Source organism: Triturus cristatus, chromosome 7, assembly GCF_964204655.1.
Source record: "Triturus cristatus chromosome 7, aTriCri1.1, whole genome shotgun sequence".
Taxonomy (NCBI): domain Eukaryota; kingdom Metazoa; phylum Chordata; class Amphibia; order Caudata; family Salamandridae; genus Triturus; species Triturus cristatus.
In genome coordinates, this window is record NC_140590.1 from 410,366,281 (window position 1) to 410,900,353 (window position 534,073).

General features: G+C 45.2%; 3 protein-coding genes and 1 pseudogene across 5 annotated transcripts; 1 reads left to right on the forward strand and 3 right to left on the reverse strand.

Moving 5' to 3' along the window:
* The first annotated feature begins 97,547 nt into the window (after positions 1-97,547).
* Positions 97,548-98,483, forward strand: LOC146809814 (olfactory receptor 5G3-like). Its single transcript, XM_085614387.1, has one exon. It carries the CDS (start codon positions 97,548-97,550, stop codon positions 98,481-98,483), a length of 936 nt encoding a protein of 311 aa, XP_085470513.1.
* Positions 98,484-144,990: 46,507 nt separating this feature from the next.
* On the reverse strand, positions 144,991-145,137 carry LOC146809815 (U2 spliceosomal RNA; annotated as a pseudogene).
* A 76,025-nt stretch (positions 145,138-221,162) lies between these two features.
* LOC146809816 (uncharacterized) lies at positions 221,163-409,003 on the reverse strand. 3 transcript variants are annotated; one of them, XM_085616672.1, is made up of 7 exons: positions 408,880-409,003; positions 282,526-282,685; positions 281,847-281,973; positions 270,575-270,676; positions 266,230-266,343; positions 229,792-229,911; positions 221,163-223,285 (listed from the first exon to the last, which is right to left on the reverse strand). In XM_085616672.1, the coding sequence occupies exons 2-7, from the start codon at positions 282,553-282,555 to the stop codon at positions 222,219-222,221; spliced, it is 1,560 nt and encodes a 519-aa protein (XP_085472798.1). In that variant the 5' UTR covers positions 282,556-282,685; positions 408,880-409,003; the 3' UTR covers positions 221,163-222,218. The 3 variants fall into 3 exon arrangements, with proteins under 3 accessions (XP_085472798.1, XP_085472797.1, XP_085472799.1); XM_085616671.1 differs by lacking the exon at positions 408,880-409,003 and adding an exon at positions 309,242-309,426; XM_085616673.1 differs by lacking the exon at positions 408,880-409,003 and adding an exon at positions 297,475-297,495.
* On the reverse strand, positions 405,811-479,695 carry LOC146809817 (uncharacterized). Its single transcript, XM_085616674.1, has 6 exons — positions 479,574-479,695; positions 447,126-447,258; positions 423,131-423,257; positions 415,300-415,404; positions 411,552-411,662; positions 405,811-410,247 (listed from the first exon to the last, which is right to left on the reverse strand). Exons 2-6 carry the CDS (start codon positions 447,147-447,149, stop codon positions 409,202-409,204), a joined length of 1,413 nt encoding a protein of 470 aa, XP_085472800.1. The 5' UTR covers positions 447,150-447,258; positions 479,574-479,695; the 3' UTR covers positions 405,811-409,201.
* Between the last annotated feature and the right edge of the window lie 54,378 nt (positions 479,696-534,073).

Consider the following 534,073-nt stretch of genomic DNA (forward strand, 5'->3'; position numbering starts at 1 on the left):
GGTCTAGGCTAGCTTTGGGAAGTCCAGCAAGGGTCACCAGCCCATATTCCAATCTAAGGATAATCAGGGATTGAACCGCCGGCCTGGGATCTTCCGAGGGGGAGGAAAGGTGTGATTTTCTTTAGTTATGTTATGTTATACTTTTATATAAAGCACACGGCTGCCCCGGCAAAGGGGCATCCCAGCGCTAATAGCAGAAATTAGGAAGCTCCTAACAAAAAGCAGGGCCTATAGCAGAGGGAAGAGGCGCATTTTAATTGCCTTACAAAATGCCATGCTGCAGATACGTATTGGAAGAGAGTTCCAGAGTTTGGCTGCCAGTGTACAGAAGGAGAGCCCACCAGCTTGCTCCCTCCTCACCCGGGGAACAACCGCCAGATGTTGACCCATGGAGCGGAGTTGGCGGGTGGGTATATAGGGTAAAAGCAGGTTGGCCAAAATGCCATGAGAGGAGAAATTAAAAATTTTAAAAGCAATGCAGAGGGATTTAAACTCTACACGTCTGGCCACCAACAGCCAGTGTAGCCGATGGATAGCACTAGTAATAGAGCAGGTTCCAGGGAGACCAAGGAGAGTTCTAGCAGCTGCGTTTTGGACCCTCTTACAATTTCAGGATTTCAGTCTTGTTTGTCCCTAGGTAGAGGGAGCTAGCGTAATCCAGTCCCAACAAAATGGAGGCCTGAACGATAACCTGCCCGATGGACGGATTGAAAAAACCCAGCAGCGGTTTGAGCCCCCGCAATATACCGAAACAGGTCCCTGCCACTTTCTTAGTTTGGACCTGGAAGCCAAGGGCCGAGTCAACCCAGACACCTACATTTCTTACCAGCTGTTTGGGGGCGAGTGCACAGCCCAGGGTGGCAGGCCACCAGCGTTCACTCCAGAGCTCAGAGTCTCTCCCTACCTGAAAAACCTCAGACTTGCTAGCGTTAAGCTGGAGACAGTTGGCAGTCATCCACTCAGCGATAGCTGCGAGGTTGCTCTGAAACTTGCAAGCATCCCATACAGAATCGTCAGAGAGTGCTACTACCAACTGTGTATCATCTGCATGTGATACTGCTGTAAGCCTTTCTACTCCTGGCCACAGCTACTAACGGTTTGACATACAAGTTGAAAAGCGTTGGGCTCAGAGCTGAGCCCTGTGGCACCCCTTGTTTAGTGGTATGGATCATGGAGGCAAAAGGAGGGGCTGTTACCTGTAAATTCTTCTCAGAGAGAAAAGAGACAAACCATTCCAGGGCAGAGCCCAAAATCCCTGCCTTCTCCAATCGTTGCAGCAGGATCTGGTGGGAAACCGTGTCAAACGCGGCACTAAAATCTAACAAAATCAGTGCTGAAGTGTATCCCGCATCTAGTGCTACTCTCAGATGTTCGGTCACAGCTAGGAGAGCAGAATCCGTGCTGTGACCCGGGCGAAAGCCATTCTGAGAGGGGTCTAGTATGTTGTTATCTTCCAAAAATCCTGTTAAGATGGAGTTAATGTAGGTCTCAGAGATCTAGGATACCCACGGCAGGAGAGAAATAGGACGAAACTTTTCTGGTTTAGCTGTATCGAGGGTATTTTTTTTTTTTAGCAGGGGGACCACCCTTGCTTGCTTCCAAGTCCTAGGGACAACTTCCATGGACAGGGACATGTTGATCACCTGACCCAGAGGTATAAGAAGCAGAGGTAGCAATTTCATAAATTGATTAGGCTTCAGTGTGTTGAATTGATCAGGCTTCAGTGTACTGAGTTGGAAATTGGCTCCGCTAGTAGTAGCACTAATGTGTGCTTGCATGTTTAAGTGTTTATCCAAGGTGATACCTAAAGATTTGGCAGAGTCTACAACATGAGGTGTGCAGTTCAGAGCAGTTAAGTGTTTAATCCAGTCATGGGTAAGAGCCGACTGGTTAGGTGGGGCGATCAAAAGAAATTCCGTTTTGAGAGTATTTAGTAGGAGATGGTTCTGAGCTAACCATTGTTGAGTTTGGGCAAGTGCCGCATTTAGTGTTTTTTATGTCCTCTTGTGAAGTGATCTTCTGGTACAATTGCGTATCATCCGCATATATGTGGTATTGAATGCTCGCTTGGTTCAGAATGACCGCAAGAGGCTCCATAAAAAGGTTGAAGAGAGTGAGCGAGAGTGCAGAACATTGGGGGACTCCAATCAAGACAGGAGTACTGGAAGCGAGGGCATGATTCACTTTGAGCGTTTGCGTGCGGTTGGGCAGGAAGGAGGGAAACCAGTTTAGGACCGGGCCCGAGAATCCCATCCTATGTTGAAGAAGATGAATCATGTTTTCATGTTTGATGGTATCGAAGGCTGAGGACAGGTCCAGAAGGATCAGAAGACAAGGGACATTTTGGTCAAGGGCTTTCACGGCGTCATCAAAATGTGCGTTAGTGCCGTTTCAGTACTGTGCCCTGATCTGAATCCTGACTGATGAGGGTCCAGGAGTTGATATTTCTCAATGTGTTTGCAAAGCTGCGAATGTACACATTTTTCAAGCAATTTAGCTAGAGTCATACTGTTGGTAATAGGTCGGTAGTTGTTTGGATCTGATAGGTCCGCGTTGGGTTTCTTAGGAATGGGAGTAACTTGCCCAACTTTTAGGCAGTCCGGAATCTTTCCCTGTGAGAGCGATTTGTGAATGATCCTGGACCAAAGAGGAAGAAAGGCTGAGATTAAATCTGTATAGAGTTTGGCGGTTAGAGGATTACCAAAAGGGGTGGAGGGTTTGATCAATGCCATGTTGTGAAGTAGCTCAGTGCAGTCTGTTAGGAGAAAACTGCTCCAAGATTGCCCAAAGGCGAGTATATTGTCGTGGATTCTGCCACATCCCCATATCCTGCGGGAGGTTTCTTAGATAACAAAGTTAGGGTGGCAGGTAAAAGCTCCAGCTCTATTTTCTTGTTTTTTCAGAAAAGTGAGCTGTAAAATCGTCACTACTAGGGAGCAGGGATAACGGACTTCCAACTTTACTATCAAATGTTATCACTTATTAAACTTAATAAGGTAAACCAATGTTATTCAGTGGGATAGATAGACCATTACAGAAGTGAAAAAAAAACTGATTTTAGGAGTTTTTGATTACCAGGACATGTAAAACCTTAAACCCACATGTCCGACATTTTAAATACAAGGCACCCTGCCCTATCAGTTTTTGAGGCCAATCTTAGGGGTGACTTACATTTATTAAAAATTAACGTTTAGGGCTCGCAAAAGGTTTGGTTTTCCAGACTGATATGGCAGTTTAAATCTGTGCTACAGGTTGTAGTAGCAGGCCGGAGACATGTTTTAGAAGGCTACCTTAGTGGCTGGCACAATAAGTGCTGCAGGGCAAATAGTAGCATTTCTGTCCTATAATACCAGATAATATGGACCTACAAGTAAATTAAATGTGCTAATTAAGTGCAAGCCAATTTGACCATGTTTGAAAGAGAGGGCACAGGCACAGTGTGCAGAGTCCTACAGCCAACACAAATTAATCCAACAAATTAGGAGGACTGAGGGTAAAATGTTTGGGGGAGTACCTGGCCAAGGATTCCAGGTCTGACAGATATTGTAATGTTGAAATTAGAGTACTGGATCACTCTAAAGGATGTTAATGTCCTTACAATAACAGAGGGCATTCATGATCTCCAGAGCCTTCTTATATCTTTGCCACAGGAGTCAATGATTACTACAAATGATTTGGGCTGGTCCATCCTGGCATCAGGCTGTACTGCACATTCCCGTTAGTAGGCAGTGTTTCTGATCCAAGGAAGCCCACTAAACTCCAGGGATTGGTGAAAAAAAAGGAATGTAGAGGGGAATTATCCCATCTCACAATATGCTGCACCACTCCATCCCAGGCACAAGATTATCTTTCTGCCCCATGTGGTGTCAAAGAAGGAGGTTCACCCAACCTGCCTGGCCCGGCTCACTAGAAAACTGGAATTGCTTTAAAAAAACAGAAATGTGGTGGGAGAAAGCCCAATTCTGGCATCAAGCATCACTCCCTTACCCCGAGTGTCACTCATTCTGCATACCTGATGGCCAGATTTGACCAAAAATGGTGGGGGGGCTGGGCTGGGAATCAGGTAAGGTAAGCTCCACCCTGGGATAAACTCAGTCTTTCTGTTCCTCATATAAGTACATTAGGAGGAGGGGTCCCAATCTGCCCATCCTGAAGGGTACAAAAAAACAGCTAGACAGCAGAGATTTATTTCTTTGGCGGGGAGTAGGCCTCTACATGGCCAATTGCTTCCCCATCAATGGGATACAAACACTCTTTATGCCTTAATGGGTTTGAATGACAAGGGGGCAGAACACTTGATAGACCCCAGGAACACACATTTTCAGTGAAAAGGGTGGGGGCAAAACTGTCCTGGTATTGGCTGTCCATCCTCATTCCTAGGGCACACTATTTGTTTTCCTCCCTGGAAGTCAGATAGGGGAAATGTCCTAAAAGATCAAGGCCCAGATGTATCATAGAATTGTGTTGCCCTTCCCTCACGCAGGGTGGCCCCTGAGCAACGCAATCCTTAAATCAGATTTGTGTTGCTTGGTAAATCTGGAGTAATGCAAGACAGTGCAAGTCATGAAAATAATTTCCCGAAAATTGGAAAATCCTCACTTCAAACAAACTAACCTTCAAAACTCTGCTTTTCTCCTTTGGAAATATTAGGAGCATCAGGAACTTGCTGGGACACAGCGATTTGAGAAAACCTCAAATTGAACAGCAAATGACTCTATGGAATCAACCTTGAGTCATGGGACACTATCCATGTGGCTCATGCATGGCATGCATATTTACCAAACAAACTAAATAGATCGACTTGGGACTTCCAACACCATGGGAACAAAGACACCATACGGATTGCAACAGCAATAACATAAAATACACTATCACATGTCCTTGAAACCTTTGGTATATAGGGATGACGAACAGAAAAATCTGAATCATTGAACACAGGAGCACCATAAGGTGCAAGAGAAGCTCCACAAAACACACTTTTTGGAAAAAGGACACTCTGACATGGATCTGAAATGGACTATAATAGAAAGGATGGACAACACTAGGACCATTAAAAAATAACTATTAACCAAAGAACAACTCTGGGTGTATAAGCTAGGGACATACAGAACAGGACTAAATGATGTAATTCCATGAGGACAACGGAGATACTAACTAATGCATGCCCCGAGGGACATCTGTATACATTTATATACCCAGAGGTACAAACATGATCCCTATGTAGGAGACTGTCAGATAAAAAAAGGGGGGGAAATAATCAATAGGCAGATACCAACTGAAACGCACCGAGCAACATACTATTGATATACTACTCTAACGTAGTTGAACACACTTATGCACACAACAAGGGCCTGTCTCTCATTATGGATAGTGTGAATGCTCAACACAATGAGCACATTGACCCATTGAGGAACCTTATTCGTACCCTATAGCCCTGAAAGCTAAAATAAAACACTGTCATTTTGCATATACATTCAAGAACAAATGTATGACCAGTCAGTTTTTTTTGGTAATTTCAACTGACATAAAACACACATACAATGGTCATTATTACTTCTTCTTGACCATACTAACATACGTAATGGTCAACTTCACTATAAAGACCAATTACCTGTGAGGTTTTATAGTTTAAACAAAACTCATATACGACATTCAAAAAACATGAAACTCTCTAAATAATGGGGAACGTTATCAATAACCTCATCACAGAACTTGACCCCCCTTCTAGCTCTTAGTTCAGATTCCTGGACTAATGAACTCCATCTCCCATCAAGCCACAGGCTTGTTCTGTAGTCTCACGTGCACACCGTACTCCGGTCACGCTAAGCGTTGCTCATGTGGTACGGAACTAACGAACGCCTACCATGGAGCACGACCACTTAAATATCGACATCTCCCGGCATCATTCCATCGAGAGTCAGGAGCGACAGAGCGCAGTTTAGGATAGTACCTGGGGCCACTCTTGACAAAATAAGTAACATGACTGACTTTTATGATCTGGACAACTAAAACTACATAAGGTAAGACCGCTGGTGACCCCCCCCCCCCGCCTCTAAATACCACCCGCATTTTTTATACCACTTTGTGCCCACAGTGTGTGACTAAAGGGAGCCCCATCCCCGCTCCTGAGACATATTATACCCATAAAGTATGGGTGAATATTGCCGTACGAACCATCCAGAATTACCATTTTAAAGTGTGCACGATATGTAGAGACCTTAACCAAATAAGTAAGCTTTTAAGATTGCATGGTGTCCGTCCTCATCTGGGGGATAGGTATTTTCTTCACTCGCCATAATGTGAATGAGATTGCTACACTGAAATGTGACTACTAGGGCTACTAATTTAATTGCTCTAGAATAGAATATACACACTATTCGTGTGGTTGAATGAATTGTGTAATGGGAATGAATATTTGTTCTACATTATTAATAATTATGTGCACAGAGAGTAAACATAATTGTCTCGACTTGAGAATTTTACAAAAGCACGCATACAGTGGGATATGCATGCTTAATTACATCTCACAATTTTGATATGAATTTTCACCTTGTACAAATGTCAGAAGTGAACCTCACATAATACCTGCAGTGGATTTTTCTATTGCAGGTAACTCAACACAAAGACAATTGACGGGCAAGTATTAGCACTGCCCTTATACTAGTGCATGACGTTACTCTGCCAGTTACATTTTTGACCTAATTACCAGGAAGGTACTGATTTGATACCCTGATGAAAGCCCTGGACCTTGTTAGGCCTTACAGCAGGGCTGAAACATTTCAGTCTAAAAATCTAGGGTCATAGGACCTTAATAGTCCACATTTTCAACTAGCCTTATTTTAGTTTCCCCCACCGTCTCCATGAATAAAGAAATACCTAGGAGAAGGTGAGGGATTTTTAATCTCTAGTTAAGCCCCCTGATCGCCCTCTCTTTCTAAGTGCTCCCTAAAACATGGTTGAGCCCACCCTGACCTTTAGGAGTCAAGGTGAACCCGATGATGAAGCATGACACTACTAGAGTGTGTGAGGGTTATATATAAAAAAGGATTTTTTTCCTTCCTCACACAAGTCATGCAGAGCTAGCATACCCATGTGGGGGTGACTCACCCATCCAGTCCGTATTCCTTGAGTTATATATAACAAACCCCATGACCCGTGGTGGGATACCTTTTGTTGAATATCGGGAGGACGTATCCCCATCCCCTTTGCATTCAAAGGTCCCTCTCAACCCTTCAGGTCCAGCAGGTTGTTCTTGTCTGGATCTTGTTTGTTTATCATGAAGAATTTGTGCAACACTTCAAACAGTATTAAAGTGAAAAACACCCCCACAATAAGGATCCCACACCAAGTTAGAAAAATAGAGTAATTTTTAATAAATAAGCCAAGATTAAAATGGCAAAATCCAAACTGTAGAACCAGAGATATGTAGTTTTAAGATTTAAGGTTTAAGAACCGGGTATACAGCCCTTTGTGTGGAGGCGGACACAGCCTATTCAAGTGTCAGTTTGGCTCTTCCCTTTCATCCTCCCAGTAGTGGTCCATCCTGGCACACCTAGGCTCCCTATTGTGTATTGTGGTGGTCTGGGAGGAATACACAAAGCCAGCCGTCAACTACACCCAGTCATGTGACCCAGAGATAGACTGCAGGAACCAATTGGCAAAGGCAGCAAAATGCCAACTTTCTAAAAGTACAAAAAGATCAATTTATTGACTGACTGCAGAACAATGTCATACATTCATCCCAGTACAGAGATCTGGGCCTAAATCCATTGTTATTTTGCTCCCCGTGCCATTCCAGTTTGAACCCAGCCATATGCAAATCAGTCTTGACCCTGCTCCCTATGAGAACAGTACAGCCTGAACTGCCAGGTCAGGTCCTCCCTGGACTGGAAACAAGCATCCTAGGACCGGTTTCATGGTTTCATCCGATGAATTTAAGCCAGATCTCTTGACTGAGGGGTGAATGTAGAATGTATTTATCATTCCGTAAATCATTTGTTTTCATAGCAACTATCTAAAAGTGTTGTTCTCAAAATTGTAGTTTAACACCAGACTCACCATAAGACAGGATTTTTCATTAAAAATTCAAACATGAACTGTTTACCTGCTCCTATTTGGAAATTACAGCTTATTAAATGTAATAAAGTAACACCAATGCTATCCTATGGCAAGGTTAGGCTTTGCAGTGGTAAAAACAAGTTTAAGAGTTTTTCACTACCAAGACATGTAAAACTTTAAAGTGCATGTCCAACTTGGCTGCACAGGGCCTACCTTACGGGTGACCTATATGTATTAAAAGGAAAGGTTTGGGATTGGCAAAAGGTTTATTTTGCCAGGTCAAAATGGCGGTTTAAAACTGCACACATAGGCTACAAAGGTAGGCCTGAGACATGCTTAAAGTGCTACTATAGTGAGTAGCCCAATCAGTGCTGCGGCCCACTATTAGCATTTAATTTACCGGCCCTGGGCACAGGTAGTGCCACCTTACTAGGGATTTACAAGTAAATTAAATATGTCAAGTGGGTATAAGCCATCCTTACCGTGTTTTAAGGAGAGAGCACAAGCACTTTAGCACTGGTTTACAGTGGTAAAGTGTGCAGAGTCCTAAAGCCAGCAAAAATTAAGTTAGCAGCAAAACAGGAGGTCAATCGGCAAAAGGTTAGAGGGCAAACCACACCAAGAATGCCAGATCTAATCACAAGGTATGTGAAAAAAAGAGAGATTAAAAAAACCTTTATGCTGAATGAATGATTTTAAGGTGTTCTTTCTTCCAAAAGCATCTCTTTTCTTTATAGGTACCTACAAGAGAGAGATAGATAAAGGGTCAGGGAGTGTCTGGTGGTGGATTAAACAAGCATGTGGTGGATTCAAGACTATGCAGCCTTAGAATTCAGTGCACCGACATTTAATTGCACCGCTACGGGCTTTTGAGCAGAGCTTTGGGCACCAGCACTCATTCTTTTACAAATAAACACTAGCTATAGACCGTTCAACCAGAGCCAATTAAAATCTCCACCGATAAAATAACCAGAAGAGAGAATGCAATAATGTGCCCCATTCAAGTAAGGTCGAAAGAGCAAAGAGTATCTTCAGTCAAATGATACAGAGATCACAATATGCTACCCGCTTATATAGCTGCATGTGACGTCATATGGACTATTGACACATGAAAGTGCACCATCTGGATTTATACTTAGCATTCAAAGAAAGCTGGAGATTAAATTACTAAGTGTCATGATATCACAAGTCAATTTAAAAAATATAATAGACCAAAACCAAATAATTATTGATGGTACCCAAAGATTATAAATGCCTGGATCACAGCCAATGTGTTTCGTTCGCCACTGTAAACTTCTTCAGGGCATCCCAGTGCTTGAAGCCTTAGTCCATGTCTAGGATAGTAGACAAATTGCAACTTGCACCTCGTGAGTCCAAAAAGCTCTTCCACACATATATGGTATATTTCCATATGGTGAACTACAGTTTTACAAGACGCATACTATGGTATATTGGCTGTGCATAATAAGGATGCCCTGAAGAGGTTCACAGTGGTAAACGAAATGCTTTGGCTGTGTGTTTTTTTGCTGTAACACCTGGATCTATATGTCTACTGTACAAGCACAATAAAGAAGATATGGAACATTCTACAGTCTGATTTGGGCTCTTTTAGATTGTTATTCATTGTTGGTGCACCACTATATGTATTTTTCTACATTGTGACCTTAGGTCACACCCTTGAGCAGTGGGTGCTTATAGCTAGTATACAACGTTTCTTTGGAAATTACTTACTTTGTCACAAAGAGGAGGTGCTGTTCATTGGGATCACTGCTCATTTTGTATTGCTGTGAAAATGCCCTTTTTTATGTGGCAGTTTTAATTATTTTGCCCTGTTTATGTTATAAAATTCGGATGGAAGGCCATCTAGTCCTGGAGTTTTTCCTGTAGATATTTGTTTTATGGCATCTTTTACTTCCTTTGGAGAAATTGGTTAACCTAGCATTTTATTTTGCGACTGTGTAATTTTTGACAATAGAGCACAACTACATCCCTACCTTTGACTCCTCTGAAATGTATTTTTGTGACAGTGTACAACCACAATCATGTTGTGTACATGCTAAGCTCATAGCCCTTTGTGAGCTTACAACATCACTTAAGGTGCTACATATAGCACATAGCTGTCTGCTGCTAGTACCACTATTAATTAGCAATGCCAATAAACACCCCGGCATATCCCCCTCTTCTTGGCTGCTGGAAAGATGTGATTTACACTCTACCAGTCACAGTCAATCCATTTGAGTCCTATATTCTTTGTCTGCTGCAGACATCTCTGCCAGTCTATCATTGTTTATTACCACCTGAAATTCTAGGACCTGGATTTATTGCTGTGCTGCACTAATCTTTCTTAACAGACCAAGCCTAAACCAGTACATTGTTTTGGTACATAGTCCCCAAAAGGGATGACCGTAAAAGTGTCCTATTCAATCGCTGTACAAGATGCAGACCCGCCAATTTCTACAGAGTTCTTATGAATTTGCTTGGCTATTGCCACTCATAATGCAGAAGCATGCAGTGCCTCAGGTTGCAATCTCCACACATGGGGACTCCTCATCCCATCTCAACTGCAGTTAGAGAGGGCTATGATTAGACTGAACTCTGGACAGGTATTCAACTTGCTGTACTCTCCTCCCTCTATATGCCAGTGCTCAGGAACATATCCAATCTTGTGTATAGGCCATGAAGTGCCGAAAAGTAGGTGTATTTATGGGTCTATGGGTACATCTCCCTTCAACAAGGAGCTCTGGAGTAAAAGCTGGTGGCCGGAGTCCCTGGGCCCTGCACCTACTCCTAAATCGGCAGTAAAGAACCTTGGGATATGGTTTGACTCCACCCTTGGGCTCCAGGAACATACCAAAAAGACTGCTGGCACGTCCTTTGGTCTCCTGCGGGGCTTGAGGCCCATGCTGGGCTTCTTCGACTCCCCCTACCCAACAGTTGATTGTTCAGGCAACCATCCTGTCTAGATTAGACTATGCCAACTCCCTTATGTTAGGCGCCAACAAGGCCGAGGTCGCCCGCCTCCTGCGAGTTCAGAACGCTGTGGCCCAAGTCCTACTAAGGCTCCCCAGAACCTGCTCAGTTTCAGGAGCCCTGCGTCGCCTACACTGGTTACCCGTCCCCCAACGGATCCACTTCAAAGTACTCTGCCTAGCTTTTAAAATCTTAAAACAGTCCTCTCCAGAAATCCTCTCTAATCTGCTAGCCCTATATGTGCCCACATGTCAGCTTCGTCCTGCTGAGCAATTCCTTGCATCCATTCCCCGGGTGAAGCGTCTTAGAGCAGGGGGCCGGTCATTCAGGCTCCTTGCTGCTAAACTTTGGAACTCCCTTCCTGTCCAGATCCGGCGGCTTGACTGTCTTCTATCTTTCCGGATGGCCATTAAAACTCACCTTTTCCCTACGGTCTAGCCCTAGCTTCCACTGCTCACTGCCGCAAGCGCCGGGACGCCTCTTCACTGAAGCAGCTGTGCGCTATACAAATATACCTAACATAACATAACATATATCTACCAGCTGCCAATTCTACACCTATGAGGCAAGCCTCTATGTTAGTAGTTACACGGTAATGATCTAGCTAGCGCTGCATCTAACACCATATTGTAGTCTCCACCCCTGATGCCACTGCAGCCATGATATTGAACCAAATGTGGCAAGAGTAACTCACAAAACTATATTGGGCCTTCATTTGGAGCATAGATACTGGCTATAAGTAAAGGGGCTCCTGCTATGTGACCCGTATAATATTGTATATCGATCTTCTGGATAAATGTGCATCTGTGAACCCTGGAAAGGGACTCCAGGGGCCAACCATACCATGGTGCCATGTGAAGAATGACTTGTGACCACTACCTATCCGCCCCATGATCATCACAGGACATCTAGGTCAACCCATTACACATACATCTCATGCAGGCATGCTATCTCAGCTCCCCTCCCTATCTCTTCAAGCAAGAGTGAATTTTGTACCTTCTAGATACTACAGCCACTCCTCTGACATTATATGTTCCAGTCTCTTGGGGTATTCCGTGACATGAACATTGTTCCTGCTCCTTCTTGCAAAGGAGCAACCATTTGAGAGAGTGCCTACTCCTGCAGTTCCCACAACGAGATCCTTAAATAATGACAGGATGGACTCATTGTCTGTCCCCCTCTCAGCTAACATCTTATGATCAGTGCAGGAGGCCAACTTCTAACTTCACTTAATCAATCTTCCCTTCCAGTGATCCCTTCAGGTCAGATATAGCTCCAGTGATCCCTTCTGGTCAGATATAGCTTCAGTGATCCCTTCTGGTCAGATATAGCTTCAATGATCCCTTCAGGTCAGATATAGCTTCAGTGATCTCTTCAGGTCAGATATAGTTTCAGGGATCCCTTCAGGTCAGATATAGCTTTTAGGATTTTCTCAAATTGTTGAGCATTACCTTCAAATACGATTTCTATTTTACACATTATGTTTCCTTCCTCACGGCCTCCAGAGTGATGTGTCCCAGACAAAGATTTTAATGGGAGAACCTTCTCTGATCTTGTTTTCACCATTATTCTTCTTTTGGGCACCATGCCATCTCACTTGCTTCACTCTACTTGTGACCCCTTTCAGTTTGTGAATCTCTGGGCAAATGATTCCCCTCCACCTTGGGAGCTAGCTGTAGACTGTGTGTCGAGGATAATCAGTTCCCATGTTGTAGGGGCACAAGGTGCTTCTCTGGTATTATATTTCAGTGAAGAAAATAAACTTCATGACAGTCAATGAAAAGAGTATAATCACGCTGTAGTATGGACAGGCGCCTTGTACGGTACAGCCTACTTTGTGCAATGGGTGGTGCCTTTTATTTTCCCTGGGGTCTAGCACATTTTTCTATCACTGGGCATCTAGAGGACTTCCAGCTCATTAATGATGTGTGCAGCCGCTTACACAGATCCCAATAAAACTCAGAGTTCCTCAAACCCGTCTAAGTGGCATTCCAGGTTTCCAAGTTCAGTGCTGCCTGCTCTCATCGGGAGTAAAAGCAATGTCTACAACCAGTGGACCTCTTATGGGGCTGTCATACCCAGCCACTCAATTTTTACGTAGTATCATAGGCTTCCATCGAAGGGCCTTGTTAATGGCACTGTTTGCTCGTCACGCATTGGTTTCAGGCCCTGTGGCTTTCCGCCACTACTTTGTCAGTTTTCAGAGCATTGCATTGTCAAGGGAGGCAGAACCTCAAGGAGCACTAGCTGGTCCAGAGAGCTCTCTGAGTGCATGACTGCTCACATTGCCCACAAATCCTGCCCCCTTGTCACATTTATTGTGCTCCTGCCAAAAATGTACTGAAACAGGATATTTCCTGTCATTCTGTTAATGGGCATTACATGTTCTTTCCATAATTCTTGTATTTTTTATTTTTGTGGACCCCACATCAATTATAAGTCATACACAAATGTGCAGAGCGTTCAGAATTTCTGTCAGTGAGCTTTGTTGCTTCGTAGTTCTGAAAGATGCGCAGAATGAGAAACATTGAACTATATTAAATTGTGTGCAATGTCTTCTTCCTTGTTGTTCTTATACAGTCAGAGTTCATAAAAATAATTGTGAAGTAGGTTATTTAGAGTACAAACCTTATAAAATTTTAATCTATACTTGATCAGTTCAAGTGCTGGAAAGAGGATAGTGTGGCCACTGTCGTAATGTAAATAAAATTGACCCCCCTGGAAGGTACATCAGCACAGTACTCTGGCCGGAGAGCCCCTGACTGAGATCAGAGGGGGCCCCTCCACAATGGGGTCCATTGAGATTCTGGGCCCGCCCCACAGGGGATGCGGGGGGCCTGTGTTATGCCACTGGGTGTGGCTCAGAGTTGCAGCCAGGAGAGACAGGTGAGCTGTTTTGTTTTGCTTCTCTTTATTGCTTCATTCATTGCCACACTTTTTGTGAATCTTATTTTATGTCATGTAAGACTTTATTTATGATTTCCATGTACATTGGCAGTTCATACATACATGATGTTGGTATTGGGTAGGAAGAATGTATGCATCAGGGCTGTGGATACTGGCTAACCTGACAGCTGCATGTAATTCTTAGTTTGCCTATTAAGCTGGTAAACATTTAGAGGGACTAAGTCCCCAACTTGATGAGTGTCAGGTGGCCTTACTTTGATAATGCACTTGATATACTCGCTATTTTGTATTTTTGTTCCATTTGAAATCTGATCCCATGGTTTCTAATCAGAGTGGAGTGGAAGACGTTTGCTGAAGTTTGGGATAAAGCCAAGATGGAGGCTGTAGTAATGTAGTTGCCTGTATGTAATGTACTTGGCATTAAAATTGTATTTCTAGAATGTATTACATCAAAAAGAATGTTTGAGTTGTAGAACTTTAGAATGTATGGAGTAGAGTTGATGTCTTCCCTTTTTACCTCCACACATACTTTGGAAATAAAGAAGACTGAATATATAATCGTGTGTGGATCATTACTACAGAGACCTCTGTTCTTGATTAGCTAACAAGGCTTTGCAGTGCTGCTCTCCCTGTTTGCTACTTTGTCAGGGTTGTTCAGGCTCACTGCCCCTTCTCAGTGCAGGCAAGTGTTTGTGTGCCCTCCATTATGTATATCACTTGGAGTCCTTTTCATGTGCTGATGGCCCTGATAATGGATGTTCTGGTTCTGATGAGCTGCTGTAATGGTCGAGAAAGAAGATGATCTAAGGCATATTTCTCTTCAGATGGGCTGCAATCTTCATCAGAAATCACTGGGTATTTACAATACCCTAACTGTGCATGGAAAGCCATTATCTATTCATCTACTGGTTGAATACGGACTGGTCATAGTCTCACCTAAGCCGAGTTTGGTATACCATCTTGCACCCTTTAGGCTTTCAAATAATGTCTGAATCAGTGGTAACTAATGGTGAATCTGTATAGCAATCTCATTTAATTTCCTATAGTCAGTGAAAGGTCTTAAGTCTCCATCACGTTTCTTGACAAAAAAGTGGTACTCTTGCAGGATGCCATGACAATCTAACATATCCTCTAAGTAAATTGCCTTCTATATATTTCTTCAAGCCTTCCTTCTCAGATCCTGAAAGGGTGTAGATTTACCCATGTGGCAGAAGTCAAATTGCAGATTAACTGGGCAATCATAAGGACAGGTAAACTCTCAGCTTCTTTCTCATCATTACACATCAAGGTTATCTTAATACACTGAGGCAACATTAGTAGCTACGATCATATTATTTGAGTTGACCTCCAGGATTTGGGTAAAAGTTACTACATTCTTTTTTAGGGGAATTTGAATTTAGGGGCATGTTTACAATATTTTGGCATAGGGCAGTGCCAAAAGCCCTCTAGCTTTGCTGCCCTATGTCAAAAGAAAAGGGCAGGAATGCACCATATCTACAAGATACAGTGCATTCCTGCCATTTCTGTCGGTGCACAACTGCAGCATAGTGCCAACAGAGGCACTCTTGAACTATGGTGCAAGGGTGTCTGTGTTGTTGGCATAATTGTTTTTGTGCCGAAAGGGATACCATCACCTTGTGCAGGAAGGTGTCCGTTTCTGCACAAAAACAATCAAAGGAGGCGTTTTCCTTATTCTATTCTGCAGCACACACGGAAAGAGGAAAAAATGCACGCTTTGGGAAGGCATTTGTTTTGGCTCTGGCCCAGGTTTATGGTATGCTGTAAATCTGGGACAGTGTAAAAATCCATGGGTGTTGCGTGGGAACACCCACAGCAACACCCATGAAACACCCCTTCCACGCAGAGTAAGACATTGCCTTACTCCATATTTTCAAGGCCATGAAAATCCAAGCAGGGTGACTTACTGCCCCTCTGGAGTGTCACAAAAGTGTCACTCCAGCGGCATAAAAGTGCAGCAGGGGCATTGTAAATATGACCCTTAATGTTATATTACGTTGTAGGTAGTGAATTTCAGGGTTTTGTTTCTATAAATAATAAATATGGAATTCCTAACACTATAGTCAGTGCTGGAAAGATATATCTAAAGTATTTTTTTCTTGGTGAGTATGGAAAGACATCAGTAAACGTACAGAACTATGTGTTTCTGATCTAGATGCTAGTGGCATACCATCTGCCACACAATCCACCTCTGTTTAGTTTTTCCATATTTGAGGCACTGTCTAACATTGATAAAAGGTGTCAGCAAAATAATTTCCAGCAGTCACAAAAACAATCACTGCAGAAGTTCATAAATGTGCCTAGTGGATAAATGTAATGGCTAACAAGTAATGGGTTTGGCTGGCAGAGTGAAGACATTGTGGTAGAAAATGTTCCTGATCCCAACCTAGTATACCTAACTAACATTGAGTTTCTTTTTTTCTGACAGTTTCAAATATAATGATTGTTTCCCACAATATAAATAGAGTGTTAGAGTGTTTCTGTTAGTCTTCATTTATATTCTACTTTGGTTACAGATCGACGTTGACTGGAATTAATTTGCACTGATTAGACTCGGGTTCAGGTGTATCAATGAGCTCGCTTAGCTGTGGAAATGGATGTCGTTTCAATAACAGAATAGGATAATCCGCATCTCTCTTCACGTCTTTGCTCATAAGTTTGGTCTGGTAATGTTTGGTGTATCTAAGCTACTAAATCAATCAAGATGGTACAATTGTGAGGTATTGACCCCCTAGCCAGCTCACAATTTATAGTCTTATGCAACCCTCTAGAGAAATATGCAGCTAAACCCTGGTCATTCCAGTCAAACATTGACTTGAGGTATTCAGAAAATGCTTTAAAGGTGATCCGATCTTAATTGCATTGTCTTAATTCCAATGACTCAATTTCAGAGAAATTGTCTTGAAGCCATCCTTTGCAAGTTGAGAAGAACTCCTTCTCGAAGACTGCCAATTAATAAAATAACGCATGCTGTAGATTGACTATCTCTGGTAGGCTAAAGGCATATATCCACTGTCAGGTTACCCAAAACATAAGCTATCTTAGCTTGGTCAGCAGGAAACATTTCTGCTGTAAACATAAATTGGACCTGATATTGGTTCCAAAAACCTGGTTTCCATTAAACTTCTCTGGTGGTGAAAAGGACATGTAAGACCATATACCAGGTTTGAGACTTGCCGATGAGGCTTGCATTTTGGCATCCTTAGCCCTTTTATTTGGGGCAGTACAAAACTTAGGGAATTGACTGGTGGCAATACCCAAGAAATATGTAAACTTCAAATGGATAAATCCCTTACTTTTCATAGTTACGACTATGGAAAAGCTACTCTGTCAGTATCTGAGGGAATGTACCGAATTTCTAATGTCATTACATGCAGGAATGTTAAGACATTCCAGGCCAGAGGGCCACTAAGGTGAGTGACCAAAAAAATAATGGAACACCTCATGGTAATAACCGGTGGTGGGGGGCTTCTGGTGTAACTCATAAATTAGTGATTGTCATTTGAACATTGCTATAAAGGGGAACATTTTCCTATGTAAGTAGCAATGGACTTTTTTACTAAACCCTAGCCCCACACACTACTACCAGACCTATTACATAATAATTAGGGCTCCCGGTTTTATGGTATTTTCTTTTTTACCATTTCCGTCTGTATTTATCAATATTTATTTTTGGCGCATTTTATCTGTATTTATCAACATTTATTTTTGCTCCAAGTAAAAGATGACGCTGTAGCTTGTATTTTTCCACATTTATTTAAGTTGAAAATGCACATATGCAGTCGGTTGTTATTGGTCAACACAATACATTCATCTGAAAACGTTACCATTCGCAGAATGTCCAAAATATGCTTAAGAGTGCTATCACAAGCCATTTGTCTCGGAGTCTTGCAGTTTCCGTCATCGGCAGAGAGTGCCACATCCTCTACCACACTGAACACCATACTGCCCCACTGAGAGAAAGAGTAATATGCTGCCTGAAAAAAAGTAACAAAATTCTGGAAAAAGCAAACACTCATAGGGAATACAACTTAAAGCTTTTACACTCGTTATTCAGAAATCAATGAGTGTTTTTGCTTGAAAAGCGAAGGACATGAAAAGAAAAGTAGCGCTTCACAGGCAAAGTCTGTAAGGTGGGGCTAATGTGTTAGGGTGTGAATATAACTAATCTGGCCACTTTGCGACTACTCTTTCTTGTTTTATTCAGTTATGTATTTATTGTTCGTATTTCAAAACCTTTTTTCTCCCCTCCTGAGGCTGCATTTTGTAATAGAAAAATGTCTGAAGAAGACATTTGCAGCAAAAGTGTTTCCTTTTTTTTATGCATTTCACAGGGGAACAAATGACGGAAAGAAGAGAAAAGAATATTCACGGTTTTCTGCAAGTCAGGAAGAGACGTGGCGAGGCAACTCTGCTGGAGCATGGCAGCTCCGCAAAATGTGCTAGTATTTTCTGTTTTTAAATATAAATAAAGACAAAGGAAAACTGGTTTTCCGTCTGTATTTATATGTAAAAATCAGTTAAAGGAAAACCAGGAGCCCTAATTATAATACAGCACTAATGTGTCACCTCAACTGCTAACCCTAGCACAGACCAGGAAAAGAGAAATGACCTGCAAGGAAGATCAGATCGAATAATGTAAAAAATGTTAACAAGATTAAAAGAACACATAATGGTGCCGATTCCGATCCGTGAAAAATATTCCCCGTACGAATCGTATCCGGATTTTTTTACGTACGAATCGTACAAGTCCCGTACAAACTGGCAAGTACGATTCGTATGTTAAAAAATCCATATGAATCGCATTGGGAAAATTCCCCGACATGTCCTCGGGTCGGAAACAGTGTCCGACAGTTTTACGTACGATTCGGTAAACTGAAGTCCGAGCGCGCAAGTACGATCCGTCCCGTCTGTCCGAATGCACGACCATATGGAAAAAACACCGTCCGGAGCGAACTCCCATGGCAACCATGGAGACGTCCAAACATGTGCCCGCATATGTGCCGAACACCCCCCCAGCCCACCCCCCATGTACGCGCCGTACCCCAGCACCCCCCCATGTCCACGCCGTACCCCCACCCCCGTAGGTACGGAGCGTACCCCCATCGTAGGTACGGAGTGTACCACCACCCCCGTAGGTACGGAGTGCACCCCCACCCCAGCCCCGTAGGTACGGAGCATACCACCACCCCCGTAGGTACGGAGCGTACCCCCACCCCACCCCCGTAGGTACGGAGCGTACCACCACCCCCGTAGGTACGGAGCATACCCCCACCCCGTAGGTACGGAGTGTACCCCCACCCCGTGTAGGTACAGAGCGTACCCCCACCTCACCCCCGTAGGTACGGAGTGTACCCCCACCCCACCCCGTAGGTACAGAGCGTACCCCCACCCCCGTATGTACGGTGCGGATCCCCAGCGTGTAGCGCTGGGGGTCTGCAGCATACCTACGGGGTGGGGCTACGCTCCATACCTACGGGGTGGGGGTACGCACCGTCCATAGGGTGAGTGGGGGTACGCACCGTCCATAGGGGGGTGGGGGTACGCACCGTCTATATGGGGAGCTGGGAGTACGGCTCGTACATACGGGGGCTGGGTGTACGGCACGTACATACGGGGCTGGGGGTACTGCGCGTACATACGTGGGGCTGGGGGTATGTGCTGGGGGACGGTGCTTACATACGGGGCTGGGGGTACGCACCGTCCATACAGAGGTGGGGGTACGTACCGTCCATACGGGAGTGGGGGTACACACCGTACCCCCAGCACCCCGTATGTACGCGCTGTACCCCCAGCCCCCCCGTATGCACGCGCCATACCCTCGGTTGACGTATGTACGGCATGTACCCCCATGCCCCTACACCCTGCCCGTTCCTGTACGCACCCTATCCCAGGCCCCTACACCAGCACCCTCACCCAGCCTTGCGCATGTACGAGTCATACCAAGCCATAGCAAATGTGAGCACTGTACAACAACATGGCCGATGTACGCACCTCACAGACGCGAAAAACACACGTACTGAACCAGGACACTGCAAAACACCACAAGGATAGTCAATTCGAATCGCACAACCCCACAAAACACGTCCAACAAGCCCAAATACATCCAGTACACTGACCTGCAACAGCCAAACAGGTAAAGAGAGGCCTAAAACACAACCACTCCTTATAACACACCCACCCAAAGTTCAAACACAGCCACACCCACAAATGGACCAATAAAAAGGGCCCACACACACAAACCATGAGCCTTTGCAACAGACCCACTGCTGCCAGACCCCACAGACAACCCACAGCACCATACTTGAACCTTGACTACACCTTACACTTGCACACCTTCACACAACCACCTTCACAAACACCCCCTCATCACATTCACACACACACCTTCACAACCACACACACACACGCACAACCATCCACACCCACACCCCACACCATGCCCATAGACAGGAATCCAAAGTTCACAACAGCGGAGCTGGAGCTCCTTGTCAACGAAATCATCAGAGTCGAGCCACAGCTCTTTGGAACATTGGTCAGACAGACCAACGTAGCAGCAAAATCAGCCATGTGGCAGAGGATCATCGAAAGGGTGAATGCTGTTGCGCCCATCAGAAGGACCGTGTATTTTACAAGAACAACGGTCCTTAGCATAAACTTAATTAAGGTAACTGTTTCAACATAGACTTCAATAAGACCTATGTGTATTCCTCCTGTGTCCAGCCGGACAAAGGAACATTTATTATCGAATTTTACAAAATTAGAAATAGGATAATGACAAACGATGAAACAAGGGCACAATCCTGTACCAAGTTTTCAACAAAGGAAAAGAAGTAAGGTAAAAGTGGAAAGAAATGGCAGGCAAAAACTTTGGGAGCAAACATGGGGGCTTACAATACAGTAACGGTATTAGGTAAGCTCACACCTACAGAAACCACAATACATTTTCACAGTGGATAAAATGTGGTACTGTTATGGAAAGTCGACGTTTCGATCCCTAGCTCCTAATACAGTGGGATCATCCTCAGGACTTAAAATTACAAAAAGTTGCCTGATACGATTTCTACGCCTGTTGAAATGAACGAGGAGAGAAGGGAGACAAGAACAATCAAACGATAAGAAGGGAAAGCAAATCAGCATTCAATAGCGATGTACAATTAAACAATTGTGCGGTCCTAAGAAAGTGCCTCATACATTGAATTTTATTTGTGATTAAAAACGGGTTTGGCGCCGTTTGGATGCTCTGAGCGAATGAGCGATTTGCGAACGCGGTTGTGAAGGAGTGAAGAATGAAAAGGCGTCCTTGTGGGTTGCGTGCCAGACCTCTTGGAGTGAATTGAGTTTGAAGCTGTGGATGGCCATCAATGCAGTGGTGGCGTGCGAGGCATGGTCGGGCTGGCCGGGCGTAGGCAAGTGATGATCGATCCCCGGTTGGCAGCTGGTGCTACTATGGTGAAGAATTGGTGCCTTGTGTGGGACGAGTGGTTGAAACGTCGGAAATGTGGGGAATCTAAGTTACCTAGGAAACAGCAAGGGAAGCTGCTCGTGGTTGCGTCCGGGCGGTGAGGCAACCAGGCTGTAGGTGATGAAGGGAATAAGAGCAGTCGGCGGCTGCCGGGAAGCACTAAAGGAAAGGGAAGGGCGTTAAGGTGATGAAGGAGCGAGCAAGGGGAAGGTGCCTGGAGTGGAGGGTGGCTGGCTTACCTTGGGAACAACTTGAATTTTGTTCCGATCGAGGAGTAGTTAGCAAGCAAGTTCTTCCGCGTTGGAGGCGGGGAGTGGGCGGCAGCAACGGTGGCTCATCGTGGGCAAACTGAGCAAGGTAGAGGGAAGCTCGTTAGACAGAGGTGGGGAATTACCTCTGGATGGTGGTGGGAGACGGGGGCTTGACTCGGAGTTGGCAGTGGCTTACCTTGAGTATTGCTTGTAATGGGCTCAATTGGAAAGTATTCCTTCCGCGTATGGTGCGGAGAGTGGACGGCAGCAATGGTGGCTGTCCGTGGTTAGTACGAGCTGAATAGGAAGGAGAGAGCTTGTTAAGAGGAGGGGAGGGTAACGATGGAGAATTATCTTTAGAAGGGGGTTGAGGGCTTACCTCGATAGAGTCTCGACAGAACGGTGAGGATCATCCGTTGGTGGCCTGCAATGGGAACTGGGCTAACGGGCGCCGGTGAAGTTAAGGCCTCGTGTGGGAGTGGAAATAGAGGACGGACTGTGCCGGAAGTTAGAATATCGGTGCAAGTGCGGGGGCCATTTTGGAGTGGGGAACCATAACATCAGTGTGTGTGCCATTACCGATTGGGTGATATTGTAGTGAACATTGGTTAGCTGGTCACGCATGCAGTTGGAGGAACACGATTTTCATAATAAGGTTATCGCCCAGTAAATTGGGCTAGTTATTGATCAATTAACAATTAACAGGGAAAACATAATTGAAAAAGGCAAGTCTGCAACATTAGATGATAGGTTGGGGGTATGAAACAATTAACCCATCAAAAGAGGTTTAAACACAGTGAAGTAATATACATGTCTGCGGTTCCTGAAGGCGGTATTCTGAAAAAGGCTTACAAATTACTCATGGAGGACTGTATGTGCAGTATTAGTATCTCATGAGTAGGAGTTCCAAGGGAATTATAGAGCGTCATTTCACTGTTACTTTGTAGTCCAGTCCTCTGTTCTATTCAGACCATTTCGAATTGAGACAAAGAGGATGATTGATTTCAGTTCCTCTCTGTTCAGTAGCTGAGCCATATTTCCTCCGCGTTGTGGTAGTTTCAGGACTTTTAGAACTGTCCAACGAATGTCGTCTTCATTGTGATTGGCCTCTGCAAAGTGGTCGACAAGAGGCGCATTTGGAGTCCTGCAACGGATGCGGCTTCTGTGTTGACAGATCCTGGTTTTTACTCTTTGCGTGGTTTGGCCAATATACATTTTTTGGCATGGACAATTGATGAGATACATTACATCCGCTGTGTTACAGTTGAAAAAAGAATGGCTATGCACAGTGATGTTATTGAAAGTGAAACTTTTGCCCTCAACAGTAAATGCACAAACATTACAACCACTACATTTGAAATGTCCAATGATGGGGGAAAGGCCCCAGACAGCATCGAGAGTGGAAGCATTAACAGAGGAAGGTAGAGAGGCTCGGATCAGGTGATCCTTCAGATTTTTATTCTTTTTTAATGCAATCAAAGGTTTATCTATTTTTAGACTTCCTACATTCAGAATGGGCCAATGGTGAAGTATCATCTTCCTCAATTTGTTTGAAACTGGAGAGAATGTTGTGACACATGCTATTCTTTGTGTTTCTTTTTTGGGTTTAGGGGTCAGTAGGATTTCTCTTGGGCAGTATCAAGCACGTTTTGAGGCGTTCTTGACAATCTTCTTAGGGTAACCTCTAGCTTTCAATTTGGAGGAAAGATAGTTTGCCTCTCTAAAATAGTCAGCTTTGCAAGAGCAATTCCTCCTGATTCTGAGAAATTGGGAGTAGGGCAATGAGTCCCTAAGGGCCCTAGGGTGATTGCTGGTGTAGTTCAGAAGTGTACTCCGTTCAGTGGGTTTTCGGTAAAGACGTGTTAGCAACTCTCCCTCTAAGTGGAAAATTGTCAGGTCTAGAAAAGCAATGGAATTATTGTCAGTCGTGATTGTGAAGGAAAGGCCTGAACAATTATTGTTCATCCAATGTACAAAAGAGTATAAAGCTTCTGCGTTCTGTCTCCAAATAATGAAGATATCGTCTATGTATCTTCGCCAGAAGCCAATACAAGGAAAGAAAGGGTTTGAGTTGGTGAGAATGACATTTGTTTCAAGTTGGTCCATGAACAGCACTGCTAGATTGGGGGCAAAAATTGCGCCCATAGACGTGCCTTTGATTTGTTGGTGGAAAGTGTTGTTAAACATGAAAATTTTTTGTGTCAGACAAAGTTCAAGGAGTTGTAGGATGAAGGTACTGGGGACAGCATGTGGACGTGGTCGTGAGTCAAGCGTCTTTTGTATTGACAAAAGGGCAGCTGTTTGTGGTATTTTGGTATATAAGGACTCAACGTCCATGGTGCAGAGGGTTTCAGATGTCGGGTTGTAGGGGTGATGTTCAATTAGATTTATCATTGCCATTGAGTCTCTCACATAACATTGGGTGTTTGGGACAAAGTCTTTGATGAAAAGTCGACATATGCGCCAAGAGGTTCTAAGATTGAGCCACAGGCTGAAACGATTGGACGCCCTGGGGGGTTGGTTGTGTCCTTGTGAATTTTAGGGAGTGTGTATATGACGGGAATGCGTGGTGTTTTCACATTCAGGAAATTAAATTCCTTTTTGGAGAGGAAACCGGCCTGGAGTCCTTCTGTGGTAGTCTTATGAATCAATTCCTGGATCTCTTTGGTGGGATTTTTTGCCAGTAGCATGTAGTGATCTTTATTATCTAACTGGCGTTGGATTTCGGCTATATAGGCTGTTTTTTCCTGAAGGACTATGCCGCCTCCTTAGTCTGCACTCTTGATGACTAAAGTGTCATTGGCTTTGAGGTGACTAATCGTTTGTTTTTCTTTTAATGTGGTGTTAAAAGGAATAAAATGTTTGTTATTCTGTATGGTCGAGAGATCCTTCAAAACCATTTTTTCAAAGGTTAGTATTTCAGCAGGGATCATTCCCGCAGAGGGTAGGAAGGTTGATGGAGGTCAGAAAGGAGTATTGGGAATTTGTTCTGGTGTGGGGTGTAGCTGAAAGAAGGCTTGTAGGCGAATGCGCCTAAAGAATCTAAGGAGTTCTGTATGTAATTTCATAAAGTTGGGTGGAACTGTGGGAACAAAAGATTAGCCCTTTTTGAGTAAGGAGAGTTCATCTATGGCTAATGAATGGCTCGAAAGATTAAATATGGGAATGGTGTCGATGTATTGGTCAGGCGGATGACCTGCAACTACCACTGGTAGAAATTGTTGCGAGTCCTCCGTTCCCCTGGTGGGTTGTACCATCGTTGGTTTTTCTTGACTCTTCCACGTTGTGGTGGATCTTGTGGGCCTCTGACTAAAAAAGGCTGCTGGTGAGCGCCTCCACGTCTTGTGGTGCTAGTGCCTTCACCTGGGTCAGAACTATCAGATGAGTCTGCTGAGGTGTCTGAAAAGCCTACGAGATTGTGGCGTCTATTGTATCGACCCCAAGGGCGATTGTTTTGGTAGGTGGTGTAAGACCTATTGGTGTAAAAGTGTAAGTATGGGTAGGTGGTCTCTGCACTGTAAGTTTTGATGTCTTTCTTGATTTTATTAGCCTTCTTGTTCTGCTCGATTCTATGAAAATCTGACACAGTCTTTTCAATCTGTTCAAGTAATTTTTTTGCCTCTGTAGTGGAATTAGAATCCTGAATTTGCTTGAGGATGTCTGAGATCTCTGTTTCTAATGTTTTAAGAGTTTCTGTGGCAATGTCGATTCCAAGTACTAGCCAGTGACGTGAGCAGGTGGTACCGATGTAACTGAAATTTGATATGTATTATGGGTTGTCGGTAAAAATCCCGTGAATATTGCGTACCTGTAAGCCAAGGGGAATAACCTCTGCTTTGAGATAATCTGTGAGCATTAAAATCATTAGTTGCAAACGGACCTGCTTTTTCTTAAGTTTCTCAAGTTGATCGGGTATTGAGGTATTTGATGATGTGGGTATATCTGAGGTGTCGGATAGTAGGGATGGACCGGAGCAAAGTTGTTTAATGTAGTCGTCTGTGTATAGTGGTGCAAAGGCTGACATGCTATGATGTTTAAATAGGGACAAGATCTTCCGCATTGGAGGCGGGGAGTGGGCGGCAGCAACGGTGGCCCACGATGATTCCACTTTTACCTTACTTCTTTTCCTTTGTTGAAAACTTGGTACAGGATTGTGCCCTTGTTTCATCGTTTGTCATTATCCTATTTCTAATTTTGTAAAATTCGATAATAAATGTTCCTTTGTCCGGCTGGACACAGGAGGAATACACATAGGTCTTATTGAAGTCTATGTTGAAACAGTTACCTTAATTAAGTTTATGCTAAGGACCGTTGTTCTTGTAAAATACATGATTACCCGTGGTCCTAAGCTACCTATATCGGGTCCCCCTTGTTACTTATAGTGTCATCAGAAGGACCAGGCATGAATGCCAAGCCAGGTGGTACGATCTGCGGAGGACGGTCCGCCGCAAAATGACAGACGAATATAACCAGGGGAACATCACTGGAGGTGGCCCGCCCCGCAGACTGGTACACTACCATCCCTGGGAGGAGAAGGTGATGCGCACGCTGCCGCCGGTGGGACTACACGGAGTAGAAGGAGTCGCCGAGCCTGGTGATTACACAAACAACTCACCCCACATGGGGGGAACCGCATCAACAACCCAACTCACAATAATGCATGCAACTACCCCAAAGCCATCACTGGACACAACCACACTCCAAAAACACGCACATGCCACTAGCGGCTCCATGCCCCATGCACCAAGCAAGGCCATGCCAAGTCACAGGCCACACAAAACACCAACACAAGACAGGATGTCCGTATTGCCGGGAGGGTGGGCCTCCAAAATCACATTGTGCAACTCAGAAGCAGACACCAATGCCCTCAGCCCATATGGCCTAGGGCAGAGCTATACAAACAGTGTATCCCGACACTGTACTGTGTCGCCTGCAAATGGCGGCCGCGTTGCAGGATGACATGGGTATGAAGGCCAAATTTGCACATAACAGCAGCTAATGAAGAGGCATCACTGTGAAAGAATGTCAGCACACACCGCCGCAGCAGGGCACACTCAGAGACACTCTGCCCAATGGGGGCCGGGAGATTCTAAACAAAGCCACATGAACAAGCCAATGGCCTTTGAAAGACCTGCAAAGAGTGTGTGCCCAGGAAGCTGGGGTGAGGTGACAGAGTGTGACAGACAGACAGAGGGAGAGGGAGAGAGAGGGAGGGAGACAGAGGGCGACAGAGGGAGACAGACAGAGGGAGGAGGGTGACAGAGGGAGGGAGAGAGGGAGACAGAGGGAGACGAAATCACCCTTGGGTGGTGTGGGCATGTCAGCTCATCAGCAGGTGGACTGTCTGCATGTTGACAAGGTCAGGCAGTGCGCGAAACACCCCTTTTTCGTTTGGAAATCACTGGGCCATGTGTCAAACTGTGCACGAGTAGATCCTTGCTGCAGGCACAAACCTAACCTTACACCCAGTATACCCACTCACTGTGTTTGTTAGAACCCAGTCACAAATGCATAAGTTACCTACCTGCATTCTCCAATAGATATGAAAAAGCACCATTTGGCCACGTACAGTGCAACACGTAAGCCGGTTCTGCAGCGCTCGCTACGCACGCTCGCTACACTGCTCACTGCGTTCAAAGATGATGCAACAACAAAGAGTGTGTCACACATAGGAAAAGTGTTGAAAGCTGTGGCCAAGGGACATACCCATGCACCATGCACAATGCACAGGGACTTGCCAAGTACAGACAAGGTAGATGACACTTGGCCCTGCTGTAGACAGCACAAGGCAATCCTGTGACCACTGTACACTCAAACACCAACTCCACATGCCACCTACCTACCACAGGAACTCACATTCACTGTCATGCCAGCATGCACCATGAGGGGATAGACACATCACCTGGTAGACCCAATGACAAATCGCACCACACCCAACAGCATGCCCGGTCACACACCCCCCCCCCCTTACACAAGCACACACCCCCGGGGCAGCCAACGCAAATTTGCACTCCCACAATGGATATGTGACACAACAGGACCAATCCATAGCCAAATAAGCATCCCAACACTCATTAGACAGGCCAAATAACCAGGAGTACATATCAATCTGTCCCCCGCAACATACCCATCCACAAGTGCACTGTGAGAGGAATGCTAGACATATCCAACTACCCAGAGGAACTGTGCCAACTTGAGTATGTATGAAACATGGATGATGCATGAAACACCATTAACATTGTCTCTCTCTCACACACAGGGCAACGTCGTCGATCTCCCCCCAACACTGGGGGGGAAGAATCACAGGACCAGGCTCGGCGTGACGATGATCCCACCGGCAGCGACGACTCTCACCACACTGTGGATGATCCCGACCAACCTGGCCCCTCTGGTGCCCAAGCACCTGCAGCACCTGCGTCAGGTACAACTGTGCCAACCACCACCCCCATTCCTGCCACATCCCAGGATACACACAGAAGCCCTGCTCGCACACAACAACGCAGCCAGTCTGACCAGGAGGGATATGGTACTCCGGGCACCCAGGAGGAGGCAGGCGACCCCGCAAATGCCATCCCTCAGGGGTCCCAGAGACCCAATGTGCCCACAATGGCAGGCCAGGCTCAAGTGGGCAGGGGTGGTGGGAGTGGAGGACGGCGGAGGCGCAAACCTGACCAGACAGCTGAGGAACCCGTTATGTCACACGTCCGCAACATCCTGGACACATACCGGCGTGACACCAGGGGCATCAGCCAGGTAGTGGAGACCCTGAATGAGATTAAGAACCTGCAGGCCGAGCAATATGCTAGTCAACAGCAACACCAAGGACGGATGGAGGCAAGACAGGCGGAGCTCGTTGCGGTGCTAACGGACATGAGCCGTTCACTCCGTCGGATTGCCGAAAACATGGGCAACCCTCCCTGTGCCACCAGGCGAAGATCAACACCAGCCACAGGGAGGGATCAGGAGGAGGAGGATTTGTCCGACGGAGCATCACAGACATCGTCACGGCCTGCTTCTGAGGGTCCCCCGAGGAAGGTGGGTCGTCCACGCAAAAGACCGTGAGAGTCAGCGGACCATCACCATCTCCCAGGCCACCTGGCCTGGCACCTGGCCCTCTGGCGCAACAGCAGCACCTCATCCAATGACATTCTCTGCCACATGGACTTGCTGGTCACTGTCTGACCAATGTTGACAAAGACTGTGGCATGGACTCTGATGACTTCCAATGGCAAGGATCCCAACTCCCCCTGTGAACTTCGGATTACAGACACCCGGCGAGCACCTCTTTACATCCCCCCAAACACGTACCCCACCACTAATAAAAATCATAAAAATCACGAGATGATGCCGTCATTTTGCATTATTCCATAACATGTGTGTGTTGGAAAGTCAAACCATGCCTGAGTTTTGAAGTAACTCCAACCATGCATACCCTGGGGTCTGAGTCTGGCACAAGACACACATGGGTCACAATGTATCATCCAATACAGACATGGAGCACCATACTCACCCGTGATGGGCCCAACCAGCTGAGGGGGTGCCTGCACAACTGTGCGGACAGACCTATTTCGAAGAGCAACAGTCATGCGCAGAGGTCAGGGATCATGTGGAGTGTCCTGGGGTGGGAGTCCCAGGTATGTGTAGCCAGGTGGGAGAACTATGTCCTGCATGCTGGAGTCAGGTGGATGTGGAGAATGGTGGCCAGGCCAAGGTTGGATGCATGGAGATGGCACAATGGGGTCTTGGATGACAGTGCCACAAGGTTGTGTTGGGGTCGTGGGCTGCATCCTGAGTGTGGGCATGGATTGTGAAGGTCATCCTGCAGCTGACAGTGATCCATTGCAGCTATCTCTGTTGGACGGTGATGTGGCTGGGTTGCCGGATGTTGAAGCAGATTTGTGCAGATGCACCCTGGATGTGGACAAGTATCATGGGAGTTGTAACGTACTTCTCCGTAGAGTGCAGGGTAGGATTAGACACGGATGTTGTAGTTGACCTGGGGGATGGTCTGTCTTGCCTTGAGGTGGATCGAACTGTGGATCTTGTGCATAATGCAGAGTGTGCTGAAGCCTGAGGTACAGATGCTGGTGATCAGCATAGCACATGTGAGCAAGCAATCCATGATGCACACCAGCTTGTGTGCGTGGACACTGTGTGCCTGTGCAGGGCCCTTGTGGGTGGGACACAAGCAGTTGACCCAGCTGTAAGGAGACAATCCGCAGATGAACACCTCAGTCGTGTACAAGTCCAGCATCAGGTGGCCGATGTTCAGACATCTGCCAATGGATACCATGCATTATGCAATATGAGAACTGGCAAGGACTGCGTCTTTGGGGAGGGTGAGGAGCACCTGGCTGGCAATGGGACACCAGATGATGATGAGATGCAGTGCGCATGTCATGGTGTAGAGGGGGATCCTGGACACATTGTAGACTGACACGCTGAGACATGATACCTGTGCCATGTGTCCCACAACGACACCATACTACATGCAGAGGCCTGGAGTACCACTCCCATGGCCTTGTTGGGGTACAGAGCCGGTGGGGAGTAGGAGGGACATGACATGGTTGGTGTGACAGGGCCTGGAAGGCATGCCAGCGCTGTGTAGGCAGTTGGTGTTGCACACTCAATATGCAAAGGTGTAGTGTGGGCGATGAGTGCATGCCTGAGTGCATGCAACAGATGTATTGGATGGACATTGCTTGGTGGGTGGCCTCAACATCATGGTGTAGTGTGATGTGGCACATGCAAGGACATGAGGCACGTGCAATGTGCACGTAGCATGTGCAGACGGTCCAGCCTTTCCCACCGCAACTGTGTCACACACAAGCAGATTACACCAAAATGAATGGGTGGAGGGAGGAAGGGGGGTGGGTCTTAGAGGCGTGTGTGTGAGGGCAAATATAGAAACTCTGTGTGCCCTTGCTACACGGCCTGCAGCAGCAGGCGCCATGTCCTGAAAACCATGCCACAAGTTGCACACAAACACAAGCATGTCAGAAAGGACTACTGCAAAAGGTGTATGAGAAGGAAGGAGTGTCTGGTTCAACATGGCACACACACAGACAATGGATGCACATGCAGCAAAGTGGCCGTTGTGGGGACTGAGATGCCAAAATACCTACACAGCCATGTACATCATGCACAATACATGTCATAATCCCTGACAAACAGCTTGCATCTTGCTACTCTACACATAGACTCATATGCACAATCTGTGACAACTATGCCAGACATGCCGCATGCACAGTGGCAAGAGACCTGCATTGACAGAGATGAGGCACCTTGGAGGCTGAGGGACACCTTTATTAGTCATGTTTGCCAGAAGGCAAATGCATCTATATTAACAGATGCACAGGTCATGTGGATGAACATGTGGAACCTACACTGGCACCCCCTTTGCACCACAGATGCAGGAAATCCATAGAACTGGCACACAAGTGACGGGTTTGAGGCAAACACCCCGTGCTGCTCACGGAGAGGCTGCTATTCCCCATTGAGCCTCTAATGGGGATGTCCCACACTATGTCAACCCTGTGCATCCCGTATGTTTCCGAGGGCAGTGTTACACACATTGATGCCTTCATCCCAATCCACAATCACATTACAGATGACTGTCACCAAGTGTGACTATCAATTCAGGTGAATCCAGCTCCATGTCATGTGCCCCATGGTGATTCTACATGTATGCAAAGTAACCAAACATGAACAGGAGCAGTGCACACACATTCCAAACAAATAGCACACCCAAAAAGCCGTGGTGCATTCCTTACCCTAAGGTGAATTTTCGACATGTCCGTGCATGTTACGCTGATTCAGCACACGTTGCTGTATTCATGAGGAATAGCAGGAGCACAACAATGTCACCAGCAGACAGCATGCGCAAATACCTGGGTATGAGAGACACACAAGAAGTGAGCCAAAAGAAGCACATCCGCATGCATGGGCATGTACTCGACACGTATAAGGTTGTCAACATGCTAGGTGAAAATAGTGTCTCAGGAAAGACATTCTTTTATTACACCATCACTCGAGTGACACATCCAAACACACCTCTGACTCACTTGCCATACATGCAGATGGACCCACACATTGCAACACATGCCACACAAGGCTCAATGCGTGCACACTCAGACACTGCAACTCACCACTAAGCAAAGAAGTTGCGTATGAGCCGACTCCGGATGTCCTCTTCCTCCTCCTCCTCATCATCACTTGCCTCGTCACCAAGCCCCTCGTTCTCCACGGGTGGATGTTCCTGCTCATCCGGATCCAGGATGAGTGGCACAGCTTTCTCCACTGCCATGTTGTGCAGCATGCAGCACACGAGGAAGATTTTGCAGACCTTCACCGGTGCATATGGGAGTGCGCCGCCGGTCTTGTGGAGGCACCGGAATCGGCTCTTCAGGAGGCCAAAGGTCCTCTCTATCACTCGCCTGGTCTGCCCATGGGCGTTGTTGTACCAGCCGTTCTGGGGTTGCGGAGAGACGTGATCAGCCATGGCATGTTGGGATAGCCAGAGTCCCCTACATGGAAACATCATGGACAGAAGTGGGTCAGGAGAAGCAGTAAGACAGAAAGATGATGCTAAATACAGAAGTAACAGAGTATACCCACCAACAAGACATGCTCGTTCGTTGCGCAGCTGCAGCATCATTTCAGGCACCCTGCTACACCTTATGATGTAGGCATCGTGTGCTGATCCTGGAAAACAAGCACAGACATGGGAAATCACCATGTTAGCAAGACACACCACAAGGGCATTGTTGGAGTGGTAGTGTTTACGGTTGCGAAAGGCTACCTCCTGTGCCTGTGGTGGTACCAAAGCCACATGTGTCCCATCAATAGCCCCAATGACATGGGACATCCCTGCCAGGGCATAGAAGTCACCGTTGACACCTGTCAACTGCTCAGGAGTTGGGAAATGAATAAACTCATCCAGGTGAACCAACATGGCCTCTAAAAAATCATGCAGGACATGGCTGAACATGGTCTGGGACATGCCACCAACATGAGCTATGGTATCTTGAAACGTACCCGTGGCAAAGAAATGTAGGGCTGCCATCACCTTCATCATGGGTGTCAGTGCAGTAGGATACCTGTGTAGCGATTGGAGGTGTGGTGCCAGCCTTGCTGTCAAGTTCACAATCAACCGTTGGGTGAAGCGGTAGCGGCGTATACAGTCACGTTCCCTCAGGGCAGCCAAGTCTGGCATTGGTCGGGGGAGAGGCGGAGCCCTGCAGTAATTTGGAAGGGACAACGAAGAGTGGGTTCAGTACAACAACAATGTCAATGTACTGAGCACATGTTAAACAGCCAATACACATATGCTACATGCAGAGTCAGGTCTGTGCAATATATCCTGGACACGTATGCCAGGCAGGTGACACTCCACCTAAGAGCCAGCTACAAACGTGGATTCACAAGCTCAACATGACATGGCATGAAACTAGCTGTGGGCCAGTGTAAGTGAACAGGCAGACGCATTACAGGAGTGACAGACATCCACATGTGTGCAGAAGAAGGATGTTTATCATACAGACAGGTTGCGGAACACTAGAGGCACAGGTCACATGTCCCTGAAAAAAGGACAGACCACACACCTTGCCATGAAGGGGTACATGTCAAGACTGATCACACATACATTGATACTACGCAGATATGTCCTTGTCTCGCAAGTCCATGTTCGATGCATACATACACACGTTACGTCTGATTCCACATGTGTCCTGGTGTGCATAATAGTGTGCCATGCCCATCCACACACATGCACATGTTGGATGCAGCAACTGCAGATGCATTTGACGGAACACCAACAGCAAGCTTATGGGTACACATGACACACACATGACATACTCACATCGTGCAACGCCGGTAGTCACATGTCAGGTGTCATTATCCGTGTACCTGGCATCAGGGGACAGTTGCGGGTGTTGGCGACTGTGCCATGCCAGTGACGCATTGCTCAACAAGTCTGTACTACATGCACACATGTCAAAGGTGTGAAGGGGATGTGTGGCACATAGTGCACCATCACATATGACATGTGTACACAGCTCATCACACATCTATTGGGTTCAAACATGAGGAGATTTGTGCCACATCACAGCCTGACACACCTAGGCCCGAGACATGTAGGACTGCACTGACAATGACTTGATGTCCAGCCTTGGCCAAGTATGACAGCTCAATTCCTTTGTGTGTGCCGCCTGTCACCAGTGTAAGGTGTGAAACGCACCGTACACATGCTCTGAGGGCGTGTGTAGGGTCCGTATCACTATGGTTGTGTTGCCGTAGGCGTACGCCATAGGGATACGGTCCGTACATGTGTGTGTAGGGTCCATATCACTATGGTTGTGTTGCCGTAGGCGTACGCCATAGTGATACGGACCCTACACACGTGTGTACGGACCGTATCCCTATGGCGTATGCCTACGGCAACACAACCATAGTGATACGGACCCTACACACGCGTGTACGGACCGTATCCCTATGGCATACGCCTACGGCAACACAATCATAGTGATACGGACCCTACACACGCGTGTACGGACCGTATCACTGGAGTAGTGGTGCCCTAGGGGTGTGGAACGCACCGTACTTGTGTGTGTATAGTGAAATTACATAGGGGACACATGAGGGACAAGTATAAGGGCCTAAATGCATGCTGGTTGTCATGGAGACCAAGTTTCAAGTTCAAATTTTTTCATCAGGTGGCCAGCAAGAGTCGGTTGGAGACAATATACTATGTTGCAAAGTGGTTGTTGACTTGACATCATGCTCAATTTTTAAACCATGCAAAGCCCCTCACTGGGGTAGGTGTAAAGGGATTGGAGGAAACGTAGGATGCAAATGAGATTGACCAATCACTCTGTACTCCTGTAAATGAAACAGGCCAGCAAGGCAAATATAAGGCAGCCAGGTCCCATGAGAGAGCACTTGCCTGCACAACCTTTTATTCCACACCACTGCTGCTGCTCGTGATTCCTCTGGCACCATGTCCAGGTCTGTGGAGAGGGCCCAGCCATTCACCCTGGAGGAGAATGTGGCATTGCTGGCTATCATCCTCCCACAGTACCCCAGCCTGTATGGGAGACCAGGGGAGCAGGTGAGTGCTGACTCCACTAGCTTAGACTGTGCCCCTTTTTTGTGACTGTCAGTTCTGGCATTGTGTCCAGGTGTGACAGACATGCAATGTTGTTTAGAGTGGGTCCCAGGGGGTGGAATGCCTCATGTCTCCCATGCATAGCATGCTGTAGTGCATGTCTGCACTCCTCACTTGCATAGTGCTTACTGTGACAATCACTGCATGGTGCATGCCACATTCAGCCTGGCTAATCCACTTGGGAATGTTGTTTCTACAGCCCTGATGTGATTCTGTGTTCCCCCCAGTGTGACAGGTGACTGTACCCACAGATGTGTGTGAGTTGAGTGTACCTGTGGTGAGAGTGTCCAAATGATGTGTTCGTCCCATGGACATTGGTGTGTGTGTAAGTCCCCTGTCATGTGGGTGAGTGTCTATGTGGAGTGTTGCAGCCCAGATGCATGAGGGATGCATATACCCTACCCATCTGATGTGAGCAGGGAGCAGTGCTGTGTGTCTGACGTGCTGGGCTAGCCCAACACCTGTGACACCCCCCAGTCAAGTGGCACATGTGCAGAGTGAGGTTTGTACCCGCAGTTGCCAATGGCAGGTGATTGTCCTGTGCCTGTGTGTGTCTGTGTACTCTGCTGAGGTTTCGTTAGTGGCCGGGGGCATGTGACTGCTGTGAGGTGCTGTACATGATCCTGGTGTAGCTTGTGATGCACAGTGTGAGCCATGATCATTGATTGTGTCGCATCCCTCATTTCACCGGTGTACTTTCAATGCCACATAGTGCATTTTGCCTTCCCCAGAGGATAATGTCCCTATGACAAAGGTGCAATGAGTTGGCTGCATACTATGCCCTGTTCACACCTGCCAAATTGTTAAAATGTGTGTCTCTGTGACATGTAGCAGGTGTATTGATGTTGTCTCACTTTGTCATCCTCACAGGGAGGCGCCTATGCCAAAGGGGAGATCTGGAAGGTGGCCGTCAGGGCCGTGAGGTCGGTGGAGGGTCGGAAGCGGCGCCTGGCCCAGGTGAGGAAACGCTGGCAGGATATCCGGTGCTGGACCAGGAGGATCGCCCGGGTCCTGCTGGGGGACTCACCAGAAGGGAAGAAGAACCGTGGGCGCCGGCGCCTGACCCACATCATGAAGCGTGTGCTGGCGGTGGTCTTCCCTGACTTGGATAGGCGCTTACTGGAGAAGCAGCAGCAGGAATGGGGTACGTCCATGTGTGTTTGTTGTGTGTCACCAGCTTTTGGAAGTGCGCAGTCGCATGGATACACTGCCAGGGTTTATATGTGCAGTGCATATCCTGTTCCACAAAGTCAACCCGTACTGTTCTTCCTCCCATCCCCTCCTTGACATGTGTTCCCGGGTCAGTGGGTAGTCACTCTTGCACATGGTTATCTAGGCTGGCAGTTAATCCAAGTGCCCAATGCTTGCAACATCATGTGTGGGGGTGGTGTGTTACATGTGTTGTGAGCTTGCCTGTGCCCTGGCCAGTTCAGTCATTGTGGGGTCCATGTTAGTTGGCACTGCTGCTGAGTCCCGACATAGGAGTGTGTCTTAAAAGTGTACTGCCTTACAGCATGCATGACCAATGTTGTGCACTCAGACATGATGTGCATGAGTGTGAGATATGCATAGTGCAGGGACGGTCGCTTCTGTTGCAGTCATATCCATACAGGACCATGGAGGAGTGTGGCCACTACAGTCCCCTCGGGCACCTTTTCCTAGGTATCATGTGTGTCATCCAACAATGTGGACATTCTCTGTGTCTTCAGCATAGGTTGGGCTCTGTGGCATTGTACCCTGGCCTAATTTGTATTTACGTACAGTGTGCTACATGTGACCCAATTTGGCTTGTGCATACTCACAGTGGCCAGTGCCTTGGTACAACTATCTGATGATGGTTGTTTGTCAATTATATGTGTGGACAGGCGCACGAGGGGTACTTTGTGTACACTCGGGATTTATTGAAGGGCATGTTTGTAATCCCCGAGTAGGAGGTGTAAGTACTTCCTCTGTCTCAATCACATTGTCTCAGGTAGGGGAGGGTTTGTGCAGGAAAGGCCTACATGTCCAAACCTTATGTCTCCTTGCCAGGTCTGGCCTGTGTGTGATGATTGTCTGAACATACACTCAACATGCAGTGACCCAGTCATGTTGGGCATGGTTTAATGTATTTGCTAAGCAGCATGTGCCAAAAGTTAGGAGACATGGTTCCTGCTCATCCCTTTTTTGGCAACGGTGTGTGGTCCAGATGCTGTGCTCGACTGTCCCCAGAGACTGGCTCCTCTGTCTAATTTGATATCAAGTTATTTGCTGTTGTGTCATGCTCTCCATTGTTTCCCAGTGGCATGGTGGGTCAACCAACTGTGTGGTGCAGGGCCTACATATGTGCGTAGTATTGTAGATGTTACTCATGTTGTTTTTCATGCTATGCACTGTGACCTATGTAGTTTTGAATCATGTGTCATATGTATACAGGTGTCTGATTATTCCTGTCTCTTCACCTTGCCCACAGCATCGTCGGGGGAAACCGAGGGAGACACTGGCACGGACCTTGAGGAGGGATCCAGCACCGGTGCCACCAGTGCTGGCGAGTCTGGCGCAGCGAGTGGCACGGAGGCCGAGGGGAGTGAGTCGGAGGACCTGTCCAGTCCCACCACCGACTATGACGCTGACGGGTCCGAGGCTGAGCTGCCAGAGGGGCGGAGGCTGCTCCCAGAGCTGAAAGCATCACTCCATCTCTCGCCGCCCCCTCCATTCCCATCACCGGCCTCCCACTTGCTCGGGTCCCTTCCGTTCGTGCTAGGCGCCAACATGTCTCCTTCCTGCCAGGCACCACACCCCCTGCCCCTGTCTCCCCTGCTGCCGTCAATGCCGAGTCTGTGGACATTCTGCGGCAGTTGCAGGTTGGTCAGACATCGCAGCTTAATGTCCTCCATGGCCACACCAGACTGCTGACACAGATGGTGTCGTACATGGAGGGCATGTCAGCAGCGATGTCTGACCAACGGAGGTTGCTGAGGTCCATAGACTCGTCACTGACTGCAGCAGTGGGTCTCCTGCAGCGCTCCGTCCCCCCCTACCCCTGCACCATCCACACTTCCCACTCCCATGCCTGTCCCAAGCACACCCAGACGTCCCCATGCACGCACCCCACCAGACACAGGCAGCACACCACCAGGGAAGGGCAAGCGCACACCTCCTGTCACGCACACACAGGGGGAAGTAGGCACACCCACTGGGTCGGGGGGCAAACGGCAGACATGCAGCCACAGTGGGAGTCTGCAGTCCTCACGACCCACTTCCTCCAAAACCACTCCCCTTAGCTCTCCTGCCCAACAGTTGGACAAAGAGTCATTCACTGCCAGTGTATCCCTCAGCCCCAGTGTGGCACCACCCCGCAAGCGGTGAAGCCAGTGCCCGGCCAGGGTAGTTGAGTCCCCCCCCTGTCCACACCCTCCCCCAGTAGCGCTGCAACCCATCCCTCTGACCCCCCCCCCCTCCTTGGGGCCTGTGGTTCATTCGGGTGCAGGGAAGACGCTGGAAGAGCTTGCAACCGTGTGCAGCGCCCTGCTAACCACCACCTTTGGCGCTGCCCCACCCCCTGTGGTGGAGTCGTCCGTCCCTGCACCCACAACACCTACCCTTGCCCCTCCTGTCCCTGCGGTGCCTGGTCCTTCCCCCCCCACATGATGCCCCCCCTTCTGTGGATGATATGGAAGAGTGAACTGTGCAGGCAAGCTAGGGGAGACGCGTCCCCAAGTGTCCCCCACCAGGACTTCGCACATGGCCTGGCCTATGGGCCCTGTATATAGTGGACATTTCTTTTGCTATAATTTTTTATGCTGAATAAAGCATTTTGGTTTTCATTTGCACACAAATGCTTTTCTGGTCTTGCTGTTGGTGGTGCTGCTCCATGATTTGGGGTGGTGATAATGTGTTAGGTGTCTGGGAAATGTTGTGGTGTGCTGCTCATGGGGCGGACCCTGGTATCTGTGTGCCATCACAAGGTATCTGCAAATAATCTTTGGTCATGTAAGCTCTTACTGTATGGAGACATTGTCCCAAGGTGTGTTCCTTCCTCTGTGGACCCTGACATCTTCCCTGCAGGGTGTTTCCCAACTGTTGTGCTGAGCTCTGTCTACATTTCCTGGGTGTGTGACGGATCCCTTCAACTTTGGCCATGCATGCTCAGCAATGTCTCCACCTGCATCATTTGCGGCATCCTTGGTGGTCACTGTACTTGTGTATGGAGTATATTGACATGACTTCATGTGGACATGTTCCCTTTTACGCACTATGCATGTGTGTACTCCCAGCCTCGCACACATGTGTTACGTGTTCTGCAGGGTCTTTGGGCACCTGTCTGACAGTTGTGGGCATTGTATCTGTGGGTACTCCACCCTTTTCCTTCCATGGGAGGCACCAACTTGTTGGCTGCCCCAGCACCTGTACATTCCTATCAGTCCTGGAATGTGCGTGACAGTGTGTGTTCCCTTTGGGTCTCTTAGTTTAGTAGGGTGGCACATGAATATACAGTCTTGTTGCATGCTCTCAGTGTGTGTAATGTGCTGCCAGCGCCAGGGGTGGGTAAGCATGTGTCATTTGTCATCACACCCACATGTGGTGTGTCATGCAGTGGGGGATGGACATCCACCCTCATGGGAGTAGGACACTGCTGTCAGTGATGTGTTGGCATGCCACTCTCAATATAGTCGCACTTTGTGTATGCCTTCATGCACCCATGGAGTTTTGCTACTTGTAGGATGGTGTACACACCACCATGTCTCTGTCCACTGCTGGGAGGACTCTGCACCCACCCCTCCTGTGTCTGGGCACTGCTGGGAGGACTCTGCACCCACCCCTCCTATGTCTGGGCACTGCTGGGAGGACTCTGCACCCACCCCTCCTGTGTCTGGGCACTGCTGGGAGGACTCTGCACCCACCCCTCCTATGTCTGGGCACTGCTGGGAGGACTCTGCATCCACCCCTCCTGTGTCTGGGCACTGCTGGGAGGACTCTGCAGCCACCCCTCCTGTGTCTGGGCACTGCTGGGAGGACTCTGCAGCCACCCCTCCTATGTCTGGGCACTGCTGGGAGGACTCTGCACCCACCCCTCCTGTGTCTGGGCACTGCTGGGAGGACTCTGCACCCACCCCTCCTATGTCTGGGCACTACTGGGAGGACTCTGCAGCCACCCCTCCTGTGTCTGGGCACTGCTGGGAGGACTCTGCACCCACCCCTCCTATGTCTGGGCACTGCTAGGAGGACTCTGCACCCACCCCTCCTGTGTCTGGGCACTGCTGGGAGTGATAGGCACCCACCCCTCCTGTGTCTGGGCACTGCTGGGAGTGATAGGCACCCACCCCTCCTATGTCTGGGCACTGCTGGGAGGACTCTGCACCCACCCCTAATATGTCTGGGCACTGCTGGGAGGACTCTGCAGCCACCCCTCCTGTGTCTGGGCACTGCTGGGAGGACTCTGCACCCACCCCTCCTATGTCTGGACACTGCTGGGAGGACTCTGCACCCACCCCTCCTGTGTCTGGGCACTGCTGGGAGTGATAGGCACCCACCCCTCCTATGTCTGGGCACTGCTGGGAGTGATAGGAACCCACCGCTCCTATGTCTGGGCACTGCTGGGAGGACTCTGCACCCACCCCTCCTATGGCTGGGCACTGCTGGGAGGACTCTGCACCCACCCCTCCTCTGTCTGGGCACTGCTGGGAGTGATAGGCACCCATCCCTCCTATGTCTGGGCACTGCTGGGAGGACACTGCACCCACCCCTCCTGTGTCTGGGCACGGCTGGGAGTGATAGGCACCCACCCCTCCTATGTCTGGGCTCTGCTGGGAGGACTCTGCACCCACCCCTCCTGTGTCTGGGCACTGCTGGGAGTGATAGGCACCCACCCCTCCTATGTCTGGGCACTGCTGGGAGAACTCTGCACCCACCCCTCCTGTGTCTGGGTACAGCTGGGAGGACTCTGCACCCACCCCTCCTGTGTCTGGGCACTGCTGGGAGGACTCTGCACCCACCCCTCCTGTGTCTGGGCACTGCTGGGAGGACTCTGCACCCACCCCTCCTGTGTCTGGGCACTGCTGGGAGGACTCTGCACCCACCCCTCCTATGTCTGGGCACTGGTGGGAGGACTCTGCACCCACCCCTCCTGTGTCTGGGCACTGCTGGGAGGACTCTGCACCCACCCCTCCTATGTCTGGGCACTGCTGGGAGGACTCTGCAGCCACCCCTCCTGTGTCTGGGCACTGCTGGGAGTGATAGGCACCCACCCCTACTATGTCTGGGCACTGCTGGGAGTGATAGGCACCCACCCCTCCTATGTCTGGGCACTGCTGGGAGGACTCTGCACCCACCCCTCCTGTGTCTGGGCACTGCTGGGAGGACTTGGCACCCACCCCTCCTGTGTCTGGGCACTGCTGGGAGGACTCTGAACCCACCCCTCCTATGTCTGGGCACTGCTGGGAGGACTCTGCAGCCACCCCTCCTGTGTCTGGGCACTGCTGGGAGGACTCTGCACCCACCCCTCCTATGTCTGGGCACTGCTGGGAGGACTCTGCACCCACCCCTCCTGTGTCTGGGCACTGCTGGGAGGACTCTGCACCCACCCCTCCTATATCTGGGCACTGCTGGGAGGACTCTGCAGCCACCCCTCCTGTGTCTGGGCACTGCTGGGAGGACTCTGCACCCACCCCTCCTACGTCTGGGCACTGCTGGGAGGACTCTGCACCCACCCCTCCTGTGTCTGGGCACTGCTGGGAGTGATAGGCACCCACCCCTCCTATGTCTGGGCACTGCTGTGAGTGATAGGCACCCACCCCTCCTATGTCTGGGCACTGCTGGGAGGACTCTGCACCCACCCCTCCTGTGTCTGGGCACTGCTGGGAGTGATAGGCACCCACCCCTCCTATGTCTGGGCTCTGCTGGGAGGACTCTGCACCCACCCCTCCTGTGTCTGGGCACTGTTGGAAGTGATAGGCACCCACCTCTCCTATGTCTGGGCACTGCTGGGAGGACTCTGCACCCACCCCTCCTGTGTCTGGGCACTGCTGGGAGGACTCTGCACCCACCCCTCCTGTGTCTGGGCACTGCTGGGAGGACTCTGCACCCACCCCTCCTGTGTCTGGGCACTGCTAGGAGGACTCTGCAGCCACCCCTCCTGTGTCTGAGCACTGCTGGGAGGACTCTGCACCCACCCCTCCTATGTCTGGGCACTGCCGGGAGGACTCTGCACCCACCCCTCCTGTGTCTGGGCACGGCTGGGAGGACTCTGCACCCACCCCTCCTATGTCTGGGCACTGCTGGGAGGACTCTGCAGCCACCCCTCCTGTGTCTGGGCACTGCTGGGAGGACTCTGCACCCACCCCTCCTATGCCTGGGCACTGCTGGGAGGACTCTGCACCCACCCCTCCTGTGTCTGGGCACTGCTGGGAGTGATAGGCACCCACCCCTACTATGTCTGGGTACTGCTGGGAGTGATAGGCACCCACCCCTCCTATGTCTGGGCACTGCTGGGAGGACTCTGCACCCACCCCTCCTGTGTCTGGGCACTGCTGGGTGGACTCTGCACCCACGTCTCCTGTGTCTGGGCACTGCTGGGAGGACTCTGCACCCACCCTTCCTATGTCTGGGCACTGCTGGGAGGACTCTGCAGCCACCCCTCCTGTGTCTGGGCACTGCTGGGAGGACTCTGCACCCACCCCTCCTGTGTCTGGGCACTGCTGGGGCTGATGGCCACACACCCCTATGTGTCTGTCCACTGGCGTGGTACGACCCGTACCCACGCTCTTAAGGCGTGGGTACGGGCCGTACCCCTACGGCACCCCAACAATAGCGGTACAGCCCGTACCCACGTCCCACAGGCATGGGTACGGGCCGTACCGCCATTGTTGGGGTGACGTAGGGGTGGGCGTGGTATGACCCGTACCCATGCCTTTGGGACGTGGGTACGGGCTGTACCGCCATTGTTGGGGTGACGTAGGGGTGGGCATGGTACGACCCGTACCCATGCCTTTGGGACGTGGGTACGGGCCGTACCGCCATTGTTGGGGTGACCCCGGATTTGTATGTTTTGTTTTTGCCGGTCGGTGTTTTTTACGATTCGTACGGAAATGGTGTTTCTGTACGAATCGTATTTGCGGGTTTGTAAGGTGTTTTTCCCGGGTACGGGTCGGACGGAAAAAACGCTCCGTCCGACGAATCGTACCCGGTTTTTCCAGGATCGGAATCGACACCACAGTTATCTTTACTGTGCATTTGTCTATATCATAGGTAAAATCAATGATTAACATGCATAAACTATATTTTTCTAAGGTTCAAATTATTTTATTGCAATCAAAGTTCTGTGTGGATTATTCAAAAACAAAAGTAACTGTCTGTGCGGATTAATCAGAAAAAAAAGTAACTCACAGACCACATATGTTACTGTCAAGGCCCCAAAGTATGTAAACGGTGGTCTTGGTCCGTCATGTGTGTTTTTAGTTCCTACAACCCCACATATACTATTGTGTAGCAAGTAAAAGTGGATCTACAAATTGCAAAATTTGAGAGACTTTTCATAACATCTAATGATTCCCAATTTAAAATAAAATTGCAAAAGCTGCAATATGAGTTAAATTCAATATTAAGTAAAAAAGCTGGTATACAACTTTCTAACGCTAAAGACAAGTTTATTTTTAATGCTAATAGATCAGGAATGCTCTTGGCAAACTATTTTCGTATTAAAAAAGATAAAACTCAAACTAATTAAATTCATGATTCCAATGGAAAGATTGCATTATCCCAAATGGATATTGTTAATGATTTTTTTAATTATTACTCAACCTTATATATTGAAGACCCTTCTCTGATTAATAATTTTTTACATAAATGTGGATTACCTAAAGTTTCACAGTTAACCAAAGATAAACTAATCTCGCCAATTACCATGGAAGAAATTAAATTGGCTATTAAATCCTTTAAGCAAGGTAAATCTCCAGTTCCCAATGGTATTCCAGCGCAACTTATTTCTCATTTATTTAAATGTTTTACCTTTTTTGATGCTTCAGGCTCAACTTCTGGTTCCTTTACTGAAGCTTTGGTTATAGTTCTTCCAAAACCTAACAAAGACCCGACCATTGTATTGAATTATCGCCCTGTTTCCTTAATAAATCAAGATTGTAAACTCTACGCTAAAATTCTTGCAAGCAGATTAACCTCTGTGCTGCATTCCATTATTCATCCTGATCAATCTGGTTTCATGAAATATAGATAGTCTGCCCATAATACTAGAGTCTTATTACATGCTATTGAACAGGGGTCTTCCTTTTCTTTACCATCTAGAATGCTTGCATTGGATGCTGTAAAAGCTTTTGATAAAACTAATTGGAAATTTTTATTTCATAGCTTATCTGCATTTAATTTTGGTGATCAATTTCTTTGCATGATATCTGCTCTCTATTCTAATCCTTCTGCTCGCCTATTGGTCAAATTTCTAATCAATTTTTTCTTTTCAGAGGTCTCTTGTCTCCGCTGTTATTTCTTCTTGTTATTGAAACATTACTTAGTACTATTAGAAAATGTATTGCTATCACTGGTATTATTATCAATGATGTTATCATCAAAACATTAGAGTATACAGATGATATACTTTTGTTTATTAGTAATCATGAATCCTCCCTTCCTCCATTATTAGATATTATCTCAATATATCTTCAGATTTCAGGTTATACGTTAAATACCAACGAAACTGAATTTTTTCCTCTAAATATTTATTGTACCCATACAAGAAATAATTTGGCAAAGAGATACAATTAAATATCTTGGTTTTCAGTTTTCCACTTCTATAAAAAACATTTTAAAAAATGACATTAAATTGTGATTCTATTATGAGCTATATTAAAGATAAATTCTCCAAATGTTCTGCATTACATCTGTCCTGGTGGGGAAAAATGTATTCTACAAAAATGCTAATAGCCCCTCAAAAATGTATTCCCTAGCCATAATTCCCAGTCAATTTCCTATGCAGTTTTATAAGACTATTGATCTGCATTTTTCTAAGTTTCTTTCGAATAATAAAATACCCCGTATAGGCTATAAAAAATAAAAAATGGCTAAATGTAGTGGGGGGTTTGGCTTGCCAGAGTTTGTTAACTATCATAAAGCGTTTATATTCAAACAAAATTCTCTTTGGTTTAATCATTCCCACCTTAATAATCCTCCTACATGGCTTCTTATAGAAAAAAGTTTAATAATGCCATTTCCTTTGCCTACTTTGCTAACTATGTCTAACACTTCACTTTAATGAAGAAATCTACAAAGCTAATATTTCAAGATTTGGATTCTCTTTTTCAATCAACTATTTCACATTCTTTCGATATTTCTTTATGGCAATCCTAAATTAAAACTATCTTGAACAGTAAAATGTTGGCATTCATGGATTAAAGCTGGTATTTGTTATTTAAAATATATGCACCATAATAATAATTTTTTATCATTTGAGGAATTATGGCAAATTTTGCTCACCTCCTTTTGATTTTTTGTAAGTATGAGCTTTTATGTAATTCTTTTCTAGACTCCTTGCCTAATAATTTCCCCTCTAATATTAATTCATATTCAACAATTCATATTCATGCAGTATCTTCTTCATCTCACTCTGTTTCATTAATTTATTAGGCAAAAAATATGTTTCAACGAAACAATATTGAGATGATTTCTAAATTTGGAAATAACCATCTTTCAACATCTTTCTCATATGATAAATGGAAGAAAATATGGTTAAATAATATTTCAGGATGGTTACCTGTATCACTATATCAAATAAATTCCTTTATTCTTTTTAACTGCTTATGGACTCCGTTAAAGTTATTTCAACTTAAACTTCTATCTACTTTGAATTGTTGGCACTGTAATTTACATCCAGGATCATTAAAAAATATGCTTTTTTTAATGTAATTGTGTTCTTACATTTTGGAGTGAAGTTTGGATGTTATAAAAAAAAAAATCAGAATTCATTTCATTTGATATTTTGATACGAAAATGCACTGCTCTTTCTAAGAATCTGTCTGACTTAAACTGCAAACTATTAAATTCTTTATTGTCGGCTGCTCTAAAGTCTTTTACTGCATGTTGGAAAGATGTGTCCCTATTATCTTTTCATGCTTGGTGGACATTGATTATTTTTACTAAAAGAGGTACAAATTTATCCTTGTCAGGTATTGTTCACTATAGTACCTCTTTTCATTCATTTTGGAAACCCATTCATGATTATATTATTTCATACTTATAATTTTTACTTTATCTCCTAATTATAATTAGTATATGGTAATTATAAGTAGCTCTGTTGGAAAAAGAAATATTTTGCATAATAATGATATTTTGTTTTTCTTCCCTTCCCTTTTTAATTTATTATTTTTCACACTATATTGTACCTGTTAAATATTTATATATATTGTCTTGACAGAAAGGTTTTTCAGGGTACCTTCTACGGTACTCTTTTTTGCATTGTCTTTGCTTATCATAAAATACAATAAACTATTTAGAACATTAAAAAAAGTGGAGCTGCAGCATAGTGAGCATGAATCACCCAGCATAGGTTTGTGAATATTCCAGGTGCCCCAGAAAGATGTTTTTTCACTTGTATGTTGAAGCTGCAAAACAAGGGAGGGAAAGTGTTAGGAATTTGTTAAAAGTTGCATAAAATAAGTAAAAACCATGGTTGTTTATATTTGTCAGTACGCAAAGAACTCCTCACAAGGAAAAGGCAAACATATATAAAAAGGTAAACATATTGCATATCTTATGCTGCATTTCACGAGAATTCCATATATACCGAAAATTTGGCATATTTCAGCATTTGACTAGCAGAGTAAAATGGGAGCTGATAATATGACGTCCACCCAATGACCTGCATGTTGAGTATTACATTTTTAGAAGCCGGGCCCTAACGGATAGTCAGCAGCCCCCTCGAGTATTTAAGCCACACTCATGAGTAAGGAGAAAATGTCAATTAATACCACGGCAGCACCTTGGCAAATAATAGCAGGATTGGCTTTTGTGGCACAACACATTTGATGGGCTATCAGCTAGCACAGTTAACAGTGCCATTATGTTGCCAAAGCATTTGGAGATGATGTTCTGCCTAAGAAGAAGATATTACATGTCCGTGTTTTCAAGGACTTCAGTTGCCTGCTCTACTCGCAACTTCATGCCTGTATAGCTTTTAAAGAGAAACAGTGCTTCCAGTTAATGTTGCACACTGAGATATTGGAGTTTGTGATTAGTACCATAAGACCTGCATGCACAATCTATGGCTTTTGAAAAGTCACATTGCAAAATGCAGCAGTAGGCCACAAAAAGTCTAGATATCTAGATATTTCTGATAGAAAGTGTCCTCCTTAATTAACCTTTTTGGCAATGACCAAGAGTTGATTGCTCACTCACTCGGTACAATGTAGAAGTGATATGAAAATGTATACCACACTGGGCTTGCACACCAATCTTTCCTTAGAAACAAACTGCAAAGATCTTGTGAAGTGCACAAATCTTGGACTTTGGGAGGGTTCCCAAAGGTTTTGCATGACTGCCAAGTTGCCACTTTTTTCCTCCATTACCCCTTTCCTGCAAATGGAGGTATTCACTAGGTAAGCAGACACTTCCACTGAGTAAGTCAATCAATCAGATGGTGCTTATGTAGCACTATTTATCACCCGAAAGGGTATGCTGGCGCTGTGCTGTCTTGTCATTTGGAGAACCATATCTTGAGTCGCTTCCAGAAATGGGTCAGCAAGGATGAAGTACGGAGGTAGAAGAAATGGGAATTCCAGGACGTGGTGCGAGGTGGCAGGAGGAGCATCTTCTGGTACAGCAGCCGTGGATCAGTGGTGTCTATGACAGTGAGGTGCATGGAGCAGAGGTTCCTGGGAGGTAGGTGGAAATTCAGGAGGTGGGTCATGTAGGTGGGTCCTTGGTCATAGAGGACTTTGTTGACGTGGGTCAAGAGCTTTAATTGCCATCTTTTCTGGATAGGGAGCCAGTGGAGGTCTTTCATGTGCTGTGTGATGTGGGCCCTCTTTGACAGGTTGAGGATCAGCCTGGCTGCTATGTTCTGGATAGTCTAGAGTCTTCTCATGAGAACGGTGGTGGTACCTTCATAGAGTGTCTTGCCGTAGTCCAACTGGCTGGTGATGAGGGCCTGAGTCACAGTTTTCCTGCTCCTTGTGGATAGCCACTTGAACATTTTGAGAAGCATGAGGAGAGTGTGGAAGCAGGCTGAGGAGACGGCATTGACCTAACGTTTCATGGAGAGTTCACTGTCCAGGATGATGCAGAGGTTGCGGGCGTGGTCTTTCGGCGTGGTGCTGGGTCCAAGTTCTGATGGCCACCTGGAGTCGTCCAGAGAGAGGTGTGCCTGCCAAAGATTTGTTGAGGATGGTGGTGAGCTGGCGGCCAATCTCGTCTCTTCTGAGGTTGAAAAGTTGGCTGGGGCATGGGTCGGTGGGGCATGAGTCGGTGGGTGCTCTTCAGTGGATGGAGTTCATTACAGTATTTGTGTTCAGTGTACTGTTCCCATGTGGTGAGCGTGGGTGGGTCTCCCAGGGAAGAAACATCTGCACATTTGCCCCCACCTGATATGGGGGTCGTCCACTCACCTCTCTACCAGGGAAAGGGATTTATGCCAGCCCTTGACCTCAAGTAAAAAAGATGCACTTTGCAGACTGGAAAGAGGAATGTGAACAGTTTGTGAATATCGGCAAATGTACCTGTTTGTAGGTGTTCACAAACGTACAAAGCTACCCACTCCTGAATCAGATCCCTTGAGTGGGTTTGTGCATCTGGAGATCTCCGCATTTGTGGCGGACATCTCAGCACAAGTAAAATGGATTACGTTTGCTAAGACTCCCTTTGCGAATTCCTGGTGGGTGTAAATGATGTTTACAATCAAATTTACCTTAATAACTGGGTCATTTATGTCCATAAGTAAATGTTTGGGAGCAATCTTTGAGAGGTGGGATTGCTTACAGGGCTACTGTGCGCCAGATCTAATCTGGATACATACACCATTCCTTTTGCACTAACATCATCATCATGACTGCTCTGGGGTGGATAATTGAGAGCAAATGATGTCTGTAACCAGTTTTACAATCACACTTTTTTTCCAACTATCTTTGAGTCCAAGGGATTTTGAACATGCAGTGTCAATTAGATATTAACAAAAACTGTACATGCAAAACAGTGTGGAAAGGAGAAACACAGAAACACAATTGATAAGAATGGTTTTGCATGTTATACCCTGTTGCACCTTGTGAAAGTTGGAATCAGCTGTAAAAATGAAAGTGATAGTGCAGTGCTGGATTCAGATATGTAAACCCATTGAGAGAGTTTGTGAAAACTCACAAAGCTCTGACTTGTGAGTAGTAACTAAGGGGGTGATTACAATGGCGGGCGGACTCTAGTCCGCCCACCATCGTAGCGGTGCCTGGGTTCGCCCACCTGTAAGGCGGCAGTCCCGCACCCCACATTAGAATGCGACCCCACCATGGCGGTCACATCCCGGCACTTTAACATTGCGGCGGGTGCTGCTGGCAGCATCACCCGCCGCAATGTGAAATTGCCATGCTGTGCATTTCCCTGCACTACGTGGCAGGCACCAAGCGGTGCCTGCCACTTATTGCAGGGAACTACAGGGGGTACCATGGGTACCCCCTCAGTGTACCACCACCTCCCCCAACACAAGGAGGGCCTGCAACGTACTGCCAAAACCAATCACCCCCACAGCCTTTCCATGGCGGTTATACACCCATGGAAAGGCTGGCTGAGGCCAGCATCGTAATGTGGTGGACGGTGCCTGCTGGACACCGCCACCATTTTACAGCTGCAGACTGCTCCGCCGGGCAATCAGAACAATTGCCTTTGGCAGTCTTTGCACCTTCCATGGCCGAGGTCCGATTCCCCCCGCCATCCTAATTTAGCAGGGGTAAAATTGCTGTCCGATGGCGGAGGGCCAGCCACTACGTGGCTGGTGGTGGCGGACCCTCCACCATCGTAATCACCCCCTAAATTGCCAATGACCATACCCTACTTTTGAAGCAGCCCTCAATATTTTAGACAGGTGTAGTACTTAGGATGGGATTGGGCAGAGCATTGTTCATACACATTTAAACCTTTTTGAAGGGGTTGGCACCTGTGTATCTATCGAGAGCATAGCTACTTAGGCTGTGGCAGGGCTTCTCCAAATAACAATGACCTACTAATTGACTGCTACTTCTCTGTATATGAAAAAATAAAGGATCAACACAAACAGCAGGTCTTCGAGTAACAGCAGAAGAACTTTCAGGAGGCTGATTTGAAAAATTGTGTGTCTGGTGTCAGAACATGCAAATGTACTTACTAATACATCTATACTTTCTTCTCTGTGAGTTAAGCAATCACTCCCTTCATGCCTTTTGCTTACATGTCACTCATGCTTTAACTGTACATGTTCCGTGAGCGATAAAAGCAAGTACTAGTCTTCTCTGCTGGATCTGTTCTGTGGGGAAAGAATACTGCACTTGCTGACTTCTCTGAGAGATAGGAGCTGGCTTTGCTAGTGTCATGCTGTACCTGTTCTGAAAGGAAGCAAAGCTTGCACTGCTGCTGCCTGATTTGTACCTGCCCTGTGACGAGTAAAGCTTGTGCTAATCCAACCAAGGTTATACAGTTTGTTCAAAATGGAAAGCCAGGATTTAAACCAGGATCTCTGGGTCAGGGCTCACCAACTATTTATTGCCCGGGTCTAATGAAAGCTTCTGATTGGCCTGGGATTGTTATGCAATTGCAAATCATAATATCCTTTGTATTTATAATAAGATACGGTAATAGAGGTGGAAATGCCCTTTTCTCATAGAAGAATGTCTAATGGCGTGTTTTTTGCACTCGAATATTGCCTCTATGGAGTCCGGCATCTTTCTCAGGATGGTAGGTCTCTCGCATCAAATGACATCTGTCCTCTGAAGGACACGGAGCAGGTTCAAGGCATACCTGTTCTATGAGTTCAGATGGACAATGTTCAACACAAAAGAAAAGCAAGATGGGTCCATTGCCTGACCCTCCTTTTTTAATCTGTGGTAGGGGACAGTTTTACAATGGGAGAACATAAATGTCAACAAAAGGAACATAACCTCAGCAAAACTAGGGACACATTAACTAGAAGACTGAACAACCAAGGAAGAATACTACTCTCAAATACTTCCCAGTGCTGCATGAGGAACCCACCGATGACTCATACCACTCTAGCTAGGTGAGGGATCATCATCCTATAGGAGTACAAGTCTATAGTGATTCCATAAGATGTTTGTCTGTTTCTTCCAAGAGTTTTGTACTTCTTTTATGTTTATGCCTGTTGAAAGAAAGCACACAACAGTCTTTTAATGCCTCTCTCTTCTTCTTTAGTGTTAGCTACGTTTTATTGCTTCACTTCATAAAGCATGCTCTCGAAATATACATATATCGAAAACATATTAAAATAACTTTTTAATATACAAATAAAATTCCCTATAGCACAAACCACATCAAAATATTTCATTTGCTACCTGTGTTTTACCTTTTCTGTATTATTGACAGAATGTTGTGATGGTCCTGCTGCTGCCACCTGTCCTTTACTTATTTTTCATCTGAAGGACGGTGGCTGTTGCTGTTAATGTACCTTTATTGTTTGTGAAGCTTGGTATAATGTTCCACTACACAGAAGATAAAACAACTAACGTGCTAATGCTTGCTTTAATGCATGATGTGAATGAAACAGTGAACCCTCACAAATCATGTATGCACAGTTATTGTTTGTTTTATGTGTGAAACAAATAGTTTTCGAAATGGACTAGCCAACTTCTAAAATTTGTAAACATTTTTGACCAATTACACCCTCTGCCAATTCTGAATACTTGCATGCTGGGATTATTTTAAACTCTCAATGAAAGAATTAAATGCAAAACTGCAGGCCTCACAATGCAACATGCTGCTGACTAACGAGCCAAGAAAGGCTGATGGGATCATATGACATAGAGCTGCTTGGCAGACTTGTGAAATCAAAAATAAGGTTTAGCGTCTGACATTCCTTTTTATGTTTCATTCAAGGGTTAAACAGCCTAGTGGGTGAGAGGGCAGGGATAGCCTTTCAAATGAGAGCACCTCACTGCTAATGGACTAACATTAACACTGCTTGGAATATCTAACCATGATGCTAAAGGCGGCTATTTACCAGATAAATGCGAGCAGCAGAAGCTGGACGTGTCTGAAGAGCCAAAAAAAAAGGATGTGTTGGCACTCCTCTGCTTAGGTTGGTTAAAGTGGCGCATCAGCATCACCACTGTGATGTGTCCTGCTGTCAACAGGTGCAGCATGTGCTGCCCCAACGAGGGTCGCAAGCGCCCTACTCCATCCCTATAAAACCCAGGCCACATTCATGTCATTGGTGGCACAGGCAACCGCGGGAAGTCCCCTTGCTGCACTGCCCTGCATCATAGGGAAAGGGCAGGTATGTGCCATATGTATCCAATAAGATGCATTCCTGTCCTTTCCACTAGTGCTGGCGCCATTGTGGCAGCCCTGCTCCGACGCAAGCACCCTTTCACCATGGTGCAAGGGTGCCTCTGCTGCGGCCAGAATTGATTTTGAGCAGGATGGGGCACCTTCCTGCACAAGAACAATCCTGAGAAGCGTTTCCTCTTTCTATGCATGCAGAGCACATAGAAAGAGGAAAACAAAGATAAATAAAGTTATTTCTCCTGGTTACCCCTCCCATGGGAAAGTGTTTCCTTTTGACACATTCCCAGGTTTACACAGTCTTATAGATCTGGGAATGCATCAAAAAAACGTGAGAGTTGCGGGGGAACACCCATGCAATGCCAATAGAACGCCTATCCAGGGCAGAGCAACGCAACACAGCGATTTGCTCTGCGTTGCATCACTTCATATTTCTGGAGCCACTCAAAGTGGCTTTGCGTGGCTTCAAAAATATTACTTAGGGTTTGCGTCGTTCTTGCACCCCATTGCGTGGTACCAGAGCGATGCAAACCGGGTCATAAATTTGGGCCCAAGTGTTCCCACTCTTACCCTAAACTTACATCTGGGTAATGTGTTCTACTTGCCTATTTTCCTTGCCCGTAATTGTCGTAATCGTAATTTGGAATTTGGGACCCCCATCCATTTTGCAAGATCTGAGTAACTATTTACTTCAACGGGGCTACCAAAAGTTTTGTGAATTGAAATGAAAGTGATTTGAAGAGGCTTTTTGTTATTTTTTAATGCCAACCAACTGAAACAAACGGCTTTGACAAAGATGATAGTGGGGAGAAAATATGCAGACCGTAATCACCTCGAGTAAGACAATCAACAGCTACTCCCACCTGAACTTCTTTGTAATGATGTGACAGACACTCCCCAGCGAGTGCCCCCCCCCCCCGGGCCCGGTCCCATAGCTCGGTGTCCCTGTTCTCCCGGATAAAGCGTATTTAAAGGGGGTGTTGCAAGGCAGTCGAGTTAAAGCTCTGATGCGGGCGGCACCGCCTTTACTGCTGAATCCCAGGCCAGTGCAGGACACGCCCTGAGGGCCGGCTCTCAGGTAAGCGCTGGTGCAGGTCCTTATAACATTTGCAGGCTCCGGTTTCGCTAACACTTTGTACATTATGAGTATCGTAGAATAATCACTTGAAGACTATTTTAGAATAATTACCAACTTCAACTTTTCCGTGACAAACGATGATGTCATCCAGGAGTTGTCTGACAAAATGTGTAAGATCTGAAAAACCATTGAGGAAGAAATGCAGTGGGTGATACCTCGTGCCCTCGAACAAGGGACCTTTCCAACTCCTATTAGCGATACCCCTTCCATCGCCGTGCTCTGTGCGCTCTGGAAGGAAGATGAAACTCCAGGCCTGCCCCGCATGCTCGCCCACGGATCCTCGCACACCGGATCCTCGCTCACCAAAAGTACTTGAAACGTTAGTCCGGCAGCTGCGTCACAGGGAGAGTACATCAACGGTCATGAGACAACCATAACCCTCTGGTCAGGGGTACAATCGTTCCATCGATCAGCAAAGCGTGACGGCCGGGGGACTAGAAGCGGCAGCCACCACTGCCGAAAGCACCGTGACCAGAAGAACTCTCCCACCTAAACCCACCCCGTGTTAAAGCTGGTGTGAGACTGAGATAATGGTGCTCTGAATGAAGGAGTATGACGGAAGTATTGTCGGCTGCTTTTTGACGCTCTCGATCAGCTCGGAACCAGGAAGGCTCCACACGAAAACATCCGGTGGAAATGGAAGCCGCGGATGTGACCTCTGCAAGAGGACCTTGGGCGATGGGGTCGCGTGCCAATGTTTTACATGTTAAGGTTAGATGAGACCGTTCAGATAGATCCTGCTTTCATAAAATCATGGAGAAAATGGAACAAAAGCCATTTTACACATGCAATTCAATGTTATGTTCAAATCCAATTAATGTCTAGTCTGCAAAGAAGCAGTTATCGTGTACCACCATGCTCTACTCAGGGAAACTTCTTATCAAGCTGAAGTAAAGGTCAGTATGTCACTGGGGAAACGCTGTGGCATTAGGAAATAAGGTAAGAGGCCACAAATATGACAACTTCGAGGAAGTACACCACACACACAAAGAAAGCACAATTCAAATCACAGGACAATATATAAATATATATTAATACATGTCTGCAATCTTTTCACATGCTACCACCAGTGCTGTTACTGAATCTGCCTGAGTGGGTGGCATCTTTCCTGGAAAACAGGTACCAATCTATCCTGATGCCCCTTTTGAATCCACTGGTATGTTATATATACACAGCCCCTCTGGCGAAGGATGTACATTAACTAACATATATGTTTTTCGCTGTATGCTGACGACACCCACCGCATGATATGTCTGAATCCAAAACAAGATTTCAAAACCCCCCTAGGGATGACAGAGAGATTCCTGAAACTGAACCCCGCCTCAGACTGGGGGTCTGCTCACAACAACAGACACATCTTTGTGGAAGATGTCTCCAGCCCCTGTCTGGGGGTGGGGAGAGGGGAGGGGGGTCTTCCCTACCCGGGCTCGGGCAGTCACACATCACAGAACCGTCAGAGATCAAAATCTCAATATAGAAAAACAAACAGACGCTTTTGTAGAAAACTGCCTTTTCCATCTGAAACATCTTAGGCAATCCCTACCATTCTAATTTCCTGCTTCCTGCGTCTAGCGAGCTTGACTAATGTGACCGTATCCATGTAGGCGCTCCCAGAGGGGAGTCCAAAATGCCCCTGCGGCGCCTCTTCTGACCCTCTGGCTTCTGGACTCTGGATTGCCCAACAACTGCCAGTAAGGAGAACCCACAATCTTCTCTCTTACACTAAAGGTCTAAATACCTAATTATTCAAACCTAAAAATCCCAGATTAGTAGGACCTGCAGGGACTCTGCTCTGAAGTCTGTACCAGAACTCTTCCTCTGTGCTGCTGCGCTACAGAAACGGCGGCTTGCGTTGGTTATGGGTGCATAAGGTTGGAAAAATTCACCAATTCTAATATTTTTCCATTTGTCTTTTCTCATTATTCCCATATGTGGGAGCACTTTCTACATGCATCTTGTTGACAGCTCCTGTATTGGTGCCTTCACATTCTGGCGCAGCTAAGGACAGGTTCATCTGAGAGTAGGTTTGGTCCTCCTTTAGGTATAGGGAGTACAATGAGATGCATCGTTGACCTGGCATGAGGATATCAGGGAGAAGCCGGGCCCACTGACAGGAAGACGGCCGACAAAGACTAGGAACATTGTGACACTGGGACAGCCATCTTAGGGTCAAGACAGCCTCATTTAAAGGAATATAAGCGGCCTGCGTAGGGTCATTCTTGCCTCCAAGTGCTGACAAAAAAACATAAAAAAATATGATGCAGTAAAATGTATTTTAAGAACACCATACTTTTGTGTAGCATGAATGTAAACAGGGTGGAATGGCCTACGCGACAACCCGGCAGTGGCCAACGTGCTGATTGGACAGACTAGTGTGCAGGCTGGTTAGTTGGCTGCTTGTGGGCCAGTGAGCCTTTTCTTCTCTGGTATTACCACAGATATTGCCACAAACGCAGTCGCCCATATCTTTGCAAACCACAAATAAGAGCGTGTCTTTACAATTTGAAAACTGCCCTGATTTCCAAATGTGGGCCACGTTTTTAGCTATTTGTTTAGCAAATGGGGGGCACTTTTATTTTGGTGTCCCAGCCTATTTTCTGTTCCAGTCCAACCCCGTGCATGTGTAAAGAGATGAAATAAGATAAAGCTTTGAATTTGTGATGACTGACGGCACTGTCAAGACGTAAAATAGTCCCTTGTGAATTGCAATGGCAGGATACAAAAAACAACACCAAGAGGTGGGAAATACATATTATTTTGGGGCAGTGTCAAACCCTACTCCATGCATACTGTATAGTACTAAGAATAGGTCTTGTAGCCAGACCAAGAAAGGATGCATGCCACAAAGTTCTGCAACTATGATCAGTGTTATTCTAGTATTGATTTTTAACATTGTGCTTACTGACCCTTAATGATTCTGGACTTAAGGTTCCACACTGTAGAGGGCTGCGTCCTCTCAATACTTTGGCACAAGTTCAGAGCCGGCAGGCTAATGGCAGATTTTGTGTTCCAGGAACATTTAAGGCTACAGGGAATGTATACTTAGTTCTGCCCTGCTTTATCAAGTCACATATTCATTTTTAAGCAGTTCAACCCTGAAAAATACTTCAGTGATAAATATAAACCTATATCGACATTTTCTCGAATATATTCCTTCCGGCAATCTCTGTCTCTCCCCCATAGGCCTCATTTTTAGGTCTAGCTCTCGACAGCATTAGCTATTCCAAGAATTATGCTAGGAATTCGCAACACAAGGAGCATGATTAAATGTCGGTCTCTCTCAGCCATTTGTTATTGCGTCATCTACATATTTATTAACCCGCATTTGCCAGCTAATGCTCCCGCCCGTGTAGCAGACCCTCATAATGAGGACAATGTGGGCTCTGAGGAGGAGGAGGGAAATCAAGGTCACTTACCGCCTAAAGCAGCTGTCTCTGTTCTGCGTGTGCTGTCCTCTTAACCCGCCCCAAAGACAAGATTAACCTCGGCTCCAGGGCTGGTGATTCAAATGCTACTAGTGGGTCTGCAGCACTGATTGTGCCACCCACAAGAGTAACGCTAAAATGATGTCTTAGGCCTGCTTGCAGTGCCTATGTGCAGTCCAGGACGGCCATGTCAACCTGGCCAGTGCAACCACTGACCAGGCCTTATCCTTCCCTTTCTGTACATGTCAGGCATCCCTATGGTGGTCCTAGGTACCCCCCTGGACTGGGTGCAGTGTATCTGAAAGGTAGGGCATGTACTGAGGTGGGTAACATGCCCTGGTAGTGAATTACAGCCATTTTTGTTTTTCACTGCTGAGAGGCTATCTTGCCCATAGGACAGAATGGGGGAGGCTGTTTACATGCCTATCTTCCCCTAAAGGCAAGATAGAAAATCCAAGTTTGGTATCTTTGTGTTCAGAATTTAATTATACGTCTTTTTAGCAAGATGGTTTTTAAATTCACTGTGTGAGAATAGCACTTTTTAGAAAGTAGCTATTCTCCTGTTTAACCTTCCTGTGTGCCTGTGTGAAGATTGGCTGACTGGTGTCATGTGATGGGCTAGGTGGCTCCAGGAGTCTGGATGAGTCAGCAGCAGGGTGAATAGGGAGATCTGCTCTAGATGGGTGGGAGGAGTAGCCCCTGGGTTTGAGTAGGGCTGCCTCTGCCAGCACAATGCTGGCTCCACCCCATGCTGGCCAGGCTGAGGACTCTGCCTCTGCCAGCACAAAGAAGGCTCCACCTCCTGCTGAGCGTCTAATGACCCTGCCCCTCACTCTGAAAGGAACCACGTGCTCCAGGGCAGAGCACACCCAGGAACCGGTTTGAGCAGGGGAATCCCCCCACTGAAACAAAGAGAGACAAAGACTTGGAGGGGTATAAGAAGAGGACCCCAGATACCTAAACTTTAGATCACTGTGGAACTAAGAAGGAACCTCTGCCAAGGAGAAAGCTGGAAGGAACTGAAGAGGAGAAGGCTGCCTGCTTGCTGTTTTGCTTTGCTGCCAAGGAGAGGGGAAGGACTTTTCTGTGTCCCCTTCTTTTGGTTCTGATCTTCAAGGGCCTGAGGAGAGCTGGCTCCCTGTTAAGAAGTCCTAGGAACAAAAGGACTTCACCACCAGCTCCCCTGGAACTCTGCTGAGGGAGATCTGACCTGCCTTGGAGTGCTTGCCTAGTCTTGGGGCCTCAGGAGGTCGTTTTGCTGTGTTTGGGAGCTGGAAAGCAGAAGCGTGAACAAGAGTAACTGGTACCCAACGCATCATCCGATTGCGAGTCGCAAGAACGAGAGTGCGAGGAGAATTTCATCGTGACGTCATCGCAGCACCCAGAGTCCCCACATCGCTGAGTGTGTCGAGCATCGTCCCGGCGCGTGAAGATTCCTGACGCTGCGAGGGTCGTCGCAGAACCAGTTTGCGGGCCGCACCACTGCCGGTGCGTGAAAGTATCCAGTCGCTGCATGTGTCGACACAGAGTCCCGTCCCGTGACGCATCGAGGGTTGCGGCGCCAGAAGTCAATGCCGCGCCACGCATCGCGCCGCATCGAAGATCGTCGCATCGTACCTGTGCATGAAGCTTCCCCCTAGGAGACCTACGCAATGAAAGCCAAAGTCATCGCATCCTCCCCCTACAGATCGGAGCCGGCGCATCCACCTCTGCTGCGTGAAGCAGGGCTGCTGCAAAGCCTCCCCAAGATCTCAGGAGTATCGCATCGCCTTTGCCATCTTTCTTGTTATAGCTTTTGGGAACCTTAACGCAACTACAGGTACTGTTGCGCACGAGAGTGTCGCATTTTGTGCATTGAGAGTCGCATTGTGCAGGACACTGACTTTTACATCCTGGAGTACTTTCTGCAAACTCTCGAACTATCTTTAAAGTAACCTTTTTAATTGTATGTTGGTTTTTCTGTAGTATTTGGTCTTGTGAAGTTTTTAGTAAAGATACCTTATTTTTCTAAAACTGGTGTGGAGTAAATCTGTGGTGTTTTCACTGTGTTACTGTGAGTGTTGGTACAAATACTTTACACATTGCCTTTGATAGCCTAGACTGCTCAGGCCAAGCTACCTAGAGAGTGAGCAGGGGTTATCTTAACAGTGTATCCCCCGTTTCCCTGACTAGAAGCAAGGGTCCCTACTTGGACAGTGGTACCTACCCTGCCAACTAGAGACCCCCAGATCTAACAATGACCATTGAAGCCGAACCGATCCTTGAGGGTGTTGAGTAAGGTAGAGTGGTTGACAGTATCAAAAGCAGCAGAGAGTTCAAGAAGGATGAGAAGGGATGCCTCCCCTTTGTCGAGGGAGTGATGGATGTCATCAAAAATGTTGAGCATCGCAGATTCAGTGCTACAGCCCTTACGGAAGCCTGACTGTAGAGTGTCCAAAAGGTTAAATGAGTCGATGTGTTTGTCCAGTTAGAGCAAGGCACATTTTTCGAGGGCCTTGGATAGAAGGGGAAGATTCGAGATAGGACGCAAATTGTTAAGGTCATTAGGGTCAGCCGTGGCATTTTTGAGGATGGGAGAGATTTGGCCGAGCTGGAGGGAGACGGGGACACAGCCAGTGGCCAAGGAGGAGTTGATGATGGTAGTCCAATAAGGCGCAATTATGTGCCTTAAATCTTAAACGAGGTAGGCGGGGAGCGGGTCAAAGGTGTGAGAGGAAGGTTTAAGCTTAGAGATGATATTGAGGACTTCTCGCTTGGTACCTGGGCTAAAATAATGCCAAGATGCGTTATTTGTTAGCTGTGGGCAGGCGGGGAAAAGTTCAAGGGGAGCACCGGAGATCTGGAGAGGGAAAGAGTCAGGAGGGGGTGAGGGAATCAGAGGAAGCTTGGGTGGGAGGACATAGAGTGGCGATGAGCTCTGTGGTGGGGGTGATAAAGCAAAGGATAGATCGATCTTGGCAATTTTATCAGAAAAGAAGGAAGCAATTTCCTCACATCGTTCGGTAGAGGCAGTCAGTTTGGGAGGGGCAGAAGCTGTTTGATTTTTGATAATGCTGAATAGTTCCCTGGGTCTATTCTTGGCTTGGTCAAGCTGAGCGTGGAAGAAGGAGGCCTTTTAATTGAGGATGTGTTTTTTATAATTGGACCTAGCGGTTCTGAGGAGGGCAAGATTAGGGGGGGAGGGATGTTGTCTCCATGTGCGTTCGGTCATCCTAAGCGCGCGTCTCTCACTGTTGAGATCAGCATTAAACTAGGATTTGGAGGGACATTTTTTTGTGATTTTAATTTGGCCGGGGAAATTTGGTCAAGGACCTCGGTGATGGCTTTGTTGTAGTGTTCAGTAAGGTCATTAATATTTAGTGATGGAGGAGGAAGTTGGAGTTTTGCTTTGATTTATACTCCAGATCGCCCGGAGGAATCTGGGTAAGGTTTCTGGTTAATTTCTTATGTTTGATGTTTTTGGGGGAAGGGGGAGGAGCAGCGCTATTGATCGTGAAGAGGATGAGGTGATGGTCCAACCAATCAATCGGGACAATTTGCAAAAGGGAAGCCAGGTCTTTGCTAGTGATGATAGCGTCAAGAGTAGCCCCTTTGGAATGTGTAGGTGAAAGGCAAAGTTGAGTCAAGTTTGTAACGTCAAGGAGGTCATTGAGGGTGGTAACTGAGGGATTAGTCTTATTGTTCCAATGAATGTTGAAGTCACCGAGGAAGATGTTATTGGAGTTGGAAATTGAGGCTTGGGAAAGTAGGTCAGATAATTCTTCCGCAAAGGGTCACCAGGGGGATGGTAAATGTTGTGTAGCCGAATAGAAGGGGCCCCCTGAACGTTTAGTGCGGCTCCCATGTATTCGAAGGAGGTTTGATCCGAATTGCCATATTGCCATATTTGGGTGCAGAAGCAGGCAAATGTGCTCGTCAAGCAGTTGAGAAACGTAAGGAATTGACTAAAGAAAATAAAGTGGATTTGAAGCAAAAGAGATTTTTGGGGTCAAATAAGATAGGGCATTTCAGTAAACAGATTAAAGAATCTGAATCCTAAAAGATTGCAGAATACTTTCATAGAATTGATAGAGACGATTATCAAATGGGAAGATTTGACAAAGTTTTGAGATAAATGGTCAGATCTGCCTGATCAACCTGAGGAATTATAAAAGAATAAACAGAAGAGTAATGAGAGTGATTCTGAGTGTAATGTGATTGTTCAAAAAGGGTTTCCATTGAGAAAAGTGCACATGTATATGCAACATTGTCGAGAAGTGATTGCTATACATTTACTAAGAATTTCTCGAAGCTCAAAGAGGAGCCATAGAAGTGGAATACAGAGGTGGAGAGGACAGTCACCATTTTCAAAAGTACTTTGGACAGATTTGAACACTTTATGTTCAATCGTTGCACTTCGAGATTTGTGGACTGTGCTTTAAGACCATATTGCAGTGGTCCACAGAGAAACAGCAGCGAGAAGTCCCTCACAATGAGCCTTCTTCAGTTGTTATGGGGAAATATACACAAGATATTGAGCATTTGAAGATGAACGTTCCCTTGAAGCAAGTAAATTGGTCAAAGATTACGAGAGTGACCCATGATCCAGGTGAATCACTGTATGCACGGTATGAGAGATTGCTGCAGCTTTACAGGCACTATAGTGGTGTTCAAGACCCCAGGAAAAGAAGACGTTTCTGGATTTGTTTGAGTTGGGATTATATTTGGAGATTTGTTCACTTATTTAGCAAAGTATGATGTGTTGGCAGACCAAATCTTTGAATGGGATTCTGGCTCATGCAAAGTATTGTAGTGATGAGAGGCGGCTCCTCCGTGATGGCAGAGGAGCGTCACCCCACTGGCTCAGAGCCAGCTCCTAAAAAATAAAATAATACTATTTCATCGTTTAATTTTTCAGTTGCTGGCTGAGCCGTGGAGTAGTACTCCCTCCCTCCACTTTTATCACCTACAACCTTTCCTCACCACTTTATCTTTGTGGCAGCCACCACTGGTAATGATGTTGTGATGCTAAAAAAAACAATGACTAGGAAATTGATAATGGCTCAAAATAGGTTTTTTTCCAGAAGGGTGGTCAAAGTGATTTCGAGGCACCTCAACCTGGCTTTGGTCCTGGACTCAAGTTTGGACCTAGTGCTGGTTCAGGTGTCAATGTGCAAAGCAATGTTGGCAGAGGCAATGGTGGTCCTCATGGCAAATGTAGAGATTTCATTAACAACATGCATAATCAGAATATTAATAATGCACAGATGAGAAATGTTCCATGCCACATCTATCGGAAGACTAGTCAATGCAAATGAGAGTGTAGGTATATTCCAAATAGAATTCAAATAACTTGTAAAAGGTTCCGCACAATATTAATCAGATGTAATAGAATAGGATGATGCAGTGGGCTGCCCCAATCCTTCCAGCTTGTGTGCAGTACATGCAGAAGACAAATCAATTAAAAAAGAATATATCTCCTCAGCGCACTTATGCAACGGCCCATTCAGAGTTATAAACAGGGTTTTCAAAATAGTTACACATTTCAGAAAAAAACATCAGTGATGATTTTTCACAATTTGCAGCTACACTTGGGGTTCCTACAGGACTGACTTTGGCACAATGGCAGTCCTAGAGGTCGACCACAAGGCTCTCTTTGTGGAAGGAGAAGAGAATGACCATCCAGTAACATTTTAGTCAATACAGGTGTTAACCTGGCCTATGATTTAACAGTTGTATTTCCCAACCTACCCCTCTTTGGAGAAAAAGTCAATTTTGGAGGCGTTTCAAATAAATATGTGATTAATACATTGTCGGCTACTTTCCCAGTAATATTTGGTCCAAACCTGAACAAGAAGGAGTTCATAGTCAGTGAAAAACTCTAGTTACTTCACTGTGAAATGTGTACATTTTAGCCCTCAAGATGGTGGCACAATTCAGATGAATGATGAGGAGACCCTGATTTTAAAATAAAAATAAAAGAGGCAAGAGTTGATATGTTCTCAGGTCACAGAGGAAGACTTAACTTCAGATCTACGACATACAATAAACAAGGTTTGGGAATTTTCCGGAAAACAAATTGGATTGATCAGAAAGCGGAGTCAGTACAAATTACTATGAAAACAAATGCAGTGTGTCCTTGTACTACTCAGCACAAACTAACTTGTGATGCAGAGGAGTAGGTTGACCCTGCTATTGATAAAATGATTGAGCATGGATTTCTAAAAAATACAAGTGTTAGGGAGTCCATGTAACTCTCCAATCATGGGATTAAAAAAGCCTAGCACAAAATGGAGAATAGTACAGAAACTGTGCAAAATGAGTGATGTGGTGCTTCCTTGTTCTCCTGTGGTCCTGAATGCTGCAGTAATATTGTTTTGGATTCTAGCAGATATCCGGTGTATTACGGTGGTTGATTAATGTGAACATTTTTCTCAATTTCTTCTCATGAGTATAGTCAATAGCTTTTCGAGTTTCAATTGCACAATATAATTTTAGTTTGGTGTAGGGTCCCACAGGGCTATACTGAAAGTCCTTCAATCATCTCCCAAATTCTAAAGAGGAATCTGGAAAGTCTAAATTTACCATATGACTCAGTGTTAGTTCAGTATGTAGATAACCTGTAGGTCAATGCTGAAACAAGAGATGGTTGCAGAATTGCCTTGATAAACCACTTAGCTAAAAAAAAGGAATAAAGTGCTCTTTGCTAATTTACAGTAGTGTTTTTTGGTTGGGAAACCAAACTGAAAAGGGATAAGGATGGTGTCCAAAGATCACATTTCTGAGATTCTGAAAATTAACCCACTGACAAAAAGGGAGAGGAGCTGGCCTAACGGCTAGGGGGGGTCGACCTTGAATCTGGGGAACCGGGTTTGAGTCTTGGCAATGACGCTGAACATCCTGTGATTCTGGGCAAATCACTTAATTTCTCCGTGACTAACAAAAAAAAAATATGTGTCCTCATGTAATGCAACTGATGCACGTGTAAAGCGCTCTGATACCTCATACCTTCGGTTCAAGTACGGGGTATATAAAACTCCATTAAAAAAAAGAGAGAAGTAAGAATGTTTCTAGAGATGCCCAGCTATTGTCATCAGTGAATTAAAAACTTTTCCTTTATTGAAATGCCTTTACAGAAGCTAGCTCACAGTGAAGTGAGGGACCCGGTGTATTGTTACAGTGCATGTTTGCCAGCCTGCTCTAGAAATGGCAATTTACGATACATATTTTTATTTAGTCTGTTATGAGAGAGAAGGATGCACACTCTCACTCCTGATGCAACAACACAGGGGGTGAAAACAGAACAGTGCATATTTTTCTGCTGCACTAAATGCAGTGGCTGCCATGCTCCTGGCCTGCATGAAAACCATTGCAGTTGCTTCCTTGTAAATTGTGCCAAGAGAAACGGTTGTGATGGGGCACATACTGATTGTGCTAGTTGCACGTTTGGTTGAAACTTTGCTGACTCGTACAAGTGCTCAACATCTTACAAACAGTTGTTTGACTAAATATGAGAAGATTATATTTCTAGCAGAAAACATACAATCAATTGCTGTAATACCTTGACTCCTGCAACACTTATGCCATCGCCTGGGGAGAAAGCTGACAATGAAACAGATGAAAGTGAACATGATTGTATTGATGTGACAGAGGTATGCACCAAATCATGACTGCATATTCAAGATGTACCATTGAAACTGTCGGATTTTAGTTTATTTGTTGATGTTTCTTTTCTGAGAGACGATTTTGAAACTCTTTGAGCAGCATATGCAATCTGTGCAATAGCATATATTGTGGAAGCATCTTACTATGGTAGAATGTTTTGCAATTACAAGAGCATGCTGCTAAGCCAAATGATTGAGTGTTACAGTTTATACAGATACACATACAATACCCGCATAAATAATGGGCATGGAATTATAGATTAGTTAGAAGCACTACAGTGCCCAAAGAAGGTTGCAGTTATGAAATGTGCTACACACAAGAGTGCAGATGACAAGAGTTCAGTCAGAAACAATTATGCTGATGGAATTGCGCTTCTGCTTCCAGGACATTCTGAAAAAATTAAACATCAGGGTGCGAATTGGGGATTGTCAATATTTATTCTAGTTGATATCAATCACTTGACTGCGGAAACTGCAGAACAAGGTGCCAGAGGAAGAAAAGAACATATTGGGGAAAGCAGGATGCTCAAAAGATATAAACAAGGTCTGGATGTCTACGGACAAAAGGATTGGTTTATCAAACTTTATGTTGTTGCAGATGGCAAGGTATCTTCATGGGCCTAAACATGTGGGACATGACAGTTGTTGTCATTGTTTAGAAAGTATTGGTTCAGCCCACATATCAGGAGAAACTTTGTATCAAAGATGCATTATTTGTCATAAGAGTAATATTGCGAAAAGCACGACACTTATCATGAGTCGTATAGGAAAATCAGAAGGACCTTTAACAAGATTATGGACAGATTTTATTGAAATGCTGCAATGCAATGGAGTAAAATGCATTTAGTAATTGTATGTTTATTTAGCAGGTGTTTAGAAGTATACCCAACAGGAGGGGCACTCTCTGTGACTAAGCTTTTGTTGAGGGAATTGACAACTAGATTCAATTTGCCAACTTCTTTAGAATTAGAAAGGGGAATTAATTTTAAAACTGAAGCCTGAGAATTATTTGAATGACATTGAAGATGGAGCAGCAATTCCATTGTGAATATCATCCAGCAGCATTGGCAGTTGTAGAGAGGGCAGATGGTGCCCTGAAAGCAAAGGTAGCAAAGGTATGTTTATATACTGAATTGAAAGGAGCATTCCCAACAAGACTACAGGTTGTCTCCTTATGATATCCTGATGAGCTGAGCCATGTAAATCCCTGCCATTCCTTCATCTGCACTTGTTATTATTACTGATTACATGAGTCTGCATTACTGCAAGAGTTTGGCTAATTTGGTACACTCTATCTCTCAAAAGGTGAATTTGATTACACCACAAGCAAGTGAGGAACTGAGCCACAGCCTAAAAACTGCAGACAGGGTTATAGCAAAGAAGCATGTTAGGAAGAACTGCCCCAAACCTCAATGGAAGAGGCCTTATCAAGGGATCTTGGTTGTAATATACATACTTTTGAAATTAATTTAACATATATGAATTATAATATGAATATTTATATGTAAATGTTTACATTTTTGTTAATTATATTTGTTTTAGTAGTGCACTGTTTGGGTTTGTAGGGGAGCAGGGTAGAAAGATACAATTCAGTTGATATAAATGTTAATTCATTTTTAATGTTAAATTAATTATTTAATTGATTATCAATTATTTAAACAATGTTTTAATCGTACATTGGGTTTGTAGGGGAGCAGGGTAGCAAGGTACAGTTCATTTGATATAAATGTTAATTAGTTTTTAATTTTAAGTTAATTATTTATTTGATTATCAATTATTTAAATTGTTTTTAATCGTGCAATTTATTTTTAAAAAACTATAACGTATATTTTAATTTGTATATTTTTGTTAGTAATTTATATTATAGAGGTGGGTTCCTGGCATTGTAGGGTAGCCAAGTGGGATGGTATTGAAGGTGTGATATTTTTTACTGCATGATTTATCATATTTAATTGATAAATTGATAATTATTTATCATTGTATGGGTTTACTTATATAAATGATTCATTTTAGTTGAATGATATATTACTATAATATGGTTTTAATAATATTGTTTGGAAAATGGATTTTTATTTTTTTATTTTACAACTTGTTGGTTTGTGCCAGTATTATTTTAAAGTAAATATTGTTGTATTTATTTGTTTTTTTGCTGTTGTTTTTACGTCTGTAGTTAGAGAACGGATTTTTTATTAAATTAAAGTGAAGTTAATTTGATATTTGATATTTTGTAATTGTATGATTTTCATTTAAAATTATCTATGTATTCATTTATGTATCATGTATGTATTTATTTTTATACATATTATTTATTTTTTTAATTTTTAATTGCCACAAAAAAGAAGCAGAAGTAGCAAATATAGCAACATTTTCAAATAAAGATACATCAGTAAGCATGTGCAGAGCGCAAAGGAGCATTTATGAAGAAGAAAAGAAAGAATAAAAGAAGTAGAAGGAGAGAAGAAAAGAAAAAGACAGGGAAGGAGGAAGAAAAAATACGAATAGAAAGAGAAAAGAAAAAGATGAGGATACATACAATCACTACTCCCAATGAAGGCAGGACCAAACCCTGCGCAGTTTTAACAGGGATCGGGGGCCTCTAGCTTTAGCCAATGCAGTTTCCATTTCAAAGATCTCCCTCATCAGAGACCAAAATTTATTAATATTGGCAGGTGTGACAAGTATCCAAGAGCGGGCTATACACAGACGAGCACAAGAAGCAATAATAGAGGCTAAGGGATCTGTAAGGCACACGGATTCGGAAAATAGTCCCAACAGCAGCTCTTTCCCTGTGACCGGGCTATCATAGCCGACCCAAGTTGGCAAAGCCAGAGCAATGTTAGACCAAAAATCCTTCAACCGAGGGCAGGTAAAAACATATGGTGTAGATCGGCAGTGTATTCCTGGCATTTAGGGCAGTTGGTCTTAGCAGTGGTTGAGTTGTTAGCCCATTTGGAAATTCGCTCGGGATTGTAGTAGAGCATAAAAATAATTTTATGCTGTTGTAATTTTAGATTGACAGATGTTACAGATGAATCAATAGTTTGAAGAGACTCTTGTATTTCCTCCCTAGAAATATCAGAGCCAAAAATCCAACTAAGTTTTGCAGCGATTTGTACACCGTCATCGCCCACCGCCCCGTTAAGTTTTTGATACATTTTGCCAATGGCTCCTCGCCCTTTGGTGCCAACAAATATAGGCAAGATCTTGCATAAGCTAGACAACTCGGATAGTCCCCGACCTCGAGTAAAATAATCCCTAACTTGCAAGTATTTGAAAACATGGGTTTGTGAGAGATCAAATTCTACTTTTAACGATAAAAAAGTTTGGAAACCCTGATCATTGTGTAACTGACCCATCTGCATTATGCCCTTAAATTGCCATTCTTTCCCGATATGACCGTGAAATGTATAAGGAAACAAAGAATTCCCCCATAGCACCGTATATTAGTGAGGGTCGGCTATTGCATAGGTTTTACAGATTTCACGCCATATTTTGGTAATATCTGATTACCTTAAAACGACCTCGCTTAAAATAGTTAGGACCAGATGTTTGATATAGTAAAAACCCAGTATTTGGCCTGCATGCCAATTGGGATTTGTATCAGTTCCTCTGAGTAAACTCTGTATCAGTCCAATGAATGCTGCCCAGAAGTATAGCTTAAAATCAGGGAGGTTGAATCCGCCCTGTATATATGAAAGTTTTAGAATAGCTCTTCTAGCCCGTCGATATCCCCAAATAAAGCTACCTAAAACACTATCTAGATGTTTGAAAAAAGAAGATGGTGGGATGGTACGAAAAAGATATAAACATTTTGGTAAAATATTCATTTTAACCACATTGCACCGCCCATAGATACTGAGATGCAGATGGTGCCAACTTTGTAGCTTCTCCGCCACTTTCTTTAGTAATGAATCATAGTTTATTGGGATGATTTCATTGACTTGGCTGCTAAGACATACCCCCAGATAGATAGCTGTATTTGTAACTCCAAGAGTTGCTGGGGGGGGGGTCTAATTGAAAATTACAAATTGTCTGTGTTTTATGCAAATTTAGCTTGTAGCTGGAAAAAGAGCCAAATTGCTGGGCTTCATACAGGATTGCGGCCATAGCTTACACAGGGTCAGCTGAAAAAATCGCAATGTCATCCGCATATGCGGTTAGCTTTAGATTTGTCCCATTCAGATTAACTGGATCGATATTGCCATTGATCAACAGATGTTGGATAAAAAGGCTTGATGTAATAGCAAATAATAAAGGGGATAACGGACAACCCTGCCGAGTCCCCGTTTGGATTGAAAAAGAAAGAGAGGAGGTTTAATTGTAGCTGTTGGGTGGTTGTATAGTTTCTGTACCGCCGAGATACACCTTCGACCGAAGCCCATACAAGACATAAATATCCATAGTGTTTCCCATGTCACCCGGTCGAAGGCCTTCTCGGCGTCTAACATCAACATTCCCATCTGCTGACCTATCTGACCAGAAACACCGAATTCGGCTATTGCAGTGTTAATATGAGCGGCAGTGTCTCTTCTGGGAACAAAGCCGTGCTGCTGCTCTGAGACTATTAAGTGAATTACCAGAGCTAGGCGAGCCACGAGAATTTTCGAAAAAAGCTTAGCGTCGGCATTGATCAGCGCTATTGGTCGATATGAACTTATATCGTCAATGAGCTTCCCCTTTTTTGGAAAAACAATGATATTAGATGTGTTCCAAGAGAGAGGGACCTCTTCTCCCTGAAAAATAGAGTTGCATATCTTAAGGAAGATAGGGACCAGTATATCTTTAAAGATTTTATTGCTGAGACTTGCATAGAAATAGTGAATCTAACCCCTCCGAAGTCCAACACTTTCCATACTGTTGGATAAACGGAGGTGGAAATAGTAAATCTAACCCTTCTGAAGTCCAACACTTTCGCTACTGTTGTACAGACTGGAGTGGGAATAGTAAATTAACCACTTACGAGTTGATTACTTTCCCTAATGTTGCCTAGACTGGAGTGGTAATTATAAATTTAACCCTCCAAAGTCCGACAGTTTCCATACTGTTGTTTGGGCTGGAGTGAAAATAGAAATCCTAATTCCTCCATAGTTCAACACTTTACCTACTGTTGCGTAGACTTAGTTGGAAATATTAAATCTAACATCTAAAAAGTCCCTGCTGTTGCATAGAGTGAAGCAGTACCTAATTTGTAAAAACATTAAGAGCCAGGGCCCATCTTGGAAGGCCACTGCAGCTTGTACCACCCATACCCTGCCAGCGCTCCCAGTGACAGTACCAACAAAACACCTAACTATCTCACTCCTACAAGTGTGACACTTCAGCCTATTTCAGACCACACAAACCTATATTAATGGCACAAGATGCTGGTATTATTCATTTTCAATGTATACTGACAAAATAAACACGGTTGTTATGCTCATCTCAAAATTAAAAAGACAGCGCCACCATGTGGTGGATTGTCACTTGAGTTGTTGCTAACAGTTAAGTGCTGGTGCTGATCACCCGAAAACACTGACACAAATTAAGCACTGGACTGGAGTGTCAATTGTAAATTAACCCCTCACAAGTCAAATACATTCCCTAATATTGCCTAGACTGGAGTGGGGAATAGTAAATGGAACCCTTCTGAAGTCCAGTACCTGCCCTACTGTTGCATAGTCTGGATTGGGAATAGTAAATCTAGCACCTCCAAAGAGCAGCACTTTCCATATTGTTGTATGGACTGCAGTGGGAATAGTAAATGAACTCCTCACAAGCTGAACACTTTCCCTATTGTTGGTTTAACTGCATTTATATAAATTATTTTTGGCACTGTTATATAACATTGACAGTTTTTATTTTTTTGATAATTTGCATTTTGGTATTTTTATATTATTTTTAGGAAAATGTATTTTTTGTTGGACTAAAATTTTGTATTTTTATGACATTACGTTAACTCCTTATTACATTTTGCAATATATTGCTATAAGTTCTTACTGCTGTTTTTAAAATGTATTTAACCCCTTCGACGCTTGTGACGGAGCGGTTCCGTCACGTGCGTCGGTTGCGCTGTGCGCATGACGGAACCGCTCCGTCATGGCCCCGCCCGCGCACGGAATCTTCAGCGCGGCGCGGAAATCCGCGCCGCGCTGAAGGGGTTAATAGTAAATATTGTCATATTTTTTCATTATAACAATATTTAAATTGTATGTTTATGTTGTAAATTTAATAAAATATGTGCCTGTATATATATATGTACGTGTATATACTATCATTGTGAGTACCTCGCAAAATTATTATCAATCAAATAATGCACCGCACTCCTGCAGTCTTCTATAACTGTTTTGTTTATTCAAAACACAATCTCCTCCACCACTATCACCGATGTTTTGACCAAGAAATGGCCTTTCTCACGGTTTTCGTGAGTCCATCCTCGCTTTCCAACTTTATACATTTGCCATATTAGCCCATTATGAGGCATTAGGGGACTTGTATTTCTTTACTGATCACAAATGTCTCTCACTTCTTAATCATAGATTATATAGTATTTTGTTTCATACATATCATATGGTGTCCCCATGTCATTCATCAGTGGTCAACTAATTTATAGAGATGCATTTATTGATTTTAAATCCGGGTTTTGTTGTCCCTGCACATTGCTGGCTTGTGCTGCCTTGTGTTCATTATTGTTCCCCATCCTCACAGATAGGTCTGTTGGGGTTCTTTTTGATATTGTTGATACACGTTCATGGGTTGTCCCTGCATGTTGCTGGCTTATATTGCCTTGCATTTAGTGTTGTTTCTCATCCACACAGGTAGTCCGGTTGGGGTTCTGTTTCATATTGAAGGTACATGTTCGTGGGTTGGTACCCATTACCGGTAAGTGCCTCTGTATCGAAGTAATTACATGCAAGTCTCTTGTATGTGTTAAATTCATTTCACGATTGATGGTTGGTACCCTACTGATTAAATCAATCAAACCACATCCTTCCTTTAACTTTGTCTATGGGTGCTTCCAATAAATGAATATGTAGCTCCTCATCTCCGTTCATGCCGTGAGGAGCCTTGGTCTGAAATCTAATGATCAGGCGCGGCTCCAGTCTTCTCAGTTTCAGCGTCCGATATATATATATATATATATATATATCTAACAGTTGTTCAGGACTCACAATTCATAATGTATTGTATACAATGCAAGAATTCAGCAAAAGTTTTTTTTTATTAACCACAACAGTGATCACGGTTCATGTATAAACAAGTAAACACTTCCGATGAAGAAATTTTCTTTCTTCATGACTGGCAGCAGATGCCATGACAGTTACAAATCCAAGGAACAAGCATTTACCAATACTAGCACTGCATGATTTGACAATAATGGAATGTACACAGTGCCAGAAGATATTATGGATCTAGTGAATCTAATATAATTTAGAGCCCTGAATAAGTCCTGTGTGGACGAAACGCGTCAGCTACTGGATTTTATCATTCATTTCACTGATGTAACTTTACATGAGAGGATATTCAATAAAGAACAAATGAAAAAAGAAAATTTTGAGATTGTAAGTGTTTACCTGTTTATACATGTACCGTGATCTTATATATATATATTCACTTAAAAAACCATAGATTTCACACATGTTATAGTTAGCTGGACATTTCCCTCGTAAAAAACCAATGAAATTCCCCCGTTATAGTTAGTGCAGGCAACTATAACTCACGCGACCACAATCCTCTGTTGATGACGTCAGATATTACATCACTGATTACATATGTGTCTTTCTGAAAAATAAATATTTGTAATATATGTATAGCTAAAGATTAATGGAAGAAGACATGGGTAAATAGGTGTCTAAATACAGTGATGTAATATCTGACGTCATCAGCAGAGGATTGCGGTCGCGTGAGTTATAGTTGCCTGCACTAACTATAACGGGGGAATTTCATTGGTTTTTTACGAGGGAAATGTCCAGCTAACTATAACATGTGTGAAACCTATGGTTTTTTAAGTGAATTTGCAAGGTTTTTTAAATGCTAATTCCTAACTATAACGTGTGTGAAACCTATGGTTTTTTAAGTGAATTTGTACGTTTTTTTAAATGCTAAGTTATGTATTTATTAATATTTTTTTTTTTCAGGTTTTTCACCGTGCGCGCACCGTGCGCGCGCTGTGGGCACTCGGTGCGCTTCACGCACCGAGCGCCCACGATGCGTTGTGCGTGCCGTGCGCGCACAGTGCACGCACCCCGCGCTTTTTCGTCAAAAAAATACATGTTTTTTTCACCCTTGGGGGTCCTTCAGTGACCCCCTGACAAAGGCTAGGGGGTCAGGAACTGTCCACCCTGCGCCCTTTTCACGTTCTCCACCTTTGTTTTTCACTGCCTCAGACTGCGCGAGACAAAATGGCGGCCGACACTTCCTGATTTCGACCGATTCGAATGTTTACTGACATCTAACAACCAATCAGAATTGCGCTCGCGCACGGTGCGCGCTTATAGATATATATGTACTTTTGACTGAAATTTTCTCTGGAACTACTGAACAGATTGACTCCAGATATTCAAAAGGCACATCCCTGACCTGAGGACTACCTCTCTGCCAAATTTCAAGTAATTCTGTTCAGCCGTTCGGGCTGTACCTTGGACTAAAGGTCCCTATGGAAAAATGCATGGGGAAAATGTGTTTTGGGACCCACTTTTTTCTCGGCCCCCACTTGACTAATCACCCCGAGACTTTCAGGGTAGGAGCGGAGCGGAGCGCCCCACCTATTTTGAAAAATTCGCGAGGATTCGTCAACCGGCGCCAAAGTTATTCAAAATAGAATTTTCAGGTTTCCTATGGAAACACGGTCCTAACTATAACTATCTACTGGCGACCGCCAGTAGATAATATATATATATATGCCACCTGTTAGATCTGGGGGTCTCTAGTTGGCAGGGTAGGTACCACTGTCCAAGTAGGGACCCTTGCTTCTAGTCAGGGAAAGGGGGATACACTGTTAAGATAACCCCTGCTCACCCTCTAGGTAGCTTGGCCTGAGCAGTCTAGGCTATCAAAGGCAATGTGTAAAGTATTTGTACCAACACTCACAGTAACGCAGTGAAAACACCACAGATTTACTCCACACCAGTTTTAGAAAAATAATGTATCTTTACTAAAAACTTCACAAGACCAAATACTACAGACAAACCAACATATAATTCAAACGGTTACTTTAAAGATAGTTCAAGAGTTTGCAGAAAGTACTCCAGGATGTCAAAATCAGTGTCCTGCACAATGCGACTCTCAATGCACAAAATGCGATACTCCTGAGATCCTGGGGAGGCTTTGCAGCAGCCCTGCTTCACGCAGCAGAGGTGGATGCGCCGGCTCCGATTTGTAGGGGGAGGATGCGATACCTTTGGCTTTCGTTGCGTAGGTTTCTTGGGGGGAAGCTTCACGCACAGGTTCGATGCGACACTCTTCGATGTGGTGCGATGCGTGGCGCAGCGTTGCCTTCCGGCGCCGCAACTCTCGATGCGCCACAGAACGGGACTCTGCGTCGACGCACGCAGCGACTGGAGACTTTTCACGCACCGGCAGTGGTGCGGCCCGCAAACTGGTTCTGCGACGACCCTCGCAGCGTCAGGAATCTTCTCGCACCGGGACGATGCTCGACGCACTCGGCGATGCGGGGACCTGCGTGTTGCGATGGTGCCGCGATGAAATTTTCCTCGCACTCTCGTCTTGCGACACGCAATCGGATGATGCGTTGGGTACCAGTCACTCTTGTTCACGCTTCTGCTTCCCAGCTCCCAAACACAGCAAAATGACCTCCTGAGGCCCCAAGACTGGGCAAGCACTCCAAGGCAGGTCAGAACTCCTTCAGCAGAGTTCCAGGGGAGCTGGTGGTGAAGTCCTTTTGTTCCTGGGACTTCTTAACAGGGAGCCAGCTCTTCTCAGGCCCTTGGAGATCAGAATCAAAAGAAGGGGACACAGCAAAGTCCCCCCTCTCCTTGGCAGCAAAGCAAAACAGCAAGCAGGCAGTCTTCTCCTCTTCAGTCCTTTTCAGCTTTCTCCTTGGCAGAGGTTTCTTCTTAGTTCCAAAGTGATCTAAAGTTTTAGGTGTCTGGGGTCCTCTTCTTATACCCCTCCAAGTCTTTGTCTCTCTTTGTTCCAGTGGGGGGATTCCCCTGCTCAAACCGGTTCCTGGGTGTGCTCTGCTCTGGAGCACCTGGTTCCTTTCAGAGTGAGGGGCAGGGTCGTTAGACGCTCAGCAGGAGGTGGAGCCTTCTTTGTGCCAGCAGAGGCAGAGTCCTCAGCCTGGCCAGCAGGGGGTGGAGCCAGCTTTGTGTTTGGCAGGGACAGCCCTATTCAAACCCAGGGACTACTCCTCCCACCCATCTAAAGCAGATCTCCCTATTCACCCTGCTGCTGACTCATCCAGGCTCCTGGAGCCACCTGGCCCATCACATGACACCCTTCAGCCAACCAGCACACAGGCACACAGGAAGGTTAAACAGGAGAATAGCTACTTTCTAAAAAGTGCTATTCTCACACAGTGAATTTAAAAACCATCTTGCTAAAAAGATGTATAATTAAATTCTGAACACAGAGATACCAAACTTGGATTTTCTATCTTGCCCTTATGGGAAGATAGGCATGTAAAACAGCCTTCCCCATTCTATCCTATGAGCAAGATAGCCTCCAAGCAGTGAAAAACGAAAATGGCTGTAATTCACTACCAGGGCATGTTACACACCTCAGTACATGCCCTACCTTTCAGATACACTGCACCCAGCCCAGGGGGGTACCTAGGGCCACCATAGGGATGCCTGACATGTACAGAAAGGGAAGGATAAGGCCTGGTCAGTGGGTGCACTGGCCAGGTCGACATGGCAGTCCTGGACTGCACATAGGCACTGCAAGCAGGCCTAAGACATCATTTTAGCGCTACTCCTGTGGGTGGCACAATCAGTGCTGCAGCCCACTAGTAGCATTTGAATCACCAGCCCTGGCACACGCAGTGCACTTTACTAGGGGCTAACAGGTGAAACAAATATACCAATCATGGATAACCAATCAATATCACAATTTATACAGAGAGCATATGCACTTTAGCACTGATCAGCAGAGGTAAAGTGCCCAGAGTCCTATTGCCAACAACCACGGGTCAGAAAAAATAAAGGAGGAAGAAGCAAAAAGTTTGGGGATAACCCTGCAAAAAGGGCCGTTTCCAACACAACCCCCTTCCAGCCTAAAGCCAGGGTAGACCAAGCGATACCTCGATGGGATTCCCTGCTTAGGGCGATAGAACACGGAAACTGGCCCAAACAGCAGGGCACTATTCCTGTTCTACGCCTTCCTGAACCCGGTTGGATCTCTCCATCCATACTCTCAGGGTCCACCACGCCAACCCATGTGGAACCCTTCTCTTCACCTGTGGACACCACCTGTGCAGCACCTAGCCTTAACTTGCTCACAGATGTGTCCCAACAGACAGACAGCAAGCCGCAGTGACCAGTGACAGTGGTAAGGGATGAGACCCAGGCCTTATGCCTCTCAGGGCTCTCAAGCCCCTGTGGCGTCAGAGGGTGGGGGGCGGTAGCCCCAGGTGCTTGGCACCCTTTGTCCACTCCCTTCCCTGTCAGGTCGGGTCTGACAACCTGGCACTGACCGACCAGCTCCGGGCCTGTATCCGGTGGCTGGACAGGAGGCTGCGGTAGGCTTTTCCATACCCAGTCCCCCTCTTCCTTGGGGCTCTGTACCCTCCCACCTGGAGTGGTACCCCCTGCTAGAATAGTCAGGGCACCTGTGGCAGGTGTCCTGCACCATTCACCCACCAGTTCAGGGGTTCTATCCTGCAACTGGGATCCCAGGTCAGGGGGGACACCCCGGACCTGGCCCTCCAACCTAGGGTCTACACCCTCCAGGTGAACCGGGGTCAGAGGCGAGGACTCCCTCCCTCTGCACCCCCTTCCAGAGTGCTGCACCCTCCCCACTGGAGTGGTACCCCTGGAAGCCAAACCGGTCAGGACACACCTTACAGATGTCCTTCCCTCCAGGTCAGGCAGATCCTGAACCTGGTCTCCCAACCCAGGGACTAAACCCTGCGGTTGCACACCTGCCTGGCATGCCAGGACTTCTGGGGACTCACACAGTATATCCCCGAGGGTGACACATGACTCATGTGTCTCGTGACAGTCTGCCTGGCGCAGATCTCCCGGCCCCTGTCCACCTGACAGTGCGCGAAGATCCCCCAGGACCGAAGTGGTGTCACCATGGTCACTCCTAGGGGACTCAGCCCTTCTGGCTGGTCCCTGACCCACTGGTTCTCCCACTGGGGAACACATCCCCCTCTCACCCCTCAGTCTGGACTTCTGCACCCTCCCAACTGGAGCGGTACCGCCAGACACCAGAACCACTGGAGCCCTGTTTACAGAGGCTCCAGGTTCTCCTGACACTAGGAGATCCTCCTCAAATGGCCTACTAGCACTGTCTAGGCCCCCAACCTGGTGTTCCCTTAAGAACCCACCAGGCCCTGAGACTGGGTTTCGGGCACCTTGGGACCCACAGTCCCACACTCACCCCTTCTCCACTGAGACAGGACGTTAGCCCCTACACCCCTCCCACTACACTGGGACCTAACTGGGCTACACTGAACCTCTTCCACCTCACAGGTCTGGAAGATATCCGGGCCACTCCTTTTGGGATCACTCCCCAATGCCTCTCCAGACCTTTTGACATCCAACCAAAGGTCTGCCTCCAATGCAAGCTCTCTGGAACCAGAGAACTCACACTCCACCGGGTGTTGGCATAGCTCTGGAAAACAGGGACTTAAAATATGCTCTCCAACAAATGAATCCCACAGCCCCCCACAGTTGTTAACCAAGCTACCGTTTGCCTCACCCTCCAGTGCCTCACACAAGTACCCCACACCACTCTCCTGAGATTGGCAAGACAGTACCTGACTGTCTCTGTCACACAACTCACACTCTCCTGGGCGGTCTTCACACTCACACACCAAGGTTTCTACCATGGGGGAACCCCTCTCCCTGTACCTCTCATCTAGGGTCAGTAGAGTGTCCCTCCCACCACTAGGAATATGGTCCCCTGTGCCAGTTCCCCAATCTACTTCAGGGACACTGCACCCCACTGGAACTACATCATAAACCTGAACCCCCTGGTGTATGTCAACCCCCTCCTTCAAGTCAGACGCCACATCTCTGGGTGTTTGTACCTCTCCCTCAGCACTGGATATTACAATCTTGCTGCCACCATCTGAGCTGGACTCCACCTCCAACTCAGCAAAGCTCACTTCTTGAGCTACCCATTTTTCTTCTTCAGCTGAGACAGTCATGGCCTCAAGCCTCTCGAGCTCCATATCAAGCTCCCTCATCCTCAACTCATCAGCCAGAAGCAATTTCTTCTCCTCCAAGGCACGGGCATTCCTGCTCTCCTCCGCCGCCTTGTCTACTTCCGATTGCTTCATTTTCATTTTCATTATTTCCAATTCATGGTTTCTCACCCTTTGATTCTCCTCCAACTCCTCTGGAGTGAGCCCCCTACTGGAATGGGAGCTGCTAGCCCTTGAGACTGCTCTGCCCACGGGCAGATCTTGGGGAATAAAACCATTCTCTTCATCTGCATCATCTTCCTCTTGGGCCTCCCAACAGGCCTTCAAGAATCTTTGTAGCACATCCTTTCTAGATCCGCTTTTCACAGGGCAACCAAGGTCTTTGCAGAATTGCTTGAGCTCCTCAACTTTGTACGAATACAAATCCTCAATGGAAAACTCCAATTCTGCCCTCTCACTTGTTGCCATCTGAGACATGATGCTCTTGAAGAGTTACTCAAAAATAGAGATCAAAAATAACACAGTATGTGGTTGTCTATTGGTCTGCACTTAAACTAGTGATGTACACCAATTACTGTGGGTCAAGTACAAATACAAGTTCAATCCTCACCGCTGACCACCAATGTTAGATCTGGGGGTCTCTAGTTGGCAGGGTAGGTACCACTGTCCAAGTAGGGACCCTTGCTTCTAGTCAGGGAAAGGGGGATACACTGTTCAGATAACCCCTGCTCACCCTCTAGGTAGCTTGGCCTGAGCAGTCTAGGCTATCAAAGGCAATGTGTAAAGTATTTGTACCAACACTCACAGTAACACAGTGAAAACACCACAGATTTACTCCACACCAGTTTTAGAAAAATAATGTATCTTTACTAAAAACTTCACAAGACCAAATACTACAGACAAACCAACATATAATTCAAAAGGTTACTTTAAAGATAGTTCAAGAGTTTGCAGAAAGTACTCCAGGATGTCAAAATCAGTGTCCTGCACAATGCGACTCTCAATGCACAAAATCCGACACTCTCGTGCCCAACAGTACCTGTAGTTGCGATAAGGTTCCCAAAAGCTATAACAAGGAAGATGGCAAAGGCGATGCGATACTCCTGAGATCCTGGGGAGGCTTTGCAGCAGCCCTGCTTCACGCAGCAGAGGTGGATGCGCCGGCTCCGATCTGTAGGGGGAGGATGCGATACCTTTGGCTTTCGTTGCGTAGGTTTCTTGGGGGGAAGCTTCACGCACAGGTTCAATGCGACACTCTTCGATGTGGTGCGATGCGTGGCGCAGCGTTGCCTTCCGGCGCCGCAACTCTCGATGCGCCACAGAACGGGACTCTGCGTCGACGCACGCAGCGACTGGAGACTTTTCACGCACCGGCAGTGGTGCGGCCCGCAAACTGGTTCTGCGACGACCCTCGCAGCGTCAGGAATCTTCTCGCACCGGGACGATGCTCGACGCACTCGGCGATGCGGGGACCTGCGTGTTACGATGGTGCCGCGATGAAATTTTCCTCGCAATCGGATGATGCGTTGGGTACCAGTCACTCTTGTTCACGCTTCAGCTTCCCAGCTCCCAAACACAGCAAAATGACCTCCTGAGGCCCCAAGACTGGGCAAGCAATCCAAGGCAGGTCAGAACTCCTTCAGCAGAGTTCCAGGGGAGCTGGTGGTGAAGTCCTTTTGTTCCTGGGACTTCTTAACAGGGAGCCAGCTCTTCTCAGGCCCTTGGAGATCAGAATCAAAAGAAGGGGACACAGCAAAGTCCCCCCTCTCCTTGGCAGCAAAGCAAAACAGCAAGCAGGCAGTCTTCTCCTCTTCAGTCCTTTTCAGCTTTCTCCTTGGCAGAGGTTTCTTCTTAGTTCCAAAGTGATCTAAAGTTTTAGGAGTCTGGGGTCCTCTTCTTATACCCCTCCAAGTCTTTGTCTCTCTTTGTTCCAGTGGGGGGATTCCCCTGCTCAAACCGGTTCCTGGGTGTGCTCTGCTCTGGAGCACTTGGTTCCTTTCAGAGTGAGGGGCAGGGTCGTTAGACGCTCAGCAGGAGGTGGAGCCTTCTTTGTGCCAGCAGAGGCAGAGTCCTCAGCCTGGCCAGCAGGGGGTGGAGCCAGCTTTGTGTTTGGCAGGGACAGCCCTATTCAAACCCAGGGACTACTCCTCCCACCCATCTAAAGCAGATCTCCCTATTCACCCTGCTGCTGACTCATCCAGGCTCCTGGAGCCACCTGGCCCATCACATGACACCCTTCAGCCAACCAGCACACAGGCACACAGGAAGGTTAAACAGGAGAATAGCTACTTTCTAAAAAGTGCTATTCTCACACAGTGAATTTAAAAACCATCTTGCTAAAAAGATGTATAATTAAATTCTGAACACAGAGATACCAAACTTGGATTTTCTATCTTGCCCTTATGGGAAGATAGGCATGTAAAACAGCCTTCCCCATTCTATCCTATGGGCAAGATAGCCTCTCAGCAGTGAAAAACGAAAATGGCTGTAATTCACTACCAGGGCATGTTACACACCTCAGTACATGCCCTACCTTTCAGATACACTGCACCCAGCCCAGGGGGGTACCTAGGGCCACCATAGGGATGCCTGACATGTACAGAAAGGGAAGGATAAGGCCTGGTCAGTGGGTGCACTGGCCAGGTCGACATGGCAGTCCTGGACTGCACATAGGCACTGCAAGCAGGCCTAAGACATAATTTTAGCGCTACTCCTGTGGGTGGCACAATCAGTGCTGCAGCCCACTAGTAGCATTTGAATCACCAGCCCTGGCACACGCAGTGCACTTTACTAGGGGCTAACAGGTGAAACAAATATACCAATCATGGATAACCAATCAATATCACAATTTATACAGAGAGCATATGCACTTTAGCACTGATCAGCAGAGGTAAAGTGCCCAGAGTCCTATTGCCAACAACCACGGGTCAGAAAAAATAAAGGAGGAAGAAGCAAAAAGTTTGGGGATAACCCTGCAAAAAGGGCCGTTTCCAACACCACCAAATGCCACATATCCCGTCAAACTCTTTTCAAGGCAGGTGCTCTTTTCGTGAGAGTGGCATCTCACACACAATATTCGTGCAACATTGCTATGTTGTAACATAGTGGTGAATAGACACTGAGATAATTCCAGTGAGAGTGTCCAATTTAGGGCAATACTACAGTCCTTCATCAATGCTCAGATGAATCATCCAATAAGACCGAAGCACTGAGCTTAAAGGAAATGGAGGTGAAATTGACTAAACCTTTATTGAATCAACATTGAGAAAGGCGAGGAGTGCTCTTCTGTCCTTTGTTGGATATTTGGTGGTGAACATATATATATATATATTCACTGAAAAAACCATAGGTTTCGGGGGCGTTATAGTTAGCTGGACTTTTCACTCATACAAAACCATTGAAATTAACTCGTTATAGTTAATTCAGCTAACTATAACTCGCGCGCCCGCAATGCACTGCTGATGACGTCACATATTACATCACTCATGACATGGTCAGTGACATCACTCATGACATCACTGATGACATCTCAAATGACATCACTGATGATATCGCTGATGACATCATCCAGTGAATGTGTGTTTTTCTGAAAATTACATATGTTTTATATATGTATATCTCAAGGTCGATGGAAGAATAAATGTGTATATAAGTGTCTAAATGGATGATTTGTTTTTGAAAAATTGATTGTATAACTGACTGATTAAGTGTATCTTAGTGAATACATGGCTTAGTGAGTAATGTTTAAATATGTAAATATCTGTATCAGTCTCTCACTTTGTGTATAAGTGGCTGCATGGGTTGGTGAGTAGCTACATGAGTGTCTATATAGGTTATTAGTTGGTTTTTTGAGTGTCTGTATGGTTCGGTGGGGGGTATTACGTAGTGCATAGGTGCATGAATGAGTGACTCTCTGTTTGTATGTGTTGAAGACAGCATGTGTGCAGGACTGTATGGGTGGATGAGTGTGTGCATGGGTGTGTTAGCGAGTGAATGACTGTCTCACTAGTGTCTTTATGAGTAACTACATATGTTTTAAACTAGTATATGTGACTTTTGGTGTATATAAGTGAGTATATGTGAGAGTGAGAGATTGAAAGAGTTCCTGTATGAATAAGTATGTGTTTCTATAAGTGATTGTTTAAAAGACTAAGTATGTGTACGTTTCTGTAGAAGTAAGTGTGGTGGTGTGTGTATAACTGTATATGCAAGTAAATGGATGTTTGATTCTTTATTAGCATGAGTGACTATGTGTGTGAGTAATTCTATGGATGAGTGGCGTTGTGTAACAGGATGTATAGGTGTATGACTACATATGATGAGTGAGTACATGTATGAGTGACTGTATAGGACTGTTGGTGAATGAGTGGATGTGTATGTGGATCTTAGAATTACTGAATAGGTTGTTGTAATTGGTATTGGTATGTCCATTGTTTTGAACATTTTAGTTTCTATTTTTGAATGTGTGTATCAAAGGTTATATTAGGGGGAGAGGAGGTCTGCCACTCTGTCACAAGGATGATGTCATCAGTGATGTCACCAGTGATGTCATTTGAGATGTCATGAGTGATGTCACTGACCATGTCATGAGTGATGTAATATGTGACGTCATCAGCAGTGCATTGCGGGCGCGCGAGTTATAGTTAGCTGAACTAACTATAACGAGGGAATTTCAATGGTTTTGTACGAGTGAAAAGTCCAGCTAACTATAACGCCCGTGAAACCTATGGTTTTTTCAGTGAATTTCTAAGGCTAATTTCTAACTATGCCTACAGAGATAGGACATGTGAAGAAAGAAGAAAAAACGCACAGAAAGAAAAAAAAGAAATTCAGAAAGAAGCAACAGAAGTCCTCAAAGACGAAGAAAAAGTGCAGGAAGAAGGATAACATGCAGAAAGCACAAACAGAAGAGCAGAAAGAAGCCTTGTTGCAAAATCATCCTATACCCTCAACGCTTTCAGACAGATACTGGTGGTAACTGAGTCTGACTAACCAGTCCTAGAGCCTGTGCTATGTTAATAGACACTCAGAATAAAGTGAAAACACCTACATACACTAGGGAACACTATGCGTTGGGGTCCCCCTGTGATTAGCATGACCTCCTCTGTAAGCCCCTAGTATATAATAGGGGAGGGGATTAAAACTACCTCTTAAAATGCGCCACAGGGCGTGTTTGCACACGTCACCTCAGGCCCCGTCCCCTCCCTTCCCCACTGTGTAAACATGCCCTGTGGCCGTTTTAAGTTGGGAGATTCAGTCCCCTTGAATCCTGAGGGTCCCTAGGGTCCAACTAGACCCACTAGGTACCTCCAGTAAGCGCCACTAGGGGTCCCTAGGGGCAAAATAGCCCACTATGGAAGGCCAGTAAGCGCAATTGCAGAGAGGTGTAAAAAGGGGCACGGCCTGCACCACCTCTCTGCAACGCACCTCAGGCCTCGTCCCCTCCCTTCCCCACTGTGTAAACACGCCCTGTGGCCATTTTTTAAGTTGGGAGATTAAGACCCCTTGAATGATGAGGGCCCCTAGGGGCAAAATAGTCCACTAGGTACGTCCAGTAAGCGCCATTGCAGAGAGGTGTAAAAAGTGGCACGGCCTGCACCACCTCTCTGCAATGCAGCTCAGTGGCACTTACTGGAAGCACCTGGTGGGCTAGTTAGCCCCCTGGGGCCCTCAGGATTGAAGGGGAATTATTTCCCCAACTTAAAACACGCCATAGGGCGTGTTTGCACACGTCACCTCAGGCCCCGTCCCCTCCCTTCCCCACTGTGTAAACGCGCCCTGTGGCCGTTCTAAGTTGAGAGATTAAGTCCCCTTGAATCCTAAGGGTCCCTATGGTCAAACTAGCCCACTAGGTACCTCCAGTAAGCGCCACAGAGCTGCGTTGCATAGAGGTGTAAAAAGGGGCATGGCCTCAGAACACCTGTCTGCAACGCAGCTCCCTGGCGCATACTGGAGATACCTGTTGGGCTAGTTGGCCCTCAGGGACCCTCGGTATTGAAGGGGAATTAATTCCCCAACTTACAACTGGCCAGGGGGCGCGTTTGCAGAGTGCTGCAAGGAGGGGGCGTTGCCGGTCTTTTATTTTTAAAATTTTTTTAAGAAGGAAGGCTGTGTGGCCCCCCCCCTTCTTTTTCTAATTTATTGGCCCTCGGGACCCCATGCCCCAGGGCCTGTACCCTAATTGTTTTTGTTGAAACAAATACATTTGGCCCTCCCAAGGCCTTAATCGGCACCGGGGACCCCAACCCCCGGGTCATGGCCTTTTATTTTTTTTAATTCTTTAGGAGGGGGGCTGCGTTGCCCCCTCCCCTCAGGCCACTTATGGCCCCGGGGACCCCATCTCCTGGGGCCGGCCTTTGTTTTTTATTATTTTTAAAAAAATATATATTTATAGAAACACCTAGGACATGCTGGACAAACCGTATGTACCTATCACCATGACGATTTGAGTGATATTCATTAAAAGGCGACTATGTATACAATGAATCCACGTGGAATGTAATTACACCGCTAGTGAAGCTCTGACGTGTCTGACGCCCTACCGTGCCTAATTCCCGCGCCCCCGCCGGTGGGTACTCTCCAAGTAGACACCCTTGTCGTTTATTTATACAAACATGGGTAGCTATTGACCGGCACATTTAATACACACGCACACCAAGCCATTCAAAGGGAATTCGACAAAAATTCAACCAAACTTTGCAAGAAACCCCACTCACGGTTAATAAAACACACATCCACCGCCGAATGTGTAATACTTTTTATTTTACTCTCTGGAAAGGAGACGGGCCTCACTTGAGAGTCACAGCGTGCTCCTGGCTGAGCCCAATGCTGTGTTACACCCACCAGTGCCCGCCGAGTGCCACACACCTCTGTGTTGTATTCCACCAGCTAGTGCGTATGCTATGACACTCTCTAGCCCATGTGCACTGTAACACCACCCCGTGAATATGTCATGCCACACTTGCCTTCGCACGGGTTATATTGCCCCATCTAACGTGCCTTCCTCGATGCCTATGTTATAACGCACAGCGCTATGCCATACATATTACAATCTGGGATCCATATCTTTGTCACAGTGCATATGCAATGTTACACTCCCCAGCACATATTTTATATTACAACTTTAGAGACTAGTTAGGTTACACAACACTGCCCTGTGCATATTACACTCCAAGGCGCATAACGCATAGCACGAGCTAGTGCCTGTGCTATCTCGCGCTCTCCAATTAATCTGTCATTGCGGACAATGTATTGCATATTATATTTCACGCCCCGGTTCATCTTATATCACACTTTTTGGTGCATAGTTTATACCATATACTATATCTAGTTTTCATTTTCAATCGTGCTCTCAGGACTATGTTCTATATAACACTGCGTCCACCTACACTTTTCACGGGCATTACATTTTGCGATGGGGGGTGGGAGGTCAGGGGGTGTTTCTGCCAAGTGAGCCCAGAGTCACAGTCACAAACGTCCTCTTCTTCCTGAATAAAAGTGAGATTATGCTGCATACTTGTTCATATTTTAAGTAGTTCGCACAGACACACATTTTAAAAACAATAAAGTTCCTAATACCCACCTTCTCTGAACAGTTAGCTTGCTGCCCCATCCACCTCCTCCCTATCATCTGTTGTCTAAATCCATGGACTAGCCTCCTCCCTCCTGCCATGCATGGTCTGATGTGCTGCCACTGCCCTCCATTTAGCATGATGTACCAGTCCACTCCTCCTGCCCTCCATTGCCCAATTCTATGGCCCATCATTGACCTCCTGATTAGCCTCTGTGCGTAGCTTGCTGCCCCTATTCTCCTTCCCCCTGCCCTCCGATGTCTTTGTGCATGCCCCTGCTCCATCCTTTTTGCCCACCATGTTCCATGGACCTGCCACTCCTATCTACTCTGAGTGTTCTGTTGAGCTGCCACTCCCCTCCCACCTGCCTAGCATTGTCAGATGACTGCAACCTGTCCCTGCCACCTCCACCCTGCCTGTCCACATGCCATGCCCCTATCCCCTTCCTCCTGTCCTCCATGGTCCATTTTACTGCCACACCCTTCTGCCCTCCCTGGTCTGTTGTGCTGCAACTGCTCCTCCTGCCTGCCCCACGCGGTCTGTTGTGAAGCCCCTTCCCCTGAACTCTCTTGTCTGTGCCCAGGTCCTGACCCTCCCTTCTATCCTCCATGGTCCTTTGTGTATGCCCCTGCACCCTCCTTCTTGCCCATCATAGCCATTGTGCTGCCACTAACCCTCCCGCTTGCCATGCATAGCCTTCTGTGCTGCCATGGCCCCTCCCACCTTCCCTGTGTGGTCAGCTAGCTGCCGCTGCCCCTGACCCCCTCCCACCTTCCCTCCATGGTCTGTGTGTATGCCATCATAGTCTCATTGTTGCTCTCCATGGTGTGTCTTGTTTCTAGTGTCCATCCTGCCTAACCTCGATGGTCATCTTGCTGCTCCTGCCCTGCCCCCTTGCCCCCAGCCCTCTGTTTCCATGTGCAGACCTCTATTCCTTCCCTCCTGGCTTGTCTGTTCCATTGTAATGCCCCTGATCTGTCCCTCCTGCCCTTTATGGTCTGTTATGCTGAAGCTTTCTCTCCTGTCTGTCCATTATGGTCAGCTAGCTACCATTGCCTCTTTCCCCTCTGTTCTCTGTTGTCCATGTGCATGGTCCTGTCCCCTCCCTATTTCTTTCTATGGATTGTTGTGCTGCACTCCCGTCCCGCATGCCCTGTGTCGTGTATTGTGCTGCTGCAAACCCTGATGCCTGCCCTGTAGGGTCAGTTTGGTGCACCTCTCCATGTCCCTCCTGTCCTCTGTTATCCGAGTCCATGTCCCTACCCCAATTCCTCCTGCCTACCATGATCCAATGTACCATACTTGCGAACATTTTGAATTTGGTAAGAGGGAGATTTTGAAAAAAAACTGGGGTATTGATTTTCCCCTTTGAGTTACATTGAAAAAGAGGAGATTGTAGACAGGAGACAGATCAAATAAAGCCCATTTGAGCTTAAAAACATTGGACGTTTCCTGGCTGAAACGGGTCTGTTGGCATGTATGGTTGTACTACCACTGCCTCTTCCTTCTGCCCACAATGGTCTATTACATTGCCACAGCCTCTCTTGCCAGTCCTGTATTGTTGGCTTGTTGCCCCTGCCCCCCTTTCCACTGCCCTCCATAGTCTGTTGTGCTGCCACTGCCCTTCCTGCCTGCCCAGTGTGGTCAAATTGTTGCCTCTGCACTCTCCTACCTGCCTTCAATTTTCAGAGTCCTTGCCCCTGGCCTCTGCCTCTCAACAGTATCCCAATGAACAACTAGATTGCTAACATTCTATATTTATTACAAAAGTGTGGAACGCCTGACGTCATCTTGATGTAATCAAAACTGTAATACCTAGAGCATTTCCTTTAGAAATTACATATATGAGAGGGTCTTATTTGCATCAAAATTATGGTTAGTGCTCTAAAAAACTAAAATGAGGACATATTTTCTGAGTTTTCAAATAGCGACAAAGAACTTTTCAAATTATTTGTAATCTTTATTGTTTTTTATCCAGTTGACCACTTGATTAAATGTTACACCTAGGGGAGAGGATGTGGTGTTACTTCCAGAGCTGCAGACTTTGCAACTGGGGAACCAGGTTGAAGTTTCTGCTTCAGCTCAACATTCTGTGATTCTGGTCAAATCACTTAATCTCCCCATGTCTACAACCAAAATGAATTTGATCTTGTGTGATGTAACCAATGCTCATGTAAAGCACTCCAATACCTGACAAGTCTGCACTATATAAAACTGCAAATACACAAAAAATAAGTGTTTTGCACACTTCTGTCATTGGGCTACATGTGGGTGATATTTGTGCTGCATTTGGTCTCTTTTGTCTCTGGTGGCCATCTTGGGAAATTTATTTGTTATGAAGTTTCCTAATTTCCTCATTTACTGCAGTCTTCTCAGTAGGAAATGCTTTCAGTTTTTACTTTGATTCCATCAAGAAGATATTCAGATATGTCACACATTTGCCATAAATTCTAAATGTTAGCTCTCTAGTTGCTCATTAGATCACTGTAGTAAAGCTACTGCTCACCATGGAAGTCTGCTGCTGGTATTAAAAGTGCATGTTTCAGTCTGCATATCAGAATTTTTTAATGAAATAGAAGAGGATTTGAGAAGTCACTCAAAATGTGCCCTAATTTTTCTTTCTTCAGCACTAATCATAATTTCTATGGCAAAATGAACCCCCTCATTGTGTTCCTTTTTAAATTAAATGTTTTAAGTGTTACCAGTTTATTCCAATCAAGATGGCTTCAGATGTGCCATACTTTTGTCATAAGTAAGACTGCTAGCGCTCTAGTTGTTCGTTAGAACACTCTGGGACACTCTGTCATTGGGCTATACTTGTGCTACATCTGGGTGATATTTGGGCTACATTTGGGCTCTTTTGTCTCTGGTGACCATCTTGGGAGATTTATTTGTTATGAAGTTTCCTAATTTCCTCATTTACTGCAGTCTCCTCAGTAGGAAATACTTTCAGTTTTTTACTTTGATTCCATCAAGAAGGCATTCAGATGTGTCACACATTTGCCATAAATTCAGAATGTTAGCACTCTAGTTGCTTATTAGATCACTGTAGTAAACCTACTGCTCACCAGGGAAGTCTGCTGCTGGTATTGAAAGTGCATGTTTCAGACTGCATGTCAGAATTTTTTTATGAAATAGAAGAGGATTTGAGAAGTCACTCAAAATGTGCCCTAATTTTTCTTTCTGCAGCACTAATCATACTTTCTATGGCAAAATGAACCCCCTCATTGTGTTCCTTTTTAAAATAAATATTTTAAGAGTTACCACTTTATTCCATTCAAGATGGCTTCAGGTGTGCAATACGTTTGTCATAAGTAGGACTGTTAGCGCACTAGTTGTTCTTTAGAACACTCTGGGAAGCTGCAGTAAAACACAAAGGAATCAACTGACAGTCTGTGCCCTTGTTGGATGTACATGTTTTACTGAGAATGTCAGACTTCATTCTCACATGACTGAGAAAGATAATGTGAATTTACAGAAAATATGCTCTCAGTTTAGCTTATAGATCACTTTCCAAACCTCTGTGGGAAAAGCATGAGAACATGGTTTTCTCTCAAACATGATTCATGATATCACAGAAAAAGGCTTCTTCACATGGTAAAATCACCTTAGAACACACCACAATTCCTAAAATGAGTATGGTACCATCAACAAATGATTTATAATGTTACTAAAGTCTTAAAACCTTCTATTAACTGCAATGCTTTTTAATGAGGTGCTATCATGTATATTGGTCCCAAGATGGCTGCCAACACTTCTTGGATGAAGTGCTGACAGCCAATCAGATCTCACGATGAGATGTGAGGTTAGGCTCCACCCAGATATATATGCGATTTTGATTTTGATTTTCTCAGGAACTACTGAACGGATTTACACCATTTAAGCAAAAGGCACGAGTCTGAACTGAGGACTACCTCTTTGCCAAATTAGGTGTAATTCCGTTCAGCAGTTCGGGCTGTAGGTGCGTCAACAGGTCCTATGGGAAAATGCATGGGGAAAACGCGTTTTGGGACCCCCTTTTTTCTCAGCCCCTGCTTGACGAATCACTGTGAAATTTTCAGGATAGGAGCGGACCGGAGCTGGCCAAAAGTTTGGAAAATTTCACGAAGATTTGTCAATCGGCGCCAATGTTATTTCAAATAGAATGTTGCGGATTTCCTATGGAAAATAGGTCCTAACTATAACTACCGACTGGCGACTGCCAGTAGGTAATATATATATATATATATATATATTTATATATATATATATATATATATATTACCTACTGGCGGTCGCCAGTAGGTAGTTATAGTTAGGACCACGTTTCCATAGGAAATCCGCAACATTCTATTTTGAATAACTTTGGCGCCGGTCGACGAATCCTCGCGAATTTTTCAAAATAGGTGGGGCGCTACGCTCCGCTCCTACCCTGAAAGTCTCGGGGGGATTCGTCAAGCGGGGCCTGAGATAAAAGGGGGGTCCCAAAACGCGTTTTTCCCATGCATTTTTCCATAGGACCTTTAGACAGGGCTACAGCCCGAACGGCTGAACAGAATTACTAGAAATTTGGCAGAGAGGTAGTCCTCAGGTCAAGGAAGTGCCTTTTGTAGGTTTGGTGTAAATCTGTTCAGTAGATTCTGAGAAAATAGCCTTTAAATCAATATATATATCTGAGCCAGCTTACGGTGCGCTTACGGTACGCTTACCGTACGCGTACGGTGGCGTGCGCGAGCGCGATTCTGATTGGCTCTTAGATCTTAGTAAACATTTGAATCGGCCGAAACCAGGAAGCGGCGGCCGCCATTTTCTCTCTCGCACTGAGAGTGATGTTTAAAATATAAAGCACAAAAACATGTAAAGGGGCTGTTTAGACAGCTCCCACACACATAGCAATGTTGAGGGAGTCCCCAAAGATCCCCCAAGGCCAAAAACGGAATTTTTATTTTTTCGCTAATTTCGCCGATTACGCTTACCGTACGCGTACGGTAAAATATTATAAAAAAAAAAAAATTATCCACACTCTCCCCACCCCGTGTGCAATTGGTGCCCGAAGGGCATCAATTTTTCATGGCTTATTAAATCTGAGTTAAACTAAAATATTTAAAAAAATAATAATAATAAAAAAAAAAATTATCCACACTCTCTCCACCCCGTGTGCAAATGGTGCCCGAAGTGCACCATTTGTGCATGGCTTATAACATATACGAAAAATTAAAATATTACCTTTCAAAACGAAGTGCATCATATGTCCTCCATGTGCGCACGGTGCGCGAAGCGCATCGTGCGTACATGGCCCATCTAGCGTAACGTGGGCACGCGGTGCGCGTAGCGCACCGCGTGCCCACCGTGCGTGCACGGCACTAACTGCGTAAAGTGGGCGCGCGGTGCGCGAAGCGCACCGCGTGCTCACTTTGCGCGCACGGTGCGCGAAGCGCACCGTGCGCGCATGGAACGAACTGCGTTAAGTGGGCGCGCACGCCACGAATGGCGTAAAGTAACTTAGCATTTAAAAAATCGTACAAATTCACTGAAAAAAACCATAGGTTTCACACACGTTATAGTTAGGAATTAGCATTTAAAAAACCTTGCAAATTCACTGAAAAAACCATAGGTTTCACACATGTTATAGTTAGCGGAAATTTTACTGATAAAAAACCAATGAAATTCCCCCGTTATAGTTAGTGCAGGCAACTATAACTCACGCGACCGCAATCTTCTGCTGATGACATATGTGTCTTTATGAAAAAAAAATATTTGTAATATATGTATAGCTAAAAATGTATGGAAGAAGACATGGGCAAATAAGTGTCTAAATACAGTATTAGCATCAGCAGAGGATTGCGGTCGCGTGAGTTAGAGTTGCCTGCACTAACTATAACGAGGGAATTTCATTGGTTTTTTATCAGTAAAATTTCCGCTAACTATAACATGTGTGAAACCTATGGTTTTTTCAGTGATATATATATATATATATATATATAATCCTGCACAAGTAATCTCGTCAACCACCAATTTACAGTTTCACAGAGTCAAGTTCGCATCGTGGATCCATAGGGGGAAGAACAGAGATTACAAGAGGAACAACATCAAACAGAACAAGAAAATCAAACCTTCAAAACGCATACTCCTAAACTCTGCAAGACCAAAGGCATTTCAGTTGCCAGTTGTGCAAATCATGAGGCAGATGAAGATGAAAATTAGACAGATCTTACTGAAGATGAAAGATTGATATGAAGCTGATTAGTCTGAAGGCATGGGAGAAGAAAGAAGAGCACTGAAAACTGTAACAGATATGATTGATGCAGATCCAGAAAGGCCTACAATTAGAAGAGTAAACGTGTCAAACAAGCACTACACAGCACCTGAATGGGCATATTTTACAAAGATTGAACCAGAAGAAAGAGACTTTGATTTGGGGGACTATCGATTTCTGTTGGAGGAACCTCCATGGGTAGACATGAATTGAAAATTATGATGATCTACAATAAATAATTACCTTATGAAATAATGAAAATGAACTTTTGAATCCTTAGTAAAATAATTAGACAATTTGATTTTATAGCTTACCTGCATAATTCTCTGGATTAAAACAGAGTTAAAGATTTTTTCATGATGGCTGCATTTAATAGCTAATGCCCGCTTTCAAGAAGATTTATTTTTTATCACAGTTATCGGGTTGAAGATAGTTTTTTTTCTCCTTTAATTTTTATGAAAGGAACTCCTGAATTATATGCCGGCATCTACTTATTCGGATCCAGTTTGAGCCCTGAAAACCTAGAAAAAGCATTTGCTCAGAGAGGATTGGGTACAGAACGTTGAATAACACACTATGCCAACTGTTGTCTGTCTTTCAATAAAGATAAGGCTCGCATGTTGTTGGACAAAAGTTTTTGAAAAATGCAAAAGTAACTGGTGCAGCCCACAACACCTTAATTTGTAGGTGCTGTAAAAAGGTTTCCAACAGGAGGGTGAGGATACGTTCTTATTGAAATTTAAGATTTTTGAGCACAACAGGTGGTCTAGTGTGTTTTTCCTAGCTGTTCCAAGTTAAAAACACTTTTTCACATATGCTCTATGGTTTGTTTAATGCGTCCAAATTCTAAATGTAACTTCTCCGGGTAGCAATTTCTTGGTAGCAGGAAACCTCTATGTGCTGATTCTGTTTTTATCCTAGAGCTTTAACTCCTTTCCACACAGACCTTCGGTGCTGTAGGCAGCCGTTAAAAGTAACGTTGCGCAAATGACTTTCAAAACTGGCTCCATAGTAAGACGCCAAAGATATTTGTAGAGTTTGACCAAGGCAGACAGTGCAGCTTTTGCTTTTATGAATTGCTTGTGTAGAAAGAATGATCTTCATGGTCTATTACAACTCTCAAATATTTGTATTCAGTTTGCATCTTAACTTGTGCCACATGCACAACTTCTTTAACTCTTGACCCAAGACCATAATTTTGGCTTGAGGTTGACTTTCATCCCATTTATTTTGACATGCTTATATAATGTTTTCAGTATACACTGTAGTCCAACTCTAGCTTTACTTATTAGCAGGACATCATCAGTACACAGGAGGAATGAGATTGAGTATTTACCACACATAGAGGGAGAGCATTGACCTTATCTAATTTCATGGATAGGTTCGTTATGAATATGGGAAAAAAGAAAAACATGAGCAGATAACCCTTCCTGCTGTGAAAAAGCCACTTCCGCTGCCATCTCCTAAGGAGATGTTTATGGCCACAGTGCAGATGATGAAGAGTAATTGGACAAACTGCTGTGCCAGTGAGTGGGTCTGGTAAATGAGTTGTTGTTGCACTTAAACTGTGAGTCATAACTATAGCTTAGAGTTTTGATCATTTTGCTGGTATTACCTGGCTCCATTACTTAATTTGAGCTGCTGGTTGCTGGTGGGGTCCACCGCAACTCCTTTTTGGTGACTGACTCTTATATTTCAGCATCAGAAATTAAGTGTAAACAAGAGAAGGAAAAACACACAAAGGGGAAAGGCGACGGAAGATGGAAAAACAAAGGGAGAAAGCATAAACATGCAAGAGTGAGATAAAGGTCAGGGAGTGTCTGGTAGTGGATTAAATAGGCATGAGGTGTAATCCAGATTACCCAGCCTTGGTATTCGGTGAGCTGACATTTAATGGTGCGAACTTCAGACTTCTGAGCAGAGCTTTGGGCACCAGCACTCTTTATTTCACATATTAAGTACTGCCTGCACCATAAAGGAGCAAGAATATATGGACTCAGTTTGCTCTCTGGCGCTCCCTTCTCAACATTTTGGGGTTGAGAGTGATGAATGACACCCTCTTAATATACCACAAATTCATAAAGTTAAACTATCACTTACATTGTGGAGTATAAATTGAAGTGTTTTTACTGCAGTGGTCTGGGTTCCAATGCTTTCCAGGTTCCCCTGTAACAGAGCAGATGGTGGACAACTTCATGGATGACCAGCAGATTTCCAAAGAATCTTCCTCTCCTCTTCCTCAATCTTCTTCGATGAGCAAGAGACAGAGAGTAGGTGTGTTAGAGAAAAAGAGACAAAGAGAGGGAAAGTCAAAGATAAAAAAGGAACATAAAAGAGGGAGAGATAAGCATAAAACGAAAGAGATAATGTAATTGTATCCATTTTTCAGTGGCTGTCCATCGCCTTCCCTTTACTCAACTAGAGCCTCTCCAGTTTCTTGATACCATGTGGCAAAAGAAAATGGGACATGAATTAGTTCCATTATTACTCTCTTTCATTTTAATTTTTCCAAAGGACTTCAAGAAAATAAAAGGCAATGTAACACCCAACATATTTTTCGACTCGGAATGGCCCATTATACAAAACTCAATGATTATCCAGACATTTGTTTCTTCTTCCACACCTGTCTTTACACCTTTAAAAGTATAAAGTTAGCACATGCCAGACACCATCTTTCTCCATCAATTTTATTGTATTTCAAGTGAAAATGAGGTGCTGGAACACTCATGTCAAAGCATTCACATAAATAACCAGAAATCATGTCAGCATTCCACCGGGGTGGTGATGTAAGTCCTGCACTATCATTGAGGTTGCCATTGATGACAGGCGTGCGATGCAAAGGCATACATAGAGGATGTGTCATGCAGACGTCTCGAGAAGAACTGGAGAAACAGCAAATCCTCTGAAGACCGTACCACCTACAAGAATGCCATGACAGAACACCACCAACGCATCAGATCCACCAAAAGGATCTTTATCCAGAACAAGATCCTCGCCAACTCCAGCAACTCAAAGGAACCCTTCAGCATCATCCACGATTTTACCAAACCCTCCAGCAAAACCAAGGACATCAGCCCTTTCCAGGACCTCTGCAAACAAGCTTGGCTCCTACTTCCATCTGAAAATCAAGTGCCTCTACGACAACTTCAATAACCAGACACCAAACTCCGAAACCACTCCCTCCTCCAGCAATGTCAGCCAATCCACCATCTCCTCCTGGACCCCAGTCACCACCGAAGACACCGCATCAACCATGAAAGGCATTCACTCAGGAGCCCCCACAGACCCCTGCCCTCCACACATCTTCCACAGAGTGGCTGTAACCATCGCTACGACACACCATCAATGCACCCTTGAAACCGGCACCTTCCCCGATGACTGGATATGCGCAGTAGTCAGGTCCCTACTCAAGAAGTCCTCCGCAGATCCTATGGACCTAAAGAACTACCGTCCATCTCCCTCCTCACCTTCGCAGCCAAAGTCACAGAGAAGACAGTCAATGTCCAACTTACGAAATTCATTGAAGAGAACTCCATCCTCGACCCCTCCCAATCCGGATTCCACAGCAATCACAGCACTGAGACCGCTCTACTCGCCTCTACAGACCCTACTCAAGCAAGGGCACACTGCGGCCCCGATCTTACTCGACCTCTCTGCAGCCTTCAACACAGTTTCCCACCGCACACTCACCGCCAGACTCCACAATGCCAGCATACAGGGAACCGCTCTCGACTGGCTCTGCTCCTTCCTCACAGGCAGAACCCAAAGAATCAGACTTCCACACTTCATCTCCGAAACCACAGAGATCAACTGCAGAGTACCCCAAGGATCGTCGTTCAGCCCTACACCCTTCAACATCTACATGGGCCCCCTCGCCACTATTGTCAGACATCACAGACTCAGCATAGTATCCTACGCCGACGACACCCAGCACATTCTCTACCTCACCAAGGACCCCATCAGCACCAGACTCAACTTCCAGGAAGGAATGAAGGACATTGCATCCTGGATGAGCAGCAGCTGCCTGAAGCTCAATTCGGAGAAGCCACAGGTCCTAATCCTCGAACCATCCCTCTCTGCATGGGATAACCCCTGGTGGCCCACCGCCCTCTGCAGCCCCCCACTAACACGGACCACGCCCGGAACCTCGGCATCGTACTTGACTCCCCCCTCCATGACCTGACAGGTAAATGCCGTCACCTCTACCTGTTTCAACACCCTCCGCATCCTTCAGAAGAACTTCAAATGTATCCTCCCGAATCCAGGAAGACCATCACCCACGCACTCATAGCCAGCAGACTGGACTACAGAAACGCCCGCTATACCGGGATCAACAAGTCTTTGCTCCATAAACTCCAGACCATACAGAACACAGCAGCCAGAGATATTAACTAAAGGGAGTGAGGGACCCCGACAGGCAAAAAAAAAACTCCTGCCGAAATATTAAATAAAACAAAGCGTAGGCTCCTGTGCTTCTCTATTGTTAAGCCTCCAGGCAGGCCAGGCCCCGGAGGCCTAAATTAAATAATATGGGAGAGGGGCCCATGGGGCCCCCCTCCTTGTGCCCCGGAGTCCATCACCTCCCTAGAGGAAATTGAAAAGAAATGGCGGGTCTTGCAGACGCCCGTGCCCCGGAGAACTCCACCTCCTGGGACTTTCGCCAAAATCAATGGGGGGCCAGTACAGCCTCCCCCGCAGCCCCAGGGATCACGCCCGCCCCAGGGCTAATATCAAATAAATTAAGTGCCTTGCAGACCCCCCTATGACCCTGGGACCACTAACCCCCTGGAACTGTCAAGCGAGCAGGGAAACAGAAAAATTGCTTTCAGACACAGGGAGCTGGCTGTTTAGCAGCTCCCAGTGTCTGAAAGCAATGCCGGCTCTCGCAGGAGGCGGGGGTGGGGAGCCGGCAGGGAGCACGGGAGCCTTCAGGCTCCCACTGTGGCCACAATACAGACTGGGTGCCTAGGGGCACCCAAAATAAATGGCCAGGCCCTGGGATATGAAGTCACCGGGGTCAAAATCGACATGGGGAGGAGGGCTGTGCAGCCTCCCTTCCCTATTGCAAAATGGCTGGGCCCTGAGGGATGGAGTCCCTGGGGCAAAAATGGCCCAGGGAGAGGGGACACACCACCCCACTGCTCTATTAATTTTTACTTTAAATGCTGGGCTCCATGGGATGTGGTCTCCGGGGCTGAAATTGGTCTTGGGAGGGTGGTTGCCGGCACCGGTCCCCTAATAAAAATGATTATTAAAAAAAAGACGGGCACTGGGGGATCGGGTCCCTGGACACATCCTGTTCCGATGACTGTTTCATCTCTTCCTCCTGACCAGTCCTCTCACTGCGCTGCTCTCTTCAGCAAGACCTACGTGGTGGTGTCCTGTCTGTAGGGCTTGGCTGTTGTCCAGTCAGTAGGACATGCTTCTCCACGTGGTCCTATTCCATCCTCAATGCCATTGTAAAGTAGTGGGTTGTAGGATGGAGCGGATGCAGTAGTATGACACTGGCAAATGGTCCAGGGCACATGAGCCTGGCCCCTATTATTAGCAGGGTCACCCGACCGGTGACGCCTGTGATGGATGGGTGTTTGGCGAGTGCTGAAGCCAGCCCTCTAGGAGTGGCTGGTGGAAACACTAAATGTACAAACACTAGAACGTATTCTGAAGGGCACTACAGAGGGCAATGTGTCCCCTAAAGTGTTGACAGACAGGGAAATAGGGTGACAGTGAGAAGTAGCAGCAGAGGAAGGCATGAAATATCACAGTGTATGCCGTAGGATACTGCAAAAAAACTATCTGAGGTAAATAATTGTATACATGAGTTGCCTGCTTCCCAATAATATTCACCACACTATAAATCACTGGAAGCCTTATGTCATGTTTATAATTCACACTTTTTATTTCCTCACAGGTATCACATGATTTTTCTGATCAAGGCATGAAAAACGAAACCACTGTGGAAAAGTTCATTCTGCTTGCCTTCTCCAGCCTACCAGAAGTTAAGATCCCTTTGTTCATCTTGTTCCTGTCACTGTATCTTTCCATGTTGGCAGGTAATGTTCTCATTATGACTATCACCTGGACTGACCCCCGTCTCCATATACCCATGTACTTCTTCCTCTGTCACCTTTCCCTTCTTGAAATCTGCTACTCATCTGTAACCATCCCCAAAATGTTAGAGAACTTGCTGGCCAAGCAGAATGCCATCCATTATGCTGGTTGTGCCACACAGATGTTCTTCTTTATTGGACTTGGAAGTGTTGAGTGCAGTTTGCTTGCGGTCATGGCATATGATCGATTTGTTGCCATTTGCAATCCCTTAGAGTACCCCATCATTATGAGCAGATTGGTGTGTTATTCACTGGTCATCAGCTCATGGCTGACTGGCTTACTCAATTCTATGCTGCACACAGTACTCACTTTCCAACTTCCATTCTGCTCCGCAAATGAGGTCAAGCAGTTCTTCTGTGACATTCCACCACTGTTGCACTTGGCCTGTGCTGATACATACACCAATAAAATGGTACTGTATGTAGTTGGGAGTCTGTACGGACTTGGATCTTTCCTGCTCACTCTCATCTCCTACATCCAAATCATCTCAGCCATACTCAAAATCCGTACTAAAGCAGGCCAACGTAAAGCCTTCTCCACCTGCACATCTCATCTCATCATGGTCAGCCTTTTCTATGGGACCTCCTTCTTCATGTACGTGCGTCCTTCCACCAGTACATTGCTATATCAGGAGAAAATTCTTCCTGTATTCTATGCTGTGATCACCCCAACTTTGAATCCAATTATCTACAGCCTGCGAAACAAGGAAATCAAAGGAGCACTTAAAAAATTAGTAAATAGAACAAAAACTTTGAAATATTAAATGTAAATATTGAAAAGTAAAGATCTCTCAGGCCACAGCTCTTCCTAGGATTTTGCAGCAGCAGGGACTTTTACCATCCTTTGTGACCCAGAACTAGTTTACTACTTTAGACAAACCCTGTACTGACATAGTAAAAGGGCCAGATCTTCATCAACCACTTTGATGACACAGAGTGCATGTAATGTTGTAGCCACAAGTTCAAATGAGATTGTGGAACCCCTTAGTTATAATTTTTTAAGGATTGTTGCAGTACCCAAAAGGCACTCAAAGTATTTTAGCTAATACTGCATTGGTGTAAACTATTGTGTGAAATGTGCCTGCCACTCCATTAGACAGATGGGGGTTGTGTAATAATGATTTATTTCTAACCTAGTTGAGTCCCACACGCTATGTGGGTAGTTGAAGGTTGTGCAAAAGTGCTTTGTTTGATATCTCAAACACAACTGGCGTTGGGGAGGTTTTGTACTTCTCACTAATGTTTGATCAAGTTTGTTTTCTGTTCCTAAACAATCATTCATAGAAGGAAAGCAACAAACGTGTTGGTACACTTAATGAAAAAGTCTTTTGAACTGTTTAGTTCGCTAGGACGCATTGCGGCTGCACCGATGTGAGACTTCGATTCTATCTGGGCAATACACCACTGAAACACTGCAAACACAAGTTGGAAAATGCCATAAATAAAGAATTTTAACACCATAACAACATATGCAAGCTTTAAACAGAGAACCTTAAAATAAAGCCCTGGTGGATGTGGCGATAAGAGCTCACCAGTATCAAGTTCATGGCCTACCAAGATTAGCACACTGCCTCCTATCTTTTCTCTCCACTGCAGCTCGTAAGAATCGAGCATCAATCAATCCACACCCTGGCCCAGGCATTCCTAAGTTCTCCTGCACTCTGAAGGACGGAGAGTCCAACCAGTGAGACTGGCCAGCATATGATTCCTGATGGAGATTGCAGCCCAACTGAACAGGTCTATGCCTGCTGCCATCTTATTTCCCAGCAGTCACAGCAGCTCGCCATCATCAGAATATCCATTATCATGGCCATCAGCACCTGAAATGGCCTCCAAGATGTAACTGAGGGCAAACAAGCATTAATCTGCACTGAGAAGAGGAAGTGAGCCTAGCCTGCCCAGACAAAGTAGTAGACTGGCAAAGCAGCACTGTAAAGTCCTGATGGTCAACCAGGAAGAGAGTGGACTTCATTGTAGCCAGATCCCAAGCCTCTGTAGACCTCTCCTGGTCCACTCTGATAAGACATCATCAGATCAGACTTCAATTGGAACAAATGTAAATCAAGAGCATTATCAAACTAAGGCCACCCAGCACTCATCAAGTAGGTGACTTAGGTCCACTAAAAATGTACCATCTTACTAGACAAATTGAAGATCCAGTGTACATCATTTTAACCATTATCTGTGTAAACCACCATTTTACATGGGAATCCTGAATAAAGATTACATGATTTAAACAAGATTCATAACAAAAAAATAATAAAAGTGGAAATGAACAAAGCTAAGATTCTATTAGTTTCGTACACTAAATAGCATACTTCAGAATTAACTGTATGAGCTATTACTTAAGTAGAGCAACAGCAGAATGAATCAATGGTCGCAGTTTAACTCATTTCAGTGTTTCGCTGTGTTCAGCACATCTGTCAGCAGTAGAAAGAAACAAGCATTTGCAATGCAATAGTTCTCGCATTTACACGAGTTTAAGCTCTGGGCATTATAAATGACAATGTGTTTTATTTATGTTTCAAAAACCAAAACATAATTAAAAGGCATTGTCATTTACAATGCCAATAGCTCAAAATCACGTAAATGCAAGACCTATTGCATTGCAAATGCTTGTTTTGTAAATGAGGCCCTGAGTTCATTTGTCCAATCATTGAAAGCGGCTCAGGGATTAGCATGGTGCAGCCATTTACAGACACAGTAATTACAGGTTGCGTGCTGATTGACGAATTGATACTGAAGAGGGGCAACCTAGCAACTTCAGGTTATTTGCAATGTGCACAGCCCCTGCGCTCTGACAAAGGAATGTTTTTCTAATTACTACTTCACCTCACAATTGTGACAGTGAAGATCCATTTACAGCCAGGGGTTCAACGGTTGTCACAACAGAAGGTGTAATCATCCTGCACGTGCACTGCCCTAGCAATTGTACACAAATAACATGGCGATCATTCTGTTGTGAAGTCGGCTCGTTGCAGCCAACAATAGACTGTGGAAAACGTGTCTATCTCTGCCAAGAACTCCTTTGTTTTTCCCGGAGTTTTACATAGCGCGAACTTGACCTGAAAGTATCGGGTATCAGAGCCCTTTACATTCGCACCATTTGCGGTACATAAGGACACATTCGTTTTTTTTGGCACGTTTTGTTTGCGAGTGGATGCGAATGGTTGGAGTTTTTTTCACTTTTCTGTGCCATTGTGTAAACAAGCGAGTGTCTGCCTTGTATAGTTGCAGCGCGCGGTGGGAGTGTGTGAGGCACAAAGGAGACGCCATGCGCGTGACCATCGCCTGTCCGTGTGCGCACATGGTTTGTCTCCCTTTGCGCACCAAACCGACAACAATAGTCTCGCCAAGGCGAAGCAGTGCATGCGCTGCATTCGCTAGGCGAGACCTAAAAATGATTCCCGATAAAATTCTGAATACCCTCCATAAATATTCTGCAAAGCAATTAGCAGATCAAAGTGAAGGCACGTAACCACAGCACTGGCCGACAAGCATGAGTAGAAAATTCATAACAGTATTAGAGGTACTGTAGTTAAACAGGAAAGACAACATAGGAAACAAGCATTGCCAAAGCCAATAGGTCGTGCCTCTGCGAGAGCCAGTGGTTTTTGTTTTATCTGTGTTGTACAGCAGTGTGGGTGCACAGTAAGTTTAAAGGTTTTAATGATCTAGAGTGTGTGCATAACAGGTAAGCGTTTCTCCTAATGTGATAACGTGTGATAGAGTTACGAATTAATGTTACCTGTTTTTCCAGCATAGTAAAAGTGTTTTTTAAGCTTGTTTTTTGCATAGTAAAGTTGTACTGAAAATGTAGGGTGTGGGTGATGTGCAGATTCAAATAGTCTATAAAACTGTTGAATATAGTAAATGAAAGGCATCAATGTTTGAGTGGAATAAAACTTTGGGTGTGTTTGAGCTGCAATTGCAAATTTTGTTTAAAGTTGTTTAATTTATGAAATGTAAGTTAGCATTGTGCGAGGCGGTAGAAAGAAACATTTAAAGCTGAATGTAAATGTTGCCCTATTGGTTGTGTTTTGGGCACCCATAACCTACAATAAGTGAAGAATTACATACTTTGCACATATCCTCTTTTTTTTAGTTATCTCTATTTTTTAAAGCTATCTATTTAAAGAATTGAAATGCAGCATTATTTAAGGGAAGTCAATGTTATGTTGTGATTGAGGTGAGGTATTGTTATGTACGGAGAGTACGTTTAAAAAGCAATACAGGCGGCCTTACAGACAGAAAGCTCTTAAATTAGAATACAAATAACGTATGTCATTTGATAACAAAGGTGTACACATGCTTCTTTTGTAAATGAAGCTAATTAAAGCAGTAATGCAATATATCATAAGTAAGTAATTATTAAAAATGCGACTCACGCAGCAATCCTCTCTGATTTTATTTTCGGCCTGGAGCCTATTCAACAGTGATGTTATGGCTAAAAGCAGGGATAACATACGTTTTATTGTGTAGCCTTTTAATAATCCTTTATTTTAGCTTGTGGCTTTAAGCCTGTGGGCTATCTTCAGCACCTTACCTGACTTAGAGCGCTCAGACCTCTTTGTTGGGACGGGGATGAATACATAAACAGTGTGTTTAGGAAGGAGACTGCTTTCCCATATCAAAGAGTATTTTAGCTTTGTGAAGATATCCATCATTTTAGTTAACTTTGAAGCTTTCACACCTCTTTGTTTATGCATTGTGTGCTAAAAGATGTAGTCAGCCATGCTGTGAGGTAGATGGAAAAGTGAAGGGAGCGTCTGGAAAACAGACTGCTATTTAGGTCGTAAATGCGCTGCTCGCTCTGCAAAGGCTGCTGTAGTAGAGTATAGGCGAGAAGCCACGCCCACTCTCCTCCCATATTTTTCATTGGCTTGTGTCATTGTTTTTCGTAAATGCTGCCTTACGATTCGTTAATAGGCTTGTTAGCCCCTCCTTAGGATGGCCTTGCCTTCATTTGTACCCTCTGGCGACTGGCCCCTTTACTTTGGTTGTTTCACAGGACCTGTTATTTAGTCTGTAAGCACTATTTACTTTATTGAGTTTCTCCTACTGCAGGCCGGATATACACTGCTTCAGCTGAAACCGCTTGTCCTTTTTTAAGCAGTATGGCCACCCCCGTAACATGGGTGCCTGCTTTCAGTCACTTTAACCCGGCATTATCTCGTATCTGTTTAAATCCCCCTACCCCCCCCCCAAGTAAAATGGATTTCGAAATGATCAGCAAATTAAGTCATGTGAATTCCAGGGAGCACATCATTCTGTGCTAATGGGCTAAAGCGGACAACAGCACATCTATGTTACATGTCATCTGTACTAAAGCCACCTGAAGGGTTGTTTTCAAAAGCCTGTTTTATGAACAACAACACCACCACCACCACCACCAATACCACCACCACCAATACCACCACCACCAGCAATACCGTCTCCAAAAATACCACCACCTCCACCAATACCACCACCACCAATACCACCCACACCACCAATAACACCACCAATACAACCACCACCGCCAATACCAGCACCACCAATACCACCACTGCCAATAACAACACCACCAATGCCACAACCAATACCACTACCACCACCAATACCACCACCAATACCACCACCACCATCAATACCACCACCTCCACCACCACCAATACCACCGCCAATACCACCACCACCAATATCACCACCAATACCTCCACCACCAATACCACCACCATCACCATTACCACCAATACCACCACCACCACCAATACCATCACCACCACTACCACCGCCAATACCACCACCACCACCAATACCACCACCACCACCACCACCAATACCACAACCAATAACATCACCTATACCACCACCACCATCAATATCACCACGGTGGGATCACTAACAAAATATCGATATAAAGATGTAGAATGCAAAAATATCGACTCCCTATTCTTAAACAGGTAAGTACAAAAATATTGACTCAAAAATATTGAAGTAAAAAATATAGATTAGAAAATATCGACTTAAAAATATATATTATAAAATAAAATATATTAAATATTATTATTATTTTTAACAAGATAAATTAAATTTAATATACATTTAAACTAAATATAACGAATAAACCTAATTAACCCCTTCAGTGCCCATGACGAGCTGGACTCGTCATGGGCTGCGGTGGCGCTGTGCCCATGACGAGTCCAGCTCGTCATGAACTCCGCCCGCTAATGCAAAGCGCGGCACTGGGCGGGGAAAGGGGCGGGCATGCAAGGGGTTAAAAAAAATATAAACACACATAATAATGTATACATTTACATATATTTACTTAAAAATAATTTATTAACTATTTTGTTTATTTAACTATTAAACTTTTAAATTACATAAAAATGAAATATATACATATATCAATAATTTAAAAATAACAAATAACCATTTTATAATTAATTCAAACATTTAACTATTATTAAAAAAATCAAACATACATTTCTCAATACAATAATTACAATACTAGGGAAATTGTTGGTAGCAGGGGAATAAAAATTACTATTCCCACTCCAGTGAGTGCAACAGTAGAGAAAGTCTTGGATAGCAGAGGGGTAAAAAATTATATTCTCACTCCAGTGAGTACAACAGTAGGGAAAGTGCTAGTTAGTAGAGGGGTAAAACATACTATTCCCACTCTAGTGACTGCAACAGTAAGGAAAGTATTGGATAGCGTAGGGGTAGAAATTACTATTGCAACTCCAAAGAGTGCAACAGTAGGAAAAGTTTGGATAGCGGAGGGGTAAAATTACTATTCCCACTCCAGTGAGTGCAACAGTAGGGAAAGTGTTGGATAGCGGAGGGGTAAAAATTACTATTCCCACTCCAGTGAGTGCAACGGTAGGGAAAGTGATGGATAGCGGATGTGTAAAAATTACTATTCCCACTCCAGTGAGTGCAACAGTAGGGAAAGTGCTGAATAGCAGAGGAGTAAAAATTAGTATTCCCACTCCAGTGAGTGCAACAGTAGGGAAAGGGCTGGATAGCGAAGGGGTAAAAATTACTATTTCCACTCCAATAAGTGCAATAGTAGGGAAAGTGCTGGATGGCAGGAGGTAAAAATTACTAATCCCACTCCAGTGAGTGCAACAGTAGGGAAAGTGTTGGATAGCGGAGGGGTAAAAATGACTATTCCGACTCCAATGAGTGCAATAGTAGGGAAAGTGATGTAGGGCAGAGGAGTCAAACTTACTATTCCCACACCAATAAGTGCAACCGTATGGAAAGTGCTGGATGGCTGAGGGGTAAAAATTACCATTCCCACTCCAGTGAGTGCAACAGTAGGGAAAGGGATGGATAGCGGAAGGGTAATAATTACTATTCCCACTCCAATGAGTGCAACAGTAGGGAAAGTGCGGGATGGCGGAGGGGTTACAATTAATATTCCCACTTCAGTGTGTGCAACAGTAAGGAAAGTGTTGGATAGCAGGGAAACAAAAAATAATAATAACATTTAAATAATCCTAAAAATAAAAAACTATATTTTTAAAATATCAGATTCAATATATCAAACATTAACAATAAATATATTAACTACATAGAACAAAAAGGTGCAACTATTATCTAAAATAAATTACAAAATAATTACTAATTAATTAATTTTAATTAATTAACAACTAATTATTAACTCATCAATTAGGAACAATTTACTAACCACCCGTTCCATCATTTTCACCTGTAAACACCACAACACACACCTAAAATGAATTACCCAATTACCATCAATAATTACTAATGAATTATTTTAAAATAATTAACATCTAATTATCATGGGGCATATGTATCAAATGATTTTTTAATCGCAAACGCTGCGATTCGCAAAAAACCAGCGTTTGCGATTAAAAAATCGGTAATCGGGATGTATGAGCCAAATCCCATCGCAAAATTAAGGAATTGCTAATTTAGCGATTTCTTAATTTTGCGTAAGCATTTAAGAAATCGCAAATTGCGATTTCTTAAATGATATGTAAAAAGCACCCAAGTTGTGCGTATTATCCTTAAGAAATCGCAAATTACCACCAACTTCCAGTTGGTGGTAATTTGCGATTTCCTTTCAAAATGCACTTTTTTGAATTTCACAAAGTGCCACGTGGCGCTCATACATGCCCTTAGGGCATGTATGTGCGCCATATGCACACACACGCTCATTTTCAGGGGTGCATCAGGGTGTCATCATGACACCCTTGCACCTTTGAAATTATTCTCATATTGCGATTAGCAAATTGCGATTCGCTATTTGAGAATTACTTCCCATTCATTCCTATGGGTCTCCTGGCCCATAGAAATGAATGGGCAGGTATTCCTTAATTGCGATTTCGCAATTTGCTAATCGCAATTAAGGAATTTTAAGAAATCGCAAAAAGTTAGCAATTTTTTAAATACATCCCGTTTTGCAATTCTCAAATAGCGATTCTTTAAAAATCGCTATTTGAGAATCGCAAATGGTGATGTTGATACACATGCCCCTAAATCATCAATTTCAAAATAATTTACTTCCCACACTTCCCACCATTAACACCTGCAAACACCACAACACACACCTAAAATATTTACAAAATTAACAAAATTCAAACAAAAAAATGTAATAACTACTAACATTTTAACACATATAATAAAAATACAAACAATTCTTATACACAAAATACATGCATCCCAAACATATAAAATATATACTAAAACACATAACATTAATAAAAAATCGATATTTTTAACATCTATATTTTTGCAAATGATATTAAACACTTCAATATTTTTTACATCGATATTTTTGCAAACGATATTAAACACTTCGATATTTTTTTACATCGATATTACTTACCCAAAGTCAATATTCTTAGCCACAACATTTTATATGTTGATATTCTTGAGCAACGATATTTTTGCCACGATATTTGTGTAAGTCAATATTTTGAATCGATATTCTGTCTCTGCACCACCACCACTACCACCACCAATAACATCACCCCCAATACCACCACCACTACCACCACCAATACCACTAACATCTATACCACCACAATACCACCACCACTACCACCACCAATACCACTACCATCTATACCACCAACAATATCACCACCACCAATACCACCACCCCCACCAATACCACCACCAATACCACCATCAATACCACCACCCCCACCACCACCAATACCACCACCAATATCAACACCACCACCACCAATACCACTGCCACCTATAGCTCCACTACCAATACCACCACCACCACCAATACCACCACCACCACTAATACCACCACCACCACCATCAATACCACCACCTCCACCACCAGCAATATCAACACCACCACCACCAATACCACTGCCACCAATAGCTCCACTACCAATACCACCACCACCACTAATACCACCACCACCAATACCACAACCACCACCAATGCCACCACCTCAATTACCCACATCACCAATACCACCACCAATACCACCACCACCAATCCAGTACCACCAATACAAATACCATTGCCAATATCAATACCACCACCAATACCAATACCACCACCACTGATACCAATACCTCCACCACCAATACCAATACCACCACCACCAATACCACCAATGCCACCACCACTAATACCACCACCAATACCACCACTACCAATACCACCAATACCACCACCACCAATACCACCAACAATACTGCCACCAATACCACCACCAATACCACCACCAACAGCAATACCACCACCAATACCACCACCAATACCACCACCAATACCACCACCAAAATCACCACCACCAATACCAACACCACCAATACCACCACCACCAATACCACCACCAATGCCACCACCAATACCTCCACCACCGATACCACGAGTACTACTACCACTAATACCACCACCACCAAAACCATCATCACCATTACCACCACCACCACCAGTACCAATATCACCATCAATGCCCCCACCAATAACTCCACCACCACCAATACCACCAATATCACCACTGGTACCAATACCATTACCACCACTGCCACCAAAATGCCACCACCAATACCACCAATACCACCACCACCAATACCAGTACCACCACCACCAATACTAATACCACCACCAATACCACCACCACCAACACCAGGACCACCACCAATACCAGTATCACCACCATCAATACCAATAACACCACAACCACTAATACCACCACCTTCAACAATACCACCACGAATGCCACCACTAATACCACCACCACCCAAACCACCAATACCAGCACCACCAATACCACCACCACCAATACCAATACCACCATCTCAGCGCCTCTTGCTCACTAATAATAGCAGGGGCACTGTACGAGGCCAGAGCTGCAGATGAAACCACACACCTCCCTCCATGCCTGCCATAAAGCACAACCTGCCCTGCACCAGGAGAAGCCAGGGCCCTACTACAGCTGGGGTGTTTTTTATTAGGCCAAAAATAGCAATGGCATTACACATACGCTGCGCGCTCAAATCATGGAGTGGGCAGGAAATAGCCCCCCTCCCGCTCTTCCCCCTGAGCTGCGACAGTGTAATCACAGAGCAAAAGGTGTTGGAGCACTTTGTTAGTGTTTATAGCTCAGATCATATGTAACTCTCACTTCACACTTTGTGTCTATGTCATTTACAACACTTACACATCTTCACTGAACTATTTATCACTACTTTGAAGATGTCGCAGGCCGGTCTCTTCCCCTGATATTTAAAATCTAATAAGCGTTCAAGAAGGCCCTTTATTGCAATAGGTCTCTTGTTTGCAAGAGTTTAAGCTATTAGTATTGTAAATGACAATGCCTTTTATTTATGTTTTAAAACTTAAAAAATAAATAAAACTCATTGTCATTTACAATGCCAATAGCTCAAACTTGAGTGAATTTGAGACCTATTGCATTGTAAATGCTTGTTCTACAAGGGGTCAAAAAGGGTGGTGCAGCGAGATCAAAGACAAAAAGCAAAGAAATAGCTTTAAAAAGGCTATAAACGCTATAAAGTATTATGACATGTGTTGGACTTGGCCCTTCTGGCAGGTTCACCCCTGAACTTTTTTGATTTTTACTGGTGACTTGGTGTGGTGATTGTTTGGTTTCTGCGCACTTTCCCTGTGTCCCAGGGTAAAGTGCGTGCGTGCTCTGAGTGCATGTGGTGAGATAGGCCTGCCCTCCCATAGGAATGCATGGGGAATGTATGTGTCCCTAGTAGTTCCTGATGCGTGGGGTGTGCAGGCCCGAGTTTGGTATGTGCGGACTCTTGGGAGTGAATGCTGCGCGATGATGTGTGCGGCGTGTATGTACCTAGTGTGGAAGTGCCACTTCTAGAAGTGGGCACTTCTGTGTGCAGAGTGTCTGTCGCGTGATTGGCTGGTCATGTCATGTGACGGGCTAGGGATTCCCCAGTGTCAGGATGAGTCACCCAGTGGTGAATGGGGAGATCAGCAGCTAGATGGGTGGGAGGAGTCCACCTGGGTCCTGAATAGGACAGGGTTTTCCAAACACAATGCTGGCCCCGCCCCCTGTGGTGCGACTGACGACCCTAGCCCTCACAGTGAATAGAGTGAGGGGCTGAGCACATCAAGGGTGCTCCCCAACCAGCTGCGACTGGTTTTCCCCCTCACCCTGAACCCAGAACAAAGGGTTGGCCTGTATAAAAATGGGGCTGTGTCCCCACAGAAACTGTTCTCTGCCAGGATCTTACCTGAGGGGGGCTGCTGCTGCTGGGTGCCAGGAGAGACCGCCACTGGGGACTGCCTCCCTGCTGGAGGGCCCTGTGAGCTGGCCCCTGGGCCCAGTCCTGACCCCCCACCTCTGAAGACTTTGTTCTGGACCTGGTTTTTATCCTTAAGCGCCTGGGAGCGCTTTCATTTGTTTCATAGCGCTAGGAGCGCTTTATTCTGGACCCCAGCACTTCTAGAGCGCTTTTACTCTTGCCTTTAGCGCTCAGGAGCGCTTTAATTTTGAAAGCCGGTGCCCACCCGGCGTTTGCCCCGTTCTAGGACTGGTCCTGAAGTCCCCTGGCAGGTGCCACCCTGCCAGGGACATTGCTGTGGTCGTTGGCGGGTGCCCACCCCGCTTATTTGTCTTAATTACACGGCGGGTGCCCACCCCGCCGTATATTGCATTTCGAGGGAGCCTACCCCTCTTATCACCGAGCTTTACAAAACTCCTCGCCCTCCGGCTCCCGACCAGGAAGTCAGGCGAGACGGGGGCGGGCCTCCGGGACAACCGGAATCGGAACTAGGAGGGCGGGAGCCTACCCCGCCTCCTTCCAGAGACTCGCGGCTGCTTGTGGGCCCCGGAGCGGGCAGGAGCCGACCCTGCGCACCGGTGCCCTTGCCCTCGTACCGAAAGAGAAGCGGAAGGGAGCAGCGCCGCCGAAGGGGAACAGAGAGCCTCCCACCGCGACCGGAGCCAGCCTCGTCTACCCGGTGAGTGCGGGAGGGTGCACGGGACAGCCTGCTTGTAACTGAGCGCTGGTGCGCTCCAACGGAGCTCACACTCAGTGACGAGCCTGCAACGCGCCCCCCCCCCAGTTGTTGTAGAGCCAGCAAGGCTCAGGGGCCTTCGTTGATCCTGCTGAGTCCCCCGAGCTGGACTCCAACGTCCAAGGGGGCATTGTTTCACGGGCCCCGTGAGGCTCCCACGAGGGGGGCCAGTGTTGGCAGCGGCGCCGCCGTAGCGGGCCACTGTAATAAAGGGGGCATTTGTTCGATGGTCTAGAGTCCAGTCGAGACTCCAACGTGGGAAATTATCTGTTTAATGTCCAGAGGGACTCCCACGCCGGCCAGCATTATTTGTTTAAGGGCCAGAGGGACTCCCACGGGCCTTGTGTGTCTTCGAGCCCTGACAGGCTCCATCGCTGGGGGCATAGTTACTTTAGACCTTGCAGGCTCCCACGTAAAGGGGGCATTGTTTTCGCAGAGCCCAGTGAGGCTCCAAAGTGTAACATTTGTTCTAAAGGCACCGTGGTGCCCAGGCTCATTTCTCCAGCTGCCCAGCACTTAGTGGGCAGCTGCAACGTTTAGGTTGTGGCCTTTACGCTTTTGGCTTGCGCAGCTGGCACAGCCTTACTGGACACAGGGCGTCCTAGCCCCGACAAGGCCAGTTGGCCTAGGGACTGCCACAGGTTGTGGCTAATGTGAGTTTGGCGCTATTCTTCCTTTCCTGCACCTCTGAATGTGTTTATGCGTCATGTGCTTTACACCTCTAAATGTATTTTATGCATCCTGTGTTTATGTGCTTAGACCCCTACAGGTAGAGTGATACTTAGGTGGTTGTTTTCTCCCTAGTACAGGTGGTACTAGTAAGGTCCTAGTTCCCTGCGTGATATTCCTAAAGGTGGTTAGGGTTGCGTAGGTGGTACTTTCTGGTTACCAGTAGTTACTGGTTGTGTGCTATATGTTCTATTTTTAGTGCTACAGTGATTGTATGTGCTATGTTCTAAAATATTATTCCTACGTTCTAAGTGCTATTTCTAAAGAGTGCTAATTCCTGACAGTGGTCCATGTGGCCCTGTCCCCTGTATATATAATCCCTTGTAAATTCTGCCCGTGCCTGTTGGCACATTGTAAAGTGTGTGTTTTTATCTAATGTGTTGTGTATAATACAAAGGTTATTTTTATATAATACCTTGTGTGGAGTTTCCTTTGTGGTGGGCCTTGGGTGTTGTTGCTGGGTGCGTGCGCAAACGCTTTACACATCGCCTCAGGGATAAGCCTGTCTGCTCGTGCCAAGCTACCAAGGGGGTGAGCAGGGGTTATCTTTGGCGTGTAACTTCCTTGCCCTGACTAGAGTGGTGGTTTCTGCCTGACTTTGGCGCAAGCCTTAGCCAACCAGAAATCCCATTTCTAACATTGGTGATCAGCGGTGGGATTTGGACTTGCGCTTGCGCTGTACCGCAGCAGCAACTGGCCGCACTACAAAACTCTGCATTTAGATAAATCACATGGTATAGGGATTATTGTTTTAAAGTTTGCTTTTAAATGTCATTTCTTTGGAAATGTGTTCTTGTGCACTGTGAGTTAGGTGTCCCTAGCTCGGGAGGGTAGATCATCCCCCTTAGTGCATTGTGTTTTCTGGATTCACCAGAGGGTGGGATCCAGTGGTGGCAGCAGATGTGTGTCCAGTGCATGTATTCCCATTCCCAGTTCCAGGGGTAGTGGTACCTGTGTCACGTGGTGGTCAGGTTGAGAAATCAGGGGCGGTAGAAACTGTCTTACTAGTCTGGGGGGTGTGAGTGTGGATGAATGGTGTGAGTTCTCTGAAATAAGGAGCTTGCTGGTTGATTGGGTGTGAGTTCTCTGGGATAGGGAGCTTGCATTGGGGAGTGATTCCAAAAGTAGTGGCTGAGGTGTCTTCCAGCCCAGCGTGGTGGAAGAGGTTCAGAGTAGCCCAGCTAGGTCTCGGTGTAGGGGCTCACGGCCTGTCTCTGCGGAGAAGGAGTGGGTGGGACTGCGTGTCTCCAGGTGCCCGAAAACCAGTGTCATGGCCTGGATGGTTTCTTTAGAGAACATCAGGTCGGGGGCCTAGGCTGTACCAATAGGTCATTTGAGGAGGATCTCCCAGTGTCTAGAGGGCGTGGAGCGTCTGTAATCAGAGCTCCAGTAGTCCTGGTGTCTGGCGGTACCGCTCCAGTTGGGAGGGTGCGGAAGTCCAGAGGGAGGGGTGAGAGGGGGAGGGATTCCCCAGTGGGAACCAGTAGGTCAGGGACCAGCCGGGATGGCTGAGTCGCCACTGAGTGACCGTGGTGTCGCCACTTCTGTCCTGGGGGGTCTGCACGCACTGTCAGATGGACAGGAGGTCGTGAGATCAGCGCCAGGCAGACTGTCACACGACCCATTAGTTATGTGTCACCCTCGTTAAGTCCTGGTTCGCCAGGCATCTGACCAAAGGGTACGTCCCTCGGTTGGGGAGCCAGTAGTCGGTGTTTCCGGATCTGGACGTAAGGGCAGCTGTAGTCCTGAGGGCAGGTGGGGCTCATCTTAAGTGAAGAGACCCTGCTCTACAGTGGAAGGGGGTGCAGAGGGAGGGAGTCCTCGCCTCTGACCCCTTGGATCCCAGGTGGTAGACCAGTTGGTGGAGAGAGGTCCTGAACTGGTGGGAGAGTTGTGTTCTGGTGGGTGCTTCCCTGGGAGGGTGCGGAACCCCAGAAGTAGAGGTAGGGTGGGGCATTCTTGCCCGTGACCTCTGGTCAGCCTGAGGGTGCGGACCCTAGGTTGAAGGATCAGTGGTAGTTGGGAACTACACTGAGAGGGAGAGTGGAGAATGGCTTGTATGCCAGGGGTTACTACCCCCCACTCTGGGTTTGGCAAGGACCAGTGGTATCTGGGTGGCCTAGGGCCTGGTCCTGGCCGTGGACAACTAGGTAGTACCAGTGGGGTAGCCTAGTTGGGCCTGAGTTCTTTTCGGTTGTGTTTTTTTCAGATGGAACCATGTTGATTGAGAATGGCGTAGAACCGGAGAGTGTCCCTGCATTGCGGGCCCGCGTCCGTGTTCTATCGCCCCAAGCAGGGAAGTCCATCACGGTGGTGATTGGGCTGCCCTGCGTTTTGGCTGGAAGGGGGTTGTGTTGGACTTGGCCCTTCTGGCAGGTTCACCCCTGAACTTTTTTGATTTTTACTGGTGACTTGGTGTAGTGATTGTTTGGTTTCTGCGCACTTTCCCTGTGTCCCAGGGTAAAGTGCGTGCGTGCTCTGAGTGCATGTGGTGAGATAGGCCTGCCCTCCCATAGGAATGCATGGGGAATGTATGTGTCCCTAGTAGTTCCTGATGCGTGGGGTGTGCAGGCCCGAGTTTGGTATGTGCGGACTCGTGGGAGTGAATGCTGCGCGATGATGTGTGCGGCGTGTATGTACCTAGTGTGGAAGTGCCACTTCTAGAAGTGGGCACTTCTGTGTGCAGTGTGTCTGTCGCGTGATTGGCTGGTCATGTCATGTGACGGGCTAGGGATTCCCCAGTGTCAGGATGAGTCACCCAGTGGTGAATGGGGAGATCAGCAGCTAGATGGGTGGGAGGAGTCCACCTGGGTCCTGAATAGGACAGGGTTTTCCAAACACAATGCTGGCCCCGCCCCCTGTGGTGCGACTGACGACCCTAGCCCTCACAGTGAATAGAGTGAGGGGCTGAGCACATCAAGGGTGCTTCCCAACCAGCTGCGACTGGTTTTCCCCCTCACCCTGAACCCAGAACAAAGGGTTGGCCTGTATAAAAATGGGGCTGTGTCCCCACAGAAACTGTTCTCTGCCAGGATCTTACCTGAGGGGGGCTGCTGCTGCTGGGTGCCAGGAGAGACCGCCACTGGGGACTGCCTCCCTGCTGGAGGACCCTGTGAGCTGGCCCCTGGGCCCAGTCCTGACCCCCCACCTCTGAAGACTTTGTTCTGGACCTGGTTTTTATCCTTAAGCGCCTGGGAGCGCTTTCATTTGTTTCATAGCGCTAGGAGCGCTTTATTCTGGACCCCAGCACTTCTAGAGCGCTTTTACTCTTGCCTTTAGCGCTCAGGAGCGCTTTATTTTTGAAAGCCGGTGCCCACCCGGCGTTTGCCCCGTTCTAGGACTGGTCCTGAAGTCCCCTGGCAGGTGCCACCCTGCCAGGGACATTGCTGTGGTCGTTGGCGGGTGCCCACCCCGCTTATTTGTCTTAATTACACGGCGGGTGCCCACCCCGCCGTATATTGCATTTCGAGGGAGCCTACCCCTCTTATCACCGAGCTTTACAAAACTCCTCGCCCTCCGGCTCCCGACCCGGAAGTCAGGCGAGCCGGGGGCGGGCCTCCGGGACAACCGGAATCGGAACTAGGAGGGCGGGAGCCTACCCCGCCTCCTTCCAGAGACTCGCGGCTGCTTGTGGGCCCCGGAGCGGGCAGGAGCCGACCCTGCGCACCGGTGCCCTTGCCCTCGTACCGAAAGAGAAGCGGAAGGGAGCAGCGCCGCCGAAGGGGAACAGAGAGCCTCCCACCGCGACCGGAGCCAGCCTCGTCTACCCGGTGAGTGCGGGAGGGTGCACGGGACAGCCTGCTTGTAACTGAGCGCTGGTGCGCTCCAACGGAGCTCACACTCAGTGACGAGCCTGCAACGCGCCCCCCCCCCAGTTGTTGTAGAGCCAGCAAGGCTCAGGGGCCTTCGTTGATCCTGCTGAGTCCCCCGAGCTGGACTCCAACGTCCAAGGGGGCATTGTTTCACGGGCCCCGTGAGGCTCCCACGAGGGGGGCCAGTGTTGGCAGCGGCGCCGCCGTAGCGGGCCACTGTAATAAAGGGGGCATTTGTTCGATGGTCTAGAGTCCAGTCGAGACTCCAACGTGGGAAATTATCTGTTTAATGTCCAGAGGGACTCCCACGCCGGCCAGCATTATTTGTTTAAGGGCCAGAGGGACTCCCACGGGCCTTGTGTGTCTTCGAGCCCTGACAGGCTCCATCGCTGGGGGCATAGTTACTTTAGACCTTGCAGGCTCCCACGTAAAGGGGGCATTGTTTTCGCAGAGCCCAGTGAGGCTCCAAAGTGTAACATTTGTTCTAAAGGCACCGTGGTGCCCAGGCTCATTTCTCCAGCTGCCCAGCACTTAGTGGGCAGCTGCAACGTTTAGGTTGTGGCCTTTACGCTTTTGGCTTGCGCAGCTGGCACAGCCTTACTGGACACAGGGCGTCCTAGCCCCGACAAGGCCAGTTGGCCTAGGGACTGCCACAGGTTGTGGCTAATGTGAGTTTGGCGCTATTCTTCCTTTCCTGCACCTCTGAATGTGTTTATGCGTCATGTGCTTTACACCTCTAAATGTATTTTATGCATCCTGTGTTTATGTGCTTAGACCCCTACAGGTAGAGTGATACTTAGGTGGTTGTTTTCTCCCTAGTACAGGTGGTACTAGTAAGGTCCTAGTTCCCTGCGTGATATTCCTAAAGGTGGTTAGGGTTGCGTAGGTGGTACTTTCTGGTTACCAGTAGTTACTGGTTGTGTGCTATATGTTCTATTTTTAGTGCTACAGTGATTGTATGTGCTATGTTCTAAAATATTATTCCTACGTTCTAAGTGCTATTTCTAAAGAGTGCTAATTCCTGACAGTGGTCCATGTGGCCCTGTCCCCTGTATATATAATCCCTTGTAAATTCTGCCCGTGCCTGTTGGCACATTGTAAAGTGTGTGTTTTTATCTAATGTGTTGTGTATAATACAAAGGTTATTTTTATATAATACCTTGTGTGGAGTTTCCTTTGTGGTGGGCCTTGGGTGTTGTTGCTGGGTGCGTGCGCAAACGCTTTACACATCGCCTCAGGGATAAGCCTGTCTGCTCGTGCCAAGCTACCAAGGGGGTGAGCAGGGGTTATCTTTGGCGTGTAACTTCCTTGCCCTGACTAGAGTGGTGGTTTCTGCCTGACTTTGGCGCAAGCCTTAGCCAACCAGAAATCCCATTTCTAACAACATGCTATGATGTATTATATACTGGTAACTGGACCCAAACGGATCTGAGCACTTTACATCAACACCAGTTGAATTACAGATGGACATGTTTATTTTTAGGCACAGAGATATTAAGTGATTTGCGCTGAATCGCCGAGACTCGAACCCGGTTCCCCAGCTTTAAAGTAGGCCACTGTAACTCCTACACCACATCCGCTTTTCTTTGCTTATAATCCTTTAAATGTGAATAAGGTGATGTACACATGTCAATAAAGTTGCAAATTGAAGGTCCAGTCACAACACGTCAAAATGTAACTATGTGAAGCAAATAAGAAAAAAAAGGCGACACACGCTTTGGATCTAAATTTAATGTTAATCATATTCTTCGGAACTAAAATAGAGATCGCGTGATACAACACCGATGACAAAAAGCAAAAAAATTACTTAGAAAAGGCTACAGACGATATAAAGTATTAGCAAATGCTTTGTTGTATTATATAGTGCTAACTCTACCCGAACAGATCGTAGCACTTTGCATCAGCACCAGTTGTATTACAGAGGGACACATTTATTTCCTAGTCACAGAGATGTTGAGTGATTTGCCCTGAATCACAGGATGTTAAGCCTCCCGCCGAGACTCGAACTCAGTTCCTCAAGTTTAAAATCAGATGCTGTAACTGTTATATCAAATCTGCTCTTGTTTGCTTATAATTCTTTAAATGTAAATATTGCATGTAAAAAAGTTGCAAAATGAAGTTCTAGTGACAAGACGGCAACGTGTAACTACGTGAAGCAAATAAGCAAAATGCAACGCACGCTTTCGTTTCAAAGTTTATTGTAATTATATGTTTGGGAAAGAAAGTAGAGATAGCACAATACAACACTGAAGACAAAAAGCAAAGGCATTGCTTTGAAACGGCTACAGACGCTATAAAGTGTAGCATTAGGAATAAAGCATAACGCTTCATGGCCACAGGCATTGCCTTACTGATAAAAAAGCAAATAAATAATAAGGCAACACAAGCTGCCCTGCAGCTGCCACAGAAAGAAAAGATGCAGAAAAGATGTCAACGCGGTTCCAAATCCAAACACCAAAAGATGACCGCTGATCCTCTTTCTCTAACGAAACAGCAGAGGACATGATGCTAACAGCAACGGTAGAAGAGTTTAAATCTTCCTGGTCTCAACTTCACTAAACTACACACTATAGAACTAAAACATGACTCACTAAAGAATCGTAAGGCGGGGCCGGCATCGGCCCCGCCGCAAATATGGCGGGGCACCGACCCCCTCCTTCCCTCGCCCTGGTATCTCGATCGCGCGGCGCTGAATCACCGCGTCATCGTGACGCGGTGGGCGCGCCGTGCGTTCGATTGGTCACAATGGTGACCTCTGGCCCGGAAGCGGTTAAAGCGCTTCCGGGTCATGGTGAGTTAGGGGGGGGGGGCTGGGGTCAGACCAGTTAGAACTGGTTTGACCCCAGGTTCAAGCTTAAAGGGCGGTGGAGCGCGGGACTCTGTCTCTTTGTCCCGCGCTCTTGCAGCACCTAGGTCGCAGCCCTCTAGGAGGCTGCTTAACTCTTTGTTTGTCTCCTCTGCAGGTTCGCGTCTCCTACGTCGTAGTGCTGGTGTGGTATCCTGGTTCCTGGTCGTGATTCCTGCGGGGCGGCTGGCGGTCGATTTCGTCCTGGGTACGGCGCCTGGAGGCTGGTTCGCGTGTTGAACACGGAAGCGGTGGCATCGGTGTGCTCCGGTGCGCGGAAGGTCCCGGATCGAGATCGGGCAGAGGCGTGGTAGAGGGGCTTGTGAGCCCTGGTGGAACGGCGCGCGCACGCGCCGATAAGGTATTCGTTTTCGGGGGGGAAGGTGCCTGCGGGTTGCGTGTAGCGGCGAGGCTGCTTTGGTGAACGTTCCTCACGAGACCACACGCTTGGAGCTCACGAGCTGCATATTGAAGTGTAATTCCATTTAAAACGGTATTATTGTGAGGGTAGAGTCCGGCTAGTGCCGGTTATTAAGGCAACATCTACTTACTGAGGTTCTTGGGAGATACATCACTAATTTCAAAGGAAGGTTGTTTTTTATGAGGTATTACTCGTAGGGCCACAGGCTCAATTTTAGGTGGGCTGTTTCAGCTCCCTGCTCCTGGGAGGACCTGCCAACGCATGTGAACTGTAATATCAGTCGATTAAGGGTAATTAATTTCGAGAAATTTGTGCATTTTTTCGTAATTACACTGTTGCCTTATCCTGTTTCAGGTGAGCGTTCAGTGGGGCAGGGACAGTGTTTGCAGTATTGTATTGTCAGTTGCACAGGTTTATGCTGAACATTTGTGGTAATTTTGTCTGCAATATTGTGATTATTGTATTACGCTAAGGCTGTGTCGCTTGTGTTGTTCCAGGTTAAGGTGCGAAGGGAATTGAAGTTGGGTGAAGGGGATTCAAAGGAAAGCGCAGGGGTCAAAGCATAGGATGTCAGGGAAGCGGGGGGCCAAGCGTTCGCGCATGGAGCATATGCTAGAGGCAATGATGCGTAAGATGGCGACTATGGATAGGAGATGGGGTAGGGTGGAGCAAATTGGCCATAGCTTGGCTGAGCTTAGGCAGAAGGTTGAGGAGCAGGGTGGGCCGTCCGGAAGGCCAAAGCGAAAGATAGTACCACCAAAACCGAGGGGAGAATTGGAGGCTCTCCCTAAGAGGGTTAGATCGAAGAAGGGTAAGGTGCAGGATCCAAAAGTAGTGGAACCTCGAGAGACACCGGGGGGGGGGGTGGTCCGTCTGGGCTCCCAGTAACGCCTGTTACTCCTGAGTTAGTACCCAGCATCCCGGGGTCAGGGGTGCCAGTACCGGCGCCAGTTCCACTTCCAGTGGACCCAGTAGTTGAGCCGGGTGTTCCTAGTATTATCCCGGTAGTGCCCTCAACAAGCCCCAAGGCTCCCGAATTGAACCCAGTGGCCCCGACACCATTACCAGTAGGGGGAGGGCAGGTCCCGGGGGAGTTAGCTACTCAAATAGCGGCAGTGCTTCCATGGTTAGGAAAGGGGGGGGTTTTGCCGTTGGCGGTGGGAACCGATCCCCTGGCAGAGGCTCAAAGAATGGTGGCGAAGATCATGGCGGCTCCGGGCATTGAACAGAGCCTGGCCGTGGGGAAGGCACAGCAAGCACAGCCAGGGCCACAGGAAGGTGGCAGTGGAAAAGCAGGGACGACAGAGCCTGCCGGTAAGGAGCTGGCTTTGCCATTGTTGGGCGCCGGGGTGTTACCTTCTAGGAAGGAATATTTAGCGCGCCATGTTGCAAAGGATGTGAAAGAATTGATTTGGGCTGGGGCGTATGTCAATATGTTTTCTTTGCTGGTTGATAACAGGGAAATGGAGTATGCGAAGAGACAGAAGGATTGGATGCTTCCCAGTGAGTGGCGGGCGGAAATGTCTAGATTCAGGGTGGAGGAGACATTGACAAACTGGATAAGGGCATTTTCTGTTTATATGGCCATAGTGGCTGAACGTACACCAAATATGCAGGCGGAAATGGCATGCTATCAGAGCAGGGTGGCAATGACGCATGATAAATATGGTGGGGCGGGTTGGAAGGAGTATGACATGAACTTCAGGAAGGCTAAGGAGTTCGACTCTTCATTAACATGTAAAAACTAATGGAAGAAGAATTGATAAAATGAACGGACACCGGAGCCACTTACTTATTGACCAGGGTAACTTGAGAGTTTGTATGTCCTGCCTAACTTGCTACATGAGTGGCATCTCCCGCAGCCATAGGTACAGCCCACACTGCAAAGGCGCCTCCCAACATAACATCGCCAACTCCAGAAGTACCCACACAAACATTTACTATATACGCATAGACATAGCTCATCACAACTGGCATCCAACCATTTTAGGAAAATGGAGCAGAGCTGGTCATGACTTACATATGATTCTGCACTGAGAAAGAGGTACAAAACATGCATTAGGCATTTTAGGTGTCTTCACAGGTAGTACAAATACATGAAAAACTGCATGATAATGGAACATTTGGAGTATTGTCATATTTTCATTCCTCATAGTATGTTGAAGTTTCAGGATAGTAGTGACGTAACAGTTCTGTATTCCTGTTCCCTACTTGCACAGTCATTTTGCGGGAAGGGGCATCTTGGTGCACGAGACAGCACAAACAAACATTTCAGATTGCATTTGGCAGGTCTCTCCCTGTCCCACTCAAAAAACACTTTTGTTTCAAACATTAACCTTCATCGAGTGCATATAACGCCATAGATATAATTTAACTCTCATGTCTGGACTGAACCACTCAGAAGAATAACACACATACACTTAAAAACATGCTTGCGCATACAAATATGCACACATTCCCAGGGCTCAGGAATGTATACGAAGACACAGACATATTCACTCAGTTCAAGGCTTGCATAAAAACACACATACATCCACAATCCCAGGTGCTCAGAGAAAAACACACACAAACACCAAATTGGAAAGGCTGCAGAAAGAAGCTTCACTGAGGCAGCCCTTTCTAACAGGACCTTCTGTGCTCTCCACAATTCCCAGTCCCATTACCACCAAGCACCACACCAGAGTCAGCACCATGAGCTTCTGCCCAATCAGAAGCAGGTAAAGGGTTGAAGATACCCAGGTAGCCTTTTTCTCTATTCCAACTTCTTATTGGGCAAAAGGGTGTATGATTGATAAAAGTCCTGAAGCTCCACTATCTGACATGCTATATTGCCTGAAGGTAGCACAGCAATGTCAGATAATATCATATATGTATTGCAACTGTGAGAGGCTGGGCTGTAGCAGCCCCCTCCTTACACATGCGCAATACAGCTAGTGGAGCCCTCTGCTGGTGCCAATGTGACATTGCAACTTGTGTATGTAACCAAACAATCCATGAGATCATTTGTTTTCATGTAAAAGCTGTAGTAAGTTAATCAATAAGTTGCAAAGCCAGGAAGGGGCGGTGCTCTGGTGCTGCCTATGGACAAGCTACCAAAGCTCTACAGCAGGCTTCTCCAACTAGTAGCTCATGAACTACTGTTAGCTCACCAGCTACCTTTAAGTAGCTCTCCTGGTGAAGCCCAGTGAACTAAATGTGAAGCTTTTGCTTGGTTGAATTAAATGTATATATCTACCAGAATTGAAACAGATGTATCGGAAATGAAAATGTGTGTATTTTAAGAATTCATAAGCCAATGTCTAGATAAAATGGTTGCATTTCCAAAATATATTTAAAGCTTATATTAGAGTGAAAAAAAATAAAACTAATTTTATTAACTTGGTGCTAAGGGCATTGCATCTATAGCAGTATGCATTGCCCATGTAGAGGCATACCACATTGACATTTTTTTTTTTTTTACATTATTGCTGGCAACCACGCTTGAAGCATGAAGGTGATCACGGCTGGTAATCGTGCATATGTTGGCCACAAATGTAATCTTTTCTGATGTAGTTACTATTGCATCTCTAATGATATTAGTAGCTCAGGAAGATTTACATTGAACATAAGTAGCTCTCATTAAAGAAGACGTTAGAGACCCCTGCTTCTACAGTATTTGCCTTTATTTTGTTCATGATATTTTTCATCTAAGACCACAATATGCAACTGTTTCACAGTGCCACCACAAAAGTACACTAGATGGAGCCATGTTCTAAAAATGACTCTAAATAGCCTTTTTTGTTAGAGGAAGGCTATTGCCTGAGCAGCAAAATGCAATTTTGCCTACAGCTCCCAAACATCCTTGCTTTAGAGCTGGCCCTAGAGCTGTTCTAACAGGAAAGTCATTCTTTACACAGACACCTGGCTGGAGGCTCTTGGATGGTAGTCTAAATAGGGAAGCTGAAAAAGTGAAGAGATAGTGTGGGCAGCTTAATACGGCTGTTAGCCTGTGAGGGGAGCAACTGGGAGGTTAGGCGGGGAAGAAGCAGATGGAAGGACTGTGTATAGACCCAGGCTCTGTCCTCTGTGATTGGCTACGGGTGAGCATGAAAGTTCAAGCACATTTACAAGCTATGCACAGAAAAATACATATGCTACACAAGTGCGTGCCCGCAGGAGAAAAACTTGCTACAAGAGTGGCTGAAAACAAAGCTTACCTAAGGCATCCTTTTTTAACTTGAACTTCTGTGCTCGTCACAATTCCCAAGTCCCATCTTCAGCAAGCACACACCAGAGCCAAGTCCATAAGCTTCCACCCAATCAAAAGCTGGAATAGGGTTGAAAGTATAGAGGTAGCCTTTTTCTCTATTTCAACTTCTGATAGGGTAAAAGGGCGCAAGATTGACAAGCCCTGAAGCTCCATTTTCTGACATGCTACACTGCCTGAAGGTAGAACAGCATATCAGATAACCTCAGAGGTGTATTGAGATTGTGAGAAGCTGAGGTGTAACTGCCCCCGACTGGCACATGTGCAATACAGCTAGCAGTGTACTCTGCTGGTGTCAACATGACATTACACTTTTGTATGCAAACAAACGGTCTATGAGATAATCTGTCTTCATGTAATAGCTGCAATACGTCACTCAATTAGTTGCAGAGTGAGGCTGTGTGGCAGGGGTGTTCTTGTGCCCCCCTATGGACATGCCGCCACTGTAATGTATACTTCATATTGAAGATGTCATGGCTGTATGAAACAGCCCTAATGCCCCACAAACGGAAGAGTCAGGAGAATAACCCGGCAATGCCTCTAGTGATCCTGTACCATCGAAACTAAAACCACCCAAAACCCTAGAACCACAGTCGTCAGTTGCAAAACCAGCATTTTTATGTCCTCCACAACTCAAGAAGATCTGCCACTGAAGAGCGCTCCATGGACAATTTCTAGGGAACAATATCCTCAAAATCTTTAGTTTCCAAACACGTAACTTCATCTAAAATGGCAGATAAGTAGTATGAGGGCATGTGAGACAGTGTATCTGATATACTATCTTGTGAACAACAACAAAACACCATTTATGATTGCCTGTCCATTCCTAGAATCGAAAATTAACTATGAATTACTCTACTGAAAAAGGAACGCAGTCCAGAAATACATCTAGAACAGTTATTATACAAATATGCTAATGGGTAAAGAAACAAAATAAATTCAATAGAAGATGATTTTTAATTCAATTGAAACAAAATGGATTGCCATGTCCTTAGGTGTGTATAACCACCGGGGTAAGCCCTCCGGTCTTATATTATATAACCAAATTTATCCCCCTGCAATGTAGCAAATTAAGCCATTTATTCAAATTAGTGAGCAGGTCAACATATTGCAACAAGAACTATGGTGATGAGTACAGGCCCCAGCTAGGCCCGCAGAATACAAGGGTTCGCTCTCCTGCAACAAAAGCTAGAAGGAAGTTGGCACGGAAACTGCAAATACAAAGACAAAGTTTATTAACCCTTAAGGGTGGTCCTACAACCTACACAACACTCTTCTGTATTGCGTAGAGTAGCACAAAGAACTTGCGTACGTGGTCCCCTTTTATACACAATAGAGGGGCTCATAAGTGGGTGGATACAACATAGAGCAGAATTCATTACCATTTATGGACATTTTCGATACAGGATCAATATATGGGCGGAGTTAACAATTTCCTGAGCCCGCGAAAACATGGTCAAACAAGGACTAACTGATAACAGATGTGGTCAAGTCTGGGCATGCGCCAGACGGAAAAAGGAGCTATTTATAGACTGTTACTAGGCAGATTACAAGAGCAACTAGCGAAAAGGTAGGACTCTTCTCGTGCAGAGCACGTGGAGACATGACAATACAAAATGGAGTCCAGACATTAGTCAACATAAGACGAAAAACATGCTTTAACTGGAGAGAATTCATGTCTTTAGTGAATGCTTAATCACATTGCTGTTTTAGTTTTCAACAGACGACCCTTTCAGCATTTACTGAAGACATTCGGCTTATTAGGATAATCATCATATATGTCAATTTTCATCATCTCTTCCACCTCTTTGTTTAAATGTTTCTGATAGGTGACATTGGCAATAGCTTTCTTATCAGGAATACAGAATGACACACATAAAGAACAGAGTAAAGGACCACACTGAACACAGATGCAACAGGAAAACAGAACTGCTACAATAATACAGAGACCAGTTAAAACTTTCCATCCCCATGTAGTGATCAATGCCCAAAACCATCCAGAAAAGGTCCAAGTGCCATTTTCTGTATGGATTTCAGCTGCAATTTTATGCAATTTATTAATAGCGTTATAGACTGATGGCGTGTGGTCAGGAATGAATACACAACAACTACTTCCGATAATTCTACATGCTCCACCTCTGTCAGCTAACATGACATCTAATACCATACGATTCTGTAACGCAACAATTCTAGTGATTTGTAATTCTTCCGTAAGATTCCCAAGAGCAACAGCAGCTTGATTCGTTACAGCCTCTACAACTCTTGTTAATCTTCGAACTTTCCTACTATTTAGGGCAGCTCCAACAAAGAAAAACAATCCTAAGTTAAAATCAACATACTGCTGTAAGCTAGTATCAGTTTGATCAACATCATCAATAGATAGAGTACGTTTATACCTATTTACAGTTACATTGTTCAATAACTTCAAATCTTTATGATAGGATGCAGGCGCTAAGAATACAGGGGGTAATAAGAACGCTACATAACATACTCCGGACCAGCCGGCTGGTAAGCGATAATAACCCTTATTCCCACATACGAAGTATGTATTATGGGAAGCTAAGAAAGTACTATTATTTAATCCATCTATATTCAAAACAATAATACAATCACTAACACCAACAGGAATATGACCCACACTCTGAACACACAGGTCCGCTTGAGCTTGTGCCACTTGAATCACAAATTGTTCATTCCCAGCAGTGTCTCTGGTGTTCGTGAAGATATAGGGGATTGATTCATTGTCAGGTCGATATTCTTCCCACTCCCATATTGTCCCATTCGCTTGTGGATAGCCTTCTTTATCTTGATGACATTCCCTATTAAGTCTTAAATGTAGTCGTCCCACTGTAGGTTTCCGTGTGGCAAAAAGCAAAGTGTACCATGCTCTACAAGAGCCATTATGAGAGAAAGGAAGAGGTATAAACGGCGTTCCTCCTTTCTTCTGATGAGCTGGCATCATACCACATATCCAACAGTTCGTAGCATTTGTAGCAACATGGGTATGATGCAACATCTGAATGAAAGTATTATTCAAAGAAGACTGACGATGCTTCAATTCTTGATACGGAAGGGTATAAAAGTAGTGCTCCTCAGGCACTGGAGTAGTCAAAACAAGCAACTCACGGGCAGGAGTCACATCCTCAACAAACCACGTGGTTATACCAACAATGGCTACAATGATAATAAAGCTTGTCGCACAAAAAATCTTCTTCTTCTCCATTTTATAGTAAAAGTCAATATCTTCCTGAAACTAAAAGGTTGTCAGAACTCTTCCCCTTAGGCAGCCGTTGATTTCTTCACCAGCGGGCCAAGACGGGTGTCACTACACTAATGCAGGGCTGATCCCCCTCCCCCTTGCCTCATTGGCTCTCCGTTTCACTAACCTAAGGGCCGTTCTGACAACGTATCTGGATACAGAGAAAAAAAATCACTTCCTCGGTCTGAGATGATATCTTCCTCCTCCAGGAATCCTCAGTGTCGTTCGGTTCCACAGCACGGCTTGTCTCTGCCGTCAGGATTTCTCGATGGTCGGTCAATACAGCAGGCTCCACTAATCCAGGCGGTACTTTACGACAGTGCAAGGAGTGGATCCAGTTCTTCCGATTGGAGACTCGCACAGCTGTCCTCGTTGCGAGCAAGACTTGCTCAGGACCAACCCATCTCGGCTCCAGACTGTTCGTCCTTTCAAACACCTTGACCATAACATGGTCTCCAGGCCGGAGGTTATGTCCTTCACCTGTGGACCGATCAGGGAGCGCTTCTCGAACCTGTTGATGAATAGAAACCAAATTATCCATTAACTGTGCCAGATAATCATTCATCATTACACAAGGTACATCATACACTGACTTCGGTTTCGGTGGACCCCAAATATTCATAGGCCGTCCGAACACGATCTCACATGGCGTGAGACCGGTCCGAGAATGCGGTATCGATCTAATTGACAATAATGCCAGCGGTAAAGCGTCTGGCCAAGTCAAAGAAGTCGAAGCTTGGATCTTAGCGATCTTAAGCTTCAAAGTACCGTTATATTTCTCAACCAATCCCGCAGACTGAGGGTAAAACACTGCATGAAATTTCTGGGTAATTCCCAGTCCTTTCAAGACATACTTGATTACGTCTGCTATAAAATGAGGTCCGTTATCACTCCACAACAATCTACAAACACCATATCGAGGGAAGAACTCCTTCAATAGCATCTTGGCTGTAGTCATTGCAGTATTGTCTTTCGTAGGGTATGCCTCAACCCATTTACTGAAGGCACAAACCACTACTAGAACATACTTCAGATTGTTACAGCGCTCAAGCTGAATGTAATCCATCTGCAAAACTTCAAAGGGTGCAGTAGGTGTTGCAAATCCTCCTGCTGGATTTCGTGTACCCTTCCCTGGGTTGTACCTCAGGCAAATCATGCAGGTCTGCACTACCCTCTTTGCCGTACTAGCGATCTCCGGATGTTTCCAAACTCGTGTGAGTAATTTGACAATTGCGGAAGCTCCGACATGCGCTAGTCCATGTGCCATCTGAACCATAGGTTGTACAAAAGCTGTGGGTAACTTCCATTTATCCATCTGCTTACTTCTCCAACACCCTTCGTCATCTAATTCTCCATCATTGGACCACTGCTCACGTTCCTTATCGGAAGCGGTCCTCTGTATCTCCAGCACTTCTCTCCTAGCATCGTGCCATCTTTCTGCCTGTGATTTTACAACATACATTGCAGTAGAGCCAGGCTGCATCGCCGTCTCTCGTGCCACCCGGTCTACAAAAGCATTCCCTTCTCCAACTTTATCAACCACCTTTTTATTAGCACTACATTTAACTATAGGAATCTTCTTTGGATATGTTAATGCAGTCAAAAGGTTGTGAACTAACTCCCCGTACATTATCTGTGCTCCATGTGATGTTAGAAACCCTCTCTCCTTCCAGAGTAGGCCAAAATCGTGCGCTACTCCGAAGGCATAGCGGCTATCTGTCTAAACATTCACACACAATCCTGTACTGAGCTCACATGCTCGTGTTAATGCTATCAGTTCCGCTGCTTGAGCTGATTTCTGCGGTATGCGTGCTGTCTCCACTATTGTTTGTAATGTGGTAATTGCATACGCTGCTGAAGTCGTACCATCTGGTAGCTTCAGGCATGATCCGTCCACCCACAGTTCTCCATCTACATCTGTAAAGGGCGTATCCTGGAGATCAATACGACCCTTTGTCTGTTCCTCAGTCACAAGAATACAATCGTGTGCTTTCCGTGCTTCAGACTGAGTTTCCGGGAACGGCAACAATGTGGCTGGATTTAACGTTGCACACCTCTTTAACGTAATATGAGGAGCCAAAAGCGTCAACTCATATCCCGTTAAACGAGCGCTGGTCAAATGCTGCGTCTTTGTCTGGTTAAGCAGGGCATCAACAGCATGGGGGACTAATACCAACAGCTTATGAGATAACACAATTCCCTCGCTTTGGCGTATTGACACAGCTGTCGCTGCAACCGAGCGAAAACAACCAGGCAATGCTCGGGCAACAGGATCAAGTACGGCCGAAAAATATGCACAAGGGCGCTGCTTGTCGCCGTGCATCTGCACTAAAACTGATAATGCACATCCATCTCTCTCATGTACATATAATGTAAAAGGCTTCGTGTAATCAGGGGTCCTTAACACTGGTGCTGAACAAAGGGCTTGTCGCAATTGCTGAAAGGCAATTTCACACTCATTTGACCAGGGAAGAGGAATTGGGGTATCTTTTGTCAAAAGTGCTAACAATGGCTTAGCTATGTGTGAGAACCCCAATATCCATTGCCTACAGAAAGAAGCAAGACCCAAAAATGCACGCACACCCTTCTGTGTGGAAGGTACTGGTGTGTCCAAAATTGCTTGAATACAATCTGGTGTGAGTGCACGCCCCTCCTTAGACAAAAGGTGACCCAAATAAGTCACCTTTGGTCTACAGAATTGCAATTTCTTCCTCGACACTTTGTGATTGTGAGACGCCAAAAAGGAAAGCAAGGATAACGTACACTTCTCACACAGCTCAGGAGTGTTGGCCGCCAACAAGATGTCGTCGACATATTGTATAAGGGCTACACCATCAGGCAGAACAAAGGAATCCAATTGTCTTTTCAATGCTTGACTGTAAATACTAGGACTCTCTGTATAACCCTGGGGGACTCTACAAAATCTATAAGACCTATTATTCAAAGTAAAGCCGAAGAGGTACCGGCTATCAGGATGAATAGGAATCGAAAAGAAAGCATTTTTCAAATCGATAACTGAAAATGTGGTCGCCGTTGGTGGGACCAGAGTAAGTAACGTCGTGATATCAGAAACCACTGGATACTGAGGTATCACTATCTTATTCACGTCCCTTAAGTCAATGATAAAACGATAAACCCTAGTATCGGTATCTTTCTTCAAAATGGGTAAAATAGGACTGTTGCAGACGTTGTAGGGAACTTCCTCCACTACTCCCACCTTAATCAAATCCTGCACAATCTGTATGAGTGCCTCCTCCCCCTCCTGGGAAATACGATACTGAGGGAGGCGTGGTAACACCGCACCCTCCTGGACACTAATGTGGACAGGCGGAATCACCATCTGTCCCACATCAGTATCCGAAGTGGCCCACAAAGTACGAGGGAGAGAAGCTAAGACAGTGTCCTCTGCAACCACACACATCCGTTCTGCCATAGGGTGATTATCGTTTAAGATCACACGTACTCCAGTAGGGGAGCAGCGGATCGTAGCTCTGAAGTGCTTAAGCATATCAAGACCCATAATGTTGTCATGCGTGTTCGGGGCAAGCAAAAACGGACAAGGTGCAGAAAGTTGGTCATCACGAAATGCAAGGGGTCGGGATAGAGGGCTTCGAGAGAGTGTACCATCAAACCCTACCGATGTAACCATTAAGCCAGATGGGGGAGCCCTCTGAACCAATTGTTTGGACAGCGCACTGCGAGTAGCTCCTGTATCAACTAGGAACTGATCAGTAGAACCCAGAACATTTGCTGAAACATAAGGACCCCTCTGATCAACCGGCACTTCAACTGATTCCAACCCCCATCCAACGCAATCCTACGCATGCTGCGAATCATGGTACCCAGAACGGTCATTCCCAGACATTTGATACTGATTTTGCCGATCAAATACATTAGGTCTATCTCGTTGCTGCACGTTAGGCTCAAAGCGAGCACGATCATTGGAGTTCCCTCTAAAATTGGGAAAGCCCCCTCTACCTCTCGACGGTCCCTGACCACGTCCCTGACGGGGTGCATATAGTACCGGACAATCCCTGGCCCAATGACCCAGCTGTTTACAATACGCACATTGATTTCTATTAACATCTGACCGACCCGAAGGGGGACCATAGAATCCTCCTCTACCTCTTTCGACACCGCGACGAGGCAGACCATACACTTGTGCTAGCATCACCTTAGTTTTCAAATCTTTCGATTTCTTCTCCTCATTCCCCTTCGCTTCTTGTTCCTGACGCTCATAATACTGAGCCATAGTCAGGAGGGATGCCGGAGACGAGGTGGACCAAGAACTTTCACTCGCCTTTAATCGAGCTGCTATTCCCGGTAATAAATTCGCCACATATTTATCAACAAAAAGATGTCGACCCGTATCATCCGTAAGCGACTGACCACTGAAATCATGAAATGTTTCCTCAAAGCGTGTAAAGAAATCTGAAACTGATTCATCAACCTTCTGTTTACACGAGGCTAACATATTCCAGTCAATCTTTTTAGGGGGGATAATCGTTTTCAATTTAGTCAAGATAGCAGCAGGAAGATCTAAAAGAAGCTGGGGCGGTTTTTGCGCGGGTTTTCTCTCCCTATCCTCATCCTCAATCTCAGACCATTTAGCCTTAAAAGCGGCTTGATCGTCCACCTTCCGCACAGATCGCCACATATCCGGTGGTAAAATAAGCCCAAAGAACAAATCTATATCTGCCAAAGTCATAGTACAAGAATTCAAAGCCCCTTCAACCTCTTCATAAAAGGCCGCTGGATTCTTGCGGGGGTCAGGCAATGCATTCTTTAATGCCATAACATCAGTCCTATGCCAGGGAGTATAAACCCAATTATACACAAAATATCCCTTAGCATCGGGGGAAGACATGTCTAGACTAGTTCCCGCTCCTTTAGGAGGAACATACAAAGGTGCCGCCTCTCGCATTGGTTTAGCATGCACTAGTTCGCTCTTATCTGAATGGGAGATAGATGATTGTTTTCCGCCGACGTGTGAATCCGATTGCTCCTTCTCCCCTATCTTTAAGCGCGCTCTCTCTTTAAGTTCAAACGCCGCGTCCCGCAATGCAAACAGCCGTCGGACCGCATCGGGTACCTTAGAGGGAGAAAAGACACCATTACGTAATGCTTTAGAATCTGATACTACATCATCAGGCTCAAAAACATCAGAATATTTCCGAAAGGCAGTAATCACTTCATCAGAAAAAGTTTCAACAAAATACAGCTTCTCTCTATCCTGCCAATTTTCCAAAGATTCCAATAATTCAGTAAGAGATAGCTTGCCCTTAAGCGCACGAAGAGAAATTTTCCAAAGCTCACCCATACGCTCAGTTGATAACATGGACCGCGTGTCTACCTTATCCGAAACCGATCCAGAATCCTGTGACCTCGGAGCAGACGCACCAACATAAGGGGGCGGAGAGCGATCTAATAAATGAAAATCATCTTCGAGATTAGTAAGGACAGGATAAAGTGGCTGGCGGACAGCATATTGACCCGAGACTTGCAACCTACGCTCTTTCTCTGGTCTCTCCGCCAGTTCTCTTTCCTTCCGACGCTTCGCTTCCTGTGCTCTCACATGATCATTTTTCCGTTGCTCTTTATCAATCAGCGCTTTCTCACGTTTCTCTCGCTCACGCACTTCCTTCACCCATAACCGTACACATTCAAACATATCTTGCCGAGCACGCCGTTTACACATACACTGTTCCACATACTCAATCTTACACATATCAAACGATCCATACAAAGGCCATCGTAACTCAGGATCCTTTTTGGTGTATTTCCTCCACACTGTGCTGTACATTATAGAGGAAAGACCATGCTTCACATACATATCCCTATTAGGAGTCCCCTCTGGGGGGGCTGGAGCAGATTCCTCGAGATTTAACCGGTTTCCAAAACAGCAGCACCACTTACGGAGTGCGCTCAAAGCAGGCATGCTCAAAAATAATGCAAAATATGCAGTATTATCAAAAATGGCACTTAAACTTTGCGCCGTTCAGATTTAAACAACTCCGGAGAAATATCTCCACATTACCTGCCTATATGTGTTGCAACGCATATATTCTCACAGTAATCAATACAAAATATGACCGGTCATCACAAATCAAACTCAAATAGCCAACCCAGGCTTCAAAACTCGGAGCAAGTACCGTACAACGGTTCTTACCAATCAAGAGTGTCCAGATTCCAACTGCCAAGTTCCAAAATTCGCCCAAACGGCTGTCACACGGCAAACCGACAGAAGAGGTCTCAGTCGAGGACCGGCGCCACCCAGATGGTCAGCTCGGAAGGGAAGGAAGAAAACCTCAGGATGCCAGGACTAAAGGACGCCACTGGCAGTGATCACATCCCCGGCCAAATTCCTCACCTTCGTCACGACCAGTCCTTCGAGCATCCGAGTCGCCGATGAGCCCCACGTGACGGGCGCCAATTGATGAGTACAGGCCCCAGCTAGGCCCGCAGAATACAAGGGTTCGCTCTCCTGTAACAAAAGCTAGAAGGAAGTTGGCACGGAAACTGCAAATACAAAGACAAAGTTTATTAACCCTTAAGGGTGGTCCTACAACCTACACAACACTCTTCAGTATTGCGTAGAGTAGCACAAAGAACTTGCGTACGTGGTCCCCTTTTATACACAATAGAGGGGCTCATAAGTGGGTGGATACAACATAGAGCAGAATTCATTACCATTTATGGACATTTGCGATACAGGATCAATATATGGGCGGAGTTAACAATTTCCTGAGCCCGCGAAAACATGGTCAAACAAGGACTAACTGATAACAGATGTGGTCAAGTCTGGGCATGCGCCAGACGGACAAAGGAGCTATTTATAGACTGTTACTAGGCATATTACAAGAGCAACTAGCGAAAAGGTAGGACTCTTCTCGTGCAGAGCACGTGGAGACATGACAATACAAAATGGAGTCCAGACATTAGTCAACATAAGACGAAAAACATGCTTTAACTGGAGAGAATTCATGTCTTTAGTGAATGCTTAATCACATCGCTGTTTTAGTTTTCAACAATGGGGCATATTAACAAATGTATTTGTGACCATAAATAGACATTTTATGGCCGAAAATATCTATTTTACATCTATGAATTTACAAATGGAATCATGGTGGCTGTAAATTAATTGACTAGTGTGGATTTCTCCTCCATGAGTGCAGAGTTTTGCAGTTCTAAATCTCACCCAATGGGTGGCAGGTGGGGAATTTAAAGTGTTTGCCTTGGAAGTTTGTGAGAGCCTACAAACCTGTACGTTTATTGTGATTCCCAAACTCCTCCAAAACACAGAGGTACGGGGTACAGTGTTGACTACCCTAGGCTATCAAAGCAGATCCAGTTTTTCCAGTAAAGAAGCCTCACCCAGGTAATATGGCGTGCTTCGTCAATGCCTTACTACATCACCCTGGTAAGATGATACTACTAGGGGGACTCAACCTCCACTTTGTGAGGCAGTTCTTGGATAAAGTATGATAGCTGGATAGAGTGGGGACCTGGATATTAAAAATATCTCAGGAGCACTAGAATTCACTTTAAGGAGGACATTGTGAATCTACAGACTCAGCATAGGCCTCAATGGTGGAAGGCAAAATGATGAGTGCTGAACTTTCTAAAGTAATTGACTCTTTTGTGGACTTGTCATCTTCATTGCAGACTGTGGCTGCATCATTTGCCAGCCAAGCCATACTTTGGAAACATTCTGTAGGTCACCACCCAGGATAAACCATAATCTACAGCAAAGCCATCAGAGGGATCTTCCTCCAGTTTGCTTTGCATCACAACAGCAATGCAGAGCACCGGTTCCTCAAATACACAACCAAGCAGAAAACAAAGCTTAATCTGGCAATACTTGGGCATTTTTTTCATTATTCTGTTAGTACGCCCTTTTGAACACTGCCCTAATTCACATAATAATTGATTTATCACATATACAAATGCACAACTCTAAATAAATTCACATTATCTTCATATATGTCCCGTATTTATCATGCAATATGTGTAACTGTCAACTTAATATTATTCGTTATTATGACCAAAGATTTTATGGCAATATAATTTATGTTCATATAAAGCTACTCTAGCCATGTATGTTGAACAAAATGAAAAATATCCGATCCAAGTCATCTCCCAAAGTTTGCTACACATCATAACATATGCACATACCCTATCGTGGCCATGCACAAATAGAACTGGGAATCCAGTGTCAATAAAATTGTTTATTTAGTATGTTCCCATACTATCTCCAATTGGATGAGACTTCTGGAGAGAGGATAGGGGACACTGTGGGCCGGACTACAATACATGTTTGACTGGCGCTATTACATGTCTTGCTGGTGGTACACCTGGCAATGTTGCTGCAAACACCTTTTCACACCATGTCATGGAAGCACCTACGTTGTGGAGCTAATGTGTTACCATAATATTGGTGCACATTTGCTCTGCTGCGTTTTGTTGTGGTGCTGGTGGTGTTTCTGCATTGTGATGTTGTACTGTACTGTGTTTGCTGTAGTGTGTCCTGTTTTGATAGATGTGTTGTCCTCCTATTTTGTTTGTGTTATGATATTGGGTTGTAATTCGTAATTACTTTTGTTGCAACAAAAACTGCAACATTTCTTGCCAAAAGCAGCACATACCTTTACATTGCCAGTGACAAATAGCCATCTACCTTGGACTAAAGTGGTAAAATATCCCTGCTTCTGCTCAAAACTGTGGCCAGGACCGTCTGTAAAATAGAACTTTCAGTACTCACTTTTTGTGATACAGTCTAAGGTGTGTCACACATCCCGCATAGAACTGTAGAAAATATGCAGATATGACTTCTAAATATGCACACTTTCATCCATTTAAAATGTATCCACAATGTGCATTCTTTTAGCACCAGGTGAGATGGGAGTATGACTTTTATACCTATTACACCTTTGATGACTACATACATTATGAATGCATTTCAGACTTGCTATTTCGATTGCCTCGAGCAGAATCATGGATCACGGGGGTGGTCTGGATGCATATGGGTCATAGCTGTAGCATCCATCTCCGGATCAAGGGGTCAAGACTGATTTGCATATGGCTGGGTTCAAACTGGAATGGCATGGTGAACAAAAAAACGATGGATTTAGGCCCAGATCTCTGTACTGGGGTGAATGTATGACATTGTTCTGCATTCTGTCCATCAACTGTTGTTTTTGCAATATTCTGCTTTTTGGCGGTATAGAATGGTGTTGGTGGTTTCATGAATGCAGCTGGACTGTATTTGGCCTCTTTTCAGCTGCCATTCCAGAATTTCACAATATTGGCGTATTGTGTGCTACTTGCCACTTTGCACGCAACAGCGGCTTAACCAGGCTTGGCCATTACGCCAGATTCGAAGTTGTGTGCCTCTTCCCTCGCTCATATTGGTAAGTACATTTGTACTTTCTGTACCCAGTTGTCACCGCCTTTAGCGCTTTCTCACACCTGGTTGTCACTGCCTTTTGCGCTTCTTCGCACCAGGGCTTCCCTGCTTCCAGAGCTTCCTTGCAGCTGGCTGTCACTGCCTGTCGAGCTTCTTCATACTTAGTTATCACTGCTTTAGTGTTTCTGTTTGTATTGATGATGGCTCTGGGTTACTCTGTGGCTCAGTATCTCTTCTTTCAGCCTTACCATCAGGCTTCTGGTGGGCTTTCTGATAGTGCTCCTGTGTAGGGTCTTCACCTCCTTCAAGGACCTTGTACGAGTAAGAGTGGAGCTTTGACTCCACATACACCAACCATGGCTTGCTTCTTGGGGAGCATGTGGTATGCACAAGCATTTGATGGACCTCGGCAAACTCTCAGGGAGAGCAGTCTCATTTCTTCGTATCCCGTACTCATTGCCAGTTGTAGCATCCACCCCAGCTCTGGAGCATGCAAATGACTGTGTCACAGAGGGAGCTCTGCAATACATGTCTTTTTTCACCAGCATGCAACCCTTAACTGAACGTACTGCTTCATAGACTTTATTGAACACACTGATTACGTAACTTCGTGAGGAGTCTGCCTAGGACAGTACTGCACATGATCACATGTCACTACAGTAGCAGTCTGGTGAATGCAGGACACACACATGTTCAAGATGTAGGGTTAGAAGTAGAGTGCATTTTGTAATTTAATAAACATATTGTAGGTTTCCACCTTTTGTATAGGTTCAGCGCAACAATCTTCTTTCTCAGAAGAATCTGGCATTTCTTACCCAATATGTTACACTTGAGAAAGAGTCTTACACCTTAGTCAACAGGAATCAAAAGAACACTGCCATTTTCAATGCTCTTTCATTAGCAAGGTGACCATATCTGACCTGCTAAGATATGGTTTCTGGCCAGGGTTGTAGCTTCAATAGTGTAGCATGTTCAGTCGCACCAGGAGTCTGGGTACCATGTATTTTAGGAAACAAAATACTACATTAATCACAAACATATGTTCACAGGATAACTGTGGTGTGGCAACAGATGGAACCTTACCTGACATAATGTTGGCTAAACAAATGTGAGTAGAATCATTAAAATGCGTTGTTGGACCCGGCCTTGTGGCGTGGTCCCGAGCCCTCCTACCCGACCAGACAGGGGCAGCCCCCACCCTTCGGGGTCCCCCTGGATTGTACCCCGCTACCCGCACCAGCCTTCGAGACGCGGCCCGCTCCGGCCTCAGTCCCAGCGAAGCCCCGACATCGAGGCGCCAAGACCCGCCCAAGGGGGGTCGAGTGGCCACTCCACAGCTCCCGGAGGAGGAGAGTTTCGATGGGGCCTCCAGCCGTCCCCCGACGCCTGGCTCCGATCGCCCTCCGGCCTCCCTAGGTGCTGGCGTCCCCCCCCCCGCTGGGTGTCTGGACTCTCTCATCCCGGCCCCTCCGACTCCCCCCAGGTGCGAAGGGTCCGGACATCAAAGAGCTCCAGCCCTATATCTGGGGCAGCCCAAAACCAGGACGGCAGTTGTATCCTGGAGTCAAGAGCCCTGCTGATCGGATCGCGGCTGACCCTACGGAGAGAGACTCATTGCCTGGAACTTGGAACTCGAGCCCTGCTGACTGCGTTGCGGCTCCCCCTTTCTGAGAAGAAGACCCTCACGGAACATCGGAGCCCTGCTGACCTCGTCGCGGATCGACCTCGCTGAGCTAAACCATCGGAGCCCTGCTGACCCCATCGCGGCTCGACCTCGCTGAGCTAAACCATCAGAGCCCCGCGGACCTCGTTGCGGCTCGACCTCGCAGAAGTAACCATCCGAGCCTGCGGACGATGTCCCGGCTCCCGGGACCCTCCCAGCTCAAAGATTGAGAGCTGGGCGGCGCAGGGTGCTCCCGTACCAGGCCGGTACTGAGACTGTCCTGCTACCCCGTCCCTGAAAGACCCTGAGACTCTTTTGGATCCCTCGATCCACCTGTAAATATTGCCACAGAAACCTGCCTTTAATACCGATAAAGACTTGTGAGAATTGATACCCTTGTTGTGTCCCTTTGTGGTGGGGGGGTTGCTTGGCTGGTACGATCATAGGAGAAGGACCTCACCCCGGAGGCTTCTCACCGGCGCTCGGCTACTTTCCTACGGAACGGTGGCTCTCGGGGTGGCCCATCCGACACCGTCTGACTCCCCGGAGAGCGGCCGTCTAACATGCGTTAAGCTGTATTGTGTGTATGGATGATGTATTTATTTTTAACTTTGATATATTACACAGACATTATCATATAAGCACAATATGTCTTAGTTCCATGAATGCGTGTGTAGTAGTAGTAGTAGTAGTATAACACAGTAAAAAAGCAATGCTTCATTTGAAGTACATATGGCAGCGGCAATGTATTACAATAAAGTTTAAAATCAGTGGACAAGAACCAAGGGAGCATACTTTAAAGACTGGTCGTCATACTGTGGACTCAAGTGAACTAAAATAAGAAAAGTATAAAACATACCCATTTTTGGACATGTGCCTTTTGAGAGGTGCTCATAGACCTAGTAAGAGCAAGTATCGGTAAGAAAATATAAAAAATAAATTATTATACCTGTGTTGGGAATGCTACATGTACATTGAAATACAGCTCAACCTAGAATAATATTTAAAGAATGTAGAGTTGTTTACTTTGTAACTAAGCAAGCATATCTTGTTAGTCGCCAATAAGACTTTGTAAAATATATCCTTGAAAATATATCAGCATCACAGAAAACAAATCATTGTTGTTTGAAATTAAAACAGTGTTGTCAATACATACCTATCTTATGACATATATATAAAAATACAAAGTTTGCACACGTTTTTGGGAAAGTGTGAATGAAAAACATTCTACAATATGGTGAGAGGCAAAACATCCAAGTACCTTTAGGTATTAAAATCATAATTAAAAAAAGAACAATGACTTTGTTTTACACTTACCCTGATAAGTTGGTACGGTCTCAAGCTCACGGGTGTTTGTGCCCTCAACTACGGCAACCAACACTGGTACTATGAGTGATGTAACCTGCTCCTCCATTGGGGTCAAACCTTCCTTGAGTTTTAGTCCTCCTCCTGTGGTCATTGCAACCTTTTGATTCCTAGCCAGTGTCTCCTTAGTTCTGCACTTATAATCATGCCACCTTTTTTGCATCTACTATGGTCCAGCATTAATATTGCTCATAACTGTATACTCCAAGAAACTGGGGTATTAGTTGAGGGGTGTGGTTACCCACCTCAAGGATTAAGCACAACCCTTAAAGTCACTAAATTAAACCTGAGCTCAAACCACTGGTAGCCATGGCACAGAGGAGACAGTTCTAAATATGAAGCAGCACATTTACAAAAATAGAGTGAATTTTTTAAGTTTAAGTTTATTGAGACCAGCAAGAAAATACAATGTACAATCAAAATCCGTTCAGAAAACATAAATAATTATGATATAAACAATAAAGGATATTAAGCATATTGGTTACAATAAACACGGTAAACCTAGAACAAAAAAAAGGAGAAAGAGGAAGAAAGGGGGGGTGGGAAGCAATATGAATATCATTGGAAAGAGTTCAGAGCAATTAATGGCAATAAAAGAGGTAAAATGAAGCACTACATTGCATGTACTTTAAAACTCTAAAAAGAATATAGTGATATAATGGGAGGAGTACAGTATGCAAAAACAATAATAAATTATTCAAACAAAAGACAACGAAACTAAATCAGGGCGGTTTGCGGACATCATCTGACGTTCTCACAGTAGCAGTAATCGAAGTATTCGAAGGGGGGAAGCAGATAAATATGTAGTGAGAGGGAGCCATAATAAATCCCTTTTAATTGCTAGTGATACAGGGGTAACATAATTAGTGTCAAGTCTGTGATGAAAACAGATGGCGTTCCACCAGGCTCTGTAAGTGACTTTATCAGCATGTTTCCAATTCAAGGTGATTAGATGTAAGGCTATAGCAATTAACAAATCAATTAACTGAAAATGTGACGGAGGTTGAGGCCATGAGGGGGATAAAGAACCGAGAAAAATATTTGAGAGGGAAAAGGGAACTTTAGTGTTAAATATTTTGTTAATTTGAGACCAAACTAAATGCCAAAATTTAGCGATGTTGGGACAATCAAATAACATGTGTTTTAAGTCAGCCTTTAAACATGAGCAGGACCAGCAGTGTGATGAAGTGGTAGAAGAGAAGGAAGCTAAGTGTGCGGGTGAATATAATGCACGCTGATATACAAAATAAAGAGTCTGAGTGGTATTGGCCGCCCGTGAAGTTTTATGAATCTTTAACCACAACTTATCCCACAAAGAGATAGACCAGGATTGTAATAAGTCCTTTTCCCATGCCAGTTCAGTCTTTGTTTTGCACCGCGGCGAGAGAGATACAAGACCTTTGTAAAGGGAAGATGCAGAAGGGGAAGCGTTTAATAATGGAAACAATGTAGAGCAAGTTGTAGGGAAATTTGGAGAAGGTGGGAGTAATGAAAGATATTGGTGAAGAGAGGGAAGCAGAAGGTCATATTGTTTCATACAGGAATTAGGAAGGGCAAAGTTAGATTTGAGGACTGCGAAGGATAAAGGTTTATTATCCATCAAGAGTTGAGAAATCCACTTCAAACCCTTGGAGTGCCATGCCTTCCAATAGAAAGCACGATTTTTAATACGTAGTAATTTATTATGCCAAATAGGTTGTTGAGAAAGTGAGTTAAGCGAGGGGTAGGAAGCTGGTAGGAGAGGAGTTAAGAGCTTTCGTGTATAAGAAATAACAGGATGACGCAAAGAAGAAGTGTGTGCAGAGAAAGCAAGGGATTCCATAAAGGCGAAGGGGGAAGTGAAAAACTTCTCGATGCTAAGCCAAATCGGAGGATAGGTAGGAGGGTCCAAGGAGAGCCAAGAAGAGGCTTGTTTTAGGGAAAACGCATGATGATAAGATTTAAAGTCAGGAAACTTAAGCCCACCATTTGATTTATCTTTTTTGAGAGTAGATAAGGCTATCCGAGGGGGTTTACCTTTCCAGAGGAATTTTAATAAAATGCGATCTAATCTCTTAAAGTAATAATCTGGGATATGTACAGGAATCATTGAGAGAGAGTATAAAATAACGGGAGCAAGCATCATCTTAATAGAGTCTAATCTACCCCACCAAGAGAGAAAAAGAGGGTGCCACTTAGTAATAGAATCATTTAGCTTCTTAGCAATGTATTCAAAATTGTGTTTAAGAGTTTCGGAAATAGACGGGGAGAACCATAATCCTAAATATTTTAATTTGGAGGATTGCCAGGAAAAACCAGTGTGGACAAAATAGTGTTTAAGACACAAAACATTAAGGGGTAAGACTTCACATTTATCACGATTTAGGCGGTATCCTGAAAGTTTTGAAAACGCATCTACCTGGGAGAGGAAAGGAGGAAGAGAAGTATCGGGATTGGAGCAATATAAAAGAATATCATCTGCATAAACAGACATTTTGATTTGGCGGGAACCTAAATGGAATCCTGTAATTAGGGAATCCTGTCTAATTTTGGTGAGGAAAGGCTCTAACGCCACTACAAATAGAAGAGGGGATAAGGGGCAACCCTGCCGTACACCTCTTGAAAGAGAGAAATAATCGGAAACCTTACCATTAGCAAAAATAGATGCCTTGGGACCAGAATATAAGAGAGAAATCAAGGAAATTAATTTAGAGGGAAACCCTATCCACTGAAGAGCATGGAACATAAAGTCCCAACCAATCCTATCAAAAGCTTTCTCGGCGTCTAAAGCTATGGCAGCAAGCGGGTAATCTAAGGAAGAGGCCTTGCTAAGAATGTTAAAAAAGACTCTAGAATTATCAGAAGATAAACGACCTTTTACAAAGCCCGATTGCTCCGAACCAAGAAGCTCAGGTAAGATTGGGTCAATACGTAAGGCAAGAATTTTAGCAAAAATTTTGTAATCCGTATTCACTAAAGATATCGGGCGATAATTTTTACAGAAAGACGGGTCTTTGCCTTCTTTGGGAATTAGGCAAATCATAGCATCCTGAAAGGTACCTTGAGACGCTCCATTTGTGATAAAGGAAGTAAATAAAAGAAGAAGTTGTGGGAGAAGGAGTTTCGAAAAGTGTTCATAAAATTCAATGGTAAATCCGTCAGGGCCAGGGGTTTTCCCTTGCCTTAAAACCGATACGGCATGAGAAATTTCTGTCAATGTGATATCTAGCTGTAGTGAATCAAAATCAATGTGTTGCGAGGGGGGAGAAGAGATGGATTGGAAGTAGGAAGAAAGATCAGAGTGAAGTGGTTGGGCCTCAGGAGTATAAAGAGTTTTATAAAAGGAGACAAACTCATTTAAGATATCTTCATCTTTGAGAAGAACGTCACCATTGGAATCCTTCAAAGAATCTATCCTAGTTCTATCCCGACGTGATTTTAGATAATTAGCCAATACTTTCCCCATTTTATTCTGACCTCCATAGTAACGAGCACTACTCTTCAGAAGATAAGAAGAAGCCGCTTCCGTGGATGCTTTGTTGAAGGTGATTTTAGCTGTGATAAGATCTTTCAAAGAAGCTTCAGAGTACGAGTGGTAATAGGCGTATTCTAATTTTTAATTTTGGCAAGCAAATGAGCCGAATGTTTCTCAAAAGCTTTTTTCTTCCGAGAAACAAAGTTAATAAGAAAGCCTCTGGCAGCTGCCTTAAAAGAATCCCAAATCATAGCAGGAGAGGAATCATGAGTTGTGTTTATGGTGAAGAATTCCGAAGCAAAAGAACTGAACTGGCTGGAAAAATTAGGATCTACGAGCAATGAATTATTAAAACGCCAACGTCCAGCAAATGGGGTATAAGGAAGAAGATCAAAATCAACAGAAACCGGTGCATGGTCTGAAATTAAAATGGACCCTATTTCTGAATGAAGTACGTGTTGCGTTAAAGGTTTACTTAAAAAAAGGTAGTCAATACAAGATTGTGATTTATGTGGGGGGGAGAAAAAGCTATATTCTCGAAGATCAGGGTGACCCAGTCCCCAGATGTCAACTAAAGATTTTTGACGAATGGTGGAAGTAAATTGTGAGTGCATTTTGTTGTTTACAAATCTGACTGGGGAATTCCTATCTAAAATGGAATCACAAACTTGATTACAGTCACCCCCAAAAACAATATAATCGTCTTCAAGGGAGAGCAACTTATCAGAAATATGTAACCAAAAAACATTATCAACTGAAACTGGAGCATAAACGTTAAAGAAAATCAATGGTATTTTGTCAATAAGTAATTTAACAATTAACCAACGACCTTCAGAATCAGTCTCTTGAGAGATCACCGAGACATTAAACTTTTTATGAGTAAGAATAAGAACACCATTTTTCTTACCTAAAGCTGGAGAAGAAAACACATTGCCTACCCAGCATTTTTTTAATTTAGATGCTTCAGCCTCAGAAAGGTGGGTTTCCTGAAGAAAAGCAACATCAGTTTTTAATTTTGCTAAATGGGATAAAACTCGTTGTCTTTTAATAGGATTGTTCAATCCTTTAACATTCCATGTGATAATTCTGAACTTGACTGGATGAGATTGAAGTCAAAAACCATGAACATACAATGCGATAAACAGAGTTGAGATTGAGAAGAGTAAAGAAATGAGAACTCAGGAGTGTACGAAGAAGAAGATAAGAGAGGAAAAGATTTAAAACAATAATTTTAAGAAATTCGATAAGGGAAAAGAACAATAAACAAGGAGTATGAATTTGCGAATGATCAAAGAAAGGAAGAAGAGGATAGAATGAGGGAGGCGTAGGTGGGAAGAAAAGAAAGGGAAAAAAGAAAAAGAAAAAGAGGAAAAGAGGAACAATGGCAAAAAACAGCAAAAAAGGCATAAAAAGAGAGTGTGAACAGGAGACATACTTACATGAAGAAGATCCAAGAGAACAAGGGGGGAGGGGAGAGGCCACACGAGACAGGCAGCCCATCCAGGCTGACCAGACGGAGGACGAGGGGGAGAACGCCCATAATATAGGATATCTACGGATGCGAGAGAGAACAAAAACAAAAACATAAAAACTATTTAGCACAATGAGTGATGAAAAATAGGAGATTTAAAACAGAACAAAACGATTAGGTACCAACTCAAACTAAGAAGACCATCCAAGCTAGGAAAGAACACCAAAGATTACATGAAGAACGATAATGAAGAGAAGCAGTGAATAAAAGAACCATAAGAAAAAACATCAGAACATCAAGTAACATTTGAAGACAAGGGTCCCGAAGCTTCCATGGTCTCCGTCCTGTGAAAGTTTATGAAACTCTGTAACTGCTGCGGGTCTTCATAGGATGTCGTCTTGTTATTGAACGTGACATTAAAGAGGCAGGGGTGAAAAAGACCATAACGCGCTCCCATGGCACGAAGAGTAGGTCTCATATCAAGAAAGGCCTTACGTCTGTTAGCTGTAGACTTGGCATAATCTTGAGCGAAAAACAAAGTGGCACCGGACCAGGTGACTCGCTGAGAGGATTTAGCCGCTGACAAAACCTTTAGCAAATCCGTGTACTCCAAAAAGTACAAAATGACACCTCTCGGTCTCTGTGAAGAAGATGCATTCGAAGGGAGACGTCCCAACCTATGGGCTCGTTGAATGTTGAGAGCAGTGCCTTCCGGCATATGGAGAATCTTGGGTAGAAAAGTTTTAAAGAAGGTAGGAGGATCCGACCCCTCCGATCCCTCCACCAGACCATAGATACGCAGATTGTTCCGCCTATTACGATTTTCAAGATCCTCGACTTGGCGTTGGAGGACAGATACTTGAGATTGAAGGTGAGATACATTGGTGTTAGTGTCTGTAAAAGAAGACATATGACTTTCAACTGCAGTAATTCGTGAATCAAGTTGAGTCCAAGTGTCAGTGAGAACTTGTAGTTTATTATTTGTTTCCTCCATAAAGGGACGAAGGGCCCTAATCTCTTCCAGTAGTGTCTCCATGGAAACAGGCGAGGTCGATTTAGGAGGAGAAGGCGGGTTATGCTTTAAACGCTTGGTGACAGACTTCACAGCAGGCACTGGTGAGGGAGAGGGATCCATATTCCCCGCGGGGTCTTGTGATAATAACAAAGAATCCTCTAGTTTGGAGAAGGCAGTAAAAACTCTTGAATTTTTGATGAGGGTATGCTTAGGCGTAGGATGTTTAGCAAGAGAGCCTTTCGTTCTCCCCATAGGAGGCAAGTCCAACAGTCTAAGTGAGAGGGGCAGAGACGTGGTCCAGAAGTAGAGTAGCACTAGTTAAATGTTTAACATCACTGTGAGATCCAGCAAGTATCAAGCAAACCTGGCGGGCCTCACTGAAGAGCGTGCTCAAGCAGAATTGAAGAATTAGTCACTGAATTGACGCATCCGAAAAAATGAGGCAGTTCCATAAAACTATTTCAATATCCGAAACGAAAATACTCGTCAAGAATAATCATGAGTGAAAGAAGAACTGTCTTATTTGAGGAGAACAGCACAGGAAAACACTCTCGTGAGGTGCATGCATAAAATGGCGGCTGATTCGGTGGAGAAAACGCTGCACAAACTACGCACCTTCCGTATTTTCCAGGGATGCATCATTAAGTTTATCAAAAGTTGGTGAAAAAATGAAGAAAAAGCCAGAGATAATCAGCAATAATAACCAAGGGGGGCAAAAAACCACTTTTGCAGCATGTTTCTTCAAGACATTAGCTTACATTCTCCTCAGGCGAAAAAACAAAATGGCGGCCGTTCCGAAAACGGGACTGCCGGGGAAATTAAAGAGGATTAAATGCAGCTTACTGACACAGCGACTGCAAATTTCGGCGCTCCGGATGTTCAGACAGCTTGTCCTCACTTTGTGGCATCCTCGCACTCGCAGTTACGCGAGAAAAAATCGGCGTTATCCTCCCGACCCCGGGAGCGTCAGGGAAAAGCCGCCATCTTCGTTAAGCGTTAACCACGCCCCCAATAGAGTGAATTTTAATAAATAAAATGACAACAAAACAACAAAAATCCAAGAAGGACAACCAGAGTTATATTTTGTTCTTTGGGTATACCATTCCTGGTGGCACTGCAATACCAAGTTGATACGTGGAGTGGACAGAGCAAGCTCCTATTTTATCTCCTTGTTCCAATTATCTGAGTTTTGAATTTTTAAACTTTAAGGCTCAAAATAGCACCCAAAAAAGTTGACCATGGTCATCCGGTTGCACTTGACCAGTACCTAGTCTTAAGTTAAGGCCAGCCGTAATGGAGCATAGGTCCAATACAGAAACCATGTTCGACCCGGTAGGAAGGTATACCTTCGGACTGAGGGACCAGATGTACAAAGCTCACTAATACAGATTTGTAATTTACAATACTTACCAAATGGCAAATTTCAAATTGCTATTTGGCATGTACGAATGTGTTAGCCTTAACTTTACCAATTTGCTATTTATAGAATCAGAAATAGCAATTTGGTAAATATCAAATTGAGTCGGAAATACCGAAAGTTGCTTTCTGGCAGTGAATGATGACCTCACAAATAGTAAGTAGTGTACTGCATGCTTATAAGAATTAAGGAGAGCATTCAGACTGGTGATTACCCCTAAAGTCCTTTGGTAGGAGCAAGACGTTTTGCCATCCACCCTTGGAAACCATCTAAATGTATCGCCAAGACCCAGAGAAGGAGAAGGATTGTGAAGCGAAAAAAAGAAAATTACAATTTTCTGAGAAAGAATTTGAAATTTCAACTGAAGAGTGTGTAGTTCATCATGATGCCTTATTTGGCAAAACATCAATCTCTGTGCCAGACTCACAAAAAAGCAGCTGAACATACAGTAGCAGATTAACTCTGTGGAGCTGACACAGAGATCAGTAGATAAGATCAGAAAAAGATTGTATGATCTCCAATCAACAGCCAAAAAGAAGTTGGCACCCCGCATAAATGAGGACCATGAAGGAGGGCCTCCAACTCAGCCACCGGTGACCCCTCTGGAGGAACTGATAGAGCCCCCCATAGAGCCTGAAAGTGTGTCTGGCATTAGCAACATAGACACTTCTGCAGATCCAGACACATCGAAAGATAAGTCTCATATATGCACTTTCTTATTTACTAACACATTTTTGTTGCAATGTGGGTGTTGACTTTGTAATGTTTTTAGGCCTGAGCTGCTTCCTTAACAAATTACATTTCTAAACACTATTAGAAGTTTTATGTGTACCCTAGTAGTTTGATATGGGAGGTATTGTACTTCATTGCAAGCATCTTTAGCAGATACCGAACTTTATTTACATTAGTTAAAACAACATCAACAGGTACATAATTTCTGTTTATCATACAAATAATTTTTATATTACATTTTTAAACTGATATTCCTACTAGAGGGGCAGAAAGGTGCTTTGAAGAATAGAATGATTCCAACATCCCAAATACACCACCCAGAGGCAACGGTCTATCTGCTCCACAACACAGCAGGCACAGCGGGTCTTTTGTGGAGGATGTTGAAGCAGGGGCGAAAAATGAGTTTAAAGAACCTGCAGTGAGACCCAGACAACTGTGCCCAAGAAATTGAGTGTGACATCGAAGTGCTGTGAGTCAACTAAATTCAAGAGTTGTTTGTACAGGACATATGGAAGATGGCACACAGTGGTTTGGAGGCTCAGAGTCAATAATGTTGAAGGTCTAGCAGCTTTAACACAAACAAATAAGCAATTAGAACCAAATTATTGGGACTAGAATTAAGCGTCACTGCTGGATTACTCCGTCTGTCTACAACTATAGAGGAAAGTCAGACGTCCTAGGCAGAAATAGTGGACTCTGACAGAGGCAATTAATTATTTATTTGGCCAGCTACAACAGTAAAACGTTGCACAAAGGCGTCGGCAACATAATTATTTTGCACGTTTTGAGGTGCTGAGACACTCTCGCACAGGCTACCTATACACTATCACACCATACTGTAAGTTTTCAGGTGGAAATGAGTCACTATATTGGCTATGTTGCACTTGTCCTAGTGCAAATTACTAAATGTTGTCGAAAGCATACAAACGAGTCACATTGCAAGTAGGTTCGAAGTTGGACCTGCAGAAAGTGAGCAGCTATCAAGTTCTAGCAGTTGAGTTGGAGAGCAAAAGATTGAAGTGATGTGGACTCAAGGGCATATTATACCTTAAGTGGTGAAAATCGCTAGCCAATGTGTCAGAAGATTAGGTTGAATCCTACTGATCTGAGATCATTGGCATATATTTTTTGTTGATGGCCTAGGTTATTTTAAAGCTGATTTGAGTTTTATGGATGTTGGTGTGAGTGCACGCTGTGTATGTGGCCGCATGGATCCTGCTTATAAGAGGTGCTGCAACAACTGAATTTACATATTCGCATTCCTCCCACCTTTTCTGACAAAGTGCTTGGAAAGAGTAATGGAGCGGTAAATATTGTTTTACCAGGGAATTGGGCAGACTAGTTTCCTGAAGTGTTCTTAGCTGAATTAGGTTTGCTTAGAAGGTTCTCCTACAAAATAATCTTAAAAGATAATTTGATGCTAGTCGTTCACAGGGTTAGGAACATACCATTAGAGATGCAAGATCTATTACACAATGAACTGGAGAGGTTATGCAAGGAAGATATCAAGAATGTATTAGTTTCTGTAACAAAACTGGTGCTCATGTAAAGCGTTCTAATACCAGATGTCTCTGGTCTAGCTCGCACTACATAAAACTCAAACAATAAATAAAAGTGTCCAAATGGTTGCCCCCCAGTATTCTTGAAAAAAATGCCAGTGTGGACCTAAGAGACCTGCCCTCTGGATGGACAGGCACCTCTTGCTCAATGTCTGTGAAATGCTTGCTACCAAAGAGGGGGCCAAAGTGTTCTCCACTTAACATCATATCACCAGGTCTCTCTCAGTCTTGATTCCAGACCGCTGACCTCATTTATTACTCTGAGGGGGGGGCTACAAGTATAAATGCATGCCATTCGGCAACCACTGTATTTCAATGTGCCATGCATCAATTGTTTAGAGGCGTCCCTAACATAAATTACTTCCAAGCAGTGCTTAATTTGAGCCGGGGGTTTCCGGTGCTCAGCACCAGCACTTAATCTACAACACCGGCGCTTGTGCACCAGTTAAGGACACATTCATTTTCAGTAAGTACAGGGAGATAAAGTGATTCGCCGTGAATCACAAGATGTTGTCGATGTCGAGACTCAAACCTGGTACCCCAGTTCGGCAGCTCTGGCCATTACACCACATCCTCTCCCCACTTGTAGAGTTTCATGAGGTCTGTTTTAGGTGGCACTAACAGGAGAAATGAGCTGGTAGAAGCTGCCTCCTGACGAGAGCCCCGGCACTTATTATTTTACAAATTAACCACTGCTTCCAAGACAACATCGTGGTGATTGGTGCTAGTAGGTATGGTCATAGCACCAACTTAAAATGGGAATTGGAGATTTTGAAACAGAGTAGGTTGACCATAAAAAAGAGAAATGGAAGATCGGGGTTGATGGAGTGGAACAGGTAGGGCCCACGATTGAAGAGAAGGGGGTTGCACTCTAGCTTAATTTGGTGAAGTCAATGGAAGAGGCCCCTTCTCAACTTTGCTCCTTCCTGGGGATGACAGAGTATTACTCATGTTTTATAACAACTTTCTCGGATAAGAAGTCAACGTGAGAAATTTCGTGAAAAAGTATGAGTAATTTGTCTTGTGTGAAGATTGTGAAAGCGAGCTCAAGGAGTTAAAGGGGGAACATTGCCACTGTGCCTGCATTACAGCCACCGGACTTGAAAGATAGCTGTATCATACCTACATACGCCAGCACCACTGGGACATTTCCTATTTTGTCTCAGGTTAGAGAGGGGGGGTTATAATTTCATATACCACCAGGCTTTTGAGAGATGAGGAATTAAATGACTCTGCATGCTGGTCTGGAATTGTTTTTTCCGGAAATAAGTTTGGGACATGCGATGGTCGAATTGTCTCTAGAGGAGGGTTTGTTGTTCAGTAAAAATGTGTTCGTTGTGCCTGGTGCTTTGAGTTTAAAGATCCTAAACCTAGCTCTTAAGGGACATTAGGGACAAGTTTTGGTGGTCACTTATTGAGTGCGAAAAGGTCAGAAGTTGTATCCCGTGTGCTTGGAGCGATAAATTGCAAAGGCGTGTTAAGTATGCTGCTGTGGTGGCGGAGTCCAGTGAAGGACTATAGAGGAAATTAGCTTCAGGCATTTCTGATCCGTTAGAAAGTTCAGCCAGATTTGCAGACACATTAACAGATCAATCACATTGGTTAGATGTAAGATTTGTGAACTAGGTTACCATTAACTCTGAATTTCTGGAAGAACTATTTGACTCGCTGACAGTGAGGTACAGCTAGACTCCAAAGAAATGAAGCAATAATATCAGTTTGAGGGCATAGAGCTCATCTAAACCCCACTTTATTATAACTAAGGGAATGGTTTTGTCGAAAGATGGAACAGAGCTGTGAAAGAGGGTTTACAATAGCACACTGCCAGAAAGGTTATTGGAGATGTTCTATTGAGTGGCTATAGTTTGCTTAATGCACAATTTTTGTAAAGGGTGTTGGGAAAAGTTCCAATGAGTTGATGAAAGGTAGGAAACTGATGACTCTTTTGTGATCTGTGGTCAAGGTAGAAAACAAATGGTGCAAATGTAGAAGAGAATGGCTCCAAGAAAGTAGCCTACTGTGACTCCGGAGACATCAATTCGAATATTTCCAAGGATGTGTCTAAGAGTGGCTTTGAAATTGTGGATCAAACACATAAAGAGAGGAAAGTCTCTAATAAGAGCGAGGCTAATGAGATTGACATAAAAGCCATCTAATCTTGAGCAACGGTTTACTCAGAGGAGTATTACATATAATACTGTCTGCACATACAGCTGGGGTTGTCTGTAGTGAGACCGTGAACATAAGAGAACCCGATTGGATGAGGGCGTCTTCTCCTGTCATCCTTTTTGGGTCCACAGACCGAAGTCCAGTCTGTAGACCAGAAGGTTTTGATTGGCTGGCAACAAAATACATTTCTCCTTGTGGCTGTTATTACACAAAATGGTGCATCATTTCCACATTCAAGAGACAAACAAAAAGGCCACATAATGGTACAGTATGAGCACAACTAGGCCTGAAAGGGGATCCCCGAAGGAACCTAAAGAATTTAAAAAGGTAAAAATGTCCCCCTGGTCAACAAACTAGTAGTTAATTTTGCAGAATCGAAAAACACAGAATGGTCCCCATAGCTTACAGTCATGGTTTATAATAAACATGGACCAACATGGACCAATGTTGGGTCCCTGTTCAAAGGATTACAGTCTCAGCACAGGGACATTGTCAGAGTTGTAGTAACCTTCACGGCTGCCAAAGACATACTGGGCTTTGTGGCCATCTTGCTCACTTGGTTAGTGGTAGTATTCCTTTGGGGAGAACAAACCAGAATCCTCCCACTCTTAGGGGTTGGGCATTATCTACAGAGTACCTAACTTGGGTAGTAGCCTATCAGTGTATACTGGAGAGTCAAGAACTCAACAGCTTTGTATGATGGTTTCTATTTTCACAAACTAATTCAAATGCTCTATGCTTGTCATGTAGGTTTACCCTCTGGTCTTCTTTCGCTTGCGCATCACCTCCCATTCCACTAAAGCACGCCTCTGACAGACTTTAGATGTCTGCTCAAGGATCCCTTGAATCTATCCTTGTCTCCTGGACCAGAACATCCATCAACAAGTGGGACACTCTCCCATTCTGCATGCCTACTCAGGTAGGCTTATAAAGCAAAAGTGTCCTTGTAAAGGTCATAGGAATTAGGCACTGTAAAGTGAGTATTATTAAGGTAAGACATCAAGTGGACTTATATCATCTAGCAATAACTCAAACAAATATAACCAATACAGCCATTGAGTTACACATTATTTCCTCAACATTTTTCCAACACATTACACAATCCAAACATACATATTCAATAAACATGGTTTGGAGACTCTTGAAACAATATTATCTTCATATAGATAAGAGACTTAATAGGATAATCAAAACAATTTTGCTAAAAAGTGAAAATAACAGAAGAACCACTACCAACTGTCATGAAAACATACATGGCATCCAGCTGCGGCTTCTGCGGGTAAGAGCGGTGGGGCCAGGTGAAGGCGGATTTCAACGGACGATGAGGAGGGAAATTATTTATTTAATTTCCCCTTGCCATCATCCATCAATTTCCTTCACCCGGCCCCACTACCCCACCGCTCGTACCTGCACGGGCCGCTGCTGATGGCATCGTGATCATAATTCTTGACGATGTACCACATTGAAGTTTTTTTCAAATCCTAAATAAGTCTTATTTCACAGATACTCTGTGAAAAGTGAAGCTATAAGTCCAATTTAAACAAAGGAAACTCTTGATTTTGGTCCTTTACATTCCCATTTGAATGAATAGGTAGGGGTTGTGCAGCTAGGACAGTGGAGACATAAATTCTGATTATTGGTGTACTTGCTGAACCAATCATTAAGTCCAACATGCTGCCTGGTTCATTAAATGTCAATGCGTTTTGACCCTATATGTTGCATTTAAAAATGTCTCATGAGGATGTTGGCTGACCTGTCAATCAATCAAACATTTGTAAAGCGCAGAAAATCACCCGTGAGGATCTCGAGGTGCTGGAGAAGTTGGCTGCTGCATGGTGGTCTTCAGTTGTACATTTAGGTCTTGAGTTGTTTCCTGAATTGAGTAATGGGGCATTCCTGAGGTCCAGCGGAAGGTCGTTCCATGTCCTGGCTGCCTGGTGTGAAAAGGAGTGTCCTCTGCTGTTGGTTCTGTGGATCTGAGGATGTCTGCTAAGAAGAGGGAGGCGGATCGGAGGTGTCAAATTGGTTGATGGAAGGTCAGGGATTTGTTAAGGTATGCTGGTCCTTCTTTGTGTAGGGCTTTGTAAGCGTTTGCTAGCATCTTGAACTGGCATCTCTTTTGTATCTGCAGCCAGTTTCCTCAAGTCAATCAATCAATCAATCAATTATTCAGGGGTTTATAAAGCATGACTACTCATCTGTGCGGGTCTGAAGGCGCTATAGGGGGCGGGGGGGGGGGCTGCTGGTCCTTCTGGGTGTGGAGGATCATTCGAAGAGCCAGGTCTTGAGGTCCTTCTTGTATTGGGTCAGCAACGCAGATCGCCTAATGTGGAGGGGCAGGGTTTGCAGGTCTTGGTGGCGAGGTAGGAGAAGGAACTTCCTCCGGTTCTGGTCTTGTGGATTCCGAGGACGGAGGCTAGGGTGCGATGGGCGAACAGAGTTGTCTGGCGGGGACATGGAATGCGAGGCGGTGGTTCAGGTACGGCGGTCCCATTTTTTGGTGAGCGTTGTAGGCATGTGAGGAATTTGAAGGTTGATTTTCCTGTTGACCGGGAGCCAGTGGAGTTGTCGAAGGTGTTGCATGATTTTGTTACGGCGGGAGATGTGGAGGACCAGTCTGACGGCAGCGTTTTGAATGTTCTGTAGTTTCATGAGCTGTTTCTTGGGGACACAAGCATAGAGTGCGTTTTCGTAGTCGAGTCTGCTGGTGATGAGTGGCAGTCTTTCTGGATTCTGTGGGGATCCATCTGAATGTCTTTTGAAGCAGGCAGTGTGGGTAGAAGCAGACTGAGGAGACCAACCAAGGCTGCAGGGGTGGGACCCAGGATAAGTGCTTCGGTCTTGTCCGAGTTCAGCTTGAGGCAGCTGTCTTTCATCTGGGTGGTGACAGCCTTTCCACTGTGGAGGTTGGTTCTGGCACTTGTTGGTTTGTTGGTAAGAGAGGGGATCAGCTAGGTGTCATTGGCATGGGGTGTCGAGTCCATGGCTTCTGACGATGTATGCGAGGGAGAAATGTAGACATTGAAGAGGGTGGGGCTCAGGGAGGAACCCTGTGACACTTCGCAGCTAATCTCTGTAGATTCTGAGAGCAACAGGGGTAGTCTAACTCGATGTGCCTGACCAGTGAGGAAGGAGTGGATCCTGTCCAGTGCCTTGTCGTGGATGCCAGCGCCATGGAGACTCGTGATTAGGGTGTGGTGGGAGATGGTGTCGAAGGTGGCCGAGAGGTCCTGTAAGATGAGGGCTGCGGTCTTGCCCCGGTCGAGGAGGGAGCGGATGTCATTGGTGGTGGCGAGGATTTTGTCCTCCATGCTGTGGTTGCTTTGAAAACTGGACTGAGAGGTGTCCAGGACATGGTTTACGAATTGGCATTGATTTTGTCTTGGAAGGCCATTTTCTTTGTGGTTTTGAAGAGGAGGCAGTGTTCGTTGATGGTGGATTTGAAGTTTCCATGGGTTTCCTGAGTTTTGTTGTACCTCCATCTCTTCTTAAGTCATCGGCAGGTACGCCTGAACTCATGGAGGGCAGGAGTGAATCAGGTGGCTTTCTTGAGTGTTGGGGAGGTTGCGTGCTGCAGTGTTGGTGTAAGTTGGTGTTGGCGGAGTGGTTGTGCTGAGGGAGTTGAGGAGAAGTTCTTCAGGGGCCTTGACCCTGCTGCAACACGGAGGGTGATGAAGAGGGCAGTGGTGTACGGGGGTGTGGTTAAGGCGAGATGCACATAGTGGTGGTCTGGCCAGGAGAGTTTGGTGGTGTGGCTGTAGCAAATGTTCGCGCTGGCGGAGTAAACTGGGCCGAGCTAGTGTTCAGCTGTGTGGATGGGTGTCGTGACTAGCTGCTTGAGCCGGATGTTGGCGAGGTTCTCCAGTGGGGAGGCAGTGTTCTGGTCGCTGTGGTTGTCTATGTGGAAGTTGAGGTCTCCGAGTAGGATGTAGTTGTGGATGCGAGAGCTTGGGGTGCAATGAGGTCTAAAATGGCGTCAGGGACTGGGGGCCTGTAGATGAGGGTGCCGTGAAGGGTGGTGTTATGGGTTTATTCTGGATCAGAAAGTGGTCGCTAGAGTGCGTGGTTAGTTGGAGGTTGTTCTTTGGGGCTGTGGCGATTCCTCCTCCTGGGCAGTCTTTGTGGGTAATTTTGTAGCCGTTGGCAATGTTCAGCCCAGAGCAGGGGTCGGTCCATGTGTCAGTGAAGAAGGTGATGTCGGGAGAGGTGGCATCATGGAGGTCCCAGATTTTCGTAGCGTGTTTGTGGATGGATCACATGTTGAGGAGGATGCACTTGATTCGGTTGGGTGCACTGTTGGTCAGTTGGGCGGCAAGAGGAGCTGGCGCATTGGTGTGGATGAAGACGTGTTTGCAGTTACGGCAGGCAAAGGTTCCATGGGTCTTCTTTAGTGGCACTAGGTGGCATGTAGCGTGTTGCCCAGGGTTGAGGTTCCTGAGGTGTAGTGTGATGTGGGTCTTTCTCAGAAGGTCAAGGATGAGTCTTGCCACTGTGTTTTGTATTGTCTGAAGTCTCTTCAGGAGGCATGCAGTGATTCCTACGTAGAGTGTGTTTCTGTAGTCCAGTCTGATGGTGATGAGGGCCTGCGGGATGGTTGATCTGGAGTTAATTGGGAGCCACCTGAAGACCTTGCGGAGCATGCAGAGGGTGTGAAAGCAGGCAGATGAAACTGCATTGACCTCAGTGCTTCAAGTGCAGGTGCTCAAATTTTTGTAAGAGGCCACACCCATGTCCCCCCGCTCCACCCACTTCCTCCACTGTCTTCACCAACTTACTCTATTGGCTCCACCCACATCCTCCCCTAACATTGCTGAAAGTCAGATGTAATAAGTCTGAAAAGTAAAGACTGGCAGAGGACGCGGCTGCACAAAACATTATCAGTTTGCAACTCACCACTTCCAAAACAACTCCCCCCACACTCAGTTAAGCACACCAATAGATGGGAACCTGCACTGCAGGAAGGTGAAACTCCAGTGACAACTGCCTGTGTAGTCTATGTAGCAGCATTATGGTACGGCTAGGTTGGTGAGCTGTGCTTAATAGCGGACAATTGGCCCCATAATGTGTGCTACCTTTAGCCAGTACAAGGCTTTGAAGAACTAGCATAGCACATTGTGTTGAGGGACTTCTAGTTTCACTATATAACTTTGCATATAGAACATTGCTGGCTGGCGACAAGCTTGTGTTCACGCGAGCGTGCACGCGCGAACGCCAGCCTTCAGCAGCACTTTGAAAACTCACCTACTAAAGTCTCTCCGAGCAGCGCATGCACGCTAACTCAGCGAGACCTAAGACATGCTTTACTTCACCTACACCCACTAGACGGGTTTTCTTCTCCCGTCGCAGGAGACACTCACCCACGTATCCTTGGTCCATCTTCCTTTTATTTCCCCGCGGCCTCACAAACTCCAAATGCGCAGGAAGCAGCCGTCTCTGCTGCGCACGTGCGCTGCATGTCACACAACCGTTGGCTCGAAAGCGAATTGGTTTACGATTGAACAATGCACCACGTCAATCATCAGGAGGGGCTGGTTTAAGCTGTTACCCAATGAGAATTTACGGGGGCGGGGGGTGCCGCTAAGGCAAGCCAAGAAGAACAGTTCATAATCAAACATAGAAGAAGGACCACTGCAGTTAGTTTAGTTGGCATTGCTAAAACTGCTTCTAGTCTCAGGGCCTAGAAGGCTAACCTCCATTTTCAGTGTATTCAAAAGCGAGGTCTCGCAAGACCTATGTTGTTGTATTTATTATTTAGTTATGTGGTTTTATTTGGCGCTGCTATTACCTATAGCCGCCAGAGCCCTTTAAAATAGAAATTGCACGTTACATAGGAATACTTCATTTTGCAAGCGTTGCATTTTGCAAGCGTTACATATTGAGTGATAAAAGAAAAAGCAGTTACGAGTATCATGCAATATCCGTTAATTTATTGTACTTGCAGTTTTATATAGCTCAAATATGGCCCCAGGGCATTCAAGCGCTTTACAAGAGAACGATTTTGAATAACTGTCAAGAATAATAATATAAGCAAAACAATGCAGAAGTGGTGAACAGGCAGACAATGAAATTTAAGTTTAAAGGCGAATATAGTTTTAGCCAAATTGTCTTTAGAAAATAAAGATTTTGAATTACTTTTAAATGTTGCATGATGGTGTTGTGCAAAGGGCTAAGGGCGAAAGAGTTTCAAATCCTTGTCGGTTTTTTGAGTAAGGGGTGTGGCTTAACTACCAGAGCTCCTGACTTTGGAACAGGGTCCAGGCCTCGACTCAACATCCTGTTATTGTTGACAAATCACTTAATCTCCTCAAGTCTAAAAATGTGTAATGTAATCTGGCTCTCATGTAAGACACTCTGCTGCCCTTGGACCATGTTTGCATTACATAAAACTGAAGGAAAAAAAATTCTTGCTTGAATGTGGGATGCGAGAAAGGATTCTGTGTTTCTTGAAGGGCGTTGATCACCAGACATTTTCAGTATTCCAGACAAATAGAAGGGAGTCATGTAGTGCTTTGTGCTGATGCAAACAGTTTTAAACTGAGCTCTGGCTTTGACGGGGAACCATTCAAAGGTAAGCAGGATGTGAATGATGTTGTTAAAATCCTATGGCCTTTAAAACAAGCATTGGCATAGCCAATAGGTCTCGCCTTTGGGACCTTATAAGTGTTTAACCAGTTAATGTTGTTGCCCCAAAGATATTGTGCTGCATAACTAAATACTTTTAAGGTCCCAAAAGCGAGACCTATTGGCTATGCAAATGCTTGTTTTGCTGTTGCCTCCTGTATTTTTGCTATGTGTTTTGCTGGTCTAGATGCTTTGGACACTTTGTCACTGCTATTCAGTGCCAAAGTGCAAGTGCTCCCTATTGTAAATTGTTGTAATGGATTAGTGACTCCATGATTGGCTTATTTGATTTACTTGTCAGACCCTAGTACAGTGCACCATGTGTGCCCTGTGCCTGTAAATCAAAAGCTGCTGGCGGGCTTGCAGCACTGGTTGTACCACCCACAGAAGAAGCTTGTAAAATGTGACTCAGGCCTGCCATTGCAGAGCCTGTGTGCAGCCTGGGGCTGCCATGTCGACATGGCAATTGCACCCACTTGCCAGTCCCTAAACCTTCCCTTTTCTACATATTAGTCACCCCTAAGGTAGGCCCAAGATACCCCCATGGGCAGGGTGCATTGTATGTAAAAGGTAGGACATGCCCGGATGTGTGTGGCATGTCCTGATAGTGAATTACAGCCAATTTCGTTTTTCACTATTGCAATGCTACCTGTTCCTATAGGCCAGAATGGGCAGTTTGATTATAACATCTTATAATCCTAACTGACTCAGGAAACTAGGTAGAAAGTCGAGTTTAGCATGCCTGAAACTCAGAATGATAAAATACATCTTTTAGTGAAGTTGGTTTTAACATTCTGTGTTTGAAAATAACTCTTTTAGAAAGTAGGTATTTTCTTGCCTAACCACCCTGCCTGCCTCTGCTAGGTTTGTATATTCCATGTCTGTTTGTGAGTGACAGGGGCTGGGGTGGCTCCAGAAGGCAGGGCGAGTCAGCACCAGACTGAATAGACCCATCTGCATTGGGAGTGGTGGGAGGAGTAGCACCTGGGCCTGAATAGGGCTGTGCCTGCCTTCTACAATGCTGGCTCCACCTCCTGTGGTGTGCCTGGCCCACACTGACAAAGGAAGAAGTTGGGCACCGGCAGAATGCACTCAGAACTGGTTTGGACTAGGTACAGACACCTCTCCCTTCAGAGACAAAGGATTTGTGTGTATAAAAAGGGCAACCCAGACCCCAAAACTTTAGATCACTTCTGGGAATCAAGACGAGCCTTTGCTGAGGAGAAGAACCAGGAAACTGGGTCTTCTAAGAGACTGCATGTCACTGGGAGCTGGAAGCGTGACTCAACAAAGAAGAAGCATGTCACCGCCGCAGCAGTTGTCATCATATCACCGAGAAAGCGTGCCGCTGCTGTCACCATAGCATCACGAGGCGCGTCGCTTCAGCGGAGAAGCGTGCTGCCGCCGCAGAGGTCGTTGTCGCATCACCGGAGAAGCTTGTCGCAGGGTCTGTCACGGCTCAGGAGTTCACCGAGTCGCCGCACGGCCATCGGGCATGCACGCATCGCATCTACGTGTTCGCACCGTAAATAAGACGCCATTTTGTCGCATCGAACTGGAGCGTCATTGCATCAGATCGCAGTAAGAAACCGGCACATCAATTCTCCACACTGTAAGGAAGCGAGCCTCAACTCCCATGCGCAGCAATAAGGAATCGACGCATCCACTCCCCTGAGTGTAAGAAACAGCGGATCACCTTCCCTACAACCCTTTTGTTTGTTTTGCGTTACGCATCCCAGAGTAAAGTGTCGCATTCACAATCTAAAGTGAACTAAGCTATTTCTACCATTTTAGAGACTCATTTTGATTAGAGTATTGTGGATTTTTGTCGTTTGGTCTTGTGTTAAGTCTGGTGAAGATTATTTATTTTTCTAAAGTGGTGTAGTGTCCATTTGTAGTGTTTTCACTGTATGTGTTCACAAATGCTTTACACACAGCCTCTGAGATAAGCCTGTCTGCTCATGCCAAGCTACCAAGGGGGCGAGCAGGGGTTATTTTAGAAGTGTAACCCCTTACCCCGACTAGAAGCGAGGGTCTATTCGGACAAAGGTGTATACCATTGCCAACTAGAGACCCCCAGATCTAACAGCTGCAATTAGCAGGTGCAGAGTTCCTCACTTGCTGTCATACTCCCAAAATGACCGGAGGTTCTCTGCAGCTCCTCCTGTGGGGTAAGTGTCCAGTTTGTCTCCCATTGGGGGTTGTTGCGAGATCCTGTTGCAGGTCCCACACCTAGGTAATTGTATGCTGGTCCTCCCACAGCATCCACACGTCTCCAGTGGGGGTTTGTTTACAGGGTCACTTTAACTCACAATACATGGGCTCCTACTCGAGCAGCACCGTGAAGTCTATGGTGGTGGTCCCTTCTGGCATACACGATCAAGGCTTGCAAACCCACAAAGCTATGACCCTTACCGCATGCCAGCCTTTGAGCAAAACAACAATGGATTTAGGCCCAGATGTCTGTACTGGGGTGAATGTATGACATTGTTCTGCATTCTGTCCATCACCTGTTGTTTTTGCATTTGTCACCCCGAGTGGGAAGGGTATGCCCAGACGTGGGTCCTGTGCTCTCCATGCCACTGGAATCAAGCTATTCTGGCTGAAGAGGGGTGAAACCCTGAAACCGGTCCTAGGATGCTTGTTTCCAGTCCAGGGAGGACCTGGCTTGGCAGTTCGGGCTGGACTGTTCCCATGAGGCACAGGGTCAAGACTGATTTGCATATGGCTGGGTTCAAACTGGAACGGCATGGTGAGCAAAAAAATGATGGATTTAGGCCCAGATCTCTGTACTGAGGTGAATGTATGACATTGTTCTGCATTCTGTCCATCACCTGTTGTTTTAGCCTTTTTCACAGCAGCACCTCCTGACATACGAGGTCATCGACTTGGCACTACACACAGGCTCCAGCCCGATCGACACATCGCGACCCACAGCTCACTTCATGACGCCCTCCACGCACATACAGGCGGGGAGCCAACTTGGTCCTGAACACAAGCAATGTCCCATATGGTGCAACAGTTTTTTCCTCCACCTCGTCAATGGAGTCCACTCAACAGGGCTCCCTACTGGACCTTGTTCTCTCCAACACTCTCCTCTTCCTCACAGGCTACGTTGGTCTTGGTATGTAGGCAGGTGCTGGTGCACCAGGGCAGGCGATCTTGAATTCCTTTGGCAATGTCCCATTATCCAGCAGAGAGACTATCAGGCCTTGGCCCCCAATCCTAGTCACAGGCAAAAGTCTTGCAGAACGTTCCGGCCTCACACAGCCTGTCTGGCTGCTTGGCAAATGACAATTTTTTGAGGTCTCAAATTTCCAGACACCAAAGGGGAATAAGGGTCCGACTCTTCAAGGTTTTATGCTGGGGGCCTCCTTCGTTTGAAGGGTCCACTCTTCTACTGTCTCTTCCTCTGAAAAGCACTCTGTCACAACAGGAGCAACTCCAAAGCTGATAGTCCTTGTACACAGGCCATGGGAGTGCACAACTGGATGTCAATCACAGTGATATGTGCATCAAAAGGTTAGTCAAAGACCCCCAGTCCTATTCTTATTATTCTGTTATCAGCCCAGTCCCATCTCATCCCTGAGATGTGCCCAGGCCCCTTCCTTGCGACCTTTTACTGAATCACAGAGCACCCTTTGTACTGTACAGGGGAAGCCTGGCTCTCAATTAGCAATGCAGCAATACACAAAAGTGTCTGTATTTACCTTCTCTTGTTCTCTCTGTGTCTCTCTAAATGGAAACCAGGGCCCTCCAAACATTGTACCATCCACAGGCACACATACACTCCATGAATGTATGCAACCTACACACACTGCACCACACTATTATCCTTTATGTAGTGTCCCAATCATAGGAACACATACATTTAACATGCATGTACTGCATTGCACTACATCCTCCATGTATTGTACCACTCATAGGCACATGCACCCACCATGCATGTGCTGCTCAGTATTGCATTTTACCGCTATTATACCCTTCCAAGGCACACATACACTCAGTGAAGATACACTACTCGAGCGCTGCACCGCACTTTACAATAAATTGATGTTGGCCAAAGATGAGCTAAGCACATAGCAGTGGAACTTTAAAAACGAAGGAGCCTGTAGGCCTCACTTCACTGAAAAAGGACCTGGTCAATCCTACTGATCACTTCATGGTATGCTGCCACCTCACGCTGCTTAACTCCTGTTGAAGACAATAGCTTTCCTCTATTATGAGGGTAGCATGTTGGGTGTTCCTACTGGTCTAACAAGACCACAATCAGCAAGAAAGTCCTATGTCATAGCACACATGCATGATCCGTTGTTGCCTATACAACAAAAATCAGTAGAATTGCACACTAAGGGCAGGGTTCCACATCCATTACCATGCAAAGAACTTTTCAGGACCAACACATACATTTCAAACAGGTGATTAGAAGGTAAATATCATTGGTGTAGCCATAAACATGCTCAGCTGAGTGTGTACAGCAGTTTCTCCACAAAACCGTGGTGAGTGATCAGATGATACATACGGCTGAAAAAGGCTTTAAAAATGTTTTGGCCAACTAAAGCCTGGTGACTGGCTTGAATGTCCACGCAATAGTTTATTGAAATTATGTGGGGTTGCCCAGGTGGCACTTTACAGATGTCCTCTAAAGTCACATTGACTCCCTTTATGCACATGGAATGTGCTCTAAAAGGCACTGACAGTGTGTGCTTAGATTTAGCGTAGCAGGATTGTATGCATTTAACGACCCATCTTGCAATGCCTGGCTTGGAGATGGGGTGTCCCACGTGATGTTTAGCAAAATGCCACAAAACTCATTTTTGTTTACGAAAGAACTGTTGTCTGTAGTTTATGAGCACCCTTTGAACTACTGTGTGTAAAGCCATTTCAGCTAGATTCTGGGAGCGGGAAGAAGATGTGCAGTTCGATGGTTTGATTAATGTGCAAAGGTGAGACTTTGGGACTGGTTCAGGACCACTCTGCCCCTAAGGTCCAAAATGAAAGGTTCTTTGTTGCAAATGGCCCTTTCTTGCAGAGTTACCCCCAAACGTTTCACCTTCCTCAGACTACTTTTTGCTGAATTTGTTTTATTGGCCGTAAGACTTTACTACTGCTTTCTCTCTCTAAACCTGATCTTTGCTCATTCCCAACTGGAATATATGATGTACTTATAATTCTCTAGTATGGTGTCTGCAGCACGGATTGTGCCGCCCACTTAAGTAGCACTTTAGAAATGGCTCAGGCCTGCTATTATAGAGCTTTTGTGTGCAGTTATAAACATTTTGACCTGACAAAATAAACATTTTGACAGGCCCACACCTTCTTTTTATAATACATATACAGCAACCCTAGTGTAGGACCTGGGCAGCCCAGAGGACAGAGTGCAATGTTTTTTAAAAATCAGGCCATGTGCTTTTAAGTTTTACATGCCCAGGTAGTGAAAAACTCTTAAATCCATTTTTCACGACCAGCAAGGCCTATATCTCCCATAGGATAGCATTGGAATTACCTTATGACATCTTATAAGCGTAATTTGCAAATGGAAAGATATAACTGGTTCAAATTTGGTGTCTCTGGAATCTTGATTCAAATTCCTAACTTATATTAAGGTCGGATTTTAAATTTACAATTCTGAAAATGCCACTTTAAGAAAGTTTGCATTTTCTTTCCTTAGCCATTTGGCGTCTGCAGCTGGTCTCTGGTCCCCTGACTGGGTGTAGGTGGCAGTTGGGATTTGTGTATTTCTTCTAGATGGCCACGCCGACAATAGAAGCTTAGGTGTGTCTCAATGGGCCATCACTGGTAGGATGGGAAGGAGGAGGACACAGCCTCTCTTACATCTGAAAAGGTTGTGTCCTGACTCCACACAAAGGGCTGCATACCCCTTTAGTTAGTCTGGGCCCAGGGCAGGGGTGGGAGGACATTAGGGGTGGGTGGAATTTGCGTAGTAACGCTACGCAAAGCTCCGCAAAACGGTAAAAAATCTCCACAAGCACGCAGAAAATACGCGATTGCGCGGAATTGCTTGTTCGCGTTGCTTTTTTCCTGTTCATAAACGCCGTTTGCATGCTCGGGTGGAAATATCTTGGGAACACGTATTTTGAGAGCGCGAACAAGCAAAAAACGCAGAATTTTGGGCACTTCCGCGTTCTCCGCAGAACGTGAAATTACCCAAATTCCGTGAGTGGAACGGAATTTACCGCCCAGGCCTAGAGGACATATGTGCACTTCAAAGGCATGCCTTTTGAAATATCCCCCACTTCAACAGCACCACTGGGTATAAATACTGGACCTCAGACACCATCACTTTGTGGAAATGTGCCTTTTAATGAGCACACCGGTGCAGGGGTCCCCCTTCTCTGTCCACGGGTCCGTAGACCAACAAAATAGACATTGGCACTGAAGCTGGAATTCAAATAACAAGTTTATTATTCACTCACGAGCGGGACTACGTCCACACAGCACTCTCAAGTGCTGCCTGAGGTAGTACATTGAATACACAGACCATGGGGCTTATATAAACACTTTGTTGCAGAGTAAGCAAGTAGATACAAATAGAAGGTACAAGCCTACACAGAAATAGTTACCGACAAACATGGGCAGATGGGTGATCACTTAGTCAGCAAAGTGGGAGGGGGAACAGAACTGTTTACAACAGCAGAAAATAGTTGACAGTTATATCTTTAACCAGGTGCATTTTAGCAGCTACAGGCCTTTTCTCAGCACATATATTGCTTTGGCTCAGTACAGAAGGAGTTAACTAAAGCTGATGACTCAAGCAGAATAGAAGGGCAAGCAACAGTGAAGATGGAAGAATTACATAGCTAACAAAATGGATGCCAAAACCAAGATGGCTTCAGTTTATGCTAATGGAAATTATTTCAGATTTCCACAGACGACCCTTTTAGCATATGCTGAAGACATTTTCTTATGCTTTCGAAGGAATACGAAAAATATCATTTACATTGATTTGTACCATTTCATTAATTTCCTGATCACTTGCTAATCGAACATTTACATTCTTAACATATTGTTTAGTCGGTATACACGAGTTGCAAGTAGAAACACAAAGGGAACAAAGCATTGGGCCACATTGAATACATAGGCAACAAGTGAAAAGAATCGCAAAAAATATACATAGGGCTGACAATAATTTCGAGCCCCATACAGTAAATATGTTCCATTGCCATCCAGTCAAAGTCCAAGTCCCTGAATCCTGATGGATTTCAGTGGCTATTTTGTGCATCTTGGAAATTGCATCAAAAACAGAAGGGACGCGTGGTGTACTGATCCGCTGAGGGGAGTGGGACCTCGCCCCAACTGAGAACTAGCGCATGTTTATTATATGGTCTGCCTTGCTTGTGTTTTTTATTTTCGGTTTACTTTAAAACTAAACCTTTGTTACTCCTGCTCTATAGCTATGGACCTTCTTACGTGTTGTTCTCATCGTGCTGCCGGACCTCCGGGGTGTCGGCTGAATAGCTGGGTACCATGTTGACATAAATAAAGGTTTTAAAAAAAAAATACTTCAGAGAGAAATAAACTGAAGTAAATGGTGAAAAAACAGAAGGGGCGTGGTCAGGGATGTAAATGCAGCAACTACTCCCCATGATGCGACATGCTCCACCACGGTCAGCCAAGATGACATCAAGGACCATCCTATTTTGGAGCATCACAATTCTCGCAATTTGTAGTTCTTCTGTGATATTTCCAAGCGCCATTGCTGTCTAATTGGTTGCAACCTCTACAACATGTGTCAAGCGTCCCATCTTTCTACTGTTTAAGGCCGCACCAACAAAAAAGAATAGTCCCAAATTAAAGTCAATATACTGCTGTAGTGCAGTATCAGTTTGATACACCTCATCATTGTTTATTGTCCTCTTGAATCTAGTTTTGGAAATGTCATTATACAGTTTATAGTCTTTATGGTAAGATGCAGGTGCAAAAAATACAGGTGGAAGCAAAAAGGACACATAGCAGCTACCTGACCAACCAATAGGTAAATGATAATAACCTTTACTTCCGCAAATGAAATAAGTGTAGTGTGAGCACAAAAATCTTCTATTGTTTATTCCAGTAATAATCAACACTAAAGTACAGTCACTTTTTCCCACAGGGATATTACCAATGCTGCTCACAAAGAGATCCACTCGAGCTCTAGTAACAGCAATAACAGGAGGCCCATTTCCCTTGGTTTTTCGAGTGTCAGGAAAAACATAGCGCGCAGAGGAATTTCCTCGACGATACTCCTCCATTTCCCATACAGTTCCTTTAGCTTGTGGATCTACTTCCTCATCAGGGTAACAAACTTTATTCAATTGAGTGTTTAGACCTCCTACATCAGCATAAGTAATATTAGCAACTTCAGAGGCCCACAACAGTGCGAACCAGGCTCTGCAGGAGCCATTATGTGAAAACGGCAAGGGAATAAAAGGCGTTCCTCCCTTTTTCTGATGAGCTGGCGTCATTCCACATACCCAGCGGTTGGTAACATTCGTAGCATTGTGTATATGGTGCAAAGTCTGAATGAAAGGGTTATTGAGATAGGACATTCTATGTTTTTGCTATTGATACGGAAGAGTGAAGTAATGGTGTTCAATAGGGACAGGAGTTGTAGCAGTCAGTAGATTTCGGACAGGAGCTACTTCCTCTACAATCCATGTTATTATAGCAACAATAACAGTCAAAGTGAGTCCAGTAATAATCATTGCTATTTTGCTACAAACTCTTGCAGCAGTCGGTTTCTTTTCTGTCGGCATATTCATTTAGTCAACAAACAACAAAACAGATGGTGCCCCAAGGTCCTGGGCAGGCGTTGATTTCTTCACTGACATCGAGACGAATTGTCACTAAAAGGCTACCCCCCTTTGAAGTTAGTCTTTAACCACCCAGGACAGTGGCTCAAACTGTCTTTTTCAACAACAAAGTGTCTTTCTTCCTAGGTCGCAGCTGATATCGAGATGTACCAGGGATCGTGTTGACCGGGAAGACTTCCTCAGATCCTTCAGGTGATGTGGCTTGTCCTTCCTCTGTGACCAGGATATCGCGGTGATCTGCCAACACAGCTGGGCTCACAAGGTCTTGCAACACTTTGACAGTGTGTCGCATGGACCCAGTTTTTCCGTTTCGTCACGCGAACTGCAGTCCTATAGCCAGCAACACCTGTTCGGGGCCTCGCCATCTCGGTGCTAAGGAGCTGGTCCTCTGGAAGGATTTGATTACAACAAAATCACCAGGGCGCAAGCAGTGGCCCTCACCTTGCGACTTGTCTGGAAGAGTCTCCCGAACCTGTTGATAAATAGAAGACAAACTGTCAGTCAACTGAGACAAATAGTCATTCATCAATACGTAGGGTACATTATGTATAGGGCGTGGCTTAGGAATCCCCCAAATATTCATTGGCCTTCCCAAAACCACCTCATACGGTGCAAGGCCATATCGTGTATGTGGTATCGATCTAATAGATAGCAATGCTAAGGGCAGCGCATCAGGCCATTTTAAAGATGTGGAAGCCTGTATTTAAGCCAATTTCAATTTTAGAGTAGAATTGTAACATTCCACTAGTCCTGCTGATTGTGGGTAAAAAGCCGCATGAAACTTCTGTTCCAAACCCTTTCATGAGATACTCAACAACTTGCCCAATAAAATGGGGTCCGTTGTCACGCCACAAAATTCATCAAATGCCGAATCGTGGAAAAAACTCCTTTAGGAGCACCTTTGCTGTAGTAAGAGCTGTATTATCTTCCGTAGCGTATGCCTCCACCCATTTACTAAAGGCACAAACTGTATATAATCCATTTGCAGGACCTCAAAAGGTGCAGTAGGTATTGCAAACCCTCCTGTTGGAGTTTGTGTTCCCTTTCCAGGATTATACTGGAGACAGATCAGACAGGCCTGGACTATTTTCTTAGCCATACCGACAATATTTGGATGATACCAAACTTGCATAACTTGCTTTGCTATTGAGGATGCTCCAACATGTGCCGGCCCATGTGCCATGTGAATCATAGGGTGTAAATAGGCTATGGGTAACTTCCATTTTGTCATTTCTTTATTCCTCCAGCAGCCCTCATCATCCAATGCTCCCTCCTTGGACCATTGGTCTAATTCATCAACAGAGGCAGATTGTTGCATGTCCAGCATCTCTTGCCTGGCATTATGCCAACGTTCAGCCTGTGATTTAACTACATACATAGATGTGGTACTTCGCTGCATTGCGGTCTCCCGAGCTGTGTAATCTGCAAAGGCATTGCCTGCTCCTATTTTATCGGCCACTTTCTTGTGTGCGCTACATTTAACATTTGCCACTTTCTTAGTATAGGTCAAGGCAGTAAGGATATTATGTACTGATTCCCCATGCACTATTGGTGTCCCTTGTGAAGTGAGAAAACATCTTTCTTTCCAAAGCCGCCTGAATTTATATGCTACTCCAACGGCGTATTGTCTATCAGTGTAAATGTTAACAAGCAAATCTGTACTAAGCTCACATGCTCTTGTCAGTGCTATCAACTCGGCTGCTTGAGCTGACTTCTGTGGGATACGAGCTGTCTTAACTTCGGTCTGTAATTGCAGAAGCAGCAGATGTAGTGCCATCAAGCAACTTCAGGCAAGATCCATCGACCCATAATTCTCCATCAACACTAGAAAGAGGTATCTTGTAGGTCAACACGACCCTTTGTGTGTTCTTCAGTAAGGGATATACAGTCATGTAACTCTTGTGACTGAGACTGAGTAGCTGGAAGTTGCAATAATGTAGCAGGATTCAGAGTCAAACATCTTTTCAACGTGATATGAGGGGCCAAAAGTGTCAATTCATATTCTGTCAAGCGACCACTAGTCAGAAGCTGTGTCTTTGTTTTATTTAGCAAGGCATCGACTGAATGAGGTACTAACGCAAACAATCTATGTGACAAGACTATTCCTTCACTCTGACGTATGGACACAGCTGCTGCCGCCACCACTCGAAAAGAACCAGGCAGCGCGCGGGCAACTGGATCAAGGACAGCTAAAAAAATATACACAAGGACGTTGTTTATCACCATGTGTCTGTGTTAAAACAGAGAGGGCACAACCTTCCCTCTCGTGTACATAGAGTGTGAAAATCTTAGTGTAGTCTGGAGTTCCTAATACTGGTGCAGAACAAAGAGCTTGACGTAGCTGCTGGAAGACATTTTGGCATTCACTAGTCCATGGGAGAGGCATCGGAGTGTCTTTAGTCAAAAGGGCCACCGAGGGTTTAATAATGTATGAAAAGCTAGGGATCCACTGCCTACAGACGGAAGGAAGGCCAATCAATGCACGGACGTCCTTCTGAGTACGGGGCACAGGTGTGTCTGAAATAGTTTGAATGCGATCTGGTGTGAGTGCACGTCCCTCCTTAGACAGGAGGCGACCTAAATAGGTAACCTGCTGTCTAGAAAATTGCAGTTTCTTCCAAGAGACTTTGTGATGATGAGAGGCAAGAAATGACAATAATTACAGTGTACCTTCTTCACACTGTTCAGGGGTATCAGTAGCCAACAAGATGTCATCGACATATTGAATAATAGCCACCCCTTTCGGTACAGGAAAAGAATCAAGCTGCCTATTCAATGCCTGACTATAAATGCTAGGACTCTCTGTATCCCCTTGTGGAGCTCTACAGAATCCGAATGATCTACTATTCAAAGTGAAGCCGAACAAATAACGGCTGTCAGGGTGAATAGGTATTGAGAAAAACGCGTTCTTCAAATCTATTACACTAAATGTAGTGGCTGGAGGAGGAACCATAGTAAGAAGTGTCGTGATGTCAGAGACTACCCGGTATTGGGGCACCACAATTTTGTTAACTTCTCGCAAATCAATAATGAATCTGTAAATTTTAGTATCAGTGTCTCTTTTCAAAATAGGAAAGATAGGGCTCTTACAAATGTTATAAGGGACTTCTTCCACAATCCCCACCTTGATCAAATCCTGAACAATATGCGTCAATGCTTCTTCGCCTTCCCGAGATATTTTATATTGGGGCAATCGAGACAATGAAGCACCTTCCTTCACTTGAATATGCAATGGGGGAATAACCATTTGTCCCACATCGGTATCGGATGTAGCCCATAAAGTACTAGGTAACGATGCCAGAGTATTATCTTCTTTAATCAGACAAGACCTCTCAACCATTGGATAATTATCATTTAAGATAACATGCACACCTTCTGGGGAACAACGTATTGCAGCACAAAAATATTTGAGCATATAGATACCCACAATGTTATCTGGCGTGTTAGAGGAAAGCAAAAATGGACATGCTGCAGTGAATTTATCAAGACTAAATGCAAGTGGCTGTGACAGTGGGCTATATGTAGATGTCCCATCGATGTTATCATTGGGCCAGACAGGGGAGCCCTAGGAACAGATTTTTTAGACAGTGCACTACGAGTAGCTCCTTTATTAACCAGAAACCGATTAGTAGAGCCCAAGAAATTTGCATCAATATAAGGACCTTTCTGATCTACTGCGACCTCAACCGGTTGCTTACCCCATCCTAGGCATTCCTATGCATAATCAGAATCCCCAAGACCATCAGCCAAATAATCTGACATTTGATATTGATTTAATCTATCTAAGATATTAGAATAATTTGGCCCATGTTCAACTGCCTCAAACCTGGGATGAGTTCCTATTCCTCCCCTATGTCCTGAATTCCCTGGGCGTCCTCTCATACTTCCTCTACCCCGTTGATATTGCTGACCTCGCAAAAGGGGGCACTCAGAACCCCAATGTCCAATTTCTTTACAGTAAGCACACTGATCAGAAGACAAAGTTGATTGAGAGAAAGGGGGTACACCAGGGGTATACACTGCACTTCCATCTCTACCACCACCTCTGAATGGTGGACCATATACTTGAGCCAACATAACTTTTGTCTTTAAATCCTTAACCTTCTTTTCCTCTTTGCCTTTTGGTTTCAATTCCTGACGCTCATAATACTGGGCAATAGTCAAAAGGGAGACTGGGAAAGACATAGTTCATGAACTCTCACTGGCCTCGAGGCGACTAGCTATTTCTGGCAACATGTTGGCGACAAATTTGTCGACGAACAAATGCTTACCCGTGTCATCTGTCAATGACTGCCCACTAAAGTCATGGAATGTCTCTTCAAATCGTGTAAAGAAATCAGAAACGGACTCATCCGCTTTCTGTTTACAAGACGCTAATGTTGTCCAGTCTAATTTCTTAGGGGGTATGAGAGTTTTCAACTTAGTCACAATAGATTTGAAAAGATCTACTATCTCCTGTTGTGGTTTCTGCGCAGGTTCCCTAGCCGCATCTATTTCTTTTAAATGCACCCAAGTATCACCATTTTTTTTTTAAACAATTTTTATTAGTTTTTCCCCAACTATAGCATCATGAGATCAGCGTTACATACAGTAATCCCGTGTAGGAGAACTAGGCAATTAACGACAATACAGGAGAAAGTAGTTCCGCAACAGTGCCATTCCTAACACCCCACCCCGCTCCCTCTCTACCCCCACCCCCCCTGTCAGTGGGCCCACAGCGGTCCCCCCCCCCTGGTAATGCGTAGAGTGCCCCATGCAGCCAGGGGGCTGAACTCAGAATCATGGGATGAACCCCATCAGTGTTCTCAAAAGTACCAAAGGCTGCACTCTACCGCTCATATGCATACCACCCCAGAGCTCGACCACCATGCACATCCTAATAAAGTTGCACACATAGCAATTATTCTCTGAGAATATTCAAGCAGCCTCCTCCTGAGTAGTCTCCCCGGCATTCCCAACAGGTCCCTCCACACTCCTCCCAGTCCAGGCCACTCGCGCCTGATCCCCACCCTCCTCTTCCTGTTCCCCCAAGCGACGAAGCTCCTCCACCAAAGCCCCCCACGCCCTAGCAGCATCTTGCGCTTTGTCATTGGAAGCACGCCTGGCCAACTGTAGGCGAAGTGTCCCCTCAGTCCCCGCCCAAACCAGGAAGCTCGCCCTCCACCTCCGAATGCTCGGACCCGTTCTTTCCTTCCAAGTGCATGGTAAGCTCCCTCTTCGCCATTATCAGCCCCAGATCGATAATTTTGCTTGTGATTTTTGTACGGGGGGTGTGTGGGAACCAAAGCAGAAGGCAAGCTCCCATGTCCACTGCCAGCACGTGCTCAGTCACTCGATTCAGACACGCCACCACATCCGTCCAGTAAGAGCCCAAACCCGGACAGGACCAGAACATATGGCCGAAGTCAGCCCCCTCCGTATGGCACCGAGGGCAGCCCGACGAGGAGCCTCCAAAATATTGCAGAATCTTTGCCGGGGTTAAGTAGGCCCTGTGGAGAGTATAGAATTGGACCAGTTGAAATCTAGCATTGCGCGTGCCCTTCCAGGGTCGCCGCAACAGCTGCGACCACGTATCACCATATGCTACATTATCATCTATTTTCCGAATTGTTCTCCACATATCAGTGGGCAAAATAAGTCCCAAAAAACATATTGATATCTGGCAAGGTCATAGTGCAGGAGCTAATGGCTCCTTCCACTTCCTCATAGAAAGCAGACGGATTTTTCCACAGATCGGGCAAAGCAGCTTTAAGAGCCATAACATCTGCTCTACTCCAAAGAGTATAGACCCAATTATAGATACAATATCCTTTTGCATCATCTGAAGTTTTATCGTCGTTTGTTTCCGCACCCTTCATGAACATACAGGGGCGCAGCTTCACGCAACGGTTTTACAGTAACCACAGAATCACTAGGGTCAATTTCTGTCCCTATATTACTTTTCCAAAGTATTCAAAAGTGGAGAAAATCTCCACATTACCGGCCTTTATCTTTTGCAAAAAATAAATCAAACAAACAAAACCAGAATCTTGGCCAAGCAAATTAAGAGTGCTGCTTCCGCGACCTTACCAAACAAGAGTCTCCAACTTCCAACTGCCATTCTCTTGGTCGACCTAATGGTCACTGCAAAAATACGCCAAAGGATACCTCAGTCGGGACCGGCCATCAGGGTCAAATCCCAAAAAAATAGGCGGTGATGGGTGATCATTTTGTCAGCAAAGTGGGAGGGGGAACAGAACTGTTTACAACAGCAGAAAATAGTTGACAGTTATATCTTTAGCCAGGTGCATTTTAGCAGCTACAGACCTTTTCTCAGCACATACATTGCTTTGGCTCAGTACAGAAAGAGTTAACTAAAGCGGATGACTCAAGCAGAATAGAAGGACAAGCAACAGTGAAGACGGAAGAATTACATAGCTAACAAAATGGATGCCACAACCAAGATGGCTTCAGCTTATGCTAACGGACATTATTTCAGATTTCCACAACTTCAGTACACTTCTGGACCTGTAGTTACTCTGCTAGAACTGCTGTGCTGCTGATGGACTGCCACTCCTGCTTTGCTGTGCTGATCTGCTGCCTGCTGACGACTTGCCTGGGTGAGAAGTACTGGACCTGCATCTCTGGAACCCATAACCCAGAGTGACTCCAAGGAGTAGTTGGCTGGCCTCATCATGTAAAGTCTCAGGGACATAACAGGTTTCCAACCACTGCACCTCGACTCTGCAATCTGAGAGTCTACCCTGCAAAGTAGTGCCACCCAAGTCTTGGACCCTTGAAAGCTGGCTAAAGGTGCTTGCAAGCAGAACTGTTGCATCTACTCTGCTGAGAAAAGCATCCCCAAGCAGAACCGATGCATCTCCTTGGCTGAGCGGATCATCCTGAGCAGAAACGACGCATCACCGCTGCTGTGTGGACTGAACCTGTCGCAACAGACTTGAATCCCTGCCACAATTTACATCTTGGGACTGACGCATCGCCTTCGGAACCACCACTGCAAAACACTTTACCTGGTGCAGGTCTCCACATCTCTTGTTGACGGCAGCCTCGAAAACAACGAAACTCTGCATCGCAGCTTCACCACACTTCAGAATCGACGCATCCCCTTAGCTGCTCATCAGATCCCCAAAACCAGACTTCACATCACAAGCCCAGTCGACAGGATCCTCAACGTAGATGCAACAGGGCCTCGCACTGCAGCCTTGCCCCATCTCGAAACTGACGCATCGCTTCAACTGCATGATGCACCTTCGACGCAGATCCACACAATGCTCCACAATAAAGATTTAAGGTACGCTGTTTAGCAGGCCAAACTGGGTACCTGTAGCCGGCCCGCACTCCATCACAGTCAGCATGAACATGTGACTTTGTCCCGGTCCGGCACGACCGGATATCGCCAATAGTGCTTTGTGCATTTTGGCGCTATTTCTCACTATGAACTTTAAAATTATTTAACTCCAATTCTACTCATTGGAATTTTGTTCTATTTTTCCAACCTCAACCTGGTATGGAATTCTTTTTGTATGGTGTTGTTACTATTTTACTGTTTGAAGTGTTGCAAAAATACTTTACAAAATGCCTCTAAGTTAAACCTTACTGCTCTATGCCAATCGACCAGAGGGTGAGCACAGCTTAAATTTGGGTTGCCTGTACCTTACCCTGACCAGGATTGTGGTTGCTGCTTAACCAGGGCTCACACCCCAGTCAACCAGTAACCCAAATCCTAACATTCTCCTATTGTTCAAGCCTGCAACTCATGAATGCATCTGAGGGAGGCAATTGCTATCAAGAAGCCCACCTTCCATGGCAAGAACTTGCAGATCACTGGAGTGGAGTAGCTCAAAGGGTGTATCAGCCATGTGAGAACTTCAGTCAAGTTCGACACGAAGGCTGAAGGCATATTAGTCATTCTATTTCCCTTGAGGCCCTCAAGAGGACCTTTTATTGACAAATATTTCTAAAAGAGATGCATGTTTCTGGTTCTGCATGCATGCTGCAACTACGGCCACAAGTAGAAAGTTGGAAGTATATGATAACCTGGTCTTCTGAATTTGTAATGGACAGTAAATAATGTCTTTCACATAGACTTTCTGGGGGCTTATATGTTTAGTGATGCAGTAGTTGACAAACCTTTTCCATTTGCTGCATAGCCGGTGTGTGCAGAGTCCAGTGTGTCGTGCATGAACATACACTCATCTGGAAGCTAGAGACATCCAAAAATAGGACCTCCGGTGCCAAATCACTAGGTTGAGCTGTTTGGGATCTGGAGGTCAGAGCTGAAACTAATGCTGAGTGAGAATTTAACAAGTGGCTGACAACTCCAGCAGCATAGGAGTACAAGTGTTGCCTCGTCCAGGTTGGCTCCAATACAATGAGGGTCATAGACACTTACCTTATTTTCCCCATCATGTATGGAATGGGAGACAGAGGAGGAAAGCATGAGCAAATATCCTGACTCAGGTCATCCACAGTGCACTGCACATGGGCTGTTTTGTCCCTGAAAGTGATGTTTTGTCATTCTGGGGGTGGCGAACAGTTCAATGGTAGGAATTCCCCACTGAAGGCAGTACCTTTGGAGGACTTGTGAGGCTTCAATCCCCATTTGAAGACTTGTTGATATGATTTGCTAAGCAGTTCTACAAAGTCATAGTCCACACCCGGCAAATGCCCTGCTAAGAGCTGGCTGGGGGTGGGGTAGTTTCTTAATGTAGTACTTGGCGGTCATGTTTTCCAATTTTGTTAGTGCTGTTTTGCCCCCGATAAACTTGATGCAAAAAGAACAATTGATGGATGGAATGCTGAACAATTTCAAACCGATAAGCTAGAAGAAAGCTGTTACTGCTAGACAAGTAGTTGATGTGACAACCCTGGTATTGGAGGTGAACGTCCCACCTCTTGACAAACGCGTCTGTAGCAGTAGTCACCTGCAGAAGAGGGTCAAGGAATGGCCAGCCAAGAAACAAGTTGTTGCTTTTCCTCCATAGGAGAATACAAAGAGTTTTGGCCTTTACCAACAATGGAAACCCCCGTTGACCCTCTGGTATGAGCTTTGCCTTGTGATGCACTCTTGAAGTGGGTACATGTGCAGCCTGGCATTGTGGCACTATAGCAATGCAGGAAGACATCATCCCCACCATTCTTATAGTAAGAGGGCATCCTGGCAGAAAAAGAAACATGAGCTATTGGAATCCCATCACTCTCTCTTGGCTGGAGTATGTCTTCCCATTGACAGCATTTACAATGGACCCTAAGAAGGGCTAGATCTGCTGGGGCTGGAGGTGAGATTTTGGTTTGGTCCTGATGGTGAATCCTAATTTGTGGATTAAAGACACTACAGTTTCAGTTTTTGCTAGGCATTATTGTCTGTGGCTTGCTTCTCTTGATCAGACAGTCATCAAGATTTGGAAAGGCAAGAATGGTGTTTCTGCACAGCTGTGTGGCCACCACAACTAGATACTGTGTAAACACCCTTGGAGCTGTAGTGACCCCGAACGACACAACTACAAACTGATAGGGTTGTCCACTTGTCACAAAGCAGAGGTACTAGTGGTAGGCTGGATGAATGGGGATGGGGAGTTAGGCATCTTTTAAGTCATCGGCTGCCATGAAGTCCCCTTGTTAAATCAGCAGGATGATGTTCTTTAGGGTGGTCACGTAGAAGTGCTCTTATAGGATATATTGGTTTATCAATAGGAGGTCTTAGAATGGCAGATGGGACCTCCCCTTATTGTGGATTAAGAAGCAGAGGAAGTACACTCCTTTGCTGCACTGGAGTTTGGGCACCAGCCTGATGGCACCTTTAGCTAGGAGCCCCTGCACCTCCTTGAGGAGCCAAAGATGGTCGTCACAACAAGGCTGAATGTTTGGTGTCATAATGTGTGGAACCTTAGGCAGTATGTGAACTGTACTGGGTTGAAAATATGTTCCCCATCAAAAGCACATAAGAAGATGCTGATGCAACTCAAGCGTAACACCAGACATTCAGTCCCAAGTGTGAGCCAGTAGAACAATGCTAGTATTTAGGCCTCTAGAGGTGGTCTGTGGTAACCAAGGTACATTTTGTTTAGCTTATTTATTTTATTTCTAAAAGCGCGGCATTCATCCATAAGGATATCACGGTGCTAAGGAGAGCACATTCAATATGAAAGGGTTCTAGGGAGGGGTTTCTGGGTGAAGCGTCAGTCCTTGGGAAAAAGATGCGTTTTTAGATTCTTCCTAAATGCCGTGTAGTTGTCCGTAAGTCGAAGATCAAGATGAAGTTATGTTATGTTAAGTTCGTTCCAAAGTGTTGCAGCAAGAAGAGAGAAGGAACGACCTCCCACTCTGAACTTCCTGATACGTTTGGTTACTGCCCGTACCTGATGGCTTGACCTCAGGTTTGAGTGGGTGCACATTTACTATTAGCATAAGATACAACCTTGAATTATGTTACCAGCACTACTTCTCTTTTCCTCTGTACCTAAGGAAGGAGCTTGATCAGTTCTTTCATTTCCTGCCAACGGTTTCTATCAATGGTGGGGCAAAAGGCTAGGAGATACATCAATGTTTAATGGCCCAACTGCAACATGCTTTACAGCAGCTTCAAAGTGTTAGCTTTCTTTGTTGGGTGGAGATACGTCACCCACTGCCTGCATCAAGGCAGGTTTGTGTGACGTGAGTACCAAAAGAAAGGTGGCTGGACCTTGATCCTTCAGGTATACTGGGTTATTTGGAACTAGTTTGACATTTTGTACCCACTTAGGGTGCCAACTCTGGCTTTCACTGGTTCTTAGAATTTTTGAGAAGCAGTTTTCATCAAGCCCTTTAGCATGGGAAGGTACAGTACTGTATTGTATTTTTGGTCTCTGACAAGTTGCTTCATGTGGATTTTCACACTGTGATGCTGAGCAACCCTTTCAATTAGTACGTGACAGGCGGTGGTGTCAACAGGCGAGGAAAACTTTCTGGTTTGTCAGTGGGATTAACAATACAGCCCTCCTATGTATCGTGCCCTTCAGCCAGTGCTAGGGTTCATGATACAAGTTGTGAGAGAGGTATGAGCTACTGGGATCAGAGTCTGTATGAGGAGATTCAGGAGGGGATTGTGGAGAGTGAGGCTGTAGATGTGTGCTAGGTCATGGGGTGGCAGTTGTGATGGGGAACATCTAGGGAAAGGGAGAGTTAGTGCTGAGCTTGTGGCACTGCCCTAACCCTTTTGGGCACAGGAGATGTAAGAGGCTTAAAGGGTAACTCCTCTTCAAAGGCTAATCTCTGTTTCTTACGGGTACAGTAGGGCATGTGTTTGTGCTCAGGAGCAGGGGGCTTAGTGAGGATCATTCCCAAAGACAGGTGGATGTATATTTTTTCTGTCTACTGTCAAGAACCTCAGGTATCTATAGCTTGAATGATCGCTTGGTGGTGTCATTTCTCAACAACAAGGTTTCACTCTGCACTGGTGTTGAGGCTAGTTTAAACAGGAGCGTGAAGTCATGAGATGGCAGTGATGAAGGAGAACGCATAGAAGCAGGGGGAAGTGGTAGTGGGCTCGTGGCATCACCCTTAACTCTTTTGGTCTCAGGAGCTGTAAGATGCTCAAAGGGTTACTTCTCTTCAATGGTCAACCTACATTTCTTAGGACTACAGAAAGGCATGTATATGAGCTCAGGAGCAGGAGTCTTAACAAGGATATTTCCTGTAGAGGGGTCGATGTACATTTCTTTCTGTCTACTGTCAAGACCTCTGGCCGTTGTAACTGAAACCATCCCTTGGTGGCGTTATATATCGGCATCAAGGGCTCCAGCATCTGCGCTGGTCTTGAGGCTGGCTTAGGCAGGTGTGTGAGGGCATGGAGTGACGGAGAACACCTAGGGACAAGGGAAAGTGGTGGTGGGCTTGTGGTGGAGGGTTCCCTCTGTGCTGGTCTTGAGGCTTGTTTAGGCAGATATTTTGAGGTCAACTAGTATGAACCTGGCTGTTCAATGCCTCAGTACTGAGGGGGCATCAATGGGCATCTTGGCTCACCGCCCTTAGGTGGAGGCTTGCTTAGCATCAAACAAGACTCTCGGGCCGAGTAGTGTTTGCTGGCAGAGCAGGAGCACAAGGTCCATGCCTTTTCAGGTTGATCTCTGGGCACAATGCCTACGTCCCTCATGCTTGGAGCTCTGCATTGGTCTGGGGACACTTTGGATGTTGAGTTGGCTGTGTCTGCAGCAGGAATGGGGACCCACGCATGGATCTGGTGTTCAGTTCCGAGTGTTTCTGGGCAGGACGCTCAGCTTCTTCTTGCTCAAAGTCAGAGGCCATCATCTTTCGCCTGCAAGGGCGGATGGGTTTGCTTCATCCTCTTAAGCACAAAACTGTTCTGGCTGGAAGAATTGGGGGTCTCAGGGGAGACTTTTGTGATGCTTCCAATGCCTCTATCTTTACGGCTGGAGGGCTTTCTTCCATTTTACTGCCCAGCAGGCCACGCACAAAGCTCTGTCATGTTTCAGACAGGCACAGGTTACATAGAGTGAGTTGGTTAAACCATGGGTTCTTGGTGTTGCACCTACTGCAGAACTGAAAGGTATCTATTCCATAACCCCACCCCCTCACAATCATTCTCTGGACTACGACATGAAGTACATCAAAGTTCCACTGATGCTGGCTATTGGTAGGGGTGTTTGGTCGCTATGCACTGAAACAGTACTCACACATCGGTGAAAGGTCCTCCCACCAGCATGGGATAGGCAGAATTTATTTCCGAAGTCGCTGATTTGAAGAGAAGAACATACAAGTCCCGAAACTGGTACTCAAATGTCCGAATCTGCACAAGGAAACAATCTGAGGTGCAGTCTTTATCCTGGTGCACTGTGGACTAATAGAGGAGCCACAACAGATCTTGAGACTCCAAACTTCTTTCAGGAAAGAAAAGCTGCAAACAGTACAAACCATTTCTTTAACACACTGGTTACTTGATGCAAGTGGAGATGTACACAAAGAGTAATAAGAAGGGATACAATTTTCAGCAATGAAAACAATGAATTAGAAGTCACATCTTACCCTTCTAAGTTGTCCTCTATAAATAAGTGTGTTTCATCCAAGGTTCAGATGGTGTTTCCTTACTCCAACAGCTTTTATACCTAGCCTGAAATGGTAAATATTTAGGCAGGTACCTGGCGGCAGATGGATCATATTTTTCCAATCCAGTATTAAAACACTATGCCAGCATACAGACATTTGATTGGCCAAAGGGTCGGTGGTATATTGATGCATTTATTCTAGAATGCGCTCCACATAAAGCCTGAACCTCATTGGAGCCCTCTACTCTATACAATGTAAGTAGGAATTTCAACCCACCATTTTTGTCTATAAACGCATTAATGAGTAAATCCTTTGACCTGGGAGTCTGTGATTTATCAGTTTATTTAGAAATCGAAATGCTAAGGGATATCATTTACAGTTTGCACTGCCTGTGTTGTCAACTGTGATGTGAGTTCTTTCATAACTGAATATAGAAGTATGGGAAGCATGAACGTACTGGCCCAACAAACATGCAACACTACTGCCAGAGCAGTAGCCATGGTATGCTGACATTTGATATTACTATATCAAGGTACCAGCAGCTTCCAAGGCTCATCATGTTTTGTACAAGCAGTTGATTTGTTAATATTGAAAAAGTTGATGTCAATGTCAATAATGATACATTCATATATAAGAACGAAATTGCATCCCTATTATTGAATTCACCCGTCATAAACTCTCTGTTAACCCCGACTCAGAAATAAGTTGTTAGGCAGGCTCTGAGACCAAGGCCTGAGGTTACTGACTGACAGGTCACAGGTAGGGTGGCACGTAGCCGGAAGACAAACACACAAACATGGAAACTCAGATCCATCCTACAGACAGGCACCTCGACACCAAAATGGTCCAGGGAGATTTACCCCAAAAAAGCACACATGGCCGGAGGGTTGCACACATTCCCAAAACACCAAAAAAGCAGATGCCATAGGAAGTTAGGAACACACAGCCAATCAGGAAAGAGCACAGAAAGTACACACAGTGATAACGAGCCCCTCATGCTGGTCATCTGGGCACATCACCGACTGGCCCCCATTGTGTTCACGGAAGATCGAGGCCCAACTGAATTTGTTATCAGGGCCCTTATTTATGACTTCAAAGACCAGGCCCGCATTCTTTACCTAAAAAGGATCAACAGAAACATTTTATGATACCCAATGTATAAAACCTTGCTCATATCAACCGTACTTTGAGACAGTCCTCTGACTGGCTTCTGTAACTGCACTCCCTACCAAAGCGTTAATTTAAACCAACTGTTCCTGTTTTGCCAAACGCCTCTTGTAATGAATGAAATGAAATGAAAAAGGAATGTGTAAAGCGCGAGACATTCACCCGAAGGTGTCAAGGCGCTAGCTCAGCAGGCAAGATAAACCGGACCGATTTAAAACCACATCAGAGATTAAAAAGCCACGTCTTTAATGCCTTGCTGAAGGCCAACAGGTGTGTTTCTTCTTTTAACCTCAGAGGAAGCGAGTTCCAAAGTCTGGCCGTGCAGACCAGAAAGCTCCTTCCACCCCAAGAACACTTTTTGACCATAGGGACTACCAGGTTATGGGCGTGAGCTGAGCAGAGATGGTGGGCTGGAATGTGTGGCTGCAAATTCTGTCTAAAAAAGGTAGGCCCTGTACCATGGATAGCTTTAAAAGCTATACAGAGAGCCTTGAACTCGATCCGTCTTTTCACTGATAGCCAGTGTAACTCTTTGAGCACCGATGAGGCAGATTTATGTTTTGGAATGTTCATCAATAGACGAGCAGCAGCATTTTGCACAATCTGCAACTTGGTCAAGCATTTCTTGTGAAGGTTCATGAATAAACTGTTACAGTAGTCGGCTCTAGATAGAACAAGAGCTGAGATCACTAACTTCCGCACATCCACCGGAATAAATGGAAGAATCCTTCTAAGTAATTTTAGTGTATAGAAGGAGATGGATGTAACTTGGTTTAAATGGCCTTCAAAGGAGAGCATGGAGTCAAATGTTACTCCCTGGCTCTTTACCTTATTCGTAGGATTAGGCAACAAGCCCAACTCCGAAGGCCAAAGAGCAGGGGACCAGAAATTAGTGTGGTTGCCAAAGAGTAAGACTTCAGTCTTTCTAGAGTTCAGTTTCAGACAATTAGTGGCCATCCAGTCTCCCACCTAGCAAAGACCGATATGGAACTGTGCCGCTGTGTCTGCAAGTGAGCCTGTCACTGAAACCACAATCTGGGTATCATCTGAGTAAGAAATAGCAGAGAAGCCCAGAGATATGATCAGCCTCGCCACCGGGGTAACATAGATATTAAAAAGAGTGGGGCTCAACGAAGAGCCCTGTGGTACTCCACATGGCAGTGTGAAGTTCGGGGACTTAAATTCTGATCGAGCCACAAACTGTTCCCAGCCAGATAGGAATGATTTAAGTAAAGCAAGCGCTTTCCCTTTAATACTAATCTCCAATAGTTTATGGTGATTCACAGTATCAAAAGTGGCAGAGAGGTCAAGCAGCACAAGTGCTGCATTGCCTCCTGCATCAGCTGTCTGCCTTATCAGTTCGGATGCCGAAATCAGTGCCAGTTCGGTACTGTGGTGCTTTCTAAAGCCAAACTGAGTGGCGTCCAGAAAGGCAAGCCTCTCAATATAGTCTGACATAACACTATTCATGGCTTTTTCCACCATTTTTGCGGGCAAAGGGAGTCGGAAATAGGGCGGTAATTATTAGGATCCGCCTCATCTAATTTTGCTTTCTTTGAGAGGGGGTGGATAGACGCCAGTTTCCAGTTGGTGGGGAATATACCAGCAGAAAAATTTGATTCAAAATCGGAGACAGATGAGAGGCAAATACTTCTGGTAGAAGGTGGACGATTCTAGGGGGACATGAATCCAGAGGGGAGCCAGATTTAGTGGACAGCAGGAGATTGGTGACCTCATCAGTAGTTAAAGAAGGAAAAGAGGAGAATTCAGGGGGGTCACTGATGTCTGAAGTGCCTAGGGGACTTTCCCTTTCCTCACTGCAAGTAGCTGGAGCCCCTCAAGGGGGCGACGTCCCTTGAAAAAAACATCGGGAGAAGCCACAATAAACCGCATTGACTTTATCTTGAAAGAACGTGGCCAATGAATTGCAAAAGGGCTGGTTTATTGGTGAGTCAATCTCCTCAGGGCATTTGGCTAACTTTTTCACTACGGAAAAAAGTTGTTTTGAGGAATTATTTGCCGTTATTATAGCTGTAGTAAAATAACACGTTTTCTCCATATGCACAGATTTTTTATTATAGACAATCCTGTCGTTGGTTTCATAGGAAGATCTCCAATTCCTTTCCCAAGTGATGACATTTTTGTTTTTGCAGTCTAAGATTTTCAGAAAACCAAGGTCCAGTGTGTCTTGACCTATGGCTAAAGATGGATTTAACCGGTAGCAACTGATCAATTGAACTCCTAATCCATTCATCGAAGGCAGCGGCTGCCTCACTTGCATACTCTATGAAGTTGGGGGGATTATGAGACAGGGAACTTTGGAGGGTATCGATGGCAATCTTGTTCCATGGCCAGACCCTTTTCGACTGATTGTTTTTCAATTTCTCTACTTGAGGGTTTTGGAAGGAGAGTGAGAACATAACAGCTTTGTTGTCAGACGAGTGGTAGTGATGGAAGACATTGTAAGGACTTATTATTAGTGAGCAATAAATCGAGCAGGTGTCCCCCTGAATGCATGCTGCTGGTCACCTGCTGGGTGAGGCCTAAACTGTTATTAATGTCAATAAAATTAACTGCATCTCTATCTGATAAATCCTCAAGGTGCAGATTGAAGTCACCTTAAAGTGTAAAGTCTGATGACTGAGATATTACATACAGGGAGCTGCCTATGGTATTTAGAAATTCTGCTCGGATACCAGGGGGTCGATAGAGTAAAATGCCATTAAAAGTGTAGTGGTTATCTAATGAAATTTTAAACAGTAGGGATTCAAGAGTTGGCCCATTATTTTGGGGGATGAAGGTCCCTTTCCACATACTTCAAAATATGACAGCCAGCCCCCCGCCCCTTTTTCCCACCCGGTCTTGTCTGAACATTGTATACCCGTCATTGCCAGGTCTGGGCCTGAGGAAGCTTACCCCCCAAGTTTCGGTAATGAAGGCTAGGTCTACCGCATGTGCCTCACAAAACATAGCAAACTCGGAGCCATGCTTGCAAAGAGAACGTGCATTGGTTGCAGTTCCTAGTACTGTCCTCATCCCACCCACTTATTAGGGGTTTGATTTAAGCTAGGTGAAGTCAGTTGTAGTTTAGAGGGGTGGATGAAGAAGCTGCAATCAGGGCATTGGAAAGGTAACTCAGATGAGTAGCTACAAGGACTGACTATCCGACAGCACCTACCGCTTTTATTATGATCTCGTAATTGATCCCCAGTATAAATAAACCAAGAAGCATAGTGGAAGCTGAAACCGGCAGCATCTCTGGCACTAGGCACGGGCCAGGCGCGTTCGGCTGCAGACAGGCTTGCCTTTGGCACACCTTCGGTGCAACCGTTGCGCACGGCTGTGCTTTTATCTCCCCAACGCCACTGCATCCAGAGTGGAGACCCGCCCCTGAGCACTTCCTGAACAAGCAGAAGTGCTACAGCGTATGACGTCCCCGATTATCTGCCCAGAGATGTGCAAGTACTGGTCTTAGTTTTTTCAAGATAAATTCATATTCGAGCAACATTTTGGCGAGCCAGCCAGGAGTGATTAGTACCTCAGACCCGACTGCAGCTGAAGGAAGGCAACCACCCCTCATGTATTCATATTTGTGCAGCAAGGTAGGTGAGCAGACACCGCAATTGATTGGAAGTTCTGCTGGAAGCTGCTGTCACAGTGGGTAAAAGACTACATAGGTTCCTTAGTCCCAGCATTTGGTGTACGGCAAACTAGGAAGAAGAATAAAAGTTTTACCTGAGCACCCTGCCTCTGACAGAAATCTGGCATGTTACCTACTTCATGTGCCTGAACTAGGTAGTTGCAAGGTGGTATCGGTGGCGTTCGCACAGAGGTCACCTTTTTTCTATAGTCAGCACGCTAGGAAAGGTGAATGCGGTTTGTCACTGGGAGCGCTGGGCTTGATACAGATGGTACGAGTGTCCCCTGGGTGTGATACGGGGTTAAGACCTTACCGCTTAGACCACTGGGCGTGATACAGATGCTACGCATGGGCCCTCGGTGTGACATAGGGCTGGCACCTCAATCATGTTTTTTAGTCTAAAATGGTTTTATCAGTTCTACTGGTTTCTTAACACGTTGTATCTGAAAAAAGTGAGAGGTGTTGTTCGCTTGGACCACTGGGCGCAAAGCAGATGGTATGCTTGGCCCCTGGGTGTGACACAGCGTGCAATTCAGATGTTGGGGGAAAATATTTGGATCTAGGAGATGAGGTGTAGCTTGTGTTTGGCCTTTTCGAGTTATTTCTTTTTCTCCACAAAAAAATATGATCTTTTTCCCGGAGCAGAGATTGACAGACTATCAGGCTCACTTAGTCCTGTATACCGCACACAGTTTTCCCTGGTCACATGACAGCGTGCGCTTGGAGTCAACTAAGGTATTTTTGACAAAGTCATAATTTTATTCTCTGTCAGTTTTTTCTTATTGCAGTCATCTGCGTTTTGTCTTAAGTGTTGTATTTTTTTGATGATTCAATGTGGTATCTGAAAATGCTGCTATTTCTCACAATTGTCATTTGATGCCAAAGCAAAAAAGTGTTAATTTATGCCAAAGTAAAAATTTGTTGGTTGCTTAAACAATTAGAATTTTTTCTATGCTGTTACCCTTCATATGCATTTGTATTTGTGTATATAGTTTCTTCACAAATATAGGAAAACTAAAGATTCCCTAAATAAGAGAAACTAGGGTGCATCTGTGGAGTCACTACTAAAACATATGCAAACCAGGTTCCCCACACAGGCTAAACAACATAAGAAGTTTTGTCAAGAAAGGCAGGCACACACTAAGGTACATGCATTTCCCTGGCCAAAGAAGGAAACCTTTGACACTAACGCAATTGTACACATGAGACCACAAGACAGGATAGAGGCAGAACTATGGGCCATCTTCGAGGAGGCCCAAACTGATATTCCAATTCCACAGACACCAAGCAAGACATCAGCAACTCCACCACCATACGCAGATATGGAGGTGCTCTCCCTGATGCCTACTCTCCCTGCATTAGGATACGCCAACCTACCAGTTGAGGAAGCTGGAGGATCCCCACCCGAACAAAGAATTGTTAGGCTCAGGCATGAGAGTCTAACAGGCCCGCAGACCCAGGCAATCCTAGTGATGCCCTAGTTCAGTCCCCGGAGTTCGAACCCTTGTCAGTCGCGTTCAGCCCCTCAAACCCCAATGGCGCAAAGAACACGCATTCCCGCCGGTTCAGACAAAATCAGGTGACAGGGAGATTCATAGCAGTACTAGACAGCAATAAGACTCTCGTGTGTAAAGGAGGGGACCTCAGTCCTTTTGGCCCACCAACAAGGGTGGGCATTACTGGACCTGAGCATGTAACAATTATAGGTTGGCCCCAAGGGAGATAGTAGTGAGAGAGGAAGCATGCCTGTTCTGTGACTTACAGACTGGACAGATGAAGGGAGCCAATTTGACATTTCCTGGCCAAGGGTAGGGTCATTTGAGCCAGAGGACATGGCTATGGCAGAGGACTGCATTAGATACAGGAGGGGTACTGCTAACTGGAACTTCCCCTACATCTAGCAATGCTACCAAGGTGGGAGAGGAGGCAAGTGAAGGAAAGAAGAGAAGAGAGAGGTAGGAGGAAGAGATTGGGACGGATCCAGGATGGCACCACTGAATCCCTGAGCTTGAAGGAGGAAGTCCTGGTCAGAACAGCTGTGGCCACAATGACGCAGAAGGCGGCAGCGCCAATGGGGTACTACTGCAGATGTTGAGAAAGGATTAAGCACGTAGTAGCGGGATTCAAGGACGTAGTATAAACGACTCCCCAAGACAGGACCTGGTCACAATCCCCCCCTCTGCTCCCAGAGCTAGATAAACCACAGGGTCAAAATGGGTCAGTCCTGCATCTTGTGAATTACACACATACCTGTACTCTCACTTCCCGTACTGTCAGTGACCGACTGTCCGAGGAGAAACCCACCGTAACAGTGCTGGTAAATAACACGCCCTACAACTTCCTAATTGACACAGGGGCAACAAAGTCATGTCTAAAGGAAGGGATCACTTCCCTATCCAAAGTCTCCATGGACATGCTGGGGTTCCCAGGCACAGTTATGAGGGTCTCCTTCACAAAACCCCTGGAGATAGACGTGGGAGGCAGCTGTGTAAAGGGACAATTGCTATATCATCCTTCATCCCCAGCTAATCTCTTAGGGAGAGAATTAATAGGCTAAACTAAGCATGAAAATTAATTTCTCAAAAGATGGGACAATGACCTGCTCAACCCCTGGGGTCTCCGCAACAAGACTCATCTTTTTAACCAGCCCACATTGCATGGGTAGGCCAATAAGAGCGGTGCCCACTGACCTGACGTCTTGTACTAATGCCATCCTTACAATTATTGGTAATGCACTGGAACTGCTGGGACAGAAACTACAGCTGCCCAGCGGATTTTTGTTCCGCCGGATGGGTTACTATGATTTGGAACTCCAAGAAAAGACGCTGTTATACTTGGAGGCTGTTCAAATATGGCCCGAACACGGGGTCCTATTGGCCACTGATCAAGTGAACACAATGTGGAAGCACATCATCCTTGTCACACCTGACCTCAGCACATGGGAGGTAACAGATGACCAGCTATTCAGCGAGCATCCAGGGGCCTCGGAAATTATCTACACCGATTCAATTAAAGTTAGGGGAGAACTGTAAATTGGAGCTCCACTGCCCATGGCGGTACTGACAATCTGGCAGGAGCCAGACCTGTCAGCAGTGCAGCCACAGCTATGGGCGAAGGGACGTTATGAAGTGGGCCTCATCAATACCACCAAACCGGTAAGGATAATGCTGTGGGAATGGGCTCTCCTCTCCCTGGTGCACTAGTAACTGCTCTCAAAGGGCACTGATGAGGGTATAGCACCCACAATCCAAGCAATGATTGATCAAGGTGTCCTCCACGTGGGGGTCTTTCCCTGCAATACACCAATTGTCCCAATCAAAAAGAGTAAGGGAGGGACCTGGCACCTGCGCAGGACCTGCACCCCCTCAATGACACTGTGGTCCCAAAACTCCCTGCAGTACCAGACCCCTACATCATTTCAACTAATATACCCACAGGCGCCACCAATGTTTCCATGATAGACATAAAAAATGTGTTCTTTGGCATTCTGCTGCACCCCAACAGTCAGTACTTGACGTGTTCACCTTCCGAGGGATTCAGCTTCTATATCGGAGACTACAGTATTTTCAATCGAACACTGAGGAAGGATCGCACTAACTTCCAATCAAGCAGCACCCTGATACAGTATGCTGATGACATTTTGATATGCAGTTCCTCTGAAGACCTATGTCATCGAGACACTAAAGCCCTCCTGGCTGCACTTGCTGAGAGGGGGTATAAAGTAATTAGAGAAGGGGAAGGTGTAGTACGTACAACAAGTGGTTAACTATCTGGGCCAACTGATCTCACTGGCTAGTAGATGGATCCAGCTGGAACGCGCAGGCTCTATCAGGACTATGCCACCACCAAAAACGATAAAGGGTATGCAAAATGTTTTAGGATTATGCAATTATGTCCAGCAGTGGGTCTTCGACTACAGCACACTCATCGTCCCCTTACTCAAAGCCATGAAGAAGGCAAAAGCTGGCCACGAGGAGCTAGAATGGATGTTCGAGAAGCACAATTATTATTATTATTATTATTATTATGTTTCTTATATAGCGCCTGAATCGGCCCCCGAAGGGGTATCTCCGCGCTTGCCTTGGGAACCCGTCCTGGCTTTTCCCTGTGAGATAGCCCCTACAGGGCATCCCCAAGGTGAAAGCCAGGCATCCCGCCGCGGGGGGCCGTTGTGGAGATTAAGCAAGCTTAATGCCCAGAGTTGCAGAGTGTGAACCCATGATTAGGTCAGGCACCGAAGCGAGAATTATCGAGTCCATGGACATTTGAGCTCAAGACCCTGCCGCGTCGGGAATTGAACCCTGGTCCCGGGTCTGACCTCTGCTTCAGGGTATGCCTGCTCTAACCAGTGAGCCACACTTCTCCAAGCAAGCTCAAAACAAAGATTACGCACTCCCTGTGCTAGGAACGCCCAACTATAAGAAGGAATTATTCTTATTCAGCTACAGCGGTGGGCGATGCATGTCAACAGTTCTTTTTTTGAGTTAAATAATTTTTATTGAGTAAGTAAACAGGTACAAGGAGTATAATTAGGCATAAGAAAAAAAAGAGTAACATATTAGAATACACAGTAAAAGGAAAATAGGAATTATGCATTATGAAGATAGAAAAGTAGTAAGAGGTAGCCAAAGTAAATCAGACTTTTTTGGGATGAAGATAACGCAATAGATATTCTATGTTCATCACAAATAAGATTCCACCATTGTAACATACACATTTTGGAATTATCCTTCCAACAAGTAAGAATAATTTTAAATGCAAGAGCAATAAAAAGATTAAGCAACTTCAATTTCAACACTGTATCATGAAAATCAACTGATAAGGAGCCAAGAAACACATTCTGAATTGATAAGGGTATACAGAAGTGAAAAATTCTTGGAACATTTAGCCCAGATAAATTTCCAAACTTTTTTAAAATTGAACAATAGTATATCAAATGGGATAGAGTGCCATCGGAGGAAAGACAGGACCAACAAAGAGGAGAGGAAGAAGGGTTGAATTTATGTATAAACATTGGTGTCATAACAGCTGAATAGTACAGAAAGAATAGAGATTGGGTATTGTTAGCAGCTCTAGAAGTGGAATTTGTTTTTAGCCATAACTTATCCCATTTTATAGGTTGGAGAGTGATGGAGAGGTCTAGTTCCCGAGCAAGTTCAATTGGGGATTTTGGTCTTTCAGAGATATGAGTGGATACAAATTTGTATATAAAGGAGGCTTTAGGGTTAGAGTCAGAGGAGATGTTGTGTAAAGGAGTTAGGGGAGAAGATGGAGTACCAGGGATTGGAAAGTTTTTGGTTGCGATAAATGATTGAAGTGCCTGTGATAATTGAACATATTGAGAGAAGCAAGAGGCGGGTAGATCATACCATTCTTGTAATGTACTAAAAGGAAAAACAGAGTTATTGGATACAAGTTGGTGTACATATAGAATATTCTTTTCTTTGCAATGTTTAAAATAGAAGGATTTGTGGCAGAACTTAATGAATTTATTGTACCAGAAGATGCAAGGAAGGCTTGATGAAAGTTAGAGTCATCTATATACAGTGAATGTAGTAAGTGATGGGAATATTTTAGAATAGGATGCTTAGATATAAAGGTGCAATTAGACATGAAACAAATATCATAAAAAAGATAAGTTATGTACAAGAGAGCGTTCGAAGTAGGTCTAGCTAGGAATCGGAACATTATGGTATTGTCTGTTTAGTGCATATGCTTGTCTAATTGAAAAAGCAGTGTGATACAGTTTAAAGTTAGGAAATCGTACACCTCCTTCATTTTTTGGTTTGACTAATTTAGTCAAAGCAATATGGGCCGGTTTGTTATTCCAAAGGAATTTAGTGCAAATGGAATGGATTTGATTAAAATAGTAGTTAGGGATTTTGAAGGATAACATAGAGAGTAGGAATAGAATAAGTGGTACAATCATCATTTTAATGGTATCTAACCTGCCCCACCAGGATGAATAGTGTGGACCATGAGGAAAGTAAATTTGGAATTTTAAGTTTTCAAGCATTAAAATTATGGGAGAGAGTTTGGTAGAGGAAAACCACACGCCAAGATACTTAATTTTAGATGGGCATCATTTAAAGTTGGTATCAGAAAAGATGAATTGATAGCAAATCGAGTTGAAGGGCAATATTTCAGTTTTAGATAAATTTAATTTGTAGCCAGATATTTTAGAATATAGGTCAATTTCCTGCAGAAAGGGAGGTAAGGAGGTTAGTGGTTTGGAGAGATAGACAAGAATATCATCTCCATAAGCAGATAGTTTAATTTCGTGAGAATTGTGAGAGAAGCCAGTAATCGAAGGATTATGACGAATACGCTCAAGAAGGAATTCGAAACATAAAAGAAATAAAAGATGAGAATGGGGACATCCTTGCCGTGTACCTCTATATAGATTAAAATAAGGGGATAAGAAACTATTAACAGAAAGACACGCACGGGGATCAGAGTACAATAATTTAATGAAAGAAAGAAATTTAGGGCCAAAGCCAAACCACTGAAGAGTTTTAAACATGAATTGCCAATTTATGCGATCGAAAGCTCTCTCAGCATCGAGGGATAGAGCGGCTAAAGGATCAGGATAACTTTTTCCCAGAGCGAGAATGTTAGAGAACATTTTGACATTATCTGAGGAAAGTCTACCCTTAATGAAGCAAGATTGATCAGGTTTAATAAGTAAGGGGATAACACCGTCCAATCAAGAAGCAAGAATTTTTGCAAAACTTTTGCAATCATAAATAATTAGTGAGATTGAGCGGCAGTTTTGACAAAGAGAGAGGTTTTTGCCAGGTTTAGGGAGGATAACAATAAGAGCATCAAGAAAATAACCTTCAGATTTAGAGTGGAGTAAAAAGGAGGTAGAAAGTGCAAGTCAATGTGGAGAAAAAAATAGATGAAAAAGAGGATACAAGTTCAATAGAAAAACTATCATGGCCAAGAGACTTACCTATTTTTAAAGATTTAATTGCATCAGAAATCTCCTGAAGAGTAATATCCTTTTTCAGGAGGGCCATGGCATCCAGAATGGGGCATGGAGAAGGGAGACCATCAAAAAACAATTGAGTATCGGTTGCAGTAGGATGGGTGTCTTCCGTATATAGTGAGTGATAAAACGTCTGAAATGCTGTAACTATGTCAGGATAGGAATGTAGTAGAGTGTTATTAACCTCTTCAGTGCCCATGACGAGATAGTCTCGTCATGGAGCACGGTTGCGCTGTGCCCATGACGAGACTATCTCGTCATGAACCCCACCCACTAGTGCAACGCCCGGCACAGGAGGGGGAAAGGGCGTGGCACTGAAGGGGTTAAGGGTGTTGTGAATGGGACCAATGGTTTTCCTTTCTGATTTGACTTTTAAATAATTGGCCAACATTCTTCCCGCTTTTTGTCCCCCATGATATTTGGATTTGATTTTAAGTAGAATGTTACAGGCATCAATTGTAGCCAATTTCTTTAGATCAGATTTAGCCTCGATTAGGGCACGAAGATGAGCAGGGGATTTGGAAGTATAGTAAGAATGTAACAAGGGTTTTAATATGACTAAGGGAAAGAGAGGTACTGTGAGTTCAGAGACTTTTTCTTTCTAGCAGTATATGCGATGGTACAAGCTCTGAACGAGACCTTTAAGGCATCCCAGTTGTTGTGTACAGAAGTGTCACCTGATTTGTTGAAGTAAAAAAATTCTTGTATAAATGAAGTGGCCTTTAAAATAAAAGTTTGATCGGATAATAGTGAGTTATTAAATCTCCATCTAGCATGTTTGGAGGTGGTAAGGGACAAATCAAGAGAAACTGAAAAAGGGGTGTGGTCAGAAATAAAAATGGAGCCAATCTCAGAAGATTGGAGCGAGGGAAGTAAAGGTTTCAAAATTAAAACATAGTCAATACGGAACATAGTGTGATGAACATTAGAATAGAACGTGAATTCACAATCATCAGGATTACTAGTCTTCCAAGCATCATGGAGTGGGCGAAAGGCAATAGCAGATTGAAACGCTTTATGAGATTTATCTGGTTTAAATTTATAATCTGATTTCCTGTCAGAGAAAGGGTCGAGCTAATTATTGAAATCACCAGCAAAAATAATATTAGGGTTAGTAATTGAAGATAATTTGAATTTAATAATGTTCCAAAAATTAGGGTCAGATTTAACCGGCCCATATATGTTAAAAAAAGTAACTAGTTTATTATAAATGGTGGCATGAAGTATTACCCATCGTCCACTCGTATTGTTTTCAGTTGATACAATTTGTAAGTTCAAAGATTTTTAACAAAGGATGGCTACACCACCCTTACGATTAACAGCAGGGGAAAAACAACCTGGCCCACCCATTGACGCTTGAGTTTGAGAGATTCAACATCATTACAATGAGTTTCCTGTAAAAAAAACAATCTGAGAATTAAGTTTTATTAGGTAAAAAAGTACCTTTTGATGCTTAACAGGATGACCCAAACCACGAACGTTCCACGATACAACATTAAACATGTTAATGTATAAGAAACTAGGATAATCACAATGGTGACAAACTGCAAGAAACAATGAGAACGAAAAAGGTTGGTCATAAACATCAGACAACAGAATAAAATTAAGGTGAACATACAAAAGCACATAAAATAAATACTCATACAAATATAGGAAGAAGGAAGGGAAAATAAGCGAAGAGAGGGAAAGTGAAAGAAAGGGAACAAAACAGGGAGAATTGAAAAAAGAGTAGAAAATGAAAAAGGAAAAAGAGACAGATCAAGGACAAAGAGCCAGATCTGTAACATGCAGAGAAAGAGATAAGAACCGGGCATGTCTGCAGTCATGGACAAGATCCACAACTGAGAAAGGTGGAGATGAAGAGGAAAGGAAAAGTATAGAAAATAAGACAAAATGAGATATAGAGAAAGTAAAATAGCACAAGAGAAACTATTTAGACTGCATAAATCATCATAAATAGATGAATAACATCAAAGACCAAAACAAGAAGTAATAATGAAATGTGAAACATTAACAGTCTAATTATATAAAAGCATAGAAGATTTTAAGAACACTGAACATTTGTGTCCATAGGCATTCTAGTGATAGAACGCACAAACTGTTTTAACCTGAGAGGATCTTCAAAAGAGCGGGATACACCTTCATGGGTGATTTTGCAAAGACAAGGATGTAAGATGCCATAACGGATGTTCATAGATCTCATTTGTGGTTGGAGGGCTAGGAATTATTTACGCCTAGCATTGGTAGCATTAGAAAGATCCTGTGAGATGAAGATGTTAAGTCCTGACCAAACAAGACGACGGGCCCGATGGGCAGAAGTAATCTGAGACAACATCCTAAACTTACTACTTTTGGTATATTACTTTTGGTATCCACAGAGGGCATTATTTTACAAAAGGGAGCACTTGCACTGTGGCACTGGACAGCAGTGGCACAGTTCCCTGAGCAACTAACACCAGCAAAAAATACATGAGGCACAGCAAAAAATACGAAATAGGAACAGGTGAAACAAGCTTTCCACTTGCCTGACAAGGCCTTTTTTTCCTGACACACCGGCTTTACGCATGCTTTAATCCACCTTGAAATGGACTGTTTGGAAGTAGACATCCTGATTCTAATCTAACCATAATTCTCAAATAGTTACAGACTCTCTAAAATCTGTGGTCTCTGGACTCTGATATCAAGAGTATGCAATGATCCTTCTGCGGGAGAGTTAGTTTTTTTTTTTTTAATATATGAAAATAGTTGGTGGATATAAATTCCAAGAATAATTTAGCAAAGCTAGAAGGATGAGTTCTCATTACAGACAGCCTGGATTGGAAAACCTTGTTTAATTCCTGGGAGCACAGACCTCAAACCTCTCACTAACTATATGACCTGAAGTTACTGCTACTTAAAAAAGCAGTCTTCTATGGAAGGTTCTGCAATGTGACGATGGTTCCAATGGTGGAACCATTTATTTTGTTAAAACATTTTGCTCCTAAGAGATTGTTTCCTAACAGGTTAGGAAAGCACCTTTAAACCCGTAATAAAGTCCTTTGTAAGCAATTGACAAAAAAGTGCAAGATGGACTTTTTCTGTCAGCTGAGATAAATTTATGCTATGCAACAATGGAAGGAAACAGCGGTCTTAATTTGGCAAGATACATTAGATATGGTAATATAGCCTACATCTGGCATACCATAAGGTGGATAGTGTGCTGATAGTCACTTTAAACTTTGTTTTTTTCCCTGTGTTTTTTTTATTTTTTTACCTATGATCTTATTACCATATCAGACTAGAACATCATTTTAACCTATGTTTCTTTCAAGGAATTTATATTGGTTTTTATCGTATTCAAACTTAAGTATATGCCCAATCTGCATCCAATGCCTTGGGCTGCTCGCAGTTGGGGATTTGCCTCTGGCCAGGCCCTGCACCTAACCAGGGAGGCGGCCAACCCACCACTGTGCATGACCTTCATCTATGTACAGCAAAATCTTAACGTCATGGCCTAGCCTTTCGATAAGACCTGTGCCCAACAACCCCCCATGCAGCCAACCCCTGTTGTGCACATTCTCCAGCTGTGAGCGCCCAACCAGCATTCTCTTCTTCTTTTTGTCATTTCTTCAGGTAGTGTGGTACTTCTGCGGTACCCATCACACAAGCTTCCAGATCATGGTACAGCAGTGAAGCTTGCATGGTACAGTTGTACCATAGGGTGGACGTTTGTATGGCGACTCTCGCGGTATTACTTTTGTAACACATGGGAGAACCGTGCTGGGTCCCGCAAGAGTACCTCAGTATACGTTTCCCAATTTTTTATTTTAAACTCTGGAGGAGCCCTCTGGGACAACCCTCAAATTCCAAGATGATAAGGTGTCCCTTCTATGTCCTCGTTTGCCCCTTTTCAGAACACAGGGATGGAGTCCCCGAGTTTTGTAATGGCAGCTGCTACATTTTGTTCAGATTTGTGGCCAGGGGGCATGGCTTGACCAGGAATGAAGTAGGATGTAGCACGCCTGAGTTCGGGGCTCCTGTGGGCCAGAGCTCAGGCGTGCTACATAGTTCCTTTTTGCCACCATTGGCAGCTTTCCAAATATCCAGCTGTGCTGTGTTGCCCCCCCGGGGTGCAAGTCCTGCCGACATTGACGTTTGCCTCCCAGATCCCTGCCACCTGGGGAGACGACGGGTTGCTGGGCTATAGCGCAATTTTCTTCCCACGTAGTGGCGCCACCTGAGTGTGTCCTGGATGAGCGGAGTGGGGTAACCCGGCAGAGACACGGCTAGTGGCCCAGATGACAGGGAGTGCTGACTCTCCTTCCACTACTGCTGATGCCTTCTGCGGCTGTTGTGCTCTGTGGCGCCAGGCGGAGCTGGCCTGCTTCGCAGCCTCCAGAGGAGTTGACCTGCCATCTTGCTTCCTACATGGTGTGACCCTGCAGCCCTGCCCCACCATTGGCAGACCCTGCTGACACCTACCTGCTGCCCCCCAGATTCTTGCCACCAGGGATGACACTGACCTGCCCAGCCTAAGTCTGGGGCTGGGGCACCATTTTTGCCTGCATCGCTGTAGAGCCTGACAGCACCTGAGGGGGCTGAGTGGCTGCCCAACTGAAGACCAGCAACACCAGGTTGGGCAGACTCTGAGTGCGGCTGTTAGACCTAGCACATTGGCGTGAGTCTCCCTTCGATTTTTTGCTGTGCCTCATGTATTTTTTGCTGGTGTTAGTTGCTCAGGGAACTGTGCCACTGCTGTCCAGTGCCACAGTGCAAGTGCTCCCTTTTGTAAAATAATGTATGATTTGTGATTCCATGATTGGTTGGTTTGGTTTACCTGTCAGACCCTAGTACCTTGCACCAAGAGTGCCCAGGGCTTGTAATCCAAATACTGCTGGTGGGCTTGCAGCACTGGTTGTGCCACCCACAGAAGTAGCCTGTAAACATGTGTCTAAGGTCTGCCATTGCAGAGCCTGCGTGCAGTCGGGTACTGTCATGCTGACTGGGCAAGTACACCCACTTGCCAGTCCCTAACCCTTCCCTTTTCTTCATATCAGACACCCCTATGGTAGGCCCAAGGGCAGGGTGCATTGTAAGGATAAGGTAGGACATGCCCTGGTGTGTGTGGCATGTTCTAATAGTGAATGACTGCCATTTTCGTTTTTCACTATTGCAAGGCTACCTGCTCGCCATAGGCCAGAATGGGCAGTTTGGTTATTACATCTTATAATCCTAACTGACAAAGAACATGGTAGAAATTCAAATTTAGTATGCCTGAACTCAGGATGATAAAATACATCTTTTAGTAAAGTTGGTTTTAACATTCTGTGTTTGAAAATGCCACTTTTAGAAAGTAGGCATTTTCTTGTCTAACCATTCAAATCTGTCTCTGCTAGGCTGTGTGTATTCCTTTGTCTGGAGTTTGAGTGACAGGGCTGGGGAATTCCAGGAGACAGGGTGAGGTGTCCCAGTGGTGAATAGAGAGATCTGCATTCAGATGGGTGGGAGGAGTTGCACCTGGGACCTGAATAGGGCTGTGCCTGCCTTCCACAATGCTGGCTCCACCTCCTGTGGGGCATCTAATGTTTCTGCCCTGCACTGTGAAAGGAAAGGAGAGGGCTGGTAAACAGAGTGCTCAGGAACTGGTTTGGACTGGGCAAAGGCCCCTCTGCCTTCAGAGGACAAAGGATTTCTGGGTATAAATATTGGGACCCTGATCCCAAGAATTTAGATCACTTTGGGAAAACAAGAAGAACCTCTGCTGAGGGAGGAACCAGAAGACGCGGAGGAGGAAACTATCCCTGAGCATGGGGGATTGGCCTGTAGTGGTTGCCTTACTGCCAAAGAAAGGAGAAAGGAACTTTGTGTGTACTTTTGCTCAACTTGTGAAGGATCTCCAAGGGCTTGGAAAAGAGCTTGCCTCCTGCTGAAGTCTCAGGAACAACAGACTTCACCCTCCAGCTCCCCAGAGTTCTTTGGAAGTGCCTGCTGCTGTTGTTGGGTCTTCTGAGGGACTGCGTGTCGCAAGGAGCTGGAAGCTCGACTCAAGAAGGAGAAGCGTGCCGCCATCTGAGCGGTTGTCGTCGCATCTCGTAAAGTGTGTCGACGCTGCAGCATCGCATCGAGCGGAAGCGTCTCGCATCATCCAGGAAGTGTCTCGCAACGCCGAAGAAGCGTGTCACCATCACAGCTGACGCATTGCACCGCATCAAGAGAAGAGTCTCGCATCAAGAAGGAAGCGTGTCACCATCGCAGCCATCGTAGTAGTCGCATTGCACCGCATCAAGAAAAGCGCCTCGCATCCACGGAGGAGCGTGCCGCCGTCGGAGCGGCTGTCATCGCATCGCGCAAAGGGGTGTCGTCGCTGCAACATCGCATCGAGCGGAAGCATCTCGCAAACATCGGAGAAGAGTGTCGCTGCCCAGGCAGCTGTCGTCGCATCGCGTAAAGGATGTCGCCGCTGCAGCTCTAGCGTTGAGTCTTCTCGCAACATCGGAGAAGAGTGCCGCATCTGGAAGATCTTCACGTCTTTATTTCTTTGCACCAAAAACTTCATCGCATCAACATCGTTGCAACACTTTTGTTGCCCTGTGTGTCGCATCTAAAAGGTACATTGACTTAAAGTGTCGCATTTAAGAACTTAAGAGAACTAAGCAAAATTCTACCATCTAAAGTAACAGTATTGTGTATTTTTGTCGTTTAATGGTCTTGTGGTAAATATATATAAAGCATACTTATTTTTTATATAAAGCCTGTGTGGTGTCCATTTGTAGTGTTGTCACTTGATTACTGTATGTGTGATCTGGGTCCGACAAGTACCTACAGATGATTCCACAGCCCGACTTAGGGGACACTGCCTCCTGGATGGTGGGTGTTGCACTACCTTGATAGCATTCTGGATGCCCACCCTCACGGTCTGAGGCTGCACACCCGGGTCGGTCCCTAAGCTTTGGCTGCTGGCATTGGCCATAGATCCAATTGCATTGTGACAAAGTATTAGCAGACCTGCGTGGGGTTGGACAAGGCCCAGCCTTGGAATCATGCACGTCATATTGACTTTGCCGCCTTAGGGGACTTATCTGGTAGCAGCACCTTCTCCCTGCTCCTGTGCCCTGATGTACTGTGCCCCACCACATCCTATAGGGGCACTGCGTCGCATGGTGGGCCCTCTGGTGGACTCTCTGGTGGCTGGGTCCAGCAAACGTTGAGCACAGCAGTGCTGTCCAGGCAGTTGACTGATCTCTTTCTGGCTGTGAGCAACTAAAACCTGGACACAGTGCCCCACACACTTCCTGGTCTGGTCTCCTCCACCATATTGGGCCTTCTCAACTAGGACATCTCTCCAGCCCCTGTGGAGTACTGCTGGGGTCCGAACTGTGGGGGCTGACCCCTTTTGCCTCTGAAACTATTCTTCTTGGATTTCGTTTGATTGCCATGCCTCTCTACTGCTTCTAGCCCGGCGACTAGGAGCTATCGATCTGGCCTAGACATCTCTCACCGGGCCTAATATAGAATCTTCTTCTGAGAGGTAATTGTGATTCGGACAGCTGTAGTGTAGAGACCTTGGTATGGTCTGGACTTTCTCAATGCATTTTACTTACCTTGCCTGGGGTTAGTTAGCTCACTGCAGCAGAGGGCTTGCTTACCATGCCTAGGGGCAAACCTTCAAGAGAGAGCTTATCTCACTCTGGTCTAAATCTTCCCCAGCAGACATGTGTGGCAGGAGTAAGCCACCTTCCCAAGTGGCTGGGGGCCACCTGCTCTCCCCGTCACACAGGAGTACATGGAGAAGTTCCTTACAATATCTGCCTTAAAACTGGTTCACTCAATGTCGACTTTAAAAACTGTATACAGGAACTTCGCAAAGATGTTTTTGCAGTAGGTGAGATTGGATGATCCGAAGAGAGTGATGGATTAGCGAGTGTAGGACTCAGATGCTCTCTTGCTGGAGGGCCACCCTGGAGGAACAACAGATGAAGCTGCAAGCCAAGCAGGAGGACCTTGAAGTTATGATGTTCACCAGAGATCTTTTTCAGGCAATCAGGGTGGTTTGGATCACCAACCCCTGATCTTTGACAAGACGCACCGTACTACAGCAATGATGGGTTGCCCGCATGGCACACCTGATATCCTCACCAGTTAATTTCTTCCAAGACAAAGAGGCCATTCTAAAGGCGGCTAGAGGAAAAGAGGACACTATCTTGAGAGGCCACACTGTGCAAATGTTCCAAGATCTTTCCCCCTTCACACTTAGAGACACAAGACTTCAAGCTGTTCATGGAGAAGTTACGCTAACTGGGTATTAAATATCAACGGGCCATCCATTTGGCCTATTCTTTCAACTGAATGGGAAGCAGAGAAAGGTGAGGCCCATAGTGGAGGCCAAAAGTTTGCTGGGCCTGCAAGGAACCCTCCCCATCCTGCGAGACCAGCTGGGTGGCGTCCCGTTTTGCAGACTGTCCAAGACACCAACTGCAGCATGAAAGCTACAGCCCTAAATGAAGCCAAGGAGGATTTAAGATCGCACCTTCACAACATGAACAAGCATTTGCAATGCAATAGGTCTCGCATTTACGCAAGTTTAAGCTATTGGCATTGTAAATAACAATGCCTTTTTATTTATGTTTTAAAAACAAAACTAAAAGGCTTTGTCATTTGCAATGTCAATAGCTCAAACTCAAATAAATGCGCGACCTATTGCATTGCAAATGCTTGTTTATCCTTGCTTTTGTAAATAGAATATTCCACTAAGTCATGCACTAACAAGAATCAGTGACAAAGCCGGTAGGCTTGGCACACTTTCTGAGTCCGGAAACGTAAAAAATTCTACTGCAGTGATAAAAAAAAGATAGTTTTTTTCTAGCAATTAATATGGGAGTTAAAGAACTTAGCCTTGGCATTTTTAATGTACCTTTGAGATGTAAAATAGCCCTTCATGTATTATAATCAAGCGCCTTGTGTGTTCTCGGGCGGCCTATTGCAAGTGCTTGAGAAGGGTGTTTGTAACACTCTCCAAGGGAATCCGGCGGCATGCACGAGGCATGCGAAGCTATGCACAAGGCACACCAAGCTGTGCATGAGGCACGCCAGGCTGTGCTTGGCCCCGCAAGGGCAGTTTCAATAAATGAAAGGGAGTTCATGATAATAAAATACGGCGTTTAACATTAAAACAGTTAGCGTGGGTTCTCTGCTTAATAACAGCTCCATCGGGAACCACGTCAATATTTGAAATATCCTACCTGCCGGGGGTCTTATCTGCGCTCCTGCTGCTCAGCGCTGCTGGCATCGCTACTGTGTCCCTTCCTGCGCTGTGTCTCCCCCGCCGCCGCTGTTGCATCTTGCGGCCGAGAGCGGGAGGAGACTACAGCCCCCAGACTCCCTTGCAGGGTCCCGACGCCAGCTACGCGCCCGGAGGCGCTTAAAACAACGAGGCTCCCCCCGCGTCGCGGGACGCCTGCACGGGCGGCGCCGGGCTAAGCCCGGGCAAAGGGCGAGCCGTCTGTGGCCGTCCGGGGTCGAAGGAGGTCGGGTCAGGCCACCCCCCTTGGCCCAAAGGAGGTGTGGGTCTAGCTGCAAGAGATCGCCATTCGTGTGAGTACATTATATACTGTGACAGGGAATTATTTAGTGTTGTGTAGCATACCGAGATACATATTGAAAAATGGGGAAAAGACCACCACCTGTGCCTAAATCTAATCGTAAGCAGCCAACTTTATCATCCACTGCCACAAACCCCACTCCATTACCTAGTCTGACCGCTATTGACAAAATGCTTCAGAAGACAATTGGTGTTGTGGCCTCTGCGATTCAAAATACTGAAAGACGTTTATCACTTCCATCAAGCCTGCCACCACCTTTGTTGCAGGATAACTCAATGGAATCCCTGCTTGCTACATCGGATATAACATCCTATGCGGGGCTACCAGGCACAGAACTTAATGAGAACCGCAGAACTGTGGACATAGTATCCCCCAACCAATGTTTGACGGACAACAGACTTTCGCTAACCCCGACTATGCTAAGATTAAGTACTAACAAGAGCGCTGATTCCATTTTATCCCTAGTTCATGAGCAGGCATATCCGGACGGAATAGAACTATGTTCAGATACCGATGTGTCGATCATCGATAGGGGAAAAAGTGATAGCATACCAATACGAACAAGGGGACAGAAAGCAAAAAAACAAAGCGAAAAGGGAAACAATTTGAGCCACCAGTAGATAAATGTAGAGATAATGGTGGGCGCCCCCAACTGCGGAGGCCTCCTGCTTCCGTAGAGCAAAATGATGGTAATAGCGAAGTCTATCCTAGCAACAAGGATGAACAAATAATACTAACTAATGTAATGTCGGGGAATGAAGGGTTCTGGGGGAGAATGGAGACTTTGTTAACTACCCTCCTAGGACCTATCAACCAACAAGTCCTCAATATTGACAAGAGGTTGAGGGCACTGGATGATCATGTGTTAAAATTAAGTACAGAGTGTAACTCTACAATTACATCACACCTCGGTACAACTAACACCAACACAGACAAATCACAACCTACTAAGGCCAACAAGAAAGGTATAGCGCACATCAACGCCCCTCCCTTAATACCTAAACCGAGCACTAGTAAAGATTTATCAAGCTCGGAACTCCCATCTAAACAGGTATTTAATATTAAAACAACTAAGACAGCTAGCTCTGGAGGAGGGGATCAAATCACTGCTAGAATTAACAGGGCATCAACAACACAAGTGATTGATGTTGACCAACAACCCCCGACCGCCAAGCAGGATACAATTGAAGCGACTAACACGAGACAGATCCCGGCTCGTATTAGTCTACCCCCAGAATGTGGAGCATATGTTTTGGTTTTAGTCAATGTTCCAAAATTGAGGGAAACCCAAGAGGAAAATCATACAAGTTTAAGGAATAGAACCCTCCATTGGCTTTCTGCAAATTGCAATTTCCCAATGGACGGAGCAGGGGAGATTATTCATACTCAAAGAGTAGGGTGGGTGGGCCCATTGAGAAAAAAGTTTGAAGGGGATTGTATAATTATAAATTTTAGATCCCCACAATGGGTACAATCCACACTTTCAAAAGCCCCATCACCCTCACCCTGGGAATTTAACACTACTCTGCTTCCCCTTGGGTATTTTTACAGACATTTAATCGATTTTAACCCTAATCCTGGGTTTAATTTTCCAGCAGATCAACCCGGTATGAACTACAACATTATTAATGGTTATGGATACCCTCATCAGGATCTTAATTGTAATCCTAGGAATGGCCGTCCAATAGGCCACCGAATCATACCTCCATCACATCCAATGCAATATTTACCTTTCCCCACTCCCTCTTATTTTAATCCAAGGGAAAGACCCTATGAAAGGCCTAAGCAAAATTTTAATATGCCCCTGAATGAGCCACGGTACATATACAACATACCAACTCATAATCGTTTTTAACATGCTTTCTCCAACTTGGAATGTCAGGATTGACTGGGGAAGAGAGATAGAGGGAGTGAGGATACACCTACCACCTTCAGGGAAAATCCTCATTATATACAAACCAACGAAATCAAGATAATGGCACCATATGTTGCTCCGGTTATATCCCCAGCAACACATGAGAACATAATTATTCCACCAACCCAACTTAAGCAGTTTAATGGGCATAATATCTCTCGCGCTTCAAGACGTTCCAAATTGTCTATTCTTAGTTGGAACGTCGCCGGGTTGGAACCAAGATTGCTTGACCCTCAATGGATCAAGCTATTGGACGATAAAGATATCGTTATGTTCCAGGAGACGTGGGCTGTTAGCAATTTATTTATTGAGGGTTACCACTGCTTTAGTGTAACTTCAAGCAAGCCTATTTTTGGCCGTGCAGTGGGAGGATTATTTATAGGTATTAGTACATTGATGGGAGGTACCATTAAAGATCTATCAGAAGGAAATCCGAATATCCAGGCTCTCGAGTTGAAACAAAAATCCAGGATTTATTTAATTAATTTTTATAATAATGATGTTCATTCTACACCTAACACAAATTACATAGCGCTCTCTAAGACTTTACAGAAACTGGAAATAAATCTGGAATCAGAGGAGGAGTTAGGGATTTTAATCGGGGGAGATTTTAATGCTAAACTTATAAAGAACTGTTGGGCAAAGGACATTAACAATATTACAGACCAAGCTGAAAAAAGGGGGCTCGAACTGGCAAAGATATTAAGTGAGCACACCCTCAGCAATGCCATGGAAGTGTCCCAATCACCTGTCATGGACTATGTCCCTACGTTTAGGGGGAGAGACTGTTGCTCAACTATTGACTTTATTTTTATGTCCCCCGATTTAGTGGACCGTGTGTTGGAATCAAAGGTAATGGAAACATCATTTGGCGATCATAATCCCCTCATAGTCACTTTGCATTTAGGCTCTGGCCCTGTATATGCGAAATTTAACGGCGCAAGAGACATTACACCATCAGGTGATGGCCTGCGGCTAAAATGGAGGGGAATTGATAGCGGAGCTATTTTAAAAACTGTGCGGAATGATTATCCTGAACTAATCAATTCTTGTTTACTTTTAAATGGAAATAATAATAGAAAAATCACCGATTTTGGCAAACTGTGTTCAGTAATTAAAAAACTGTTGTCAGTCCCATTGCCAAAGACAGCGAAAGAACCAAGATGGTTTGATTCTACCTGCTCTACGGCGAATAGGGAACTACGTAAGGCATTGTCCTCCAAACCAAGGTGTATACTAGAGGTACAGTTGGCAAGGAAAAATTACAAATTAAAAACAACTGAAAGAAAGGCCGCCCTGCTGACAGAACAGTGGGAAACACTGATTGAAAGCGCCAACTTGAAGAGCAGTGGCCCCTTCTGGTCAGCTGTTAGGCAGACGCGAGACATGGGGAAACATTTATCCCCAATTAGCTGTAATATAACTAGCAGCAGTTGGGAGGCTCACTTTGCTAAAATATATGCGACTCCTCTTAATGAAGTAATCATTTCTACCTCGGAGGAGTTATGCAGTCTTAAGATTGATCTCTCTGAGGTAGTTATAGCCATCAAAGAGAGCCTTGGTAATAAGGCCCCCGGTCCCGATGGACTTCCTATAGATATTATTAAGCATAACACGGATTTATGGGCACCAATTCTTCTTAACGTTTTTAACAGTTTACCTATGGTGCCTATGCCTGAAACTTGGGCCACTAGTACCATAGTTCCCATTTTTAAGAAGGGCGATAGGTCAGACCCAGCTAACTACCGTCCGATCTCGCTCTTGGATAACACTTTAAAACTCCTTGGACGAGTCATCTATAATAGGATGATAGAGTGGACTGAAGACACTGAATTATTGGACTCGTGCCAGATGGGATTCAGGAGCGGTGTGGGCACGGTGGAGCAATGTTTAAACTTAAAATTGATAGTTGATAAGTATAATGTTGCTCGATCAAGCCCAATTTATCTCGCATTCATGGACCTTTGATCCGCTTTTGACCTAGTTAATAGATATAAATTATGGCTTATGCTTTCTAACTATGGTCTGGATGAAGCTCTTGTAAATTTTCTGGCTTATCTTCATACTGACCTCAAAGCACAAGTCAGGATCGGGTCCGGTGTTGATGTGTCCGGACCCATAAAAATAGGCAGGGGGGTCAGGCAGGGGTGCGTTTTAGCACCTCTGCTATTTATCATCTATATTAACGGTCTTGCCAAAGTTTTGAAACAAGTGACGAGAGATGTTCCAATTATTCAGGGGAACTCATTACCAGTCTTATTATACGCAGACGATGCGGTCCTTATGGGCCGCACTCCTAATGCTCTTCGTTTGCTTGTTGGAGCATTTGCCCAACATATGGAGACTTTGGATCTGCGTGTAAATTTAAAAAAATCTTTTATCATGCCTTGTGGACCCGGGAAAAGGAAGCTCAATATTATAAATGTAGGCTCGGATAAACTAGAATCCGTAACCTCTTTCCCGTACTTAGGGTTGGTTTTCGCTGCGAACGGCTCATGGAGTGGGCATTGTGCCCACGCCATGGGCAAGTTCTCGAAAGCCACCAATTCTATATTGAGCCTCCCACGCCCAAAGAAAATAGGTGCCACTAGAGCTATTTTAAATTTTTTTAAATTACAGTGCATCCCTGTAGCCACGTATGGGGCTGAGGTATGGGGCTCTGGGAGAAATTTAGGGATTCAGCGTGAGGAAAACCGTTTCTGCAGAAAAATATTGGGTGCACCTTTCTCCGCTTCCGAATTCATTTGTCATAAAGAATTAAATCTCCCCTATGTTTGCGACTTTATTAGAGCCAGACCAGCCCTTTTCTGGATTAAGATCTGGATAAACGATTCAGCGACCTTAACAAAAAGCATTATTAAGGATTGCCTAAAATGTGATCACGGCATGCTAATACCTTGGTTAGCTGAAGTCTTTAACACATTAACCGCCGTGGATAAAGGCGACCTTTTCTCTGAACCAACTAGAATTGAGACTAAAGATAAGGTTGTGGTCAAACAAGCACTTTATGCACTTTTTAACTCAGAAAGAATGGGGAGGGAGTCACTCAAATCTTCTGTCATCGGGGAGGAGCCTAGCGCGCATCCAAGATGGTCGCGTGAGCACAGGGCTCCCCGGACCCTCGCTGCTCCTCGGAATTTATCCTGAGATTATCCTGATATAGTTTACGGAATCTGGAAGATGAAGGCTGGCTGAACACGGATCTCCTTTCAGAAATCGGATCGGACCTGGGAATCCTGATTTATCGTGGTCTGAGTGACTTTTGGTCCTTGACTTTGCCATTTTGCACTGTTCGGTTGGGTTTTACTTCTTTTGTTCATTTTGTCTCACTATGACCTGTGTGGGAGGCGGGCGGGGACGGGTCCCTTTCCTCCTCCGGGGTCTTTTCGTAGAATGAGGTTAGTAGGGCGACAGGCACACTGCAAGTTGGGGTGGTTTTTTGGACCGCAGGGGTGCAGGGTGGGGGGAGTTGGATTTGGGGGGGGGTTGGGGGGTGGGAGGAGTTGTTTTGATGTGTGTTTTTTGTTTCCAGGGCGAGGTATTGATTTTTGTCCAGTTTCGGGGGCTGTGCTACTGGCTGGGGGACCTTTGATCTACTGGAGGGGATGGGGGGGGACGGGTTGAGGTTGATGTCATGGAACGTCAATGGGTTGGGGGACCGTATCAAGCGGGGTGTTGTGCTGCAGTATTTGCGTCGTCTGGCTCCTGATGTGGTGTTTTTACAGGAGACGCATCTGGTTGGTAATGTTTGTCATGCAATGAACAGGGGGGGATACCGCCTCGTGGCTCATTCTGGTTTCACCACAGGTTCTAGAGGGGTGGGCATTCTCCTGCGATCCTCACTTCCGTTAGAGATCACCAGGGTAGTCTCGGATGATAGAGGGCGCTATGTGGGTCTGACTGGGAGGTGGGAGGGGCAGTCCCTTTCCTTGGTCTCAGTTTACGTCCCCCCGGGCCTCCAGAACTCCACCTTTTCGGACTTGGGTCGAATGCTGCTTGAACTTCCCGACAGTCTTTTGCTTATGGGCGGGGACTTCAATTCGGTGCTTTCGGGTGACCTGGATCGTCACCCGCCCAGGGCCCTCCCCGCTGCCCAGGCATGGCTCGGCGGACTATTGGAGACCTTCGGTCTGGTAGATAGTTGGAGATTGATGCATCCGACACAATGTCAGTACACCTTTCAGTCTGGGGCGCATGGGAGTCTTTCCAGATTGGACTATTTCCTTATGCCCGCGGCCCAGACTGCTCGGATTCGAGAGGTTAGGCACCTGGCACGGGGTATCTCTGATCATTCCCCGCTGTGGCTGCTCTTTGACACCGGGTCGCGGTCTGCAGGGCGGATCGCTCCCATTAACCCTTGGTACCTGCGAGACCCTACAACTCACGACAGCTTGGTCAAGTCGATTGACCAATACTTCCTTGAAAACGAGGGGTCGGTGTCGTCCGCAATGTCCCTGTGGGAAGCCTTTAAAACCGTGCTCCGCGGACACGCCCTCTCCCAGATAGTGGTGGCTAAGAAGATCAAGAGTGAGGCAGTGGTGAAGCTGGAGACTGACATCTCGGGGCTGGAGTCGGCCTTGGAGGCGGGTGTCACTCCGGACGGGCTCCATGCCCTCAGCTTGAAGCAGTTTGAATACAGGTCTCTTGTTACTGATGCTGCCAAGACTATGTATAGGGAGCAGCAGGGTAGATTGTATGACGTCGGGGACAAGGCGGGTAAATTGATTGCTTGGCTGGACAAGAAGGAGAGAGTGAATCGTGTGGTCCCGGAGCTTCGGGCCTCGGATGGAGCGTGTGTGACTGAGCCTGGTGAGATTGTGGAGTGTTTCGCTGACCACCTCCGGGCCGTGTACTCCCCGGTGACGGATAGGGATGAGGAAGACTCTCGCCTTCTGCTGCGGGATATTGCTTTGCCCGGCCTGTCCGTCGAGGACCGTGAACAGCTGGACACCCCCTTGTCCGTTGACGAGATTGCCACCGCGATTCGGTCCCTTCGCTCTGGCAAGGCTATGGGTCCCAACGGCCTGCCTATTGAGTTGTATAAGTTGCGCCCTGATAAAATCGCGCCTTTCCTCCGTCGTATGTTCCAGGAGTCCCTCGAGACGGGTTCCCTTCCCGCCGACCAGCGTCTGGCTACTATAGTCGTGATCCCCAAGGAAGGTAAGCCACGAGACCGCTGTGCCTCCTACAGGCCTATTTCTCTATTAAACGCCGAGCCTAAGATACTGGCTAAAGTCCTCGCCAATCGTTTGCTGAGCGTTATCTGTGATCTGATCCATCCTGATCAATGCGGCTTCATCCCTCATCGTAACACCGCTCTTAACCTGCGGCGTCTCCACGGCGCCCTCGCTAGGGCGGAGTACCTCTCCGAACCAGCCGTACTGGTTTCTTTGGATGCCACGATGGCCTTTGATACCATCGAGTGGCCATTCCTCTGGGCTGTCTTGACCAAATTCGGCTTTGGGGAGGGATTTCTTGGCTGGGTGAAGCTTCTTTACACTGGACCAATGGCTCAGGTGGTTGTCAATGGGCGGGTCTCCCGGCCTTTCGCTCTCGGTAGGGGTACGAGGCAGGGGTGCCCGTTGTCCCCTCTGCTCTTTGCTCTCGCCTTGGAACCGCTCGCTGCCTGGCTCCGCTGGGAGCCCTCGATCAGAGGGATCCGGTGGGCCCCGGGCTTCGAGGATCGGGTCTCGTTGTACGCGGATGATATTCTTTTGTATCTCACCTCGCCGCGGCAGTCGCTTAATGTTCTCTTTGATGTTCTTACTTCCTTTGGGAGAAATTCGGGTTTGACGATTAACTGGTCTAAATCCTGTGTCTATCCTATCTCTGGTGGCCCTCCTCTCTTGCCGTCTCGGCTTCCGATCCAACTATCTCTGTCCGGCTTTAAATACCTGGGGGTGTACGTCTCGTTGGACCCGGCGGTTCGCTATGAGCAGAACCTCCTGCTTCCACTTCGGCGTTTGAGGGAGGATACGGCTCGGTGGTGTAAGCTGCCCTTGTCCCCGCTTGGTCGCGCAGCACTGTTTAAAATGATGTCCCTTCCCAGATTCCTTTATGCACTTCAGAACTCCTTCGACGTCATTCCGGTGGCCTACTTTCGGGAGGTGGAGAGCCTGCAGAGGAGACTGGTATGGGACGGGCGGGCGCGTATCGCTCTGGCAAAGCTTACTCTCCCCTGGTACGACGGGGGCATCGCGCTTCCCGACATTAGAAGGTACTATTGGGCCTCACAGCTATCGGCCATTAACCATGCCACGTATGCGCCTGGCTTGAACCCGGCGTATGAGATGGATAAATTCCTGCTTCCCGGCGGTGACTATAATAGGGCGCTTTACTCCCGCTCGGCTGGAAGGACCCTTACGGGCCCTACTAAGATTGCGGTAAGGATCTGGAAGGCGGCTAATGTAGCCATGGGCTGGAGTGAGCGCTTAACATGTGCCACTCCTTTATTTGCCTCCGACCGACTGGGAAGCCTCTGGAAAACGAAAGGCTTTGAGCGTTGGGACACGATTGGTATTAGCAGAGTGGGAGACCTATGGATCAAGGGCGCGGTTAAAACCTTTGCGGCGCTCCAGAGTGAATACGAGCTTACTGAAAGGGAGTTCTTCCGTTACGCCCAGGTTCGGCATGCCCTGCTCTCGGTCTTTGGGGTAGGGACCAAGGTCCCGGCTTCTTCGCCCCTCGAGGACCGCATACTCGATGGTCACGTGCCTGACAGCACTATCTCTCTAATTTATAAAAAACTTATTAATAATCGGGCTGACCTCTTGGTGCGTCTTCGGGAGGCATGGACGGGAGATGGGGTGGAGCTGGACGACGAGGACTGGCAGTCCGCACTGTCGTCCCCTAAGGAGGTGGCCATCCCGGCCCGTCTCCGTCTGGTCCAGCTTAAGATTCTCCACCGGGTTTACGTGACGGGTCCCCGTTTGGTTTCGATGGGTTTTTCTGACGACGGGCTCTGTAAGCGGGGCTGTGGACTTAGTGCCACCTTTCTCCACATCCTTTGGGAGTGCCGCGAGGTGGCGGAATACTGGCGCCGGGTGAATGTGGTAATGGGACAAGTCACCGGGGTCGCTCTGTTGCCCGAGGTGCGTCGCTGTGTTCTGAATGTGTGGGAGCCCAATGATTATAACGCGGCCCAGACTCGGTGGGCGGCCCTGGGGAACATGATTGCCAAGAGAGATATAGCGCAGCTTTGGGGTTCCCAGCGGCCGCCCACCGTGTCTGTATGGAAGGAGAACATGGACTGGTGCATGTTCAGGGAGAAGACTGTGTATGTGGCTCGTGGTAAACCGGGGGCATGGGGTAGAATCTGGGGGCAATGGAATCAGTATCGGGGAAATATCTGTGCCCCCCCCCTGGTGGACACTTCCGAGGTTGCCTTGTCCCCCTGACCCTTGATGGTTCCTTGCGTATTTGGAATATCCGAGTGTAGACCTGGCTCTCCCGTGACCCCCCCCCTGACCTCTTAGTCCTCCTTTCCCTTGACCGCCATCTGGTGGTCGGATGTAGGGTCCCCCTGCTGTAGTCTGACGCCCACTTCATGTCACTACGCCTCGCCTTTTGTTTTTAGTTGTTATTTATGGTAAATGTATGTATCCTGATTCCCTTAGGAGTATCCGGAGCTTCTGTAATGGGCTGGGGACCATGGGTCGGTTGATGACTTTAACACTGTGTGATCCGTTTTGATTCTAGCGGCCGGCCCTGGTGGTTGTAGGCCCATGCTTGTATCCTTTTTTCTGTTCAATAAAAACCTTTTTAAAAAAAAAAAAAAAAATATCTTCTGTCATCACATACATGGGGAATGAATTGTGTAGGTATCCATTACCATCCTATTTAACTCTCCCCATGTCTAATTGGGAACGATCCCTGCTCTTTCGTTTAAGGGCAGGTTCTGTAAAATTCTTGTTGGCTTTCCCTCTGGGGTATCATCATACATTAGAATAGAACCCCTGTCCATGTGATGGCACTAGTAAACAGAATGATATCCACTTCCTATTCTTCTGCAAATTTTATCTAAAATATATTAACTGGTTTTTAACTCCCTATTTTAGAAAATTAAGACCCCTTCCTTTGGGGGAATCTTGTTCATTATTATTCTCCCTGGATTCAGATGAATTAATCTTCCGCACTAGCACTTTTCTGAGACTAATAGTACGCGCACGTAAAACGATGGAAAATTCCTGAAAATTACCTCATGAGAGTTGCATTGAAAATGAATTGTCTTGATTATGGTGTTTTTATGGATTGTATTATTGTGTAAATGTATTGTGTTTTTGTTGTACTTTTATGGATTTTATGAAACCCGAATAAAGGTCATTTGAATTGAATTGAACAGCTCCATCCTGCGCCAGTATGACAAGGCACCCTAATTAGCTAGCACTGAGCTCCACTTTGAAGTGAAGGAGCGATTGTTGGTGTCAGGGGAGTGTGGGGAGCTGGAGAGGGAGGAGGGGGGCTGGGTGCAGACGTCCTGGAGCTGCCAAAGGAACCTCGCTCTACGACTGTCGCTAGCTGCCGTCACATAATAGCATTAGTTAATTAGCATTTCCATCACCCTGCTTTATTATAAGCATAAGTAGGGAGTAATGTAATACCCCGGATGGCTCCGCACATCGAAGGCCTCTCTCTTGATTAGAATGAAAGGCCCCGCTGCACTTTCTATTAGAGGCGCACATGGATTTACTGGCAGCGCAGGGATCTCTGGGTGATTAAGGCACCGAGATCAGACCTCAACAGGGGACGTGTGCTGGTAGAACAAGGCAGAAACAAATGCATCAGATGAAAGTGCAGGTGAAAGTTGAAACAAGACTGAGGCGCAAAAGTGAAAGCAGGCTGGCTGGCGAGTGGTGTGAGATGTGCGCGCACCATGACGAGAGAGGAAAGCCATATGGCGCCTCTGCTCGGCATTGTGCGCGTAACCGCACGCCCGACGCCAGTGCACGCGCCAGTGGCCTGAAGCGCTTCCCCAAAAGTGGATTGCATGGCGGCACGATGCACGTGATTGTGCGCGTGCTCGCCATGCAATCCGCTTTTGGGAGCACTTTTGGGAGCCCCTTACTAGAGTCTCGCTGAGCGATCGCTTACGCGATAGCCAGCGAGACCTAAAAAGGAATCCTTTCAATCTACTTTTGTGTGAACAATGTTGTGAGCCACTTCAAATCGGGCGTATATTTAAGTAGTAGAATACATGCTATTTATGCTTATTTTCTCTTCTGCTGGGCTCACGGACCCGGACTTATATACTTTTATTGAACTCGCACATTCTTCTAGGTCTCAACCCCTAGCCCCACGGACATGGTCCCCCCTCCCCTCTACCAGGCCGGTCTCTGTTGAGGGCGACACCTCTGGAAGAACTAGTGGGTACTTCAATCTGCCCACTAATGGAGTGGGCTACTATATTGACCTCTACTGGCCCTTCAGGTTTCATTCGGAGTGGTTTTCTACTTTTTAGTCTCCCAGCTGTATGTGCAACTGGAAATGGAAGCTAGGCAGGGAATCATCGGCTCCTCCCCTAAATTGGTATAACCCTCATAGGATGTCTTCCTGCTGTATTGACCCCTAGTGCAATAGTGTAAAACTCTTCTTTGAATGTCTGAGAGCTGAATTCCTCTCATAATGGTAAGAAAATATGGTGCTACCTCCGGCATCACCGCACTATGTAGTGATTTTGCAGGAGACGCACCTGCTTAGAGAGGACTGGCACCGTATGTCCCATTCGAAGTTTCCCTGTCAAAACTGGGCATGCACCAACTCCCAAATATTGGGTGCAGCAATTCTATTTAAAAAGGGTTTCTAATTCAAACATGAGGGAAGAGTATGCTTACTTGCTCAACCTGTACGCTCCCAACTAAGCTCAGGATGTATTCCTTTGGAGGGTACTCAAGGATCAACTAGGCAAAGCACAAGGGAACTAGTATTGGGGGGTGATCTTAATCTAGTGTGGGACACTGAGCTTGATTGAAACACAGCACACTTCCAGAGAACGGGAGCCCTGTCTAACCTGCTTAAAAAGAGAGGACAGACTCTGGGCTAGGTGATGCATGGCGCTACCTTCACCCTAACACAAGAGACTGCTCCTTTTACTCACATGTACACCACTCATACAGTCGTACTGACAATATTTTCCTTACTCTGTCACCCTTGCGTGCCTAGTTTCCACCCAGATCTCCTATATTTCCATCCCTGATCACGCTCATATTGAACTGACTTGGACACAACACCCGGGCTTCTCACATGGTATCCCGCGTTGGCATCTAACTCCATTCCTGAGACCCCCATACCAAACTGCTGCACGACCTGGTGGATAAGGCCTCCGTACATAGAGGCAATCATCGAAAACTTCACACTCAAGGCCCATCCATATGCTCTGGGAATGGTTTTAAAGCAACCATAAGAGGAGTGATGTATTACATCTCTGTAGCTAGGGCTTGAGAGTTGCACTTGCTGTAAGCTAACCTCACTGAGGAGATCCGCTCCCTAGAACATACGGATTAACAACACCCTACGGTACGTGCCAAACGGCAGCTGGCTGTGTTGAGAGGCCAGCTGCATGCGCACAGAATTAATAAAGCTGAGCAATCCCTCATGGCTCTCAATCAGTAATACTACGATGAAGGGGGCAAAGTGGGCACTCTCTTGGCCTCCAGATTATTATACCAATATTCTCTCTCCCCAATTTCTAAAACATCACATAGGTGACTCAGACTGGGCAATTCATGAGCCAGATTAGCATGGGGGCTTCAGAGCCTTTTATCAAAAACTCTACACTAGCGGCAGGGAAGACCATTTCGCTGTTGACTCTTACCTACAGGCATTTGATTGGCTGTCCATAGATCCTCAATCTGCTGAGGACTTGGAGGCACCATTCACTGTGGCAGAACTCTGCAGGGTTCTTAAGGAGCTGACTGTAGGGAAAGCTCCAGGGCCCGACGGCTTGTCGGTTACTTTCTACAATATCTTTTTTCTACAGTTGAAGGAACATTTACTTCGCTGTACAACTCCTTCACTCAAGTCACTGGACTTACACAACGATGGCTGCCACTGAGATCACTCTCACTCCAAAGTCTGACAAGGACCATCCCGTGTGTTCAGCTTATCAGTCGATAGCCTTGTTGAACACCAATGCCAAAATCCAATCCAAAATGTTGCCAAATCGACTCGATACCGTCTTGCCCGGTCTGGTAGATCCTGACCAAGTTGATTTCATAATGCAGAGGCACGGTTTCGATAACATCAGACGTCTTGCCCACTTAGTGGAGAAGATCCACAAACGTACCATTTCTGTCTTCCTTCTCCCCGTAGATGCTGAAAAGGCATTTGATAGGGTGAGTTGGACCATCCTATGCATGGTCCTCCATGGTCCAACATCATTAGTAAAATCATGGCTGCATACACCATGCCCATAGCAAGGCCAGACTACACGACCGTACAAACTCTACCGAGGCACTCGACAGGGATGCACCCTATACCCCTTACTATTCACCCTTGAGGTAAAATCTTTGGCTATTTGCATTAGGCAGTCTTAGAACATTGCATGTATCCCCTTTGGTGAGCACAACTATGAAGTCCTTCCCTTCACTGACGACCTACTGCTTACCTTGACTGTGCCAGAGTCCTCCCTCCCTGTGGTAATCCAAAGCCTACAAGCATTTGAAAGTGTCAGGATACAAAATAAACTTGGACAAAACACAACTTTTCAATTCAACTATCCCTCAGCAGTTGCTTCCGTGCCTGCAAGCGCTAGCCACCTTGCAATGACCAGTTCACTCTCTCAAATATCTTGGCCTCACGACTACTAGCTGCCTTCAGACATGGTCGCAGGCCAACTGGCCACACTATCGTAAGGCCATCCTTGAAGGTATCACACTGGAAACCCATGCACATTTCATGGCTGGGGCTCATAAACGTTGTTAAGATGAATATTCTCCCCAGGATGCTTCATCTCTTCCAATTGCTCGCTACCCCTATTCCTACTGAGCATATCATATGTTTGCAAAGGGATGCACCCTCCATTTGGAAAGGAGAACAAATTCTGAATCTCTAATACCTTGTCATGCTCCAAGGATTGCATGAGTTTTGCATGCCCAAACCTTGCAGACTACTACTTGGTGGCCCCATTGCATTTAATTTCAGAGTGGGTGGTTAGAGAGAGTGAAAAGCACTGGTTTCACATGGACTGTGTGGTGGCGTGTAGAGCATTGTGTGACTGGGCCTCGCTCCTGAAACAGCACCCTCCCTGCATTGCATGTATAACAACAGTCCTGAAAATATGGGACAGGCTCGCCATAGAGAGAAGCCTGATGACCTTCCCCTCCCCATATACCCAGATTGCATGTGCTCCTTCAAAGCTCTTTTTCAGGCTGGGATAAAGGAGATTGCAGGATCCTGCAACATCTCTATTCCGGCGGCAAACAATTACGCGTTTTGAGCAGTGCAAGGCTGACTTCAATATACCAGACGTGTTGCAACACCAATTTTTTCAACTGGGCATTGTTTACCCACAAGGTCTTAGGAGCCACCCGACCCGTCACACCTTCTAAACTTTTGGTCCACAACTTTGATGGTTGAAGAGATCTTATCGCCAAGACGTATAATCTTGCAACAGTCCTGCCTGTTCCCTAATCACCCTTCCAAACAAAATGGGAACTTGATTGTATTCAGGGCATTTTGTAAAAGCAGTGGAAAATCCTATGATGCGAGATCCCCAAGATTCATAGAAGCACTCCCCAGCAGGACACGGAGTACAAGATAATGCTACAATGGTACTATACCCCTGCACGCCTACATTCTATTCTTCCCACTTCTTCAGCCTCATGTTGGCGATGGGGCACAGGTGGGTAATTTCCAGCACATATGGTGGTCCTGCGCTCTTATCACCATTTTCTGGAAAGAAATTCTGGGACACATTAAAAACATTCTAGGGTGCCCGATCCCTGAAGACGATGGCACTGTTATTTTGGGAATATGCTCTGTAACACTCAAAGCGAGGACCTATGCCAACTAGTACCTTGTATGCCATATGACAGGAGACACAAATCAGCTCATCGCTTTAGCTTGGAAGCCCCCCACAACCCATCCCATAGCGAAATGGTTCACACAGTGTTGGCATATTTTGGCAATGGAGGCTCTGTCCCATAAACTCTCTTTCAGAAAAGAAATTCACACATCACTGGCAGCCCCTAGTTGACTATATGCCCAGGATAGACTACCTACGTTTTCACCTGCCCAGGCTTCAGGCCCTCTATCAGTTTGATTAGTGACCGGTGCTGTGGCACGGAAGCCCCCATCTGACACCCTTGTCCTCAAATCCATCCCATCCCAACGTCCCCCCTCCCACCTATGCCCTCACTGCTCTGTTCATAGCACAGCTGGAGACATGTTTCCTGTATAGTTTCTCACTTTATGTAATGTTAGGCCAATTGGCCTTTTTGTTCTCTCACCTAGGTTCAGTTGGGCTGAGTCAAGCAGCTTCTTCTTTCACTCCCCTCCTCCCTAGGGTTCCTCTCTCCTGTAAGTGATTGTAGATGACAACTGTTGGGCATAGCCCCCCATTTTCTGTACACAATATTCAATGAATGAGTTTTATTTATCGCCTCCTCGCTGAACATGCCCAAAAAACCTTTTGCTCTCCCTTGTTACACTCCGTTGCCACCTGCTCGCAGCTACTTCTCAGCTGTTTGTCCATATTGTGATCACTCTGCCTGCTATGTACGACTCATCTTTGATACGTGATGTCTGAAATGTTCCTACTTAACTCTGGAATGTTTGAAAAAAAATAATAAACGGATCTGAAGCAGATTTGTACCCAGCCAATTAGATCACTTGACACTGGTACCACAACAACAGATGGGAGTAAAAGCTCCCTTGCCGATCAAAAGGCCTTATTTTGTTTTCATTTTTTGTACCGTGGGACTCTAACCAGACCAACAGTCCAGATATAACAACATTTTCTCGAGTGTTAACACCTTCATTAAACACAAATTTCTCAAAAACGACTGAACAGATTTATACCAAATCATAAAAGCATGCTTTTAGAGTAAAGTTCTGACTTTTGCCAAAGTTAGTGTAATTTTCTTCAGCCGATTTTCTGTATTGGAGAGCAAAGTTTCCTATAGAACCCTACCTCCCAGCTGTTTCTTTGCCCCCGTAGGACAGATCAACATTAACGTTTTCATGAAAGAACTCAGGTGGACGAACTTTGTATTTGGACTATTCTGTGCAGATTCGTCAAACTGCACCAAAGTGTGCAATATAACATATGAATAGATACACACAATATTTTTTTTAAATCCCACATACTATTAAGATTTACCTTACGGTACTCCTCCTACCACCATGTTCCAGTTTCTACCTAATCCTCTGCATGTCATCGCGATGTAAACCATACATTTTCAACATAGACATATTGCCCTTTTTAGGTGTCGCCTAGCAGCGCGCATGCGTTGCTTGGAAAAAGTCCTTTAGCCATCGATGGAGTTTGTGTCCCATAAACGTGTACGCGTTGCATTGCCTTCAATGGCAACATGTGCACGTTTGGCGATTCCCTTGTGGGAGCGAGCTTTGGCACCATATGTTTGTAATTAACTTACAAACACATGGTGCCCCTGGCTCGCTCCCGCAAGGGAAACACTGTGTGCTCCCCTCGACCCTCCCACTTTTAGCGCGAGGTGCGCGCTCGCTTTTTCACGTACACTGCTGCCCAGAGCAGCTGACAGGCGGGTGTGTTTCACATGCTCTGCTGCCCAGAGTAACATACAGGCGGGTGTTTTTCACGTCCATTGACCCTGCCCACTTAAAGCCCTGCATGTATCTTTTATGCTACCTTGTTATTTCGGAACTAATCAGGCCGTTCACAATATTCTTGAGGATTCAGTATTATACAGTTAACTATACTCTGCTGCCCCACTGGTGTTGTTTTATTGTCTGTACCGGGCTCTTTTATGCAACTTGATATTGCTATAAATTCAGCAAATGGTATTCCAAAGAAAATATCTTCAAGCTTTTTATGTTGCGCCGCCCTGAACAAAGTTTTCAGGAGCCCTCCGCCCCCAAACTTTATGGAACCCACCGTCACCCCTCAAGCGTATGTGGCAAATGATTGTCGTGTGACCAAATATTAAGTAAAATGTTTAGTGAACCAAACGTTTACGAATGGTGGTTGCTGGATGACACTCACAGGCTCATTTACTGTACTTATACACGGTACAGGTATGGTATGTAACCCTGTATAGTGTTAATAATGTACATGGAAGGTTTGGAGTATTACCGCAAGAAACTTGAGTTTTGTCAAATTTTGCACGTTTTAGCGCACTGGGCCAAAACGTTAAATCAAAAGTTGATACCATTAAAAAAACAAAAGAAAGTTCAAGAGGGCTTTCAGAGTGCTCAACTAGGAATCTATACCTAGCCAAGTCTTTTAAACCTTCCGCAAGGGGCATTCTGACACGTGTATTTCCGTGTTCAGCATTGAAAGCAGTGGATGCAGATAGCATTGCTCTAACTGAAGATGTGTAGCATTGTGAGTGCATGGGGGTATCTCACTCACCATGCTTTCCCAATGAATGCATGGTAGAAGGCTCTGTGTGAAGCGAAGTCAACGTCTCAGTAATACCAGCACAAGACTCTATAATTAGCAGCCAGTGGCAGTGATGAAACACGTGAGGGCAGCGACGAGGAATGAATGCAGCACGGACCTTTTCAGATCACCTATGTGCTTGGGGGTGAGGAGACCAATTGTGTTCTGCTGCCCTGACAGTTGCGTCAGTGAGCGATGGTGCTTATAGGGAATTGTACAACAAACACACTTTCAGTGCCCCCGCCTCTTCTTAAGAGGGGCGTGCCCCACAGATTGTAGAGCTATTTTATTGCTGCATTTATATAGCTCTCAATAGCCCTATATGGGCACCTAAACCCTTGCCTACATGGGCTGCAAGTTACGTAGTGTGGGCTGTGTGTTTGGAAGGGTGCTGTCTTTCTTCTCTTTTAGTGTGAGAAGTGACTCCATGACAGTGCCTGATGACCACCGAGGTGTGGTTATGGTATCAGACCTTAGGAATGTGGTGGATGGTGGGCTGTGAGAGCTAGATGTGACGTTTCTGGTTTCAAAACTACTGGGAACAGTGAGCACGAGACAGACCGCACTGCTTGCATTAGCAAAGACTGAATTGAACCGAAGGGCACACAGAATGCAACACCCATTACACCATCACTAGCCGGAATAGACTTCGTGTTTCCGTGAAATGGCATGTGTGCATACACTGGGCTAGGCAGATAGAAGCACATAGTGTCTGTGTCAGCCCCCACCCACCCTTTAATCTGATAACATCTTCAGTTTCTACATTTAAAAAATGACGCAATCTTCTGATAAACAGGCACCAGCAGTGCGAGTGCAGCGTTTGGACTAGAGATGTTATGGTCAGTGTCTGGCAACGGTGGAGTTACAGGGCAGAAGGGATGAATGCAGAAGACTGGGATTACTGTGGCAAGGGGACTGACTCCCTAAGAACGTGCTACCGGTACCCGACGATTGGCACGGTCCTACTGCGTGTCCATCACATCTCTTCCCAACCTCCCTAAAACCAACAGCTACAAATTAGCATTCACAAATCAAAACACGCCTTAGGTCAAAAATTACAAAATCCACAAGGTCTACCCGTTTGTACCAGAGACAATATACCTTTCTTGACGTTTACGAAACAACTTGGTGTCAACTAGGCAGGGCACATATAGGGGTGTTTGTGAAAACATTGCTAATACCTCTCGCTAAACACTTATAACGTCCCAAAGGCGAGACCTATTGGCTATGCCAATGCTTGTTTTAACATGAAGGTGAAGCTCTGAAAGACAACCATAACTTAAAACGAAGTAAGACACCATGAGCAGCCGCTTTTGGTTATCTTCACCAATAGGGGCATGTCAAAACTTTGAAGGCTAGCCACTAAATTACTCGCACAAATTATGATTGAAAAGGTTAATATCTTGGGAAAACAGTCTACTATTCAGCTGTGTGTGCCTTAGGGAGCTCTTACACTAGATCAAATAGAAAGCAGGTGTTTGCAAAAGTGCCACAACCAACAGTTCGGAAGGAGTGGAATTGAGACACAGCCCAAATTGCCATTTCTTTACCTTGTGAGTGGAGTAAGACTTCAATATTGCACAAATCAAAAACAAGGGTACTGCCAGGTTAAACATCCCCAATAAACTGGCAATGCACAACTAGAAGGCTATAGCACCTCTATTCCTTAAATACAAAGGTCTAAAGAAAGGCTATTTGAAACTCCATAGTGTCCATCTACGTGATGTAAAAAAATGAAAACAAGATCATAGGAGGAAAGGGTAGTTAAGAGAGGAATATGTGGACAGGTCTTTAATATCCGCAGTATCATAATTTATGATGGCTGCAAGAGGACGGAAATAAATGGCTATTATCAATAGTCCTGAGAAGAATGAGTTGGTATTAAGTTTTCGCACCAAATTCATTCGGTTATTTTGGAGCAGTCTTTTGGAATATCCCAGATATGAAAACTCTGCGGTTTAATTAATAGCCAAAAGAAACCCAAAAATATGAGAGTTCCAGAGATATTGAGTGTATCCTAAATCAATCAATTAGGGACTTATAAAGTGTGACTACTCACCTGTGAGGGTCTAAAGGAGCGGCTGGCTGGGTCTGTGGTTTAGTCAAAGAGACAGGTCTTGAGGTCCTTCTTGAATTGCGGCAGCGATGGAGATTGCCTGAGGTGCAGAGGCGAGGGGTTCCAGGTCTTGCAGCGAGGTAGGAGAAGGATCTTTCTACAGCCGTGGTCTTGCGTATCTGTGGGATGGTGGCCAGGGCCAGTTGGGCAGAACAAAATTGTCTGGTGGGGGTGTGGAAGGTGAGGCGGTGGTTGAGGTATGCAGGTCCAGCGTTGTGGAGGGCTTTGTAGGCGTGCATGAGAAGCATTCTCTTTTTGACAGGTAGCCAGTGAACCTCTCTCAGGTGGCCGGTGATGTAGTTGCGGCGTGGGATGTTCAGGATGAGTCTGGCTGAGGCGTTCTGGACAGTCTGCAGTTTCTTTTGAAGTTTCTTGGTGGTGCCTGCGTAGAGTGCGTTGCGGTATTCTAGTCTGTTGCTGACGAGCGCATGGATGACCGTTTTCCTGGACTCGATGGAGATTAACAGCAAGGTCATGTTATTTCTTGATTCCTTCGAGCCTCTGGATGTTGATCTGGATGTAAACATGAGTGTCCAAGGAATACTGTGAAGCAGTGGACAAGAGGTTTGAAAGTCACTTCAAAAGTGTAAGTGCGTCCTTTCTGGCTACAAGAGGCCAAGCCTGTCTCCCAAAGATAAAAGTCCACTCTTCAGGGTCGACTCATAGCTGCAGGGTTTGTCCTCTGTTTTAGGGTATTCGATGGTCATGCCTTTTGGGAGGGCGTTGAGCGGGAAAAGTTCCACCATGCCTCAGCAGCAAGGCGAAGTTATTGCCAATCTTGTTAAAGCAGGATTCGGTTTTGGAGAAAGAAAGAAATATAAAAGATAGATCTAACTCAATGAGAGATTTATTACACCAGAAAGGAAAAAGTTTGGACTTTCCCTGTCAGGCCTGTTCGAGACTTCTAAGGTTGACAAGGTAATCCCAGAAAGAATAGATGCCAGCAGGAATGCTGTACACAGTGTCATAAATTTGGCAGCCGATCTTGCAAATATCCAGTTTCTGCTCTACCCTAGATCAGGCTTTTGGTTTATATGGATTTTCAGAAAGGTTCTTATCGTTGTTCTTTGCATTATGAAAAGAACTTTGGCTTGTGCTCTCAAATGAGTTGCAAGTGGTTTGTGAACTGAAACCACCATCTGGTAGACTGTCATGGGCAGGTGGAAGTGTCGGAAGGAAAATTAGAATTTATGGGCAGATGGCATTTCAGAGATTTGTGGTGGATATAGACTGAGTTGTGCTTTAAAAATCACTGCTGAACAGGAATGGAAGAACATTAAGATAATGGTTCCAGACCTCACCATTTGAGACAGTGCAGACATTTGAGGAGATCATGATAACATGAACAGTGTCATATTTAGCTGGAACTGCTGCAATATAGTGCTCTACATGAGTGAAATAAATTAAATTGAGACATTGCTTTGAAGTGGATTGGCTCCATCGTGGATCTCCAAATGTTTCTGTGATGATGGCACAGATACAGCAGAGCTGCTCAGCAACACGGCACTGGAACAAATGTGCAATTATGCAATGTGACAACACAAAATGAACTACAATACTGCTATTGATCAAATGAGCAAAATAACTGGCCTGTGGTAATAATGGGTTGGGGTAATTTGTCTAATGACCAGTAAACAAACACTATAAGTAATAGGAAGGTGATGTGGATCATAAGTGACTGTGCTGCAAGGAGGCCTAATATTCAGCATAAATGACCCAAGACAATGTGCTACTGACAGAAAAGAGGACAAAACACAGAAAGAAAGAAAAATACGGCTACTGAGCACAAAACTGCAAAACAAAAGGGAAATGCAAAACAGAAAGAAAAATGAGTTATGGTTATACTGGTACTGATTTTCTAAATGGATTAACTGACATAGCAACAAAAAGTATGATTTAGTAGAACGCTGCAGCAGTAATGCTGAATGATAAGAAACACTCTTTATTGTTGATTTGCAAGTAGTCCATCGAGTAGATGACTGAAATCCATTCTTGAATATCCACCTTAAGGCGTTTTCCCTAGCTTCTTTTTGCTCTGCAGCCTAGATCCCATAAACAAAAATACCTCTGTTAAAAAGCAGTGAGAAAGGTATCTAGAACCACAGCTTCCATTTTTTTTTTTTTACAATGGAAATCATTTTCCCCACCAACCCCCGAAGGACTGAAAAAGACAACTGCTTAAATCTCCAGCTTCTCTCTTCAATTGAACATGACATTACTAAGTCTAGAAACTGACACACATGACACGAACCCCCAACAGAGTAACTTAAATTCACCCTTTATTAAGGTTAATTTATCTCTGTGTAACACAAATAACAAACCATGACTCAATAGGTTTCAGAAGTATTTGTGGTCTTCCTGATGCAGGGACCAGATCTACATGTGAGCACTAAAGTGTTAAGTGCTACGAACATTAAAAAGGACAAACACTGGGACAAACACCTCAATTCCGAGAGCAGAGGAGGTTTTCGATGCAGTCCATTTCCTGTGGCGTTTGATTCTGCCAGTAAAAACATGGTGTAGTGCCAACTCCAAACTATTTTCCCTGCTCCAATTTTACAAGCCTAGGCAAACATTTTCTGGGGGGTTCTAAAACAAAATGGCCCAATTATCATTAACACCAGAAGATCCCCCTGTACAGTATGACATACACATGGCCGAAGAGGCGTTCTGCGGGCTCTTGCCTTTCTGACACGGATCATGCTGCGATTGGCCATGAGGAAAGACTATGCTGAAGTTAGTTTAGATGCATTCCAAAATACCTTTCAAAATCTAGCATTTTTTGTCTTCACAAGACTATCTATATTCCATAGGACAGCAGATCATGTTTATCCTCCAGCAATACCAGTTAAACTAAAGTCCCGCTCTGTTTATCTTCACAACTTACAATCTTTATCCTGGGATGACAGAAGCCCTCAAGCAATTTCATAATAGTTATCTATGTAAATGCCTATTCGGTGCAGGCCTTAGTTCAGGCCCTAGGTGACAACAACTTGTATTATGGAACCGGTCATTCCTCGATGGGTCTTCTTGTGCTGGCTCAGGGCTGATGTGTGGTGGTAGCTCTTGTCACACACTGTGCACTTATACGGCCTTTCACCAGTATGGGTCCTAACGTGCTGAGTGAGGTCTGAGCTCTGACAGAAGCTCTTTCCACAGGCCAAGCATTTGTAGGGCTTGAGGCCTGTATGGGTTCGCTGGTGCCGAATCAGATTGGAGCTACTGCTGAATCCCTTACCGCACTGCTTGCAACGGTAGGGCCTCTCGCCTGTATGTGTTCGGTGGTGTAGCTTCAGGCTTGGTTTATCACTGAAACTCTTTTCACATTCTGTGCACTTATAAGGCCTCTCCCCAGTGTGAGTCCGTTGGTGAATCACCAGACGCGAGTTGTTGATGAAACTTTTCTGGCAAATTTTACACTGGTACAACCTTTCTACTGTGTGGGTCTTGAGGTGCAGAGTGAGGTGTGTGTAAGTGGTGAAGGTTTTGTTGCAAGCTGTGCACTGGTATGGCCGTTCCCCAGTGTGGTTCCGGAGGTGAATCTTCAACTTAGAGCTGTTCATAAAGCTCTTCTCACACTCTGTACACTTGAAAGGGCGTGCCAACCTGTGCGTCTTTTGGTGGCGGGTGAGGTTGGCGCTGTCACCAAAGCTTCTGTCGCATTCATTGCAGGGGTAGGATTTCTCGCCACTATGTGTCCGCAGATGAATTACCAGCAAGGCACTTTTTGTGAAGCTCTTGTCACAAGCGTTGCATTTAAAACGTCTTTCTATTGGGTGCTCCTTGGGTGGTACGGCAAGGTTCATGGGTCGGCTGAAAAACCGTGCATACTCATGTGATTGCTCTAGTTCTGATTTGTCTAGATGGTATTTCGTCAGATTAATTGGCTGTTGTATCGATGGTTTGTTAGTCTTCTCAAAGATCTTTTCTTCAATGTAACACTTAGGTTTATTTTCTTTGGTTTTTCCAGAGGTTTGTCTCAGGTGCAGTTTCTCAGTGGTTTTCTTTGGGTCTTGGTCTCTATTCTTGCACACTCGCCAATCTCCTATTGAACAAAGTGGAGAGACAGTTTGATTATTATATTTATATATATATTTTTTTATAAAAATGGTTATTCTGAATTTATTTAAACAATACTTAGAGGTCCAAAGCCCCAATTATATGCAGCAGGTATCCCATCTGACAATTGATTACTTTGTCCCTTATGTTTTTGCCACATTTTTAAGTTTTGGTTAGGTATGAGGTACTGAGTAATAGTAGTTGCATCTGCCCCTTCCGCACTAGAATCAGTGGCCCCCGGTGACAGTGACCCATTTGATTATATACATTTTTAGTGACAGTCACATTATCTGGAATATAACCTCTGCATTGATCATCATCATCGAAAGGTGAACATGTGAAAATATTATTATCTGTAGTACAATCATATCTGATCATAGACATCTTTGTGTTTACATGGACTGCAAGACGGGTGCTGTTCTGCGAAACTACAAAGTTCTGACCCTGTGCAGTGCTTCATTGCCTTTCATACAAATACCACATATATTCAAGAACTGCCTTTTCCCCCTTTTTCCCAGGGATTGTTTAGAGGAGGCAGAGCAATCTCTCTATGTGAGGAAACATAGCCAGGAGTGATGCAGTACATGCTGGGAGCAGATCATTGAAGACTCTCCCTTCAACCAACCATGCATGAACCCTAAACGGGTGCTTTTATGAAAGCAGACCTTATGGCTATTTTATAGCCGAATAAAGACTAATTAATGATGATGATGAATGATGACTTGGGGCTGCCCATTTCCTCTAGGCTAAGACTAAGTCAGATACGTTGCTGAAGGTCTTCTGGACTGCCCGGTGTGCCGTTGTGGAACCCCTCGGCCAAACCAAGTAGTCCTGAAACACTGTGTCCGAGCACCACACTCCCTCGTGCTAAAACAGGCCAGCTTAGTATTTGTGGATGCCCGCCCAGACACTTTACACTTCACAGCACCCACTACATTTCCGCCTACATGGCACTGTTGCCCAATTATCACCTTTACTGGCCTAAGTGTCTGAAGAAGTGTCCTCTAACTGATTTTTCAGCAGTCCAGTACCTAGTGGCTTTCCAGATAGCCAGATCCAGATCTTCAAGAATGTTCAGAGTGATCCTTGTGTGTTCCTTTACCCTTGTGGGAACACATGTGCCACCCCCTTCAAGTCTCAGAGCTGTCTAATCTAACCATCTGAAGTTAGTCTCCCCCCACCTCCACAAACTTACTACTGAGATTGCTAGCCAAAACCAATGTCAACTTAGTCACCTTTATAGGTACTGTGGAACTCTAACCTTAACCTGGGGAACAAAAACAGCTTCCTGGACAAAAACTGGGTGCCCTGATATTAACATGGTAATGTCAGCTTCAAGATCTTTACTGGTTGCATTCACTCTATAGTATCTGGGTCGTAAAGTTACAAGTAATCATGAACAGTTGCAGATAGTGAATTACATAGAAAGACATAATATTTTAATAGGCAGACTAGGTATGCAGATCTTTTTGCATCCTTGGAGAAAGGATGGCTATGTACCTATAAGCACAACATTTTAAGTTCACTCAGGAAATTCGAAGTCAGTACAGTGGGAGTCATAATTTGTGAGAGTAGAAATCAGTGCCGTCGGGTCCTATTCAATAGTATAACATTGTTTTTTGTTTCTCATTTCTAAAGACCTTAAATAAGACCCTCACAGTAACTGTGGTCATGACAATGATCAATAAAGCGTATTTTGATTCGATACGGATATCATGTGTTGAAACTATGTTTGTTTTGTACATACTTTGTGTCGTGTGTTTTTACTGTTTGGGTTATGTTATATTGTGCATGTTTTTCAATTTTCTTTAAAACAAAAGTAATAACTTGAGTTAGACACTTCAGCGTTGCTGATATTCCATCAACCCTGTTATACTCTAATTAAACTCAACCTTCACAACACCTCCTTTGAGCATGGCCTTGAATCATGACCCTCTTCTATTGTAGAGTCAATGAAGCATTGGTAGGAAACCTTTCCATCGCAAACCAAGTGCCAAACATCCTGGTAAGTAGGGAACACATGTAATCTCACATTTGACTTTGATAGGTAGCTTCTATCACTTCAAAGGTCTGGAAAAAAAGCTTGACAACTACTGCTCAGTATTTCAAAATAATGATTCAGTGTGAAAACAATAGTCACTTCTTGTACTAACTGCTCTGCTTTTAGACGGGCAACATCACGACTTACAGGGAAGCTATAAGTGAGGTCAAATATGCTCTGTTGTCTTTTCAAATTGGTCCTCACTGCTATGTCCCTAATCTTCTAAACGGGGGGACCTCTTCCATGAGCTGATTCTATGGTCTAAGGAACTGCACCAAAGACTGAGAGGTCTGCATCTTAATTCAAGGCAGGCAGAGGGGCCAATGGGTTCTCTGGCTTTTAACTTCACACTCGGAGAATCCACCTATCACCCAGATATCTGACAACTTGTTCCAGCCAGACAGTTATAAAATAGAGGCAGCTTGTGAAGAGACTAGGAGGAGAGCATTTGTTTCCAGTGATGGGGGGTAGTCCATCCTACAGGGGAATCATAGAAGAGCTATAACATCAGGATTGCGGTCCTCTGGAGGGAAACCACAAGGGGTGCTGGGAGGGAACTGTTCCTGATTGCAAGAAGTGGACCACCAATGGGTACACAACCATCCTGAGGACCCAATCAAGGAAATGTGGGAGTCTGGGAATGAGTACTAGAAGACAGTCTTCTGGTAAAGGCACTGACCACTTAGAGACCAATAGATAGGCCCTTGCTGGTGTGTGGAGGTGTCCCTTATTTTTTAGGATAGATTCCCTCTACTAGAGCAAAATCCACTTCACCTTTCTTGCTGTGAGCAAAAGACAGTAAAACTACTCTGCCCATCAAGAGCTCTGCTCTGGAAGTGTGCAAAACACAAAGGGCAAGAAGAACCGTGCACATCTCTAGGAATGGGTCAAGAGCTCAAAGCTTGAGAAAGACAGCACATAGGCTTTATACAGCCTGTTTTGGCATTTAAATACTGGGTCCCTTGAGACAGTATTTTGTGCATCATTTGGAAATCCGGGGGACTCTGGATCGGCCCACGGCGAACATATTGCATGGGCCTGAACTACTGCCTCTTCCTACCCCCCCCCCCCCCCCTAACACTTTCCTTGAGAAGAACATACAAAGCACTGTGAGCATCAAGGATCTGAATCTTTCCTTCAAGTTTACCATCCATAGCCGACCCAGGACTCTTACGGTGCCTTTATTAACCCCTTCCCCAGTCACAAAGGGCCCTTAAGATCTTACCGTGTCATCCACAGAGTGGAGCCCAATTCCCTTTGCTGGAGGAGTTTATCTTAATTCCAGAACCACTGGAATCATCTCCCTGGCCTTTACGGGTAAAGAGACATGTTTGTTGGCAATCATGGTTGATGCCTCATCCTAAAGTCCAGTTCCTAGTGGAAAACAGTGAAGCCTTTGGGAATAGAGGATGCCTACCTGAGCCCTCTCAACTGTAACGTTTCTGAGGCAAGGGCCTCAAACATAGGTGCCTCAAAGAGGAATTCATACTAGGTACTCTCCTGCCATCCAACTGACAGTTTTGCTAATAACTAAAAACGTGTTGGGCCACTAACTGGGATACCTGAACTGTGTCATGCTAGACACTAATGGCTGGTTCTCTGGTCACCACTGACCGGGGTCACCAAGACGCAGAGGCAGCCAAAGCCAATTAAACAGTGGGCGAGACATATCAGGGCAAAGGTTGATACCTTATCCTAGTCTTGCGCCCTCTCCCCCGCCCCATGACTAAAGGATCAAAGGGCAGTTTACAAACATAGTAAAATACTCAAAATGTCCAAAGGTTTCACCAACCAATCCGAGCAGCCCCAAAGCAGAACACTGGCCACAATGGCCCACCTGACAGACAACACAAAAGCACCATAAAACCGTTTAGCTGTCATTGCTAAAGAAGATGCTAGCTCCTTTTGGTTTTTCTGTTAGTCCAATCTTAAAGCTCTTATATTTACATGAAGGAGCAGTTATCTATTTATACTTTGGGAGCTTGAGAACGATTTACTGTGTCTGAGTCGCTGCTCTCATCAATTCATAAAGTGAACCATCACTGGTCAACTTTGCTACCCTAGGAGACTCACATGCCAAGTGAGAACATCTGGATTAGTGTCTATCTAACATCAGTGGTAAATGCACTTTCCACACAGTAGACTAAAAGTATAGTCTCCTCCATATATTACAGCTTCCTAAGGAACGGCCCTTTTTATTAGAATGACCTCCTTTTTAGGTCTCGCCTGACCAGCGCTTTAGCGCTGGCTCTGGCGAGACTTATAGTAAGCGCGTTTTGGAAGTGCAAACAGTGGCTTTGCAGGCCTCCAACTACAGTGCATGTGACCCGTCCGGGCGCGCGCACCATTTGGAGTCCTGCAACCACTTGTTTGCTTTCACTATTCATCGCACCATTTGGCAGCCTGCGTGCCCGCCCCCACTCCCCCTCCCACTCCGTCAGCTTCGCTTTCACTATTCATCGCACCATTTGGCAGCCTGCGTGCCCGCCCCCACTCCCCCTCCCACTCCGTCAGCTTCAGTGCGCGCTTGTTAGACCACACTATAGAATGACTATAGTTAGACTATAGAATGTCATTGCATTGCCCACCTGACTGGTGTGTATTTGTATAGCGTCGGCTTGACCAAGTAGGTTTTTCCTTATTAATACATTTTAGTTTTATATTTACATGTTCACGAGCAGCGAGATGCAGCGCAATCAGTTTACCCATATTCAGTGCGTGCCTGAACCAATCGTACATATTCACTGTCAGCAGCTTGAAGACACACTAAAATACACAAACGGGGACGCTCAGTTTCTTGACTAAGGTCGTTGGGTGGTGGCCATATTCAGCAAAGCGGGGACTTTTCTTAATTGGCTGCGCGGTGCGCTTCCTATCCCTGCACTTGGCTCTGTGTCCATCCGAGCTCTGCTGCGTTCCTGGGAAGGGCGCTCCGTACAGTGGCTGTTGGTGTGCTTGGAAGCCTTGAGTAGCTGAATCCTCGCGCATTTGGGGGGGGGGGGGGGGTTGTGCGTCCACTTCTGTAACGATACTGCTCCTCTAAAGTAGGTAGTAACATTTACAATTGACGGATTCCCTATTCCCCCCTCATTTTCTCGCCCTCTTACAGTTTATTCTACATCAAGCCCACAAAAAAACATACATAAAAGGTGTCAACGTTTTTGTAATTTAAGAAGTGTACCCTTTCAGGGCCGTGTATTTTGTTATGTGTTTCAGATTTTGTTGTTTGATTTGCTCTTGTGCTGTATGAAAGCACTCTCGTGCAACGGGGATACATGACGAGCGCACGGAACTGGGTGCCCGGCCATGGTTATGTGACCGTAACGAGCCAGGCCGCAGTCATTCATTTTCTGGGCGCATCTTTTTTCATTTCCCTCTCAACACGAATCACCTGCCTGTATTCTGTGGAATTGAAGTCTGCATATGATCTTATATCGAATTTTAAGTATCCCACGTTTTGGGTTTCTGATGTTTCAATGTGACCCTTGCTACGTGCCTCTCTAGCATTGTAACCCTTAGCGCTTAGAGGCGCAGAAGCAGCTGCCTAAACGGGATGAAGCCTGCGCATGTTTCCCTTGTGGGAACGAGCAGGGGCACCATATGTTTGCAAGTTAATTACAAACATATGGTGTCCTTGCTCGCTCCCGCCAGGGGATAGCCACACGTGCACAGATTTCGCGAATCCTATGATGAACAAGCATTTGCAATGCAATAGGTCTCGCAGTTGTTAAGAGTTTGAGCTATTGGCACTGTAAATGGCAATGCCTTTTATTTATGTGTGGGTTTTTAAAACATAAATAAAAGGCATTGTCATTTACAATGCCAATAGCTCAAACTCGTATAAATGCGAGACCTATTGCATTGCAAATGCTTGTTGCCTTTGTTGCAACGTGTCTGCCTAAATGACCTTACACGTTTTCATTATTTTAGGGGTTTTAATCATTAATGAGGGGGAAACTTTAGTGACACTTACTATGGACAGCTAATGTTGAAGTTGTGGACCAGTTGTTTTTTTTTTTGTTATAATTGCCAATGTTATCTGGTCATTTGATCTGTTCTGCAGTCCCTCGCTTTTTGACTGGATCCGTAATACTGAGTCAAACTAAAGCTACAAACCTGTAAGTAAGTAACATTTTAACAATTTTAAATAAGTGTGTAACATTTTTAAGGTTTAAAAAAATGTGAGGCTTTAGATAAAATGGATAGTGATTGCATTCTCGTATATTTAGGTTTTAGTTTTCCAAACCATATAAACAAACATAATTGACAATGAAAAGAAGCCCCATTTAGGAAGCTAAAAAAACACCTCGCAGTAGCAACCATCCTAATATTAACATGTAAGAAGATAAAAAACAGGCAAGTCTATTATCGCACAGTAAGTCAGGAACAACTTTCTGGCCATTTCCCAAATTTACCCACCAATCTTTCAAAATTCTAGTATCACTACTCACTGGCTGTGAAACTGGATATGTGGTCCTTGGTCATGGGGTCATGACAGACACTGGAGGAATGCTCAGTTTCTTGCTTGATCCTCAATAAGCTACCAGGTGCCACAATCTGGTAGGCAGCCCCTAGAGACAAAGTGCAAAATCAAGTCAGTTTAAGGCATGGGTGATTGAGAATAATTTGAGTTGAACATGAAACAAATGCTGCTATTTTCTTTCTTTTACATGCACATGTTTGGGGCAAGAATACAAGTGTCTTTGGCTCCTTGCAAGCTATCTTAAAATGTAAATCTAATTTGAAGCCACCTTTAAACACCTGTCACTAGCGCTGTAATAAACCAAACAGGACTACTCGGTGGTGAAAGCAAGTCTACTTTATGGAAGGAATAGGGAATGTATAAACCTTCTTGAGATAAAACTGGGAATGAGGCAAGGGTGCGTTCTTGCCCCTTCCGTTTCTCATTATACACCAAGAGGCAAAACTGCACTTATACTAAAGATCCAAAGACACTCACTATGTAGGAACACACTCCTCCCAATACTCCTTTATGCGAATGACAGTGCTAGTAGCAGGAACTAGGAGGGCGCTGCAAGGGCTAATTGATGATTAGATCATCTTCATGTGAAAGCTAGATTTACGGGTTAATGAAAGCAAAACCTTTACTATGTCATGTGGGAGACACTCCCAAAAAAGCCAATGCACTAGATAACAACATCCGGGTAGAAGAGGCAGTTTCTTTCCCTATTTGGGCGTTATTTTGAGCAAATATCTATTGAATGTGATGATTTCAAATAGAACTGCCATGATGGAAAAGTCAATACTGGGGCTACAGAGTGTCTGTAAAAAATTGGTCTCCAAACCAGTGAAAGAGCTTTTGACCATCCATGCAGCAAAGTAGGTGGTGATTGCGGCACATGGGACAGGCCTATAAAGCATGGCTGATACCCATGGTATACAACTGGTGGAAAATGCCTTTTTCCAAAACCTTTTAGCATGTTACTCGTAGCTGTCCGAATACTATTTGCCATGACGAGCTGGGCACTCCCTATACTGAGGATCAAATAAAATTAGCACCATTCCTGCTGCGGCACTCCATTTGGTCCTGGGAAACTTCTCCACTAAATCGACTAGCCATAGAGGATTGCCAGAAACTGCATGCAACGCTTATGGGAGCGACCCTTGACCCACCAGGTAGGTCACTCCCCCTCCGCACAGCTCCGCCTGTGTGTACCTGCCCCATCTGCCGCTGCTGAGGAAGTTTGAGGCCCTCCTCCACCCGCAGGCTACCACCTGCGCCTCATCCCTGGTGGCCAGTGGTAGGCCTTAAGTTTGTTCATCTTCCTGTCTTACTGTATTGCCTGTATTTTCATTGTTGTGTCTGTGACTGTTGCTGTCTGTCTTCCCCCGTTGCCTGTTCGTGGTCCTTGCCCGTTTTCTTTCCTTCTGTACCCCTCGCTGCCCCCGTGTCTCTCTGCCCGGTTTTCCCTTCTATTCCCCTCGCTGCCCTCGTGCATCTCTGCCCGGTTTTGCCTTCTGATTCTTAGCTGCCCCTGTATTTCTGTGCCCTTTTTGCCTTCTGTGCCACTCGTTTTTTCACTGATTTTGTGCCCTTTGCCTTCTGTGCCACTCGTTTTTTCACTGCTTTTGTGCCCTTTACCTTCTGTTCCACTCGTTTTTCCCTCGTTTTTTGTGCCTTTTTCCTTCTGTTCCCTCCGTCGTCCCTCACCGCCCCGCCGCTGTGTCCCCTGTGGCCCCGCCCCCCCTGACTGCCCACTGCCCATTCGCTGCCCCCGCCTCCCAGCTGCTCCTCCCTACCACCACCCCATATATGCCGGCCGCTGTTCGGCCACGCCTAAGGCAAGCCCGTCTGCCCCTGTCCGGCCTAGACCGAGCCCAGAACCCCTGGCCCCTGCTTTCGCCACGACGACCGCCGCCGCTACGATGTCAGCACGCTCCACGCCCTCAACCCCGGACGGACCCACATCTGCTTCAAAGCCACCCCGAAACACACATACGGTCCCTTCACCTGCCGGAACTGGAGCTACACCAGCCTCAGAACAGACGAACCACCCGCCAGGAAAGACCAAACCCACCTGCGATGCATCCTACTGAACACCCGCTCCACGCGCAAACACGCCGTCAAGCTCTGGAACTTGCTCGACACAACATCCCCGGACGTCGCCTTCCTGACAGAGACCTGGTTAAACTACTCCTCCGCACCAGACATCGCCATAGCCATCCCAGACGCCTACAAGATCACCCGCAGAGACCGCACCAACAGAGTCGGAGGAGGAATCGCCATTGTCCACAAGAACAGCATCAGGGTCTCGATTAGCACAGACGACACGATCAGCACCGCCGAACACATGCACTTACAGATCCACACAGACCCCAACTCCACCCGCAGAGGCACCCTCGTTTACCGACCCCCCGGACCCCACCCCCGGTTCAGCGACTCCATCGCAGACTTCATCAGCACGCACGCCCTGACCTCCACCGACTACATCCTCCTCAGAGACCTGAACTTTCACCTTGAGAACAACAACGACAACTCCACAACCCTGATCGATACCCTCGCCAACCTCGGACTAAAGCAACTGGTCACAATGCCCACCCACTCCACCGGCCACACGCTCGACCCAGTCGTCTCCTCAAGCCCGCACGTCTCCGTCAGCCACACCACCGAACTCCTCTGGACCGACCACTGCTGCATCCACTTCACCTTCCAGAAACCCACCGCACACCACCGCACAAAAACAGATCCCCCACCGCTGCTGGATCAAAATCACCGAAGACCAACTACATGCAAACCTCGCTGTCGGCCTACCCACCGAACCCTCCAACACCGACGATGCTGCCCACAGCCTCAGACGCTGGATCGAAGACTGCGCCAACACCCTCGCCCTGCTGAAGACACCCCCCCACAGAGACACCAGTAAGGGGGCCAGCTGGTTCACCCCAGAACTAGCCCCCAAGCAAGCCTGCCGGAAACTAGAGAAGAAATGTCACAGCGAACAAACTCCGGTCAATCGCGCAGCACACAAGGACGCCATCCGCAACCACCACCACCTCATCAGGGCCGCCAAGAGAACTTAGTTTAAAGACCGCCTCGAAAACAACGCACACAATAGCAAGGAGCTCTTCAACATCATGAAGGAACTCTCCAACCCCAGCTCCAACACCAACGACATCCTGCCGTCACAAGCCCTGTGCGACTCCCTCGCCACCTTCTTCCACCGCAAGATAGCAGACATCCATGACAGCTTCAACACCCAGACAGACCCAACAGACAGCAACACAACAGACCCTCCGCACACCATTGACCACAACCCCCTGCTAGCCTGGGCCAGCGTGAGCATTGATGACACCATCAAGACCATGAGCACAATCCACTCCGGCTCTCCGTCAGATCCCTTCCCGCACCACGTCTTCTACAAAGCAAGCAGCTCCATCGCACCCCACCTGCGTAACGTCATCAATCTCTCCCTCGAGACCGCGACCTTCCCAGAGAGCTGGAAACACGCCGAGATCAACGCCCTACTGAAAAAACCCAAGGCGGACCCAGAAGACCTCAAGAACTTCTGGCCCATCTCTCTGCTCCCCTTCCCGGCCAAGGTCAGAGAAAATCGTCAACAGACAGCTAGCCCAATACCTCGAAGAAAACAGAATCCTGGACCCTTCCCAGTCAGGGTTCCGCAGCAACCACAGCACCGAGACCGCCCTCATCGCCTCCACCGACGACATCAGGACCCTGATGAACACCAGCGAGACCGCAGCACTCATTCTCCTAGACCTCTCCGCCGCCTTCGACACGGTCTGCCACCGCACACTACACGCACGCCTCCAAGCCGCAGGGATCCGAGACAAGGCTCTGGAATGGACCACCTCCTTCCTCTCCGGCAGAACCCAGAGCGTCCGCCTCCCCCCATTCCGGTCAGAAGCCTCTGAGATCATCTGCGGCATACCCCAGGGATCCTCCCTCAGCCTGCCACTGTTCAACATTTACATGGCCCGCTCGCACACGTCGCCCGAGAGCACGACCTCAACATAATCTCCTACACCGACGACACTCAACTGATCCTCTCCCTCACCAAGACCCCATCACCGCCTAAGCCAACCTCCGCGAAGGAATGAAGGCCGTTGCCGACTGAATGAAGACCAGCCGTCTGAAGCTGAACTCGGACAAGACGGAGGTCCTCATCCTCGGCCCCAACCCTTCAGCCTGGGACGACTCCTGGTGGCCGACGGCACTGGGAGCAGCCCCGACACCTACCAACCATGCACGCAACCTGGGAATTATCCTCGACTCAACGCTCTCAATGAACAAGCAGGTCAACGCCATCTCCTCCTGCTTCAACACCCTCTGCATGCTCCACAAGATCTACAGATGGATCCCGACAGATACAAGAAAGACAGTCACCCAGGCCCTCGTCAGCGGCAAACTCGACTACGGAAACGCCCTCTACGCGGGATCCCCGACCAAGCTCATCAAATGACTACAATGCATCCAAAACGCCTTGGCATGACTGATCCTTGACGTACCGCGCCACAGCCACATCACCCCCGACCTGAGGGACCTGCACTGGCTCTGCATCAGCAAGAGGCTATCCTTCAAGCTCCTCACCCACGCACACAAGGCACTCCACAAGACCGGCCCTGCCTACCTCAACAGACGGCTCTCCTTCTGCATCCCCAACCGCCACCGTCCCACGCATCCGAAGAACAACCACCGGCGGGAGATGCTTCTCCCACCTCGCTGCCAAGACATAGAACACCCTCACACTGAGCCTACGACAGACCCAAGACCTGCTGACCTTCAGGAGGACGCTCAAGACCTGGCTGTTCGATCAGTAGCAGCCCCCTCCACCCCTAGCGCCTTGAGACGCTCACGGGTATGTGGTGCACTTTACAAATGACTGATTGATTGATTGATTGGGAAAGTATCATTAGAGGAGATCGGGCGTACCGAGTTATATACCTGTCCAAATTCCTGCTCCGGTGACAACAAGGCTGAGCTGAAACAGTTGTTTCTAGTGAAAGCCACTGCAAACACATCCCTGTCTGATCGACACAAAGTTGCAGTGTACTTTTATAAATTGGTGCGCTTGCAAGAGGGGCTTCACACCTACTTATCCTCAATCCAGGACAAGCAACACCATTATGTTTTAACTAGATTCCGTTTTAATTACTTAGCCCTCATGGTAGGCTATCCAGTGAATTGTTATTCCCTGTCAGATTTAGATCCCTGTGAAGTGTATCTAGTCAATCTAATTTACATACTGTGTACCTGTGTTATGGGGGCCCAAGAAGAAAACTGATTTTGATACTTTTAAAAAAAAGTATTAAATTCCCCCCGTGCAGATCAGAGCTGCTTTTTTTTTTTATAGCAACTGCATTGCCCTCTGATCTGTTATTCTATGGCGCGGTTTATTTGGCAGGTTTTAAAACTGAGGAGTTCCACCATGCTGTTAGGTGGTAGGATGACCCTATTGTGATAGTGTATTGCTACTGTATGGCATTTTATTGCAATAATCTCTTGATCAGCGTGGTTGTTTACATACTAATTTTACTCTTGCTTGATCTGTTATCCCTTTACGGTCTGATGGCAGTGGCGGCTGGTGGCATTTGAAAGTGGTGAGGCGTAAAATGTGTGTAGTAGTGCAGGTGTATAATCGTTACATCCTACTGATAAAGTCTTCACTGCCAGCATGTGTTTCGCCGAAATCTAGCTTAATCAAGACTGATAGAAGAAATAATAGGATAGAATGCAAAATGTGAATAAAAGCATAGGAAATAACACGTGATGTCACAATTTACATTTTGTGTTATCAGTATAAGAATTGCACCACCAACTAATAGCTAACATCTGTTGATACCTTCAGTCATTTATAGAGAAAGGTCGTGCTTCTTCAGAAACATAATAAATCATAAATAATTATTGCACGTTTATTTACAAGGTTATCTCAAATGATATGCGTGTATTTTTAATCTACAGTTAGTAACAGAAAGAACAAAAAAATGCCAACATTTATGAGTGAGTACTTCAATACAACTTACAAGGTTATCTCAAATGATGTGCGTGTATTTTTAATCTACAGTTAGTAACAGAAAGAACAAAAAAATGCCAACATTTATGAGTGAGTACTTCAATACAACTATTCCTATTTTGACAAAAGTGAATGCGCCTACCTACATGTCAAAACAAACGGACGGAAACAAACAACCGGTAATTAATTATGTGGGTCGGCTCCAATAATTAATACCAGTTGTTTGTAGAAAACGTGCAACAATTCTATAATTGAAAGAATTGTTGCGTGTATCCTGGGCTCGGCTCCAGAAGTTACACTGCTTTCTGAGAAGCGCCCTGGGAGGTACTGCTCTTAGTGCTGTACTATGTAAAAGCCTTGTTAAAGCACAGTCCGTGAGCCAAAGGAGCGCTAAATTGAAGAGAAGAATGTAATCTGCTGCCGGGCGTCGCTTCTGTTTGTTAAGTGTATCAGGTCAGTTGTCATTGTCAACACGCAGCCCCTTCCCCTCTCCATCGCGCACTGACTGCAGAGCTGCTGGTTTTACATTTTGCAGGCGTGCGCAGTAATGGATTCAGTGACTTTAGTTTCCAATCCATCATGTCAGTCTCAGATGCAGTGGGTTCAGCTAGGGCTTCTAGAGGCCTCTAATGACATCCCAAGGACAGTCCACCACATACTGACGCAGTCTGTCATATTTTGAGATGAGCAAAATAACAGTGTTTAATAATAAAAACGTGCCAGACCCTTCATCCGGTCCTCTTATTCTAGTCTCGTCCATTATGAAGAACTGAATCCGTATAAGCACACAACTTGGTTTTCGTGACTGTTCTGAGGTGACTAAATCTGATCTGCGCGGAGTCTCATCTCACATGACCAGATGCGCAGCTGTCAATGGTGCAGAAGGTGCACTGGCACCGGGGTTCACAGGCCTTAGGGACCCACTGAACCTTAATTTTGGCAGTATTTTATTACCCAGAGAGTCGTGCGCGGGTTCACTTTCCTTGCTTTCACTAGAGCCCGTTCCATCCTTGCTGAGCAACTGAACTAGACTGTAGGAGGTGGCAGGGGACAGCGAGGCCTTTTTTGGAAACCTGTAAACTACCGGAAGATGCAATATCTTATGACCACTTCTAACTAAGCTCCTACTACATGGACTCTAGCAAGTAGGGAAACCTCCCATACAGGAGGAGGCTTGTGTGGAAACGCGTGGTTGTAGGTGTAATACTGCCGTAACGGTAAGGCACAGCTCCTGTGCACACAAACCGAGCATTCATTCATTCAGTGGCGCCTCGTGCACATTGAGCACTTCCCACATTGCACTCGTTTGTTCTCACATGTGCGTGTGACAGTTTGGGCCTGCAAGTCCAGCGAAGAAGGCAAGGGAGAGAACAACATAACCGTGCGAGTGTTGGATGCACGCATTTCACACGAATGGCGAGAATAATCTTCTGTCCCGCCTCTGCTACACCCTTCCACTGTGGCGTTAAAACCACGGTGTCAGGAGGCTGCGGTGGGGGAGGACGAGCTGACCTGGAATCCTTTAGATTAGCAGAAAACCATGTAGCATGTTTTACCAGGCTTGCCACAGTTCTCACAGGGAGGAAAACAGCAATGTTTTCTGGCAATTTCAAATAATAATCCCATCGGTGACGAAACGAAAGGAATTACTTTCTTGTACCTCAGTATTTACCCAATACAAATAATTCACAGAGCAAATAGGTTTGTTTTTTGCTGAGCGCATGCATACCGACAAACACAACATGCAAGCAGAAAACCCTTTATACAGGCACACACGTAAACACACAGAGGCAGAGCAACACTCTGCAAACGTCAATGCACACTTTAAGACCACAGAACACCAGTTGCTGCTCGCAATACTCGGAGGGGGGGGGGGGGGGGGGGGGAAGGTTGGGGTGGGGGTTTTAAAAATAAAGTTTTTTAAAAAAAAATTACCTGACCCCGCGCCTCTGCTGTCTGCTCCTGGACCGGATCCAGTGCTTTGGCGCCTTCAACATCTTCTGCGTGAGGGGCTGGCAATCCAGACGCTGCTCCAGCAGCGCCAGGATTGGCGGAGGGCAGGCATACTCCCTGCCCATTAGGAGACCGGTGGCTGCGCATGAAGCAACCCTCGGTCTCTTAAGGGGAAGGCTAGCGCGCATGTTTGGGCTGATCGTAATAATGATCAGCCCAAAAACGTACATGCGCACTATTGCGCTGTCACTCAACGGCTGAGAGTGCTGCCGCAGCCCCACCCCCTTCAGCGTTACGCTGAAGGGGGTGGGGCTGCGGCAGCACTCTCAGCCGTTGAGTGACAGCGCAATAGACAGCGTCCGTGTTCTACTTCTGACGCTAATTCCAATCAGGAGTCCTGATTGCTGCAATTAGCGTCAGAAGTAGAACGATTTCAGCCCTGGCATTAGTGGGGCAACGCCCCAACGGACGCACCGCCACTGTTTGATGGTTTTTAAACGTATGGTAAAGTGCAATAATATGGCAATGATTTTCTGATAAGATTCAACATTTACGTATTAACTCCATTCCTCTGTGATCTGTTATTCCATTACGTTTCAATAGCTTTTTTTTTTTCTTTTACATATGAGGATGTCCAGTAAGCGGATATGTGGTATGAGGACACTAGATTGCAAATGAAACTGTATTGCACTGCACTTTAGAGAATTTTATTGATGTTGCTCAAAAACTTGCAATTGCGAGACCTATTGTAAATACTTGTTAACTCATATCGTATGTATGATTACTAGTTTTATTTGTGATTTTACACTACAGAATTACAGCGCATAAATACATTTTCTGATTCTTCGGACTAACTCAAAGGGTTGATCCAATTGAGGAAGGCAACCTCTCATCAAATTGAGGCGAGGCCACCTTCAACAGAAATTCCAAAGTTGCAGGATCTTCTAACTCTCAAGATTCCCATATCATTGGGAAACAACATGGCGCTGTATAAATCCAAAATAACTCTTTTAAACATGTAGGATTAATTGAGCTTGTTGCTTAGCCTCAGAAGACGAGTGGGAGGCTGAATCCAAATTGAATTACCAAATGACAAGGAATAGCCTCTGCTAAGCAAGTGTAATCAATAACTAATTGCAAAATATTTACTTTGCCCATATAGTGCTCCATCACTGCATGCAGTATATTGTTTTGTCCAAAAATATGAGTCAACAAAATAATACGCAATACTTTAATAAAATAATGAACAATAGTTTACTGAAATAATACAAGACACCACAAACCAAGGTTTTTACATATTGAATTAATATAGAACAATATTAGCTATAAAGTAGTGGAGCCCTGTGCATTGAAGTGGATCAGAAAGATAACAAAGGGGAAGCCTCCCATACATGCAAAATTAAGGTACAAGTCTCCCCTCAAGGACATCATGAGAAGGGCAAGTATATCTTGATCTACACACAATGAGATTTTTCTTTAAAAGCAATGTCTTCATTTGTTTCTAGAAGAAGAGGGTTAATGGCATTTGCCATATTTTGACTGAGATGGCATTTTAATATCCTTTAATTACAGCATCACCGTCGCTGATGGTTTTCCAGCCCCTCAGTAGTCTGAATTTTTTAAGCGTATCACTGTTATGACTTTATAGGAGCCCTTCCAGCCTTGGATGAATTTTTGATACTCTTTATATGGAAAGTTACTGCGTTAACAAAACTATTCAGAGAGAGCAGGTTGGTTTCTGGATTAATTTTTTTATTTACGCTGTTTTATAGCGTGATCATGAGCTACGTCATTACAGCGTTGTACTATGGAAAGGAATAAGGGAAAAACATATCTTGGAAAAGACCAAAAAACGATTATTATATGTCGAAGCAATGCCAGTCTGTGACATTGATGTGAGACAAGCAAAATGCAGCATACATTATTAGTGAAGCATCGAGGAGGGTTAAAGCAAAATAAATACAACGTCAGCTAAAAGCAGTCAGGCAAGAGCAGGATGGTCAGATCCCAGCATTGGTGAGGTAAAAATAAAATTGGCTCACAACATGGACTAGGGTTTACGGTTTCTTTTTGGATGTCAATAAACAAGACAGAAGGAGGCAAAGTCTTGTTGTGGTTCTAGATAAGTCTTGAGACATTGTTTTCTTCCCAAGTTAAAATGCAAGTCTTGAATAGTAACAAATTAAAGCAGAAAAAAAAGACGCGGGCTACCTGAGAATGTCAGCTTTTTAGCCACGTAGCTAGGGTTCACTCTGTGTAGGGTTTGTGGGTAAAGCATGCTTACATGACCTGAGCTCTAGCTTCAGTGGGAAGCCACTGTAGCCCAACACCCAATCAATCAAAGCATTTATATAGCGCACTACTCACCCGGAGGGTCTCAATGCGCTGGGGAGGGGGGTCCGCTACTGCTCGAACAGCCAGGTCTTGAGCTGCTTCCTGAAGGCGAGGTGGTCTTGGGTCAGGCGGAGGTGGGTCGGGAGGGAGTTCCAAGTCTTGGCGGCCAGGTAGGAGAAGGAACTTCCTCCTGTTCTGGCTCTTCGGATGCGGGGGACAGCGGCGAGGGTGTGGCTGGTCGATCGGAGCTGGCGGGTGGGAGTGTAGAAGTTGAGGCGGCTGTTGAGGTATCTTGGGCCATGGTTGTGTAGGGCTTTGTGAGCGTGGGTGAGGAGACGGAAGGTGATTCTCTTGTTGACCGGGAGCCAGTGCAGGTCTCTCAGGTGTCCTGAGATGTGGCTGTGTCGGGGGATGTCGAGGATGAGTCTTGCTGAGGCGTTCTGGATCCGCTGGAGTCTCTTCTGGAGCTTGGCGGTGGTTCCGGCGTAGAGGGCGTTGCCGTAGTCCAGTCGGCTGGTGACGAGGGCCTGGGTGACAGTCTTCCTGGTCTCGGTCGGAATCCACCGGAAGATCTTACGTAGCATGCGCAGCATACTGAAGCAAGACGAGGAGACGGCGTTGACTTGTCTGGTCATGGAGAGGGAGGAGTCCAGGATGAAGCCCAGGTTGCGTGTGTCGTCTGTCGGTTTGGGTGCGCTGCCCAGGGCGGGAGGCCACCAGGGGTCGTCCCAGGCGGAGGGTGAGGAGCCCAGGATGAGAACTTCCGTCTTGTCTGAGTTCAGTTTCAGGCGGCTGGTCGTCATCCACTCGGCTACGTCTGTCATCCCTTCGTGTAGGTTGGCTCTGGCGGTGGCGGGGTCGTTGGTGAGGGAGAGGATCAGCTGAGTGTCGTTGGCGTAGGAGATGATGTTGAGGTTGTGTTGGCGTGCGATGGCCGCAAGGGGGCTCATGTAGACATTGAAGAGGGTGGGGCTGAGCGAGGAGCCATGAGGGACGCCGCAGATGACTTCGGTGGCTTCTGATCGGAACGGGGGTAGGCGGACTCTGTGTTCTTCCGGCGAGGAAGGAGATGATCCACTGCAGTGCCTTCTCCTGGATTCCGCCGTTGCTGAGGCGCTTCACTAGGGTGCGGTGGCAGAGAGTGTCGAATGCCACGGAGAGGTCCAGGAGGATGAGGGCCGCTGTTTCTCCGTTGTCGAGCAGGGCTCGGATGTCATCGTGGCTGCGATCGGCCCGGAAGCCAAACTGCGAGAGGTCGAGGGATCCGTTCGTCTCAAGGAAGGCGGCCAGCTGCTTGTTGACGGTCTTCTCGATGACTTTGGCCGGAAACGGGAGGAGCGAGATGGGGCGGTAGTTTTTGAGTTCGGTGGGGTCCGCTGATGGTTTCTTCAGTAGAGCGCTGAGTTCGGCGTGCTTCCAGCTCTCAGGGAAGGTTGCGGTGTCGAAGGAGGTGTTGATGATGTCCCGCAGGTGGGGTGCGATGACAGCGTCGGCCTTGTTGAAGACGTGGTGAGGGCGGGGGTCGGTTGGAGATCCGGAGTGGATGGTGTTCATCGTGCGGATGGTGTCTTTGGTGCTGATCGGGGTCCAGGCACGGAGTGTGGTGGTGGGGGGGCGTAGATGCGGTCGTGGGGAGCGTTGGTTGTGTGCTGAAGCTGTTGGGAATGTCAGCGATCTTGTTGTGGAAGTAGGAGGCGAGGGAGTTGCAGAGGTCTTGAGATGGGGTGATGTCGTTGTTTCCGGCGTTGGGGTTGGAGAGCTCTTTGACGATGTTGAAGAGTTCCTTGCTGTTGTGTGCGTTGTTGTCCAGTCGTTCCTTGAATGCAGTTTTCTTGGTGGCGTGGATCAGTTGGTGGTGTTTTCGGGTGGCGAGCTTGAGGGTGGTCATGTTGTCTGGTGTTGGGTCTCTGCGCCAGGCTCTCTCGAGGGCTCGGCAGTTCTTCTTGGAGCTCTTGAGTTCGTCGGTGAACCAAGGTGCTTTCTTAATGCCGGGTCTTCTAGGCGGGGTCCTCAGTGGGGCGAGGTCGTCTGCGCAGCTGCTGATCCATTTCGTGAGGTTGTCAGCGGCTTGGCTGGGGTCCGCAGAGCTGGTGGGGGGGTGCTGGCTCAGGGATGCGGCGAGCTGGTCGGCTGTGATCTTGTTCCAGCTTCTGCGTGCGACTTGTTGCTGGTGGTTGCCGCGGTCCCTCCGGGTGATCTTGTATCCGTCCGGGATGGCGATGGCGATGTCGGGTGCTGAGGAGGCGTTCATCCAGGTTTCCGTGAGGAAGGCGACGTCTGGAGATGTGGTGTCGAGCAGGTTCCAGAGTTCCACGGCGTCTGTGGACGGAGCGGGTGTTGAGCAGGATGCACTTCAGGTGGTTGCTGCTGGTGCTCGGCGTGGCGGGTGCGGTGCGGGTCCGGATGCAGGTGAACTTGCAGGAGTGGCAGCTGAAGGGTCCGTGGGTTCGTCTCGGGGTGGCTCGGTAGCATCCCGGGATCCGGCCGGGGTTGAGTGCGTTGAGTTCGGTGGTGTTATAGGTCCGGCGGGGGGGTTGGTGTCTGCGGGGGCCAGGGGTTCTGGCGCTGGGCGCGGGCCAGGCACGGACGGGCGCAGACGGGCTTGCCTTCGGCGCGCTTAGGGCGCGTCAACGCTGCACGTTTGCCCCTCTGCCATATGAGGAGAGTGGGGGGGGCGGAGCGAGGGAGGAGCAGCTGGGAGGCGGGAGCGGGGCGGCGAATGGGAAGGGTCCCAGGTGGATGGGGGCGGGGCCACAGGGGAGCAGCGGCGGGAAGCGGGGAGGTGGCGGGAAATGCGGCGGGGGCACAGCAAGAGGGAAACAGCGAACAACAAATAAACAGAGGACAATGGCTGGGCACAGTAAGGGCAACAAGGGAACAAACTAAATATAACAGGAGACAGTGGCTGGGCACGATACGGGCAACGGAGGATAAAACAACAGTCAGCGGGGAAACAAACTGGAAATCACAGGAGACAGTGGCTGGTCACGAAGCGGGCAACAGGGGAGAAAACAACAGTCAGCAGGTGAAGAGCAGCGCTGCGCTACAGAGGCGGATACCACACCAGTGGTCAGGAGCACAGCTGCGGGCAGCGGCGGGATCGGGGCAGCCTGGGCTCACTCACGGGGAGTGTGCGCGGTGTGACCGGCCCATAGGAGTTATGCAACCAAACCTTGTGCTTCAGGAGACAAATCGAGCTGCAGCATTCACCACTGCTCTAAGAGGAGAAAGATGTGTTTTGAGTACACCTATGAAGAGTTATTTCCAGTAATCAAGCCTATATGAAACGTGGACTTCAACAACAGAATGCTCTTGGCCGATGACATGTTTCTTGCCTGGGATCAAGAAATGCTCGTTGGATTCCAGTGAGAAGGAATGCGCTTTTTGTTACCTGATCATTGCAGGTCCTCTTCGGGTTTTCACGATCACCGGACGCCAGAGCCAGAGCTTAGCGCACATTGAGCACAGCGAGGCGTGCGCGGGGAGGCGGAGGACACAGTCTCTCTTCACCGCTCCATTGCCCCCCCCAATACATTATCTATCATCCTCGTCCGCCGCCCGGCGGGCCGGTCTGTCGGGGGAAAGGGCCCCTGCTCTCCCTGCAACTGGACACCCCGAGGCCCGCAGCTTGTGGTCTACAGCCTGTAGTCTACAGGGCAGCAGGGCGGCGGCAGCACAGCAACAGCGAAAGTGGCAGGGGGTCACGAACAAGAAGGAGCCAGGTCTCAGGAGCTGAACGCAGGGCGTTCCGGCGATGATAACATAAGGTGAGGGGGCGCCATACCAATCCTCTGTTGAAAAACAACACCCAGCAACAGCCCCCAGACCCCCGGCAGTCTAGAGGGGGGGAGGAGGGGGGGCTGGGCAGTCTTGACAATCTGACCCAGTTAATAGGACGCATAGTTGGATTGCCTGGAAAAGAGTGCTTGGAGTAGCTTAAAAAAAATTGGGGGGGGAAAACAACTGGCCAATACTCTTCTAAGGAGCCCAGGGGGGCGTAGGAAAAGGCGCAGTAAAAGGCCTACATGACAAAACTTCTCCTCCAATCAGCTCAAAGAGAGAAGAGCGAAGAAGTGAAAAGCTAAGAGCAAAGAGCAAAAGCACAAAACATCACTATTCCAGTTCAAGGTTCAAGTTTCAACATCAATACCAATTCTAATATTAACAACAAAACACCACTCATCACCAGTGCCCGCTAATAACACATCTATATTCCTCAGTCAAACAGAACCAGATTAGAATCCAATGAGACCAATACCCCAGGCAGGACAGCCAGGGCAGCTTACTCCAGTCCAAATAGGCTCTCGACACAGCCATAGCCAAACGAGGCAGCAGAAATCAAGAGAGCGGGCCAAAGACTGGGCACATAGGGTAAGGCTGCAGGCTTCAGCATTCCGTACCAACTGGAAAATCTCCCAAAGATATTTGCGGCAAGTAGGAATTGGGAAACCACCAAGATAGCCTCAGGAAAAATGAGGAGCACAGGATCTGCCAATAAGGATCCAAGAGTGCGGCAATAACGGGGAACAACAAAAGGACTGAAGAACCCGCAAGACTTGGGCAATCCCTCAATAGGGAGCTTTCCGATACATCAATACTTAACAAGGCTGAAGTCAGAATCCAAAATCGACAGTACAGGCCACAGGGAGGAGGAGGGGACCACCATTAGCCCCGGTCTTAGCCAGAAGGCAGTAACTCTAGTAGAAGACTCTCCCTTTGTCCCAAATGAAACAGCCGAAGACAGCCTGGGTGAATAAATAATTATAGAGATGGAGAGACTGGCAGAAACAGCAGAAACAGCCATGGTCAGTAATGACACCTTAAATACCACCAGCAAATACAAAGTTCAGAATAAAAAATCACAACAGGGCAGAACACCGGTCAGAGCAAACCGGGATCATCAAGATTTCATCAACTTTAAACGATGGCGAAGCGCTAATCAAATCGCAGGGCCCAATATCACCTGGTCATATTTACAACAAGAATGTCACCGAAATAGAGGCCCTCATCCATTACAGAAATGATTAGCACCGGAAAACATTGGGAGGCTCTATAAATCTCTGTGGTCTGGGGATTGAACAGAATTGCTCCACGCCTGTTAACAACGTTGGAAGGACACCAACCACAAAAAGTTGTCGACCTCTGCACCCCAGATCCATCATTAACTGAGCTATTAAAATCAAAAGCAAGCTCAGCCAACAAATTGCAAATAAAGACTGAGGAACCCATGGGAGTAGCCACTGGCCAACACCCTGGAATACAGTATGACGCCCAAGACTCAATAAATAAGGACGACCCGGAACTTATCTTAACCACAATAAACACATCACTACTGGCAGCAGTAAAGGCTCTCACATGGCAATCTCATAAATTAGAGATACAGGTGGATTTAATACACATGCTAGCACAAAGTGTTTTGAAAATCAACAATAAAGTGGACACGAAAAACTCAAAAATGGACCAGTGGCTCAGAAAACAAGCATTGGCATAGCCAATAGGTGTCGCTTTTGGGACCTTATAAGTATTTAGTTATGCTGCACAATGTCCTTGGTGCAACATCATCAACTGTTGCATGGCTAAAACACTTATAAGGTCCCAATGGCGAGACCTATTGGCTATGCCAATGCTTGCTATTAATTGGCGCCATCCTGCTAAGACGGCGACAAAGTCAGTCAGCCTGGTATGAGAAGCAATTACCATAAACCACGGATACAGGAAAGGTCAGCCCGAAGATGTCCACCCATTGGGATGGCATCACTTCACGAGTCTAGTGTCCTTACCCTACGGAGGGAGGACCCCCTTAGATTAGGGGATCCCAACCTATTTCTATGCCCCGCACCCCTAGGAAATGTTTGATTAATGTTCACACCCCTAAAAAAGTCTCACCGGATTCCTATTATGCTTACAGTACATACCTTCCCTCTTTGTTGCACCCCCGAAATGTCATCTCGCCCCCCCGGGGGTGTGGGCACCCCAGGCTGGGAACCCCTGCCTTACATAAAGGACAGACAGGTAGCCACTCTGACCTGCATCGAAAGGTGTCATTGTAACCGATATCAGAGCTTGTCAGTGTGACACGCAGATACTGCAGGTGAGTACAAAGTTCACTTATAGTGCCGCATAATTCTGTAAAACACCAGTGCCGCTGGAGCCTCCCACTCTGACCTGTATGGAAAGGTGTCGATGTAACCGATCTCAGTGCTTGTCGCTGTGGCACACCGATACTGCAGGCGAGTACAAAGGTCTACAATGTGCAGTGAGCAACGCCCCAGAATACAAAAGGACAGTGTGCACTTCTACCCAGACAGCTTGTTGCTAAGATATTAAACTTTCCCCAGCTCTCCTCAAAGGCAGCTATAGTTACCCTAACAAACTCCATTACTGGGGTAATTAACGCCTCGTCTTTAATTGCCTGTACGGAGTAGACACAGAGTGCATTGCTACATATTTTTAATGTTGCAATGGACTCGAACTGGGTCATAAATGTATTCACACCTCGATATACATAAGTATACAACCAAACTCTCTCAAGCACATTATGCAAAACAGTAGGTAAGGAACTCCAGGTAACTTCGCCTAGCGCTTGAGCGCCTGTAAAACAGCACACCGCAAACTGGCGACCACAAATCTCTGTTTTTCAAAGAGTCTTTCTAAGGACAGGCACGGCTCGCCCGTGATCCACGCGGTGCTAGAAAGGGGACATGATTTTTTAACCAAGGGCTCGCCAGGCCGACATCCGCACTGCGTTGTTAAGTGGCACATGAGTGTTTGCGCTGCAGGCCCAGAGTTACAGCTTTCAGTGGATCCCGTACCAGGCATTTCAGCCTGAATACGTTAAAGCAGCGCCTGACACGTGTTCTGCTCTCACTGGAGCTCTTCAGTGAAGGGTACCTTTGTCCAGACACCAGGGAGGGCTCAGTACAGGTTCGGACAATCACAAGCCTGCGCAAAACCTTGGTTTGAAACCCCTTGGGGGCTTCTCGTCTTAAGTGCGTCTTGTGGCTTGCGTATAAATATGTAACGTTTTAAAATCAGCTCAGTCGCCTGTCTGATACTGACAGCCAGCAGAGGGAGGGCCGGGTATATCCGTTCTGGGCTGTGCCAATCAGGTTTCTCTTCCCTGCAGTATATTTCATCTGTATTTTTAGTTAACCACCATTTTCACAGTGTAACTTCCAATCGATCTGCCAGTTGCCGCCAAGGCTGTTTTTGAAATAACTGGGAGGAATTTGTACTTAACAAACTTATGTATCTGAAAAACGTGTACTAATAAAGATAAAGATGAGGGGAACAAACAGCGGCTTGGGGAGCCTGGCATAGATAACAGCGGAAAGCTAAAACGGGGCTGAGTAGGTGAGAGGAAAGAGAGATATGGGGTGAGATAGGAAAAAGGGACAGTGAAAGGGAGCGAGAGAAGGGTGAGCATGAACAGAGAAGAAGGACTAGGAAGATGAAGAGGTGGATGAAGAGACAAGACGGGGTGACGTGAAAGAGGAAATGAGAGATGTACACATGGGGTGGCTGAAGTAATGGAAATTACGCTGGATTGATTGAACTCCTTCAATTGTTATAGATGAGCATACGAGTAGGAAACAGGCGAGTGCCAAGTGCACAGCTACAGTTCAACTCCGCTCTACTCCCCTTCGCCCGGCTATAGAATCCATGACATAGTATACATTCCAAAGCTCATACACCACGAGCCTTAAAGGTACAATCACTATAAAGCATATACATTCAAAACGTAATAAGAACACAACACAACAGTGGCGAGGAGGGAGAAACAGGTGTGGGAAAAAGGGGGTGGTGATGGACAGAGTTTCTGAATGATGCAGAATACTCCTACCAAGTCAAGAGATCATGGTTTTAATCCATCACCGATTTTTAGCTCACTGCACCGTCCCAGCTCAGAACCTGGCTACATGCAAATTAGTCTGTAACTGTCCCAGTGCATGATGGGAACAGGGCAAACCAAACTACCAAGCCAATTCTTATACTGGGAAGGAAACAAGCTTCCGGGGACCGGTTTCTGGCATCACAGCCTTCGTCGGCCCGGCTTGCCTGAATCCTGATGGTGCAATGAGCAAGGGACTCACGTCTGAGCATACCCTCCCACACTGAGTGTGGATAAAATCGGTTTGGGAAAAAGGGGGTGGTGATGGACAGAGTTTCTGAATGATGCAGAATACTCCTACCAAGTCAAGAGATCATGGTTTTAATCCATCACCGTTTTTTAGCTCACTGCACCATCCCAGCTCAGAACCTGGCTACATGCAAATTAGTCTGTACCTGTCCCAGTGCATGATGGGAAAAGGGCAAACCAAACTACCAAGCCAATTCTTATACTGGGAAGGAAACAAGCTTCCGGGGACCGGTTTCTGGCATCACAGCCTTCGTCGGCCCGGCTTGCCTGAATCCTGATGGTGCAATGAGCAAGGGACTCACGTCTGAGCATACCCTCCCACACTGAGTGTGGATAAAATCGGTTTGGGAAAAAGGGGGTGGTGATGGACAGAGTTTCTGAATGATGCAGAATACTCCTACCAAGTCAAGAGATCATGGTTTTAATCCATCACCGTTTTTTAGCTCACTGCACCATCCCAGCTCAGAACCTGGCTACATGCAAATTAGTCTGTACCTGTCCCAGTGCATGATGGGAACAGGGCAAACCAAACTACCAAGCCAATTCTTATACTGGGAAGGAAACAAGCTTCCGGGGACCGGTTTCTGGCATCACAGCCTTCGTCGGCCTGGCTTGCCTGAATCCTGATGGTGCAAAGAGCAAGGGACTCACGTCTGAGCATACCCTCCCACACTGAGTGTGGATAAAATCGGTTTGGGAAAAAGGGGGTGGTGATGGACAGAGTTTCTGAATGATGCAGAATACTCCTACCAAGTCAAGAGATCATGGTTTTAATCCATCACCGTTTTTTAGCTCACTGCACCATCCCAGCTCAGAACCTGGCTACATGCAAATTAGTCTGTACCTGTCCCAGTGCATGATGGGAACAGGGCAAACCAAACTACCAAGCCAATTCTTATACTGGGAAGGAAACAAGCTTCCGGGGACCGGTTTCTGGCATCACAGCCTTCGTCGGCCCGGCTTGCCTGAATCCTGATGGTGCAATGAGCAAGGGACTCACGTCTGAGCATACCCTCCCACACTGAGTGTGGATAAAATCGGTTTGGGAAAAAGGGGGTGGTGATGGACAGAGTTTCTGAATGATGCAGAATACTCCTACCAAGTCAAGAGATCATGGTTTTAATCCATCACCGTTTTTTAGCTCACTGCACCATCCCAGCTCAGAACCTGGCTACATGCAAATTAGTCTGTACCTTTCCCAGTGCATGATGGGAACAGGGCAAACCAAACTACCAAGCCAATTCTTATACTGGGAAGGAAACAAGCTTCCGGGGACCGGTTTCTGGCATCACAGCCTTCGTCGGCCCGGCTTGCCTGAATCCTGATGGTGCAATGAGCAAAGGACTCACGTCTGAGCATACCCTCCCACACTGAGTGTGGATAAAATCGGTTTGGGAAAAAGGGGGTGGTGATGGACAGAGTTTCTGAATGATGCAGAATACTCCTACCAAGTCAAGAGATCATGGTTTTAATCCATCACCGTTTTTTAGCTCACTGCACCATCCCAGCTCAGAACCTGGCTACATGCAAATTAGTCTGTACCTGTCCCAGTGCATGATGGGAACAGAGCAAACCAAACTACCAAGCCAATTCTTATACTGGGAAGGAAACAAGCTTCCGGGGACCGGGAGGGAGAAACAGACAGGATGGATTGAGTGAGAAGAGAACACTGGATAGACGAGGCATGCGGAGGAGCAGGAGACATGTGGATAGGGGTGGGGGGAGACTGGATCTGGGGGCCGAATGAAACTGGAGAGACAGACATGGGAGGGGAAGAAGATAGATACTCAGAAGACTTGAGAAAACAGAGTGAAAACTATGGGGAAACTGTAAAACTGGAGAGGCTGGAGGTGAGCACGGAAGACACAAATATACGGATGGAGGTGAGGCAAGAGGAAGAAACCCTAGGAAGCTGGGATGCAGACATTTAGAAGGACACGAACAGGCCACGCGTGGGAGAGAAGGCAAAGTGATCGATAAGGGGACACTGGAGAGACACATGGGGAGGGCTGAGAGAAATCGGGGCAGGGAAAGAAGGAGAGCATACACGTGGGGAAACGAGCTTTGAAGAGATACACGAAAGGGAAAGAGAAAAAGACGCGCGGCCACGAGACACGCACTGTGGTGGGGGAGGGGCGGAGCGAGGTGCTTATAGAAGCGGGTGCTCTTTAAAGCTCGCCACACTGCGCGCACGCTCCTGGAAGAGAGACGGCTAAAGGAGGGGGAGCAGGAGGAGAGCCTGCGAGAGGTACGCAGAAGACTTGAGAAAACAGAGTGAAAACTATGGGGAAACAGTAAAACTGGAGAGGCTGGAGGTGGGCACAGAAGACACAAATATACGGATGGAGGTGAGGCGAGAGGAAGAAACACTAGGAAGCTGGGGATGCAGACATTTAGAAGGACACGGACAGGCCACGCGTGGGAGAGAAGGCAAATTGATCGATAAGGGGACACTGGAGAGGACACTGGAGAGGACACTGGTTAGACACATGGGGAGGGCTGAGAGAAATAGGGGTGGGGAAAGAAGGAGAGAATACACGTGGGGAAACGAGCTTTGAAGAGACACAAAAGGGAAAGAGAAAAAGACGTGCGGCCGCGAGACGCGCTCTGTGGTGGGGGAGGGGCGGAGCGAGGCGCTTAGAGAAGCGGGGGCTCTTTAAAGTTCGCCACACTGCGCGTGCGCCTGGAAGAGCAACGGCTAAAGGAGGAGGAGCAGGAGGTGAGCCTGCGAGTGGGCGCATGCGCGCCTGAACCACCGGGTTGTAAGGCCTAATGAGCCATGACAGAAAGTCAGATGGCGGCTGCGCGCATGTACGCGCGGGTAACCGCAAGCTTGAGGCCAGCAAAAGCGTGTGGTAGCACTTTGAAAACCCACTTACAAAATGTCTTGCAGAGCAGCGCATGTGCTGGCTCAGGCGAGCCCTAAAAAGGCCAAGGGGGGTCTGCAAGTCCAACAAAAAACTTCAGTGAAGCAATAGTGGAAAAATCTGCCACCCTGCCTGACTTGTTAACAACCTTAAACAAGCACTGGCATAGCCAATAGGTCTCGCTTTTGGGACCTTCAAAGTTTTTAGTTATGCAACACAATATCCTTGGTGCAACAACATCAACTGTTGCGTGGCTAAACACTTATAAGGTCCCAAAGGCGAGACCTATTGGCTATGCCAATGCTCGTTATTTTTTGTTCTTGGGGGAAACCGGGCTAGTGCCAGGAGGGTCAAGGGTGAGTGGCACGGAGGTGAGGAGTGAATGCCAGGAGGGACAAGGGTGACTGTCAGGCCATGGGGGTGAAGGGTGAGTGCCAGAGAGGTGAGGAGTGAGTGCCAGGGAGATGAGACGTAAGAGTCAGGAGGGTCAAGGATGAGTGCCAGGGAGGGGAAGGGGGAGTGCCGAGAAGGGGAAGTATGAGTGCCCGGGATGAGGGGTAGCTGCCAGGCCAGGGGGGTGTGAAGGGCTAGTGCCACGGAGGTGAAGGTTGAGTGCCAGGGAGATGAAGGTGGAGTGCCATGGAGGTGAGATGTAAGAGTCAGGAGGGTCAAAGGTGAGTGCCAGGGAGGGGAAGGGTGAGTGAAAGGGGTGAGGGGTAGCTGCCAGGCCAGGGGGATGAAGGGCTAGTGCCATGGAGGTGAAGGGTGAATGCCAAGGGGGCGAGTAGTGAATACCAGGAGGGACATGGGTGAGTGTCAAGGAGGTGAAGGATATGTGCTAGGGAGGGGAAGTATGAATACCAGGAGGGTCGAGGGTGAGTGTCAGAGAGGTGACAGTTGAGTGTCACGGAGAGTCAATGCTGAGTGCCAGAGAGAGAGATGGGTGAGTGCCAGGTTCGAGGAGTGACTGCCAGGCCTGAGGGGTGAAGGGTGAGTGCCAGGGAGGTGAGGGGTGAGTGACAGACTGCAAACAGTAGTGAGCTGGGGTCTAGAAGGAGGTGCAGAGATCATCACCCGGTGTGTGCCAGGCTGGGACGCACCAGTGCCAGGCCAGACTTGGGTGGATGCAAGAACCTCTGAAAGGCGGGTGCCAAGTCACTCGTAACCTTAGTACAGGAGTGGGGTGCGCAGGAGAGAGTAACATCTTCAAACAAGAAACTAGTCAAAATCCTGAAAACTCAACTTTATGGTCTTGCAACCTTATGTGGCAAATAATTAGCAAATGAATGGGCTTCCGTAGCGGACTTGCAGCTTGTTACAGCAACTTATTGAGATAAAGTTTGCATTGCAAATAAGCCAAAGCTAACAGAATTTGAATTAGTAATGGTAAGATTCGCAATGAACTAGCAACAAGTTGAAAAAGAACCCCAGAATTGAACCCAGGATACAGAATAATAAAAATGGGGGCAATATTGGTCTCCTTTTCACAGCTGAAAGCCAAAAAAACAGGGTGTTGTGGAGGACTCGGAATCTGGTGGAAACCAAACTTTTAAAAGTCAATTTATCATAAAACTGCCACGCCAGTGCCAATGCCCTTCTCCTAAGACACAACCTCTGTGAAACAAACCGATTAGAATAACTGTTTGCTGTTTAAAACTCAGCGGGGCACGAATGCAGTTTAGTATTCTGGTTATTGCTTGAAGGAAGGATAAGAAACCTGGTTACCTTTGTCTGTACCACTGATATCTATGTGGATCGGAGAAAATGCATGGAGCGGTATGGTTGACACGAGACGTGCAGGCTTCTTAAATATTTTAGAGATTGGATTGTCAAGCACTAGGAAGCAAGAGTGAATGCTGAAGAAAACTAGAAACGCGAACACTTTCATGGTGAACGCGGCCGTGAAAGTTAAACTGTTCGCGATCACGTGAAAGTGAAACTGATCGTGATCGCGCTACCTGGCTGAGAGGAGGCTGATAGGCAGTGAGTGGCTGGAGGGGGGTGTGTGTGTTTGTGTGTGGTTGTGGTTCTGTGTGTGTGGTTGTGTGTGTGTGTGTGTGGTTGTGTGTGGGTGGGTGTGGTTGTGTGGGTGTGTGTGTGGGTGTGTGGTTGTGGGTGGGTGTGTGGTTGTGATTGTGTGTGGTTGTGTGTGTGTGGTTGTATGTGTGTGTGATTGTATGTGGTTGTGTTTGTCTGGGGTTGTGTGTGTGTGGTTGCGTGTGTGTGTGGTTGTGTGTGTGTGTGGTTGTGTGTGTGTGGTTGCGTGTGTGTGGTTGCGTGTGGTTGTGGGTGTGGTTGTGTGTGTGATTGTGTGCGTGTGTGGTTGTGGGTGTGGTTGTGGTTGGTTGTGTGTGCGGTTGTGGTTGTGTGTGTGTGGTTGTGTATGTGTGGTTGTGTATGTGGTTGTGTGTGGTGTGTGTGTGTGGTTGTGTGTGTGGTTGTGTGTGTGGTTGTGTGTGTGGTTGTGTGTGTGGTTGTGTGTGTGGTTGTGTGTGTGGTTGTGTGTGTGGTTGTGTGTGTGTGGTTGTGTGTGTGTGGTTGTGTGTGTGTGGTTGTGTGTGTGGTTGTGTGTGTGTGTGGTTGTGTGTGTGTGTGGTTGTGTGTGTGTGTGGTTGTGTGTGTGTGTGTGTGGTTGCATGTGTGTGTGGTTGCATGTGTGTGTGATTGTGTGTGGTTGTGTTTGTCTGGGGTTGTGTGTGTGTGGTTGCGTGTGTGTCTGGGGTTGTGTGTGTGTGGTTGCGTGTGTGTGTGTGGTTGCGTGTGTGTGTGTGGTTGTGTGTGTGTGGTTGCGTGTGTGTGGTTGCGTGTGTGTGTGGTTGTGTGTGTGGTTGTGGTTGTGTGTGTGATTGTGTGTGTGTGTGCGTGTGTGGTTGTGGGTGTGGTTGTGTGTGGTTGTGTGTGCGGTTGTGGTTGTGTGTGTGGTTGTGTATGTGTGGTTGTGTATGTGGTTGTGTGTGGTCAATTTATCATAAAACTGCCACGCCAGTGCCAATGCCCTTCTCCTAAGACACAACCTCTGTGAAACAAACCGATTAGAATAACTGTTTGCTGTTTAAAACTCAGTGGGGCACGAATGCAGTTTAGTATTCTGGTTATTGCTTGAAGGAAGGATAAGAAACCTGGTTACCTTTGTCTGTACCACTGATATCTATGTGGATCGGAGAAAATGCATGGAGCGGTATGGTTGACACGAGACGTGCAGGCTTCTTAAATATTTTAGAGATTGGATTGTCAAGCACTAGGAAGCAAGAGTGAATGCTGAAGAAAACTAGAAACGCGAACACTTTCATGGTGAACGCGGCCGTGAAAGTTAAACTGTTCGCGATCACGTGAAAGTGAAACTGATCGTGATCGCGCTACCTGGCTGAGAGGAGGCTGATAGGCAGTGAGTGGCTGGAGGGGGGTGTGTGTGTTTGTGTGTGGTTGTGGTTCTGTGTGTGTGGTTGTGTGTGTGTGTGTGTGTGGTTGTGTGTGGGTGGGTGTGGTTGTGTGGGTGTGTGTGTGGGTGTGTGGTTGTGGGTGGGTGTGTGGTTGTGATTGTGTGTGGTTGTGTGTGTGTGGTTGTATGTGTGTGTGATTGTATGTGGTTGTGTTTGTCTGGGGTTGTGTGTGTGTGGTTGCGTGTGTGTGTGGTTGTGTGTGTGTGTGGTTGTGTGTGTGTGGTTGCGTGTGTGTGGTTGCGTGTGGTTGTGGGTGTGGTTGTGTGTGTGATTGTGTGCGTGTGTGGTTGTGGGTGTGGTTGTGGTTGGTTGTGTGTGCGGTTGTGGTTGTGTGTGTGTGGTTGTGTATGTGTGGTTGTGTATGTGGTTGTGTGTGGTGTGTGTGTGTGGTTGTGTGTGTGGTTGTGTGTGTGGTTGTGTGTGTGGTTGTGTGTGTGGTTGTGTGTGTGGTGTGTGTGTGTGGTTGTGTGTGTGTGGTTGTGTGTGTGTGGTTGTGTGTGTGTGGTTGTGTGTGTGGTTGTGTGTGTGTGTGGTTGTGTGTGTGTGTGGTTGTGTGTGTGTGTGGTTGTGTGTGTGTGTGTGTGGTTGCATGTGTGTGTGGTTGCATGTGTGTGTGATTGTGTGTGGTTGTGTTTGTCTGGGGTTGTGTGTGTGTGGTTGCGTGTGTGTGTGTGGTTGTGTGTGTGTGGTTGCGTGTGTGTGGTTGCGTGTGTGTGTGGTTGTGTGTGTGGTTGTGGTTGTGTGTGTGATTGTGTGTGTGTGTGCGTGTGTGGTTGTGGGTGTGGTTGTGTGTGGTTGTGTGTGCGGTTGTGGTTGTGTGTGCGGTTGTGGTTGTGTGTGTGGTTGTGTATGTGTGGTTGTGTATGTGGTTGTGTGTGGTGTGTGTGTGGTTGTGTGGTTGTGTGTGTGTGGTTGTGTGTGTGTGGTTGTGTGTGTGTGGTTGTGTGTGTGTGGTTGTGTGTGTGGTAGGGGTTCCCAGGGTTATTTTGTTCCAATTCCAGCGCTGACGTTGAAAGAACATACGCCTGGTGTCCCATTTACAGCATGCTGGCTGTCTAGAAATCCACATTCCGGAACTGTACACAGCGCAGATCATTCGGGAATTTAAGCAGAGAATATCAACTGAGATAAATATTTCAGTGGAAACACAGGAAGCAAAACATATCAAAATGCGGTTTGAAAAGGGCCTAGAGGGAGCTGCTTTACAACACGCTCGCCAGAAGGTACGCGCCTCCTGTTAATTTGAAGGTCGCGCATAGGTGTCTGAGCGCAGCTGGGCCTTATGCAAGGCGCATATTGAGAGGAATCATCGCCGCGTCTGCCTCGAATGAAAACTCTGATGATGTGGGAATGAGCGCCTGTGCCTCGAAAGGGTTTAGACATCTCGTCATCTGAAACTCTCTGAATGCCGAGCCGTGCGGCCACTGCTCGAATTCTAATAAGACTCGACAAAAGAGGACAGTTTCAAGGAGCATTTTTTATTTCTTGAACTTGGAAGGAGAGCTGGTTGTAGGGCTAAATCACGCCTAGAATTTAGCCGCCATGATGGAAAGGTTTAGAATTTCCAGGAAACGCTTTCGCAGGTCAGTATCGAACAGGACCTACGTTGTCTATACACAACAGTGCTGCGAGAAGCCAGATCGGCGTTTATATAATCAAATGGGTATCTGCCACATGGCCAAGTAGATAAGCACAAATAGTTGTGAAAAAATAAAAAAAACGGAAAATGCCATGGAAAGAACATAAGCGGCAGACAATATTAACAAGCATTGGCCGCGCGGCCGTGAAAATGACACGGCCGCGCGGCCCGCGAAAGGGAAAGTGATCGCGGTCGTGATCAAGCGCGGCGGAGGAAAGACACATGGTGGCTGCGCGCGTGCACGCTCACGTGCACGCAAGCTTTAGGCCACAGGCAGCACTTTGAAACCCCGTACAAAAAATGTCTCGGCCAGACCAGCGCATGCGCTGGATAAGGCGAGACCTAAAAAACAAATGCAGTCAAGCTTGATCAAGCAACATACAAAACAGGAAAAACCCGGAAAAAGGGGATCTACGTTCTGGATAAGCAACAACATCTAATGAACCAGAAGTAACAGATGGTACAGTAATTACAATCAATAAAATACCTCCAGACAAGAACTGGAGCTCAGCCACCAGCTCTGAGATTAGACACGATGGCAGGACATTAGATCAAAGACCAATTGAAGGACAGCTCTCCAGACGGCAAAAGAAAAAACTACAGAAATCGCTGAAAACAAACAAAAGGAAAAGCGCAATGTCACTCATACAAAAACAAGAAAGGCCTTCCGTACTCAAACAAATTTGCAATCAGGTAGACATCGGCACAGTTAGCCCCGACAAGGGTCCAATGATCTATCCCATTTTTAAAATGAGAAATAGCACCATAGCCGAGGCTTCACCGGCGAACAATGGCCAGGAAACTTCCTTACCAAATCACTCGAACGAGAAACCAACTGAGGGCCCCATCAAGGCGACTATCACGCTGCATGAAACCCATACTGTCACCAATCCCCAAATACAATCTTAATCTGAGGTGGTGAATGTCAACCATAACAACGCCTCCAAAAGAGTAGCCGGCTGGGAGGCAAAGGGACTACCCAAGACCAGTAAAAACATGAAAAGTCCAACAATAGGATAGAAGGCCGCGGAGTTACAACCATGAGAGAAGATAGAGAAGTTGATAGTAGCTTCTGTGCAGGAACCTTGCTTCCTGAAAGGATTCCCACCTGTAATGAAAACACAATGCAATGGCCATAACACAGCGGCTTTACAACCCACATTAGCATGGAAGATGCCGCAGGACTTCCAGCGGCAGACCTGTGAGCAATCTTTTAATAATGATTCGGATGGGAAAACAAGTCATTCCTTGCCAGAACAATGGCCAAACATGGCTCCCAGATCAAACAACTGTGCATGATGGGCAGAGTAATGAGTGTAAGGGAATCAACTTGGGAAATGGTCACCAGCAAGATACGGAGCATAGTCATCCTCACGCCTGAATTTGAGACAAGAGGCCCGGGCGACATCTTAAATCGCTCAAACATTCTATACCTCCTATCGTGCATATCCTCATTGGGCTACTTAAAATCAGCCCATCTTGAATCAGTGCACTTCAAAAATTACCCCTGGATAAGCCATAGGGAGTCAACCCTAACAAAGTGGACCAACAAGCAAGATATCCAAAACATTATGGCAGAAAAAAATCTACTTGGGGATTGGGGGGTCCGCGTAGATAATTGTCCAACTGAAAAGTACCCCCAAATATTATTACAGAGGCTGCCTAAACAAACTGCAATAGCACCACAGAAAAGCATTCTAAGGGGCATTAAATCGACCCAGAGTCTACATCGCAATACCATAATAAATCAAGCTCGCGAAGGGGGACACTACCAGAAAATGCATGGAGACAAGAGCACCCCAGGACGCCACTTCAGAAGACTGTGACTGGATCTCAACAGCCCTGCACACCAACGGGAGGACAAATCCCTAGCACTCAAGAAGCAACAACAAGAACCAACCTCAGATTAATAAGCTGGAACGTGGCAGGCCTTAAATCAACCCTAGTGAATAAGGAAGCCACGAATCTGCTCAAAACAGGAGATATCCTAGGTCTACAGGGAACGTAGACGATAACATCAAACCCCATTAAAGGCTTATAGGCAATACATACTTGGGCCGATAAGAAAAATATCTTTGGAAGACCGACCGGTGGGGTATCAATCTTTGTAAAATTAAACCTGCAAGTACAAATTGAGGAATGGCCTACGAACTCCCCTGATGTCCAGATCGTCACTATAAAGGGAATAATATTAAAGGGTATTCCAACCACAATTGCAGTAATTAACCTCTACATCAACCCAAATAATAAGGTAAAAACAGCAAGGAAGGCCACTGGCCAAATCAGAGAATACCTCTATGAAAACCCGGGCCATGAATGTATCATCACCAGGGACTTAAAAATTAGAGACCCGTGCCACCCGGATCAACATCAAGGAGATAAAAGTTGGAACCTCATGGAAACCTGCATCAACGAATTTAACCTGGAGTCCACGAACCAAGTGGGGCAGCCAAAAAAGAAACAACAACCAACATTCAAAAACATCTCCACGCTTGACTACATCTTTCTGTGCCAGATCTTATTGAGGAGGTGTAAAGAATACAAGGTGACACACACTACCACGAGCGACCACCATCCATTCTTGTCAACATAAGCACAATGATGCACGTTGAACACTTAACTGCGGGCAAAAAGCTTCAATCACGCTCTGCTACAGCACCGATAAAACGTATAAAATGGGGTCCAATAAGCCAAGTGAGATACAACACTTGGAAACAGGCCATATGCATAACCAGACCACAGAAAAGCTGGCCGGATATAATTTTTCGTTATCTAATGCACTGACTACAAGAAGACAATCCGCATATAAAGGAAAACGTAGTAGAAACGGGTCAACTAACCACTCTGAATTCAAAGAGAGTAAAATGAGGTGTCGTCTGGCAGAGGAACAGCATAGGAGGAAAAAATGCACACGGTCAGAATTACTCTTGAAAACAGCCAGAAGATTGAACAAAAATATTGTCTGGCAGTTGAAACAAACCATCACGGATGACAAATGGAAACATATCTATGCATTGCTTGCTCCCAGTAAGAGCAGGGAATTTTGGAGTCATGTCAACGGTCTTAATGGTGGAAGTTACACACACAATGCCTTACCCGCCAACAAATGGGCAGCCCACGCAACAAGGCTATACGTCGATCAGGACAAATCCAGGGCAAAAACTACGGAGGCTGAAGGCTATCACATCGATGAGCAGGTGATCGAGGATCTCGTCCACACAGAAAATGAAACTTTGAATATATTGAAGGGAATCAGGAAGGACAGGGCTCCAGGGCCTAATGGGCTACCAGGAAGCGTCATCAAAGAAGATCGGGACTTCTGGGCCCCCCACATGCGTGACCTATTCAATCACTGCTACAACACCTCCGGCGTACCAGACTTGTGGAAAGGCTCAACCCTCAACCCATCTATAAGAAAGGAGAAGCTTCACAGACAGAGAACTATAGACTCATTGCATTACTAGACGTTGACCGGAAGGCATCCACAAAAGTGCTCCTGAAAGCGTTCCGAGTCATGGATAACAGATAACCGAACCATACCACAATACCAAACAGGATTTCAACCGAACTCTTCGACAATGGACAACACCATTGCATTATCATATCTGGCAACTAAGGCCACAGAGGGCGCCACCCCTCCCCTATACGCCTGCTTTGTCGACTACAGTGCTGCTTTTGATGATATCGATCGCAACATACTGTGGGCTAAACATGCAAAGTGGGGCATACCCAGGAAACTCCTGGCGGCTATCATGTCGCTCCACACCGGCACTTGGGTCCGCACTAAGCTCACACAGGCATGTGCAACAGACAAGATATACACAAATAAAGGACTAGAGCAGGGCTGTGTGATCGCTCAGACATTGTTCAACTTATATATTGCGGACCTGAGAGAGGCTCTTTTAAAAACCAACATCTTCCCACCCAAATTGGGGCATCTCAGACTACCAATTATGCAATATGCAGATGACCTTGTCATATTGGACCAGACCAGAATAGGCATGAAAAGGGCATTGGGTACTGCTCTTCGGCCATAAACCAAAAAAAATCCTTATTGGGCTGGCATCTCGACCATTAAGAATTGCCACTGCAAACAAGTATACCTACCTGGGAGTACAATTCTCAGATACCTGCAGAACAATACTGCAGGCCAAAACACTGGAGGCAAAAGCGGCCAAGGTTACACACCCCCTATGCAGATTACACGAGAAACTTGTAAGCCATTCAACGGAGGGCATATGACGAGTAATGCAAGCCAAGCTAATTCCAACACTGAGCTACGGCCATCTTGCCTTCCCGGGCCTATTGACCGACAAATTGGAGCATCTGCACATCATGGCCTTCAGAAAGGTTTTTAGGTTGTCATACTCGAGAAGGTGCACATTGATTCAACTAGAGTTTAATTTAACAACAATGGACATAGAATGTAAGAAAAATATAGTGAAATTCCATCATCAGGTGACTAAGGCAAGCCCAGGCACTTTAAGGAAAGCACTCCAAATTCTCTTCACCGACAACACTAGCCGATGGGCAAGGTACCTCGTGTCAACCAATAACACACTGTGCCCGCCAGCTGATTCCCTAATGGACACCCAACTGCCAAAAGCCAGCTTGAAAAACCTGCTAAAGAAGCAGGGAAAGATCATTTCAAGACACCAGGACATTGAAAGGATTAGAAACATTCGTGGATTAGAGGGCCTTGTTCACTCACACAAAGCTACTCAATGCCAATCATACCTGATAGCAGGACTGGGCAAGCCCTTCAGAATGTTTTGAGGAACAGGCTTCTAACTTTACCAATACAGGTCTACAAGGCACACTGGAAAATGACATCAACAGGAAGCAGCGGATGCCGTTTGTGCCAGTATCATACAGAATCTGCAGAGCATGTCGTCTGATGCTGCCCAGTTTTGTTAAGCCCTAGGCGCCTTTACCCAAGAACATTGTTTATTCAAAACAAAGAAAGAACATGCAAGGAGGCTCTAACATTTATCTATACCACCACAGTGCCAATGGAGATCGCACATGTCGGAAAGTTTTTTGCTGTAGCTGGAAAGACTTTAAGCCAAACTCAAGAACAAAAACTGAAATAAATAACAGCAAAATAACACACTTGTTACACTTCCTGTCGGCGTGCAATATCATCACTGCATCATCTTACATCATGTCTTACCTATTAGATGCACTAAAAACATTGCACTGATTTATGAAGAAAAAGTCATCAGCTATTTTTATAACTCTTTTAGATGCTATTTTTAACCAACCAAATGCTTTTTTAATTATGAAAGTAATATGTAAGTAATATGTACTGTATTTCTAAATGATTTTAGGTAATCATACAATAAAGAATAACTTTTCCTAGCAGATTTCAGTTCCCCTTCAGAATGATTAGAGATGGAATTGACCACTTCAGGCAGGGGCACTGATTTGGAACTGAAGCTCACGTCTGCCGATTAGGAAGAATCCCAGTGATTTGCCATTGTCAGCTATAGAGGGGTGCCAGTTGAGAAAGTGTCAGGAGTCGATCCAGAATTGGTAGACTTCATGGGTTAAATTAAGAGAAATTCTGTTTTTATTTTCCTTTTTTATTATTTGTTAGGGTTGCATTTTAGGTGGATGATGTGCATTCATCTTTTAATTGTCTCCTGTATTTTAGAAAAGAGAGAAATGTCAGAGGGAGCAAACCTTTAGGTCCCTCAAAGTGTCAACAGCATATCAATAAAAGAGGGTACCAAGAGTGAGAACCCTAAGAGGTGCCATGTAGAGATTAACATGTTGGGTGAAGGGATAGAGCCACAGGGAACCTCTGGTAGAATCTTCGACAAGTTGTAAAAATGCTGCTGATTCTAACTCCTAGGGGCCCGTCCGATTGGACAAATAGGAAGAGAACCATTCAAGAACAATTCCCTCAGCGCACATGCTCTCTTTGAGGATGTTGATCAACAGAGAACGATTGGCCGGGTTAAATGCAGCAGACAGGTCTAGCAGCACTAATGTGCAGGAGTGTCCAGTGTCGAGTAGTCGTAAAGCATAGTCAACAACTTGGAGGATGGCGGTTTTGGTGCTTCAACCCTGAAGAAAGATGTATTGACAATTATTGAGGAGATCATTGATCTCGATGCGTTTCATGGGCTGCAGAGGAACAATGTTCTACCACCTTTTCTAGTAAGAGTAGACCAGAGATAAAACAAAGGTTATTGAGATAATTTACGTTCAACCATTAGTGGATATTTCAATGGGGCAAACATTGACACACACTTGGCGCCTGTATTTTGCCCACAATGATTGCCTTTTTTGTATGATTTTTTTAACGGGGTAACATTCTCGGGCCCCTGCTGCCCTCCCCACACTGCTCAGGGGCATTTTGCCACCACCTCCAACTGCAGCGCTGTATTATTAGGCAATGCAGATGGTGAAAAGTTCATTGGCAAAAAAAAAAAAGGTAGAATAAAGTCCGCATACCCCACTAAAAAAGTCTTTAAAAGGGGTGAGACCTGGCCAGTTTTGAGGCAAATAAGTAAAGTGCCTTGCGAGAAAATTTCACTTTGACATCCAGGGAGAGTTTCTGCCATATTCTCTTGGTTTTGTGTGCAATATATGAAGCAAAGCTTGAGTTGCTGTCAATATGAAAACAGAAGAATTGGGCACTGTTGACGAGTCTCAGGCTGAAGCCACTGTGTCTCATTTCATCCAACCATCTTTGGGCTTGATGTTCTTTGTCAGCACTGGCGTTCAGGACATGCTCTGTCTTGATTGGCTTGAGATACAAATGACATCTAGGCCTAGATGTACAACCGGTCTCTTTCTGCGCGCCGATTCTTGAGGCTGAAGCAGGGCACATACGCTGTTTTTTTACAAAGGGAAACTAAAGGAATCAGATTCTGAACAGTAATCTTCCAGGTGGGTAATGAAGAGAAGGCAACTGAATTGAATGAGGGTGTTCTTTGATTGTTGTGGTCTAGAATGCCAAGCTAAGACCCACATCGAGTCCTGACAAAAGCTTGAAAGATCTACAGTACCAAAACAGAAATGAGAGAAAATATTGTTTTCTGTATACAATGCATGACTGAGATTAATGAGTAATTCTCAAGCATTTTAGAACCATGGACCAATTTTCTGAACAACAATCTTTCGTGACACACTTAGCTTTGATGTAAAGGAGGTGGGTGATTCTTTTAATTTAACTAAAGCATTGTGTGGTGGCGCACTGCCATTTACCAACGGCTAACTTTCCATTGAAATGACCAATAAACGTGCAGGCATACAATTTTACTGATAAATTTATATTGCACACAAATGATAGTGTGTTGAAATCCGGCTTCAGTGAATATTTGTCATTTGCGCACCACCAAGTAAAGTGCCTTGATTGGTTTTTATCCTATTTAAATCTTTGCTTCCACACACACTTCATAATTACAAACAACGTGCTTCATGTTTGCTTTCCTGACTGCTGAATATGTACAGTTCATTTACAGGTATTTACATTTTATTGGGTGTTACAAAAAAATCTCAAAAGAAAGGGGGAGACAAGAGGAAAAAAGACGAGAGGGGCCTATCCACCTACATCTATACTCTTAAAAACAAAAGAGCAATCTGTGTTCAGTGTACTAACCCTCCACAGGATAGAGAAAACCCTTGGTTTTATATATAACCATCACATACCAGGGTTGCCCCTTTGTGGTATGTTCATCATATGGTTCCTCCCGTTCCACTGTGAAATGGTCGTGCTGCGACCTGCAAAATACGTGGGAGCACGGAGTGGTATACTCCGAATTATAGAAGGAATAGGAGTGGGAGGGGTCATACGTGGGAGGTTAAAAATACCTGCCTAGTAGGTAAGTGATATTTTAATCTGTCCTCCGGGTAGGATGGTCAAAAAAAGGGGAGAGAGTATAAAGTGTAGTTGATAATGTACCCGACCTCCTAATGGAATACATGTTTCAAGCCAATACCCATAGCTTTTCTTTAGGACTAGGGATCTAACTCCCTGATTCGGGAAACAGCCGTAACAACGCAGGCAGAGCCACATATGCCATTCCAACGCATGCACAACCATGCTTGCCTTAACCATGCATCTGTCTTAACCACGCATGTGCGTGGTTAGGGCAGATAGCGTTCTAGTGTTCAGGATGGGCGAGGAGAAGAGGAGGGTTATCTAAGAAAACCAAAGGTATCCTGTGGAGAATTAGTACAGGGAACACAGACTGGCTCTTTTGCTACAAAAAAATGACAACCTGCATCCTTTCCCTTCACATTGCCTGAATCCCAGCAAGATTGTCGCATAATTAACTTACTTTTATTTCTCTGACTGCAAAGTGAGAGGAGTCTATCAACACAAATCCTCATGTTAAAAAATAAGCAGCAATATGTCAGAAGACAGCCTGACATTTTACCTCTATCTCTGAAGAGCAGCAAATGCGACAAGATAAATACAGACTTTAAAAGGATCTTTTTTCACGACCCATAGTTTGGGAAATGCAGAAATTAAACAAATGAAAGAGCACTCCATAATAATTCATTGTACTTCTGAGATCTAAATCTTTCCCTCATCCATTGAAATGCATTGAAACACACGCACACCGCAGGAGACAAATGATACACCAATCAGCACGAGGAGGGAAATAAGTACTTCAAGTCCATTCTGTGTATGTTTAAGGAATTGGTAACAGTAGGTGTTGCAAACAACTGCGCTGTCACTCTAGACCCCGGATTGCTGCAGAATGTAAACATTGCTTATAAATATGGCGAGGCTTTTTCATAAATATGTGCACAAACTGTCGGTGATGGCTTTGAACCAGGCCATGGATATCAAGAGAATAAAATATGTTCCACGGAGTTGGCAGTAACACCCCTCCTCAACATTTGGCAGGTTTTAATAAAAAAGGAACAGATGACTAACACTTTCATCCTTGTGACGAGCAAGAGCGGATTATAACTAAGCCGGTAATTAATAGCATTTCTTATTAACCTGTAGGTCAGGCGTCTTTTTAATGCAAAGTAAACATGCGCTACGAGGAGGTCGCATGGGAAAAGCACACTGCTTAAAAAATTCAAGACAGAGACAATGCCCTTTAAATAGATCACAAAAATAGAAAGAGGCGCTGGACTATCCAGGCTGCACCTCACTTATTTATCACTCATAGTATAAATGAACTGTGCATAAATTCTCCGGCATTTGTCGCCCTTAAGTATCGACAGATTCCAAAGTTGTTGCGAGCAAGGAGGTGCACCAGGAAGATAAATCCAGTCCCATAAGATTTGTAAAGAAATCCTTTATCAGTCTTCAAGATTCTTTTTTGTAACAAATTCAATCCGGCCAACGTGTTTCGTAACAAAAAAAACTCCTGGAACTTCGTCAGGGCTTTACGATTGAATAGGCCAATACACTTCTGCCTGTGAGTGAAGTATGAGTTTTGAACTCAGATCGCAGTCACACGAGAAGGCTCACTTATCATTGTGGCAGTTATGGAGCTTGAGCATGCCCACACAAACTAGGGGAGAGAATGTGGCCTAACAGCTAAGGCAGTAGACCGCCGAGCTGGGGAACCGGGTTCGAGTCTCGGCAGGGACGCTCAACGTTCTGTGATTCTGGGCAAATCACTTAATCTCCCTGTGCCTAACAAAAAAATGAATGTGTCCCACTGTAACGTAACTGCTGCTCATGTAAAGCGCTCCGATACCTTGGGGTCTAGTTCCCGCTGTGGAAAACTCCACAAAAACAAAAAACTAATATACGTTGCTAGACTACTGGAGATACTAGAGGTGTATTGGCCCTGACGAGGTTCCAGGAGTGTTTTTTGGAATGAAACTCATTGGCTGGATTGCACGTGTTACAAAAAATCTTGAAGACTGATAAAATAAAGGATTTCTTTACAAAACTTATGGGACTGAATTTGTTTTCCTGGTGCACCTCCTTGCTCACAACAACAATGCCATTTTAACATTGCATACTGGCTCTGTATTTGCCTTAACCAATCACCAAGAAGTTAACCAAACAGACATTATACAGGAGTTCCTAGTCACCTGTAGCTGGCTGGGCCACAGACTCGCGTACATCAGAGGGTTGGCAATCCAGAAATTTGAGGTCATGCTCTTGCTTGATTCGGCATAGGATGTCCGGGCTGATGAAGGGGAGGCCTGTGGGGAAAGAAGGCAGCAGGTGAGGAATCATCACTCCTTAACTAAGGGGAATGTAGACTGCTTAGAGAGTGGCGTACATTGGAAGCATCAATAAGAAAAAAAATACACAACAACTAAAGTAACTTCGCTCACCTCCAAATCTTCAACAACCTCCTCGCAAGGCACTCCGACGCAGTGCTCCTAAGCCTAGAAGCCCCGCGTAGTATAACATTGAATAGAAGGGGTCCTCCCATGTGCTGATCATAGGACCATTTACTTTTTCAAGGTTAATCTCAAGTTATTGATTTAGGGATGCATATTTTCAGAGTCTTACATTTGAGCTTGTTGTTCTATCAACATCCGATTAATTACTTGCACCCTTCTGGTGTGCCGTTATGGTATGTTGGCCTGTAGGTGGCAGTGTTGCTACATCTAAAGGCATCTATTTTGCTTTAATTAAAACTATTCCTTTAATCAGCGGAGTCATCTGCTAGCGTATTGTTACCAAATCTCTAAAAGATACAAAGTTGAAATTGATTCTGCCAAGAGAAATAGAATGGATGTTATTGCCTGTTTGGTGTATCATTCTGCCTGTCGGGAAGGGCTTCCACTGGAATACACGAGGGACTGATTCTTACATCTGCAACTGGTCACTCTGTCGTCGCTTTATCTCCTACATATATTCTAAACAGAAAGCAATACATCTATGTACGTTTTCGCAGGGTTGGCAAAGCCAATAGGAAATGCTTTAATAAGACACTTATCTTGCCTCCCTCAGCTCCAGCACTCTACAATGGTTGTTGAATCTGTCTAAACGCCTTCATCGTCCCCTGCTTCAAGTCCGACTCTCTTCGGACTACGCCTAAGGTAAACACCCGTCCCGGTTACATTCCCTCACGAACCACCCCCTTTACCAGGCTCACTCCATCTTCACCCCCTCTTTCCTTCCTCCAGATCCCGTCGTGTGAGATTCGCGGTCTTGCCCACGAGCTTCAGGCACCCATTGAGCTGCTAGCCAGGTCAGCGCACACCGACTAATATGTCTTGCAATAATTCCATCACTGCGTCGTGTCCGTTGAATTTCACACGGTTCTCCCTCCGTAAGCACCTAAATTGGCATCGAACTTGCTCTAAATATCACCGCGCCACCCCCGGTCATTCTACCACACGTGTCGTTACTTTTGGGTCATCTCTTTATGACACGCATCAGTAGCTGGTCACACCGCCTTTCTTCACCCACATACGCCTTTCTGACATCCTTTTTCACTGACAACAAAGGGCACTCTTCACATCTCTTGTTGCCCCCTCACCGTCGTTGACCTGTTGGGTCTTGTATTCACAATGTGCGCCACTGCACACAGCAACGTTGCCATTCCTGTCCGCATGTCCACCATCACGTTCACGTCAACCCACCTTATTCACATGGCGAATTGTTCCACATCATCCAAACGGCTTTAGAATAGATATGCTCTAAGTGAGGTGGATCATTTTTACTGTTTATTTATTATTTTTTTGTTGTTTCTTTGTTTCCTGTCTCATAACCCTACAGGCTTCTTGACACTACTTATCAGGCAACAGTTCATACTCTAGTCCTGATGATGATCCCGTAGTATTGAGAGCTAGGGATCGAAACGTCGACCTTTGTAGCAAACACCACAATTTGACCATTGTGTAAAAACTATTGTGTTTGTTGGTATGAGCTTACGTAGTATTACCATGTAAATGTAAGCCACCTTTTGCTCTTCTTTCAACCATTTTCCTTGCCTGTTATTTCCTTCTTGTGTCTATACTCCCTATCCCCTTACTTCAACGCTCGGTACAGGATTGTGCCGTTAGCTATCCCTGTTGTGCCCTGTATTTCGTCCATCCTTTTGTTATCTTAATTAAATAAATATTCCTCTGTCCGGCTGGACACTGGAAGACCATCCATAGTGCTCATTGTAGTCTATGTTGAAATGTTTATACTATTTCCTCCTATGCCAAGGACCTTTGTTCTTTAAAATAAAAAAAATAAAAATTAATAAGATAAACAGCATGCGTGCACACAACACATGTAAAGAGTATTGGCGAAATTCTGTGTTGACAAGCGTGATCATATTTTTATTTTTTTATTAAAAAATGACCTATTTGCTTTGCCAACGCTCATTACATCTATATGCGACTCAAAACCATTAATTTAATTATTAGAGGGAGACCCCTGTACTCCCTATTTTTAGACTATTCCATACACCCCTTACCCTTAGTGCACCGCTTTTTTTTTTTTTTTTTAAATACATTTTTATTAATTCCAAACAAACATAGGCAGACATAATCAGGATACCAAGTCTAACTTGTGCTCATCTATCAATAACATATGCTGGTTCCTCCCAAATACAAACCACCCATCCACATCCAACAGATCCTATGAACTGTCCCTCAGAATAATGGTACCAGTGAGCACCCAGGTTGTTGAGAAATAAACATAGTAGGAACAGCCAGTTAGCAATAAGAAACTTAAAAGCGATACCTGAGCCACACACTGTAAGAAAACAAAACGAGTCAAAAGCCCCCCCCCCCTACCCCTTATACCTACCCCCTACCTGGCATGTCACACACAGCAAAAGTTTACACTAACATCAGGGTGTAGCACAACAGTTCACAGTGCAAGTACCACATGTTGTGTACCAGAACGTTCTGCAGCGACAAGGATAGTTACAATCAGAGATGTAATAGATATAGACAATCAGATATGGGAAAATACATTCATCAGGGTAATACAACAGGTTCTCCAGCCATGGAATCCACATCTAGATCTGCTTCCGGGGCATTCAGTAGGACTACCAACGCCTCCCAAGCCCTTGCCACCTCCAAGGCTTTTCACACTCCGCCCATTTAAGAAAATCAACTTTCCACTGCTGTATACTGGGGCCTCGCTTGGATTTCCAATGTACTTTAATATTTATTTTAGCCAAGACGAGGCCCAAATCCAAGAATTTACTAGTGATCTTATTTTTGGATGTGTGGCGGAACCAGTGCAGCAGACAAGGGCCTATAGCGGGTTCTATCTCTATCGGTAATGTCGCACAATAGCGTAACCACCTCCTCACAATATGTCCCAAACTGGGGGCAATCACACAGCATGTGGCGGAAGTCCGCATCCTCCGTATTGCATCATGGGGATAGCGCTGTGTGGGTGCCAAAGTATGTGTTAATCTTGGCTGGGGTGAGGTAAGCTCTATGTAGTATAAAAAAATGTACCAACTGGAATTGGGCATTCCTAGTGCTTTTCCAAGCCCGTTCAACCAGTTCTGCCCACACCTTCTCAGGGATCTCCTCACATAAGTCCTCCTCCAACTCTGTCGCAGTACTGACAACGGAGTCAGCATCTCGCCCGTCATGCGCCTATATAGACAGGTAACTGCCTTAAAGGTACTCGCCGCTAGGACTACATACTGACAAGCCATGGAAGTCCGCGGTTCAGATAGCTCTTCCCTCCAGTGCTTTTGAATGGATGTAACGAGGGCCGAATGAAGCAGAAAGTCCCCTCCAGACAGATCGTATCTATCCTGTAGGGCATCGAAGGGAAGGAGGGTGTCATCTTCATACAGGTGCCCCAAGGTAGACAGGCCCCTCTCCCCCAGGCAGTCAGCGTAGTCCAGTTACCCCTGTGCGGTAGAGCAGTACACATGGCTAGAGGGATCTCAGGTGCATACGCACGCGCAATCTGCGCCCTCCGCTGACTCCTGTTCCAACACAGCCGGAACGTTCGTATCTCACCAGTGAGTGCTGCAAGACGCAATGGCAGCTTACTACACCGCTTATACACTATTCCATACTCCCTTTGCCCTTACGCACACCTATTAATTACTGTGCCGTAACCCAGATTTATTTATTATTCCTTTTGCAATATTTGAATCAAGCTTTTTTTCTATTTTGCCCTGAGATTTTTGTTTGTAGGTCAGAACGTCCTCACACAGGGTATTGTTAGAAGTTACGTTTCTCATGGCCTCAGGGCAAGGACAGGGCCACGGCTGCAACTGGCACACGTGTTCTAAGAGGCACCCTCACAGAAGGAAGGGTTGAGATCTCGACAGTATTCAGAAACGTACGATAACCCTTATCTCTGCATTTTAGGACTCAACACTATCACTGTGAAGATCAGGCCCCTTTACCAGCCAGGAGAACATGGACATGCAGGCCAACAATGGACAAAAAAGAATGTAAAAGGGGACAGTTACTGCAACACAGAAAACTCAACCATGGCTATTACCCAAGGTGTCTTTCACAGCATCCGCACAACGCCGATCTCTTACACTTGGCTTGTCCTCCTCCTTAACTCGAAGCAAAGCGTCGCTGTTGACAATTGTGTAGCCTGAGGGAGCAAAAGAGAAAGTAGTTACATTTTATACAAATGAGCCATGCACAATGCAGATCTTTTTGGACATGTTCATGTCATGTGTGCATTACAACGAAACCTCGACCTCCGTACCCGTCCAGAGGTACAGTTTCGGTCGGTGCAATGACTGTCCTCAGTAGAGAGAGAGCCCTCAAGTAGCAGGCGAGCTGTAACTTGCACATAAAGTCTAGTCTGATATACGTGCAAGCTTAAACCCGCACCCATGATTAAAAGCACGCCATTGACTTGACTATTAGCTATGCAGTAGGCATGTTGCCCTAAGCTACCTGATGTGCTCCAAAAATGAAGGGTTCCACCATTTGTTTTTGGTGAAACTAGGAACTCTAGGACAGGGTTATGCTCACTCCACACAGGGAGTGGTGATATAGGAGGTGTAGTGACCCCAGGCTAAGTAGCCCATTGGTTACTGCCCTTCACTTCCCTTCAAGTCGCTAAATCTAGTATTTGAGGGAGCCCCTGGAACCAGAAAATCAGAATTGACTGACTCAAGAAGAAGAATACCAAAGAGCCACAAGAACTGAGGTGCAGCAACTGACTTGGTGCCAACCCTGCCGGATGGCTAGATGCCCCCGACAATTGTGACAAAGATGACTCGTCCTGCAGCTGTTCAACCTCCAAAGGCCTAAGAGGGCTACCAGATCTTCGCAAAACAGCCAGCATATCCAGTGGAGTAGCGGAGCTACTTCCCTGCATTCTGCAGGCACCAGAACGCAAGCTCTGGTTTACTGAACTGCCCCCGCCTCACTAACGCAGCAGCCACCTATGATGAAGTGTTCTGTGCTCCCAGAGGCCAGCCCTGTCTCCCCAGTGAAAAACGACATGCAAGAACCCAGGAGCACTCCAGCAGCCACGACTTGTTGGTGGTCCAATCCGGACACTGACCAGCCGACAACGGATGCCAGCACCACAGAAGCCATCATCTAGAGTGACGCAGCTGTCCTGTTGTGTCCCCATCTCCAGGTCATCACCTGAAGCAACTGTCTGACTGCCGTGACCCGACACCTCAAAGCAACTCTGCGCCCGAGGCTCACAGCCCAAGTCAAAGTGAACTGACTGTGTCGCTAGTACGTAGAGACCTCCAAGACCTAAACTCACCTTTGAGTTTAGATGGACCGGCCCCCCTTGTCCATGCCGGCAGTCTCTTTTTGAAGGCTCACCGAAACAGAGAGCCTCTTACCGCGTGACTCACCGGACTAATAGACCACTGCACACGAGACCCATAGCCCGAGTCCAGATCAACCAGGGAGAGGAGTTGGTCTAACGGTTAGGGCGGTCGACCTTGAATCTGGTTAGCTGGGTTCGAGTCTCGGAAATGATGCTGAACATCCTGTGATTCTGGGCAAATCACTTAATCTCCCCGTGCCTGAATGTGTACTCATGTAAGGCAACTGGTGCTATGTAAAGCGATCTGATACCCGATTCGGGTCAAGTTTGAGCTATATAAAACTCTATAAAAAGAAATTAAAAAAAAAACACGACAGTGCACCCCATCTTCAAGGACTCTAAAGACCGAGCCCTCCTTTGGGTTCAAATCGACTGTCCCCCAGTCTCTGCTTGCAGCTCCTTTTTGAAGGAACCATTTTGCATGGACTTGAATACACATCACACGAGTGCTGCAGAGCCGACCAATGTGGACCTGTTGGTGATGCCTTGTACCTTGGCCCCTACTTAGCTTAAGTCCTGAAGAACAGTCCTGTAAGTCGTTGACAAGTGGTCCTAGGCAGTGTATGTTTTCCTCATAGATTAACAGTACAGCGAATACAGTATTTTCTATTTTAATGCTGAAAACCTATCTTCGAAAAGTACTTACCTGATCACGAAAATCTTGGTGCATAAAATAATATAAAATGTGTTCTATTTTATTAATTGGTACAGGATTAATATATTGTGTGTGTGTCTCATTTATTGACTGTGTGTGTGTGTGTATAACAAAAGTTCAACATTCCCCCTGCCCGAACACTCTACCAGGATAGAGCATGTAGGATTTTTTAAGAAAGCTCTGTAAAGCAATAAGGGTTGCCTGGACTCTAATCGGTGTACTTCGTTTTGAGACACCTTCCTACAACTCTCCTCATAATCATTAAGTCATTCATGTGTTGTGGCCAGATTGTTTCTGCTCCGCGTTTATTCACAATCACAACTCACAAAACTATTCCTCATATGGTATAGCTCTACCATGAAATTTGCAATATCAATTGCTTACTACCATGAAACAGAATATCCAAGATCCTTCCTTGGTATACTATGAAGACATTATGGGTTCATCACAATTGCATGGTGTTAAAACTGAATTTCAAGCTTGTTACCTATGTAAAGAAATTCTGACTCCAAAACAAAACTCAATAAAACTATCATGAGAAAAAAGTACTTAATATGATTTTCATATGGAATAAAATTTGGTTTAAAATTAATTCTACTTTTTGCTCCACCAGAATCACCCAGACACTATTCTTTTATTGTAATAGTTTACTTTTTATCCCATGTTCTTTATATAAAATGAAAGTTTCCAAATGATAATCTTGTAATGCCAACAATACTGAATTTTTTACATATGTTTTTTCTTTTATTTCCTCAAGTTAATTTGCTTTAGAAACAAGTATGGCATAAATTAGTCATATTTGTTAAATTGCCACTCCATTTGACATTTTACATATTCTTCTGTAAATACCCAGATATTTGGTTTTCAGATATATTAATGGGCGAGTTTGTTGATCTTCTCATTGATAGTGTCCTACAACTGAAGTCCATTAATAACATATTTCTTTGGCATAAACATAGATTAGATACAGTTAATTTACCTTCTGTTCATTTAGCCATTAAAAGAGATCTGTTGTGGTGGCCTTGGACTTCCTTTTTATCAATACTAATAATAATACAAAGACTAAGGTTTTTAAACCTCCTTGATAAATTACATATAGGTATAAAACTTTTATTTTTTTATGCCATGTCTTTAGTGTGCAGATTATAGTTAATTTCTGTTTGTCTATATTAGACTTCTATGGTGTTATTCATTATATGTAGGAAGTTTCTTTTCTTGTTAGCATTTCGAAAATGCTAATTGATTTATCAATGCCTTTTTCTACATTTTGAATAGAGATTTTTTTTTTTTCATTGATTTGACTTTGCCGTTTTAAATGACACTCTTTCATGTAGAATTGTAATGTGGTATGTACATCTCTCTAATATCAGTTTGTGTGATTACTATTGCCAATATTGTTATCTGAACATTTTTTGTTCAATAAAGCACTTTTAAACTACTAAAAGAATGGGAAGAGTAAAAAAACTGAAAGAAATGTGCACCTGCCCACACAGTTTTCCACATCGGACCACCTTAATGGTTGTTAGCTGCTACAGATGTGTTATTTAAGCAATGAAGCGACATAAAACAAAAAAAGGTGCGACTTATGGATAATCATGAGGCTAATGGCAAGCTGTATCATGCACTCACTCCCTGTCCGGACTCCAGCTGTCTAAAGAAGATGCTGCTCCTTTGCACTTCCATTCAAATGTAAATTAAAAAAAAAAAAAAAAAAAAAAAAAAGAGGAGGACAACCAGCACCCATCTCTAATTCTAGCACCGGATTATCTAGTGATAAATGGCTGCCTTTTTGTAGGGTAAAACTTGTATCTGCGAGACAGCAGCACCTTTTTTCTTTCCCTCACACTACTCTTAGGGTACCACAGCGATACGAGAAAAGCTCTCCCTCTGTAAAGCTACACGTGCATGTAGCCCATCTCTCTGACTTGAACATGAAAAAAACTGTTTAATCTTGCACACTTTCAGGTTTCTGTATTTTTAATATATCTCTAGGCTTGTACACATTTAAGCTTGTGCGCTTAGTCTATTGCACTTTTTGGATTTAGTTTTTTTCACAAACCCAACAAATCTTATGCAGTGTAAACTTTGTGTATTGTAGGTTTATTTACTATTAGGTGTGGTACTTTTAGCACTATACTTCAAGCAGGTGGATCTCTGGTCAGTGCACTTTAAGGAATATGCCGTATTATTTCTGCGATAATGCATTGTGGGAAATTGATGGTTATACGGCACCATACAATCGGCTATTAGGTGTGCACTGTTGCATGTTTCTGTATAGAACACATACTCTAGGTTGTTGGCTTCTTTTGGACTGATAAAATGATATGCTTGGCTTAGACAGTTCTCACTTGTGTTATTTGGTCCTTGCATACAATATCTGTTGGATTCAAAGACAGTAAATGTACTGCAGAAAAACATGAATCGAAGCAAAGCAATGTGTGCTAAAGGATGATGCGCAATGTAAAACCCACAAGCGCTGTGCACTGTTGCATATTTCTGTATAGTTCACATAGTCTTTGTTTAAGGCTACTTTTGGACTATAATTTTATGCTTGGCTTAGACAATTCTTACTTGTGTTATTGGTCTTTGCATACAATTTCTACTGGAAACACAAGACAATAAATGTACTACTGAAAAACATGCATCAATGTAGAGCAATATGTGCTAAAGGATGATGCGCAATGACAAACCCACAAGAGCCTGTGCACTGTGGTATATTTCTGTATAGAGCACCTACTCTATGCAAATAGCAACTTTTGGACTATCATTTTATGCTTGGATTGTACATCAGTAAAAGGCAACAGGAGTATAATCCATAGACCACGCTGAGATCTGGGTAAGTAAGTAAAAACTAACAATAATGTCTCAACCGGTATCATTGAGGAAGGCAAATATATATGCATGTACAAGACATTACAAAAGGAAAAAGGAGACTTGTGTTAAGTTTTTAGAAAGTGCTCATGGCATCATGTATTTAAAGTAATAAATTATATAGAACAGTTATATGAGCACTGTGGGCATTAATTGCGATGGCAACCCAAAAGGACTTGGTGCACTATTGTGCTCGTGACACACAAGGTGACGGTGCAGGTGACAAGTGAGAAGACAGAGGAAGGCCCAAAGTGACAAGGTGAAAACAATATATATACAGAAATATATGGTTCATCAAGAATTATTATTTACAATGGTTGATCATGGTTTGGCTAGACCTTTATGTGAACTATAGTTGAGTATGCGCCGCAGATTGCGCTGAATGGTCGGTCGACGGCGTTTCGATCCTATTTATTCAAGATCATCTTCAGGACCCGGTTGCCAAGTAAGGGGTGCTGTATAGGGGATGTAGGGGAGAGATCAGGGAGGGATGGGACAGGGGGAGTGGTGCACGTTGAGAAGCGGGAGGGGAGCGAGGGGGGCAAAGGTTTGCCTTTCTGTGGCGGTCAGGGGGCAAACATCAAGTGGCAGCATGGCTTGAAAAACCAGTGTTCCAGCATAAGAGAGTTTGGGACACCGGGCGGTGTGCAGCGAGGAGGAGCGTCTGCGTGATGGAAGGTACCAATGGTTCTAGGTGGTACTTAAGGGAGAAAATGCGGTAAATTGCTGGAAAAATGTAAAGGGAGACCGCGTGTGACGAGGCGCCATGAGAATGCAGGCTTACCTAATCTCGAAGTTGCTCGGGAGTCAGAAGGGCAAATCACAGGGTCGGAATCCTGGTTTGGGGGGGTGAAAGGACTGAGTGGAGCGTCCGCGTGGTAGAAGGTACCGGTAATGGAGGGGGGTACCTGGGGTTGAAAATACGGTAATTTTACTGAAAGATCGTTAAGGGAGAACGGGTGTGAGGAGGCGCGGATGGAATGCAGTCTTACCCAAGAGCGAGGTAAATCAGGACACAGAAAGGCAACGTACAGGGTCGGAGCCCCGATCCACTGAGTGCGGTGATGCGGGGAAATCGGCCGGTAATAGATTACATTCTTCTTATATGGAAGGGCTCTAGCGACTCATTGAACTCCTTTGTCCAATGGCTCAACCAGTCACAACCTCAAATTCACATCAGATTACAAATCCAATGACCTACCATTTCTAGACATCGCCATACATACGGAAGATGGGAACATTGGAACCACCCTTTATCGCAAGCCGACGGAATACATTACTACAATACTCCAGCTACCATCCACGCAGCCTTCGATATGGTCTACCCTACGGCTAATTCTTGCGCATTCGTAGAAACTGCAAGTGGCGCAAGGATTATTCCCGGGAATCAGACATCCTCCGCGACAAATTGATCATCAGAGGATATCCGCCACGTTTGGTCTCCTGTGCCCTGAAAAGGGCATGGTACTGCCACCGCGACCTGCTCCTGACACCCCAAGCCAAAAGAGTGAATAGTAGGATTCCTTTTGTGACACAGTTTAGTCCCTGCAGCAACCAAGTGAACAAAATCATCAAACGCAATTGGTCCATACTGAGAACACATGAGCCATTCCAAGAACCTCCTGTCTTCTCCTACCAACAAGGAGCTAACCTGGGCAATCACCTTGTCCATGCCATCACTTGGTCTACAAAACCAGTACAACAGAGCTCCATCACTGCCACATGGGGCTTACCACCGGTTGTCGGACATTACAGATGCCAAACCTGCATTGTATGTGCCCTTACATCCAACACCAAAGAATTCAAGGCCAACAACAAAACCTACAAACTAAGAGCTTTCACTAACTGACGGTCCCAGAACGTCATTTACGCCATTCGTTGCCCTTGTGATCTTATATACATCGGCCAAACCACCCAAATGGTGAAATAATAATACAACACAAAAGCAGGATTCACTGCAAAGTATCGACTGCCCCCCTGGTAGCGCACTACATTGAGAAAAACCATAGCGAGCTGGACATTTCCTGGCAGGTGATCGACCAGCACCTACTGCCTATCAGAGGTGGTAATCTCCAAGCACTACTAAACATGAGTGAGTGCAAATGGATTACTCGTAATTCAGTAGACCAGGGTCTGAATACCATTGATGAGTTATGTTATGTTATTGGTGAAGAAGGAAAACAGGCTTAAATTGAATAGGAAAGTTTTACGTTTTTTCCTGAACTGATAAGGGATGTAAAGGCTACAGAGCTTTGCGGGGGGGCGGTGGAAGGGGGGGGTAGAGAGAGTTCCATGACCGCCAAATAAGACAATGAGCTGCCCCCCTTTCTTTTCAGATGGATTTTGGGTACGGAGGCCAGGCACATGTTCGAGGAACGCAAGTGTCTGCCCGGGACATAAAGCGAGAAACGTTTCCTCAGATACATTGGGCCGTATTCATTTAGTGCTGCATGGGCCGTCACTAACGCCATAAACAAGACCTTAGCTTTTAACGGCAGCCAGTGCAAATTACGGAGATGTTGCCTCACGCTAGTATGTTTGGGTAGGTCCAGCAGCAATTGCGCAGCGGTGTTCTGCACCACCTGCAACTTATTCATAAGGTAGCCAGGGAGACCAAGGTGTCCAAGGCCCCTATTACTGTTTCTTTGGCGGAAAGAGGCAACAAGGGCAGAAATTTTCTGAGCATCTTCAAAATGCCGAAACATGTACCTGTCAATTTGCTAATTTGATTGCCAAAACTAAGTTTTTCGTCGATCCAAATCCCCAGGTTCTTCACAGGAAGACCCGAGGGGCATGGTCGCGGGGCATCAGCGGGCCAGCAGTGGTGAAAAAACAGCGAAGGGAATTCCCAAAAAAACAGTATCTCTGTTTTATCTTCATTGCATTTCAGCTGGGCTGAAGTAAACCAGTTGAACACCGCAGACAGACAGGTTCTAACGTGGTCCGTACTGGACTCGTGCTTTTTTCAGGTGAATAAAAGGTGGGTATCATCAGCATATGCTACTACTTTAGCACCAAAGTCCTAAGCTAGCTGGATAAGAGAGGTCATATATAAATTAAATAACAGGGGACTCAGTATGGATCCCTGAGGGACACCTGTTTGTACAGCTTGGATGGTAGATGCGAAAGGGGGGATCCACACTTGCTGGGTTCTACCGTCAAGGAAGGACTTTAGCCATTCCCATGCTGCACCGATGATACCAAGCCTCTGCAATCGTGCCAGGAGGAGAACATGGGGGACAGTATCAAAGGCGGCAGATAGGTCCAATAGGACCAAAACTGCCCTGCCCCCGCGTCTAGTGACTCCCGAATGGCCTCTGAGATTTCCACTAAGGCAGACTCAGTGCTGTAAGAAGTATGGAAACCAGATTGAGCAGGGTGCAACAAGCCGTGTTGTTCGATATAGGAGGTCAGTTGTTTGTTCACTAGTTTCTCACAGACTTTGGCCACGCCTGGAAGCAGAGAGATAGGCCGATAGCTGGAGGGAATGTGAGGATCCAGCGTCGGCTTTTTTATGAGGGGGACCAGCATGGCCTGCTTCCATGTGAAAGGGACCGAGGCTGACCCTAAAGATGTGTTAATCAGCTGGTTTACCAGAGGATTAATGACTTGAGCTGTGCGGGCCATAAGTATTGCGGGACACGGATCAAGAGGGAAACCAGACTTTAAGGAGGTCAAGGCAGCCAAAGACTCCTCAAGGAGTATGGTTTAAAAAGAGGAGAAAGTAATTTCAGTGTCAAAAGCAGAATTGAAATCCGCAGGCACCTGCATAGTCTGGGCTGCTGGTGTATTAAAGAGCAGTTGAAGTGATCTAACTTTAGTCATAAAAAAGGCAGAAAGCTCTTCGCACCAAGGTGTATGTGCATTGTTAAAAGCTTTGGGAGAAACATAACTTTTTACAATGTTAAATAGTGCCTTGGCATTGTTGCCCGACATGGCGATACGGTCAGCGTAATAACAGCATTTCGCTCCAGTGATCGCCGTATAGTGAGTTTTTTGGGCTTTTTTTCAATTCCATTTTGTCGGATGTATAGTAGTTCTGTCTCCATCTTCTTTCCAGCCTTTTGCACTGCTGTTTCTGGGATTTAAGCAAAGGAGTAACCTAGGGTTTTGACAGTGGCATATTAAGGCGTCAAGGTCTGACCTGAGGCGAAAGATCACAAACCACCTTCTTGATCCAGTTATTGAACTGCCCCAGAGCCAAGTCCAAATCCTCCGGGAGATGTAGCAGACAGTCGGCCAGCGCGGTGCACAAAGCTGCGAGATCGATCTTATGGGGGGCCCTATGGGTAGCAGCACAGCGAGGCCTAGACAAGGAGGAACCTTTGGCCATATTCCAGGAAAAGTAAATTAAATAGTGATCAAGTGACGGGCTGCGGAGGGTTCACCAACAGTGGCAGACTACAACAAACTGCGTCAAGCGTATGGCCACCACTATGAGTCGGAGAGCAAACGTATTGAACAAGTTCGGCAGAATGCAACAAGGCTAAAAAGTTGCGCGTATCATGCCCATCAAGGTTGTCCATGTGAACATTACAGTCCCCGAGGAGCAAAAAATGGGAGTAACGCAGAGCTCTGGGTGAGATCCAAGTATCCAATAACTTAGGGAAAGGGCCTAAAGGGCCAGGGGAACTGTTCAGCACAATCCCCCCCAAACAATAGTAGGGGGGAAATTTTAATGCAAAAATCCAGCGCTTCAACATCAGGAGAGTCCGTAAGCTCCGACCCTGTGCGTTGCCTGTGTCCTGATTTACCTCGCTCTTAGGTAAGCCTGCATTCAATACGCACCTCCTCACACGCAGTCTCCCTTAACGATCTTTCAGTAAAATTACCGTATTTTCACCCTCCATTACCGGTACCTTCTACCACACAGATACTCCACTCAGTCATTCCACCCTCAACCAGGATTCCTATCACAGACCTATTTTCCATGCTTTGCCTGACAGTGGATCGGGGCTCCGACCCTATGATTTGCCCTTCTGACTCCCGAGCAACTTAGACATTAGGTAAGCCTGCATTCTCATTCCTCTTAACAAGCGGTCTCCCTTTACGTTTTTCCAGCAATTGACCGCATTTTCTCCTCTAGGTACCACCTATAACCACTGGTACCTTCCATCATGCAGACTCTCCTCGTCGCTGCACACCGCCAGGGGTCCCAAGCTCTCCCACGCTGGAACACTGTTTCTTCTTTGGGCAAGCCACGCTGCCCCTTGACGTTTGCCCACTGACCCACACAGGTAGGCTCACCTTTGTCCCCCCCTCGCTCCCCTCCCGCTTCTCAACGCGCACCGCCCCTGTCCCATTCCTCCCTGATCTCTCCCCTTTCCTCCCCTATACAGCACCCCTTACTTAGCAACCCGGTCCTGAAGATGATCCTGAATAAATAGAATCGAAACGCCGTCGACCGACCATTCAGCGCAATCTGCGGCGCATACTTAACTATGGTTCACATAAATGTCTAGCCAAACCGTGATCAACCATTGTAAATAAAAATTGTTGGTGAACCATATATATCTGTATATATATATTTCTTTCACCTTGTCACATTGCGCCTTCCGCTGTCTTCTCAAATGTCCCTTGCGCCGTCACCTTGTGTGTCACGAGCACAATAGTGCACCAAGTCTTTTGGGTAGCCATTGCAATTTGTGCCCACAATGCTGATATAACTGTTCTGTATAATTTGTTACTTTAAATACATGATGCCATGAGCACTTTCTAAAAAGTAAAAACGTCTTGTACATGCATATATATTTGCCTTCCTCAATGATACCAGTTGAGACATTGTTGTTAGTTTTTACTGGATTGTACATCAGGCCCTGCTGGTTTACTCTGCCCCAAGGTCCACCAGAATGTTTGTGTTGACAAGGCTACATCTATCTGTTAAAACTGCAGCCATGTCCTTTGTTTTCCAGAGAAGACCAAAGCCCACTTGTACAAACTGCTCAGGGTAGCAGGCATATAAACCTGAACAGGCTAGTTCGGAGTCATATGTTTGAATGAACAGATTAACATGAAATGCCAATTCACTATTCCCTTTTTAGAACTGAAGACACGTGCATGCCAAGCCCAGGCCTTTAAAACTGTTATTAAGGCTGCATGGTTCGTTATTCTGTAGGTAGTCTTTCATGCAGTACAAAGAGGACTTTTATTTGCAGGGAATTGCTTTTCACATGAAGAATGTTGGAAACAACAGAGAGGGTTTTCTTTGAAATTTGTCTTACGTGGTTATTCTATTGCAGTAACCATGTTTTCTGTGTGAATCGTGTATTTATTAGATATGTGTTTTCAATTTAGATAGAACCTCTGTAGATAGGAAGGCAACAACGAAATAATGCAACTTTAAGTTTCAGAGTGCTGAGCTGGAATAAGCCCTTTTAATCAAAGGTCGAAACATGACAGAGAGAACAGATTCTGAGTTAAGAACAGCAAACTTACCTAGGGAAATCAGGGCTGAGTGGATGTCTTGCATCACATTCTTGTACAACTCCTTCTGCCATTCCCCCATAAGCCGCCACTCCTTTTCCGAGAAATAGGCAACCACATCACTGAATGTCACAGAGGCCTGAAAATAGAGGAACCTTGGTATAAATCGTGAGTAATTATAGTGTGTGTCCGTTTTTCCTACTGTGATTTGGCTTCCCTCCTTTCATCTCTATTTTCGTTTGTACGGTGTACAAGAGCATGGCAGGGAGGGTTATTTAGGCATCTGTGCATGTTTACTATGGACAAGGGGTTGAACCTATAGGTCAGGATGTAGAGCTGAAACCTGGGGTGTGTAGCAAATGCAACTGCCGTCTTTCCATATACTTTGTGAGGATGTGAGTTATCAAAACTTCCTTATCGATGACTTGTAATATCTAAATAAATAAAATAAATAAAATAAATTCCTTTAACACTAAACGAGGGAGGGACAGGGAGTATATTCGAAAAAGCTAGGTCCAGTACCGTTACTCCCAAGAGATGCCAATTTGTCACCGAGTGGTAACTGTTCCTAGGAACAGTTATCACACGGTGACAAAATAAAATAAATTCCATCAACCCCTTTCAAACTCCCTTCCAAGAACGCTGCTCAACAGTGTGGCACAAGTCAAACTGATTACAGCTCATAACTTACCCTGATGGAGAAACATTCAGTCACGTTCATAGCTACCGAAGTTGGAGCCTGCAAAACCTAGAGTTACAAATGCAGAGACAAATATGCAGAGCTCTCCTGAAGAAGAGGCCTTAACCAACAAAGAAATAACAGCCATCCAGTTGAATCGATTAGAGGAAACCTGCAACAACAAAAAAACATGCAAATCCTTAGATTACAAACTAAAAATAACTGGCAACATTCCTCTGATGTAATGGTCTGATCGCTTCCTGGTAACTTGATTTTACATCCTAAATCAACAACTTCTTCAATCTACTGGGGAACAAATAACTACACTACAATAACTACACATGAACTATATATGATTTCTTTCAAAACTTAGTTTTAAAATCCAGCTTGTATTGGCAACATGATAGTTGTGCACAACGAATACTGCAAATGTGGAAAGATGGAGGGTTATTACCCTACTCCATTTTGCCACATTAAAAAATTAAAAGTGAAGGCCCAATAATAAAAATAAAAAAAAAGAGTGGATGAGTTCAGCCAAAAACAGTTCTCTTAAATGGATTCAAATGGGGCATAGATTTTTTTTTTGCAAAGTTTTTCATAGAGCGAACCCGAATCCAATCAGGTATCAGTGCGCTTTACATAGCACCAGTTACGTTACATGAGGACACACACTCATTTTTCTTTTGTGAGGCACGGGGTGATTAAGTGATTAGCCCAGAATCACAGGATGTTCAGCGTCATTACCGAGACTCGTACCTAGTTCCCCAGGTCCGGGGTTGAGCGCCCTAGCCGTTCGGCCAACTCCTCTCCCCGTTAATTAATAACACAGTTAAAAAGGCATATTTTGTTTTACCAGTGCCTGATGCATGAAGTGTACTGTCCCCAGAAAGGGCAACATGCTCTCCGTCAAATGGAAAAGTGCAACTGTGCTCATTTAAAATCATTTTTACTTTTCTCTCTGTTTTTCTAAAATTTTTCATAGACTGCATTTTGGAGTGTCTTAATTAGTACTACAATAGTACTGCTAAAGGTTTAAAAAAATGATTTTCAGGTAGCTAAAAGTGTAAATCTTCACCTCCACCTCGCCTATCTTTTCTAGGGGAAGATCCTCACACTAGTAAGTTTACTACTTTTAATTAACTCTATACCTATTCTTTGATAAATAATGCATAATATAATTATCATAAAGAGGCTCCAGAGTCAGGGCAAATATCTCCATACGGTAAATTATAGGGAAAAGTAAAATAATTCATTAAACTTGAAAAACGTTAGTGGAACAATTTGCTACAGTACTATTATCTTAATTTTGAACTAAATATTTTATTTAAATATATTAAGTGAAAATTATTTTTCTGAAGTTAAAATGTAAAAATAAATTTACCAAAAGTAAAAAAATATTTTATTCTTCATTAATAAAACGAATGTATATAATTAATTAAAAGCAATGTAAATATAGTTCAAGAGAAATTAATATTACATTTATTTATAAGCTCAAGACAGGTTAAAAATGTTATAATTAATAAATATAGCTTTTAGTTTTTTTAGCACTATATTCATTTAAACTTTTAACTATTTTAAATAATTTAACATTATTTCCAATTACATTATTTTCTATGGGAGGGTGTTACAGTATCCGTGTTGGCCATGTGTGGTGTTGGACTTCTGTGTTTTTTTTTTGTCATAGTAACCTACACTCATACATTTTGTTCCACTCCTTGTTTTAGGGGGTGGAGAAGTATAGACTGTTAAGTAACTTTATACTTGGAAATAGGTGAAAGTTGGTGATGAACACAACGAAGACGGATCCTTAAAAAACAAACGAAGACACACCAAGGATCAGAACAGTGCCCCTAGAATAGTGTCTTAAGTGGTCATGCCCTCGAAGGATCCTGAAATACTTTCCACCACTTTGCAGTAACATTCAAAGTAGATATACATGTTATTTCCAGTTACACAATTGCATGCAATTTACAAAACCACCCATTACCTGTCTCTCGAGATACATGCTGTTTTGTTGGAAAACTCAAACTTCCTTGTTTGTATTGTATCCATTGTCCATGAAGTCTTAAATCAGGAAAGAGAGATGAGTGGTGTGAGGGAGACACCCTCCTGTTTGAGATATCATGTGTAGAGGGGCCACAAGAACCTGCAGCATTAAGACTGGTGGTGCTCTTGATGTACAGCAGTGGAAGCAAAGCTACGTGCCAATGAGAGCTGCAGGCACCAGAAAGAGAAAGACTGCTAATTTTCACTGAACAGATCAAAGGCTGAAGGAGACATGCCCACGGCTATGCATATCAGCAGTATGGCTGTAAAGGCCAGTATGGGTGGCGGCAAGGGTAATGTGGAGCACAATAATTACATCCTTTACTTGTTCTGTTCATTATCATTACGCAACATAAATGTATATTGTGCACTGCTCATCCTCCAAAGAATATCCAGGCGTAGAAGTTTCCAAGTAGTGGGATGCCTGTTCTACCTAGGCTGTTGTTGGTAGGAGGGGAATTTTAGAAGAGCCAATTTTAACAGTTTCCAGAAGAATGTGGGATTTAAGATGGTGCAGATGTGAAGAGGAAGAGAGTTCCAATGCAGGGGTACCTAGTAAGAACAAAATCTACCATCCGTTCTAGCACCGTAACTCTGGGGGTGTGGGCTAAGGACCAGAAGGAGGAGCGCAAGACTTCTGATTGATTATAAGGAGATTTTCATCTGGTATTAGGGATCATACCATAAAAGGCTCTGTGGGGGTGGCAAGGCAGTTTGAATATGGCTCTTTTGCGGTCTGGGAGCCAATGGAAGGATTTGAGAGAGATGAAAAACTGGTGCGAGCTGAAAGGTTTATTTATTTAACAGGCTGCTGTTTTCTAAATGGTTTGGAGAAGGGGCTTCCTACCTTTCCAAGAGTTACTGGTGTTCAATGAAAATCATTTCTAGCTACTAATATAATTAATGTTGCAGCAGTGACCTCATCAGACAAAATTACATCAGTTCAACAGCAGTAACCACGTAAGTGCATCAGGCAGAGTTATCAACTAGTAATGTAAAAAACAATCTGAGCAAATGTGGAATGCCTTATGTGGGTAATACAGAACAGCCATAGCTCCAATGCCCCAAGAACCAAGGTAATAATGCTAGCAATAAGTCTCCCTAACGTCACATGATATATCGCTCAAATATCAGTTCTAAATATATTTAGGAAATTCAACCATTTTTAATAAAACATCAGCATATGGCTTCTGGACATACAAACATTTTCATCTCATATACACGCTTTTCAATTTTGGAATACCTATATTGATTCAACCAGGCAAATTCTTATTAGGCTGAATTGCACACAGAAGAGCTCCTCACAGATAGCTGGAGTAATACCAATTGCTCACAAGCTTGTTGGAGAAACCTGGTTTGGAGTATGTGCAGAAGATACTCAGCAATCAAAAACACAGAGCATTACTATAGTCTAGACAGCTGGTGATGAGAGCTTTTGTAGTTTTCCTACAGTTCGGATGGATCCATTCAAAACTTTTCTGTAACATACAGAGGATCCCGTAGAAGGTTCTGCAGCCCGCCATGATTGTTTTTCTTTATTGATAAAATGTTACCGGTTTCTCAAAACTGTCAAGAGTTGTGTGACCTGGGCTTACACTCTTTGCATTGAAGATTACTTTGCTGTGAGGCCTCTGTCATTATGTTCTCCAAATATTCAGTTTACACTCATTACTAAAACAGTTTATCAATCTATTGTCAAAAAAGAGCCAGTGTCCTTTAGACTGGGATTTAACATTGCAATATACTGGTGACTGCATTAAAATTTGTAGAAAAGACTCTCTGACAAAGTTACCTCTAAACAGTTGTTATTACAAAGAGAGCTCTTTCAGTCCAATTACAGATGACAAAGTAAAACAGCACTAATTTAAAAGCACAAGACCTCACAACATTACCACTCAGGAGGCAGTTCTGTTCTACAAAACCTGGTGGACTCAGAAGTACTGGACAATTCTTGTAACAAGTACTGCAGCTCATCACTGTACCTCATAAATGTGGTCTACCTGCACAGCTCACTTGAAACCGCAGTAAACTTCTGAAAGGTATGATGCGGATACCATAAGCCTGTTTGTGTGCATCTCTATTAACGTGGATTGTGTAATCCAAGGATAATCCGCTGAACAATGATGAAGTTTCAATACCACTAAGACTGTGGTCCGCCTGCCCAATTTAATGCAGGCAGACCAAAGGTTTAATCACTGTGGAGACTACTCCGACTCCACCAGGATTACATCTCTCAGACAGCTCGACGGAGTAAAGGTTGACAGAGCCTGACCTCAATATTTGCCCACCTACACAAGGTCAGTTTTCATTGCCCATCGTCACCAGGAAAACCCTGGCGGTAAGGGGTGGTAAAAACTACTAACTAGTCTCCTCTGGTCTGGTCTCCTCTCCAAGGAAAATAAAGTGAGAAGCTTTTTTCTATTTAATAAAAAAGATCCTGCTTTGGAATTTTCTTTTTGAAAGAAAAAAAAAAAAAAAACATACGTTTGATGACCCTTGCATCAAACTTTAAACAGCACGGACAAGAAAAGTGACAGTGGTTCCTGGCAATGCTTTAGAAATGTAAAGAAACTGACGGACAGAATGCAGAACAATGTCATACATCACCCCAGTACAGAGCTCTGGGCTTAAATCCATCGCTTTTTGCTCCCCATACCCTTCCAGTTTGAACCCAGGCATATGCAAATCAGTCTTGACCCTGCTCCTGATGGGAACAGTCCAGCCCGAACTGCCAGGCCAGGTCCTCACTGGACTGGGAACAAGAATCCTGGGACCGGTTTCGGGGTTTCACCCCTCATCAGCCAGGCTAGCTTGACTTCAATGGTATGGAGAGCACGGGACCCAGGTTTGCATTGTGCAACATTCCGTCCATCATTTGTTCCTTTTGCATTCATCGCCCTAAGTAGGAAGGGTATGCCCAGACGTTAATCTCATACTCACTGCGCCACTGGATTCAAGCTAGCCTGGCTGATGAGGGGTGATGTCCCGAAACCGGTCCCAGGATGCTTGTTTCTGGTCCAGTAAGGACCTGGTTTGGCAATTCATGCTGACTGTTCCCATGAGAAAAAGGGTCAAGACTGATTGGCATATGGCTGGGTCCAAACTGGGTTGGCATGGTGTGCAAAAGAATGATGGATTAAACCCAGATTTTTGTGACTGGGGAGAATGTTTGCATTTCTCAGCATTCTGTCCATCAATTTTTCCTAACGCTTTAGAAATTACAGAAAGCTTGCAGATCATTTTAAAATTTGGTGGATGGAGAAGTCTTGGCCTGGCGGACGGTATGTCCTCCTGCAGGCCAACAGAGATTACTCCGTTTGCCAAGATATAAATCAGGCCCTATGGCAGTGTTGACACACACAAACATTTTTTTAATTTTTTTTAATGAATATGATTGAGAATAAGTTCTTCAGAACCATACTAGTAGGTCCCTATATGTACAGCCATTTGTGTCCTTAAAGTATATATGAACCAACAACCCAATGTCACGAAAACACTACCTAAAGAGCAATCTCAGACAGTGAAACAAAACAATAGCTGAAATGACTGATTTCTGCCAAATATATGAAATTGCCGCCAATTTTACTAAACTAGCCGAGCAAGGTCAGTGGTGCCACCCTTAAAAGTGCAGACGACTTATAAAGAAGTCTATATGCTATCTGGCTGTAGATGTAACAGGGCAGCTGAGAAGTACTGGGATCATCACAATCAGTGGTCTCCAACGTGCAGCTCATGAACATGTTGCTTATGACATCATGAAGAGCTGCTTGCCAGGTTATGCCTAAAACTATGTCTTTTTTGTTATTGCTATGTCATATCCATGACATATGTTGGATCCTTGGGTGTTAGGTTCCATTAAGAATGTTTGTTGTAGGGATTCTTTTATTGTCATTTGAGAGTTGGGGTTGATGAGGAGAAGTCATGCCTTGTGAGGCTGAATAAAGCTTCACTAGAAATTACATGAATGGTCAGTGTATAGATTCACGTTTCTAGCGCTGTCACTGCACGAGTTAAGAAATCACAATTGAGAGTTCTGTGGAGCATGAGTGACAGCTGAGGAGGCTTGAGGACGAAGGAGGTGTGCACTGTTGGTGGTGTTCATTTCTACAAATAAATACTCAATAATCAGTTCCAGCTTTGAGTATCGACTTGACAATTTGGTGACAAGTCAATTTGAACACCGCCCCAAGGACACAGAGTATGTTGTTGTTTATTTTAGGTGCTGTCCAGCCTCGTAAAAAGATCTTGAAAAAATGAGTTTTTAACATATACTGCTGTTAGGAGTTAAACAAGTGCACCCTCTTAAGAAGTGGACAGTGAAGCAGTATTTCTAAGAGGTATTTAAAGAATTGTATTTACCTTGCAGCGCTTGGTTGAATGACGGGCGTGCAAGCATATGCACAAGCAGCTTGAAAGATAGTTGCGTGGAGGAGCTTGGGGCTTTGGAGGAGATCGTGGCTGCACATATGCATGTCCAGTGAAGTGGCCAACAAGCAATAAAAAAAAATATGTTGTGGATTTGTAGAAAAAGCCCCACAGGCTTTAGAAAACGGCATCATACAACGTACGGCGGCCATCTTTTGGTATCATCTTAATGGAAAAGCATTACTTTCCGTTGGCATTTTCAACAAGTTGTGGGGTTATAAGGTATTTTTCAGCACTGTTGCAACGTGAATGGAGGAAAAGGCATTTTAATGGTAGACTGACAGCGACAGGCACGCTTCTCCTCTAACTCAGCCTGATATATGTGGAAGCCAACGATTGCCATTGTTTCAGCGACACATGCTTCTGTTCTTACTATGGTATTACAACATCTGGCAACATGACAACCTGTAACGGGAGGTGAACACACCACACTGTTTTTGTATTTCTGCACAGCAAACTAGTCCTCTCTTGTAGTCATGAGTGCACAGAATTTCCTATTGGAGCCTCCAGAAGCATTTTGGCCAGCTGGTAGCTCTCCATATATGAAACTGGTAGAGTGGAAATGGTATTTTTTAAATTACATAGCAAATGTGGATGAAGAAGGTGCAATGGCTCCTGCGCAGAAAAAAATATTTTTTTACATTCTATTGGACCAGACGAGTTAAAGAGTTCTGAACAAATGTCTAGAGGTGGTGGCAGCGTTTTTCTAAATTGCTATTGCCGATTTTGACCGATATTTTTCGCCAAAGGTATCGGTGTAGTAAGATACAACTTATTTAACAGGAAACCAACAAAACTGTAGATGACTACGTGGCAGCCCTTAAGTCATTGTCTTTAGATTTCAATTTTGGAATAATATAAAATGAGTTAATAGTAGATCAGGTGGTGATGCATGTAAATGACAGAGCCATTAAAGAAAGATTGTGGGTTAATGGAGATGCTAACATGTCTCAGAACAAGCATTGAAAATGCAATAGGTCTCGCCTTTGATGAAGTTAAAGCCATTTGCTTTGCTTATGGCATTCTATAGCAAAGCAAATGGCTTTAACTTAATCAAAGGCGAGACCTATTGCATATTTAATGCTTGTTGGTAGGGAGATTAAGTGATTTGCCCAGAATCACCGGATGCTGAGCCGATGCTCGATCCTTGTTCCCCACTCTGGCCGTTAGGCCACATCCTCCAATTCTGGGAGTTCAGACTAGATTAATTTCAGCTGAAACAAATCGGCATCTTAAAACAATGTAAGAGTGGGGAACATGAAGTTATCCGGGGACCTTAAATACAAAGTGCCCCGTTTTGGCCGCCCAGCCTTAGATTGTCTCAAGAGCATATTTAGCTTTGCCGTTGCCTCCGATTGACTCTGACCGGCAGGCATTACTAATCAATCAAACGCTCGATAAGGACTGTGGTAATCTAACTAATACAAGAAACAAACCAGCAAATGCTCGCCTCTGTTGTTGGTTGGAGGGGACACCTCGTCCTCCGAGGAACACTTCTTACAACGTCGGGGGTGGCCATGCTGCACTATGATAACCATGCACTACTCGAAAGAGCCAGCCTGCTGGAAAGGCCACCTCACCCGCAGGGAGGTGTTTACAGAAGACAGCCCCTTGATGTTTCCCCCACTGTCCGGGAAGAAAAGTCTTTTTTCAGGTAGGGTAACGATTTCCTAAAATGTTATCACACCTTTATCCTTTCCCTTAATCCGCTGGGAAAGTTACTTTGTTTAATTAAAAAAAGGGTGAGAGACGTCCCTAACCTTACAAACCAGGCTAAACGGCCCCTTGATATTTATTCCCCGGTCAGGCTTTAGCGGGGCATTATGGCCCGCCGGAGCGTGTGATATTCGATTTGAGTTTTCGGGCTGTATGTTTTTTGCTGCTTGTTTTGTTTGGGGGGGCTACTCTGAGTTTCCAGTGAAGGGCGTTGAAGCGCCCCTGGACAGGGGTGAACAGCAGCTCGGCCTGGGAGGGGGCCGTGTGTGTTGTTTTGACCCTCTTTCCTCCCTTTGTATGGGCCTGCGTCTGCCCAGCCGCCTCGGAGCAGCTGTTTCAGCACATGGCGTAGGACCCCCATGGGCTGGTGCCCGCTCCGGAGCCTTTGAAGGGCCTGCCAGGCTTGTGCTGGGGTGCTGTGGTCGAGGGAGGGGGAAGACGTGGGGGGTTTGATTGTGAAGCTCAAGCCGCAACACACCGCGCCACAAAACTTAAAGTTTCACTTGCAGGACACCGCGATCATTTATTTTATAACTTTAACACTGAGTGGGGGAGGTGAAGGGGGGGGAGGAGGGGACTATGATACGGGAAGGCACCTTTACATCTCATTCCTTATTTCAGTTTGGAAAGGAAACGTTACAGAGATATGACTTTTGCAGAATCAGTGAGTGAGAACCAAAATGCGCAATAAAGAAAAAGTGAAACCTTGGGCTTTCGCACCTCACTGCACCGCAATTTCCGAATGACCGGGATTAAAGTCGACGAGGACGCCCAGGATGCAGTTTGCTGTGCGTGCCTGTCCGCGACAGAGACTTTTCTCTTTTGGAGCCGTCCCACTTGGGCGGACTGCCCTGCTGGCGTAAAAGGTTTATTATCTTCTTTATGAGGCCATCTGTTTCGCCCCATAAAGAAGATAAAAAACCTTTTACGCCACCAGAAGTCAGACGAGCCAGTCCAACTGGGACGGCTCTAAAAGAGAAAAGTGTACGTCACTGGAAGCTCTTTTCCAATGGCTGGCCACCGTTTAGCATAAACGGTGACGCCAGCCAATGGAAAAGAGGGGCGGGGCTTAAACCCAGCTAGTGAAAGCTACCCAAAAACATAAAATTTCGCCAGCGACACTGCGCATGTGCTCAGCCTACGCTAGCCGAGGCCTAAAGTGAGGAAAAGCAGTCTGAGAAAAGTAAAGAGGGTGGAAAAAACAAGGATGGATTGAGGAGTTAGGCTTTAGCAAACAGCAAATCGTGCCCTGCATTAAAACAGAAATGCTCTGATTGTGGTATGCTTGGGCATTTCTCATAGGCGTGCAAGAAGTGACGTGGAAAAGTTAAATGTTTAGAAGATTACTCTAGTGAGGATGATTCTACTCGGGAGGTTGATGTATGTACATATGTTTTGAATATTGCAGATTCTTACACTAATGTGTTGAACATTGGAAATAAACAAGCATTTGCAAGCAATCGGTCTCGCCTTTGGGACCTTATTTGCACCTAGCTATGTGCCCTCATTCCTCGCCCGTTCATTGACAGTGCATTAACTAATCTCCCTGAAACACATCGATACAACTTGTGCTTGCTAAAGTGGTAAGACTTGTTAGCAAGTTTTCACTAAATTACCCCCGCTCCCCCACTTAAAATCGCAGGTGCATGTTCACGATCTCGCTGGCATCCCCCCTGCGTCGCAATTCCGGCATTTTGTGGGCATCTTTTCCACAGTCTGCATGCTCTCAAGTGCCTTGGCGGGACATTTGTTTCCTTGTGTGCTCTATATGAAAAAAATACACTAACTCCTGCATAAATATATACACACACACACACACACACACACACACACACACACACACAACGTGGTGCATTCCACAACAGCAAGTGTACCACAGGAATAAAGACTACACGTCTTCAGATAAAGCTCTACCTGCATGCACGATTGCACGTGAACTTTATTGCTACCATGCTGGCTTGTGAGGATTTAATGGGTTTGAGGGCCAGTGATACGGTAAATCACCTAATACACACATAGCTGCAATAGGCCAGTGTGCCCAAGACAGCTTTTAAAAATTGCCTGCGTGCCCTATACAGCAATATGCCCCACTGGTGTGCCTGAAAAAAGTCCCCATGACCTGTTGAAGATCTCAATATTGGAGAGAGAGAGAATTGATAACGGTGTGTGTGTGTGTGAGAGAGCGGGTGTGCATGTATGTGCATGTATGTGTGTGTGTGCATGTATGCATGTGTGCGTACGTTTTAAAGTGACCCTGCCAGAAGAATAATGATGAAATCAAGGAGATGAACACATGATGATATTATTACTCTAAAACCCAGAGATTAAAGATAAACACATTTCAATAAACACCATGCTGTTCATTTCGAGTCTATTGCCTTTCATAGTTCATATTATGTTGTTAGGATGTTAGGATCTTATGTGTGGTATGTCTTCTATTTTGTATGCTCTAATGGCCTCATGTCTGGTATTATTTGGCTTAGTACTTACATTAAAAATTGGCCATAGTTGTGTACACTTACTAGAGCTTAGTGGCTACTTCAGTTTGGCTAATCGGGGTCATGGCGCTCTGATTAACGACCCGTGCTGTTCTAGTTAAAACAAATGCCCCAGATGTAAAAACTTGCTGATAATGTATAGCTGTCTAGCGAAATGCGGTACGCTTCTCACTTACTATGCGTCTTTTGGTGTCCGTCCGCCTCTGTATTACCGGTCGGGAGAACTCGAGACGCGTCTTAGGAGTCTTTTTAAATTCAGTGTTCGAACGTATGAGGTTACTTTCCTAAACGTGGCGTTGTGCGACACCTACTGCTGGGTGTAAAGCGAAAGGTAGAAAGCAGACTCAAATGGCATCACCATCTTTGATGGCTGTATGTGCGCTAAAGCGATTATAATTATATCCGCACTATACAAGGCCTATTTTAAAGTCACCCTACAGCTATGTTTAATATAAGGGGAAAGATCACACTAAGATGGCATTGTCCTCATTAGGAATTAGGGAGACGCTAAAATGCTTATAATTACATGTAAACTGCACATAGCCAATTCATTGGTAAAAGAAGGAAGAAACAAGTTGCAGAAGTGAAGCAATTGCATGCTTGTATTGCGCATGTGTTACAGAGTCAGGCAAAATAAGCCGTCAGGAGCGCGACACCAAAAAAAGAGTGCAATCAGCCAATCCCACAACAAACAAGCATTTCTTAATGCAATAGGACTCGTATTTACGCGAAACCTATTGCATTGGAAACGGGAGGGTGGGGGACCAGGAAGGCACAAACTGGAGTGAGGGGGTGGGGCCGAAAAGTCACGGACTGCGGGAGCAACACAGGGCCAAAAATAGTTTTGGAGTAAAGGAGCCAATAGCCAGGGAAGGATATGAATGACAACATGGCCGTCAGGAGGAGGGACTAAGAAGTTGAAAACAAATCAAAATGCAGCATTTATGGTTGAAGCCAATGAAAAATAAGGCTGGAAAGTGGGCAGAGCTTCCCCCACTATACTGTATACACCATCTCTCGGCGAGACAGCGCATGCGCTGCCTAGCCGAGACCTACAAAGTAAGGAAAGAACTATTGTGTGATATGAGGATTGGTGGGGCGAGCCCGCAAATATGTGTTGATTCAGATTCATTATACACTATAGTAAATGAAAGTGTATGGAAATCCAGGTTTGTTGATAGAATAAGTAATGACTTGGAAAATACTGATATCAATCCTGAAGGGTATTCTGGAGAGAAATGGAAGTGTTAGGATACCGTATATTCATTTTTAGGGTTCCAAGATCGTAAAGCTATATGAGAATTGTATGTAGTGAAGAGAGGATCTTGTGTAATTTGGTTGCATGATGAGGGTAATTTTAAGATAATATTGAACCCCAATAGCTTGGAACCTTTGACAATTGTTGAGAGGGAAAATACTGGCCAGTGTGTGTTACATAAATTTCCCAAGGTGTTTAGAGGGAAAATTGGGAAACTAGGTGAATTTGAGCATGAAATTGTACTTAAGAAGGATGTGGTTATTAAAATACACAAAGCTAGAAATATACTTATTTTACTGAGACGAAGTTGAAAGAGAACTACAAACATTGATAAAAGATGACATAATTGAAGGAGTTGAGTCTTCAGAATGGATTTCACAAACTGTAGTAGCTAGAAGTAGTAACGGAAAAATTAGGCTGTGCATTGATCTGCAACATTTAAATAATAATATTCGAGTGGATCAGTTTCCCTTGCCTAAAATATCCAGGGTTGGAAAAATCATTAAAATGTTACTAGACCTGCAGGTCTAATAACTTTAATAATCTACTCGACCTAACTGTAATGTACTTGACACGTGAACTGATCTCAAACTGTGTGATCCTAGGCAAATATTTTGTCTTATAAAGCCACCTTTTTCTTTATTATCACATAAGAGAGCACCATCAAATATGCAAGTTCACCATTTCAGCTGTACAAAAAAACTCTTTATTTAGCGGACTAAATGTTTGCACTATGTAAAACTAAAATTGAGCCCATATATAGGGTACACATGATTCCTGGCTTGCCTCTTAACTCACTAATAGCATTGTCATCTGGGCAGGAGTAGTAATAATTCCCAATTCATGTTTAAAAACTCACTTTTCATAAATATATTACCAAACAATGATGTGGTAGTGCATTGTCATTTACAGATACCATATTTTCTATTGAAATGGCTACAATACTTTCTCACTAGCATGTAGTTTTACCGATAATAGCGCACAATCAATGTCTAGAAATTGGGTTTCTGCAAAAATATTTAAAATTTGGACATCACCAAATGTTATAATTTGTTTTGATCCTATAAAAAAAATGTTTTCAAAGCAGAATTACAACAAGCATTTACAATGCAATGGTCTCGGCAATATTATAGGTAGAGCTATTGGTATTGCTCATTATTTTTTTATTATTTTTGTATCCGTAAATAAATGGCATTGTCATTTCTATTGGCATTCGCTTTTTTTTGCATATGTGACACCTATTGCATTAGCAGAGAGAGAGTGAGGTAGTGAGATACAGAGAGAGTGAGGTAGTGAGAGAGAGTGAGGTAGTGAGAGAGAGTGAGGTAGTGAGAGAGAGTGAGGTAGATAGAGAGTGAGGTAGTGAGATAGAGGTAGTGAGATAGAGGTAGTGAGGGAGAGGGATGTTGTGAGGTAGTGATACATACCTTCTCTGTGGGGGTGGGGAAGGCGGGGGAGAGCCGACACCGCTGGAAGTTAAAAGAGTGGGTCCCGAGAGAGTAAGAGGAGCGGTAGTGGAGGGGGCAGAGGGTGGTAAAACGAGATAAGAGCAGGGAGAGAACGAGACGCAGAAAGGGAGACGGAGGCGGGGTGCGAGGAAAGGGTATGAGAAGAGAGGATAAGAGAAAGTAAGATAAAGAGAGAGATTGGTGAGGGAAGTCTAACTGCTGGGGGCGGGAGTGGGGGCAGGCACGAAAGAAGAGGAAGCGCACGTGAAAGATAGGAGGGAGTTTGAGGGAAAAAGTGACCCAAAGGAAGAAAGAGGAGATAGCTGGGTGGTGGAAGAGAAACGTGTGAGGTGAAGGACAGCAGGAGTAAGTGAGGGGTCACAAGGAAGGAGGGAGTGACACAGAGGGAGGAAGTGACACAGCAGGACTGGAGGGGCAGAGAGGAACTGATAAGGAGAGCGCAGAGCATAGGAGATGAGAAAAAAAGAAAAGTTGCGCCAAGGATGGAAGTGTTGCTGCTGGTGCAATCCATCAACTGTTTACAAGTGTGAGCTCATAGCGTGACCTCTGACCTACAGCAGGGGCGCGCTCTGCGCTCGCGGGCCAGACCTTGCTGAGAGCACCGCCCCCTCCATCTACTGCGAGCCTGGAAATACTTAAGATCAAAGCTTCCCCCCTGTTGCAGAACAAAGGCAAATGTTGTAAACGGGCAATCTGGGCTTTAAAATAAGAGCCACAGCCAATTTACATGCCATGGCTTTATTGGGGGACCGATCAATTATTTTCCAACTGGGCTATATAAAGTTTAATAAAACATCGAAACTGGCTGGGTTTTAGTTCTGGACTTGCATGCTTGCATGTTGTACTTGAAGGCAGCGGGCATCTTCAAATAAACAGGGGCTGGAGACCCACGGGCCTTGAGGTAACGGAGATGGGAGGCAGACGCTTCCTCAGGCCTGACCACTGTGCGCTGTACAACAACTCTGCACAAAAGGAAACCACACTATACGGGCCCATCACCCGGCTGCCGATGCAACCCCCTCGTGGCCATCTGTGGGCAAACAAACTTTCCAAAGAAAGCACACATTCTCTAAATCGCTTTCGGGCACTACTTACAAAAGGTGTTTAACCCCAGAGATACAATCAATTCAACATCTGCTTGTTAACAATTTGGAGTTTTGAGTGCAACATAACCAGCAACCAAAAAAAAAACACGTGACTGTCCGCCCCCTACATTGTGCTTGAAGCAAACCAATTCAATCGTTTGATACTAAGCCCTGCTCGTAAGTATGCACAGTGACAATTTTTTGTCGGTTACTTTGCATACTTGAGAACAGGTTGCATATACGTAGCGAGCCAACCCTCGCAGTCAAACACGCCCCTTTCTTCTAAGAACCCCGGCCATGAGTCCTTAGTCTCCTATCACGAAGCCCCGTCTCCGCTATCGTGGCACGGTAAGTACCTAAAGTACCAGCCCAGAAAACAACTTACTCACCCTTACAGTTGCTGAGCCCTTATGGCAATCTACGTATAGGATCAGTGAACGAATGCCCTCCCATTCCTTGCTTACCAGCAGGTTGCTGCTACGGTTATCTCCCTCCGCCATGATCTCGGATCCACAGACGGTCAACGACTGTACCCCGACAGCTGTGGAGTTAAGAGAATATAAAATAGCGCAATAAATATCCAGACAGCTTTTACGTGTTTCCGGAATATCACCGCAAACACATCGACACGGGGCGCCCTGATTGGTGTACATCTACCGAAAACTCTACCCTCGTCAGCCAACGGCAAGGCGCATGCGTATCCGGAACCACCAGGAGAAGTTTACATTTAAAACGTTGATGGCTTGAACACGCACTGTTTACTGTTGCCATAATTTGCTGAAAGGAAGCTCCAACACATGTCAAAGAGCACATCTAGTGTTTTAAAAAATCAAATAAGACCACACCCACAAAACCACATCAAACCTAAACAATAATCTGGATCACTCAAGTCGAATCAAGTTTTCCGTTATTGGTATATTGGAAGCCGGATCCAGCACGGGATTGAGAAGGGTGATCCAGCGCAGGATTGAGGAGACTTGCAACGATATTGGAATCCGGATCCAGCACAGGATTGAGAAGGGTGATCCAGCGCAGGATTGAGGAGACTTGCAACGAGGTAAAGTTACGGGGGGTCTCGCACAGAACACAGGATTGAGAAGGGTGATCCAGCGCAGGATTGAGGAGACTTGCAACGAGGTAAAGTTACGGGGGTCTAGCACAGAACTAAGACGTGGGATCTTGCACAGTACTGCTAAGAAAAAAAAATGGCGGATGGAAGCTTCGAAACTTTTTCGGATTCGGGGGCGTGTTCCTGCTGTTCAAAAGGGCGTGGCTAAAAAGTGGAAAGAACAGCAAGGAACACGCCCCCGAATCTGAAAAAGACGGAGCCTATTTGGAGGGACGGCTCTCTCCTCCAACGGCAGGCCTCCGTTTAGGAAGCCAGCCAATGGAGGAGAAGCTAAAAGAGAGGCGGGCTAAATAGCCACTCTAGAAAACATTAAATCTCCGACTTCCGGTTCTGCCTTCGGCAGACCGGTAGTCCTCGACCTAAAAATAGATTTTATTTAAAGGGTGAACTGAAATTGAGAAGGCCCCAGTTGCATACGATCACCTCTTTAAGGATGAATAATCACAAGCTTGGGATCGCTTATATTTCCCTGGCAGGTATTTTCTTTAAATTAATGTTGACTTATGAGTTTTTACCTTTATGGTCTTTGAAGTATTTGTCTTGGAAACAGTCCTTTTTTGGGGGTCAGTATCCACAGCCAAATCATGGGCAGTTGCAGACGCTTTAGTCTATTTAACTATGTAAAGCTTCCCTTTCAGTGAAGGCGCTAGGGAGGGTGTGCCCATACCTAGGGTTGTCTGAGTTTTCAGTTGACTTTGGCTGCATCTCGCTCAGTAATAAGGAAAGGCGCTCAGATCTTCCACACCCCAACCTTCTGTATGTTGCCTGTCCGCAATTATTGCCGGAGGCTCCCTCAGCTACCTCTCGGCTAAAGTGTGGAATTCACTCCCTATCCACACAGGGCTGACAAGCTCTCACTCGCTAGCAATTCAATAACAACATACCTCTTTTCTGAATGATTTCTCCACATGTCTGTAACAGATTTTTATGTCATCCTTTACAGCGCCTGGCACATATCTTCTGCCCTCCGTACAAATTTAGCACAATTACCTCCGTAGTATCGAACAAATAAGCTTCTTTTCTCTTGTTTCTTTGGGTCAAACAAGGGGAAGCTGTGAAAAAACAGTTTCTAGATGGGGAGTCCTGTGCATAAAGCTCTGTTATGAGCTGGCAAAGAAGAAACTACCTGTAGGCATTGGGTCGTTTACTAGCAAGGAAAGGCAGCCATGTATGCACTTTTAAGAAGGTCATTTGTGGTACATGGTTGTAGGGTCTCTCTAGTCATATTTACCACTACTTTTTTCAGAAACAATGAAATACTTTTGGAGATTTTGAAAATTGGGAATCTGCAGGAATATCAAGTTTTCATCAGAAAAAAACGTTTCCGGAGCTAAGCAACTCTTATATAGACTTGCTAGTTTAACCAGTAGGGTTGCAGTTAACTTAGTAGAAGGCGAACCCCTCTCCCTTCACTTTTTAAAATTATTTAAATGTTTTTCATCGCTGACCTCTTTTAATCATCAGTGTTCCATTCTGTGTTCACTGGTTCTATTGTGGGCCAGCTCCTCGGATGCCTGCAGCCCGAGGTTACTGCCATCTTTTACTAGGCTTTCACCCTGGTTATTTCGCCGTGCTTGCCTTGCCAACATGTATTTGGTAAAAACCCTGTCGCACGTGTTTACGTTGGTTTCTGTGGGTGTCCGTCTAATACGGCCTACATGATCTTATCTGTCCTGGCCTAGAATTCAGAGCCAACGTTTCGGATATGTGCCTAGAGTATGTTGCTGATTTCCGCATATGGGGAGGAAAGACTAGTCTAATTTGTTTGTATAAGGATCACGTGATTGGTGGGTGCGAAATGAACAACCACTTATGAACTGCCAAACCTCTGAATGAGAGCAGAGCCCCGGCCACCCATTAAAAACAGCAAGCTTTGAAAATGAAAGAAAAGCTGCACTTACCAATGCATTTGTCTGTGGAACATGTACACTACAACACTAAATGCTTCTGGAATTCGGTAACAGCAAATCGATAGCGTGCAAACATATATTACCTAATAGGCTTGGAAGCTACAACAAAGAGAATAAATAGCAGATGATGTGCAGGCTGCAAAAATGCTGTGTTTGCACCAAGCGTTTCTGCTGACGTCCTGCTCCATCGGAGGAACTGCTGCGGGTTCGGGTGTCCCTACTGGAACTGGACATTCAAGCGCTATAATAAATAGATTATGTCACACAATACGGAATATAAATGAAACCTAAAACAAGCGCTCCGGCGCCTATGGGTTTACAGAGGGGCTAGAAATAGATGAAATGCAGAGACGAATGGGATGCAGATGTAAAAGATAACTTCTCTGAGCAGAACGACTCATTATTTGATCATAATACAAATGTATCCGAAGCTGTAATGAACCTGACACGACCTATTTTAAGGAGCAGAATTCCCGACAAAGGAGAATTTCCTTTTCTTCTGGCACATACATTTGATAGGACTGATTAGGTCTTGTCCGCTGGAAACTTGCAACGATATTGGAATCCGGATCCAGCACTGGATTGAGAAGGGTGATCCAGCGCAGGATTGAGGAGACTTGCAACAAGGTAAAGTTACGGGGGTCTAGCACAGAACACAGGATTGAGAAGGGTGATCCAGCACAGGATTGAGGAGACTTGCAACGAGGTAAAGTTACGGGGGTCTAGCACAGAACTAAGACGTGGGATCTTGCACAGTACTGCTAAGAAAAAAAAATGGCGGATGGAAGCTTCGAAACTTTTTCGGATTCGGGGGCGTGTTCCTGCTGTTCAAAAGGGCGTGGCTAAAAAGGGGAAAGAACAGCAAGGAACACGCCCCCGAATCTGAAAAAGACGGAGCCTATTTGGAGGGACGGCTCTCTCCTCCAATAGCTGGCCTCCGTTTAGGAAGCCAGCCAATGGAGGAGAAGCTAAAAGAGAGGCGGGCTAAATAGCCACTCTAGAAAACATTAAATCTTCCGACTTCCGGTTCTGCCTTCGGCAGACCGGTAGTCCTCGACCTAAAAATGGGTCGTAACTAGTGAAATATAGTTGAAATGTTGTAACAGTTCACTTAGCTATTTAAAGGCCCAACATCTTACAGCCTTTCATTTAACATGCTTTGCACAGTTCGTTTGTCACACAGTTCACTTTACAAAATCCTATAACTTAAGTCACAGAAAGAAAAATAAATGAAATAAGATAAGCTGACTTTTGACCTCTGTTTCTGAAAGCCAGCAAATAGCAAGATTTATATCTGGAATACTAGCTCTTGTAAGAGATGCAAACATTTTCACTACAACAGACTTATCTGCAGCCTATCATCAGGTCGTCCTATAAGAAGAATGTAGATCATACACCACATTTATAACACCTATGGGCTGTTATCGATACAAAAGAATGCCGTTTGGGCTCGCTTCTGCAGCAGCAGTTTTTCAGCATATGATGAGCTAATTATTTTCTAAAGTTCCAAATGTTGAATTCTTCTAAGATGATATACTAATATATGGTAAACACAAAGAGGAGCATTATGATATTTTGGAGAACATTTGGGGACTTTTGAATGAGAAGGGTTGACCATTGAATTTGCTAAGTGAAAATTTGCTGTGGAATCTGTTACCTATTTGGGTTATGTGCTAAGTAAGGATAGAGTTAAGCCCAAACCCGACTTTGTATAGGAAATACAACTAGCACCAGAACCAGTGAATAAGGATGATGTAAGATTTTTCCTAGGACGCAGAAAATTTTATTCAAAGTATGTGAACAATTTTTCCACAAGGACTTTTTATATTTGCCAATTACTCAAGAATAAATGCAAATTTGAGTGGAGCGATGATTGTTTAAGAGAGTATGCTGATGTAAAAACATCCATTGCTGATGCCACAGCTTTGAGTGGATTTGATCCTAACCTGCTGAGTGTCATTACTACCGATGCAAGTTGCAAGGGAATAGGCACTGTACTGTCACAAGTAAAGGACAAGGGTGGCTAAATTGTAATTGCATATGCCTCTAGAGCTCCAACACCATCAGAAATTAAATACTTGGTTATTGAGGGAGAGACGTTATCATGCATGTGGGCATTGGAGCATTTTAGATAATTTGTGAGGGGGTAAGCAATGTTTGTTACAGAGCGATCATAAGCTCTTGGTCAGATTACTTACCACGGAGGGTATTATAAAAGTGTCTGCGTGCATAGCAAGAATGTCTATGAGATTGCAAGATTACATGTACAGAATAATTTATGTGTCAGGTAACTGTAGACTTCTTGTCTAGAATGGCTTTGCAGATTAAAGGAGACTTGACTGTTAAATGGGATGAGTATCACATAGCATGGGTACATGAACATGGTGTTTCGGCTATAGAGAAGGAGGTCTGGATGAAAGAGTATGCCGAAGAGGAAGTACTAAAAAAGGTGTTGGAGTACATGGTAAACGGATGACATACAAAGGGGGCATTTAAGTCGGCAATAAGAAGCTTTTGGGGAAATTAGGAATAAATTGACTTTGGAGGACGCTATAATATGGAGATGAGATAGAGTAGTTTCATCATCTATGGTGAGAAATAACATTAGCATGCAGGGCCATGAAGGTCACGGACGTATTGTCAAAATTATACAAAGAATTATAAAAGGATTTTGGTGGCCAGGTATGGACTTATTTAAAGAAAGAACAGTTAGAAATTGTACAAGTTGTACTAATTCTGATAAGTCACTCAAAACTTTGAGATCAAATATTTGTGACCCTTTTATTCATAAAGAATCATTTAATAATGTAGCTGTGGATATTATGGGACCAAGTGGAAAACACCCAAAGTATATTATTGCTGTTATTGATATATTTTAAAGATGGACCTAGGTGCAGGTGGTGGAGAAAGTGGACACAGACACGGTTTTGCGTTTTTTGGACAAGGTGTTCCCTCGGGTAGGAAAACCTGTCACTATAGTCATTGATAATGGTGTACAATTTGTGTCCAATAAAGAAAAGGATTATTTTAAGAGGCTGAGAGTCAAACATTATAACATGTCTTTATAATCCTAGTGCCAAGGGTATGATTGAAAGATTTGAGAAGGTACTTAAGGGGGCCATTCAGATAGCAGGGAGTGATAACGACGATTGGGAACTACAAATTCAAACAACTGTATGGCTGTACATGATATGACTAAATTATATCCATTTGAAATTATGAGAGGACGGCTTCCAAGGACCAAAAGTGATCCAGGGTGGGTAAAAAGTTCTACTTCTTGTAATGTAGATTTGGAAATGATTTCAGAAACCATTGACGATAATCCTACTAAATACATGTTATGATATGATAAAAAGAAAGTATCACTGGTTGATGGATCAAGCATTAAAGGTTGGTATGTTAAAATGTTTAAAAACTTGGAAAGTGAGAAAAGGTGCGAGTCAATTCACAGGGCCTTTTAAAGTGACTCAAGTTTTGATAAATGCTGTGAGGTTAAATGATGGAAAAGAATAGAACCTCAAAAGAATTGCCATTTTTAAGGGTGAGAATCACATATATAGAAAAGAATGTGGTGATGGTGTAAGAATTTTGATGGAAAGTTGTGGGAAGAAATGGAAACTCCTGGAAGTAGAGTAACAGGATTACTCCTGAAAGAGTTATTAATCAAGGGAATGTCGAAAGAGAATTACAGGCTACTGATGATCAGTCTGGCAGAGTTGGAGAAAAGAGTGACCAATTACCTGTGGCGGGAAAAGGGTTGCGAAGCAATCCTGTGTGGGTGTCTGATTATTTGTGTGAGGGAGATGGCTGAATATTGTTTTATTATATTTTGTACCTTTTTTGTAGTTTCTTTTCCTATGTGGTTTTAATAATTTTACTTAGTTGTATTTGTTACATTTATTATGGTGCTATTGTTCTATGCAATTGTTGTATTGTAATTATTTACAGCACCTCATGTTTATCGTCTTTCAGACTGTAATAGGAGATGTGTTGTGAAAACTATGGGGCGCATTAACTTGCGATAACTATCGCAAAGCGTGCTCAGTGCTCATTTTTTTAACGCCGACTATCGCGGAGATATAGCGTTATTAGCAACGCGTATCTCCAAGGCGATAAAAATTCCTGCGATAGCGGGGAAATTGCTGTTTTGCAGGGAACATCGCTTGTTTTCTAGCGATGTTCCCTGCAAAACCGCGATAACCTTGCTGATATGACCCTGTGGTCGTATCAGCATAATCCACCCCCTATGTTAGGGATAGCTAAGTCAGGATTTTAGCAGACGTTAGATTTTAGCGAAAACCGCCGATTTCACCAAAATCTAACGTCTGCTGAAATCCTGTGGGCTGCCTTGTAAATATCGCAAAGTGAACATCAGCGATATTTTACAATGTAGTCCATTGGGGTACGCTCAGTGGCGCCCACTTTGCATCTCATTAGAGATGCAAAGTGAGGCGTCGCCCTATTTACAAGAGGGTGCTAACATGCATAATCACATTTTAAAACTATCGCCCTATTTACAAGAGGGTGCTAAAATGTGATTATGCATGTTAGCACCCTCTTGTAAATAGGGCGATAGTTTTATCTCCGCTTTTTTGGCTTTTTAAGCCAAAAAGCGGAGATAAAGCCCTTTTGAATATGCCCCCAAGTTTCTAGTGCTGTCACTGCACGAGTTTAGAATTTCCAATTGAGAGTTCTGTGGAGCGTGAGTGAAAGTTGTGGGAGGCTTCGGGACGAAGGAGGAGTGCACAGTTGGTGGTGTTCATTTCTTCGTTTCTATGAATAAATACTCAATCAGTTCTCGCTTCGAGTTTCTACTTGACAAGCCTTGGGTGCTAGGTGCATTAGGAATGTTTGTTGTGGGGTTTCTTTGATTGTCATTTGAGAGTTGAGGCTGGGGAGGGGGGTGGGGTGGGGGGGGGGGGTAAGTACCGCGATGGTAGGCTGAATAAAGTTTCTACTAGAAATTACATGAACAGTCCGGACGATCTGTTCTTACAATTCTTACAATATTTGGCGACGATTGGCTGGCCCGTTTTCAGCCTACCTACCGGCTGACATCAAGCGTGAGGAAGTAACCTCATGGTACCCCGCGTGCAAGCAACAAGGAGCGACGACTGTCATACTTTGTGCGGCATACCCAGCGTGTATTGCGGTGAGCTGGCAAGGGATTTAGTGGGCTTTGGAGCCGACTCTCACCCAAGGACTGTCATTCTCTGTCGCGGGGAATGCACGCACTCGTTAGGTGGAGAGCGCGCAGCCTCTGAACAGTTCTGCGGGGTTACTGGGGCACGGCGGTAACCTTGGGCAATTATACTGCTAATCAATGCCTGAGGCAGACTAAAACAGTTTTTAACGGTCCTGTCCCTGCGGTGTGATGCTTACTCGCTCAAACGCATACCTGTTAGCGCAAGGCATCAGGCGAGTGCGGAACGCTCACTTTATGTATACTGTATCGCAGACAATAGGTTTCCAATAAATCCGAGCTAAAGCTGTCTGCAGGCAAGACATAACAAGCATTTGCAATGCAATAGGTCTGGCATTTATAGGAGTTTGAGCTATTGGCATTATAAATGACAATGCTTTTTATTTAAGTTTGTTTTTTTTAAAACATAAATAAAAGGCACTGTCATTTATAATGCCAATAGCTCAAACTCGTATAACTGCGAGACCTATTGTATTGCAAATGCTTGTTTTAATATATGAGGACATGCATACTGGATGCTATTCTAACATCACAGCCATTGTTTCCTGTTATTTCGATGCGAGACGAACGAGCTGCACGAACGTTCTATTTACGTTTGCAAACCACCATTTCCTGGTTCTCGCTTGCCGCGCTGCATTGCTGTTTTTGCAGGCTCTGCGCCAGGGCTGGCAATTCGGAGCGGAGCGGGCAGAGAGCTCATTGCAGGGCTAATGAAAGGTGTCAAAAAGACGAGGCTGTGTCACTGTGGTAAAAAGTGCTGAGGTGACGCTACCAATGAGAAATGGTAAATGTAGCATTGTTCCACGTGTTAGTGCGTGTTTGAGGCACCTCGATAGGGTAGTTGTGAACTGTTGCTTTATAAACATTAAATGCTTGTGCATTTAAATTGAATGTTTGGACGGCTATAGAGAATGCAAACTGTTGCATTTTTCCCCCTTGTAGTGCATGTTTTAATATGTATGAGAGCCCTAGTAATAGCTAACGAATGACCTGTGTTGTTGCTGGGGCCTCACTGTTCTTTCTGCCTGTTTTTTGCGAGCGTTTGAGGAATGTGCTTCCTTGAGATAAGCACAAGTGTTATGGGGCTCCCTTTGCTCGACCAGAAGAATTCCTTGGGTTTGCTTTTGAAGTGGAGTGGGGGGCGGGTGTTTTATGACCCCTCCGTCCGTCTGCTTAGAAACCTTTTGCAGACGTGAGCTGCTTCTGGTGCCGCGTTAGAAGTGTTGAGCCAAAGTATTTACTGGTTGTGATCAACAAAGGCTACCTACCGTACCTATATTTGTAATTACACAAGTATAGACATTGTGTTTAGTAAAAGAAATACATGAACTTCAAGTAATATGCCGCAGTTGTTTTTTTAAAAATGTAAGTGAAGTTAAATCCAACGTGGTGTTAGTAAATGGAAGGGGTTTGTCAGAATACGCGTAGCAATGGTGAAAGGGTGTGCCTAACTGTGGTTTGAAAGCGCATATTAAGTGAGTGGGAAACCGATGGCGCCGTTGATAAGAAGGGCTTTGCCTGGAACTGTGTTAAGGTGGCAAACAGTCACAGCATGTGACTGGAGCCCAGAACACTTTGCTTGACGGTGTGAATTACAGTGTAACAAGAGATGGTGAAAGAGATAGTTTAGAATGAGGCACCAAAAGGATAGGCAAGAAAATGGAAAGGCTTACTAGTTTTTTGTGCGTAGTTTCAGGAACACTAAAAATGGTTTGACGTGTGAAACTTGCTAATATATAAACGTGCCTTTGTAGCTTGTGTAAAAACAAAAAAGTCTGTTACAGAAACGGGATATGAAAGGTTGGAATTGCTGCAAAATAGCTAAGAGGCACTTTCCGAACCGAGGTCAGGGCACTGCTCATTCAATTCTAATTTAAAATTATATTTGCAATACCTAAATGAATAATGCATCTTAAATATCTGCCCCTCTTACACTCTCTGTTCTCTTTATGTTTTGTAAATCGTCATCATATGTTAAAGGAACTAATTCTACTGGGCGGCAGACCTTTTCACTTGCGATGTCTAGAAGGCACGCATTTCTCCTGAACGTACAAGAAAATGTCGAACCAGGCACTTCATTGAAGATGTAATGTTAAAGAATGATATAAGATCAAAAATTACACTTTCCTCGCAGGTGTGGGGAAAGAGGGCATCAAAAACAAACAAATACCCAGGACGGTTAACGCTACTGACTGAATTTCACGGCCGAAACTTTTCCAATTGCATACAGACAAACACCCAGGACGGTTAACGCTATATGACTTCATTTCACGGCCGAAACTTTTCCAATTGCATTCTGCAGTTAACAACAACGTAAGACTCTGGTCCTGACACTTTGCAGTTCCATGGACCAGGGCATTCACAGCCTCCCAGAGATGAAGGGGTTCAGTCTGCGCACGCCGGAGCACCCCGAAATTTGTAGTCTGCCCAAGAAATTAGAAGCAACCGGCTGATAAACAGCCAGAGAAGGAAACATATAGGAATACACAGACAAAGTCAAAGAAAAACATGAAGCGATGGGGAGAGAAAGCGTGTGAGAGACAGCAAGAGAAGGAAAAATATAGGAAAACACAAAGTCAAAGAAGGACATGGAGCGATGGTGAGAGACAGCGAGTGAGATAGACAGCAAGAGATAGACAAAGTCAGAAAAAGCAATGGTGAACGAGAACGACAGAGACAGCAAGAGTGGGGAAAAGTATAGAAAGAGGCAAAGTCGAAGAAAGACATGGAGCGATGGTGAGAGCGAGTGAGAGAAACAGCCAGAGAATGAAAAGTATAGGAAGAGACAAAGTCAAACAAGCATTGGCCGCACGCGCACCTCGCAATTAAAGTTTTTTAAAAAAAACGGAAAAAAAGACAAGCCCGGCGGAGCGTGGCTCACGCGCGCTTGGGGGCGGGCAGCGCATTCCAAACGGGGAAGCGGACCCTTTGAAGTGCTCCCAAAAGCGGAGTGCATGGCGGCACGATACGCGTGATTGTGCGCGTGCTAGCCATGCAATCCGCTTTTTGGGAGCACTTTTCAAACCCGCTTTCTATAGTCTCGCTTTGCGATCGCTCACGCGATAGCAAGGCGAGACCTAAATAACAGATGTGAGAAATTTGTGTAAGTTGGTTTTGCAATTACATAAAATTACAGCAACATTATGCATAATTAAGAAAAACGCAAATCCATCAATTGGCACTATTCGATCTTGCCCAAGCCTACTAGAAACTAAGCTGGAGCAGCTAGTTACACAGGGCTCTGGAAAAGACGGAAATGCTGACCCAAGTTATTGTGGCACTGGGCAGTACCTACCACTGTTCACTACAGATAGTTCCCTTGAGTGGCAGCTGCATGGGGTACCAGTTCACTCAGCACTCCCCAACCAATCCATTAACGAATTATGGTCACAAAAACTCCTTCAAAAGGAGCAGGACGCCAGAAAGCACAGTGTCTAATCTATGATAGTGCACTAAAACGACATGACAAGCAGTAGAGCTGAACAATATGCACTCATTCAAACAGATACCAGGCTGGATTGGCATAAGTTAAGAGCGCCCCTATTAGCCTAAGACAAAGAACGGTGTAGCATTTTGCTAGGCAGGACCGAGGAACGCACACTGCGTTCTGCTGAACCTAGACATTGACAGATTTGCCATTTTTGATCTACAAAAACATCAAAACAACAGCAGGTGGGATACAAATTTCACACAAACTATAACACATAGATCCTACCACTGGAATCGCGCTTCTAAGGCGGGTCTCCACACGAGCCAGAGCACAGGAGCACCTCAAAGAGGGATATCGTATAGCTCCCAAAACAAACATACCCTCCCGTCCATAGCGTTTCAGTGCAGTTAGAGCACCGCGACACTTAAAGTATGTGGTATTCCGCACCACTCCCAACGGGAGCCTAAAAGAGAAGCATCCAGGGCTCTGCAGCAGCGGTTTGGGAGGATGCGAACTAGTCCCGCTCCCCACCGAGTAAAGGAAGCGCAGCCTGTTTCACCTTTCAGAGGCACGTCGTGCGAAGCGCAGCCTACTCCCAGTCCTCGTAACGGTGTCACCTGCGGCGCAGACCCGATGCAGGTAGTAGGACAAGTCGGCTTGCAACAGCAGGTGACACGGGCTGGAAACTGAGCACCGGTCCTAGGGAGGCAGAGACTGACCCGCCGGGTCCGCCGGAGATGACGCGCTCCATGATGCAACTAGAGGCCGGGTGGCTATCGGCCCCGAACTGCAGGCAACTCGAAAGTAGGTGCACCGTACACGTAGTGGTAGAGTAAAGGAGTATTGTAGAACAAAATGTTAATCAGCGATGGGAAAGGCAGCAATTTATCGGAAGATTGGAGAACCGAACCAAGGGTCTGGTTAGCTATAAGAGCGAAAACAAGATCAGAGCCATGAACATATTTAGCTTGTAAATCTCCAAAGAATCATCATGTAAAATGAGATAAAAATAAAATTGTTTTGCAGTTTTATATAGCGCGATCTCGAAAGTATCAGAGCGCTTTACATGAGCACCAGTTGCTTAACAGATGGACACAGTCGTTTTTTTTAGGCACAGGGAGATTAAGTGATTTGCCCATGTTGCAGGGATTCTGCTGATACACAGAACTATGCGAAGAACCCCAGGACCTCAGTGAATTGTGGTGTACCAGAAACTCACCTCAGAACCCAGAACCCAGTATCCGGCTAGCATAAGTGTCCCATTCGTTATCCGAGATTTAGCTCGGCGGTCCCAATGTGTAGACAACCCAGAACAAGCGACTCAGTACATACTCAGGAATGGTGGGAATCGGAAATACCTGTTCGTATATTATTCTCACATCAGTCCACAACAATAATCAACAGAGACACGTTGTAAATAAAAAGGGGTTTATTTTTATAGACCACGTGTCCTAAGATGCAGTACTTTGGCTAATACAAGCAGACAAATGATTAATATCAAAACCAGCAACATAGTTACAATACCATAGAATATAAAAGGGGTGATCATATTATAATGACAGTGGATACTACCACCTTCCCTTTACTAAGAAGCTAATATTATTATTATGCTAATAGAAGGTCTCTTAGGCTTGAATAGGGGACCCCATACCTCAAAGATCAGCTTAGTGAAATCACATCACAGGAGCATCAGGAGTCTTCTCGCAGGAAGGCTCGTCTTCGGTCTGAATAATAAACATGATGTCTGTGATACTAAAAGCACTAATTTTCAGGCATTTGCAGCTGCGCGTGTGTTATGGCTAAATAGTGGGCCGATCAACCTAGAGTGAAAAACATGCATTGTGTAATAACCCAGACTGTTTGTCACACCATGTACAGACCAAGGTCGCTGCGCAGAGCTTGGGATAGTAACAACAGATCGCGCTTGTGTGAAGCAAGTCTCGAGTCAGCAGTTTGTTTTAAGAAATAACATGTAAACGCAGTGCCGTGTGCAAAAGCAAAAAGATGGCTTTCTAACATCTAACGTGGTTATGCTAACTTAACAATGCCTGTACGTATTCAGAGAGAACTCACTACACGCCCCCTTGATCGAAGCACTATTTAGTAGGCAAGAAAAGAGAGAACGCAGAGTTCAGTTTCGTCAGAGCAGAACAAGGCATAACCAATCCAAAGGTTCAGAATGAGTTAAAGTCCGAAACGAAAAAATTGAAAAGCAAAAAGGGGTAACTGTGGTGTCCGGAAAAAAAATATAATCAATAAAAAAAAACAAAAAACTCAAAACAACCATCAGGGAGAGAGCAAAAAGAAAAATGTAAATGCCTCGGCCGGGCGCTGTCCAGGAGCGACAGGCGCCAAGGACGATAGTGCAGTCAATCCATGAATGTATAGGCAGCATATGTGGCAACCGCTTCCAACAAAAAATCATTCGCAGGGCCAGCGAAAGTCTCAGCCATCCAATCCATCAACGAGAAGGAACACACGTGTTCGTCAAACAGCGGAGCTTCCAGCACGACCAGAGGGCATCCGGAATGTTCCTCCAAATAGCTCATAGCCAAGAAGTTGTAGGCAGCTGTAGAGATGTCCCAATTACCCAGGATCCCATGTGCCGCTCCGCAAGCCATTATCCGGACACCAGAACAGGTCAACTCGTGAGACACTAAGGGCCTCATTAGTCGATCGAAATCCGGCACCGGAGACACCAGGCTGGTCAAGCACAAATCCAAAGGCCATTCAAAGGGACAATCCAGGCAGTGAAGCACAGGCTGCACGCAGGTGAAGTAGGAATACCTGAAGGATAATCCATATGCCAGGCTTAAGGTCGCCAACGGCAGAGTTCCATAAAAGTCAAGCATCCTATCCCGAAGAAGATGCAGGCGGGACAGGTGCACGTGTGGCACAGAAGGAGCAGCCATTCCGTAGTATGAAAAGGAAAAGCAGCACACCCGCCACTAGTGCCAGAAGCAGCGGAACACCTCCAAAGATGCTCGAGAAAAGTGAATGAAAAAAGCCCGGAACCACACCAAAAATAGTTTGGAAAGAGGTCACGAGACCCGAGCCCACAAGTTTAAAAAAATGAGCCAGGCCGGTCGTGGACGAGGCATTGAAAATAGTTTGGATCAAAGAGCCGAAATGCAGGGGGAGGTCAGTATTCAGAAGCGCCTGTACCTCAGTGCGCGTATTAGCAACGTGAAGGTCGAATGTTTCACGTGATGAAGTCAAAGACACCTCTTTTTGGGACAATAGGGCTCTTATTCTGCTCAACTTGTTGAACTCTGCTTTCAAGGTTGGAATCGAAGGCCAGATGGAAGCATCCAGCCGCCCATGCGGGGGTGGAAAGAGAACATTATTGCAGCAGACCACTTTCTGCGAGACAGTTACAATATACGGGATTCCCACTAACATCCCACAGCAAGCTTCACTATTCAAAATCAAATAACTACCGTTAGCAAGCAGTGTGAAAGAAGGCGTAATCACAGGCACTGGGACACCCCGTAAGATGCATGCTAAGTTCGGTGCTTGTACATTGCATGCGCCGTGTAATTGAATGTGCCTACATACCAAGGAATGGTCAGGTGACGTGGTACATTCCTCGCCCTTCAAATAAACCTCAGTCCCGTCCCTAGTACATCTATACGTAAAGGGGAGGGACCAAACCTCATGTATGAAAGCGGTGCCCAGCGGTTCATATCTACCCAAAGCATAATGTTTCATACAAGACGTAAACTTAAAAAGTGCAAACGGGAGAGTTATCAATCCGTGGATTAACCACGTAGCTGAATTGATCTCCGCTACAGAAAAAGGCAATGGTTCTAATTTTTCAATATGTAACAATGAAAATGTAGCATCCTTCATGGACATAAATCGCTGCTTGTCAGTAAGGTTAAAGGGAAGGAATAACGATGTAGTGTTAAGATAGTCCCAAGGGACTCTCCCTGCCTTTAAAGTCTGCAATGTCCATGCAAACTGCATAACAGAACGCAACTGGTTTTGACCATGATATAACACAGACATATCATCATGCACAATATCAACAACTGATGAAACAATATTATCTAATGTATAAATCCTAGAAGAGAGAGTGCTAATGCTATTATCTATAACGGCCAAAACCTTCTCCATGTTTGCTTGGTCAATAGCTCGCAATCTGGAAGCCGCCTCAATCTGTGACAACTTCCAGACTTCGTTGTAAATAGCATACGCCCACCTCTTGGTTCTGCCACCCACAGGACCCTTAACAAAATCATTCAAATCTATTTTGTCATGTAACTGTGATAAATGAACTTTGACAGACGCCAAAGTGGAATGTTGCAGCCAAGATTGACATAACTTGCCCACAGAGTATGTAGTGACTGTATGTGACGACTCAAACCGAGGGTCTACGCGTTCTTGAGTATACCCCGGTTTCAGTCCCAGAAAACGTCGTTGACAGATATCTGAACTGCTTTGCCAAATTAACCAACCCTCACTATTAACTTTCGAAATATTGAAAGATGTATTTGAAACTAAGGATTGCAAAGCAGCAAGGGACAGATCTGTGTGGTTATCCCAATTGGGATAAGCGCCCAGATCTGGCACAGAAGGTGACTTTAATTGTTTAGAAGTAGCCAATCCAAAACAGGTGGTTTGGAAGATGGATGAATTTAAAAATAAAATATGATTTGGTATAAGACAGGCACGATGTAAAGCCTCTGTACCCTGTACCTGCCACGGCTTGGAACCCCAAACCGACTTTAGATCAATAGTAGCCTTCCATACATCATAACCTTTGATTGACAACTCGTCCATAAAGGACTTAGAATAAAGTAGCTTCGTGTGTGTCAGTCTAACCTTTGCGGCAGACTCAGGCAGCACCTTAAAATAAAACGCTGCCGGGTTGGAAACACTGAAATCGGTAAAATATGAATACTTGTTAACTAGTGTTTGTGAACTTCCGAATTCGGGAGTAGGACAGTGTTCCCATTGGGTAAAATTTACAAAATTTCTAAATGTATTAGCTTTATGCAGGAAATGATTGCCATAATGTTGAAAACAATACTGTTCCGCATAATTAGCCGCATTTTCGTATAAATCTTCAGCATCAAAAGCGGCATAATATTTCAAATCAGAAAACAGTGATTCAATGGCGTGTACATCCCAATCATCAGAACGTATGTTCTGCCTAACCACATCACCCATAGAAACACGAAATACATTAGGTACATTAATGACCTCTGTAGGCCCATGAATTTGGAATTTAACAGCATCCCATGCGATTCCATCCAAGACGGGCCAGGCAGTAATATTCACAAAAGTCTGGTCCCTCTTCATGATGTGGGACGAGGAGTGGGGGGCCAAAGTTCCATTGATAAGTCTAATTGTCGATCTCTCACTCAGATAGTGGCCATCCACAAGACGGAAAAAAAACTATCACAAATCCAATGGACATAAATAAAAAAACACTGAAAAGCAACAGCCAAATGTATGTCCAAGGGGCAATCAAAAAATGTCTCTTAAACCAGCTGAAAAAAACTGCAATGTTCGATGGGGGGCTTGAGGGCAATGAGTTAGTGTCAAAGGAGAAACGGGACTGGCCAAGTGCCGTAGATTGTAAAACAGGCGAGGGACCACGTGTAGGATAAGCATACTCAGTTTCTTCGGGCAAACCACCTGCCGATGGCATCAACAAGGGATCAGTAACCGTTTGCATCTCGATGGCAACATCAGGCAAGGTGTTAGAAGCAAGAGTCAACATTGAATTTCTTTGCATCGTCTGGCATGAAACTACTGGAGTCATGCTAAGAAGAATCGGCCACTCGCTGATGTTTGACATTGTCAATAGAGATGTACCTGTTTTCTTTGCGACCAGGAAGTGGAGGTAAAATGACTGTTCTTGTACCCTGCACTCCAAGCACTGGAACTGGTGCACGATAAGAGGGGCCGAACTCCTTCTTGTTCTCCACCTTCTCACGGACCAGATCTCCAACTCGGGGTAGCCAGCCGACTACCGGAACCTGAACTTCAACTTCAGATGTGGAGGGCAAGTGTTCCTTCGATAGAGTGTCTCTGGCTTCTTGTAGAGTCTGTAAAACAGCACAGTGATCATCTACGTCAAAGGGTGCGGTCGACGCCGCCATGTCTAGACCATCAAGGTCTGGTACAAACATTCTGATTCCGAAGAGCATCATGTACGGGGTCCGCCCACCCAGAGACCTTCTAGGGAGATTATTAAGTGCACGTTGGACGTTATACAAATGGGCTAGCCAGTTTCGGCCTGTGCCTAAAACACGGGCTGTCAATGATTGCTTTAAGTCACGGTTCATTCGCTCCACCACACTATTACCCTCAGGTCGGTAGGGGGACGAAAATTTGACTAGGACCCCCAAATTTCTCATAGCCTCCTTGTAAGCCTTAGAGGCAAACGCAGGGCCCTGATCAGAATGGAAGGTACCACACGCAAAAGTTCCCACAAAGACACGCAAATCTCTGATGACAGTCCGCGAGTCGGCACTCCTTTGTGGCCATACCCACAGAAAACGTGTGCACGAATCCACTGCAACCAAGATGTACTTGTACGCAGTATCAGAAGAAAAAGGACCGCAGTGATCCAAATAAACACAACCAAATGGTTTATTGGATATGTACAACTGTGTTTGTGATGGGCGCGCAACAGTAGAAGGTTTAATCTGTTGGCAAATGTCACAATCGAGAACATAAGCGCGTGCTTGTTTATATAAACCGAACCACCAGTAACGTTGTTGTAGCAGAGATATAGTGGCTGACACTCCGGCGTGGGCTGACGCCAACCCCTCATGAGCAGCCAGAATCAGTGCGGGTCTGCAGTCCGCGTTGGGAATAATTCTGTCACCAACGTCGTTAATCCTCACTAATGGGACATTATCAGGACTTAAATGGTAAATGTAACGAGAAGGAAAACCCTTCGGGTAATCGCCTCCCTTTTCTGTAGCAGCAATAGCTGCCAAGATGTCATCATCAATCTTACTCTTTGATCTGGTTACTGCTGCCACTAAGTATGTAGCCACTGCTGTTTTTGCTGCCTCGTCAGCCAAGCCGTTGCCGACAGCATGGACACCAAGTCGTTGGTGACCAAGAGTGTGAATTACATTCACGAGTGGGAGACGTTCTTTAAAGTCCGCCACTCGAACCCAAAGCGTTTTATGCTTAATTGTGCCACCTTTTGTGTCTCGATAATCATTCTGAGACCAGAAGTGTAAATTGTCATTATAGGATTGGACACAGTAAAAAGAATCACTCACTATTAAAGTAGTGACTCGGGGATCAGCAAACTCCAGTGCAAGCACTAGAGCCCGAAGCTCCGCCAATTGCGCGGTACAATCGCCCAATGACTGCGTATGCACCGCATCAGACTGGAATTCACCATTTACGAAAGTACCTACGACAATTGCGCAAGCCGCTGAGTAGGCGTGCTTTGATCCAATTGCGGGCTGCGCAGACCCGTCAGTGTATATGACACAATGGTATTCTTCGAGCGGGCGCAAAGACAGAGGAGCCGGATGAACGAATTCATACTGCAAGAACTCTTGAGTCTGTAATGAGGCATCAAAGATGTAGGTGACGTCTGGCGACGTCAGTGTTGTGGCCCATTGTATCCACCGGGGATGCAAAGCTTTAGAATTTGGTACACTTGCCTTTGTCACCGCTTCTAAGGCGGGATAGGGTGTTACAACCAGAATCTGTTTCCCATGTGACAGTGCGCGTTCTTTAAGGATCGCCATCTGTACAGCAGTCAGAACTTTTTCGACCGCGGAAAAACGTAATTCAGCAGAGGTGTACAAGTGGGATTTGTACGCAATGGGGACTGTATCGCCCTCATTAAACGTCAAATACGTGAAACCCACGGCGCCTGGCACTATTCTTATTACCAGGTTGGTGCGGTTATCACGTGTCAGCAAATATTGTGAAGCAAGAAGGTCAGCCTGTAAAGACTGTAAAATTTTAGAATGTTCCAGCTGCCAGCTAGACTTCGAAAATGTGGGTTGTACCAAGGCGTAAAGCGGCTTGATACGCTGGGCATAATCAGGAATGTAGGTACGGCCGAAATTCAGAAAGCCCAGCAGAGATTGTAATTTCTTTAGTGTCGTTGGCGCACTCAAGCATGCGCACTTCTCCAGAAAGTGGGGAGCTAACCCCTTTCCTTCATTATTGAGCTCGTAGCCCAAAAACAACACTGTATATTCCGCGATGTGAGACTTCGCAAAATTGAATTTGTAGCCATAGTCAGCAAAACTCACTACAATATTGTCGACTCGAGACAGATGCGGCAACAGCTCGTCATCCGTGAGGTAGATATCGTCAACATAGGAGTATGCCTCGGGGTCTATTCTTTCTAAGAGAGAAACCACGCGAGCGGAAAAGACGCCAGGGCTATTTTTGTAGCCCATGGCTAATCTCGTAAACTGTTTTTGTTTACCGCCCGAAGTAAACGCTGTCCACTGGCTACTCAGTGTGGACAGGTTATGGCTAAAAAAGCCATTGGAAATGTCAAGTGTCGTTTTAAACCGTTTACGCACGAGACTGTCGACTAGAGCCGAGCTATGTGTATTTTGTACCGCGCAGGTCCGGCAATGAGAGTTTAGGTGCCGGTAATCCAAAACTAAACGGTACGAGCCGTCAGGCTTCGTTACAGTGAATAAAGGGTTATTCATAGGGGACACACATGTTTCAATTACACCCTGATATTCCAATTGTTCAAGGATCGCCGCGACGTGAGGTCTAGCTTCACGACGCATGGGATATTGGGGCTGTGGCTGGGGCATAGACCGCAATGGAATCTCATGGCAGGGGGACAACCGGTCCCAACCCACCTGAGTACGATACACCGCTGGCGCAAGTGCCAGCGCCCACTCACCAGCGTACATTTCAGCTTGGTCCTTAGGCACCGTGTGCGCAAAGGACGGGAGGATTTTCTCCTCCCCTCTAGGAGCTTCCAAAATGAAGGCCGGGGGCCAATCTGCCTCCGCTAGGAGGATATCATAGGTGGTGGTCAGATTATCCCAAAAAATCCCTTTTATAGTACGTTGTATGTCACCCTCTATTAATAAGACTATTTCAAAAAGTCTATCAGGGGGAGCCACTCTGGTGTCAGCTGTTTCAACAGTAACCAATACATCAGTTGCTGTCGCCGCCAGAAATGGACGCAGAGCTTGACGGACTATGGTAATTTCCGCCGCGCTGTCTAGTAGCGTCAGCGCCCATGTCCGGTTCTGAAGCTGTGTCCGCACTATCTGAGGCATATTTTGCCGTCAGAGCCGCCACTTTCTTCTTCTGAAACGGGGGTCTTTGTCGAGCAAACTCGTCCTGCTTGCCTTTACCCTCAGTCTGTCGGGGTTGGTCACGCTGTTGTGGAGCACCCCGACCTTTGCCACCGCCTCCGCCACCAGACTGTGTAGCCGATGTTTCCTGTGAAGAACGAGGAGAACGCGGTTCAGAAACCTGAAATCTATCAGGAGACTTAATAGTAGCACGATCTCGCAGATCATAAGTGCGTTCACTACTTGACTGTACGGGAGAGGCAGGCCGAGAGCCCTGTTTCTGCTGCTGCTTGCCCTGTTGTTTAAACGGCCACTTTTGTTTTGGAAAAATGGGTCGTTCATCCTTACCAGAAGTTCCTGCCTTACCCTGCTGCTTAGAATCGGGATTCTTGATCACAGGCTTAACTCCTAAAGAGCTACGACCCAAATCACGATATGCTTCTGCAATTATTTTAGCAAATTCCTGCGGCTTGTCCTCTTCAGCAACTTTCTTCAGTTCATTACGAACCTGAAAGTGCAACGCATCACCCTTAAGGTTTCCCATTATCATGGTAGCCACCAGGCCAAAATCTCCGAGGAGCCGCATCCCCAATTCTATCGCAGACTCCGCTCCATGGTCCTCTTGAACCTGTTTAATGATGGAGGGCAGCTGTAACATAGACGGAGTGCCGAAGCACTGCGCGTACGTCGCAGCAAAAATCTTACCCCAGGATACACAGTCATCTATATGGGGAACTAAGTCTTTAGGCAAACTAATGGTGAGGATCCTGTGTTTTTCCACAGGAGTTGTATGCGGATAAACCGCCTCTATTTGGTCAAATTTTTCAGCAAGCCAAAAAGGATAATCATCCCTTGTGAGGGGGCGCTTGCCCACAACAGAATTGACCATAACAGGACTAATGACCACCGCGTGACGATCACTAGGTTGTCCCGCACTAACAGGCGCCCCCGCCTGTACAGTGCGCGACACATACTGCACTAACGCCCTATATACCGTTATAAGGGCAGTGTGTAGTACACGCAATTCATCCACCGTCACCGTGAGGTAACGGGGATGAGGCGTAAATCCGGCTAGTACCGGCCAAGTGGCCCCCGCAATTGATAAAGGGCCCATTCTCGGCGGTATAACCACATGGGGGAGGGCGCCATTAAACCAAATCTGATGTTGCCAAGCAGATATTGGTATCTCCTGTGTCCTGTAAGGCGCATAGGCGGCAGGCACGGCAGTGGCAGTGTAAGAATGAAATGTATTATCATTACCACTGACTGCCGGAATCGTCACCCAAGAGTAGAACAACTCAAAGGGGTGAGCCGCATCGGCTCCCACCACAAAGATGACGTCCATGCCCGCGTCCGGCACCCCATACTGCGTCAAGTGACGTTTCAGGGCCGCACGGCTATGCGCCGCAATATTAATTGCCATAAGGACAAGCTACACTTCAAGTATTCAGTAGCACAAGGGTTCAATAACCTTTTTAATAATCAAGCTTGAAGGAACCTATATCAATAGAACTAGGTAGGTTTAAAATCCGTCAGACTTGTTATCCGGAAACAAGAATGAGGGTGCTGTGGACTAAATGTAAGCACTACTAAGGCGTTTCAACTCATAGACCAAACGTTAGGTGCGCCATGTTGCAGGGATTCTGCTGATACACAGAACTATGCGAAGAACCCCAGGACCTCAGTGAATTGTGGTGTACCAGAAACTCACCTCAGAACCCAGAACCCAGTATCCGGCTAGCATAAGTGTCCCATTCGTTATCCGAGATTTAGCTCGGCGGTCCCAATGTGTAGACAACCCAGAACAAGCGACTCAGTACATACTCAGGAATGGTGGGAATCGGAAATACCTGTTCGTATATTATTCTCACATCAGTCCACAACAATAATCAACAGAGACACGTTGTAAATAAAAAGGGGTTTATTTTTATAGACCACGTGTCCTAAGATGCAGTACTTTGGCTAATACAAGCAGACAAATGATTAATATCAAAACCAGCAACATAGTTACAATACCATAGAATATAAAAGGGGTGATCATATTATAATGACAGTGGATACTACCACCTTCCCTTTACTAAGAAGCTAATATTATTATTATGCTAATAGAAGGTCTCTTAGGCTTGAATAGGGGACCCCATACCTCAAAGATCAGCTTAGTGAAATCACATCACAGGAGCATCAGGAGTCTTCTCGCAGGAAGGCTCGTCTTCGGTCTGAATAATAAACATGATGTCTGTGATACTAAAAGCACTAATTTTCAGGCATTTGCAGCTGCGCGTGTGTTATGGCTAAATAGTGGGCCGATCAACCTAGAGTGAAAAACATGCATTGTGTAATAACCCAGACTGTTTGTCACACCATGTACAGACCAAGGTCGCTGCGCAGAGCTTGGGATAGTAACAACAGATCGCGCTTGTGTGAAGCAAGTCTCGAGTCAGCAGTTTGTTTTAAGAAATAACATGTAAACGCAGTGCCGTGTGCAAAAGCAAAAAGATGGCTTTCTAACATCTAACGTGGTTATGCTAACTTAACAATGCCTGTACGTATTCAGAGAGAACTCACTACACCCAGAGTCGGTTTTTTTAGGCACAGGGAGATTTGTAAGGCTGCCCGGGGGGGGGGGGTTGCGCAGCGGCCCGCCCCTTTGAGGGCGGCCGCCTTAGTGCCACAGGAAGGCACAGGGGTGGGAGGTCGTGTCCCTGGGATAGACCAAGGGAGACCCCAGCAGATAGCTGGTTCCGGCGGGGAGGAGCCAGGGGGGGGGTACATATTCTGTCTCCGCCCCCTCCTCGCCCTCTTGTCCGCTCGTTCGCCTTGGGCCGAGGTCGCAGTTCGTCGTCGCAGAATCGTCGTGTGCGCGCTCAGCCTGCTACAAGTTTACGCGGTGAGTTGCCGGTGACCTTCCTCTCGCCCCGGCCCTGTCCCTGGGCAGTACCAGGAGACGGGGCCCTGTGGTCGGTGTACCACGGGCGGGGGGGGCCGTGCGCGGAGTGCTGTCGGTGTCGAGTGGTTGTGGGGGGACTAGGGGGGCAGCAGGGTGGCGACGCTGTCCGTGTCTCACACTGGTGGTGTGCGTCAAGATTCCATCATGCGTTAGCAAGCGATGCATAGGAGGCATGGTTGGTGGGAAGTGGGCCCAACTGACCCTTCATCGCGAGGCTACTGGGTCCTCTGTACTCACCCGACATGCTTGCAAACCCCGACGTCAGCCCCCCCCTGCCAACACGACCAAGTCTCCTGCCCGGAGTACGCTGCGGGTGGGCTCGGGGGGGGGGGGGGGTTTCGCCACGGTGGGGTTAAGACCCGGGGAAGCCCCAGGCCGCCACCACTGCCGTTACCAGTGCTGCCACGCTCCCTGGTGTTCCGGTTTCGGACCGGCCAGGGAAGGTGCACTTTCGTTTGGGGCGGGCTCAGTGTAGAAGGGTCCCCCCCACCCCCCCCCCCTCTCCGTGGCCATGTCCGGGGGTAGTTTTGTCGCTGGCCGTCCCGGGGGAGTTAGGTCCCTCACTTCGGCGGGAAAGGTGTTGTGGGGATTTTTTCCCGGATTCGATGCGGACTAGGCCTGTGTTCCGGGCTAATCCCGACAGACGCTTTGTGGCCTAAGGGGCGGTCGGAGACTCCAACTGTTCGCTTGGAGAGGCTTGCGACTGCTGAAGCGACGCGTGCATGCTAAAAGACTCACGCAGCCACAGAAGTTCAAGCTCGCACTTACCTAGTAGCGGCTTTCAGTCTCAATTACGGTCTTAAAGGGCACACGCAATTTGTGGTCTGGCGGCTAGATTGCCGATTCTGGTGCAGGATACCGGGGGTTCGAGCCTCGGGGACGCGTTCACATCCTGTTATTCTGGGCGTATCACTTAATCTTTTCCTCCCCTAAGAGCTAATGTGCTTCAGTTATGACCGGGGAAATAAGTGTTTTAAACGGTAATTTTGAGGGCACAAGACCTGCTCTCACGGGACTTGCTGCATACCGAGGGACGATGGAGCGGGCAACCCGTTTTAAAACTAAACCCAAGCTGTTGTCCCGGGTTCGACAAAAACGATGGGCTGCACCATCCTCCTTCTGTGTATGTTGAGTTTTGCTTTGGAATAATTGCGTGCGCCTTGATGCCCGAGATGTGGCGGGTGCGGGCCTCTAGCCCAGTCTGGGGTCACGTGACCAGGCAGCTTGTTGAAGGAATTGTTGCAGGTCCTATTTGGACTTGTAGGCGCATTCTTGCTGTCGAGTGGTAGTGCCTGCGCGGCCCACTGTCCAGTGTTTTCTCTTTGGTGTGATGCACTTTGGAACTCGGGCGCGTGGGCCCAGGCCTGACGGCATTCCACCAGACTCGTTAGTTGGGTGTATTGTTTCTTCGTCGACATAGGTGCGTTAGGGCCCGTCTGGCGCGAGTTGGCTGGCGCGCGGTCGCTTCGCCACTTTGTGACATGTGGAATTTCTCCCCCCCTCCTTACTTTCTATGGCTGTCGTGTCCGGGGCGGGTTCACGCACGCGGGGGGTTTTATTTGGGCGCGCGCGCCATCCCCGCTCACCCTCGGGGACCCGGAGCTCCTGTCAGTTCGCATAGGTGTATGTAACTGAACAGGCTCGTCAACGTGCTCGAGCCAGTGCGTTACTTTAGGAAGGGAATTTGCTCGAATGGTAGAGCGCTCGCTTAGCATGCGAGAGGTAGCGGGATCGGTGCCCGCATTCTCCTAGCTTCTTTGTTACATCAGCGAGGGAGCGGATGTGATCTGGGGAACTGGGAGATAAACTCGAGCTTTCTGATAATGCCGAACAGCCTATATTCTGCGCAATCACTTTAGCTTCATTTGAAAAAAAAAAAAAAAAAAAGTGTAGTCAAGTATTAGAATTCGTGCTCGAGACATTCGGTTAGCAAGGCTCTCACAGGACAGGGGCCCGTGCCCGCTAACGCTGCGATGTGTCACAAGCTGTTAAAACAAACGCTTCTTACCTTCCCCAGGCTCCCCTCCCCATTCACTATCTTGTGCAGGTGCTGCCTTGGGGACATGCATGTAGGTTATAGCAGCAGGGAATTTGAATTGTCGTTTTCATCCTCTCCTCTCTTCCTCCTAGATCGTGCCAAGGGTAGGTGTATCAGACGAACACGCTTGCTGCCGGAAAAGGGTGTAAGTGTGTCTAAGTGTGGGGAAGGAAGGGGAGAGTAGGCTCCTGGCGTGCCGGCCAAGAACAAGGTCGCCCTGGGGCGCGTTTTAACAGTTTTTGTTCTTTGTATGCAGGATATCTGGGACAACATACGTTCGGGGCGGAAGGAGGTGCGTTCGCTTCCGTGAGAGTAAGTAGTAGCGGGTGTGACGGCGCGGATTGGCTTCAGGGCGGGTAGGGGCCGGTCTCAAGTGGTATTGGCCGCTGCTTACGTTCATTTCTCTTTCAGGTTAGGACCCAGTCCGAGATGGAAAGTGAGGGTACCCCAGCGCTCTTCTCGACGCCGTCCCAGGTCGATGAGACCCCGCAGGGCAATTCGCAAGACGCACAGTTAGCAGCAATTATTGAACTAGCCAAATCCAAAGGACTGGCCTGGGCTGCAGACCTCCTCAAGGCCAACTGCCCTGATGACTCAGGGGTCATTTCTGGGGGTCACACGACGGGACAAGAGTCGAATGAGGAGGCAGGACCTCCCCGCCCCAAACGAATCCGCAGGGCCACGGTTAGAGACTTCCCGGCTGAAGGAACTGCACACAGGGTCCGCTCGGTGCCCGCTGTCAAGGGCTCTTCCGGGCACCCGCCCCTGCCGTCCCCGGCCGGCCCGCCACCCCCGAGCAGTTTAAGCTCTCCTTCCGCTAACTTTGCATCCAGGGAGGACCTGGCCAACCTCAATGAGACCCTTAAGAATTTCATGGAAGAGGTCAGGGCTGGTTTCTCGCGGGCAGCCTCAGCCGGGGGACGGCCGACTGCTGACAGTACGGGAGGGAACCCCTCCGCTGCAGCCACTGTTTGGGCACCACAAGGGACATTTCGTCAGGCCCCCGAGCTGTCCACGGTGCCGTGCACATCACCTATTTCCTTGCCCAGGAGTGCAGAACCGGTGGCGGTGGCAGGGCCTGTTATGTCCGTCAGGCAGGAGAGGGCGGCTCCCGTTGGCCCCCCTGCACCGGGGCCCCTCCCGGCAGGGGGTGAGCAGCGTCAACCAGCAGGAGGTGAGCCGCAAACCGGGCAGCCTGCTGCCGTCCTTGATCCGACCGCCCCCCCCCCCCGCCCCAGGGGGCAGCGCGTCCACACAGCTAGCTAGCGCAACAGTACCAGGGCCATCTCTGCAGGTCTCAGCCAAGAAGGAGGTTACTCATGCCCCGCTCCTGTCTGGCCATAGCTCGCTGATCTGGGAGGTCCCCCTAGCAGTAAAGGAATTCATCTGGAGGCGCGAGTTTTTAGACATCTTTTCACTACTTCTGCTGGGCCAGCATGGGCAAGACGCGCGTAGGCTTGGGGGGAAGGAAGACGATAAGAAGGTCAGGTTCCAGCAGTGGCCGGATAAAACAATAGATAACTGGCTAGCCGCCTTTTCCATTCTTCAATCGGTTATACTTGAAAAATTTCCTGAACAGGGGCAGGCCTTAGTACTGTACCAGCGGCTAATTCACACAGAGGCGCAGAAGTGGGGCGGGGAAGGGTGGCTCAATTATGACATGGAGTTCAGAAAGAAGATGGCCATTTGCCCAGAGATGGAATGGGACCAGAAAGAGGTACAGCTGTGGATGGACCACATGGGGTCTCGGGGATCCCAGAGCCCTGCCTCGCTTCCCAAAGGGTCAGGAGGGGGGGGCGGCCAGCCAGGGAGCTCCCAGCTCAATGTTAAGCACGCGAGGCAGCCCTTTCGGGGGGGGCGTAGAGGAGGTGGCAGGGGAAGGGGGGCCAAGCGGGTCTCGCCCGGGACTTGCAACCTGTTCAATGCCGGCGCTTGCTCTTGGGGGGTCAAGTGCCGTTTCCAGCACTCATGCAGCAAGTGCGGGGGGCGTCACCCCGCTTCCTCGTGCCAAGCCAAACAGGACAAGAAGCCTGCTGACTCCTTCAAACCATCTTCTTGAGTCGCCCCCGCACCCTCCCCCAGCTGCGGCCTCTCCCCTCCCCCTCCCTCCCACCGATCAGGTCGCCTGTGCTCCTGCGCCCCTGGCCAGCAAGGGTCCTTCCCCTGTCATTCTTGACCGCATGCTCGAGTTACTCAGACTGTACCCCCTCTCCTCTGACAGTGCGCTCCTGCTAGAAGGCTTCTCGCTGGGCTTCACCATCCCTTATGTAGGTCCCCTGTCCGCTCGCGATGCGGAGAACCTCAGATCTGCCAGGGTTCTCCCACAGGTCTTAAACGAAAAAGTTCAGAAGGAACTGAGGCTGGGACGGGTGGCGGGCCCTTTCAGGGAGCCCCCGTTAGACAACTTCGTAGTCTGCCCCCTTGGCTTGGTCCCTAAAAAAGAACCAGGGTCTTTCAGACTGATTCACCACTTGTCTTATCCAGAGGGGAGCTCAGTAAACCACGGCCTTCAGGAGGGGTCATGCTCTGTGTCTTATTGTACATTGGATGTCGCACTTGACCGGGTAAGGAGGGCTGGCAAAGGAGCATGGTTAGCGAAGGCCGACATTGAGTCGGCCTTTCGGTTACTACCAGTGCACCCCAGCAGCCAACACCTGCTGGGTTTCAAGGTGGACGGCATGTACTACTTTGACAAGTGCATGCCCATGGGGTGCGCGGTTTCCTGTGCCTTCTTCGAGGCCTTCAGCTCCTTCCTTCAATGGGCCTTCCAGCACACCTACAGCTTTTCTGGGGTTTCCCATTACTTGGATGACTTCTTATTCATCGGGAGGGATGGCACTCAGGAATGCAGGGCAGCCCTCGCTGATTTTCAGGCTCTGATGCATCACCTTGGCGTTCCCTTAGCCCCTAAGAAAACGGAGGGTCCGGCCCAGGTTCTCTCTTTCTTAGGTATTGAGTTGGACACAGTGGCGGGGGAGGCCAGGCTGCCAGCCGACAAGGTGCGGGACCTGAGAGATCAGATTAGCCAAGTGGTAGGGAAGGAGAAGGTTTCCTTGGCAGCCATTCAGAGCCTTCTGGGGAAGCTAAACTTTGCTGCCAGAGTCATCCCCGCGGGCAGGGCATTTGCGAGAAGGATAGCTAGAGCTACGGCCTCGGTGAATAGGAAGCACCACATGGTTAGATTGAACAAGGGGATGCGGGAAGACCTTATCATGTGGGCAGACTTCTTAGTCAACTTTAACGGGGCAGTCATCTGGCGCGACCCCTGGGCTAACAGCCGGGAGCTGGCCCTCTTCTCTGATGCGTCTGGCAGGGAAGGGTTCGGAGTGATTTTGGACAAGGAGTGGTGTGCAGAGAGGTGGCCGAACGCCTGGCACAAGAAAAAGGTCACGTCCAAGATCACCGTCCTGGAACTCTTCCCAATTGTGGTAGCTTTTCATCTCTGGCCCAGGGCCCTGTCCGCTAAACGTGTGCTTTTTTGGTCAGACAACCTGGCGGTGGTGCAGGCCATCAACTCCCAGTCTGCCAGCTGCCCCCTAGTCCTGTGCCTACTGCGAGAGCTGGTCAGGGCCTGCCTATTTAACAACGTAGAGTGCAGGGCCAGGCACATTCAAGGGATTTCTAATGTTGCCGCTGACTCTTTGTCTCGTTTCCAGTGGCACCGCTTCCGGGAGGCCTGGCCGAGCGCACGTCAAGAGGGGACCCCTTTCCCGCCGCACTTGTGGCGGCTGCTGAAGTGGGACCACGGATGAGGGAGCTGGGAGAGCGGTCCTTAGCCCCCAGAACTGCGAAGCGCTACGGGAGCTGTGTCACTCTTTTCTGTGCAATTACAGGGGGCTGGGAGGAGGATCAGGTGGCCCTGGAACTTAGAGTCCAACAATTCTTGCTGTGGGCCAGAGGGGAGGGCAAAACACATTCCTGGATAACGGGTCACCTCGCTGCCATCAGCCACCACGCCAAACTTAGGGGCAGTCTGATCCCACCAAGGCCTTTGTGATCAAAGCAGCCTTGCGAGGGTGGGCCAAACTGGTTCCACGATTCCCGGACCCCAGGTCCCCCATTAGTTTCTCACTGTTACAAGGGATGTTAGACTGTATGGGTAGGGTCACCCACTCAGGGTACGAAGCTACACTGTTCTCGGCCTGTTTTTCCCTAGCCTTCTTTGGCGCATTTAGGATCGGGGAACTAGTGGCTCGCTCAAAATCTGACTCCTCGGGGGTGGCCTTGAACGTAAAAGATGTAGAACTGGAGCCGGGGTGCCTGAAAATAGTCATGAGACAGTCCAAAACTGACCAGCTGGGGCGGGGGAGGTTATTTGTGCTACACAGCTTGGGGGATGAGAGATATTGCCCGGTAGCTTGGGTCAGAACCTACCTTCCGCTTCGCCCGCGGGGGGCGGGTTACCTGCTGGTGCATCAGGATGGCCTCCCGGTCACTAGATTTCAAGTAGACCACATCCTCAAGGCCTGCCTAAGGCTGTCTGGCCATGAAGTTAGGGACAAAAAAATCAGCAGCCATTCGTTCCGCATAGGCGCGGCCACCACAGCGTTCATGGCAGGACTGCCCGCAGAAGGTATCATGAAGGTGGGGCGCTGGCAATCGCATTGCTTCAAGCGATACATTCGGCCCTAGGAGTGGCCGTGGGGGCAGTGGGACACATTGGTTGGGCTGTCTATTCGGGACCTACAATCCTTTCAGGCCCCCCCCCCCTTTCGCTGGCTCCTGATTGACGTATACCTTGACTGTAGATGTGCTGATGTTTTGCTGATGTTTTCCGCTAATAAACACATACTCAAAACCAATTTTCTCTTTCTTAGGTATGAAGGTGTGGGTAATTGGTCACTCAATTATTGCAAGACTGGCACATTGGGCGGAGGCAAGAGAGTGGCAGAATGGCTTTGCCAACACGGACATCACGTGGTTGGGTTTCTCAGGCTTGCGCTGGTGCGATCTGTTACGGAAAGTGAAGCAGAGATTCCGGGGAGGGTGGCTCCCGCCCAACCTCTTGGTGGTTCACCTGGGGGGGAATGACCTCACATCACTAGGAAGGAGAGCTTTGCTACAGGACATGAGGGATACTTTCTGCAAGTTGAGCGTGCTGTTGGGGCCGTGTGAACTGTGGTGGTCTGAGATGACACCACGCGCGATTTGGCATGGTGCTCGCTCAGGCGACGCCATCGAGGTGTCTAGAAGAAAAGTTAACAGCGCCATGCGCAAGTTCACTGAGCAAAGAGGCTTTGGCTTCATCAGGCATGGCCTTCTGCACGCCAAATCAACGGGATGTCTGAAAGGCGATGGGGTTCACCTCTCGGATCTAGGCATGGAGTTGTTTTTACTGGATCTAGGGGAAGCACTGGCAGCTGCGGGTTGCGAATAATAGGGGACTTTGGTGGGGGGCCCTGGTAGTGACGGTGGCCACTCCCAAGGCTGTGGAGGAGTTACAGGGCGATCCAGGGTCTGCACATACCAAGGGGTATAGCATGCAGCAGCACCGCGTGGTGCTAAGCCAGGATACCCAGGGATGTTTAGCGTGTCCACTGGAAGACCGACGGCGCCCCGCTATCCGACAGGCGGTTGTGGGTCTGAGCAACCGGGGGCTGCCATGTATGCTCCGCCCACCCATCACGGGGGGGCGTGTGAAGCAAGTGGACTGGTGGTCCACGGGTGGGAGGGGGGGGACCCTCCCAACATTAGGTATACACCAATTGGCGTTGCCATGGTGACTCTAGGCTTATCAGACGGGCAGGCGGCATAGGGGCTGGCCTGCCCTGGGATCGCCCGTAAGATAACCCACCTTGTTTGCATATTGCTTATGCTAATAAACCTGCAGCAATATTTCTACACTTACATTCAGTGTCGTGTGTTTTATTTATGTACTTATGTGCGTTGTGATAACTGTTGCCGATATTGGCACTAAGTGATTTGCCTAGAACCACAGGATATTTTAGCCACTGCCACAGCAGAGGCACCCCCCACATGGTCGCCCCACCCGAATCCCAATAAATTCGGACCACCACGAATTAGTGTTTTATGGAAGAATTGAGGGCGCAGTTTATTAGGCATTTCCAACTTACAAGCGATCCTTTACACACCATTATTTTGTCCGGCGAGCCTGTGTCCTTACCCCATAAGCTCTTCACTGTGCCTTACCTTCAGTGCAGCTCACCTTTCCCTGTTGACCTATCACCTGGGGACGCAACCCTTCCTTTTTACTCCGGGCAAGCTTCTGCTTCCAGCCCGACCGGGTAACCTTTTACTTCCGGTTGCCACACACTCCTTGGGTAAGCGTCTGCTTCCAACCCAACTGGATGACCGTTTGCCTTCCGGTGCCCACACACTCCCGGGTAACCAGCCGGTTCCCACCCGGCCGGGTGACCTTTCACTTCCGGTGTCCACACATTTCCTTCCAGGTAAGCGTGTTCCTAGCCCAACCTTGTGCTTCTTCAGTTTCGGTGTGTACCCTCTTTATTACCTGGGCAAACCAATGTGCTTCCCACCCGCCAAACCTGGTTGACTGTTCCCCCACCCTCTCTGTGAAGGTGACCCGGTAACCGGTACCCCACTTTTTCCATGCCACAGGTTCTGTCCTCAGTTGTGTAATTAATTGTTTACTTCCGGTTCACTTGAACCAAGGGCCCTGGGGAGCTTGCCAGTGCCCACTGGGTCCTGAGTGCCCTGTTTGCGGTCTGTGACCCCTTCCCAACCTGTTTCTTGTATTCCTCTTGGATCGCTTCGTAAGTACCACCTTTATTCGTCTCAGATCTGTTGCCGTCCTTCACTTCTGACACCAAATGACCTCTTGCAAGTCCGCTATGCCTCTGCGACTAATGTCCCCCCGTTGACCAACCAACCCCCCTCCCCCCCCCAATTCTTGTTCCTAAGCGGGTTGGTGGGCGGGTCTTCTCTTTACAAATTTCCCAGGAGAAAGAGGGCCTTGTGCCCGGTGCCCACCTTTAAATACCCCTGCCTCCCTACCAAATTCCTAACCCTAGATTTACGGCTGAGCTGGCCAGCTCCTTCCTGGTCTCCCTTCCCTTATCTCTACCCAATCCTGTACCTTGGTGTTCGGGCTCTGCTCCCTGGGGGTGGCCTCCACTGAGGCCCCCGGTCCAGCCACTATCCCCTTCCCCCTGGGGAGTGGGGGGGCCGAGTCAAGGGGCACAGCAGAGGCACCCCCCCCCCACATGGTCGCCCCACCCGAGTCCCAATAAATTCAGACCACCACAAATTTGTGTTTTATGGAAGAATTGAGGCCGCAGTTTATTAGGCATTTCCAACTTACAAGCGATCCTTTACACACCATTATTTTGTCCGGCGAGCCTGTGTCCTTACCCCATAAGCTCTGCACTGTGCCTTACCTTCAGTGCAGCTCACCTTGCCCTGTTGACCTATCACCTGGGGACGCAACCCTTCCCTTTCACTCCGGGCAAGCTTCTGCTTCCAGCCCGACAGGGTAACCTTTTACTTTCGGTCGCCACACACTCCTTGGGAAAGAGGGCCTTGTGCCCGCTGCCCACCTTTAAATACCCCTGCCTCTCTACCAAATTCCTAACCCTAGATTTACGGCTGAGCTGGCCCAGCCCTAATATCAGCCCTATTATCTGGTGGCCCGCTCCTTCCTTGTCTTCCTTCCCTTATCTTTACCCAATCCTGTACCTTGGTGTTTGGGCTCTGCTCCCTGGGGGTGGCCTCCACTGAGGCCCCCGGTCCAGCCACTATCCCCTTCCCCCTGGGGAGTGGGGGGCCGAACCAAGGGGCAGACTCGAACCTATTTCCCCAGCTTCAAAGACGGCCGCTCTAGCCCTTAATCCACATCCTCAAAGTGAATGAATAGTATTTCTTTCCCAAGCACACACGTTTTACTTTAGTACAAAAGATTGCATCACTGCATTGAGTGCCATTTATTACAAGTAAATATTGTGCCCGATTTATATAATTGCCCATGAATATTACCGGTTGAGACATTGTACGTTATAAACATTTTCCAGACAGGGCTCGTCGATTCACTAAGGCCCTCATATTTCATCATCTGGGCACTAAACAGCCTTTGTGGAAAGGTAGTCATGATGCTGGCAGTGAGCAATAGTATCCAAAACAATGAAATAGGAAGATTCTGCATCTGGCTGTCATTAGCCTTCCTGAAGTAGCAATAGGGGAGACAGAAAAGGGATGTCCTTGCAAAGAAACTCCCCTACCTTTAAAGGATCTGTTGACTAACCCCTCTTCCTTACCATTCACAAAATCTAATTCGATAACTCTTGATAGCAGATATTCATAGAATTTCTTATGGCAGCTCTCTGTCTCCATCCTCTCTCACTTCAGTATCTGCTTCTTCAACTCCTTAGTCCAGGAATGCAGTCAACACACTTTCACTGGCTGAAGAAGCAGTATCCACAATCAAACTTCAAACAATCAAACAGGGGCCTAACGGCTAGGGCGGTTGACCTCGAATCTGGGGAACTGGGTTCGAGTCTCGGCAATGACGTTGAACATCCTGTGATTCTGGGCAAATCACTTAATCTTCCTGTGCCTACCAAAAATGAATGTGTCCACATGTAATGCTGCTATGTAAAGCGCTCTGATATCCGATTCGGGTCAAGTTCACGCTATATAAATCTCTGAAAAACTCATGCCATGCTACACCAGGGACTATACAAAATGGAGACCACTAGTCCCAGCAAACATTCAATGAATGCAATCTCACTCTCAAGTAGGAGCCAAAGACACTCCATGTACACTCAATAGGCACATGCAAAATGTCAGTGCCAAGGTTGCGGTGTTATAGTGAAGCATGACTAACATGGGTGTGATCAGTATGTTGAACTCCGCAAGAACTGTAAAAAGATCTGCCTCGGACTATTGATCCTAAAAAATGGTCTGCAACCACCAGCACTTAGGTCGATAACCCAGGACACAAAGAGTAGATGCAAATCAATAAAGAGGGCATGCTTAGGGCACAGTACAGATTCAGGACCTTGGCCTCTTCATGGACAGGCACAGGTCCCAGTGCAGCTCGGTCCAACAGAAAGGTCACAGTAGGAGTTTCACATGCAGTCAGGGTATTCAGGGCAGGGGCCATTAGCACCCCAACAGCATATCGGCAGACAAAACTCCCAAAAATTAAGATGGGTGACCTCACTAGGAATTTACTTAGGGTAGACATGGCATTCCACGATGTATATACATATGTTCTAAGCATACACAAGGAGATGATGGACGGAGCGCTGAAACTTTTCAGACACTCACCCCAATCACAGATCTGGGTGAATCCATCTTTAGCTAACTTTGCCACCCCAGTTCAGACACAGCTATATGCAAATCAGTCCTGACCCTGTGCCTCATGGGAACTGTCCAGCCTGAACTGCCAAGCCAGGTCTTCCCTTGAACGGAAACAAGCATCCTGGCATCCTGGGTCCGGTATCGGGCTAACAGGCCTCATCAGCCAGGCTAGCTTGAATCCAGTGGCAAAGTGAGCAAGGGACCCACGTATGGGCATACCCTGCAAACTTAGGGCGAACAAAGCAAACACAAGGAGATGAAGGGTGTCACCCAAAAACCGGTCCCAGGTTGCTTGTTTCCGGTTCAGGGAAGACCTGGCTTGGCAGTTCGGGCTGGACAGTTCCCATGAGTCACAGTGTCAAGACTGATTTGCATATAGCTGTGTCTGAACTGGGGTGGCAAAGTGAGCTAAAGAATGATGATGGATTCAACCCAGATCTGTGACTGGGGGTGAGTGACTGAAAAGTTTCAGCGCTCCATCCATCATCTCCTTGTGTTTGCTTTATAAATATGTTCTGACAGCACAGTTACAAAATGTTGTTGCTTGGTTCGTGGAGTCTAATTAGGAACCCCTTCCTTCTTTTGAAATGGTTGAGTTTTGCAATAGGGCCTGAATTAAATATTTGCCTGAGTGAATCCCTCCAAGGTATACAGCTGAGTGGTAGCATGCCCTGAAACTCATGGAATCCTTTGTGGTGTATAGCACCATAAATCCCATTTAGGAATGGTTGGATAGAGATGACCAGCTACCCAACTGCATTCAAGCAAAACAAAAAAAGAGAGAGGGGAATTTATCTATAGGAGACCTGATTACAGGTTTATCTCCCAGAACAGGGTGCAAACGACAATTGACACCTCATTATCAAAAATACAGAATTTTGGGTTGAAAGCTATCCTTTTCTGGAGATGTGCTAGTTTTCCTATGAACCCCCCTCTTCTTCTTAGATATCTATTGATAGTTTGCATGTAAGGAGATAACCAACATTTATACACTAATATTAGATGTTTCACAACAGAACACTAATGCTCAGGAATTTGGACATTATGGACAATTAATGAGCAGGCACTTGTTTCTGTGCCCATTACTATCGTTCTGAAACCTAGTTACAGATTAGTTAATTATAGCTCTGACTAGAAGCTCCTTATCCCCTTGCTCTGTTACATTGGATGAACCCTCACTAAAGCCCCAAGTGTTTTCACTGAAGACGAGGCATGCTTAATGTGGCAGTGTTCACTGGTTCGGCAATTTTGGCATAAGGTGGCATATAAAATCCTTGTCGTGCTTGGGGTCTGTCATGTGCACCTGTCATACCCCATTTGGAACACCAAAGGGCAAGCAGGAGCTCCTGGGCCTTAAGTGTGAGGATTCACTTTTGCTTCTGATGTCCTGGGGTCTGCCTTACTATGGCTTAGCAAACAGGACCAAGTACAACCCTTCAGAGCTCAACTCTCAGGGTACCGGACGAGCTATCACAGGCTTCTCAGGGTGGGAGTCTGGGGGTTGATGGAGCAAGGTTTTGCATAAAAAGAAACTTGCTCGTATCAATCCTCTCGAATAACCTGTAACATTATAATGAACCTGTTTGTGAGTATTAACAGTGCACCACATTTTTACATTTGTATCTAGTGGAAGCTTTCCTATGTGCTTCACTAATGAGTGTCCTAAAATGGCCGCTAAAACGCGGGAACTCTTCTGCGCATGCGTCTACTACGTAGTATGACGTTTTCTGTCGCTTGGGGGAAAACTTTGCAGCTGCGCAATAGCTTCTAATATTGTGGTAAATAATTTAATTACCGGGACTTAATTTGATGCGGAAAATCTATAACAATAGCTCAGTAAAATAAGAGGCAGAATCCGTGGTATTAGAGGTTCGGAACGGGCTTTATTCCAGAATCAATTTAAATTGAGGAGCTCCATATTCCATCACCACGAAGGTTCAGGAAGTGAAGAACGTTACTTTATTGACAAGCAATCATTTTTATACAATAGGCATTACAGTGAAGCAAATGCAGGAGGCGTAACAATTGATAGCAAAGATAAAACATACATGCGTAGCAAAAATGGGTGTAACTGGGTGTAACTAAAGAACGTCATCAGGTATGATGTCATAATAGGGTGGTTCCATGAAAGAATTTCGCAATGTCAGCAGAAATACTTGGCAGAAATGCGCGCGCAGCAGCATGACGTGTGATTGACGTGCAACTAGGGGGTGAAGGGGACTTGACATTTAACTCTACATGTGGCGACAGAAGTCTGGAGGGTCAAGTCAACCTAATCCCAAATCATATCTAACATCCTATGTTTAGAGAACTATGTTATCCAAAAGAGAGGTCTCTTAGAGTAGAATCGTATTCTATACTGACTATACTGACTGTTAGTGCGTGTACAAGCGTCTAAGTGTCTACACTAGATGCGAGGGCCGAAATCTTCCATAGTAACAGGGCTATGAATCACTTGAAAAAATGACAGAGAAGCCGGGCCTTTTGCTCGGTAGCTGGAAGAATGTTTACTTAAACTACTAGACAGGAATGCATTGGATAGGGAGCGGAGCAGATAATTTCGGAGGTGAAATACAGTTTTTGGCAGGCAACAGGCTGATGTCAGGCACCGTTAGCCGCGCAGATAGTAGGACAAAGTTCATGGATACAGATGCGAGCTCAGACTGGAGCTTTCAGAGGCAGAAGGCAGGAAAAGCTTGATGGCAGAATCAGGGCCTACTTGCCTGGACAGTAAAATGGCATAAGTGAACCATATAAAGGCGGTGGCCTTTCATACTTAGGAATGGAATATCCAGCCCATTCATGGCGGATCTGAAAGAGGACATGTTGGCGGTGGACGCACATGTGTTTGCGTCTTCATAACTGGAACTGGAGGGAACATACATGTACTTGTGATTTATACATGAAACCGTTGGGGTCCAAGATAGGGGACATAACTGACCAGAAAAATCCATATTTCCACATTCCCTCCTTGTCCCCTACTTGCCCGTCAAGAGATATCAATCTTCATTAATCCATCGATCTGTTCATATAGCATCATTTGTTCTTCTTTCTTCTTCCGTGATGAATGAAATCTTGGTGGTGGAATACACGATGTGGCACACAGACCACAGATCGCTGGTCCACATTGTAGACATAGACAGCAACTGAATAGTATGAGAAAGCCAATACCTAGGAAGGATAGGACCTTCCATCCAAAGGTAGATAATACACTCCAAAACCAACCGGACCAAGTCCAGGTGCCTGGATTCTGGTGTATCTGGCTTACAATCTTATGAAGGCGAGTTATGGCTTTATATACAGATGGCGAATTTTCTGGTATGAAAATGCAACAACTTGATCCGATGACCCTACAAGCTCCGCCCCTATCGGCCAGGATGACGTCAAGGACAAGACGATTTTGAAGCACAACAATCCGCATAGCAGACTGCTCTTCTGTTAAATTGCCTAAGGCGGAAATAGTTTCATTCACTACTGCTTCAAGGGTTCTGGTTAATCTACGTATCAGCTTACTATTGGTAACTGTACCTATATAGGGAAAGAGACCTTTATTGAAATCTGTATATTTTTCCCATGCTGTCTCAGTGTAATCGACTATTGGGAGATCTCTCCTTTCTCTATTGTGTACTAAATGAGTATTTGTGTGATAATCAGGAGGAGCTAGGAAAACAGGTGGCAAAAGGAATCCGATGTAGCAGGTACCATCCCAATCTAGTGGCAAACGTATGTATGCCGTCTGACCACATATGAAGTAGGAATGGCGGGAAGCTCTAAATGTAGACTTGCCTTGATCACTAAATTCTATTACAGTGGTGCATCTACTATGGCCCATATGTATGGAACCATTCTTTCTTACACATAATTCACCTTTTACTGGAAATACTGACATGGCGGGCAAAATTGGAGTAGCTTCGGATTCGACATTCAAGATCATGAGATTGAGCGTAAAATTACCTAATCCATATACTTCATTTTCTAGATCAGTTCCTGTTCTTTTGGGAAGTCCCTCCTTGTTGGGGTGGCAGACTTTGAGTAAAACTAAGTTCAAATTTCCCCATACCCAGTTATTCTAGTAAACTGCAGAATTCGAATCTAGGGAATTAATTAAACTAAACCATGCTCCACAGGAGCCGTTGTGTGTGAACGGGTATGGAAAGAGAGGTAGAATTCCTTTATAGTTCTGATAGGGAGGGAGTCGGCCACATATCCAACAATTTGTAGCATTGCTAACCTGATGGGAATGATGTAACATACTAATAAAAGTGTTATTGCGCAGCGCAAATCTATAGGACAATTCATGCGGAGGTAATTCACTAAAAGAATGTTCAGCAGTAATATTGTAAACATGTCTAAAAATAGGATAATATATGTGCAACAATATACTTGCAGTAATTATTAAAAGACTTAAGAAAAACAAAATTAATAACGTCACTGTGCAATGACTACGCAGTGATTTACAGTACGCATGTCGTTTCAACTTTATCCTTCTGTTTCTTTCTCTGTACAGGTCTAAGGGATACATGTCAGAGACAAATTCGACCGATTCACCTTGGAGAGGACTTAAACAATCAAATTGCCTGACTTGTTAGACCTAAGTTTTAGTTTGTATTGTTCATGGTTTTTCAGTTCAACCAAAGGAAGTTGTGAGTCACTCGGGGAAGACACGCAAGGTGGGTCGTTTACGTCTGACGGTAGTCCATGAAATTTCTTGATATGACTTGAATGTATCCAGCCTTTTCGTCCTTCGATCTTTACGGCTGTCCTCGTCGTTAGCAATACGAGTTGAGGCGACTTCCACCTAGGATCCAGCTGAGACTTCCGGTCAAAGTTCCTTACTAAAACCAAATCTCCTGGAATTACGTCATGGGGTTTCACCTCGGTGTTGTCGGGAAAGCCTGCAGCTACCTGTGAACGACAAGATTGTAGTGCAGACATCAAGGAAGCCAAGTAATCTGTCAGCATATTACAGTCAATATCAGTTATTTTGCGTGGTATAGGCGTCCCCCACATATTTGGTGGTCTACCGAAGATCACTTCATAAGGGGATAGCCCTGTTCGAGAGTGTGCTACCATTCTCATGTAAAAAAGTGCAACGGGTAAGGCTACTACCCAGTCGACACCTTTCTCTCTGCATATTTTGGACAATCTAATTTTCAGGGTCTGGTTATGTCTTTCCACGAGACCTGCTGCCTCGGGGTGTCGGACACAGTGAAATTTCCACTGATAGCCTAACAAAAGTGAAACGTGTTTCATTAATTCGGATGCGAACGGCTGGCCGTTATCTGAGTAGACAACACGTGGTAAACCGTACCGTGGGAAGAATTCTCGAACTAACTGTTTGGCAGTAGTCGGGGCAGTGTAATCTGAAACCGGGTATGCCTCTGTCCAACGGGAAAGAGCACAGACAACTACGAGAACATATTTGAATCCTCGACATCGTTCCATCTGGATATAATCCATCTGGAGGACTTCAAAAGGGTGATCAGGAGGCTGAAATCCACCCTGTTCTACGGGAATGCTTTTACCTGGGTTAAACTGACAACAGATCATACAGGTACGGACTTTTTGTTTAGCTGCTGCTCGTAAATGTTGGTTGAACCAAATGTGTTGAATGCTGTCTAGCATAGCTTTTTCTCCTAGATGTGCTGGACTATGTACAGTGTTAATAACGACTTGGACCATTGAATCAGGAAGGAACCACACAGATTTTTCCTTCGTCATCCATCCTTGATCCGTTTGGATCCCTCCTAACTCAGTCCATTTCTTTATTTCGTCTGGTATAGCATGTGTCTGTATGTCTATTACGTCAAGAGCGGGATCCTTAACCATCATGCAATGTGTTGGTGTCGGGACTATTGTCTTTGTCATGTCGGATGTTTGAGTTTGAGCAGTCTGTTTAGCTGTTCTGTCAGCTAGATCATTGCCTTGAGAAATGATATCAGTAACTTTCGTATGAGCTTTACATTTCATAATTGATATTGCAGTGGGTAGATGTATTGCATCTAATAAGGCATGAATAAGGGGTCCGTGCTGAATGTGGGCACCGTGAGAAGTTAAATAACCTCTCTCTCGCCACAGCACGCCGAAACCATGTACAACTCCGAATGCATAACGTGAATCAGTGTATATGTTGACTTTTTTATTTGTGGCTTGAATACAGGCTTGTGTCAGAGCGATGAGCTCTGCTGCTTGAGCGGACAAGGTATTTATGCGATTTGTTTCAATAACTTCAGTATCTGTTGTGACTGCATACGCGGCCACTAACTCTCCTGTACCTGTTCTCATACATGAACCATCTACATACAACGTCAGGTCTGGGTCTGACAATGGGACGTCTGTTAAATCTTGTCTGGGTTTCGTCATGATAGTGATAACTTCAATACAATCATGTGCAAGTGGGTCTGTTCCATTTATAGGTAACAGTGTGGCAGGATTCAATGTACTACAACGTCTGATTTCTATATGTGGCTGAAACAATGTTAATTCGTAACCAGTGAGTCGTGCTATAGTCAAGTGTTGTGTTTGTGTGCGGTTCAAGAGAACCTCTACTGCATGTGGTACTTGTACTGTCAATGGATGCCCTAATACTATGGCATCGCTTTGTCTGATTGCTAAAGCTGTTGCTGCCACTGATTTCAGGCACGCAGGCAAAGCCTGAGCTACGGGATCTAATGTACTAGAAAAATAAGCACATGGTTTGTGTGATCCTGCTTGTTCCTGTGTGAGTACTGACAAGGCAGTACCTTCGCGTTCTGTAACGAAGAGTGTAAACTGTTTATTGTAACATGGTGTTGCTAAAACAGGTGCTTGGCATAAGGCTTTCTTTAGGCTTTCAAAAGCTTGTGTATGTTCCTGAGTCCAAGGGAGAACAGTCGATGTGGCTGCCTCCTGTGTTGTCAATTGAATGAGGGGTTTTGCTAGAAATGCATACTGAGGGATCCACTGCCTACAATATGAAGTGAGGCCTATGAAAGCCCGCACCTCCTTTTGTGTCTTGGGTATTGGCATATTTGCAATTAGCTGGATGCGATCTGGTGTAAGCTGCCTTCCCTCCTTGGACAGCGAGTGACCAAGGTAAACAACTCGCTGGACACAGAATTGCAGCTTAGAAGGGGACACCTTGTGCCCCTTTTCGGCCAAAAATTGTAATACCGTCAGTGAGGCTTTCTCACATTCAGGTTCGCTTCTAGCGGTGATCAGCAGATCATCGACATATTGAAGCAGGGCAGTGTTGACTGGCATGTGGATACTGTCGAGTTCTCGTTTCAGTGCTTGGCTATAAATGCTGGGGCTTTCTGTAAATCCTTGAGGTGCGCGTGTGAATTTAAAGCTTCGTCCATTTAAACTAAATCCGAACAAGTATTGGCTTTCCGGATCTATTGGGACGCTGAAGAAGGCATTCTTGAGATCAATTACAGTAAAGAATGTTGCTTCGGAATCAATGGCTGTCAGTAATGAAGAAATGTCTGGGACTACGGGGTATTGTGGTACTATGCATTTATTTAATTCGCGCAGATCAATAACCAATCGATATACTGGCGGGGCTGTTGGATCGGTTCGTTTAAGAATCGGAATTATCGGGGAATTACATACATTGGAGTCAGTTTCCACAACCACTCCTTGGGTAATAAGCTCGTCAATGATTTGCAGTAAAGCCACTACAGCATCTGGGGGTAACTTGTATTGTCGCATTCGTGGAAGTACCACTCCTGCCTTTAGTGTGACTCGATATGGTGTAATGTTCATGCAACCAACATCTGTAGGGCCTTGTGCCCATAAATGTGTCGGTAAAGTCTGTAGTCGGTGATCCATGTCTCGGGACACGTAGTGCCCTTTGAAATCACGTAAAAATAATCTTACTCCTTCTGGAGAACAACATATAATAGCTCCTAGAGCTTTCAAAGTTTTTATGCCTAACAAGTTTTCTGGACATGATTTAGTAAGTAATAAATCTGTAGTTCGTGTCAAGGGACCAATCGTAAGTGGAAGAGGCTGTGTTACTTCGTTAATGATAGGTTTTCCTGAAAAACCAAGGGAAATATTCTGTGTGCCTGAGAGGGGTGCCCCTGGAACTTCACTACGTTTTATTGTTGTTCGGCTTGCCACTGTATCAAGTAAGAATTTTCTATCTTGACCTAATAGTTCACTGTGTACATAAGGTCCTTCTTGATCTACAGGGACCTCAATAAGGGGTAAGCCAACTTCCCTCTCTAGGCTGTTTCATGAGTATCGTTGATAATCAGGATAGTCATACTGTGCGGTCTGATACATCTGTCGGGTCGTTGTTTGTGTGGCAGCAATAGGCTGCTGTGGTGGAGCTGGCATAGACTGTTGCGAAGCTGGCATGGCCTGTGCATGCTGCGGAGCTCCTTGTTGATTCTGATCCTGTCTAAGTGGCCGTGGTCTTTCTTTTGTGTTACCTATGGCGATATTATGTTTTAAAACGGGACAATCGTGTACATAATGACCTGGCTGTTTACAATAGTTGCACGTCCCTTTAACAGGACCTGTTGAGACACTGGACTGTGTTATACCCTTCTTATGACCGTCAACTGGCACTGTCTGGGAAACTAGCATTTTCATTTTCGTGTCTTTCATGCGTCTATGTTCATGTTCTTGTTCTTCTCTAATTCTATTGTGATGGTACTGTAGCATTTGTAACATTTGTGACGGAGTGTTACCTTGCCAGGTACTCTCGAACTTCAATACTCTATTCTTAACTTGGGGCAAGGCATTTTCAACTAACTTTGTCACAAACAGATGTGGATATGACTCGCTACTTGCTTTTATTCCACTATTGATACCAAAACATTTCTTAAATCGGGAATAGAAATCACTAGTGTCTTCATCTGATTTTTGTTTACAGGCTGAGATTGCACCCCAGTCTTCCTTTTTCGTAGTTAATAAACGTGGCAGTACCTGTACTAGTAGACCTGGTAGTGCTTTGATCTTGTCCCCGAGCCCTGAACCTGGACCTCGAGCTTTTTCTTCGTTTTCTAATGCCGTCCAATCTATCTTCTGGTCTCCCACCTCCCAATCCTTTTCCTTGAGTTTTTCGTAAATGCCCGCAGGCATTAATACCTTCAATATTGTCATAATGTCGGGGTAGGTATATTCTCCCATGAGTAACATATCTTTAATTTCACGATGGAAACCTGCTGGGTCTTTATCATGACTGGGTACCACTTTCTTCATTTCTAATAGTTCTATTTTGGATATGGGTGTGTATACAAACACACGTTTAAACTCATTGTCATCACCCTTTATCGGGTGCACTTCGCGTAAGGGATTCTGTCTATCCATGTAATACGTCGTTCTTTCCTTGATGGGCAGTGAGACATGTTCAGGACATACAAAAAGGATGTACTGCTTTCTGGATTCTAGTATTTCTCTAATTAACTTAGTACCGGAACCTCTCCATTTATTCGTGAGTAATTCAGTCAATATATCAGGTAAGGGGCCAGGATCGGAGTGTTGGCTTTTATATAATATAAGGAGTTGTTGAATCATATAGATACCAGCTAAACGCTGTTCATCTGGGGCGAGGTTTAAAAACGTGTGCACTAGTGTATCATCACCATATTTTCCAGGACTGTCAACCCAGTGAACGGCTGACCTGGCTAATTCTTGTTCGTCCATAGAATCGAGTATATGATAACCCCTTCGTTCTCGGAGTAATTTGTCAGCGGCTTGGAATGAATGTTCGGGGGACCTTAGATTTATTATAGGAGTTTGGAATTTTCTGTTATTATCTGGACGTATCGGACATATCGGATCAGTAAAGCATCTAGTATTATTGCAAGATCTTCCTCTACCTACATAGGCCATAGTTTCTAACTGTCCTGTGGGCAGTTCTAATTCTTCCTCATCCTCGATTTGTTCAGGTTCGTCTACTGCTAATCTTTCTTCGTGTATTCGTTCTATTTCTTTGCGGATCTTTCGGCTCATAGCTACTATGCATGATCGTTTATCATGTCTCCCCTCTGATATATTCTTACCCCATGTGGTAAGAATCTGCATTTCTTCCGGATTTACCCCTGGTTGATCTTGATTTCTGATCACACAGTTTATGAGGAAACGTAACAGTTCCCCCTGTATTTCCACCTTTTGGTACTCCATGGCTCTGTTAATACTCTCAGGATCTCGCCCTGATTGAACAAAATGATATATATTTTCTAAATGTGCAGTCATTCCTGGTAGCTTCCCTAAATATATTGCAGCTCGTCGGATACGTAATGATGCCAGCATCATTTCGTCCCCTTTTCCGGGCACAGGGTCATATCTACAGTCTATTAGAAGTTCCTTGAGCGTGTTGGGAGTTACCAGTTTGGGCGTACGTTGGTGGGCTAATTCTTGAAAGGAAAGTTTATTTGTTCTGGGTGGCGTAGAAAAAATGCTTGATGTACCTCCGGTAGCACCACCTGGGGTGCTGGATGTGAAAGGATTCGTTGAACGGGATATAGCAACCATAGGTGTGGATGCGGATGTAGAAACAGATGTGCTTGCCGGAACTTGTGTCGGAGTTTGCTGTTGCAGAGGTACAGACGGAGGAGGGTCTTGGCGTTGAACCCCCTCGGCAGGCGGTCTATGTGGCGCAGCATTAGCATACTCGGGAGCTGCGTTGTCTAAATAAGAGGAAAGAAAAACATCTTCTGCGGTTCTGGGATGCCCTTTGGGATGTGCTTTTATCGGAAACAATGGGGGTGGCAAGTCTCTTGGTATCTCCGGGGTAGCCTTAGGTAGTCCTTCGGCCAGAAGAGGATACATACCATTCACAAGGGCATTTCTTTGTCTGTCTGTTTGTTCTGACTTTACTCGAGTACCTTCTTCAATTAATACACTTTCTCGAACTTTATTTGAATTCTCCTTACTTTTCTCTTCCTGTCTGAGCGCTTTTTCTGTGCGTCTATATGATTCTTTACGCCATAATTCGATGGCATCTTTCTGTGACTGTCTAGCTTTCTTTTTCCACAATTCTTCTACTTTCATAATGCAATCTGCATCCCAGGTCCCAGCTGCGGGCCACCTCTGACTTTCTGGTAATTCCTTGGTGTAGTCTACCCATAGATCAAGAAATAATATGGCGTCTAGGCCATGTTTATGATACATGAAGTACCCTGGAGTGTCCCTAGGAGGAATGGGAACAGCTTCTTCGAGTACCCCTTTTCTGGTTTTGATCTGTCTTAATTTCGAAAAGAGCGGCATATTGAGAACTGATCTGATACCTAATTTTGAACACGTTTAATACCATAAAACACAATAATGAACAGTCATTCACACCACAATATACAGAACGTATTTAAAACATTTTAACATTTAACATTTAATGAATAAACAATGATGGTCATTTAGGGAACTAGTCACTAAGCATAATACTCGATACTAACTAGGTAAATCTGAATTATATACTAGACATACTTGATATACTGCTAAACAGTACAGATACACTGCTGAAACAGTGCAGACCGGATTTGTGTACCCAAACCCGTCTTGACCGGCACAACCTATGTGCACGTCAGAACGCCTCCCCGATAATGGTACTCACCGGGTAGCTCGGAACGGAAGGCCTCGGAACTGAACTGAACTTGAACCGGACTGGACTCGACTCGGAACTTCGGAAACTTCGGAAACTGGTGGGCCTCTGTATACCTCGGATCTTGCTCTCTCAGCTAGGCTCTGGTCGGGATACTTCGCACTTCTCACCGCCTCGTCTGGGTGTTGATCGCAGCCTCAGTTACCCCCGCTCGGCAGGAGGGAGATACAGGAAATCCTGTGGGTACGCGTTGTTGTCCGTCGAGCTGTGACAGGAGACCGGGCCTGCAACGCACCGCCGGCGCGTGAGATGAGAAAGTGTCCCTGTTCGGGCGCCATTTATGTGGTAAATAATTTAATTACCGGGACTTAATTTGATGCGGAAAATCTATAACAATAGCTCAGTAAAATAAGAGGCAGAATCCGTGGTATTAGAGGTTCGGAACGGGCTTTATTCCAGAATCAATTTAAATTGAGGAGCTCCATATTCCATCACCATGAAGGTTCAGGAAGTGAAGAACGTTACTTTATTGACAAGCAATCATTTTTATACAATAGGCATTACAGTGAAGCAAATGCAGGAGGCGTAACAATTGATAGCAAAGATAAAACATACATGCGTAGCAAAAATGGGTGTAACTGGGTGTAACTAAAGAACGTCATCAGGTATGATGTCATAATAGGGTGGTTCCATGAAAGAATTTCGCAATGTCAGCAGAAATACTTGGCAGAAATGCGCGCGCAGCAGCATGACGTGTGATTGACGTGCAACTAGGGGGTGAAGGGGACTTGACATTTAACTCTACATGTGGCGACAGAAGTCTGGAGGGTCAAGTCAACCTAATCCCAAATCATATCTAACATCCTATGTTTAGAGAACTATGTTATCCAAAAGAGAGGTCTCTTAGAGTAGAATCTTATTCTATACTGACTATACTGACTGTTAGTGCGTGTACAAGCGTCTAAGTGTCTACACTAGATGCGAGGGCCGAAATCTTCCATAGTAACAGGGCTATGAACCACTTGAAAAAATGACAGAGAAGCCGGGCCTTTTGCTCGGTAGCTGGAAGAATGTTTACTTAAACTACTAGACAGGAATGCATTGGATAGGGAGCGGAGCAGATAATTTCGAAGGTGAAATACAGTTTTTGGCAGGCAACAGGCTGATGTCAGGCACCGTTAGCCGCGCAGATAGTAGGACAAAGTTCATGGATACAGATGCGAGCTCAGACTGGAGCTTTCAGAGGCAGAAGGCAGGAAAAGCTTGATGGCAGAATCAGGGCCTACTTGCCTGGACTGTAAAATGGCATAAGTGAACCATATAAAGGCGGTGGCCTTTCATACTTAGGAATGGAATATCCAGCCCATTCATGGCGGATCTGAAAGAGGACATGTTGGCGGTGGACGCACATGTGTTTGCGTCTTCATAACTGGAACTGGAGGGAACATACATGTACTTGTGATTTATACATGAAACCGTTGGGGTCCAAGATAGGGGACATAACTGACCAGAAAAATCCATATTTCCACTTTAAAGTAATGCACTAAAGCACATGCTGTGCTGAAACTAACCTATGCAAGTTTTTCTAAGCCATTAATGCAAAAGATTTATTAAGTAAATGGGGTTAGATTAGAAGTAAGTGGTATACAGTGAATTCATTTCATTTTGTATTCTAACGTGTTCTTCTCTGACTTTATTAATAGTTCGTATTTTGGCCTTGGAGGGTGACCGTGTCTCTGTTTCCTTGTGGCTTCTACGCATGCGCAAACGTCTGCTTGTCTTGAACAAGTGAAGTAATTGACTGGCTGCCAAACCCTAAGCCCAGCAAGGACATGGGACACCAACTCTTGACCCTATGAGAGGAAGAAGAAGCAACATTGTAAAATAGACTTATCGATCCACATATGAAATACTTGTGGGAATAAAGCTTGTGGGTATTAAAATTAAGGGGCGGGGAACTAGACAATAGACTAAAGAAAATTATTGCACTTAGTATGGTGTGATGTCCTCACCCCACTGCTTGGCCCAATCAAATTGCGGGTGAACATGGAATTGAAACATTTGGGGGTGGATCATACATTTGAATTGATATAACAGAGGTAAGTTCTAGATAGTTGGACACACTTGATGCTGAGATGCTGATGCTGTGCTGAGATGCTGCCCGATTTTGCTGCAATCTGACTGAAGAATCCAACACTAGGGAAAAGTTGCGGAACAACCGAGGAGGCACATCTACTGGTGTGGGAGTATGATCCCACCCTTCTAGAGGGATAGACATGTACCTACTGTGGAAACACGGTAGAAATCTGAAAGAGCCTGGCATCACAAAATGGATACCACCAGCACAGACACTGGGCTGCCCTCCTGCTGCTGACTGAAACTCGCAGTGGAGGAGGCCCAACAATAGGCATCCTGTCACAGGGAGGTGTCACCACCTTCCAGACAGGATTTAGTGTATTGGGGCTGTGTGGGTGCACTCCTAGAGTGCTTTGAAGTCCTGCACTGGGGGAGCAGTAGGCTCCTCTGTGCATATGCCAGCACAAACCGGTTCAGGGGCTACCTGCCCCTGCTCTGGCGCGAAACTGGACAAAGGGAAGTGGGTGTAACCACCCACTCCCCTGACCCTCCCAGAGGAGTGGTCATAGAGCTAGTCCCTCCCTTTCTTTTAGTATAAGATAGGGAACCCTTGCCATTGCAAACTAGATATCCCTGGACGACGCTCTACAAGAAGAATCCTGGACCTTCGACGTTCCACTACCTTTGGATGACTGAAGAATCTCCCTTGGAGTCAAGGAGTGACTCCCCTGCTTGGCAGGCACCAAAACTTTGAATCAACAGTCGCAAACTTTCCCGCTCCCACCGGATTCCGAAGTCCCTGCAGCCCCGGAAGTGGATTTCCTGACTTCTCGACAGCCATTGTGAGTCCCCAGCAAACCTGAGGCGAGTGGACCCCACGAGTGACGCGGAACAGCAATACCCGGGTACCGTGCACTATTGTCGAGTGCAACCCCTTTATGATGTTCTATGAACTTGTGCATTGGACCACGTATGGTCTAAGCCTCCAGCAGGATTTCCTTCGAAAATCAGAGGCCTACCTCGTCCCGAGTGACCATGGGCTCCTGTGAAGTGAATCTTCATGAGGCGTCTTCGCAATCCCTTGCCGGCTGGCTTGTGGGTCCCCTGAAGACTTCTTCATCAAACCAAAAGGCTCCCCTGGTTGCTCCAGTCCTGCCCTGACTTACCTTCATTGGGTGGGTCCCTCAGACCTTGCTGGTCTGCACCGCTGACTTTCTTCACTTTCCACGAGACTTGCTGTTGCCAAGGCTTGTTGGCTCCAATCCGGTTGCCGACACCTCACTAAGCTGCAGACTTCGTGGGACACTCTGAATCCAGCTCCTGGTCATCGTCAATGCCTCCTGGACCTCGTGGCTGAAGAGTCAAGACACCCGTGAAACACCATAAGAGTCGAATTGGACTGATGCAAGGTGGCCACTTTAACTAGTGACCAGCATATGCCAGGCAAACTTCTCACAATTGTTGTACGTTGTCTGGAAATTCCCGGGAATATTAAATAGCGGGTGGCGAGTGGAAGCCACACTGCAGTGAGGTTATTGGTCTGGATCGAGAAAGCGCTGAAGTTACGCAGGACTGGAAGCACGAAGTTAGGGATTAATTTCTGGTGTATTAGTGAGAATACTTGGTAGTGAGGAGTTCGCTGGTGAAATTTTGGTATTATATCACCTAGAAAGGATAATACTGAAGTAGTAGCAGGTTCTCCGATGCTTGTGTGAAGAGTAAGGGGAAAAGTTTTACTCATAGTGTGTGAAGAGTAAGCGGAAGGGTTTTACTCGCAGTGAAAGAAATCTTACTATTCTTTGAATTAGTGGGTCAGACACAATAGCAAATGTTTATAGGTTGTTAATTAATGAGAAAATAAGTTTTTGCCTTACCTTGTGAAGGAGGGGTCAGTTGCGGGTGCTGCACTGACGTCACTGAGAGCCGCACTGGGATTGGTTGAAACAGCGGGCGTGTAGTTGATGCAAAATTTGTAAAGGAGGGGTCAGTTGTAAGGAGTGATACTGACGTCACAGAAAAGCCGGGCAAGCATTGGCTGAGCGAGCGAGTAGAGTAGATTAGAAGTTGATTGGTCCTCAGACTAGAAAACGCACTGGTATTGGAGAATTTTTAGAATTAAAGCAAGTGTCTGATTGCTTGACAAAATAGAAATCATGAGAATAATAATAGATAGAGGAGATTGCATGTACGATTCTAATTTCTAATTTAAAATGCTTATAAAGCGCAGCATACACCTTGCGGTTTCTTGGCGCTGAAGGTTCAGTGGCTGAGGGGAAGGAAGACCGGGGAGAAAATTTAGGCGGGGAAAGCCTGGCTAAATAGGAAGGTTTTCAAGTCTCCACGGAAGGAAAGGTACTGAGTTGCGGAGCGGAGATTATCAGGGAGAGAGTTCCAGAAGGAAGGGGCCAGAGTAGAGAAATTGGATCCACCCCACTTTTTGCGCGAGAAACGGGGGATCAGAAGAAGGGACTTGGAGGAGGACCGGAGATTTCTTGCGGGGACGTAGGGTTTGATGAGTGAAGTGATGAAAGCAGGGGCAGTGCCCTGACGGGCCTGGAAGACCATGCACCCGATTTTAAAGAGGGAACGTTGTTTCACGGGGAGCCAGTGGAGTTTCTTTAGGAGGGGGGTGGAGTGGTGATAACGTGGGAGGCCAAATATCAGTCTGGCCGCCTGGTTCTGGATGGCTTGGAGTCTACGCAAACTATAGGCAGGGATGCCATGAAAAAGAGCGTTGGCGTAGTCCAAACGCGAGATTACCAGGGCGGCCATGATGGTCTTGAGGGCCTGAGGGGTGAAGAAGCGGGAGACAGAGCGGATGGTTCGAAGAGTGAGGAAACAGGAGGAGACCACGGAGCTAATGTGTGAGTGAAGAGTGAGCTGATTGTTCATTTTGACACCCAGTGTTTTGACAGTGGTGGAGGGGGAGGGTGCAGGGCCGAGAGAGGGGGGCCAGAAAAGAGAGTTCCAGGGACTGGACGAACCACCAGTGAGAACCAGCTCAGTTTTATCAGGGTTCAGTTTAAGATGGTTGTGATTCATCCAGTCCCTGATAAATGTCATAGTAGACTGGAAATTGGAGACCGAGAGAGAAGAGGGGGATAGATCAAAGATGAGCTGGAGGTCATCCGCGTAGTTAAAGACGGTGACCTCCAGCTGCTGGAGAGCAAAGATGAGAGGAAAGATATAGAGGTTGAAAAGAAGAGGGGAGAGAGAGGAACCCTGGGGAACACCGCAGGTGACAAGGAGAGGAATGGAGGTGAAGTCGCCTAGACGGACCGCCTGAGTGCGGTCCCTCAGAAAGGAGGAGAGCCAGACAAGAGCTGATCCCCTGATGCCAGCCGCCTTGACACGGGTGAGTAGGATGGTATGGTCCACCGTGTCAAAGGCGGCGGAAAGATCGAGGAGGACCAGTGCCTGGTGGTTGTTGTCATCCATGCCCTTTCTGAGGTTGTCTAGGACGGCGACTACGACCGATTCTGTTGAGTGCCTGGGGCGGAATCCTGCCTGACGAGAAGCCAGCCCCCCATTAGCCTCAATGTGGGTGCTCAGAACCGCGGTAACATGGCGTTCCATCACCTTGCCCAGAAAGGGCAGCAGGGAGATGGGGCGAAAGTTGGACGAGATAGAAGGGTCCGAGCCGGGTTTCTTCAGCAGTGGTACTATGGTGGCTGCTTTTAGTACCGGGGGCACCACACCCTGTGCCAAGGCGCTGTTGAGGAAGGCAATCGGGGGATCAGGGCAGCTAGAATAGATTTGCTGTAGGATGCGAGCGGGGCAGACATCCCCCGGGGACCCTGATTTAACTTTGGGGAGAATCGACAGAAAGGATTCCTGAGTAAGGGGAGGGATGACAGTGAGATGATTTTGTACTGGGGGGGGGGAGGGATCGACGAAGGTAGGCGAGGGTAAAGGGATATTGGCCTTGATATTGGTGATCTTATCCACGAAGTATTTGTTTAATTGGTCGCAGAGAAGCTGGGAGGGAGGGATTAGGGGCGAGGCTCGATCTGAGAACGCCAGGTCGTTTACGATGTCAAAGATAGCCCTGGGTTTGTTGGCGGCCGACATTATTCTCGTAGAGAAGTAGTCGGTCTTTGCAGCTAGAATTGCTGATTTGTAATCAGCCAACAGTGTCAGAAAGTAGGTTTTTAATAACGGGCAGTAGTCCTTCCTCCACTGCCTCTCCGCCCTCCGGACGCCCAGTTTGAGTTCTTTTAGATGGTCGTTAAACCATCGGTTAGAGTCCTTAAGCCGGCGGATGGAGATGCCAACTTTAACAGGGACTCGACCAGATAGACGATTTATAGGGTTTTCTTACAAGCAGTACCTTAACAAGCACAAGCACGCAATGTACGGAGAAAAGAGAAAAATGACATTTATGCAAAACGTTAAGAATTATTTCAAAAAGGACAAACCCATTAAGAGTAGAGAGGGGATTCTCATTCCTCCTCCAAATACGCCTGCATCCTACATGATGGTGGAGAGAGGCTATCATACTTGTGAATGGTTAGAAAATTGGGTAGAATACATCAAAGATGACAGAATATTAGCCTTTCCTGAGTACGGAAGTTTTAATGGAAGAATATTGTACAATTTAAGAACACGAACGAATGAATTAGAACCTAGACCTAGATTGACTCAATACGAGGCTTTAGAAGAATGGGAAATGGAAGCCTTTGAACATGACAGTCCACGAAGAAACAGGACCTTAAGCAAATATTACCCAAAATTTCCCCGAGAGACTAGAGATAGTCAAATGAAACAATGGAGACAGGCCATGGTGGCAGAAGGTTTATATCCTGTGTTAACAGCAGAAGGGCAGACAGGAAGTAAATGTACAAAGAAAACCAAGCACGTAACCATATTAGGTAGCGGAGAAACAGAAGAGGGATACCTAGAAGACATATTGATGAAAAGTCCTCCACCTTACAATGATGAATTCAATAGAATGACCCCTAGTGCCCCAATGATAGGAACACCTTTGGTTCCCCAGATAGTACATGACACCACCGATAGGGTACTTCAAGAAAAAGAAAGGGAAGCAATAAATAAAAATAGAGACAAATTGATTCAGAGAATAGCTCAGATAAACGCACATCCTGAAGCATTGACCATACCAGTGACAATAGGTCCAGTAGATCCATTGTATGGAGAAAAATAAAACTGTCCTACGGTTCCTGTAATGCCTACCCCAAGTATAGAACCTAGAAAAGAAAAGGTAATAATAGATGATCAAGCAAGTGAATGTGAATCAGTAATATCATTGATGGATTTGCCTATAAGATAGCCTATGATGGAAACCCCGAAAAGAAATGTGCCCAGTTGTTCCAAGGAAGTTAGACTAGAAACATCATCAGGAACTAGAAGTGCCACAATAGTGACCCCAGAAGATACAGAGAGTTGGTCTCAAGAAATAGAGAAGCCAAAGTCACAGCCAAAAATATTAGACATTTTTAAATTGAGAGTAGAATTGGAAGAAATGGTTGCTGGAAACACATACAGTGAAGAAGAATTACTGTTCATTTGTAGAAGCATTACACAAAATACAAAGGCATTCCATGAAAAGCTGACAAATCTGGCATCGGAAATGGGAATTGACATAGGGAAATCAAAGGTGCTGCAGACACCATATAGAGCAGAATTTTCTGATAAGGATTTGGAAAACATGAATGTGTCTGGAAGAAAGTTGCAGATCAGGGAATTGCTATTTCTGTTGCAAAAGTGGGGAGATCTTGAAAGATGGAAAGTTAGAATGGTTGTATCCGATGAGAGAAGTACCCGGAGGGGGGTACGTACATGTGCCATGGAATAGACAGGATATTTTGTCTTTTACGAATGAGTTCCCAAAATTGAGAGAGAAACCAGTAGAGTGGTACAGACAAGTTGAGAGGTTTGTGAAAGTTTCCAAAGTTTTATTGAAGGATCTGGATGGTCTGTTTGACATAGTAGTACCTGCAGATTTGTGGACAGAGTGGAAGATTACTGTGGATTGGCCTAGTGAGGAATATCCAAGAGACTCAAAAACAGGAGCACCGTAAGAGGATGTAATGAAAAAGTATCATCAGGTGCTAGAGCGGGTTATGCAAAAAATGTTATACCCACCCCATTTTGCATGTTTTATTAATAAGATTAATTAATTAAATATAATCGAACTAATGGATTGGAGTGATGTGGAAAATATTTACCAACCTTACTAATATATGAATTACACGTGGGATTTGCATGGCTTAATTATGTGAACTAAAATTTGTACGCATACTAATGATAGACAATTAGAATATTGCATGATATATGTCGCTTTTGTGATGTAATTGTGATTCGTGCTTTATTTAGTAAGTATAAACCGCACTAAGTGTTGCTTTTGCTAGATAAATACACACGCATATGGGTATTAGCGAGGGAATAACATATAATTAGTCATTTCCATGTATTAATTACGTTTTTGTGTTTCTTTGCTTAAGTTGACCATTTTGGCCTATCGAAAGATGGCTGCCTTTGGTGCCTAACCCGACGGCCGACGCTGAACAAGGCTTGGGTGAAGTGTGCCTGCGCTGACAACAGATACACAGTGGCTTCGTCCTGAACCCAGATGAACATGTACCCTTCAAGGTTGCTCTGGGACACAAGCCAGCTTTTCTGAATGAACAATAATGTGCTACTAAAAACCGGATAATTCAAGTACAATGACATCAGAGACTTTATTTTGATGAGAATCCTGTCAGACGATTTCAATGAAACCAATCAGAACATTAGAAGACCCGTTTTTGATACAAATTGTCAATGATTTTTACTATAAATTATGGTAGAATAGAGAGGTTGGGGGGTTAGTTTCCGGCCTCTCTCGATTTCCTGACGATATGCTGACGAAGAGGACGGTGACACTGCAGGACAGCTGTTAGCCTGAATCTTTGACGGACTGAATTGATGCCCAAACTCCTGATGAACTGAACCTACTAAATTGATGGGCATAGATTTGCGAGACTGCCAGATTTGACATAGAGGACGACATTTAGCCAGAATAGGTAAATATGGATGGCAACTTGATCAAATGAATGATTTAATTTGCAATATTAATATTAAATTTGAATTGAATATCCACAGAAATGAGTTGGGTTGTTTATTCATTGAAATGTATTAATGAGAAGGTTAATTAGAGAATTAGAAAGTCACTTAAACCTGCAACTAACTGATCTGTCCCGGTTTATGAGAGGAATACTAAAGGTGAAGTTCGGGGCCTAATGAGTATCAGAAGGTAGTGTAGATTTGTCGCTCATTAGGGTAGAAGTGGTATTTTCCTTGCATTTCCAGCGCTTAGAAGGATAATCGCCTCCCACACGGACTGATGGTGAGTGAATGTTGGTGTTATGGGCCCCACCAGCGAATGTATGGATAGTGTGTGTATGTGAGATCTTTTGGTCCGTGACGGTAGGAAGGGATTTTGCACTCCGCGCTGGAGCAGTTTTTCTAGTAGCAAGATGATGGTTGTTATTGTTTTGGTTTAGTGATTATTGCTTGTACATTGCTCATTGATTTTGGTTATTGATTGGTATTGATTTATGTACTAACACTCTATGTTGAGTTACGTTGAGTTATACGTTGTTTGCATGGCTTCTGGGATGTAGGAAGTCGGAAGTTTGTAACGGTTCCGCTGCTCTCGGGAAAGACGGAATTGTTGTTGCCCTGTAGGTACACAGGGGAAACGTGTGACAATTGAAGTTGCACGGCGCATTGTCTGGGTTCGATTCGGTAGTATCGTCGTATGTTGCCATTAAAGACATTTACGGTGTGAGAGAAGTGTGTATGATAGCGAAGGTTACCTGTGAAATTCTGGTCTTAGGTACCAGGGATCCAACTGGCATTCCGATAACGCTTATCACTGGAAAGGTAACAGGTACTCTCTGAGCTTGTTAGAAGGGCAAAGGAGAGGTAAGCGCTGCTTTGTTAACGTATGTTATAATTCTGTAGTAGGACAGACTGTTCGCTGTTCTCGGGAAAGACAGGATTCTGTGTGAATGTACTGCATTTTCTTGTGTGAATGAGTGTGAATGTAAAGGCATTTGGGTTGATTGCGAAACTCTGGGTTTATTTCTCAGGAGCATTGGGTCTCCAACTATGTGTCTTAAATGCTAGAGAAACAATTAGCTAATGCTTGTTAGAAGGGTGAAGTAGAGGGATGTGCTACTTTATCAATGGAAGTAATGATTCCGTAGTAGGGCAGAGGTAAGCGCTGCTCTCCGGAAAGACCGAATTCTCGTGAGAAAGGTCTTTTGCTGTTCTTTGGTTAGCGAAGCGGACAATGGAGATGTTTCTATGTTGTTACTAACAGAAATTGAAACAAAAATGTACTGAGCGGATTTGTAAAGGAGAGGTAGACAGAAGCAGGAGCAGGAGCAAGAGCTGCCGCAGCGGCTGCTGACATCAGAACGACCGCGCTGGGATTGGACAGTCGGTCAGAACTGTGAAACGCCCCGGATTGGTGCGTTAGTGTACGCCGCGCTAGGATTGAAGGAAAACAGGGTGACGTAGACGTTCCTTATTGGTGCGTTAGTGTGAGTCGCGCTGGGATTTGAGGACTGTGACAGTGACGTGGACGCTCTGAATTGGTGCGTCAGTGAGAAGTCGCGCTGTGATTGGATAGACTAGCGGTACGGTTAAAAGAGACTAGCGATGCCAGAAAGGCAAGAAAATGTATTACGACCCACCAGAAAAGGAAAAGAAAACCTGGTTAGGGAGAATCAAGAAGTGGTTTAAGAGGGACAAACCAGTAAAAACTAGAGAAGGACAGTTACTTCCTCCTCCGAAAACCCCTGCATCCTTTATGATTGCGAAATATGGGTATCATACTTTTATTTGGTTGGATAACTGGGTGAGATATACAAAGGATGACGGAGTATTAGCTTTTCCAGAGCATGGTTCATTTAATTTGGCTGTTTTGAGAGATTTGAGAGAAAAGATGATGAATTTGGAACCAAGACCTAGACCGACGCAGTTTGAGGCTTTGACGGATTGGGAAGACGAAATGCATGAACGAGAGAGACAAAGAAGTGGTAGAGGATATAAGTACTGGTTTGGAAGACCATATGGACACGAAACGCATAGCGATCGAATGAAAAGATGGCGAGATGCGAGTATGACTGAGGGTGTGTTCCCTGTAAGAACTGTAGGAGAGAATGAAGGACGAAAGTGTGTAGAAAAGAGGAATAATGTGGAGTCGAGAGGGTATGGAACGAATGAGTCTGAGGATGATGTTCTTGATGATATGTTCTATAAAAATCCACCACTGTATCGACCAGAACCAGAAATATTAACTTCAAGTGCCCCAATGATAGAAATGATGCGAATTATAAAATCGGAACCAGAATCCCTAAGTTTGAATAAAAACAGTGCTACTAGAGAAGTAGAAAAGAGGTTGGAAGAAAGAACAGATGGAGAAAATTCTGCAGAATTAGCGAAAACAACCCTGGAATTAACTGAGAAAATAAGAGAATTGACTAAGAATCTAGAAGCGGTAACTGTTCCAGTAACGATAGGTCCAGTAATGCCTATTTTTGACAAACGGAAGGACAATGAGCATTGTTTGACAGTCCCTTATAGGAGTAATAAACCAGTAGAACAACCAAGAGTGAGTCAGAATGAGAATCCATGGAGACAGACTATGAGTGTAATGGAACCGAATTTTACAAACAATCCATTTGTAGATCAGAATTGTGCAGAGAGACGTATGATAATGATAGAGACAGTGTCAGAAACACAAAAAAAATTTGGACATGGAAGTATAGAAAAACCAGTAGGACCATCAACAGACGAGTTAAGTGAATGGTTAAGAAGCTTGCAGAGGAAAGACAAAGAATCCCAATCAATTGATGTGGCCAAGTTACGAATGGTATAGGAAGAATTAATCGTAGGGACTATCCCGACAGAAAAATTGAAAAATCAGGATGAAGAACTATTATTTTTGTGCAAAAGTGTGACCTGGAGAGCGAAAAACTTGCATGAAAGGTTAGAAGAAGTAGCAAATGAAATGGGCATTGATATTGAAAAGGTAAAAGCCTTACAGAAACCATATCGAGTAGAATTCACTGAAAAGGATATTTAGAATATTAACACCACAGGACAAATAGGTCAAATCAAGGATATAATCATTTTGCTGAGAAAGTGGGGAGACGTGGATAAATGGAGAAGCAGGTGGAATAGAAAACGAGAGGATGCCTCAGATAAGACATTTTCAGCCTTTCCTGTAAGACAAAAAGAGAAGGTAGTGACAGAATGCCCTATGAGAGAGATTCCAGGAGGAGGATATGTACATGTCCCATGGACGAGACAGGATATTTTGTCTTTTACGAATGATTTCCCTCGACTACGCGAAAAGCCCATCGAGTGGTACAGGCAGGTAGACAGATTTGTGAAATTGTCTAAAGTACTATGGATTGATTTGAATAGTCTATTTGACATAATTGTACCAGCAGATCTATGGTCAGAGTGCAAGTTGATGATAAATTGGCCAACCAAAGAATATCCTAGGGATCTTAAAACAGGAGCTCCGGACCCCGAGGTAATAAAGAAATATGAGCAGATTATGGTATTTCTGAAAAATAAAGTGCCCCCTAAAGAGACAGACTGGGTAAAAATTGATCGAACACACCAGGAAAGTAAAGAGTCAGTGCATGCATATTACGAGAGGCTAATACAAGCTTTTAAGCCGTTTAGCGGAGATGAGAATCTGAGTGAAAAGGATTTGAGCCATTTTGTATACAGATTTGTATATGGTTTACGTCCAGAAATTGGTGAGATGATTAAACAGCATACGGTAGATTGGCAAAATAAGAAAATAGATGAAGTATTGAGACATGCTAAATACTTCAGTGATGAAATTGAAGCAAAACAGCGGAAGTTAAAGCAGAAGGCAATGTGGGCACAGGTAAAGGTGGCGGAGAGACAGGAAGCACAATTGGTGGAACAAGCAGGGTCGAAGCCTAAATTTAATAATGGAAAGTATAAAGGGAATATTGAAGAAGCTAAAAAGAAATTCCTGTGTCATAATTGCGGCAGGATAGGGCATTGGAAATCTGAGTGTAAGTTTCCCCCCGAGTATAAACAATGAAAATCCATCATTGAACCCACAGGTGCAGCATGAGGTGAGTGGTCAACTGCAGCAACAGCAGCAAGTTGTTCCCCCACAGAATCAGGTGCCAAAACCACCTTTTCCACAGAGCAGAAACACACAGAAGTATAGTAGTGAATCGGGATTCTACAATGAAGAACAGGTAAATAAGCCGCCACGCGCTAGCGCTGTCTCGCAGTATTGGCTGCAACGCGATGAGAGTGAAGTAGAAGAGGGCTATTGACTGTGTCGAAGGGAGGAAGAAGAGTGCATGCTTGGCGCAACTCTAGAAGTAGACCAGACAGGACCTTTTGTAGATGGGAAGGTTAATGATGAAAATATTACTTTCCTAGTGGATACTGGTGCTACTCGATCAACTGTTAGATCAGCTGATGTTAAGAATCTTCCTCTCTCGGATGAAACAATCCAAGTAGTTGGTGTGTCCAACAGACAGATTAAAACATATCTTACAGAACCAGTGAAAGTTAGCATAGGGAAATTTTCAGAAATGCACCGCTTTGTGGTGTGTGACACCAGTCCTGCGAATTTATTAGGTAGGGACCTGTTGTGCAAAATGAATTGCACTATATTTTGTACTCCGGATGGAATAGCTTTTGAAACCCCAGATGATGATGTGTTGTACAAGATGACCATAGCTAACAGAGACATTAAGTTATTCAAACATATGCTGTATTCAACCCTGATGAATTACCTAAATAATTGAGACAATCTGTAAAGGCAGAAGTTTGGGATTTCACTGGAGAAGATGTAGGACTAATGAGAAATGTCGATCCAGTCAAAATAACTGTAAAGGAAGGAGTAACATATCCAAATGTTCGCAGTATAAACTGACACCTGAAATAATTGAAGGTGTAACTCCTGTAATAGAGAAAATGATTAGGCAAGGAATTTTGAGAGAAATAATGAGTAGTCCATGTAATTCACCGATAATGGGACTGAAAAAGCCTAATGGGAAATTCAGGATAGTGCAAGATCTGAGAAAAGTGAACAAAATCGTGATATCATGTTGTCCCATTGTACCAAATCCATCAGTGATTTTATATCAGATTCCCCATGATGCACAATGGTATACAGTGATTGATCTGTGTCATGCTTTCTTTTCCATCCCATTGCATCACGACAGTCAGCAATTTTTTGCATTTCGTTTTGGTGAGCGTATTTTGGCATGGTGCCGAATCCCACAGGGGTATACAGAAAGCCCCTCAATATTCAATCAGCTATTGAAGAAGTCTCTGAAGAGTCTAGAAATGCCAGAAAGCTCTGTATTGGTCCAATATATTGATGACCTTTTAGTAGCGTCAAAAACACGGGAAGCCTGTGAGGTAGATACAATAGCCTTGCTGAACCAGCGAAACTACAGTTTTGTAAGAAGGAAGTGCAGTATTTGGGACATTACATTGAGAAAGGACTAATGAAAATAACCGTAGACAGAATAAGAATAATAAAAGGAATGAGAGCTCCCATGACTCAAAGAGAAGTGAGAATGTTTTTGGGAATGGTTGGGTACTGTCGTCAGTGGACAGGCAACTTTTCCTTGATCGCAAAGCCTTTGGTGCGATTAACGAGAAGTGATGTGAATTAAACAAAGAATTGGCAGCATTTAGACAATTGAGAGATGGTTTGTGTGAAGCACCTGCATTAGGTATGCTTGACTATGAGAAAGAATTCGAGTTGTATTGCAGTGAGAGAAATGGATGTGCACTTTGTGTTGACCCAGAAACATGGAAAAATGAGAAGACCAATTGCATATTTGTCATCAATGCTAGATCCAGTAGCTGTAGGTTTACCTGGATGTTTGAAAGCGGTGGCTGCAACATGTCGAAGTTTGGAGCAGAGTGAAGGAATTGTGATGGGATATCCATTGAAAGTGTTTGTACCCCATGATGTAGCAATTCTGTTGACAAGGAGTCGTACTCAGTATATGACACATAGTCGGCTGAATAAGTATGAAAAGGTCATATTGGGTGCCACTAATGTGAGTCTTGCGAGATGTGTGAATGTGAATCCTGCAACTTTGTTGCCTGATGCTGAGATTGTGGAAGTAAGAGATGAAGTTGATCATGATTGTCTGGATGTACTTGATTTTTGTACAAAACCACGACCAGATATAAAAGATGTACCTTTGCCAGAAAGTGATTTTGTGACGTTCATTGATGGGTCATGCTTGAGAACAGATGAAGGAGTGCTGAGTGCAGCGTATGCAGTATGCACAGTCGCAGCAGTAATAGAAGCATCATATTTGAAAGGAGTGAAATCAGCCCAGGTAGCAGAACTTGTGGCTTTGACTAGAGCATGCAAGATTGGGAAGAGTGTGAGAGTGACTGTGATAACTGACAGCCAATATGGCTTTGGAGTCGTCCACGACTTTTGTCAGCTATGGCTACAAAGAGGTTTCCTGACCTCAAGTGGAACTCCTATTAAGAATGCAGAAGTGGTGGCAAAATTGCTTGAGGCGATACAGCTGCCTAAGCAATTGGCTGTTGTAAAATGTGCTGCTCATAGTCAAGGTGGTGATTATATCACCACCGGGAACAGGTACGCAAATGACATGGCACAGTATTGTGCACAAAATCAGAATTCGGTTAATTGGGATAAGGAAAGAGAAATGTCTTCTTGCTCATTGATGTTCACTAACATTGTGGGAACTTGGGAAGAGGTAAGAAAATTGCAGGATGAGGCAGGAGATGAGGAAATGAGACAGTGGGTAAAAGCAGGATGTGCCCCAAGGGAAAAGGATCAATGTTTGGGTCTATCGAGATGGAAGACCAGTTATGCCTGATAGCATGATGTCTACCATGGCACGGATGTATCATGGCCAGGGACATATTGGGAGAGATGCCATGATCAGGTCATTTAAGCAGACCTGGTACAATGCAAAATTCAGACTTGTAGCAGAATGTCTTTGTCAGAGATGCTTAATATGTCAGCAGTACAATCCTGGAAGGAAGACAGTAGTGAGTCTGGGAACAATAGGTCGAGAAGGAGGGCCTTTCACCAGAATGCAAGTAGATGTCATTGAGAGGCCTTCCTGTAACAGACTGAGGTATGTTTTGGTTGTGGTCTGCCTATTCTCTAGGTGGGAGGAAGCGTTCCCAACAAGAAGAAATGATGGGTTGACAGTAGCCAAGCTACTGCTGAGAGAATTCATCCCCAGGTTCGGGTTCCCAGTGACAATTGAGTCAGACCGAGGAGGACATTTCCATAATGAGATTGTAGGATTAATTTGTGAAGCATTGAATGTACAACAAAAACTACATTGTGCCTACCGACCAGAGGCTTCTGGTTTGGTTGAACAGATGAATGGTACTATCAAAAATAGAATAGGGAAAATGTGTTTGGCCACAGGTATGAAATGGCCTGATGTCTTGCCTCTAGTACTCATGACAATAAGGTCAATTCCAGACAGAACTACAGGATTGAGTCCTCATGAAATAATCATGGGACGTGCTATGAGACATGTGTTTATACCAGTCAACAAGCTGATGACAATAACTGATGACATAGTATTGGAATACTGTAAAGGCCTGGCTGAAGCAGTTCATTCTGTGTTTCATCAGGTTGGAGCAGATGCCACCACACTTGAAAAGAAGCCAGCCCATGATCTGAGCCCAGGTGATTGGGTAAGGATAAAGGACCACAGAAGAAGAAATTGTTTGTTCCAAGGTGGGGAAAACCATGACAAGTCATTTTGACCACGACCACAGCTGTGAAGTGTGCTGGACTGAAGAACTGGATCCATGCAAGTCATACATTGAGAATTCCGAATCCGGTGGACAGCACAGGAAAATAATACTTTGATGAATCAGAATCAAGTACTGAGTCAGATGACGAAAGGTCAAAGACACGAGGAAACTCTGAAAGGGGGGAAACAGAACAAAGTTCAGCTTTGGTCCCCAGAAGTGGCTCTCTGAGAAGAAGATTGCAGATTTCGGAATCCAGCGATTCTGGAAACGAGCAAGAAGCGCAGGGTTCTAAAAAAGAACACAGAAAGAAAAGAGGAAAGAGTACTGAAGACACAACAAAAGAAATTCGTGAAAAGGAAGTACCAGATGAGAGACTGAGAGAAATTCCACCTGAAGTAACACATTTAAGTGAACAAGGGACAGGTACAGAGAGAGAGGGACAGACTTCTGCGGAAGACCCCCGAGGAGGTGTAGGGAACTGCAACATCCAGTTAGGTGAAGGGACAAGTAGCCAGCAGGAAGATTGCGTGTCGGAGATCCGAGGAGGGACAGAAGTAGGGAAAACAAAACAAGTGGTGGAAGAAGAAGTCGCTGAAAAGACAAAGCAAGTTGAGACAGAGTCTGAAGAGAGTGAAAATGAAATACCTGAAGGTCGAGTTCTAAGAAAGAGAGCTTGGAGGAATGAAAAGAATGACAAAGGGAGCAAAGTAAAAAGAGTTGCAAGAGATGATGTTTGGCCCAATAAAATAAGGAAACTGAGATACCGACTGACACGAGTGAATTCACCAAGAGCTGAACAGGTGAATGAAGTGACAAGTCAAAAAAAATCAAAAGAAGATTAATTAACTGAAGACAAAGAGAGTAGAAGAACAAGGAAACCTAACCAGAAGTATAAGTGCCCAGAATGGACGTACGTGGCTCTGCCTGAAAAGGGAGAAGAGGCAGATTGTCAAGGAAATCCAGAGGAGACTGTACTGAAAGTGGTTGAGGATGAAATAGAATTGGAAATCCTGAGAGTTCTCTTGTCCGACATTGGAGAAGAAGAAACGGAAGTTCAGGGAAATCCGTATTTGGATGACAAGAGGAGAGTGAAGAACGATGAGATGCCAAACTGAATAAATGAAGGAAACTATTGATGAAGAAAACAAGATATTGAAACAAAAGATAGAGACTGGTAGAACCAAATAGGGGTTAGAACCTTAGGTTAGGAAAACTAGTTGTGAAGTAAAAGAGGCTAAGTCAAAAGACATGGTCCATTTTAACCAAGATGGCTAACATAGAAAGTAGTAAAGGTAGATGTACGTTTATGAAAAGATGGTGTAAAATGTGTTGTTGTTGTACAGGATTATTAATGCTTTTATGGAGCATCCTTGCTCTTGTCATTTCTTTTAAGGCCACTATAGATACATTAGAAGGACATAGGGAGAACAAAACAAATATAGGGAAGATTCCAAAGGTAGTTCCAACTAGAATAGATAATAATTATTCGCATAAAGACTATTTTAATATTTTTCTAATAATTTGTTTTCCAAATTATTGTATGAATATGTAAAGACAATGGACGTACGGGACTGCTACGTATGTATGCAGTTACCTGCATCTGTCTCTGACGGAGTGACTTATCACCTCCCAGCAACGTATGGAATAACATGTAGTGTAATAGCTAGTTTATTTTATGAGACAGGGAAATTAGAATATTATTTTTCAGATGTAGATAACATTTTTGCGCAAGTGCCTTCTTATAATAAATTAAACAAAGTAAAACCTGCTAAGGTATTAGGTGAATTCTTCTTAGAAACTAAGGAACTAACAGAGTATATTTTTAGAAACAATTTGACATGCAGTTTGAAGAAGGAGGAAAAAACATTCTTAGACATGGTTGAGGAAAGAAGATTGAAAATGCAAAGAAAGGCAGCAGAAGGAAAAGTGGAGAAAACAGCCTGGGATATAGAAAAAGAAAAGAAATTAAAAGGAGAAGCTAGTCCAACTATAGCTTTAGATTGGCCTCAGAAAGGGAAGTTTTGCATTCGAAGGAATCAAACTGTGTATGATAATTATTTCCTAGGTAATAGTGAGTGCCATGATACATATCGAATCATGGGTGGATGGGGATTTAAAGGTGGAAGAGATCCAGTCTTTCCTGGATTATATTTTATTTATGGGAACAGGGCATATTATCGTTTGCCAGACCATTGGTATGGCACATGTTACGTAGGCCTGGTCTTTCCGAAAATGTTTCATATGGATAGAGGAGAAGATGGTGTACATAGCTTAAGTAATCATTTAGCTAGGAACAAGAGAGAATCTTGGGCAGAAATTGTAGGTGACATTTTTCAGGCATTGATACCAGCAGTGGGAATACCTCTGAATGCAAACAAAATTAGAAAATTGTCAACAGTAGTGGATCGCTTGTCAACAAGCACCGCTGGAGGATTTTTATTGGTTAACACTGAAATGGTTGCCATGCGTGCTATGGTAATGCAAAATCAACTTGCCCTTGATATATTATTGGCAAAAGAGGGTGGAGTCTGTGGAATGCTGAAAGTTCAACATTGTTGTACTTACATTCCTGACGAAAGCAAAGATCTGAAAACTTATATTAAGAATATTACTGAATTGCATGATGAACTTGCACCACTGGAGGTTGAAGGTGTTTGGGAGAGAATTGGAAAGAAAATAGCTGCTATTAAGAATTTTCTAGTAAAAATAGGTAGTACTTTTATAGGTAAAATATTGTTTCCATTAACATGTGTAATCTGCATAATTTTAGTGATAAGATTAGGCTGTATGTGCTGTAGACACAAGAAAAATAATAAAATAATAAAAAGTGAAAATTCAAAAAGATAAGAAACAAGAAAGAGAAATTGAGGAAATAGAATTGGAGGAGTGGAAGGAAAGTATGTACGAATCAGTAAAAAGAGAAGACTTAGGTGAAACTGAATTATGATTAAGAGCAAGAAAACATTTTAAGATTCCGTAAGACAGAAAAAAATTTTGGGTGGTGTAGTGATAAAATCACCAAAGGGGGGATTGCTGGAGCGGGTTATGCTAAATTTTGTATACCCACCCCATTTTGCATGTTGTTTTATTAATACGATTAATTAATTAAATATAATCAAACTAATGGATTGGAGTGAAGTGGAAAATATTTACCAACCTTACTAATATATGAATTACACGTGGGATTTGCATTTGCATGGCTTAATTAATATGTGAACAAAAAATTGTATGCATACTAATGATAGACAATTAGAATATTGCATGATATATGTCGCTTTTGTGATGTAATTGAGATTCGTGCTTTATTTAGTAAGTATAAACCGCACTAAGTGTTGCTTTGGCTAGATAAATACACACACATATGGGTATTAGCGAGGGAATAACATATAATTAGTCATTTCCATGTATTAATTACGTTTTTTTGCTTAAGTTGACCATTTTGGCCTATCGAAAGATGGCTGCCTTTGGTGCCTAACCCGACGGCCGACGCTGAACAAGGCTTGGGTGAAGTGCGCCTGCGCTGACAACAGATACACAGTGGCCTCGTCCTGACCCCAGATGAACATGTACCCTTCAAGGTTGCTCTGGGACACAAGCCAGCTTTTCTGAATGAACAATAATGTGCTACTAAAAACCGGATAATTCAAGTACAATGACATGAGAGACTTTATTTTGATGAGAATCCTGTCAGACAATTTCAACGGACCAATCAGAACATTTGAAGACCCGTTTTTGATACAAATTGTCAATGATTTTTACTATAAATTATGGTAGAATAGAGAGGTTGGGGGGTTCGTTTCTGGCCTTTCTCAATTTCCTGACGGTATGCTGACGAAGAGGACGGTGACACTGCAGGACAGCTGTTAGCCTGAATCTTTGACGGACTGAATTAATGCCCAAACTCCTGATGAACTGAACCTACTAAATTGATGGGCATAGATTTGCGAGACTGCCAGATTTGACATAGAGGACAACATTTAGCCAGAATATGTAAATATGGATGGCAACTTGATCAAATGAATGATTTCATTTTCAATATTAATATAAAATTTGAATTGAATATCCACAGAAATGAGTTGGGTTGTTTATTCATTGAAATGTATTAATGAGAAGGTTAATTAGAGAATTAGAAAGTCACTTAAACCTGCAACTAACTGATCTGTCCCGGTTTATGAGAGGAATACTAAAGGTGAAGTTCGGGGCCTAATGAGTATCAGAAGGTGGTGTAGATTTGTCGCTCATTAGGGTAGAAGTGGTATTTTCCTCTCATTTCCAGCGCTTAGAAGGATAATCGCCTCCCACACGGACTGATGGTGAGTGAATGTTGGTGTTATGGGCCCCACCAGCGAATGTATGGATAGTGTGTATGTGAGATCTTTTGGTCCGTGACGGTAGGAAGGGATTTTGCACTCCGCACTGGAGAACAGGTAATTACCTTTCTAAAGAGTAAAATTCCCCTGAAAGAAACCGATTGGGTAAAGATAGACAGAACTAAAAAAAAGGTTAAGTCTGTACATGCCTACTACAAACGTCTTTTATTTTATTTATTTATTGAAATTTATAACGCGCAACAGCTACCCTCAATGGGTTTCCCGGCGCAAGGGATAGACTCAAGAAGAAAGCAGACCATATGAGAAACAACACCTTAAATCCTCAAAGCAGCACAGATCATTGAAAAAGTATAGTTTTCAACTTTTTTCTGAAAGCAAAATAATTTGTTTCCATTTTTAAAGAAATGGGTAGGGTATTCCAATATTTGGGGGCAAGATGTGAAAAGGCCCGTCCCCCCATTCTTGTAAGCTTAAAACGAGGAATAACAAAATCGCAATTGGCAGAGGATCTGAGAGTGCGACTGGGCCTATAAGAGTGGACCAAACTTTGTAGATATCTTGGTGCAGAGCCTTGCTTGATTTTAAAAAGATAGCATAAGGCTTTGAAGTTAATGCGACTAGGGATCCGAAGCCAGTGTAGGTCACGCAGTGCCTGAGTGGCCGACTGTCTTCTCGGAATGTTACAAAGAAGTCTGGCCGCTGAATTTTGGACCACCTGAAGTCTGTTAAGAGTGGCCACATCAGCACCAAGATAAAGGATATTTCCGTAGTCCAGGCGAGATGTGACTAACGCCTGGACAACGGTTCGTCTGGTGGAGGAAGGCAGCATCCAGAGAATCTTCTGGAGCCATCGCAAGATGGCAAAGCAGATGGCGGCCACCTTAGTGGCCTGCTGTCGCATGGAAAGTTGGTCGTCAATGATAAAGCCCAGATTGCGGACCACAGAAGATGGCTGGGGAAGGGATCCCATTTCCTCAGGCCAATGTTGAGGGCCCCATAAATCCTTATGTTTTCCTAGGATAAGAATTTCGGTTTTGTCACCGTTTAGTTTAAGAAGATGGCTTTGCATCCACTCCGCTATACGTGACAACCCGACTTTCAGAACCGATATGTCATTACTCTCGCAGCTGGAAAGGGAGAAGACAATCTGAGTGTCGTCGGCGTATGAAAAGATAGTTAGCCCTGCGTCCTCAGCAATAGAAGCCAGGGGTCTAACGTATATGTTGAACAACAAAGGGCTCAGTATAGACCCCTGGGGGACACCATACGCCGAAGAACATGTGGAAGAGGTGGCTTTCGCGGAGAAGACCTGGAAAGTGCGCTCACTTAAAAAGGAGGCAATCCAGGCCAACGCAGGGCCATCTATTCCTAGGGAACACAGAGTGTCCAAAAGAATGGAGTGGGACACGGTATCGAAAGCCGCGCTCAAATCCAGAAGGATGAGCGCAGAGGTTTCCCCGCGATCGATAGCGTGTCTCAGACTTTCCGTTTTACAGGTGTTCAAACAGTATAGTGGGTTTGAAAGATTAGAAAATAAAGACACGACTCATTTTGTGCATCGATTTGTACCTGGGCGGAGATTGGATATATTTCAAATGATTAAGCAGCACATGCTGTGCTGGCAATCAAAGCCCATTGACGAAATTTTAAAAAATGCAAAATGTTGTGGAGGCAAAATTGATAACAAGCGAAAAGCTTTAGAAGAAAAAGTAATGTGGGCTCAAGTAAAATTAGCTGAACAGCAAGCGCTCCAATTAAATAAACAGTCAGAAAATCAAGGAAGAGCACAAAGTCAAGGTGACAATAATGGAGGAAAGCCACGGGGAAGATTAAATCGGGAAGAGGCAAAGAAGAAATTTCCCTGTCACGGGCGCGGGAAGTTGGGGCATTGGGAGAACGAGTATAAAGCTATACAAGTTAATAATGCCCCGAATCAAAATTTAAATCCACAGATGCAGAATGAGGTGTTAATGAGTCATCAGCAACAGGGTATAGATCTTCAGAGTCAATTGCCACTTGCCTCTAAATCAAATTTTGGGAGTCAAGCCAAGTACAGTGTGGACGCCGGATTTCCAGAAGGAATTGGTAAGAAAAAATTTGTAGCATCACAGTTTCTTTTGCAGGACCCACTGATTGATTATGATCAGGAATGACGGTGCCTGAGGGGGGAGGCAGGGGAGTGCGTACTTGGTGCATCCCTACCAGTAGATCAGTCAGGTCCATATGTGGAAGGTAAAGTGGAAGGAAATGATATTACTTTTCTTTTGGACACGGGTGCTACCAGGTCTACTGTGAGAACAGCAGACATTCCTAACCTGCCCCTCTCGGGAGAGGACATCCAAGTTGTAGGTGTTTCAAACAAACGGATTAGAACCCCGATCACAGAACCCATGGAGGTGCGAATTGGTAATTTTAAAGAAATACATGCGTTCGTGGTCTGTGACTCACGCCCTGTAAACTTGCTTGGTAGAGAACTGTTGTGCAAAATGAATTGCACTATATTTTGCACACCGGATGTTAGCCAAACAGGGAACAGAAGTAAATTAATTATATTCAATGATGACACAAAATGAATTACCTGCCGAAGTCAAACTGACTGTAAATGCAGAAATATGGGATTTTACTGGAAAAGAAATAGGATTAATGTTAAATGTAGACCCCGTAAAAGTGACAGTGAAAGAAGGTGCTGTTTACCTGAATACCCGACAATACAAGATGAGTCCAGAAGTAAAGGCAGGTGTTGCACCAGAAATAGAGCGATTGGTCGAACAAGGAATCCTGAAAGAAAAAATGAGTAGCCCTTGTAATTCGCCTATAATTGGCATTAAGAAACCTAATGGAAAACATAGGGTAGTTCAAGATCTTAGGAAAATTAATAAGATTGTTGTACCATGATGCCTAGTAGTGTCTAATCTAACCCTAGGCGTAGTTCACGAAGTAGCACTACGCGAAGCTACGCAAAGTGCACTTCGCGAGCTACGGTTAGCACTTAGCGAACTGCGTAGTCCCCTGTTCGCACTGTGCAAGATGTCGTTTTCAATGATTGCACAGTGCACAGTGCAGACAAGCAACCGGCACTGTGCAATCATTGAAAACGGCATCTTGCACAGTGCGAGCTGTAGTTTTCTGCTGCTCGAGTAGATTTTTACTCGAGCGGCAGCTTTCTCAACACGGACTGGTAGTTTGTCATCGCGAGCGGTCGCGAGCGTAGCGTAGTGCTTTGCCCAGGCTTAGTCTAATCCAGCTGTGATTCTTTATCAGATACCATGGAAAGCAGGATGGTTCACAGTAATCGATTTATGTCATGCATTCTTTTCTATTCCATTACATCCAGATAGCAAGTTTTTATTTTCGTTCAAATTTGAAGAGCATGTTTATGTCTAGAATCATGTGCCTCAAGGGTACACTGAAAGTCCTTCAATCTTTAATCAGATTCTCAAAAGAAGCCTTGAATCTCTTGTATTGCCCAGAGAGTCAGTCCTGGTGCAGTATATTGACGACCTATTGGTGGCGTCAAACACCCGAAATGACTGTTACTGATTCAATTGCATTGTTAAATCATTTGGCAAAGAGTAGACATAAAGTGTCCCCTGAGAAACTTCAGTTTTGTAAAAATTCAGTTAAATACCTGGGACATCAAATAGAAAGAGCAGTTAGAAGGGTGACTTCTGAAAGAATCAGAATAATAAGACAAATGCAGTTGCCACGAACCCAAAAAGAAATAAGAATGTTCCTTGGAGTTGTAGTGTATTGTAGGCAATGGATTGTAGGGTTTGCTTTGCTAGCCAAACCTCTGATACAAATGACCAGAAAGAGAGCGAAAGATCCCATAGAATGGGATAAGGAAAGTATAGGATCTTTTAGAAAGTTGCAGGAGTACTTGTGTGAAGCACTTGCTGTGGGCATGCCAGACTATTCAAAAGAATTTGCATTATTTTGCTATGAGCGAGGTAATTGTGCACTTTCAGTACTAACACAGAGACACGGATTAATGAGAAGGCCAGTGGCTTACTTTTCTGCTACCTTGGATCCTGTGGCCTGCGCATTACCAGGTTGCCTGAAAGCTGTTGCTGCAACTTGTGTAAGCATAGAACAGAGTGAGTCAATTGTGATGGGACACCCTGTCAAGGTGTATGTTCCTCATGCAGTGGTGATTTTACTGACCAGGACCCGAACACAGTACCTTACTCCCAGTAGACTGAAAAAATATGAAAGAATAATACTGGGAGCTGAAAATGTGACAATAGTGAGGTGTACTGTCCTTAATCCAGTAACCTTGCTACCTGATCCTTACGAAGAAGAAGTGAGAGATGAGGTTGAGCATGAATGTCTTGATGTGACTGAACTTAGTACCAAACCACGTCCTGACATACAAGAGGAACCCTTGAGAAATGCAGAGCATGAGCTATTTGTAGACGGCTCATGCATGAGACACGAGGAGGGAGGATTGAGTGCTGCTTACGCTGTATGTACATTAACTAGAATAGTCGAGGCATTCTATTTACCAGAGGTCAGATCTGCACAAGTAGCTGAATTGATCACTTTAATTAAAGCATGCAAAATTGGGAAAATTGGAGAGTAACCATATTTACTGACAGTCAATATGGTTATGGGGTTGTGCATGATTTTGGCCAACTGTGGATGCAGAGGGATTTCCTGACTTCTTCAGGGACCCCTATTAAAAATTGAATTTTTGTAAAAGAATTACTTGAGGCAATTCAATTACCAAAAGAGGTGGCCGTGGTTAAGTGTGCTGTCACCAATCAGGAAATTACTATGTGACAGCCAGTAACCGATATGCTGACCAGGTTGCCCAACACTGTGCAAGGCATAAAATTGCCTTAAACAAGCAAATCAAAACTTGTGGAATCAGCTACCAACTTATGCTACTTGCAGGAGTGGGGACCTGGGAGGAAGTGAAAGATCTGCAGGAAACAGTATGCCTCTGAGAGGAAAGGAGGAGTGTGTAAAAATAGGATATTAAAGAAGGGCAGAAGATGGTGTGTGGGTTTGTTATGATGGCAGACCAGTCATGCCAGACAGTATGCTTGCACCAATGGCTAGAATGTACCATGGAGACACACATGTGGGCAGAGATGCAATGATTAGACTTTTCAGACAAGATTGGTTTAACGCAAAGTTCAGGAATGTAGCAGAGAGCCTTTGCCAAAGATGTTTAATATGTCAACAAATGAACCCTGGCAGGAAAACTGTGGTCTGCATGGGAAATATTGGAAAGGCAGAGGGTCCTTTTGTGAGAGTTCAGTTAGATTTCATTTAACTGCCTGCTTGTCAAGGGCTACAATATGTACTTGTCATAGTTTGTTTGTTTTCAAAGTGGGTGGAAGCATACCCGACCCAAAGAAATGACAGCTTGACAGTGGCCAAACTTTTATTGAGAGAACTCATCCCTAGATTTGGGTTTCCAGTAATGATTGAATCAGATAGTGGATCTCATTTTAATAATGAAATAATTCGACTAATTTGTGAAGCATTTAAAGTCGAACAAAAATAGAGAGGAAATCTGAAGACAAAGCTGATCAAGTTGTGCCAAAATCTAAATAAAATAAAAGGAATCTTTACACTGCAGTGAAATGTAAGAAAAGTCGAAAAGGTGATAATTGGCCGAGAATTATCAAGAGACTGAGATACCGTCTTAAGACAATCAGTGAAGAACCTGATCAAGTAAATGAAGTAACTAGTCAATCTGGAGCTTCCAAAGTAATACCAAAGCGAAGGAGTCAAAGATTAAAGACATTGAATAACAAGTTCAAGGGTCCTGAATGGACATATGTTATTCTTGAAGACTTTGAAAATCTCGATTTAAATGAAGAAAGTGATGAAGAGCTGAATGTTGAACAAATTGAGGAAGAAGTGAGACCGACTTGAAAGAGAGAAGACGCTTAAGGTGTTATCTCATACCAGGATCTGAATTAAAGAAGAGACAAATCTTCTTGGAAAAAAAAAAATGTCTGATGATAAAGTTACTGGAAACCCAAAACAAAGCTGTATAAAGAAATGTTGTAGAATCTGTATATGTAGTTTAATATTAGTCCTTGTAATATGGATAATATTAGCAATAGCTATTCCTTACCTGATGGTTACTGACAAACAGAATAGTGCAAATGCCCATACAGAAGTAGCAAACATTAAAGGAGATAGAGTAGACTTAGAAACACCAGATGAGTTAGACTCACACCACACTTTAGATAAGAATGAAACTGATTTAAATGTATTTGCAAATCTCCTAGTACATTATGTAGAAACTATGGAAGTTAGTGATTGTTATGTCTGCATGAAATTGCCAAACTCAGTAGCTGAAGGGGTAACTTATCATCATTTACCTTTGACAGATGGTATTTCATGTAGTGTACTGGCTAGTTTATTCTATAAAACTGGAAAACTGCAGTATTATTTCTCAAATGTAGATGTAATATTTTCAGAAGTTCCCATGCAAAAGAGCATGAACCCTGTCCTTAGTACTAGAGACTCACAATTTATGGGTGAATATTTCCTAACAATGAAGGCCATAGATATAGCTGATGCACATAAACACAACTTAACCTGTAAATTGCATGAAGAAAATATATTTTTGAATTTAGTTGAAAACAGAAGACAGGATTTCCAAAGAAGGGCCTCTGAACCAAAACCTCAGATACCTAAATGGACTGAAAGGAAGACCTTTCAGTAACTGGCAAGAATCATGCTGCTATGTCTCTGGACTTTGAAAAGAAAGGGAAAATCTGTCTACATAGACTTAAAACAGAATATAACAACGTATTTATTGGTTCCAGTGAATGTGAACATAATTTCTTAGTAATTGGGGGTTGGGGACTAAAAGGAGGAACTAATCCAGTATTTCCTGGAATTTATTATATTTGTAGAAACAAAGCCTATTTTAGGTTACCTGATCACTGGTATGGGAGTTGCTATTTTGGAATAGTATTCCCTAAAGTCTATCATGTTAAAAGAATCACTGGAAGCAATAATGACAGTAGTGGACTAATAAGATATTAAGAGCTAGTTTTTCGGAAATAGTAGGTGATATATTTGGTGCATTGATACCTTCAGTGGGGGTTCTGCTAAATTCTCGAAAAATATGTCAATTGTCAACAGTAGACGATCGGTTATCTACTGACACTGCTGGAGGATTTTTACTGATCAATACAGAATTAGTTACCGTTAGATCTATGGTTTTGCAAAATCGACTTGCCCTTGATAACCTATTGGCAAAAAAGGGTGGAGTGTGTAAAATGCTGAAAGCGCAACATTGTTGCACGTATATACCTGACAAAAGTATAGAGATTAGAAGATATATTAAGAATATTACACATTTGGAAGACGAACTGAAACCACTGGAGGTTGACAGTGTATGGAAGAAAATAACAAATAGTTTTTCCACCATCAGAAGTTGGTTTTCTAACATAGGTTAAAGTATCTTAGGTCAAATATTATGGCCAATCATGGGCATACCTTTGCTAGTTTTGATGATAATGTGTTGCCGCAAATGCAGTGGGAAAAGAAAAAGGTATGCAGTGAATGAGAAGGGTAGAAAAAGAAAATTAGAAGAAATAGGACTTGAAGAATTGAAATGGAATATCTACAAAAGACTGAAAAGATCTAAATTTAGGAAAGATAAAGGAAGGAATAAAAGATTTGAAGACATTGAAATGGTAGAATGCTAAAGTTGGCATCTGATTTAATAGAATTTAGTGATGGCAAAAAATGCCATCAGAGAGGGGATTGATGAAGCAAGGTTTCGCATAAAAAGAAACTTGCTTGTATGCAATCCTCTCAATAACCTGTAACATTATAATCAACCTGTTTGTGAGTACTAACAGTGCACCACAGTTTTACATTTGTATCTAGGGGAAGCTTTCCTCTGTGCTTCAATAATGAACAACCCGAGTGTCCTAAAATTGCCGCTAAAACGCGGAAACTCTTCTGCGCATGCGTCTACTACATCTACGTGGTATGTCGCTTGGGGGAAAACGTTGCAGCTGCGCAATAGCTTCTAATGTGGCCGCTTTAAAGTAACGCACTAACACACATGCCGTGCTGAAACTAACCTATGCAAGTTTTTCTAAGCCATTAATGCAAAAGATTTATTAAGTAAATGGGGTTAGAGTAGAGGTAAGTGGTATACAGTGAACTCATTTAATTTTGTATTCTAACATGTTCTTCTCGGACTTTATTAATAGTTCGCATTTGGGCCTTGGAGGGTGACCGCGTCTCTGTTTCCTTGTGGCTTCTACGCATGCGCAAACATCTGCTTGTCTTGAACAATATCCATGGTGTTGCCTCGCAGTGTCGCCACGTAGTTCAGAAAATAAAAGAGGAAGGACTATCCCCTCTACATGAACCCACCGCCAGTAACTTGACCAGGATTTGGTAGGTCTTGTAAATAATTTATAAGTAGTCATAATAAAAGATGATACTGATACTATTCAGTTCATTACATGTTGCGATTTTTGTTAAGTTACAGAAGCAGCGTGAACTACTTCGCTATGATAAAGATTTTTCGCGTTAATCACAAACAACAAAGTAAGCTTGCCAATTTGACGCTACAGTATACGTTTGATTCACACTTTAGCATGCCTTTATTCTTTCACCTGGAATATACATATAGTAGAATATTGTATACAATGTTGGTGTTATGGGGCAGCTATTCACGAAAAAAGGCTAAAATGATTGCTCTTCACACACGGGCTATCTTGATTATCTTTGTATTAAACAAAAAGAAAACAATTATGTTCACATTGATGTAACTAATTATATTATGTTCATATAGGGGTCCTTTTTTATGCAATACCTACTGTCCTGAAGATGGTCTGACGGATTGATGCCATCTAAGACCGAAACGTCGACTCCATCATCTATTTCCACAACATTAATTATGTACAGTTGATTATTATTCTCTTAGTATGAGATACATCTCTGTTGATTTCACTGGAATAGATGTTTCTTCATGAAATGTGGATAAGATTTAAGTTTTCCTTTTTCATGATCTATTGCCCATTCAATTGTTCACCTGTTCTCCTTTTTAATTGAATTTACATATGAAAAGATTTGCGTTTATTTCACAAAAAGATTTCCCGTGTGTGTGTTCTGTATATTCGATGATTGGTTCAGTCAATTGACATATGGGTTGGTATTTTTCTTGAACTCACCCGCTAAGTAAGCTTTTCAAAACCAATAACTATAGAATTTGTTTGAAATAAAATCCCTTGTCGGCATTTTAACTCTTTAACTTGTATAATACAGCACCCTTTGGCTGATCACAAATTCGTAAAATGCAAGCAGCGGCAGCCCTCTACAGGCCTTTCTTTGGACAAAGGGTGAGTTGAGATTCCTGGCAGAAGCCGTTGGGAGAGTCTGCTACTGTCAGATGCTTTAGTTATTTCCGATCTCTATCTAGCAGTCTGCTGTTTTGTAGTGCCATTTCTAGAAATCTTTTTTAGGGGTGAGGGGGGACAGAAGGGGTCACAGATAAAAAGAGTAGGGCCAACTGCAATGAAAATCATACATGAAAATTGTGCATAAATGTATAACAGATAGATATGCAATTACCTACTGGTGCTCGCCAGTAGGTAGTTATAGTTAGGACCTTGTTTGTATTCAGAAAGTGTTTTTTCTTTTTCCAATAACTTTGGCGCCGGTTGACGAATCTTCACAAAAGTTTCAAAAATAGTGGCCTGCTCCGGTCAGCTCGCGTCTAGAAATTTTTGGGGTGATTCGTCAAGCGGGGGCAGAGGAAAAAAAGGGGGGTCCCAAAACGCATTTTCCCAATGTTAATTTCCATAGGAAACTTTAGACAAAGCTACAGCCCGAACTGTTGAACGGAATTACACCAAATTTGGCAAAAAGGTAGCCCTTGGTTCAGAAAGAGACCTTTTTTTTTTAAATAGTGTAAATCCGTTCAGTAGTTCCTGAGAAATTAGAAAAAGAAAAAGTTTTGATATCTGTGGGCACAGTGGGTTCGCGAACCTTCCCGGGCACGAGCTTCACTCTGATTGGCTGCCAACACTCCAAACCAGGAAGTGTTGGCAGCCATCTTGTGACTCAGTAGAACCGAGTCACAAGAAAAGAGTTAAAAAAAAAAGGTGAAAAACAAGAAAAGGGTGAAGGGTAGAAACACCCTGACCCCCTAGGCCTGCCCAGGGGGTCCCACAAGTACCCCCAGGGCCAAAGAAAGCATTTAAAAAAGAAAAAACTGCAGAATTTGCGTTGGGGACGCGAATCCTGCCGAGAAAATAATGTAAAAAAAAACAAAGGGCGGGCTCCCGTGCTTTGTTTTTAAAAAGTCACCGGGTGGGCCAAGTCCCGGTGGCACTCGCAAATTAATTTGCGGAGGCCCGCGGGGGCCCCCGCAGCCCCGGGGACCGCCACCTGCCCGGGGCTTATTTCATTGTTTCTGGTCAGCTTTTGTTGCCGATTACAAGCCTGGTGTGACTCGAAGGAAGAGAGAGCAGTGGAGTGGGGATAGCCGAGAAGTCTCCTTTCAAAATAGCCTTTCAATTTAAGGAAATAAATCGTTCTCAGAGTAAACTCAATTTGTATGCACACAAAAGTTGGACCTACTTCACTTAGCTCAGGCGACCTGGACAACCCCGTGCTGCACTCCCTCCCGGTGCCCATGTTTAATTAAAAGGGGACACTCTTTAAATTTAGGAGGATAAAAAGTCCATATGTGTTAGGAGTTTACAATATTTCTCGCGTCCTTGATGAAACACTCTTTGGAATCTTGTGCGCAAGTGCGCTTTGTTTCTTCTTCATCTCGCAGTCAGCGTTGGCATGGAAGGACTGTTTAACAAGCATTTACAATGCAATGGTCTAGGCAATGTTAAAGTTAGAGCTATTGGCATTCCTCATGACATTATTTTTGTATGTTTTTTAAAAAAAAACATTTAAAGAAACAGCATTGTTATTTACAATGTCAATAGCTTAATCACTCAAATGCGGGACCTATTGCATTTGCACACACACAGAGCCACCCACCCACAGAGCCACCCACCCACACACACACAGAGCTTAAAATGGCCCTTACAGTGCAGGGGTATCTGCAAGTGCTATCGACAACTATGTGGCAGTGTGTGCAGATACACTTCAAGGCGTGGGCAAATCACCAGTGAAAATGGACTTCCTCTCTATTCCACCCCGATCTATTCTACTGATCTATCTCTCCCTTTCTAGCACCTCAATCGTCTAATCCAAGCGTGAGTTCAATGATTTTTGTGGTCCCGGGCAAGACATATTTCAACTGCTCTGTGAGACCCTGTTAAAGTTTAAAATATTATTTAGAAATGTTTGACACCGTGGGGGCTTTAATTATCACGGAATAGGTAAAAACAATTGTTCCAAACCAGCCCCCAAAAATGTGTGTTGCCTGGACCCCTCAAAATTCATCAAGATGTCAGTGTGTGCTCTGCGAGGGCGGGGTGGGAGGGGGGGGGGTAGTCCCTTGCCTTACCGTCAGCCGGCCTAAATGCTAAATGGAACCAGCAGTAGGGTGACCAGATTAAAAAAACCAAAAAAGACAACAACAAAAAACGGTTAATTTAAAAAATAAAAGAAGGACTAGAATGTTTTCATTAGCGAAGGGGCGCAGAATGACAAAGCACATAGACCTAGAAACACAAATGCACATTGGAAGGGGGGGGGGCCTAACCGTTCACAATTACCACCTTTCATCTCATACTTTGCCTTCAACGTCCTCCTCCGACAGGACCAACTCTCCCTCTGAATACAAGAGCTCCCGTGGCTCACACAACCAGAAACTTCCCTCTTTCGTCCCCTAATTTAACATTGCGGGCAATCGTTCTTAAATCACCAGCTCCCTCCTTGTACTATATCACAACGCTGTTACAAAACAGACTCTTCTTTCAGAAATTATGACTCCCCCAAAACGCACCAGTAGTGTACCTACCGAAGTGCGCTCTTAAGGATCTTCTTTCTACCACCAGGTTTCCCTGCCTGTCATATGACAGATGTCAGTTCAAACGTCACGTGAACCCTTCGAGCTCCCGGCTCAGTAAGAGGGAGGACTCGCATCGAAAGCAAAGACGGGCTGCGTAACGAGGCAAGCCGTTCTAACATGCGACTGAAATGTATGAATATTGAATATCCCAAGGATTTAGATCAGACTGTTAAATAAATTATAACAGATAAGTGCCTTATTTCTAGAGCATTTTATTTACATGTGTTAAATTCAGTCAAACATGAGCACGAGACCATCTTTTTTTTAAACAATTTCTCGCACCAGTTATACTTCTAAATATACCAAAGGATGCCTTCATTGTTTCAATTTATGTGAAAAGATAAACTTTTTGCAAGACACTGCAAGACTAATCGGCAACTTCAGCATTACAGAAAGACATTAGGCTTGCGTTTAAGATGGACGCAGTTTTGTTAGGAGCCAGTACAGATTAACCTTTTTTAATGTTTATTTTCACTGTCACGTTTCAGCAACAATGAAACATGATATGTAGTGTGCTGCCACCGTGAAGAGGTACAGAGACCGCTTTCATTTCTCTAAAGTCCAAAACTTCCTCTTAGTTTCATTCACAGTAGATTCTGGTGGCAGCGATCCATTAAGTTACTTGCGGGCCAATCAGTGCGCCTCCGAGCGGTATTTTGAAGCCATGTAAATAGCTCGGTTCAAATACAGCCAGCTGTTTTGTACTTGGTGCATGCTTGCGTACTCCCAGCGAATGGACCGGCATGAGCAGGACTGGTAAACGCTTTCTACATTGATTTAAGGGAGCCTACCCTACAAAACCACGCTATTGCAACGTCTTTGGACACTGAAAAGTCTGAGAGATCCTTCACAAACCAATCTTCAAGATTGGTATAACAACATGGGGGGAGGAGACCAGAGCAGCAGCCGAACACCGCCGCCTGTCTCCGAGGCGAAGCAGAAATGCCTCGGAGAAAGGCAGCGGCGGTTTCGAATTCGGGGCGTGTTTTTCTTTTCTCTCCTCATGCCATTGGCTGGAGGAGATAATTAGAAAAGTTGCAAAAAAACACGCCCCCGAATCCAAAAAGGACGGGGCCTGTTCAGAGTGACGAACCTCTTCTCCAATGGCTGGCCAGCATTCAAGAGGCCAGCCAATGGAGAAGAGGGGTGGGTTCAAGCCCCTCTTCTCCAAGTCATTATCTCTCGCGAGCGAGACTGCGCAAGTGCAGCCTTCGCTAGCCGAGAACTAAAAACAGATGAAGATTGACAACGCGGAGCGGTGCTCGAATGCCAATACTGACAGGATGAACAAACGACTACCCGGGTTCAAAGGCAGTGCGGCGGCCATTCATTACAGCCCTCTAGCATTTATGCACAATTACAGCCTTCTCACCTCGGCTATTATATTGATTGCCGATGCCTCAAGCAGTTTTATCACCAGCAGAACAGCTTATTTGTTGTCAGTGACTGTGTGCGCAACTGCTCACACCGGCTGACTGAAGTGGGGGGTTAAATATTTCTTGCAACAAAATTTTCAGTTCCAATGCCTGAATTGTTTTTAGCAGCCGGCTTCCACCGAAGCAAAAAGATATGGGGCAGAGGCCAGGAGGCAAATGGTTGTTATGCGACAACTTTCCCTTCTCTTTGCGCAAGCAAATAAAACCGTCATGCCTTAGTGAATTTGTTAACACGCCAGCTCATGTTGTGTGTATTTTATGGGTTCCGTATGATTAAAATGTATCTATTTTCTGCGTGAACATACACAACAGTGCCTTAACGGGTCTGTGTACACCGTGTCTTTGGTTTGCATACAGTCAACAAGGTTCAACACAAATACAATTGTGATGAGATTGTGTTTTAGAAAACACGATTTCCATTTCAAGTAAAAGTTTAATTACCAGTTAGTATTACACTTGTGTGCCCGTCCATTGGATATTAAAGTCTGTTTATGTGGACTACTTTGACCAGAGTTGTGAATTCTTTTGGAAACACTTTACTGGAGATTTATAAATACCCCCAAACACCCTTGACACCGAAAGCATTTGCACAAAACAATCAGCTAAACATCCAGAGCGGGATTGAGTGTTAATTTTATTGTTTTCAGCTCGGGTTGTAAAAAGCGCTGCCTGTACATTTCTTTCTTCAACTATAATAAAACGTGTTTTCACAGCAAACGTGTCCATCAATGCGGTGCGTTTGTTTCCGGGTCAGGCACGGTGCCCAATGCAACCTCCACCAAGCAGAAAAAGGTCAGAGAGATAAAACATATTTGACAAATGAAGAACAGGAGCATTGGGGTACTGCCCAAAGCCAGATCTAAACTGCTGTCCAGAAACATGGCTCCAACACTGCGTTCTGTGTCCCTCTCTGCTCTTGGGCAGACATTTCTAGCGGACCAGTCAGGATATTATTTTATTTTTTTAACATACTTTATTGAGGACCTTGACAGCACATCCAATGCAGAGACTCATACAGAAGACCTTTTTTCCCATCTTAAGACAGTTACCACAAATACATTGCATGAGTCCACTATACCGTGTTCATACAGTACGGCAGGAGATGTACTTCAAATACCTCCAAGTAATAGCAATAAGTTTCGAGAACATTGCAGTTATGGCACATAATTATCAATAGCTTAAAGCATGTATTTTCAAATAACTGAAATAAAACAAACCCAACTACGTCCCCTCCCTCCCTAACCCCCCCACCCCGTACTCTTGGTCAGTCTATGCTAAAGTCAATAGTAGTCGAAAGGGGTCTAACAGGGTATTTCTAGAGGGTCTATATTACCCATAAATTGCAGTATATGGGCCAGAATTTATGAGCTGCGAGTCAATCATAGAGCGGGATCATAAATTATGGTGTTGGGGTACACTGTGGGGGCAGTAAATCAAGTAATTCGAATTTGTATAGCAGGAGATCCCATTCCATTGAGATGGGTTGTTTTCGTAGACCTTTCTCTTCTTCCCTCCGAAGGGCTACACTGTCAGCTTTCCCCCACTGCATCATGTCATCTTGCCAGCTAGATAACGTCGGGCACCTGGGAGACTTCCACCTCATGGTAAGGGCTCTTATCGCCAATATGAGGGCCAAATCTACAAATCTTAGTTATACCTCCTGTGCACTCGGACGTTTACGAAGGCCCATGATGCAGTCCAGGGCGTTGTCCGAGATAAGAATGTGTGTGACCTCGCCTAAGGACTGACAAACACCTCTCCAGTAGTCTTGGAGGCGGGGCCAGGACCACAGCATATGAAGGAAGTCTGCCTCGTCCCCTTTACACCCAGGCTTTATCTGTGATTTCTGTAGTAGAATCCTCAGACCATTTTTTTCTGAGGAATGTAAGTGTGGTTGCGGCGTGGGCTCGTATACCCGTATATAGCCATCTGACTAGGTGTCCCCCATTCCCCATATAATATAAGAGATGGACCAAGTTATGCTGCGGAGGTTCACTACGCTGTGGGGCCCATGTGTTCCTAATATAATGGGAGGCTGCAGCGTGTAATAGGTATAAACGTGTTGGTGCACCTGTAGCCTCTAAAAAGGATTAGTGATCAAGCAAATTATCATCTCCAAAGAATGCCTCGATATCCTCCACTCCCGCCTCTACTCAGTCGCGTATCCTGGCTTTCGTAAGCCTACCCTGCGGTGTGGGAATACCCAGTAAGGGAATGTCCATCGAGTATGGGGTTGCTGTAGAGGTATATGATAATGCCTTCTTCCAGCACAATAGGGCCGTCTTTAGTAAGGGGAGCTGTCCACAGGGATTTTAGCCTTAGGCAGGAGCAGGGAATGCAGTGTGCCTCGGTCTAGGTCCCCAGGTAAATATCAGATTTCCTGTAGGTTCCTCCCGGCAGTCCAATAAGATAGCCATTGGAGCTGACTAGCGTAGTAGTAGGCTCTGAAGTCGGGAACTCCCAGGCCTCCACCACGAGGTTCCAAGTGGAGTTTCTGTAGGCTCACCCTCCAACGGCCTGATCCCCAGATGAGCTCCACCAACATAGCATTCAGGGTATTGAAAATAGACTGTGGGACGACAACAGGTAAGTTCACAAAATAACACAATAGGCGAGGGAACATTACCATTCCCAAGATGGCGATACGCCCCATCACCGATAGCGGCTGAGAGGTCCTAAAAGTCACACTGGCTCGAAGGGCCGTTATGGCTTTCACTAGGTTGCCATCAAGTTGATCTATCTGTGTTCTATAGACTTGAATGCCTAAGTATTTAAAGGTGGTGGGGGCCACGGGCAAGGCGTACGCACCAAACCGTATTTCGTCTGGGTAGGGGATTTCCTGGAAGAAGTAGGCTAGAGATTTTCTTGGATTTATAGCCAGGCCCGAGACACGTTCAACGTGGCAAAAATATCGGGAAGGGGAGCATTATTGGCAGTCAGATCACATAAATATAGTAGGATATCATCTGCATAAATTGAAATTAGGCGAGTCACGCCAGCTATGGGTATCCCAAGACGTTCTGCTGACCTTCTGAGTGCTATCGCCAGGGGCTCTAGTGCAAGAACGAATAATAGGGGAGATAGCAGACAACCTTGCCTTGTACCCCTGTGAATTGTATACTGGTTCAAAATATATTGGCCTGTACGGGCTCGAGGAGTGGGGGAAGCATACAGTAGGCGTACCCATTTAAGGTATGTGTCCAGGAACCCAAATCGTTGAAGTGTCGCGAACATGAAATCCCAGGAGAGGGAGTCAAAGGCCTGCCGAAGGTCTAATGCCAAGCACCCCGCGGACTGATAAGCGTGCGGGGTGGCCCTCATGACATAATGTAGCCGTCTCGTGTTAAGGGATGTGCTACGGTTCGGCAGGAACCCGCATTGATCACTATGTATAAGTGTATTAAGCTAGGGTTGTATGCGATTAGCAAGGACTTTGCTCAAAATTTTATATTCAGTCGCCAGTAGGGAGAGGGGCCTATAATTAGACATATCAAGGCCGTCTCGTCCCGATTTGGGCAGTGAGGTAACCAATGCTTGCATGGTGGATTGTGGTAGATGGCCAGCTTCTAGGGCGGCCCTATATACTGTCTCTAGTGTGGGCACCAGGGTGTCTGAGTACGTATGATAGAATTCAATAGGTAGACCGTCGAGCCCGGGCGCTTTATTACGATTCAAACCTTTAATTGCTGCTCGAACTTCCTGTTGGGTGATGGGGCCATCTATTTCTTTTTGGACTGTATCTGAGAGTACAGGAAAGGTAAGATCCTGTAAAAAAACTCCTCAACAGAAGAGCTCTCAGCTAGTGTGGGTGCAGCAAAGATAGTGCTAAGATGTGTGTAAAAGCTACGTTTATCTCCCATTGTGTATGGGCCATACTTCCATCCGGTGTGCGGATTTGGGTTATGATCAGTGGATCAGGCCTATCTCGTACCAGGCGGGCTAGCAGTGTACCAGTTCTGTCCGCTTCCGAGTGTTGTCGCTGCATGAATGCCCTATGATCGATTACCCGTAGTGTCTCTAGGATAGGATAGGATAGGATATGCGCTTCTAGAGCAATCGTATGCCGTGGCGTCTTGGCACTAAGGTGAGTACCAGTATTACGGCCTGCATCATTTGCCTATGGTGTAACAAACAGCCAGGTCTTCAATTCTCTTCTAAATACTAATCTATTAGATTGAAAATGCATGGTTGTAGGCAATGAGTTCCAGAGCTTCGCTGCGCAGTGTGAGAAGGCTCTCCCACCCCATCTCGCCTTTCTGATCCTGTCAATATAGAGAAGACCCAGTGTACTGGATCTTAATGAACGGGCAGGGGTATAAGGTATAAGGTCTAAACATTCTTTGAATGGCCTTAGCTCCTCCACCATAAAAGGCCTTGTGGACCAAACATAAGGCTTTAAATTCAACTCGACGCTGGATGGGAAGCCAATGTAAGGCTCGGATTCCAGTGGAGGTGGATTTACCTCTTGGTATGTTTAGGAGTAATCTAGCGGCGGCGTTTTGTAATGATTGTAGCCTGCTCATTTGGGACTTATTAATTCCCAATAGCAGGCCATTACAATAGTCTAACTTGGACAGCAAGAGAGCCACTACCACTGACTTCTGCAACTCCTTCCCAATAAAACGAAAGATCTTCTTCAAAGTTTTAATTAGAAAGAAGCATGAGGAGGTAAGGCTATTTACCTGGGCAGAAAAAGTTAATTGACGATCAAAAATAACTCCCAGATTTCTAACCTTAGGGGCCGGTCTGGGACATTCACCAGCTATCATTGGCCACCAAGAGGCGTCCCACCGGGGTTGCCCCTGGCCAAATTCAATAACATCTGTCTTATCTGTATTGATTTTTAGGAAGCTGTGGTTCATCCAGATCAAAATCTCCTCTAAGCAGGAATGAAACCTGACAGCTGTATTCTCAGGGTGTTTAGCCATGGAGATTATGAGCTGGGAATCATCTGCATATGATGCAAAAGCAAAACCATGCTTCCTGATCAGACTGGCCAGGGGTAGCAAGTAAATATTAAAGATTGTCGGTGATAATGCTGAACCCTGGGGGTCCCCACAGGGCAGATGAAAACTTTCTGATTGCAGGCCCTCCCAATGTAGGCTCTCTACTCTCCCATCCAAAAAAGTGGATAGGAGGGACAGAGCCGACCCCCCAATCCCCACATCCCGCAGCCGCTGAACCATCACCGTGTGGTTCACGGTGTCGAAGGCCGCCGACAGATCGAGCAGCACAAGGACTGCATTACCCCCTTGATCAATTGTTCTCCGAATCTCCTCAGCAGCTACGATCAAAGCTGATTCGGTCAAATGGTTAGATCGAAAACCATGCTGAGTTGGATCCAGTACATCATTGGTATCCAGATAATCCGTCAATATTCTATTCATTGACTTTTCCAAAATCTTGGCCGTTATAGGCAAACCGGCAATCGGCCGGTAGTTCTTAGGCTCCATAGGATCTAAAGTGTTTTTTTTAGGATAGGTCTGATAGTGGCCTTTTTCCAGCATGCTGGAAAGCTGCCAGACTCCAAAACTTGATTGATTAGCGGCGTCAATTCTACTAGCAACCGAGTGTGATACCTTAGCAGGACAGGGGTCTTTAGGTGATCCAGATTTTATAGAGAGGAGCAGTTTACAGACCTCATCTTGACTAATTGCTGGAAATCTGGTAAGCTTCATCTCAGGTGGTTCTGCTGTCGACTGTGATAGATGTGATATGTCTGTGAGCATTCGAGCTTCAGAAAGGTTATCATAGATAGCACCCTGGACGAATTTCCAGATTCCTCAATTTTAGTGGTTCAAAACAGCTTCTTTGCCTCAATAATACACCTTTATATATTCATTAAGAGCAAGATTATAATTCAGTTTCATAACTTTATCGTAGTCCAGCCGCCACGGTCTTTCGGCAGTTCAACATTTCACCTTTAGAATCTTCAGTTGTGGGTTATACCAAGGAGATGAAGGCTTCAATCTCCTAATAGTAGACCATTTTTCAGGGGCTACCTGGTCGGCCGCTATCCGGAGCCAGTTGTTAAACTCAGAAGCTGCCTCATTGCTATTTTTGGACAGCGACAAGGGACCTTGACCGAGAGCTACTAACAGGTCGTCCGCGCTGACTTTATTCCACAGTCTGGACATTACCTTAGTAGGTTTTATTTGTTTTTCCTGAGATGGCAGCGGGACCGGTTTTTGCCAGATATGTGGACTGGCAGACCTGAGTGACAATGGAATTGGAGCAGAGGAATCTATCGATCCTGGTATGGAGGATATGTACGGGAGAAGAAAATGAATACTCTTTATGAGTAGTGTGTAGGCATCTCCAGGTATCTGAAAGCACCCAACCATCTGCCCAGTTATTAAATATGTCGGCTAGCTTACGGGCATTTGTACTGTGAAGGGGCAGGTGGGACCTATCCATGTTGGTGTCTAAAACAGCGTTCCAATCACCTGCCAACACCCAGGGGATACCATCCCACTCAGCCAGTGCTGCACCCAATCGGTGGAGGAATCGGTCCTGATCAAAGTTAGGGGCGTAAATACTGCCCAGAATCACCAAGGAGCCATCAAGCGTGCCATTCAATAGGATGTATCTCCCTTGGTCATCGATTCGGCATTCCAGTTCGATAAATGGGACCCCGTGGAGTAACCATATGGTCGTATCGCTAGCAAATGCCGAGTAGTTAGTAGAATAGATCTGCCCTCGCCATTTTTTGCATGTTTTTTGTGTTTCTGACTCAGTTAGATGGAATTCCTGCAGAAAGACTATATGTGCTTTGCGCCTAAGGAGATAGGAGTGTATACGGTGCCTCTTCTGAACCGCTCCCATCCCTCGTACATTCCCCGTTATGAGGTTATAAGACCCCAAAGTGGCAGTGGTTCCAGGCATTTAATAATAGACTGTATGGAGCTCCCCATTATATGGAGCCGATATGGAACCAATATCGACCAGGAGTCCCTTTCCCCTCTAACATTAACAGAACATGGCACAGCTCTCGAACAACGCTGAGACCAACAACAATTTGTAACACTCATACAACAGATAACGGTGCATACGCTCATGGGGGGGGGGGGGTCGCTGCCGTAAACCATGGTTGTGTCTATACTGAGGCCCAAGTCCTGGCGGCTCTACGAAACCGAGGTGGGGGGTTTTACTAATAATGTCAAGGACATCATTTCCGCTTAAGTATTCTTATATAGGCTACAGCCGGGATCCCAGCAAAGCAGTGTTAAGTTCGCAGAGGCCCAGGAGGAGTCTGTCAGTATGCTCTCCGCAGACAACCCAAACACCCTATATAATCATACAGATTGAAACACAACGCTAGTATTTATATTCAATACGTGAAAAAGGATATAATGGACGCTGGAAGTCAGGGTCTGCATCTTCTGCACAAGAGTTGAAAGTGCAGGGATTCCTGTGTCGTTCCATGTTCGTCGAGTGTCTATATCATGCTTCAACTATCAATTATGTCATCCACCGCTCGGTGTGTGATCGTGGGGAACAGAGTATTACTATGCTCCGAGTCTGAATTTAGGGTGCTGTCCTCTGAGTCTGTGGGGATCTTGGTGGAGTCCTCTCCGAAATGTCCCAGCAACAGCAAGGGCCCCCTCCTGGTCGAGTCGCTGTTTGCACGATGGTCCGGTGCCGCCTCTGTTCTGAGTGGACTTCCGTGCCCGTTGAGAACCCATTCTTTGAGGTTTGCCGGAGCCCTGTGAGGAAATGTCTGAGTGGCTGAACTGGCTTGAACCGAGGCACATGACCTCGAGCCATTCCTCGGCATCCGCTGGGCTTTCGAAGAAGTGATTTTTTTTGTCATAGATGACTTTCAACCGAGCTGGGTACAAAAGGGCGTATTTAAATTGCGCTTTCTGGAGTTTCTTCTTCACAGCTTGATAGCACGATCTCGGACTTTGAACCATGAGGGTGTAGTCGGGGTACAGAGAAATGCGATGGTTTTCGCACTGGATCAATGCTTTTTGTAGCAATATATCATGGTCCCTATAATTCAAGATTTTTACTGTTAAGGAGCAAGGTGGTGCGCCCGGCTTGGGTGCCCCGGTTGGTATTCTGGGCCCGTTCCACACAGAAGTAAGGAGAGTCCCTCCTATGCTATATGGCCCCTGAACCAGGCTTCCATAAATTCTGCTGCCTTAGTGCCCTCGCTGCGTTCCAGCAGGCCAAGGACGCGGATGTTGTTGCGTCTATTCCTGCCTTCTGCATCCTCCACCCGGTCCAGCAGACCTGTCACCTGTTGCTGTAGCTGTTGAAGGGTTGCGGTATTCGCTGTGATGCAGGGATCCATGTCTTCGAGGGTTTGTCTGTGTTCTGTAACGGAATCAGCCAGTTTCCCGTGGTCCGCCCTGAGTAGAGTAAGGCCTGTGGTGAGCGTGCCGATCTACATCTCAATTGCCGCCCTGGAATCGCAAATTTCTTTAAGTATTAAATCCAACTTGTCGGGTGTATCCTCGGGAAGCTCAGAAGACGCAGCCCCCGGCGAAGAAGGCCAACCAGATAGCTCCAGCATGGTGGATGGGGCGCCTGCCCCTTGGTGGCCATCAAGCGTTTTTGCTCTGACACTGCCCATGATGTGTGTCAACCGTGATGAAGTATAGTATTCTCCGGTCGCACGGAGTAGGTGAACAAAATGGTAGGGGGGGGGGGGGGGGGGGGGGGAAGAGCCTATTCCGCCCCACACTATCCAGGCCCTGCAGCACGTCCCACCCAAGAAAATATCCGTGTGTGTTGGTGAGGCTCAATGTAGCAGTTACTCACGGGAGCACGCCCGGGCGTCACTCCGGGGGTCGTGACAGCGCACCACGGTCAGGCCCACACAACCGGAAAAGGGCCAGGCGACAGAGGAGGTCCCACGGAGAAACCAGCAGAAATGCCCCCCCCCCCCCCCCCGAGTGTCTGGTGGGGGGGTTTCACATAGAAGACCTCACCGTATAAGACAGCTCAAGGCAGGGCAGCGCCGTCCTCAGGGGGTTTGTGAGTTAGATATAAGCTAGCATTACCACAGGAGAGAAAGTATGTGTGTTGTGCTGTTCTTCTCCAGTCTGTTATGCCTCCCCGAGCAAATGCAGAGCTTTGTTGTGCGCAATGTAGCCCACCTGGGCCGCTCCAGCCAGTATTGGGGCATGGTGTCGGCAATGTGGAGCCCGGGCCACTATGGGGCACGTGTGTGGGCCAATGCAGGCAGAGCGAGGGTCAGTGGTGCCCAGTTGATGTCCTGTGACGCAGTGTCACCCTCGGTGAGTGGGGAGAGTGCCCACGGCAGCCAGGGGGAAGAGTGCACCAACAGGTCTGTCTTGCACTGAGACCTGTTGCACTCCAGAGCCACCCCAGATCTCAGACTGCAGGGGGCTAACAATGCGCCTGGTTATAGAGGCCAGAAGGGAGGGTGATGTACCAGAACCAATGCGGACGTAACAACTCACCGCATTGTCCTCAGCAGGATCCGTCCGGCGCTTCCAGGCAGCCCCCGTCACCACCAGACATCCCAGGGGCAACGCGAGTTCGGAGCCGCGCAGCCGTCCTCAGGCACCTCGCGGGCACCACCACGCGGCGCACCGGCCCGCCCACAGTGTACCAGGGCCTCTGTAGGTACTCCGCAACTTTCAGTACTCTGGTCCGGTCCGGTCCGCGTACCACGGAGAATTCATGATTTCGGGCCCAATGTTAGATCGCCACTGAGGCCGCCGGGCCTATGAAGTATCGAGTCTTGCGGCACGCCAGGCTGGCTGCGTCACACTCGAGCGACCGGCCTCCACCCGATCACAGTGGCAAGCAGGCCTGTCCTCCACACCTCGTGGGATCACGGTTCTGGGGGCCCAAGACAGTATCGGATCATGCAGGGGACCCCAGCGTACAGGTGTCGATATCCTCAGTTGCAAGGAGACCGGGTATGGCCGTGCAGGAGAACTAAATCCCCACCAAGGATCCGGAGCTCTACCAAAACCCGACTGCCATCTTAAGCGGCTAGCCACGCACCCCCCACCAGCCAGGATACTAGTTAAAGTTACCCCTTAAATAAACTTACGAAAACAACAATGAATCTACTCTGTTCTGTAAAATATGTAAGCTTTTGACGTATTGTTTGCATTGCCAAAGCTCAATTTTTTATAGCAGTAGACAGAAGGGCACAGGATAGATAGATAGACAGACAGACATAGAATTTTTTACAAATAGTATACTTTTCAGATAAAAATCTGTTTTTGGTGCACAGAACAATATGTCAAAGGTCTTGACTCATTCACTGCTTTAGTACAACTTGTACATTTAGAAAGAGATGTTCCAAATTTGGTGTATTTGGGCGACTTACCATTTTCACCAACACAAGGCACCTTGAAAACTGTTGGACAGTAACAGTGTTGTTTCTGAAAGGAAGTCGCCTGGGCTCCGCGACTTTACTGCTGAAAGGTGAGTTGGAGAAAGTCTTAAATGCCCCAGTGGCACTCGACATCACACGGGCATGTGTACGGGTGGACACGCGAGACCTGCGTGCAGAGCAAGCCCCCGGACTCTGGGCCGCATTTTCCGCAGCCTTCTCCTTTGTTGTCAGCCCCCTTGATGGATGGGGGGGCAGTAAAACCAGACAGGACAACAAGTTACCCCTTCATTTGTGTTCATTTGCATTAAAGTGCTTGGAACAGCTGTTTTGCTCGCAGGACCGAAGAGGCCGCTACCTGTCCTGGCTGTAGTTGTCGTGCCTCCCAGGGTGAAAGACTTCAAGATTAATTGCTTGGAGAGGGGAGTCAGCACTGCGAAGGGCCATCGAGCGGGAAGGGGCGTGCTTTACATGTGAAACAACCAGAATCAAAGGTGAGGCCGGACATGTGTAAAACAACTTGTGTATTGACATGCAGGAGAAAGTTAAAGGCCACCCCGCCTCAGGGGCAGCTTTGATGCAACCAGCAGGTAGCCTGGCCTCCGGTTTCACCCTTCAAACCAGTGTCAAGAATCCTTTGCTTTGCACATGGAGGTGTTACACAACTTGTGCAATGGTGCATTTATCCGAGGAAACATCACTTAAATGTCCAAGATAAGGGGGAAGCTGAATATATACATACACATATATATATATATATTTACTAAAAAACATAGGTTTCAGGGACGTTAGTTAGTTGGACATTTCACTCGTACAAAACCAGAGAAATTCCGCCGTTATAGTTAGTTCAGCTAACTATAACTCGTGCGCCCGCAATGCACTGGTGATGACGTCACATATTACATCACTCATGACATGGTCAGTGACATCACTGATGACATCTCAAATGACATCACTGATGACATCATCCAGTGAATGTGCGTTTCTGTAAAGTTTAAATATTTTTCATATATATCTATGCCAAGGTGTATTGAAGAAAGAGTGAATTTACAAGTCTCTGAATGGATTATTTAGTAGGTGCGTCACTGACTGTATAACTGAGTGATTGAACATGTGTTACTGAATGTATGGGTTAGGGTTAGTGACTAAACTGTGTGAAAGTCTGTGTTAGTGTCTCAGTTGGTGTATAAGCGGCTGCATGGGTTGGGGAGTAGCTACATGAGTGTCAATATGGGTTATTGATTTGTTATCTGAATATCTGTATGAGTGCCTGAGTGTCTGTGTGGGGGGTGTGACTCTGTGCACACATGTCTGAGTGAGTGATTCACTGGTTGTATGGATTCAAAAAGTACATCTGGGAAGGGCTCTATGGGTGAGTTAGTGTGTTGGTGAGTGAATGAATGTCTCACTGGTATATGTGTGAGTAACTACATATGTTTTAAGGCAGTATATGTGAGTGTTGGAGTATATAAATGACTATACGTGAGAGTAAGTTATTTGAAGGAGTGGGTGTATAAAAGTGTCTGCTTGTATCAGTGATTGTGCTGCGGGCGGGCCGTACTAGGACCAATGTCTGTTGCCTACAACACTACATCATCTGCAATAGCGAGTCGATCTGAATTGTGAACACTACTGTCTGCAGTGTAGGCCAGAGAGCGGTCAGCAAGGGCCCACAGCCATGTGGCGTTGTCTTGAGCTGCCCAGTTTGCTGTACGCGAAGCAACAAAAACCGTGTGCGGACCCTTTAATGATGCGTATGCGTGGTGCGGACAGAGTGCACTGGAGCAATGTCTTTGCCTACAGGACTGCATCATCTACACAAACTACAACAACATAAATTACACAAAACTCTGCAATAAATAAATCAAAACAATTCGAATTGCGATCTCTGCTGTCCACTGTGTACACTGTTATTCAGTGTTCTTTACCACGACCAAGAAGAATTTGGTCATTGTACTAGACCTATAAGTTATCTTAAAAAACTTTTTCAAGCAAGTATACTAAAAGGCTATTGTGTATATTTCAATAGACGTAGTTAGTTGCCTACTGGATTCTGTAATTAAACAATCACCACTCCATCTGAATTGTGAGCCCTGCTGACCGCACTGTAGGTCAGAGGCAGTTGTCATTAACGCCTCACAGCCACATGCCGTTGGATTCGGAAGCACGCAGTTGGTTGCACCTGATCGGAGTGGAAACACAGAAATCATCACAAACTAACTTCTGACATCCTCAATCACAGAATCAAGACCCCGTTTCACTGTTCCCACCTGCTGTACCACGGTGTACTCCACCGACTGCAGTCAACCAAGCCCAATAATCATGTGCAGCAGTTAGCTAAGGAAGCACAGAGTCTGATGCACCTCAACGGAGGGTGTTCTGTCAAAACCAAGCAGCAAGTAATATCGGAAATCGTCCATTTTGGGATCAAGACACCGTTCCACTGTTGGGACCTAGAGTTGCTTGCACCTGGTTGAAGGAAGTACCTTTATCTCCACTATCAGATCTAGTTCTAACATCGTCCATTGTGGGATCAAGACCCCGTTCCACTGTTCGGACCTGCTGTACCGTGGTGTACTCCACCGACTGGTGTCAACCAAGCACAATAATCATGTGCAGCACTTGGCTACGGAAGCACAGAGTCTGATGCACGTCAACGCTGGGACTTCTGTGAAAATTCACACGCAGCAGCTAATATCGGACATCGTCCATTGTGGGATCAAGACACCGTTCCACTGTTGGGACCTAGAGTTGCTTGCACCTGCCCGAAGCGAGTACCTTGATCATCACTCTCAGATACAGTTCTAACATCGTCCATTGTGGGATCAAGACACCGTTCCACTGTTGGTACCGCTTCGACTACTGTGTTAGTAGTATACAGAGCACTTCATGGTGCTGGGCCTCAGGCTGGGCGCTGTCTGCCGGTGTCGCGGTAGCCAGCGTTGATCTCAGGAGCCTTTCCAGCTCGCAGACCTCAGCCCAAAAGCTTCCACCGGCACGTGGTGGGCCCTCTTTCACATACGACGGTGTCGAAAGGTGAACTGTGGGGCATATGTGCGTTGTAGTGGCCATGACAGTTTCTGGGTAGCAGCAGGCTGAGAGCATTATTCCCACAGCCACCCTTACTCACGGCGTCAGCCTCGTGGTGGTGTAAGCTGCGCAGACCTGACAGACAGGTTCGCCATTTCGGAAGAGAACCACACCCAGAGAAACGTACCTTTTATTCATACACCTACGCTAGCCTTGCGTACACTGAGCCAGCCCACTAAGCTAAAGATTTTTTTTTGGGGAGGGGACACGTACGCGCTAGGTTTTCGTAATCTTCCCTACTGACTGTACTATCAAGGTTGCGTCCACTGTCGACTTCACTCAATAGACCATCAGTGTATGTTGACATGTAAATGTCTGTGCTCTGCATACTCCAGTCTCTCCGGCACATCCCCTCAACACTTTGCATTGTATACTTTTATAATCGAGAATCATTTGCCACCTTCGCACATACTTTACTCCCATCTCTCCCCGCATTCTGCATTGTGTGGCAGAGGTGCCATGCCATGTTTGGTTTGTGTACATGACTAGCCACGGTTCCCACAATACGTTGTCTGCTAGGTGTACATGTTGTTTGTCATGTTGTATGTGATTATATAAGGTAGCACGTTTATCTACAAGCAGTGGTTTCTCCCATTTACATATCGCAGTCTTAAAGAGGATACAGAAGTTTTTTTCACAGGTGAAAAGTGCGACCACAATGGCAGTCATTCATAACTATGCAAGAATGTCCAACTGCTTACAGCCCCAAATCTTGCGTGCTTTCTTAAAAGCCAACTCCCACAATTAGACCAACATTGACACAGCTTTCTAACGGCAGTTATCTGCTTCTTAATAACAAGGACTGCTACGCAATGTGAGCTGGCAAACCGTATGTCCTTACTGTTTCAAACCGGATAACTTCCTCTGGCAATCTCTATTCCCACCCACACAAAGTAACTCCCAAACTTCAACTTGGCCTTCAATACCTACTTTGAAAACAGATTTTATTAAACGGAGCAAACTGAAAGCGCTTTTGTTTCAAACAGAAGTGTCCCTCACTTCTCTAAAAGTAATTTATCGACTGCAGATAGCACGAACTTCAAGTAAAACTACACTCCCTTTTAAATATGAACCTCCCATTACACTTTGTGAATTGTTACACAATTTTCAACACATCTGACATTTAAGGTCTGGCACACTTTAACATGGTCTCCTCCGGCCTTCTCACAGGCTTCAGAACAGGTTTTAGTCTAATACCAGATTTCATTCATTCGATCATCTCTGGAATAACAGCAACAGTGCACATAATTCTCGCTCTTTTTGCGGCCATCTTACTTCTATTTTAGCTTGTTAAAAATGGCTACGCTCCCTGTGGTACATGTCCAACAGAATACGCCTCTACGCGAAGCTACATCAATACCGTGAAAAACTGATCAATTTTTCGGCTGCCTGCCTCTGTCTATTATGTGAGCCAGCTACAACATGACATTTATTTACACATATACAATCTGCGTGCAACCATCTTTTTATTGCAAAACTTGCCCAATCGACTGGCAAATGGATCTATGCCGTGCCAACTTCCCAGCAAACGCTCCCGATATCCAGCATGTAATGGAGTATCTTGAAAACCATGAACTTGATTGTTCGGGCAGTGGAGCAATGGCGGATGCAATGCAAAAAGGTATCCTGGCGGAATGGGATTTCTGCACAGCCGCGAAAGATCTCCTTCAACATGCGACCTTTGACAACATCGCAGATTGCCTGCCAATTCAAAATGCCGCTCCAACATTCGAGGAACATTACTGTCCCTTCGAGGATATGAATTGGATCGCTTTGCCTTTCTCACACGATGGCAACAATTGCCTCTTGGAACATTACGCATCTCAAGCGCTGAAGAACTTCCGGACTGCAATCTCCAAGACTTGTAAGAAATTCACTTTATTCTTGGATTGATTTTTTCCAACTTTTTTTTACTTTTTCCTAATAAATGTTTTAATAGACTTCAATTGAACTATTTTCATATAATAACTTTCTAAGTATGCTTAGGCATTTGAACTCTGTTTTCATTATTGGCCCTTACCTCTCCACACTAACCAGGGATGGATGATGTATGGCCTATGCAAATAAGCTATTTACTTGCTAAATTAGCCTAAACCCGACATCCATTTTGAAGCCATATCTATTCTTTGTACACACCGCTCTCTGCCTGCCTCTTATCCACGAAGCCCTTTCACACAAATTAGCTCATCCTCAGCCTCTGCTTATGAACTGGCGATCAAGATAAAAAAACACGGCATTGTTTAGGAACTGGTTGTCACAGTGTGGTAATCGTATCCTACCTTTATTTTCGTTCTACAAATTTACAGTCATTCAGGTCTAATAGGTATTGTTTATGTCACATGGAACTGTAACATGTAATGTGGAATTGACTGATGCAGGAGCTTAGGTTTGAATACAGCAGAAGCGGTTTGAGTTTGCCTCAGCTGGATGCCTTAGCTCTTGCACCAGTGGTTCCATTTATGGCACTTACATAAAGACACTTTTTATATAACTTGCAGACTCCATCACTTTATCCCACACAGACACTTTCCTAAAAACACCGGATTTCACCATTTGTCTTCTGTGGCATTACAACCTTCTGCATTATATTCTTCACAATTATTTCTTTATTCCTGCTTGCTAAAACACTCCATTCGAGTCTTCAGCCCGGTAGGGGTGAGTAGTTTGCTGCCCACTCCCGCTATAGTCAAAACCCATACTAACACCACTTGCACAGCTATGCTACAGCGACCAGAATGCTACAGCGCCAGGAGCACATCAGTTTACAGCAATCAGCTCATGGTTTCATCCCGAGTGTACTGGCACCTCACCTCAGCACCATCTCACTCTGGTCATAACAGCCCTTTGACACCACTTGGGGTGAATACTTCACTTCACACACCCTGTATAGCACACCATAACCACCCCACAGACCTCACAGCGCTCCTACCCTCCTCTTTCCTCTTCTTTTCACCCTTTTTTCCCCTTACTCGCTTCAACTGAATAACAAAATGGCAGTCAACACTTCCTAGCTGCAACCGCTCACAATCAATAAGCAGCAAGCTCGTGCTTGTAACGCCTCAGCCAGATAGCAGAATTCCCAAATATCGATATCTGTAAATTTTACTATTTCTCAAAAACTACTGAACGGATTTACATCAAATAAACAAAAGTGTGCTTTCTAGACCAAGACCCTTCTCCCTGCCAAATTTGGGGTAATTCCGTTCACCTGTTCGACCTGTAGCCTTGTCTAAAGTTTCCTATGGAAATTAACATGGAGAAAACACGTTTTGGGACCCCCCTTTTTCTCGGCCCTCCCTTGACGAATCACCCCCAAACCTCCCCCATTGGAGCTGATATGAACAAAGAATTTTTATGTTTTTTTCAGTGAATATATATATCACCTACTGGCGGTCGCCAGTAGGTAGTTATAGTTAGGATCAAGTTTTCATAGGAAGAATTTTTTTTGTTTTGCTTATAACTTTGACGTCGTTTGATGAATCTTCATGAAATTTTCCAAACAAACTCTTTGTTCGTATCAGCTCCTATGCTGAAAGTTTGGGGGTGATTCGTCAAGAGGGGCCAAGAAAAAAGGGGTATCCCAAAACGTGTTTTCCCCATGTTCATTTCCATAGGAAACTTTAGACCAGGCTACAGGTTAAATGGGTAAACGGAATTACTCCAAATTTGGCATAGAGAAGGGTCTTGGTCTAGAAAGCACGCTTTTGTTTATTTGGTGTAAATCCATTCAGCAGTTTTGGAGAAATATCGAAATTTGCAGATATCGGTATTTGGGAATTCTGCCATCTGATTGGCTGAGGTGTTCCAAGCACGAGCTTGATGCTTATTGGCTGCGAGCTGTTGCAACTAGGAAGTGTTGGCAGCCATTTTGTGATTCCGTTGAAACGAGTAAGGGGGGGGGGGAAAGGGCAAAAAGAGTAGGATACAGGAGGATAGGAGCACTGTAACCTCTGTGGGGGAGTGAGAAGTGATGTAATCACTCCTACTGGACTGAAAGTGCGGTGTTGCTCAGCTGAGATGCTGCTACACTCGGGTATGAAACCGAGAGCCTAAACCGTGAGGTCATTGCTGTAAAGTGATGTGCTCTGGTCTTTGTAGCATACCTGTGGAAGTAGTGTTAGTAGGCATTTATATCATACAGGGAGTGTGAAGCGAACTACTGACCTCTACCGTGCGTTAATACTATGCTAGAAGTGGGAAGCGAAGTACTCACGCCTACTGGTGTGAAGACTCGGGGATCAAACCGAGCTGATTCCTGTAAAGTGATGGGCTCTGGGCGCTGTAGCATTCTGGCCGCTGTAGTATAACTGTGTAAATAGTGTTAGTATGTGTTTATACTATACAGAGAGTGGGAAGCAAACTATCAACCCCTACTGGTCTGAAGACTCGGGGATTTAACCGTGAGCTCATTGCTGTAAAGTGATATGCTATGGGCACTGTAGCATTCCTGTGGAAGTAGTGTTAGTTTGCGTTTATATAATACAGGGAGTGGGAAGCTAACTACTCACCCCTACCGGTCTCAAGACTCGTGGATGAAACCATGAGCTCATTGCTGTAAAGTCATGTGCTCTGTGTAGTATTCCAATGTAAGTCATAGTAGAATAGTAGTATGTAATGCTACTATAATGTAAGTATGTAATGTTAGAATTTAGGGCTGTCATGAGGGGAATCTTGGGGAGTTTGTACACGGTGCTGGAGAAGACGGTTGCCTTGCTGTCTGGTCCTGTTGGTGGCTGTTAAAGCTGTCTTTTTTTGCTGCAATAAATCTGCTTATCGGATCCATTGCTGTCTTCCTCTTCACTACATAAATTTGTCGATGAGCGGGAGAAGGTAAAAAGAAGGCAGCACTCACCAAGATTTTGAGCTTGCTTGCGTTCTGCTGAAGACCCATTTTCTTGGTGAAGCTGTTTTTCCTCGTCCCATGGTCGTCGGCTCATCAAACTACGTGAACCTACCTCTGGTAGGATTTATATTTTTTGATTTTGGGCTTCCTCTGCCTCTTCACCACACTCTGGTTGCTGTACTACACGTGTGCAAGTAGTGTTAGTATGCGTTTATACTAATTCTGTAGTTATGAAGTAACCAATGCATCATGGCCCTATGGAGCTCCACCTCCCAGGCGCAGCTCATACAAGGTCCCGGGGTGTGCATCCGCTGGACATTTATGTTTGCGATTACTGGGCGGGAGCATGGCTTCCACCCTGTGATAGTAAATTGTTGTTTGCCTCGTTGAAGTGAGAGGAGGAAAACCTTGTATCGCTTCACTAAAGCGGATCCGGATGGTAAAAATGGAGAAAAAAAAAATGAAATGGGGTCTCACCCGTTCATTTAAGTGAGCCCACTGGTGGGTAATGTTCCGGGGCCATTCCTATTATATTGCGGGGTCTCTGCAGCACTGGGTATCTTAATCCCACATGTAAATTAGGCGCGGGAGGGCACAGAGACGATTCGCAGCCTAGGGGATCAACACCTCCCCGGGTATGGTTTACGAATTGTTTAGGGGGCTTCGAGGCCAACTTAAGACCGGGGATCGGAAACCTCCGGGCTTTCCTCAAATATGCAGGGTGGGCCTTGCCAGTCCTTGAAGCCTCGGTGGCCCTAGGCAGTGCCTTATTGGTTCTGTAATCACACCCGCAGTAGTCATGGTGTTATAAAGTGATACACTTATAGAACCCTTGCCATTGTAGAATTACCCAGGCTTCTTTTATGTAATAGTCTGTTGGTTTATATTTGGTAGGTGCACCGTAAAATTACAAATGTTTTCCCTCATAACCTCCTATCAACCGCCGATTTTCACAATAAACTACAGACACGTGTTGTCAGAAAAAGAAGACCCATACACTCACACATTTGTTTTTAGATGTAATGTTTCAGATGCATGGCTATCATATGCGGAAGGCTACTGTACAGGGCATGATTATTGATCAAGATAATCGTTGCATGTTGTGTGTACTATAAGATATGTACACAGCAAAAACTTTTCAAAAAAGCTCTGTAAGCAGAAGAGGTGTCTCATCAAACGGTGTAGAGAGAATGACTAAAATTGGTGGAGTCCTCTAACTGTTACAATGGGAAATGTTATGAACCAATCAAAAGCTTTTTTTTAAGGTCACATGGCACTCGCGCACCGAGCGCTCAAGGAGGCTGCACCCGATGTGATTTTGAGAAAATATTTTTACCATAAGTTTATTACAATTAGAAATATATAAGCGTGGAAAATATTTTAGATTATCGCTTGCTCTCATATACACTTTAAACTTATTTAGATATAGTTTTGAGACATAAAAAAAATAAATGAGGGAATGGCGTACCCGGCGGGATACCATACGTCTATGACGTAACACAGGGCCTGGCAGCGTGCACTCATCGCATACGTAACGCGCAGCCTGTGCGACCCAATACGTATATGATGTAACGCGCGTATTGGTACCGCGCACCTGTCGCATACCAAATTAGGGGCTGGCGCGACCTTATACGTATATGATGTTAGGCGGGACACGGTGCTACGAAGCCGGACACGAAATGCGCATCCTTAACGAGTTTCACAATACAGCGGATAGGATTTGCGTGGTGATGGAGCTTGGTACACTACCGGTACAGGAGTCTAGTTTTCTCCCCCCAAAAAATAAAATACATACTTTTTAAAAAAAAAAAAAAATTTAAAAAAAGAAGGATAATAGAGTTAAAAAAAATTACAAAAAAAATAGAAAAAATATAATATTGAAATATGAAATTAACATTTAAAAAACCTTTGAAATTTACTGAAAAAAACCATAGGTTTTACAGACGTTATAGTTAGTTGGACATTTGACTCATAAAACCAGAAAAGTTGGCCCGTTATAGTTAGTTTAGCTAACTATAACTCGCGCGCCCGCAATGCACTGGTGATGACGTCACATATTACATCACTCATGACATGGTCAGTGACATAACTGATGACATCTCAAATGACATCACTGATGACATCATCCAGTAAATGTGTGTTTCTGTAAAGTCTAAATATTTTTCAGATCCAGAGCTGTCATGAAGTTGCCTTTCAGCAATAGTGATAGGACATCCTGTAGAGTTACCATGTTGAACTGCTCTGACAGAATGTATTTGTTAAGAGGCCCGAAATCCAGTATAGGCCTGAGGGAGAAGTCTCTATTTGGGATAAGAAAGTATAGTGAGTACACACCCCTTCTGCGGTGTTGCCGAGGAACAGATTCTATGGCCTCTTTGTCCAGAAGGGCTATACCTCTTTGTGAAGGAGGTACAGATGTTCTTGTGATAATCTGTGTTGGCGAGGGTGAATGTTTGGTGTGTTTCTGAGTTAGAGACAATACCCCCCTGTATGATGACTACATCCCAGTGGTCTGATGTTATTTCCTACCAAAGGGGAAGAAACCCCTGTAATCATCCAAGTGTTTTGTGATCGGGGGAGGGGGGAGCTGAAAGGTATCACTGTTTTGAGGGAGTGAGCACTTTGGGGCTGCACTTCTGCAACGATTTGTCATTCTGTGTTAGTTTTGTAAAATAGACAAATAACTTTAAATAAGTGAATGTGCATATGTCAAATGATCTTTTGTAGCCAGAGCTTTTCTTGACTGTGGTGCTGAAATGCATCTATAACTAACTTATGTTTTTAAGAGTACAACTGATTTAATCTTATGAGGTGAGTTAATTTGCCAGAGGTTCCAAATTATAAGTCAACCTCCAATTTGAATTCAGTATACATCTATCCCACTAGAGGTCCCTTTGTTTTCCTCATGCGGGGGTTCAATGTCAATCATCCCAGGGTCTAAGCCATGTGAGTCATTAATTCTGTCATATGGGTCTTGGACTGTCCCCACCTCCGGAGTGTGAATAACCCCTAAGTGAATGGATGTGGTGACTCCAAAGGCAAGACAGGAGGTACAGAAGGAGGCGGGAGGAAAGGATGAATTGACGGGAAGCAGAGGAGAGGTAGCTCATCCATGCTTCTTAGTCCTTTTAGGAGGGATAGGTGTTGGTGGGTTGAAGGCCTCCTCAAAAGTTAACTTTCTCTTATGTGGTGTAGTGTCCTTGTGCATCTCTGGAGGCTTTGCCAAGATTCTCACAGTGCACAGCTGAATATGTATCCTCGTTTGTCGAGTGTCCAGATGCCGTTGCAGCCATTTTACAATTGGCTGTCCAAATTCCTTGGAAGTTGCAGAGAAGACAGCAGTGGAAGAGTGTCTCGATGAGAGAGATGGTCGCCCACCGGAGGACACCGAACTCTATCTCGGCGCTGAATGCTTGGGCTCGGCAGGTCTCGACCTCAAAGTTTTCAGTGCAGGATGTCTCAGCTACTAAATCTTCGGCTCTACCCCTTCAGCTCGGAGTTTGTTCGGGAATGCGCCTTTGGATCAGGCGCCGAGGCAGTGGAAGAGGCTCTATGTTTCGAGGAGGACTTTGGCACCAAATTAAGTCTGGGCGTTGGATCAGTCTCCAAAAGTTGATGTCGATCATGGCCGGAAGGCAGTGGAGCATCAGGAACTTCATAGGCTGATCCTTGTTGGTCGTGAGTAGGGGAAGAATGAGTACTCACTCTGATCTTTTGTTACTACTGGATAGACGAAGTTGTTCCCCCTCGATCTCCTCTTCGGAGTTGTGTGGCAGTTAAGACAAAATCTGAATGGAGTCCTTTCTATCACAAAGACATTCTAGACCCAGATGGTGGGAGTCGAGAGGTAGGAAGCTGACGCAAAGCTGAAACGAAGCACAGAGATTGAAAATAAAATCGGTGAAGCAGTATTGTTTCCTAGAAACGACAATGGGCCCAAAGTATAAGTGAGAACGCCACACAGTGAAGAACAGGAGCCCACGATGACATGTTTGAACACAATGGCGAAGAAAAAGCAAGCTAACAATGGATGCGATGCCTATGCACATTACCCACTAATAGGTGGGGTAATTTGACACTGTGACTCGAGAAGACTTCTTTCGAAGAAAAACAAGTTCTACATGTCTGAGTCCAACACTAGATGCCAGACTATCTAGTGTAGGGATCTCCAACCTTTTCTGTAATAACAGCTACTTATGTTCAATAAAATACATCCAAAGCAACTCATTTTTAGTGTCGTAACAGTGACCACATCAGACACAACAACATTAGCAGCCACACTGTACAATATTACCAGCAGTAATCACCTCAGTGCATCAGGCAAGGTTGCCAGCAGTAACGCAAAAAATGCTTTGCCAAAGTGTAATGCCAATAAAATAAAAATACAAATCAGCCATAGCTGTAATGTCCTTGCACCAAGGTAACGATAGTAGTGACAAGTCTCACCAATATCCCATGATTTATAACTCAAATATCAGCTTTAAATATATTTTGGAAATTGAAACTTTAAAAAAAAAAAAATGTATAAGTTGTAACACATTTTGTGTCTATTATATATTTTTCAATTTTGGTATACATGTATTATTTCATACAAGTAAAAGTTCAAAAATTAGAAGGATGGGAGGCACACAGGAGAGCTACTTACAGATAGCTATCAAGAGCTATACATGCCACAAACTGGAATTTAAGTATGTGAGATACATTTTTAATTAAACCAAACTGATGAATTGAAGAGGGAACGTCACGGCATATGAGTAAGGTCTGTAACAAATGTGCCAATATAAGCACAAATACAACCTCTAGATGGTATTTATGAACTGATGATTTAGCAAACTCCTTTTAAAGACGCTCATGAATGTAAAGAACACAGTGGGTCTCCAAATGCAAGAAAATGTCAACTGTACAAGGGGATTGAGACCCCCCTTCTGTATTTAATCTTATGGTTAACATAGACAAGAATACAATTTGGATTGGAGGGCCTAACCACACACATTACAGTTTATTAGCGCCGGGACACTCTTGTTGAGTAGCTGTGCGCTCTATAAATGCATTCATTCATTTACATGTGAAAGGCATGTGTCTGTGGGCTTACAATGACAAAGATAAATCAACAAACAGGGCTGTGACTAGAACTACAGTTAGACTAGGTCATTTAGGAAGCAAGGCCCGTGTGATGGGAAAGGGTAGTTAACAAGATGCCAGTAGTCAGTTACAATTAACGGAAACCCCTACCATAGACCGCACTAACACGTCCTGCTCTCACTAAATCTGAGTTTTGTTTTGTTTTTTACTAAAAACTGCATGGCTAGAATACATTGTGTGGTCAACTAAAATAACCTGCCTGTTAGATATAGGGGTCTCTGGTTGGCAGTGGATGGCCACTGTCCAAGCAGGGACCCTTCTTCCTAAGTCAGAGTGAAGGGCTGCACCCCTTTGACAACCCCTGCTCCACCCTGTGGTAACGTAGCACGAGCAGTTAGGCTAATTTCAGAGGCAGGGTGTTCAGCGTTTATGAACATACACAGTAATACAGTGAGGAAAACATAGAAATTGACTGACAAAACTAAAGGTTACAGGGCTGTTATAGTTAGGAAATTGAATTAAAAAAAAAAAAAATTAGAAATTCACTGAAAAAAGCAAAGGTTACAGGATTGTTATAGTTAGGCTCAGATTTCACATGTACAAAACCATAGAAATCGAGCAGTTCTAGTTATCAGAGTTAACTACAACTTACACCTGTGTAATACATTTCTTATAAATTCACACATTAAATCACTCATCATCCAGTGAGTGTGTCATTTATTATTCTTTAATTTTGTTCATGTTTTTGGGTGTCCCGCTGCACACCCAGGGCTCCCACACTTTTTCATGTTGGGAGCTGCGGGGGGGGGGGGGGGGGCAGTCGGCTCTCCAGCCACCACCGTGGTGGGAGCAATTTATTTACTTTCACAAGGTGAGTGCCGGGGGGACCCACATGTTGCAAAATGTGGGGGGCTGTGGAGTGAGCCACACAGCCCCAGCCAGCACCCGTAGTGGTGCTAACAGGAGCAGCTTCATTTTCTCTCACAGGCGGGAGAAAAGTGGTGTTCCTTGCCCGGAAGACAGCAGACAGGGTATGCCCACACTCTTCTGGGCAAGTAACTGCAGTATGCCGGGTGATGGGGCCCTGGGGACACTGCGTGGGTTGTGCCCCGTGGCATGGGGGCCCTGGGGCTGATTTAGGCTCGGAGAGGGTGGCCCTACTGTGGCTAAGGGACTGAGATTGCATCCTCCCCTCCCCTTAATTTGTATAACGGCCCAGGGCGATGAGATCACCGGGGCTTCTTGGGCACAGGAGCCACATGACCGCTCCTCAAAAATCTAACGGGCACCTTCTCTGGTTTTTTTTTAGTATGAAAAGTGGGATACTGCCATTTTTTGATCAGAGCTGCAGACCCTTGCCGCCAATAACATTATTGCTGTTTTTGTGCCTGGGGACGCTGCCTCTGAGCCCCCCTTCACCAGGCCTAGGGGGCAGGGTTTCTCTATCCCCCTTTTTAGGTCTCGCTGAGCCCAGCGCATGCGTTGGCTCGGAGACATTTTGTAATTGACTTTAAGTGCTGCTGGCTGGCCTAGTGCTTGAGTGCACGTGAGCGTGCACGCGCGCAGCCACCATGCACTAGGCCAGCCAGCAGCACTCAGGAGAGCGTCATCGCGATCACTTTCGCTTTCACAGCGATCGTGATGACTTTCGTTTTGGTATAATCGCGGCACCGGCACTTTACTTTTAACATTAAAAGTAAAGCGCGGGTGCCGCGATTATACCAAAAGTAAAGAAATAGATGTTTTTTCTATATCCTTACTTTTGGTATAATCGCGGCACCCGCGCTTTACTTTTAATGTTAAAAGTAAGTGCGGGTTCCGCGGCTGCCAGGCGAGCGCTTGTCCCATATATTGGGTGTAAACTGCACTTATTTAGAATGTGAGAAATGTGGGTGAGAAATGTGGGTGGAAACGGATAAGATGCATACATGATATGTGAAAATGCCTTTATCCGTTATAAAGATACTCATTTTAGAACTATGTAACTGTTAGTTGATTGAACAGCAAATGCCAATAAACAACAAAAACCAACAATTTAAGTCTGCCCAGCAATGTGTAGTTTACTATTTCTATCCACAAGCAGCTCCCCAAACGTTGGCAAAAGCCATAATGGCAAATCTGGTACAACGTGTTCTCTTGTGCAAGTGCTTCAGAGTGTCCTACATCAGCAGTGCTTCGCCACCATCAATAATGCTGAGAAGTCATTGTGTTGAGTGTTCTGTGCAAATGTGTAAATACCTCTGTAGTGTTATTTCTGTTGCACTGGTAAGGCATTTGTAGAGAGTTGGTTTCATCCAGCCCACACACCACCAATTGTAATTGTGCAGCCAAACAATATAATTGTCTAACAGCAGCGCCCAGTTCACCTCAACTGCAAGAAATTGATGTATGTACAGAGATGTTATAAAAACTTAGCCCTCCCCAAGGAAGATCAGTAAGGGTGCTGATAATGCGGTCACTGACTGATTTAGGTAAGCATATCGAGAGCACTGTATAATAGTATTAAAGGTGCCGGAAAACCACCATTTTGATCAGGGCAATTTTACCTAGCGCTGACAGTGGTAGGCATTTTAATGGAAACGACTGAGGCGCATCATATTCCAAGATGCTGCTAACAAAGTGAACAAGCATTGGCATAGCCAATTGGTCTCGCTTTTGGGACCTTATAAGTATTTAGTTATGCAGCACAATATCCTTGGTGCAACAACTGTTGCATAGCTAAACACTTATAAGGTCCCAAAGGCGAGACCCATTGGCCATGCCAATGCTTGTTTTTGTTGTTGACATTTTTCTAGAACAGGAGACTGAGTCCATGAGTCCTAAAATGGCTGCCTTCACATCACTGCTGATGAAATGGCAGCGAATCAGATCTCATCTTGAGATGTCGGCTTTGCAGATTCTCCACTGTGTGAAATATCTAATTTTGTTTTAACCTTAAGTTCTCTGAAACTACTGAAAGGATTAACACCAAATCACGAAAGGCAGGCTTCCTGGACCAAAAACTTGATTTCTTTTATACATAAAAGACAAGCAATCGGCCTTACACTGATAAACATGTAAAGCCACTTGACAGACAAAGCACATTGTAGCCAAATACCTGATAAAAAGCTCCATGAAATAAGAAGAAGCCACCGTTCTCCATCTTACAATGGAAGACTCCATTTTTTACACTCAAAAACCAAACACTAAAAACTGACTTGCCTCTTCTAAATGTATCGACATAAAAAATATATACAATGATCTGTGTAGCAGAGACTTCACTTACAAATGTTAATGGTACAAAGGTTAATGGCACTAGTTATTGCTGCTTGTGATTTCATTACTTATAAAACTGCTTTTTGTTCTTCAAAGAATCACTGAGTCGATGCTTTATTCTTGCAAATAAGTTGGTTCTGGTAATTGTATTTTACTTTTCTTTGAAATATACAGCCACTGCCTTTTCAAGTTGTATCCAGGGATCCTGAAGTAAGCGTGCCTTATTGTTGCAGAGGGCCTAAACAACTGAAATGCACAACAACTACAGCTTAAAGGAAATTAGAACATTTCAGTAAAGAGAGGTTCTGTGCAACATAAAATCAGAACAAGTGACAAATCCATTAAAATATAATATCAATAGTATAATTTTTTAAAAACTAAAAATACCATTATTTGTATTTTCTTCAAAAGAAAAAACGATGACATTTCCCTATTAAGAGACCAGATATTAACAGAGGGGTCTTGATAACGGATAACAACAGTTACATCTTCTTGCAGTAACATATTCAGAGACCCCACAATAGAAGTTGTGATCATGTATCCGAGCTTCTCTTCCTCCCTTTTTAGAGTTTCCCAACATGAGAAAGCGGTTAGGAACGAAGGATTGACAATGACATTTACCCTACAGCAGGGTGGAAAATAAAATTACCTAATAAGTTGCCTTTTTGATAATCTCTCAAACCCAAAGAACAAACAAATAACTTAACTAAAACGACAACACTGTGTCTGCCGCATTGCTAATATTTTGATTTGGATGGAGCCTATTTGTAGATAGAGGTTTTTGAGGGTTGTTACGTATTCTTTTCAACTCGCAGCCCAACAGAACACAAGACACCAAAATTAATAAAACAAATGTATTCTTCTCCAAAGTTAAAGAGTACACATCATAAATGAAAATCAAGGTTTGCAACCTGCCCCTAAAACATAGCATTTGGTACCATGAGACTAAAGAAGAAAGTCTAAACACACCAGATTTTTTGTGTGACAATATAATAGGCTCCACTGGCTGGACTAATTTTGGTTACCATAGGTGCTTCATAGCAGCTTTGAACAGAAAGGAGTCTTTAATCCCAACAATGTCCAACTTGCTTTTTTAGAGTGGGTATCACTTTTGTGGGTTATTCCCAAATGTTTGATCTCCTAGTTCAAATAATGAACAAGAACAGAAGTGAAGGAATGGAAGATGCTACTTCTTGAAACACATAATTAGATTTCACAGATGGGCATATAATGCACTTTGCCCTCTTCATGTTCTACCAGATAAGGGATCAAAGAAGTATTTCAACAGCTTTCGAACATTTTTACTTTCTCTTTTAGGATAGGATAGGATATATGTTTGTAGAGCGCTCGTATGCCGTGGCGTCTTGGCGCTAAGAGGTGAGAACCTAATTAAAGCCTATAGCAGTCGCCTATGTTGTAGCAAACAGCCAAGTCTACAAGATTCTCCTGAAAACTAGTATGTTAGGTTGGACACGCATGGCTGCAGGCAGTGAGTTCCATAACTTTGCCACACGATGGGAGAAAGCTCTACCACCCCATCTTGCCTTCCTAATCCTGTCCAGGTGGAGAAGACCCAGAGTACCAGACCTTAGTGATCGAGCAGGAATGTAAGGTCTAAACAGTATGCGCATAGCCCTAGCACCTCCTCCGTAAAAAGCTTTATGGACCAAACATAAGGCCTTGAACTCAACACGAAGCTGAATTGGAAGCCAATGCAAGGTTCGAATACCCGCGGAGGTAGACTTGCCCCTGGGTATATCTAGAAGTAATCTAGCAGCAGCATTCTGCAATGATTGAAGCCTGCTCATTTGGGACTTATTAATTCCCAGTAGTAGGCCATTGCAGTAATCTAACTTGGAGAGCAAGAGGGCTACTACTATTGATTTCTGTTGTTCCTTCCTGATAAAGGGAAAAATCTTCTTCATGGTTTTGATTAAGAAGAAACAAGAAGAAGTAAGACTATTGACTTGGGCCGAGAAGGTTAAATGGCAGTCAAAGATGACTCCCAGGTTTCTTATCTTAGATGCAGGGGTGGGACATTCCTCCGCTGTCATTGGCCACCAAGATGCGTCCCATCGAGGTTGCCCCTGGCCAAATTCAATAACTTCTGTCTTGTCAGTGTTTATTTTTAGGAAGCTACGGTTCATCCAAGTCATAATCTCCTCCAAGCAGGCATGAAAGCTGACAGCCGTGTTCTCGGGATGTTTAGCCATGGAGATTATGAGCTGAGAGTCATCAGCATATGACATGAATTCAAAACCATGCTTACTGATCAAACTGGCCAGTGGCAACATATAGATATTAAAGATGGTATGTGATAATGCAGAACCCTGAGGGACCCCACAGGGCAGGTAAAAACTCTGTGATTGCAGACCCTCCCAGCAAAGGCTCTGCACTCTCCCATCCAAGAAAGAGGATAGGAGGGACAACGCTAACCCCCTAAAACCCACATCTCGGAGCCGCTGAACCAACACCGTATGGTTTACGGTGTCGAAGGCTGCCGACAAATCAAGCAGAACCAGGACTGCATTTCCCCCTTGATCCATTGTTCTCCGGATCTCCTCTAACTACGATCAAGGCAGATTCGGTCGAGTGGTTGGAACTAAAACCATGCTGAGTTACATCCAATATTTCATTGGCGTCGAGGTATTCATGTGGAGGTATGTGGAGAAGTGTGGCTCAATGATTAGAGCGGCAGACCCTGATGCAGAGGTCTAGCCCGGGACCAGGGTTCAATTCCCCGCCTCGGCGGGTCTTGGGCTCAAAAAATTCCACGGACCTGATAATTCTCGCCTCGGTGCCTATTCCAATCATGTAGTCCCACTCTGCAATTCTGGGCAATAGCTTGCCTAATCTCCACAACGGCCCCCACAACGCTAAGGATGCCTGGCCTCCACCTTGGGGGTGCCCAGGAGTGGACGCCTCACAGGGAAAGCCAGGATGGGTTCCACAGCGGTATTCGTACAAGCGCCTTGAGACCCTTGCGGGTGAGTAGTGCGCTATACAAGTATCAATTTACATATTCAGTCAGAGTGCTGTTCATTGATTTTTCCAGGATCTTAGCCATTATAGGCAGGCCGGCAATCGGCCGATAGTTCTTGAGCTCTATCGGGTCTAGCGTAGGTTTTTTTAAGATAGGCCTAATAGTGGCCATCTTCCAGCATGCTGGAAAACTGCCTGACTCCAGAATTTGATTGAATAACGGCGTTAGGTCCTCACCAATCCTATTTGCAACCAGGTGTAGTACCGTAGCAGGGCAGGGGTATTTAGGTGATCCCGATTTTAAGGAGAGAAGTAAATTACAAACTTCCTCTCGACTAATCATAGGAAAACTAGTTAGTTCCTTCAAAGGTGGTCCCACTGTCACCTGTGAATGCTATACTATATCTGGATGCTGACAAGCTTCGGAAAGGTTATCATAGATAACTTGTACCTTATTTTGAAAGAAGATTGCCATCTTATTGCACATAATTTGATCAGGATGAAAAGTAGTGCCCAGTTGGGATTTAGAGAGCAAATTAACTGTTTTGAAAAGTTCCCTAGAGGAGTTTCCCGCCTCCTCGATTTTAGTGGCAAAAAACTGCTTTTTTGCCTCTATGATTGCCATCTTATATTCTTTAAGGGCAATATTGAATCTTTCTTCTACAGGCTGTCTGTAGTCATTGTTCCGGCGGCATGTAACACTATGAGATAAATGTTCTAGTGTCTAAAAGGTCACCTTCAGCATAAGATTTCAGAAGCACAAGTAACAATTTGGGTTAATTGTATTGCCTTATCTTTTTTTTAATGTCTGCACCCTGACATGGGTTAATGTCTTTAACTCTATTTTTAATACATTCTCGACAAGCTAGCTTCAGTGCAGACCTTTTACAAAAAAATCTTAAGGCTCATAACATCCTATTAACAAACCTGGATTTGCTTCTTGGTGCCTTTGACACGAGTCCGCTGGCAACAGGACAATAGCAAACTCTGTATACAGCTTTCTGATTTCTTTCTATGAGGCTCATCCTCTGTTATTTTAGATGCGTCTGGGATTCCATTCTGCTTTATCCAGATATTAGTTAGAAAAGGTATTTTCTGGCAATACAAGGACCAAAGTGTAGTGGAGCTAGCATGTACTCTGAAACTCCACCAGACCTCAATTGTTTCAGTACCACAAGCCCTGCTAGTATTGAGAAACTTCACACGATTTCACCTCAAAAACATTCTGCTTTTTATTCTCCACAGTACTCTAGACCACAATCACTTCTATGATTGGGCTGTGTTCCGAACTATGGGTCATTTTATGCTTAGCAAGAGCTAAGCCATCCTGGTATTGCTCTTTGTACCATATGCTGTGGTGCTGTCGCTCAGCCAAGTGTGTCCGCATGTGCTGGTTAAGCTCAGGCCGCTTATTGTAGCATTTCCCGCAATCTGTGCATATGTAGGGCCTGAGGCGTGCATGTGTTTTCTGGTGTCGGACAAGGTTTGAGCAGCTGCTGAAGCCTTTCCCACACAGCTTGCATCGATAAGGCCTCTCACCTGTGTGACTTCTATGGTGGAGTTTAAGACTTTTGTTGTCACTGAATCGCTTATCACACTCTGAGCACTTGTAGGGCCTTTCCCCAGTGTGCGTTCTCTGGTGCACTATTAATCTGGAATTATTGAGAAAGCTTTTCTGGCACTGGTTACATTGGAATGATCGCTCCTGAGCATGAGTCTTTTGGTGAAGTGTGAGATAGGTGTGTGATGTGAAGGTTTTTTCACATTCACTACACTGGTACGGCCTCTCCCCTGTGTGGTTCCTCAAGTGTATTTTCAATTTAGAGCGAATGACAAAGCTCTTCTCACACACTGGGCACTTAAAGGGGCGCTCTCCTCTGTGCGATATTTGATGGCGGCTAAGATTGGCACGGCTGATGAAGCTCCTGTCGCAAGAATTGCATGGGTACGACAGCTCACTAGTGTGTGTTCTTAAGTGTACATCCAGGAATGTATTTGTAGTAAAACTCTTTTCGCACAAGGTGCACTGAAACTGCTTTTCTGGAACTTGAGGTTTATGCTGTGCTTTTGAGGGAAAGTAGGCTGGTTTGAATGGAGTGGAAATAGCTGGCTGGAGTCCATTGCGATGAGTCTCCATCTTTTGTGCCCTATCCTGATTTTCCAAAAATGACCCCTTTTCAGAGCCTTGGGAGCTATTCTCTTTGATCTTTTTGAGAAGCAAGTGCCTGGTATAAAGGCTATCGACTAACTTCTGATGACGTTGGTTCTTTGGAGCCATTTCACTTGGCAAGGCACCTATAAAAATAAATTTAAAAAACACAAAGTTATAAAAGAGACAGCTCAAAGGAGGGGATATGGGTTGAGGATGTGGGGAGAGAAATGGGGATTGGTATGCATTTTCATGGTTTTATTTTTAAATGAAAGGGTGACGGCAATGCATGAATACATACGTCAGTATTCCTTATTAATACTCCTTTATTTATTTATAAAGTTTTGTATAGAGCGAACATGACCCTTTAGAGGCCAGGGCAAATATTACAGCACTCTAGTACCCAACTTAAATCTGAGAAATGAACAGAAGATTCTTATTACACAAAGCCTCTGAACATTTCATGAGAAATATTTTCCAAACCCTTCCACATAGCAGCCCATTAGACAAGATAGGCACATGCGCTTCATCTACCTCTTCATCATCTCTTCTTTCCCCAACCATGCCCTCATTCACCAGATCATTAATGCACGCCCTGCCCAACTACTTAGCCCTCCAATATCAAAACAAAGTTCAACAGCTCACTTGGACTAGTACCACTTTATCGCACGTAGATTGTCAACACCTTGTGTGATTTATTCCTCAAAATTCTTTGAGGACTACTACAATAAACCTCTGCTTGAAGGGAGCTGGTTATTACACAAAACCCTCACCTACTTAGGGGCATGTTACATTTCTGGCTTAGCGTCTTGGGAGAGAAAATCCAAGCACTGAAGTGACCACCTACCAATGGTATATACTAGATAATCTCTGAATTTGAAACTGCCATAGCTAGCTGATCATCACTAAGACAACATAACATTTTTTGAGGTTAAGTTAAAAAATTTTTTATGAGAATCTTTCTTTCACAAGCTTATACAATACTGGCAAAGCCAATGGGTCTTGCTTATATTTCCGATATAAAGCTCATCACAGTATGAATGCTTGTTACGGATAGAGTGCGCAGGCACACACAAACACACTCTGGTTTTGGTGGTGGTAATGATGCTGGTTGGTGGGGATAATGGTGGAGGGCGTAGGTAATGGCAGTGATGGTGGTTATGGTACAAATAGTAACACTAAATGCTAGTGGTGCTAATGTTAGTATATATAGAGTACATGTATATATTAAAAAGTGAATGGGCGAGGAATTAGCATAATTTTAGGTATAAAATAGTCCGTTATGCATTGAAATGCAAGCACTTCATAAGAGGTGGAATGATACACCAAACAGCTAATTGCATAAAGTGACAACAACACACAAAAAACAAGCCCACAATAGTGCTGCCATCCCAAATCAAGAAAATCGCAAATCATAAATATGACTGAAACAAATTAATATATTACTCACGTGTGGTAGTCTTGCTAGCAGAGGTACTTTCCCCATAGGTGTGCTGGCTCATAAAGGGAAGGTCTGGAAGATGCTGAACTCTGCATAAAATATCAGGAGTAACTCGGTAGCCTAGAACATAGATGCAGATACATCAGTATGCTAAAATGTGAAATAAAGAGTTCTGCGATAACAGGCCACATCCTCATGCCATAACTGACACAGCCTGTCAACTGTTGACTGGGCAGTGGTGGGGATTGGTGGAGATGGGGAGGGAGGATGATGTCAATGCCAGAAAATGCCAAAAAGGAAACCTAGATCTCGCATTATAAAACAACAGGCATTTATTGATTATTCACACATCTCAACTGCCCAGCCCAACTGGCACATCTACATCATCCATTGCTATTTCGTAGCCATAGACATAAGAGAGGGATCACAAAGGATCCCACAAAGTATGTACAGATCGACAGATTAACAAAATAGACATCAGAGACACAGAAACGAAACAAGCATTGGCAAAGCCAACAAGTTTCGCCTATGCAAGATCTATTGGCTTTGTCGATAATTTTTTTTTAAAATGTTGTGCAACATGGTTACATGGCTTAAAGTAAACAATTTTCTTTTAACAAGTGTGATGATGCGGGCAGCGTTGACAGCATCATAGCGTTTTTTTTTTTTACTTTAAGCCATGTTGCACAGCAGCTTTCGCTGCATGTAAAAAGAAAAGCTCAAGCAATACAAGGGAGGAGGGTGGGGGTCGGGGAGGACAATGGACTGCGGGAGGGTGGGGGGGTTCACACTCGAAAACAATACACAATATCATTCATTCTCCAACCAGCAGTAACTGCCTTTGAAAGCCTAGTAGGGTGCTGGGCTAGTAGTCTGTTGGCAGCTCTCTATTTGCAAACAGGTCTGAGCCTTTGTAAGATGGCAGTGCTGTGCGACAACCCTAAGCCTGACATGCTTGGCTCTAGTCGAAGCATACCTTTCTCCCATAGGTACCGCCTTTCGGAGAATTAGAAGTGATTCATGGTAAAAACCTGCCTCTAGTACAGGTGAGCAAACCAACAAATTAACAGGGGGTCTGATTCGGATCTTCATGCACGAACCAAGCCCTGAAAATATTTGCTATGTAAAACATACAACTAACATGGCGCAAAATATAACAAAGTCTACTCAAAATTTAACAAGCATTGGCATAGCCAATAGGTCTCGCTTTTGGAACCTTATATGTGTTTATCCATGCAACACTGGATGTTGTTTAATCAAGGATATTGTGCTGGATAACTAAACACTTATAATGTCCGAAAGGCGAGACCTATTGGCTATGCATTGGGGGGCCTTATAAGTGTTTAGGTAGAGCTATTGACTTTGCCAATGTTTCTAAGCTGTGCTGTAGAGAAGTGTGGCTGCTGTGCAGCATGCTGAGAAGTTGTAATTAAAAAGTGTAAGAAGCACAGAGTGATGCCGTGGTGGCCCCGAGTGATGCCGTGGTGGTCCCGAGTGATGCCGTGGTGGCCCCGAGTGATGCCGTGGTGGCCCCGAGTGATGCCGTGGTGGCCCCGAGTGATGCCGTGGTGGCCCCGAGTGATGCCGTGGTGGCCCCGAGTGATGCCGTGGTGGCCCCGAGTGATGCCGTGGTGGCCCCGAGTGATGCCGCGGTGGCCCCGAGTGATGCCGCGGTGGCCCCGAGTGATGCCGCGGTGGCCCAGAGTGATTGCCGCGGTGGCCCAGAGTGATTGCCGCGGTGGCCCAGAGTGATTGCCGCGGTGGCCCAGAGTGATTGCTGCGGTGGCCCAGAGTGGTGGCCCAGAGTGATTGCCGTGGTGGCCCCGAGTGATTGCCGTGGTGGCCCCGAGTGATTGCCGTGGTGGCCCCGAGTGATTGCCGTGGTGGCCCCGAGTGATGCCGTGGTGGCCCCGAGTGATGCCGTGGTGGCCCCGAGTGATGCCGTGGTGGCCCCGAGTGATGCCGTGGTGGCCCCGAGTGATGCCGTGGTGGCCCCGAGTGATGCCGTGGTGGCCCCGAGTGATGCCGTGGTGGCCCCGAGTGATGCCGTGGTGGCCCCGAGTGATGCCGTGGTGGCCCCGAGTGACAGCGTAAAAATAGAAGGCCCGGAGACTTGATGCAGATCACTCCTAGAGAAATCATCCAGGCAGGCACAGTCTGGAGTGCATACCAATGCAGGGCACCAAGCTGTGCCATCTGTAATCAGAAAGAAATGAGAGGGGATGAGGGACACGCACTGTGTACGAAGCACCCAACTATGTGCAGTGGCGTAATGAGACTTGAGGGGCCCCCTGCAAAGTACATGGAGGGGCCCCCTCTGGACTCGCTCAGGAGCTCTCAGGCCAGGTCACTGTGCTGAGGGGGACACCTGGAGCTCGGGCCCCCTGCACTGCGGGGGCCTTTGTTACGCCACTGGCTATATAGCTGCAGGACACCTGTGCCATGGTGGGGACGGTGAAGAGATGAGAATAGGGGCCAAGGTGCATGTGAAGCAAAGAGGGCGTAGGTGGGTAGAAAGAAAAGACAAAGTGACGGACAGAGGCAGAGAATGACTATAGAGAGAAAAGAAATAGGACCGGAATCCGCATTAAATACAATAATGCTGAACAGAAAAATGGAGGTAGAGAAGAGCTTGATAACATGTCAGTACTGAGGCGGAGGCGTTATGGCCAGAGTAGACTACTTTGGGGGAAAAATGTGGATGAAAACTTCAACAGGAAGGAGTACTTGGTCCAAGCTCCACAGAAAAGACAAACTTACGAGGGCAGATGAAGAGAAACCAGAAACCTACAGGAAATGACATACGAAAAACAATAAGAAGCAAGGAAATCAGAGTGCCAAGCAAGCCAACAAATGGTAAGTTATAGGTGGGATGTAAACCCCATATAAGATTTAATTACATTTTTTTGTGAAAAGACATTTGGCAAGCGCTGAGCGGGCGAAACCTAAACATCCTTTAGAAGGTATGTAGAAAACAAGAGAAAGAATGTAAACAGAAATACAGGCAAGAGTAGGTGCCTCCAACAAGTAGCTCTTGAGCTACTAGTAGCTCTCCAACTACCTTTGAGCAACTCTCCAGTGGACAGCTCTGCCTAGTAATATAGAAGCTTGTACTTAGTTGAATTATTATTCCTACACCAAAATTAAAATGCATACATTCAAGACAAAAATGTGTGCATTTTCAGAACACAAGCAGATGTTTGGAGAAAAATGGTTAAATTTTCAAAATTAATTTATAGCTATTTTTTGAGTTGGAGAGTTACGTATTACCCATGTTGATTCATCACAAAATGATAGTGCTTTTTCACTTTTGGGCAGGCAACCCTGTTTAACACACTGCTGATAATCTTGGATGAGGTGGCCAATACCACATCACTAAAATTAGTAGCTCTGGATGATTTTCATTGAACATAAGTAGCTCTTACTACAGAAAATGTTGGAGACCCCTGGGCTAGAGTGTCCCGTTAATGTTGTAATACAAGTGTTGGCGATGAAACAAAATTGGAGTTATGTGGTTTTAGCCGATACTCCTCTGTGCCCAAAGCCATACAGAAATTTCGAACAAAAAGACTGGTGCGCATCAAATTCGCATTATAAATTGGTCAGTGGGATGTAGCCTCAGAGAAGGATGAAAAGCGAACCCCAAACCCATTTTTCTCATTACCTTATGACATATTCATCTCCATTATTTTCACTGGAATATGAACCCACCTAGTTTGTTCACTTCTAAGATAATTTCAAACAATCTCGTCCTCACCTGTGGATATGCCCGTTTTAGCAGCATCTTTGTGCGTCACGTTGCGCTGGTCCTGGTTCTCTTCTTTAACGCGTAATAGAGTGTCACTGTTGAGGATTGTGTATCCTGGTTCAAGAAAATAATAAGCAAATGGTCAAAAGCACCTGGAATGGCAATTATCTAAAGTGTGATTTATCAATCATACGGAAGAGCTTAGCAATAATGGGTTTTGGTGTGCCGGTGAACAACCGTACACTAACATGCTGCAAACACGTCTGTATTGGTAGCCTCTTTGTGGACTGCAGTTGTATGTAAATAAATCAGCTACGGTTTCAAGAAATGCTCACTCCCTTAGTAATGTTAATTCATTGCAACTGCACTATACCTCAATGTAGAAATTCCATGTGGATTCCTTGAGCCACTGAGTAGTCTACTCGGTGCAATCTGCCATAAATATCGATTATTCAAAGTAATCTCTTAGTAACCATGAGGACACTGAAGACTTCTTTGTGAGCAGACAAGTGAGGACATCCAGATACAATTTTAAGACTGCAAATGTTAAACCTGGATTGTTCTGGATCTGAATCCCTAAAAGCTGGCTCCCGTCTCAGCAGGTGATCTGTTGGTTCTAGTTGGTTCCCTATCTCTAATGGGTGCACCTGCCAACTGAAAATCCCAAAATGGAGCAGCACATTTTGAGAGATAGGCCTGTGAGACTCCGGGCCTGATGTAGATCTCTGCGGATGGGTTACTCTGTCACAACGGTGACGGATATCCCATCCACCGAAATACAAATTCCATTATATCCTATGGGTTTATATTTCAGCCAACGGGATTTTTTTTAAATTTTTTTTTTAAACCGTTTTTATTGCAGAACATTGTAATGTAATAAGCAGCATACAGTCATAACATTCCTGCACCGTTCAGCCAACAGGATATCCGTCACCATCCACCGAGACTAAAATCAGGCCGTTAATATTCAAAAGGAACAGATGTTGGCTGGCTTTGAGGGCTGGCCCAGTTCCAGCTCCATCAGTCTCACATCTTTTACCAATCGAAAACCAGTTTTGATTGTAATTGGTCCCCCTAAATTGTGTCCAACATCTAATACACCAATTACTGCATCCAAGCTATCCATTTTAGTTTACCACCAAGACTCAGTTGCCTTCATAAACTATCTGTTGGGAAGTCGAAAAGCATCATTGGGTGGGCCACATGTTAATTTTGGATGATGGAACTTGGCTGGCCTATCTATATATATTTTTTTAATTAATTTTGGAGATTCACAGCCTCCTTGGCGTTTACAAACTGAATGGTCTTTCATTGGTGTACACCCACTTGGAAACTAATGAAAAGGGCAAACATACAATAGCAAATTTGATGCACTGTGGTATTCTGCCTGGCATATTTACCCCATTGATCAAAACGTGCATACAAAGCTGACAGTAAAACCCTGAGGACCTAATAACTCCAGAGATGAACTGACTATGCCCAAACCTTTCCCTATAGGTAAAACATTAGCCATAGGTGTTTGGCCAAAGCACTACCATTATGTTTGGAGTGGTTTCTCAGACTCAGAGGGTGCTAGGACCGTCTGTGGTTGTGATATCCCCAATGTTAACTGTCACACTCCGTTTATGTAAATAAAATGTTACATTATGGACTGTTGAATTGATACGGAGTCGCTGATTTCCAAACATTAAAATATCTAGTTCTCGTTCTACATCGTCAACAATTCCTGTCAAACCAAGAGGAGTTATCATTCATTTCTTGGAATTTACCGACTTATTGACAGTACTTTCTGCAGCTAAGGCAAAAAAGTAAGTTACTTGGATGACTCGATTAATTTTCTTGTCTTAATATATCTCCAACGCTACTGCAGCCAGAAGGAAGGAGTTCCTTAATCTTCGAGCTCCTCTACATTCTTTGGGACCAGATATGGTCTTTTTCATTCCTACCTCTTTAAAGTGGCCTTTCAGAATAATACTACCACTTTTGAAGACCCGGCTGAGCTTAAAAAGTGTATACAATCACATACTATGGTCAATATGAACTCAGCTGGACCTTCTGCTGGTTGATTCTCTTTTCTCGAGTTTTTCAGATAGTTCACAAAGATTGTCCGGCAATGTTTATTACAATATTTAAGTCATCATTGGCAATGTTTTAACCCGTTCCGTGCCCATGACGGAACCACTCCGTCATGAGCCACGGGTGCGCTGTGCTCATGACGGAGTGGTTCCGTCATGCTGCGGCCGTTGGCGGCCGCTCCGCCCACGCGGCGCTAATTCCCCGCCTGTGCGGGTGATTAGCGCAGTGGGCAGAGTCGTGACGGAACCACGCCGTCATGAGCACAGCTCACCCATGACTCATGACGGCGTGGTTCCGTCATGAGCACGGCGGCACCGCAACTGCCCCCAAACGCCCCCAGCGCCGCGGCGGAATTCCTGCCGCGGCGAAGGGGTTAATATGATATATTTGTTTCTTATCCTTACAGATGCATCTTGTATGTTTACATTGTGCGGTTCTTCCTCCTGAATGCAAATGGCCCTTCCCTTTTGGGTGCGTCATCGTTTCATGTGTCATCAGCACCCTGTTTATCTCTTTTGTTATTTATTCAGGTATGTTTTTGAAGTCGTCCTTTTTGGATATATACCGTCTCTCCTTTTTTTTCGTACTCCTCCCTTTCGTCTTCCTTCTCTCCTTTATTCTCTGCTGGTTGCTCTGTTCTTTTTTCTCTTTATATATCTTTACTTCTTTTTGTTTATTTTCATCTGGCCTTTTCTTAATTATTTCAATGTTATCAAGAAATGAATGTATAATTTCTCGTATATAATTTCAGGGAATATCTTGGAACATTAAAGGACTATTAATCCAGTGAAAAGATGAGAATTGTAGCCCAACTGAGCAAGTCTAGTCCAGATCTAGTTCTCCTTCAGGAAACCCACCAGACTGAATTGGAAGCTTTAAAGTTTAAGAAATCCTGGGTGGGAAATGTGTTTGTTTCTCCTTCCCCGACCAACATAGGAGACCTTTGGTCGTCGTTCAGCTCTTTTTCGAAGCACATGCCTGTGGCGGCATACACCTTGCGTGAGTGCCCAGGGGAGCGCCACAAGCACGAGTATGTGCTTCGAAAAACAGCAGACTGCTCTCCCCAGCGCGCGCACCACTAGCGGGCTCACCTCCTGCTCCCCCTCTCACAATTAACTTTCACGGCTGCGCTTGTATTTCAGTGCTTGTTCTTTATTTCTAGCCCAATGTTTGTTCCGCGAGGTACGCTTGATGGCAGAGTCACGGGCATCGAGATTCGAGGCTTTCTGTTCTTTCCGACAGAAACTTTAGATTTTAAAAACCAGCCTTCTGGCGCCAGTGCCCCCGAGGTACACATTGGCAGTGTTGAGGGTAAACCGCTTTCATATCAACATTCTAGAATCCGCGTTTCATAAACTCCTCAGGACATTTAAGCAGAGGACAGCGTGAAATACCGTGGCTGATTAAGAGTTTACCTTTGATCCTTAAAAAAAGGGTGACACATGCAGAGGTATTTACAAACCATACAGCGCAAACCAGTCATTATTCAAATACTATCAGATGTCCGGGCATAAACACATCATTTTGCGTTAGCCCCCCGTGGAACCTGTTATTTCCGCTCTTAGTTCTTTTCTTGCATGTTTGTCGTTAAAGGCTCCTCCGTCTGCCCGCTGTGTTGCGTGTGTCTTTCTGCCGACTGTGGTACCCGTTCTGCCCATGTGAAGGACGCTTGCACTGCTGCTGGGTGCCCTGTACTTGTTCGGTTTGTGAGTGATGCTTGTGCTGACTCCGCTCACGTTGTTCTTAAAATAACATCAAAATGATGACTCGCTTTACCGCCTGTATGTCTGCTGGGTCCATGTGTTGGGAAAAACAGGACATACTATTACACAGTTTAATTGGGGGGAGAATGGGGGTAGCTTGTCCTGCTACAGGTAATGGTGGCGTCGTGTGAAGAAAGCTTGCACTGATGCTGGCCAGACTACGCTTGCTGTGTTGAAGGAAGCTAGCATGATTTGTACCTGTGTACCAGTTCTCTGTGAGAAACACAACCGTTGTTCTCTAAATCATTTCTGCCCTCTGTGAAGAAACCTTGTACTGCAGTTTCACGTTATATGTATGCTGTAAAGCGAGAGGGAAGCTTGCATGACTGTTGACTGAGCTGTGCGGCAGTACACGTGTTAGGGTAGAATGAAAGCACCGGCTGATCTGGTTATGTGGAGACCTTGCCCTGTCGCTCTCTGCTCAGTGTGACTCTAAAGAAAGCTTCACTGCTGCCCATGTTATGCTTGTTATGTATGTGGAAAAGACGCATGTCTACGAGTACACATACTTCACCTGTTCAGTGTGGCAGTGAGGCTTGCTAAAACCTTTGCACTATATACAAACACCGAAACAATTGACATTGGCAGTGCTTGTTTGAAGTGAATCAAGCGACTTTGCTTTTGTGTGCAACTTGCAATGTGAACAAACATTGGCATAGCCAATAGGTCTCGCCTTTGGGACCTTATAAGTGTTCAGCCATGCAGCAGTTGATGTTGTTGTACCAAGGATATTGTGCTGCATAACTAAATACTTATAAGGTCCCAAAAGCGAGATCTATTGGCTATGCCGATGCTAGTTTAGAGAGGTGTTCTTTTCCCCAATTTGTGTCCCAGTGAATGCATTCACAATTATTTTCTACAGTTAATAACAGTGCCCAAGTAGACTCATGGAGGCTCTCAAACCCTACATCACGGGATTATACTTACTACTCATCCTCTCATTGTACACTTTCATGATTAGACCACATTTTTCTTTCCAAATCTCTTTCTCAACATCTTATACATCTCATATTTCTCCTATTATAATTTCTGATGATGCTATGGTTATTACTGACTTTGATTTGGTTCCTCCCTGTTACCCTTCGCATAGATGGAGTTTAATATCTCTCTTCTACAAGATGCTCAATTTTCTAGTTCCTTTACTTTCGAGTTTTTTTCTTTTAATGAGAATCCTACTATTTCTACTTCTTTACTTTGGGATACTTTTAAAGCATCAGCGAGGGACTTTATTTTAAATTATGTTTCTCAGATGAAAAAGAGTTGTGCTAAGGAGCACATTGCTTTGTTTTCTTCTATCAAATCTTAGAGCAACATTATTTTTCTTCTAAATAGTCTGATTTTCATAATTTATTACAAGCAAAACTAAAATGTAACTATTTCTACTAATAAAGCTAGTTCTATACTTCTTTGGAAAAATGCAGGATATTACGGGGGTAGAAATTAAGCAGGTAAATTAATGGTGATTTATTTCAAAATCTGAAAAGAGGCGAGTTATTTAATCAGTGATGACTGCACAGGATAGTTCAATTACTAATCAGAAGGATATTGTCGAGGAATTTGTTAACTTCTATATTTCCTCTATATAGAGGTGTGAGGCAGGCTGTCCGCGATCTCCTTTATTATTTGCTTTGGCACTTCAGCCCTTTCTTTCTCGGATTCGTCATAACACCTCTATTTCTGATTTCATTTATGGTGACCATCACTTAAAATTTGCTGCATATGCGGACAATATTCTTTTGTTTCACTTCCTCTCCGGAAAAATCTTTACCTTCTCTTTTTCAGCAATTTTTTTTTTTTTTGGTAGTGGATATAAAATTAATAAAAGCAAAACAAATTCTTTCTCTTACTAAATACACCTTTAGTAATTCTTACCCCATTACGGGTTTTTAATGGTCTACTTCTGTTAAAATTAAAATAGTTGTGTATCTGGGTTATGAATTCTATATCAGAGACTATAAGGAGTTAAATTTTAAAGAATTAAAAACACAAGCAGACAATATTTTTTCCTCTTGGAATCGTTTATTTTTATCCTTTTGGGGTCATTTAGATGCAATTATAATGACGATTGCTCCTATTTTTTATTTCTTCTTTCTATGTTACCAATTCATATCCCCAAGAACTTTAAAAAAAAGTTGAACTCATTACTTCAAAAACTTTTATGGCATCATAAGAAATCACAATTTGCTCTGACTACTTTGCAACGTCCTAAAGTGGCTGGTGGAGTTAATTTTCCAGATTTCTATTCTTATCATAAAGCTTTTATTTTGCGGCAGACTGTCCTTTGGACTTCTGAAGTGGTTTCACCTTTTTTTCCATTATAGTTAGAACTTGAAAAAAACTTTCCTTCTGTCCTTTACTTTTAAGTAAGTCTTGTTCCTCTCTTCTTTCAAGTCGTTTCTGCATTCTCTGGTATTAAAGCATACAGGTTGATTGATTAAGTCCACGTTTCCCCCTACTCAATTGTCTCCCTCCATATTTCTTAGAATGCTGTGATGGTACAACTCTTTAATTCAAATTAATAATAGAGCTATTTTTGGGAAGCTTGGACGAATAAGGGCCTTATGTGGGTGTATCAACTCTTTCAGGATAGTGCTCCTCCTTCTTTTCCTCTATTTTGTCATATTTATCACTTTCCCAAGTATTTTCACTCTCGTTTCAGTTTATTGATGAGTGTGATACTCGATCAGTCCTTCTCCATTCAATCCTCTACATCTCGGTTAGCCCCTTTCTCCTCTGGATGTACTGGCTCCTTAGATCAGGCCCTAGAGCACCTGTTACTAATATATGTCTTATGAAGCCTGACCCCGCTAGAAACAAATACAAGGTTGAACTTTTATGGAAAAAAGACTATGTTGGGATGTTGCTTTTAGCAATAAAATATGGGCACATATTTATAATATTTCTAGATCAGCTAATGTTACTCAATCCTTATTCTTTATTTATCACAGATGTTACTTCACTCCAGTACAAGGTTCTAAGTTCTCTTCTGATGTTACTGCTAAATGTTTCAGGCAGATTTTATGCATATGTTGTTTCACTGTCCTAAGACACTCATTCTGGCGCAGGGCTTGGTCCCAGATTAGATGAATTTTTAGTATACAACCTCCTTTCAATATCCTTTATTTATTTTTGGGTATAATCTCAATCCCCAACTCCATTGTTACCCGGTAACAAGTTGTTAGATGTTTTATTGGCACTTCAGCAAAATATTTTAAATTGAAAATTATCAGTTATCAGGTAAATCATCATACTTGGGGGCTATTTCGATTGCGGTTGGAAAGCCTCCGACCACAGGTCAGAGGCTTTTCAAACGACAGTCGGTTTCAATTCTAACCCCCTACATTCAATGTAGGCAGTAGAATTGAAACCAGATGATCATTCTGGCTTGATTCCGATGGGCTCAAGGAGCCCAGCGGCTAGTCTGACACCGGCTCGTAATCCCAATGGACTGCGTTTCTGCTGTTGGAGTTATGTGCCCCTAGTAGGACACCCTTCTCTTTGCGGCTTCCAGTTGGGGTAAGAGGGGGCAACTATGGTGCCACCCTGTTGATCCCTGCACCGTATGGCAGGCATTCTGAGGTGTCAGCCACACGGTGCAGGGATGAACACAATCTCCGATTTCCCTATGGGAGGTTGTGCTACGGCCGCTTTACGGGAAATGGGAGTATGCCACCTGCTATTAATGTATCGTTTTTTGAGATGAAAAGAACACATTCATACTACATTCTTTCAACTTCTACTGCTCTACAATTTGAAAGATTCTTGTGTACAAGGTGCTTCTACATGGCCAAACTTTCACAATTTTGGTCTTTCTAATTTTTTCAATTTGCAAAATAACAACTAACTGAAGAAGAACTCCGTGGTACTGCTATTACATTACGAAACATCTGCCAACAGCTCATTTAGTACAACCATAATGGAGTTGCTGCTATAACAATTGATACAGACAATTTGTCACTGCAGTCTTCACTAGGGAATAAGGCTGATGGATGTCATGTTACCCAGGGAAGTTAGAGCTGTATGGATCTCCCTCATCACTCTCCTGTAGAGTTCCTTCTGCCAATCGCCCAGTAGTCTCCATTCCTTCTCTGAAAAATATGCAGCCACGTCACTGAACGTCACAGAGACCTGAAATGAGAAAAACTGAAACCTCGGTATGTGCACTGTGAAACATCATTTTAAGCGGCAATTAGCTTCTATAACCCACAGCATCACTACAATTTCTGGGTAAGTGCAGTGACATCTCCTAAAGGTACTGCATCCCAAATGGTTTCTGAAACCAAACCACTACAGCTAATACAATGAATAGTTTTAAATCTGGCGATGGGAAATGCAAGAATTCCGGCATTATATTTAGTTGACCCACCTCTCTATCAAACGAAATACCATACTAGATCAACTTCATGAAGCCAAGAAGGCAATTACAGCTTTCCAAAACATAAAACTTATCTTGTTATTTCACTGCCCAAAAGATCTGTCAATATTATGAACAGCAGGTGTTTCCAATCAGTTGATCGCGATCTACCCTGCTCGCAGACACCTTCAGAGTAGCTTGCAGTCTTGAGTTCATTTTTAAATAAGGACAGCGTCGCATTTTCCTTTTAAGTTAGGGGAAGGCTATGTTTATTTTACTTTATTATGATCGGACTGCAGATAGCAGGGCCTGAAAATAAGCTGTGCTCGGTCAGATTTATGAGCGAGGCTGGGGTACAGCAGTAAAGACACGAGGTATTCAACACTTATATAAAAGTCCTTGTCAACTCAATATTGGAGCGTGAGCACAAATGATGTTTCTGAAGGCTTTTAAATGGGAGAAAAATTAAATGAAAAGTTATCTTAGTGACTAAGTTGTCTCTTCATATTTATTTTCTCCCATTTCAAAGTGTTGCATATACAAACAGCAGACCTCTTTCTCCCAAGGGCCAGTAGACATTGCGCCATATTTACAACCGAAAAATAGATGTTTTTGTTTTTTTTAAATGGGAGAAATTTAAAGTGAAGAAAAATAATTCTATGAAACAATAAGTCTTAATTTTTTTCTTCACTTTCAATTAAGTCAATTACGTCTGAATGTTTTATCAAGTATGTTTCTTCACTTTAGATTCCTCCCATTAAACAAATGGCTGTATTTTCCTCCTATACATATGGCACTGGGAGCAAGATGTATGCTGTTTGCAAATCTGACACTTGGAAATGGGAGAAAATTCAAATAATGGGTTTTATGGAATTCATATAAACAAAGTTAAATCTTCAGTTTAATTTTCTTCTATTTGAAAGTGTTGCCTATACACAGAGAAGGCATCTTGCTCCCAGTGGCTGGTAGACACAGTGCCATATTTATAACCGGTAAACACAACAATTATTTTAAGTGGGAGAAATTTTAAAAAATCGTTGTATGTTTCTGTTATACATTTAACTGTGCCACGTATGCTGAGAGCTATGTCCAGTGCCACAACTACATACGACATAGGCTGTCTGTCACCTATACACATAAATGCCATTCATACACATGGTTGTGCATCCCCAAAGACCACGCTCTCACTGGCACACAAAGCAGCCCCATCATGGTGCCCCTAGCCAAATTATTTTGTTCAAACCATAGTGTCGGGTTCTATGGACATCACGTTTAAAATAAACGAAGCTGGACTTGGAGGTGTCTGGCAACAATGTGCGAGTTGTTTAGCCTTCAGTAGCTCACAATGATTTTTAGTGATCAGAAGACGCTCTAACTACAGAAAAGTTTGGAGACCCCTTATGAACAAGAGATCTTCCAAACAGCGAATCTGTAAGCCAACTAATGGCATGAACGCTCTGTCCCTCTGTGGTGCTCCTGTTCTAGCATCATCTCAGTCACGAACAGTGAGATGAGAATTTCCTATGACTGATGGTTTGTAACAATTATCCAGAAATGTAAAATAGCAATATACCTCCAATGGGGAAAGGTCACTGGGACACTTAGAAAATTTGAAGTATGGCACGACTTGCCCTAGCACCAAATAACTAATCATGTTTTACAAAAGACCCATAACTACTGTTACAGCCCAGTAAATTGTGTTTCTTCAAAAGGGACAGGAAAATGCCACTGTTAAAACATAGTATAATTTTATCATGTTGCATTTGCTTTGACTAAGTCCAACTTGAAAAATATAGTTGCAAGTAATTATTGAATCTCTTTCAAATGTTATCTATAACAGGTCTACTAGTTCTTACTAAGCATTCAGTTTGTTACAGTAGACTGGTACTCCTCTAATATTTAATGGTTAGCCACGAAAAGTGATTCTGGTGTAGTGAAAGGATTACCCTGAATCTTAATTACAGAATGAAGAAATCAACCCCTTCAAAAGACCTGAGAACTACACTAGCTTCTTGCCTAAATGGCCTACATGTTCTGCAACAAAATAAGATCTGGCAACTCATTTCTCATACATCATGAACCCTGTTCACAAACTGGTTCTAATTGCATGTATTTCACATCCAGAATACTCAAGCTCAAAATGGAGCAAGATATTGAAGAAGCCAGGTTGTAGAACGTTACAACGCCTGCCATTAAAACGCATACCGTTAATATGCATACCGTTAGCCCGACTTGCTGTCGGGGTGCGCTGGAAGATGGAATAGTACAATTTACTATTCCAACTCCAGTGTGTGCAATAGTAGGGAAGGTGTTGGGAGTTAACTAAAACACCTTCTACCCCCTATAACAAGCCTTTCGCGTTGCAACGACTTGCGTTGTAAAGACATGTGTTGCAACGCTTCCGTTGTAAAGGCTGTTTCCCACGAAGCCCTGCTCTAAAATTGTGTCTATCTTTATTTTAGATTAATTTCTTACTTTCTCTTTCAATGTTTCCTCTTGTCTGTCTAAAGAAATTGTGTGTGTGAGGCCTTACCTTGGGCTGCCGTGGTTTACTTGAGAGTATCTAGTGTTTACCACAGCATCCCAGTGCTACCAATACTAATCAACTGCAGTCAGATAACCAAAATGCTCCCTTACGCAGATGGCTTTCCTGGGGTACAAACCTCAAGCAACAAACGATTACTCTAGGACTTTTGAGTTTTTTTTTTTTTTTTAAACCATTTAATTAGGTTATCCATTTTTCAAATTATATTTAACATCAACATAATTTTCAGGTTACAGAAGGTGGATTTCATTTTTAGGATTGTGGGTGTGTAGGGTGGGTTAACTGTTGCATTGTCTGAATGGAAATGTAATTGCGTCTGTGTGCATTGGGTATGTGTGTGATCAGTGAACCGGGGATTGAACTGGGGTGAGTGATTGAGGGTAGGGATGTGGGGCGGGCATTTGTAGGTCTTTTTCTGTGTTGTCCCCTACGCAGGGCACAGGTTTATTTTGTGGTGCTAAATGAGTGCGTGTCTTCACGAGGAGTCCAATCATGCATCCGTGCGGGGGAGGTTGGAGTGGTTTACTCATTTGTGTTTGTGGTCGAGGGGTCTGGTAACCCGATTGCAGTGTGTGATTTTGTGGGTGAATGAGCGGGTGTCTCCTGACATCTGAAATTTTGAAGGAGTGTTGCCCACTCCATGGAGATGCAGCGGTGCCTTATCCAGTGTGTCTCCTTGAATCTAATTGCATCTTTTTCTGCTGTGCCCCATTTAATTACTGCCCCTCTACAGGCCGGCAGCGATTGGCCTACAGGCGCGTGCCAATGCATTGCGATACATCGCTTTGCCAGGAGGAGGGTCAGTGAAACAAATCGTCTTTCTACTTTTGCAGTCTTTCCTACGTCGGTATATCCCTAGTACACTTGCCTCCCATGTGTCGATGCGGGTGAGTCCTGTGGCCTCTTGTAGTGTGTTGTGTATTACCGCCCACTGGGGGTGTAGAGTGGGGCAATTCCAGAACATATATTGAAATGTTGCACTGGGAAGCTGGCATCATGGGCAGAGAAATTGTGCGGTAGGATAAAAGTATTTTGAGTTTCACCGGTGTTAAATATGCTTGGTGTAGTATATTAAATTGTATGTTTTGAAGCGTGGGTTACGTGACACTTTCTTGGGATGTTCTAATGCGATTTGCCATTCCTGGTCATGCAGTAAACACCCAAATTCCTCCTCCCATTTCTGCCTAAGCTGGGTGAGTGGTACGGCCGTGAGTTCCTGGATAGCCCTGTAGATCCATGTGGCGAGGTGGCGCCCTGTGCCCATGGTTAGAACAGTGTGGAGTATCGGGTGTGTTGCGCGTTCCCCTCTGGATAGATCCCAGGTCTGTTTACAGTCGGAGACGAGTTGTCTATGTAAGAGAAATTGTCCGTGTGGGAGCCCACTCTTCATTTGCAAAGAGGTCAAACGAGAGGAGTTGTCCGCCTACAAATAGGGACTCTACCTCCAGAAGGGAGTGTTCCGTCCATACATTTAGTTCGAGAAGTGTAGAGACTGCAGCCCTGGGGTAAGCCCGTCAGCGACAACAAATGGGTGTATAATCGTGTGTTGCGGGATAGGCGGTAAATTCGTAGCATACAGGACCTGGCTACTGTCACTTGAAAGGGGTGGGTCGGGTTTCGCCGGGTACCTGGTAGGAGTATGCGTGTATCACCGGGCTTGTTAGGGGTTCGGAGTCTGAACCGGTCTCTTCCAGATGGCGTCTCACTCTCTAGCGTGATAGCCCCTGGAGTTGTGCTGCAAGAAAGTAAGCTTCAAAAGATGGGCCGCTCAATCCCCACGGTCCACTGGTTGCTGTAATATTGTTAGGGCTAACCTTTGACGTCTGTTCCCCATATTAGGGAGACCAATAGGGAATTAAGTTCTCGTAGAAAAGATTGGGGGGGGATTACCAGCATGTTAGCAAGTGGTAGAGGAGGCAGGGCACTACTACAAGTTTTGCAAAGGAAATTCTTCCCACTGGGGCAAGGGGTAAGGTCCGCTAGCAGTTGATTTGGACACCTATGCCCGTCAATGCCATACGGAGGTTGCCTTCGTATAGGTCCCTGGGGTAGTGATAAGAGTCTGATTCTTAAGTATTGTGGGGCTTCCGCGCTCCAAGCCAGTCTGACTGATCCAATATGGATCTCTTGTGGAGGAAGGTCGATACAAAGGGGGTGTATTGTAGATTTTGCTCAGTTGACTTTTAGCCTAGCTGCTTGCGCAAAGTCATCTAGTGTTACCCATAGGGGTGCCAGATTCATTGTGATATCCCGTATATCTATATATATCAGTAGGTCATTAGCGTATAGGGACACGCTGAGAGTGATGCCTGCTAGTTGGATACCCAAATTATCACCCCCCCCCCCTTTGTGTAGTTGGATTGCCAATTGCTCTATTGCAAGGGCAAAGAGGAGGGGGGGGGGGATAGTGGGCATCCCCGAGGTGTACCACGCACCACCTGAAGGGGAATTGATATGTGAAGGCCCATACGGACTCGAGACGTAGGTTTTGTGTACAACAGTCTGGTGTAAGCCATGAGCATGGGACCCATACACACCTGCTGAAGGACCGCAAATGAATACGGCCATGTCAAGGTGTTGAATGCTTTCTCCAGGTCTAGGATCAAACATGCGGCGTTGGGGAATCGGTTCTGTGCCCCATCTTGGACATGGAATAATCTACGGATACTTTGGGAGGTGTTTATACGCGGTACGAACCTGCATTGATCAAGGTGCATCAGACTGGGAAGCATCCCAGTGTATCGGTCCGCTAGGATCTTGCCAAGAATCTTGCAGTCGGTTGATAATAGTGATTGGTTGGTATGAGGTTCGTAGTAAGGGATCACGGTCTGGTATTCGGAATGTTAGTTGTATGTATTCGCGCATGGAACTGGGGAGTTCCCTGGCTTTTAATGCTGCTCTGAATACTGTTTCCAGTCTCTGAGCCAGTTGTGAGGAAATTGTGCTATAGTATTTTAGCAGCAATCGCTGCCTGGGGCTTTATTTCGTGCCATGGTTTGGATTGCATTCTTAATGTCTGTCGATGTAATCTGCTCGTCTAGGGAGGGTCTGTCGGAAGGGGCAAGCTGTGGTATAGTGAGGGGATTTAGGAATTTGTTGATAGATTACAAACTGTCTAATGTCGGGGCTCCGTATATGTCCACATAGTATTTATGAAAAGCCTGTAAGATCCCTGCTTGTATGTAGGTGGAGGTTACCGTGGAGTCAGTTATTCTTGTGATTGGTTGTGTGTCCATGTCTTGTAAGATTAACCAGGCAAATAGTGCTCCGGCACAATCTCCTTCCCTATGAATTCTTGCAGTGTAAGCTTTAAAATTGTACCTGCGTGGGTCCGCGAGGGCCTTCGCATATGCAGTCTTGGCTTCCGCTAGCTGCGTTAGGAAATCTGCTCCGGTATCTGCGGTTTTCGTCAGAGTCGCTAATTGCTGCTCAGTCACTCGTAAGGTCCATTCCAGTGTCGCTTGTACTCCTGTAATTTACCTAATGCATGCTTCTCTTATGACTACATCAAAGGCGTCCTAGAGGAGGTTGTGTGTGCATTTTCTGCGAAGTAATTTCATATACTGTCCTTTTGTTCGTGTCTAAAACACTGGGTCTTCGAGGCAGTCTTGTGGTAATCGCCAACTAGGGATTGGGGTATAGGGGTGCGCCATCTAAGAGTTACGTCATGCGTATCATGGTCTGAGAGCACCCGGTCTAAATAAACTGTGTTTTGAATCATGGGGATGAGTGTTGCAGAACATAGAAAGGGGTCAAGTCGTACACGCAGATTGTGAGGGATGGAGTGGAAGGAATAAAGTTTGGTCGTCAGGTGTTTATGACTTCAGGCATCTAATAGTGACCATTGGTTCGTTCATGCACGGAAGCGAGCCATTTGCGTGTGTGAAGGGGAGGTAGGAATGGGATGGTGGGATCTGTCCAGGGAGAGGTCTAGTGTGCAATTGTAATCTCCTACTAGAATCCATGGCGAGGTTGTGAATTGGGCGAGGAAACACGATAAGGTCTCCCAGAATTTTTTCTGCTCCATGTTGGGAGCGCATATACTTCCTATTATTATCAGTTGTCCATCTAGTAGTCCTTCTAGAAGTGCACATCGTCCCTCTGTGTCTATTACCCTACGGGTCTCCTGGAAGGGAATTCCCGGTGTGAGCGATATCAGTGTTTCTGTGCGAACGCAGAGTATGCAGTGGCACAGAAGGTGCCCTGCCAGCGTCTCTTGAGTTAGTCCAGTTCCCCTATAGTGAGGTGTGTTTCCTGCAGTAGTACTATCTGCGCCTGTTGGCGCTAGATATACGCATGCATGGCATAGCGTTTCCGTGCTGTGTGTATTCCTCGGGTATTTAGGGTGAGGAATTTTAAATCTGTTATGCAAGTCATGGGGGTAGTTTACAATGTGGAAGGCGGGAGAGAGACTGGAGGCCCCCGTGTGAGAGTTGTCCGCGCCTCGTGAGTGGCCTACTGAAATCGTCTTTTGTGGTTGCCCATTATTTGGGAATAGATATTAGGTTGGGACGGGGCAAGGGGAACAATAAGAACTGAAACAGGGTTGAGACCCAATACTGGGGATCTGCTGCAACGGGCAGCATATCCAAACGGTACTAACATGAACCCTCTACTGTATTGTGAGGGGTGGCTTGCGGTGAAATACCGGGGCTTCTGTTAGGAGCGGCCCATTATGACCACATAGATGATTGGTGTGGGCTCTGGTTGGCAAGTTAGATATGTTGCGTTTGCGTATTGGTTGGGCCATATTTGTTGGGGTGCCAAAGTGGACGAGAGAGTAAGAGATTGTGTGGACCTTTAACTACTTCATTCACATAAGTAAGTGTGTCTGCCGTTTGTGGGGTGACCAGGGATGGGGTCACTGAGTTCGCACCGTAGGTGCTAGAGGCAATGGGGTCTTCCTCTGGAGCACGGGTACTCACAGTACGGCCAGCGGGCCGCCAGCAGCCCGGCAAGCCTTTCTTGGCGGCCCGGCAAGTCTTTCTTGGCGGCCCGCGGACCTTGCAAACATCGTACCGGTGTTTTTGTGTTTTTTTTTACAGCGTTAGCAAACAGACTCTGCTCTGTGGGGGCCGGGCGATTCAAGTGATAGCGCCCCTGCAGCTCCACTTGGACTAAGAAGCGGTGAAAAACAGCAAAGCCTCGTTATCATGCAAATGGTCTCTTAAAGACCTGTGAAGTACTCCGTGGGGCAGTGTGTGCGCCCAGGAAGGGAAGCTGCCTCAAGCTGCCACACAAGGGGGGAGCGAGGGGGGTGTGGGGGAGTGGACAAAGAATGACAGAGGACAGCAGGGTGTGAGTCGGGTGAGGTGACAGGGCAGAGACAAGGAGAGGCAGAGGCAGAGACAGATAGAGACAGGGGCAGACAGAGCTAGATAGAGGCAGGGACAGATAGAGGCAGAGACGGATAGAGGTGGAGACAGACAGCAATAGAGACATAGAGAGAGACAAAGATGGATGCAGAGACACATAGAGGCAGAGACAGGGACTGGGCAGACAGATCGAGGCAGAGACAGAGAGACGGAAAGGGAGACAGAGGGAGGGAGACAGACAGGGGCAGACAGAGCTAGATAGAGGCAGGGACAGACAGACAGACAGCGGCAGAAACAGAGAGAGACAGGCAGATACAAACGGAGCAGACAGACAGACGGAAAGGGAGACAGAGACAGGGACAGACAGAGAGGGACAGACAGAGACAGGGACAGAGAGAGACAGGGACAGAGAGAGACAGGGACAGAGAGAGACAGGGACAGACAGAGACAGGGACAGACAGAGACAGGGACAGACAGAGACAGGGACAGACAGAGACAGGGACAGACAGAGACAGGGACAGACAGAGACAGAGCTGGAGAGGGAGACAGAGGGAGGGAGACAGAGGGAGTTAGTGGGAGACAGGGGGAGGGAGACAGAGAGGGAGGGAGAGGGGGACAGAGAGAGAGTGAGAGATATATGTATGCCGGGTCCAGTGGCTCAGTGGACGAAGGCGTCCGCTGCAGGGGCCTGTGTCCCACCTCATGGTCACAGTTTTTTTTTGTTACCCTAGCCCTGCCCCCTCCCCCAATGACTCCGCCCCCACGTTGCAGCCCTCGGCCACAAACCACACTGTAAATTTGGCCCCCGAGAGAAAGTTTGTGAGTACCCATGCTCTGGAGTAAAGATGTGTGGGCCATCGTCCTCGTCTGAGGCCATCGGGCCTGCTCCCAGTTCTGCTGCCGCCTGGAGGGCTTTCCATCATTCTGCGATTATTTGCTCTAGATTTGGAGATTTCATGATGATGCCATGCAGTTGGGACCCAGATTGGTGTTGGGTGTTCTTTCCTTGCCGGCATTTGTTCTGAGGCGTACGTGCTTGATACTTCCCGATGTCACTCAAACTCTGGTTGACTTGCAGCTGTAGTTCAGCCTAGTTTATTGCTTCTTTTGGGTCTGTGAAGAACATTGTGGACTTTTTGTGTATGATTTTGAGGCGGGAAGAGCATAACGTGCTTGTCATCCACTGTGATAGGACCAATTGGTCTGGTGGGCAACAATACTGCTTCTCAGTATCAGATGTGGATGAGTGTAACAAATAGGGGTCATGGGGGGAGAGCCCCGGGGTGACCGCCGCGCAGCGCACCCGGTGCACTCTGGGCCTTTTCTCCGTCCGCAACTTTGTCTGCCAGTTTTCAATGATCGTCCCACAAGAGGTTAAGATCTGAGGCAATTGCTCCTAAGCGGTCCTTCATAGTAACCCTCGAGTGTTAAATTGCCGCTAGCACTCTCGAGTTTAAACAAGATGAAGGTGGTGACAGAGGATTCTACTGTCGGACAGTGGCCTTCTGTGATTGGGGACTTATTCCGCGTTGGGTAGGGAGGTTGAGATCCTACATTGGTGCACAATCTCCCCATGGTTGTAGAGGGCTATTGCGGGTGTCCAGCGTCTTTTTCGTGTTCCTTTCTCAGTATACAAAGCGTTTTGCTCTTCGTTTCTGCTTTTGGTTATTATGTCTAGGTCAAAAATAGGAGGTTCCTGAGGGCTGGTGTAATAAGCAGCATAGAATCACGGTAAGCTTAAGAAGGTTTATTCAGTTAATGGAAACACTCCACCCGTAGCATGAGCGCCCCCTCACATAGACGTCCAGACGGCAACTGACTTGATACCATCGGAACGCCCGTGAGTCGAACGCCATGCCCCGAGCTACATTCAAAAGAATACCTAACACTTTCCAATCATCACCTAGTGGCATCGCGCCCCTAACACTCTACCCGGCGCGCGATACCGAATACTACATACTACATCACCTTCCCCCTTTTACAAAACGAAGAAAAAATAAAACACAAAAATGCAATATTTCTACAGTACAAATATAATTTCCAGTATTTCATTTCATTCATTTTTTTTCTCTTAAAACAATACTTGTCAATTCATATCTAAAATAACAATCTTTCCATATTACTTAACAAAATCCTTGAGTCTCCTGGGAATCCTAGAAATGCGTCCACTAGAAGTGTGGACACTGCTCATGCCCCCATAAGACTGCGCTGAATTCTTATACCCACTAGAACGCAAATCCTGCCCAATGGATCCAGTACCCATGTCATGAGAACTCGGAACTTCATCAGACAGAGCACGTATACCAGACTGGGACTCATTCAGCTTTAACCAATGCCCCCAGTGAAGTTCATCACCCACATTATCCTGTCTTTCCAACAAGATATTGGCTTGTAGGTCAGAAATCTTAACGAGCTGTCTTTTGTTCCACCACCCTTTATTTCCAACAAAAGCGGCCCCCTTACTTACATTGCACACTCTTTCTGGTCTTAAAAACCTTGATTCACCTTTTTTCACTCTAGTTGGTTTCCTGATTAGGACCCAATCCCCCACGACCACATCTTCTAATGTTGGGTGTCCCTTTTTTTCAAAATTTTCCTTCATTAGTAACTGCTTAGAGTAAACCCTCTTGGCAACATCCTTAATATCTATCCTTTTTTCAACAGACCTCTCTTTTAACCAAGATGGGAATAGAGATGTGTGGGCTTCTCTACCTCTTAACAACGAAAAAGGTGATACTCCGGTTGTACAGTGAGGGGAGGTATTATAGCTCCACAATTTTTCCTCTAGAAATTTATTCACATCCAAACCTGCCGCCAGGGCAGTCTGAATGCCTTATTTTACAATTCTATTCCCCCTTTCAACCAATCCGTTGGAAGTTGGGGAATACAGTGCTACCCTAAGGTGTTTTACATCAAGCTGTCTCAAAAATTTACACATCTTTTCCGACACAAAATGTGTGCCATTGTCAGTGACAATAACCTTTGGCGCACCCTCGATCGAAAAGATGTTCCTTAAAAACGTCAAGGTTGACTCTGTATCTGGTGATTCAATGAAACTATAATACATCCATTTTGAAAAATAATCCACTGCCAATAAAATTAATTTTTTATCTTGATTAAGCACAGAGTATGGACCAGAAAAATCCAGGCCAATTTTTTCCCAAGGGGAACCCGGGAATTCGGTAGGATGGAGTGGGGTTTTCAACGTTTGCCAATGCTTATCTGATAATAAGCACTCGGGCAGTTGTCGATAGTAGACTTCACCTGTGCGTCTATCGCGGGCCACCAATAATGCTGCCTAATCTTCATTGTAGTTTTAGTGGACCCTAAATGACCTGAATGGGCGTTACTTATAATCATAGGACGCAAATCGAATGGAGGAACAAACTTGTCACCCCGCAGAACAACCCCATTTTCAACTGACAATTCACTCGCCACCTGAGCGAAAATCCTAAGATCTCCGACTAAACTCCTAGGGTCAGGCCATGTACCCGATGAATACTCAACCACCTTCCTAAGTGTTGCGTCCGTGTCACATGCGTCTTTCCACGCACTCTGACAAAATCGAATCACACACCTGGATTGCATCTACCACCGCCACACATTCCACATCATCCAACATCACATCATCTTCATCATCCCTCTCCATTAGCAGTCTTGACAAACAGTCCGCTCTAAAATTCTTCCCACCTGGGATATGTTTAACCGAGAAATTAAATTCTTGGACTTTGGAAACCAAACGCATCAGCCTAGCTGACATGCTGGACGAATTGATATTGTTAAAAATGTACACCAAAGGCTTATGGTCTGTTATCAATTCGAACTTCCGTCCCCAAATATACATTCTGAACTTATGTATGGCCCACGCACACGCTAGTGCTTCCCTCTCTATTGTGCTGTACAATCTTTCACATTGTTTCAAAGACCGGGAGGCAAATGCCACAGTTTGTTCACGTCCGTTTACTCTTTGGCTCAGCACAGCCCCTAACCCAGACATACTGGCATCTACGGTTATAAGGGACATACAATCGTCCCTAAATGCAAACAAAGCTTGAGCAGATACAATCAGCTTTTTAACGTTTTTGAACGCTGATTCCAGGTCATCATTCCATTTAAAACTACGCCCCTTTTTAAGCAATTCACGCATCGGCTCTACCGACTGCGCATAATTAGGCACAAACCTAGCGTAGTATTCTGTCAACCCCAGAAACGAACGCAAAGCGTCCTTGTCGCTTGGAGCTCTTGCTTCCTCAATTGCCCTAATCACAGAGAACTTGGGTTTAATTCCATTCTCAGATACCAAGTGCCCTAAATATTTCAATTCTTGTACCGCGAACTTGCACTTGTCCGCCCTTACGGTCATTTCTCTGGACTCAAGAACGGTCAGGACCTCCCTCAAAATTTTATCGTGCTCATCACGAGACTTGGCATAGATTAAAATGTCGTCCAAGTATGCCTGGACCCCCACAATCCCCTCGAACAGGGTATCCATTAACTTTTGGAAAACGCTCCCTGCTGATGCTAACCCAAACAGGAGACGAAGGAATTTATACGCCCCAAATGGTGTCACAAAGGTGGTTAGCTCTTGTGATTCCTTTGACAATGGTACTTGGTGGTACGCAGATCTAAGATCAATCAAAGAAAACCACTTTGCTCCTCCTAGATTTGCAAGTAACTCGTGAATTCTGGGCAGCGGGTGGCAGTCCACTACTATATTTTTATTAAGGGTGCGCAAGTCGGCACAAAGCCTAATTTCGCCAGATTTTTTCCGAGCGACCACGATAGGTGCCACCCACTGAGAAGAATCCGTCGGGGCTATAATATTTTGCTCACATAAGTTTTTCAACATAAGTTTAAGGTCCTCACGAACGCTCATAGGTACCGAGCGAACCTTATGGGTAACGGGTTGTGAGCCCGGAACTAGCTTAATGTGGTGTTCCACCCCTTTAACTTTCCCTACAATCTCTCTAAAAACAAGTTTGAACTCCCTGAGCAGGTCTTGTACCTTATTGTCATTATCTGTCTCTATCGTTTCGATGTCACAAATGGGCATCTTTCCAAGTTTAATTGGGTTCTCATCGCCCGGAACTAAATACAACCCCATTCGGGCTAAATCCTTCCACCCGATTAGATTCTTGCCCTTCACTGCCACATACATTTTTGTCATGGTTTCCCTACCTAGACATTGTACCATGCCCGTGAAGTACCCCAGCATATCTATATCCTTTTCCCCGAAAGCTTTGGGATGTACATCTGACGTAAGCAGATTTTTGTTCTTCCAACATTCATAAAAAGTTGTGTCCCTCAAAGTTGTTATCGGCGACCCTGAATCCGCCATGACCTGTAAAGAAACATTATCAATTTCCGCTGAACATAAAGGACCTTTGATACAACACGTTCCACATTCCAAAGTTACAATAACATTGTTCAAAGAACTTGTACACTCATCAACTTCAGTCTGTAAATATCGGATGTTAATCGGTTTCTTAGCATTTCTGCAAACCCCTTGGAAATGGCCTACTTTTTTGCAAATCACACAGCGTCTTGAAACCGCTGGGCATCCCGGAAAATTACCGATGTGGTTTCTAGATCCACACCTATAACAAAATATGTTTTGTTTTTTCTGTACAAATTTTGTTCCCTTAGGCTTAACATTGACTAACGCTAAAGAATTTTCTTGATCTGGTTCGTTCGAGTCCATAGCGTTGATATCTAGCTTGGCGTCAGCTTGCATAACCTTACTTGTAATCGTTGACCGCTCAATGCTAAGAGCTAGCTCAATAACCTCCGACAAAGGAGGATTTTTACAACTCAAAATCCTTTGTCTAATTTTATGGGATACACAATTAAAAACAAATTGGTCTCTTATATAATCATCGGACAGTGGGCCGAAACCACAGGTGGTAGCCAACACCCTGAGAGCGGAGACGTACTCCTCCACCTTTTCTTCTTCTTTTTGTTTACGTGCATAAAAGTTATGTCGCTCCAGCATAATATTAGGCTCGTCTTCAAATTGTTTTTCAAGTCTAGCGACAGCTTCCCATATACATTCCAACGGTTATCTCCAGATTGAGTGGCTGGTGGAGGAATAGGTACAATACTATGAAAAATTATTTGCGCCGCTTGACCCAGGCAACCAAAAAGTATAGCAAATTTGCGTGCAGGGGGAATAACTGTCGGCGTCTATAGCTACCAGATGGTTTTCGAAAAGTCTAAACAATTCCAACCAGATAATAGGTGGGCTACCTGGTTTGCTTAGGAAGGGTGGTGGTTGAGTAAAGCTGAGATTACTTTGTTGGTTGCTTGCAGACATTTTTTTTCACAAAAAAAAAAAAAAAAAAAAAAAAAAAAATACATTTATGCCTCTCCAGTATTTCTCAAAATCGTCGCGAGTATAACTGTATAATGTCACAAACCCCGCAAAAAAAATATGTATGATGATAGTACAGTCTCACTGAATGTGCGGTGATTTTAAATAAATGTTACAAGCTATGACGTGTGTATCGTCGCAGACTGGAGCCAAAACACACAGGATGGGGAATTTAATGACGTGTGTATCGTCGAAGTAAGTAGGAGTCTTCAAAACCAATATTTAAAATGACGTGCGTGTCGTCGAATTCGACACGCGGGCAGTAAATGACCGGTTTACCCTTTGTACCGGTACAGTTGCAAGCCTTTCAATCCCAAACAAAGATGGCGTCGCGTTAATCACGCGCTGACGTCACCTTGAGGATGAGTAGTCCGGCAAACAGTTATGCACATGCGTGGGGACTCAAATACTCCCACTCAGCCATGCGCGAGGAGCGCTCACACACTTTACCTCCGTATGCCTCTACCTCACCACAGCAATCGTCGAAGGCACAGTAATCGTCGAAGGCAGGCTTGATAGAAGCGATCTCAACAGTCATCGAAATCTTCCGATATCGAGTCTCCTGAAGGACGCCCCAAAATCTGCGTGGTTCGGCGGGTGGAGCAAATCCCGATCGTCGCCAGATGTAATAAGCAGCATAGAATCACGGTAAGCTTAAGAAGGTTTATTCAGTTCATGGAAACACTCCACCCGTAGCATGAGCGCCCTCTCACATAGACGTCCAGACGGCAACTGACTTGTTACCATCGGAACGCCCGTGAGTCGAACGCCATGCCCCGAGCTACATTCAAAAGAATACCTAACACTTTGCAATCATCATCAGTGGCATCGCGCGCCTAACACTCTACCCGGCGTGCGATACCGAATACTACATACTACAGCTGGTTATGGGGAATGTCGGTTCAGAGTCGATCTGCTTTTGTATGGCGGTTTGTTCGGTTCTGGATTTGTAGGGACTCGGTTTGGCTTGTTCCCGTTTCTTCTGTGCCTGCCTGTAGCTTCCATTGTCTTTCAGGCTTGGGGGTGATCAAGAACTGTCCACGTTGGTGCACAGTGTGATACGAACGGTTCTTCTCGCACCTTGTGCTAGCGAAGGGATGTATTGATTCTCTTCTGAAAGAATAGATTATTGTCCCCCTCCTTATGTACATTTGTGGTTGCTGTCTGGTGTAGCGCTGTACCATGGGGGGTAAGAGGAGGCAAGGTCACCCTCTAATCCCCCGTCGTGTCTTGTGAAACTGAGTGTCCCCCCAGGCGCTCGAATGCAGGAGACAGGGAGTTGCCGGTATTGTGGTCTTCTTTCCCTGGTTACTGTATTTGTGTGTTTTGGCGTCCGACCTTGCACTTGGCACTGTGCCTACGGCTCTAATCCCCGCAGTTATGTTCAGAGGGAGGAGAGAGGTGCCGTTGGGAACTCCCCCTCTCCAAGCCCAGCCCACACTTTGATCCCGGTCTTCGGAGGTGGGAGGGGGGGACAGAGGGGGAGGGGACCACTAACCGGTCTCTTGAGTTCTTCTGGTCTTCACATTGGTTGTGGACAGCCCCTAGGTCTCGCCGCATGAAGGATCACTGTGTTGAGAGTCTTGAGCGGTTTATCTTCGGCGGCAGCCTACTTCCACGAAGTCACCCGTTGGAGTGTTAAGGTGTCAATTTTCGGGAGTTTCTCATTGCCGTGGCTCACGCGGTGTGCCCGCCTGTCCCTCGCTCAGGTTCGATGATCATCCTCCTCCTCCTCCTCCTCCTCCTCCTCCTGATCCTCCTCCTCCTGATCCCGATACTCCTCCTCCTCCTGATACTACTGATACTACTACTCCTCCTCCTCCTGATCCTCCTCCTGATCCTCCTACTCCTCCTCCTGATCCTCCCCCTCCTCCTGATCCTCCCCCTCCTCCTGATTCTCCCCCTCCTCCTGATCCTCCTCCTCCTCCACTTGATGATCCTCCTCCTCCTCCTGATCTCCTGATCCTCCTCTTCCTCCTGATCCTCTTCCTCCTCCTCCCCCTCCTCCTGATCCTCCCCCCTCCTGCTACTGATCCTCCTCCTCATCTCCTGATCCTCCTCCTCCTCCTGATCTTCCTGCTCCTCCTGATCTTCCTGCTCCTCCTGCTGATCCTCCTCCTCCTGATCCTCCTCCTCCCCTTCCACCTGATCCTCCTCCTCCTCCTCCGGATCCTCCTGCTCCTCATCCTCCTGCTCCTCCTGATCCTCCTCCTCCTCCTGATCCTCCTCCTGATCCTCCTCCTCCTGATCCTCCTCCTCATCTTCCTCCTCCTCCTCCTCCTCCTCCTCCTCATCCTCCTCCTGCTGCTGATCCTCCTCCTCCTCCTGCTGATCCTCCTCCTCCTCCTGATCCTCCTCCTCCTGATCCTCCTCCTCCTGATCCTCCTCCTCCTGCTGATCCTCTTCCTCCTCCTCCTGATCCTCTTCCTCCTCCTCCTGATCTTCCTCCTCCTCCTCCTGCTGATCCTCCTCCTCCTCCTGCTGATCCTCCTCCTCCTCCTGCTGATCCTCCTCCTCCTCCTGCTGATCCTCCTCCTCCTGATCCTCCTCCTGATCCTCCTGCTCCTCCTCCTCCTGCTGATCCTCTTCCTCCTCCTCCTGATCCTCCTCCTGCTCCTGATCCTCCTCCTGCTCCTCCTCCTGCTCCTCCTCCTGCTCCTCCTGCTCCTCCTCCTGCTCCTCCTCCTCCTCCACCTCCTGATCCCCCACCTCCTCCTCCTGATCCTCCACCTCCTCCTCCTGATCCTCCACCTCCTCCTCCTGATCCTCCACCTCCTCCTCCTCCTCCCCCCCGGCGCCAGAGCGCCGCTACTGCAGCATTGTATTTCTATACCTCTGTGCTTCCTCTAAGGGGACGCTTTGGTTTCTTCTTCCGTCCTAGCTGGATGAATTTTGGCTCCATGCGGGGGTCTCTACAGGTTGATAACGGTGATGTTAGGTGTGTACCGCTCATGTGTTTGCGCTGTGATTAGGGAGCCTCCATGTTGGAATCAGGCTTCCCGTATTCTATTCTCCCATGCTCTTGGCCAGATCGTGTTTTCTCCACACTACTGTGCAGCCTGTGCCGTTTAAGGACTGGGCAGAGTGTCCTGCAATTTCTTTTTGGCTGTTTTCTGAGCCCTACCGATGTGGATGCAAGGCGATTGTTGGGCCAGCGTACGGAGCCTCAGGGAAACGCGTCCGCCATTGTGGCTAGTTTAGCCACGCCCCCCGGACTTGTGAGTAAGCGATATACAATGACACAGTAAATTACACTTGATTAAACTCAATGCGTATCTTTAAAGAAGGGTTGGACTCTTATTTACAGGTAACAATAATGTGCAAATACAATATGTTAAACAGAGAAAGCAGGAAGGTGCTACCACCTTCTGGTATTAAGTTATGACACAAAACATTTTTTATAGTGCTCATGCACCAGGTTAAAAAAAAATCTACAACACTGGTCCTGTGTGCCCAGTGTTATTCTATGGAGCTACTCGGGTCATGTGCGGTAACTTGAAACTAGTCCGGTCATTTTCTACCACATAAATATCTAATTGATGCTCCAGCTTGTGAGACAGAAGAAAAATGAAAACATTTAGCAGCCTTCCAATGTTATGTCAATTAGTGTAAGGATTAGGTGCCAGGCTTCCACTCAAAACAATAGTAAAAATAAATCCAGAATCCCAAAAAAATGTACACTGAAAAAACAATGGCTACCTTACAAGACCTGTGTTGCATCAGTCTCACTGTCCAACTGGGAGGTGGCCAGATGTCAGGTTACAGGTACAAGCATTTCTAAAAGTCAACTTAAATCCCCCAACATATTTTAAGTATTTAGCTAGGGGGCAGATGCAGTAGTGCATCAGCACCCGCTAAGATGTCCCACATGGTACTGGTAATTAGGGACTGTATCTCTGAAACTACTAGTCATGGTCAAAGTTCTCAGCTGGGCAGAGGCGACCATAGAACTGACAGCATGCACTAAACGCCAAGGATTCACCAATGAGCTTAACTTTTCAAATATAATTATGAGCTCAATAAAGTTGGTAATGATGTATGTTTGCTATCTTCATTTTTGTGCTGTAATTTTATTACATATTTTTTTTTTGCAAGTCCTCCACGATTATTGCATTATTCTTGCTCTCTTAGCAGTTACATAAATCTATCTCTGTCCTTCAAAATGCTCAAACAATGGCCTTGCAGTAAGACTTGACAATATTTAGAAAGCCCCATTTCCTAGAATCTGTCTTCAGGAGCTATTCGGATAAATTATCAACAACGTATTAAGCATTACATTAAAGTTATGTAGAGGACATAAAAGATTTTCATCAAAGGAGGCCCCAAGATTATTTCTCTGTCTTGCTGATTTAATATGTGTTTCACAAATCCAAACAAAGAGACAGATCACATGGTACTTGTGCAGCGTGTTCTTTATGTCAAAAACAACAATCTGCTCACCTGCATTTTGATCCAATTAAATATTGTTTATCCATGTCTTGATATTGTTTAAAGAGTCCTTCAAACTTTTCAAATCTTTTAATATCATCAACAACTTTTACAACTAACTTTGATCACTGTACAGCTGACATATAAGCCTGTGTTCCCTAATCAGATGTAATACTAAGGTTAATATAGAGACAGTCTAGAAATTAAGGATAGTGAAGTGGAAACATGCAGTAAAGCACACTAAGCTCAAGAGGAGAGCTGGCTCAACTTCACGTTAGGCAGTAGGTCTAGAAACAGTTAAACAATACTATATCAGGCACCACACCACTGCTAACACACCTCTATCTCAGTGTTTTAGAACACAGTTCACAATGCAGAGGACAAGTCCCAAAGCACTAGCATAACTGGCTCACCATCATCAGCTGTCTGGGAAAGTGTGATTACTGTGCCCAGGAAGGCTTTTTAGGTCGAGCCTGGGCAGAGCATGCGCTGCTCTGCGAGGCATGCTGTAATCAGATATGGCCTTGAAGCTCCACCCATATTTTGCATTGGCTTGTGTCATTGTCCTTTGTAAGTTTGTCTTCTGATTTCTTGATAGGCTTATTAGTCCTTCCTTAGTAACTTCCTATCTTCTGTGGTTACCTCCCATGTGGACTGGCCCTTTTACATGTATCCTAAATCTGGAGTTTTCATTAGCAGTTTGAAGAACTTTTTACTTAATTATTGTACACAGGACTCGCAGGACGTCAGCAATGGCCGCCACTTCTATGTATTAGCAGCTCGCAATGCGCGCTTTCACTGTGGCTGCTCTCCTCCCCCCAGCACTCATGGGACGGAGGCATTCACAGATTATAATATCATAAAACGCCATTAAGTAGGCAAAGGAAAAATTGCAAGATTTTCTTTTCAATGAGATGTCAATTCTTTCTCCTGATGCACCATGCGTCTTAATGTACCTTGCTGTCTGCATTCACTTGCAGATGCATGGCTTTGTCATTACCTTGCAATTCCTTTCTCTAACTTCTTGCGACACGCGGTGCTTAAATCCTCGAGAAATGTGAGGTGAGGCACAGTGTTCCTGCAGCATGGATCACCAGAAGAAGAGCACCAGTTTGCATCATCATTACATCAGGTCGCTGATTTGCATTTGGTAATTGTTGATGCCTTCCCAAGCAGACAGGGTCGGCCAATGTCTAAGGTTACTAAATATATATTGACTGGTATTTTGGAAGTACACAGCTGCGATTCATTCGTCCTCACCCAATTTTTTGGGAAGTCGATGCCTTCTATTCGCCTTTCAGCATAGAAGGCGCGGTTCACGAAAGTGCTTTCAAAAACAGAAATAACCGTGCGTTTCTCTCAGCAAAATATGTCCTCATTTTTTTTTCACTAGCAATGGAAAACATTCTAATTACGTTCAACGATGGTAAGTCATAAGAGCGGCTATTACTTGATGTCGTTGAGGGCTTTATTTCAATATTGTTACAGCGCTGGTTGTTAGGTGCGACTTTTTAAAGACTGTAAAGTGTTTTCAATTAGGTACGGTGCCATATGTCCTGATAGAAAAACCAGCCTGTGCTTACGATATTCTAGCCTTCGGAAGGTGCCGGCAATATTTCTTACATTTCTTACAGCAGGTGAGAAATAAAGCACCCAGTCAACCTTCATGAGCGAATCCATGGCACTCATAAATCTTCCTAACTAATTCTAACTGTGTTAACAGTGGCTTGTCATGTCACTCAGAGGTCTAGTACAGGCGCTGAACGCATTTGGAATGCAATAGGTCTCGCATTTGTGAGAATTTAAGCTATTGGCATTGTAAATAACAATGCTTTTTATTTATCAGTTTTAAAAACAACACATAGATAAAAAGCATTGTCATTTACAATGCCAATAGCTCAAACTCTCGTAAATGTGAGACGTATTGCATTCCAAATGCTTGTTCTGTGTCTAGGACAGACCCTAACTGATTGGCAGGAAACCAGTGCATCAAATGTGTTTTTGGCATGTATCAAACTTCGACTAGGTCTTTAAGTACCTCGAGAAGGACTCTCAATTGTATAAAAGGAAATGTTATTTGCATGTTCTTTATTGAATATCAGCAGAGGGTAAAAATGTCTTTGACAAATGGGAATCTAGTAGATCAGAGCGATTGCAATGTTCTGAAGGTTGGCAGTCAGACCTCTCTTTGAAAATTACTGTGGGTTAGTGGCTAAAAGCTCACTTTTGTAACAGACCTGGACGATAATTCTGCCTTCTTTACATTGCAAAAATGGAGTAACCATGGGGAGATCACCTCTGCTCCTCAGTTCATCCTGTCCAAAATGTGGAGAATTTAATAACAGACCAACCTAGATCTTTACAATTATCTTGAAAGTTCAAACGTGCACTTACAAGAGATTCAGTTGGCATTGATACCCCAAGTATAGTCTTTCACTTTTCCCCTTACTATAAGAGCACATTTAGCCATGTCATTCAGCAGTGCCATGACTGAAAACAACGAGAGGTAAAAGTCTGGCTCTCTTAAAATCATCCTTGCCAACAACGCCAAGTTCCTGAAATTAAACCTCGATACCATCCTTAAATTGTAGGCTAGCAGATGGAAAATGCTCGGCTGCAACTGCTCCTACTCCAATGAGGCAATTATTTTGTATTAGAAGCCAACTTTAGGACCACTATCTTGAGAGGCAAAGTTCTGCTGGGCAGCGTCCACGAGATCCACTTGACTCCAACAAAGAACGTTGTCCATGCTGAAGTCGATCCCATCACAGATCATTGTAAGAATGAGAGATCACACCCATCCCCAAGGAACTACAATGGTTCCCACTGCCCATCTACAGCTGATTCATGCTACACTGTCTAAAAACCAACCAACTCTGGCAACTAACAAAACTTAGCAACCAAGATCAAGACCTCTAGTGGAGCATGCACTACAAACAGCAGCATATCCAGGCTAAAAATAATGAAATGAAAAATCATGAATTGCCAAGCATTCTCCTGCTGCACTCCAAGGATCTGGAACACTAACCCATTCTGAATCCACCAAGCTCTGTCCCTTCTCAAACTTCCACAAGAGGCTGAAAACCAAACTCCTAAAGAAATACATCATCAAACAGTAAAAGCTCAATTGACAGACCACCCCTCCCACCGCTCGGTCTCGATATTTCTTTACCCCAGAACTTGACCACCAGAATATGTGGTCAATGCCAAAACTATAGACAACATGCCTTTAGGAGGCTTACGAATATCACAATGTATTTCTATGTGCAACACCGGTCACAAATGGCCTACTACTTCACCATAGACTTAAAAACAGCAGACTGGGGAAAACTTAAAAAGGCCCTCCGGAACGACATGATGGGTATGTAATTGCTGTACCTACGCAGTATTGCTAAGGAGCCAAAGACAACTTTTCATGTCGACTACGCATTGGGTATGGAAAATACGGATCATCTTCTTTGGCTGGATAGTCTTATCCACCTCCAGGCAGCCATCTGGGACAATGCCGAACTGATGATTGAGGGCCACCCCTTCACCTGGCACAAATGGAAGCACAAAGACAGTCTCAAAGGTGCTCACAGTAGAAAGAGCAAAACCTTTTCAGGAACTACAAGAGGATTACCAGCTAGATTGCCACTTCCTCCTACATTATAATCAACTCCAGAGTTGTGTAAATGCCGCTCTCTGTTGAAAGCGAGACGAGATACAAGACTCTACAATATATAGGTACCCACAAAGGTGGGGGGTGAGGGATTGGGAGGTCTTACAAAAAGCTATTCATTAATTCTGGGAATAGAACTGGGAGAAACAGACTCGGACCAGTGATCTTGCACTTTGCCCCTCAATATAGTTATGCTCCGCCATACAAACAAAATCCGAAGAATGGCTAACCAAAGACGTTGGCTAACCTCCGCCTACAGCAACACTATGGATACTCTGCCAATGGAAATCACCTACACCCTGGCTCTGGAGGATTGGTCTGACGCTATGGCAACAATGGCCTCTCACGAATGCTTAATTTTCAAACTTATCGACCAACTACACATCTTTGAAGTCATCTTGAACACGTACCTAACCTGCAGCGGATAGCAGCGGAGATAAGCTTACACGTATCTGTTGTTTAGACTTTCCACCTTTTCCCTGAATCTATTAGTACGATTGCAATAGAGCTGGGGCTGTCATATGAGAAGCCGGAAATCCTTGAGGATGAGAAATGACTTTGTAAGTAGAAACCCCGTTTATATATACCTGCTTTTAGGAATGTTGATAGCGATATAGTTCTATAGCTTGACTACTGTAATGTCACACTGAAATATTGTAAATGTTTTTGGTCATAACTGCTTTACCTGCTGGAATGGTATTTTTTGATGAAGTTGTTGTTAAACTAATAAAATATATATAAATATAAATTGTATGCTATGCCTCTCTCATAACTATAACACTACATTTATCTTAGCACGGACACCAAAATCGCTCTAATATTCAGCATTTACTCCACAATCTAGAACTCAGCAATGACACCATAATATAACAATATCATTCAGACATGACAAATGCCTCCATCTCTCTCACTGATCAGTTAGACCTTAACCCACCTTGGCCTATCCCATAATCCGTTACTATTCCAGCAGAGAAGAGACATGTGTACCTGCATACAAAAGAACCCCAACACTATTATCTGGTCCTAAAAAAAGCGCTCAGAAGTGGTCTCTCCGATGAATAGTAGTTGTCTCAAACGTAATGCAACAAAACAGACATGAATAACTATTGCCTCTTTACGACTCTGAGCATATCTGTCACAATCACTTAAGAGCAGACCAGGCCCATAGGAATGGTAATTGAATGTTTGAAAGCACAGAACTATGATGAGAAAGGATAAGATGCCATGTTAAACACGCACTCAATGATTATCTCTTGTAACACAAAGGACTGTAATGCATTTATAAACAAGTCTGTTACTGCTGGAAAAATTCATAGGTTGTACCTGTGCTGAAATATATTCTTCCATGTTCTGGTCGTGTTCCTTCCAAATGGGAGTAGGGTGTGTGTGGTCACTTTCAAAATGAATTTTAAAAGTGACAAAGGTTCAATGAGAAGACAACTCTGTCCATCTCCAACTGCAGAGAAAGAGAAAACAGTGAAGACAACATGATTTGAGTGAGGTGATTACTGACAGCTTTCTTGTTTGTGTTCCTCTTTCAAATCAGGTTCTGTGCTGAAGCAAGCTAAAAAACGGAGATAACAGAAATGCATAATGATTAGAAACAAATGGCCTGGCAAGGACACCTTGCGGCAAATATGAAGCTCCACAGTCATTAACAGGTACTCTGATACATCCATGTGTCCCGATACTGCTCCATACGAATTATAAAGTAACAAATAACTAAACACACGGGACAAAAGACAGGCAAGCATGGATCCCACACACAGCTGAGATGTCCAATACAAATAATAAACATACCTGCTAAGTACCACACATCAGGCGTTAGACTAACATTTTAGTGCTGCTGTCCAAATCAATGCACTAAAATGCATTAGTCACACAATCACAGCATTCCCCACCCGCTGACGAGGCGAGCTGCAGGTGCTCCGCTGCACAGCATTAAGCAATTGCGCTGGGATGTGCTGTGCATGGAAAACCTGTTGTTTCACTTTAAAGTTTAATTAGCCCACTGACTCACTCTTCAAACAACTGATGCCCCCCAGGCGAATCAATGACCCCAGAATTCTAAGTAACAAGCAGAGACTGAGCACTAGTGCATACACATATCTCTGTTGTAAACCAATTCTGGCAGACAGCGAGTGCCCGCATGGATACAAGGGGTGGGGCCTTGCCTGTTTTTCCGGCAAGGGCGCTTAGCCCCGCTGTGAACACGCAAGGTCTGATTGGCCAAAGGCAGAGAGAAAACTGTTTTTCTTTTCTGTCCCTGTATGTATGTGCAACCGCCCGCATGAGGAGATTTGGGGAGGAGGGGGCGAGGGGGGGTCACCGTTGAACGTCAGTCTGCAGCAGGCAAATTATGTTTTCATCGTAGCCCTGCAACCCCAGCTTGCTGAGCACCATGAGCCCCCACTGGCAAGATACTATTATCGCTGGTGCCTGGGCAGGGTCTGTCCACCCCCGTGGATTAAATGTTCACGTAGACTTTTAAAATGTATCTGCTCACTGTAAAGTATGACAGCTTCCTAATCCAAACAGAAAGAAGTAAGCAGTCTTCAGACTTCAATCCAGCAAGAAGTTTCTTTATTCCAGTAAGACACGGGAGTACTGCTGCTCTAGGTTATGTACAAACTGAATAATGCCGTAACCGACTCAGGAGCCCTTTACCGAGCAGACGCAGCACGAGAGATGCACCTTCAAACATAAACATGTTTGGAGATACACTCACGAGCAGCGTCTGCACGAGTGTAGAATACATAGGATGTCACAGTGATAAACGTAAAGAAAACACCAAAGTAAATAACGTGAATAACAATGAAACCCTACCTTTACATCATCTCCTTTCCTATAAAAATGAAAAATAAAGTCTAAAAATAAATAGGTATTTTACGACATATAGTAATCTTTGAATCTAGATGGAATAGAACAATTGCGGTAAGATTTACATAAGTTAGCTGTCATACTTGAAGAAGCAACACTAGGTTGACAAACAGGAGACACTTGTGAAGAAGCAGAAGTGACAATTGAAGAGGATAAATCCTGAGAGACAACATTGTCAGATGAAGCTCCGAAAGGAAAATGTGAACAGTCATAATCATCTGTGGCAGAGCTCTTGCGAGTAATAATTCTGTTGGCCTGTGCTTGTGAAATTTTAATTACAGCTCTTTTACTCCACCATCCTTTCCTTCCCAAAAAAAGTGAACCTTTTGAGGTTTTGACAATTTGAATAGGTGAAGAAAATTTTGATTCTCCTTTCATAACCTTGTTTGGATTCTTGAGCAAAACCCAATCTCCAATCTGAAAATCCTTTGTGAGCAAAGAACATTGCGAATCAAAATGTTTCTTTTGAACACTCTGTTTGATCAATACATTTTTCTTCAGCATAACTTTGTCCTGACAAGCCAAACATGAAGTATCATCCTTCTTGATAAGACCAGTTATCCAGTTAGGACAAATGTTACCATTTGGATTTCTTTTTTTAAGCAGTCTGAAAGGAGAAATACCCGTTGTGGAGTGAGGAGTGACCAAATAGGACCAAATTTTCTTTCTTAAAAATAATTCAACAGGCAGATTACAAGCTAAAGCTGTTTGAATACCCTCCTTTAAAAATCTGTTCATCCTTTCAATGAGTCCATTCGATGATGGGGAGTAGAGAGCCACTTTTAGATGTTTGACATCATGAACTTTGAAGAAATCTTGTATGGTTATTGAGCAAAAGTGCGAACCATTGTCTGTAACAACCTCTTTGGGAGAACCTTCTGATTGAAAAACTCTGTTCAGGAATTTTATAACAGCAATGGAATTAGGAGAATCACAAAAATCAAAATCAACCCATTTTGAGTGATAGTCAATGAGCGAAACAATGTAGCGTTCACTGCTGGGAAGAAGATTGAACGGGCCAGCAAAGTCCATAGCAATCTTTACCCATGCCTCCTCAGGTACAGGTACAGGGTGAAGAGGGAGTTTGGAGATCTTCCAATGCTTATCAGAAAGTAAACAAGTTTCACATGCATCAATCCATTGAGTAACATCTTTGTCCAAAGCTGGCCACCAAAAAGGTTCCTTCAGTTTTCTACAAGTTGCTCCAACTCCTAGATGTCCATCATGAGCAGATTCAATTAATTTACTTCGAATAGAAGAGGGAGGAATACATTGGTCACCACGCATCAAGATATCATTAACAATAGAAAGGTCATCTGAAACTTGAGCATAAGACTTTAATGAAGCAGGAAGGGAATGTTCTCTGGGCCATCCAGAAATAATCATATTCCTGACTGCTTTTAATATTTGGTCATCATCATATGCCTGAAGCCAATCAGATTGTGACCATGTGGGAAAAATGGACAATGAGTCATTAATAGATGCCACTACACATTCTACTTCATCAAATTTTGTGTCAGGAAGATCATCTTTTGAAGGAAGCCTAGAAAGACAATCCGCTCTGACATTGAGGCCACCAGAGATATGTCGAATAGTGAAATTATATTCATGTAGTCTGGAAAGGATGCGTACTAATCTAGCAGAGGCTTTACCAGTACCATTTCCGTTGAGAAGATGCAATAGGGGTTTATGATCACTTAACAGTATAAAATGGCACCCCCAAATAAAACTTTTAAACTTTTCAACGGCCCAGGAGCAAGCAAGTGCCTCTCTCTCTATAGTGCTGTAATTTCTTTCAGCAGAAGAGAGAGACCTGGATGCAAAACCTATAGTGTTCTCTTTTGCACCAAACCATTGACATAAAACAGCTCCCAAACCCAATTGACTTGCGTCAACAGAAATGTGGCATTTGACCCCAGGGGTGAATGAAGATAAAACTGGGGAATCAGAGATAACCTTTTTAATAAGATTGAAGGAAATATCCAAATCATGAGACCAAATAAATTTCTCATTTTTCTTTAGAAGATTACGTAATGTTTGTACTATTTGAGAATAAGCTTGAATAAACCTTGAGTAATATTCCGTCATGCCTAAGAAGGATTTAAGAGCATCTTTATCTTTTGGTACTTGAACATTCGAAATGGCCTGGGTAAGAGAAAATTTTGGCTTGATACCATTTGAGGAAATAGAATGACCTAAGTAATCCACCTCAGATTTGAAAAATTTACATTTATTTTGACCTAAAGTGATGCCCGCATCTCTAAAGCGTGTAAGAACTTCTTTGAGTGTTTGAATGTGTTCATGTCTATTTTCAGAAAAGATTAGAACATCATCCTGGTAGGCCTGGACACATTTGATGTTTTTAAGTAAACAATCCATAAATTTCTGAAACACGCTGGCCGCGGAGGCTAGCCCAAAAGGTAGTCTTAGATATTTATATGCTCCAAAAGGAGTAATGAAAGTTGTCAAAGAGGTGGACTGAGGGGACAGGGGAATTTGATGGTATGCACTGCGAAGGTCAAGTAAAGTGAAGAATGTTGAACCATTAATACCAGTTAAAAGATCTTGAATTTTGGGAAGGGGATGACAATCAATAAGTATATTTTGATTAAGGGAGCGAAGGTCAGCACAGAGACGGATACTGGAATCTTTCTTTCTCACAATCTCAATGGGACTAACCCACTGAGAAGAATCTGTTGGTTCAATAATCCCTTCTGATACCATTTTTTCTAACAAACTTTTTAAATCATCCCTTACACTAAGAGGGGTGGACCTCAGTTTATGTGCAACGGGTATAGCACCTGGTTTAAGTTTAATCAAATGTTCAAATTTTTTGATTTTACCTATTTTTGAATTAAAAACTTGAGGGAATTGTGTGACAATGTCATTGATAATTTGTTCATTGTCGTCCGAAATAGATGCAATTTCAATATTATTAACTTGAACAGGATTTTCTGATCCAGGGACAAGTTTCAAACCCATTTTTGCCAAGTCCTGCCAGCCTACTATGTTTTTACCATCTATTGCAACGTATACTTTAGTAATAGTTTGCCTACCAAGACACGAGATATTTGACATGAAAAATCCAAGCATGTCAATGTCTGTGCCTCCATATGCCTTAGGAATAATATCAAGTTTTGAAAGAGACATAGATTCAGGCCATAATCTTTCAAATATAACATTAGAAATGATGGTAACAGGGGCACCTGAGTCCGCCATCATGTCAATTGATTTGTTATCAATTATAACCACACATGTTGGCTCCTTAGCATGTTCATGGGTGGATAAATCCTCACAAGAATCAATAGCTAAAATTTCCCTTTTTGCAATGTTATTTGAGGATAAATCTATAGTATTAATATTCATATCTTGTAATGAGGACTCAAGGGGAGCAACATCAAATGAGGGAGCATTAAGTTCTGGATATCGACATTCTTGTGAGGAAATAGAACTAACATGCACAGATCGTTTGCTTCTACAAACCGAGCTAAAGTGCCCTGTTTTGTTGCAATTAGTGCACTTCTTTCCTAAGGCAAAACACGTGGGACTATTGCTAAGATGTGCTCTAGAGCCACATCTGTAACAAATAGTGGTAGGTTTCTTATAGAATGGTTTTGAAAATTTGTTTTTCACAGCAATAGCATTCACAAACATGTCATTTTGTACCAAATTTACAGGTGTAACATTTTCATTTGTAATACATTTCGATGAAATAATGCTTCTTTCAATACTTTTGGCCATATCAATAACTTCTGAAAGGGTAGGATCTCTACAGCTTAAAATACGCTCCTGAATTTTCTTGTGATAGCAACTATATACAAATTGATCCCTTATGTACATATCCAAAGAGGCACCAAAATTACAATCAGCTGATAAATTTCTAAGGACAGAGATAAAGTCTTCTACAGATTCATCGCAATTTTGTTTACGTTTCATGAAGTTAAAGCGCTCAAGCATGACATTAGGTTGTTCCAGGAATTTTTTGTTGAGTCTCTGAATGGCGTCAGTATATACATTCCAACCATCACCATTCCCAGGAGGAGGTATAGTGGTTGGTAAGTTATCAAAGATCTGACGACCAGCTTTTCCCAAGTGACTATATAGTATTGCTAGTTTCCGTTTGGCCGAATAATCCTCTGCGTCAATTGCGATTAAATAGCTTTCAAAGCTACGAAACCATGTCTTCCACGGTTCAGCAGGTTTGCCATTAACAGGTAAGAAATTGTTTAACTGTACAATTTGCTGGTTGCTTGCCATGTTAATTAAATATTATCAACTCTTTTCTTGCTTATTTTAAATATATACGTATATATATATATACTTTTTTTTTATATATATATATTTGATAAGCACAGTCCTTTGGGGCAACTTGCTGGTGTGACGAGCGGTGTGCGACCTACTTTTCCTCAATTTAAACGGCTTCCTTAAGCCAACGGGCTGACGAGCCTTGAGTCTGCACCTGCGCGCCAGGAGAGGTACTTGACCTGCTTTTAATTACATTTGGCAGTCCACGCGGCACCCCTTTACACTGACCTGCTCCCTGCTGACGAGAGGCAACTACCTCGAAACACGTGTCCAGGGATGGCTAACGCATACACATACTGTTCTATTTACTTTTTGTGGCATAGGCGTACCCGCCGTCGCCACTACATTTCCCACAGTCCTTTGGGGCAACTTGCTGGTGTGACGAGCGGTGTGCGACCTACTTTTCCTATATTTGATAAGCAGTCGAATAAATATTTTTTCCTTTAATTTCTTTAGTTTTATTATAATGTTATTTCCCTTTTTGAGATTAAACTTTTAATTCTTTTCCTCTTTTTTTTTTTTTAATAAAGTACATACCATGTCAGGTGCTCTTTGTGTTGAAAAATGGCTGAATTCAGCGTTTGCAGCAAGTTTCCGTTGATAAATGTGCCAACTTTCTGTTTGTAAATGTAGAATGAGAGAGCATCCGTTTGAAAAGCTTCTTTTTTTTTTATTGATTTTAACACACCGCTGCGTGTAACGCGATGATGTAATGGTTGCAGATACACGGAAGCAAAGCCTCTGTTTTGGCAGACAGCGTTGAAACTGACGCGAAGCCTTCCCTTTGACGATCAGCGTCAATATGTTTTGGACCGTTTCCTTGATCCTCGTGATGTCGTCATCACGTTGTATGAGCCTTCAATCCGGATGTCTTTCGCTGCGGGGATCGAGCAAAATGCTCAAAATTCAGTTTAAACTGAACCACGGGTCGTTATTTGTCCAAATAAAGCTCAGACAGTTCCCCAATTCCCTGCGCAACGATGAAGACAGCAATACAAGGTAGGACACAACTCTTTCGTTGCGAGCACGTAGCTCGTAGCCTCGTAAAAGTTGTATAATTGTGCAAAACTGGAAAATCCCGTCGCCAAATGTAAAGTATGACAGCTTCCTAATCCAAACAGAAAGAAGTAAGCAGTCTTCAGACTTCAATCCAGCAAGAAGTTTCTTTATTCCAGTAAGACACGGGAGTACTGCTGCTCTAGGTTATGTACAAACTGAATAATGCCGTAACCGACTCAGGAGCCCTTTACCGAGCAGACGCAGCACGAGAGATGCACCTTCAAACATAAACATGTTTGGAGATACACTCACGAGCAGCGTCTGCACGAGTGTAGAATACATAGGATGTCACAGTGATAAACATAAAGAAAACACCAAAGTAAATAACGTGAATAACAATGAAACCCTACCTTTACACTCACCATCATCTTAGTTTGCAATAAGGCTTAATTGAGCAAGTTCAGCCAGGTTTGGTTTGCTGCAGACTTAGTTTTATATGCAAAAGTACTGCCCTATTGCGGGCGCAAGGATACTGCTGCTGACTTCCTTAGTCCAATGGTTAATACAAGCATTGCAGATGTGTCTGTGTCAATAACGAGAGAGAAACCAAATTGAATCCTGGTTGGTGCAGTGGCACACACGGACTTTTGTGCTTGTAGTGCTACAAGGTCCCAGACTGCAACTATAAGCGCTGTGAAGATGCAAGTCAGTTCTAAAAGCAACGGAACTGTTTTCCCCGACTATCAGTACGTTAAACCAGGCTCTGTTTTTAGTCTGTTTTTATGTGATATTTACTTGTGTATTCACAGATACAATGAGCTGCAATAACCAAATTTCTCTTTTCATATTCATTTAAAAAAAAGAAAAAGCTTCTACGATTATTCCAAGATGTTGACAGTGAATACGCATGCCAGTGGGGGATAATGTGCTGCATGGCTAAACACTTATAAGTTCCCTAAGGCAAGACATATTGGCCATGCCAATGCTGTTTTTTTTCACTACTATCAATCTTAATGTTTGGGCGTATAACCCTGAAGTGCTGTTACTACATTTTCAACAGCTAGTTAGAGCTTACACACTTAACAATAGATATTATTTACATCCACCTTCTCAGCGGAATTCGACCCAACAGCCCCACCCTTTTGTTTGGACATTCATTTAGGAGTCTCTTCTACTCCGACTACTTCATCTAGCACATACAGAACCTAAATCTTTTGCCTCCCTAGTTCGTAAGCATACCTGGAAGAACCGCAGCTCCATTATGCACAGTGCCCCATCCTGCACCTCAAAAATTAACATATCCATCAAAGCTTTCGATTCTCAGATCAAGACACCTTTAGACACCACGGCAAGAAATATTCCTTAACCTTTCCAGATAAGGAAATAGCTGTGGCCATAGTTACAAATGTCAAGAAATAAAGCCCCTGGCCCGGATGGGGTCCCACCGGACCTTTATACAACCGATATACCTTTCTGGCCTAAATTGCTAGTTAATGTTTTTAATAAAGCGTGTGAGTCTGGCTTACCACAATCTTGGTCACAATCAATAATAGTACCGGTTTTTAAAAAGGGGAACAGCAGTGACCCGCATTGTTATAGGCCAATTTCTTTGATAGATTCAGCCGTGAAGGTTTTAGGTAGAGTGGGTGAATGACGCAAACATCCTCTCAAATCTACAGTACGGATTTAGGAGGGGGAAAGGTACCACGGACCAGTGCCTAAATTTGCTTCTATTATCTGGGAAATATACGATCACGAAGAAAGGCTCACTCCATTTAGCATTAATGGATCCATCATCGGCCTTCGACCGTGTTAATAGATCCAAGATATGGCATCTGCTACTGAAGTAAGGATTGGATGAAAACATTGTACATTTTTGGGCGGATCTGCATCAAGATCTTAGAGCCACAGTGAGATTTGACCAAAAAGGTAACCTTACACGTAGCATCCGCATTGTCAAAAGAGTGAGACAGGGTTGCATTTTTACCCCACTTTTATTCACCCTATATATTAATAACTTGGTATCAGTTATAGTGGGTGCTAGTTTGGACATCCCCCCGTGTAGGAGAGCGATTAATACCGGCTCTCCTATACGCGGACGATGCCGCCTTATTAGCTAGAATGGCCTATAGCATCGTTTAACAACCTTTGCCGTTTTTATGAAGTCTCTGGACTTGGATGTTAATTTCTCCAAGTCCCATATTATGATTATGGGGGTAAAGCCCAAGAAATTTAAAGACCCATTACTGTGAAGGGAATGAACTAACAGGGGTGGCGTCGTTTTTATATTTAGGAGTATTATTTGATGAAAAAGGCACATGGATCCCACAAATGAAAGCCAAAAGAAACATAATGGCCAGATCAACCATTGCAGTCCTAGATTTTGCCCGCAGATTGGGATCGAAACCTATGCATGCTATGTTAAATATCTACAGGGCTAAATGCCTTGGTCTAGCAAGCTATGGTTCTGATCTCTGGGGATACAGAGATGCCGGCGATTTCCAAATAGTGGAAAATATATTTCTTAGAATTTGCTATTCATGCCGCCATCGACATCTACCTACATCATACATCAAGAAACGGGCATAGGTTTTGTATCAGATATCATAGGAATGGCTCCTTTATTTAAATGGATAGGTATTTGGGCAAATCCGGAGCTTGAGATGAACCACGAAATTATATGCGATTGCTTATCTCTTGATTTAGCAAGTAGTATCCCCTGGTTAAGTTATGTAAAAAGGATTGCATCTTATTTGGGGAGACCAGAGCTATTTAGCTCCGCAGAGAAACTCCTAAAGGAGGACATGCTCTGGGTTAAAAATACGTACCTGCACTTATCACAAATGGATAGAGAGTCCATGGAAATTAAGGAAGCCCCTTGTGCGGGCACACCAGTTGTTATGCACATCACAAACGATTGAGCCATATTTAACTATAGTTACAAATCAGCATCATCGTTTTCTTCTGGTGAGATTCAGACTGAATCAATTACATTTGCTCCTTGCTGAAACAATGGGATGGAAAAAGCTGTAGGACCTGAATGTATGCACTTGTGATAATTTTTCCACCCAGGACTCAATGCATTTTGTATTATTTTGTGAGCATTTTTTGCACATTCGACACAGGTTCATTTTACCCATTTTAAAAGTCAAAGGTTTTACTCAGGCTAGACCTGCTTTTATATATTTACAAATGTTGACCAATGTTTGGGAAATTTTTAACATAGCTGGCTTTCTGACTGCAGCTGTCAGATTAAGGAGAAATGGAAAGACCGTTAATAATTAGCACTTTTTTTTTCAAACTCATGAAATATTTATGTGCATATTGATGATTTAGATCTGGTTATTTGTATTCTGTGATGAACGGGATTTTGCAATAATTGTAAAAAGATTTACTGTGTTTTTTGTAGTATGCTTTTATGGTTTTAATTAACCGAATAAAGTGAATTTGATCCTCTCCATTGGCCCCTGGTGTTCGGAGAAGCTGCTTACAACTAATCATAAATGTCATGCTGCAGACAGATTTGAGGTGAAATTATTGTCCATCTACTATATCTTTTCAATATCAAAAACTACTAGGTTAGTCAGAAAAAGGATGTCGGTGTGCTATGCCTCTTTTATGCCATCAAATTAAAAAAAGAAAAAAAAACCTTCAAGAGAAGGGTTTCAAATTTGTAGAGATGTATTTGCTCAACCCTCAAGGAGTTCATCGATCAGAAGATCGCTGCAATCATTTGATAAAGATGTTATCTCCCACTTCCCAGCGGATCTTGGCCTGTTTTTGTCCACTCACTTAGGAAACAAACTATTTCCCTCGTCCTTCTATCAAGTCTGGCTCCCAAACAAATCCTTATCCGACAAATATTATGAAGAAGACATTAGACAATATTGCACCGATACTCACAGCCTTGCATAATCAATTACTCTCAGAAGCGATGGTTCTGGAAAGGTGAAATCTGGTAATAGTGCTCCCTTTGTTTAAAAAAAAAAGCCCCTCAGCTAGTCAGTCAGTCCTCTGCAAATAAAGACCACTATGCCGGTTTCCTTTCCCTTTGAAATAGTTTGAAACTAATTTTTATTCAAGTTTTCAGACATTCACGGCCCTTCCCCCAACAATTCAAGAATACAGTGAATGTAGAACACTGAAAAACAAACACCTGTACAATGCACCCTAGCCCCTACCCCACTCATGTTCACAATGAGGATGTGGCCTAACCGCTAGAGCGGTTGACTTTGAAGCTGGGGAACCGTCCTCTAGTCTCGGCAGGGACGCTCAACATCCTGTGATTCTGGGAAAATCACTTAATCTCCACATGCCTCACATAAAATGAATGTGTCCGTCTGTAACGCAACTGGTGCTCATGTAAAGCGATCTGATACCTCGGAGTCTAGTTTGTGCTATATAAACCCCCGCCACCACAAAAAGTCATATAGAAAAAGCCCGGAAACCAAGTTTTTACTGTCTATCAGAAAGCATTGGAACTTACTCCCACCATTTATCTGTGAACAAACAGATTGTGCCACCTTCTGCAAATACATTCCATTCTGTCCACAACACGAGAGGAGCTTTTAGATAGTACTAGGGGTCAGGGGGACAGTAATTTGCACCATGAGGGGAAGAGTGTTCCTCTGCATCTTTGGATAAGTAATGCATTTGCACATGAGGGAGAAAATAAAAGAGCTACTTCTATACTGGGGATACTAAGTGTAGGTCTGCACCAGGGAGAGAAAACGGCAATACATCTGCACTGCTGAGGAAGTTAAGAAAGGGATACAATCCCCGCTATGCCTTAGGCAGTGTGGGATGGAGGGAACCCTTTTACATACACTTTGGGAATGCCCGGCCATAGCTCTGTATTGGAAGGGAATTCTGCGCACGCTCTCCCAGGTGACCAAGGTCCCAACACTCCCAGAGCCACGGAGAGGTCTCCTCAATGTCTGGGAACAGACTGATCACAACAAGACCACGCAACTCTGGGTAACACTGGGACTTATGCTGGCAAAACGCAATATTGCCCAAAAATGGGGATCCAGCCAAACTCCGACCCTCGCCCAGTGGTCCCGAGACATGGACTCCATAATGGTGGTCGAAAAAACTGTCTATATTCACAGAGGCTGCCCCAAGAAATGGACCCGGGTGTGGGGTGGGTGGAATGCATATAGAGGAAATATATGTGAACCCCCGAGCGACACATCAGACTCAGACCTCAGTGACCCTGACTAGGCGAGATATCATTGGTCGATACAAAGTGATTAATAGTGTATTGCGCATCAAAAAGGAGCTCTCTGTTTTTCACCATGTCATGTATGTCCCAAGGCACTCTCACTGGACCTTTACTCTACTGAACCTGATGCAAATGTGTAATGTTTCATGTTTAAACTTCAATAAACATATTTACAAAAAAAAAAAAGAAAGGGATACAAATGCAATGCATTTGGGGGGACGAAGAAGGTGGGCGGAAGGGGAGATTTGAACTTCCAACACGACCAAACACCAAATGCTATGGGGCAGTGACTCGGAGCAGGGGCAGAGGCTACGGCCCTTCAACGAGCAAGGAATTAGTAATATTGCCAATCCGAGTAACCACATAATCACAAAAGATGAGGACTGTCTTATCAAAGGGCTTGGGGTTTGTACCAATGCCAACCAACAATCCCTTCCTTTTGCACACAGATCTGGCACAGTTCTTCAGGAAGATAAAACTCAGGGAGTTCCTCGGTGACAATGAAGAACAACACAACCCCGAGAACAACACTGGACTAAGGAAGAAATCTACGTTCTCACCACCATCACAAGATATACCATGTAATATACAAGCTTTCGAAAAAGCAGTTCTGAATGAGGTGGACAGAATTGATTTCCAAAACACAAAAGGCTTCCAGAATTTGGCGAAAGGAGTGCACTTCAGTCCTTGAAGAATAACAGAGAGCAGGTAATCAAACCAGCCGACAAGGGGGCGCGATCGTGCTCATGAACATGGAAATATACCGAAATGAATGTAATAGACTGTTGAGTGATACCAACAACTATGAGATTTACAACAGTGATCCCACGAACCGTTTTATGAATCTTATCAGAATCATGGTGCATGAAGCTGTTACCAATGACTGGATAACAAAACATGAAGCTGAATTCCTGACTAATGACAATCCCCGGACTCCCAGATTCTACATCCTCCGGTCCCTAAGATTCACAAGGGCAAAACACCACCACCAGGTAGACCAATTGTGTCTGGCATTGGTTCACTGTTGGAAACTTTGTCACAGTTCTGCGATTGGTTTCTCAAACCAATTGTTCAAAAATCGAAATCGTACTTACGTGACACTAAAGATGTCCTATGTCACATGCGAGACCTTGGGATAAATAACGCTGAAGATATATTCATTACCATGGATATTGAGGCGCTTTATACAAGTATTCCGCAGAGACGTACTTTGGCGGTAGTTCAACAGATTCTGCCGAATATGGAATGGATCTACACTACCCCGATACCTTTCATTCTAGAGTGTGCAGAAATTGCCTTAACTGAGAACTTTTTCGACTTCGAAGGTACCATATACCATCAGATCTCGGGTACATCCATGGCAGCACATTTGCGCCGAGCATGACAGGTTTGTATGTACACCAATTTGAAGAGAATTTCATCCTCAACCAGAATAACCCCTATATAGCACAACTGAAGACCTGGAAGCGCTACATAGATGATATCATCATCTGGCGGGGTACAATGGAAGAAGCAATACTATTCACACAATGGATTAACTCTAAAGATGAACACCTGAAATTTACATACTCCATTGATAAAAACCAAGCCATCTTCTTGGACTTGGTTATCTCCATGAGCCCAGAAGGGATACATACCAAAGTACATAACAAGCCCACTGATAAAAACAGCTTACTGTTATATGAGAGCTTTCATCCGAGGGCACTACGACAAAATCTCCCAGTGGGTCAATTCCTCCGGATAAGAAGGAACTGCTCTGATACAGATACTTTCAAAGAACAAGCTAATCAACTGGAGAAGAAACTACTGGATCGGAATTACCCCATGACTAGGGTAAAAAAAAAAAAGGGCCAGGAATAACCACCGAGAGAGCCTCTTAGAAACCACCAATAAAGAAAAAACCATAGGATAGTCTGTATTACTACCTATACTCCAGTATCAAATCGGGTCCAAAACATCATCAGAAACAAATGGTCTATTCTGAACAGTGCCAACCAACATTGGGAAACCCCGCTTTTTGCATTTAAACGCAGCAGAAGCTTACGTGATGATCTGGTCCAGGCACAAACACACCAGAATGAAACCACAGACCAGATCAAACTCTGGGGCCAGTCAAGACCATACGGACACTTCCCATGTGGGAATTGCGTAGCATGCCCCAGACATACACAATCAAAGAAGATGACATTGGGACGGGCAACCCCTGGAGGTTAAAAAACTTCATTAACTGCAACACTGAGGGGATCGTTTACCTTCGGACGTGCCCATGTAACCTCAGAGATGTGGGTATGACCACTAGAAAAATAAAAACCAGAGTGAACGAACATCGCAGCACTATCCGATGCGGTAGATCCAACACCAAACTAACCAAACACTGCTTTGCGGCAAACCATAAAGACACTGACATAAGATGGGTGGTCCTGGAGGTCATGAACAAACGTAAGACGGATCTGACAAAATCCCTCTTTCTAAGAGAACAACGCTGGGTGTTCCGCTTACGTACTTGGGACGCTGGTCTGAATGATGAAATCCGATGGATGCAGATGGGGAGGTAGTAATTTTAACATGCGCCTTGGGTATAAAACCTAAAGGGGATATCCCCTCAGTAAGCTCTGTTAGGAGCCAGACACACCAAATGAATTTACAATTTATTTTTAAATTCTGCACTAGGCCCCAGTATCCCTCTAATATTTTTATACTGGAACAGGGACCCTGTGACCCTTACGCTCTTCCTACATCAGAGCTTGGTGTATTATTACATTATCCTTTCTTCCTTTTTTGTATAAATTACATTATCCTTTAATACCTAGCATTATCATTTAATTTATTTGAAACATCATGGCACCCTTTTCTTGATACACTATATTATCTGTGTATTAATTTTGCCCTGACGTCAGAGACTGATAGTGTATTTATCGAAGGGCAACCACAAACCCTCGTTACACTTGATCGGCCTGACTTCCGGTCTCTCCTTTCCTTGGGACAATGACTTCCTCTACATGCCATGCCCTTCAGAGAGCAGCGTTAGTCAGGCGTTCAATGCACCTTAACGAGAGGACGGCACGGACACCGGATCCCCTTGAAATGCGGAGCATCTTAATGCACGCATATCAGATTGGACAGGCACACCCTTTGGAAGCTGCGCACCAACCGGAGGAGCGATTACCAGACACTCTGGGCGTGCTTCACTGAGGTTGGATTGGACAACGGCTCCTTCGGTAATGCGGAGCAACGCATTACACGGAGGTCAGGCCGGGGCAGGCATCAATTTTGCCGGGTGCATTTCAGACACCGGATGCCACACGGATGGGTCCAATTAATGTTCACAGTAGGCCCCTCTCTGTGTTTTACCAATTAAGGGGACTACTTATACGCTTACCCCACCCGTACTCTTGTGTCATCGGGGAGGAGAGCAGTATACAGCTAGGTGATACCGCGGAGAGCGCACCTTGACGAAGTAAGGCTATGTAGTATGAGTGTATGATGGATGCATGTATAGGAGGGTGTTCACCACGCTCTTCTTTGTTTGTTTTCGGTCAAATCATGCCGCTTAATACTGTTCTACATATGTTTACCTCTCCAGAGTTTGACTACAGGGGCTCTCCTTTACTTCCCCCTCCCATGAAGCACATAGGGTTATGTCTGTAGGTAAGATGTGGGAGATATTCCTCTCCTATATGTTTTTATATTCACTTGTGTATTCACGTATGACAGTCACGTGTAATACACTTGAACCACGCACGCTTAAAATGTGAGTAGTGGCGTTTGCCTTTCTGTTAATGACCTTCATTCCTAATAAGTGCTTAGGATGTGTTGTTTATTCTTTTTTTTACAGGGTACTAAAGACCCCTAAACAGCAGAGAGTGACAAAGGTCACCCCACTGCAGGTTTTTTCTAAACCACAATGTTGGTAAGAGTGGAGCCCTGAATATTTTTAAGTATCTAGGTCCTGATGAATGCAGAGTACCACTGTTGACACAAGGCAGAAACATGTCGACCCAACTCTACACGGCGAGGGGTTAATAACTTCCCCATTTCGCCGTTCACTTGTTTTTATACACCATACAGCCTCCTAGATCATTAAAAAGTAAATGAGGTCACCGTAATGGTTTTTAACTTCACTCACTCACTTCGGGCCCCCACTTTGTTAGAAGTGCATCCCTGTCGTCAGGTGTATGCCCGTCCTCTTATCAAACCGAGTTTTTAGAGGGCGAGGACTGGCCAATGATGAAGCATGACACCAGGTGGTGTGTGAGGCCAGTCCTAAACTTTTTGTGAGATGTCCACACTCACATTCACATAACACTTCTGAGCACACTTTAGGTCATTCTAAATAGTAGCGGCCCCATTTGTGTATAACGAGATTTGAACTTCAGCAGGTTTAGTCTTATAGCCACAGTTAGATGTCAGTGATTAAGTAATGTAACTCACAAAAAGTGATGGGATGCTACTATACACAAAAGGGAAAGAAGGTGTGTGTGTGAGAACAGGGAATCTTTTCTTTTAAAGACGAGAACCCTCACTCACCCGAGGGTGACATGTTTCATCATTGGGTCCCCTCTTGCACACTGCAACCGCAAGGTATACAGTGTGGGCTACAACTCTCAAAAAAATAATATATAAGAGAGGAGCGTGAGGTGTTTTATGAGGATGCCAACTTAGGCAGGGGGAGTAAGGGGCAGAGTGTAAATCAGAAAAAATGTGTATATATAAAACTAACTACTGGGTGACAAAATTCAATTTACTGTTAGTCCCCATCAGCTAGGATTAAAACAAGGTGATATAGGATTGAAATAATATCCTAATTATTAGTGGTCGACTACTCGTTCGCGGCATTCATCAGGACCTCTCAATATTATCACTCTGCTTCAAAAACAATAAATCAATGAAATAAAGACCATACTCAATGATATGGTGGTTGTGACAACAGAACCAGCTGCAGTCCGGTCCAGTGTCTCTAGAGGGTAATATTAATTTACCTCTACCTTTCAAGGAATGATGCCTCAGATCACAGATTACTTTCGTTAACCTGTGTCCTTCCGTTCAGGGCACCAACCGGGGTTTGGTTGGTGCCCTGAACGGAAGGACACAGGTTAACGAAAGTAATCTGTGATCTGAGGCATCATTCCTTGAAAAGTAGAGGTAAATTAATAATACCCTCTAGAGCAGGGTTCCTCATAGTACGGCCCGCGGGCCGCTGGCGGCCCGCCCGGCCTTCATTGGCGGCCCGCGGACCTGGATGCTTAAAGTACACTTCCTTGGAGTAAGCAGGGAAGATGGACGCAGGAGCAAACGTTGCGAATACACTTTAATACGTTTGTGGGTGAATGAATGGATAATGGTGTGTACGGGAGGAGTGTGGGAGAAGTTGCAGTGTATAAGATAAGTGCAATATTGTTCTATTACCTGTTAACAGTACAGACAAAAAAAAAAAAAAAAAAAAAGAACAGATTGGACAGATGGAAACAAACACTAATTACAGTGACAAGTACATTGGAAAAACAACCAAAACTATAAGGTAAGTTCCACACATCTCTGGTAAGTGGACCCTGCTGGCAATATGGTTTTAAAGTCTCTGATAATGTACAGCCACTGTGTATTGGGAGCCAGGAGAAACTAACGGACTGCAGTGAAGGGGAAACCATTTGTTATTAGTGATGAAAGTAGGATGTTAGAGAGCGATTGAAAGTGCAAATTTGTAACTAAGGCTTGGTACGGCCCATTTTTTGGAGAAAGGGGTGTGGGGGGGAACACAATGTAGATTTCCAACGGTCCTAAAGGAAAATGTGACCTTTGCGGAACAAATGAGCAAACAGGCATTTACCACAACACACCCATGTGTTATTCTTACATGAGTGAAGGGCTGATTAGAACTGGAGAGACCCGTAAGAGAATCTCTTGCTCTTACAGAAGGAAAAAATGGACACACCATGAACCTAGTTTTCGTGCACACATTTACCTAAATGCTTTGATAATTAATATTTAATAGGCGCAAATCTTCTGCAAATAATGATCAAGTATTCTCATTGTATTGAGGGACACCTCAGCAATTACAAATATTATCAGAGCGAATCAGAGGTGCACCTCAAGCATTGTTGATCACACATCCTTAACTGATCCTTGAAAACACCATACAAGTCTACCAGCATTATCGTGAGATTTTTTTTGTACGCATTGTGTAATAACCTTGCACGCCTTTGGGCTAGTGTCCCAGGGTGAGTCTATAAAGCTTTACTTCGTTAGTGTTTCCATAAAGCAGGTGAGAGCTTATTCCCACAGAATCCCATGTTTGCAACACCAAGATGAAGGTAATGGTTCATTGGAAGCATCACTGAACTATTAGTTCCTGTTACTTTGCATGGGTGTGGAATCTGGTAAAGTATGTACTTGTTTAAATGTATGGGTGTTCAGTTCCTAAGGTTTTAAGTGGTAGTCAGGTCTCTAGAATAACCTCCAAATGGAGGAAGTGCCCTCACACATCCTACGAGGGGTCATGCTTCATCATTTGGGTGTGCTCCTCGTCAGGACAGCGCTGCAATGCCCGACGGGCACCCGCGAAGGGGCTCTTTGGCAGAGTTCTTTTGATAAACCCGTTTGGTGAGTGAGGGTATGTGAACTGAAGTGAGTAGTGTAGTGGGTGTGATTTAAAATAGGTTTAGGGAGACTCTTATTAAATAAATGTTATTAATACAAGTCGCTAACCTAAATAAAAACAGTGTCACTCGTATTGGAGATAATGATCCTATATTGCATATATACTATTTAGTTTTGGTCAACATGTTTCTTGCCTTATAAGCCCCTAAGGGGTCTATTGGCAATTCATCAGGACCATAAAGGCATATTATCCTTATAGTCTTACACTACTGCAGGGCTGGTGTATTCAATTTGGCAGATTAATCAAGTCGCCAGCCGTGCTATGTCGTACAAGGTTAAGTGTCCCCCCTCACGGGAGACAGAGGGGTAGGCGAAGGGCTACTCACCACGCCACTTCGAATCGTGATTGAGCGGCGCACTCTGAAAAACACCTCTCAGCTTTTGACCTACATAATACAGGGTCTCGAAACGATACAAGGTGACACCTAACCTTTAAAGTCTCTGCAGGGACGCTCAACATCCTGTGATTCTCGGCAAATCACGTAATCTCCCCGTGCCTAAAATAAATGTGACCGATTGTGTGCAACTGGTGCTCATGTAAAGCGCTCCGATACCTTCGGGTCTAGTTCGCACTATTTAATTATTTTATTTATTTGTAAAGCGCAACATTCATCCTGACTGATATCACGGCACTGTCTTGCGGAACACATGGTAGGTTATATTGGGTGCTTTCAGCTGCTCACACTTACGTCACAGGAAAAAGCGGTGTTTTTACTTTTTTCCTGAACGTAACATAGTCCTCAGTAAGACGCAAGTCTTGAGGTAATTCGTTCCAGTGTTTAGCCGCCAGGTATGAGAATGATCGGCCTCCTGCTCTTGCTTTCTTTAGACGTCTGGGCCTGGCTAGTGCTTGGTGTCGTGATCTTAAGCACCTCGTGGGGACGTAAAATTCGATTTTATTCTGGAGAAATCTAGGACCAAGGTTATGCAGTGCCTTGTGAGCATGACTCAGCAGCTTGAATCTTGATCTTTGGCACATAGGTAGCCAGTGGAGCCGTTTCATGCATTTTGCAGCACTTGTAGGCGTGAGAAAAGGTAGTCTGCCATGCCCACATACAGTGCATTTCCATGATGTAATCTGCTGATGAGTAATGCCTGTGTAACCGTACTTCTACATTCTAGTGGGATCCACGGAAAAAACCTTCTTAGGAGCTTTAAAATTGCAAAACCTCTTCCACACAGAACCCGTTCATGATCCTGCATGGACAGGGTGTTGTCGATGGTTATACCCAAGTTTTTTGCGCATTGTTTAGGCGCTGGAGCATCTCCCAAGGATTGTTGCCACCAAGTGGCATCCCAGATTAAGTTAGCTCCTCCGAAAAGCAGTATTTCCGATTTACCTGCGTTTAGCTTAAGGCAGTGTTCGGACATCCATGTTGCCATCTCTGAGAGCCAGTTATTTAACTTAACCCTGGTGTCCTCATGCCTTTCTTCAATGGTTATCATCAGCTGTGTGTCATCCGAATAGGAGCAGATGCTGAAGCCCCATTTCCTACTTATCAATGCCAGAGATGACACATAGGCATTAAAAAGTGTTAGGCTCAGGGAGGCTCCTTGGGGAACACCACAGCTGATTTTTAGGTCTCGCCTGACCCAGCGCATGCGCTGGTCTGGCGAGACTTATTGAGAGGGCTCCAAAAGGTGCTACCAGGCCAGCGTAGAGCTACAGTGCATGTGTACGGGCGCGCGCGCCGCGCTTTACCGCGATTACTTTCACTTTCGCGGCCGCTTTGATGTGCGATCGCGATCACTTTCACTTTCGCGGCCCCACGGCCGCTCTGCATAGCCAATAGGTCTCGCTTTTGGGACCTTATAAGTATTTAGTTATGCAACTGTTGCATGGCTAAACACTTATAAGGTCCCAAAGGCGAGACCTATTGGCTATTCTAATGCTTGTTTTGGTTTCGAGGAGAACTGGCCCATTTGTACCATCTGAGTTCTGTTCCTCAAAAAGGAGTTAAGCCGCTGAAGAGCTTTGGCATGGATACCCCTTTCATAGAGAATTTCCAACAGGAGATTGTGTGAGACCGTGCCGAACGCCGCCGACAGGTCCACTAAGATCAGGGCGACAGCCTTTCCTTGATCAGTCAGTGATCTTATGTCGTCTAGGATGGCTAGGAGAGTGGCCTCTGTACTGTTAGTGGCTCTAAAGCCAGTCTGAGAACAGTCCAGTAGTTCGTTAACCTCCAGATAGTTGGACAGTTGTCTGTTTACCAGCTTTTCTAAGACCTTAGGTATGGGAGCTGAGAGATGGGCCGATAGTTCTCTGGGTTATGAACATTTGTTCCGGCTTTCTTCAGCAGAGGAGTCACTACAGCCTGTTTCCATATTTCTGGAAATACTGCTGTGTCCAGGGATCTATTAAGTAGGTGAGTGACATGTAATCTGGGAGAATATAAAGTGGAGCCATGGGTCGAATGGGGATCCGTGATTTTACTTCCAGCATGGCTATCTCAACCTCTAGTTCTGTAAGAGGGGAGAAGTTGCCCATCTGTATTGCGACCTCTGGATGTGGGGGTAGGTGTTCCCAGTTAGATTTTTTAAATTTTTTTTTAAATTATTTTTCACAATAACAATACAACACCACTCTCTGCGGATTCTCAGCCAATGTGAAAAACTATAATTCTCAAACCATACAATATAAAAAAGAAATCCGAACCACAAAAAAAATGATTCACCACATCCAATCACATTTTCTATGCCAACAATACATCACCCTATGGGATTAGTATATCATCTATTTGTCCTCGTGTAAGCTGCGCCCTTCCTCCTCCCTACACCCTCGATCCCCTTCCTCTGTGCCACGTAGAAGATACAATCGTAGAGGTTCCCAAATGACTCTCGGTCGCGACCGTGTTGGCAGCTCCTCCGCATACGTCTCCAAGTTTTCCCTACAGTATGCCAAGTCCTTTAACCAATGTTCCACTTTCGGCCATATCCTTCCTCCCCACGTGACCGCCACCCTGCGCGCCGCCATCAACAGCGCCAGCCGAACAAATTTCCCTTTCACTCCCCTAATCTGCGGCACACAACACAACAGACAGACAAGCGGGTTGCATTGGAGCTCTACCGCAGTCATGGTCTTCACCTTTTCAACCACCTCTCCCCAGAACTCATACACCTTACCACAGCTCCAGGCAAGATGCAGAAAATCTGCCCCCACCTGTCCACATCGCACACATCTATCCGTCTCACGCAATCCAAACCTGTGTAGGCGTACTGGAGTGTAGAACACTTGATGTAAGAACTTAAAGTGTATTATACGGAGGTTCCCATTTATAATAAGAGTCCCCGTCAGTTCACACACATAGTGCCAGTCTTTTTCTACAATGGGCTGAGTAAGACAGTCATTCCATCTCTCCAGACTTCCATCCGATGCAGACACGCTTTCAGTTCTTATCATTTTATATAGTCGGGATATCATTCTTTTATTGGTGGGGGTGGTAAGAGCATATTGTAAGGACACTAGTGTGGGTGGCTCCTGTGGATATGTGGTGTAGTGTTCCCTGACCGCATATCGCAATCTATGCATTGCAAATCGAAATAACAGGGTTTGATTACTAATGAATCGTAGATCGTCCGGCATGACAAACTGCCCATCCGGGTATAGATCCTGCATTTTGCTTATCCTGCCTCACGAAACAATCTCTACGATGGTTCTTCCTTAGTAACTGACATCGCGGCATGCTGCTCTATGGTCATAGCTGGCGCATATAATGGCAGTTTCCGTGCCAATTGTCCGATCGCGTGCCACGCAGCTATGGTAGTATCCACTGCATTTATTTCAGTTTTCGATGTGCCCCGCATGTGGTGGGTCAGCACACTGCGCAACGGCACTGGACCAGCGTCTCCCTCCTCCACTGCCACATGTGGCGTGAACGCATGCGGTCTCTGCCAATAATATATATATTGAGCCTGAGCGCTCAGATAGTATACATAAAAATCCGGCGCGTCAAACCCTCCCTTGTCATATCCCTTAGTGAGAGTTGTCCATTTAACGCGAGCCTGTCTGCCACTCCAAACCAGCCGCAATAGGACCCTACGAATCTCATGAAAAAACCTCTGTGTGAGCACCACCAGGATGTTGATAAATAAATATAAAAACCGCGGTAAAACCACCATCTTAATGAGTGCGATGCGGTCCGCCAGTGACAACGGCCTGTCCATAATTTTCTCGTATCACTGTGCATGGATCCCTGTGGATCCATACCCCTAAGTATTTAACCGGTTCCGTAGACCACACCAGTGGGTACTCCACATCCGGTCTCCCAGTAGATTCAGTCAGTGGAATTATAACAGACTTGTCCCAGTTCACACAAAGTCCCGACATGCGACCAAATCCAACATATTCCCTAAGCAGTTGTGACAGATATCGAGACGGGTTTCGCACAAACAGCACCATATCGTCCGCGTACAGTGAGATGGCCACTGGACGATAATTAAAATTGAGAGCTGACTCCCTATGTCTCTGCCGAACGACACACGCCAGTGGTTCCAATAAGATTGCAAATAGCAAAGGAGACAGCGGACATCCCTGACGAGTGCCCCTCTCTATGCTAAAAGGTTCAGATGTCAGCCCTCCAACGCGTACCCTAGCCGTAGGTTCCGCATACAGCACAGCTATCCACTGTAAGAATAAAGGTGGGAAACCCATTCGTCGCAAAATAAATCTCATATAAGGCCATTCCACCGAATCGAATGCTTTTGCTGCATCTAGTAATACTGCCGCTGCAGGCAAAGTCGGTTCCAGAACATGAAACATAGAGAATATCGTTCGAAGGTTGTGCGACGTGGACCTCTCCGGTATAAAACCGGACTGGTCCGGTAGCACCAAACCCGACATCAAGGGCTGTAGCCTGATCGCTAGAATTTTAGCCAATATTTTAGCGTCTATATTGATCAAGGACAGCGGTCGGTAGGAATCACATTTGTCCGGAGGCTTATCTTTCTTCAGGAGGGCTATTACCAGTGCCTGCCTCAGTGATGCCGGCATTTTCCCCGACTCATGCGCTTCAGCGTACATTTCAAGCAGATATGGGACAATTAAGTCCGCATACTGCTTGTAGAACTCCACCGTAAACCCATCCGGCCCCGGTGCTTTGCCATTAGCCAATGCCACTATTGCAGCTTTAACTTCCTGTTCATTTATATGCACACAAAGATATGCCCTCTGAGTGTCCGATAACCAGGCACACGCCACATTCTCAAGATACTCCTCCATTTCCGCCTTTGTCACACTTCCTCTGGAAGTGTAGAGATCCGAATAGAATTCCCGAAATTGTTCAGCGATGGCCGCCGGATGATGGTGTGCCCCCCCGTGCATCCAGGATTATAGCAATATGCCGTTTCTCGCCCAGTTCTTTGATCTTAGACGCCAGCATGCGTCCAGTACGGCCACCCTCCCCATACCGGCATTCCGCATGCCTCCGAGATAGATACTGTACTGATACATACCCCTCTTAGCGTGACCTTAAAGGCCTCCCATAATGTCGAGACCGTGTCCACCGTACCTTTATTAGTGTCAAAATATTCCACAATAGCCTCCCTTACTGTGGCCTCGTATATTGGGTCAAGTAAGGCTTCCAAGCGAAACCGACACGTAAAGGGTCGACGTAACGCAGTCGGGATCTCCAAATCTAATCGCACCGGGTTATGATCAGACAGCGTGCGCGCCAGGATCTCCACCTCCCGTACCCATTCCATGGTTTCTGCTCCTAACAACCAGTAGTCAAGTCTTGACCAACTTCCGTGCGATGGGGTCGCATGTGTTCCCCCTTTTCTTAAAGGGTTTCTGACACGCCACACATCTCGCAGCCCAAATTCCTCCATGGCCCCAACCACACTTCTAGCAACCTTGGGGGTTCGATGAGTTATGGGATTGGACTTATCCATTTCAGGATTCAGATAGATGTTCAGATCTCCGCCCCATAATATAGCAGCCTCCGACCATTCTCTCAGCACTCCATACATTTGAGAAAAACAGACAAGGTCGTCTGTGATAGGGCGATACATATTTATAATCGTGACTAGTGTCCCCCCCAACTTGCCCTGTGTCATAGCGCACCGCCCCCCCTCATCAACATAGTTGCGAATCGCATGAAAATCTACTCCTCTTTTAATCAAGATCAGGGTACCCCTTGCGTACGATGAGAATGAGGCTGCTAACTTGAACCCTGCCCACCTCCCCGCAATGCCATGTTCTGTTTTCGTGGTCAGATGCGTTTCCTGTAGTAAGGCTATTTGCACCGAATGACGGTCCAAGTAGGCTAGCACCTGACGTACCTTTCTGGGAGAATTAAGTCCTCTCACATTCCAGGTTAACATTCGATATCTCTCACCCATCTCAAGTCCGTACAATGCCCAAATCTTCCAGCCATACATCAGTCAGCCCTTGAAGTGCGCAGCCCATCTCCAAATCAGTTATTCCGGCCCAGTGTGCCTTATACTTTCCAAGAGAACACAATGTGGTGAATGTAACTGAAACATAAAACAAAAACCCCCTTCCTGCCAAACCCCACCCTCCACCCACTCCAACCTCCCAATCAGGTCGAGTCCATTCCCTTCCCTTCCCTTCATTCCCACATACCCGTAATACCCATTCACTCAACGTTCGGGGCGCACCCTCCAGGGGGAGAGGTCCGGCCGCGATTACCCGCACTATAGTGCGGTTGCCAGATTGTAACTATAGTTCCCATCCGTGCCTACTCAGCTCTGCCAATCTTTCACAACACCACCGCCACCCAATGTCTCTTGGTTCTGACCTTCCCAAAACACAGCACTACTATCCCCAAATTCTACAGCCCTCCAGCGCACATGTAGCAGTCTCGAGCTAGGCAACTATCTTATGTCAACAGTCCCCCCAGGCACAAGTTTATCCTATCCCACAGTCCCCAATTAGGGGACGTATGACAGTGCATTTATTAATCCGTTTCTTCAAGGCCGGATGACCCATCTGCGCCTCTCTTCATACTCTGCTGCTGTCTTGATTTACAAATATGTTTTGTGAACTTCAGCGCCGACTTTGCATCCGTGAAAAAGTGTGCCTGCTCCTCATGTGTTATCTTTAGCTTGGCCGGATAGAGCATTGCATACTGCACCGAGGCAGCCTGTACAAACTCCCTTCTAGCCATCTGTACTGCCGGGGTGTAGTCAGGAAAGAAAGACAGCGTGTCTCCTTTATATGTGACCGGTGCCTTAGATCTGGCCTCCCTCAGGATAGCGTCCCTGTCAGCGTAGTTTAGAAGGCGTGCGATAATCGGGCGAGGCGGAGCGCCCGGTTTAGGTCCCAGTGACCGATGTGCCCTTTCCACTATCATCATTGGGGACAACACTGGACCGAACAAGTCTCGCAATAGCGTGTCTATGAATGTCCCCATTCTGGAAATGGCTGTGGTCTCCAGAAGCCCAATAATGCGCAGATGGTTTCGCCTAGAGCGCGCTTTTAAGTCCTCATTTTTTGCTCTGATGACCTCCAGTACCTTTTCCATCTGCAGCAGCTGAGTCCGCGACTCAGCCTGTGAATCCTGCGTATCCGATAGTCTGTTTTCCAGGCCATCTAGTCTGAGCTCGTGCTTATCCACTTTTTTTTCCACCACATCTAGCCCAGTCGCAAGCGCATCAATTTTACTGTCTATCGACTTCCTCCCTGCCCGAAGTTCAAGCAGAATGGCTCTGTTGTCGTCTTCCACTTCTCCTTCCGACCCCTGGGCGCCATGACCTCCAGTCTGGTCTCCTGTTCCCTCGCCAGTGCGGGTAGCACGTTTGCCCTCAAAATGCAGTTTAGCTTGTTTAGGCTCGCTCTTCCCCATGGCGACGTATGCAGAAGTACTGCTCCGTGCGGGAAGCTAACCCAACTCTCCAGTGACAATGACATTCACCTCCTCAGAAGCCGGCGTCTCCTCTTCCGCTAAAGCACACTCACTCACCACCTTACTGGAGGTCTAAGTAGGCTCCAGGCCATGTAACAGCAAAGTGATTAGTCGCTCTAGGCAGATCACACCCAAGTCACCGGTGTTTTCCCTCTATCCACAGCGAGTTCAGTCAGCCCAGCTTCTATCTCCGCTAAAACTTGCCATAAGTGCGCTTATAATCAGTCCCAGGCACGTAGCTCATCTCTGTCGGCCCGAGCAGTTTCACCAGACGAGGGAGAGCCCCCGCCGCGCCAATAGCAGCGTCGCCACCTGCTCCCAGCGATGTGAGAGCCCCGCACAGCGCCACGCACCAACCGTCCCGCAACCTTGCAGGCCGGTCCGCGCAAGCACTCCCGCAGGGGCCTCCCGCGCCACCAGGCCCCAAGCCAGCAGTCTCCTCTAGCGCAACGGGGAGGGCGTCGCGCTCCCGTGCCAACCGCCGCCGGGCAGCTCCGATCTCGGCCCCCTGTCCTCGCACACCCTCTATACTGGGGCAGGCCAGCCGGGTCTCGCCACCCAGACGACACCAGGCCCAGAGCACACACACCTCCCACTCACCTCTGCTCCGGCAATTGCCTGCTACCGCCTTCCGCCTCCGGGGCAGTGCCACACTCCGTCGCCAGTCTCCGACCCTCAAGGCGGCAGCTTCGTGAATCCCGCACTCCTCACCCTGGGGTCCGCCTCGCCGTCACCAAACGATCCGACTGCCGGGCAGTCCACCACCGCCCTCGCTCGTAGCTGTTCCGATCTCTTTTTTTTTTGCGATGTTCCCCGCTCCGATCTCCACAAGAGTCCACCTTTGCCACGGTGATCAAGCTCAGCACACTTTAGCCGCCACTATCCCTTCGCACTATCCGTGATGCAATTCTGAGACTCGGTCCGCTCCCGGCAGCCGCTCGCTCCGCTAACCCAGCGCGTCTCAGGTCGGCGCCATCTTTTCAGCGGTCCCCTTCAACCCAAGACGACTCGAAGGAGCAAAGCACACCTCACCTGCCGGCAATTCTGGTACGCCGCTTTTCGCTCCACATGTAGGGACAGTGTCTCGTGTATTTTTCTGGCAGCCACGGATGTCAGTTAAGGATGGTATTAGCCGGATCGGGAATCTAGCCGGCAGAGCTCCTCACTAGGCAGCCATTTCGCCTCGCGCCGAAGCCACGCCCCCAGGTGTTCCCAGTTAGTTACGGCTAAGGAAGAGTTGGTGTCAAATGAGGAATACATTTTGCTGATCTTATCAGCGAAAAATACGCTGATCTTTTCACAATTTCCCTCTGAAGGAGACAAAGTTTGAGACAAGCTGGCTGGTTTGCAGAGCTCCTTCACTACTCTGAATAATTCTTTGGCCGAGTTGCAATTCTCGTGTATCTGTTGTACAAAGCAAGTCTTCTTTGCTTTCTTGATGGCATTATTATAGATCCTAATTCATTAATTAATTAATTTAGCCCTATATCTTGTTCTGTCTGTTTCCTGTTTAGAATCGCCTCCAGGAGTGTTCTAATGATTTACACTTCCTTTTCAGTATCCTGAGATCCTGTGAGTACCACTTCTCAGATAGAGGCTTATTTGTTAGTTTAGGTTTAAGTTTGGGAGCAAAGGTATCTAGAGTATTGGTGATCTCAGCTTCAAGTTTTATTGCTTCCGCATTCGCTGGAAGAGTATCTTGAGTGGTTAGGTTATCTGGGGAAAAGTGGGCCTGGAACAGGTCCTGAGTGACCAGTTTCCAGGCTCTGTTTGACACTCATAAAATCTTGAGGGGTTTGGTTGCATTCGCCGTCAGGTTGAGTGTAAAAGATATGAGTGAGTGGTCTGTCCAAGATACGGGAGTGATCTCCTGGATACTTGTTTACTCTGTGTAGGAAAATAATAGGTCTAGAGTATGCCCGGCACAATGTGTGGGGCCTTTGACCCATTGCTTGAGCTGGAGAATCTGCATATCTCTTTCGAGGTGCCTTGCTGCGGTACTGTGTGCTTCTTTAAAGTGTACTATAACTAGGTAATGTTTATATTTCTGGCATAAAGGGAAAAGTTGAGTAAAATGTTTAGCACTCAGTTTGGTTTGGTGGCCTGGAGGGTTATAGATTACTGCTCCCCCAAGCAAAGTGTGGCCTTCACTGGATACCTGAAACGTTAGTACTTCATGCTCTCCAAATGGCACCACTTCAGGGTTGAGACAGTCGAGATGGTCTTTGAACAAGACAGCCAGCCCCCCTCCGTCTCTGCCTATCTTGTTTCAGTATTTTATATTTGGGGGGGTAGGGCGTTGGCGATATCAGGGAGGTTGTTATCGCCCAACCATGTTTCAGTTATGAAAACCAGGTCGGGATTTCTCTCATTTAAGGTGTCCCAGATATCGGAAGTATGTCTAGGTATCGACCTGGCATTAAAATATAAACATCTAAGTGTTTGCTGATCGTTTGTCTCTGTGTAGGAACGGTCAGAAAACGTTAAACTATGCCACTTACAGCCACGGCAGGAAAACGGGCCATCAGTGTTTCCTGGATGGGCTTTTATGCACTGTGTTTTATTATATCTCAGATTTAGGGATATCGCTAACAAAGACTCCCTTGAATAGTGTTCTAAGGTGCTTATGGGTGTCTCGGCAGGGTTGAGGAGAGCACGGGTTGTGGCCCCTGGTCCCAGCCGGGCTTGCCTTAGGCGTACCACCGGCGCGTCAGCGGCACGCCCGCTGCGCGCGTCCACTGTGCTAACACTGACACATTGGTCCTATGTAGGGGGAAGCGCGGGAAAGTTCCTCGGCCCCCTCCTGGACCGGAAGTGCCTCACCGGAGTCCCTGATGCTGCCTGCCCTGCCCTCCACACAAACGGCACACAGCCGCGATGGACCGGGGCGGGGAAACCAGGTGCAGCGTGAAGTCAGATGAGGGAGTGAGGGCTAAAAATATGTAAGTGCAAAGAGCAAAATAAAATCAGAATGTGCAGAGCTTAAAATAAGTTTTAAAAGATTAAGAATAGTAATACATTTATTTAAAAATGCCGATTTAGTTAAAACAGTTCAGTTCAAATCTTTGTACGATGCAAAATGAGCAGCGCTGACAGTGTACTACCGCCCGGCAGCCATTCCAGATTCCGCATTATATAACACTGAAAAAAAATAAAACATTTTGAGGCATGCTACATTGACAAAGCATTTTTTTATATTACTGCTGATCAAGATTCCTGTTGACAATCTTACACGGGCTGACCCCCAACGTAATCTTGTCTGCCATGGTCACTAATAAAATACAACGTTACTAGAAGCTTGGGGTGATTTTCACTGAATATAAATGGCTCTTACTAAAGAACAGATTAGAAACCCAAGGTTTATTGCGATTATGGAGTTGTACTTAAGGAACAACGTTTCTTTTTCAGAGACTCTAGGAAGAAGCAATGCGACCAGCAGGGACTGCCCGGAAGCCTCTACATTAGTGAAATGATGATAATGATCCATTAAGGCTCATTATCCAAACCCCCATTCCAGCTGTTATCTAGACTAATGAGTTTACCCAATTTTATAGACCGTAAAAAACAATACTAATGGGGTGGGGAGTGGACGCAGTTTGTACTGGAAGTAGGCTGCACTTGGAGGAAGGGAGAGGTCCTTGGAGGGCAAGCTGCTCCTGGACGGAGCGGCAAGGAAATCAGGCTGCACCTAAGGATGGGGAAGAGCAGTCCATATGGTTGGGAGTAAAGTAGTCTACACCTACAGCAGGAGGTCAGGACAGTATTTATCCAGAGGAGAAAGTTATGAACAGTCATCCCTGCCAAATATCACACATCAGGGGTTAGGCTAACGCATTTTAACGTGATTTCCACATAACCGCACAAAAATGCATTAGTCACACACTTTGTGCCAGGCGTGTCCAAAGAGCCTGGACCTCTATCTAAGCAGCATGCGCTGCCAGTGCATGCGTTCTGTGCTGCCTTAATACCAGCTCTGCTGTGTCAAATAACTAATTCGAACACTACAATATATTGGGGCTGCATGGTTCAACCCGGGTCTTTAGTTACCAGTGTGACGAAGCACGTTGTTTGTCAGCACCACCTGTGGAATATAAAATCGGGACGACCCGCCAGTAACCTCACGAGGGTCCAGGGGTGGCACCTTGCCTGTTTGTTCTTTACCAGCAAGGTGCCACCCCACTGTTGTCACGCAGTATAGCTGATTGGCTCCAGGAGACACTGAGGGAGCGGGCAACAGCATTAATTTTCCCTGCTGTGAAAGCAGTCCCTTCCTAAAGTATAGATGTCACTATCACAGGTCAGTGAGCGTGCAGACTTTCTTTGGCTGTTTGAGGACCTGTTAGGTCTGGTTCACAGCACTGGGTTTTACTGTCGATTCCTCTCATACAATTACTAAACCTTGCCTGGTGCTTATATAAAGGAGCCCTTATCTTGTAAATAACCTATACAGTGGAGTTGGGATGGCAGCAGCTTTCTTTTTCTTTAAGACGCCAGCTGCCAGTGCAGTCCCTGAAAGATAGATCACATGACAAGTCAGTATGTGGGCTGATTTTTTGGGCTGTTCAAGGGCCTAGTGCACCAGGCTTTGCCATTGATTTCCCCGATATCACATTACCAGCAGTACGCTTAGTTAGATGCATGCAGTCTTCTATTACTGCAACAAAAACTGGGAGAGTGATCTAGTGGATTACCAACCTCAGGTACTCAACTACCATATACTCACCTGGGCCCATAAACTCACACACATTCACATAGGCTAGTAAATCCCACTGGGGTGAAGTTATCTTTAGGGCTTCACATTGTTCAAAATGTAATTTTTTCCCCCCATAGTTTTATATAGCACAAACGTGACCCGAAGCTATCAGAGCGATTTACATGAACACCAGTTGCTTTACACAAGGACACATTCATTTTTGTTAGGCATTGGGAGATTAATTGATTTGCCCAGAATCAAGGGATTTTGAGCGTCATTGCCGAGACTCGAAAGCGGTTCCCCAGTTTGAGGTCGACCGCCCTAGCCGTTTGACCACATCCTCTCACCATTTCTGTTATTAGCTCATTCAATGCACTTCATTGCATGGCTTTAATGGCGAGAGAAAGTATCACACATTTGGCAGCTAAATGTCACTCATGAGTGCATTGGAGCCATTGAAAAGTCACACATAAGCAATCTGAAAACATGGCAGATGAGGGGGGAGACGTATGCTATACCTGGAGGGAGGCTGCACCTAGGTGAGAAGGGGTCAAGCTGCACCTGTATTTGGAGGCGGGGAGTCAAACAACACCTGGAGATGGGGGCACGCAGTCTGCCTTTTGTTCCAGGAGGCTCTGCTCTGACACATTCGGGGATTTACCGTCTCTCCAGGACTGAGTTGCGCAGGTACATTACTATACTTATATTGCTTTGGGAGAGATGGTAGGATCTGCTACAGGGAAACACACAACTTTTTCCCGTTACCGTCCAAGCTGGTAGTACCTGTGACAAGTTTTTTTTTTTTAAACTCACGCAATACGATCTTACTTCTTAGCCACACCCAGAATCGCATCAGGGTAAAGGAGGATGGGAATGTACTAGCTTATCCCACTGATGTATTCACCTGGGAAGAAATGACCCCTGATGCGATTTACCCACCCCACGAGCAGCAAAGATAGACCCCCCCAATGATAAAGGATCACACTACACCATGTTTTCCAAGTCTGTGCACATGGGTGGGTCTGGTGCGAGTGGTTGTTATGCACCAAAGCGTTCAGTCTGAAGATAAATGCGTCTGAGTGCCTCTTCCCTTGAGTTTCGGATAATGACTTTTCTGTGTTAGCCACACATGGTCGCAGTCCACTCACCTTCTAAGAGACGTCCTTAAACCTCTGACGGCCCCAGCTCCAAGAAACACCCAAAACACATATCCCCAAACAGCGGTGGCACTGCGCAAGTACAAAAGACCCTGTAAGCGCACCCGAAAGACGTCACGGATGGTATACTGTGCGCATGCGTCCCAAATTGCTTCCATATCGGTGGCATAAAAATAGCATGTCTTCGAGGCTTTTCTTTTATTTGTAACGCGACCATACTCTTCATTGGTTTTAATTATGAGGTTTAAAGAATTGGATGCACCTTATAAAATTACTTTTTGTTTTTTTCACGCTAAATACTCATGCTTAATCTTAGAAGGCTTCCCTGAATGATTTTATAAAACAGATGAAATAGTGCGCCGCCTGCTTTGCCAGTAGATGGCGCTGTTTTATCTGTTCTTGCAGCAGAGAAAACTTTGAACCAGTGACGTTAGTAATTGTAGGAACTGCATATACTAAAATCTACTATAAATTCTAACACACGTTGATGCATACAGGATCGAACTGGCCTATAGGGCAAAAAGGCAGTGTCCAAAGGGCTTGTCTGTCAGCGCAGCAGGCGGGCCACAGTTTCAGCGGCTGTGGGCACGTATTTAATGTTGATTTCCCTGATAGTACCACTTTTATTAGCTATCTGCTTTACTAATGGGGGTCGCTTTTATTTTGCTGCATTTTCAACTTACAATAACGCATATGACGTATAGCTATCCATACCAACGTTTTAGAACAGGTAAGTGATTTAAAAAAATAAATCGGGAGAATTAATTTTTCCCATCGATTAGCACTAAAATGGAGAACATTTCAGGCGCGAAACAGCTAAAATAGAGACCTTTTGGGCTTCGAAAATCGAGAGTCTCCCGCCTTAAACAGGTCGATTAGCATGTATGTATAGTAAACATACAATTAATTAAAACTAAAGTACACGTTTATAAATAAGAAATGTGCGCTTATACACATTAAATAAATGAGATGCAGTGAGGAGCACATAAGAAAACGCTAAGTGTGCAATATCTGAGGGCCTTTGTGTACTTGTAGACAATTTGTGCACTTGAAGACACATTGTGCATGCGTACACATCAGACAACGTTTTTTTTTTTTTTTTTGGATTTATATAGCACAAACTCAACCCAAAGGTATTGGAGCGCTTTACATCAGCACCAGTTATTTTACACAAGGACACATTCATTTTTGGTAGGCACGGGGCGATTAAGTGATTTGCCCAGGATGCGGAGCCGATGCCGAGACTGGAACCTGGTTCCCCAGCTCCAAAGTCAACAGCTCTAGCCGTGAGGCCCCACGTTTGCTGATTAGGGTGACCAGACATTGAGAAACAAAAACTGGGACAGTGATCTAGCAGATTACCAACCTCAGGTACTCAACTACCATATACTCACCTGGGCCCATAAACTCACAGACATTCACATAGGCTAGTAAATCCCACTGGGGTAAATTTTTGTAATTACTCTAGGTTAGTTACCTGCTAATTTAACTAATCTTTCACTGATCAAAAAGTTATTTCCTCTGGTCAATGGACCTTTTAGTTGGAACTAGTTGATGGTGAAATGACATAAATCTAATTTTCTTTCTGATTTGAAATAATCACAGACTCGGGAAAGTTTTAAATGTTTATCTGGTTAATTTCACGAGAGCAAATTTATATACAGTAAGAACTCCATTTCTCCAAGGAAGAAAGAAAACTGAATTAATTAGGCCAATCATCTAATTAAACCATGTTACCAACAATGACAATACCTGGAGAGGAGAGAAGAAAGAGAGCAGTACAATGACATACTACACCGAAATATAGTTACCTAGAATGGTGTGGAAACCAACCCCTTGGCCAAGGAGCTGAGAAGGTCCCCTGGGACAGATCAGGTGACAAAGCTTCAGGACAGGTTACAGGACAGGATAGGTGACCTCTTCTAGAACCGACGCCTGCATCACACCCCCCTCGGACACTATCTTCCTCCTCAATTATACCTTCTAATAGCATGTACCACCCCTTAATGTTTCATCTTTGTGAAATTCCTAATTCTGATTGGACAGGCAAGGGGGGATGATCATCACACCATGTTAAGTTTTAATAATTCTCTTTAGTCCTTTGTTTAATGATCCCGCACAATAATTTATTTTTCCAAGCTTTATTTCCCACCCGCATTTACATCTTTATCAACAACTTCTATACATTTAGCTTTATTCTTGTGTCGTAAATAAATTATTACGAGTTTCCGAATTTCTAGATATCAATACAATTATACATGAAGCAAAAGGCTGAGTCCGTGGTATCAGGTTCAAAAGGGCTTTATTCAAATAACTCGAGTTATAGGGAGAATAGTTCCATCACCACAAGGGATCAGGACCAGGGTTCTCAAAAAGGTATTCTCAAACTTTATTCACAGAGTACAGTATATATATATTTGTAATAATATACGTAAGCAAGAGCGCTTCAGGCGGAGCAAGAGAGAATGAGATAAGAGCATGTGGGAGTGTAAGTAGGCGTGAAGGTGGGCGTCCACTTGATGATAAGAGGTAAGTGTCATAGGTGGGTGGATGCCTAGAGGGGGTTGCGTGATCAGCTGGAACTTTACTGGAACTTTGCCTTACTTGTGCTCAACTCGAGCCTGACGTGTAACTGACGTGTGAAAGGGTTGCTATGCAACCGGGAGTCTGGAGTCTAGAAGTGAGGCCTTCAGTGTCAGGGTGACCAGCACATCTCGTATTATCTGATATCTAAAATTTGGAGCAGGGACTGATTCGTGACATAGGTTGCCCATCACCAAGGGCCAATGTGGCATTTATTTCTTCGTTTACTGCTGAAGTCTTGCACGGGGGCTATGGGCTTTTCACTGACGTGAGCTTTGTAATCACATAAAAAGAGACAGAAAGGCTAGGCTTTTTCCTTTGCAGATGTCATGTTTATCCCTCCTTCTCCAGGCAGGAATGTGGTTTCGGTAGGAGTAAGCAGATAACCGTGCTCAATACTGTCTCGGACAGGGCCCCTTTGGCTGAGGCCCAAGTGTGCAAGGCCAAGGATACGCAGCTACAGCTTTCAGAGCGTTCTGAGGCCTGAAGCCTCTTTTCGGCTCTGGCTGGGCCACAATAATGGAAATGCGGGAAAACATGATGCAAAACGTGTAGGCCTCAGAGCAGATTTGTCGTTTCTCTCATGGGAGACTGGATTATGGCAGGCCACGTTATAGCATGAGCATCATGATAGACAGGCCATGGAGGGGAAATACGTAGGTGACATGTATGTGCACATGAGTGTGGGGGGACACACGGGGACACATAGGCCTCATGATATTTTATTTTCCTCATTCCCTCCTTGTCCCCTAGTGGACCCTTACGTCATATCTATTCTCATTAGACAGTCAATCTGTTCTTGCAGCATTATTTTTCCATTTTCAATGCTTTGTAAATGGGGATGTGGGACACATGCAGTAGCACACAGGCCGCAAATGGCCGGGCCACACTGCAGACATAGGCAACAACTGAATATCATCAGTAGTATTAGTCCACAGACCGTCAACACTTTCCATCCCCATGCTGATATTATTTCCCAGAGCCAACTGGACCAAGTCCACGTGCCTGGGTCTTGGTGTATGCTTTGGGCAATCTTGTGGAGTCTTGTTATTGCTTTGTATACAGACGGTGCGTTATTAGGTATGAAAACGCAACAGCTGGAACCGATGACCCTACAGGCCCCGCCCCTATCCGCTAGGATGACGTCAAGAACAAGACGATTCTGAAGAACGACCATTCTCATAGCAGACTGTTCCTGGGTCAAGTTCCCCAGGGCTGATGCAGTCTCATTAGCAACTGTTTCTAGAATCCTTGTTAGTCTGCGGATAAGTTTACTATTCTGGACGGGACCTACGAAGAAAAAGAATCCTTTGTTGAAATCTGTTTATTGCTCCCAAGCTGTTTCAGTCTGGTCAATGCCAGAGGCATCGAGCCCTCGTCTGTGCCTGATAAGTGCTAGTTGAAGATTTTGATGATAGTTCGATGGGGCCAAGAAAACGGGTGGTAGGAGAAATGATATATAGCACGTCCCACCCCAGTCTAAGGGCAGTTGTACATAGGCTGTCTGGCCACAAATAAAGTAGGTGTGTCGTGATGCTCTGAAGTAAGACTTTCCTTTGTCTTTGAACACTAGTATAGTGTTACACTCGCTGTGCCCCAACTGTACAGAGCCTTCTTTTCTGACACACAAGTTCCCTTTTACTGGCAGGACTGTGATTGAGGATGGACCTAAATTGTGTATGGGTTTGACATTCAACACTATAAAGTCAAGGGTCGCATTTCCTTGCAGATACTCTTCATTTTCTAGATCGGTACCTTTCCTTTGGGGAAGACCTTCTTCATCTGGGAAACATGCTTTATTCATGACTTTGTTCAAGTTACCCCATACCCAGTCGCCCCTACATTCCTTATCTTGACATTCTTTGGCATCACCGTTGATGGATGTCATTAAGGCAAACCATGCTCCGCAAGAACCATTATGGGAGAATGGAAAAGGGAAAAGAGGCAACACTCCCTTCACCTTCTGATACGGGGGAAGTCGGCCACAGACCCAGCAGTCTGTAGCATTGCTAGTCTGATGTGAATGGTGCAGCATCTGGATAAAAGTATTGTTGCGTAAGGCAAGTCGATACGATAGCTCATGGGATGGCAGATCACTGAATGTGTGCTTTATGGTATCATTGGTAGAGTGTAAGAGTGAGGCAATAGGAGGAAAAATAGCATGTAGTATTAGGCTGATACATATCATTGTGATGCACAGAAGAAATAAAAATATCAGAGTCACTATACATCTACCACGTAATATTTTACAGTATTTGGTTTTCATCTTGCTCTTTTTCTCATCTCCGGTATCCAAGATCTTATGCGAGCCAGAATACATGTTCAACTCCTTCACCACCTAGTGGACTTAATTGATCAAACGGGTTCTGACTTGTTAGATCTAAGTTTGGTTTTGTAAGTCTGCTGGGGAGTCTCCTCTAATAAAGGGGGCTCAAAGTCTGAAGTCTTTATGTCTTTTTTAAACGAATCGTTATTCCCAAAGTAGCGTTTGCAATGATGTAGATGAACCCATCCTTTTCGTCCTTCGACTTTAACAGCGGTCCTCGTAGTTAATAATATTAGTTTAGGCGTCTTCCACCTTGGCTCAAGAGGGCTCGTTCTGTCAAAGTTCCTTATGAGAACAAAGTCCCCAGGAGCGAGGGAATGTTCCTTGACCTGGGTGTTGTCAGGGAAGGCGGCAGCAACCTGCGAACGACAAGAGAGTAGTGCAGACATCAAGGAAGCCAGGTAATCTGTCAGCATGTTACTATCAACATCAGTGATCTTTTTAGGCATTGGAGTGCCCCACATATTCGGTGGTCTACCAAAGACCACTTCATAGGGAGATAAGCCTGTTCTAGAATGGGCTACCATTCGCATGTAAAAGAGGGCAACTGGCAGGGCTACCATCCAATCCACACCTTTGTCTGCGCAAATCTTTGCTAGTTTTATTTTTAAGGTCTGATTATGTCTTTCTACAAGGCCTGCTGCCTCAGGATGTCGTACACAATGGAACTTCCAGGTATACCCTAACAGAAGGGACACTTGTTTCATGAGTTCAGAAGAGAAAGGCTGACCGTTGTCGGAATATACGACACGCGGTAATCCATAACGTGGGAAAAATTCTCGCACCAGTTGTCTGGCGGTAGTCACAGCACTATAATCAGGGACTGGATAGGCCTCTGTCCATCTTGATAGGGAACATACTACTACTAGGACATATTTGTAACCTCTACATCTGTCCATTTGGATATAATCCATTTGAAGGACTTCGAAAGGATGGTCAGGTGGATGGAAACCACCTTGTTCCATCGGAATGCCTTTACCTGGATTGAATTGGCAACAGATCATACATGTTCTGACTTTTTGTTTCGCTGCTGCACGCAGGTGCTTGTTGAACCAAATATTCTGTAAGCTGTCTAGCATTGCTCTCTCTCCTAAGTGTGCAGGACTATGTGCGGTATTTATAATCACTTGTACCATCGAATCAGGAAGAAACCATGTTTCTTTGCCCTTAGTCATCCAACCCTGATCAGTCAGTACCCCTCCTTGTTCCGACCATTTCTTTAATTCGTCTAGAGTAGCATGTGTCTATATGTCTTGTACATCCTTGGAAGGATCCCTAACTGTCATGGCTTTGGACCTTAATGGTACCTGTGATTTCGTCATGTCTAGTGGGGTCTGAGCTGTCTGTTTAGCTGTTCGGTCTGCCAGATCATTGCCTTGAGAAATGGTATCTGTGGCTTTAGTATGTGCTTTGCATTTCAGGATAGCTATGGCTGTTGGTAAATGTATCGCTTCCAGAAGGGCATGAATAAGGGGGCCATGCTGTATCCTGGCCCCGTGAGAAGTCAAGAACCCTCTTTCCCTCCATAGGACGCCGAAGTCATGAACTACCCCATATGCGTATTGTGAATCAGTGTAAATATTTACTCTCAGGTGCTTAGCTCTTATGCACGCTTGAGTCAGAGCGATGAGCTCTGCTTCTTGTGCTGGCAGTATGTCTATTCTTTTAGTCTCTATGATTTCAGTAGCAGTGGTCACTGCATATGCTGCCACTAATTCTCCCACCCCCGTCCTCATGCATGAGCCGTCAACATAGAGTGTTAGGTCAGGGTCTGGGAGTGCAACATCTGTCAAGTCTTGTCTTGGTTTCGTCACGGTATGTATTACTTCAACACAGTCATGTGGGGAAACGTTTTCTGTACTGGAGGGCAAAAGAGTAGCAGGATTCAATATGTTGCATCGTCTGATCTCTATGTGTGGTTGAAATAGCGTCAGCTCATAACCTGTCAGTCTCGCTACAGTCAGGTGTTGTGTTTGTGTTCGGTTCAAGAGAACCTCTACTGCGTGTGGTACTTGTACTGTCAGGGGGTGGCCCAGCACTATCGAGTCACTTTGTCTTATGGCTAAGGCTGTTGCTGCAACAGATTTTAGGCACGCAGGCAAAGCCTGTGCTACTGGGTCCAATGTACTAGAAAAATAAGCGCAGGGCTTGTGTTTTCCTGCATGATCTTGTGTGAGGACAGATAGTGCTGTTCCATCCCGCTCTGTCACAAAAAGCATAAAAGATTTGTTGTAATCAGGGATCGCTAAAACTGGTGCTTGACATAAAGCTCTTTTTAATTCTTCAAATGCCACTGTGTGTTCTCGTGTCCAAGGGAGGACTTTAGTAGAAGCTACCTCCTGTGTCGTCAATTGTATTAGGGGCTTGGCTATGTGAGCATACTGGGGAATCCACTGCCTGCAATATGAAGTGAGGCCAATGAATGCACGTACCTCCTTTTGTGTCTTGGGCTGTGAAAGACCAGAAATCAATTGAATATGTTCTGGTGTTAGACGCCTACCCTCCTTGGATAGCAAGTGCCCAAGGTACGCCACTTGCTGTTCACAGAATTGTAACTTCGAAGGGGACACTTTGTGCCCCTTGTCAGCCAGGAAATGTAAAACAGTGAGTGATGCACTTTCACAGTCAGTTTCCGATCGTGCGGTAATGAGAATGTCATCTACATACTGTATCAGTGCTGTAGTGGTAGGCATATGAATACTGTCTAGTTGTCTTTTGAGCGCTTGACTGTAGATGCTAGGGCTTTCCGTGAAGCCCTGTGGTGCTCTTGTGAATCTGAAGCTGCGGCCTTTTAAACTGAAACCGAAAAGATATTGGCTGTCCGGATGTATTGGGATACTGAAAAAGGCGTTCTTTAGATCAATAACTGTAAAGAACGTAGCCTTCGCATCAATGGCAGTCAATAATGAAGAAATGTCCGGGACCACAGGGTACTGTGGCACCACACATTTGTTTAATTCTCGCAGGTCCACAACTAATCTATAGACAGGTGATGCATTGGGATCAGTTCTCTTCAGAATAGGAAGAACAGGTGAATTGCATATGTTTGACTCTGTCTCTATCACCACCCCTTGTGCAATGAGTTCATCGATAATTTTTAGCAACCCTACTTCAGCTTCAGGTGGAATTTTATATTGTCGAATCCGCGGCAGCACCACTCCTTCCTTGAGGGTGACCTGGTATGGTGTAATGTTCATGAAACCTACGTCAGTCGGGCCTTGTGCCCATAGGTGCTGCGGTACATTTTGAAGCCTGATGTCAACGTCTTTCATAACAAAATGTCCCTTGAAATCACGTAAATACAGTCGCACTCCTTCTGGCGAGCAACAGATAACTGCTCCCAGTTCCTTTAATGTTTTTATGCCAAGTAAGTTTTCTGGACATGATTTAGTAAGCAGTAAGTCTGTTGTATGTATTAGTGGACCGACTCCTAAAGAGACTGGTTCTGAAACCTCATTGATAATAGGCCTTCCTGAAAAGCCCTGGGATATACTCTTTGAGCCCGAGAGGGGTGCCCCTGGAACCTCAGAATGACTGATGGTAGTTCTACTTGCCCCGGTGTCAATCAAAAACTTTTTATTCTGTCCTAGTAAACGTGCATGCACATAGGGACCCGCTTGGTCCACAGGAACTGGAATAAGGGGCAAGTCGAATTCCCTCTCTGGGCTTTTTCACGAATATGCTTGGTATTCTGGATGGTTAGTCTGAGCGTGCTCATACATTTGTGCTGTGGCGTGGGCTGGTGCAGGTGCATGGACAGGCGGCGGCGGTGGTGGAAAGGTGTCTGATGTCTGATGTGTGTTATTTTCTTTGGGAGGATAAGATCGTGGCTTAGTTTTACCTATCGCTATATTGTGTTTCAGGACCGTACATTCATTTACGAAGTGACCTGGCTTCTTGCAATAATTACAGGTCCCAGTATTTTGTTTCGTGCTATTCTTGTTCGTGTTTGTGTTTGCCGGTGTTGATTGGGCCACCAGCATCTTCATCTTTGTGTCTCTCATGCGTCTCTTATCCTGTTCATGTTCCTCTCTAATTCTGTTCTAGTGGTATTGTAACATCTGTAACATTTGTGAAGGGCTGTTTGCTTGCCAAGTACTCTCAACCTTTAGTACCCTATACTTCACTTCTGGTAGGGAATTTTCTACTAGTTTGCTCACGAAAAGATGGGGATATGAATCACTACCGGGCTTAAGACCACTATTGATAGTGAAACATTTCTCGAACCTAGAGTAAAAATCGCTAGTGTCTTCGTCTGGTTTCTGTTTACAGGCCGAAATAGCATCCCAGTCTTCCTTCTTGGTGATTAGTAATCTGGGCAAAACTTGTACAAGGAGTTCAGGTAGGTCTTTAGCTCGAGGACCCAGACCAACCCCCGGGCCTCTTCCTGCCTCCTCTCTTTCCAGTATATCCCAACTGAGTCTTTTGTCTCCTACCTCCCAGTCCTGTCCTTTCAATTTCTCGTAAATACCAGCGGGCAATAGTACTTTTAATAACTTTAGAATGTCAGCATATGTATATTCTCCTAGGCGAAGAATGTCCTTTAGTTCTCGGTGAAAACCCCCCGGGTCTTTATCATGGGATGGTAACATTTTCTTCATTTCCAGTATCTCTAATTTTGATAAGGGGGTGTAGACATACACCCGTTGCAGGTCATTGTTTGCATCCCTTACAGGATGAATCTCTCGTAGGGGGTTCAGCTTGTCGTACGACTGTTCCTTAACCTGAGGTGGAGCGGGAAGCAGGGATCTAGTCACGTATACTATATACTTGTGTCGCTGATCCAGAATGACATTAATCAGTTCAGTACCCATGTTCATCCACCTGTCTAGTATTATGTCGTCCAGCAATTTATACAACAGACCAGGACCAGAATATTGACTCTCATATAGCGTGATCAAATGTTGGACCATGTAAACACCAGCTATGCGCTGTTCGTTTGGTGGGAGGCTCAGGAACGTTTGGGCTACGATATCATTATTATATGTATCTTATTGGGATATCCACAGGGTAGCTGATCGTGCTAATTCATTTTCGGTCGGGGTGAGGGGCTGATCGTTACCCAGCCATTTATTCACCGCTTTTTCGGTGATCTGGAACAAACTTTCAAGGGAATATCTTTCTTTTATGGCAGTTCCCTGTTTACGGTGATTGAGGCCCTTGGGCCTTTCGAATCGCCGGGCACGGCCCACATAATGTATTCTGTCTGTGTCCCCTGCTTCGTCATCAGAAGATAACTCAGCTGTTTCGTGCGGGCTTCCTTCATGTGATGCTATTATTGCCTTCCGGATTTTGGTCAACATGTTGTCTGTTTGGCCTGTTTTATCATGCTGATCGGCATCTATGCGATCACTCCAACCAGTATAACAACGGTCTACATCACCATCACCTTCGTCTTTTTCTCTGATCAGACAATTAATTAGGAAGCGAAGGATATAGTTCTTAATAATTACCTTTCTATTTTGTACGGCTTCTGCTATACATTCAGGACCTTCCCCTGTTCTTATGAACGTGTACATTTTCTTTAGATGTCTATCCATATCTGGTAATTTTTCCAAATCTGCGACTGCTCGTCTAAGCCGTAATGAAAACACAAGCATTCTGCCCTTTTCTGGATCTGGGTCATATATACATTCGGAGATTGCTACTTTTACTGTCGGTCCCCCTCCTGATGTTGCCCCGGATCCTCCCTCCCCGCCGTCCTCGAGCTCCTGGAGCTGTTCTTGTGTTGGGGGTGCAGGGAAAATTCCGTCCACGTATGATGGTGGGGGTTCCTCTAGGTAGTTGTTAATGAACGTGTCGGATGCTGTTTGTTTTATTTTTCGGGGTACTGGCGGTGGCACTCTAACTAATTTTTCTACTGGGGCCACTTTTGCTAGTTCCTCTGAAAGGACGGGATAAATACCAGCAACGGCAGTATTTCTTCCTCTTTCAGTCTGCTCTCTTTTCACCCGCTCCCCTTCTTCCTGTAACTTTTCTTCCTTTGCTTTTTCAGACTCCTGTCTACTTCTCTCTGCTTTGTGGAACTCTTTCTCTGTTCTTCTATGAGATTCCTTGCGCCATAACTCAATGGCATCCTTCTGAGCAGGTCTAGATTTTCTCTTCCGTATCTCTTCCTCTACCTTCATGATGCATTCCGCATCCCACGTTCCCGTAATGGGCCATTTATACTTTGTCTCTAAATCCTTCGTGTAATCCACCCAAAGTTCTAAAAACAACACGGCATCTAAACCATGCTTACAGTACATGAAATGTCCAGGTGTGTCTCTAGGCGGAATGTTAACTGGTTCCTCTAGTACACCTTTCCTGGTACCTATCTTACGCAGTTTCGAAAATAACGGCATGTTGGAATGTAACCGAAAACAAAAATCACAATGAACAAAAAAACCTAAAAATCACAATGCAACGAACTTACACACAAACCTGACACATTCAAACCTAACTGAACCTAACTTAAGACGATAACATTCATACAGCTATATCGGTGCACCTGAAAACTTGACCTCTAAATCTGGAAACATTAATTCTTGAACGCATGCTCTTGAACATACCGGTCTCACAAGTGAGACACGTCTTTACCGTGTTCATTAAATGAACCCGTCATGATTGCAACCCCCATGAAAAACTCACCGGGAAGCAGAACTTGAACTTGAAGGCCTCGGAAACTTGACGCTGCGCAGGGAATCTTAGGTGGATCTCTTGAAACCTCGGACACAGCTCTCTCGCAGGTGGGCTCTGGGTCGGGACGATCTGCAATCCTCACCGCCTCGTATGGATGCCTGGTCGCAGTCCGTCTCCTTCGTTGGCCTGAGGGAGTTGGCGGGAAAACCCGCGTCGTGTACACTCGAAGTCCGTCACGGCTGTGGAAGGGGGCAAAACTGGACCTTCATCTCCGGCGCATGGGGAAGGAGATGCGTCCCTATTCGGGCGCCATTATGTCGTAAATAAATTATTACGAGTTTCCGAATTTCTAGATATCAATACAATTATACATGAAGCAAAAGGCTGAGTCCGTGGTATCAGGTTCAAAAGGGCTTTATTCAAATAACTCGAGTTATAGGGAGAATAGTTCCATCACCACAAGGGATCAGGACCAGGGTTCTCAAAAAGGTATTCTCAAACTTTATTCACAGAGTACAGTATATATATGTTTGTAATAATATACGTAAGCAAGAGCGCTTCAGGCGGAGCAAGAGAGAATGAGATAAGAGCATGTGGGCGTGTAAGTAGGCGTGAAGGTGGGCGTCCACTTGATGATAAGAGGTAAGTGTCATAGGTGGGTGGATGCCTAGTGGGGGTTGCGTGATCAGCTGGAACTTTACTGGAACTTTGCCTTACTTGTGCTCAACTCGAGCATGACGTGTAACTGACGTGTGAAAGGGTTGCTATGCAACCGGGAGTCTGGAGTCTAGAAGTGAGGCCTTCAGTGTCAGGGTGACCAGCACATCTTGTATTATCTGATATCTAAAATTTGGAGCAGGGACTGATTCGTGACATAGGTTGCCCATCACCAAGGGCCAATGTGGCATTTATTTCTTCGTTTACTGCTGAAGTCTTGCACGGGGGCTATGGGCTTTTCACTGACGTGAGCTTTGTAATCACATAAAAAGAGACAGAAAGGCTAGGCTTTTTCCTTTGCAGATGTCATGTTTATCCCTCCTTCTCCAGGCAGGAATGTGGTTTCGGTAGGAGTAAGCAGATAACCGTGCTCAATACTGTCTCGGACAGGGCCCCTTTGGCTGAGGCCCAAGTGTGCAAGGCCAAGGATACACAGCTACAGCTTTCAGAGCGTTCTGAGGCCTGAAGCCTCTTTTCGGCTCTGGCTGGGCCACAATAATGGAAATGCGGGAAAACATGATGCAAAACGTGTAGGCCTCAGAGCAGATTTGTCGTTTCTCTCATGGGAGACTGGATTATGGCAGGCCACGTTATAGCATGAGCATCATGATAGACAGGCCATGGAGGGGAAATACGTAGGTGACATGTATGTGCACATGAGTGTGGGGGAACACACGGGGACACATAGGCCTCATGATATTTTATTTTCCTCACTTGTTCAAATTTCAGGATGTCCAACAGGTTCCCAGGACATGTCGCGAATGTGGCCTTGGATGAGATTCAAGTACACCATCATGGCTTCTGGCTGGTTATTACTGAGCTTGCGCGAAAGACACGTGCAGTATGGACTTCAATTACACTTGGAGGCCCAAATACGAACTAGTAGAGAGGTCAGAAAGAAACATTAAATTCAAAATAAAATAATTTCACTGTATATCACCTATCTCTATTCTAATCCCATTTACTTATAATAGCTCTACCCGCATTAGCATTTAGTAAATAGTATGTTTTAGTTTCAGCAAGGCAGATGATTAGCATGTGAGCTTCCAAACGGCCATTTTAGATGCAATTGCGCAGCTGCAGAAAATTCCCTCCAAGCGAAAGACCATCATACTGTGTAGATGCGGTTGACCCATGCGCAGTGCAGTTTCCTGCGTTAGCAGCCATCTTAAGTTTCACTCGAGTTACTAGTTAGTATAACACATAGGCAAGCGTCGTTCTGGCTAGAATATAGAATGTGGGGCATATTAGTTTACACAAAACATAATTAATACCGTATTAGAAATTATATGAGAGGATCGCATCCAAGCAAGTCTCCTTTACGCGAGTCCTTGCTCCATCAACAGGCAAAACATAGAAGCAGAATTGAAACATATACTCTTGTTTCTACAGGCGCCTCTAAAGACCGAAATAATGAACATCATTTATTTTTTTATTTCAGGCAACACAGGACGAGGTCTGATGTAAACGCGGCCTTGCAAATGTGTGCCCCTTTTCATAGGCACACATTTACAAGGCTACGGTTACACAATATTAGTTATGGCAGGACCTCCTTTCTGAGCCCCCTGCTTTACTCCCCTTTCTGTCTCCCCTCTGTTGGGAGCACGCAGCTAACCTCCTCCTGTGGGACCTAAGAGAAAAAGACAAATTAGGTAACTTATTTCACACTTTAGAAGCACCTGTGGAAACTAGAGCACATGTTTAAAATCTGCTTTGCAGGATGACCAAACATTTTCCCCAAAAACTGAACATGTAATTAGATTTAAGAAAAGCGTCAGGACGCTGGGACAGTCCTCTAAAAGCTGGGGATGCCCTGGAAAATCTTGGACATCTGGTCACCCTGTTGCTGAGGAGTCAGTTTACTATAGCTCATAGTACCCCGACTCCTCAACATACATCCCCTGATAGTCCACGAGCCATGGAACACATTCTAACTCTCTCCTCCTTTGGATTACTAATTTTAAAAAGTTTCACCGGTCCAGATATGGAGCACATTAAGAGTGATTATTATGTCATACCCTATTTAGCTCCAGTCCATTTACCACCTCCCGGGAGTAAGCATTGTAGGAACGTTTGGTTAAAAAGTGGAGGATCTGTAATAAAAGGGGGTAATAGTGTAAATTAAATCTCTGTGATTTCAATAGCATGCCACCCAGCCAGTAATTTGGCACCTCTCTGAGCTTTCTGTTATTGCATCCTCATATAGAACACAACAAATAACATACCCCTAAAATCAGTCTGGACTATTGGCTTTGTCATTGGTTGTTAGCTGTTTAAGAAAAATGAGTAACAACAATGATATTTTTGTAAATAATTAATATTGGAAATGTTTTAATTCTGAAATTATGAGATTGTGAATTAAACAGTAATGAGACCTTTAGGAGGAGTAGAGGTCATTAAGAGAGTGTTAATCACTCCCTTACGTTCAGTCTGCTAGAAGCAGGAATGGCTGGTGTTCAAGGCGTAAGGGCTGCACCCCTTCCCTTTTGTGATCTCTCTAATGAAGCACTTATTTAAATACATATTAAAAAGAAAACATTTTGTTCACAGCATTTACTTTGACCCTTACTCCAAGTGGAAATCATGTACTTTCATAAGACCCACTGCACCTGTGTGAGTATGTGGCTGAAGCTGCACAGCAGCTCATATAGGGCTTGCCCACACAAAGCCCTTATGTTTTCTCATAACGCAGTGACACCCCTGACTTATCTACTGCTCCTGTCATCACTAATGGAGAGCGAGAGAAAGTGAAATCAGTTGCACTCTCCCTCTGCTAAACATTTAAATCACTCAGGCAACTGATTAGACAAGGGTTTCTTGGAACTATATCCAGTTCCTTCATCGTAATGGGATGTCAGGTATACTCTCTGCTTGATTGTTTCATTCTGATGGGGTATCCAAAGATTTTGGAGTAGACGACTCACTCACTTATCGTGACATGCTTCATCATCGGCGCCTATCCACACCCTGGTAAGATGATACTACCAGGGCTGTCTCAACCATAGTTGGTAATGGAAGTTCTTAGATAAAGCAAATACTGGATATACAGGGACCCAGATAATTGATATGTAAAAATACCTTGAGGTATACCCAAAATATTATTTTATTCAGTGGGTACCTGGGGTATAAATAAAACAATGAATGTGGAGGGTTCTATTGAAAAACAGTTGTTCAATTATACCCTCACTTTACTGCCAACATGTTTCAGCCCTCACCAGGAGCCCAACCAGGTCTGGGTCCTTCGTCATGGCTGTCACGTCAATGTCCCTGCCTATTATTCGTGCACGCACTCCATGCAAAAAATGTGAGGCCTAATGCTCTCACCTGTCTTTTGACTTTTTTTCTTTTTTCAGAGGATTTTCCCCTAGGATGTCTCTTCGAGGGTCATGCAGTACGTGCGGGATGGTGCCGTCTTATAAAGAAACAGGAAGGGTATGCAGTTCCTATGGGGGGTCACCAATGGTGAGTACAGAGAGTTAGGCAGTGTTCACTTCCCTCTAAGACAAGGTGTCCTAGGGAAAGGGAAATGGAAAAGGAGGGGGAATTCCTCCTTTCGGAACTAGTACCCTCACACACCTAGCCAGCTAGGTGTCATGCTTCATCATCGGGACTGCTCTTCGTCGGGTCGGCGCTGCAATACCCGACGGGCACCCAATGATGGGGCTCTGTTGCGGAGATCTTTTGTTCCTTGCCGTTTGGTGAGGTGTGGGTGAGGGGCCTAGGCTAGTGTAGATGTATTTGAGGTGAAAGTGCAATTTAAAACAGGTTAGGTAGTCCAAAAATATATTTTAATAGAATGGCTCCTACCGGGTTAAAATAAGACTAGAGTGGCAACTTCCATCTTAAATATATTAGTTAAAGATTCTAGTGCTCTGCTCTACAATGGTCAACATGTTTCTTGCCACAACGTCCTGGAGATCGGACGGCAATTCTTCAGGACCCATGTCAAAACTATCTACACCTTGTGGTTGGTGATTATCACAGTCTACCTACCACGTTAGTATTCTAGGAAAAGTACCATTGGTCACCCACCTAGGACCCCCATAGGAACTGCATACCCTTCCTGATTCCTGATCCATTTGGGCAAGTATGCTGGACCTGACCAAAAGCCCTTCATAAATCCCTCTTATTGCTCAGCCGTCTTATAAAGAGCAGGCAACTCGGAATTACCTAAGTCCTGGCGTTGCATCCGCCGGCGGTCGATGGTTATCTCCTGCTCCATCAGGAGCACCCATAGTAAACAGCCTAGAGAGTTTTTCTATCCAGCTTCTGAAGTCTGCATGCCACTCAGCTGCTTTTATTCCACCCTTTCCTATCTACTCAATTTGTGGGGTGTGATCAGCAAGCCTTACTGACCACACCCCAATCTATGATGAAATGGGAAAGGGTGGGTTAAGAAGCATGTTACTGGAGGTCACATTTTATTAAGAGCATGTGGCATTACTTGAAATCCCTTATTTCCCGCATTGCAGAAAAAGAGTAGAGGCAGAGAACTATAAGTCAACAAATAACTTCATCCAGTGCGCCTCTGGGAGACAAGAGTGTGTGACTTGACGGGACCTCAAGCCATAAATGTGCCAAGGACAAGGTGCACACACAAGAAAGTTGGAGCTCTGTCTATTTACAGAAAATAAGTAGAACTCTGTTCTCTCAGCTCTCCCATGACTTCCCTGCTTCTCTAGGTGCTGGTGTCTCTCTAAGGCAGCAATGATTTCAGTACTTTATCATGGCTAGTGATCCTTGTTTTATTTTGTTGTTGGGCTCGAATTCCTTAGTAAAAACAGAAGACGAGGCGTTTGGCAAAACAGAAACAGTTTGTTTAATTAATCATTTCATCCAGGAGAGCAGTTACATGCACAGGATCTGAGGACTGTCTCAATTTACAATGGTTTGTTGCTCTCAGTATATACACAATTACAACAAGCACTAAAAGTTTCCGGTGTACCATAGATGGTGAGAAATGTTGTCTGGTGCCTTAGAGTGATACATTAATGGTAAATGGCTACTACAGGTGGGTCTCGATCTTGCATGGCCACAGTGTGGCAAGTGGTGAACGTGTCTAGATATCCCGCATGGAATGTGCATGATCACTATGTGTGGTAGGTCCTGATTGGCTAGGTTTTCCTAAGTCATGTGGCATCTGACCCTTAGTCGGCAAATCGTACCCAACCACACAAATATACATAACTTTTGTGGTCATGCGGTAGTTGAAGGTGTGAGTCCCTTTGAAGTCGTCTATGCTCCTTCGGTGGCTGTGTATCTTCGGATCAGTTTGAAAATATTAGCGGTATTTAGTTCATTAGTCACCCACCCACAGCGGTAAAGGCTTAAGCTCTGTGTGCACAAGTCAGATTTCTAACTCAGTCAAACTATTTCTACGCTCAACTCTTAGTGGTCCACCGCTATAAGGCCACACTTAATCAAATATATATATATATATATACAATAAAAGGAGCGTTAATTAATATTCCATATTTGTCAATCAATTATTGAACATTATTCAAACTAATCCAATCCACAGGCCAATATTTTCCAAATTAATTCCAGTGTTGGAAACGTTATTCATGAAAGTTCAGTGAATCATCAGTTCCATCAATTTCTTATTCATACGTATTCTTACATTCTATATTCTTCACAAATTTTTAGATAATTCAATCAATTTCTTTACAGTCATCCATTCTTAGCAGCCTACGTGTTTCGTCCTTACAAAAGAACTTCATCAGGGCTGCAAAAAAACAAAATAAATGCACTCATCAATATAATTATCATTTTTGTTACATAAACCATTACAAAAACTTCCCATCTGAAATCACCTTCATCAGGCCTGCCTATCTCCATTCTAAATTTTGTCTCATAACAGGATGGAATCAATGCTTAAAAATCATTGCTATATTTATTATTTTACTCATTTTATACTTTATATAACCTTCTCGTGGTTGACATCACCATAATGTTATGTATGAACCAATACCGAAACTCCTGAATATGTAGATTCTATGATTGTCTATGTTTTATTCTTAGTGAATTTCTATTGTGATATACTAACTATATCTCATTGTAAGCACATGCGGGGACATCCCTTAATCACTCCTTCTAAGTAGTGTTTATTCCGAGCAATCAACTCCTTCTAGGTCAATGTTTTGAGTTGGTCTATATGCTACAGATAGATCATGCATTATACCTTAATTTTGTATTCCCTCAGTCCATTCTGATTGCTATTAGTATTAATGGGTTATTACCTGAATTTTTTAACTGGCTTGATATATAGATCCGAAGTCCAAGACCTTTTATCAAACTTCCTGTATTACTGTCCTCAATCCTATTTAATAAAACAATTTATTGATTAGATGACACCCTTATAATTGTTATTAAATTCCAACTTCATAAGCTAACCAACGTTTTCCTTTTATCCAGATTTTATTCCCAGAGAGCCGAGCCTCACATTTCCCTTCTAGCTTGATTCATGGCGTAAATCGCTCATGGTATTTACTGCAATATAAAGAGCACTCTCATCTAAGTATATCAAGATGATGCTTTAGTCTCTAGTTATAATACATCCATGCGCTCATAGCGCTCCCCAACTATTTCATTTACTATTCCTTGAACCCTGTCAGCACATTTTAACTAGTCTAATTCTACAAAAACCTTCTCTCTAAAAACCTTATTATATCTACCAAACCCCACATATCATTCTCTCACCGTTCAAAAAGTCCATACGACGTTTCACTGAACTGCCGGTCCGATCTATCTTGTTGTGCTGGTTTCCCTGTGTGTGGCTGCTGCTGCCACATGCTCGTCCAATTGCTGGATCCCTACTGCTGCTGTGTGGTGACCGGCAGGCATCCCTGCGACTGAGTGTAGGGTACTTTCTGATTCTCTATCCTTTTCTTGCTTCTTCTTGTGATTGCGAAGTATGTGAGCTTGTATCGCACATCAGGGTTTGGTATCCAGACCAACTACGCTGTCCAGCTCGCCCTGTATTTCGATGGGTAACCCTTTCTTAAGAATTTTATAGAAAAATGTGACTTATGGGACTGCATCCGTCCACGGCTATCCTGACTTTTGTCCCCATCATTCCCTTATTCTATTCAGGAAATCGCTTATGCTTTCCTCTGGTTCCAGGGTCTCTGCCATTAGCCCTCCTACATCTGGGCGGTCAGGGAATATTTATTTCAGGGCGGTCCAGATCAGGTGTTTGTGCATATTAAATGCGGTCCGTCATGCTAGGTCTCTGTTAGCGTGATTGCTGGATTGCGAGCTTGTGCGATCACCTTGTTAGTCTGCTCCCCAATTAGGATGCTTAGCAAGCTCTTAATATCTCCTATCGCTACATTGATAACTGCAGTGTTTCTCCCAAAACATGTAATCCATTTCCCTGTCCCATCCAGCAATGACGGTAACTTTGTCCTTAAACCCTCTTTGTCCATCTGGGCCCATGGCACATATATAATACCCGCAGCGACCTTCTATAGTAACGGGCACACTCTCACGCTAGGTTACTCTGCAGGTTTAACCTCAAAATCTCATGTGGCGTGTAGCGGAAGTCCCACTTAGGGTTTCTTCCCTCATGCTTGATGCAGTTCTCTGCTACTGCCATGTCATCTGGCTCAAATTATCCTTCCCTCGGGCCAAGGCTGTCTTGTTGTCCCTCTCCTCAGTCCAGTCTGCTAGTAGGTCGCAAAATGGATACACAAAGTTTTTGCCTTCCCTTTCCGCTATTATCTCCCTCAGTGTTTGTTTATTTTTGAAGTGCGCTTTGAGGAGCAATGTGCATCCTCATTGTTGCTTCGCTCGTGTGCACGTACTGGTGTCATATTGTTTTTCCTGCGTCACGGGTGGGTAAGTACTAGGCTGCCTCGCTCCTTTATATCTTGTTCATCCCCTCTCCTATGCCTGAGTGATGTGGCTCTGAGCTCCGCCAATAGCCTTTCATCGACCTCCGACTCCTCTTAGTACGGTGTCCTATACCTAGCTTTGCTTCCCTCGTGAGGAGAGTGCGCAGTCCTGTATCATCCATGTAACTCCCTGTGCCATGCCCTTTCTCTCTCAAGCCTCCTCTCATTCCTTTCTTCTTCATGCCTTCTTGCCTGTTCCCTCTGCTCAGATCTACTTGATGCTTTAGTTAGCCTGGCTTCACCCTCAAATTCGCTCTTTGTTGCCTCCTCGTCTCCCTGGGCATACCCTACAGCTTCTCCTTCATCGTCGGTTCCCAGGGGACTGGAGCTTCCTTCATCCCCGAATCGCTACAGTGAACCAACAAGAACTTCCCTGACACACGTTTACACTTGCCTGACCCAGTGTGAATGTGTATCTTACCTGCCTTAGAGATGCCACGTGTCAGGTGTGGTGGATGTGGAGTCCAGCTTTTGGGGACCTTAGCTAGGAACTTGGACTGTGCTGGAGGGGTCTGGGACCACTTGCTTCTAAATTTCTCGGGTTTAGATCTGTTTGACCTTCGGTGGGGTGGGGTGGGGTGCTTGTCAGCTTCTACTGTTATTGAGTTGGAGTATTCTAATGCTGGGGGGAGCGGGTGCACGCATGTCCATCCCTGCATATGTTGGGAGAGGTGCAGACACCTTGCTTGCTATTGTTCCAGCGCAGAGTGCAAAATCCCTCCCTACTGCCACGGACTAAAACATCTCACACACACATACACTATCTATACATTTGCTGGTGGGGCCCATAACACCAACGCACATTTACCATTAGTCCGTGCGAGAGGCGATTTATCCTTCCAAGTGCTGGATAATGAGGGAGGAAGATACCACTTTACCCTAATGAGCAACACACCTACAAACCCTTCTAATACTCATTAGGCCCTAGACTCCACATTTGGTATTATCCTCCCAAAACCGGGATGGATCTGTTAGTTGATGTTTTAATGAAACCCTAATTCTCTAATTAACCTTTACATTAACACATTTCAATGAATAAACAACCCGACTCTTTTCTGTAGATGTTCAAATCCAAATTTATATTAAAATTGCAGATTAAATCATCCATTTGATCAAGTTGCCATTCATATTTACCTATTCTGGCTAAAGTCGTCCTCTATGTCAAATCTGGTAGTCTCGCAATTCTATGCCCATCAATTTAGCAGGTTAAGTTCATCAGGAATTTGGGCATTAATTCAGTCCGTCAGAGTTTTAGGCTAACAGCTGTCCTGCAGTGTCACCGTCCTCTCCGTCAGCATATCATCAGGAAAAACGAAGGAGCGACTCTCGACCTCTCTATTCTATGGGTTTTTATAATAATTTCAATAACAAAATGTAACAAAATTTAGTTTTAAATTGTTCTGATTGGCTGATCAGGGGTCAACCTCTCTGTTCCCATAAGGTTTAGTCCATGATGTCAGCATACTTGCTGGTTCCGGTTCTTTTATAAAGTCTTTTGTCTGTAGCGTTGGCACCATTCCCAGTGGCCTTGATAAGTACATCTTGCCTGGGGTCAGGACGGGGCCATTGTTGCTTATCTTAGCGCAGGCGCACTTCACCCAAGCCTTGTTCAGCGTTGGCAGTCGGGTTAGGCACCAAAGTCAGCAATCTTTAGGCAGGCCAAAATGGACAACTTAAGCAAAGAGACTAAATAAATGTTATTCCCTCGCTAATACCCATATGTGTGTGTATTTATCTAGCAAAAGCAACACCCATTGCGGGTTATACTGACAAAATAAAGCACAAATCACAATTACATCACTAAAGCAATATATAACATGCAATGTTCTATTTATCTATCATTAGTATGCGTACGGATTTTAATTCACGTGATTAATTAGGCCATGCAGATGCAAATCCCATGTATATTTCGATCATTAATAAGGTTGGTTAGTTATTTTCACATCACTCCAAACCATTAGTACAATTATAATTAAATAATTAATCTAATTAATAGAATGACATGCAAAATGGGGTGGGTATACAAAATTTTGCATTACCCGCTCCAGCAATCCCCCCTTTGGTGATTTTATCACCACACTACCCAAAATTTTGTTCTGCCTTTACGGAATCTTTAAAATGTTTTCTTGCTCTTAATCATAGTTCAGTTTCACCTTCGTCTTCTCGTTTTACTGATTCATACATACTCTCCTTCCACTCCTCCAATTCTATTTCTTCAATTTCTCTTTCCTGTTTCTTATCTTTTCTTTTTAAATTTTCTCTTTTTACTCCTTTCTTATTTTTCTTATTTCTACAGCAGATACAACATAATCTTATCATTAATACTATGCAAATTACACATGTTAATGGAAACAATATTTTACCTATAAGAGTACTACCTATTTTCATTAAGAAATTCTTAATAGCAGCTATTTTCTTTCCAATTCTATCCCAAACACTTTCAACCTCCAGTGGTGCAAGTTCATCATGCAATTCAGTAATATTCTTTATATAAGTTTGCAGATCTTTGCTTTCGTCAGGAATATAAGTACAACAATGTTGAACTTTCAGCATTCCACAGACTCCACCCTCTTTTGCTAATAAAATATCAAGGGCAAGTCGATTTTGCATTACCATAGCACGCATGGCAACCATTTCAGTATTAACCAATAAAAATCCTCCAGCGGTGCTTGTTGACAAGTGATCTACAACAGTTGACAATTTTCTAATTTTGTTTGCATTCAGAGTTATTCCCACTGCTGTATATCAATGCCTGAAAAATACCACCTACAATTTCTGACCAAGATTCTCTCTTGGACCTAGCTAAATGATTACTTAAGCTATGTACACCATCTTCTCCTCTATCCATATGAAAGATTTTTGGAAAGACCAGGCCTATGTAACATGTGCCATACCAATGGTCTGGCAAATGATAATATGCCCTGTTCCCACAAATAAAATATAGTCCAGGAAAGACTGGATCTCTTCCACCTTTGAATCCCCATCCACCCATGATTCGATATGTATCATGGCACTCACTATTACCTAGAAAATAATTATCATACGCCGTTTGATTCCTTCGAATGCAAAATTTCCCTTTCTGAGGCCAATCTAAAGCTATAGTTGGACTAGCTTCTCCTTTCAAAAGTTTTTCTTTCTCTATATCCCAGATTGTTTTCTCAACTTTCCCTTCTGCTGCTTTCTTTTGCATTTTCAATCTCCTTTCCACAACCATGTCTAGGAATGCCTTTTCCTCCTTCTTCAAACTGCATGTTAAATTGTTTCTAAAAATATTCTCTAATGTTAGTTCATTAGTTTCCAAAAAGAATACACCTAATACCTTAGCAGGCTTTACTTTGTTCAATTTGTTATAAGAAGGCACTTGCGCAAAAATGTTATCTACATCTGAAAAATAATATTCTAGTTTTCCTGTCTCATAAAACAAACTAGCTATCACACTATATGTTATTCCATACGTTGCTGGAAGGTGATGATATGTCACTCCCTCAGAAACAGATGCAGGTAACTGCATACATACGTAGCAGTCCCGTACGTCCATTGTCTTTACATATTCATACAATAATTTTGAAAACACATTATTAGAAAAATCTGTTATTGACCTGTCTTTATGCAAATAATTTTTATCTATTCTAGTTAGGACTACCTTTGGAATTTTCCCTATATTAGTTTTATTCTCACTATGTCCTTCTAATGTATCTATAGTAACTTAAAAAAAAATGACAAGAGCAAGGATGCTCCATAAAAGATGGCGCTAGGTGGCGCCATACCAAGATGGCCGCACCGCTGTGAGGCTCTGGCTGCCTGGCCCAGTTATCCTTCATTTATTAGCACTTTCGCGCGTTCACAGTGTGATACGCTGCCTGGACTGAGGGGTGAAGGACGGCGACTGGCCTCGGGGCAAGTTTCGGCCCAATGGGCGGCGATCCGGAGGTGCGGCGGCCTCGGCTGGCTGCCGGGGAGTTTGCCTGCAGACGGCGCTGGAGCTCTGAGGCGGGCACTGACATCAGGCGAGCTCGGCGCGGCCATGAGGCGGGAGGCCGCGGGCCCTGGCGGTGCTGATGTGCGTGGAGCGTGGGGCCGCTTGGGGCTCAGACTGCTGCTGCGGTCGAGCCGCGCCTGGGATCTTTGTTATAACGCTGGACGACACTGCAGGTGCCGCGGGGAGCGCCTCTGGACTCTGTGGCCCTACTTTGGCGGGTGCCTTGGTGCGGCCGTGCCTCCCGCGCTGACGGGCTGACCTCCGGAGTGTTGGCAGGTGCTGTTGGCAGTGGTGCGGTGCGGGGGTAGGGCTCGCGCCCTTGCTTCTGGCGGTGGGGGCCGCTTGCCCCTGCGGTGCCTGCCCTGCGCATCGCGGCGCTGTTGTGGATGGAGCACTCATCCTGAGAGACTGGCCGGCTGGTTGAGGCACTTCCCCGCCCGTGGATGAGGCGCTGCTGCCCCGGACTTGATTGGGCCTGTGGCGGGCTGGTGGAGCACTGTGGGACCCTCGCCTAGGTGGCCGCTGCGCTGTTGGAACGGATCTGGCCTGGGGGGGTCCATTGTGGAGCTGCTGGACACGCTGTGGGCCTCTGAGAAACCGCCCTGCGGACTGATTGTGCTACTCGGCTGCCCACTCGCCCTGTGTGAACCTGTGGGATAGAACGGAGATTGCTGGGCCTTCGCCTTACGGGAGGAAGCCCGTGGGGCTAGATTGGCGGTGAGTGCGAAGATCGCCCAGGGGCTTGCCAACTTGTGGCGGAGAGCTGCCCCGTTCCCCCCCCCACTGGGATATTGGCGCGCTCGGTTCCTCTTTGTGGAGTGGGTGCGAGGGGGCCATCGGGGTATTGAACGGTGCCGTGCAGGCGGTGGCACTGTGCTCGCAGCTGCTGGCTGAAACCTTGGAGCGCGCAGACCTATTGATAACGCGTGGACCCCCCACAGATTAAAGGGTCATTGCGGACGGCGCTGGGCCTGCCGAGATGGGGAAATCGGATGGGCGACAACAGAGGCTCCACTTTGAGTCCAAAAAGACGGGCACTCGCTCGGGGACAGAGGAGCCCCCCGGGCTGGAGCGGGAATCGCCACCCGGTCTGGTGCCGAACCCACAAAATGAGGTCAAGGAAATGCTGCAGCAGCTCCAGCAGAGTGTAAATGGGCTATCGGGGAAGATGGACACCATGAACACCAGGCTCGACTTTCTCGTTCTGAAGGTGGATAAGCATGAAGAACAGCTGAAGGAGATGGAGCAACGTATCTCTGACACCGAAGATCGCACGGGCACTATGGATAAACAACTGACGCAGATGGATCGCCTCCTGAAGGTAATAGCGACAAAGAACGAGGATTTGGAGGCCCGCAGCCGTAGGAATAACATACGCCTCACGGGGATTCCGGAGAATACCAATATCGGACGGATGGAGGATTACGTTGAGCGGCTTCTCCTGACGACCTTTGGGGCTGAAGCATTCTCGTCTCATCTGATAGTGGAGCGGGCCCACAGATCGCTGGGACCTCGGCCGCCGCCAGGAGGTCCGCCTAGACCCATCGTGGCACGTATACTTAACTATAGAGACCGGGATGTGGCCTTGCGGCGGGGGAGAGAACAACAAAATTTGCAGTTCGAGGGTACAGTGTTCTCCATATTCCCGGATTTCACTGTGACTGTGCAGAAGGCGAGACACAAATTTGTGACTGTTAAACAAACACTGCGCACGGCCGGCGTGGAATACGCCCTACTGTACCCAGCGAAACTGCGTCTCAAGCATCAGGGTCGCACGGTCCTGTGTGTGACCCCACAACAAGCGGAAGAATTCCTCAAGTCGCTGCGACGCCGCTCGCCCGACCAGACGTTTGGTGACGGGGGATCGCGACCCTCTTCGCCTGTCCGGGTGGAGCAGGGGGGGGAGTGAGCATCTCCGGGCCCGTGCATTGGCTTGGACTCCGCAGCTGGACTGACTGTACCATGGTGACTGGAGGTGAGAGATTTATTCGGGGGTGGTAGTGCGCACTCCTAAAATTGTGTTACATGGGATTGCCTCTCTTGATGAGCTGCTGCAGGGGGAGATTAATAAGACATGAATATACTTGCTGCTGGCAATGGCTGATCCCGTAACGCTCACCTGTTTGTGAATTTGCTGAGAGAGGGGACAAGGGCGAATTTTGATGTATAGCCAGGCACCCTCCCAACACTCCCTCTCCAGGCTCCTGCCTTCTGGAAGGTAGCCGACCACCAAGGGAGAGAGGGACAGGGGAGGGTTTTCTGGGTCCACAGGCGCCCCCATCATGGGAAGTCCCCCACAGAGGAGCGATGTTATTGTATTTCTGTTGACCCGCCTGTTGAGGTCGCTAGTGGGATGGGTGGGGGAGGGCTGTAGGGATACCGGCACAATTGGGGTGCTGTTGTGGGAGGGACTGGGCGCATCAGTTGTTTGGTCTGGGATTGTAGGGGGTGGGTGGTGGGGCAGGGAGGCATCGGCAACTGCTCAGGCAACTACGACCGAGGGAGGTCATAATATTACAGGTACACATCCACATGGAGGGAGGAAGGCGCTGGGAATCTGGACAATAGACCGTCATTCGTTGGGCATGTTTCATACAGTACGCACGCACAGCCTGCTCTAACTAAATTGAAACTCCTGTCCTGGAATGTTCGAGGGCTGGGGGACCCCCGTAAGCGGCGGCAGATCCTCACATACCTTGATAGGCATCATATCAGTATAGCGCTCCTCCAGGAAACACACATGGCCCCCGGGGATGACCCGACGATTGGGTGTAAGTGGGCCTCTGTACGAGTATTCTCGTCCTATTCCACGTATGCCAGAGGCGCCGTGATCCTTGTGAAACGGGGTACTCCGTTTGTATTTGCAGGACAGAAGAGGAGTAGGGATGTAAGGAGTTGTATGCTGTGGGGCACGCTGGGCACGCAGTCTGTTGTGCTTGTGAATTGCTACGGGCCTAACGTCGATGACCCTGATTTTCTGCACTCACTCTGGGGACAGATAGCGGGGGTAGGCGCCACACACGTCTTATGGGCCGGGGACTTTAACACCGTCAGTGACCCCCGGGTGGATAGATCAGAGGCACTCCCGCACCACTACACCCGTAGTCAGGCGGCGATGGCCGGGCTCCTCACACATGAGGGGCTTACTGACCTTTGGCGATACATGCACCCGGTAGACAGAGAGGGTACATACTATTCGACGGGGCAGGCGACCTGGTCGCGGCTGGATTATTGGCTGGGATCTCGGGGGTTGTGTCACTGGGTTTGCGCGGTGGAGCACCTTGCCCGCACTTTTTCTGATCATTCGCCTGTGTGCCTCACGCTTGAGATACCGAACCTTATTGCCACTCCTCGCAGTTGGAGACTGGTCCCTGGGGCCCTTCTAGACGAAGTGTTTAAAACGGAACTAGAGGAGGAGATTTTCTTGCCCGCAATAGGGGGTCGGTGGCGCGGGTGGGCACGGTGTGGGAGGCCTTGAAGGTCACCATTCGGGGCACCTGCATGGCAAAGAGCTATGGTGTCTTGAGGGACTTGCGTCGGCGCCTTTGCCTGCTCGAGGACCCAAAGGTATTGGAGGTGGATTTGTGGCGCGGAGACTCTGGCGAGGGGAGGGCTAAAATGCGAGACATCATCACCGACTACACCTCCACGGCAGAGCGGGAAGCCCGGTTTCGGGGGAAATATGTTACTGCCCGACGATATGGCGAGGGCGGCAGGCCGGGGTGCGCACTGGCCCGCGACATCTGTAAACCACGGTACACAAATTATGTGCTTGAAATTGAGGATGCCAATGGGGATAGACACAGAGATGGCTTAGAGGTTCTGAATACCTTTACCAAATTCTACGAATTACTATATCCCTCTAAAGGGGTGAATTCTAATGACTTTGCTGCCTTCTTCGGAGACATTACATTGGGATATCTAAGTGGGCGGCAAAGGGAGTTCCTCGCTACCCCGTTTACGCTTGAAGAGATTCGAGACACCATTGCCCAGCTGCCAGCGGGTAAGGCGCCCGGATCCAACGGCCTGCCGGCTGACTTCTATAAGTTATATGTGGAACATCTCGCGCCAGTGCTGTTGGAGGTCTACTCGGAGGCGCTGGAAGCGCAGGAATTGCCCGTCACGATGAGGGAAGCCCTTATTATCTCCCTGTTGAAACCTGGGAAACCCTCCGATTAGTGTGATTCCTACAGGCCTCTCTCGTTAATCAACGTGGACATCAAAATTTTTACTAAAATGATAGCCAACAGATTAAATCTCCTCATGGATAAGCTGGTTTTGCCAGACCAGGCAGGGTTCATCCCTGGGAGGGCGACGTCTCACAATTTACGCACTCTCTTCTCCATCATGCACCAGGTGGCTCCGCACCTCCCTTTGGCCGCTATCTTCTTGGACGCCACTAAGGCTTTTGACTCTATCGAGTGGGAATATCTCCACGCGGTCCTGCGCAACATGGGGTTCCCGGTAGGTTTCTCTGCTATGATACGGCTGCTATACACTGCGCCAGTAGCTAAGGTGATGGTAAATGGTCACACCTCTGCCGCCGTGGCACTCTCCCGGGGTACCAGACAGGGGTGCCCGTTATCGCCTCTATTGTTCGCATTGGCAGTGGAACCATTGGCGGCTCGGGTGCGGCAATATCACCGGGACAAGGCGCTTATCTGCCCCTTACGGCCTATCCTTATTTCGCTTTACGCGGACGACATCACCCTTTATGTCAAAGATCCGGAGATGAATTTAAATCCACTGCTGAGGGAGTTTGTGCGTTTCGGCGGGCTCTCGGGTATCCACATTAATTGGGCTAAATCTCAGATATTCCCCCTTACTGCGGCCGTATCGCGTTTCCAGGCTGACTTTCCGTTGGAGTGGTCCGACTCTACGGTGCGGTATCTGGGGGTGCTTGTATCGGCGGACCGAGAGGAACTCATGAGAGACAGCTATGGGCGAGCGATTGACGCACTGAAAGACACTATCACACGATGGATTGCCCTGCCGCTGTCCCTTGCAGACAGAGTGTCTCTGATAAAAATGGTCATTCTACCGAAAATGCTTTACTACTTCATAAATATTCCCTATCACCCGGGCAGGGTGTTCTTCGCTACCCTGCGCACTGAGCTCTTGCGGCTCGTGTGGGGGGGGGAGCAGGCCCGCATCAGGTGGGATGTGTTGGCTCGACCGTATGCGGCAGGTGGCCTGGATCTGCCAAATTTTGAACTATATTATCAGTGCGCCCAGGCCCATTATGCGCACTACTGGACGAGGGGCCCGTGGTACACGGCGCATGTTGCCACGGAGCATTGGCTTGCTGATCCCGTGCCATTCGATGGGGCATTGTGGAAGCCCACATCCTGACGGGAACGCAGTCCCGATACTGTGGAGTGTACGAGTCGAGCTTGGGAGTGGATCATGACGCGGACGGGGCTGCCCTTGTTGTACTCCCCGCTGCTCCCGCTTGTGTACCACCCTCGCATACCACTTTTGCAGGAGGGAATTTTCAACAAATTGAGGCAGCACAGGGGGCTGCGTACCTGGGGTGATTTATATAGAGACGGCAGGTTCATTACTTTACAGCAGCTTTGTGCTGACCCTACCCCCACCGTCATGGAAACCTTCCTGTACATTCGGCTCCGAGCCGGGGTCCAGGCTGTCACACCTGGCTATCCGTTAGAACCGGAGACTTCGCCCCAGCTGCATGCGTTGCTGCGGGCTCCTACTGCCTCTCATCTGGTATCGGTACTTTACCGTTCCATATACTCGGAGTCGGAATATGTGCAATGTGCTGCACGTGGCAAGTGGGAGGAGGAGTTGGGGCAGCCGTTGACTGACCGTGACTGGCTATTTAGTTGCAGGCAGACAGAGCAGGTTGCGGCTAACAGCAGGCTTCGTGTAACGCACTATAAGTTCGTTCAGCGATACTATTACACCCCCATGAAGTTGCATCGGTTTGGGTTACGGGAGGATACCAGGTGTGATCGGTGCGGGGCTGAGGGGGCGGACATGCTACAGCTGGTGTGGGCCTGTCCCTCTGTACATGCGTTCTGGCTGCTGGTGTTTGATGCAGTGGGGAGGATGATTGCGGCCCCCCTGCCACCGTCCCCGCTAATGGGTATTTTAGGTTGCACGGAGGGCATACCGGCTCCTCACAGGAAGTTCGGTTCATTTTGTTTGCTCCTTGCCAAGCGCCAGGTTGCTTGCCTTTCGTAGGCAGCTAAAAACTTGGCTTTTCCCATTATAAGCCCCTTCCTCCCCTCCCCACTTGGAGAAATAGGCTGTATCAGCGCTGGGACGCCCAAGGGTAGCTACGCGCTTTAGAAATCCAAATCCAAATCCAAATCCAAATCCAGGTGGCCTGCAGATGGGGGAGGGGACGGGCCCCCAAGTTCAAGAACTGGCTGGAGGACCTAATTAGATGGCAGGATCAATTAACTCTGTATGCGGACCTCCTGCTGGCTGCTTCCAAGCCCAGGGACATATGGGACCCCTTGAGGGGGTATCTGCTTCAGAACCCTCAGGCGCATGTTAGTACTGAATCTATTACTTCCTGAACTGGCCGCGCGCCGGGGGCTGATGGGGTGTGACGTGGGAGTTCGGAGACCCTGGTGCCGGAACTCTCCTGTAGGGGTGGGCTGTCTGGTCCCTGGGGCCTATTATTGACTTTTTGTACAGAGGGTGGCGGGCGGGGATGTGGTGAGGCCGGAAGACATTCCTGCGGTTGTACAGGATGTGGGGTGGCGGCGCATTGCCTATCGGGTGGGGTCCTCTGAGAGTGCGTGCTGGTGGAGGCTGTGCGTTAGGAAATATATGCTGGCCTACTCCCTCCTTATTGCCTTCCTATTATGTTTTCGTCCTTTAACGCTGAGATGCCATAGATTGTTCTGGACTGCCTGGTGTTATCGGAACTATATGTTTTTTTTTACGTGGCCGGCCCTGTTGGGTTGTAGGTGGCATGCTGTGTTAATGTTGCACAATGTGACACTTCTTAATGTTCATATGCTGCTGCCGGCCCGACGGGGTTGTAGGCGGAAGATAGCTGTGTCAAACTGTGGATTTTATTTTGGTTCAATAAAGGTTTTTATAAAAAAAAAAAAAAAAAAAGGATGCTCCATAAAAGCATTAATAATCCTGTACAACAACAACACATTTTACACCATCTTTTCATGAATGTACATCTACCTTTACTACTTTCTATGTTAGCCATCTTGTCAAAATGGACCGTGTCTTTTGACTTAGCCTCTTTTACTTCACAACTAGTTTTTCTAACCTAAGGTTCTAACATCTATTTGGTTCTACCAGTCGCTATTTTTTAATTCAATATCTTGTTTTCTTCATCAATAATTTTCTTAACTTATTCAGTTTGGCATCTCATCGTTCTTCACTCCCCTCTCGTCTTTCAAATATGGATTTTCCTGAACTTCCGTTTCTTCTTCTCCAATGTCGGACAAGAGAACTCTCAGGATTTCCGATTCTATTTCATCCTCAACCACTTTCAGTACAGTCTCCTCTGGATTTCCTTGACTATCTGCCTCTTCTCCCTGTTCAGGCAGTGCCACGTACGTCCATTCTGGTGACTTATACTTCTGGTTAGGTTTCCTTGTTCTTCTACTCTCTTTGTCTTCAGTTAACTCGTCTTCTTTTGATTTCTCTTGACTTGTCACTGCATTCACCTGTTCAGCTCTTGGTGAATTCACTCGTGTCAGTCGGTATCTCAGTTTCCTTATTTTATTGGGCCAAACATCATCTCTTGCAACTCTTTTTACTTTACTTCCTTTGTCATTCTTTTCATTCCTCCAAGCTCTCTTTCTTAGAACTCGACCTTCAGGTATTTCGTTTTCACTCTCTTCAGACTCTGTCTCAACTTGCTTTGTCTTTTCAGCAACTTCCTTTTCCACCACTTGTTTTGTTTTCCCTACTTCTGTCCCTCCTCGAGTCTCCGACATGCAATCTTCCTGCTGACTACTTGTCCCTTCACCTAACTGGATGTTGCAGTTCCCTACACCTCCTCGGGGGTCTTCCGCAATCTGCCCCTCTCTCTCTCTGTACCTGTCCCTTGTTCACTTAGATTTGTTACTTCAGGTCGAATTTCTCTCAGTCTCTCATCTGGTACTTCCCTTTCACGTATTTCTTTTGTTGCATCTTCAGTACTCTTTCCTCTTTTCTTCCTGTGTTCCTTCTTGGAACCTTGCGCTTCTTGCTCGTTTCCAGAATCGCTGGATTCGGAAATCTGCACTCTTCTTCTCAGAGCGACACTTCTGGGGACTAAAGCAGATCTTTGTTCTGTTTCCCCCCTTTCAGAGTTTCCTTGTGTCTTTGACCCTTCGTCAACTGATTCAGTGCTTGATTCTGATTCATCAAAGTATTCTTTTCCTGTGCTGTCCACTGGATTTGGAATTTTCAATGTATGACTGGCATGGATCCAGTTTTTCAGTCCAGCACACTTCACAGCTGTGGTTGTGGTCAAAATGACTTGTCGTGGTTTTCCCCACCTTGGAACCAGACAATTTCTTCTTCTGTGGACTTTTATCCTTACCCAATCACCTGGGCTCAGATCATGGGCTCGCTTCTTTTCAAGTGTGGTGGCATCTGGTCCAACCTGATGAAACACAGAATGAACTGCGTCAGCCAGGCCTTTACAGAATTCCAACACCATGTCATCAGAAATTGTCATCAGCTTGTTGACTGGTATAAACACATGTCTCATTGCACGTCCCATAATTATTTCATGAGGACTCAATCTTGTGGTTCTGTCTGGAATGGCCCTAATTGTCATGAGTACAAGAGGCAAGACATCAGGCCATTTCATACCTGTAGCCAAACACATTTTCCCTATTCTATTTTTGATAGTACCATTCATCTGTTCAACCACACCAGAAGCCTCTGGTCGGTAGGCACAATGTAGTTTTTGTTGTACATTCAATGCTTCACAAATGAATCCTACAATCTCATTATGGAAATGTCCTCCTCGGTCTGACTCAATTGTCACTGGGAACCCGAACCTGGGGATGAATTCTCTCAACAGTAGCTTGGTACTGTCAACCCATCATTTCTTCTTGTCGGGAATGCATCCACCCACCTGGAGAATAAGCAGACCACTACCAAGACATACCTCAATCTGTTAGAGGGAGGCATCTCAATGAAATCTACCTGCATTCTGGTGAAAGGCCCTCCTTCTCGACCTATTATTCCCAAACTCACTGCTGTCTTCCTGCCAGGATTGCACTGCTGACATATTAAGCATCTCTGACAAAGACTTTCTGCCACAAGTCTGAATTTTGCATTGTACCAGGTCTGTTTAAATGACCTGATCATAGCATCCCGTCCAATATGTCCCTGGCCATGAGACATCCGTGCCATGGTAGATATCATGCTATCAGGCATAACTGGTCTTCCATCTCGATAGACCCACACATGATCCTTTTCCCTTGGGGCACATCCTGCTTTTACCCACTGTCTCATTTCCTCATCTCCTGCCTCATCCTACAATTGTTTTACTTCTTCCCAAGTTCCCACAATGTTAGTGAACCTCAATGAGCAAGAAGACATTTCTCTTTCCTTAGCCCGATTGACCGAATTCTGATTTCGTGCAGAATACTGCGCCATGTCGTTTGCGTACCTATTCCCAGTGGCAATATAATCACCACCTTGACTATGTGCAGCACATTTTACAACAGCCAATTGTTTTGGCAACTGTATCGCCTCAAGCAACTTTCCAACCACTTCTGCATTCTTAATGGGAGTTCCACTCGAGGTCAGGAAATCTCTTTGCAGCCATAGTTGGCCAAAGTCGTGGACGACTCCGAAGGCATACTGGCTGTCAGTTATCACAGTCACTCTCACACTCTTCCCAATTTTGCATGCTCTAGTCAAAGCCACAAGTTCAGCTACCTGGGCTGATTTCACTCCTTTCAAATATGAGGCTTCAATTACTGCTGCAACTGTGCATACTGCATACGCTGCACTCAGCACTCCTTCATCTGTTCTCAAACATGACCCATCAACGAACATCACAAAATCACTTTCTGGCAAAGGTACATCTTTTATGTCTGGTCGTGGTTTGATACAAAAATCAAGTACATCCAGAGAATCATGATCAACTTCATCTCTTACCTCCACAATCTCATTATCAGGCAACAATGTTGCTGGATTCACATTCACACATCTTGCAAGACTCTCATTTGTTGCACCCAATATGACCTTTTCATACTTAGTCAGCCGACTGTGTGTCATATACTGAGTACGACTCCTTGTCAACAGAATTGCTACATCATGGGGTACAAACACTTTCAAGGGATATCCCATCACAATTCCTTCACTCTGCTCCAAACTTCAACATGTTGCAGCCACTGCTTTCAGACATCCAGGTAAACCTACAGCTACTGCATCTAGCATTGATGAAAAATATGCAATTGGTCTTCTCAGTTTTCCATGTTTCTGGGTCAACACAGAAAGTGCACATCCATTCCTCTCACTGCAATACAACTCAAATTCTTTCTCATAGTCAGGCATACCTAATGCAGGTGCTTCACACAAACCATCTCTCAATTGTCTAAATGCTGCCAATTCTTCCCTGCTTAATTCAAGGGGGTCTTTTACATCACTTCTCGGTAATCGCACCAAAGGCTTTGCGATCAAGGAAAAGTTCCCTATCCACTGACGGCAATACCCTACCATTCCCAAAAACATTCTTACCTCTCTTTGAGTCATGGGAGCTCTCATTCCTTTTATTATTCTGATCCTGTCTATTGTTATTTTCCTTAGTCCTTTCTCAATGTTGTGTCCCAGATACTGCACTTCCTTTTTACAAAACTGTAGTTTTGCAGGTGACACTTTAAGTCCTCCAGCTGCCAAATGATTCAGCAAGGCTATTGTATCTACCTCACAGGCTTCACGTGTCTTTGATGCCACCAAAAGGTCGTCAATATACTGCACTAATATAGAATTTTATGGCATTTCTAGACTCTCCAAAGACCTCTTTAACAACTGATTGAATATTGAGGGGCTCTCTGTATACCCATCTGGGATTCGGCACCATGCCAAAATACGCTCACCAAACCGAAATGCAAAAATGTGCTGACTGTCGTGGTGCAATGGGATGGAAAAGAAAGCATGACATAGATCAATTACTGTGTACCATTCTGCATCATGGGGAATCTGATACAAAATCACTGATGAATTTGGTACAATGGGACAACATGATACCACAATTTTGTTCACCTTTCTCAAATCTTGCACTATCCTGAATTTCCCATTAGGCTTTTTCAGTCCCATTATCGGTGAATTACATGGACTACTCATTATTTCTCTCAGGATTCCTTGTCTGATCATTTTCTCAATTATTTCAGGTGTCAGTCTGTACTGTGGAACATTTGGATACGTTACTCCTTCTTTTACAGTTATTTTAACTGGATCTACATTTCTCATCAACCCTACATCTTCTCCAGTGAAATCCCAAACCTCTGCTTTTACAGAGTTTCTCAGTTCTTTTGGTAATTCATCAGGGTTGAATACAGCATATGTTTCAGTAACTTCACTTTCTCTGTTAGCTAGGGTCATCCTATACAATACATCATCATCTGGCGTTTCAAAAGCTATTCCATCCGGAGTACAAAATATAGTGCAATTCATTTTGCACAACAGGTCCCTACCTAATAAATTCACAGGACTGGTGTCACACACCACAAATCGGTGCATTTCTGAAAATTTCCCTATGCTGACTTTCACTGGTTCTGTAAGGTAGGTCTTAATTTGCCTGTTGGACACACCAACTACTTGGATCGTTTCATCCGAGAGAGGAAGATTCTTACCATCAGCTGATCTAACAGTTGATCGAGTAGCACCAGTATCCACTAGGAAAGTAATATTTTCATCATTAACCCTCCCATCGACAAAAGGTCCTGTCTGGTCTACTTCTAGAGTTGCGCCAAGTACGCACTCTTCTTCCTCCCTTCGGCACCGCCAATAGCTCTCTTCTGTGTCACTCTCATCACGTTGCAGCCAATACTGCGAAACAGCGCTAGCGCACGGCAATTTATTTACCTGTTCTTCATTGTAGAATCCCGATTCACTACTGTACTTCTGTGTGTTTCTGCTCTGTGGAAAAGGCGGCTTTGGCACCTGATTCTGTGGGGGACCAACTTGCTGCTGTTGCTGCAGTTGACCACTCACCTCATCCTGCACCTGTGGGTTCAATGATGGATTATCATTGTTAGTACTCGGAGGAAACTTACTCTCGGATTTCCAATGCCCTATCCTGCCGCAATTATGACACGGAAATTTCTTTTTAGCTTCTTCAATGTTCCCTTTGTACTTCCCATTAATACATTTTGGCTTGGTCCGTGCTTGTTCCACCAACTGTGCTTCCTGTCTCTCCGCTACCTTTACCTGTGCCCACATTGCCTTCTCCTTTAACTTTCGCTGTTTTGCTTCAATTTCATCACTGAAGTATTTAGCATGTCTCAATACTTCATCTATTTTCTTGTTTTGCCAATCTACCGTATGCTGTTTAATCATATCACCAATTTCTGGTCGTAGACCATATACAAATCTGTATACAAAATGGCTCAGATCCTTTTCACTCAGATTCTCATCCCCGCTAAACTGCTTAAAAGCTTGTATTAGCCTCTCATAGTACGCATGTACTGACTCTTTACTTTCCTGGTGTGTTCGATCAATTTTTACCCAATCTGTTTCTTTGGGGGGCACTTTATTTTTCAAAAATACCATAACCTGCTCATACTTCTTCATTAGCTCAGGGTCTGGTGCTCCTGTTTTAGGATCCCTTGGATATTCCTTAGTTGGCCAGTTTATCATCAGTTTACATTCTGACCATAGGTCTGCTGGTACTATTATGTCAAATAGACTATTTAAATCAATACATAGTACTTTAGACAATTTTACAAATCTGTCTACCTGTCTGTACCACTCGACGGGCTTTTCGCAAAGTCGAGGGAATTCATTCGTAAATGACAAAATATCCTGTCTTGTCCATGGAACATGTACATATCCTCCTGGAATCTCTCTCATAGGGTACTCTGTCACTACCTTTTCCTTTTCTCTTACAGGAAAGGCTGAAAATGTCTTATCTGAGGCATCGTTACGTTTTCTATACCACCTGCTTCTCCATTTATCCACGTCTCCCCATTTTCTCAGCAAAATGATTATGTCCTTAATTTGACCTATTCGTCCTGTGGTATTCATGTTTCAATGTCCTTTTCAGTGAATTCTACTCGATAAGGTTTCTGCAAAGCTTTTACCTTTTCCATATCAATACCCATTTCATTTGCTAGTTCTTCTAACCTTTCATGCAAGTTTTTCGCTCGCCAGGTTGCACTTTTACATAAGAATAACAGTTCTTCATCCTGATAGGTTTTCAATTTTTTTGTCGGGATAGTCCCTACAATTAACTCTTCCAATACCATTCGTAACTTGACAACATCAATTGATTGGGATTCTTTGTCTTTCCTCTGCAAGCTTCTTAACCATTCACTTAACTTGTCTGTTGATGGTCCTACTACTTGCTTTTCTACACTTCCGTGTCCAAAATCATTTTGTGTTTCTGACACTGTCTCAATCATTGTCATACGTCTCTCTGCACAATTCTGATCTACAAATGGATTATTTGTAAAATTTGGTTCCATTACACTCATAGTTTGCCTCCATGGATTCTCATTCTGTCTCACTCTTGGTTGTTCTACAGGGTTACTATTTCTGTAAGGGACTGTCAAACAATGCTCACTGTCCTACTGTTTTTCAAAAATAGGCATTACTGGACCTATTGTTACTGGAACAGTTACTGCTTCTAGATTCTTGGTCAATTCTCTAATTTTCTCAGTTAATTCCAGGGTTGTTTTTGCTAATTCTACGAAATTTTCTCCATCTGTTCTTCCTTCTGATCTCTTTTCTAGTTCCCCGGTACCACTGTTTTTACTCAAGCTTAGGGATTCTGGTTCCGATTTTATAATTTGCACTGTTTCTCTCATTGGGGCACTTGGAGTTAACATTTCTGGTTCTGATCTATACGGTGGTGGATTTTTATAAAACATATCATCAAGAACATCATCCTCAGACTCATTCGTTTCATACCCTCTCGACTCTAAATTAATCCTCTTTTCCACACACTTTCGACCTTCATTCTCTCCTACAGTTCTTACAGGGAACACACCCTCAGTCATGCTCGCATCTCGCCATCTTTTCATTCGGTCACTATGCGTTTCGTGTCCGTATGGTCTTCCGAACCAATACCTATAGCCTCTACCACTTCTGTTTCTTTCTCCTTCATGCATTTCGTCATCCTATTCGGTCAAAGCCTCAAACTGTGTCGGTCTAGGTCTTGGCTCTAAATTCGTCATTCTTTCCCTTAAGTTTCTTAAAACAGCCAAAATAAATGAACCATGCTCTGGAAAAGCTAGTACTCCGTCGTCCTTGGTGTATCTCACCCAGTTATCCAACCAAATAAAAGTATGATACCCAGATTTCGCAATCATAAAGGATGCAGGGGTTTTCGGTGGAGGAAGTAACTGTCCCTCCCTAGTCTTAACTGGTTTGTCTTTCTTAAACCACTTCTTAATTCTCCCTAACCAGGTCTTTTTCTCCTTTTCTGGAGGGTTGTAATACATTTTCTTGTCTTTCGCGCAACGCTAGTCCCTCTTTACAACTGTACCGCTAATCTATCCAATCACAGCGCGACTTCACACTAACGCACCTATTCAGAGCGTTCACGTCACTGTCACAGTCCTCGAATCCTAGCGCGACTCACTAACGCACCAATAAGGAGCGTCTACGTCACCCTGTTTCCTCTCCAATCCTAGCGCGGCGTACACTAACGCACCAATCCGGGGCGTTTCACAGTTCTGACCGACTGTCTAATCCCAGCGCGGTCGTTCTGACATCAGCAGCCGCTGCGGCAGCTCCTGTTCCTGCTTCTGTCTACCCCTCCTTTACAAAACCGCTCAGTACGTTTTTGTTTCAATTTCTACACTTCTGTTAGTAACAACATAGAAACATCTCCATTGTCCGCTTCGCTAACCAAAGAACAGCAAAAAGACCTTTCTCACAAGAATTCCGTCTTACCCGAGAGCAGCGCTTACCTCTGCCCTACTACGGAATCATTACTTCCGTTGATAAAGTAGCACATCCCTCTACTTCACCCTTCTAACAAGCATTAGCTAATTGTTTCTCTAGCATTTAAGACACATAGTTGGAGACCCAATGCTCCTGAGAAATAAACCTAGAGTTTCGCAATCAACCCAAATGCCTTTACATTCACACTCGTTCACACAAGAAAAATTTAGTACATTCGCACAGAATCCTGTCTTTCCTGAGAACAGCGAACAGTCTGTCCTACTACAGAATTATGACATACGTTAACAAAGCAGCGCTTACCTCTCCTTTGTCCTTCTAACAAGCTCAGAGAGAACCTATTACCTTTCCAGTGATAAGCGGTATCGGAATGCCAGTTGGATCCCTGGTACTTAAGACCAAAACTTCACAGGTAACCTTCGCTATCATACACACGTCTCTCACACAGAAAACGTCTCTAATGGCAACACACGACGATGTCACCGAATCGAACCCAGACAATGCGCCGTGCAACTTCACTTGTCACACGTTTCCCCTGTGTACCTACAGGGCAACAACAATTCCGTCTTTCCCGTGAGCAGCGCTTACCTCTGCTCTACTACGGAACCGTTACAAACTTCCGACTTCCTACATCCCAGAAGCCGTACCAACAACATTAAACTCGACACAACTCAAAATAGAGTGTTAGTACATAAATCAATACCAATCAATAACCAAATCAATAAGCAATGTACAAGCAATAATCACTAAACCAAACAATAACAAACCATCATTCTGCTACCAGAAAAACTGTTCCAGCGCAGAGTGCAAAATCCCTCCCTACTGCCACAGACTAAAAGATCTCACACACACATACACTATCTATACATTCTCTGGTGGGGCCCATAACACCAACGCACACTTACCATTAGTCCGTGCGAGAGGCAATTTATCCTTCCAAGCGCTGGATAATGAGGGAGGAAGATACCACTTTACCCTAATGAGCAACACACCTACAAACCCTTCTAATACTCATTAGGCCCTAGACTCCACATTAGGTATTATCCTTCCAAAACCGGGATGGATCTGTTAGTTGATGTTTTAGTGAAACCCTAATTCTCTAATTAACCATTAACACATTTCAATGAATAAACAACCCGACTCTTTTCTGTAGATGTTCAAATCCAAATTTATATTAAAATTGCAGATTAAATCATCCATTTGATCAAGTTGCCATTCATATTTACCTATTCTGGCTAAAGTCGTCCTCTATGTCAAATCTGGTAGTCTCGCAATTCTATGCCCATCAATTTAGCAGGTTAAGTTCATCAGGAATTTGGGCATTAATTCAGTCCGTCAGAGTTTTAGGCTAACAGCTGTCCTGCAGTGTCACCGTCCTCTCTGTCAGAATATCATCAGGAAATCGAAGGAGCGACTCTCGACCTCTCTATTCTATGGGTTTTTATAATAATTTCAATAACAAAATGTAACAAAATTTAGTTTTAAATTGTTCTGATTGGCTGATCAGGGGTCAACTTCTCTGTTCCCATAAGGTTTAGTCCATGATGTCAGCATACTTGCTGGTTCTGGTTCTTTTATAAAGTCTTTTGTCTGTAGCGTTGGCACGGGGCCATTGTTGCTCATCTTAGCGCAGGCGCACTTCACCCAAGCCTTGTTCAGCATTGGCAGTCGGGTTAGGCACCAAAGTCAGCCATCTTTAGGCAGGCCAAAATGGACAACTTAAGCAAAGAGACACAAAAACGTAATTAATACATAAAAATGACTAATTAAATGTTATTACCTCGCTAATACCCATATGTGTGTGTATTTATCTAGCAAAAGCAACACTCATTGCGGGTTATACTTACAAAATAAAGCACAAATCACAATTACATCACTAAAGCAACATATATCATGCAATGTTCTATTTATCTATCATTAGTATGCGTACGGATTTTAATTCACGTGATTAATTAGGCCATGCAGATGCAAATCCCATGTATATTTCGGTCATTCATAAGGTTGGTTAGTTATTTTCACATCACTCCAAACCATTAGTACAATTATAATTAATTAATTAATCTAATTAATAGAATGACACGCAAAATGGGGTGGGTATACAAAGTTTTGCATTACCCGCTCCAGCACTAGCAGCACTGTGGGGGTTAACGGATTGAACCTCTTTGAAGATGGCCCATAATTCTAGCACTGTTTCTCATTTGTCTCTTTTCTGTCCTGTACACTTAGTTTATTGTATGTGTTTTATTGTGCTCAATTATGTTAGTGTCAAATGTTTCCTCCTTAGACCAGGAAAATGTGTGTGCCATTCTTGCCAAAAACGTTTGAAGTATTTTTGTCTGTTTTGGGAACCTAGTCCCCACATGCTTTAGTTGAGAAACCATGGTAATTTTTAGTAATTTGGCTAATTCAATTCAAATGATATTTTTCTAGTTTAGGTTTGTTGAATCGTAGGGGAAATTCGTTTGTGGTGCACTCTTATAAATTACAGACTTTGAGCTCAATGCTTGCAAATTCATCAAATAGTTCGAACAAGCATTTTAATAACACAAGATACGTAGTAATTTAACACAGGGCGAATATGCCATATGTTAGAATAAAACCTGGCTGAATTCAAATTTTTGCACAATACAGTTTTCAAAGAGAAACAACACAAAAATATCACATAGAATAATACATTTTCAATAATGGTTGACAGAAAATAATTACTTTGTCAAAAATGGATAAGCTTTATCACATATTATGCTCTAGCAAGAGAAGACAAGTGTGGAACACATTTCTAAGTAAACTGGATAGTCTGCCACTATCTGCTCCTAGACAAAGGTGGTAGTCACAGACACCATTCAATAAGAACTCTGGAATCACCGATCCCTCTTGGCCACACACGTGTTACGCCCAGATTCCTGGCTCCAATTTCCCCTAATGTCCAAATTACCCCCTGAGTCAGCCACAGGGGTCCAAATTACCTGCACCTCCCACACTTCTTTTAGATGCTAATGGTGTTAAGAAACCTGATTAGCGCTAAGAAATCCTTGAGCTAAACACTATGAGATTTAGGATGCTAAGATTATCTTTTTACAATTCTCTCTAGTTTGCCATACTCCAAATGCTTTAGCTATGTTTCAGGTTCGGATGCAGTCTCTTACCTCTGTGTCCCACATTTCTAGTTGCACAATGTGAATCCGTCCAGGCGAGGCCAACTTCCTTTGACTGCAGTCAGGTATAAGTTCCCAATCCTCCTAGAGTGGCTCGCCAAAATGTTGCTGGGTTCAAATTCCTTAGTAAAAACAAAAGACAAGAGGCGTTTGGAAAAACAGGAATGGTTTGTTTAATTACACAGTTCAGCCAGGAGAACAGTTACAGGCCCAAGATCTGAGGACTGTCTCAATTTACATTGGGTTTTAATATACAAAATTACAACAAGCAATAAAAGTTCTCGGCATACCATATATGGTGAGGAATGTTGGCTGCTGATTTAGAGTCATAAATTAATGGTCAAATGGATACTATAGATTGGTTTCGACCTTGCGTGGACACAGTGTAGCCAGCCAGTGGTGAACATGCTCAGATGGCCGGCATGGGGAGCACATGATAACTACGTTTGCTAGGTCCTGATTGGCTGTGTGTCCCTAACACAAGTGGCATCTGACTTTATGGTGTTTTCAGAAACGCGTGTACCCCATCTGGCCATGTGTGCTTTGTTGGGGGGCATCCCCCCTGAACATTGTAAGGTCGCTGCACTTAGTTGTGAGATTGATCAAGAGTTTCCTTCATGTGCCTGCCACGGGGTGAAGGGATGAGCAGCACCTCCCATTTCCCTATGGGAGCATGTCTTACAGAAGGTTTCCTCATAGGGAAATGTGGGAATGCGACCAAACAGTGTTTGGTTGCATCCTAATGAGGCCGTCGGGACTACCAACCAGAAGTCGGTCGGTCCCAGGATTGAGACCGTCTCGGGCAGACTTAAGTTTACCCGACATCGTAATTAGCCCCTTAATATCTAATCCTGGCCTTACCACTACAGCTAACCATACTGGAAATAATATAAATCTAGGCTGGGTAAACAACACAGGTAAGGGTAATACCTTCACCTTGCTGTAATAATCTCTGCCACCCTGGGTGTGGTCTAGCAGGCTTGCTGGAAATTTTTTGAACCATGGAACACCTCCATATTTGGCCAAAAGTACGTGCTCTTGGGCAGTCACCTTCGGACTTATTCCTCTCTTCCCAGTTTCTGTCCAGCATTGCCAGCATCTAGAATTAATCAAAAAGCTTTTACTAAGTTCATGTTTAAAAAAAATATAGGACTGAATATAGTAGTTGGAAGATGAGTAGAGAGTGCATACTCTCATAGCCTAGTCACCAAAATGGCTTTGGATCAAGAAGATCAACTTTACAATCACAGGTCTCCGACTTTATTAAACTGTTTGATCTTTGGCAAATCATTCTTTCCCTGTGTCTCTGTTGACTAACCCGACCATGTGAGAGCACTTTGAGAGAGTTTTATTGATAGAAATAAAAAACAAAGGCATTTTCCCAGTACAGGACCCTAAAACGATTTGGTGTTCCTAGTTTTTAGATCTGGCATGACATTATAGATGTTGACAGACATTATGGAATTAACCTAAAGAAGGCTAAAGGAAGCAGAACCCGGAGAGAAGTTTGGCTCCGCCCACATGTAAGTAGCTAGGAGTACATGATTTCATTGGGTAAATGTAGTGTGCTTCAACATAAAATGTGCTTGTCCTCCACACAGCTCTGGCCGTTTGTTTATTTATCCAGCTGCCTGAGCGTGGACTTTCAACAGCACTCACATGACACTGGAATGCTATTAAAGTTTCTAAGAAAATTCGATCATTTACAGTATTTTTTTTTCTCTGGCAGTAGCACAAATTGGAAGAGGACAGTCATTAAATTTAGACTTCAGAGTGCAGTTTTGTGTATGAGAGTTTAGGGTTGTAGATCTTTAGGTATACTTCACAATACAACTTTCGCCTCATCTTTTGCGATCAGCAAAAACAGAGCTTGCAGAGTCCTACTAAGAGAGGCTTTTAGGCTCCAGTCACATGTTGGTACTCAATTTGATTTCACTGAATTTGTGTGCTTCCACTAAAGACATTTATTTTATTACACTCTTTGGCTTGTGGTACAGTTTACTCGATACGGCAGGACAGAGTTGGTTGTGGTGGCATGCCAGTGATCATGGCTATATACCTAATCTGTATTATGAATTGTTATGATAAAGGCACTAGGCCTAACATATTCATTTTGAAAAACATATCTTAAAGACAACAAGCATTTAAGTATGCAGTGTTATTTCTCTATATTAAAGCCTACAGGTACGTATTTTGTTACATGGACTCTCACAGATTACGGTAGTAGGCAATGGTCTTGGTGTTGGTCAACAAGTGTTACAATCCATGCATATAGGAGGTTTGCTCTGTGAGAATCCGTATTGGGCAATATTAGGAGAGATCGTATTGTGATCAGCCAACTATAATTTTATACACTTTTCCGATTTGGTGACTGTGTCTGGCCCATAGTGTTTCAATTAGTGTTCATGCTACTTTAAAGACACGAATAAATGGGCTCCTGAAAACACATACGTTGTGAACGAATTGGGGAGGCATTCCGAAGGAATCACTTTCTAACACTGCTGCTCACCTCATGTAGAGATATCTGGGGAACAGATGTGATGTCACAGTCACTCAGCCTCCTGGCATGTAAAGCTTGACCCATGTAAGTCTGTCCGAAATATCAAATGCGTTGTTTTTAAGTACACAACTCTTTTATTTTAAGAAAGATAGAGTCAATAATACAACATTTGATTGAAAACGAACCAAATAAATGAAAGAAAAAAATAAATACAAAGTTTCGCTGTAAATGATAACTTAAAACTGTTTCTTTAAACAGTGGCCTGGTGCCAGAGAGAGCTTTGTGACGTCATCTCTGCACAGTTCCATTTCGCGTAGCTGTGAAGGGTGAAGGCAAAGTTTTAACCCAGAGCTCCAGTCTCCATTGCGTGGAAACACAACAGGTGCGGCGCAGGCAGTGGCCAGCAAGGAAAGGGATAGAGCATGGATGCAGTGAGAGGAAGTGGGAAGGAGGCGGAGATAGGAAAGGACACGTATGTAGTGAGGGCAACGCTGTTTGTGGAGCAGCGACATGAGTTTGCTTACTTGCCATGATAATGCATGAGGGCCAGAAACCTTCAGGTACGGCCTGCAATTTCTGGTTACTCTGGAACGCATGTGACCTCGAGGTGTCAGATACTTGTTGCTGACAGGAAGCAGCAAAATAACCTGCAGCGTCAGAATACCACACTCCTGCCCAAAGTGCACTGTCAGTAATGGCCCACATGCTGCCACTGCTGTGGAGCTACTTCCTTTAAATACCTTCACTAGATACCAAAACACACGAAATTGCATTAGCAGTGTACAGAAAAATGTGGTAAAATGTGTGGCAACTTTATAAACAATTTTTTTACACAAAACGAGTAATTTTGTGTCTTCTATACGGTATTACCTGCAGACTTTGCACTAAACTCTAAATTAACCATATAATGCGGAAATTGTCTTTCTTTCAACTTTCACAGTGTTTGCATCAAGTGTGCTCTACTGAATATTTCTCTGGCTCTGAGAGGTGGGGTCTTAAATACGGGAAGGAGTGACTAGTGATTCTAAAATGTAAAACCACATCTATACACTGGCATTTTAATAGCCTTAAATGCATAGTGATAATGCTATACAGTAGTACTGTAGAGGAAAAATTGAAATAAACAGCAATCCAGATCTTAAGAATGTTTGCTGAACCAATGAGAACATCTTAAACTACAAACGTAGTGTTTTTTCGGTAAGCCATCTCCTGATGGCGACGCGACACATGCCCGTCTTCTGCAGCCTTTTTAGGTCGAGCAATCGAGACCTCTTGTATATATGTTAGTATATACTTATATGTGTATGTACTTTGTGGGCTCTGGAGATCAGCCCTAGGACTTGTCTGCTTCCGCTTCAGAGACTTTTTTTTCTGTTCAACTGCCTCAATTTAACTGTCTTGATAGAAAATAACCAGTAGATGTCAGTAAAATACCAGAATTGCTTTCTGCTTAGAGACTTTCTTATTTTTAGGTCGAGCCTATGTAGCGCGCATGCGCTGTCTGCAAGACCTGGAGTAAACAGTATAAAGAGATTAGTCCCGCCTGCTTCCTGCCTGCTGCTTGCCATTGGTTCATGCTTATGTTGCTCTTGTCTCCTAGCTTGTTATTTGTTGGTGTTCCCTATACATCACATCCGTTTTCTAGAAAGCTGCACCGACCAACTACAGTTTTCTTTCGCTACTAGATGTTTAGGGGTTTGGTTAGGGACTACTTCCTTTATTTGGTGTTAGGGATATTGTAACAGTACGGCGCCTAGCACGGCACCCGCTTTCATGTTTGTGCTTGTTTCATCGTGGCAGCCGCTTCACGGGCCGCTCCTTTTATGTATCATGGCGCCTGGTGTGCGTAAATTTAACCTGCACAGACACGGCGCCGACTACTTTTATATGTAGGGCCGCCACGCATGACGCCCACTTTCACCATTAAACACGGCGCCCGCTTAATTTAATATGTGTAGGCGCCGCACTTCCTGTTGTAACATGGCACCTGGGGCACTCAGCCCAGCATCAGAGCCGAAGCCAGCTGCCCAGAGAGCAGGGTGAAAGCGGAGGTCTCATCTTCCAGGGCTGCCTGGATAATCGCTTAACTTGCCGTAACTTAATATCATCGTGCCATCCCCTCCCCAACTCTGCAAATGCAGAACACCACTCTTGTTCAGAAGAGATGAGTCACAGCAGCTCTCTGGTCTTTAGTCCACTATGAAATAAACCCATTGGTTCTTTGGAAGCATTTTTGTTTCATAGAAATTAATGGCAATTGTTATAGTTTTAAAGTCTGGTGATGCAGAGAGAGCGCTTTACATTAGTAAGTGCACGTGGCATTTTTCCCCATAGCCGTGGACTGGGTAATGAGGAGAAGGGTGTCAGGGGTTAGGTGGCTTTCAGAAGTGACGTCACAGTTGGTTATGCAGGAGAAAGAAATGCCTAAAGGATGTTCCTGACTTGAGTAACCGTTGGCGTGAGTATTTGATATACATCTGCAGGGGGAGTGTATCATGGGGGAGGCAGAGTGATGCCTAAGATTAGATTGCAAGGGTGGTAATGAATTCTCCTACCCTCTGCTTGTTGTCGGTCAGTCTCTAGGGTGTGTTGTGTCTCCTTGCTGTATCTTTCATGGTGTGTGAGCTAGATAGGCTCCTCTGATTGCGGCTCTGTTGGACAGGATCCGCCATTGCCAGGTCACGTGACTTTGCCAGGCAAATCCTTCTTAGAAAGCAAACTCTTCACCACGATCAATTTTTTAACTGAGATCCTTTAGTCCGGCATTGTGTTGGACGGACATGAACAATCCATGTAATAATCCAGAATAATAGATATTTTTAAATTTTTTTAAGTGCCAGGAAATTAAAAATAAGTGTCTTCCTTGGTATGTTTTTTCTCTCTCTCCCTCTTTAATGCTGCCTTTTGGTTGCGTTTTAATTGTTTACTCTTTGCCTGAGTAAGTTTGTACTCGGATGATTTTGATGCACTTGAAGATGGCCACCATGGTGCCTTGATCCATGGGACCTTTAAATGCGTTGTCTGTTTTTGATTCCTAGTGATCTGTGCCCCCAATGCAATTAATTATATGTATTTAATATGCACTATGGTGCCGGCAAAACCGACATTGACAAAAGCTGCCACCGAAACACTCCTGTCAAGAGTTTTGTCTGTGTGGCAAATAAATTTGCAATATTTTATACCCCGCAAGTGTGTGACTTTGTTCATGGCTCTGGAATCAGTGGACATTCAACACAAGAAAAGACCTGTTCTATCAACTGCATGAACTGCTATGGGCGTCCACCATGTATTTTTACAATCACACACTTTTGTGTGACAAGACAGTGGATCAGTATCTCCCATCTGCCATAAAGTGACCTCAATCACTTATTTATCTTAAAACCTAGTGTTTATGCTGTCTCTCCCTGTATAACCCTCCCGCCTATGTGAAGTGAAACTGGGAGTGAAAAAAGGTGAGGAGAAGTTAGCAGTGCCACACGGGAGTAACACCATGGGAGTTTACAGACTGGTACTCGCCTGTATCCTCAGGTTCTCATCATTAGCAACTGCCAACTTATAAATCAGGAAAGTGATAGGGAACAAGAAAACAAAAACGTGTTCAGTGTGGTGTGTATAAACCCTGTGAGGAGTACCGGGATCTGACGTAGGAAACCCGATACACCCAGTCTAAAAACGAGCTAGACAACCACTAGCTATACTACTTTATTCCTTGCTGTGTGTCTGCTCAATTAAAACCAACATGTTTCATTGCCTATGTAATCTTGCGGCAATTTCGTCAGGGTAAGTGTCAGTTGTCCACACTGCACCAATTTTCTCTGTTAGTTATACCTGCAGGAAACAGGAGACAGCATAACACTTTTCATCAACACACAGATCAGACAGAGCATCAAAATAAAAACCATTGCTGTTAGTGGGGAATGTCGACATCACATATGATATATTTACCGGGTGGTTGCCCTTCATCGGCATACCTGCAACCCCGTTTAAAACTGCGTTTAAAACTACACATGTGTACTAGTCCACATGCGCAGAGCTCGTCTCAATCGCTGCAATCAGTCAGTCTGTATAGGAAAGGGAAAGGTATTCAAGCATTAAGTACAACCCATGCTCATGCACCATGATGTCAATCAGAATAGGGGTCACCGCTTCCCTATCTTAGGTCACTTATGCGAGTCGCACAACCTTGTTGCTCCCTCGTGTGCACACCCTTCTCACATGATAGTCACACACCCAGCACTCGACTATGCCGCCTGCACTCCTCGACCTCGACCTTTCTTAATTAAAAACAGCCCTTCTTTGTTTGTACTAGCGCTGCCCAATCTGCGGAGCCACCATATGATTTATCATGTCGGCGGTGGCTACAGCGTATGTCGCACAAATTGTCAATCACCCCTGACTTCACCGGGGAGTAAATCAGACTATCGCTCGTGTGCTTTGATCTTAACGTAGCTATGGGCAAAAATCCCTATCTACACGTACTCCCGCCAGACACAATACTCATGGGCCCTAATGATTTGGGAAGACTTCCCTGCCCATAGATTTAGTAACACCCGCCTACCGTGACGATGTGGGTAGCTGGCAGCTGCTCACCACCTCATCGTGTCTCATTAGCGGTACACAATTTCAAGCGCAGCGCACGCTGCGTCGAACTTAATGGACCTTCCCTGTTTCTGGTCCTCATATCTATTCAAGTTTTACCAGCCCAATATGGCGGCCATCTTAAAATGTCCACCAGTCATAGATGCAGACCATATGTGCTATGCATCTAGGTGTATATCCTATCTCTGATTAGAGAAATTCCTGACATACTGTTTTTATGCCACTGATATATGTCAAGCAGTTATTTTATAGGGATAAAGCAATCACCTGGATATATGTTTATCTTGCGCAGGCATCCTCCCTATCAGTTTAATATGCACTTAATCTGTACAAAGTGCAAAGGTGAATTTCTATGATATCTAAAGGGAAAGGTCGCCACCATCCACCCTGATACTTGTACTGCTTACTACAATCAACTAATCAGTCCTGGAACAGTGCCTGGTGGATTATCAAATTTACAGCATGGTATCTCTAGAATGGTGCCACTTTATTCCATTCTATAAGGTCATTGAGCCCATGTTGGTCTACCCCCTCTTGATATATCCAACGGGCTTCTTTCATGCTCAATCTGCTGTCCATATTGTACTGGTCCCCTGTTACCTTTTCTAGTACCACCCACCGTATGTCCCTGTGCTGATGTTTCTGAGTGACAAAATGTTGCACCAATTTGGTCGTGAGCTTGCCCGCTTTGAGCGTGCTCACATGCTCCTGAATTCTAACTTTGACTTTACTTGTCGTGAGACCAATATAGTGGAGGTCGCACGGACACGTAATTCTGTAAATAACATTTGCTGTATTACAATTGCTAAACCTGTTCAAATGCCAGGTTTTCCCATGTGTCAAAGTAACACTCTTGGTAGATGAAGTCAGTTCACAAAGCGTGCACCCCCACACGGGTAATGACCCGGGGGCACTCCAGTTTCTCTGGACTCCTGCACAGGCTGTGTATGAACATTGGGGTCACGCAAATTAGTAGACCGTTTAAAGGCAACTCTTGGTTGGGGCATTTTCATGGATGAAGTGCTGAGCAAATTCCAATGCTTTCTTATAATCTGTCTGATTTTAGTTGAACATGGTCCACACGTAGTGACCACTGGGATACAGTCACTGCTCACTTTAGTAGTCCTTTCAAGGAGGGCAGTCCTAGGGGTATTTAGGGCCCCTTTCCTAGCTTGTCTGATTACTTTTTTGGGATAGGCCCGGTCCTCCAGTCTTTTAGACAACTCCTCAGTTTGTTCTACATAGCTCTGAGTGGACGTGCAATTCCTGCGGTAACGCAGGAATTGTCCCACCGGTAAATTGTCACACAGAGCCCTAGGATGATAGGATCTGTAGTGTAGAAGTGAGTTTTTGTCAGTAGGCTTTTGATGTACACGAGTCAGTAATTTGTTGTTATTCGCCTGTATATCTAAGTCCAGATAAGTAGCTGTATTTCTATTCATAGTCCAAGTGATTTTAAGGCATTCGTCCAGGGTGTTCAGCCAGTTCAGAAACTTCTGAAGCTTTTCTTTCGTGCCTGACCAGATACACAGGACATCATCCATGTATCTCTTCAAGAGGACAATATTCTTCTGGAAGAGATTGATGGAATGATTGATGTAGTTGGGTTCAAACTGGCCTACATAGATGCAGGCCAGACTGGGGACAAAAGTAGCCCACATTGAAGTCCCGGAGGTCTGGAGGTATAGCTGGTCTTTGTATGCAAAAAAGTTGTGTGTGTGTGCAGTCTCTATGCATTGTAACACAAATGTCAGTGGTGTGTCGTAAAACCACTCACACTCCCCCAGGGCATGAGCTGCTGCCACCAGCGTCGTTTCCTGGGGGATTCTTGTATACAGCGACTCAATGTCAATGGTGACCAAAAACTGTTGGTCTGAATCATATACCACAGTATCCAAGTGTCTTAAGATATCGATGGTATCTTGTATGTAGGATGGTTGCGTGATAACATGTTCTCTCAAGAAAAAGTCGGAGAACTGAGATAGGGGTTCGAGCAGAGTTTGGATACCTGACACTATCGGGCGCCCAGGTGGTGGATGCTGGGCCTTGTGTATTTTGGGCACGATATAGAATGCCGGGACCCTGGGTAATGATCAGAAATTCAGCCTCCTTGGCTGTGAGCCATTTCTTCTCCCTGGCTTCTGATACAAGATTCGATATAATAGTTTGAAGTTCTTTGGTGGGATCCCTCACCAGAGGTTTATAATTCTGCCAAACTCCTAGTAGCCTGGTGACTTCGGCCTCATAGTCTTGTGTGTTCATCATCACCACCGCCCCGCCCTTATTGGCCGGTTTGATGGTGATGGAAGTGTTACTTTGCAAAGACTTCACAGCCTGCCAATCTTTGCTACTCATGTTGCTATGAGCTGTGTTATTCATATTGAGTTCCAGGTTCGTAATATCCTGCATGACCTTTTGTTCAAAAACATGGACCTCAGGGCCTACTTGGTTATTGAGTGGGCAGAATTGAGATGGACATCGCAAATTGGACGAGAAAACCGAGGGTGGTTCTTGTTCCTTACCCTCAAACTATTTCTTAAGTTTAATATTTCTCATCAAACCATTGAACTCTCCTCTGAGTTTGAAACTATCATGTTTGGGCGTTGGAACATAACCAAGGCCCTTATTCAAGAACCTATTTTCATCCTCAGTTAATTCGTGATCCGATAAGTTGACCACTATGTTTTTATTGATGTTGTCTATAGGGGTGTTCTGCGGGTAATTCTGGGTGAGAACATCTGCTATGTTGAGTTCAAGTTCTGCCGTGCTCGTCCCCTCCCCCTGCCTCTGTGGTTAGCCCCTCTGTGGTCTGTGGAATGTTGTCCTAAAAAAGCCCAGGACAATGCTCCTAAATCTTGATCAGTTCTTTCTTGGGGATTAAATCTCACCCATGAGTTGGTGGTAGGTTGTTGCCCAGGGTACTCGTCGTCCTCACTACTCGTGTTTTCAAATGTCCAGTTATTAGGCGTTCTCCTGCCCTGATGTCGCCCTCCCCTGGGGACCTGTGGTACCATGGGTTCATTGGGAGCTTGTTAGTAGTATTGGTCTTCCACATATGGTAAAGCCCACTCGTGACTGAATCTCGCTAGATTCCTTTTTAACCCTTCGATTTTTTGATTAACCATATAGGTTTGATATTCCCCTAGGTCACTTTGGATCTTAGCCAATTGTTCTTTCGTATCTAAGATGGTGGTGTCGGCCTTGATAGTTGCTTCTAGGTCTAATATCTCCTTCAAGAGTTCTTCACTCAGTCTCTTGGCTGTGTTGATAATGAGGATAAGCCTGGAATCAGTGGAAACCAAAAAAGAAACATATATATATATAGATAAATAAAATGAGGAAATGTTTTTAGAAAAACTACCAAAGATGAGGCATGGTTATGGAAGTCATTATTTGGCTGCTGATCTTATAATTTGACAGTGAAGACTTAACAGCCTTCTTTCGTCTAAGTGTCCTGTCCAACATTCTTATCTAAAAATGTTCCATTGAAGCTCTGCTAGGGTATAACTGACCACGGCAAGAATAATTCAGGGGAAACCATAACAGAAACAATTGTGAAATGTGACCAGCAATACCATAGAATGGAAGGAACGTTTGACGACATTTTAATGGCATCGTTATCATGCTCAGAGCCCACAGACTGCACTGCTCCTAGCCACAGGATGGTCTTTCATCAGTGGCACATAAAGTAATAGTAGCTGTTGTAGCACCCAGGATTATGTGCTGCATGGCTAAATACTTATAAGGTCCCAAATGCGAGACCTATTGCATTGCAAATGCTTGTTATTTTTCTGGCAACTGCCTCTTTTTAACTTTCTTGATAGAAAACGACCAGCAGAGGTCGGTAAAATACCAGAATCACTTCACCATTCTCTATATTCCAGTCCATAGAAATGATCTTCCACGAGCACCCGTAGACAATAATATTTTTTTCAAATCTTGTATTTTCAGTGATATGGCCGCTGCCTGCTCTTAAAAAATATATTCGTATCCATTGGCTTACCAACTACTTGAAGTAGGTGATAAACTGCGAGTGTTTTGCAACCATAAATGGGGTTTCAAAATGATGGTATACACCATTCTGATTTGCTATTAAGAAGGGACGCCCTTGGTACGCCCCTTCCTAATAGCGACTCGCAAACACTATTTTACGAGTCACTGACTCTAAATAGTGTTTGTAAATACCACCACCCTTTTTTGCGGTTACAAATGGGCCGATTTCGCATTTGCGACCACAAATAATGGTTGTACATCTGGCCCCATATCTTTAAAACAAATTCACTCTGTTTGGTAGCTGCAACAGCTTACACCACCATGGACCAGAAAGCTGGTTGCCCTCTCCAACAGACTCCTTGCCTGCATTATGCCACTTCTCCCAGCGTTCCATACCTCAAAGCCAAACACATTCCAGATGATGTCACTAGATTCTACACTATGTTACGTTCCAGTGATGACTACAATACATTTTTCTAAATAAGTTTTCTTGGTGGAGAAAATACGACAAAACAATATGTTTATTCCCCCCCTATAAGGTAGTTTTTGCTGATAGTTCAACTGGTCTACCCAAAATGTTCAATAGCATTGACAGTAATAATTTCCGAACAACGTGGGATCCAGCCCATGCGCCACAACATTTCAGAGATAAAGTTTGTGATATGTACATACATGAGCTTTATGATACGCAGTCTTGCGGAAATTTCTATCTCCTAGGGGAACATCCCGTGGACAGGGCTGGTGCATTTATTACAAAGGATCAATATATCTGTAGAATACGGTCCTTTTCTATTTGGCCTAGGACTGCCTTATCTTCCAATGGGTTGTATTCAGGGGCATCAGCTATAACTGCTTGGTGGGCTGTAAGGTCATGTCTCAAATGCAGGTAATAACAACATTTTGTTTTGTGCAAGTTAAATTCTACTGCCATCAAACATTGATTATCTACATTTGTTTAGTTGTGCTGCTGACAGGAACAAACGCGCAGTAGCTTGTAGATCATCAAACCATTTCTGGGGTATCTTTAGTGGGACATTCTATTGCACATACA

Excerpts from the sequence above, each read along its gene's own strand:
- LOC146809814 (XM_085614387.1), top strand. The coding sequence starts at position 97,548 with ATGAAAAACGAAACCACTGTGGAAAAGTTCATTCTGCTTGCCTTCTCC.
- LOC146809817 (XM_085616674.1), bottom strand. The coding sequence starts at position 447,149 with ATGGAAGAATATATTTCAGCACAG. Across the intron at positions 423,258-447,125 it reads AAGAATATATTTCAGCACAG|GTCTCTGTGACGTTCAGTGA; the intron begins GTACAACCTATG and ends TTCTCATTTCAG. Across the intron at positions 411,663-415,299 it reads TAAAACGGGCATATCCACAG|GCTACCGAGTTACTCCTGAT; the intron begins GTGAGGACGAGA and ends TCTATGTTCTAG.
- LOC146809816 (XM_085616672.1), bottom strand. The coding sequence starts at position 282,555 with ATGAACGTGACTGAATGTTTCTCCATCAGG. Across the intron at positions 270,677-281,846 it reads CTCAGCCCTGATTTCCCTAG|GCTACACAATTGTCAACAGC; the intron begins GTAAGTTTGCTG and ends TTGCTCCCTCAG. Across the intron at positions 229,912-266,229 it reads TGTGGCCCAGCCAGCTACAG|GGGCTGCCTACCAGATTGTG; the intron begins GTGACTAGGAAC and ends CTTTGTCTCTAG.